Source organism: Bubalus bubalis, chromosome 6 (assembly GCF_019923935.1).
Source record: "Bubalus bubalis isolate 160015118507 breed Murrah chromosome 6, NDDB_SH_1, whole genome shotgun sequence".
Taxonomy (NCBI): Eukaryota; Metazoa; Chordata; class Mammalia; order Artiodactyla; family Bovidae; genus Bubalus; species Bubalus bubalis.
Genome location: NC_059162.1, coordinates 97,734,745 through 98,311,460, shown reverse-complemented (window position 1 = coordinate 98,311,460; position 576,716 = coordinate 97,734,745). Strand labels below are relative to the sequence as shown.

General features: G+C 47.7%; 2 protein-coding genes, 3 long non-coding RNA genes and 1 other non-coding gene across 8 annotated transcripts; 2 read left to right on the top strand and 4 right to left on the bottom strand.

Annotated features, from left to right (window-relative positions):
* Positions 1–76,444: 76,444 nt before the first annotated feature.
* On the bottom strand, positions 76,445–79,747 carry LOC123334124. The gene is made up of 3 exons (XR_006551920.2): positions 79,642–79,747; positions 78,492–78,562; positions 76,445–77,771 (listed from the first exon to the last, which is right to left on the bottom strand). It is a non-coding gene; the product is annotated as an uncharacterized LOC123334124 (long non-coding RNA).
* Positions 79,748–133,715: 53,968 nt separating this feature from the next.
* TRABD2B (TraB domain containing 2B) lies at positions 133,716–356,262 on the bottom strand. 2 transcript variants are annotated; one of them, XM_006065080.4, is made up of 7 exons: positions 355,953–356,262; positions 353,293–353,853; positions 171,830–171,976; positions 165,022–165,196; positions 151,799–151,889; positions 147,973–148,242; positions 133,716–139,015 (listed from the first exon to the last, which is right to left on the bottom strand). In XM_006065080.4, exons 1-7 carry the CDS (start codon positions 356,052–356,054, stop codon positions 138,796–138,798), a joined length of 1,566 nt encoding a protein of 521 aa, XP_006065142.3. In that variant the 5' UTR covers positions 356,055–356,262; the 3' UTR covers positions 133,716–138,795. The 2 variants fall into 2 exon arrangements, with proteins under 2 accessions (XP_006065142.3, XP_045022098.1); XM_045166163.1 differs by lacking the exon at positions 165,022–165,196.
* A 69-nt stretch (positions 356,263–356,331) lies between these two features.
* On the top strand, positions 356,332–357,344 carry LOC112585680. The gene is made up of 2 exons (XR_003110208.3): positions 356,332–356,470; positions 357,007–357,344. It is a non-coding gene; the product is annotated as an uncharacterized LOC112585680 (long non-coding RNA).
* A 12,826-nt stretch (positions 357,345–370,170) lies between these two features.
* On the bottom strand, positions 370,171–370,277 carry LOC112585909. The gene has a single exon (XR_003110476.2). It is a non-coding gene; the product is annotated as a U6 spliceosomal RNA (small nuclear RNA).
* Positions 370,278–417,150: 46,873 nt separating this feature from the next.
* LOC112585679 lies at positions 417,151–424,674 on the top strand. 2 transcript variants are annotated; one of them, XR_006551919.2, is made up of 3 exons: positions 417,151–419,093; positions 422,897–422,966; positions 424,478–424,674. It is a non-coding gene; the product is annotated as an uncharacterized LOC112585679 (long non-coding RNA). The 2 variants fall into 2 exon arrangements; XR_003110205.3 differs by lacking the exon at positions 417,151–419,093 and having other exon boundaries at positions 421,933–422,966.
* A 121,267-nt stretch (positions 424,675–545,941) lies between these two features.
* On the bottom strand, positions 545,942–575,286 carry LOC102396774 (putative selection and upkeep of intraepithelial T-cells protein 1 homolog). Its single transcript, XM_025288783.3, is given in 8 exon segments — positions 545,942–546,136; positions 550,650–550,772; positions 554,499–554,606; positions 556,904–557,014; positions 559,654–559,932; positions 563,878–564,225; positions 571,901–571,981; positions 575,011–575,286. Coding segments are annotated over 7 exon segments (1,062 nt in total). The 5' UTR covers positions 571,977–571,981; positions 575,011–575,286; the 3' UTR covers positions 545,942–546,119.
* Positions 575,287–576,716: the final 1,430 nt, after the last annotated feature.

The following is a 576,716-nucleotide window of genomic DNA, read 5'->3' as shown; positions in this document are numbered from 1 at the left end:
CATCTGTCAAATGGAGCTCCTTCATGGTATTGTTTATATCTGTCGAGGTGGCTTGAACTTGGACCCATGCACAGTGTCTGGCACCCAGCAGCCAAAGACCAAATAACAGAGCCCCTACCTAACTTCCTAACACACAGCCAGACACCTGTGGAGTATGACTACCTTGGTGAGCATCCCAGCTCTGCTGCTTATAACAACTCTGTGATCTTGGAAAAATTACACACTTTCTCCTAAGCTTCAGTCTTCTCAAGTGAAGACAATGCAGCATTTATCTCAGAGCATTGATGGGGCAGTTGAGAGCGCTTAGCACAGACCCTGGCACTTACTAAACGCTCAATAAGTGCTTTTATTATTACCAGCCTCCTCCTATCCTCGATGTAAGTTGCAATGAGGAAAAAGGTTGTTTTTCTCTCTTCTGAGCCTCTACTTGCCAATCTGTCAAGTGGGCTTGCCAAGTTTCCTTTCTTCTGATAGTCTAGGTTTTCCAGGTTATGGTGACTCTTGAGTCTCAGGGTCAGATAAAGGCAGAGGACATGTGGTTGGGAGCAGTTCCCAGTCTACTGGGGTGGGGCCCCTCGCCCCTGTGCCTGTCCCCAGCGCTGCCATGGGAACCGTGCAGGCTGGAGTACAGCAGCTTGTGATAAATATGCATGAATGGGCTGCAGTCTTGCCCCTCCTCAGGTCCATTTGGGGCACCTCAGTGAGCTAATTGAGGGCGGCCATTGTCCCTGCACTCCCATCGCCTGGGCCCCGTTTTCACATTCAAGTGCCTGGCCTTGGTTTAAAGTGGCCGACTGGCGGGTGCTATTTTATTCAACAAAAGACCCTTGAGAGGATGGACGGAGAACTCTGTGGGCCAGCCCATCGCCTGAGCCCATTCCTGTCCCGGGACAAGGGAGGGTGTCACATCAGACCACCTGATCACCATTGAGGCCGAGGCGGCAGGGGGGCACAATGGATGTTCAAGAGGCCCGTTCAGCTGCTGGGATGAATAGAGAGGACGCTGTCCATCAGCCTCCCGTTAGAACCTGGTATAATTTTCCCCGGGCCAGGGGGAGGGCGAGCTCTCTGGGATGAGAAGGGGCAGGGGAGAGGACAGACAGTAATAAAGCCAGAGGCACTTTGAAACCCACCCCAATGCCCCACTTCTCTGCCCCCGCCCCCTGCCAGGAAGACCTCCACTTCGTCTGCAGTTGGCACAGTGGCTTTCCTGAAGGGCAGGAGAGGCCCGGGGAACACAGGAGAGGGAGAGTGCAGTCAAGATGTAGGGTGTCTCAGCTCCTTCACCCTCAGCTCCCACCGTGAAGGGGCCTTTAGCTGACATACAAAGAAGAAGAGAACCTTTCCTTCCTCCTTGGGTGACACTCCCCCACCTGCTTCAGTGGTGGCCACCTTCAAACACACGGGCTAAATGCTACAGTGGGCCGTGGAAGTCAACCCTGTGTTCTGGCTGTAAAACAAGTGTTGCTGACTGGGAGGAAAGCAGCGAGGGTGGGTGGGTGGGAGATGGGGTCGGGGGGCAGGTAGGGGTAGGTGGGGGGGAAATGGGGTGGGTAGAGGAGGGTGGGGTGGAGATGGGGTGGGTAGGGGAGGGTGGGGGGAGATGGGGAGGGTAGAGGTGGGTAGGAGGGAGATGGGGTGAGTAGGGGTGGGTAGGAATGGGTAGCGGGGAGATGACTCCATTTCCTCCCACAACAGGGAGCAGAAAAGCTGGTGGCAAGGCTAGACCCTGAGTACTTCTGTCCCAGCGTCCTGAGATCTCACCAGCCCGCAGGAGATTAGCTCCCCAGCTTAATGATGAAGAGACTGAGCTCAGAGAGCTGAAAGCTCACCCAAGAGCAAGCACGAGAAGGCAACAGAGCCCTGTAGAGAAGAGCGTGGCTTTGGAGGTGCCGGCTCCGGCTGTGAACCCCCGGGTGCAGCCACCAGGTGGGTGGTCAGAGCCAAGGATGGAACCTTGGGGAACCGAGTAAGCTTAGAAGTCAGAAGAGGAAGTGGCCTATGAAAAACACTGCAGTAAGCAGTGTCCCAGAAACTGAGAGGAAGGAAAATATCAAGAAAGAGGGAATGGCCAGCAGTGTTCAATTTGTCCCCGCAGGAGCAGACAGGCCATCCCCACCAGGTTTTCTCGGGAACAGCCCTGGCTGTGGCTCTGCCTTTTTATTTCCCCCCTGGCTCCTGCTGTTTTTATGAGCTTAGTTCTTCAGTCTTCCCCTTAATTCTGTGGCTCACTCAAAAAAAATAAAAAGAAAAACAAGATGGAGATCCTTCCCCCTTCCCCATCTTCTTCTTTCTTTAAGTCAGCCAGACTCAGCTTGTGTTACTTGCAACCAACACCCATGACTGGTTCATTTGGAGACACTGCTAGAGCTATGCTGAAGCACTAATTCATACTAAGAGGTGGGTGGTTGATAGAGCTGGGAGGGCCTTTAGAGATTACTAAGTACAGCTTTCTTATTGTGAGGAGTTGGGGAGTCTAAGGTCCTAAGAAGCGAAGGAATGAACCTACACAAAATTAATGTAAAGGCTGTAGCTTGAATGCCATCCAAGGTTTTCATGAATGGTAATCCTTCTGGAGAAATTTTCTGAGGCCTTCTCAACTTTTCCTATAGGAACAATCATTATCATCTTGCACAAGAGTCCTTCATGGGTGGATTTGAGTTGATGGTGGGTATTTTCGGTGCAGGAAGAGATCATGCGGGCACATTTGTGTTGGGCTCTATCTTGTAGAACTCTGCCTACTGGGCCATGGACGCATGGAAGGCCAGCCCATTATTTTGAGACCAAATTTGGACTGGACTGGGCTTCCCTGATGGCTCAAATGGTAAAGAATCTGCCTGCAATGCAGGAGACTTGGGTTTGAACCCTGGGTTGGGAAGATTCCCTGGAGAAGGGAATGGCTACCCACACCAGTATTCTTGCCTGGAGAATCCCATGGACAGAGGAGCCTGGCAGGCTACAGCCCATGGGGTCACAAACAGACAGACACGACTGAGTGACTAAGCGCACGCGCGCGCACACACACACACACACACATTGGACTGCACCAATTGTAAATTTTGACAAAAATCCCACAAATGGGAAATTCAGGGAGTCTTCTCATAAAATCTCAGAGATAGAAAAAATCCAAAGAAAAGATGAAATTAAGAATGTTTTCAAGAAGAAGGTAAGGGAGTCAGGGTGATTGAAAAGAAGAGAGTTGTCACAGATCAGAGAAACTGGCTGTAATGTGTGTGGTGCCTGTGCCCTGGGGGGTAGGATGAGGTGACAGCCACGCAGATGTCATGCATTAGAAAGAGCTCAGCAGTCAGAACTCCCCACAGCGGAGCTGAAACTCTTTAGGTAATGAGGCTCCCATCAAGGGAGGTGTGCAAGCAGGGCCTGGTGCCTCCTGGAGTTGTTTACCAGATGGAGACTGGACTAGATGCCTCCATGTTCCTTTGTCAGGATCTAGAATTTTCTCAGACACTGAGAGTGGTTTGGGTTTGCTGAGTGAAGTGAAACCACCTGGAATAGCCTGGCAAATCACCACCAGGGGAAAGGCCGCCCGCTGTGCCAGGCCAGGAGGAACGTCCACAAGGGAGCCATAGCGGACGGGCCAGACCGCAGCCTTGGCAAGACCAGTTTATTCCATCACAGCTCACAGGCGTTGCTAGGATGGAAGAACTCTGGGGGCTGTTCAAAAGAAACTGGGCCACTGGGATTTATGGCCGGGCAGAGGGGTGGTTCTGGGCATGTCTGGATCCCTGTCACCCACAGGTGGGGACCTGGCCAAGCAGGTGGGGTGGTTGTGTGTGTGTTTAGCAGGGTCTCAGCCTCACCATAATCAATAAGTCAACAAACATTTTATTGAGCAACTGTTACGTGCAGGGCACTATGCCAGGAGCTGAAGGTAGATACCACAGTGCATGTGAAAAGGCTGGGCATTGCTCTCAGAGTCTAGCAGGCAAACACATAAGCATGATAATAATAGGTGACCTTACAGAGTGCTTACTCTCTGCCATGGCCTGTTCCAGATGCTTCTATCAGTCAGAATAGGACAGGTATGCTGCAGAAACAAACAGCCCCTTAATCCCAGTGGCTTGAAATGACAAAGGCTTGGTTTTGTTCACATCACATTGTTTATTACGAGTCAGCAGGAGGTACACAGCACATCTCCCCTCATTCAGGGTCCCAGGCTGAGGGAGAGGCAGGACAAGGGGACATGACAAACCGCATAGTGTCTCTTAAGACTTCTAGGAAGTGGCACTCTTAACTTGGCTCACATTTCATTGGCCAAAGCAAATGGCACTTCAGAGGTGAGTTCGGTCCTGCCATATACACAGAGGAGGGGAAAACAGCCCCAGGGACTGCTGTTCACTACAAATTTACACTTCACCTCTACCACTGGGAGGAGGTAACTTTCCTATATCCACTTTACTGATGAGGAAACTGAGGTACAGAGAAATCAAGGGACCATCCCAAGATGATAAGGGGCAGAGCTGGGATGTGAACCAGGAAATCTGGCTCCAGGGTCCACGGGCTCTTAACTGCTGTGCCTCATTGCATCAGTGCCATACAGCAAAACAGGAATGATAGGGAAATATAGCTATAAAGGCCCAGGGAAAGGTCAGGGGGTTAAGGGGACCTCGGTGCAGTAAGGGGTGACATCAAGGATGGCCTCTGAGAAAGTGACCTTTGTCCTGAGTCAGGAGGAATGAGCTTATGCAGCTTGGATGAGGTGAAAAGGGTGGGCTTTCAGGGCTGAGGGAAGAGCACCCATGACAGCCGAGGGAGGGAGAGAACACGGCACATTGAAGAGCTGTGAAGCAGGAACACAGCAGGTGCAGTGCCAAGACTTGGTGAATAAGGCACTCATGGTCAGGTGATCATTACAGAGATTTAGTAGAGCTAGAAGTGGGGGCTATGAGAGAACAAAGGTGATTCCAGCCTGGGGGCATCAGGGAGGACTTCCTGAAGGAGGTGACATGTAAGCTGGATAAAAGGGTAGAGGAGGATGAGCATGTTCCAGAAATAAGGAACAGCATGAACAAAAGCCAGAGGGAGGAGGAGGCACAGAGACCTCAGGAAAGTGTGGTGAGTTCCACCTGCATGGAGCTGATGGAGGGAGGTGAGGCATGGGGGAACAGAAAGCGACGCAGCAGAGAGGGTATCTCTGCTTCTCTTCATCCTGGTTGCTGGGAGGTTGGGTCTCATGAGGCAGAGAAAGAACTGTCTAATCTGAGACAATGATTGAGAACCTACTGTGTGCCTGCCTTGGACTTGGACTTCTCCAAGCCCTTATCTCCTACCTTTAGGGCTAGCCGGAGTAGCTGTGTCTTGCAGTCAGTATGCTCTGTTCTTATCTGACTTCCTTGCAGAGCAGCTGCCAAGCAGCTCTGGAACTCAGCCTGGTCTCCATGTCTGACTTCAGGACACCAGGAATGCCCTCTCTGCCCTTCCTGTTCTCTGTCTGCAAGGGCCACCAGACTCTTTTACTTGGCAGGCAAATAGAACACATCGAATATCCCATCAGAGAATGAAGCCTGGGCCCCGGAGAGGGCAGCTGGTCCACTGAGTGTCTTTGACAGGGCTCCCGGATCCTGCAGACTCTGGGTGGACCCCTGCAGGCCTTTGATTAGGCTGCACCTCCTCTCAGCTTGGGCTTCCCTGGTGGCTCAGCCAGTGGTAAAGAACCAGCCTGCCAATGCAGTTCAGTCCCTGGGTCAGGACAATCCCCTGGAGAAGGAAATGGCAACTCACTCCAGTACTCTTGCCTGGAGAATCCCATGGACAGAGGATCCTGGTGGGCTACAGTCTATGGGGTCACAAAAGAGTCAGACAAAACTTGGCGGCTAAACAGCATCAACCTCCCAGCACAGCCTCCAGTCCCATTTCGCGCCTCAGGAGAAGGACTGACTGGGGCTTCAGGAGTGGTGGGACACGTCTGCTCTATCGGGATGAAGAGACACATCACTGCCTTTCACGTGACCGCACGCCCACCGTGTGCTCTGGCCCCTCCTGAGCACTCGGGAGAAGCAATTGCTTCCTGACTATTCCCCACTCTGTCCCACCTGAAGCTTCAACGTATAATGTGTCCAGAGAAAAACAAATCCTCTCTGGCGCGTACTGGTTACCAGGTTGGGAAGTTCAGAGGAATTTTTAACTCCATTCTCCCCTCCCACATCCAGTCAGCTGTGAAGTCCTGTCAATTCTCCTGCCTAAGTAGGTCCCCAGCCCATCCTTTGATCTAAGCCCATCTATCTGAGTGCAGGCCATCATTCTCCTTCAGCATCTGGGTTAGCCTCCTAACTGGTCTCTGCACACCACACTGCAGCTGGGAGAACCTTCAAACATGGAGATTTAATCACGGTTTAATGATAAGTATCCCCTTATAATCTGCTTGAAATCCTTTAACAGTTCCCTGTTGACCTCAGGATAAAGTCCAAACTCATTAGATTGGTATTTGAAACCTTGTCTCAATGCCCAGACTGCCCCTTTCTCCCATGTGAAATTGGCCCAGCACTTATTCTTCACTCAACTAAGCCATTCTTGTCATTCTGGGCTCTATTCCAGTCCTCTTCCAGGAAGTCTTCTCAGATCTTCCAGGACTCAGGGATTTCTCCCATCTCCCCTAGCCTTCGTGTCCTTCCTACTCAGCTCTGTTCCAGATAGGTGTAGCTATTTACCCCTTCCTCCCTCTCATTTGTCTTAAACAGATGTATCTGGCTAGTTAGATACTAGATGCTGGTGAATGAATGAATGGAAATATAGAATGATAAGAAGTGTTACAAAAGAAGGAAACTGGGAGGCTGTAGAAACAGAAAGGAGATGTATCTGACTCGTATACAGCAATGCATGTGTGTGTAGTCATGCAGTCATGTCTGACTCTTTGCAACACTTTGGACTATAGACCGCAAGGCTCCTCAGTTCATGGGATTCTCTGGGCAAAAATACTGGAGTGGGTTGCCATGCCCTGCTCCAGGGATCTTCTTGACCCAAGGATGGAACCTGCATCTCCTGTGTCTCCTGTATTGCAGGCAGACTCTTTACTCAGCCATCTTATCCAACCAGGGTTCAAGCAGATCTTCCAGAGAAGGTGAAGATTGAACCAAATTTTAAAAAGGGGTAGGTGTTTTCTAGGAGGGAAGAGTTCCACCTAGAAGGAACAGCATGTGCAAGGCTGGAAGGTGCAGTAAACAGCACACACTTGTAAGTGCATCTGGCTAGATTGAAGAGGGTGAGGGCGGAGGTAGCAAGAGATGAGACTGGAGGGCAGGGGGCAGTTAAGCCAAGGCCAGAAGATGGAGATCTTATAGGCCTTAGTCTTGACTCCAGAGGGGGAGAGTTTAAGGAGGGGCATGACCTAAACTTTTCTGGGCTTTAGAAAGATGACTCCAGCTGCAGTGTGGAGGGAAGGTTGGGACAGAGCCAAGGGCAGAGGCTGTTCTGGTGATTCAGGTGAGTGAACAGTTTCCAGAGACCTTGAGGAGGCAGACATGGCAACTGATCAGATGGGAGTGGGGATGCAGGGGAGAAGGGTAAGTGAAAATCATCACTGTGGAAATCCCAGGCCCCTGGGCTCTGATCACAGACCAGAGTAGGCCCTATCAAGTGCCCGGATACTGTCCCTGAGGCTCGGCCCTGAAGTCTGAGGCTCGCCCCTATACACTGAGCAGACCCCCGTGTCTTGTCTGGCCCTGGAGGGTGGCCCCAGGGCTTCATACACTGGAGTGTCTTGGCTGAGATGCATGGAGTTTGAGGAGTGACATCTGGGCACACCATGGACATATCCCTGTCTGCTCCTAGGGACGTCAGAGTGGGTGGGATGGAATGGGGGAAGCTACAGAGGCCAGTGTCTCATCAACCAGAAAGATAGAAGATACCAGGCAGGCTGACTTCTCCTGAGGGCTTGGAGAAAAAGGCTTATATCAAGGTCAGATTGACAAGCATAAATTGAACTGTTACTATGTGCCAAGTGCTGTGCTTCATCCAGTCCGGCGTTTTGCATGATGTACTCTGCATATTAGTTAAATAAGCAGGGTGACGATATACAGCCTTGAAACAGATCAAACCAGTCCATCCTAAAGGAAATCAACCCTGAATATTCATTGGAAAGACTGATGCTGAAGCTGAAGCTCTTATACTTTGGCCAGCTGATGCGAAGAACTGACTTATTGGAAAAGACCCTGATGCTGGGAAAGATTGAAGGCAGGAGGAGAAGGGGACGACAGAGGATGAGATGGTTGGATGCCATCACTTATTCGATGGACCTGAGTTTGAATAAGCTCCTGGAGCTGGTGATGGACAGGGAAGCCTGGTGTGCTGCAGTCCATGGGGTCCCAAAGACTCAGACACGACTGAGTGACTGAACTGAACGGAACTGAAGTGCTGTGCTAATTGCTGGGGATTCAGACAGACACACAGCTCTGCCCTTGGGGAGCACTCAGATTCAAGAAATAAAATGCACTGAAGAGTTTCTGTCTTTTAGCAGCCCTGGAGCAGGCAAAGGCGGCCAGAGGAGGGAGAGAGGGCTCAGGAAAACCGGGGGGCAGCCCTTGCTCTGGCTGTGCAGTCACTCTGCTTCTATCAGCTGAGTCCTGGTTTGTACCCCTCCCTCTCCTCCCCCTTGATTCGCGCCCACTCTGGGACTGACTGCTAACTGCTGGGGGTTTAGCCGCAGGCTGACATTCTCCATGGGGCGCATCCTTCCTCATAGGGCGCTACAGAGACCTTCTCTTCCTCTGCTCCACCAGCCCGTGGAAGCCTACCTTCTGGAACTCACTCAGCATGATTGTTGGTTTTATTCTCAGACTTCAGTCTCCCTGCCACTCCTAAGAGCTCTGCCACTGGGCTCTTGCTGATTTCTTTCTCTCATTCATATATTCTTTCATTTATTCATTCATTCATTCAAGAATCCTGATTATCTTTCCATATGGGCACTTGAGCAGACACTGGGGATACAGTAATAAACAAAGCATTCAAACGCCTGTTTTCATAGAGCTCAGTCCAAGAACGAGCAGACAGTAGATAATAAAATGGAGTGTGAACAAAGCCTTGAGAGCCCAGAGGAGAGATTTGCTCGTGAGTGGGGAATTCAGAGTCTGCCTCTTGGGCCAGGGTTGTCTAAGTGGAGACCCCAGGATGGGTTCCTTACATGAAGTGTGAGGATGAGGGTTCCAGACAGAGGAACGAGCCTTTGAAAAGGCACAGAGGCAAGAGAGAACACAGGTATTCAAACACTGAAGGACATTCATGACTGTGGTATTATCAGTGACCCTCTGGGCACATGGGAGGGTTGCCCTTCCTGGGCCCCTTGGGGCTAAGTGGTTCCATATGGCTAGTCAAGGCCAGTGGTGAAAAAAAGTGACCTGAGTCACCTCCAGGCTCGGGCATTTAACGGTCAGTGTGAGGCCTTCCACGGCAGTCCTACATACACAGTGAGGGACAACGTTCAAGATGACAGCTGCTTCAGGAGCCCAGGGCCTGAGGGACTATGATGAGCAGAGTCCCCTGCTAAGCCTCAGCGGTCATGTACTGGGATTGAGAAATCCTGATATTTCAGCTGCTGAGGTTTCTGAGATCTTAGTTTCTGCAGCCTCGCCTAGCCCATTTGAACTAGTACAGAATAGGGACTATTTCTCACAGATAATTAAAAGATTTTAAGCAGAGAGAAGGGCTTCCCTGGTGGCTCAGAGAGTCAAGAAGCTACTTGCAATACAAGAGACCTGGGTTCAATCCCTGAGTCAGGAAGATCCCCTGGAGAAAGGAATGGCAACCCACTCCAGTATTCTTGCATGGAGAATTCCATGGACAGAGAAGCCTGGTGGGCTATAGTCTATGGGATCACAAAGAGTCGGACACGACTGAGTGACGAACACTTTCACTTTCAACCAGAGAGAAACTGGTAAGATTTGTAGTTTAGAATGACGGCCCTGGCTGCTAGGCAGGGGATCTGGACATCAGTGGGAAGCAGGCTGCAGTGAGCCAGGTACAGGAGGTATGGAAGTGAGGCATGGTAGTGGGGTGGAGAGAGGTGAATGTTTTGAGGAGTCTGGGGGAGGAAGAAGGGCCAGGGCTCCAGGTCTCAGGAATGTGGAGGAGAGGGCAGGAGAGATGTCAGATGACTCCCTGGTTTCAGGGTGGGGTGCCTTGTGGGTGGCAGTGCCTCCCCTGAAGTGGGAATGCTCTAAGGGGGTGAAGAATGGGAACCGGCTGGGTCTCAGGGGCTGTGAGACATCAAGGAGGGCATTTCCAGCAGACAGCAGGATACGTGGGTCTCAACCCAAGAAAGAGGGAGAGCTGGGTTGGGTGTAGAATTCTCCTGGTCAGGAGCATGGAGGTGGTAGCCAAAGCTACCACCAGGAAGCTTGATCTCAGCATGAGCAGAGCAGGGCCCTGGGACAGCTGCCAGGGCAGAGAACAAAGGTCGTGGAGAGGCAGTGAGGACCCAAGGGAAGCACCCACTCCTGTGGCCAGGCAGCATGCTGAGGCAGGGATGCTTGCCCAGAGGCACCCTTGTCTGAGGTAGAGGGCCTCTCTAGTGTCCCAGGGCTCTCTCACGTGCCATCTAAGGGCCCTGTGTGGGTCTCAGTCCCCCAAGTCTCACGGAGCCTGCAGTCCCATCATCACCTCTTCAGCAAATCAGTCCGTCCAAGGCTGCGAGTTCAGCATTCAAGTTTCAGACATTTCCCTCTGTCTCATTGGGAAAGCCCCTGATGCTGGGAAAGATTGAAGGCAAAAAGAGAAGAGGGCAGCAAAGGACAAGATGATTAGACAGCATCACTGACTCAATGGACATGAGTTTGAGTAAACTCCAGGAGATGGTGAGGGACAGGGAAAGCTGCGATGCTGTAGTCCATGGGGTTGCAAAGAGTTCGACACAACCTAGTGACTGAACAACAATATGGAGGAGGAAGGCGGGAGAAGACCAAAGTTTCTAGGAGCTAAGATTCCGGACCTCTGCTAAGATCAGACCCTCAGATCTTCAGATCCTGTTATTCTGAGACCCCGAGCCTCTGGTCCATGCTCATGTCTTGGAGTTCTGGTGGTCCAACAGATGGAGTCAGCGGGTTCGGATGGGCTCTGTCTTGACCACATGAGGCCCACGTGCGTGAGCTCATCTCTCGCCAGGTTTCCCGGGTGTGGCAGATGCTGCCTTTGCCGACTGTCACCACTGAAGATGCGTGAGCCCCCTGGGGAATAGGGGGACTTGGAGAGTCAGGCGTGTAGCGTCCACTCTGTGGCACTGGCTTCAGCATTTTTTGAGCCCCTGAACCCAGAAGGAACCAAGGACCGAAAGGATCTTTGCAAACGATTGTTTTGCAAGCAACTTCCTCTCCAGGGCAGCAAGTGGCAGGCTCAGAGAAAAGCCTAGAATTTGACCTGAGTCTGTTTTCTGGGAGGAGGTGGCCGGGGTGTCCAAGAAAGAATAGTGCTGGTCAGGACTCCGACCTGGGGGGCCCCTGGTCTGTCCCTCCTGTCCCTTGACTCTCTGTCTCTGGGGCTCAGGCCATAGTAATGATTTAAAGAACAATTATTATAAAGCTAGGTTTCTTTTTACGAAGGCCAGTGTTCCCTCCTGCAATGAGTTCCAGATGGCGGGAGCTCTCAGTGAGGGAACTGGCTCCTCTGAGGATGGCCTTCTCCCTGCAGAGTGACGGCAGCTCTGGACCAGCCAGCAGTCTCCCGACGTGCGGGCCTTTACAGTTACCCGACCCCTTTCCAGTTTGTTTAAAACCTTTTTCTTTTTCCGTGCAGATGTTCCTCTGGGTGAGCGATCTTTATAGTTTTGAAAAGATTATATCAGTTTTCCATGAGATTGTGTTACTGTATTTCTTGGGCTCCCCCCTTTTTAATAGCACTGGAAAGCCCAACTCCTGCATCAGGCGTCACTAGTGGAATGTAGAGAGCGAGGTTGAGAAGCCAGGCGAGCTGGGAGCACTAAAGCCCAGGGCTCAGAGTAATGCAGAAGGAAAACAGACTCCCAACGACGCCTTCCAGAGGCGGCTGTTATGGTCAGAAAGCTGAGAAAACTGCTTGGACCGCGCATTTTTCGATGATTATCAAAGGTGTTAAAATAGAGACAGAGGCACATGTTTGGCTCGAGGGCGGGAGAGGCCGCCACACAGTTCTGCAGGCTTCAGCTGTCTTGAATCAAAACTATCACTTTGATACTGGAAAATTATTATGAAAATGTTAGTTTTGGGCCTTGGAGCACAAAGCAAAGATTGCTTGGAAGGCTGAGGGCTCTTCATTTAGCATTTGTGTCAGGTCCAAAAATAATCTCTCCCAACTGTTGGATTTCACCTTTATCCAGGCTTAGCGATGGCTCCGTCCTGCCCTGCAGCTTTCCAGGGCGCATGAGCGAGTCGGAGGCCACCTAGATTTCAGGCTCAGCAGAGATAGGAGGGGGCCAGGTCAGGAAAGGCTTCCTGGGTGAGGCACATTAGCTCCAGGCTTTGGAGGGAAAACAACTTACATGGGGCGGGGGAGGCACGAAAGGGGCAATTGACATTTTCCGAGGGCCTAGGCTGCAGCCAGCTGCTTTATAGGTGAGGTTTACAGTTGTTATGTCACACCCTGGGGAACCTGGTGGAATGAGAGGAGGTTCAACCTGCCCTTGCCTAACCTTGGTGGGCCAAGAAGGAAAAGAGGAGGCGGAGGCCAGAAGTGTGCGGGCCTGGGGGAGTAGGGTGATCAGTCTTTAATTGTCTGGGTTGCAGTGTGAGCATGGGAGGGGCAGCAGTTACCCTGGCGAGAGCACTGAATGCCACACCAGGAGAGAAGACTTCATCCTATTAGACACTGGAAGACTTAATTGCTCTTCAAATTCTGAATTATTATTTTTTCTTTTTTTAAATTAGAGGATAATTACTTAATAATATTGTGATTTTTTTTTTTTTTTTTTTGCCATACATCAACATGATTCGGCATTAGGTACACACGTCTCCTCCCTCTAGAACCCCCCTCCCGCCTCCCTCCCCATCCTACCCCCCAAGTTGTCACAGAGTGCTGGTTTTGGATTCTCTGCATCATACATTGAACTCCCACTGGCTATCTATTTTATCTAGTAATGCATATGTTTCAGGGCTCTTATCTCGTATCATCCCGCCCTCTCCTTCCCCCACTGTGAACAAAATGTCTGTGTCTCCCTTGCTGCCCTGCAAGTAGGATCATCAGTACTATCCTTCTAGATTTCAAGCTCGCTGTTGCTTCAGTTGTGCCTGACTCTGTGCGACCCTATTGACTCTAGCCCCCCGGGCTCCTCAGTCCATGGTTGGACAAATGGGTTGCCATGCCCTCTTCTAGGGAATCTTCCCGACCCAGGGACTGAACCCATGTCTCTTATGTCTCCTGCATGGGCAGGCGGGTTCCTTACCACTAGCGCTACCTGGGCAGCCCTTCTAGATTCCATATATGTGGATTAATACACAATGCTTGTCTTTCTCTTTCTGACTTACTTCACTCTGTGTAATAGGCTCTAGATTCATCCTAATTTTTTCTTTTACTCATGCTCCAAGGCCGTTTGCTGGACTCTATTCCCAGAAAGGGAAGTGGAAAAGATAATAGACATTTAATGCTTCCCACTGTGTGCTGGGCTCCAAGAAACAGAAACAAGGGAAGCACAGATGCTGCCTTTACGAGGTTCATGGTGCCCTTGGAAAAGCAAGAGGAGAGCGGGGGCTACAGGAGCTCTGAGGAGAGGCTGCTCACTCCTCATGAATCAGAGGAGGCTTCCTGGAGGAGGGCTGGGTGCCTGCCGTGAGCTTTGGAGTATGGGAGGATATGGCTGAGCTGAGCCTTCAGGTATGGGAGGTGTGCACCGAGGGAGGAGGCTAATGCGGGCAAGGAGCTGTATTGCTGGGAGGCCAAGACTCTTGGAACTTCAAGGACATGGAGAGAGGGACCCCCAGTGTGACAGAGCTCTCAGGGAGCTGAGCCCAGGCTGTCCCAACAGAGACATCATAAGACAAGTCCACAGGTCAGTGGCCTGTGGACTCTGAGCTGCTCAGATACACTGAGGGTTCTGTGGCCCCTGCTGGGAGGAGCCTCTCAGAGGTAGTGGAGGAACTGGGGCTCTTCATAGAATGATGTTCACAGGATTCATGGTTGCACCAGAAGATGCACAGGCTCAGGGCAGAGCTCCTGGCCTTTTGATCTCATCAGGCGTGTTTGGGGCAGAAGGAGCAGATGTGCTGTCGGAATGTGGCCCCCAGGGATGGCCTGGGACGGGCTGGGATGGTCATTGTCCTTGGGGTGGTTTACCAGGTGCCCAGGCATTGGTCTGATGCTCCCTCATGCGCCATCCCGTGTCATTCTGCATCTTGCCCAGGCCTTCTGTTTAGCACCTTGAGCCTCCTTCCTGTCCTGGTCTGGTATGACTTTGGTCTTTGAAATCTCCGTAATCCCACATTTGATCTCCATCTTGGAGGCTTCGCATTGTTTTTTGGGCAGAAGTCTCCACAGAGTGCTCACTCTTGAGAATGATCTGATCTAATCTCAGGTCAGAGGACTTGGGGTCAAGTCCACTAACCTGCTACATAACTCATGAACACACTCACTTCTCTGGACCTTGGCTTCCTTAACTGGGTCAGGGAACTGAGGATCCCTGTTTTATCTGCCTCCTTCTCCCAGAGCTGGAAGGATCAAATGAGGTCAAGGATGGTACAAGCACATGGTAACTATCAGAGGCAGCCCAGGGACAGGGGAGGAGCTGCGAATGTCTTGGTACCTGGCACCTGTTGTCCATGGCTAATCCCTTCTCTTCCTGACCCTCAGATCCTGGCAGTTTTTTCAGATCAGAGGTGAGGAAGTCTCACCCATGATCTCAACGGGCCACCAAAGTCACCTTGTAAAGCTGGAAGTGTAGAATGGTGTGGAGGCTCTGTTGAAAATACTGTGGGGGGCTTCTATTGTCCCCAGACTCACATCTCATGTGGTTGCCTCCCCAGGGGCCCTGCCTCATCTGTTCTCTGCTACCTCACCTCATGCCTCTCCTTCTTCCCTCTCTGCTTGCTGCTCACAAAGAGGAAACAAGTTGACTGCTCCCCTGCCTCAGGGCCTTGTCAGATGCTGGGGTTTTTTTTGTTTGTTTGTTTGTTTGCATGAAGTCTTCTACCCCAAACCCTTCCTCTGACTTACTCAGCATTCAGGCCTCAGCTTAAGAATTATTTCTGCTGGGACTTCCCTGGTGGTCCAGTGGTTAAGAATCCACCTCCCAATGTAGGGACTTGGATTCGATCCTTGGTTGGGGAACTAAGAATCCACATGCCTTGGGGCTACAGAGCCAGTGCACAATTACTGAGATAGCAGCTGCAACCAAGACCCAACACGGCCAAAGAGAGAGGCCTCATTCAGCCCCTATCCCATTGCAAGCTCTGTGCACCTAGCATATCCTTTTCCAAACATTCACTTAATTTTTAAAATTGGATATCTACTTGTGTGGAGATTTGTTTTGCCAGTCTATTCTGTAGACTGAAAGGTCTATGAATTCAAGGATAATGTCCATTTTTGTTCACCACTGAATTCCCAGTGTCTAGTCCAATGCTTGAGCAACAGTAAATGCCCAATAAATTTTTGTCCAACTGAATGAATGACCTATCCTGTCATCTTGGAGGTCATTATTAATGTGCCCATGTTGCTTATAGGAAAACTGAGACTCAGAGAAGAGAGGCAACTCAGCCAGCTTCTCCTAGCTAGGGAGTATAGTTGGGGCATTAATAAATCCTGAGGGCCTGTACTGGGAACTGGGAGAAAGGGAAGACAAATCCGAAGGGAGCACTGGCCCAGGAGAGGCCTGCCACCTTCCCCGTCAGTGCCTCCACGCTGGGCAGACCAGTAGGGGCTGAAGTTGGTAGACAGCCTGGAGCTCTCCTGAGTTCCTGTCGCCTACAGGTGCAGCCCACATGAGCAGGTGAAAATGCAGAGGTGCTGACAGCTCTCAGCCCTGCACGCCCTGGGGCATCTGGTTTGGATTTGGTCAGGGTTTTTACTAGTTGTTTTAGAGACACTTAAGCCTGCACATTACACCTTGAGCCCACCGCATGGCTCCTCCAGGGCCTCATCAAGCCACCCAGGGGCAGGGAAAGGGCATACCACAGACCTGACATAGGGAGAAGAAGATGTCCCTGCTAGTGCCCCATCATGGACCAGGCAATCAGCAATTGCTCCTGGCCTCTGGCCCTACGTGGGACATACCCCCCAGAGATGGGGGAGATACGTGCAGAGTACAGCCGCTGAGTCTCTGGGACCTCCATCATTAGAGCTCAATGTCCCATTCCAGCATCTTCTCTCTCAGTGTCCCTCCATGCCCTTGACACTGGAGACGTTCCCCTCCTTTGAACACACCCTATACCTCCAGCCTCTTTGCCTTTACTGACATGCTTGTCCCTGCCGGAACTGCTCTTGTTCACTGGGAACAAAGAATTATACATCCTCTTCTATTTGTCTGGCATTTGCAGAGGGCAGAACCAGGACAGGATGTGGAATTCACTCCAGCTCCATCCCGGCAAGACTTTTCTTAGAGCCATCCAGCCATGGCCCACCTGCCTCCTCAGGTTCATCTGGGTTTGGGAAGTCTTTCATTCATAGGGAATGGGGTTGATCAAGAAGGTCTGTGGGCTTTTCTTATCTCCATCAGGAGTCTTCTGTCCTTGATCTTCATATTAGAGGCAGCTTCATACCTCAGCATGGCTCCTGCTATTTGCTCCCATTCTTATTCTTCAGGCCAGTTTCCTCTCCCTAGCACACATCCTGGTTGCTGCCCTGCCCCTTACATAGTACCGGCAACTTCTTTCCTTCCCTAAGATTTGCCTGCCATGGGCTGGTTAACCAGGGCATGAGATTTAGGGACCTCAACAACCCCTGTTGATTCCATGGAACCAAATTTCTAGGTTGGCAAGGTCCTGCAATTTTAGATTGTTTGTCTAAACATCTTATAATTCTGTTATGTGATACTTTAAAGGATTCCAACATCCTCAAAGTCCATGACACTAAGTTTGTATGATATCTGACTCTAGACTGGCCTGTATTTGTAAATCTGCAGGGTCTGAGGCTTCATACACATTCGATACGTGTTTGATGTATGATTCTTTGATTGTGTTACTCTGAAATTCTGTGCATTTCCAAATTTTCCAAACTCCTTACTCTACACTTGCCTGTTTCACTCAACAGTGACAGAAACTGCATTTTCCACTTTCCAATTGATTGCTGAGGAGACAGCTTAGAAGAGGTAGTGATGAGTCAGTGTTCTGGGGGCAGGAGGTAGAGAGGGTGGCACACCACATGAATGGACCCGTTTCCTTTCTAACCCATTTCCTCTACTTAGATGTGGACGGTCGGGTGGAATCTCTGGGCTCAGCTTTCTCTGGGGCGGCCCGTGTACTTGACGGGGTGTGGCGGGAGTCAGTGTTTATGGCCGACACCACAAACGCACCGTCCTGCACAGACTGCATCTCAGGCGGGCAAAGCTTGAATGGGCTACTTGCCAGCACAGGCCTTGGGCGAGCTCCTCAGGCCTCTCTGCATCCCTTGGGACTCTCATAAAAGGAGATGGGAGGCTTCAGGGTCTCTAGCTCCTCAAGGGTGAATCCCTGGGTATTTGAGGACAAAGGGGACACTTCAGTGCTTTCCCCAGGCAGGAAACACGAGTGGTTCCTATATTGCCTTTTCATTCTTATGCTCCAGAGGTGAACTCTGCCCCGGACAGATGAAATTCCCTCTTAAGTTTCAAGGTGCTTTTGATTTTGATTCAAAGCGGAGCCTTGTGAGTGATAGTAAGGCCCATCTCTAGGGTGTAATCCCTTAGGGCAAGTGCGATGGAGTCAGTATTCTGAGAATCATAGAAGGACCCTGCCCAATAGTCATGGGAGTCCTTAGGAGGAGGCCAGCCTGAAAATCAGAGCTCTCCAATTGTGCCACCCACAGGGAGTATGCAGGGGGCTGCTGGAGCCCCAGTCCCGTTGCTGGGGAAGGGAGCTTGGCCACAGGACTTCAAAGGTCCCTCCTTGTTGAATGAGCCTATGATGGAATTCAGGATGTCAGAGCAAGAGGGGCCTTCAAGATAATTGCGGGCCACCTTCCTGATTGTGTACAGGAAATATAGGCCCCAGAGAGGAGACGACTCACTGTGTGAGTTAATTGCGGAGCTGAGACTAAATACCCATGAGTTTGTCCCTGGTTACTGTGAGCGTTTCATTATCAGCAACACAGTGAGGTCCAGATATGTGACTCTCATGGTCCCTGGAACAGAATAACTGGAAGTAACAAAACTTTACAGCAAAGAGGATCTGTGTTTGAGGACCAGCTGGACCCTTTAGATGGATGGACTTGGGAAAATTAATCCTCCAGGCCTCAATTTCTCATATACAAAATGATAATTATAAGAGCAAATTCAGAAGCTTCCATGCCCCATATCTCAAACTGTTTGTGGTGAAATGCTATTTTGTATTCTCAGTCTTTTGCTGACCAGTAACGCTTTTGTGAAATACAATACATTTTGTATGGCAATGCCAATGATCTATAAACTTCTGACTGCTTTCTTTTGATTTCTGCAAATCAGTTGCAAAGTGGTAAGCAAGCAGTCAGGGACTGGCTGGTGCCAGGCCGTGAAAAGCACTTGGAGTAGGGCTGATTCAGACTCTGTGTATGCTGGTGTTTCTTGAGTAAGTTCAAGGCAGAGGAACGAATCGGTGTAAATCACAGAGTTCTCATATATTAAGGACCTGCTCAGGGCCTGGTGTCTACATATCTTATTCTGTGCTAAATCCCTCTTGCCAGCCTGGGTGGCATGATGACCTCATTCTGTAGCTTCTTTTGGTTTCCTTGTTCCTTCCTCTGAGAGGAACACCCTGGAAGATGATCACATCGTAGTCTTCTGTATTCTCTGCAGTGCTCTGGAATTGGCCCTGCCGGGGTTATTCGGGTTGACAAAACGAACATTTCCTGTTGCTGTTGGGGAACATGTCTCCCTGGCCCTGGTGAGAAGCCCTGGTCTCCAACCGGAGCAGATGGCAGGGCCCAGGGACCTCCCCCAGCTCGAGTGGCAGACCTGACCCACAAGGGGGTTCCCAGGCACTCAACCCCTGGGAGGCTGGGCACAGGACTCTTTGTGTTGGCAGGAGAAATGAATCTATGCCTTGCTCTGCCATTCTGAGTGCACACTGGAAAGGAGATTTATGGTGGCAATCTGGGGGAAGGGATAGTTTATCTTCTAAATGAAAACTTTGGGAAGCCTCTGCTTGGGACCCAGACCTCACAAGGATCTAATTAAAGGCCTATTAGTCAAACTAATTCCCGACATGACATCGGTTTGCATTAGACAAACATCTTTGACTTTTCAAACACTCTCTTGGGAACCAGGACTTGATTGTGTGACATCTATTGATACATAATCAGGGAAATGGCTGACAAGAAATCAGGCTGTCTGATGCCACAGGGGTTGAGTGCTGGAAAAGCATGAGGGCTGGTTTTATTTGGTTGGCAGGTGTTCAGCTCATAAACCCCACGGGGCACCATTTCTCTGCAAGGTGATCCCTCTTGTTGGTTTGTTGATTAAATAAATGATTAAAGATCTGATTGAGCCCTTGTGGCATCTGTGACAGGCCATCGCCTGTTTGTCTGCATCCCTGTGACCAGACCAGGACCAAGCACACAGTAGGTGTTCAGGAGTGGGGCAGAAAAGGAAGGCTTGGTGATAGCAGCGTGGCCTGCAAGCAAACAAACACAGTCTTCTGTCCTCAAGGAGAGAGGAGGCCAGTGGGGGAAGTGTGCACACGCGCAGAAATAAAGTGACAGAGTGCAATGGTGGGACAAGCCTGGGCTGTAAGGGCTTGTGGAGGGTGTGTCTACCTACGCTTCCAGAGGCAGAAGCTGTGCCTAAACTACGTCTGCCTCTCTCATGTCGAGGATCTGTACATCGCTCCAGGCACCCTGAGACAATGACACGTGCCCATTTGGCATCTCCCTCATCCCACAATGATAGACATCTGCTTGTGAGGCCATGGGTCAGGGTCAAGGCCAGTGGCGTCCAGGATCAAGGCTCAGTCTATCAAAGAATCAGGATTCAGACTGCATCTAGGTCTCATCTAGTTGGACTTAGAGCTTAGTCTATCACTAGGTTCAGGGCTCAGTTGGCCATCCAAGATCAGAGGTGAGTCTCTTAGAGGATGGGGACTCTGACTGGATCTGGGCTCAGTCAATAGCTGGAGTCAAGGCTTAGGTTCAGGATCAGGGTACAGCCTGTTTTTCCTTCTGAAAGTTCTTGGAGGCAGAAACCAGTCTGTAACCATCTCTTGTCTCACAGTCTTGTTGCTTGCTGAGTTCTTAGACTGTATTTATTACACTGAAGTCTGCTGATTGGAATCAAGAATGACTGAAGTTTTTGCAAGATTGTTTTGTGGTAAAGGAAACAAAGGGTATTTTCTGAGTGACCATCTATAGAGTGCTGCCCCATAGCCCTTAAAGATAGTGAGCTTCTTGTCACTGGAGGAGTGCAAGCACGGTCATCCCACAGGAAGCTGAGAGAACAAGGTGTTCTTGCTCCAGGAGGGGATGAGCCACAGTTCAAGACTTGGATCATGGACCTCCTACTCTGGGACACCAACCAGATAACCAAGAATGTGCACAAACTGCAGCTGCCCAATCCATAGCCAGGGGCCAGTCCCGGGCTTCCAATTGTTCCCGTGCCTTCAGCTTGCCAGGGTCAGCTCCATCCATCAGCAACTCTGCTTGTCATCGGCTCTCTGACAGGCCTCTGGCCGCCAGGGTCTGCCGGTTGGTGAAAGCTCTTATTAAAATTAATCTCATTTTTACGACGGCGTCATCTATCTTCTGTCCAGTGGGAACTCGAGGGTCACTGTATTTTTGTTTACTGTCAGCCTACTTCCTTTGGCCATAAATTGCCTTCCTTCCCAGCTGAGCTGGAGCCCTAGAGATCAACCCAGTTTTTTTTTTTAAGTCAGCTCTGCTTGGGGTGCCTCACTTCTCTGGCCTCTGCTGCTGCCCTCCATCTGCTCTCTATCTGGGGAGTCGAACGATTTCAGTCTTTCCTGGCTCTAGGTGGCAGCCACCCACACTGTTTTCTGTTTCTCCTTCTTGAGAGTACAGTTTTTCCTGCAAGTTCAAGAGATGTGGGCTGAGCATCTGCCATGGGCAGAGCTTCGTGCTGAGGGCCCTAGGGAGCATAATCCAGCAGGAAAGACTGAGAGAGTACACATGTGCTGCTGCCATTCCTTCTGCCTGGAGTACTCTTTCTTCTGGAGAACTCCTACTCATCCTTCAAAACCCAACTCCAAATATGCCTGCTCTGGAAAGCCTGTCCTGAATGCTCTCCAAGGTTGAATTACTTGCCATGTCCTCTTTGTTTGCACAGAGGATTTCCTTTTACTGAAGTATTCTCATGCTGTTCTGTAATTGTTTATGTATTGTTCCTTGAAAGTGGAGAACATTTTGGCGTTAGTTTTTAGAGTTGCCAAACACCCTGCTTATTTAACTTATATGCAGAGTACATCATGAGAAATGCCAGGTTGGATGAGTCACGAACTGGAATCAAGATTGCTGGGGGAAATATCAACAACCTCAGATATGCAGATGATATTACTCTAATGGCAGAAAGTGAACGAGAACTAAAGAGCCTCTTGATGATGGTGAAAGAGGAGAGTGAAAAAGCTGGCTTAAAAAAAACTCAGCATTCAAAAAACTGAGATCATGGCACCTGGTCCCATCACTTCATGGCAAATAGAAGGAGAAAAAGTAGAAACAGCGACAGATTTTATTTTCTTGGGCTCCAAAATCACTGTGGATGGTGACTGCAGCCATGAAATTAACAGACACTTGCTCCTTGAAAGGAAAGCTATGACAAACCTAGATAGCATATTCAAACACAGAGACACCACTTGGCAGACAAATGTCCATATAGTCAAAGCTATGGTTTTCCCAGTAGTCATGTATGGATGTGAGAGTTGGATCATAAAAAAGACTGAACGCTGAAGAATTGATGCTTTGAAATTGTGGTGCTGAAGAAGACTCTTTGAGAGTCCCTTGGACTGCAAGGAGATCAAACCAGTCCATCCTGAAGGAAATCAGTCCTGAATATTCATTGAAAGGACCAAATGCTGAAGCTTGAGTACTCTTCAATACTCTGGCTGCCTGATGCAAAGAGCCAACTTATTGGAAAAGACCCTGATGCTGGGAAAGATTGACGGCAAAAGGAGAAGGGGGCAGCAGAGGATGAAATGGTTAGATAGCATCACCAAGTCAATGGACATGAGTCTGAGCAAACTCTGGGAGATGTGGAGGATAGAGGAGCCTGGCGTGCTGCAGTCCATGAGGTTGCAAAGAGTCAGACACGACTCAGTGACTAAACAACGACAACAAGAATGAAGTACCACAAATTAGGTGGCTTGAAACAACAGAGATTTATCTGTCAACAGTTCTGGAGGCCGAGATATCCAAAATGGAGGTTTTGGCAATGCTGTGTTCTCCCTGAGGCTTCTAGGAAAAATTCTTTCCTTGTCTCTTTCGGCTTTTAATATCCCCAGGCACTCCTTGACTTGCAGCAGCATAACTCCAGTCTCCGCCTCTGTTATCAGATGAGGTTCTCCGGGTGTGTCTGTATCTCTTCTCTTCTTGTAAGGACAACAACATTGAATTAAGGGCCCATCCAATTCCTCTATGACCTCATCTGAACTGTTTACATCTACAATGACTCTATATTCACATGAGGGCATGTTTTGAGGTACTGGGGGTTACAACTTCAACTTATCTTTTGGGGAACTAATTCAGCCCATAGCCATCTCTTATTTGTTGTATTCCCAGCATCCAGCACATCCTTGGCATGTGGCAGGTGCTCAGGATATTATGTTAAACAAAGTAATACTTTCTTAAATGACTAAACAAATATACAAAATACAGCTGTAGCAAAGTATGTAAGCCTCAGTGAGGGGGATAAATGAGTGTTCCATGCACTAAGTGGAAGAGAGATTAATTCCACCTGAGGGCTTCTGGAAGGGCATTTCCATGGGGCTTTGAGGAATAAGTAGAAGTTCAATGGATGGAAAACTTGGGGGAAGACAATAAAGTTGCAAAGACATGGACACACTATAAAGACTCTTCAGGTTGACCTGGTGGGCGGGCCAATGGAAGCCTGGAAGGTAGACTGTGTATTGTGGTCACATGCTAGGAATTGGCAAAAACAGCACTGAAACCCACATCGCTCCATTTCTAGTCAGATTTCCTCCAGTATTGTCTTTCTCTCTTGCATTAAAAATTGAGCTCCTTTTGTGGCCCCTGGAGAAAAGAGACAAGGAAATGGCAACCCACTCCAGTACTCATGCCTGGAAAATTCCATGGATGGAGAAGCCTGGTGGGCTACAGTCCATGGGGTCGCAAAGAGTCGGACACGACTGAGCGACTTCACTTCACTTCACTTGTGGCCCCTGAGAGACCTGTGGCTCCTTTGTTGAGAAGTTCTGACTTGTCTCAAATCAAAGTTCTGGTTTGTTCAAATAAGCAAATCACTGATGTTTCTCTTTGAGATTTATGTTCTTACTGTGGGTCTATGGGTCCTTGTGAGTCTTCATTTTGAAAGCCCACTTTCCAGATTGGCATGTGGAGGCAGAGAGTGCTTTAGTGTCTGGTCCCTTCAGGTCACTATGGAGTATAGGGGGACAGAACAGGTTGTTACTTAACCTGCTCCCTAAAGTGCCCCACATTCAACAATTCCTCCAGCATCTTAATGAAAGTGTGTATTCCTAGGACCATGCATGGCAGGATGGAAATAACATCCATTAACCTCTTTCTTGGGCAAGCCCTGCCAGTAATCAATTCCACTGACTCACATCAGCGAGAGTGTGTGAAGAACAGAGCTGGGTCTGTGACAGGCAGTCAGGAGGAGGGTTAGGAGCATAGACTCCAAAGCTGAACATCTGGGGCTTGTATCTTGGCTTCTCCATTTCCCAGCCAAGGCCTGGGCCTCAGTTTCACCATCTGTGAGAACTGTGGTCATATCCATCCTACAGGGAGGGACTTCTGTGCACATCAGACGGGCTCATAGAAGTGAAGTGTTCAGAGCAGTCGCAGGGCAGGCACTGATAGAAGTGGCCACTGGTATTAATATTACTGAATTGAGGCGAGTTTCACACACAGATTGAGGAGAGACTGAAGTTGGGAGGTTCGGGTCTGTAATTTGTTGTTTATGAGACTGATACCTTTTGGCTGTAGACCTTCCAAACCTCCAGCCTCGTGTCAGCATCACTGACCTTGCTGGGAAAGGCTGCCTCACGATGAAAGGGGCTGCTGAGAAAGAGTGAGGAGACAGAGTTTCAAAGCAGAGTCTTCCTGAACAAAGGCCGTGAGGCCGCAGGGTGATGGCGCTTAAGGTCTGGGAGAAAACCAGAGATTTAGAAAGTAATCGCTGAACACCAACGAGACTAGGAAAAATCACCAGTGTGTGCCTATCCTGTGTTTTTATTCCAGTTTTGCTCATCTTTTTAAAATCGCTCTTTATATCTTCCTGTAACTGAGTTTAACTTAATCTTTTAAAATCTGCTGTTATTTGAATATGAAAAATGGCCAATAATTCAAGCCGGGGAAAATCAAGAGGATTCTTTGAGGTCAGCTTCATCTTCACCATCCTCCATTGGAAATCACTTGCCAGATGCCTGATTCTCCTTCCCAGCCTCACATCTGTCCCCTCTCTCCATTCGCCTTGCTCCAGCCTTGTCTGCCTCAGCCGCCCTCACCAGCATCCTCCCCTCATGGTGGCCGGGTGTGGGAGAGGGTGGGTGTTGGGTCCCTTTCCCCTCCCTGTCTCCTTCCCATGGGGAGCAGCTCTGCTGCTTCAGAGCTGGGTGCGTGGAGACTGGCATTCAAAGCCCCCCAGGAACTGGCCCCAAACTTTCCAAACCTTTTTCCCACACGGCCTCAAACATCCCCTTCCCTCTCGCCGCACTGGACAGCTCATATGAGAAAAGAAAGGAAAAACCATTAGGCCTCGAGTGCAAAACCACATTAAAAAAAATTCATGTCTCTATAAAGTTTGTGATTCTTTTTTTTTTTTTTTTCTCACCACGGTTTCCTGAAATGACTTCCCAGCTCTCTCCTCATTCTACCTACCGAACCTCTTTCCTCCACCCCCACCAGTCATCTCAACTTGACTTAGCTGGCCGTTCCACCTTGCCAGGCGGGCCAGAGACATTTACGTCTACTCAGAGCCTCTGCAGCTCCTAATTTTTCCATTTATTTTGACTTTTATCATTTTCTGCCTTGTATTCGACTCTCTTATTTATCTGTATTTTTGCTCTGAATTCCTTGAAGGAAAAAGTTAATTCTCATCCCTTACCTCATTCATTTACTCCATTGAATGTTCAACATGCCACATCTTTTCCTAGGTTGTGATGATACCAAGACAAAGAAGATAGGTCTTTGCCTTAGAAGAGTTCAATGCTCATTAAAAACTTAAATTTAAAAGCCTGTGGTTCTCAGCCTTTTGAAGTCTTTGATCCCTAAGATATTTAGTGAATGCTTTCGCTCACCAGCAAGAGTGTACATGCAGAATATTGTCTAGCACTCATGGTGTTTCCGGACCCATTGAAGTCGTGGGACAGGCTCAGGAGCGCTGGATCTAAGGGAACAGAGATGAACAGAGCACCCACCAGGTACCAGTTCCTGTAGAAGATGCTTTACCTGTGTCATCTCTTAATCAACATGCCCACTGGTCTCCCCAGCACAGGCTGGCACTGCTGGAGGAAGCTTGGGTTGAACAAGCATGTACTGTCTGAGGGGCATGGCTCAGCCAGAGCCCTTGGCCGCTGCTCGGGTCACTCAGGCCTTCTTCTCTTCCCTCCATGGAGGGGTGGAGAGGAGGCCGTGCTCAAAGGCAAATGGCTTTGTGTTTCTCTGAGAAACAGCTTCCTATTTTAGGACTTGTCACTAGAACAGGATGGCCTCTGGCCAGCCAGCCTTGCTGTGGGGAGGTGACTGTATTTGGGAGTTAAAATGTCATAGGCCCATCCATCGCAGGGGAGCCTGTGTCTGGGCCTCCCTGACATTTACGCCTGTGTCTGCTCATTCCAGCCCTGGAGCAACAGGAGTGGGTGAGAGAAGTCGCTTGGACTCACTCTTCCGGAGCCGTGGAAGAAAGGACAAGGGTCAGCTTGGAGGGTGGGACTCAAGTCTCTAAAGGGCCACAGCACAGACACGGGACCCTGGTCCTTGGATGTGGCCATCTTAGAGCATGTTTGCATGGAAGAACAATCTAGAAGTCTCTTCTTGGGCTCTTTTCCTTTTTTCTCCCTCCAGCAGAAGATTTGTGGTATCTGGGAAAAAAAGAAAGGAAAAACTATTAGGTCTGAATGTAAAACCACAGGACTTTAAAAAAAAGTGTTTATTTTTCTGCAAAGTTTGTTTTTCTTCCAATGGGAGCCAAGACGCTCTCTAATGCCGGCCTCTGCTGGCAGCTGGGAGCAGTGGAAAAGATTGCTCTATATGGAAGAAGTTCGCTGATTGGGAAAGAGCAGGCCCAAGTGGAATGGGGGTCTGACTCACCTCTTCCGGCGAGTGGCTTATGTGTGGCAACAGGAGGTCGTGACTGAGTAGAAAGGGGACAAGGAAGACCAGGGGGCCCGTCTTCACCAGAGAGACAGCTTTCTGGACTTGTGGGCAGAAAGAATGCCTGCCAGCTTCTGAGTGCCTGCTAGGTGCCAGCCCTGAGCTAGGTGCTTTCCATTTGCTCTTCATCTCTAAACTGAGATGGTGTCACGATTATCCCCATTTCATAACAGGGAGACGGAGGCTAAGTAATGATCTCGCAGCAGCTAAGTAGTACAATGGGATTTTGAACCTAGGCCTACTCTGATTCGCATGCCTTTGCTCTGAAGTTCTATGTCATGCAGTGTCTCTTAAGTGACCCGAGTAAGAGACTGAACCTTTCTGTGCCTCAGTTTTAAGATCTGTAAAATGGGTATAATGGAATTTTTTGAGGCTTCAGTGAGAAGACAAACGTAGTGCACTTGGAGCAGAGCCTTGTGTTTACACTCCTGGCAATGAGTATTTTTACATTGTTCACAGGCTTGTGCTTGGCAACTTGGTGTAGAGGGATGGGAAGTGTAAGGAGGTTGGCCCCTGGCCTCAAGCGGTGCACTGTGTGGTTGCAGGAACAAGCCCCTCATCCCCACCTGACCCTCACCCCACCCCGCCTCCTGGAGCTGTCCTCACATGATGAGGTCCTGAGTGCCAAGGCTTCTGTGATGGAGATGTTTGGTCCTTAGCTCTTCATTCACAGATATGTGCTGTCTGCCCAGTGTGAGCCAGAGCTTCTGTCACTAGGGGCTCACAGGAGGGGCTTGGATGTAGTCACTGCCCTGGGGAAGTACTTGGCTCGCTGTGGAAAACAGAAGGGTCAGCTGGTGATGACAACTCAGGGTGCTCGGTGCCATGATGCAGGGACATGCTCTGACCATGTCTGCCCCAACCTCATGCCCTTGGCTCTGGCCTGGGTGTTTCCTCTTCCTAGAATGCCTCTCTGCTTCTCTGTGCTCAGCAAATCCCTCCCTCTTGCAGGATGGACTCAGCTACCATTTCCTCTGAGAAGACTTTCCTGACACTCACCTCCCCTTTTCGGGGTTGGGGACCCCCTTCTGTTCTCTCCTCCTTGTGCCCATCCCTGCCAGTTAGAATATCTGTCACAGCCTTGTCTTCATCTCCTCTTGGGTCATGCCCAGGTAGGGACTCAAGTGCCCGACATCCTACCTAGCATGTGCTCAGGGAGTCTTTTTATTTTTTCAATAATTTTTGCTGAAATATAGGGGGTTTCCCAGGTGGCACAATGGTAAAGAATCCGCCTGCCAATGCAGGAGATGCAGGAGACACGGGTTTGGTTCTTGAGTCAGGAAGATCCCCTGGAGGAGGAAATGGCAACCCACTCCAGTATTCTTGCCTGGAAAATTCCATGGACCGAAGAGCCTGGCGGGCTACAGCCCATGGGTCGGAAAGAGCTGGACACGACTGAGCACGCATGAACACACACACTGGCGTATAGCTGATTTACAGTGTTGTGTTAGTTTCGTGTGTACAGCAAAGTGAATCAACTATATATATATATATCCACTCTTCTTTAGATACTTGGATGAATTTCTATGACTCTAAATGTTCCCCCTCAAAAGTCTGTTTGCCTTTTTTCCCGATCACACCAAAGGAACCAGAGAATTGTGTGACTGGTCAGGGGAAAAGGCTTTTTGACCAGGACCTGGAGCATGCTCCTTGGAGGGGATAAACATAGATCAGAGACCAAGCTCATCACACTTCCACTGATGTCCTTGATGACTTGTTTAATGTTAGTTTCTGCATCTGTAAAAGGGGTAACAATAGTATTTACTTCTCAGGCTAGTCAGAAACATAAATGAGATCATAAATATAAAGCACTTAGCACACGGTACTTGGCACATGGTCAGAGCCAAACAAATGTTAGTTGTTGTTGTCATTGCCATTACCAAGGCAACGGTGATGCCAGCTGGGTTGGGCATGGCAGTAGTCAACTAGTTTATCTCTTTAAGACTGATTTCCCCCAGACATGCTGATAGAGCCACTGAGGCATCATGCTCCTTGCTGGAGGAAAGAGAAATGCATGTCTCTCTGTAATTGTCATATTTTAAATGCACAGCCCCTGAGTGGGCTCCTCCTCCAAGAAGCTTTCCCTGATCATACCTGCTTGGCTATTCTCTCCTATTTGTGCTCTCTGGGCACGTAGCATTGAGCTGCCCATTTAGCACTTGATTACAGACTGTCTGGTTTGCTCTCTAATTGCTTTCTCTGTTTATGGGCCTGTCTGCCCAACGAAATCACAAGATCTGTAAGAATAATGATTGCATCTCATTTATGTCTCTCAAAACACAAAGCTCTGTGGTTTCTAGGTGCCTAGTAGGAATTTAATAAGTGATATGCTGATGGGTGCTTTACTTGTCATAGGAGAAACACTAAGAGTCGAATTATAGAAACAGAGATGTAAATGGCCTAGGAATATGAAAAAATGTTTAATCTGGCTTATTAAAAATCAAAGCAAATAAATGAAGTCGAGGTCGCATTTTCCTTATTCATAGGCATCTCACTTAAAAATTATAAAACTGCTGGGGATGGCAGTGAGTGAGGAGAGATCTCTCAAATGTTGCTGGTGGGATGGTAATGTAATTCTCTGACAATTTGCAGTATGCAGCAAGAGTCTAAAACAATCCCTACCCTCTGACTCAGTAATTCCACTTCCAGCAATCTTTCCCAGGAAACAGAAAGAGATACGGATAAAGACTTGCATGCAAAGATTGTGATCACGCTGTTATTTTTATTTGGGAGTTTTAAAAGATGTGCTAAATAAACTATGGCAGGGGGTTGCGGTAAGGCACACTAAGAAAAGTGTTTTCAAAAATTTGAAGATGTCAACTTCTCTGTCATAATAAGAGAAATGAAAATTAAAACAAGACATTATTTAAACTACAAAGATAGAAAGAATAAAAAGTTTCAGTAAAACATCATGCAGGAAGATAGACATTTTAACCTACTGTTGGAATAGTCATTATCAATGACAGTTTTGCAAAAGTAAAATTTAACAAATGTTGTGCAAATTTATAAGTGAACATACATTTAGAAGTTGTACCTCCAGGAATCTAATTTACAGATATACCCACATATATATGCACAGATACAGCACAAGATCATTTATTTTGACTCTCTTTGTAATAGGGAAAAAACTTAAAACTGAAATGCAAATCAGTAGAAGGCTGAAGAATGAGGCAGAACTCAGTTGCGCATAAGTAAAGCATGTCACGGTACATTAAGTGGGAAAACAGTATAGGGGGAGATCTGTAAGCTATATTGTTAAGTGAACAGTCATTATTGATATATATAACATGCCTTAATTTGTGTAAAACCAACAGAGAGTATCTAGACAAAGATATAAATATAAATATTAATGGAGAGATTTTGGAGAGGCAGCATAGTAGAGTCTAAGTGAAGAGCTGACTCATTTGAAAAGACCCTGATGCTGAGAAAGATCAAGGGCAGGAGGAGAAGGGGACGACAGAGGATGAGATGGTTGGATGGCATCACCGACTCAATGGACATGGGTTTGGGTGAACTCTGGGAGTTGGTGATGGACAGGCAGGCCTGGTGTGCTGCGGTTCATAGGGTCACAAAGAGTCAGACACGACTGAGAGACTGAACTGAACTGAACTGAAGAGCAGAGATTCTGAAGGCAGACTACTTGGGTTTAATACCCATCTATACCACTTATGAGAGGGCTTCTCTGATAGCTCAGTTGGTAAAGAATCCGCCTCTAATGCAGGAGACCCTGGTTCAATTCCTGGGTCAGGAAGATCCACTGGAGAAGGGATAGGCTACCCACTCCAGTATTCTTTGGCTTCCCTTGTAGCTCATCTGGTAAAGAATCTGCCAGTAATGTAGGAGATTTGGGTCCAATCTCTGGTTGGAAAGATCCCCTGGAGAAGGGAAAGGCTACCCACTTCAGTATTCTGGCCTGGAGAATTCCATGGACTGTATAATCTATGGGGTCGCAAAAAGTCGGACACAACGGAGTAAATTTAACTCACCACTTATGAGCTGTGTGACCATGGATGAGTTACTTAACCTCTCTGTGCTTCAGTTTTCTTATCTACAAAATACTATATGTGTGAGCTCTTATTATTTTAAACAAAGCAATAAACTTTTGAGGGTGGTCACCTTGGGCAGTGGACCTGGAATCTTAATTCTTGTTGTATAACTTTTGGAACTTCTTCTTATTAAAGCACATAATATTTTATCCATTCAAGTGTTGCATCAGTCAGGGTCCCAGCAGGAAACAGTTGCCATGATTAGCCTGGGTAATTCAACAAGAGGTTAACAGGAAGATGTCTTATGGGAGTGTAAGCAGAGAGGAAGGGCAGCACTCCAAGTCTAGCAACCGCAGGTAGCTGTAGCACCCAGCGGCCTGAGGGCCGGGGGATGGCCTGGTTAGCCAAAATGGGAGAGGTTGCTGTGTGCAGAGGGCTTCTGATGGGGGCTGTGGCTGTGGGGAGTGGGGGGTAGCTGACCAGCAGCAGCCCCAGCAAGGAGGGAGCCCAGGGGACAAAAACCCATCTCCTGCCATGTCTCCCATTGGTGGGACCCAGACATATGCCAATGAGAGCGAGGAAACAGTATCTACCCACCAGCCTGGTGAGCCTGGGGCAGGAGGAAGAGGGAAGAGGAGCAGATCTGGAGCCATCCCAGTACCTAGTGCTAAGTCATGTCCAACCCTGTGTGACCCCGTGGACTGTAGCCCGCTAGGCTCCTCTGCCCATGGGATTCTCTAGGCAAGAATATTGAAGCGGTTCGCCATTTCTTACTCCCGGGAGTCTTCCCAACCCAGGGATGGAACCACATCTACTGTGTCTCCTGCATTGGCAGGCAGGCTCTTTACCACTAGAGGCACCTGGGAGGCCATCCCAGCACCTGGGGTTATACAAATGACCCCTCCCACAGAGGACATGAGAATGACATGAGTTAACACCTATAAACTCCTGAAACATACTAACTGTTTAGTGGATGTTCATAACCACGAGTACTGGGTATCAAAGCCAAATGAAGACATCAAACAGTGTCTCAGAGTGTTCCATAACAGTTAAAAAATTATGCTTTGAAGAATTTTTAATGACACAAGAGAATTCCTATGGTATGAGATTAAGAGAAAAAAATATAAAATTGTATATTGAGAATGATCTTAAATTTGTCAGAACAAACCACAGGGCAAGCAGACTATACTTGCACAGGATAGAGAGACTGGGAGAACATCTAAAAGTGTCTCTTGTTTCTGAGTGGTGAGGTTAGGGTGATTTTTAAATGGTCTTCTTCGTACTTTTCCACAAGGAGCATGCATTTTTTGCAAGGGTCATATTTGCTATTACAAAGAAAAAGGAGGGAAAAGGAACATTTAAAAAAGAATTCACATGATAGCTGACACCTTCAGTGGCTCTTCATAGATAAAAAATATTCATGTTGTAACTCTCACAACCAGCTTGTATTAGGTTCTATCATTACTCACCCTATTTGAATGTGAGGCAACTGAGGCACAAACAGGTAAATGGCTTGCAAAGTTTACCCCAGGTAAGAAATATTGGAGCTGGGATTTGACTGAGGAACTGGGTTCCCGAGGCTGCATCCTGCACGAACTTGCCACAGTCCTGCCTCCTTAGTGGCTAAAGCCCAAACACTGCCTGAAGCCCTTCACCATTTGAGCCTCACTTCTGGCTACTCTGCCTCTTCCCCTTTTGCCATCCCCAGGATGCCATTGCGGTCCCCCTAGCCCTGAAAAAGGCTGCTCTCTCTTGGGACCATTTTTATTACCTTATTACCAGACTTGGTGCCTGCATGCTCAGTTGATTCGGTTGTGTCCAGCTCTTTGTGATGCTATGGACTGTAGCCCTCCAGTTTCCTCTGTCCATGGGAGTCCCCAGGCAAGAATACTGGAGTGGGTTGCCATGGCCCTTCTCCAGGGGATCTTCCCAACCCAGGGATCAAACACATGTCTTCTGCATTGCAGGCAGATTCTTTACCGACTGAGCCACCAGGCCATTACCTGGCTTCATTCTTCAAGACCCCAGCCGAGTGTCACCTGCTGTGAGGGGCGCTTCCCTGAGTTAGGTGTCTCTCCTAAGCTCCTAGAGCCCCTGTGCTTAACCTTTCCTGCCCTTACCTCCCTTTTAAAAACTCATGATGATGATGATTGCTGGGGTTTTTTGTTGTTTTCCTTGAAGTATTCCTTTTCTTCCATCAAACTAGAAGTTAGAAGTTAAAAGCCTATGCAGATGCTTAAGCTACATAGTAGTAAAGGGAACTAAACTGTCAACATTTAAACATTGGGAGATCTTCCATAAATATCCTGATTTTTGGCTTCCCTTTAAATCTGGGAAGGGCTGGGAACACAGCCTTCAAAGGAAGCAGTTAAAAGGAGTTGATAGAGGCTACTTCCTTTCAGGCAAGGACAGTTTGCAATCATCTTCATGACTCCCTATTGTCTTCTACCAAGCTAGTTTCACTTCTTTTCTTACTGACCTGTCTTCTAAGATAGAGGACTCTGTATTGAGCAGTGCCTTAGTTTTTTGTTTTTTTTTTATTTTTTTTTTATGCTGAATTTGTTGTTCAGTTGCTAAGTTATGTCTGACTCTGCTACCCCATGGACTGCACCACACCAGGCTTCCCTGTCCTCCACTGTCTCCCAGAGTTTGCTCAAATTCATGTCCAATTGAGTCAGTGATGATATCTATAATCGTTTTTTCCTCTGCTGCCCTCTTTTTCTGCCCTCAATCTTTCCCAGCATCAGAGTCTTTTCCAATGAGTTGGCTCTTTGCATAAAGTGGCCAAGGATTGGAGATTCAGTGTCAGTCCTTCCAATGAATATTCAGGGTTGATTTCCTTTAGGATTGACTGGTTTGATGTCCTTGCTGTCCAAGGGGCTCTCAAGAGTCTTCTCCAGCATCACAGTTTGAAAGCATCAGTTCTTGGACACTAAGCCTTCTTTATGGCCCAACCATAAAGAAAACAAAAAAACAAAAACAAAAACCATAGCTTTGACTATTATTCAACTTTGCTGAATAATACCACCCAAACCTCCCCCTTCATGAATTATAGCCTTGTTGTGGTGTAGGGGCTTGCATAACTCAATGAAGCTATGAGCCATGCCATGCAGGGCCACCCAAGATGGATGAGTCATAGTAGTGTTCTGACAAAACATGGTCAACTGGAGGAGGGAAATGGTACACCACTCCAGTGTTCTTGCTGCAAGAATGCCACGAACATTATGAAAAGGCAAAAAGATGTGACATCCAAAGATGAGCCCCCTAGGTTGGAAGGTGTCCAATATGCTACTGGGGAAGAGCAGAGGGCAATTACCAATAGCCCCAGAAAGAATGAAGTGACTGGGCCAAAGCAGAAACAATGCTCAGTTGTGGAAGTGTCTGGTGGTGAAAGGAATAATGCTGTAAACAACAATATTGCATAGGAACCTGCAATGTTAGGTCCATGAATCAAGGTAAATTGGATGTGGTAAAACAAGAGATGGCAAGAGTGAACATCAACATTTTAGAAATCAGAGAACTAAAATGTATGGGAATGGGCAAATTCAATTTCAGTTCAGTTCAGTTCAGTTGCTTAGTTGTGTCCGACTCTTTGCAACCCCATGAACTGCAGCACGCCAGGCCTCCCCGTCCATCACCAACTCCTGGAGTTTACCTAAACTCATGTCCATTGAGTTGGTGACGCCATCTAACCATCTCATCCTCTGTCGTCCCTTTCTGCTACTGCCCTCAGTCTTTCCCACATCAGGGTCTTTTCAAACGAGTCAGCTCTTTGCATCAGGTGGCCAAAAAATTGGAGTTTCAGCTTCAGCATCAGTCCTTTCAATGAACACCCAGGACTTATCTCTTTTAGGACGGACTGGTTGGATCTCCTTGCAGTCCAAGGGACCCTCAAGAGTCTTCTCCAACACCACAGTTCAAAAGCATCAATTCTTCGGTGCTCAGCCTTCTTCACAGTCCAACTCTCACATCCATACATGACCACAGGAAAAACCATAGCCTTGACCAGACGAACCTTTGTTAGCAAAGTAATGTCTCTGCTTTTGAATATGCCATCTAGTCATATGACCATATGGTTGGTCATAACTTTCCTTCCAAGGAGTAAGCGTCTTCTAATTTCATGGCTGCAGTCACCATCTGCAGTGATTTTGGAGCCCCCCAAAATAAAGTCAGCCACTATTTCCACTGTTTCCCCATCTATTTCCCATGAAGTGGTGGGACTGGATGCCACGATCTTAGTTTTCTGAATGTTGAGTTTTAAGCCAACTTTTTCACTCTCCACTTTCACCTTCATCAAGAGGCTCTTTAGTTCTTCCTCACTTTCTATCATAAGGGTGGTGTCATCTGCATATCTGAGGTTATTGATATTTCTCCCGGCAATCTTGATTCCAGCTTGTGCTTCCTCCAGCCCAGCGTTTCTCATGATGTACTCTGCATATAAGTTAAATAAACAGGGTGACAATATACAGCCTTGACGTACTCCTTTTCCTATTTGGAACCAGTCTGTTGTTCCATGTCCAGTTCTAACTGTTGCTTCCTGACCTGCATACAGATTTCTCAAGAGGCAGGTCAGGTGATCTGATATTCCCATCTCTTGAAGAATTTTCCACAGTTTATCATGATCCACACAGTCAAAGGCTTTGGCATAGTCAATAAAGTAGAAACAGATGTTTTTCTGGAACTCTCTTGCTTTTTCCATGATCCAGCAGATGTTGGCAATTTGATCTCTGGTTTCTCTGACTTTTCTAAAACCAGCTTGAACATCTGGAAGGTCAGGGTTCATGTATGCTTAAGCCTGGCTTGGAGAATTTTGAGCATTACTTTACCAGCGTGTGAGATGAGTGCAATTGTGCAGTAGTTTGAGTATTCTTTGGCATTGCCTTTCTTTGGGATTGGAATGAAAACTGACCTTTTCCAGTCCTGTGGCCCCTGCTGAGTTTTCCAAATTTGCTGGCATATTGAGTGCAGCACTTTCACAGCATCATCTTTTAGAATTTGAAATAGCTCAACTGGAATTCCATCACCTCCACTAGCTTCGTTCATAGTGATTCTTCCTAAGGTCCACTTGACTTCACATTCCAGGATGTTTGGCTCTAGGTTAAGTGATCACATCATCATGATTATCTGGGTTGTGAAGATCTTTTTTGCATAGTTCTTCTGTGTATTCTTGCCACCTTTTCTTAATATCTTCTGCTTAGATGATCATTATATTTCCTACTGTGGGCAAGAATCCCTTATAAGAAATGCAGTAGCCCTCATAGTCAACAAGAGCCTGAAATGTAGTACTTGGGTGAATCTCAAAAGCAACAGAATGATCTTGGTTAATTTTCAAGGCAAACCATTCAACATCACGATAATCCAAGTATACATCCCAACTACTGATGCTGAAGAAGTTAAAGTTGGCCAGTTCTATGAAGACCTATAAGACCTTCTAGAAATAATACCCAAAAAAGACATATGGTCAAAGCTATGGTTTTTCCAGCAGTCATGGACAGATGTGAGAGTTAAACCATAAATAAGGCAGAGTGCCTCAGAATTGATGCTTTTGAATTGTGGTGCTGGAGAAGACTTTTGAGAGTCCCTTGGACTGTAAGGAGATCAGACTAATCAATCCTAAAGGAAATGAACCTTGAATGTTGGTTGGAAGGACTGATGCTGAAGCTGAAGTTCCAATACTTTCACTACCTGATTCAAAGAGCCAACTCATTGGAAAAGACTTTGATGCTGGGAAAGATTGAAGGCAAAAGGAGAAGAGGGCAGAAGAGGGTGAGATGGCTGGATAATATCACTGACTCAATGGACATGAATTTGAGCAAACTCCAGGAGATAGTGAAGGACAGAGAAATTCAGCATGCTGCAGTGCATGGGGTCACAAAGAGTCAGACAGGACTTACCGACTAAACAACAGCAACAACCCAAACCTTAGAGTTTTAAACAACAACCACTTATCTAGCTCATGAGTCTGTAAGTCAGAAATTTGGTCTGTGCTCATCTGAGCGGTTCCTCTGCAGCTATCAGCCATCTATGGTTGGCTAGCTGTTGGATGGAGTCATTCAGTTCAGTAGCTTAGTTGTGTCTGACTCTCTGTGACCCCATGGACTGTAGCACGCCAGGCTTCTCTGTCCATCACCAACTCCCAGAGCTTATTCAGACTCATGCCCATCGAGTCAGTGATGCCATCCAACAATCTCATCCTCTGTCATCCCCTTCTCCTCCTGCCTTCAATCATTCCAAGCATCAGGGTCTTTTCTAGGGAGTCAGTTCTTCATATCAGCTGGCCAAAATATTGGAGTTTCAGCTTCAGCATCAGTCCTTCCAATGAATACTCAGGACTGATCTCCTTTAGGATGGACTGGTTGGATCTCCTTGCAGTCCAAGGGACCCTCAAGAGTCTTCTCCAACACCACAGTTCAAAAGCATCAGTTCTTTGGTGCTCAGCTTTCTTTATAGTCCAACTCTCATATCCATACATGACTACTGGAAAAACCATAGCTTTGACTAAATGGACCTTTGTTGGCAAAGTAATGTCTCTGCTTTTTAATATGCTGTCTAGGTTGGTCATAATTTTTCTTCCAAGGATCAAGTGTCTTTTAATTTCATGGCTGCAGTCACTATCTGCAGTGATTTTGGAGCCCCCAAAAATAAAGTCTCTTACATTTCCACTGTTTCCCCATCTATTTGCCATGAAGTGATGGAACCAGATGCCATGATTTTTGTTTTCTGAATGTTGAGCTTTAAGCCAACTTTTTCACTCTCCTCTTTCACTTTCATCAAGAGGCTCTTCAAGTCTTCTTCACTTTCTTCCATAAGGGTGGTGTCATCTACATATCTGAGGTTATTGATATTTCTCCCTGCAATCTTGATTCCACCTTGTGCTTCATCCAGCCTGCCATTTTGCATGATGTATTCTGTATATAAGTTAAATAAGCAGGGTGACAATATACAGCCTTGACATACTCCTTTCCCAGTTTGAAACCAGTCTGTGGTTCCATGTCCAGTTCTAACTGTTGCTTCTTGACCTGCATGCAGATTTCTCAGGAGGCAGATCAGATGGTCTGGTCTTCCCATCTTTTTCAGAATTTTCCACAGTTTGTTGTGATCCAAGCAGTCAAAGTCTTTGGCATAGTTGATAAAGCAGAAGTAGATGTTTTTCTGGAAATCCTTTGCTTTTTTGATGATCCAACGGATGTTGGCAATTTGATCTCTGGTTCCTCTGCCTTTTCTAAATCCAGCTTGAACATGTGGAAGTTCAAGGTTCATGTACTGTTGAAGCCTGGCTTGGAGGATTTTGAGCTTTACTTTGTTAGCGTGTGAGATGAGTGCAATTGTGTGGTAGTTTGAGCATTCTTTGGTATTGCCTTTCTTTGGGATTGGAATGAAAACTGACCTTTGCCAGTCCTGTGGCCACTGCTAAGTTTTCCTAATTTGCTGGGATAGTGAGTGCAGCACTTTCACAGAATCAGCTTTTAGGATTTGAAATAGCCCAACTGGAATTCTATCACCTCCTCTAGCTTTGTTCATGGTGATGTTTCCTAAGGCCTATGTGACTTCACATTCCAGTTTGTCTGGCTGTAGGTGAGTGATCACACCATCGTGGTTATCTGGGTCATGAAGATCTTTTGTGTATAGTTCTTCTGTGTATTGAGGATAGAGTCATTAGGTAACATGATTCTCATCATCCAGGAGACTAGCCTGGGCTTCTTTATATGGTGGTGGTAGCAGGGTTCCTAAGAGGAGAAAAGGGGCAGATCTCATTGCCCTCGTGCTTTTCAAACCAGGTGCTTTCAAGTCATGTATATTGGCCCGAGCAAGCTCCTGGGGGGCAATCCAGAATCAAGGGATAGAGGAATGGACTCCATTCTTTGATTGAAAGAGCAGCAAAGTGACACTGCAAAGATGCTGGCATCCGGTTGTGAGAAGAATGTGTCATTTATGCAATCCACCACAGGCAAGGACCTTTGCTTATTTATCCATCACTCATGGCAAAATGCAGGGCCTGACCTGTGGGAGAATAATCAGTAAATGTTTGTTTAATTAAATGGAAATGAATGCAGATGAACCTATTTACCTCTGGCATTGAAATCGCTTCTCAACAGACTCTTCTAAGCCTTCATTAACTTTGCTTGCATCTTCACAGACTCCTTGTGCTAAGGAGGAGGGCAAGTGAGACCTCTCAGGACCCCAGAGTCAGAGGCCCTTGTTAGTGCTTGCTTTGGGTTAAGGCAAATTGATCTCTGGTTCCTCTGCCTTTTCTAAAACTGAAATTGGAGTTTGCTCAAATTCATGTCCATTGAGTCAGTGATATTATCCAACCATCTCACCCTCTTCTGCCCTCTTCTCCTTTTGCCTTCAATCTTTCCCAGCATCAAAGTCTTTTCCAATGAGTTGGCTCTTCGAATCAGGTAGTGAAAGTATTGGAACTTCAGCTTCAGCATCAGTCCTTCCAACCAACATTCAAGGTTCATTTCCTTTAGGATTGATTAGTCTGATCTCCTTACAGTCCAAGGGACTCTCAAAAGTCTTCTCCAGCACCACAATTCAAAAGCATCAATTCTGAGGCACTCTGCCTTATTTATGGTTTAACTCTCACATCTGTCCATGACTGCTGGAAAAACCATAGCTTTGACCATATGTCTTTTTTGGGTATTATTTCTAGAAGGTCTTATAGGTCTTCATAGAACTGGCCAACTTTAACTTCTTCAGCATCAGTAGTTGGGATGTATACTTGGATTATCGTGATGTTGAATGGTTTGCCTTGAAAATTAACCAAGATCATTCTGTTGCTTTTGAGATTCACCCAAGTACTACATTTCAGGCTCTTGTTGACTATGAGGGCTACTGCATTTCTTATAAGGGATTCTTGCCCACAGTAGGAAATATAATGATCATCTAAGCAGAAGATATTAAGAAAAGGTGGCAATAACCCTAGCTGAGTTGTCTGGAGCAAGAAGCAGTTGGATTGGCGGCCACTCGAAGCAAAAGCGAATGAAGCCACAGCAGAGGTTCTAGCTTATTAGACTTGCCCCTGTGATTTTGAAGTCCTGGTGAGAACATTTATCAATGGCCTTAGTTCTGGGTGGGGACGTGAGAGAATCCTCTTGCTAATGGGATTGAACCTGCCATTCAGTCTAGCACTTGCCCCCAGCGTGGCCCATTTCCCACAGCTCAGGCCACTGCCACCCACCACCCACTCAGTCTAAACTGTAGGCAGAGGCATGAGTGATGAGAAAGTAGCCCCGCCCTGGTGAGAGAGCCAGCTGTGAGCCCTGGTCCAGCGAATTCTCATTTCAGGCCAGCCACCACCTTGTTCCCCCTCTGACCAGATTCTGGCGGTAAAGCAGGAGCGGGGATGGCTGCAATGCTTCCTAAGCGTCTTTCCAGCGCTGAGAGTTGAAGAGCTTCTTCACATGCACATTTGCATGTTTCCTTCCAGAACACTCATAGACCCCAATCAAAATCCCCACCCCTTCCAGCTTTCTCATCTGCTCCCCTGGCTACAGTTACCCACCTCCTCTGAGTCTTTGCTTATATTTCACCTTCTTAGTGAGACCTACACAGACCATCCTGCTGCTGCTGCTGCTAAGTCACTTCAGTCGTAGCCGATTCTGTGCGACCCCATAGACGGCAGCCCACCAGGCTCCCCTGTCCCTGGGATTCTCCAGGCAAGAACACTGGAGTGGGCTGCCATTTCCCTCTCCAATGCATGAAAGTGAAAAGTGAAAGTGAAGTCGCTCAGTTGTGTCCAACCCTCAGCGACCCCATGGACTGCAGCCTACCAGGCTCCTCCATCCATGGGATTTTCCAGGCAAGAGTACTGGAGTGGGGTGCCATTGCCTTCTCCAACACTGACCATCCTATTTAACACTGTAGTTCACTCCCCTTCACCACTTACCCAGGAAGACTTGTTTTTTTGTATTGTCCTTGTAATACTCTAATATATCATAAAATTCACTTTGTACTATTTGTTGTTTAGTGTGTGTAGAAGGCAATTGCCATTGGGCAGAGAGCCTTTGATTTGCTGAAATATCAGTGTTTAGTGTTGATTTGCTCGGCACATCAATAAATAGCATCAGTAAATATGATAAATGAGTCTCTCTATGATGGGAACTCCCCCAGTCCACACCTGTAGCTCACTTCTGTGGTGTGAGGACTTTCTGTTGGATTTATTGAGCATTTTTATCATATCATTTATCCCCTCAATTAGCTTAATTGTTGTACTTTCTTTTAATGATTTATCTAGAGGTATAAAAATATATTCCTGACTTACCAAACATTGTATAATAGGTACATTTATACTTTTACTTCTTTCTGAAAATACAAGGATCTTCAGTTCAGTTCAGTTCAGTCGCTCAGTTGTGTCCGACTCTTTGTGACCCCATGAACCGCAGCACGCCAGGCCTCCCTGTCCATCACCAACTCCTGGAGTCCACCCAAACCCATGTCGATTGAGTCGGTGATGCCATCTAACCTTCTCATCCTCTGACATCCCCTTCTTCTCCTGCCCTCAATCTTTCCCAGCATCAGGGTCTTTTCAAATGAGTTAGCTCTTCGCATCAGGTGGCCAAAGTATTGGAGTTTCAGCTTCAGCATCAGTCCTTCCAATGAACACTCAGGACTGATACAAGGATCTTAGAACACTTTTATTGAATTTACCCCTTTTTCAAATTTAATGCTATTGGTTTTATTATATTTTAATAATCTGTATTTTTTAACCATGTAAGACATTACTGTCATCATTTTATTCTATCAGTTTTCCTTTATACTTACTCATATAGTCATGCTTTTTGTTGCTCTTCATTTCTTCCTGACTTTGCAAACTTCTCTCTGGAATCATTTCCCCTCAAGAACTCCCTGAATATATTTTGTAGTTCAAGTTTCCTACTGATAAACTCTTTTACTTTAAAAAATTTGTCTAAAAATGTCTTTATTTTATCTCTGTTTTTGAAGACCGTGTTAAGTGGAATTGAATTCTAGATTAGACCTTTTTTTTCCTCAGCTATTTGATGTTATCATTTCACTGTCGTGTGTTTCCACTGTTTCTATTGAGAAGTAAACTCTTAGTCTAATTGTTGCTCCTTAGAAGCTAATATGTCTTTTTTATCTGGTTGCTTTAGGGTTTTCTTTCTGTTTTTATTTTTTCAGCAGCTTAACTCTAAGATGATGTTGTTCACTTTCAGCTAGTCCTGCTATGGTTTTGCAAAGTTTAGTGATTCTGTGGCTTGTTCCTGTCCTCTTCTCTCTCTTCTCTCTCTCTGGGACTGTGATTAGAGCTGTATAAGGCTTGTCTTGCATTCTTTTTGTTTTTTATACCCTTTCATCTCTCTGTATGTCATTCTGCATATTTCCTTCTAACTTGTCTTCTAGATCATTAATGCTATCTTCAGCTACATCTAATGTGCCATGAAGCTGAGCCACATCTGAAGTTTCTTAATTTCAGATATTTTAATTTTCAGTTCTTCAATTTCCAATTAGTTCTTTTCCATTGCTTTATCCTCCCTTTTGAAATTCTCCATCCTGATTTTTAATTCCTTAGACACATTAATCTTAACTATTTTAAAGTGCATGTCCAATTAACTGAAATTTCTGGCTTCCCTGTCAATATATTTCTATTGCCTCATTTCTTTTAATTCACATATTCTTGTATGCATAGTTATTTTACATTGTGTTCTGAACATTTTATGTGAAAAGTTGTAGAGAAAAGCTGTGGCTTGGGCTGATATAATTTTGGAACACAGAGGATTCACATTTGCTTAATGCAGGTAGTCATGGCTGTGGCTGAGGCTATAGCACTATCTATCCTGGATCACATTCATCTAGTCAGCAATTAAGTTGATTTAAAACTGGGCTTCAATCCCTGTTGGGGCAATGAATTTCCTGTTCACTCTTTCTCCTAGGGTATAGCCTATTAGGAGCGCAACCAAAAGCCTTCTTGGCAGGCCCAGGACTCCTAGTTCTGTCCCTATAGTCTTGTGAGCCTGTTGAAAGCTCAGGTCAGTTTCTCAAGCTCTCAAGTGCCTCTTGTAGAATTGGCAGATCCGCCTATGGAGAAAGCAACATCAAATACTAAACTAAGCTGTCTGAGATCCCTTCTTAAGTCAGCTTTGTTCCCATAATTCTTCATTGTCTTGTTAACTCCCCAGGGCCTTCAAACATATGTGCTTTGCTGTTCCTGTTCAACTTTTCTAGTTATTCTTATCAGGAGGGTTTGGTCTGAATTAACAAGTCTGCCAATACCAGAAGCCATGTTGAATTATCTATAGTAACAGTGATAATACAATTAGGATGACTTGACCACTGTGGTGTGCTGGTAAATGTTTAAAATTATTTCTAAAAAAATGTATGTATATACCAATGTGCTTATTACAAATTTTACTGATCTAAATAATCTGCATCACACAATTTACAAATAAAATACACAATCTTTTTATTGTTGATTCCACATAGCCTATTCATCTGCCTAGAATGCTATTGTTGATGTTTATTCAAACTAGGGTTGCAGTGGATGAATGAGCACAGTTCTGACATAGATATTATCGATAATTTTGTTTCTATCAACAAGTGAGATACAAGAAAAACAACAAAGATGCATGTTGTAACTTCAGTCATTCATTATCAATGTGAACAAATATTTTGATAAACCATGTCATAGTTTTTGAATACTGGAGTAGTGTTTCTTCAACTTTTTGTATCACAACCATGGCATACTTTTAAGTTTAATTTGCATTATTAACATTTTCTCTAACACTTTCTTAAATCTAGATGATCAAGGGAACAATAAATCAAGCCCTTATTGGTAGCTTTTGCCAATTTCTAATGTGTAAATCAGGCTTCCCTAGTGGCTTAGTGGTAAAGAATCCACTTGCAATGCAGGAGTTGTAAGAGAGGTAGGTTCAATCACTGGGTTGGGAAGATCCCCTGGAGGAGGACATGTGACCCACTCTGGTATTCTTGCCTGGAGAATCCCAGGGAAAGAGGTGCCTGGCAGGTTACAGTCCATAGTGTCGCAAAAAGTTGGACAAGCTGAAGTGACTTAGCATGCATGCAATGTGCAAATCAACCATGGTTGATTCTGAACTATGAACATGAGATCATCACACAAGAATTATGTGTGAAGGGATGCACAGTAGCATGTCATTAGATAGTATTTCCCCCATGCAGAAACAATAGATGTAAATAACCTCAGAGCATGGATAATAGTAAAATGTAAATAATTAGGAAATGGTGGATTTTGAGTATTACAGTTATTTTAAATATAATTTCTTTAATTGCAATTTGTATACTTTAATTTTTAATAATAGTTCTTTTTAACAATTGGCTCATACAATCCCTGAAAATTTAACATTCAGCTCACAAGGTGGTATAGGCTGACTCCAACATACCACTTGACTATCAGTTGTTGTACTACCTCTGTGTCAGGCACCCTGCCAAATTCTGCACATTCATTATCTCATTTAATTATAACTATATAAAGTTCAGATATGCCCTCTTTTTGAAGCTGAAGTTTCTGAGACTCAGAGAAATTGAATGCTTTTTCCAAAGATACACAACTTGAATCCAAGTTCATTTGACTCTTGATTGATTATAAGAATGATGATGGTGATAGGTAGATAGACAGACAACATGCACTGAGTACTAGCTTTGTGGACCATAAGGAAGGCTGATTGCCAAAGAATTGATGCTTTTGAATTGTGGTGCTGGAGAAGAGTCTTGAGAGTCCTTTGGACAGTTCAGTTCAGTTGCTCAGTCGTGTCTGACTCTTTGCGACCCTATGGACTACAACACGCCAGGCCTCCCTGTCCATCATCAACTCCCGGAGTTTACTCAAACTCATGTCCATTGAGTTGGTGATGCCATCCAAACATCTGATCCTCTGTCATCCCCTTCTCCTCTCACCTTCAATCTTTCCCAAGATCAGGGTCTTTTCAAACAAGTCAGTTCTTTGCATCAGGTAGCCAAAGTATTGGAGCTTCAGCTTCAGCATCAGTCCTTCCAATGAATATTCAGGACTGATTTCCTTCAGGATTGACTGGTTGGATCTCCTTGCAGTCCAAGGGACTCTCAAGAGTTCTCCAACACCACAGTTCAAAAGCATCAATTCTTCAGCACTCAGTTTTCTTTACAGTCCAACTCTCACCTCCATACATGACTACTGGAAAAACCATAGCTTTCACTAGATGGACCTTTGTTTGCAAAGTAATGTCTCTGCTATTTAATATGCTGTCTAGGTTGGTCATAGCTTTTCTTCCAAGGAGCAAACGTCTTTTAATTTAATGGCTGTAGTCACCATTTGCAGTGATTTTGGAGTCCCCCCAAAATAAAGTCTCTTACGGTTTCCATTGTTTCCGCATCTATTTGCCATGAAGTGATTGGACCAGATGCCATGATCTTAGTTTTCTGAATGTTGAGTTTTAAGCCAACTTTTTTACCTTCCTCTTTCACTTTCATCAAGAGGCTCTTTAGTTCTTCTTCGCTTTCTGCCATAAGGGTAGTATCATCTGCATATCTGAGGTTATAGATATTTCTCCCTGCAATCTTGAATCCAGCTTGTGCTTCATCCACCTCAGCATTTCTCATGATGTACTCTGCATATAAGTTAAATAAGCAGGGTGACAATATACAGCCTTGACATACTCCTTTTCCTATTTGGAACCAGTGTGTTTTTGCATGTCCAGTTCTAACTGTTGCTTCTTGACCTGCAAACACATTTCTTAGGAGGCAGGTCAGATGGTCTGGTATTTCCATCTCTTTAATAATTTTCCACAGTTTGTTGTGATCCAGTTGTGAAATAGTCCAAGGCTTTGGCATAGTCAGTAAAGCAGAAATGGATGTTTTTCTGTCTTTTTTAACGATCCAACGGATGCTGGCAATTTTTTCTCTGGTTTCTCTGCCTTTTCCAAATCTAGCTTGAACATCTGGAAATTCATGGTTCACATACTGTTGAAGCCTGGTTTGGAGAATTTTGAGCATTACTTTGTTAGTGTATGAGATGAGTGCAATTGTGTGGTAGTTTGGGCATTCTTTGGCATTGCCTTTCTTTGGGATTGGAATGAAAACTTAAATTGAAGAAAGTAGGGAAAACCACTAGACCATTCAGGTATGACCTAAATTAAATCCCTTTGGATAGCAAGGAGATCAAACCAGTCAATCCTAGCAGAAATCAACCCTGAATATTCATTAGAAGAACTGATGCTGAAGCTGAAGCTCCAATACTTTGGCTACCTGATTGGAAGAGCTGACACCTTGGAAAAGACCCTGATGCTGGGGAAGATTGAGGGCAGGAGGAGAAAGGGGGCAACAGAGGAAGAGATGGTTGAATGGCATCATTGACTCAATGAACATGAGTTTGAGCAAGTTCCAGGAGATGGTGAAGGACAGGGAAGCCTGGCATGCTGCTGTCCATGGGGTCACAAAGAGTTGGGCATGACTGAGTAACTGAAAAACAACTTTGTGTTGGAGCTCAATCTAGGTTAATTCTTGTAACTCTATTGTTTTTTAACCATCTCCTGTGTTCTTCTCTGCAGTTAATACAACCAATATTTTAGGGAAATAGGAAATTCTCCTGCAGGAGGCAGTACCCAGAGGATGGGAGGGGGACCAGGAGCCAGTGACCGTCAGATGGCAGGATAGGGTCATTCTCCCTTGCATAGTCTTGGCTCGTTAGTCCTCTCAGTATGGTGTTCAGGGAATTTCTGAGGCTCTCTTTGTCATTATCATCCCATCTGCCTGCCCAGTGGGCCCATCTGGTTGGCAGGTCTAAGCACCACTCAGAGGAAGCATGGTCCCTCAGACAGGGCAGTCCAAAGAGGAGTGACCTCCAAGATAGTTAAGTGCTCTGCCCTGGAAGGTGAGAGCAGAGGCAAGGAGCCCTTGCAGGGAGGTGAAATGCGCCCCATCCTTCTTCTTGTCCCATACACATATCAGAATCACCTGCAAATTCTATTTGTTCTTCCTCTAGGGGTCTACAACCTGACTGTTTATCACTATTTCCACTGCTACTGCCCTGGTCCAAGTGTCTCCTATCTCTTGCTGAGACCACGGCAGATGGTCACCACCTAAATAAGGTCAGTCATTTCCCATCACTCCTCTGCTCAAACCCTCCACTGACTGCCATTCCACTAGGAGCAGAACCAGCACCCTCAGGTCTATGGGGCTGGCACAGGCTGGCTCCTTCCTACCCTGCTTCACCCTGCCCCTCCCCTGAATCCCCTCCCTCAGGTCTCACTGCAGGCATTTCCTCTGGGCATTCTCACAGCTCACTCCTTCACCTCATCAGGACTTCTTCATGGGGTCTTCTCCGACCACTTCATTTCAATCACAAGCCTCCTCTCATGCCTCTTCTTTCCTGCTCTGATTTATTCACAGCACAAACCTCTATCTGAGAAGCAGCAGTTCATGTCACTATAAGCACCAGTACTTTGTTTATCCTTTCTCCTCCCACTAGAAAGTAAGCTCCACAAGGGAATGCATTCTGTTGCCTTGTTTCTGTGGTCCCCCAGCAGCCAGAAGAGAGTCTGGCATCAACTAGCTAAGCAGTTACTGAGCGAGTGAGTTCCTTTCCTACATGGAGGCTGCACTGCCTGGCTGGCAAAATCAAGTCTGATTCTATGAAAAATGCAGTGGTCTCAGAGAAAATGGGGGCGCATTTCTCCTTCTCTTCCTCCTAGAGCTCCTGACACCTCCCTCTCCTTGTGGTCCCCCTATCGCCACACCCACTGCAGCTCCCTCCCCAAGGGCTCTTGTCTCCTCCAGCCCAGGACCCATGTCATGCCCACCCCACCCCCAGGCCTTCCATAAGGCCTGGTCCTAGGGGGACCCCATTAACCTGCACCCCCACACCCAGCAGAGGTCTGGGATCCTCTGCAGTCTAGGGAGCAAGAGAAGAGGTTAGTTTACGTGACAGGCTCTGGGATTTGAACAGTCTGTACATTTGCTGTAAATGAGCATGGCGCCAACCACATCTTTAGACGTGAACTTCGGCAAACTCCAGGAGATAGTAAGCCACAGGGAGGCCTGACGTGCTACAGTCCGTCGAGTCACACAGAGTCGGACACGACTTAGAGACTGAACAACAACAACCATGTCTTTCATTTTGAGTCACGGCCATTTGGTTTTCTCTCCACAGTATTCCTGCCTGGATGTCATGGGCTTCCGCCTATCTTGAACTCTCTGGCGCCTGGGTCTCTCTCCTTCACTTCTCAGGCCGTTCTTCTCTCCAGCCTCTCTCATCACCTTCCCACTCCCTGTGTGTTTCCAGCTCTCTCTTGTTTTCTCCCTGACTTTCTGCCTTCGCTGCTGGCTGGCTTGCTTTTCTCCTCTCTCGGCCTTGCTCCCTCTGCCTTGCCTTCCTTGATCCTGTGTTTTCTCCCTGAGGGTTTTCTTGAGCCCCTTTATGCCTCAGTCTCTGTCTGTGGTCTTTCTCAGCCTTCCTGCCTGATTCTTGGTTTCTCCCGCCTCTTTGTCCATGTATCTCTGCCTGTCTCCATGTGTCTCTGTGTCTCTGTCTCCGTGGCCCATTCCCTGTCTCTGCACCTCCTCAGCCCCTGAACTGAGAGGGCCGGGAGGAGGGGAGCCAGGAGAGACTTCCCTTTCATCGCCCCCTGGGAACCGGCAGGGCTTCCGCTGGCCCCAATGTGCTGAGGCTGAGGCCTGGAGCTGAGGAAATGCATCTGTCATCTCTGATGGAAAGGGCCCCTCCCAGGAGGCCTCTGCCCTCCCCCGGCTCCCCTTCACCTGCCCATGAACTCTGGGAGCACCTGAGGGAGAGCCGCTTGCGGGAAGAGGGTTCCACGCGGGAGCAGCCTTCCAAGGAAAACACGGCCTTGATAGATCGTGTGTTGGGAGGGAGCTGGCTCCTCACACTGTAAATTGCCAGCCTGACCTCCTCCACACAGCCCCTGCAGCAGGGGTAGGCGGAGCCCCCAGGTTGAGTTTCTCCTCTTGGCCAAACCAGGAGGATGGGAGTCAGGGAATTGGAGCCCACCTAAGAGCTTCCTGGGGCTTGTAGTTACAAAACATTTTCATTGCCAGCACCTCTCTGTTCTCAAGTCAGGGGATACTTCTTGTGTGAGCGTGTGTTCAGTCGTGTCCAATTCTTTGCGACCCCATAGACTGTAGACTGCCAGGCTCCTCTGTCCATGGAATTTTCCAGGCAAGGATACTGGAGTGGGTTGCCATTTCCTTCTCCAGGGGATCTTCTCAACCCTTTTAGGGAAAGAGGCATTAAGATTTAGAGGGGTGATAACTGTGAAAGGGCCACAGTGAATTAGGGGCAGAACTGAGAATATTTGACTTGAAATCCAGTCCCTCCTTTCCTTTCCTCCTCTCCCCAATTTATTGTCAGAGGGGACACCTAGGGAGTTAGCTTAGCCTGAATCACACAAACAAAGGTGTAACTGTCCAACTAACAGTCTGTATGGGAACACAGCAGTGTGACTTCCCTGGTGGCAAAGAGGATAAAAATCTGCCTGTGCATGCAGGGGACTCCAGTTCTATCCCTGATTCAGGAAGATCCCACGTGCCTCGGAGCAACTAAGCCCATGTGCCACATCTATTGAGCCTGTGCTCTAGAGCCCGCAAGCTCTAGATGGGCAACTACTGAGCCCACGTGCTGCAACTGCTGAAGCCCATTTGCCTAAAACCCGTGCTGTATAACAAGAGAAGCCACCGCAATGAGAAGCCCATGCACTGCCACAAAGAGTAGTCCCTGCTTGCTGCAACTAGAGAAAGTCTGCACACAGCAACGAAGACCCGGTGCAGCCATGAAAAAAATATAAGAACAAGAACAGAGGAGTAGGATGGGGAAGCAAGCATTTTGGGGGAAGGCAACAGGGACAGGTCCAAGGGAGAGCTTCTGCCGGCTCTGCTTTTCCTCTCTCTACCCTGGCTTGGCCTGTGCTGGCTGGGTTGGCAGTGCCCGCCCTGCTCCCGCCCCTTCAAGAAGCTCTTCCCCTGAAAGAATCCACCTCATGGGGAACCAGTAGCTAAGACTTCTCCCCAGTCCTCTGTCCAGGCACAGACCTGTCACTGCTCCAGCCCTGGGATCGTTCCTGAGAAGCAGGACAGACACATGTGCATGCAGGGCCACTCAGAGACTCACTGCTCCAGACTTGGGTCCACAGACAGGCACAGCTGGTGTTCGTGTGTATGTGGAGACACTCCATGCCCTCATAAGAACCATGCCCCTGTTCACAAACATTTGAACACAAGTCACTCACAGTCTGCCTACAAATACATTCATAAACACACCTTTACACAGAACTACAGATGCAAAAGTCAACGTGTGCTCATGTGGACACACAGGCTTGAGCTCATCCCTACACGGACATGTGTACCCACAGATCCTTGTGTGTACTGACATATGTATCACATCACACGCATACTCATATACATACTTGCTAAGTCGCTTTAGTCAAGTCCGACTCTTTGCGACCCTATGGACTGTAGTCCACCAGGCTCCTTTGTCCATGGGATTCTCCAGGCAAGAATGCTGGAGCGGGTTGCATGCCCTCCTCCAGGGGGTCTTCCCAACCCAGGGATCAAACTCGTCTCCTACATTAGCAGGCAGTTTCTTAGCACCACCTGGGAAGTAAGAACACATACTTAATCGATAACATATTTACTGAGAGCCTGGTCATGGGTGACATACGATGATGCTAAGTTTTAGGGAATGAGGCAGAGTATCCTTTAGGTAATATAATTAGTTGGCTTGGGCAACTCTAACAAAGTACTACAGATAAGGGGCTTAAACAACAGATGTTCATTGCCTCACCATCCCAGAGGTGGCTAATCCAAAGTCAAGGTGTTGGTCGTGCTGGTTTCCTCGAGACCGCTCACCCTGGCCGTCTTCTCCCTGTCACGTCACATGCTCTTTCCTCCATGCATGTCTGTATCCCAATCTCTTCTTCTTCATAAGGACACCAGTCATATTAGGGCCCACCCCAGTGACCTCATTTTCACATAGTTATCTCCTTAAAGGGAGTTCCATCTACAAATATAGTTACATTCTGAGATACGATGAAGTCAGGGCTTCAACATGTGAGTTTTGAGGAGACAAAACTCAACCCATACCTTGGAGCTGACCTCTTAGAGGGAAGATAGACCCAAGAAACAGAAAATGATGCAACTCTGATAAAAGCCATGAACAAGCACACAGGGGCTGAGGGAGAGACCATGGAGGAGAGGGCTGGGGGGTGCCTTAGACATGGCAGTTGGGTGGGAGTCTACAGAGGAGGGGCCACCTGTCTTGTCCTGGGCTGAGGGCACTCAGCAAGGGCCAAGTCTTTTCACCTCTGCCTTGCAGGCCTGGTCTGGACTGTGGCTCAATAAGTGTGCTGGAGGTGGACAGATAGGTGTGCAGACCAGCAAATGGGGTGTTCCCTGAAGAGACCCCACTGTTGTGCAGGAAAACCCTGAAGGAAGGGCAGGAGAGAAGACACCCAGTGCCTGAGTGCCTGGGTGGTCGGACAGGGTGTGGACGACCTGGCAGGGAGCCTGAGCCTGAGAAGAAAGCAGGAGGGAAGGATGATCAGAGATGCTGAAGGCTGGCTGGAAGGCCAGTTCTGGATCTGCTGTGTGACTTTGGGCGAGTTACCTAACCTTTCTGAACCAGTTTCCTCATCCTTAAAATGGGGGATAAAAGAGTAGCTACCTCACAGAATTGCTGTGAGGATTAAATGAGGTCATGTGTGTAAAATGCTTAGCACATTGGCTAGCACATAATTAGTAGGTAATAAATGCTAGCTAGTATTGCCATGATTATTGGTACTTTTTCTGGAAAGCAAACACACCACATACCCGAGTCATTCTTGGCTCCACCTCTCTCTTACCACACACAGCCACCAACCACCCAGTGCTTGCTAATTCTGCCTCCTATACAAGCCTCCAGTCTGACATACCTTCTCCATCTTTTTGGAGACAGCCCCATCAGCTCTCATCCGGACATCCCACCAGCCTCCCCCTTGATTCCCAACCTCTAGCCTCTCACTCACCAGTCTAGCCTCCACATTGGCCTCCGGCGAAACTCTCTAAACTGCAAATCTGGTCATAAGACTTCCAGGCTTAAAAATCCTCCAGAGCTCAATACCACCCACATGATAAAGGGCATTCAAGGCCTTTCCAGCTCTGGCCTTAAATTCCAGCCATGGTCAACACACGCCATACCCACTGGCATACTTCCCAGATTCCAAAGAGTTCGGGTTTGCTCAGACTTTTGGGCCTTTGCACATACGGTTCCCTCAACTTGGCAGACACTTCCCATCTCCTCTACCCTGACAGGTCTTAACTAATCTCCCTTCACGATTGAGCTCAAGGGTCAGGAAGTCCTGCCCTGGCCAGAGTCAACAAGCCCCCTGTGGAGCTCCTGGGAGTCGGGCTGCTCTGCCGCACTGTTGCTGTCTCAAGTTCATTAAGAGCAGGAATTGGCTCCGCTCCCTCAGATGTCCCTGGCACCTGCACTGTGCCTGGCTTAGTAGGCTCTCAGGACATTCTTTGAATCACTGAATGAAGGCCTGAGCCCGCGAGATGGAGATGGTTGTCTTAGATTTACAGACAAGTAAACTGAAGTTCAAAAACGCTAAGCCACCTGCCCAAGCTTAGGTAACCAGGCAAAACCATGTGCACATCCTGTTCTCACAGTTTTCTCTGCCTGGATTTCTCTCCTTTCCCTCTCTTTTCCGTCATTCTTTAGACCCAGCTTAGACATCACTGCCTATAAGAAGCTCTCCAGTCTCTTTCTTCTGGGCTCACCTAGCACTTCTTTTCTCACAATATTGTAGAGTAAACTGTTTCTTCCATGCAGATTGTGAACACAGGATCCAGGGCTGCCTCTAAGGTGTTCAGAGTCCCTGTCTATAGAACCAGTCATTCAAAATCAGCATGTTAGCACCATTCTGGAGACGTAAGTTTGTGGGCACCTACGAGAAAAATACCACATCGGCAAGTGTAAGTGATCCATCTTCCAGGATGCTCTGCTAGCAGAGGGCCTGGCTGTGGAATCTCAGGTCCAAACCATAGAAATGAATCCTGGAGCTCCTCAGGTGATCTGGTTGACCTCATATATGAAGCAAAGGGTGGAAAAAACCCTGAGTGGGAGAAATGGACCAGAGCCCATGCAAGTTTCAGTCCAGGCCCAGGGCCCCACCTATATAGCATTGCTAGCCCTGGACAGTCTCAGGCATTGGAAAGGGACTTTGACAATTTTGAGGAAGACACTCCAAAGTGTGGGGCTGCCTGAAGAGTGGGGCAGGAGCAGGAGTTTTGCTCACATCAAAAAGCAGTTCTGGTAGGGACCACATCCATCCTATTTGCTGGTGGGACAACTTAGCCCTCAGTTCAGTTCAGTTCAGTCACTCAGTCATGTCTGACACTTTGTGACCCCGTAGACTGCAGCTCGCCAGGCTTCCCTGTCCATCACCAACTTAGCCATGGGACCATGCATATGGCCAAACCTGGTGCGAGACTATGGAGTCATGAAGTTGCTTAAAGTGTGGGTGGCATTAACAGAAACATATTCTCTAGATCAAGGGAGGGATGTACCTGCTATTTTCTGCAGACCAGCCTGCATTTAAACCTTAGTGTTCAGTGATGAATTCACTGTTTGAAGAGGAACAGGAAGGAATTAGATTGTTTAGCTATTAGAATTAGCTATTGGGCTTTCCTGGTGGCTCAGATGGTGAAGAATCTGCCCGTGATGTGGAAGACCTGGGTTCGATCCCTGGGTCGGGAAGATCCCCTGGAGGAGGGCATGGCAAGCCATTCCAGTATTCCTGGAGAATCCCCATGGACAGAGGAGCCTAGCAGGCTATAGTCCATGGGGTTGCACAGAGCTGGACATGACTGAAGCAACCAAGCAGCAGCAGCAGCTATTAGAAGGGTCTTTGCATAGAAAGAAAAACAAAATATAATGAGAGCCAGAGGACAGAGCCAGGGTGGAGGATGCAAGTGGGGAGGTTTCAGCTAGATTTTAGAGAGTATATTCTTATAATCCCAACTTTTCAGAACTGGACTAGGCTGCCTGGGTAAATAGTGAGGTCTCTGGGCCTAGAGGTGTGCAAACTGGGTGGATGGGCCACCCTCTGAGAGGCTTCAGGGCAGATTCCTGCCCTGGGAGTGGTTCAGTTAAACTCCCTGTAAGGCCTTTCCAACCCTCAGCTTGTGAGACGAACCCTTCATCAGGAATCCATCTCGTAATGTGCTGGATATCATGGAGGTGAAAAGAAAAGAGTTGGAGCTATAGCCCCCAAGGTGTGTGAGTCATTTTAGGGAATGAGAGTAATGGAAGATCTCAGGCTTACGGAAGCCCAGAGAGAGGAATCGTTTTGCTTCATGACCATTATGATGCCTTTGAAGGCCAACTATGCTGACATCTGAGAACACTGCTATCCAATTGAACTTTCTACCATGACAGAAATGTTTTATATCCATGTGGTCCAGTATGATAGCCCTTGAAAAGAGGTTAGAAGGCTGAATTTTTTATTTAACCTAATTTAACTAGCCGTCTGTGGTGATTGCCTACCCTGCGTGCATGCTCGGTTGCTTCAGTTGTGTCTGACTCTTTGTGATCTAGGGACTATAGCCTGCCGGGCTCTTCTGTCCACGGGATTCTGGAGGCAAGAATACTGAAGTGGGTTGCCATGCCCTCCTCCGGGGGAACTTTCCGACCTGGGGATCAAATTTGCTTCTCCTGCATTTCAAGTGGATTCTTTATCCCCTTAGCCACCAGGGAAGCCCAGTTGCCTGCTGTATTGGGCAACAAAGATATAGAACATCTCCGTCACTGCAGAAAGTTCTGGACAGTGCTGCTCCAGAGAGTTTCAACAGACAGCTCCATGACTCTGAGGCCCAGAAAAGGTTCTGCCCTGAAGACCCTTCCTTTCCTTCCCTCATCGTATCAGTAACACAGAGAGGGGAGGCTCTAGACTGGGAGACTGAGCACCTGCTTCGGCACTGGACAGGCCGGCTTGCTGTGTGAGTTTGGATAAATGCCTTACCTCTCTGGGCTACAGTTTTATTCAATAAAATGAGAAGTCAAACTCTAACAGGGCTTTTAAATTTTTATTTTTTCAAATAAAGACTTAGTGAGGCTGAGGTTTGGGGAGTCCTCTCCTCTCCTCTCAGGAGAGGAAAGAAAGCCTTCACTCCTGACCACCCCTCCCCTCCCCCTTTTCCCTCCATTGCCCCAACCTTCTGCCACCCAGACCTCAGCTCCCAGCGACCCAGAGAACTTTTGTATTTACCGCTTAGCACTTGCTGTACGGGTCTATGACCTTCTTTAGAAACTTTTTCTTTATGAGTTTATTTTGGCTTGTGCCGAGCATTCATAAAATTCCTAGGGAACTGGAGGTTTAAAAAGTCGGGCTTGTAAAAGGAGTAGGTGGGAGTGGGTGGGAACCGGGCAGAGAGGGGGAGCGGGCAACAGTCAGCCCCAGGAAGGCAAAGGAAAAGGAGAAGTCTTCCATTCTCCACTCTAGGCCTCCCCACCTGTGAGCTCTGAGTTGGGTCATAAAAGGGGAGAAAAAGTGGAGGAGAGAGGAGAGGGTGGGTGGGGGGAGTTGGGAGGAAGAAATTGGAGGCACAGAGGCTGAGTATTCCCACTGGATGAGCAGAACTGGGCCCCATCCTGATAAGGGGTCCCTCTGGCTTGTCTTGGGTTTTTCTTGTCATTCATTTCTCCTTTGGCCTGGCAGCTCCTCAGCAGGTTGGAGACACCGGTGAATGGCTCAGAGATCATGGGGCATATGAAACAAATTAGGTCTCCATTACAGCCACCCAGAGGCGGGTGATGGATGGGGGCCTGCATTCACGGCAAAGCTAATTGGCAACACACAGAGACATCCAAGAAAGTATATTATTTTGCCAGACTTTGGAATCATTGGGCTTTTTTTTTTTTTAATTGTAGAACATTATGCAGCCAGAGATAAAAAGCATGGTAAAAGTTTTAAATCTAATAAAAGCATTTGACTGCAGAGTAAAAATAACATACACAGAGAAGTTTGATTTGGATTCAGGTTTTATTAATGTGCTTTCATTGCAAAATGTTTCCAATTAAAAAACAATTCCGAGAGCACCACATTAATAAACTGCTTGTCTTTCGGAAGGGCCAGAGATTTTGAAACGCAGGGTGGACAAATACACACACATACACATACAGTGCTACCAGGAGGTTATTACAACAACATCTAATACCTTCCAAATTGGAGTTTGTTCAACTCAGACCTGGAGAGAGGTGGAAAACCTCATGGCTGAGCTTGGAGAAAAAGCACCTGAAATTTATTCAACATCCCCCTGATCTGAGGACCCCCAAACCAAACACAACCCTGGCCCACATGTCATCAGCAGGGATTAGCAAAGACTGGAACATTCTCAGCCTCAGTTCCCCCTGAGGGGGAAAATGAGGCTGTTGGGTTCAGCGGTCTGTGAGGGTTTTAGGAGTCCTCCAGGGGGATCCTTATTGATTGTCCCCATTTTTAATCCTCCATCTAGGAAAAGTTGATTAAATCTGAAATTGATTAGCAATAAGGACACCAAACCATGACGGAAACCTGTCAAACCAGGGGACGGTGCTTGTACCTAGTTGTTAGTAAAGAGTAACGAGGAGTTTGAATGATGCCAACTGGAAGTGTGCAGAATAACCAGCCATCTGAATAATACGGTATCTGGTTCCATCACTTCATGACAAATAGATGGGGAAAGAATAGAAACAGCAAGAGACTTAATTTCCTTGGGCTCCAAAATTACTGCAGATGGTGTCTGCAGCCATGAAATTAAAAGATGCTTGCTCCTTGGAAGAAAAGCTACGACCAACCTAGACAGTGTATTAAAAAGCAGAGACATTACTTTGCCAACAAAGGTCCATCTAGTCAAGGCTATGGTTTTTCCAGTAGTCATGTATGGATGTGAGAGTTGTACTATAAAGAAAGCTGACTGCTAAAGAATTGATGCTTTTGAACTGTGGTGTTGGAGAAGATTCTTGAGTCCCTGGGACTACAAGGAGATCCAACCAGTCCATCCTAAAGGAAACCAGTCCTGAATATTCATTGGAACGACTGATGCTGAAACTCCAATACTTTGGCCACCTGATACAAAGAAATGACTCATCAGAAAAGACCCTGATGTTGGGAAAGATTGAAGGTGAGAGGAGAATGGGATGACAGAGGATGAGATGGTTGGATGGCATCACCAACTCGATGGACAAGAGTTTGAGTAAGCTCTGGGAGTTAGTTGGTGATGGACAGAGAAGCCTGGCGTGCCGCAGTCCGTGGGGTTGCAAAGAGTCAGACACCACTGAGCAACTAAACTGAACTGAATAATAAGGCAGGGGTGGGCATGGGGGTGTTGGGGTGGAATGTCAGGTTATTTTAAGGGGGTGGTTTTCAAAGGGACTTCCTGTTTGCAAAGTGAGTGGTAAATTAATCAGTTCCTTGACTAATTCCCCACTAATTGTTTTTAGAATAACTGGTCATTTTCCATTCAAGCACACATTTAACTATTTAACATATTTAACTTTGTTTTCTGCCCCCATACAAGTGCAGTTTTAATGCTGATGAGGAAATGCAAATCTAACTTGGTGCTTTTTAGGTGATAAGCTGTTTGCACCCCGCTCCCCGCCGTCCCCCGCCCCCTCCCCGCCCCGCGCCCCGCCCCTTCCCGCCCCAGGCCTGGCCTACCTGAGTCCGTTTGGGGAGTTGATATCTCCTTAGTCGACCTCTCACACACTGATTCATCCTTGGGGTGGGGGTGGGGCTGCAGGAATGCTGGTCATAAACCTAAAAATAAGCGCCTTTTCCGCCTAAAGTAAGAAATCAGTTCTTTGTTCTGGTAGGGTGTCAGAGAGGGCTGGGCTCAGCTTTCCGGCTGTTTGCAGAATTGGCGCTGAATCCTCATTCCAGTCCCTTAGCCCCCTGCCGTCATCTCTCCCATCCAACCTCGGCCCCAGGGCCCTGATCTAGAGCTCCCTGGAGAAGAGCAAAGATAGTTGAAACCCACAGGGTCACTTGGTCAAGACAGACACCCACACCCAGGGCTCTCACCATCTAGGACCCCGGGCAGCCAGCACAGCATCAGCTTAAAAACTCTTCATGGGACCATTTTTCAAACAGAAGAGAGAAAGGGAATAAACTCATTTTTCCTTGGGTGACCCCTGATCCCACTCTGACTTGTTCTTCCCACACCTTCCGTGTCCCACAAGGACTTCCGGGGTCCTGGCAAAAGGCCCCAAAGCGCAGAGCCGGGTCTGAGGAGGGTCAGCCCACCTCTCAGCCCACCGCATGACCTCACGACCCCTCCCGACCCCTGGCTCGGCCCCCACACCCCCAACGCCTCAGCAGGCTGGCTTGGTCCGGTGGTGACCACCGCTCGGGGCTCTCTCCTGTCCTCCTTCCCAGGGCCTGGATGGCCTTTGAGTAAACAGATAGCCCAGCGAGGTATGTGATCAATTAGCTTTGCTGAAAATACAATCATTTTGTTATTCCAAGCTGATGAGAAGGCCTCTTCGGCCTGCTCTCCCAGCCTCCACGTGCCAATCAGCCCGTGTCACCGATATAATTTTCCACATAAACACAACCTTTGTGCAACATCTACTCTTGTAAATAGATGTAATTCCCAAACCAAATAACGCACATGGAGGGGAAATGGATATTATGCATGCAAAAAGAGAAGCCGGCGATTTTTACACTTTCCAGGCAACAAAAGATTACCCCTAATTGCACCGGGGGAGGGGGTGGGGGAGCGGTCGGGTGAGGGAGGCGGTGGCAGCAGCAGGGGATTCTGGGAAGCCGGGAGGCCAGCTTCCAGGCGGGGTTTTTTCCCTCCCTCAGCACATGTGTGAGAGCAGACCACCAGGAACTGCTTAACCTGGGATTTGTCCTGTTTAGGCATCGGGGAGAACGTGGTTGTTATTGTTGATATCTTAAAGGAAATGGCAAGTTACTTAATTATACGGTTCGGTCTCCCTTGCCAGGAGGGACCCCCTCTCCAAACTCAGAACTGTACACATCCTGTTTCAGAAATGTCCCCCCGACATTCCTGGACGGGAATGGCCCTGGTAGGCCCGGGGAGTGTGTGAGTCCCTCTGAACTGCCCTGGTGAGCCTTTCTCAATGTTCTGCTCGCTTGATTCCTGAATTAGACTTTGAAAACAGCGGAAGTTCCCAGGCAGCCGGAGGGAGAATCCCCGAAGAACCCACTGTGTAATCCCGGCCAGGTTCTGGGCACGGGCTGCCTCCTGGGTCTCCCTGTGTCACGGAAATGAAAGCTGGGATGCCCCCTCCCATGCCTCTGGTTTCCCCATGTCTCCTGGTGTTGAAGGGGAAAAGCCCTTTGGGGTCACAATCAGCCCCCGGTGCTGATTCCAGGCCAGCCATGGAGGGGGTGGGCAAGGGTGATCCAAAAGGGGTCAGCAGTTTACAGGAGGAAGCTGCAGGCTTGCGTCTCCCAGGACTTCCAGCCAGCCCCACTCTGGGCCAGGCAGTGTGATGCAGCTTAGAGCTTTACCCGGAGGTGACATGTGGACAGTGACCGAGTCCCAGAAGATGTTGCTTACGAGGATCATGTCTGTCTTTTGCAAAGTTGCTTCTATCAGCATGTGAGTGATGCCATCTTGGTAGTGATGTTTTATTTCACCTAAGTTCAAAACAGTGAGTGAGGAGTCAGGGAAGGGGGTAGTATGGGCGAGCAGAGAGGAATAGGCAGAGTGACCACGGGGCTCCCTTCCAGAGGGGTGGGCAGGCCCAGTAACACTTCAGCTACAAAAGATTTTTCTTTCTGACCCCCCGCTCCCACCCCTCCCCTCCCCTCCCCCTGCCCATGAAACTCGGCCTAAGAACCCTTATCCCCCAGCTTCCATCCGTCCCGGGCTCCTGAAGGCCATCTGAAACTCATTAGCTGCTTGAAATGATTGTCATGGGAGCCCTTGATGGAGAACAAGAAAGGGAGAGGGGTACTTTTAAAGGACAGCAATCGGGACCCAAACGCTGGCAGATGTTTGAAAACCGGGCTGTTGAAGAGGGGCCACCTGGAGGCATGGGGGCCACTCCTGGGCCTGACACTGGGCCTGGCCCCACCTCCACGCGCCTTTGTCTTGCAGCAGCTCCAGGAGCCCAGGCTCTTTTGCTGAGGAGGAAAGACCAGCGGCCCTGGCACACTACAAGCCGAAACAGGACGTCTGTGCTGGTTACTTGATTCAGTTTCAACTTAATTCATGTACTTTGTAGATGAAGCGACTTTATGTTTATAATAATGAAATCATCAGTTCAGTTCAGTTGCTCAGTAATGTCCGACTCTTTGCTACCCCATGAGAAATATTGGAATTATGAGTATACAATATTAAAATCATGGAACTAAGAATCGTGGAATTATAGATTCTTAAACTATAGAATTTGGAATTAAAAATATCTTTGCATTGTAGGATCTTAGAAAGCTAGACTATTAGAGTATATTCAGAAATATAGACTGTTAGAGTTCTTTTTTTTAGAATTCTTAAAGTAATTTATAGAATTGCAGAAATGATTTAGATCCTTAGTAGCATAAAGCTTTAGAATTTCGCAATTTTAGGATTATGGGAGCAGCATTGTACAATACTAGAGCAAGCACTGTAGAGGTTGGAAATATGGAAGATAAATTTATGGAAAGCTAGAATCATGGTCTTTTAGAATCATAGAAGGCAGGAATGGTGGAATGTTAGAATATTAAATTAAGGAAACACTGAATGATAAGATCTTAGAATCACAGAATATTGACATCATAGAATGGTGAAATTAGAAAGCCATAGACTTTTACAGTCATAGCAGTTTATAATTACAGACTTATTGGATTATAGACTCTTAGAATCACGGAGAATTAGACTCAGAGTGTCTGTTTTGTTAGAAAAGTATAGAATCTGTGAATTACATAATTTTGGAATTAGACATAGCCTTTTAGACATAGCCTTGATGAATTTTAGAGGCAAAAAGGGATTTAAAGGTCATTTAGCCCTACTCATGGCCCTGCCCAAATCTTCACCTAAGTCTACAACACATACACACACACTCCTGTACTTATCTCTAGACAATGCAGTCTAATTTTTTCGTTCCTTGCATCTTCCTGAGCTGCCGACCCCCTTTCCTTCCTCCCCTCTCTGCTTTCTCTCATCATTACAAATTCCTTTTACCCTCTGTTTTTTTCTGGGACAGTTTGCTTTGGTCTCTGCAAATCATCCAGTGTCTTAACTCATCATGCCGGTGCCTTGCTGTTTCAATGATTAACGTATTGGTGAAATGAAGCTTTGGCCCCTTTGGGGTGGGGAGCAAGAGGGAGGGGCAGACTTGTGTGTCTGTATTTCTGTGGCCTCTGTCCCAGAAACAGCAGCGGACAGGTCCAGATTTGAAGCTCGGCTGCCCATTCCTTCTGACATGAGAGCCACAGCCAAGGCTCAGACTGGGAGTGTGGCCTATCTAGGTGAGAGGAGATTGGAAACTATAAACCATTTCATGCTTATTTGTTTTATGATCCTCATGGGCTGGGGTTTACACAAATCAGACAACATGTGGATTAGATAATTTGCTGGGAATTAACAGCCTGTGATGGTTATCAGTCTTGGGGGGTGAAGGAAGCTGAGTGGATGAGGATGGTTCAGTGATGAGCTGATGATATGATGATATTATCATGTCCTCACTGGGGTTTGGAGAGATATGGGATCTTGTCACCGCCATAAATCCCCAGAGGGGGACAGTATATGTATGGCAGGGGGTGAATGGTAATACTCAGGATTTCATTACATTGTCAGGAATACTCTCAAAGCAGAGCTGCCAGCCTGAGTCACCCTGCTACTTAGAAAACATTAACTTCCTAGAGAATTTATCCCAAAACTCTGTAAAAGGACTAGGCAGAGACCATTTAAATATGGAACCTCATGCTTTTTATTCAAGCCCCGTAAAGAGAGACTCTGCCTAGTGGCTGCTTAAATTGGAGGCTACCTTCCTCGAAAAACCTTTTCTCTGGCTCAGCTCACGCACAGAATCCCTGTTTCAGGTTTGTCTGTAGCGCCCCAAGGCTCCTTAGGGAAGAACAGCTCGGGGTAGAAATGCCGAGAGATCTTGTGATTTTCCCCTTAGCTGAAACTTTGTAAACAACCCCTTTTACCAATGTAAAATCTTTTCTTAAAATCAATTTAGTTTAGAAACTCCAAAGCCCCAAAACCAAACTGCAGTGTCCAGCTGGTTCTAGAAATACCGTTTCAAAGTAGCCAAAAATTTTTGCAAACTGAAACACTTGCCTGAGAGACTCCAGGGACATTCCAGGAGCACTAGTCCAGGCTTGCTGTGTGCCTTTAGGCAAGTAGACCTCCTCTCTGGGCCTTCTTAGGCCCACCTAGAGATAGGAAGTTGGATTAAATAATCTAAATGTGGGAGCAAAAATATTAGAAACAGGAAAAGAACAATTTGGCTTTGTTTCCTTTTAGTGAGTTGAATTTCAAATTAGTCAGGCCACTGTTTCTATTTATTTTTGAGGCAGTTCATCCAAGAATTACTGTTTTCATGGCTCTAGCTTTTGATTTCTGATGCTAAACAACGAAACCACGACCCCAAACTTCCTCAACTACTGACGGCAGCTTTTGTACACATTTTCAATGGTGCGGCATATTGGGTTAGCACAAATGGCAAACACTGTAGCCTCCTCAATAAGAAAGAAACAGAGAGTGGAAATGAGCTAATGGGAGGGCCAGCTGGGTGCCAAGAGGTCTTGGCTGTGTGACTCTCAGTTTCCCCACCTATAAAATGGGGAGGGGAAGCAGGCAGGGGGATAGCAAAATATCGGTCTTCCTGCCCCAAAGCCAAGTCTGAGTTTCTGAGGCTTCAGCGCTGCTTCTAAGCCAGAGTGTGGGTGTATTGTGTCCTGTTACATCCACAGCTCCTCTGGGGCCACCCCTGCTGATCCTGGGGATGGGCGGGGTGGGGCCCAGGGAAATGGAGGGCCTTTACAAAGGGGACAATGGCAAATCCCCAATTTGTGGACAAGTCCCTTTCACTGGGAGTCTGAAAGGCCGAGGAGGGGTGGGCAGGGTGAATGGGGCAAAGAGGGTAAGGACTCTCTTGTCAGGGCCCCATTGAAAGTCCCTGGACCTGTCAGCAATGAAAGGAAGTGAGTTAAAGAGGCAAATGAGGGGGCTGTGCTGGGGGCCCAGTGATCCCCCTAACACGGATGAGGAATAAGACTGGAAGGCTCGGGCCACATGGACAGTCAGGCAGGCAGGCAGGGCTGCCCTGTAAGGCTGCAGGACAGACCGCGGGCTGATTTGCCAGCTCCTTAATCAGGCTTTCCACTTTCTTGATGTGAAGGCCAATTTTCAACAATATTGTGTGTGCTCTCGGGGCAGTCAGTGTGGGGTTTATGGCTGGAACATTTAAGACTGGATCTCTTTGGAAAGGCCAACGTCGGCAGGAAGGTTGAGGGGTGGGTTTGGTATCATTTGGTTTGACAACAGATCCTGGACCTGTCCATTTAGCCAAAATATCCTGTCTGGACAGCCCCCAGCCAGCTGCTTTAGCCCCCCAATGCTCATGACAGACAACAGCTCAGCTCCTCCAACAAAGGGTCAGTTTAGACCAACAACAGGTCAGTACAACCAAAACAGTCAATCTAGTTATAAAAATGATGGGGGAATAGAGGCTACAGAGAAATGACACCATCAGTTCAGTTTTTTAAAAGCAACCATGCAGCTTCCTTGACTATTACATAAGGAAACATCCAGTCAGTTCATGGACACAATTGCTCTGCCTTATTCAAACAGTCAACAACTTGGCCCGTCTAGAGGTGGAAACATTAAGAAACTACCCTTTGGTCGTTTGTTTGGAAACATTAAGAAATGACCCAGCCAGACATTCTCCAGCAGGGGGAATATTCCAGAGTATTCTGAGTGCCACCTGAGGGGACTTGGAGCCCCCTGGGTATTTCCCCATGGCCCCACTACCTTCCTGGGCCCACTTGTATTAATTGCACTAAACAAAAACCAAAACTGAAATCAAACAAAATAAGGAGAGACTCTCCATCTATAAACATTTCTCAGTTAACAGGTTAGGGAGAGAAAAGGACATAGTAACTTTCCTGCTTGTGAGAAGTAAGAGAGGGAAGAAGAATCAAAAGAGGCGTGAATGGGAGAAGAAAGAGGAGGAAGCAACAGGGAATGAATAGTGGAAATAATCGATCTAGTTTCTTGCATAGAGCACTTCACAGAACATACTGGACATTGTACTTTGTATCCATTAACTTGGAACTACTCTTTGATAATTATGCCCGTTTTAAAGATGGGGAGACTGAAGTCTAGAGCAGCACAGTAACTTTGCCCATGTTCCCACAGTCAGTTGATGGTAGAGCTGGGTTTCCAGCCTCTTGTCTCATGCTGTGACTCTCAGAATTACAATGTTGTTAGAACGTGGAATCAAGCAGTCTCAGCCCTCATTGTAGGGGTGAGGAAAGGAAGCTCAAGCAGAGGAACCCAGAGTCCTTACCAAGAGAGTACAGTACTCAGGACATTTCCTGTCTCTGAGCTGAATGTCCCTCAGTGGCAGAAAGTACTTCCTCGTGTCTAACCAGACTCTCTCTTGCTGCAGGGCCAGCCTGGAAGCTCCTCCTCGTGGCCAGTCTCTGGAGGTGTGCATGCCAGGTATGCTGAGCCTGGGAGTGGGCTGCAAACCCTTTCTTCCCCTGAGGTAGCAGAGGGTCTGGATGGTGGAAGAGAGCCCAGAGGGCCGGCTCTATGTTTGGTGAGTAAACATCGGAGTCGAGTTTCTGGCCTGTCACTCCGCAGCCTTTCAGCGAGTGAGAGGCCAGGTGGGCCAGAGGGAGTTCCCACTGGGGGCGCATGAAGAGGCCGGGTCTGCGGGGCTGGAGCCTGGGGAGGGCCCACTCTGGATAGCCAGCAGAGTCTGCCTCTGCAGGCCGTGGAACTTCACACCTTTGAAAGGCTCTGGAGCGGCCTGCAGGAAAAATAAACTGTTCCTCCCATCCGTGGCCAGCCGGCCATCCTTGGGGGCTCCCCATCGTGCACACGGAAACCCTGTAAAAGGGCCCAGTGTTTCCTTTTCCACTCCCCAAAAGGATGCGTGTTGGGCCTCGTGAGGTCGGCTGGGCTGGGCGAGAGCTCTCTGTCCACAGCCAGCAGGCCTGGTTCCAGCCTGACTCCTGTGGGATAAGCCACCCGGCTCTTCGAGCCTTGGTTTACACATCTGGAAAACAGGAAAAAAAAAAAAAAGCCTCCCTTAGAGTTTGACTCTGTGTGTGCTTCACGATGAAGCAAGTCCAGTTTCCTCTCAGAGCCTTAAGCTCCGGCTTTGTAGAGTGGGATGGCCACCTCTATGGTCAGGGTTCAGTGAGGCAAGGCGTGAACATGATGCCTGGCACACAGAAGGTTCTTCCTCTCATCCTCATTCCCGTTTAGCCTCTCTCTGCGTCTCAGGTGCCTCATCTTACAAATGGGAATGATAATGAGCTACAGGTCGAGAATGCTATGAGGATAAAGGTGATGCCACAAGCATCTGATGAGCATTGCAGTGCCACAGAGCTGTAGGAAAGTTGGAAAGCAAGCAGAAAGAATACAAGGGTCACAGGGCCCCAGGGGTAACACAATAAGTCTCATACTAGGGCATGGTTCTGGTCTCGTCCGGTGATGGCTCAGGCAGGGGTGTTGGGAGCCTTGAGGGGAAAGGGAAGTCCTTGCTGCTTGTCGGCACCAAGGAGGACTTCCTGGAAGAATGTTCTATCCAAAGGAGCTTAGTCTTTCCACTCAGGTCTAGTTTCTTGTAGATGCTTGGCTTCCTTGATGGCTCAGACAGCAAAGAGTCTGCCTGCAATGCAGGAGACCCAGGTTCGATCCCTGGGTTGGGAAGATCCCTTGGTGAAGGGAATAGCAACCCTCTCCAGTATTCTTGCCTGGACAATCCCAAGGACAGAGGAGCCTGGCAGGCTACAGTCCATGGGGTCGCAAAGAGTGGGACACTTTAACTTTGCAGCACAGACTACTGCTTGCTCCCAGCAAGTTGGGAGATGCCCCAGAAGTGGCCTCATTCTCCCACCAGGGCTTTTCAGAGCCTGGAGTGGACAGTCACAACTAAGACCAAGAGGTGGACAGAACAAGAGCAGATTCCAGTGGGATCTCTCCAGAGATAGTGAGTGCCCTGTCAGCGTGTGTCAGCAGGGGCTGGGGGACCCCGTGACAGGTACGGAAGAGGGACCATGGTCCTGGGTGAGAGGTGGGAATATCTGGGACTTGGCTTTGAAATCAGGCACACCTGGACTCACGTTCCCACATTGCAATTCACCCTGGGTGACCTTTGGTTAGCCTCCTAACCTTCGTAAAGTCTCAATTTCCTCATAGGTAAATTGGCAGTAATTCCTACTTCAAAGAGTTGTTTTGGAGATTAAATGAGATAATGCATGTAAAGCATTTAGCGGAGTGTCAGAAACATGCAGGCTTTCCCTGTTGCCACGGAGAGGAAGGTCTAGCAGGCGGATTAGGGGGTTAGAATTCTCTACTCTTGAGGATTCTGAAATCGGAGACTGTTTCCATTTATTTAACAGCACACTTACATAATGCTTGTGCCAAACGGTTTTCAGGGGTTTTACAAATATTTGCTCACTTAATCTTCACAACAACTCCATGAGATCAGGACTGCTATTACCCCCAATTATTTTTTTTTTAAAGAAATTTATTGGGGTTGTTGATTTACAATGTTGTATTCGTTTCTGCTATACAGCAAAGTGAATCAACCATACATATACATATCTCCACTCTCTTGTAGATTCTTTCCCCATGTAGGTACCTCTAATTTATAGATAAAGAAGCTGAGGCAGAGAAAGACAAGTAACCTGCACACAGTCCTGCAGCTGAGGAAGAGGCAGAGCTGAGGCTGGACATTGGTTCCAGAGTCTGTGCGCAGAGGAGTCTCAGACCACCTGATTCTAAAACTGCTCCATGTTCCTGGGATTCCAGAGAGCTCAATAGTATGGGACTGTTATTAATAAAAAAATGGATGAGAAGTTTTGAGAGCAGGAGTGAGCACACTTTTTCTGTGAATGGCCAGACAGGGGCTTCCCAGGTGGCGCAAGTGGTAAAGAACCTGCCTGCCAATGCAGGAGATATGAGACACGGGTTTGATCCTTGGGTTGGGAAGATCCCCAGGAGGAGGGCATGGAAACCCACTCCAGTACTCTTGCCTGGAGAATCCTGTGGACAGAGGAGCCTGGTGGGCTACAGCCCATGGGGTCGCAAAGAGATGGACACGACTGAAGCAACTTAGTATACCACGCAAACCATAAGCTCACTGTTAAAATTCCCCAGCTCTGCTGTCGTAGACAATAGCTAAGTGAGTAGGTGTACCTGTGTTCTAATAAAACTTCCTTCACACACATACACACAAAAAACAGGTGGCAGGAGGCTCTGGCCTTCGTGCCACAGTTTGCTGGCCGCTGTTTTCGAGACAGAGCTCAGGGGCCTTCTGCTCACTGAACACTCTGGTGGGGACTCCCAGCAGAGCTGAGTCTTTGGAGAGGCAGAGGGGTGGCTCCCTGTGTGTGGGTGCCTCTGAGCGTGGCTCGCTCTCTCTGTCCTGGAGAGGCTGTTAAAAAGGCTCCTCTTTCCAGCAGCGGAGCCTCATTACTCATGGGCTGGAAAACGATGTTAATTTCCCCCAAGTGGGAAGCAGCTGCACTTGTGAGCCGGGGCTCATTTTGCTGCATGAATATTTATGGCATGTCCCTTAATTAAGCCCAGAAATCAAATTTACCCTATTCACGGGGGCCACAGAAGACTATAAGGCCATGTCAGGAACCAGCCTCTTGCACTTGTGAAGTAAGGTTGCTAACGAAACATTTATGTCCAGAGACGTGTGGTGGCCAGGGCCAGTGTCCACAGGCCTGGCGCAATTGGGCGCTCTCTGGCAGGTCAGGCACCCTTGCTATGGTCACATGCAGGGGTAGAGGGATACCTCAGCCACCTTGCTGAGCCCTGCTGCGTGGCTACTGTCCCCAGTCTTTGTGGGGTGACATAGAGGTGGCCCCAGGCCAGAGCCCCCAAAATGCTTTTTGTTTTCTGACTCCAGGATTTACGATTGGCCTCAAAGGTCACTCTAGTGGCAACAGCTCAGGGAGGGGAGAGCCCCTGGCTGGGAGCTGGGTGTGCTTTTCTCCTGACACTTGATCCTGTACAACGTGGGCAGGCTCACCAGCAATCTAGCCTCAGTTGCCCCATCGTCACAATGATGAAGGAAATCATGGGATCACCAGCATCGTGGAGTCTTCACTGAACCTCAAGGCAGGCAATGGAAGAGAAAATATCTAGGGGAATGGTTCCCCAAAATTCTGGGGTTTCCTTTGCCTCCGGCCCCCCACCCCCCGCCACCTAAACCCCTTAAACCTGAGGGCTGAGGAAAGCCCACTCTCTGCCCAGCTCAGTAACCTTGAGAGTTTCTGGAAACCATAAATCTTGGCTTTTTTTTGAGGGGTTCTGTCTCCAGAGACCTGCTTGGGCCCTCATATCCTCTTCTGAGGAGCCAATAAACCAAGCAAATACCATAAAGCTCCTCTCCCAGCCTGAGCCCTGATGGAATCAGAGGTGGCATCAGGAAGGCCAAGTTTCAGAGCACGACCATCAATCAAGTTGAACCTGAAACCTCCCTCTTTTCATTCCAGAAAAATGGAACTTGCCTTTGATTTCTCTGTGCTGTTGTCTTTTTCATTGTTTTCCTCTTTAAACTTTCTACAGCACCTGAGAGATCCCACCCTGTGCTCCTGCCCCACCTCCAGGCTGCTGGTGGGGACCAGGCCAAGAAGGATGATTTCCTAAGGTGGGTCCAGGTGTGTAATCATCGCTGGGCCTTGGCAATCAGCACACCTTGTAAATTTGAAAGTCAACAAGATGTGAAAGCAGTGGGGACCTCCAGGCTGGAGAGAAGGAAGTTGGGGGGTGAGGGTGGGTCAGTTAAGGATGGCTTTAGTGCCCTCTGTCTTTCCTGACGAGCCTGCCCCACCCCTGGAGCCCTGGGATTTCCTGCTCTCACTGTCCACTTTCACATGCTGAGCTCGGACCTGGTCACAGCAACAGCCCAGACCCTGAGAGCACCCTGAGAGGCCTCTCTCGCACGACCTCTCACTACAGACAGGGAGGCTGCAAATATAGGGTGGGCTTGGCAAGGTCAGTGTCAGGGCAGGTGTATGGCGATAACACTGGGTTGGGGTCAGGAGGCCTGGACTCTGGTTCTTGCTTTGGCTGAACCCAGACCAGGCCACACACAGAGCCCTGATCCCCCTCACTGTTGAGCCCCAACTGCAGGTTGCTGCCTTGCCTTCCAACCACAGATCACTAGGAGGTAGGAGGAAAGATCACAGCCTCCAGTGGCCCATCTCAACCACAGGAACCACTTACTGCTGTTTCTCCCCAGGATACCATCTTCACTGAACAAGGATGCCATGCTCTTACTGCTTTGGAGGTTTGATGCAATGGGCCCTCCAGAGGAGTGACTTTGGGAAAAGTCTCTGTACTTCAGTTTCCTCACCTGTAAGTAAATGGGAATTATAATTTGCTCCCCACCACCTCCCATTCTCTTGGTTTCATAGGAGGATCAAATGAGATACTGATTATGAAGGTGCTTTGTTAGCTGAATGTTATTACAGATGAGAGAATGTTTTGAAATGATCCCATTCTTTTTGTCATTATTGGATGTCTAATCTCCTTCCTGGCTAGCCAGAGGATCTGATCCCCTCTAGAGACCTAGACCCAGGAGAAAGTTCAGTCCAAGCCAAGAGGAGGCCAGGAGTTCTGCCGGGGCCCTACAGGGCCCAGAAAACTCGAGGACCTGCAGAGTCAGATGGCTGAGCATCCTTTGTCCTTGTTAAGAACCAAGTCTATGGGTTGGAACTGTGGCACCACATAGCTGGCACCCACTTAGTTCATCAGTTGGTGCTAATATGGGCCCACAGGTGATCTCAAAGGATTTGGGTGCCTAGGCTTGGGCTCTGCCTCCCCACAATCCCACAGAAACCCCCAGTCTCTGCCTGAGAGACCGGGGAGGCTCTACTGGGTCCTGGACACACAAGTTCCTCCTACACCTAAATACTGTCCTGATTTCCACTAGCTTATGTGTTTTGGGGAGGAAATGTAGTTCACAAACTTCTGATTCATTTGCATTAAAGCCATCACAAAGCTTTGTAAAAGCCATTTGGATCCTGTTGTAGAACCTTGGGGCTTCCCAGGTGGTGCTAGTGGTAAGGAACCTGCCTGCTGATGCAGGAGATGTAAGAGATGTGGGTTCAATCCCTGGGTTGGGAAGATCCCCTGGAGGAGGGCATGACAACCCACTCCAGTATTCTTGCCTAGCAAATCATATGGACCAAGGAACCTGGTGGGCTACAGTCCACAGAGTTGCAAAGAGTCAGATATGACTGTAGTGACTTAGCATAGGAAACCTAAGCCATTTTTGAAGGCCCTTTCCTTCCTCAGGGAAAAAAGGAAGTCATACTGCTCCAGGGACACCCAGCGGAAGACATTCAGTACTTGCTTGCCCCACTGGGCTCTGCACAACTGGAAATGAAAGACTCAAGTCATTCTCCCTTGGAGCGCAATAAACCCTAATTTTTAAATTGTTTTGGCTGCACTGTGTGGCATGCAGGATCTTAGTTCCCTGACCAGAGATCAAATTCAGGCCCTCCACTGAAGCGTGGAGTCTTAACCACTGGGCCTCCAGGTAAGTCCCCAGCAAGCTCTTATGCCCAGCAAGCAGAACCCTCCATGATTTGACCCAAGTGATCTGTATAGCAGACAGCTCTTAGCAACCTGCCAGGAAGGGACTATTTGCAGTCGGAATCCTGTGATGTTCGTTGCAGCCTCTGTCATGCTGTTCCTTCACCGTGACTACATTTCTTTCCTGCTATTCCTAAAATTTTATCCGTTCTTTGAGGCCCAACTCCAACCCAGCCTCAACTTTCCCTTGATCATTTTGAGTAAAGCAATATGCAGCTCAGATTTGGTACTAAGTGACGGCAGTAAGTGTTTATTGAAGAATCAAAGAGTGAACAGACAGATGGAATGGATAGATGGCAGGGCCTCAGATGATGTTTCTCTATATTTTCTTCTTTCCTATTTTTCTTGTAAAACATGCCAGAGCCAGAGTTTGGCACGTGCAGAGGTTTGACAAATACCTGAAGGAATGAATAAGCATTAGTAAATGAATGGATACAGGAGTTTATTTATAGAGTATGATTCTTTTTTTTTTTAAACTGCACAGCATGGAAGATCTTAAGTTCCTGATCTGGGATTGAACCTGCACCTCCTGCATTGGAAATGTGAGTCTTAACCACCGGACTGTCAGGGAAGTCCCTAGAGCATGTTCTATGGGCCAGATGCTGGTGTGACAGCTAGGAATAAGTCGTGCATTCAGCCCTCATGCCCTTACATTTCAGCTGAGAAGTCAGGCTGACACAGAGAGTTGCATAATTCATTTCTTATTTAGTTTCTTTTGTGATAAATGCCACAAGGGAGGAAAACTAGTGAGTAAATAACTGAGTGAGGGAGGGATGAGTGAAGACAGGACTAAGCAGACAGACTGAGGGATGGAATGAATATATAAATGAATATCAAGGAGGACAAATGAAGGAATGATGAGTAAAGACTCATCAGCAACAAGGGAAAGTATCCATATCACATGATCCAGGGTTATGGTCACGAGGACAAGACCGAGAAGCCAGAGTTGCCAGAAGTCAACCCCTTTGACTCCCTTGGGGGCAGAGGCAGCAGGCTAGGTGGGAGGGGCTCCCAGGCCAGTGAGCTGGGTCTTCTGCAACCTGAGGTCAGCATCACTACCTCAGCACCTCCAAAACTGCAAGTTGGACTTAGAAAGGTCTGAAGACTTTAACATGGAGAATCTCTGGACATTGCAAGGTCTGATTGTTTGCTTAGCACATGGAGTAAACCTCAAAGCTTTTACAATCACATGCAGCACTACTCATAGCCTCCGTAGTGACGAATCAGAGTGAGAATGGGAAAGGGGCCTGCCCAAGGCATATCACCAAACCCCTGACTTCAAGGTGCCTTAAGGAGTCTTTGCTGGGATGCACAAGGTCTCTTATAATCCAGCCCTCTATTCATCTCTGACCTCTTCTCCTAATCCTCTCCCCAGGCACATGCTTGCCCCGAGCCTTTGCACTCCTGTTTCCCTCGGCGTGGAGGGTATCCCAGATATCTGCAGAGCTGGCCCTCTCAGGGCTTTGCTCAAAAGCTACCCTAAGGCTTTCTGTGGCTCTGCATCTATAATTTTGTCACTGACCTCTTCCTTCTATATCTCCTTCACCTGCTTTGATTTTTCTCCATAGCACTTATCCTGGAAAATGTCAGTTTTCATTCCAATCCCAAAGAAAGGCAATGCCAAAGAATGTTCAAACTACTGCACAATTGCACTCATCTCACATGCTAGCAAAGGAATGCTCAAAATTCTCCAATCCAGGCTTCAACAATACATGAACCATGAACTTCCAGATGTTCAAGCTGGATTTAGAAAAGGCAGAGGAACCAGAGATCAAATTGCCAACATTCATTGGCTCATCGAAAAAGCAAGGGAGTTCCAGAAAAACATCTACTTCTGCTTTATTGACTACACCAAAGCCTTTGATTGTGTGGATCCCAACAAACTGTGATTCTTCAAGAGATGGGAATACCAGACCACCTTACCTGCCTCCTGAGAAATCTGTATGCAGGTCAAGAAGCGACAGTTAGAACTGGACTTGAAACAACAGACTGGTTCCAAATTGGGGAAGGAGTATGTTAAGGCTGTATACTGTCACCCTGCTTATTTTACTTATATGCAGAGTACATCATGCGAAATATCAGGCTGGATGAAGCACAAGCTGGAATCAAGACTGCTGGGAGAGATAACAATAACCTCAGATATGCAGATGATACCACCCTTATGGCAGAAAGCAAAGAGGAACTAAAGAGCCTCTTGATGAAAGTGAAAGAGCAGAGTGAAAAAACTGGCTTAAAACTCAACATTCAAAAAACAAAAATCATGGCATCTGGTCCCATCACTTCATGGCAAATAGATGGGGAAACAATGGAAACAGTGAGAGACTTTATTTTCTTGGGCTCCAAAATCACTGCAGATGGTGACTGCAGCCATGAAATTAAAAGATGCTTGCCCCTTGGAAGAAAAGCTATGACTAACCTAGACAGCGTATTAAAAAGCAGAGATATTACTTTGCTGACAAATGTCCATCTAGTGAAAGCTATGGTTTTTCCAGTAGTCATGTATGGATGTGAGAGTTGTACTATAAAGAAAGCTGAATGCTAATGAATTGATGATTTTGAACTGTGGTATTGGAGGAGACTCTTGAGAGTCCCTTGGACTGCAAGGAGATCCAACCAGTCCATCCTAAAGGAAATCAGTCCTGAATGTTCATTGGAGCAACTGATGCTGAAGCTGAAACTCCAATACTTTGGCCAGGTGATGCAAAGAACTGATTCATTGGAAAAGACCTTCATGCTGGGAAAGATTGAAGGCAGGAGGAGAAGGGGCCAACAGAGGATGAGATGGTTGGATGGCATCTCTGACTCTATGGACATGAGTTTGAGCAAGCTCCAGGAGCTGGTAATGGACAGGGAAGCCAGGTGTGCTGCAGTCCATGGGGTCACAAAGAGTCAGATGCAACTGAGCAACTCAGTTCATGCATCTGACTCTTTGTGACCCCATGGACTGCAGCATGCCAGGCTCCTCTGTCTAATGCTCTGTAGATTTTTCTTATTCTGTTGATCCTGTTTTTTCCTCTAGGATGCTGACTCAAGGAGGGCAGGGGTTTTGTATTGCTTTGTTCCCTGCTATATCCCCACAGCTGGCATATAGCCTGCCCACTAAATACGTAATGAATAGATAGGTGCCCACTGCATATATATGTACTGAATGGATAAATGGAGTGAAGTGTCCAATCCAGCCTCTTCTAAAAGCTGCTATCGCTATCTTGTCTTGCTTGGACATTGCAACAACCTCCTCCTTGACCCTCAGCCTCTTCCTCACCCTAGCCTTCTCCCTGAGCTCTCAGCCTCATCTTGACCCCCAGATGCCTCTTTGATCCAGGGTGCTTTCTTCTATGATAAGTATGACCACATCATTCCTCTTCTGGAAACTCTTTCCTCTCCCCCTTTTCTTTTCTCTCGATTTTTGTCTTTCCTGATCCTGTAAAATGACATACAAGATTGACATACCACAAAATGACATACCACACACAGAAAGTGGTAGGTACTGTTATCCCTGAAGCGAAGGCATCCGGTTTAAAGTTGTGGTGAGGAGGGAGGGGACTGTTTCAGGGTGTGGGGGGTGTGCAAACAGCATGGACAAGCACGTGGGGATGGCAGCTGGGTGGCACGAGCAGAGCGACTGTGGTAGACTGGGCTTGCCGGCAGGCTGACTTCAGTAGGAGAATCCTGACCACTGGGTGAGAGAAGCAGTTGGATCGGATCCCAGAAGGTATTGACTACAAAAGCAAGGAGCTCTGCCCTGTTCTCTAGGCACAGGAAACCTCTAAGTGCTCCTTCACCAACTTCGAACAGTTTGCAGACCTGCTGAGGAGCCAAGCGCTGCAGTTGACACTCTCATACAGAGGGTTCAGGAGAATCCTTATAACAGTCCTTTGAGATCTGTATTATTGGCTCCATTTTATGTATGGGGAAACCAACACTCCAGAAAGGTCGAGTAACTTTCCCCAGACAACCAGATACAGCAGAAATTTGAAACCAGGTGACCTGAGATCTTTGTGTCTTTTTGTCCCCTAGGAGCGTTTGTTATTTTTTGTTATTTAGTCACTCAGTCATGTCTGACTCTTTATGACCCCATGGACTTGCAGCCTGCCAGCCTCCTCTGTCCATGGGGTTTCCCAGGCAAGAATACTGGCGTGAGTTGCCATTTACTTCTCCAGGGGATCTTCCTGACCCAGGGATTGAACCCACGTCTCCTGTGAGTCTACTGCATTGCAGGTGGATTCTTTACCACTGAGCCACCGGGGAAACCCTCCCCCAGAGGCCTGCATGCACGCATGCTAAGTCACTTCAGTCATGTCCAACTCTGTGCGACCCTATGGACAGCAGCCCTCCAGGCTCCTCTGTCCACGGGATTCTCCAGGCAAGAATCCTGGAGTGGGTTGCCATTTCCTTCTCCATCTCCAGAGGCCTAGTGCTCATCAAATGCTTGTTCACTGAATTCCAGTTTTGCCACAGAGCTGTCCCCAACACCCAGGAGGGTGATGATGCTTCACCCTAACAGCGGCGCCTTCCTTCTTCCCAAAACAGCCTCCAAAGCTTCAAGCTGCAAACTGCGCCTTCACACCACCTTCTGTGGCTTTGGGAGTCAAGGGGAGAATTCACAGTACTTTGGAAAACACATTTTCTTTTAAGGAAGAATTTTTTGTTTTCATTTCAAACAGCCCTGGCTGGTGACGAGTGGTGAGGAGAGGTGCCCTGTTTTCCATCCTCACACCTATTTCCAGGTGGGGGCAGGGAAGCCTCAGGCCTGAAATGTTATTTCAAAACCTTTCCGGGCCTTGCAGCTCCATTTCCAGGCCACATGCCTCAAAGAAAAGCACAGTTTCCCATTACGTCGTGTTTTGCCCTTTCTGGTCTGAGCACCTTTCAAAGGGGGACAACCCAGCCTGTTCCAACATTCCCTCCTGCCCCATAAATAGAGCTGCATCGTGTGATGTAGGATGCCCGATGGCCCTGCTCCCGATAGGCATGCTTGCCAAGAGCCGCAGACTCAGGCTGCTCCTCCCAGGCCCTCAAGAGATAGAAGACAACACGTGTGACATGAATGCTCCCTGCCCGCTCTCTGCCATCTGAGGCACATTCCTGAAAGGAGCAAGGCCAGCAAAGTCTTGTCATCTGTCGGGGGTGTGAACAGAGGTAGATGACGTGCTCCCTGCCAGGGACGGCCACGTTTAGACACTCCCAGATAGCCAGCTGCCACTTTATTAACAGAAAGTATCCCCATCTGAACCAGGCTGGGAAAGAAAATATTTATGCTCGCCTGTCAGGAGGACCTTCATTTTTCTTTCAAGGGAGCCAGCCAGGGTGCTGGCCCAGGGATGAAGGAATGTGACATGTCTGTGGGGCTGCTCCAAGCTCTTCTCTGGCCTGGGGTTGATGGAAACTCCAGAATATCCACAGGAGAGCTCTAGACAAGTACGAGGGGCTTCAGGAGGACTGGATGTGGGATCCCAAGCGAGGCAGGGCCAGGGCAAACAGAACACACCCTGGACCCTGTTAAGCTGTGAATGAGATATCTGGGTGTGGATGTGGAGGCTGTAATTAGAGATACTGTCCAAATGCACCTTGAAATGACTCCAGTATTGACTAAAACCATGGAGTTACATTAATCTGAGGAGTGACTTTGTATGGAGAATAAAATAATCTTGCCTCCTTAGAAACTGTCAACACAGGAGCTGAACTCATCACTTAAGCTGGGCACATATTAAAACCAGTTTGTGTTATTGTTCTGATCACAGTCATTATTTTATACAAAAGTCACAACCAATTCTTTAACGATTTCAGGGATACCTGTGGATCTGAGCCTGGGAAACCGTACTCCTGGAGACAACTACACGTATGGATGATGGTGATTGAGTAATAAGGCTCGGAGATGCACAAGCCACGTGGCCCTGGGGAATGGAGGCTTTGGCCTCATGGGCATAGCAGGATGGAGAGGCTCACCTCCCCTAACTCCCGGTGCTAGACGGCTTATTCCCAACAGAATATGCATATTGGAGTTAGAAGTGTGTTACTTGCTCAGTCATGTCTGACTCTTTGCGACCCCATGGACTGTAGCCCTTTAGGCTCCTTTGTCCATGGGATTTTCCAGGCAAGAATACTGGAGTGGGTTACCATTCCCTTCTCCACAGGATCTTCCCTACCCAGGGACTGAACTCTGGTCTCCTGCATTGTAGGCAGATTCTTTACTGTCTGAGCCACCAGGAAGTCAGGAGACCTGGGTCCAAATCCCAACTCTACCTTGTAGAGTTGTGCAACTAACTCTGAGCACCTTATTTAAGATTTAATTTCCCTGATACGATGGAGCTAATAAATGTCTCCCTCAGAGGGAAGGGGGCTATCTTGAGAATAATGTGCACCAACTACCTCTGTAAAACACTCAGCACAGTGAGAGCTCAGTAAGTGATTCCAGAAGCAGTGGTGGGAGTAACACCCATTACTCCCCATCTAGAAGTGTGTCAGTAATTTTTGCTGATACATGAATTAATATTTGCAAATGTGTGCAACTGTAATTCCTAGTTCATACCTGTATTAGTCTACTTGGGCTGCTATAACAAAAAGCCACAGATTGAGAGGTTTAAACAAAAGACATTTATTTTCTCATGGTTCTGGAGGCTGAAAAGTCTAAGAGCAAGTTGCTGGCAGATTTGTTTCTGGCTTGCACTTGGCCACCTTCTCACTGTGCCCTCACATGGTACAGAGAGCAGCCCTCATCTCTCTTCCTTTTCTTATAAGAACACCAATCCCCTCATAGGGGCCCCACCCTCATGATTTCATCTAACTTAATTGCCTCCCAGAGGCCCTACCTCCTAATACCATCACATTGGGGGTTGGGGCTTCAACATATAAATTTTGGGGGAGGACACAAATATTCAGTCCATAACAATATCTGTATGTGACATCTGTTAATTCATATCTGTATCTGCTTATGAACTGGTGTATTGTCTTAATGTCCACTTATGTCTTGTAAGTTAAAACACAGAACAATGGTGGAACGGGGGCTTATATACTTTAGTGTGTGCCTCTATGTAGACCTATGTGTACATGAGAGCCTGGCACAGGTTGAAGTCATGGGCTTAGACCGCCTGTGCAAGTGATCCATGTGTGATATGTGTACACATGTGTATACAAGCCTGGGAAGGGCATGACTCAGATTGCTGTAGGCAGCTGCCCTTTAGCCCAGCCTGGCAGGGCTCCTGCTCCTTCCAGCCCTTAGCAGCTGCTGAAAGGAAGTGGACAGAGGGGCTTGGAGGCTCTCTGGGACCAGGGATCTGTCAAGCCCGAGATCCTCAGCTGTAGGTCTGCCTGTTCTACGCTGCAGAGGAACCCCAGCCTGAGGGCACAGTGTGCCTGGAGAGGGGACATGGAGCCTTTCTTTGACGTGGGGAACTTTATCCGCTCATCTTCATCCAGCAGGAGACCCATCTTCACCTATTCAAATGAATCATTTATCTCATTTAGAGCCTTCCAAGCTTCAGCCCAAATGACATTTGCTTAGCAATTGGCCTGTTTGAAAAGCCGCTGTATTAGAGCCAAACACTGCACCATCTTTCTGAGCTGGGGGAACGGGGAGACAGGCCCATGGGATACAGCAGGAGGGAGGTGGGGGTGTTCAGTCGGTCAAGGATTCTACGGAAACAGGCAAACACATTATCCACTCCAATACAGGCAATCCCCACCCCCCCCTCCCCCAGGGTGGCTAATTAGCTGGTGGCTGCCCGAGCTCTGTACTTGACTTGCAGAATTAGAATGCTCAGCACAGAGATCCATGTTTATGCTCAAAATCATCGTCCCTCTCACCCAACCAGGAGAGGAGCTCTGACTGTGAGTTCTGGGTCCTGGAGACTGCTCAAGTGGCATTTCAGGGGCCTGGATGGAGCTCCTCCTCCATAGAAACTCCTGCTCTGTTGGAGGCCTCAGAAAATGGCAGGCTCACCAATGCAGGCACACAGGACATATCCACACACGAGCATGAAGTCTCCTCACGTATGTAAACATGATGCTGAGGCACAGCCACAACAAATTCACCCAGAGGCATAGGTACCCGCCCTCAGAGACACGCGTATGCTCCCAGCACATCTGTTCACAGACACCCAGAGACACACAAGGAAACACCTGCACCTGTGCATGCAGACACATGCCTAGACTTACAGGTATGTGGTGCATACACCTTCACAGGCTCTGGAACAGGATACACATGGAGACGGGGAAGCTGCTTAAATCTGTAGAAACAAAAATTCTTAGAACCTAACCTCAGTGATTCTCATCAGAATCAGGTATGGGATTATATGTGAATGATACACCAGAGGAGAGAGCTGGTTTCAGATTCAGAAATCAAGCAAATCAGAATTCTATCAGAATCACCAGGGAGTTTTATATAAATCCTTATACCAGGCTCCCCCAGAATCTGATAAGCCACTGGGTTAGGCTTGTGATATAGGGGTAGTGTGGTGAATTTTAAAATGTTCCCTTGTATAATGAACAAAGAACAGTTTTATCATTAAAAATAAAATTAAATGGCGCCTTGCTGACTCTTAGGAGAAAGACCAGTTTGAGAACTGTTAGGACTTTTTAAGGCATGGCTTTTTCATTTTGTTGTTTCAAGAACACAGAACAATTCTGAACTTTTTCCTAGTTGGCTTCCTTATATCTTTATTGAACAGATAGGAATGGTGACGACAGATACACCCTGTCTAGATTTTGATTCAACTACAGACGTTTCAGATCCACTGTCTAGCCTGGAGGTCCCACCCCTGCCTTCTACAGAGAAGGAAACTGAGGCCCAGGCAGGGCAAGCTACTGCTCAAACTCATCCAGCTATTAGTGGTTTCTGTGCGCTAATGTATGGCACGCACACAGTAGGAGCTCAGCAAGTGTTAGCTGCTATATTATGATGATTATTGTTAATATTATCGCTATTCTAATCATAAGTCATCGTCACCAGCAGAGCAAGACTAAGAATCCAGATCTTCCTCCCGTCTGGTTTATGGTCTTAGGATGTCCTTGCCAGCTGAGAAGACCCTGAGGGGGCGGCAGAATCTGGGCACCCTGCCCAGGCCCCTCTTCTCTAGTTATGCTCCTGTTTGAGGTTCTCCAATCCTTCCAACTCCCAGGCAGAGGGGCAGAGTATGGTTGCCAGGAGTGGTAAGGGTGGCAGGATGAACTTTGAGGGGAGGGAAGTTCCCCCTCTCAGTCAGGGCTTCAAAGGACAGCGCTGACTTCTGCTATGTTGGGAGAAGTATGCTGCCTTCAGATATACAACTTTTGATGTCCTCTGGGAGAACAGAGAGGCTGCAGGTACCTGGACTGGGAGCTCCCTTTCTCTGCGCGGCTCCCTGGAGAGTTTCTTCAGGCCAAGGAAAGCTTTGTTCCAACCACTTCTCCCCGAGCCAGGGCTGCTGGGTGGTCTAGGGGCAGAAGGGCAGAATGGGGGTGGGGCAGGGCAGGCCCTGGGTGCGGAAGTATGGGGTCCAAGACTAGGGGTGGGGTGGGGTGGGGTGGGGTGGGGGAGGAAGGGGGTGGAAACTGTGTGGGGGCTTGTGAGGGCTGGTGCAAAGGGAGAGAGGAGGTCCGCATAGGAAGGTTTGGAGGCATCGAGAGTAGGAGGGACCAGCAGATGACAGAATCATGGGAGGGACCAGGAATTTAGGTGGGGAGGGGGTCTGCCAGGGTGAGCGCACAGACGAAGTCCCCTTCCCTAGATTCTGCTGTCCCAGGTGGCTAGCGGGAAGGGTCCACCGCGTGGCGCTGAGGCCCCTGTATTTTGTGTCTGAGGCTCCAGAACATATGGCCGACCCGTCCCCCCTTCTCCCCCCACCCCCGCCGAAGGGCTGCCATTTGGAACGCATTTGCAGACACATGGATTGTTTTTAAGTTAATGCTTTTTAATTCACTCTGTTTCCCAGTTGTCGTTTTTTATTGAAAAGGCGGATTCTGCCGGTGTGTGTTCCTTTGCGGGGGCGGGGTGGGGGGTGCTTCACCAACGGAGATCCGAGGAGAGGCAGAGACAGAGACAAAGGCGGTGCGGGACACCGGGCAAGGAGTCAATAGGGTCAGGGAGCAAGAAAGAAAAGAGACTGGAAACGGGAGCCGGGACAGGGGGACACACAGAGACCCCAAGAAAGGGGAAGGGAGGGAAGAGCAAGTGTGCTCAGAAATCCTGCTCCGGGGGACCCAGGGCGGACCCTGCCACCTCCAGCTAAGGCTCCTGGGGCTTTCCCCGGCTCTCTGGTTCCCTTCCGCGTAGACTAGGCGAGTTGGCCGCAGGGAGTGGACTGGAAGTCGCCACGGACAGAGTACGCAGGACCAGGGTCTTCGAGGGCTAGGGATCCGCGATCGGACAAAGAGGACCAGGGAGTCGGAAGCGTTCCGCTCCTGCCTCCGCAGTTCTGTTTTAGAGCCGACCCCAATCCTGCGCTGCGGCTCCCCTGACCTGCTGCGCCGCCTGGAACGAGCGCCCCGACCTCTCTGAGCCCTGGCTCTGCCACCTGTGGACAGAGAGGCCTGCTGCTGGCCGAGGGGCTAAACGGCTCGAGGGCGTGGGGAGCAGAGCTGCGTCAACACCGCGGCTCCGCGGTTAGGGCAGAAATCCTGGGATTTTCGGTCTGGGCCGCTGCCCTGGGGTGGTGGTGGGGGCTCATGTTTATGCAGGACTGGCGGGGACGGGAGACAGCGGGGCCCGGGCGCTTCCTTCCTTCGCAGCTGAGAACCATTTGGTTCTCCTCCCACCGCGCCACCGCCCCTCTCCCTTTCCGCGCCAGGTTCGTGCTCAGACGCGTGAGTGTGAACACACACACGCGGACACACAAAGACGCTCACAGGCCAGCACGTGGCGGAAGTGTAGACGCTGGGTGGTGGCGTGGGCACACAGGCGACGCGAGGTCCTGGGGACTGGGATAGAGCCGGTTCCCTGGGCGGAGAGGGTGCGTTCACCCGGCGCGGCTCTCAGGCCTGGAGCCTCAGAACTGAAAAAGCCCAGGATAATTAGAGCTAATTACACGTGTGCACACAGCTGCAGCCTCGGGCGCAGGCGAGGGGGGCTTACGGGCCACCCCTCCCGCGGCCTGACCCCCGCGATCCTGCCCAGCGTGGGGAGGGGGTGGAGTGGCGCATCGGGGTGCGGGTCGGAAGAGGCAAGGTGGGAGCCCGCGGGCGGAGAGGCCCCGGCGTCCGATGTCGGGGTGAGCCCTCTGCCTCCAAAGACAGGCCCTCATCACACACCGGGTGCAGCCAGGGACGCCCAGGGATGGCAGTGTGGCCGAGCTAGAAGCTAGGACCAGAAGTGGGGTCCGAGTACCCTTGGCCTTATGCTCAGCGGGCCCAAGCGGGAGGTCCGGAGCTTATGGGCTTCGATAGTTTCAGACTCCTGAGCACTCCGGTCTCTGCAGAAGGCCCATGCGTACCCAGTCGGCAGAGGTCAGTGCTGCCAGGGACCTGAGGCCGCTGGACCAGGAAGGGACAGTCCGGTGCTGGTGTCAGGAGACCATTCCGTGTATGCTCGAATGAGCCACAAGACCCCCGAAAGGGCGACCTCTCTGACCCTTCGTTTGCGCTTCTGTAAAATGGGAATGCGGAGATCCCTGCGTGCTGACTCCGAGGGGCTTCGGATGCAGAGTCCAAGAAGAGTGAGAAAGGAGCGAATTTCTACGTGTGGATGAGGGTTTAGAGTTTGCACTGCTAGTCTGAATCAGCGTTCTCATTTTGTGGTTTCAGGAGCCTTTGGCGGACTGGGTTAGAGCAGCATCGGTGGAGGGAGTTATATTTTTATAACAGACGCTCAGAGAGGTCGAACGTCTCAGGGAAGGTCACACAGCGGGGAGAGGCAGCTGACTTTCCGGACTTCACATTTCAAATTTCAGACTTGGCGCCACTCTCCTCCACCCGTCCTGGTCGCCCCTGGAACCCGGGCACCCCCGGGTGCTCTGCGGAGCCTGGTTGCTGTGAGTAAGAGTACGGAACGCGATCTCTCGCGGTGGGTTCCACCGCCCCAGCTCGCTGTGAGCCCATGGCGCCCCCTTGCGCTCGTGGCCGGAGGCGCACGCGGCTCCTGGCCCGGCCTCTGCCGTCTAGCATCTGACTCCTCCGCCTCAGTTTGCGATGATGCTGGAGAGGGTTGATGAGCTTCAGACAGGGTGACTGGAGGTCACACAGGGATGCGCTTCGTATACCGTGTACTTCGTAAACTGTAAAGCATGGTACGCACTCGGTCCCAGCGTTTGGACACCGCCACAGTTTTCCATGCGCTTCCACCTCTGTTCTTGAATCCAGTGAGGTTGGCAGGGCAGGAATTATTCCCAGTATACAAATGGGGCAGCTGAGATAGACCCACAGCCATTCACTGGCAAGGAGTGGGGCCAGCATCCAGGCTGCCTCTGCTTTCCCGCCTCCCATTGCTCCTTGCTCCAGTGGTGGCCTTCTTGTTCTCTTGGAGGTTAAGGAAGAGGACTTTGGAGTTAGATCTGGGTTGGAATTTCATTCTTGTACTGGCTGTGAGATTGCAGTCAAACCACAGAACCTCTCTGGGCATCAGTTCTGAACCTGTACGCTGGGATGAGGGTGTTCCTCAGACTGTTGGGGGAGGGGTGGATTAATGAGACAGGGGTCAAAGCTTGCAGAGCATGGAGTCAGGCAGCTGGTTCTGGAACAGTAGGTGCTTTCATCAGGGAAGATAGCAGCTGCTGTGACTACCCCACTGGGAAGGAGGAGGGGCGGAGGACTGTGCCCCTCCTGGGGTGGACGGTAAGCCTGGCACCTCAGGGGTCTGACCGCTTGCTGGGGCTTGAGGAGCAGTGCTGGTGGACTACTGCCCACTGCCTTGCAAGCCACTGACCTTGTCCAGGGCCTTAGGCAGGTTCTGGGAGGGCTTCTCCTCCTTATGAGAGGGGACACGCAGGCCCTGAGAAGGAAGAAGCCACTTCCCTAGAGCCACACAAGGAAAGATTTAGGGCTTGCCCCAGACACATGGAGGGTGAGGAGACCAGGTAAGTGAGGGCTGGGTCTTGGTGGGGAAGTGAGCAAAGGAAGAGGTGGCAGGTAGGGTCCCTGCTCTATAGAAGACCCAAGAGGCTTCCAGGGGGACAGTCTCAAGGGCATCAAGGGGTGACACGGTAGAAAGGCAGGAGACATATTTGAGGCAGGTGATAGGACCTGAAACGGCGGTGGAGCTGTTAGCCCCGCCCTCTCTGGGGAGATACTGGGTCTCGGGGGCAGGAACCCTCCTCAGGGTGAAACCAAAGCGAGTGTGGGGAATGTGGGGCTTCCTGAGCTTGCTGGGGGACAGGTGTCTGAGTGTGGATGTGAGGAACTAGCATCGTTGAGCCCAGTGGTTCGTGATCTTCTGAAGCATCAGGATCACAGGAGGATTGCTCCCGCTCCTCCAGAGTGTCTCATGCAGGTTTGGCGTTAGAGTTGACATTTCTAACAAGTTCCTGGGTGATGCTGCTGGTCTGGGGACCAATTCTGAGACTCAGAGAACTTACCCTGAGGCTCCAAGGCTCACCAGCTCCGCAGTCACAGCACATGAGTAACTCCTACTCTGGTTTCAGAGAGCACATCCTGGTATGGGATCGCACAGAGTTGGACACGACTGAAGCGACTTAGCAGCAGCAGCAGCAGAGGTACAATGTGGCTGGGCCTCCAAGCCCCTTCCTTCTCCCAGTTCCAATGCTGCAATGGCTCAACAAAGAATAACTTCTTCATCTGCCAGATAGGGCAGTCTGGCAGGCTTCCTGGAAGAAGTGGATTGAACTTGAAGGACTAATAGAGGGGAATTAGGGCAACAGCTGGCTAGAGGCTGAAAGGTGGAGACTGAGACAGAGGAAGACCCTCCAGTGATTATGGGTAGTATGGCAGGGACTTGGGGGTCCTGCTCCAGTCTGCCCCTGAAACACACACAGCCCAGGACTGGGAATGGGGACCAGGGGGACTACAATAAACACTAAAATGAATGAGCCATTGCCAGCTGGTCTGACTGGGACAGGCCAGGCTGGCTGTAGGGTCCTTCTGATGGTACTTCCAACAGAGTCCAGGCAGGACTGGCTTCAGCAGCTGCCCTTCCTGCCTTGGTTTCTCCATCTGAGGAATAAGAGTCATGTGTTTGCTGTTTCCCTGACCTTCCCAAGCTGCCAGCAGGATAATATATGGAAATTGCTTTGACCTCCTGAGAAAAGAGGGTCTCCAGGAATAGAAAGTTCAGCCACTAATCCTGTCCCCCCAGACTTCCCACTAATTCCTGCTTCCGATGTCAGCCTGGCAGGTTGAGTTTAGCAAAAGAAAGAACAACTTAGAGGGCTGATGGTTTTTCTAATGGCCCCAGTTCTCCAAACACATCCACACACAATCAACGTGCACACAGCCTGGTCACAGGCCCACCCTGACCACATCCTTCCCCCATGCTCGCTCACACACAGGCCTCCCGCGGAGCAGTCATCATTGTGGAGAATAATTAGAACTAACATTTGCACAGTGCCCTGCCGTTGACAGAGCAGTTCCACCCTGTACTTTTGTTTAATCCTCACAACAACCGGAGAGGCAGGGATTATTGCTATTATTAACTGAGGCTCAGAGAGGTTAAGTGACTTGCCCAAGGTTGCTCAGCTAGTAAATGATAGGCACAGCTCCAACTTGGGTCCGCTGACTCTAAACGCTCTCCTCTTTCCGCTGCGCCATGCTCCTTGCTCCATGCTTTCGTGCACTTTCCCTTTGTTTCCTCATGGATTCACTCATTCACTCCACAAATATTTATCGTCAGTCATGCACCAGACTCTGTACTGCACGCTATCTGCTTTCCTACATCTTCTCAGTTAATCCCATGACAGACTACTCAGCTGGGCACTTTTGTTGTCCTGGGTTTACGGTAGAGGAAATGAGTACAGAGAGACTGAGCAAGGAGCAGAGTTGAGATCTGAGCCCACAGTGTGACTCGAGAGCTTGGGCCCCCCCTGTGCCCTGCTCCTGTGCTCACGCACACTCACACCCAGAACCACACACACCCACACACCCAATTCCTACTCTCCTAGGCAGGGGCTGGGGCAGCAAGTGATCTGTCCAGCCCCACATAGCAGAGCCTCCAGCCTGTCCCTGTCACCCAGACATTTCAACTAAACCGGCCCAGAAAATCAAGGATGGGATTTTCTCCAAAATGCCAGTGGCATCTCTGGGGACACAGTCACATTTTCCTACTGATTACACAACACCGTAGCATTTACAATAGTCACTTGGTCCGTCAATACCAGTCGGAGGCAGCAAGAAATGTCCCCCCACCCCCCTACTCTGTGCTGACCCAGGCTGAGTGCAGAGGCAGGATGCAGGGAAGAGGGGACGTGGCCCCTCTGCCCTTCACAGGCCCTGGGATGAAGGAGAGATGTACCCCCTCAGGGGGGGCCTGGGGTTACTGTCACTAATGCCTATGGATTTCAGAGTGACACAGACTTCGATTCTGATCTAGACCCTGTGCTCTCTCGTCAGTGACCTTGGGAAGTTCAGTTACTTTCTTTCTAGAAGCCTCAGTTTCTTTGTGTGCAAAATGGGGACGAGGACACATCCATCCCAAGATGGTCTGTGCAAACTGGATGGGGACCCAGTTCTGAGCACTGGGTGAGTGGGCAGACTTGCAGGCTGGTCCAACTGAGCTGAGACAAAGTCTGAGACCTCTATCCTGTCCTCTCTTGGAAGGGCAAGGCCAACTGCCAAATGGAACTGCCCGGTGTCTCCTCTGCTCTGTACCAAAGAGAGTCTCAGTGAAGGCTGGTGATTAAGGAGGGGGTGACATGTGTCCATGCACTGGTCATGCCAGGATCGCGTGGGGCATTTTGGAGTTCTGAGTCCAGATGTTTCTCTTCCTGAGCCCGTGGGTCAGGAAGTGCATGAATTCATGACCTGATCCAGGCAACATCAGTGAGCAGAGATGGGATAAGACTTTAAAGACATGGCACAAAGGGCCCATGTCACAAAGACCATGTGTGTGCATACCCAGGTATGTGTGTCTGTCATTATGAAAACAACATGTGTTTCTGAACCTTGAGTTTCTCATTTATTTAGTAATGTATGTATTTGCTGAGTAAGTATATATTGAACACCTACTATGTGCTACGACTGTTCTAGATGCTGGGATTACAACCATGAGCAAGATGGGCAAAACTTCAAACCTCTTGGAGGCTGAAGTCTAGTCCAGGAGATAGACAATGTTCACATAAACACAAACGCATGAATCCTCACTTTGCTGTGTGTCTTTGAGCAGTCCGCTTAGGCTCTCTGAGCATGAATGTCTCCATCTGGGATATGATATAATGACTCCTGCCTCACAGAGCAATTCTAAGAGAAGGTACAGATACTCAAAATGTGTTGCAAACCGGAAAGCCCTGTGCTCACACGCATGACTCTGGGTGTGTGTAACTGTGTGTGCTTGCCAGCACCCGTTTTCCTTGGCTCCATGAACAGAGCACCTGTGGGACTCCAGAAATAGTCCCAGATTCCATAAAATCCACAACCCCTCCCCCCAGAAACGTAGGGAGGAAACCATATGGCTCTGATATCCTGATTTGGGGTTTGGTTTTGCCCCAAGACAACACATCCTGCAGGTTTCTCTGTTTGAAACTTATTCCTCAAGCCTCTTGCTCTAACTGGCTTCATTTTAAGGAGGGCAAAGGAGGTTGAACTGAACACTGGACATGTCTTAAGCCTGGGGATAGGGCCAATTTGCATGAAGTGGGGATAAGCCTGGTCCCAGGTAGTGGAGCGGATGCAGTGAGGATGCACTGATAGAGGTGTCATTCTCAGCAACACAGCCATCCTCCAAGTCCTCCTTTCCTACCTCCCAGTGAGCATAACTCTCACTCCACTGGATGCAAAGAGCTTGACACCAGTGTTCAAGCGTCAGCCCCAGAGCTGCTCCCAGCCCAAACCACCCATCACGATCCAACCGCTCCAATACCTCCCAGCCCAGTTCCATTCAGCTCAGCCACACACATCGCACACCTTCCAATTCAACTCAGTCCAACTTGCCGCAATCAGGCAACCTGGTCCGTCCCCACTTATTCCAACCACTCCCCACTTAGCTCGGTGGTGGTAGATAGTATGGAGTAACTCATTCAGTCTCTTCCTTTCTCCTTAGACTGTGCCTTTTTATCCTGCAGAAGCTGAAAAGCTAGAAACTACATTTTCCAGACTGCCCTAAAATTAGAGTTTAAGATGTGATGTAGTTTTCACCAGGTGCCATGAACTCCTGCAAGGCAGTTCATTCAGAAGTGTATCAAATGGACAGACAGGCAGGGCATGAGATACCCATCCATATTTGCAATAATACTAGCAATTTTTAAAAACATACAAAATGAGAAAAAGCAGTATGGTGTACAATTATGAACATTTCTTCTACTTTTGTGTTATCTAGCCAAAGAATTTCCTTATCATACTTTTTTTTCCCTCTGAAGATAGACCTTGTCATGCTTTCATACTGAGCTGTGCATTTCTGCTGGTGTAGACATACAGAGGAGCATGTTTCTGGAGCCAGAAGCTTGACTAGTGGCTTCCTGATTTGGCAGATGGCTTCCTGATGGTTGCAAAAGAAGCGACTGCCTTGGTGGTCCAAGTCTGCAGGGCAGTTTTGGGAGTTGGTCTTGAAGATACAGCCTAGAATCTGCTTCTTCAGCTCTTCAACCATTACTGTAAGCCATTAAAAACCCATTCACATTTATTTTGGCTTAAGCAATCCAGGGCTTCCCTGGTGGCTCAGATGGTAAAGGATCCACCTGCAATGTGGGAGACCTGGGTTTGATCCCTGGGTTAGGAAGATCCCCTGGAGGAGGGCATGGCAACCTACTCCAGTATTCTTGCCTGGCGAATCCTCGTGGACAGAGGAGCCTGGCGGGCTACAGTCCATGGGGTCACAATGAGTTGGACATGACTGAGTGACTAAGCATACCACACAAGCTATCCAGAGTGGATTCTGTCTCTGCAACTAAATACCAATCCCCAGCTAACCCAACCTACAAGTAGGTCTGCTGCTGCTGCTGCTGCTAAGTCGCTTCAGTCGTGTCCGACTCTGTGCAACCCCATAGACGGCAGCCCACCAGGCTCCGCCGTCCCTGGGATTCTCCAGGCAAGAACACTGGAGTGGGTTGCCATTTCCTTCTCCAATGCATGAAAGTGAAAAGTGAAAGTGAAGTTGCTCAGTCGTGTCCGACTCCTAGCGACCCCATGGACCGCAGCCTACCAGGCTCCTCCGTCCATGGGATTTTCCAGGCAAGAGTACTGGAGTGGGTTACCATTGCCTTCTCCCAAGTGGATCTAACCTGCTCCAAACCTTTCCAACCCATCCAAGCCTGTTTAGTCCAGCCTGACCCTAATCAATGTAGCCCAGCAAAACCCAACCCCAACCAAGCTACCCCCTGCTCACGTCTTTCTATCTCAGTTGATCTAAACTCCATGCAACTCATCCCAATCTAGCCCACACCAACAGTCTGTCTAAATAAGCTGCTTATTTCCAATTCGACCTGTATGATCCCATCCAACTCATTCCAACTCAGCTCTAATCCCAATCTACCCAATGACTCTCAACCCAGCCCATTCCATGTGAACTGAGCAGCACAGTCTGTTCACTACCACATATTTTATTTATCCGGAGAAGGCAATGGCACCCCACTCCAGTACTCTGGCCTGGAAGATCCCATGGACAGAGGAGCCTGGTAGGCTGCAGTCCATGGGGTTGCTAAGAGTCGGACACGACTGAGCGACTTCACTTGGCAACCCACTCCAGTGTTCTTGCCTGGAGAATCCCAGGGAAGAGATTCTTGGACAGGGGAGCCTGGTGGGCTGCCATCTATGGGTTGCACAGAGTCGGACACGACCGAAGCGACTTAGCAGCAGCAGCATTTTATTTATCAGGCATCTGTTAGGAACCCTCACAAGGAAGCAGAGTCAACTTGAACTTCTCTATAGATGTAAAGCCTATTCATTTGTTAACATTTCTTTCTACCTCTCTCTTTCTTATCATCCCCACCCTCATCCTAGAAACCCTGCCTCCTTGCCCAGGACCATTCCTGTTAGCCCCCACAGTAATTTCTGGGTGTTGAAGGCCCCCGAGGGGAAGCCCATCTCCATCACAGTCTGACCTTCCTAGAAGTTCCCCTTAGAACCTCCACTCTACAAAGCCTACCCATTGCAGTGGGCAGAACCTCTAAAACAGCTTCCCAGAGATGTCCTGTCCTAATCCTGAATGTAAGGCATCACTCCTGGGATTACACTATATTTTATGGTCCAGGTGACTTTAAGATAGGGGCATTATCCTGGATTAGCTGGGTAGCCCCACTGTAATCACATGAGCACTTAAAAGCAGTGGACTTTCTCCAGCTGGGGGAAGAAGGGGAAGTTAGAGGTATTGGAAGCACAAGAAGGACTTGCCTCGCTGTTGCTGGCTTAGGAGATGGGGTGACCACGTGAAAAAGAATGTGTGTGACCTTGAGAAGCTGAATTATTCCAGAGTCTCCCCTGCAAGACCTTCACTGGCTGACACCTTGATTTCAGCCTTATGAGACACTGAGCAGAGGACCCAGGTGAGCCCACCTGGATTCCTGGTTTACAGACTGTGAGACAGTGAATGAGAGTTGCCTTTTTTTTTTTTTTTTTAATTTGGCTGCATTGGGTCTTACCTGTGGCATTACCACATGCAGCATCTTCACTGTGGCATGTGAACTCCTAGTTGCAGCATGCGGAATCTAGTTCCTGACCAGACAACAAACCTGGGCCCCCTGCATTGGGAATACAGAGTCTTAACCACTGGATCACCAGGGAAGTCCCGAGTGTTGCTTTCAGTTGCTAAATTTGTGATGATTTGTTACAAAGGAATAGGACAGTAGTATGCCCACCCTAGGTCCACTCTCTCAGAATTATCTTGATTTTTATCTTAATCAAGAGGAGCAATTAAATATTATAGAATATTGAACACAGATACACCTGGGTTCCAATCCTGGCTCAGTCACCCACTAGCCATGTGGCTTCACCCAGCTTATGTCACCTTTCTAAGCAGAACTTTATTCATCAGTAAATATGCAGACAATAACTTTTCTGGTCACTTTGCTTGGAAGATTACATATAATACACATTATTACATTCCTGACACACAGCAGGGGCTTAACTATTTCTTTTGTTTGGGATAGCACTGAACTAATATTAAGTAATCTGTTCATAGGGGCTTCCCTCATGGCTTAGCTGGTAAAGAATCTGCCTGCAATGCAGGAGACCTGGGTTCGATCCCTGGGTTGGGAAGATCCCCTGGAGAAGGGAAAGGCTACCCACTCCAGTATTCTGGCCTGGAGAATCCCATGGACTATACAGTCCATGGGGTCGTAAAGAGTCAGACACGGCTGAGCGACTTTCACTTTCACTTTCATAGATATTAGAGTAAATGAAACTGTTGTTTTTCACTACCGTTGCTAACGGTAAGGTAATTTTAATAGAAGGCCCCCAGTTTAAGCCAGAAGAAGAACTAACTGTGGAAGGTAGGGCCCTGATGTGGAGGGGCTCTGCAGGGATCGCCGGCTTTGCAGGATCGCCTGCTCCGCCTGTGTTTGAGTCCAGGTCTTGGACTGGTGAGCTGAGAGCACTAGGGGACTAGGCCACAGGGGGAAGGAAACAAGCCATGAAAAGGAACCAGTGTTAGATATATAAATAAATAAATGCAGTGCTTACGAAATGAACCCACCTGCTGGTCTTGTCTGGATCAAGGGAGTAGCCGAGCCCAGCCAAGGCCATTTGTCCTTCAGTCCCTCAGAAATGCAAAGGAAGCAGATATTGTAGTATCTTACTGGTCACCCAGGATGTTCCTGCCCCGCTCCCCCCCCCCCCCCCACCAAGTCTGACCTTTACAAGTCATGGGACAGTGCACAGAATGAGCAACTTGGGGTCCCAGAGAAGGATAGGTAGGCCGACGCCCAAGCCATGCTGTGCAGGGAAAAAACCATGATGATCTGAGCATGTGGAGCAGAAAGACCTTTTTAATCTCAGAGGTCTCCCGGGTTCCACATTTGTCTGGCCCTTGTTCCTTCCTGTGCCTCTGGGGCAGGGACCAGCTGGAGGTCTCCAGGCTGTCATGGCTGTGCTGTAGTCGGCCATGTCCTAGACCTGTCCATCACGTCTCTGTCTAGCTCTGCTCTTCTGTGACCTCCCTGTAGTAGCTTGAAGTTGGCCATGAGGGGTCTTTACTCCACAAAAGGTGGCAAAGGCTACAGACCAGGCTTTATCCCCTCTGGCAGCTGGTGTTAGACAATCAAAAGCGCCGAAGCTTCCTACTTTGGTGGACTGCAGGGAGGAGCTTCCTACTCTTTTCTGGGCCTCACTTTCCTCCTTAGTCAAAGTGTGTGGGCTTTTGAACTGTGGTGTTGGAGAAGACTCTTGAGAGTCCCTTGGACTGCAAGGAGATCCAACCAGTCCATTCTGAAGGAGATCAGCCCTGGGATTTCTTTGGAAGGAATGATGCTAAAGCTGAAACTCAGTACTTTGGCCACCTCATGGGAAGAGTTGACTCATTGGAAAAGACTCTGATGCTGGGAGGGATTGGGGGCAGGAGGAGAAGGGGACAACAGAGGATGAGATGGCTGGCTGGCATCACTGACTCGATGGACGTGAGTCTGAGTGAACTCCGGAAGTTGGTGATGGACAGGGAGGCCTGGCGTGCTGCGATTCATGGGGTTGCAAGAGTCAGACACGACTGAGCGACTGAACTGAACTGAAAGGACTTTTTCTCTCATCCCGCCTTGCTGTTTTTGTTTCTCTTTTTTTAGTTCATTAGACATCAAGGAAAAGAGAGGGGGTACTAATAACAAAATGACTATCTTCCTGGTCATACTTAAACAATAAAATTAGTGCTCATAATACTCATCTTTGAATTTTCTCTTTGCCTAGCCCCATGCTACGTACTTCATCTCAGTCTTCTGTCTTATTCTGACCATGCTGCTTCTGCTGCTGCTAAGTCGCTTCAGTCGTGTCCGACTCTGTGCAACCCCATAGACGGCAGCCCACCAGGCTCCGCCGTCCCTGGGATTCTCCAGGCAAGAACACTGGAGTGGGTTGTCATTTCCTTCTCCAATGCATGAAAGTGAAAAGTGAAAGTAAAGTCGCTCGGTCGTGTCCAACTCTCAGCGACCCCATGGACTGCAGCCCACCAGGCTCCTCTGTCCATGGGATTTTCCAGGCAAGAGTACTGGATTCTGACTGTGCACACCCCTTATTTAATCATCCAGTGAGTTCCTTGGTGCAAAACACATGTTCCCTCTTGGCTCTGAAATTTGTGCATTTGGTTATAAATCTGGGCATTACCTGTTTCTAAGTTACTTTGACTAAGGTATTTAATTTCTATCTCTGTTTCCTGACCTTTAAAATGGGAATGATAATAATAGCTTCTACTTCTTGGAGCTATGTTAAGTGAGAAAATCATGTCAAATGCTTAGGATAGTGCTAGTCACATAGTAGCGCTCATTCAATATTATCATCCTTGCACCTGTCCGTGGTAGGTAGGCACCCAATAGATGTTTGTATAGGAAAAGAAGGAAGGACTGTGGATAAAAGATGATCAAGAGCATATTAATTATCTGTGATTAATTACATTAATTCCTTATACTAATAACTAAATGAATCCTTCACATTTACTTTCCTCAGTCTTCCTGTTTATTTTTACTTACTTATCTTGCTATCTAGCACCCTTAGAGATGGATGTTTTATCATTCATTTAGTCACTCAACAAACCTTCTGGTGCCAGGCTCTGGCTGGGAGCTCGGGAATGAGTTCTGGGTTCTGCTCGTGAGTCACTGAGACCTCTGGACTTTCAGTGAGGGGCTCAGTGAGCTGCCAGGCCTGCTAGAGGCCAGGAGCTTTGCTGGTAGAAGGACGAGTGCCAGGGTGCCCAACTTCTGGAATAGGGCTATGTTCCCACTGGAACCTGCCACTGTGAACCCAAGGTCAGGTGGCTGTTGGTTTGAACCCTGGCTCTGCTACCTTTGAAGCCATGGTTTTCTCACAGGTAAAATGGGAGTAAAAATCTGCCATGCTGTGCTTAAAGTTTGAGTCTCTCTGTGGGAGGAAGCAAGGGTGCTGCAGGCTTCTGGCACACGGGTGCAGCCAGCGCCCACTTTTCCTGCCCCTAGTCTGAGGACAGGGAAGGAAGCTGACACTTGTTAAGTTGTTAAGCACCTTCTGTGTACTTTAATTACAGGCTTCCCTGGTAGCTCAGTTGGTAAAGAATCTGCCTGCAATACAGGAGACCCTGCTTCGATTCCTGGGTCGGGAAGATCCCCTGGAGAAGGGACAGGCTAACCAGTCCAGTATTCTCAGGCTTCTCTTGTGGCTCAGCTGGTAAAGAATCCAACTGCAATGTGGGAGACCTGGGTTTGATCCCTGGGTTGGGAAGATCCCCTGGAGAAGGCAAAGGCTACCCACTCCAGTATGCCGGCCTGGAGAATTCCATGGACTGTATAGTCCATGGGGTCGCAAAGAGTTGGACACGACTGAGCGACTTTCACTTTCACTTTAATTACATGAGAATTTAATTCTTACAATGACCTACCTGATACGCCCCCCATTTTGTAGATAAAGCGAGACCCAGAGAGTGGAGAAACTTCCCAAGTTTCCCACACTTCCCCACTGTGTGTAGTGGGGAGCAACATTCCTACCCAGCTCTGGAGTCCAAGTTCTGCCCACAGTGCGGAGGCCCCTGCCCAGGCTGGAAGAGAAGCCGCCAGGGACCCGGGGCTGGAGGAAGCCACCAGTTCTGCTTGGCCCAGGCAGGCAAGGGGGAGCGAGGCCAGGCCTGGGGGCGGGGGGTGGGCCTGGGGTTCACTGGGAACCGCTCTGAGGCAGGTCTTGAGTTTCACTTTTCGCCAACTCAGCCCCAGGGCTGGGACTGCCTGAAATTCAGAGAGAATATGTGACTCAGAGGTCGAAATTCAGCTGAGAAGTTATCCCCAGGCCCCTCGGCTGGGAGAAACGTGTTCACGCTGTTGCCTCCTCCCCGGGGCCCTCTCCCTCTCTCATCCCCTGGTCCTCCAACTGCACTGCTTTATAGTGGTGGGTGGGGCTGGCTTCAGCCCCTCCTCCTGTAGGAAGTCTACCCTGAACACTTCTGTTCCCACCAAACGCCCTTCACTCTGATTACAATGAGCACATGGTACATGCCAGGCTCTGGGCCAGACACTGGGGATGCTGAGATGGATAAAACCCTATCAGGTAAAGAGAGCTCGTGGGCTGAGCCGGAGAAGAGACAAAAGCAGATGTCCGTACTACAACGTGATAAGAACTAAGAAAACTGCAGCTTCTACTTATTGAGTCTTGTTAAGAAGTATAGGTTTTCTATACTTTCTATCATTTGATCTTCAGGAGAAATAGAATCCCCGCAGAGCAGTAATTCCATTTGACAGTTGAGGAGACCGAGACATCTGGAGAGCAGCCTGTCCAGCTCCAAAGCTCTGCTCTCTCCACCACCTGCTTCTGCCCAGGGGGTGTGGGAAGCCCAAGAACCTCATCTGGCTCTGGGGAGGGAGCAGCGCTGAGGAATGCCTCCTGGAGGACATTGGACCTGTGCTGTGCTTTGAAAGATCAGGAGTGGGCTGGTTGGAAAAGGATGGATTTCAGACAGAGAGAGGAGTTTGTGCAAAGGCCTGGAGAGTTAGCGCTCATCCCCTCTTGGAGCCAGGCTCTGTTGCTCTCAGCTGATTTCTCTCGGGTCTTTTGCTGGCTTGTCGTCTTGTCCTGGGCCTGTACCTTTATCCTGCTTCTCATCTCACTGCATCCTCCTTCCCTACATGACCTCATCATGCCCTTGACTTCAGCTCTCTTTGTGAATGACATGTCTCTCTCCTCTCAGCTAAGAACCACACAGGCTACTGCCTACTCGAGCTCTTCCCTTCTTAAAGGGACTTGAAACACAAACAGACCCCAAACAGAACACTCATGCCAGGGATCCTGTTGGTCTCTGTGCCTGGCATCACAGCCAGCAGTCCATCCTCAGCTCAGTCAGCCTGACACTTCCTGCTCCCTCACTTCCCCAGTGGGACCATCACCAGGGTCTGTCCGCTCACGCTCCATCCATGCCACCCATGCATACCTCTGCCACATCTGAGCTGTCATCTGCGCTTGGATTGTACCATCAACCCCCCTCACTGGGCACCCCTTGTTACTCTCGCCTAACTGTGTTGCCAACGGGATCTTTTGAAAATACAGACCTTCCTGCTGCTTATGTCCACGGCTTGCTAATGCTTTTTGGATAAGACTGCAACTCCTCCGTGGCTCCCAGGGGCTGCTGACTTGTCCAGGTTTGCCTTTTGCTATAGTACCATCAGGCTTCCCTGGTGGCACTAGTGGTAAGCTCTGGGTTGGGAAGATCCCCCCTCCCCAGGAGGGCATAGCAACCCACCCACTCCAGTATTCTTGCCTGGAGGATCCCAAGGACATAGGGTCGCAAAGAGTTGGACACGACTGAAGTGACTTAGCACACACACAGGTAGTACCATCACACCACCCATAGTGGAGGCTTCCTAGTTCTCTGACTGTTCCAGGCTGCCTCCCACCCAGGGGCCTCCCCATGCAGATTCCACCCCTAGGAATGCCACTCTCACCCTCAGGCCAGCCCCAGTCTAGTTAATTCCTCTGTTGATGCTAGTTACCTCCTTAGGAAGCTTCCCGGGCCCTCAGAATAACCACCCTCGCTGGGGAGCTGGGGGCTGGGGAGAGTGGAAGGAAGGCATCCCACCCCCAAAGGCCACCCATTTCCCTGGCTCCTCAAAACCTCTGCTCAGGTCCTCCTGGGCTCAGCTGGCATTTCGGTAACAGCATCCCAGGGCCACCCACTGTGACAAAATGTCCCCACATATTCCCTAATGGCCCTGGGGGTAGATGCCAACCCCTCTGGCCCACTCCATCACCTCTTCTGCTGGGAGCCCACGAGTCCAACTGCTTTGGTGTGCTGACTGGGGGTGGGGCCATGAGAGGGCCAGAGTCTTGTCCTAGGAGAGAACAAGGCACACATATCCCAGGATATGGGGAGGCTGCCTGGGTTTGCCCTCCAAACCCTCACCCGGGTCACATTCACGTTCTGATGGCTGCTGTCCACAACCAGAGCCCCTCCCTCAGCAGTCACAGCAGGCAGCCAGGACCTAGGCAAGCAGCACACTAGCGGGGCCCAGCCGCCAGCGGTTTCGTCCCTGCTCCGATGCTGAACAAGATTAGGCAACGGCCTTTCCCCCTCTGAGCCTGTTTGCTCAGCTAAACGTGGGAGATAAACCGATCTCGAAAGAGACCAGAGAACACTACCTAAGCACCCAGGTGGGTGCACACAGCATTTTGCTTACATCCTTCTTGCCGAGGATGTGGTGGTTAAAGTCACCTGTCCCTGGGGTTGCCAGCAGAAGCAGCAGGGTATGGAGGGAGAACACAATTTGCATCCCTGCTCCTCCAGTTCTTGGCTTTGGTGGTTCTGGGAAAGTTGTTATTTCCCCACTCTGTGCCTCAGTTTCCTTATTTGTGAAAAGTGGAGAAAAGCATAGGTGTGAGAATTGAAGGTGTTATCACCGCAGTGCTGGACACTTCTGGGCATCAGTAGATATAAGCTCAGACAAGTGTCCTCATGCTCACAGGTGGAGCTGACAGATGAAATAGCCAGGAGGTGCGGGTCTGCTGGGGGAGGTGTGGGGTGTGAGGCTGCCGCCCTGATGCAGAGCAACAGGCCCCAGTGGATTCCCAGCAAAGAAAGACGACTCTGACCTGCTCAGATCTGCTGCCGCCCCCGGTCCAGCATTGTAGTCACAGCAGGGGCACAGCCCCACCCATGTTCATGCACACAGCCCACCTGTGTCCCTACACTGCCCAGCTCCCCTCAAACGCAGTGTGAACACTTTCCTGGGGGTTCGGGAACAGGCTCCCCCGTCCCAGCTGTTTCTGGGTTGAGCCTGAGGCTGAGAAGGGAAAGGACCCGGCCCAGGAAACAAGGCGATGGCAGACTCGGAACTGCACCAGGCTCCTGCTCCCCACACTGGCCGGCTCCTGGCTTACAGGAGTGAGTGAGGCAGTATCCAGGCGCTCTGGCGCCCTCGCCAGCAGATCAAGCATTCAAGCGGGGACCCCGGCATCACACACACACCACATCACCGGGCTCGGAGCACCTAGAAGCCTGGCAGGGGACACGGACCCAGACCAGGGCACTCAGGGGCTCAAAGACACCCCCCGCACACACACCTCCAGGGCCGCCCTACTTCTCCCCCGCGCGCCAGTGCGTCGGCCTCCGCTTAACCTGGGCGCACCGGGCAGGCTGGGCCGGGGCCATTATGCGAGCGCATGGCCGGCCGCGCCGGGGCGCAGAGCAAACTTAACCTTCATTTGGGAGCGCCCAGCGGCCGGAGCGCTCGGCGCGGCCATCGATCGCCGCTAATGGCCTCGTCTAAATGCGGAGCCGCTGCCTCCGCCCCCCGGGTCAGCGCGCCCCCGCCCTCGCCTCGCGCTCTGTGCAAAATGGTGTTTACCAAAGTCAATATTGGCCGCCCGCACCACCCAGGGCCCCCGGCAGGCAGCCCCCGCTGGCCTCCCCGAGCCCAGGGCCGCATCCGGGCTGCCTAGGCCTCGTCCTTGCTGTCGCAACGGACCCCGCCCCGAGGAGATGCCTGCGAGCCTGACCCTTGGGCCTCACCCAAGGTCGCCCAGGGCCCTGAGTCTCTGGACCCTCCAGGCAGCGCCCACTGTGGAAAGAGGGAGCAGGCGGTTTGGCCCTGGGAGACTTCGGGTTGACTCCTGGCTGGTATGTCTGTATAATTTGGGCAGGTCCCTTCACCTCGAGCACTCAGGGCTGGCATTTTTAAACGCCTCCCCCAAAGGGTTAGTGAAAGGATCACATTAGAGATAGTGCAGGGCAGGTGCCCAGACAGAATCCGACAGGCGGGGTGGGGGCGGGGGCGGGGCGGGGGGGGGGGTGTTGGGGTGGGGTGGAGTGCGGGGGGTGGGGTGTGTTTTGGCGAGTGGCGGCTGTAACTTCTGAAGTAAGGAGATGTACGCATTCATTTGTGTCCTTGTCTCCACTCCCCCCCACACACCCCCCACACCCCACCTACACCCCACGCCCTACCCAACACCCCAAGCCACACCCCGTGTCACACACCTGTGCCGGCCTCAGCTCGTGGACAGAGCACACTCTAGAAGGCTCTCTGTCTGACTTCTGGCCTCACCACGGAAGAATCTGAGGCAAAACCTTGGCCCCTTAGACCCTCTGCTTTCTAATCTGTAAACATGGTGATGATTCCAGCCCTCCCAGAGGAATGGGTGTCTGAGCTGGGGGTGGGGGTGGGGCACGGAGGACCACGCGGCTCCCAGACACCTGGGCAAGCAGCAGATAACCTTCGTGAGAATCTCTGAGCCTGCTGAAGCCCTGGGGTATGGCTCCCCTCTCCAGTTACCTTTCCAGGCCGAGCCATGAAGTGTTTACGTGGCATCATGTTAAGCTCATTTGACAATAAAACCACCTCCCAGCTCGGGTCCCCTTTAATTCCTGCATTGTTGATCTTTGGATTGATAAGAAAAACATAGTAATTGCAGTTTCCCCTCCCGCCTCCTTTACTCTGTTCCCATCAGAGAAAGGAACTTTTCAATGAGAGCCGCAGAGAAGACTTGGGGGCTGGCTCCATAACTGAGTTAGGGAAGGACCTGTAACCCGAGCCCGCCATCTGGTGGCCACGGCTATGCTGACATTCCTGCAGCTAGCATGGGATCGAGGCGTCCTGTGCTGCGCTGTTCAGTTGCTCAGTGGTCTCCGACGCTTTGCGGCCCCATGGACTGTAGCCCGTCAGGCATCTCTGTGCGTGGGGATTCCCCAGGCAAGAATACTGGAGTGCATTGCCATGCCCCACTCCAGGGGATCTTCCCAAGGCAGGGATTGAACCCAGGTCTCCTGCATTGCAGGCAGATTCTTTACCGACTGAGCCACCAGACTCATGGGTGTCATCGGAAGAGTCACAGATTCTTAGAATCACAAGGAACTTTGCTCTTAAAGTCGGGGAATTTTAGATGCTTGAGACATTGTGGGTATGGAACTCTAGAAGAGTAAAAATTACCAGAGGATGAGATGGCTGGATGGCTCACCCACTCCATGGACATAAGTTTGAGCAAACTCTGGGAGATGGTGAAGGACTGGGAAGCCTGGAGTGCTGCAGTTCATGGGGTTGCAAAGAGTTGGACATGACTTAGTGACTGAACAACAACAATAATAACTACCAGAGAGGTTTCTCAGTGCCAGGAACTATAGTAAGTATTTTGTTAAGGCAGTTTCTTTTCATCCTCTTCACATCATTAGTTTTAGCTCTATTGTATAGGTGAGAAAGCTGAGATTCTTGTTAAGCAATTTGTCCAGAATTGCACTCTGATAAGCAGGGAGATTGAAATGTTAACCCCAAATCTCAGGACTCCAGACTTGTGCTGTGAGCCACAATACCTTGCTATAGAATCTTAGGAGAGTACAATCTAAGACTTCAAAATTACCAACATTTTGAAGTCTTAGATTGTATTATAGAATCGTAGAGTATTAGAATCTTAGAGAATCTAAAGATTTTTAGAATCATGAAATACCAGAAAGAGAGTATCTTAGACCTGCAGCCTCAAGAACCCCACACAGTTAGGGCTGGGAGGCTCCTTGGGGGTCCCTGGTTTTGCACATGAGGTCAGACAGGACAAGCACCTGCCTAGATGGTGTGGGACAGGGTGGGAAGTCTGGGCTTCCTGTCTCCTGACCCAGAGTTCTTTCCGCTGTGGGTTTCTCAATCAAGGCTTTTCCAATCATGTTCTTTTATAGCCACTGCAATAAAGCTGTGGACTTTTGCTCCAGAGCAGCACATAAAATATCCCATTATTTGCCTCTTAACCTGAGCTTCTGTTTTACATCTTAAGTCTAAAGTGTAAGCCTCATAAAAGGTAATCATCTAAGGCCTGTTCAAAGCGAAGTCATAAATTGGCCATTTAGCCCAATCAGTCTTTATTGCGCTCCTACAGGCACCCAACTAGTACAAGCCTGTACTCGTGGAGAGGATGGGGGAGTGTACACCCCAGAGGACTATGAGCTGCTTAACCCCACTTTGGGAAGGACCACAGAGATGCTGAGTCATTCCAAGGAGTATAAATGACAGGGCATGTCACTCCATGGTTACATACAAAGACAGGAGAGGCCAGTGTGGGCTGGAAAAGAGTAAAAGCAGACGTGGGAATTTTTGTTTGTTTGTTTTCCTTGCTACTAATTGGTAAGTAATTACTGTGAACTAGACACTGTGCCAAGTATGTGATATATGTTATCACAGAGTCCTCACAATAATTGTATGAGGTGGATATATGGGCAAATCAAGGCTCAGAGAGGTTAAGTGGTTCACCCAAATTCACTGGGCTTCCCTGGTGGCTCAGTGGTAAAGAATCCACCTGTTAAGCAGAAGGTGTGGGTTCCATCCCTGGGTCAGGAAGATCCCCTGGAGAAGGAAATGGCAACCCACTCCAGTATTCTTGCCTGGGAAATCCTATGGACAGAGGAGACTGGTGGGCTGCAGTCCACAGGGTCACAAAGAGTCAGATACAACTTAGCGACTAAACAGCAACAACAATAGTCACTTCTGGATTTAAGATTTGGACCTGAGTCTATCTGATTTCAAAGCCTTTGCTTTTCATCACATTGTCACACTGCTTTGGAGTTGAGCCTTGAATGACCACAGTGGTCATTTGAAGAATGGGGGTCACATGGGATCTGTGGATGAGTGAGGCTGGTCGGTGGGATGAAGGCTGGCTTTGCTAGAAAACACCTCCTCCACACCAGCTGGCCCTGCTCACTCCAGTCTCATTCCCTGCTTCATTGCATCTGAGTTGATCAAGAAAATAAGTCTTCTCCTAGGACTGGGAACTCAGAATCCATTCCATCCTGAGGCTGTCTTGGCAGGGCGTGGGTGGCCAGGCTCCCGTGGGCCATTGCTCAGGGAGTACTCCAGTCCCTGTTCCAAACCCCCTCAGTAGAGGGGCCTCCTCGGCTGCCTCCTGTCTCTCCTCTCAAGCCCCAGCTCTCTCCCTAAGGCCCATAAAGGTAGGGCCCGCTGTCCCCCCAATAGGGGGGATGTGCAGGGGGAGAGTTTTGTCAGCATCTCATCTCCCTGAAAGCATCTGCCATGGGCTCTGGTTGTGACTGGGGGGACTCTGGCCCCTGAGGCTGCCCCTGTCTTCACTCTCTCCCTCACACCCAAAGGGCACCAGATCCTGCACACCTTCCTCCTGAGTTGCATGCCAGTCCTCTTCCCCCTTACCTATTCCCCTAAGTCTCAGCCTTGATTCAGGCCCCCTCATTTCACACCTAGAATAGCGCAGGCATCTTCACTGTCTCCTGTTTTATTGTCTGCACACAAATGTGCCTGCAACCCCATGGAGAGCCCTCCCACTGCCCTCAGGATGTCCTCCAGCTCCTCTGGGGTTCAGAGTCTCGTCACCATCTACATCTGTTGATCTCTGTATGCTTTCCTCTCTTTTGGCTCTTTTGTGTACAGGGTGTAGCCCTGGATTAGAATCTTAGCCTCACTAATACGGTTAGAATGATGTGGATCAAGTTACCCAACCTGTAAGTCTATAAACTGGGGATAATAATAGAACCTTCTTCATAGGGTTGCTGCAAAGATTCAATAATACAAGAAAATGTAAAGTGCGTATAATGTTGCCTGGCACCTAGCGAGCGCTCAATAATACTCAGGGTTATCCATCATCATGGACATCATCCCCATCAACTTACACTGTCGTCCTTCTGTATCAAACTACCTGCTATTCTCTTAGCTCACTCAGCTATTTCACACTCTCCTGGCTATTTAATGGTCGAGGCAGATTCAGAATGGCTTCCTTGATCCTGTTTCCTTAAAGAGATGGAGTCTGTATCCTCTCTTCTTAAATGTGGTCTGGCATGTGACTGCTTGGCTGATAGAATATGGCACAAGTAACACTATTCCAGTGCTGAGCCTGACTTTCAAAGGACAGAAAAGTACTGCTTTGGTCTCTAGGAACCTCGACCTGCCATGTAATAAGTCGGACTTACCCTGTAGGAGAAATCATGCAGAGAGAGACTCTGAGACTTCATAGACAGGGTCCAGTTAAGTCCAGCTCTCCAGACACCCCCCTTAAGACACCAAGCATCTGAGTGGATGTGTCTTGGGTCCTCCATCCCAGCCTAGTCACTAGGGGAAAACTGCATGACCCCAGTTGACCCACTGTGGAGCAAAGGAATTGCCCTGTTTCTGACATCTGAAATCAAAAGATATAATAAAATGTTGGTTTAAACCACTAAGCTTTGGGATAATCTGTACACTGTAGTAGGTAACCAAATCCATAACCAAGGGGCTTGCAAAGGAAGTCCCACCACTATTGGTATTAATGTTTTTAAAAAATATATGTATATCATTAAATACCTAATAATAAGATGTTAAAACAAAATTTTATTGAACATTTAAATATGTTATAAACTAAGCATATTTCTTAGTTAAGAATGTGCTTTTAGTTAACTAACTATATATATTTTCTTAAACTGTAATTACAAATTTTGTAATATATTTCTGAATCCTCCAAACTCATGAAACAGATAAAATATACACAAAACAGAATTATTAAAACTTAATGACTATGTTGACATTTATCCTTATCCTAAAGCTTCTGTTCCATGGGTTAATATATTTCTTCATGATTTCTATACTTAATTTTATACCTTCCTAGTTTCTAAGATAATTTATTTTGACAGGTAGTGAGGGTTACAATAACTTTATAAATTGAAAAGTAATACTGACTCAGACCAGAATCTGGGTTTCCAAACATTTTGGTTCCTGACTGGGCATGGAGTATGAGTACTTCTCCCAAAGGCTTTGAACAAGAGTCGCCAGTCAGCAGATTGGGCTGTTTCTTTCCTTTTGATTTAATCTTCACTTGTCATATCAGGAGGATTTGTACAATCAGGCCTTTCACATAGCCTTCAGTTTTCTTGTGATTCGGTGTCTCTCCTCTAAATTTTGTACGTTGCAAAACTTACTTGGTCAGCATCACATAACTCATTGTCCTGTTAATTGTGACCTGTGGCTCTGATCCATGAACGTTATTTAGGAATTCTTTATTATCTTATAGTTAGTGGGGTCATACAGAGATTTCACAGGCGGTGAGGGATTGGGTCTGCATGTTTTTTCTCCTCTATAAAAGGTTTAACTAATCCATCGCCGTGGACACCTGGCAGAATGCTCCCACTGCTCTGTTATGGGGTTCACACACTGGGGGGCCAGCTCACCTTGCGGTGTCTTCTATCTGGTTGTTAGTGAGGCCACTGTCTGGGCTCTCAACACGGTTCATACCTTTTCCATGGCTTCTTAACTTACTCATGACTCCCTGTGATTTTTCTATCTTGTTTGTGTAGAGCTAGAAATGGATACATGAGAAAGCTTTAAAAAGACATATGTTTACTAGAAAAATAAAATAGGTAAATATTCTCCAACTTACTGAAATAATAAAAATCTTATCACATTTGAATTACAGCCACCTTTTTATATTGCTTTTATATTGACTTTTTAAAAAGTGTCATGAATTCACAGGCTTTCATTAACTTACCTTTCTCTCTCTCTCTCTCTCTCTCTCTCTCTATATATATATATATATATATATATATATATATATGTTAGTCGCTTAGTTGTGTCCAACTCTTTGCTACCCCATGGTCTGTAGCCTGCCAGGCTTCTCTGTCCATGGAATTCTCCAGTCAAGAATACTGGAGTGGGTTGCCATTTCCTTCTCCAGGGGATCTTCTCAACTCAGGGACTGAACCCAGGTCTCCCACATTGCAGGCAGATTCTTTACCATCTGAGCCAACAGAGAAGTCCCTTACCTTGCTCTAATAAACTCTTTTTCTTCCTCTCCTCTTCCTTGTCTCCCTTGTCTTTGATGTTCAGATGATCACAGTTTTGCCAGTGGAAGGATCTTGAAGCTGACCCCTTATCTTTTTAATACTCCATTGATATCCTTTAAGGCAATCCTGCTTTCTGGCAACAGCAGGATGCTGCATATCCATCTGTACTGTTCCTCTTTTTCTCCAGGATATAGAACTATCTGTCCTCTAAAACACACTGATTCTTTCTAGTGGGCAGTAGTGTTAGAGACCAGGATGTGGGCACCACATGGACAGATGTAGTCTTGGTGCTTCTGTGACCCCAGCTCTTCTGTTTGGGACTCATGTGATGCTACCCCATGGAGACCAGAGGCAATCATGCCTCAGACCCACAGTTCTCTGTTAGGATGTGCTGTTGGCTCTGGGAAATGATGGACATGCTCTTCCCTTGACCATGTTGTCTTAACCTTCCCTAATCTCTTACGGAAATCCAAGATTGTCTATAACTTTTGATTGAAGGCTCAGGGGCAATGGAGGGGCAGTCACTGGAGAATTATATAATCTCTACTATTTGTGGCTTCTCTTAGCGCCCTAAGGCCTGTATCCATTCTAAGATCATTTTCAAAGCGTCCCTGACTTGTCCCAGTCTGTCTCTGCAGAAGAGAGGTTTGCTCACACCCTGCCAGTCCCTGCTTCTAAGCAGGAATCCACTGACATGTCTTCGTTAGAATTTTGGACCAAGCATCAAAAGGCCTGATGAGTATAGGATGCCAGTATCAGATTCGATGCCTGCCTAGATGATTGGCAACAGGAATGTCCACTTCCTAGCTTTATTCACAAGGGTGAGTTCTGGTCCTAAGTGCTGTAAAGACAATCACATCAGAAAGCAACAACTGAACAGCAATCAGTACGTTTCTCAGATTCTGGATCATTTAGCTTAAGTAGCCTGTGGAGGAAGTTTCCCTGGTGGCTCAGATGGTAAAGAATCTGCCTGCAGTGCAGGAGACCCCGGTTCGATCCCTGGGTTGGGAAGATGCCCTGGAGGAGAATGGCTACCCACTCCAGTATTCTTGCCTGGGAAACTAGGTGGCGCTAGAGGTAAAGAACCCACCAGCCAATGAAGGAGACAGAAGAGACAGGGCTTGACCCACGGCTTGATCCCTGGGTCAAGAAGATCCCCTGAGGGCGTCAGGGGAACCTGCTCTATTATTCTTGCCTGGAGAATCCCACGAACAGAGGAACCTGGCAGGTTATGATCCATAGGGTCGCAAAGAGTCAGACATGACCGAAGCGACTTAGCAGGTATGCAGCCTGTGGAGAAATCTGTAATTAGTTCAGTTTGAGCTCTAAGTCAGCCTGGCTAATTGTTACCACTGGTCCTGCAAATACCACATCTGGCCATCTCTGTTTTCAGCTTAGACTGTCTGGTGAATTATTAAATAAGATTACACACACACACACACACACACACACACAAGCACAGTGAAGTCTAACTCATAGAAAGCAAATAAATATTCATTTTTTTGATCTTTTTGTTTTGATAAAAGAACAATAAAATCTACAGAAACACAGCACTTACCATACCGCTTGTGACAACTGACATGACTACCTACTTCAAGCTAATTAATTAGACATTCCCTATGAAAGGATTTCAGGCAGATTCTTTACCATCTGAGTCACCAGGGAAGCCCACAGAAGGAATTGGGATTATTTGCTTTATAAGATGTTACTAAATGGCCACTTCTTGTGTTTTCCCCAAATAATTGAATATTTTGCCCCAGAATGATATAGAGAATTTAAAAATGTAATGCATGCCCATGATGCCAACTTCAGAAGTTACAAAGGATACACAGTGAAACATTTCTATCCCATCTGTGTCTCCAGCCACTCAGCCACCTCCACCCAGAGAATGTCACCAGTTTCTTATCCCTTTTCCCAGAGATATTTTATGCATTTTCGAACGTATAATTTTGCAACACACAAAAGTTCTACACTATCTTCTGCATCTCACCCTTTTCACCTAACAATGTATCTTGCAGATGATTCCACGGTATCTCCTAACAAACATTCTTTATTCTTTTCCACGTCAAAGTGTAGCATTGATGAATATACCTCAATGTATTTAACTATCTCCTGCTGCTGCTAAGCTGCTAAGTTACTTCAGTCGTGTCCTATTGATTAACATTTAGGGCTTCCCTGGTGGCTCATTGGTAAAGAATCCACCTGCAATACAGGAGACTCGAGATGTGGGTTCGATCCCTGGGTTAGGAAGATCCCCTGGAGAAGGAAATGGCAACCCTCTCCAGTATTCTTGCCTGGGAAGTCCCATGGACAGAGGAACCTGGTAGGCTACAGTCCATGGGGCTGCAAAGAGTTGGACATGACTTAGTGACAGAGTCCAGGACACACAATACTATTCCAGTCAAAGCTACAATGAATAATTTCTGTGCACACACACTTGTATATGATCTATCTGCAGAATAAACCCTAGAGGTAGAGTTGCTGGGACATAGGATATATGCAGATGTACCTTGATGTTGCCAAACAGCCATCTAAGGGAACTGAATGAGTTAGCATTCCTTGCCACCCCGCCCCCAGCCCCCAGCAATGTGGGCTGTTGGGTTACCTATATCTTTGCGAACAGTGTATCTATCAAACTGTTTAATCATGACCGGTCTGATAGGTGAAAAAAATCTTAGAGAAGTCTCAATTTGTATTAATTTAATTATTATCATGAATATCTTTTTACATGTTTAAAAGAAATCTATGTAGTATTTCCTTTTCTAGGAATTATTTGGTTTATCCTTTGCTCATTTTGGGGGCGGGGTAAGGTGTTGATCTCTATAATTGATTTTCTGTGCTTATATTTTAAAGGAAATTTACTTTTGCCTAAGGTCTGAGTTGAAAGTGTTTCCCCCAGCTCATTATATGCCCTTCAATATTATATTATGAATATTTTTGCATACTTACTTTTCCACATGAACTTTAGAATTTTTGGAGTTAAAAAATATCCTATTGATATTTCTAGGGAGTCTTTTGGCCACGAATAAAATTTATATTTTTGTGAAGTCAAATTTATCAACCATCTTCATTGTGGCTTCTCAGTTTTATCGTATTTAGAAAAGTCATCCCTGTTCTGAGACTATAAAATCATTCTCCTTCTGTGCTTCTTATAGTACTTTTAGGTTTTACATTCAAGCTTTTGATCCTTCTGGAATTTTTCCTGGGGTAACAGCTTCCACACTATTGTCTCCTGGGTCTGCCTTGCTCCTCTCAGGTACCGTGGCTGAGATATGATGTCTGTCGCTAAGAGCCAACCGTATTGCTAAGCACCCAGGAGATGCTAGCTGAGTCCATGGCAGGAGGCAGACTGACCCAGGTTTCTTGACCTTAAATCTGGTAGATCTTAGAGAGTTCAAAGCCCTGTCTATTGAGAAGAAATAGTTCAGAGACTCCCAATCTCTGAAGAGAGCTTTTGTAAACTATTCAGAGACTATTTTAACCCACATTTATTCTTTTTTCCCACTTTTCTTTAAGATTGTTCTGGTAAATTGGGGGGGAGGCGGGGGTTTGTTCCAAATAGTAAATAAATAAATAATAAACCAAACTCTTTACAAAAGTTTTAGGAAAGAAAAGGGGGAAAGGAATCTCCCAGAACAACCCATTAGGAATATTTCAGTCTTCTCTCATAATCTTTCCCCATATATATCTTTATTCTATGTAATTCAATAATACTTCCTATACATCTCATCTGTTTTTTTTCTACCACAAAATGGCTTATAAGTATGTTCTCACATTATCCTAAAGCATTGATCTGCATTATTTTTCTTGCTGCATGCTATTCAGACAAAGGAATGTGCCATGGCTTACGTATCCAGTTTCCTATTGTTGGGGAGGTAGGGTGTTTTTACCTATTTGTCATTACACATAATGATGCGCAAAGAATCTTTGTGCATAAAGTTCTGTACACATGATAAGATATGTTGGAATGCTTTTTAAAGGACTTGGTCCAAACTTCCAAAACAAAGCTTGTATTTTTAGAGACAGAGAAATGGCAACTGAGTCAAGTGAAAGACTTGCTTCCATTCACATCATTTCCCCAGTAGCTCTACAAGTTCCCCTGGAGGAGGAACCCTGCGTTGGTCCCTAAATATTGTTGTTGCTCATGAACTATTTACTATATTTTAAACTGAAATTATAATGTTAAGTAGAGAGGACTAGAGCTAGAGAGGGGAAAGAAAAGATAGACCGAAGTTTAGAGGAAGATATCGCTTTGAACCACATCCCCTGCCCTCCTATTTGCTGTGATTTTCTATCTTAAAGACTCCACTTGGCACTTAGGGGGTTGGACAGATGACATTGTCTCAAAGCAAGGAAAATGATGTGTGAGAACTCAAAATGTCCCAGAATACTTGGGGAGCTGGCGGTGGCAGTACTGGGCTGGGCTGGACAGCGGTCAGCTCCCCTAGAATTGGCCCATCTCACAGATGGACTCTAGGTGGCGCTGTGGCTGCAAAAGTTTGGGGTGGAGGAATTTTTGGCAAAGCTGTTAGGACTCTGAGAGGAAGGCAAAGAAGAGAAGCAAAGGAAGAGGAACAGTGGACTAGAGAGAAGGAGGGTGAGGGAGGGATAGAGAGAGAGAGAGTAATAGAGAGAGACACAGATGAACAGAGACAGAGAGAAGAGAACCAATAGAGAACCAAAGAGACAGGGAGACAGGGGACAAAGATGCTCAAGCATGTACTTGGTCTAGAAGAAATGAAATAAGCTGAGGGTGCATTCCATTCATCACTCAACAAGCATTCACCAAGGCTCGCCCTCTGCCTGTCACTGTGGTAGCCAACTCGGGTAAAATGCTGGGCTGAGAGGCTCATCTCCGAGGTCACGTTGCATAGGAAAAGCGAGAGTGACCAACATTAATCAGCCCACACTAAAGGGAGTAGTGGACACCGTTGAGATGGGCTGTGAAGGAACGAATGAGGACCTATGAAGGCCATGACTAAGGAGATGATCTGGTATGGGAGGAAGGGAAGGATTGTCAGAGGTGATAGCCCAGTGAAAAGTTCTCAAGGTGAAATCTGAAGTCAAGAGTGGAGGAGTGAGGAGGGGAAGAGGGCCATCCAGACAGGACAACAATGTGTGCAGAGCTGGTGGTGAGAGGAGACAGTGGTGAGAGGAGATGGGTGTATCTGAGGAAGTGAAAGGAGATCTTGGCAGAACCAGAGACAGGGAAGGAGGAGAGGAGGCTGCAGGGAGGGTGGGTCCAGTCCTTACGGCAAGCACCTCATTAACACCAGAGGTTTTGATCCCTATCCTAAGAGCATGGAAAGGGGTGGAGGGTGACATGTGTTCAGATTTGCTTTTAGAGGTCACTCTGGTTAAAGTATGGAGACAGAGTGAAGGACTTGACTAGGCCCAGGGAGACCAGTTGGGAGGCAATGCAGTAACCAAATGAGTTGCTTCGGCTAAACAGTGACTGCGGAAATAAAGGAGACTCAATGAGCCTGAAATACTGAGGGGTAAAGAGTCTCTCGGGCCCTCTCCCCGTCTGTCTGACACCGTCTCTCCTAGGCCGGCGCACTGGCACAAAGCCAAGAAGGCTCAGCTGACGCCTGGGCAGACAGAAGTGAAGATCGACCTGCCTTTGCCCATCGTGGCCTCCAACCTGATGATTGAGTTCGTAAAGTTGGAAAAACACAGTCAGCAAATAAGATGATCCCACTGCTGACTCCTGGCATGGGCACCCAGAGGGTTACCTACGCCATGACTGATAGTGAATCTTGGAAGATGGCCATATTTGGGGAAAAGATCATGAGTTGGACTATGGACACATTTGTAGGGACAACCAACCTCTCTTCCCAGTGTTCCTACATCATGGAGTGGGTGCCCCCATGCTTTCGGAAGAACCAGGAAGAAAATCTTCCTCCTTTTCTGCCTCCTCCTTCAGAAGGACGTGAAAGTGAAAGTCGCTCAATCATGTCCAACTCTTTGTGACCCCATGGACTGACTATACAGTTCATGGAATTCTCTAGGCCAGAATACAGGAGTGGGTAGCCTTTCCCTTCTCCAGGGGATCTTCCCAACCCAGGGATTGAGCCCAGGTCTCCCACACTGCAGGTCTCCTGCACTGCAGGGAGATTCTTTACCAGCTGAGCCACCAGGAAAGCCCAAGAATACTGGAATGGGTAGCCTATCCCTTCTCTAGCGGATCTTCCCAATCCAGGAATCGAACCAGGGTCTCCTGCATTGCAGGTAGATTCTTTACCAACTGAGCTATCAGGGAAGCCCTTCAGAAGGTAGTAGATAGGGACTTACCTGTTGGTGAGATGACAACAGTCAGGCATAACCCTGCCACCTTCTTTTTCTCGTCAGGCTCTGCCTGCAGGATGGTTGAGCTCTGCTTTGCTCCCTCTTTCATGTGTACAGCACATGGGACAGAGGCCCACGTGCTTCTAGAGGTTATCTGGAGGCCAGACCCACTTTGGCCCCATTTTCCTGGCTCAGTGTAAAGATGTGATTCTGCAGAATTGTGTTTGCTCAGCTGATCCAAATTCCCCCCAGGTGGGACACCCTAAGGACTGGAGTTGAGGTAGGTTTTAGGGAGCAGGGTTGTGGCTACGTATTCAAGCATCACGTCCCGTCCAGACTCACTGGCACTAGAGCTGCCTCCATGATTCCGGTGTCTTTTTCTCAGTTGGTTCAGAATGGAAGAGACGGTGTGCCTTATTGCCTTTGAGACATCCAAGTGCAGATGTCAAACAGGTGTGAAGCTGGGAGAAGAGGTCTGGGCCGGAGAGACAAATGTGAATCACCAGCGACGAGGTCAGAATGGAGGAGGGAAGAGGCCTTTAGGCTGAGTCTTGAGGAGCTCCGGCATTTCAAGTTTGGATAGAGGGGGGTGATCTTACAAAGCAGACAAGACAGGAGCAGTAGAAGGAGACTCAGGTGGCACTGAGGAGGGAGTCTTGTCCCTCCAAAAAGGAGGGAGTGGCCAACAAGGAATGTGTCTGTTAGATTGTGACAGGGTGGCCACCAGTGACCTTTGTAATCCATGTTTGGAGAATGATGGGGACCACATAAGCAGGGCTGCAGTTGGAAGAAGAGGGTGGGAGGCTGGTGTAGTCCACTCTTTGGAGAAGATTGTGTGAGCTGTAAATGTCGACACCTGTCAATCCCCTTGGTTGCCCAGTAGCCGTCTCACCTCCCATTATTTGGAGAATTCCCTACTTATGAATCTTGCTGAGAAACAGGGCCTTCCTCCCATTGGAGATTAGGAAGGTGCCAGACACTTGTCTTTCCAACTGGCTTTGAGCTGGGTTGAGCAAAGGACTGGACTCGCCAAAGGCCTTGCCAGCCAGAAGCATAACTTGGAATCAGGCGTTAGTGAAACACAAGGGCAAAGACACAGAGGAGTGTTTTCTGAGAGCAGTGGTGGTCATGAAAGGAAGAGTTCCTGAGCTAGTGGACCAGCAGGGCTGGTTGGTGATAAAGGTGTGAGTGCGGCTAGCCGTGGCACCAAAAGAAAGGGCTATGGTGGTGATGGTGGTTATAGAAGCAGACCCGAGCGAGTCTATCTTCCCTGCAATTCTGTAAGCTTCAACCAAATATCTACCTGCCTATTATCTATCTATCTATTATCATCCAGCTATGTATCAGTGGTAAAGAATCCGCCTGCCACTGCCACAGGTTCGACCCCTGGGTGGGGAAGATCCCCTGGAGGAGGAAATGGCAACCCACTCCAGTATTCTTGCCTGGAGAATCACCATGGACAGAGGAGCCTGGCAGGCTACAGTCCATGGTTTCGCAAAGAGTGGACATGACTGAGTATACACATACCTCAACGTGTATCTATAACTTTTAAAATCAACTTTAGTTATGGCAGTTTATGTACTCAAAATCAACTTGAGGCATAGTTCAATGAGTTTTTAAAAATGTATATGCCTGTGTAACCACTACACTAATCAAGATTTAGAATGCTTCCATTAGCCCCCGAAAGTTTTCTGTGGCCCTTTATGGTCAACTGCTTCCCCCACCTCTGGTCCCAGAGATGTTTCTATATCTATATAGCTTTACCTGTGTTAGAATTGTACACAAATTCAATCAGTGTTTTGTGTCTGGATTATTTTCTTAACCTTAATGTTTTTAAATGTTTTTCTGTGTTGCTGTATGTTTACCAGTATTTCATTTCTTTTTGTTGCTATGTAGTATGCTGCTCATTAACACACCACACTCACATATTTGTGCACTCGCCTGTTGGTAACTATTGAAGTTGTGCCCAGTTTTTGACTACTATCAATAAGGCTGCTGTGAACATTTGTGTACTAGTCTTTTTGTGAACATGTGTTTCAATATCCATTTAATCAGTTCCATTTTTTTTTGTTTGTTTAAATCAGCAACAGTTGGCTTCTGTTACTTGTAGCCAAGAAATATGACTGCAACAGAAGGAGAGATGAGAAATGAGCTGGCAGCTAGAAGGGGATGTTGAGTCAAGGAGAGGCTTTTATTTTCAAGATGCAAAAGACTTAAACATACTTAAACATTAACCCTCATGATCTGCTTTAGAGGGAACTATTGAGACAAAAGAAATTGGTCACATGAATCTATGAAGGTGGGAAGGGAGCAGCTCTTAGTCCAGTAGCTGGAATGGATTGGATAGGGGGGAATAGAGCCTCAAATGGAGCAAGAGGTATACCCAGAAGATGGGGTAGGTGGGTTTGTAGGTAAGGTAGTTGGGAATTCAGGGAAATTTCATCTGAGAGCATCAACTTTTACCATAAACTAGGAGTCAAGTTTACACACCAAGAATAAGGGGAGAGTTAGGGTGTCAGAGGTTAGAGGATGGGGACGATATGAAATGATCATTGTAAGGAGAGTAAGAGGGTGGTGATCAGAGAAGTGAGGTGGACACACTGGACAGCACTGAGGGCCTGGTTAAGACTAGTGATGACCTCAGAGCAACACCAACCAGGCCCAGTGATGACTCCCCCAGCCACCTCTACACAGGAGCTCAGAGGCAAGCCTATAGGGAAGGGGCTGAGTGCAGGGAAGACTTTTCAAGAAGTTAGGAGGCTGTGTTGAACATCCTCACCCTACACCCAGGATCTAATACAGCACCCGGCATGTGGCAAGTTAAATATTTGTTGAATGGATGAACGAGTTTAGAGGGCAGGAGAAATTAGAGCTTAGCACTGGTCTGGCCCAACTTCCTCACTGTATAGAGGAAAAACCTGAAGTACGGAGAAAGGAAGGGACTTGACCAAGGTCAAACAGCAAGCCTGTGGCAGAGATAGGATTTTCCCCTCAGGTCTGTTTGATCTCAAGTCCAGTGTTCTTTCCACTAGTCTTTAGTCACTTTGATTGAATGGACAAAGGTCTGCTTTCAGTTCATGTCTCTGGCACTGGCTCGCTGTGTGACTTTTATAAGACACTAACAATGGGATTATATAGCCTTTCTCTTTGCCGTGTACTTTTAAATTTTATTTATTTTATTTTTCTAATTGTGGTGAAATATACATAACATAAAATTAACCATCTTAACCATTGTTAAGTGTCCAATTCAGTGGCACAGTGTACATTCACATTGTTATGTAGGTATTGTCACCCCCTCCACCCCGAGAACTCTTTTCATCTTGCAAAATAAAAACTCTGTAATCATTAAATAATGACTCCCTATCTGCACCCGGCCCCCGCCCCGACCCCGCCGCTTCCCTAGCTCCTGGTAACTATCATTCTGTTTTCTAAGAACGTGACGACTCTAGGTAACATAAAAATGAAACCATATAATCTTTGTCCTTTTATGACTGATTTATTTCACTTAACATATTGGCCTCAAGGGTTATCCATGATGTCTTCTGTGTCAGGATTTTCTTCCTTGTTAATGCTGAGTAATATTCCATTGTATATATGTACCTCATTTGTTTATTCCTTCATCTGTTGATGAACATGATGAACATTTGGGATGCTACCACCTTTGGACTATTGTGAATATGTTACTATGAACATAGGTGTGCAAATATCTGTTTGAGTTCCTGTTTTCAATTCTTTTGGGCCCACACCCAGAAGTAGAATTGCTGGATCACATGGTAGTTATTAGTGTATAGAAATACAACTAATTTTTGCATATTGTTTTGTATTCTACAACTTCACTTAGTTTATTAGTTCTAACAGTTGTTGTTTTTTGTTTTTTATTTTGGTTGAGACTTCAGGATTTTCTATGTGTTGAGTGCTTTATCACAAATGGTGTTGATTTTTGTTAAATGTTTTTCTGCATCAATCAACATGATGTGTTTTTCTCCTTTTATTCTGTTAATGTGGCATATTACCTTGATTAATTTTCTTATGTTGAGCCATCCTTGCATTCCAGGAACATCCCATTTGGTCATGGCATATAATCTGTTTGATATGCTGTTGATTCTGTTTGCTAGTATTTTTTTTGAGGATTTTTGCATCAACATTCCTCAAAGATATTGGTCTGTAATTTTTTTCAGTGTCTTTGTCTGGCTTTGGTATTGGAGTAGAATGAGTTTTGAAGGATTTCCTCCTCTTCAATTTTTGGGAAGAACTTGAGGGGGATTGGTGTTAATTTTTATTTATGCCATGTACTTTTGCAGTGAGGAGCATATACTTCTTTTCATTGACACTGGGTGTGGCTGTGTGACTTGATCTGGCGAATGGAAAGCTGGTGAATTGACATAGGCCAAAGACTTAAAGGAGCTTGGCTTCTGGTGATGGCCATGAGAAGAGCAGCTGTAGAAAGCCCTGTACCTTCAGCCTACCACACATAGATCAGACCTGAACCCAAGCTGCAGCCTGAAACTCACCCCGATGACCTTCATCTTGAGCAGATCTACCCAGACTAAACAGTCAATCTGGAGTTCACCAGCAGTCTCATTAGCAGGGGAATAAATACCTGCTATTTTAAACCACAAAATTTTGGGCAGTTTGTTTATATTATTATTGTGGTAATTACTAATTGATACAAGACCAGATCCTTTGCTAAGTGCAGACTTGGGTTCCAGAAATGAATCAGCTATCAGTTCTCTGGAGCTCACAATTTAGTAAAGATGAGGATGGGATAACTCAAAATAATTTTTAATATAATTCTAATTTCTAAAATTCATATTTAAATCAAAGAAGCCTATACAAATTTTCTTAATACTTCTTTTCTGGACAGCCTTTGAATATACTTGGAAGATACAGTCAACAAATTGTAAAAATACTATCCCGTGCGCAAATGGCAGAATCTGGTTTGTGATCACAAGAGGCATCCAAGCTGGCAAGTACCTTTCTTGAATAGCACATTGAATAGCACGTTTAATGAGCCTGAAGGCAAACACCTGATTTAATGATATGGTTAACTTGACTTTCACCCTTGAGTTGTATGAAAACATAGATGCTAATTGTTTGGCCATTTTTATTTGTTTTTGTTGTTTTATTTTTACTCAATGTTTAATGATGATGTATGTGAAATCATGTTAGTTTGCAAAATGCTTGTAGCAATTTCCAACAAAACATGAGTTTTTGGGTGAAGGTTGAGTCCACTGGGTGAATACATGGCTATATGTGAGCAGGGATAGGTGGGGAGGGAGGGCTTGCATTTAGGCCACTGCATGTGCTCATTTGCTGAGGATACCTTACCTCTGTGGGTCTGCCTCCTAGTATTAATGGTATCTTGCAAAGGAGCCCAAAGGATGGATTTTATTAAAATATGCAAGTAGTGATTTTAATGTTTATCTCTTAGAGTAAATTTTAATAAGATTAGAATTAATTCTGAAAGCACAGATGCTCTTTGGAAAACCTCATAAGAAGATGCTTGTTGATGTCTTTCATCTTAAGGTCAAGTTGTTTTATTTGTTATTCCCTTGATGGTTTGAAGAAGTGGTGTGCTAAGATGGAAGGCACTTGAGACCAATTTTACACAAAAGAGAGGAGTTGAAGAAGAGGGAGAGGCTGAGGATGGAGGAGAGGGAGAGATTGACGGGTCAAGGCTCTGAAGGAGATGAGGTGAGAGTGTTCAAGAGAAGGGACCAGCCTTGAAAAGGAAGATTGATTCCCCCATTAGTTGAGACTGAGGCTAACGACATGGAAGTAGTTAGTTTGACATATCTGGGTTGGGTTGGAGCAGGGCAGAAAGTTGAAGAATTCCAAACCAAAGGCCTCAGAGAATTAGGAGGCAAAGATCTCCCCTTGTGAGTGAAGGCCGTGGGAGAAGGGGAAAAAAGTAAAGGAAGTGGTAGCAGAATGAGAGGATTGTCTAGGGACCAGGGGCTGACAGAGGTGCAGCGGGGGTGGTGGGTATCCTGATGAGGCTGCCTGAGTTTCTACCTTCTTGTCTGCTCAGCTGTGTAAATTTGTTTTTTTTCAGAAGTGCTTATTCTTCATGATTCAGGTCCTGCAGTGCCTCCTCCAGGAAGCCTTCCATAATGTCATTCCTGTGTATACACACACACACACACACACACACACACACACATACAAACGCACACACACCCTGGGTAGACTCCCTCTGGGATGCCCTGGAAGCCCCAAGGATTTCTTTCCATTAGTATCCTTCCCAAAGTTTGCAGGCTCCCTTCAGCTTTTTGTTCCAGCCTGTGGAGGACACAGATGTCAGCCAGTGCTGGGTGCTGCTAAGTCGCTTCAGTCGTGTCCGACTCTGTGCGACCCCATGGACGGCAGCCCACCAGGCTCCGCCGTCCCTGGGATTCTCCAGGCAAGAACACTGTAGTGGGTTGCCATTTCCTTCTCCAGTGCATGAGAGTGAAAAGTGAAAGTGAAGTTGCTCAGTCGTGTCCAACTCTTAGCGACCCCATGGACTGCAGCGCATCAGGTTCCTCCATCCATGGGATTTTCCGGCAAGAGTACTGGAGTGGGGTGCCATTGCCTTCTCCTGCTAGGCTGGAAAGGGAGGCCAATGCAGCACAATCCTGCCTTCCCTTAGTCAGACCCAGGCTGAATGGCTGATGCAGGGCGAGCCTGCTTTTCCTATCCTTCCCCGCCACCTTTCCCACCTCACCTGGGCCTCCTGCTTTCTCTTCTTACTTTGACTCTCCCCTTAGCCCTCGTATGAGGTGAGTCCCATCATTCCTGCGAGGAGCCCACATGCCTGTCCTCAGGGACTTAGTTTTCCCATCTATAAAATGGGGGGTAATAAATGCATCCTGTTTGGGGTTGTGGGGAGATGAAAATGAGACTTCAAATGAAGCACAGAGCCTGGCACAGTGAAAGGGGGTCCCACTCCCCTCAGCTGCCCCTCACCCCCCTACCCCTTCTCTCTGGTACCGTCACTAACTTGCATGATTTTTCCCTTTCTGGGCCTCAGATTTTACTGTGATGATGATCTGTAATCTGTAAATCACCACCCTCGATATATTTATTTTTTTTTAGAAGGAAATTTTTTTTGAATTTCAAATTATTTTAAAAATTATTTTTGGCTGTCCTGGGTCTTCATCGCTGCACATGGGCTTTTCTCCAGTTGTGGTGAGTGGGGGCTACTCTCTAGTTGTGATGCACAGGCTTCCCACTGCGGTGGCTTCTCTCGCTGTGGAGCACGGGCTCTAGGCACGCTGGTTCAGTAGCTGTTGCACAAGAGCTTAGTTACCTTTCAGCAGGTGGCATCTTCCTAGATCAGGGATTGAACCTGCATTGGCAGGTGGATTCTCAACCACTGGACCACTAGGGAAGTCCAACATATTTATTTATGCTTCAGTAGACTGGGAACCCCTTGAGGGCAGAAGAAACCCTGCTGTTAACTGGTGATCCCCTCACATGGGGCCAGAAGGAAAGTTCTTTACTTCAGAGTCCAGTCATCCTGTGGCGCGTGTATGGTTTACCTGTGGGTCCTCAGGGTCTGGCCAAGGACTGACACAGGGCATGCATCTGAGAGCTGGCCAATGGGTCAGTTCCTGAATTAGGGCCTGGGAGCCAGGCCTTTGAATAGCCTATAATGACACACATCCCTTTAAAAATGTAGCCCTAGTTTTACTATAGACAGAACTTTCAAAACTCACACCATAAACACTTTTCGAGAGTGGGCTTTGAGCCAGACAGTGGACATACAGCAGAGAATGTGCAGGGAAGGTGTGAAACCTAGGGGCTGACATTCTAGTTCTCATGGGGCTGGTGCGTGGGGGCATCGGGCTCAGGAAGAAGTCTGTCATGTAAGGTCAGGGAATGAATGTGATATGAAGAAACACACATGGAGTTGGGCTGGAGGCCAAGAGAGTGGCTCTGGGCAGGGCAGAATTCTGGGCTCCAAAAGGCAGGGACTGGGGTTGGGCCAGGCTCTGACTTAGGGTAGTTGAAAAGGCATGGATTAGCATCTTAGAGACCTTAATTCTGTTTTTTTGCAGCCACTCCCTATCTGTGAGGGCTTCCCAGGTATCTCAGTTGGTAAACAATCCGCCTGCAATGCAGGAGACCCCGGTTCGATTCCTGGGTCAGGAAGATCCCCTGGAGAAGGGATAGGCTACCCAGTATTCTTGGGCTTCCCTTGTGGCTCAGCTGGTAAAGAATCCTCCTGCAATGCAAGAGACCTGGGTTTGATTCCTGGGTTGAGGCCCCCCTCAAAGTCTCTCATCTTTCCAAACCTCGGTGTCTGTGATTATACACCAGGGCAGGTGGTGCTGATTTCTCAGGGCTGTTGGTGGTGCGGGTGAGAGAATGACACCCAATGTCCTGCCTAAGAACTCCAGGAGAGCAAGGGCACTGGGAGTGGGTGTCCACTGGCGGTTGATACGGGTCTCTTTAATGCGAGACTTGAACTTGGGTGTTTGTAAATCAAGGTCTTACTTTAAGACCAAGAAAGCCATTTTCAAGGGTTTCATATGTAGAGTCCTTTGATTAAATGTTTTACCACGCCGGCTAGACAATGACTCCGTTCTCTCTGGACTCCAGAATCTGGACTTCTAATGGTTACCCCAATTCAGATGTATCCACACAACAAAACTGCAGGTGTTTTTTGTTTTGGGTTTTTTTTTTTTTAAACTTGGACTTTCATTTTGGGAATGAAAATCATACACAGCTTGCTACATAGCACAATGCTAATTGGATTTAATGGTTCTGAAGTGCTACATCAGTGACTTTTGAGATGGGACTTCTGTGTTTCCTTACTAATGAACTGGTAAGAATAATTATCAGAGCAGCCAAAGGCAGAACCCCCGCCATGGTCTGGTTTGGTTTCTTTTTCACCTTGTCCTGCCTAATGCTGCTTGTGTGGCTAACTCCACTGGCCTGATTTCCTAATGTAAACTTCTGATTTATCTGGTTGGACCCAGTGGGGTGCAAAGAGGAAACAAATTTATTAGTTTTCCCCAACCATTCCCTGCAACTGGCGCTGTGCTCCCTCTTCATCCTTGAATGAGTTTTTATGTAATTTTTTTTTTTTGACGGGGGCCATTTTTTTTTTTTTTTTTAGTTTTTATTGAATTTATTCCAATATTGTTTCTGTTTTATGTTTTGCTTTTTGGCTATGAGCCATATGGGATCTAAGCTCCCTGACCAGGGGTTGAACCACCACTCCCTGCATTGGAAGGTGAAATCTTAACTGCTGGACAGCCAAGGAAGTCCCACCCCTGGATGACCTTTTGTGCAGACCCATTCAATAACTTTCCTGTCACTATCAGCTATTAGAAGAGTCTTCTTTTCACATATTGAAGACTCCCACCTGATGAAAATCAATCTAAATTTCCCATCCAATTCACAGGGTTCGTTTTTCCCCACTCCCCTGTCAGCACAGAGTAAGCCCCATAACTTCTTCCCTTCAGTGGAGGCTGCAATGGCTCCTGCAAGGCTGGACACAGAGGCGAGATGAAGGGAGGGGAGACACCAGTGCTCTCGGTGTGGCAGATAGCCAAGTGCTGGCTCTTTCTCTGGTTGGGGGCATATGAGTGGATTTCTTCAGAACCACGGAGCTCCTCCCTGATGTGGGCCAAGCCCTCCCTGGCTAGCATCTTCCAGTTCCTCTGAGGTTTCTGCTCTGAAAGTCCATCTCACTGCCTCCATATCTCCCATCCCTGCTCTGGGGGTCCTCTGGCCTCAATGCTACCCATGAATAGGTTGGTGGGGCAGGGGTAGTCTATGGGTGCTGGGCTAGTTTTGTTTTCCCTCAGCAAGTCCTGCAGGAGTGGTCTGGCTTCCTTTTTCTGAATTGGAACACACCAGTCTTTAGCTTTGAGGCCTCAGCTTTGAGGCCTCAAACTTTTCCTAGGCACCAGGATAAGTTACAAGTAACAGTGTATTATACTTTAGTTTCTTTGTCTCAAATGCTCAACTTTTAAGTGTAGAAGAGTGGTTAACTGTGTGGGTTTTGGAGTCTGACATTGGCTAGGTGACCATGAGTAAATCATCTAACTTCTTGGAACCTCAGTTTCCTTATCTGTAAAGCAGGGGCAATGGCCTTTTCTCTCCAGGACAGTGTAAAGATTGAAGTATACTTTGCCTGTCGGGTGGCACATAGCAAGCCCTCAATGTGTGCTGTGCTTAGTCACTCCAGTCGTGTCCAACTCTTTTTGACCCCATGGATCGCAGCCCTTCAGGCTCCTCTGTCCATGGGATTCTCCTGGCAAGAATACTGGAGTGGGTTCCATGCCCTCCTCTAGGGGAGTCTTTCTGACCTGGGGATCAAACCTGCATCTTCTACACTGCAGGTAGATTCTTTACCGCTGAGCCACTGGGGAAGCCCCATAAGCCCTCAATAAATAGAAGCAAGTATCTTTGTATTTCTGAGGTGTTCTCACTTCATCCAACCCAGACTGGATGTCAGTTCTTCTTGCTAATGCAGAGGTGGCTCCCTCCTGCCATCTGCCAGGTCTGCAGATCTCTCTTTGATAAAAACACTTAGCATATCTTGAACATCATTATCTCCTTTACATCTCATAGTAAAACTGCAGGATAGATATTACTATCATTCCCATTAACAAGTAACAAAACTCAGGCTCAGAGAGATTGAATCCCTTGCACAAAGTCAAATAGCTTGCAAATAGCGGAACTGGGGTTCTGATTCTAAACCCTGCATGTGGTCTACCATTTATTTAACTTTCCTAACCTCCTCGTTCTTCATCTTGTCTTCTCATTCCCTCTGCCAAGAGCTTTCTTTTGCTGTATGGCAAATAGATGGGGAAAAATTGGAAACAGTGACAGACCTGATTTTCTTGGGCTCTAAAATCACTGTGGACAGTGACTGCAGTCATGAAATTAAAAGGCACTTGGAAGAAAAGCTATGACAAACCTAGACAGCATATTAAAAAACAGAAACATTACTTTGCCGACAAAGTTCCATCTAGTCAAAGCTATGGTTGTTCCAGTAGTCATGTATGGATATGAGAGTTGGATCATAAATAAGGCTGAATGCTGAAAAATTGATGCTTTTAAATTGTGGTGTTGGAAAAGACTCTTGAGAGTCCCTTGGACTGCAAGGAGACCAATCCAGTCCATCCTAAAGGAAATCAGTCCTGAATATTATTGTAAGGACTGATGCTGAAGCTTTAATACTTTGGCCACCTGAAGAAAAGAGTTGACTCATTGGAAAAGACCCGGATGCTGAGAAAGATTGAGAGCAGGAGGAGAAGGGGACGACAGAGGATGAGATGGTTGGATGGCATCATTGACTCAATGGACATGAGTTTGAGCAAACTCTGGGAGATAGTGAACAGGGAAGCTTGGCATGCTGCAGTCCATGGGGTTGCAAAGAGGCGGACACAACTGAGCAACCGAAAAACAACAACAACAATGTAACAAGTCATCTTTCTCAGTGAGGACACTTCCTGCCTGGAGTGTACCCTGGAAATAGGTCCCTCACTGCTCAGTACAATGACACTTCCTGTGTTGCATCATAACAAATCCCTGTGGCAGCTGCCTAGAGGTGATATTGACATCATCCACTTCCAGTCCACTATTACTGAAGTTATATAAAGTTGCTTTTTCATGAAAAGCATCTATGTAGCATTGATTGCGAGAAGGCAATGGCACCCCACTCCAGTACTTTTGCCTGGAAAATCCCATGGACGGAGGAGCCTAGTGGGCTGCAGCCCATGGGGTTGCTAGAGTCGGACACGACTGAGCGACTTCACTTTCACTTTTCACTTTCATGCATTGGAGAAGGAAATGGCAACCCACTCCAGTGTTCTTGCCTGGAGAATCCCAAGGACCGGGGAGCCTGGTAGGCTGCTGTCTATGGGGTGGCGCAGAGTCGGACACGACTGAAGCAACTTAGCAGCAGCAGCAGCAGCAGCAGCATTGATTCAGCATCAATCTCTTGTCCAACACTGGATTAATCCCAAAGGGGAAGGTGTTTTCGGATATTATGCCTAGAATATATTTTGAAAGATTATTTAATGTAAAAAAGCTGCCAGCCATGTATGTGGTAGATCTCTGTGAAGGGGTGTGGGAAGTCATAACCCCAGGAGCTCAAACGTAGAGTAGTCTGGTAGCCACGTGGGTGGGGAGGTATAAGTTCTGGGAAAGGAAGTCACAGAAGGCTGCCTGGGAACTCTGGGGCTGGTCTGAGCCTTGAAAACAAGTAGGATTTGGATGGGTGAGAAAGAGGCATGGTTGGTCTGTTTGCAGCAAAGAATGAGCAGGGGCTGACAGAGGCAGGAACCCAGCATGGGCGCTGGTATCATACTTCCAAAGGAGCTTCTCTTTATAACCACGAGCCTTTTTGCTCCCTGCTTGGGGGATTTTATGACCCCATCCATCTGTTTGCAGTCAGCCTCAGGTTTACTTTGAAATTCAAAAGCTGAAAGCGAAGAGCTGTGTCGGAGCCAGAGCAGCGGGCCGGGCAGCTGTCCTCTGAGAAGGGAGCGGCCTCATGGAGCATAAACCACAGCAGGCAAAGCACCTCTTCTGGTTGGCCTGAGTCCCCGGGAAGCTTGGGACCAAGTGCTTTGAGGAACGCTGGAAGATTCGTCCCCTGGAGGGACTTCTAACATGGGCCTGAGCTGGCAGCCCGTGTGCCCACCCACGAGGGTGCTAAGGCCAAGCGTGGACACTGGTCAGGACTTTGCATCTGATGGGGATCTGCCAGCCTGTGTTTGTTCCTCTGGCCTGCACAGGCAGACGGGCCCGGGCCCACTGTGAGAGTTGGCTCAGCTCTCTGTGCCTCCTGAATTCCCTGGCCCACTGCACCCTCTGCATTCCTCAGGAGCCTCAGTATCCCAGAGAGACACGACTTATTTTCCCATCTTCTCAAATAAAAGACTTTTAGTTGCAGTCAGTGATCAAATCCAAAATCCACAGCAGGGACTTCCAAGTCATGCTCCAGACCCCTTACTTCCCTGAGCCCCACATCCCCTAAGACCACCTCCTAGCTCAAATCCTTTGCCTGGGACCCCACACCCCCAAACCATGTCTCTCTGTGCCCTCATTCCCTGTTATTTACACAGCCAACCGCTGGGAGTTCATCCTCAGCTCTTGGGGAAAAATCCTTCCGAGTGGCTTCTCTTACCAGTCCAGTCCACATCCCACACTCCCATGGCTGCTCTGCCTGTCTCCCGTTCCAAAGGCTCCCTGAGCCTCCTCTCCACACCACAACCAACCATGGTTGCTGGATGTGCCTTTGGGCCTGTTTAAAGATGGGCTCTGCTGGAATGTGGTTGGAGCACTTCTAACATGGAGCTGGAGCTTTTCACCAAGCTCTAAAGAAGTCCAACATCCCTTTAAAAGCCAGTCAAGCTGCTGGACTTGGAAATGCTAAAGGTGGCAGCAAGTTAGTGAACTTTAGCATTTGATGCAAACCAATGTTTTAGAGGGGGTGCTTTCAAAGCCTGGGAGCTGAGCTGAGAGGTTGGAGCTGAGCTGAGAAAGCTCCTGCCATAGCTAGAAGGCTTTCTAAGGCTCATCTGCTCTAATTCCTGCCATCTTCAAGTAGGAAAACTGAACTTCAGAAAGGGGATGCCGCTGGCCTGGTGTTGTTTATGAAATCAGTGGCAAGGCAGGCCCGGAACCCAGTATGGGGCTTGAGTTAACCATCATCTCCCACTTACACAGCTTGGGGTTTCTGAGTGGAGGTTGGAGGGATGGTGAAAATTCAGCGCACCTATTTCTTTTCTCTTCTGACAACTGTAATAAACTGCATTGATGGGGGCTTTACATATGAAACAGTTCTCATCTGTTGTCTCAGTCACAATTCCAAGCTATAAAGTAAGTTATCTTTGTCCCCATTTCCCAGATGAGGCAAATAAGTCGAGGATTAAGTCACACTCTCAAGGCAAGATAACCAGTAACTAGCAGAAGAGTCTTCAGCCCAGGCCTGTTGCTCTTTGCCATAGATCATACCAGCTCCCTATCCTTTGAAAGGCATTAATGTCTTGGCAAATCATTCAGAAAAGTCTAGTGTAATTTAGGATAAAAGATCATTAGCTTCAGATTCTAGGGACTAGTCCAACATCACAGTTCTTTTCACTTCTTAGACTTGAAAGACACATGTAGAACAGGGGTTTTCAACCAATGTCCTCTTTTATTACAAGTACTTTATAATGCTCCTTTCTATGCTAAAATCAAATATCTGGATAATACAAAACACCTACACATACAATTTTAAAATTTAATATGATGCCCTAACTGTAGGGAAAAAAAGAAATAAAAGGAAAGTAGTTGATAATAAAACAATATGTAATTTGGTCTGTTAATGTAGGGCATAAGAATGCTAGCAGACATAATGCAGTGGTCAAAGTCTTGCACCTGTCGACTGGGAAAAAAAAGCTGCACAACCTAAAAACTGAGAATTACGCTTTATTTGGTAAACTGAGGACTTAAACCCAGAGACAGGCATCCAACAGTGTTGCTCTGATGCCTCAAATGCGCTAGCAGTGATATCCATAAGTGGCCTTCAGGAGGTCTGAGGGACTGTTCTGAAGAGGTAAGTGGAGAGCCAGGATATATGGGAGTTTTTCAATTAAAAAAAGGTAGTTGGAACATCAAGAGATTACTGTTAATTAAAGAAAAACTAGACATCACAAGTTAATGAATTTAGCACTTCTCTCTGTATGGGAAGATGCAAGAGTCTGGGCACATTCCTTTGATGGGCACCTTAACATGATTTTGAGCAAGCTCTGGGAGTTGGTGATGGACAGGAAAGCTTGGCATGCTGCAGTCCTTGGGGTCTCAAAGAGTTGGACACGACTGAGCGACTCAACTGAACTGAACCGTCTAGGGCTGGTATCCTGTTTTTCTCCAACCTGAATCCCCACAGGGTGCACTGTCGGATGGCTACAGTGACTGATGGCTTGAGGGCTGAAATATCCTGTTTACTAATATGGCACATTCATTACTGATATGGCATATCAGTAACGAATGTGCCTGCTAAAATACAGCGAGATTCAGGTGTGTTGCTCTGATGCTTCAAATGCACAAACAGGGCTGTCCTTAAGGTGGCCTTCAGAAGTGGTGAGTAGCTCTTGGTAAGGTTTGGAACAAAACAACGTACATTTGTCTTTCAGTGTGCAGGGCAATCGCATTCCTGTAAGATGTTGTATATATATATGAAAACTTTGCGAAAAACCCCACAAATTTGTGTTTACGTAAAATGGTTTTAGGCTCAGATAATACAAATGGCTTTTTCTCTCTTGACGAACGTCTGGCAAGATGTGCAAACACTGTGCAGGAGAGGGAATAATTCTCTTTGTGGAACTCCTTACAGGACACCAGGCATCCCCTGACCCATGATCACATAGCCCCTCCCAACAAATATATGGAAGCCCAAATCCCTCTGCAGAGTTTCAAAACACCCTGTGGGTGGTGATATTATCCCTATTGCTAAACACTGACTTGGAGGATTTCTCTTAGAAACCATGCATACAAGAGGGAAGACTCAGACCTGTGTGGTACCCAGAGGTTTGCATTGCTTTCTGTTTTGCTTCTGATAAAATAAATTCAGTACTAATCTTGAATGGTACTTAATCTTCAGCTATAAAGTTAATGAACTAGATGTCAGTTACATGTCCTCTATTTTAAAGACTTCACTCAGGGACTACAAGGATGAGCAAGGTCTCTGCACCATGGGCTTTGCCTTTTTTTTTTTTTTTTTTTTAAGAGCAATAAGACATAAGAAAACCATAATCTAAGCCTGCTTATATGAAGCCCATGCTTCAGAAGAGGTGTAAATTGTGAGGCTGGTAGGCCAGGGAAATGTCTATGAGGAGGCAGAATGAAATGAGGTCTTGGAGAACAAGAGGGAAATTTCAGGTAAATATAGGGAGACTGGGAAATTATCTATGCAAGGGACAGTGGGGGCTGGTAACTGGAGCTCTGTTCAGGGAACCTTGAGGAGTTCTATGTGGCAGGAGTGTGGATTTGTGTGGGGAGGGAAGGGGACATGTGGCTGGAAAGATTGGGTGGGAGAACTGGGAAGCAGGATTAATGGGGACGGAGAGGGGAAGGAGGCTTGAGGAGGAGGTCAGTGTGCTTCCAGATCAACTCTAAGTCCTGAGGCTGGCCCTGCCCTCCGGGTAACCATCAGCTGTTGTAGTGTTACTCCTGGCGCCTGCACAACCCGAAACTGTGGACTCTGGGAGACAGGGAGGACCAGTTCTCTATCTGGGAGCTCAATGCACAGCATAGTGTAGTCGCTCAATAGTACTTCACTCAGAGTGTTAGTTGTTCAGTCGTGTCCAACTCTGTAGGACCCCATGGGCTGTAGCCGGTCAGCCTCCTCTGTCCATGGAATTCTCCAGGCAAGAATACTGGGGTGGGTTGCCATTTCCTCCTTCAGGGGATCTTCCCGACCCAAGGTTTGAATCCAGGTCTCCTGTGTTGCAGGAAGATTCTTTACTGTCTGAGCCACCGTGGAAGCCCATTGCGTGCATGAATATTTCTGAACACGTTCCAAACATAGGGCCTGCCCTCCCTGCAGATTCAAGCTCACTGGGGGGAAGGTGTTGGAAGCTGAGGTGAACCGGATGCTGGCCCACTGCCCTGCATCCAGGTGAGGCACAGTGTGCTGAGGCCAGGAGGGACCTGAGAGTATGGAAATCTAGACTCAGCCTCCACCTTGAATGTGCCAACAGGACTTGGGCGAGTCTGCTCTTGGTGGTCTTCTTATCTGTTCCCCAAACCAAAGGCAAGCCTGATGCTTTCCAGTTCCCAAGCTGAAGCCTTGCTCTTCCAGGTCACCTGTTTGGAGCCCGAGGTCACAGCCCGAGCAACAGTGCCTCCTGGTGGCAGTCACCAGACGGCAGGCGAGCCTTCACCAACCAGCACGATCCAGGTTCAAATCCCAGCTGAGGTTGCCCTGGGAGGCTTCCGGTTCTGCACCTTTGGGTCTGGCCCAGGGGGACTGCTCCTCAGAGAGTGGGGAAAGAGAGCTTCACAGTCAGTGGTTGTCAGGGTTCTTCCAATATAGAGCGGCCCATGCCCTCCCGCCCTGCTCCGCTGTCACGGAGGAGAGTCCCTGGGACCATGAGACTTCCTGTGTCATTGTGTCCCTGTGAGCTGTCATGGCCTGGGGGGAGGCGGGGCTCAGTAAATGCCCTCCTCCTTTGTCATCTTCATTGCCTTCTTTCATCACCACCACAAAGCACTCAGAGCACTTGGGTTCTATAAGCACAGGCACATCCGCTTGACCCTGAGTCCTCATGGGAGCTCTTCTAGTTTGCTGATGGGAACAGAGGGAGGAGAGATAGGGCCCAGGCCATCAGGCTTTTACACGACATTGCACTGCCTTGTTCTAAAGCTGCCTGTGGCTTCTGCTGCCCACAGGGCAAAGTCCGAGGGCCTTGCAGGTTGCAGCTGCTCACATCAGACCCCAGGCCCCACCCAAGCCCAGCCTCCTGCTGCAACCTTTCCCGCATCCTCCAGGGCCAAGGCAGTTGGACACCCTCAGCCCCACAAGGGCACAGGTCACTCTGACAGTGGGCACATCTCACCCACCCTACATCCGAGAGCGTGGGGTCAGAACCAGGCTCAGGCACAGATTCCTCGGAGTGAAAATAAGGGCCAGCCTTATCCCTCCTCCAACCTCCCCCTTCCTGCCCTAAGCTAGGGTCCAACCATCCCTAAGGCTCCTCCACAGGACAGAAGCTTAGTTGTTTTTAGTCGCTAAGCCATGTCTGACTCTTTGTGACCCCATAGACTACAGCACCCTAGGCCTCCCTGTCCTTCACTATCTCCTGGAGTTTGCTCAGACTCATGTCCATCGAGTCAGTGATGCCATCCAACCATCTCATCCTCTGTTGTCCCCTTCTTATCCTGCCTTCAATCTTTCCCAGCATTATGGTCTTCTCCACTGAGTCAGTTCTTCGCATCAGGTGGCCAAAGTATTGGAGTTTCAGCTTTAGTATCAGTCCTTCCAAAGATTATTCAGGGTTGACTTCCTTTAAGATTGACTGGTTTGATCTTGCAGTCCAAGGGACTCTCAAGAGTCTTCTCCAACATCACAGTTCAAAAGCATCAATTCCTCAGCATGCAGCCTTCTTTATGGTCCAACTCTCATATCCATACATGACTACTGGAAAAACCATAGCTTTGACTAGATGGACCTTTGTTGGCAAAATAATGTCTCTGCTTTATAATATGCTGTCTAGGTTTGTTATAGCTTTTCTTCCAAGAAGCCTTTTAATTTCATGGCTGCACTCACCATCTGCAGTGATTTTGGAGCCAGGGTGACTTGCAAAATCAAATACCATAATGCCAGGGGAACAGAAAACTTGGATGACGTGCTCTGGCCACACAACTGACCCGTTGGCTCCAATTACCTACCTGATAAAGCACCAGCTTCTAGATGTGTGCAGTGAAGTAGTCCAGGTCTGCGCCTGCTCACCACTCAGGCCACTGCCCTTGGCTGTGCCTGGACCTCACCCTCCAGGGCTGAAACACTTGCGGGCCTCCAGGGGCAGCGGCCACTTCCCGACCCTGCACCTGGCTGCTGGTCTTTGCAGCCTGCAGGGGCAGCAATAACAACTAACCATGTATTGGGGCTTGGTTTCCATCCACTATCTCATTACAACCTTATTGTAACCTGTGCCAGAACTATGTTTATTATGCCCATTATAGAGATGAGGGAAATGAGGCTGAGAGAGGGACTCCTTGGGAGTCGGGGCAAGGTCAGGGCCAGGCCCCAGGACCCCTGAAGACCAACCCGTGACTGGTGCTGAGCCTAAAGATTCTTTGTTGGAGGATGAAGGGTGAAGGGGCTGCTCTACTGAACTGGGGGACTCAAGCAGGGAACTTGTGTTTTTCCAGTTTCCCTGTGGGGAGGAGGCTGTTTGCTCCCAGGAGTGTCTCTAGAGGCCTGTGTGTCTTGGCCCCTCATCCTAGGCAGCAGTCTGTGCTGGCAACCCGTGCTGTGGCTACCTTGCTTTCACCGAGACGCTGCTGTGTTCTGACTCCAGGAGGTCTGGTCCCTCCCCCTGGATTCTCCCTCATCTGCGTTTTTCTTTCTCTCCACCTGAGCCTCTTCTGACTGCGTTTTCCTTCTCCTCTTCCTCTCTCTGCAGCATGGTCTGTCTGTCTCCTCCTCTTCTGTCTCTGTCTATCTTCTGCTGACCCCTCACTCCTGGATCCTCACACCATCTCCTGTGAGTTTTCTCTCTTGTTCACCTGTCTCCTGTGTTCCTCTCCTCTCTCCCTATTACCATCCTGCTCCGTCCTCTTTCCACGCTTCCTGAGTCTCGGGGAACAGGAGGCAGGTGAAAACTAGGGAGGGATCATCTGGGAAGCCTGTGACTCTCCAATCCTTGTCTGGGGACTTGTGCCTCCAGGCTGGAAATTTTATCATTCTTTTTTTGTAACTGATCAGGGAGGAAGAAATGGAAACTACAAAGAGAGAAAGCATAGGAACTGGTTTGCAAGCCCAGAACTGACATAAAACAGGGTTTTATGAATATTTTCTGGAAAATAATTTCTTTTTATGGTGCCGTTTAACAGTGGCTGGCCCGGCTTGCCTGGCTTCCTGGCTGCAGTGAGTTGCAGATGGAGGCCCCCAACTCTTGTCACACTTCCCAGCCCCACCCTGCCAGGAATCGGCCAGGCCAGGGTGCTGCCTCTGCTGCAGCGGTCCGGTGGGTGATGATGAGGTAGGGAGAGGGGAGGCTGATTCCTGGACCATTCAGTGAGCCCTGGAGCTCCCCAAACCCTCAACTCATGGGAGCCCAAGGTGGGCAGATCTAAGCTTGTGATTTGTGTCCACTCATAACCCAGACATGGCCAGAACATTCTGGCTCCAACATCCCTGATTAAGATCGTCCTGGACACCAGCTCCATGGCTGACGTTGAGACCCTCCCAGAGTCAGTGGATTCCCTGGGGCTTATACTCAGGGAAGTGGCCCTCCTGGCTTCCAGTTCCCTGTTGTTTGACCCCACCACCTCTGCTTCACTCCATGCCAACTGGCAGCGAAAAGCCCCTCCTGTGGTCCCCTCATCCCAAATCTTCTCAAGCCATGGAGACTATACTCGGGATCGGCAGAGCAGATGGAGTTGGGGTTCTTGCTGCATCCAGGAAATGACTGTTACCTGCACGTTTTCTCTCTGCCTAGGAGATGCTGTGCCTACTTCCCTCAGTTTCTCTGTCTTCCCAGCTCCTCATTCCTCTTCCCTCCTCTTGCCTCCCTTTCAGAAGCACCATGACAGGATTGCTCCCCTGGTCATAAAGATCATTTTCCCCTTTGCCTCCTTTGAGGTGGGGGACGGTGGTAGTTTTCCTTCCTACCTCAGGCACCCACAGAGGAATATCTCCACATGAAAATGGAGGTTGCTCTTTCTCAAAGGAATTTTAGTGACTATGGTCGGCACCACCTCCTTTCGTGTAAATAAGGAGACAGGTCCAGAGAGGGGCGGAGCTTGCCCGCGGCCACAGTGCTGTCCGCCCAGAGATTGCAGCAGCGCAGGACCTGCGGTCCCCAGTACAGGTTCCATTGCAGTGGATGCTGGGCCGCTGCAGGGTTGGCTACAGGGTCTCAGATGCTCAGGGCCAGGAAGGAGGGGCCTCAGGGGACATAGAAAGATGGAGGCGGAGCAAGGGCCCAGAGGGGAAGAGATCAAAAAGAAGAGTCAGAGTCAGAGGGAGCTAGAGATGGCCAACTAGCCCGCCTTTATCCTGGGGTAGGGATCACTTCTCCATGGAGACTTCCCGGCCCCTCGCACACACCTCCCAGAGTCAGAGAGCCCTCCTCTACCTCCTCAGTGTTGTGTCCTGGTTCTGAAGCTCTTCCCCACCCTCTGTAGTTTCCTCCCTGGACCCAGCTCTGATCTTTGTAGCTGAATGGAGAAAGCCTCATATCTGGGGCCACTCTACAGAGAGGTGGGGCTGAGATGGGGTTCTCCCGAATCTAATGATCTATTATCAGAAGGAGCATCTGGTTTCTCCCAGGAAATGCATGTCAACAGGAGCCTGCCCAGAGCTCAGGGCAGGAGAGGTGGGCAAGGCTCCCAGGAAAGGAGGTGCAAACACATGAGTGTACCAGGTATAAACACTGGGTCTCCCCTCTTGCCACCTGCTGCCATATGGAGAGCAAGGTGTCAGGGGCTCTGATGAGTCCCTGGTCCCCTTGGTCACTCAGTCCACAGTGTCTGAGAGCCCATTCCTAGGCCATCGCTTCTTGAACTGAGGACTATGTCCCCCAAGGAGGGACAAGGGCTCAGTTTCCCACTGAGTGTCTAGGCAGGTAGATGATGGCTTCCTTTCCTGAGCACAACCGGAGCTCGAGGGGCAGAGAACACGGGGTCACAGGCTACAGCTGTGATTTACACTATTGATGCCAACTCTAGAGACCATCACAGTGGGGCAGGGGTGGGTGGGGAGCAGGAGGCTTCCTATCCGGAACTCTGTCCAGAGTCAGTGGGTGGGAGAGAGGTCTGGGCTGGCTCCAGGACACAGAAGAGGCACTGGGCCTTGGATGGGACCTAACCTCACCCACTGCCCTGTGAAATGGGGGAGGCAGAGGCCTCCTTGCTCACCTCACAGGCTGTAGCCAGCACAGCAGAGCTTGAGTAAAGGTTAAGAAAACAGTCCGGGAGCTTAACTACTTGGGTTGCAATCTTGGCTCTAGCATTTATAAACTGTGTGATTGTGAACAAGTTACTTAATATCTCTCTCTCTCTCAGTTATTTCATCTATAAAATAGAGATAAGAGTTGTGAGAATAAAATAAGACAGAAATGCTTGGAACACTGTCTGATGCATAATAGATGCTCAATAAGCATTTGCTCGCCATTGCATTGTCAGCTTTGTCTCGCGGACGGGCCACCCAAGTGCAGTCCACATTATTCTTCATAGGAGCCAGCAAGGACTCATTAACATGGTCAGTGAATTGGCTCTGGTGAAGGCTCTGGGATTTCAAAACTAGAAACTTTGTCCACTTCAAACTTCTTGGTGACCTGCCCCCTTCTGCCACCGAGTCCCAGGGGCCACGCCTCTTCCCTGGTGGACCCTCACAGCATGGTCACCTTGTGCAGATCCTAGCCAGCTAACACTGTGATATCTGATATAAAAGCTCTATCGTTTACCTGAAGTCTTGCCTCCCGTTCTTCTTCCTCCCCTCCTTCACTGACTGTGTCTCTTCCATGAGCACTCACTAGATGTCAAATCATGTGCCTTGACAATATAGAGATGACCAACCACGGTGCCGGCCTCAGGAAGTCAAGGGGAAGGATAGCCACATGCAGGTCATTTCTGCACAACCCAGGTGCATGGCAAATGGGGTGCTGTGGGGCTAGAGGGACAGAAGGGCTGACGTGGCTTGAGGATTAAGGGAAGCCTCGTGGAGCAGATATCGCTGGAGCTGGGTTGTGCAGGATGTATAAGAGCAATGAATGAGGGGGAGAGATGCAGAAAGACAAGGAGCACCAGGGGAAAGTGTGTGCAAAGGCAGAGGATGGAGACAATTAGGGTGAGTTGAAAAAACACAGAGACAACCAGCAACCCTGCAGTGCTAGAAACCAGGAGGGGAATGGGTAAGATGTGAAGTTCATGCTGGGGACATGGGCAGGTTGAGGTTATCAGAGCGCCTTGTGTGACCTTGACTTGTGTACTGGGAACAGTAAAGCCATGGATGAATTTGAAAAAGCCAGGGAGGTTTGTGGTCGTTGTTGTGGTTTACAGAGCTCACTTGGGCTGCCGGGGTTGTAGGGGGTGGTGGGTGGAGAATGGGCCAGAGAGCACACAGCCCTAGTTGGCAGGGGAGAGTGAGGACACCTGGGCTAGGCTGGCGCCGGGGAGGGAGAGAGGTGAGAGTGTTTGTTAATAAAGTTGAGTCAGTAGGTACTGATGAGTGAGAAGTGAGTGAGGGGGCCCCACGGGTGAAGCCAGGTTCCAGGTTGATTGTTCAGATGAACAAAGCTGGAGAGGGCTCCGAGGACCCCACTTGGTGTGAAGTCTCTCAAGCCGCTGGGCCCCTGCCCAAACACCCTCCCAGAACCTGCCTGCATTTTTACATGGAAAATGGCCTGGCATGGGCCCTCTGCACCACCGCCTCAGGTCCTGGCCCTCTGAGCAAAGGTGACTCCCCACACAGCCCCCCGCAGGAGGAGGGGGAGCCATCGGCATGCAGAGACACCATCACGTGGAAGTCATCATATCTTTTATTAATATATTATGCTACAAAAATATTCTTGGCAAAATAACATTAATAGCATCTTTCTTTGTCTTCTATTATATTCTTAAAGAACTTTTCAGGATAATTCACAGAGGTGAGAGGAAGAGGTGATTAAAAGCACAACATCAGGAATACCTTTCCAATACATTAAGATCTGAAGCTGTGTCACACAGTGAGAGTCGAGCCGGGATGTCCTGCAATCTCTCTGAGGCCCAGGAATGGTACAGGGGCTCTGGCTTCCCTTGCTCTGGGCTAGAACATTCCTTGACCAAGAGTCAGCCCCTGCCGCCCCAGCCACTGGGGGCCCAAGATGGCTGAGAGCCCCGCCAGAAACTTCTTAGACTGAGAGTCAAAAGTCCACTTTCCCGCAGTGGGACTTGGGATGGAGGGGCCCTTCAAGGCACGCTACTCTGTCACCTTCCTTGCCTGCCACGTGCTCCTGATCCCATGGCAGCCCTCAGGTGCTGGGAGGAAAGCTGAGCACAGGGCTGGGGAGCGGGGAATGCCTCACCTTTGTGGAGCCCCAAGATTGCACATGGCATCTCCCAAGCAGGAAACAAAGTCTCCATTTGACAGATAAGGAGATGGAGGCTCAGAGAGGGGCAGGGGCTTGCCCAAGGTCACTCAGCAAAGTGAAGGAGTATCTAGGCTATCTCTGGCAAGGAAAAGCCTACACTTGGAGAAAGAGCAGGGAGAGCTGAGAGGCTTCCTCAGTGGCTCATCTGTAAAGAGTCTGCCAGTAATACAGGAGACGCAGGGGACATGGGTTCGATCTCTGGGTCAGGAACAGCCCCTGGAGGAGGAAATGGCAACCCACTCCAGTATTCCTGCCTGGAAAATCTCAGGAACAGACGAACCTGGTGGGCCACAGTCCAAAGGGTTGCAGAGAGCCGGACATGACTGAACACACACACATGAGGGAGAGCTTGGGGTGTGCTGATGCTCCTGGGAAAGGGCCAGGCAAGGCTCAGGCGGTTCTCAGGCCTCCCCTTTTCTCTCCCCCAGTGTTGGGGGTGGGGGGCAGGGAGGGAAGGAATTCTGGGCTGGGAGCAGGGGCCTGGGTTCCGGTTCAGCCTTGCCCCACTGCCCAGAAGTCCCCCTGCCCCAGGGCAGCAGACAAGAGTGCCAATTCGCGTCAGGCCCGGCTGGGCTGTTGAAGAATGGGGGTGGAGGGTGGGGGGAGTGAGGCTGGACTGATTTCTGAAACTTACTGGTTGAGAGAGCCAGACCGGGTGATTGTTTTGGCTGCTTAGATGAATTTTTGGAAAAATAACAATGTTCAAAGAACCTGAGTATTAAAGAGCCAGGAGGGACCCTACCCCACTGCCTTGCCAAGACTTCCACTCTCCTACCACATCTCCAGCCAGTAGGCCCACTGCCCCTGCGCACACACCGCTCCTGACGGGACACTCACCGCTTCTAGGGACACCTGCCATCTCACGACAGCTTTGGCTTTGCGGAGACCCTTCCACCAGCAGAACTCAGGTCTGCCTCTCTCCTTCCCTTCCTTCATTCACTCCTTTCTTCCTCTGTCCTTCTCTACACATCTCTTGGGTGGCATTTTTGTGTCCAGTGAGGACACAGGGATGAATTCACAAGACCTTGCCACTGAGGAGCTCACAGTATGATAGGGGAGCAGAGACAGTCAGTGCAGAGGGCTTCCTGGGGGACGTGCTGAGTTGCTCCTCAAAGGATGAGCAGTTAGGGGTCAAAGAAAGGCATTTCCAGGCCTGGGAAACAGCATGTGTGAAACAGCCTGTCTGTCCTGGGAAGGACAAATATGCTTCAGTCTGGCTACGCTTCATGGACTCCAGATCTTTGACTCTCAGAGCTGGTGGGGCCCTTGGTGGCCCTTTGAGCTTCCTGCAGCTTGACTTGTATGCCTTCATGGTCCCTGCCTTCACGGGACTGCTGGTGCTCAGAACAGCCTGGAGGGAGATCAGGAGACAGGGCCATGCTGACCTGACCTAGAAAGCCCCTTGGTCATTCACTCAGCTGTTCTGGTGGACAGGACCCAGGGCCACCAGGAACATGCTGGCTCTCAGTCCTTGATCTCCTCCGCCTGCCTCAAAGTCAAAGGTAAGAGTCCTAAGCCAAGGATTTAGGATCTTAACAATGCTCTCAGAGAAACAAGGGCATTTTGTGAGGAGAGGCACATATCATATGCCGGAAAAAAATGTCAGCAGTGGTGGGTGGATTATTCTAAATCACGTGAGTGACTGCAGATGGAATGATGGTTCCCTGGCCTGGGAAGAGAGAATTCAAACGCCCCAGCTGTGCAGATTTCTGTCCATATGCCTCTGGTCTTTGAGGGTATAAGTCAGCAAGTTCTCTACTGCTTGCAGGGACTTGAGGGATGTAAGTTTCAAATCCTGGCCAGTGGGTGGTTCCTCAGGGACCAGTGGATGTGGGCTGCAGATGTCTAACTCACGCTGGCTCCGGCTGTCCCGTCAGCATGTGTCTACCTGATCAGGCGGCCCATCCGTCTGCTGCCCATGTGGCTTTCTTTAAACACTTGAGTACTTAGTGGAGGGAGAGCTTGGGGTCTCCCAACCTGCTCAGAGGAGGGATCTGGGGAACCTGTAAAGTTCCTTCTAAGAACCTGGGATTGGGCTGCTTGTTGTCTCTTGATGATGAACTCCTCTAGGCCAAGAAAGGCGGCTAGATTTGGCCCCAGCGCAGAGCATGGCACTGTGAGTGTTTGATAATCACACACTGCATTAATTTACCTCTTTGGCCCCATGCCTGGCACAGATCTGGGCATGCGGTCAGGTGCTTGGACTGTTTACCAAATGCTTCATCTTTAATTAACCTCGGGCTCCATCTCAATACATCTCATGCCACACTCTGCCCTGAACAGAGGGAAATCTGGCCTCTGTGTTTCTAATTCCTTTACACTTATCTCATCCAAATAGCACTCCGCGCCATCTATTTGATGTCCTACAGGCCTTCTGAGCCTGCTTAAAAGTCAGCTAAGCCCCTTCCGGCTCAGAAATAGGAAGTCACATTTCTGCCAAGGATAAATGGACTCCAGCCTTGGCCGGGGTCAAGTTCAGTTTACAGTGTGGTACCCACGGGTCTGGCTGGACCCTGTGAAGCAGAGCTCAGGGCTCCTGCCAGGTCTCAAGTTCAAACATATTCATTTGGGTCAGAACTGAAAAGAATTCAGCTGCCTGCCAAGATGCCCCTGGGACTTCTGACCATCCAATGAGTTGCCCAGAATTCTACTGTCTCAGACGGGAGGCAGCTGCCAAGCTGGGCACAATGGCACTGACGCTAATCAGACACTGCCAGGCCTGCGAGGGAAGCCCATGGTGTGGTGTCACTGAGGAGCCCTGAGCCAGCTGGGGGTCAGCAGGCCTGCCCAGCTGTGCAGCCTTGGGAAAGTACCTCACCTCTCTGGGCCTATCTTCTCACTGTTCTTTTCTGTCAAATGAGGGCCCTTTCTGCTCTTGCATTCCAGGACTCTGTAACTAATGAGCTGCCAGCCCAGTGAGGGTTCAGGGCTGGGACGCAGCCAACCTGGGCCCTCTGTCTTCTTGGCTGTCACCCTGGGGACAGAGGAGCTGGTCAGTTTCTCTGAGTCTCGGTGACCTGCCTGCCCCCATTTGGCTGCTCTGTCTCTTCAGGCCCATCACAACTATACTCCAGCCTCTCTGATTTGGCAGGAAAGCCTCTCATTGGCTCCAGGATAAGACAAGCTGGGGCACGGGACATGTGGCAGAGCCTGCTGCCAGAGCCCTTTGGCTGGAGGGACCAATGATGACTGTAGCCAAGCGGTCTCTTTGGCTGCAGTAAGAAGCGTGTGCTGGCCCATTTGGGTGAGATCTGCCTCCCTTGGAACTTTCCTCTGCACAGAGAACCTGACAGACATAGTCTGAGAGACAAGTGTTGCTTTTGAGTCACCCTGATCTAGGGCCAGGTGCTGGCTGGGGCACACTGAACAAGTCCCTTTATCTCGAACAGGGGCTCAGTTTCCTCATCTGCGAAATGGGGACAATCACATCTCACAGAACTGGCGTGAGGATCTGTGATAAAGTGAGTGTGCAAAATGCCTGCCAGACTTTGAACTAATGGCAGCTCTCATTACAAGTATCATTACCATGGAATTCCTAGAGACCCCGTCTCTAAAACTGCCCTTCTGTGCTCCTGTCCTTTGGCTCAGCTCACTCCATTTGGTCATGACTTCAGCAGCCTCTCCTGTAAGCTGAGATGGATTAATGATACCAGCCAGAACAGGGGGGTCTAGACTCACACTACAGATCTCCCACTTGCTTTGTGACCTTGGGCAACCACCTTCTTCTCTTTGGTGAGTTTAACCATCTCAGTTTAACCATCTGTCACTTGGGGCTGGGGGGACCACCTCCCTCAGCACCAAGAGCCCTTCCCCCTCCCCAGTGCTTTGGTCGGAACACTTACCAAGAGTTCTGGAGGGTCAGTTCACAGACACTCAGGGTTTTCAAAATAGCAGCATTCTCTTTCCTAAAGTACCTTCCCAGCCCCAGGATGCATCCAGGGGAAGGAAGGACCGTCAGCGTTCACATCTCTGGCTCCCAAGTCCAGTTTCACAAAAGCTAAGCCTGTCTGCCTGCCTCTCCCTCTGAGGACCCCACGGCGGGAGAAGCCAAACCGGCACGCTGGAGGACTCCACTGATCCAGGAGCTAGCCAGTTCAAAGCCACGGTCCCTGCAAGGTCGCAGTTGTCCTGGCAACCTGGGTTCACCTCCTGGGTTGGCGGTGGGGCTAGTTATTAACATCGGCCACATAAAAATAGTTTTATCAGTAGAATAAATACATTTTTCTTTTTTAATATGGACACATATTTTACAAAAGAGCCCCATAGCACTATGGGAAATTAAGATCCTTCTACAAAAAAGAAGATGTAAGTCAGATACAATAAAGCTCTAGTGTTTTAACGGATCCCATCTGGACTGCCCGAGAGGTGTCGAGCACCCCTGGAGGGTGGCAGGGGCAGTGGGTGCGGCTGCAGACCTTCCCGTCGGTTTCTCTGGCTTCTTTCTCTGCTCCGGGCAGGCATGCGGCCGAGGTCAGGAGGGTCCGAGGGTGTGCAGCAGGAAGGAGGCTACTATGCTGGCAGCAATGGTGAGGACTAGGCCCAGGGCGGCCGGGGAGCGGCCGGGCGCTGAGCTACTGGCGGGTGCTGGCTCTTCCTGCTGCTGGAGTGGGTCGGAGAGCTGGAAGAGGGGCTTGGCGGTCCCGGAGCTGTGCGTGGTCTGGAAGGGCTGTGGGGGTGGCGAGGCTGTGGTGCTGGAGGGAGAAAGATACATGGAATGTGGCATGGCCACTCAGTAGCCTTGTCCTGGGCTGTGATCTTAGAGTGCAGATCCAACAGTTTGTTGAATCTGGGTTTTCTTCCCTCATAAAATGGAGAAGGAAACAGAGGGCTCAGACGCGGAAAGTGAGCAGCCCAGAGCCACACAGCCAGCCTCCAGTGTGACCACTCAAGAGAACTGAGAACCGGGCAGAAAGCAGTGAAGTGTTTTGGGGGAGATCCATCTGGAGTCACACTGTGGCAGGCAGTCCTCACACCTACATACGCAGGGGCCCTGGCTTCCTGCTGCCCTCCCCTCCCCAGTCTGAAGTAAACAGAAAAAAAATACACAAACAGCCACCACGTACCACAGCCACTGATAACTGAGCACCTATCGGGAGTCTGCACTTTACTACCAGCAGTATCTCTGGTCCTCAAAACAAATGTTCATCGGGTCTCACCAGCCCCCTTTCACCAGATGAGAAAACTGAGGCTCCACAAGGCCAGCTCAGAGGGAGTAGGGCAGCGCCTCTGGGGGCAGGAGCCCTGGTGACCTCACTCTGCATAGGTGATCCCTCATGAACTGATCAAAATAGAAGCCAGTTTGGGAGGTCACAGGTGAGGTTCCAGGCTCAAGAGAGCCCATGTGAAAGAGACACGGAAGGGCAGAGACAAGAGAGTGAGACAGAGAAATAAAAAGAGGTGAAGTACAGCAGGAATTGGCGGGCCAAGGCCAGCACTTGGCAGAATTGGGAAGTGGAGCTGAGGGCGGGGGGCCAGAACCAGGTTACTGGCTCAGGTCCTAGGGAGATAGGAAATGATGAAGAAAGAGAGTGGCAGAGAGCAAGGCAGGGACTGGGGAGGACACAGGACAAGGATGGAGGCATAACAGAGAGACAAGAGGGAGAGGGCTCCGGATAAACGAAAGGACTGGACCCCACAGGTGATGGACCTACCCCTGCCCTGTGCAGCCCCAGGCAGCGGAAGGCAGATGGAGATGCAGGGGGAGGATCTGACAAGCCCCATCACCCCAGAAGGTCAAGGCTGGGAGGGAAAGGCCAGGGACACGCAGAGAAGCCCCAGCCCAGTGTGGAGCCAGGATGGCCTCGCAGAAGAGGTGACACTGTGAAGGCAGCGAGACCAGCTTGCTTATGGCTGAGGGCATCTCCAGTGGTGAGAAGAGCACTTACAAACTAAGGGCCCTGCTACAGTTGTGCCAGCATGCTGCTGTTATTCAGTCACCCAGTCGCGTCCAACTCTGCCACCCCATGGGCTGTAGCACACCAGGCCTCCCTGTCCCTAACCATCTCCCAAAGTTTGCCCAAGTTCATGTCCATTGCATCAGTGATGCCATCCAGCCATCTCATCCTCTGATGCCCTCTTTTCCTTCTGCCCTCAATCTTTCCCAGCATCAATCAGTAGGACACTGCTAATCCTCAAGACAGCACTACGAAGCAGGCAAGACCATTATCCCGTTTTACTTGTGAAGAAAGAGAGTCACAAAGAGGGTAAGCATTAATAACTCGTTCCAGGACACACAGCAGGGATGGGATCTGAACTGGGCACCCCGTGGGTGCTCACTAGCAGCTGACAGCTCGGCAGGGAGCCTGCCCCTCTCTGGCTGTCTGCAGAACAGGAAGCCTCCTCCCTGTAGAACACTGCCCGCTCTCCAGTGCTTACCCGCTCTCCCTGATGGGCTGCTCACGCCCCAGATAAGCCAGGAGTCCCTGTGCCATCTTGGCCGTGTTCTCATGTGCTGGGCATGCGACCGCAGCCACTGGCCACATCACTGTGGTGAGCCCTGTAAGCATCACTGCTGCAGCCCAGCCTCATCTCTGTCCCGGCCTGACCCTCTCACCCACGCTGGCTTAGCCTTGGTGGGGAGTGGGGGATGGGCAGAGGAGCCCAGGGGTTACAAGCATATCCTTGTCTGTACATGGATCGGGACTTCTGATCAGTGTGTGTACTCGGCAGTGAAGGGGCTTGTCACTCTCTGCCCCGACCCTCCGTCTCTGCTCTACTCCCAGTCATGCTGTGGCTGCAGGAACCCACCACATCGTCTCACCCTGGACTCTACAGTTGTTACCTGTGTGTTCCTGTCTTTAGAAATTCCCAGAGACCTAATCAGGAGAGGAGGGTGCAAATGCTTGTTATGCACCACGGATGGCAGGAAGGTGTTTCTGGACAGAGAGTCTGTGGGAGGCACAAGAAAGGGGGGCAGACGGCTTCGAATGCCCTTATGACCACCCCCCAAGTCTGTCCTGTCCTGCCTCCCATCCTGTGCCAGCCTTCGGAGCACCTGAGACCTCTCACATGATTTGGTGTGGGCTGACCTCACCTTCCCGGGCTCTCAGGAATACTACCCTCCCCAGTCACATCTAACGTCACTGCCATTTTCTGACTCACCTTTGAAGGTCTGATTCAATGTCCCCTCACCTGGAGACCTCTTTGACCTGTCCTCCAAGCCCCAAGACCCCTGGAAGAGTTGAAGCTCCTACGAAGCCTTTCATATTTCTCACTATTCACTGCCAATGGCACCTATTTCTGCACATGAGGCTTGAGTGGGTTTTGTACATGAGGCATTATGTACAAAGCAATGCCTGGTACCCTGGGACTGCCATGTGGCATTGGCCGTTTTTAGCATGATTATGACGTTTGTGTCTTCATCTCTCTCACTGATAGCGTTCTCCACGTATGGAGCACTTCTTGTATGTTGGCAGACCCTGTGCTCAATGCTATACATGTGTCATCTTATTATCCCCATCTCCAAGATGGGGAAACTGAGCCTGAAGATGTGCAATGGACTGTCTGCCTCCCCAGCCTCAGGTGGGCTGAGGTGCCATCCCTAAACTCGGAGATGGAGAGCCTGGGAGTAAGCGTGGTACTTCCTGTCGAGACCTCACATACCTGTGGATGGAGGCTTGCCAGGGTCAGAGAGGACGCCCCTGTGGTCTCAGCCCTGGGAGGGGATCTTGCCCATACCCAGGAGGGCCACTACCATAGCCCCTTCCCTCCCTTTCTTTTCTAGAAAAGTCCCTCCCAGCTGCTGCCCTATCTTTTCAGCTCAAGCATCCAGGAAGGCTGGCCTCAGAAGGGAGGCTGAGCTGCCACCTGGGATGCCCAGAATGGGAACCAAGGCTGGCTGCAGCCAGCCCCAGTGTAAGAAGGGAGACAAATAGAGATCTTGAAAACTATGTCTCACAAGGTGCCCAAAGGCATTTGCTTTCACACTTTGAAAACCAAAGATGCAAGCTCCCCCTTGGAGCCTGAGTAGGGGTTTTATATGTTTGGAAGGAGTCCCAGGGAAATGGAGTGAGGTTGCTGGGGGGGTCGCGGTAGACAGAAATCCTCTCCAGATGCCCCCACATCTTGGGCCCCCTCTAGAAAGCCCAGGCCCCAGTCCAGATCCCACCCCTGCCCCAGGCTCATGCTGGGGAAAATCGTCTCATGGCAAAGCGGCCTCAAAGCCAAACCAAACACCCCGAGTGTTCCCAGGCTCTGCAGACGGCTGGCTCCAAGGGCAGGGTGTGCTCAGAGCTGACAGGGACCCCGGTGTGGGCAAGGACCCTCTGTCTGGGTGAAGAGCCCGAGGTCCCTGTCCCCTGCATGACTTTGGGCAAGTCCTGCCCTCAAGGCCTCAGTTTCCCTGTGTACAATGAAGGAGCAGAAGCAGACCCTTGGCTTTAAAGTGTTTTCGAGCTGCAGAAGCCAGAAGTGGGATCACAGGCAGAAGCTGAAGGTATAATGCACAGGAACGCAGGGCTGGTGGCTAAGATGCGGCAGCTGGCTTCCCTGAGGGCCCACTGCGGGGCTTCCTGGAGTAGGGCCCCCATCCTGGCACTAGAGGGTCCCTAAGAACCACCCAGGACTGGGTCTGGGGAGTCCTGGGGCTGTGGCTTTCTTGCAGTACAAGCAGGTGGGCTCCTCAGAGGGCTCCAAGGAGACAAAATGGAGATGGAGCTGGAGGCATGAGGGCCTGGCTGATGGGTGGCCCTGCTGGCTTGGTGTGGCCCTCGCGATGTGGTCAGGCTGGAACCATCTGGGCAGACCGGGCAAATGCAGGCAGAGATCTAAAGTGACCGGTATGCCCACAGCTCCCTGTCCTGATATCTAAGGCCCCCGCCAGCCTCCAGGCCCTTGGCCACAGGGCCTTCTCTGTCAGGACTGCCTTCACCTTCCTCTCAGCTTCCCTGGATCACTTCACCCCTCAGGGTCCCCGACCTTCCTCCCGTCACTGACTGGATTCCCTGCCAGGCACAGGCAGGCTGGCTGTGGCTGCAGGGCTCTTTCAGCCGCACCATAGCTGGGAGCGGTCCCTGCCTGGCCATGATCCAAGGCTCTTCCTGCTCTAGTCCCCACCAGCACTGGACGTGGGCTGGGCACCCTGCATGTGGCCATCACATTCTTGTTTAATTGTGTGCTGCTCACCCAGGGGCTCATTTAAGCCTGAGGTGCGCTGACGGCCCAGGAGCCATTTCCCGCTGGGGGACAGGGCAAGTGGTGCCCTAGATCCGACTCTGAGAGTCAGCCACCAACCAGGGGACAGATGTTCCTGAGTGTCACCAGTGGCCCGATGCCAGCTCACCACTCTATAAGCACCATCTTTTTACTCTAAGCCTCAGAGCAAGGACGAGGAGGGTCTGGGGATGCTGCCCAAATTTATCTGTGCTCCCATCCACTGAGTGATCTTGTTCTCTGATCAGATGGGGTCCTGGCATCATGAAGAGACGCTGAGCACCCCAAGAAAGCTGAGCTGGAGAACCTCAGGGCAGGCCGGCAGGCCAGTGGGAAGTGTGCAGAGCCCTCCCAGGGGCCCAGGGCAAGAGGACATAGTTCTCTCCTCCTCTGCGGGGCCTTGGGCCATCTGCTCAAACCTCGGGGGGAAACCGAGGCCCAGGAGGCCAATGACCCCCTGCTTATGCGTGTCCTGCACCCCCACTCCTGTGTGGAGGCACCTGCAGGGCTCTGCGTCCACCACAAACAGACGCCCACCTCTGTGCTTGGCTTCCGGCCGTGCCCAGAGCTTGGGAAACGCTCTCTCCCCTGCACCTGCTCCCTCATGACTGTCCCAGCACCCTGCTCCCTCATTTATCCAACTCCCTGCCTCCCCCAATGCCCGAGCACACACACACACCCCCGCGGCCCAGCGGTGGACTGGGGAACAGCAGAGCTGGTGTGACCTACAGAGGACAGCCAAGGCACTAACTGCAAAAGGAGAGACCTAGGACTGTCCCAGATCTGACCGATCGGGGCAGTGGCCTGCACAGAGCCTGCGTGGGAATCGACTCCGCCCTGACCTGCCCCCCTGCTGGTTATGCCACTGCCCTGCTGCCCCCCATCCGGCTGACAGACGCGGGGGGGTTCCCTGACAGCACTCCACCATGGCTGCTCAACCATCTGCGGACATATGCCCCACCCCTTCCTTGGGTCCCCATAAATCATCCTGCCACGAGCCGCTGCTTCTCTAAACTTCCTTCATTGTGTTTACATCTGGGGTAATGAGGGGCGAGGGGAGGCCAGCCTGCTCCAGGTGGCGTCCTGGTCGGGCTCTTCAGCCCCCTCCTCACTCTTTCCCTGCTTCTCTGACTCATGCATGCGGTCAACAAACGCTCCACGAGGCCTCTGATGACCCGGAAAAGTCAAACCCAGCTCTGATCCCCAGGGCCTCCCAGCCTAGATGCAAGTGAGGAACTGCTGTCTGTGTGAGAGCATGCCAGGACAGGGGCACCTGAAGCACCCATGGTCGGTGTGGGTGGGGTGAGGAGGGGAGCTGTAGGAGCCGGGGCAGGGGGAAGCACAGGGAACACGATGTGGGGAGGAAGGGGAGGAAGAGGGAGACGCTTGCCAGGCAAGGACACAGGGGTGTCTGCATGGTGCTGGACGACTGTGACTCTCAGCATCTGACAGACCTGGCTGCAGCTTCTGACTCCCTACCTGACTTGAATCTTGAATATTCATTGGAAGGACTGAAGCTAAAACTCCAATACTTTGGCCACTTGATGCGAAGAGCCGACTTAATTAGAAAAGACCCTGATGCTGGGAAGGATTGAGGGCAGGAGGAGAAGGGGACGACAGAGGATGAAATGGTTGGATGGCATCACTGACCCAATGGACATGAGTTTGAGCAAGCTCCGGAGATAGTGAAGCAGAGGGAAGCCTGGTGTTCTGCAGTCCACGGGATCACAAAGAGTCGGACATGATTGACCGACTTAACAACAACAACAGCAACGACAACCTGATTTGACACACGGTCTTGGGCAAGTTACCTGACCTCACTGAGTCTCAGTTTCCTCCTTAGTCAAGTGAAGCTGACTTCCGGGACTCTTGACAAGACTGGGGGTCATGATGGATGTAAGCAGCTGGCACAGCAGGAGCTCAGCAAATGTCCACTCACACCCATCCCCCCTCAGAGAGAAAAGCAGGGACAAAGGTGGGGGTGGGCCATGCACAGTTTGCTGGGGGGCAGCACGCAGCTCAGCCAGGACCGGGCCTCAGGGGTCCCATAGGAGGAGGGCAAAAGCTCTGCATCCAAGTGCACCCGGTGAGGGGTGGGGCAGCAAGGGAAAGCTCTGAGAATCTCAGACTGAGGAGGGCGCTGTGCCGGGGCGTGACTGGGGGCCGGAGACTCGGGAGGACCTTGCTTCAGGATCATGGGTGGAAGATGAGGTCAGGGAGAGGGAACGGAGAGCAGAGGATGGAGCCAGTGGGGTTGACAACGGTTTTGTGCTCAGTCGTGTCTGACTGTGCGACCCCATGGACTGTAGCCCGCCAGGCTCCTCTATCCGTGGAATTCTCCAGGCAAGACTGGAGTGGGTTGCCATGCCCTCCTCCAGGGGATCTTCCCGACCCAGGGATCAAACCTGGGCCTCCTGCATTGCAGGCAGAGGGGGAAGCAAATTGAGAAAACCCTGAATGGAATGAATGCTCCAAGGAAAACAGTACTGTCAGAAGGGCTGCAACGGACTCCAGGGCCCCTCCAGAGAGGTCTCCTCTGCTTCCTCTTGGAGAGTGGGAAACTTGGAAGCTCTATGAGGATGGGTAGGGTGAGACCTGGGAGTGGCGGGAGCTGGGCCCTTGCATCTAGGTCCTTGGGGACCTCAGCGCTGGCTTCCCTGTGATGCAGAGAAACTTGCAACAAACAGGCTGCCGGTTGGTGGAACCCTCCTTCTCTAATCCAACCAGATGGAAGAAAGTTATCCAACCACTGTTTATCTATTGGGACTGAGAAGAGATCCCTCTAGTCAAAGAAAAGCTGTTTTCTTCTCCTGAAACCAGGCTCTGTATTCCAAAGAGACATTTTGTGAAAAGGAAACCGTTTGGAGTCATTTGCTGAAATTTACCTTTCAGACGTGGTTAGGAGCTGGGGGTCTGTGGCTGGAGTTGACAGCCCAGCCTCCCTCCTGTCACCCCAAGGGCCAGACCCACTGCTGGCCATGTCTGGTCACCTGGCAGGTTGATTGGGGCCCAGGGTGAATGGCCTGACTGGGGGGTTTCATGGGCTGCCAGTCGCTCCCTGGTGGCCTGCGAGCCCTCTCCAGGGCTGAGGAGCGGCTCTTGGTAACGCTGTGCTCTTGTTCCTGGTTTGAAGGAGGCAGACCATGGCAGCACAGGAGCCAAATGTGTCAAGGCCTATATAGCCACAGCAGTGACCCCGCCTTGGGCAGGGCGGGCCCGTGGGACCCCTGAAGAAGCGTGTTTCCTGGTAACCCAAGGCAGGCGCTCCGAAACCAGTGTAGGCCCAAATGAGCAATGGACTCGACTCTTACTGGCTGGGAGGCTCTTTAAGACATTGCACAGGCCGCACATTAAGGCTGTAGACTGGACTGTGTCAGCTTTTTGTCTATGACTCAGAGACCTGGCTGAGGGAGGATCTTGAAGGGAATTCCTGTGCAACCCTGGACAAGCCCCCACCCCAGGCCTTGGTTCACCATCGGTAAACTCAGAGTTGGATCCACGTTTCCCAAAGCTGCTCAGAAGACTCTGGTGCATGTTCAACAAGCAGCTTTCCCGGTCCCTGTGCAGCACGTCCCCATAGATCAATCAGGTCCACAGTGGGGCCTGGGATATCATTTAACAAGTACCCAAGGAGAGTCTATCTAGGGATGCTGAGGAAAACCCCAGGAAATGATCTTCAGGGTCCGGGTGGAGACTCTGAGTCTCCAAGGGCCTGGTGCTGGGCACAACGTCCAGCGCTGGGCTACCACGGTGGGCAGGACTCTGCCCTCCCTGGCGGTCACTCCCTGGGATGTCCTGGCTGCTCTGGTGACACCGTTCACCAGATGTGGAGATTTCTGCCCCAAAGTGGAATCTAGGGAGACCACTCAGTGCTGGGACTGCTGGTGGAGGTTGGAAGGCAGTGCCTTGGTTACAGCAGGAGCTGTGAGCACAGACAGGCCAAGGGAGTGCTGCAGGGAGACACGGGCAGAGGACAGAGAAGGACGATTGCAGCACCCGCCAGCCCTGAACAAGGATATCACCAATCCCTCAGCCCCTCCTCAAAAGGAGCCTACGGCCATCACCTGCCATCTCTCTGACCTGCTGCAGAGGTGTTGGCCGCTCAGACCATTCAGAAGGCTCACAGCCTTCTGATGTACTCAGCCTGTTCCATTTTCTCCTACTTTCACCTTCTGGCCCCTGGGACAAATGGGGTCTGCTGTGCACCCCAGGTGCCTCCAGGAAAGCTAAGGGCAAAGCAGAGTTTTGTCCACTGCACCTGAAGGGAGCTGCTATTCACTCACCTTTAACTGTGGGAAACTGACAAGTCAGGTGTGAGCATGCTCCACAAACCCTGCAGGATTAACAGGGGACGAGCCTATTCCGATAGAGCACCCACCCGCCATGCTTCCTCAGAGCCGGACTTGTGGATGACAGAGCATGTCCGACCCTGGGTGGCTCTGAGGTAGGCTGGCCAGAGAGAGGCGCAGCTCCTGGCAGACCCGCCCTTGCAGCTCACCTGTCCTCGATGCGCACCCAGAGGTCACTGAACTGCCTCGGCCGCTGGTGTTTGTTCTGCCGCTTGAGCCACTTTTTCTGCCGCCCAAACTCCTCCAGCTGGCTGAGGCTGTCGGGGAGCAGCAGGTGTGGGGACAGCGCTGGGTCCTCCTCCTCCGGTGGGGCGGTGGGGGGCGCTGAGGGGGCTGCGGGCACTGCAGCAGCTGGGGTCGCTGGGGCGGGGCTTGCTGAGGTCCCCGCGGGTGGAGGTGCAGGGCTCCCGGCGACAGGGCTGGAAAGGGGCAATGGCAGGTGAGGCATGTGCGTTGGAGCCTGTCACTCACGTGTGACAGGGCACACAACTCAGTGGGCAGGTTGTCATGGCAGGAGAAGGTGCCAGGGTGCCCCGCTGAGAGGCACCCAGGAAAACCATTGCCTGGTGTGAAGAGAGAGAGCTTTGATTCCTTCTTTCATTTATTGACTCAATGTGTGAAAGTGTAAATCGCTCAGTCGTGTCCAACTCTTTGTGACCCCATGGACTATACAGTCCATGGAATTCTCCAGGCCAGAATCCTGGAGTGGGGTAGCTTTTTCCTTCTCCAGGGGATCTTCCCAACCCAGGGATCGAAGCCAGGTCTCCTGCATTGCAGGCAGATTCTTTACCAGCTGAGCCACAAGGGAAGCCCAATATTGATTCAATAAATATTTATTAAGCATCTACCCTGCACCAGGAACTTTCTAGGCAGTGTCAGTCTATTTACCAAAATAGGCAAAGGCCTTGCCTTCTTCGCGCTAATATTCCAAAGCAGAAGACAGAGAGGAAAACGTGCATGATGTCAGACAGTGATAATTGCTGAGGAGAAAAATAAAGCAGAGTCACGAGGGACCGCGTGGGCCATGGGGCGGGGGCTGGCAGGGAGGACAGTTTGGTCCCCGTTGGTGACATTTGAGCCTAGACTAGTAGGAGTGAGCCCTGAGTGGGTATCTGGTTCTGTATCTGATCTTGGTCAAGGTCTTGTTCATTCAGCAGCTCTGGCTGAGGGGCCTGAGGCAAGCTGCCTAAATGTAATGTGCGGCACCTCAGTCTCCTGCTCCGAAAAACAGGGATATTACAGCCAGTGCCTCATAGCTGCATCACGATGATTTTGTGAGTTAACAAAGGCAAAGCACTCAGAAATGGTGCCTGGCAAATAGCGGCTGAAACATTCTAGTAATTAACATCCTTAAATATGAAATATTCACATTGCTGCTGTGTCATTTGTCTAACATGCGTCTCCTGAGCACCTTTTCAGGGGAGGCAGGACAGCTTGGAGCAGGTTAGAGCTCAAGCTGTCCTGGGCTCTAACGTGGGTTCACTCCCCGGCTCTGCACCGTCCAGGCTCTGTGGCTAAGGGCAGGGACACAAGCGTCCAAGCAGCTGCTGGCTATAAGCGGAAGTTAGTACTACTCACTTCATAGGGTTGTCATGAGGATGAGAGACATGAGGTCTTAACACAGTGCCCGGCACAGATCTGGCCTCTCTTTAATGCCGCCCACAAGTGAATGGAGCTGGCTGCCGCAGGCACTGACGTGCAATTAAGCGTGTGGTGTGGAATCCATATTCCATACAGTGGAGCACAGACACCCTTCAGCCTGGAAACACCCTCCACTCTGCTCCCTTTTGTTCTTTCCTCCCTGTGGTCTACATGGAATTCCTGCTGGGGACATCTGACCGTGGGGGATGTTGGGCATGGTCCCAAGAATTGTAAAGGCGAGGTGGTGCCCAAGGGAGTCTGTCCCCCAACTCCATTCCCGCATGCATGAAAGGGGTGAGGGATTTCTCTCTCCTTGAAGGACAGAAGGCATCAGCTCAGCCTGTCCTCCCCCAGCCCCCACGGCAACCCCAGATTCCCAGGGTCCAGGAGATGCCACAGCTGCTGGGGAGATAATTCAAAACAGGCAGACAAAAAGATGGATCCAGGAAGCACCTGTGGTCGATGATGGCTTTTATTGTTGGGGCCTCCTCGGCATCCCCGCCCCCTCACCCCACCCGCAGGATTTCAGCGGAGACTCAGGCTGAGAGCAGGCCAGGGTCCATGGGGGCATCCCCCCACTACTGCCTGGGCTCTGAGATGAATAGGAGCCGAGGCAGCATTGCTCAGCTGCCTGCACCCCTGCCCTGTTGGGGCAGACACAATGAGCTTTGAGGTGAAGGTCCCTGGGGCCTGTGGGGAGGGGGAGCTTGAGGAGGGCCTTGTCTCTGAGGCTACCTTGGGTCCCTTACCCTTCAAGCACACGCCTACCCTTGACCCAGTAGAGACTGATTTGTACTGGGCTCAAATAGTCAGGAAGAGCAATCTGGTCAGGCTGACTCAGAAGATAGAAAGGGGAGGAGTCCAAGGTTTGTAAGTCCTCCAGAAGTGCCATGGAGACAGGAGGGCATTGGCCTGGAACTGGGAGACCAGAAGTTCCAGGCTCCAGGCCCATCTTTGCAGAGTGAAGAGCAAGGCTACAGTCATTTCTGAGCACCTCCCACCCCTGAGCCTCACCCCCAGCCCTTGAGGGAGTACCAGTTGTGGTGAAGACCTCAGGAAGTCCCTAGAGCCAGACTCCCATTTAAAGGAGCTCTGTGTCCTTCTGCAAGCGGCTTCACCTCTCTGGGCCTCAGGTGCCTCAATTTTAAGGTGGGGACGCTCATCGTTCCTGCCTCACGGGGTTGTCGTTAGGATTTGATAAGCTAAAAGCACTTAGAACCCAGTACACAGTGGGTAGTCAAGAAACATTAGCAATGATTATTCAGGGCTTCCCAGGTGGCACTAGTGGTAAAGAACCCACCTGCCAATGCAGGAGACAGAAGAGATGCGGGTCCGATCCCTGGGTCGGGAAGCTCCCCTGGAGGAGGGCATGGCAACCCACTCCAGTATTCTTGCCTGGAGAATCCCATGGACAGAGGAGCCTGGTTACAGTCCACTGGGTCTCAGAGAATCGGACACAACTGAAGCAACTTGGTACACACGCACACATGATTATTCAAGCTTCTTTTGGACTCTGGGTTCATCAGGGACAAGGACCTAAATCGCTCTGGCCATCGCTGTGAGGAAGGCTCCTGCTCAGGTTGGCCTGGTTTGGGATTCTGTCATTGTCTTCCAGGGCCGCCCAGCATGCGCTGACGCCTCTCCATGCCCAGGCTGTTGCTGGCACTGTGGACCGCAGGTAAACCCAGCTGGCCTCTTCCCTTCGTTGGCTTCCAGCTTAGAGGGAGAAAGGAAACCCCACAGGAAGAGAGGATGGCCTCTATCTGGCTCTTTGGGCTGAGTGAGTGTGCCCTGGCAGGAAAGTCAGGGGCGAGAGACCTGGCCAAGAGACAGCAACAAGCAGGTATAGTCAGAGGAGGTGATGAAGGCAAGGTTTGGGTGGGGCTGAGACTCAGGGAAGAGGCCTGGCCACTGCCTGTTGTCACTACGGCCCCATCCTGATTCAAGGCCTGGGCATCCACCAGGTCTTCTAGGCAGCAACCCAGAAGTCCTACAGGGTCCCTGCACCCCACCGATCACCAGTCTCTAAATCTTGAACATCTCTCAAGACTTAGTGCTCTGCGCATTCCCACCTCTACTCTTCCCTGCCGTCCTGACCTCCTGCCAGGATTACACACCAGCCTCCTCCCGGTCTCCCCACCTCCAGCCTAGCCCCCACTCTTGGGTGCCTGGTGAAGGCCAGTCCCTAGGAGGCCCCAGAGGGAGACTCTGCCCTCCAGGCCTGAGCAGGAAGGCAGGGTATGGCCCTCTGTGCAGCACGTGGTCAGGCATGGCCTGTGGACCAGCAGCAGTGGGCCAGCCAGTCCCCCGCCCCCAGAGGCCCTGGCTGCTTACCTATGGATGGTCTGCCCCGCGGGCGTGTGTTCCACCTCCAGCCCTGCCTGCCGAAGGACATCGATGACTGTGTTGTTCCCCAGAAAGTGACCTGGAACACAAGAGACAAAGTGGGCTCAGCCACATACCAGGTCACCGGTGATTGGAGAGAGCCCCAGGCCGACGGCCTAGGCCAAAGCCAAGGGCCAGACTCCCTGAAAGGCAGTGTGGTGTAGCTGGAAGATGGGCCAGTGCCACCCTGCCTGGATCCAAGCCCCGGCTCTGTTGCTCATCCGTTGTACCGCCCTGTGCCTCAGTTTTCCCATCTGTAAAGTGGTAACGATTGTACTAGCAGCCTCGAGGGTTGTTGTAAGGACTCCAGGAACACTGGTTGGCATGCAGTAAAGGCTCACCGTGTTTCCTGTTGCATCACTGTCCCCACACCATCAAGCTGACCCCAGCTGTGGACTGTCCAGGCAGGGACAGCTTCCAGGAGTCACACAGGGACCAGCTCTGAGAAAACCTCCTCCAATGGGCCTCAAGGTCCAACAGGTTTATGGCTCATCTTTGTCAGTTCCACCAGCAACTCAAGTTTCCCTCCCTAGCAGGGAAATGGAGGCGGGGTTCTGTGTGTGCATGTCTGTCTCTTCACTAGACTCCAAGAGGCAGGGACCACGTGGCCACTGCCCCACACATGCTCAGCACTCGTTGTCTGGATCTAAGACTTTGAAGATTTGTTTGTTCACCATCTATCCAATATTTATGGATCACACACTGCGACCCAGGCCCTGGGGTGGTCCCTGAAGACTCACTGAGGTGTAAGATTCTGGGGAAGGACAAAGTAGTAGAATTCTGTGTGTTGGGAGACAGGCTTCCCAGGTGGCAATAGTGGTAAGGAACCCACCTCCCATTGCAGGAGACAGGAGAGAGATGGGTTCAATCCCTGGGTCAGGAAGATTCCCTTTAGGAGGGCATGGCAACCCACTCCAGTATTCTTGCCTGGAGAATTCCATGGACAGAGGAGCCTGGTGGGCTATGGTCCATAAGGTCTCAAAGAGTTGGACATGAATGAGGCGACTTAGCACTCACTCATGTGTGTTGAAAGGGGAGGGGGCTGGTCTCCATCTCACCCTGCACCCACTAACCATTCATCCAACAGACTTTTATGACACACTTGCTATGACCAGCCCCGGAGCAGACCCTGAGAACACAGAAGTGAATCATTTGACCCACTGCCCCAGATGAGACCAGGTTTGGCCCTCAGGCGGGATGCAGGTTTGAGATCTGGGAATACGGTGGAGGTTCTCCCAAGTTCCAGTTAGGGAGGCCCCTCGAGAGGCCAGTCCCTGCTGGGAGTTGGCCCCTCCTCTGAGCTGGACCTCAGTTTCCCCACTGTTCAATGTAGGCAGAGAGGTGGTGGCCCTGCAGCCTCCCAGCTCGAGTCCTGCCTGCAGTTCTTCACCCGTGGGCACTTTGCTCCTCTCCTGCTCATCATTCACCCCAGAACCTGAGGGGAAATTCTTGCACTCTCACTCTAATTGCCTGTGATGGATGGTGACAGGTGGGAAGCTGGGAGGTCAGCATGTTGACAGCCCCAGGGAGATCCAGGGAACAAGCACAGGAGGTGGACAGGCTGCTGGGGAACGGAGGGAGGGAGGTTGGGACTGCACAGTAGCTGGATGGGGAAGTGGGGCGGTGAACCCAGAAGCACCCCCACCAGCACCCCAACACCTCTGGGCTGGCTTCAAGACGCCCCAGCAAGCCCCCCACCTGACAGTCTCCCTCTCAGTGACCTGCCACAGTCCCTGACATCCCACCTCTGGGTCACTGTGAACCACAGGTCTGGGAATGACCTGTGTCTTTGATGGAACCCCCCACACTCACTCTGGGGCCCTGGGCAAGCCCCTTACACCTGGACACTCTCAGGGTCTCTGTGGACAGGGAGGGACTGGGCTGCACCACATGCTCCCCTGGCTGCCACGCTCACGGGGACTCCAGAGACCCTTATGAAATTGTGCTCTCCCTCCCTTCTCCTCTCCCTCCTCTTCTCTACTTATTCATTGCATTTATCTGACAAACACCGAGTGAGTGCATATCCAGAGCTGGATGGTGGTGAACAGGTAGGGACCTGTTCAAGGCACTCATGGTCTTGAGAATCAAGGTCTTTTGATCCAGGGTATGCACAATGCTAAGGGAAGCACAGGAGGTGGTGCGGGCACTCAGAAGGCCTCTAATTCAACCTGGGGGCAGGGCAGACTTCCTGGAGGAGGCATCGCTAGCTGAGGGATGGGATCAGAGTTAGCTAGGTGAGGATGAGAGTGGGGCAGCGGCAGGCAGGGGTAAGGGCATGTGCAAAGGCTAGGAGGTCAGTGAGGCTCATCTGACCCAGAGAGCCCTGACCCAGGGTTAGGGTGGAACACAGAGGATTCTGCCAAGGCTGTGAGTCTCCCCTATGTGATCCCAGGCAATCGGCTGCCACCTGCCTCAGTTTCCCTGTATGTCAGATGGGCCTGGATCCCTGTGGCTGCCTTCTCAGGGAGGCTATAATAAAGTCCTAAGAGGCAGGAGGAGTGAACATCCTTTGGAAAAGCCCAGCGTGCACCTTTGAGCAAGGGACTGAGCCAGTCCTGGGCCGGGGCCACCGAGTTGACCCCACCCTTGCCTGCCCCCATGCGTGATTGGGCTGGAGGGGCACCTGGTGTGGCAGCTTCCAGCACATAGCCTGCAGGAACTCCCTACCCGCAGCTCTTGGAATGCACTCCTGGCAGCAAAGGCCATTCCTTCCCTGCGTCCATGGAGACCCATTTAAAGACAGGGGCCTCTGGGCCCAGCGGTGGTGCACAGAGAAGACGCCAAGAGCCACAGGGAAAACAGGGCACCCAGGCTGCATCAGAGCAGGTGGCCGTGTGGCCGCTTTGAAAGGAGCATTCCTGGAGCTGATGGAGGGGGCATTCAGAGGGGCCCAAGCCTTGTGGGACACTGGCTGGGTCCTGAGCACTGCCTGGCAACATTTCAGTGTCTGGTCTGCATCCTGTCTGCTCCCCCAGCCTCAGTAGTTCCAGACCCTTACTGTGGTAAGACCCCAAACAGAAGACTTCAGATACTTTGAGAAGTAGGAAGCAATCAGCAATTTTTTTTTCGAATTCCTATAAGCCTTACGGGCCTTCATTTCCTTCCCTCCAGGGCGGGGGGTGTCTGTCCCCTGCAAGGGGCAGCTCCTGCAGGAGGCCCCCCTCCTATGGGGTTCCTGCCCCAGGACTGTCCAGCGGAAGCCCTCACTCCTGACCCCGGGTTCCCATCGCCACTCCCTTCCTCTCCCTCTTTGAGGCTTGGTGTCACAGGACACCACAGCACTGTTCTGTCCTGTTTTCTTCATAGCTCTCACTGCTTCCTCTCTGTCCCCTTAGTGGGTTCCTCTTTCCCTTGCCTGATAAATGTGGGTGCCCCTGTGAACGCCGTCCACGGCCTTCTTTTCTTCTCACTCTATTCACAATCCAGGGAATGTGAATCCATCCATTCATATAGTTTCAGTGACCACAGGGCCGTCACTGAGATGTCACTGACCACAGCTGCTATTCAGGACCTGCTGTCCTAGCCCGGACCCATTTGTCCAGTGGCCTCCTGAGCATCTCCCACCCAACATCCCCCAGAGCCTCACCCTCCCCTCCTGGGTGTGTCTCAGCTGAGCTCTGCTACCCTTGTCAGACGGACCCATCTTTGCTCTTCCTTCTCTCTCCTCATCCTCGTCCCATCAGTCACCAGAGTTCCCCAAATCCCTCTGAACCGTGCTCGACCCTGGCCCAGGTCACCACCAACTTCTGCCAGAATTACTGCATGTAGCATCCTCCCCACTCTCTCCAGTTCACTCTCTTCACCACGGCTGGAATGAGCTCCCCACACCCCAGAGCTGCCTCTGTCAGAACGAGTTCCCAACAAGCCACTGGAGTGGAGACCAAGAGCTTTGAGAAGGCAAGGGACCGTGCCTGATCTATCTTTGTCCCCACGGCTAAGATCAAATCTGGCACATGGTGGTGGCTTCATGAATGTCTGCTGAATGAATGAATAACAGGATCTGTTAGTCCATATCCTTTCCATGATCTCATCTTATCTCCAGGAGACCTGAGCTCGAGGATCCCCTCCCCTTGTAACCCTGTCCCAACCCCTTGGTGATGCTCCCCACAGATCCCATCAATCCTGGGAGCTTGGCTCTCAGAACAGCCCCAGCCAGGTCCTGGGGCATGCTGTCCCAGGGGTTGGCAGACAGGGTTTGGGCTTGCCTCCAAGGTCACAAATCCTGAAAAAGGCACCACACCCATCCTGGAACCTGCAGGGAAGGTGTGGAAAGTTTCCAAAGGGGCCCCTCGGTGTCGGAACTTAGCCTGCTCAGCTTGCCCAGGCTCCCGCGGTCTCCTGGCCACCGCTCAGCAGCTCCTTCCAGCACTGAAAGCTGCTCTCTGGCCAGCTCTCTGCAGGAAGGCACATCCCATTTCATTTACTGAGGCTGCGTGAACCAGGAGAGGAGGGCGGAGAGGGGGTGGGACACACAGAGCCACTGAGGCAGAGTGAGGGAGAGGCACACACGGAGAGAGGCAGAGAGAGGAGAAACACTCGAGACAGACAGGGGAGGGGGAGAGCTCCAGAACACAAGGAGACAGAGAGGAGAAGAGATGAGGTGACAGGGGCTGGGATGCAGGCTACAGCTGAGACCCAGAGACAACAGTAGGGAGAGAAGGAAAAGCAGAGATGCCGTGACAGCAAGAAAGAGATACAAAGAGGGAGAGAAGGGAGAAAGAGATGAGAAGCAAAGGAGAATCCAGCAATGAAAACAAAGGGCACGAAGGAGAGACTGACACTGAGGGCATCAGGGAAGGCTTCCTGGAGGAAGAGCCCTGGAAGGGGAGGATTCAAACAGATATATGGGCTTGGGCAGGAGGGACAGGCAAGAGAAGGAACAAGGGCCTGGAGGAGGATTATAGGTTTGACAAACGGTGGGCTGGCTTGGTGCGTATGTCCCCTGACCCCACAAGCCAGAGCATCACTTAAAAGACATCATATACAGTCAGGGAAGGGGTCTGGCTCTGAACAGGCAGAGCTCCACAACATTTTAGTGCAGAGACAGTTTCCCCTTCTTCCAGGCATAAGCAGGCCTACGCCAGGGCACAAAGCTCAGTGGGCAGAGCATAGGCTGGGTCGAGTCCCTATCCCGGGTTTCCCTGGTGGCTCAGTGGCAAAGAACCCTCCTGCCAATGAGGGGGAGACTCGGGTTTGATCCCTGGGTCAGGAAGATCCCCTGGAGAAGGAACTGGCAACTCACTCTAGCATTCTTGCCTGGAAAAGTCCCAGGGACAGAGGAGCCTGGTAGGCTACAGTCCATGGGGTTACGAAGAGTGGGACAAAACTTAGTGACTAAACAAGAAGTCCCTACCCATCAGCTGGGCAGTGTGACAGCTCCCATTAGTCCTCTGAGATGAAAGACAGGGTAGGACAGAGCTAATAATCCTGTCCTGAGGTTAGGACAGACCACCTGGCTCAACAGTCAAGCAGCTATGTGATCTCAGACAGTTGCCTTCCCTTCTCTAAGTCTCAGTTTTCTTGCAAAGGAATCTCCCATGATAGAATCTTCATGATTCTATCTTGTGATTACTTGAACATAACCTCCTCCTCAGTAAGTCTCCTGGGCCACAATAATTTTCAAACATTAATTCATTTAACCTTTGCAGCAGCCTTTCCAGGTACCCCCAGTTTACAGATGAGGGAACTGGACCTCAGTGAGGGGACGAGGCCTGCTCAAGATCACACAGCCAGCAAAGGCAAAGCTTAGACTTCCATCCAGAGATGTCCTAGCTCGCTGCATGGGCTGTATACCCACTCTGAAGTGCCGGTGGCTACGAGGGATCCTGAGCTCATGTTTTGGGGGCTGGGCATCATCAGAAACATGTGTCCCTTGCTGGGATCACCAGATCGGAGAGGAAAGTGTGTGAGTGTTCAGTGCAAAGAATACTTCAATTAACAGGGTAATTTTAAGACAGTGTTGGGGGGCCCGGCAGAGGGGAGGAGGGGGAACCAGATGTTCCCACAAAGGCTCCAGAGTAACATGGGCTCCCCTCGGCCAGCACACATGTTTTCTCTCCAGCGAGTCCAACGGGTTTCCAGTTTTCTCTTCCTAGAAGAGGGAGTCCAAGCCCATATTTATGTTCTGTCTGAAATTAATGCAAGGGGAACTTTTAAGTGCTAATCTCGCTGCCAGGATCAGTTGCTGGGTATCAAGCAATGGCAGTGTTTGTTTTCCTGAGGAAGTGTGGCAGGAGGGCTAGACGGATGAACCTGGGGGTGGACGGATGATGAGGGATACCCTTGGGCTTCAAATCTCCAAAGGAGGGTCCACCTGGGAAACTGGCAGTGCTGAGCTTTCTTTCTCCAGCTCTGCTGGCCAGGAAGGGCTGGACTGGGGCCTTGTCAGTTCTGTGAGGACGGAGATGATGTCTCCCTGCACCCAGTTTTGTGCCAGGAGCTGAGGCACATGGTCCCCACCCTGGAGGGCATCTCAGTGCAGAGGGGAGACGGGCGCACAAACAATCGCAGGACAGAGTGAGCCAGGCGGTGGAGGGGTGCCAGGGGCTACGGGGCTGAAGAGGAAGGGACAGGATGCAGCCTGGGGGAGGGGCCGGCCTCCTCCTTGGGCCCCACTCTTGTCCCATGGTGAGGATGCAAGCCCGGGGTTTTCTGATGAACCTGTACCCTAAGGGCCTGAAGCCTCAGGGGTTCCTAGAGAAAACCCTGTTCTCCTAGAATGCACCCCAGGAGAGCACCCTGTTGGCCAACACGTGGACAGGGACACTTCCTGAGCTTCACTGTCTCTTGGAGCTGAGACTGGCCAGGTCTCTCTCCAGGGTCCCAGCTGGGTCCTCAGGGGCCACCGAGCACTTCTGCCCTTGGATAGCCCTGCACTCCCCTGGAGGGAGTCCTGTTCCTGGGGGCCTCTGGGCTTTGAAATAATACTGATGAGGCAAGAGCTCATGTGTGCTGAGTGATAGCAGTGCACCATGTTTTGAGACACACACGTGCTGCCCAGTGATGCCAGGCTCCTCTTAGATGGACCCTGAGGGTCAAGAGAAGCCAAGTACCTGGTCTATCCAGGCTCCTTCCTATGAGGAGAGGCACTGGGCTCCTCATGCAGGCAGTCTGAGTCTGAAGCCCAGATACTCTCTTCTCTCCCTGCCTTCCCCACACGTCCAGCAGGAGTGCTGAGCCCGAAGCTGACATTTGGGGCCCCCTGGCTCACAGATAGAGCTCCAGCCTAGTCCAGAGTGCAGGGTTAGCTCCAGTTAGGGACGAGCTAGCAGATGGGATGTTCGAACTGGCTGGATGCTCTGGGCTGAAACAGGAAGGGTGACTCTGGCCAAGGACTGCAGCCCAGAGCAAGCGTGCCAGCTGCCAGATGCATATATGGTGGGGCGGCAGGGCCCTTTGAAACACCGTTGGAAATTCTGAAACACTTCTGGATGCTGTGTGGCCTCATGGTCCAAGGTGGAGTATGGCAGGTGATCGGCGTTTGCCCAGGAGAGGAGAAAAGTGTCTGGGCGTGTGCTGTTTGCTGGGCCCCTTGTTTCCAAGGTCCCCAGGGCCCTGCATGAGCTGTGTGTGCTCTTCTGTGCTTGGCTATGAGTGCTGAGGGGTTTTGCTCCGGAGGCACCCAAGTGGACAACCAGTGGGGGAAGGAGGTGGGTATGGGCCTTGCCCTGAGGACTGTGGGGATGAACTGGAGGAGGAACTGGAAGGCAGCTGAACCTGCATCAGGGAAATTTCAACCAGCCAGTTCTCACCTCCTCCAGGAAGCCTTCTCTGACTTAGCTTCCCTCCTAGAAGAGTAGATGACAAATGTGCTAAGCATGAACAGAGTTGTATTAGGAAATCCTGTGGGACTGGGGGAATCCCAAAGAGGAGGTCCAGGCAGGAGAAGGGAAGGGCATTCTCAGGTGAACAGAGTAGCAGCTAAATGACTTTTTGGTGGAGACTGCCTGTCAGGAAGAACGGCCTAGTCATTGTTGCCCATTGTTTCACTCAGTTCTAAGATTCTTGCTCTACTTATCTGTACCTCAATTTATCCACCCACCAAAGGGAATAATCAATATCATTTTGTCTCCCTCCAAGAGGCGCTGAGGACATGAGAGCCACGTGAACTGATGGATATGGGTGTTCTTCAAGCAGGATGGTGCCCACTTTCCAAGGAGCAATGGCTGCTGTTATTAATTTTAAATGTTACTGGTGTTCAGTGTGTTGGGTTTCTGTCTCTCCCTTCCTCAAGCCCAAGTCTTCATCATGAATCAACTTCTGTGTCTTGGCCCCATCGGTGTGTTTCTGGTTATGGGTCTGCTTCAGCTAGGGTGTGAGAGAGGCTGGCCTGGCCTGGTGCTCGGGGTAACAGGTACAGCACCTCTGTCTCTGGTGCTCCCACAACCTGGCTTTAGACTCTTCAAATCCTGCTTTAGATTTGAAGAAGCAGATTAGATTTGAAGAAGCAGAAGCTTGGACTTCTGCTTCCTGTGGTAGGAGACAGGTGGCAACAGTCCCATGTGGAGGGATTTCCAGGCCCTGGAGGGCTCTTAGCTCCATCCTCCTTCCAAAGAATTCAAGAGTGATTGACGAAAACTCTGTGAGAGGGTTAGAATGCTACGATGATGGAAGGCTGGGATATCAGAACCACATAATCTTAGAACAACAGGCTGTTAGGGTCCAAGGAATTTGGAAAGTCAGAAGTTAGAATTATATTCAGATTGTTGCATGCTAGGGTTACAGGATATATGATAACCACTGGCTGTCAGAATTCAAAATGAACAGGCCCTGCAGGTTAACTGGTCTACCCTTGAGTTTGGCTCGTGTCTCCAGCCCAGCTCTGCCAGCCAGCCCCTACATTATGCACTCTGTTCCAGATTCTATCTTAAGAAATGGTGGGTGAGGGGGAAAACAATACAGTTACCAACTTTCCATTTTCCCAAGGGCCTTTGAAAGCCCCATTTGTCTCATATCACCATCATTTTTTTTTTAAAGCAAAAGATGATATCTTCAAACACAGTAGAAAGAAGATGATTTCAGAATATAAGATAAGCTTATAAACTAAATGTTTCATTAATAAAAAATTCACCACCTTGTACTTATTTTTCTCAGTTATGTGGAGACCAGAGGAAATCCAGGGACACATCTGGCTCTTTGAGGACCCTCAGGCTCACTTGCCAAACTGCATGGGCCCAGCATTTGGGAATCAGCCCTTCTTTCCCCCAACTCCAGGCCAATATACCCTTCCACGGCAGGGGCCTGGATCCTTTCAGAACATCGGAGGTTGCACCCTGGCCACAGCCACCTCACAGGGAGGCGGGACTTCCATCTGGGCCTGTCTAGAGTGGTCGCACATGTGCACACCCTTACTGCCCCTGAACCTGCTGAATAACCTCCTGAAGAGTTCAAACAGCGCCTGGATACAGAAACATCACAGGCACCAAGGACAGTACTCTTCTATGGGATGTGCCAGATAGAAAGACACTTTCCTACAATATTGTCAACCTTTCTGGAAGTACACAGCAAGGGCACCATGTCTGGCAGGTGGGGAATGGCCTGGAAGAAGACCCAAGAGGCCAGGATTCAGGTTGAAGGTCTGCCTGCCTGTGGCCTTGAGGAAGCCATTCATCCTCCCTGGGCCTTATTTCTACCTGAAAAATGAGTATAATAGCTCCCATCTCCTGGGATTATTGCAAAGAGCAGGGGTGGTGCAATCTAAGAGCCTGGAATGGTGGGGCTGGCCCTCAGTAGAGCCTTTCGGGTAAGGGTCCATCCACCGCAGTAGTAGAGTCTAATGCTGCTACCTAAAGCACATCTAGCACAGTCCAGTGTGGCAGGCGTGTTATCCCCATTTTACAGATGAGAGACTGAGGTCTTGGAGGTGAAATGGCTTATAATTATGTTTCTGTATCCTAAGCTATTTCCTAGGGACATCCATGAAACTGGATTGAGAAAACTTTGCATGAGCAGACACCTGTTGGGGGATAGAGAATCATATTTCCAGGGGTACAGACCCTCCCTCCCACAGCCTCAGGGGCCCTGTACCTCCTTTGAGGGCTGGACAGGGCATGGGCCGCGAGTCAGGCTGACTCAGGTCCCCAGTGCCTGGGGGTTGGGGAAGGTCTGAAATGGAACAGGCACCTGGGGGGTGCCGTGGAGCGGGGGAACCTGTAGTTTGCAGACCATCGAAGAGCGCTTAGCCTGTCCCTGCATGTACATCCTCAGCCTGCCAAAGGACATGGGACTCAGGAGCTACATGGACATAAGGAGACAGCGAGGCAGGCATGGATTTTTGTCACCAAGAGTTACGTAGGATGGGTCCCATGTCACACTGCCTGTCACAGGTCCACTCAGCTGGCTCCCTGCCTGCCTGTGAGAGCAGAGCCCCTGACCACAGCTCCAGGACCAGGCATTCGTCCTGGCTTTACCCCCAACTCGCCATGAGCTTCACCCATGTCCTGGCCTCTGTGGAACTTAGCCTGCCCATGGCTGCGATGAGGTGGGCAAGCTCGAGCTGGAGGCTGAGTCCAGCTTTGAAATTCTTAGGATAAGGGTAAAAGCGCAGCACTGAACAGGCCTTCTGCTCCAGGTATGGCTGAGCCAGAAGTGGCAAGATTGGCCCACAACCTGGGCCCGCTGCTACAGGGCAGAGGGTCTCTGAGAGCCAGGGTGGGGCTCCCATTGCCCTGGCTTTACTGCTGGCCTGGCCCAGGAGACCAGGACTGGAGGATCTGGTCAACATTCGTCCATCTATTCCTCCCTTCACTCATACATTCCTCCATATATTCATCGAGCTTGAAACCTGTTAGGTGCTACTGAAAACACAGGGATGATTAAGTGGAGTCTGCCCTCCCAGAGTTCAGGGCATGGGTGGGAGACAGACCCAGCACCGCTCACCCACTCCACTGTGGGAAGCAGACTGGAAGCAGGGAGAGGACCAGGACGCTGGAGCTGATGGAGCTGACTGGGCCAGGACAGTGGCAGGGAGGATGGACAGAGTAGACAGGTGTGAGGTCTTTTGGGTGGTCTGTCAAAAGAACTGACCAGGAATCAGCTAGACTTCAGAGACAGGGAAGAACCTGGAGGCAGGCAGGAGGCGTGCATGCTGGCCTGTGCCTGAGTGGACACTTGTGCCCTTTGGGCTCGGGGTTTCAGTGTCAGGGGCTGCCCAGGCCATTGTGAATTTTCAGCTCTAGGCTCTCCTGTTTCTACACTCACAGAAAGGAGCTGCTGTTAGCCACCTCCAGCCCATGGGTGCCTGGTCCTGAGCCTGGGGGAAGGTGGGGCAGCATTCGTGCAGAATGCTGGTCCCTAACTGGCCTCCCTCAATGACTGAGATCTCTAGGGGCTTCTCTTAGGCCAGGGGAGCAGCCTCGGGGCTAGCTGAGCTCCGAGTGGCTCCTCTTTCATGGTCAGCTGTGGGCCTTTCCAGCCCAGGGACTCTGCCTATATGCCCATGGGGGGAGGGCTGGGATGGTGAGTGAGGGAGGGGTGTGCCGGGGAGCTGGGCCAGGTCCCCAGCAGGTGTCCTGCAGTCAAAGTCCTGCTTCTCCTGCTTCCTTCAGGAAGCCTCTCCCACTGCTACAGGAATCCCTCCCAATCCTCAGAAGTCTGTTTTATAGCTCCTGGAATCACAGATGGCCCAAGTGAGTCCTGGCTCTCTTTACTTAGAAGAGTAAACTGTGGTTGCCCAAGTGGGGGGCAGAGGCCACATCAGGCCATGGCACAGCCTCAATGCGAGCCCAGAAGTCTCTGTCCAGTTGCAGGTGTGGCCCTAAAGAGGCCATCACAGAAGTCCTGTGTTTCTGAGGCCCTCCCACGTGCCTCTCCTGTCCTGAGGGCTGCAGGGAGGGGAGACAGGTGGAGATGCACGAACCCTGGCTCTTGCCCTTTAGCTATTCGGGGTTGAATGAGTGAGGATGGGGAAGACTTCCAGTAATGAATCAGGATGTCCATACCAGCCCTTCTGTGTTAGATAGACTGCTTGGCTTGATCCAACTCAGCCTGATGTAGGCAGGCAGCGTGTGGATATTCAGCCAGGGTAGGGAGGGGAGAGAGGGCAGCCAACCACCTTGTTTAATTCTCACAAAACAGGAGGTGAATTCATTCAGCCCAAACTGCCAGTAACATGAATAAGAAGAAATAACGTTTGTCTTGCAGCTCTGGAGCAAAAGCTGACAAGGAGGTAAAGGCGGTATCCTGGTCCCAAAGTGGACAGCGCTGTCCTCAGCAGAGACAGCCATGGAGAAGGAAAGAAAGAGTGAGAGAAAAGAAGCAGGAGACAGAGAAGAGAGGAACAGGGAGAGCGAGGCTGAGCAGGTCCCGCAGCTGAGAATCCGGTGATGATAAATCTTGTATTCATCGTCATCATCATAATGATGCCAACAGCTGTGGCTGCCCTGAGTCACCCCGCCATGGTACCGATCTTTATGACTCTACAAGGCGTGCCTGGGTGCTACGTTGCTTCAGTCACGTCTGAGTCTTTGTGATTCTAGGGACTGCAGCCCATCAGGCTACTCTGTTCATGGGATTTTCCAGGCAAGAATACTGCAGTGGGTTGCCATTCCCTTCTCCAGGGGGTCTTCCTGACCCAGGGATTGAACCTGCGTCTCCCTGTGTCTCCTGCATTGGCAGGCAGGTTCTTTACCACTAGAGTCATCTGGGAAGGTAGGTCTTTTCAACTCATCACATAATTATCGCCATCACTGCCCACTCATAGAAGAGAGACTTGAGCCTCTGAGAAGTCCTAGAGCCTGCTGAGGCCATGCCACCCAGAGGGGGCTGGGATCTGAAGCCAGGGCTGTGGGATGCCGGAGCTGCCCTCTCCCCCACTGGGCCACGTGGCCCTCACCATCTTGGCCTTTGCTCCGCAGGGTGGGCCCAAGGCTGGGCTGGACACTGGGAGCTGGCATCAGTTCTGGCCTCTCAACATGGCCTCCAGGGGCATAAAGCTGCCTCAGAAGTCGCCCTGCTCTTGGCAGCAGTCACTGCCCTTGCCCATGGGGACTGTTACAACAGAACCCTAGACCAGAGTTAGAGGACTTGCTTTGGATCCCAGCTCTGCTGAACACTAGGTGGCTTTTCCTGCTCTTTCTGGGCCTCAACTTTTCCCTTTATAAAGTAGACAGCCCAGCAAATTTCTTAGCCCTGAAGGATTCTGCAGACAATCCCTTCCCCACTCCGGCCCAAACCTGCTCCGAAGGCAAAGAAGCAGATCTTGTCTTCATTCTCCTGCAGAAGCGTCATGACCCTCTTCCCCATGCGCTCATTCCTCTTGTAGATGAGCTCCTGGCGGAAGTAGCTGTCAATCTCCTGGGCTGTGACCTGCTCGTGCGGCGGGAGGGTGGTGTTGATAAAGTTGGGCAGCTGTAAAGGCAAGACAGAGGCTGCCTTCAGTTCTTTCTGGAGCAAGGAGGGCTTCTAATAAGCACACACAGCCCAGTGTGGGGCCAGGTTGACGTGAAAAGCAAAGTTAGTCTCTTTAACTCGTGTCCGACTCTTTGAGACCCCATGGACCGTAGCCCGCCAGGCTCCTCTGTCCATGAAATTCTCCAGGCAAGAATACTGGAGTGGGTTGCCATGCCCTTCTCCAGGAGATCTTCCTGACCCAGGGATCGAACCTGGGTCTCCTGCTTTGCAGGCAGATTCTTTACTGTCTGGGCTACTTACCTTTATTAAGGTAACTGATGTTTTTCATCAATTCCAAGATGCTTTGAGATGACTGTTGTTATCCCAGTTTTATGAATAAAGGAAGAAGAGCAAAAGGTCCAGAGACAGGTGGAGAGCCACACAGCTAACTGAATAGCAGAGCCAGGCTGGGAGCCCCGGATGCCGCCCTCACTTAACGTATCACTCCTGCACTTCTGCCTTGTTGAACTTCAGCCTCCAGACACTGAGGTCCTGGGAGGCTTTCCTTGTGGCACCGACCCCGTCACTGGCATGAACAGCAAATCTGGTTCAGCAGATTTTCAGGTGTAGCGGGTCAGCTGAGCTGCCTGCCTGGTATAACAGAAAGGCTGACCTGGGCTTTGGCCCTGTTCTGATGCTGTGGGACTTTGGCCAAGTTACTAAACTTTTCTGAGTCCCAGTTTCCTCATTTACAAGGTGGGACTGACGATACTGCAGCAGATTGCATGACATGATGGGTGCTGTCATGGACACCTTTTAGCCCATCCCCCTCCAAAGATGTTAGAGGAGGGGTCACAGCCTTTGGTTTTCCCAGTGTATGAGCACTAGTTGACCACTTTCCGTTGCCACCACTATCTTCCCATCCCCAGCTCTGCCACTTCCCAGGGTGTAACCCAAACCCTCCATCCCTCCTTGAAAACTTCAGCTCCAGGACCAAGGCCTCCTCCCATAATGATGGCTTGTTCAACAATCTGGCTTGGAACTATCCATATTTCCTGGCTCTCAGTCCCATGTCCACTCCCAGCCACATGGTCCAAGGCCAGCATCTCTGACATGTTCTTGAACGAGGCACAGAGCTCCTTGAGTTCAGGGACAGCACGTGTGTCATTCCTAGGCCCTCAATGCCCGGCACAAAGTCGGTGACCAGCACAGGTTTCTGGAGCCTTGAATATAAAGATGTGCCATCCTTCCCCACTCCCACTGTGTTGCCTCTCTAACTTGGATGGTGGATCCAGTGCTCCAGGACTGTGTCCTTCAGCATGTGGGTGGGGCAGGAGAGGAAGCCGCGGACCAAGGAACCTGAGGCCATGAATCAGAATGAACCCTCTTTCCCCACAACCCACTGGTGCCACTCTAACCTTCAAGCCCTTGCTCACAGAATGTCTTCCACCTGGAGTCGCCCCTTTCATCACTCTGTCTCCACCAACCCAGGCCCAAAGCACAGACCCAAGGCCTAGATGACTGGTGGACCAGCAGATGGAGCGTGTGGCAGGGGAGGACTAATTTCCTGCAGGTTTCAGCCCAGTTATATGGCTTCTAGAGCCGCTGATGAGTTTTCAACCCTTTTTCTGAGGAAAATGGTGGTATCCATGGAGGCTGAACCCAGAAGGACTCAGGGGAGGCTGGGACCTCTGCCTCTGCTGTCTGCTGGCCAAGGATGAGTACATTCCCCAAGAGAGAGGGGAGGGTCTTCTCCGCCAGAAAGGCCTGGTATGCTGATCTAGGAGGAACAAGACAATGATGAGACTGGTGTTCTCTACACTTGAGCAGTGCGCAACCTGGTGAGCTGTACACAGCAGCTCTCTGAGCGCCCATCAGGGCCAGCAAAGAGTCGGTGCTTGCAGACTGTTTGGTAAATGGATACATGAAGGAACAGAGTTCTTACTCCCTCCCCTAATCATGGAAGAGATGTTTGGCAGCCCTGACAAACTGGGCCACACCTGGACTTGATGCCACTATAGGAAACTCTGCAGATTTCTGAGTGGGGCTGGAGCACAAGAGAGACTGACTCAGAGGGGTTATTTCTGGAAACATGGCTCTCACAGGCTCCTCTCCATTCCCTGTGTATGGAAGAGAATGTGGGACAATGTTGTACCAAACAATAAATATTTTTTCAATGGGTAAATGTGCGGATGAATGACTAGGCTTGCAGGCAACAGCTCTGGAGATAGTGAATGGGAGTCCTGAGGTCAGACAGCCCAGTCAGCTCGGGCTGGAATCCCTCTTTTGCCATTTACCAGTTGGGTGGCTACTGTAACTTATAAGTTACTTGGCCTCTCCGAGACTCAGTTTCCAAATTGGTCACATGAGCGCTATATACATTGTCATGGTAGAAAGGAAATCTTGACTAAACATCAGTACAACTAGCTTATCACAGCACATGGTAGAAAGGAAATCTTGACTAAATATCAGTACAACTAACTCAGAGGATGGAGCTGGCTCCCTCATCTTTCCCCTCTGATGGCAGAGGTTACAGCAAAGGGTGGCCTTGCACAGAGATGGAGATGGCAGAAAGATGGCCTTCAGAATCATCGGAGAGCATGAAGGCAGTGTTCTGCTTCCCTTCCCTTCTTCCAAGGGTCCAGGCATATGCCTTCTTCCTGGGACCTGTGATGTGTCCAGCCCTCTCTCCTTGGCTCCCTAAACATGAGTGTGCATCTGTGAAAGCTGAATCTCCATCCATTCCTTATGGAGATTTACTTTTTAAAAAAGAACAAGAACCAGAAAGTCCAATGTCAATGTTGTGAAAAGGCTGGGTTAGCCATTCGGTTCCCTGAGCTGCCCAGCAGCTGGCTGATATTCTCTGCATGTTTCATGCTGATGGGCCCTGGCTCCATGCCAAGGATGAGGCCTGGCTGAATGGAAGCAAATTAATGATGTCCTTAGGTTTGTTGCGAGCCTTAAATCTCTTGCAACAAGTTCAAGTGCAGGACGTACGAAAAAATTTTAAAGAGGATGTACCAGGTCCCCAGGGCCTTAGAATGATGGATCCAAGGTGGAGTGATGAGTAGATGGGCCTGGCAGAACTGGAACAGGGTTGTGAGACTCCCCTGACTCTCAGCTAGGACTGGGTGGTTTAGAGGTAAGTGCTCAGGTCTGCTAATGTCACAACCTCATCCCTTCTCTTTACCTTGTCCATCCATAGACACCTTCTAAGAACTACCATGGGTCCAGCCCTCGGTCCACTTAGGAGGCCAGAGAAACCTCGGTCCAGAGAAACCTCAGACTGGGTCTGCTGCCCTGGATGAGGCTCATGGCCAGTGGGGGGATTAGAAGTTTGGGGGATGTGTGCTTTCAGAGGACAGTGAGTGATGTGGGAGCATGGACGAGGCCCCTAATAGGGTGGCCATGTGTCTTGGTTTGCCCAGGACAGTCCCGGTTAATGGCTAGGGTAGATTGCTGCATGCTAATTAATTATTCTGACTCAATTATATTTGACCTTTCACTCTCAAAAGTATCTGAATATGATAAAATATATCTACATCTAATGCAAGCTAGGGGGCTCAGAGAAGGCTTCCTAGTGGATTGCCCTGCTGATCTGGGACACTGGCAATGCTAGTGATCGGAGAGCGGCGGGAGGCCAGGGCCTCAGCCATTTCTGAAGGTGGGATGTGGGGTTAGGGGGATGAGGTGAAGCAGATCAAGAAGCAGACCAAGCCTGAGGTGTGCCTGGTCCCTGTCTGCCAGAGTTACCATCCTGGGCCCTGCATCAGTCCAGCCCCGGCCTCCAGAGGCTGCTCCAACAACCTCAGCACTGCAGCCAGAGGCAACTTTCTGACCACATTTCTGTCTGGCTTAAACACCCCAGGAAGTTGGCCCCTCAGTGAGCATTCTCACCCCTACATGGTCTGCCCTCTGCTTTCTGGTCATTCCTCAGGACCTCCCACCATCCTGAGCACTGGCCACGCAGCTGGCTCTGCTTGCCAGTCCCTGCCTTCATCTGCATCTGGCAGACTCCACTCCCAAGCCTGGTACTCAAGACTCTACTCTCACATCACCTTCTCCCTGAAGCCCTCCCCAGCTGCAGGTGATGACCGCTCCCCTCCAGCCCCTGGGTCCTGCAAGGCCTCTATCTGCAGAGCCCTTCTCTGTTAGCACATGGGCCCTGGATTTAGCGTGGATACCCTGACATCAGGCTTGTCTGTGTCTGGGGGCAGGGCTGCCTAGTCCCTTCCGTGAGGGCTAGACTCTGCTTGTGCTCCCTGGGTGCAGCCTGGGTTGCTGTTCTAATCTGGGTGGGCGAATCTACCTGTGCCCTCTCACCCACTTCAAGTATAGGCACTGTGAAGAGACCCTCTAAGGCAGTTCACCTGCCAGAGATGTGTCAGTGGTTCTGGGCACAGGTGCGAAGAAAATCTGAGCTTGTCACGCCTGGGGGTCACCCCACTCTTCCCTGTCTCAGTTGAGTGTTATGCTGTCTGTGGCCACAGCTCTGTCTTGCACATCCCTTGCCCCAGGTTCCCCTCAAGCATACAGCTCCCTGGCTGCCCAGGGCTCACCAGCCTCTGCCCAGCAGAGGATGCAGGGTCAGGCTCTATCATGGGGTGAGTGGCTGGTGATGCAACTGTGAGCCTTGTGCTGCCAAGGTTCTCCTCCTCCTCTCCTCCAGGAGCGAGAGTCAGAGCACCCGGAATCCCAGCCTCCTGTGCAGGGCCTCCGGATCCTCCCTCCTGCACTCTGTACCAAGCACAGCACACACCTGCGTTTGCCCTTGTGGCATTGCTCACTAATATTTGCTCTGTGCCACACCCTGTGCAGGGCAGCCTGACGAGAGTGGGCAAGACGCCCTTGCTCTAGTGGGGTCCCTGGTTATGCCTCTAGCCTAAACTCTCACCTCTCCTCCCACTCTCTCTTGCCTCCAGCTCACCAGGATGGTTTCCTCCACTGGCACATTCTTCCGCCTCCTGTCTGTGGCCAAGGCAGGTTTCCTCTCTGACCTTTCATCTTGCAAGAATGTTTCCATCTCTGCCCAGCCCTGCTCCACCCCTACCTCCAAGCCCACCTAAATCCCTGCTCCTGCCACGGGCTCCAAGGTCATCCTCCACTCTCCCCTGTAGCAAGGGTCATGCTTTGTGCCATCGCTTGTTGAATCTCCCCTTTTCTCTTAAGAGACCCCCAGCCCCCTGAAGGCAGCTATCTCTGGCTCCCTGCCATATCCCTTTCCATATCCCTGTGACTGGCATTTATAAATTATTTCTTTCATTCATCCAATATTTACTGAGTACTGTTCTGTGCCAGGCTTATTATCAGTGAATAAAACAGACCCCAATTCTTGCTCTCAGGGAGTTTATGCTGTAGTGGGAATGGACAGACAACAAATAATCACTGATCAATGAATCGAGATATGTAAGTGTGCGAGAAGATGATAAAAAGCCATGAAGGAAAAGTGGAGCAGAAGAAAGGCGACAGGTGGGGAGGTGGGAGGTAGGCTGCAATTCTAGACCAGGATGTTGGGCCTTCCTCACTGAGACGACAACATGTGAGTTTCTATCTTGAAGGCAGAGAGGTGGTGAGCTATGGTGATAGCTGGGGAAAGGCCTTTCCGGCAGAGCAAATAGCCAGTACAAAGACGAAGTGTGCAAGTGGGCTCATGGGTCAGCGGGGAGGCCCATGTAGATGGGGGAGGTGGAGGACATGGGGTGAAGGACACTTGGTCCATCACGGTGAAAGATCATGGAGCCATGCAGGTCATCACAGAGATTCTAGCTTTACCCTGAGAAAAATGGGGAGCAATTGCAGTGTCCTGAGCAGAGAGATGGCCTGTTCTGACTAATACAGCTGCCTCTTGAATGAATGGATTACTGAACACCAGATGCAGAAAGCACAGGGGACCTTGAGGTGCCCAGGAGAATATCTAAATCCTTCCAGGGCATCAGAGTGGTTTGGAAGAGATGACCCTAGACCACGGCCACGTGGGAGGAAACCCAGAGGGAGGAGGCTGAACAAAGGCGGAGCAGTGGGAAAGGGCAAGGTGGGGGGAGGGCTACAAGTGGCAGAGACCCTCAGAATGAGGCCTGTGTGGCAGGGCTCCTGGGCTGTGATGAGGTCCATGGAGGGTAGGGTACGGACGGGGGCCCTGACTGCCTACGAAGTATCTTAGAATTATCCCAAGGGAACAGACCTGGTGGAGCCATGCTCCGCTCCTTGACTCCCTCCTACCGTCTGGCCAGCCTGGGGTTAATCTTTGCTCTAGGACTCGAATCAAGGCAGAGCGCCCAGGACTGGACTCAAGCCCAAGCTCTGAGCACCTGTGAGCTTTCCCTTCCCTGGACTTTAATCTCCCCAGGTGCTGCATGGAGCCTGGGTGAGGGTTCCCTATCTTTACAGGGTAAGCTTCCAGGGTCTAGGTTCCAGAGCCACACACACCAGGCTCAAGCGGGGCTCTTGACAACATAACAACTAAGCGGTGTGGCCTTGAGCAAGTGTCTTCCCCTCCCTGAGCCTCAGTTTCCCATCTGTAGCAGGGATGCCAACAGCTCCTGCTTACCAGCTGCATCTGGCACACAGTAGGTGTCTAATAAACGCCTTCCTAGAAGCCTTGGTTATACTGGCGCCCTGGAAGCTGCCTGGGCCCGGGGAGAGGAGCCTCACCTGGGAGGTGTCGTGGTTGAAGATGACGGCGTTGAGGTCCCCACAGTTGTAGTGCTTGATGAGGTCCTCGGTGGTGTAGGGCGCCTGCAGGCTCCCAGCCCGCACGCTCTCGTGCTGCAGCAGAGTCTGGTTCAGGGCGAACAGCACCTGAGCAGAGGAGGACAGGAGTCAGCGCTGCACTCACGGCCCCTGGCTGAGTCCCCGATCCCTCAAGGGAGGGCCCTCCACCCGCTGGACTTTGGGGCCACAGGCCTGAAACAGGGTGTGTGAGAATGAGGGGGGCCTGACGTGAGCTGGTGCTGCTCGAATGCTCCACGGCCTTCGCTCTTCACTCCCTGGCCTCTCACCACACTCGGCCTGCTCCCGTCCCAGCCCTTTGCCCTCACTGGTCCCCACTCCTGCTCTGGGCATCGACTTGGCGAAGAAGGTGGCAAAGGGAATTCTAGTTGCATCAGGGTTTTGGAGCGATGGGCGAGTTTTTTCCTGACTCTTTTCTTCTGTGCTTAGAAAAGTTCTAGAAGAAGCACAAACTCATTTTGGAATCAAAAAGCACCCCAAACACAGCAAAACAAACAAATGAACCAGAAACCAGAAAGCTCATTAGATATCAAGGCCCAACCCAAATGCTACCTATTTCAGGAGCCATCCTTAAACCGGGCAGAGGGCTTAGGAGCCGGGACCTGAGTCAGATCCGTGTTGCCACTCAGCACGTGTTTCCTCCAGGCCCTCTGTGCTCTGGGCCACCATGCCAGGCCCTGGGGGCACAGCTGTGCCCAGCCAGACCGGATGGCATCAGGATCACTTGGAGTTACAGCCAGGCTGTGCATTTCTAACAGGCTTCCTGGGAACTTCTTTAGCAGTCTTATGGCTTCTGGCCTTTGAGCCCCATGGCTCTAAAGGAACAAGGTCTGCCAAGGCGTAAGGCCCTGAGAGATGATCTAAAATGTCTCATTTTAGGTGGGGAAATTGAGGCTCAGGAGGGGAAGGGGCATGCCCAATTCTGTATGGCTGGGACTAGAGCCAGCTCCACATATCTGTGCACCCAGACTCCTTTGGTCAACAAAAGGGAGTAGCTTGACCATAAAGCGGGTTATTGAACACAATGAGAGGGAAAAACAATTGCAAATCCTGTGTAAAGCATCAGGAGGTAATCTCAGGCCTCCTGTCTTTGTTGTTTTTTCAGCTCCAGTCTACCTGGCAGGGCACAGGCCCAGCTCATCCTGTCTGGAAACAGGGTCCACCCCAGCCTCTTGGTCCATGTTGATTCAGGCCCAGGCATCTCTCACTGCAACCCATGCTTTTTTGCAGAACCCCCTCCCTTTCCATTTATACCATATTCTTCTGCCACAGCTATCTTTTAAAAACACAAATCTGATTGACTTTAGTTTTCTCTTTTTTTGCTCAAAGTTTTCATGGATGCCTCCTGCCCTGAAGATAAAAGCCTAGCTTTTCACTGGAGCATGCATGGCAATGACTTGGCCCCTGCTGTGGTCAATGACCTTATTTCCAGCCCTGTGTCTCCCAATGCTCAGCTACTTAGCAATGTTCTGACTCTGTGCTTCGTACATGCTGTTCCCTGAGTATGAGAAACCTTCCACCTCTACTCTCTACTACTTATAGATCCAGACTTGATCTTTCAGGCTCTGCTTAGATGTCTCCTCCATGAAGATTCTCTGACCACTTGGGGGCTGGGTGAAGGCCTCCCCCTAAAGCTCTCATAGTCTCCCTGCGTGGTAGAATGACACAGTCATGGCTTCAAATCTTAACCTCTCCCTATATACATATAGTGGGCATGTTTGGTTGTGAGAGCTGGACTGTAAAGAAGGCAGAATGCCAAAGAATTGATGCCTTCCAACTGTGGTGCTGGAGAAGACTCCTGACAGTCCCCTGGACAGCAAGGAGATCAAACCAGTCAATCTTAAGGGAAATCAACCCTGAGTATTCACTGGAAGGACTGATGCTGAAGCTGAAGCTCTAGTATTTGGTCATCTGATGTGAACAGATGACTCATTGTTAAAGTACCTGATGCTGGGAAAGATTGAGGGTGTCAAGAAGGAGAAGAGGGTGTCAGAGGATGAGATGGCTGGATGGCATCACTGACGCAATGAACATGAAGTTGGGCAAACTCCAGGAGATGGTGAGGGACAGGGAAGCCTGGTGTGCTGCTGTCCATGGGGTCGCAGAGTCAGACACGACCGGGCAACTGAACAACAACAATATACATACACCTGGCCAGCGACCTCGGTAGCTCGCTCACATTCTGACTCTGGACTTGCTACGTGACAGATGGAGGCCAGCATCACAAGCCTCCATAGACGAATGGAGAAAACATTACGCACGCCCTGCTGCCGCTGCCTCGCACATGCCCACATTGTTTTGAGAACAGTCCACACTGGCCTGCTGGAGGGAGAGAGGCACGCAGGGCAGAGACCAACTGCTTCCATTGTTGTCCCATTAAGGTCGTCTTGGTCTGGCCAGCCAGCTCCCAGGCAAGCAAGTGAGCCCAGCTGAGCCCTCCTGCCTGCAGCTGGGCCCAGACATCTGAGCGAAGGCTTCACAGCACAGCTGTGCTGAGAGATGAGCGGCCCACCCTGCTTCCTCCAGCAGCGTGTGAACATCGGATTGTAACTACTATTTCACTACCTCTCTCCCCACTGAGGTTATGAGCCACTTGAAGATAGGAATTACATCTTATGTATTTTTGCATCGGCAGCACTCAACACTGTGTCTGGTAAAGGGAAGGTGTCACCCATCCTTTCTTTAGCACTTTGACACCTGCTGTGGTCAATTCATCATTCAAGGTTGCTCCGTAAATCCTTCACACTAGCCCCTAGAACTCTGGCATTCCATCCGCACTGGGGGCACGCGGCCACCACGTGCTTCCAGAACACCTAATCTGAACAGAAAACTCAGGCCATAAGTACACAAAGTCTGGGGAAAATACTGTCTTGGGCAACGGGACCAAGCTTGTGCTTGTGAGATCACCTCTGCCCATCCCCTCTTGCTTTTGTTTCCAGCGGGGCAGGGGAGCTGGGGTGCACGGAGCTTGACAGCACAGGCTACTCCCTCTAATAAGCCAGCTGGAGATGAGGTCAGGCCCCACCAGCCTACCTCTGGGCCTTCTCCGGGCCTCCAGGTTCTGGCTGTTCCCCTTGAAATCTGATCTGCAGCCACCTGGTGTGGGGTGTCGATGGCGGCTGGGTGGCTGGGGATGGATCACAGGAGGCAGTGGCCCTGTTGGCCCGGACATCGCTAAAGCAACAGGCACTTCCTCCCGCCCAGCACATGCCTGGGACGAAAGCGTCCATGTCGGGCTGGAGCGCGCTGCTCCTCTGGGGGGCTGGGACATACAGACTTCCTGTGGCCACACCCTGTGCTGCGCACACCTGCCCCTGATTCTCAGCGCCGGCACCGCCTGGCCTGTGCTGAGGTCATCGGCTCAGGTGCTCAGAAGACCTGGCTGGGGGGGAAATGGCCCCCCGGACCCTTTTCGACACACGGAGTCACTTCTGCAGACATGTGGCCTTCGTGGAGCTGGGAGGCGTTCTAGTGAATGAAGCACATCACAGTCTGTAGGGTGCTGAGAACAGTCCTGGCATGTAGTAAGTGTGGAATAAATGCTTGTCAAATACAACTTGGAAGAAAAGAGTTAGGCCTAAATATTCCTGGATTGGAGCTGGAAGGTCCCTTAGGGTCCAGTGGTTTCTCAAACCTTTTGTAGCCATGGAATCCTTTCCTATTGTTCTTGTTTTCCAAAGAAACCTTGCCCGGAACTCAAAATGTGCAGTGGATAGGAATGAAAATTCCCTGATTGATGTAAAGGAAGCAGGCTAGTGGCTGCCTGAAGTCTCACTGGCTCAGTGACCCCTGTGACAAGCACCTAGTGCTTCTCTGTGGAACCCGCAGGTGCCCTGGAGCCTCGTTTGAAAACCACTGATCGCTTCCTATGCCCTCTTCATATGGAAGAGGAGAAAGGACAGGGGTGCAGAGCAGGCAGGGTGAAGCTTGCCCAAGGCCACACGGTGAGCTGGGGGCACAGTGGGCTCACTATTCCTCAACCCCCAACTGAGGACCCTTTGCTGCGCCCCGGACCATGTCCGGGGCTGGATTTCCAGGTGGCTACTGGCACAGTCCACATTCATCCCATGTACCTTGCCAGATCCATTTTCTTTCAGAGCCTTGAAAAACTACCAGAAACAGGCAGGGAGCATTTGTTATTAACATATTAGAGATAAATCACTGCAATCAGACCATTCAAGAAGCACCCCTAGGGTGGCACAGTTGAGGAGTGATGAGACTGGGGCTGAAACCCAAGCCTGTCATTCCAGACTCCCCTCAACCCCCACCACAGACCCCCGAGCTCCCCTTGGTCTTGGCACTTATCCCACTGAAGTGTCCATTTCAGGTAATTCCCTGTTCCCTGTCTAGACGGAGAGCTTGGGGTGGGTGGGGAGCCTGCCTCTTTGGTCACAGCTGAAGAGCAGACAGTCAAGAACTACTTCAGAGAGTAGGATGCTGACCCGAATCCCATGCATGACCTTTCCCCACCATTCCCTGTCTTGTACCCAATCCTCTGCAATTTGAAACTCGGTCCTCATCTATTTATCACTGGATAAGTACATTTATTGAGCACTTATCATGTGTCAGGAACCCTCTAAGCCCATATTAACTTATCTAACCTTTACAACAATTCTGAGACAGGTCTAGTATTAACTCCATTTAATAGACTGGAAAAAAAAATGAAGCAAAGAGATAGCGAGTAACTCTGAAGGTGACAAAGCTGGAGAAGGCATGGCAGATGCACTGGGGCCCAGCCCTGGACCCCGTCACCTCAATGCACCACTGCCCTTGGGGCTTCCCCCTGCTCTCCCTGGGGAAGAGCTAGCAGGGCAGTCCTTATTCACAGATGGGAAACCAAAGAAGCAGAGGGGAAGGGGACACAAGGTCGCTTGTCTTGTAAAGCACAGATGTGGGCTATGAAATTTACTTTTGTCTGGCTCCCACAGGTTCCCACAACCAGGGCTTCAAAGTAATACGTGCTTCTTCATGAACAATCCTGGCACTTCCAACAGACATAGGGAAGCTACACTCATTGGGTCATTCAACAAGCATTTACTTTCTGATTTTCTGCAGGCATCTGGGATGGTTGGATTAATTGGACTTGGTTACCACCCACAGGGAGCTCCTTTTAGAGGCAGATAACACCTCACTGGCCATTACCATGGAGCATAGTTGGTAAGTGGGGCCTACAAGGCCCAGCGCACGGGCATGAATCAGTGCCCTGCCCTGCTTCCTGCTTCCTTGTCATTCATCCCGAATCCCCAGGCCTGGCCCAGCTCAGACTCCCAGGCTTCGATGCCTTCTGCTCCCGGCCACTTTAGAATAACAAACCCTCCTCGCCTGTAGCCCTGGTGGCCAACTCTAGGATAATGTTTATGATAAGCCTTTGACATGAAATAACAAACATGGGGTGAAGGCAAGAGCCACCTCACTCCCTTGGATTGCCGGGTATGGAGGCCTGGCCACCAAGAGCCCCGAGGGTCCCAGCACCCCCCTCAGTGGTGCCTGCAGGCTGCGAGCTGGTCCACAGCGTCTGCTGAGCGCAGGCCCGGAATTTAAACACATCTTCAAACACGGGCTTCAGATGGAGGGAGGGAGGCAGGCGCCAGGAGGGTGGGGACAGGTTTATTGTTGCAGATTAGTCTAGTAAACAGTCCTAGAGGGGCTGGAAGGGTGAACACCACCACCTGTGTTCACTTGTTGGCCCTGCAGCGTCATGGTGAAGAGAAGGAAGGACCCGCTTTGTTAGGAAGGTGTTTGACACAGGCCTGGCTCTCAGGCTGGGGCTGCCACTTCTCACGCACCCCGAAGCACAGGGAAATCACAGCCAAGGCCCCAGCCCACTCAGTGGTGCTGACGGAGCAGCTAGCATGGGCCACACACTGTTCTAGGTCGGGGGATTTAGTCAGGGACAAAACAGACCTAAATCCTGCTTTCTCTGCTGGGGAAGAAAAGGAGAAAAATAAAATAACTGGCAGAATGTTAATATTTAGTGAGTTAAAGACACAACAATGGTTCCATTTAACTGAAAGTTCAGACCCACTGCCCCCTGTCACTTTGGGCTCCTCGTGCGTCTTAATCAACAGGCAAAGAAGGGAGTTACTGTGTGGGCTGGGGGACTGGTCCTGAGGACCGGGGGAATCGGACTGCTTTTCCACAACAGAGGTGAGGATGAGCATGTCCCCCGGGCAGGAGATCCCTTAGGGCATCCAGGCCCTGTGGGTAACTAATGTTGATGGGAAACGACAATGACCCAATGCAGGCAGGACGTCTAATGGCCCAGACCCTCCAGGAATGAAGGTTTGGGTCATCCCACCAGGTGAAGAACCACGACCAGCTGAGAAGCTTGCAGAAGGCAAAGGGAATGGGTAGCGGTGGTGCTAACAGATGAAGGCAGTTATAAATGCCAGCTTCGACCACATGACCAGTTCCAGAAACAAGGACTGTCCTGGAGTATTTCATTAATTTGTTAAGAATGTGTGTGTGTGTATAAAGTCTTTGTTTTCTTCTCTCTCTTCTTTTTCTTTTCTTCTCTCCCATCATGGTAACAGAAGACATGTTGACTTTGTGGTTAAATATTGTTAACTCAAGAACTTTAAGTATCAATTCAAGTTAAGGTACATCAAGAAGAGTAAATAACTTCCACGCAAAGATTTTGCATCCTCTTTGGGAGAAGGCATGAGTGTGCTTTGGTTGTATGTAGAATTGTTGTATCATGTTAGGATAAATGAGGCTTTGTTATTATTTATTTGGAGATTAGGTACCCTTTTAAGGAGATACTGTATGAATGCCAACTTGACAAGGGGGGAACTTGTGATGGTTAATTTTGCCAACTTGATTGAAATTGATTGGCATGACGGGTTCCATGGGCCGCGATAAGGATGTTGAGAAACTATCCTACACCATAATCCTTCCAGAGAATGGATTGTTATTCCCATACGACACTTGAAGAAGCCGAGGCCTTGAGGCTGGTGAAAGCACTAGCCTGAGGTCTCACACCGAAGAACTGGAGCTGGTAATCAAACTCAGCTCCGGCTGACAGGTCCTGGACCTGACTCCCAGGCTGCTTCCAGCTAACTAGACAGACGAGTAGGGACCAGCCTGTGAGGCCCAAGTTCTGAGCAGTCAGCTGGGAAGGAAGAGGTCTGCTAGGACCTCAGCCATGGGGCCCGCTCAGAGCTGGCACATGAGGAGAGGAAAGAGGTCACCTGGCCCAGGAACCCCACCTGGAACGTGGCCTCCTGCTCTGTTTCTGCTCTTTGCCCCCCCTGATGGAAACTTACTCGACTCCTCTCTCATGCTGAACTCTTCTTCTCAGCCTCAGGGCCTGCCCCTTGCTCCCGCTTCTGCCTGGAACCCTCTTTCACCCAGCAGCTTCCAGTCCCCTTTCACTTGGTTGCAGAGGCTCCTGTCTCAGGAGGACTGTCCTGGGCAGGGCCGGGTGAGTTCCCTGCTTAGTGCCCCCGAAGCACTGGCACTTTCTGAACCATTGCACTCCCCCTACTTCATTGCTTTTTTTTTTAGTTTGTTTATTAATTTTTGGCTGCACTGGGTCTTCATTGCTGTGTGCGGGCTTTCTCTAGATGCAGAGAGTGGGGGCTACTCGCTAGTTGCAGCACGTGGACTTCTCAGTGCGGTGGTCTCTGTGTAGAGAGCAGGCTCTAGGTACATGGGCTTCAGTATGCAGCATGGGCTCAGTAGTTGTGGCCTGCTCACTCTAGGGGGCACGGATTTTAGTAGTTGCAGCGCAGGGGCTCATTAGCTGTGGTTCGCAGGCCTTAGAGTATGCAGGCTTCAGCAGTTGTGGCTCTTGGGCTCTAGAGCACAGGCTCAGCAGTTGTGCACACAGGCTCAGTGTGCACAGGCCTGTGCAGTGTGCTCTGCGGCCTGTGGAATCTTTCCAGACCAGGGATTGAACCTGTGTCCCCTGCATTGGCAGGCGGATTCTTTGTGCCACCAGGGAAGTCCTGTCATTGCTATTTAACGCTCATTCTTCCTGCTCGGTGGTGAATGCTCCAAGGGCAGGCAAATCGCCTTTCTTGGTCTTGGCTATTTCCCCAGCAAAGCGCACACAGCCTGACGCTTACATAGTAGATGCTTGAGAAATACTTGTAGAAAGAGTGAATGGATGCATGCATGAAAAGCTGGACCACTCATCCCAGGACCCCACCCTGAGCAGCTCCCTGCTGGGACCCCATACCCCTAGGGCACAGAGGTGGCAGCTGAGCCCCTGGACCCTGGGCCACGTGTCTGTCAGCACCGATGTGGGTTGGGGTGAAGGGCAGCTCTGCCTTGCAGGAAGGTTTCTCCAGCCTGGGGGAGATTTCCTCAAAGGTTAGAGCTTGCCCGACTCTAACTGAGATTTATTTATTTATTCTCCTTGCTCCATCGGCAGGACCAAAGCAGCGCTGACAACTTCCCTGCTTCCTTCTCAGTACATTGAGTCCCCTGGCCCCCAGCACAGAATCCTGTCTCCTGACACTGTGCCACTGAGCAGCAGGCCTCCAAATAAACACAAGGCTTTCTGGAGCCGGGGACTGGCTCTGGGCTGCCAGATAGGACCAGAGCTCCCATCGTCATCTGAATCTCCACTATAAAGCCCTGAGTAAGTCATTTTCCTTCCCTGGGCCTTGGTTTACCCACCTGCAAAAAGGACCCATTCACACATTCACTGAATAAATATTTATTGCGCACTTAAGTACCAGATACTGTTCCACACCCTGGAGGGACAACAGTAAAGAGCAAATAGAGATCCTTGTCCTAATGGAACTTTCATTCCAGTAGCAGGAAGCTGACAATATACAAGAACAACTAGCAAAATATCTGTGTTAGGGAGTGAATGTAGCTAACAAGAAAATAAGGCAAGGAAGATAGTGTGTGTGTATGTGTATGTGTATGTGTTTGTGTGTTGGGGGATGACATTTTACATGAGATGCCCAGGAAAGGCACAATGAGAAGTGACATTTGAGAAGAGGTCTGAAGGAGAGGAGGGGACTATCAGGTCATGGGAGTATCTGAGAGATGGAAGGGTTTTCTGGGCAGAGGGAAGAACAAGTACAAAGGCCCTGAGGCAGAAATGAGACTGATGGGTGTGAGGAACAGGAAGAGGCCAGCATGGCTGGACAGGAGTGGGCAAGGGGGAGCTAGTCGATGAGATCTGTCTCAGGCAGAGACCCCACAGAAAACATGGTGCACTGCCAGTGAAGTGAGCTCCAATGAAGTAAGTTCAACTGACTGGGTAACTGAAGAGCATTGGATGATGGGAATATCCACAGAGGTGTGGACCGGGGATGGTGGAGCACTGAGGAACAGCAGCAATGGGAAGTTTTCCTGCCCTTGAGCCTTAATGGGAAAGCGGGGGTCAGAGACCTGAAACCAGCCAGAGCCACAGCCGTCAAAGGGGACGACTGCTGTTGTTCCATAGTCTGGACCATGGTGGCTGGTAGGAAGGAGGAAGTGGGTGGCGGCAAGAAATATCCCAACTTTCCTCCCCTCCTGCCAGTTCATCCTCTGCCTATGCTTCTTATTGAAACCAGGATAAGACAGGCCAAGTGTCAGCTCCGGGCTCAGAGCATGCAGAGCAGAGGGTTGATCTGGAGAGGCAAGGGGATTCCCAGCACATGGGCAGAAAGGTGGGGAGCACATCCTGTGGGGTCTGTGGGCCCTGAAGGCCTCTGGCTTTCCCCGAGGGGAATGGAAACTCCCAGAGAGGCCGAGCAGAGGTAGCTGCATGGGATCTGGGGAGACGGCGTGAAGCAAGGAGATGAGGCTGAAGATGAAGGTGGAAGTGCTGAGCACGCTCCTTCCTCCCCTCCCCATACATACCCTGTCCCCAACCCCAGCCACAACCCAAGAACTTGGACTTGTCTTCTAGTGCAGGCGTTCTCCGCTCTGTGGACGCCCACCGGTTAGACCTCGGTGGAGCGGCCACATCCTCTGTCTGCCCTGCAGTGTGGGCTGGCGGGCTCTCTGTGCTTTCCTGGGCCGGCCGCGGAGGCTGACTCACCCTCGCTTTCTTTCCTTCTTTTCTCTGAATGCCTCATTTCTCCACCCAAAGACCACCCTTCAAGATCCCAGCATTCCTCTTCTGTCCTTCAAGTCATGCCAGGAAATGCTCATAAATCCGGAGCCACCCACAGGAGGAGATTAGCATTCTGCTGGTAGGGAGGCTGATAGCTAGGCTGCGGATCAGGCTGGGGTGGGCGGTGGGGACAGGCCTGGAGCCTTGGGGTCTTCAGGAAGGGAGTGTGCATGGGAGTCTGCTCTAGGGGACGACAGAGGGGTCCCTTGGTTTCTGGTTTTAGGCACAAGTAAGCCCAAGGGAGGCTAAAGACCTAGATTCTGTTGCTACAGGCTCTGAACCCAGAGTAGGCGTTGGCCCACTTTCTGGTCACAGGGTTTCCCTCTGAAACACGAGGGTGTGGGAGTATCCAGCTCTGCCTGCCATGTTCTATGAAGCCAACGTTTTAGGACAGTGACACTCCACTATCTTATGACTTAAACTGTCTATGGTTCTAGGCACTTGACATAAGAAAGTTCATTTATTCTTTGTAACAGTCCTGTGAGGCCAACATTATTGACTCCATTTTACAGACGGGGAAACCAAGGCACAGAGAAATAAGTAACATCACATGCAACCCCACTGTTAGGGTTACATGACCCCAGTGACCTCAGCCTCGGCTGTGCCTAGGCTCAGCACTCCCTGACCCCAGCATTGACTGCCTGTCACGAACTATTTTTGCTCCCCAGTAACTACTTCAGATCTCCTAAGTTGAATACACACCATGAATGGAGGGAAAAAATACAAATGTATCAGGATCCTCTAGGGCTGCCTATTTTCAGTTATAAACTTTTGAGGAACTTCAAAGTGGTGGAGGAGGTGGACAGAGAAACAGGTAATTATAAAACACAGGGATAAGTTACTGATAAAAAGAAAACAGGGACCTTTGGGTCTCAGAGAGGGTTTGTGATGCACCCTGGGAGTTGGTGAAGGAATCAGGCTTTAAGCTGGACTGTCCAGGATAAGTAGGGTTTGGAGAAAAGTGTATTCAAGGTAGAGGGGCTGGGAAATGCATGACATGTTTTAAGACATGTCAAGAGTTAGGCCAGGAGGGGACACAGTGGTGAAAAGCCTTTAGTCTCAGGCCAAGGGCTCTGCATTCCACCCAGCCCTTCCCTGCTGGATGTTCAGACAGTGGGCTGGTCACCTGTGGAGGAAAAAATGGGTGGGGAACCACAGATGGGCAGATTGAGACCCTTAGAGGGACAACGGCCTATGCGGCAGGCAATCAGTTTGCGGTGGCCATGGTTACCACCATCATAATTATTATTGTGAAGCAGCTGCATCCATTGGTTGGCAGCATGTCATTTTTATTTTTCCTGCTGTCTCAGACCTGCCTGCTGACACAGCTGCCTAGACTTCAAAAGGCAAGTCTCCATTTTCATTTGCAAAATCAGTATGAAATTCCTAGAGGGCTTGTCTAATTCCTTCTGGTCTGACCACACAGCAATTACCAATTTGCAAGGACGGGGGGAGCCTCCGGGGCCCGCCAGCAGGGAGGGGACCTCTGTTCTGCCTTGGGCCTGGGCAGCGGCCAGGGAGGACGGGTTTGGGGTGGGCAGTTCCAGGTGGCCTGGGGTGGGAGGTGGGGGGCTGGCTCCGTGAGCACTCGGTGCTGATGAGTGAAATCGTTTCTCCACTAAGTCACAGGCTACAAGTGTTCAGAGACCAACCACACAGAGCAGCAGAAGGGGCAGGGCTCTGACCCTGACTCAAATCTGGGTCCTGGTACATTCAGGCTGTGTGAAGTTGCCATTCTTTGGGCGGTGTACTGCCGTAAGAACATGGGCCAGACCCTTTTCCTCTCCAGGTCTCAGCTGACCATCTGCCAAGTGGGGAGAATAATATTCGTTCTCCCTGTCTAGGGAGCTAGCACCCTAAAAACCTTGGAAAACATTACTGTTCTTTAGGGCATTTTAAGAAGCTTCTGCTCCCTTAGGAGCAGTGGGGTGGCTCTGGGTACAGGGGGAAGGGAGGAGCCAATGTAAATGGATTGATTCCTATTCAACCCTCAATGATCACTATGGATTTGTACCAGGCCTGGTGATGGGGCCATGGAACCATATCAGCACCATTTCTATCCTCAAGGAGCTCAGGGTCAAGGATGGGGTAGAGTAAGGCTGGAGGTACCCAAGGAAGGCTTGCAACCCTAATGTCACTCGTGAAGCTGGGCACAGGGATGGACACAGTGCTGTGGGAGCCCAGCTGGAAGGTGGGGTGGGGGTGCTCATCCAGCCAGGGGAGGACCGCACACGGGACTCATAGAAGAGGTGCTTCGTGGTAGGAGCACACATCTGCCACACAGAGGAGAAAGAAGAGGAATTCCAGGCAGTGTCAATGTCCATGCAAAGGCTAGGTGAGGCTGGCAAGTTCAGGGGAGTGCCGATGATCTCCTGGGCTGAGTATAGCATGTGTGGCTGGTGAAGGGCATGAGCCGGGACCAGAGCAGGGAGACGGGATGAGATCTGAAACTCAGACTTTATCTGAAGGACCACAGGAAGCCCTGGAAGTTATAAAGCAGGGAACGACCACTCAGATTTTTAATTTAGAAGCTGCCCTCTGGCTGCTTCACTGAGAAAGGATCTGAGGAGCCCAGGCCATGGGAAGGAGACAGTCTTAGACCTCTTCGGGCTGGGAGAGGTGAGAAGGCCCCACCCGGGCCGGGGGGCTTTGGGGATGAACCGAGGAAATGAAGGCAGGCTAGAATTCCAATGCCTTCCTGGCTTGGATGATCTAGCAGCCTACAACTTAGGGCCTGGAGTCTCTCCCCTTGCTTACCACTGGTACCTCTCCCCTGTCCCAAATTTGGGGCCGGGTCCTTACCTTCTCTTCCATTTCAGGAAGCCTTAGTCACACTTGGGGAAGTAGTTGGATGAAGAGGAGCAGGCTCAGAATGGCAAGAAGGAAAGAAGACAGCGTGGGACTGGCATGGGACTTGCAGCCTTGACGGCCCAGGGGATTAACAATCTTGCAAGAGTACATCAAAGGTGACAGCTGCATAGAACCTGGCCTCACAGACAAAACTAAAATACTGTCCCCAATTCTCCCGCTTTTCGCTGGTTTAGTCACAGGGGGCACTTCTTGGCAGCAAGACAGCGGGGGACTCTGGCTCTACCAAGAGAATGTCAGGTGGGGGAGGATCCTTAGTTCCTCCATGGGATCTCATTGTCAAAAGAGGACGTTGTGGCCCAGAGAGGGCAGGAAGGTGCCCAGGGCCACACAGCAATCAGAAGGATGAAAACTAAGACAGGAATGAGGCTTTACTTGGGCAGCTCGGGTGTCCTAGGCCCCCTTATCCTTTTCTTCTCCCCACCACAGAAAAGGAAAATGTTTTTTAGACCCAGGCAAAAGAATGTGAAGCTGAAATCCGAGCCTTGGGTCTTGGGAAAAGAATACAGAGAAGTCAGACATATTCTACAAGAGCAGAGATCTGCTTACCCTGCAGACAGGAAATACTCAGGGCTGTCCAAGGCCTCCTTCTGCGCAGGTCAGACTTGGGAGGGCAGGCCGAGTGTGAGCTGATGGGAATAGGAAAGTGCTAGGTAAAGGGCCAGTCCACCGTGGGCAGTTCCTTAGCTGTAACCTTCTCTTGGGGCCTCAGGCCCAGGCTGGCATAGTCCACTGCCTAGCCTGGATCTGTTGCCTGGGCCCTGCCAGATCAGGGGCAGGGGTTCTTGCTGGCTCCCACCTGTCTACACTCACACCCTTCCTGCCCCATCTGGAAGCTTACCACCTCTAAGAAGGAATCCCTTCAACTCCAGTCTTTGTTTGTCTTCTCTTTTGGGTGCTTCTGCAATTGAGAAGGGCAGCAAAGGACCAGAGTTTCTTTTTGCCTTGCAGGGTCTGGGGCTCTAAGAGTCTGTGGGTTCTGTAAGGATATGCGTGTGCACGTGTGTGTGAAAGAGATGGAGACAGAGATAGATAGACAGCTGAGAGATTCCGGACAGGAGCATGGACTGTCCTGTGTACTATCCACACCATTAAAAGCCTAACCACAGACTTACGTTCACCCATGTATCAAACAACAAACATCCCATCTAGGCCAGGTGCTGTGCAGGAGACCCAGAAAGACTCAAATAAATGTGATTTAGTTTTGCTCCTTGCTGACACCAAGGGGTCCCATCAACCATTCTCCGTGGTCAGTCAGGCTGGCCCGCTGAGGTTCTCTGTGGTCTGGCCCCTACCATGTTTGGGTCTGCACCCTCATTCCCCTTCACTCTCTTCTTTTAGTTTTACTTCCATTTGCTGTCAGAGGGCACTGCACAGGAAGACCTTGAGCTCGAGCCTCAGGGTCTGGACTGTTCGTGGTACCCTGAGTATCCCTAACCTGATGCATGCTCATTGGGTCTAACAGGAAAGGGGATGCTATGTATGGTCATGATCTTTAAAAAACATAAATGAGGCCAGGGCACTCCTGGGCTTAAATCCTCATGGCTCTGCTCTGCTCGAGGAATAACCATGAACTTATTCAACACGCCTCTCAGCTCTGCTTGGCAGGCCCTGCCTGCCTCCTCAGATTTACCACGCTTCCTGCCCTCCTTGCTCTGTGTTTTCAGCATGCTGCCTTGACAGGTTTTATTTGAATGTGTTCTTTTGTTCCCACCTCAGCCCCTTTGCACACGCTGGTCCTTCTGTCATGCGTGCCATTCCCATCTCTGCTCTCTTTTTTGCCCCATTAACTCCTATTTATATTTGTTAGTGGTTTAAGCATCACCTCCTGAAAACATCTTCCCTGATGCCCAGATCAGTTCAGGGTCCCCATTCAAGTCTCTGCTATACCCGGCATCTTTCTTCAGTATGCTCATAATAGTCTGCCTTCATATATTGACATATATAATCATTTAATGTCTGCTTGGAAGTGAATGTGTTAGTCACTCAGTCACATCCTACTCTGCTACCCCATGGACTGTAGCCTGCCAGGCTCCTCCGTCCATGAGATTCTCCAGGCAAGAGTATTGGAATGGGTGGCCAGTCCCTTCTCCAAGGGATCTTCCCAACCCAGGGATCAAACCCAGGTCTCCTGCATTACACGCAGATTCTTTACCATCTGAGCCACCAGGGAAGCATACTTTTGACTTCCTTTGATTAACCATTTGTTCAATGCCTGACACTGTACAAAGTTCTTTCATTTAAGCTCCCAACAACCCTCTGAAGTAGTTACCATTTTTATCACATTTTACGGATGACACAAAGGAGGCACAGAGTTGCTAAGCGATTTGCCTGAGGTCCTACAACCAGAAAGCAGTGGATGAATCAAGACAATCTGGCCATTTTAGCCACAGGCCAATCTTATTGCTTATTGCTTATCTGCTTATTGCTGTGGAGACACGACAGGGGTGGGGACCGTGTCTGCTACGCTCATCCTCACATCCTCATACCTAGTCTTAGGCCTACCACTGGCAGCCACACCATTAAAGGGAAGGATGGAAGGACAGACTGGAATGCCCACTGTTGGAAAGATCTCCAGGAACAACCTTCAGAGGCCACGTCTGCCCTGCCTCCTGGCTCCTGACTGGGGAGAGTAGTGTTCAAAACCAGTAAGTGTGAATGCTCTGTGGTGACCTAAATGGGAACAAGACCCAGGAGAGAGGGGATATATGTAAACATATAGCTAATTCACTTTGCTTTACAGCAGAAACTAAACCCAACATTGTAAAGCAACTATACGCCAATAAAAACTACTTAAAAAAAAAAAGAAAATCCTATTGATTGTTCAAAAGTTGATATTTTACAGGTTTCTATGTCTAGTCACAATCCAATAAAATTAGGAATAAATAATAAAAGTTGATCTAGAAAAAAAAAACATAGTAAGTATACTTTTGTAAAAAAGATGGAGCATGCAGAGAATGCAGACATGGAGCCAGAGCTGGGCAAAAGCCCAAATGTGGACCAGAGCCTCGGGGTTTACTGAGGGGCCTCAGAAATTGTGCAGCCCAGGGCTTCTCAGCTGCAGGGTTTCTTTTCAAAGTCGGTTCAGCCCAGGCGCCTGCCACATCTTCCCAGGGACACGCTGCAGGTCCAGGCTTGTCTGTGCAGTGGCAGAGGCTTGTCTCTGCCTGCAGGCAAGGCTATCGCAGGGCCGAGATGTGGACCATGGAAAGGGCATTCCTTCTACAGTCCTGATGTCTGCCTCCTGAAAGCTTTGTCTCCTGCTGGAGGAGCCAACCTGCTTCTGAGACTGGCATCTGTTCTGGAGATGAGGTTCCAATCCCTTTACTGGACATGAAGCGGGCCCCTCACCGCCCTCTCCCTCAGCCGCACCCAGGCTCCAACATCAGGAACAGGCCTGGGCGGTCAGTAAGCCTGGGAGGCTTCCCCCCAGCTCCCCGGCCCCCCTTTGAAGGGGATCAGGTTCCCCCACAAACATAATTGAACAAAAATATGAGAGAGAAAAGGTCTTTGTTCTCCCATTTACAGCGTCAGAAAATATGTAACAAATTAGCCGTTTATGAGGCAAGAGAACGGGGCCATGCGCTGCGGCCAGGAGGTGCGGCCGCCACACAAGGGGGCCTTTCAGCAAGCCGAGCGCGGGGGGCAGCCAAACCAGGAAGGACGGCTCACTGGGTCTGGCACTGGTGGGGCAGATGGAGGCCCCACCTGACCCCTAGCTTGGACTGGGTGAAGCCTGGCGAGTGGACACAGGGCGCCAACCAGGCAATGAAGAATGGGGCCCTAGGAAGGACTGGGCAGTGGTGAGGGGAAGTGGGGACCTCAGGAAGCCTGGCTTCCCCACCCACCTCTGATCGGCTCCCCAGAGTGACCCTGATGACCTCCCCCGTGCTGGGGACTTGCTTCTCCATCCCTAACAGGGGAGCCTGGGCTATGCTTTTGCAGCTCATGTCTACCTACAGAAAAGCCTGGTGATGGCTTCCCTGCTGGTTCCTCTGAACCTCAGAACTGGGGAGGTGGCTCTTGGCATTACATAGGATTTTTCTCTCAACTATTTTTGATTTTTCTTTCAGGGTATGATCAAAAATTCCAGCTGAAACACTGACAGAGGATATCACTAAGGTCAAGAGGAACCAGTGAGGGGATGGTTGGCTGAGCAGGAAGCTGCCCCCTCAGAGGGACGATGGGGAGAGCGTTTCTTCTTTTTTTTGAGTATTTATTTATTTTATTTGTCTGCTCTGGGTTTTAGTTGCGGCACGTGGGATATTTCAACTGCGGCACAAGAACTCACAGTTATGGTGTGTAGGATCTAAGTTTCCTGACCAGGGATCGAACTTGGATTCCCTGCATTGGGAGCATGGAGTCTTAGCCACTGGAGCACCACAGAAATCTTAAGAGAGCACGTCTTTCTTCAACCTTGTCCTGGCCATTATTTGCTTTACCAGCATGTCCAGAGGAGCAAGAGGTGGGCTGAGAGCATTTGGAAGGGGCTCCTTGGGGCTATCCTGCTTGGTGATTCTCAGAGCTCGAGATTTCGCACGGTCTACTTGTCCCTCTGTGGTCCCGAAGCCCTGAGACCTCAGCAGTTCACTTGTGTTCTATGGTGCTGGCAACTCACGGCTTGGTATTACTGATTCTGCAGTGACCGTGTGTTCCTGGGGCTTGTGTTTCCCCATGCCCTTCACGCTGCTGCAGGGCTAGCGCGTGGCAGGCCAGTAAATGTCCTGCAGTCACTCAGGGCTGGGGTCTCCCCTGCGGCAGCTGGGTCATGGATTCATGGAGTCACGGTGTCTGTGCTCACACTGGCACGCACTTTCCTCTCGTCGCACAGGGGCAGGAGGCCCACGACAGCCCCAAGCCTCTGAGAGCACAAGCTAGTGAGATCATGGGTCCATGCCAGTCTGGGGTAAGGAATTCCCGCGGAAAGCAGGGTGCTGGGCTTCGGCATGAATATCCTGAGTGTTTCGTTTGCAGTCACAAACACATCGCTTTCCTGGACCTGATTTTATTTATTTTGATTGGATCTTAACAGTTCTTTACAAGGTTGAAACCGAAGCCGCCTGAGGTCCCTGGGAGACTTGCTAAAACTTCAACTGCACCCAGTTTAGCAGAGCAACTTGAAAGTCAATCAGTGGTGAGGGACAATTTGCCTCATTATTTCCAGCCCTGGAATTTGGCAGCAGACGGAATTCTAGGCCTGGCGTGGACGCGGCGCAGGGCGATGAACACAGCAGGGTCTGTCGCCCCTGGCTGTGTTTGAGTAGGGTCTGGGGCCAGTTGGGCTGATAGTCCCTCTGAGGGTGGGTGGTGCCAGGAAGGATCTCCTACTTGGGGAAACAAGGGCAAGAAGCCCCTCAGACCCCAGGTTCAAGGTTGCTGCTCCAAACCTGTGTGGATCAGTCCTGTAGGTACAGGATTCTGAACCCCTATGTGGGCTGAGCCCTGGCTGGGCTCTGAAGAAGCACAGATGGAACCGGACATAGCTGCTATTCTCCGTAAAGCAGCCGGCAGACACTGGGGCAAAATCTTACAGAAGAGAGCAAAGGGCCCTGGGAATGCCCAGGAAGGAACACCAGGGGCTGACGCCTTGTCCATTAGGCCTCCTTTTCTCTGTGAGGTCCACGCTGACCCCAACCTCTGTGTGGTCCCCACCCCTCTCCCCACCTCCACTTCGTAAGCACTCATTCGCCACTTTCTAACACACGATGCTAGTCACTCACTTATCACATTCCCTCCCACTAGAAGGTAAAACACTCAGTATATGTTCGGCATGTGAATGAATAATTAAACCTGGTGGCTTTTTAATACCAGTGACCATTCCCGGGACCTCCATTGCAAGCCCAGTGCCCCAAGCCTCCATCCCTTCAGCAGCAGGGTGCCAGTGCTGGGGAGAAGGGAAAGTGGGGCTCACATACCATCACACACAACTGCTCAGAGAGGAGCAGGGGTCTGTCCAAGGTCACACAATGCAGGAGACCTCAGGATGTGCTGGTGGATCCTTCTGCTCCCTGGTCAACCAGGGAGGGCCTGGCCCACTGCAAGCTCACCAGGAAAGAGCCTGTGTAAGAAAGGAGGACCAGAAGCCCTTGGCAAGGCCAGCAGCAGTGGATCCCACCTTGCTTCCAGCCATCCTGCCCTCCCTCCTGGCATGAGAATAACAGCAGTCAATGGATACCATTTATCAGGTACTGAGAAATTTGTACATGTACACACTTTATAAAATCTCAAGTCTCTTGTCAATCCTAGAATAATGAATATTTCAGTTTGAAAAAACAACAAAACTAAGGCTCAGGGAGGGCAAACACATTGTCAAGGTCACACAGGGCGTGCTCTTTCCTTGCTCCGGGTGCTTGTGGTGCCTCGTCTGGCCTCTCTTCCCCATCCCTCCTTTTCTCCTGCAGGAGGTCCCCAGATAAGCCCAGGTTCTCCCCCTCCGCTGACAGGGGTCAGTGTGTGAGAAGATCCAGGGCAACCCTTTCACACGACGGTGCTAATTGCTAATCGCAGGCAGTAAGGGAGTCGGGAGGCTCCCGGCAAGTGCCGTTCTGTGTGAGGCTGTGCTGCGGAGCCTCCAGAGGCTGGCAGGGGAGGACGCTCTGGGTTTGAGTTACGGCAAATCAGGTCACCTCTCTGAGTCATCATCCCTGTCCTCCTCTGGAAAGGCGAAAGAAGAAAGCCCAGGGCTGTTGGAGGAGTCGTGGGGGACCCGTGGGAACCTGATTGTGCAGAGGACTCGGCTCTGGGAGCAGGAACCATGGCTCTGACTCTCAGAACTGGAAGGACCCCGCCTGTCTCCCCGGCTTGGGGATCCTTGCAGTGTCAATGTCTGGCAGGCACGAGGTGGGGTGGGTACCATGCCTCTGGGGAAGACTAGGGGTTCTTGAGCAGCTGTACCCCATCCCAGGCCACTACAACTTCTAGAAAGTGCTTTTCCCACTGAACCAGACCCTGCCCACCATCTCAGTCCAGCCTGCCGGCCCCTAGAACCAGTCTGTGCTCTGTGACCTGGGGAAGGCCGCAGAGATTTGAGGCAGCAAACACCCCGCGCGCATGCAACCCACCTCCTCCATGGAGACGCCCAGCTCGAGATCCTGTCTCCTCTGGGCCAGCATGAACTGCAGACCCCCCAACCCAGGCACTTATCTCCTCTGGCCAGCATGAACTGCAGACCCCCCAACCCAGGCACTTGCTCTGTACACCCTCCAGGCTGTCAGCATCTCATCCAGAAGCAGACATTTGAGGAAGAAGACATTCTACATAGGTTGGAAAAGTGAGGTGCTGCCGATTAACTCTCAGCTTACCCGAAAATGTCATTAACCTCACTGCCCAACCCCAGCGCGGGGCAATCTGGTCTCTCTCAGACCTTCACACAGAGACGTGCTCATGCGAGCACACACACACACACACACGTGTGTGTGTGTGTACATTCCCACTCACATACATACTCCACAACACACCAGGAAATCCTGCACAAATTCTCCCGTAGACACACCTACATGTACACAGGTCCCCAGACATAGACACAGACACACACACAGTCACACTTAATTATACACACACTCATTGTCACAGTCTCAGACACATGGTCACAACACACACCTACACACTTAAACACAATCATACACACATTCATACTCACTGTCTCACATACACACACAGTCAGACACACATTCATACTGTCTCTCACAGACACAGTCACACACAGTCACACACACACACGGTCAGGCACACACACTCCTCAGGGGAGATCCTGCTTGACCCTAGGCCCGACTCACCTGCTATGCTCTTCCTGCCCCCTACACACCTGTGGGCTTGCCCTGGGATAAAATCTCTCTGCTCTGGGGATCTATGATCCCAGAACAAGGCCACTGCTCAGGCAAAGTGAAACATGAGGACCTCAGCTCAGCTATCTTCGGCTCTAATAGACCCCTTCTGGTACACCTCCCACTGACATACTCATCGCAGTCAAGGATGCAGGGAGGGGACATTCACCCTACTGTAGAAGTAGGACAAACTCCTACTCACTCAGTGACCTTGGGCAGGTGCCTGGATCTCTCCAGGGCATTTCCTCATCTGTAAAATGGGGACATCTTTCTTGCAGGATTGCTGTGAAAGTTAGAGATAATGTACATACCACACTTTTTGTTTAATTCTTTTAATTTCCTTAACCACCTTATGAGATGGGTGCTATTATTACCACCATTTTAAGATAAGGAAATTGAGGCACATGGAATTTAAATAGCAGGCATGCTTGTGATCATCGGGCTTCCCAGGTAGCTCGGTGGTAAAGAATCCACCTGCAATGCAGGAGATGTGAGTTCCATCCCTGGTTTAGGAAGATCCCTTGAAGAAGGAAATGGCAACCCACTCCAGTATTCTTGCCCAGGAAATCCCATGGACAGAGGAGCTTGGCGGGTTACAGTCCATGGGGTTGCAAAAGAATAGGACACGACTCTTTCTTGGACTAAAGGCACTGAAAATCTCATCTCTGACTTCAATTCCAAGTGGGAATGTTTGCTGCCTCAGTAGGGTAAGGTCAGGGTCACTGCCTGGGGCAGGAGATTTTGGACTATAGGGAGAGGCCTCAGATGCCCTGCCTGACCTCCCTGACCCGGATCATGGGCCTCTGCTTGCATTCCTCTTGTGACAGGGGGCTCACTAAAACCTAGGGCTTCAGGGAGGACAGGCCTCTGGTGGGCATGCTTGGTTCTTGGGTGTGTGTTTGCTGGTACAGAGGGAGCAGGGGTGCTGCTGGTCTGGGAGGAGAGAACAGTGTGACGGGTGAGGCCTCCAGCCCAGCTGAAGCAGCATCAAAGCTGCAGAGACCAGTGAAGGTCTTCCCTCTAGCCGAATCCTCTGGGTTTTCACTGGGTTGGATGGAGGCCTAGAACCAAAGCTGCTGAGTTCCTGTTCAGAATTTCTTCCTCTGGGAAGCCATGTAAAGGGTGAGATCGGAGGGGCTCCATGAGTCACCCCACTTACAGAAGGGCTCCCCAGAGCTGAACGAAACAGCACACTGCTCCCTCTTGGGAGGGTGGCTAGTGTCATGCGGGCAGCTCCCTGGGCTGGCCCCCGGGTGGGTAAGTCCTGTCCTGGGGCCTGGTTCCTGCTGCTGGCCCCGGGAAGGTTACTGGCAACTCTCTCGTCCTTCCTGTGCCTGCATTTCCTCATCTGTAAAGTGGAGGCTGTTAAACTGACTCCCAGGGTCACTATGAGGGTCAGTGACACACAGGAAATCAGCCGGCACAGGGCTTAGGAGAGGACCCTGGTCAAGGACCATGAGGAAGAGGCTTGCCCACAGGGTCTGCTGTAACTGGGAGAAACAGGGTTCCAGGACTGGTCATTCTTGGTCCTCTTCCCTCGCTCCTTCTGTCCATCTGCCCAGGCAGGCGGCCTCCTTAGGCAACACAGATCTGTTAGGTCTAAATCCTGCCAACACCACAGAGGCAGGGCTGGTGGGGGGGCCTCTAGTGATAAGGGTTATTAGCTCTCCCTCAACATTCTGCAAATTCAGTCCTAGACTGAACCTACTGACCATCCCCACTGGTGGGGGCTGGGGGGCGATATGCTCTCTAGTTCATGATCTCAGTCATTACAGGATCCTATGTGTGGACAGGATTGTCTCCCCATTTCACAGGTGAGGAAACTGAGGCCCAAAGAAATGCAGCCACTCACCCAGGCATACAGCTCACCTAGTAGGTAGGGGACGTGGCACTTAAACTCATATCCAAAACTCATGTCCAAAGTCCACGTCCTATCTGCTCCCCCCTCAAACTTGCTGGAAGCAAGGATGACAGCAAAGGGCTGTGTGGCAGAGGGGTCTCTGACACTAAGAGGGCTGGAACGACATTTGAGGCTCCCGAACCTTTAATAATTTCTCCCCGTCTACTCTGTTCCATCGTCCCCAGGCCCCGGCATTGCCCGCAGAGTGGCTAATCGTGGGCAGTTACCGCAACAGCACGTCATAAACAGTCTGTAAAAGGCCCGGTAGCTCAGCTCACACCACACAAATCCAGAGAGCACCCCACCCCACACGCATACACATGGTTGTCCATGGGAGGAGGCCAGCCTGGCCAGCTCAGGCCCCGGACCTGCTGGGTACTCACCTCAGAACAAGGCGCCATGAGGGAGACAGACAGCCAGCCCAATTTTTCCCACGGCGGGTCTAGGGCTCAGAGAAGAGGGCACCTTTTCCAAGATCACAGAGTGGGCTATGGGCAGAGCAGGACTAGGCGTCTTGGTTTCAAAAACACATGAGCAAGAATACAGGTTGACGCCACTGGTAATTTCCAAAGTACTTCCAAACCTAGGTTCTTACAAGTTCCCACAATAGCTGTCTTGGAAAGGTAGAAAGTGAGTCTCAGAAAAGGAAAACCATAGTCCATTCCTAGCCCAGGCCCTGGAGTGACCTTCCCACAGCACGAGTCCAATCACACTGCCTCACTCCCAAGCCCCTGTGGCTCCCCACGGACCCTGATGCACATACCTGACACTGCCTTCCTTAGACGCACCTCCCACTCACCCAAATTATGGTTCTGAAGAGGGGACTAACTACTCATGAGTCGCTCAGACACCAGTCTCTTTCAGTCCTCCACACTTTTGCTTAAGTTCTGACCTTTGCAGGGACAGTTCTCCTGCCACGCCTCTACCTGGCTGACCCCACCTGGATTGAGCATCTATTCCTTATGGGTTTCCACTGAAGAATTCCTGGCTCTCTGGGACTGGATGCTGAGCTGTACAAGGGTGGGAACACCCGGCCTGGTATGGAGCAGGTGCCTAGGAAGGCTCTCATTTCTGGGAGTGCTGTCTCTCCTCCCAGGAAGCACCTAGCCCCTCAGCCACTACTAAAGGACTCCCTACGGGCTCAGGGAACCCTCTAGGGGAATGGAATGGGAAGAAGCTGCTGAGTTCCCGGCATGTAGTGCCACCCCTTCAAGGGAAGCCCACTCTCTGAGGTGGGCCCTTGGGCTGGGAGTCAGGAACCTAGTTCGCATTCTGCCTCCAGCTCTGACTTGCTGTGTGGCAATGGGCCTTGTTTTCTTGTCTGTTCCATGGGGAGAGGTCTGAGGCTCCAAGAGAACAGAGAGGATGTCTGCGTGCCCCTTAGACTATGCTCAGTGCCCTGCAGGTGGCAGAACGCGGTGAACAACCTCATAACCCACCAGCTGGGATTCTCAGTGGGCTGACTGCACTGTCGGACTCTTGCTGGGGGTTGGGTGAAAGCTTGCACATACTTAGAGAGTCACGCAGCCCACCTGGCTTCAGGTGGCCTCCAGTGGGCTCTGTCTCTCACACCTGGGTCAGGGCAGAAGGGTGGCCGGCGCTGAGCCCACAGACATAACTATGGTTGATGGAGAAATGTCTGTCTTCCCAGATGAAAAGCCAGTCTTAATTTTACCACTGCTTTTTGTTTGTGGTTGAACTCATGATATATAATTTAAAATCTATTTAACTCATGATATAGAATGTATTTGACATCTGTCATTTATTTCAAAATATATATTTATTTTGAATAAGTAAAAGAGGGTCTGAGATGTTCATGTTAAGTGAGAAGGGACCATGTTGTTAAAACACAAAGAGTGCAGAGACACTGTCTTGGTTAAAGGGATGTTTCATGGGTCCAAGCTCCATGCAAAACCAGGCAGGATGAGTGGGTGACTCTTGGGTGGGGAGGAAGGCGGTGGGGCTGTCCAGGGTGCCACCCGGGCTTCTTATTCCCCTTTAACACCATGTATCCCAGCAGGCTCCCCAAAGTCAGCTGCTGACGTCTGAGAACTGGAAGGCATGTGATGCGGGGAGGTAGCCAGTGAATTCCTCAACCTACTAGCTAGGGACTCTGGAATTATGAACGGATCAGGGAAGTCTGCAAGTGGGTTGCCTGATTTCTCAAATCAGCAGGCGTAGTTAGAGCATCCACACACGCTCTGCAGTGAAAACCTTGGCTTCAAATGCCCATGTCACCTCCTCTATGTGGCCTGTGGCAAGTCCCTTGGCCTCCCTGCTCTGCACACATGGCCCTTAAATTGTCGCAACAAGAAACACAGCGACGTGGAAATGGCTGAGGGCACTCCTGGAGGGTTCGGAGCCTGGAAGAAGCATTTCCCTCTCTGCAGATTCCTGAGGCACCTGACCTGCCTGTGATGGGGAGGTCAAGGCCTCTCATAGCCCAGAGGAGACACAGGGTGGATGGAGAAGGGGCCTCTGAGGGAGGAATCATCCCAACAGCGCAGAACGGGAGCTGAGGCCCCAGTAGGTGGGCAGCCATCAGCACTTTGGCCCATAGAGTTGTCCCCTCCTTTTTCAATAGGAGGAATTTAAATAAACAATTTACTCAAGCTGGGGCCATCTCTACCTTGGGTCAGCTACCCCAAAGATGCCACTTCGGGGCTTGGTCAGGAGAGCTGGGGCACTGGGGCTTCAGGAGGTGGAGTCCCAGGAGCTCAGATAGGCTCGGACCTCAGGCCAGGGACTCGGCCAGGAGCCTCAGTTTTTGCGTGTTAACTCGGGGAGGGTGAGCCCTTCCTCACAGGCTTGTGTCTCACAGCAGGTGCCCCTAAGGGCAGATGCTCCCTCCGAGGCTCAGCTCCCACCCGCTGTGTTCCTACCGCAATGGGGTGGCACTTTCCCCCTTACTGGCTGGTCCCCTGGAACTCTGAAGGCTTCCAAACTTTATCTGCCAAACAGGCCCCTGAGTTGAAAATCCCTCCCCCAGGCCAGATGGGGGTCTCTTATTCTCTGATTTGGCCCCCACAGCCAGGGAGGGAGGGGCCGTGCACACAGGAGGAGTTTGTCACGCCCCTTCCACCCACCTTCTGCTCGGAAGAGGGTGGTTGTGAGTGGAAGGCGCACTCAGGCCACTTGGCCAGCAGCAGCTGCAGCCTTTGAGGGGACACACGGACTCAGTTCAGAGGAGCAACAAAGAAGAAAGAATAGTCGGCGAATGGTGCCCTTTAGTGGCTGAGCTCACAGAGGCCAGAGGCGTGAGCCTGCTTCACCAGGGCCTCTGTCTGAGCTGCTCCTTGCCAGGGTGTGGGCTTCCAGAGGAGCTCCCTGTGCTCAGGCTGCTCGCCAAAGCCGCCTGCGGTCTGTAGATGAATTGAATATAACCCAATGACAAAGTGAGCCCCAATGCCAAGAACCTACATTGAGAAAGGAGGGTCTTTGAAGGTCAGGGGGCTGCAGCCGCTCAGGGCACAGGTGCCCCCTATAGGGGTATCTCAACAAGTGAGGTGGGCAGCAGAGGTGGGGTCAGAACCCAGCCCCTTTCCTCCCTGGGCCCTCAGTGACAAGAGGCTGCTCCTGTCCCACACCTGCCTGCCGAGGTCTTGTCAGGTGACAGGCATTAGGCAAGACAGCAGTCCTGGTGGGGACTGTGATGGGAATACCACGCTTTCATCTAATCCAACGCCACCCTGAGTCTGCGACATGGGCAGGGCAGGGAGGGTCATTACCGCTAAGGAAGCTGGGGCCTGGAGAGAGAATGACCAGCCCAACGTGACCCAGAGAATCCCTGTGCCGGCCTGTTCCCTTTTGCTCAGACATCAGGACTGGCCTGGCCTTGATTTTCCAAATTCTTACAAGAAGCTAATTTTAAATATCCCCCCAGCCGGGGGACAGGACACAAGGAATGTGCTGGCTTCTCAGATCTCGAGGCTGCCCACAGCCCTCTTTGGCCTCAACAATTAGTGTCCAGTTCCTGGGGGAGCCCTAGGCATCACTCACGCCCTCCCCAGCAGAGGTGCTCAGCTTGGGCAGGGTGGGAGAAGAGTGGGAGGAACCTGGGTTGCAGCTCCAGGGACTGGGGGCTGCAGCTCAGCTCCTGCCCTAGCTCACAGGGGCATGCTGATGTGCGGCTCCCCCATGCCCCAGTGTCTTCAGTGGGCTCACAGCCCAAATCCACCTGCAGGAGTAGATGCCTGGCCTGGGGGTCACCCGGTCACCATTCCCCGCTGGATCCTCAAGTCCACCTTCCAACTCTTCACCCCACCACTCCTGTTCGCCCCTGCTCCCACATTCAGGCCACCTCTTGGGCCCTCTCTCCCTCATCCCTGTCCCCTCCACCTCTTTCTCCATCAGTTCTAAGATCCGAATCAGAACACAAACACAAGTGTACAGTCAATGAACCTTGCATGAATGAATCCCTACAGGACACTTAAGATCCTCCTAAAACACACTGACAATTTTTTTGCTGTACCCTATCCTTCTTAGGACTGGAGAAGGAAAGGACAACCCACTTCAGTATTCTTGCCTGAAAAACTCATGGACAGGGGAGCCTGGTGGGCCACAGTCCATGGGATCGCAAGAGTCGGACACGACTTAGTGACTGAACCACCACCGTCCTTCTTAGCACAAGGTCAAGTCATCATCCACCATCAGGGACCCGGCCTCTCCCTCCTCCTCACTCACTACTGCATACCCCACGTTATGCTTCACTGCTCTTTTAAAACCTCAGGCCCGCTCCAGCCTCTGGCTCATGAACCTGCTTTTCTCTTCTATGCCTTCTGCCAAACATCTGACCATCCTTAGAAAGCCCAGCTGAGGCCCTTTCTCAAGGCCCTTTCTCACCAGGTTGGAAGTCCTCCTATGTGCTCAGCACTTCAGCTGATCTTTTCAGGGTCTCACTGCCCTGCCCCAGGCAGGACCTCTTCTTGGACTGGACCTCTTGAGAACAACCGAACATGACCCAGAGAGTCCCTGTGCCAGCCTGTTCCCTTATCCTCAGACATCAGGACTGGCCTGGTTTTGACTTTCCAAATTCTTACAAGAAGCTAATTTTAAATATCTACCCCCCGTCCTGGGGTGGGGCAGGACACATGCCTCCCTTATTCACCCCTGGTCTTGTTCCCAGACCCAGGGACAGACCTGGCCCACAGGATGCCCTCAGTGCATCTTAGAGGAACAAACGAAAGACCGATCTCGTGTGATGACATCAAATACCTGGTGGGCAGCAGGGCAAGGGAGTGCAGGGGTTCACACAAACCAGGCATTTGCTTTGCTATTGAGAAATGAAGTGACTTAATACACTCTTTCAGATGAGAAAACCCTCCAGGCTGGTAATCAGAAGGAAGTGGGTTCAAGCCCCAGATCTGCCTCAAAGCCAAATCGCCTCCCTTCTCCAGGGCCTCAGTTTCCCCTCCTAACAAAAAGGACATGACCCCACTTTGCACTTTTTAAAGGATCAGACAAGATAATGGTGGTGAAAGGCGCTTTGACAAGTACAAAGCTCTAGCTAGACGTATAGGGTGACGGATATTATTCAGGCACAAAGAGAGGTTTCTCTAAAGCCTGTTATCTCGTCTTTATTTTCTTTCAAGGAAATCAGACCAGCCCGCCTACATTATTGTTGGCACTGTGCACCAGGGGGAGAGGGAGGCAGAGAAGGAATCTTTAAGAGAGACTCTCTGGGGGACACTAATATTTTTAATAGTTTGTGGGTTATGAAGCAAATCTCTGTTCTTCGTATTATATATCTCGGCCGAGCCTGAAGAATGTTTCCAGAGTCTTTAATGAAACTGAAGCAGTAACCCAGCAGAGAGAGAGAAAGGAAGAAAGAGGAGATTTATTTGCAGAGATGTTTGCTCAGAGAGAGGAGAAAGCAGTCAGAAGCAGGGGGTCTGACTCGGCCACATTCCCCTGCCACCGAGAGCCCTGATCCTGGCTCTGGTCACTGCCAGACCACCTGTCCTCACCTTTGAAGAGCATAGGTGGTGGCCGAGTCCACGGCCTCTTCTCTCCAGGGCTGGGGTTGGTGTGTGTGTGGGGGTTGCTACTTTCCCATCTAATGGTTTGGAGAGGAGGGTGAGCTCGCCAGCAGAGGGGAGACTGGCTTTTACGGCACGTAAGAGAGCCGGCTGCAGCCCAGGGCCTCGGTGGGAGAGCGGAATTATTAATAGATCCTACCGAGGCCTCGGGAAAAATGCAGGACTACGTGGAGTTTAAAAGGTCAGTGTGAATAACAAAAACAGACTTTCTGGGAGTCAGAATGGGTTTAAAATACACTCAGAGGGGCCTGGGGCTCCTTTGCCACGGCGGGCGCAGCAGGACCGGCTTTGTGTGTTTGCGGGCGTGCGTACACACCTCTGGGTTCTGGAGACGTTTGTCAGATCCCAGGGCGCCGGCTGGAGACTTCAGCCTCACAGGGTGTGTGCTCTGGGCAACTTTTGAGTGCCAAGAATGGCAGCTCAGGGGCTCAGCTGCTGTGCGCTGGGGGGACCACTCATCTCTCTCTCTCTATAAAGCGGGGAGAGTGGATTAGCTGGGCCTAAGAACATTCCCCACGTGGATAGTCGAAGTGCTGGAAGATGGGAAGACCTGGCCCTGGCACTGCACGGACCTGGGTTCATGTCCTCAGCCATCACTCAACTGGTGAGGGGACTCTGGGCAAGTTGGTTTTTTCCCTTCAGCCTCTCTGTGTCCTTCCCACCCACAGGGTTACTGTGGGGATGAAGCAAGCAGAGCGTTTAAGACACGTGGTTCTGTGGTTCTTTCTCCTCAATCCAGGCCTCTTCTTTCAGTCCATCATCTCCTGTCCTCTCTCTGCATTTTAGAAGGTTCATTCATTCGATTAGACCAATATTTATTGAACACCTACTATGTTCTCGGTGCTGTCTGAGGCCCTGGGATATGGTTAAAACCTGTCCTCTGGAGCTCACATTTTATGCTCACTGGTATCCGCCTGTTCTGGGCTGACAGAGTCAGACTCTTAAAGAGGGGGCTGGAGGTCAGACAGACTGGGAGCCCCAGGGCTCTGGTCCAGTCAGATTTACATCACCATGATCCCAGGTTAGCAGGAAAAAGGATACATCACAAATGAGAAGACGGTGTCAGTTTTAAGATAAAGTCTCAGGTACTACCTAGCTGAGCAAGTCAAGAGATACAGCCTAAAAGAGAGACTGAAAATTTAAAGCTAAAAGCAGCCTCCCCAGATGGAGTAGTGGCATTTGGTTGAGTTCAAATAACCAAGACCCCAGCCAAAGGTCCAGCCAGTCGATGAGCACAGCAAAGGAGGTTGTCAGGTGACAGAAGATGCTGGGATGGGTTTAGATATCTTCCTTCTTAGTAGTTGTAACAACTTAGCATCCCAGCTCCTCTTGTAACATTTACTTGTAATTCATTCTACCTTGATCATACCTTTCTGAGGACTCCTATGACATTCATTATAACCATGCATTTTGGCACCTGGTAGACCTTGAGGACACCCCACTTTCCCCTTCATGCCCATGGTTACTTTCTCCAGCAAACATGCAAGGAATTAGACATCACCAAACTGTACAGTCAAGTAAGGATATCTCAAAATTCTCTCCTTAATGAAAGCAACAAGAATATTGGGGAAAAAAGATAAGAATCAATTTTTAGAGAAGTATGGAAATTAGCCAAAGGATTGCAGGAATCCAGGGAGCATGTATTCAAGAAAAAGGAGGTTAATTTTGGTAAGTATAGCAAATTTTTTGGTATTTTAGCTTTCCCTGTTCTCAACCCCTACACTCCCTTGAAACAACTGCAAATACAGTGAAAATTAGCAGTTTGGCCATCACTGGAGAGTACAAAATAGTATTGAGGGAGCTCTTTTATAAGACTCATTTCTAGAGAATTGCCATTGTACAACCTGCTGGTAATGACTTAGAAGTCCCACCTCTCAAGGTTGTCTGTATGTGATCTGACTTTGAGTGCCCCTCATGCTTACAGCCTTTTCCCCAGGGATGTTTACTGAAAAAAAAAAAAAAAAATCAGAGCACTTGTTTAACATCAATGCAGTCTGAGGTAGTGGATAACAGTTGAGGCAAACAGGACTTCCCTGGTGGCTCAGTCGGGTAAAGAATCTGCCTGTAATGCAGGAGACCCGGGTTTGATCCCTGGATCAGGAAGATCCCCTGGGGAAGGAAAGGGCAACCCCCTCCAGTATTGCTGGGAAATCCCATGGACAGAGGAGCCTGCTGAGCTATATATATAGTCCATGGGGTCGCAAAGAGTTGGACACTACTAAACCACCACCACCACCACCAATAAGCTAATTTGAGCAAAGATTTCAGTTGACCACACACGACAAAGAATACACACTTAATACAACCGTCTCAGAAAAACCATGAGGGAAATGGTGATACCAACAAACAGCCTGAGGACAGGGAGAATCTGATTTCCAGACTTGTCATCTTGCATTATTTTAAATGCCTCGTTTTCAACAAAATATATAAGAAATTCATAGAAACAATTTTGCCTATAAATAGGGGGAAAAAGTGATCAACAGAAAGTATCCCTGAGGAAGTGCAGCAGTTGTACTTACTAAAAAAAAAATAGACTTTAAATTATCTATTTTAAATATGTCTAAAGAATTAAAAATGTCTAAAGAACTAAAGGAAAGTATGAAAATGATGTCTCACCAAACGGAAACTATCAATAAAGAGACAGAAATCATTTTTATAAAAGAAGCAAATAGATATTCACATATTGTATAGCTGAAAATCACAATAAGTGAAATGAAAAGTTCACTAGAGGGACTCAACAGTAAATGTGAGCAAGCAGAAAAAAATGTGCTACCTTGAAGATACGTCATTTGAGATTATTCAGCCCGAGGAACAGAAAGAAATAAGAATTAACAATGAACAGAGATCCATGGACACATCACAGTACCAAGACAGGCATAATGGGGGAGTGCCAGAAGAAGCGGAGAAGGCGATGGCACCCCACTCCAGTACTCTTACCTGGAAAATCCCATGGATGGAGGAGCCTGGTAGGCTGCAGTCCAGGGGGTCGCTAAGAGTTGGACATGACTGAGTGACTTCCCTTTCATTTTTCACTTTCATGCACTGGAGAAGGAAATAGCAACCCACTCCAGTGTTCCTGCCTGGAGAATCCTAGGGACGGGGGAGCCTGGTGGGCTGCCGTCTATGGGGTCGCACAGAGTCAGACACGACTGAAGTGACTTAGCAGCCAGAAGAAGAGGGGACAGAAAACAGAGGCAGAAAGAATATCAGAGAAGTAATAGCTGACAACTTCCTATATCTTATGGAAAACATTAATCTACACATTGAAGAAGCTCAAAGAACTTTAAGTAGTATAAATTCAAAAAGAGTGACACCACACATATCATAATCAAATTGTTTAAAGCCAAAAATAGAGAACCTTGAAGACAGCAAGAGAGAAATGTCATTACATATCTAAATAAAATTAATTGTTGATTTATCATCAGAAATCGTGAAGGCCAGAAGGCAGCTGGATGATGAATTCAAAGTCCTGAAAGGTAAAGAATGTCAACAAAGAATTCTGTATCCAGCAAAACTATACTTCAAAAATGAAGGAGAAATTAAGCTATTTGTAACAAGATAAAAACAAAGAATTTGTTGCCAGAATGGCCCTAGTCTAGGTTCAATGCACGATACTGGATGCTTGGGGCTGGTGCACTGGGACGACCCAGAGGGATGGTGTGGGGAGGGAGGAGGGAGGAGGGTTCAGGATGGGGAGCACATGTATACCTGTGGCGGATTCGTTTTGATGTTTGGCAAAACTAATATAGTGTTTCAGTTAAAAAAAAAAAAATCCTAAAAGGAGTCTTTCAGGCCGAAATGAAAAGACATTGGACAGTAACTTGCATCTACATGAAGAAATAGAGCAATGGTAGGGCTTCCCAGATGGTGCTAGTGATAAAGAATGTGCCTGTCAGTTCAAGAGATGAAGGAGACTCAGGTTCGATCCCTGGGTCGGGAAGATCCCCTGGCGCAGGTAATGGCAACCCACTCCAGTATTCTTGCCTGGAGAATTCCATGGACAGAGAAGCCTAGTGGGCTACAGTCCATGGGGTCGCAATGAGTCGGACACGACTGAAGCGACTTAGCAGTAGCAGCAGGTAGCTTTAAAAGATGGTATGCATTAGTTTTTTGTAACTTTCCCCCTACCATCTCATTTAAAAGGCAAATGAATAAAACAATAATTATAAACCTGTGTTGATGAGCTTTATTATACCTAAGGATATAATTGGTAAGACAAAAACAAAAGAAGGGAAGGAGGGAAAAAAGCTATGTAAGAACAAAGCTTAGTATACTACTGCAATATAAGATGATATTAATCTGAACTAGGTTGTTATAAATTAAGATGCTAATTATAATCGCCAGGGAAAACACTAAGAAAATAACATGTAAGTAGTCTTAGACCTAGGGTGTATACCAGGCCACCCAAGATGGCTGTTCTCTTGCTCTCTGTACTTCCCTGCTCAACCAGCTCTGCTTCAGCTGCACCCTACTCATATGCCTGACCTTCCCTCTTAATGATAGAGCCTAATCAGTAAATGCCTATATACTTGCCCCAGGCCCCAGCTAGTGACCGTTTTAATTATGAGATCAGAACTATCTCCACTACAATAGTTTATCAAAGGGGTGATTGAGTGATGGGCCCCTCTGCCATGGGTTCCATGGTAACCAGTGAGCCAAACTAACATCAATTCCCTCTATAACTGGTAATCTCCCTCTCTTTCCCCAAACCCGCTTCCCTGGAAGTGAAGACTGCTGTTGTGTTCTGCCCGCTCTTTGCTGCACAGGGTGAGGTATCATTCCAGGACCTTGCTTCTGATGTGTAAGATCCCTCATCTGTTAAACACTGATGTCTCTGTCCTTGTCTCCAGGCTCTTTCTTTGGTCAGAGAAAGACCAAAGCTGTATTTGCCCAGCTCTTTGAGGCTTACAGGCCTGTGGGGGTACAGTCCCACGTGGGCTCACACGATAGGGCTGCCATTTCACCGCTAGATGACCTTTGGCAAGCTACTTCCCATTTTAGAGTCTTAGTTTCCTCAGTGGCTGTAGTTAATCCCCACATTTATCCATTCCCCCAACAAGGCAATGGATATACTGTGAATATAGAAGAGAAGATCCCTTCCACTGGATGGTGGGGGCCACACTGGTAACCTGGTTGTGAACTTGTTCATCATCCTTCTTAGTTGTATGACTTTGGACAAGTTATTCAACTTCTCAGAGTCTCAGTTTCTTCTGTGTACCATGGGGACACAACAGTCTATATGGAGTTAACTGTGGCCACGTGTACTATCCTTGTCTGGCAGAGTGCCTGGCATTTAGTTGTTGTTGCTGGTTCAGACCCCATGGACTGCAGCATGCCAGGCTCCCTTGTTGCTATTTCCCGGAGTTTATTCAAATTCATGTCCATTAAATTGGTGATGCTATCTAACTATCTCATCCTCACATAGTAGATATCCAATAAATATTGGTGATTACTCTGAACTGTGAGCGGCCAAAGGGCAGAGATGTTCTTTAATCATCTCTGGGTCCCCAAAGCCTGGCACAGAGTAGCTGTCCAGTAGATGGAGTGTTCACTCAACTGAACTGAAATTCACTGTCCCTTTTGTCATTCAAACAGAAGCCTAAGATCCTGTGAAAGTTCACACCACAGGGAAGGGGCTTGGGGCTCACAAGGCCAGGGTTGGAATTAGGAGAGAAAAGTCATTGGTGGGATCCATCTCTGTTCCCTGCTGGGCTCTGAGAGTCCAGGGCCAGGCCCGGCAGGACCTTAGCAGGAAATGTCATAACCTTGGCATCAAGAAGGGGTGGATTCGCGTTTTTCCCACATTAGGACATCTTGCTAAGAATGGGTTCCTGGCTCTGAAAGATACTTGGGTTTCAAGGGTAACTAGGCCTCATTTAAAATTTCTTAAAGGGACCACGTACTCCCTCCATTACAGCCACTCTTTCTGACAGTCTCCACCGGCCACCTCCCCCTGTCCTTTCCGTGTCACTTCATCTCTCTTTCATGGTCTCCAAGAGCCTCTTCATGATTGATTCCAAGCTGAGCACCTTCGGCTCACCTCCTGCCCTACTGTGTCACCTGTACCATCAGGCCTCTGCAGGGCTTGGAGAGGGGCTAATCGGGCTTCTGGGGTAACTCGACTTCCATGAGTGGAAAGTCCTCCTGGGAGCTCCAAGAGTGATGAGTTGAAAAGCATTCCACAGGGCAACAGGGCCCAAGTCTCACGCAGTGGGCCAAGGAGCAGGGAAGCAGGAATCACATTGCTTGTTATGAGCCCCTAGGCCCTTCCCATGGGTGTCCTCACTTAATACTTAGCAGCACTAGAAGGCTCAGCATCCCTTGAGGGAACTGAAGCCCAGAGAGGTTCAATACCATGCTCAAGTCATAGAGGGAGGGAGTGGATCCAGGACTGGCATACACACTGTCTAAGGGCAGAGGTCACACTCTCAACAAGAACCCACATAGCATCTCAAGGTAGTACATCTGCCTGGGAGGCAAGGGAGGGCAGCAGGGCCCCCGCAGTGGCTTAATTTAGGGTTAATTCACAACTTGAGGGGTTGAGTTTCAGGAAAACAATCAGCTTCAAAGAAAGCAGCAGCAGGAGAAGCAGAATGAGAGAGAAGGAGAGGGTGCAATTTGTTTGCAATCAGAACTGGCCTTGTTCTTTCCTTCCCTGCTAGGGACACTGGCTTCCCTCCTGAGACACCCACAGCTGGGCCCTGGACCAGGCTCACTTTTCTAGGAGGCATGCTCCCAGGGATCTGGAGACGTCTTAGCAAGAAAGAATGTAAACTGTCCTGCTCGGACGATGGGGCATGAGCAGGGAAGGCTAAGGCCTGGGAGGGAATCACCCTGTGTCTCTGAAGAGGGGTCAGCAGCATCTGCACCCACAAGCAGTGAGACCACAGATCATCTCTGAGGCTCCCGGTGCCTGCAGCTTACTGGGTGTCCTCAGGCACTTCATTCACCTCTCTGCATCTCCTGTTTCCTGCTTAGAAACAGGTGTTGAAAGATGCTTTCTGTAGTCAGTGACTGCTCACAGGGTTAGATATTCACACCCAAGTCATTCCCTGGAGAAGACTAGATCCCTTGGTAGCACTTTTAAAGAGAGGTAGTGTAACACACAAGCCAGCAGGAGCAGAAGGGACTTGACTATCCCCTGGTGCAACCCCACCACCAACAGATGGGACAAAGGCCCAGAGGAACAGGGACTAAAAGAGGGCTACCCAGCAGACTCAGCATGTTGGGACGTTGACCAAGCTTGGAGGAAGCAGATGGAGGAATGAGCTGCTTAATCAGAGAGTCAAGGCTGACCCCCAAGTGCTTCCAAAAGGGAGCATGGAGGAGAGCAAACAGGGGCTCCAGCGGGAAGGGCACATGGCCTGTTGCCCAGGGCGGATCTCTGCCGGCCCTGGATACCCTCAGAGAGCCTCGTGGCATGAGGACAATGGCTAGGTGTGGTGACCATCTATCAGTCCTGCTTCGTCCTCTGCCTTGCGTGGGCCATGCCGGGCTTCAGGCTCTGGGAACAGGCTGGATGTCCACTCACAGCTGCGGGATCACTGATACGAAATGCTCTCGTGACAGGATGCATCACAACATGTCATAGCTGTTACTCAAGAGGTCTCAACTCCACCAGAGTCTGTCCTCAAAGAAGAGCCCACTGAGTAAAGGGCCGGGCTCTGACAGGCACACCGTGCCAACTGCAGGGGCACCAGAGCCCACTGAGCAAAGGGCCAGGCTCTGACAGGTACACTGTGTCAACTGCAGGGGCACCAGAGCCCACTGAGTAAAGGGCCGGGCTCTGACAGGCACACCGTGACCAAGTGCAGGGGCACCAGGGGACATGGGCACCCCCATACTCAGACCATCCCCCACTTCACGTGCAAGGAGCCTTGAAGTTGAAGGTGTTAGTTGCTCAGTCGTGTCCAACTCTTCGAGACCCCATGGACTGTAGACTTTGTTCACAGACTTCTCCAGGCAGGAATACTGGAGTGGGCTGCCATTCTCCAGGGGATCTTCCCAACCCGGGGATCAAACTTGGGTCTCCTGCATTGCAGGCAGATTCTTTACCATCAGAGCCACCAGGTCTCTCCTTTAATCCTACCCCCCTCCAAACACACACACACACACACACACTACAGAGCACTGACATGCACATGCTCAGGCACTTACTCACACATGAATACACATGTGCACACACACTCACTCATCTAACCAGTCTCCTAGTCAGGCTGAGCTGGCCTCTTAACTCTCTGGATGCTAAACGTCTTAAATGTCTGGACGCCACTGCCTCCAGACCGCCTCATTCTCCACCCAGAAAAGCTGATCGACCTCCTCACCGGGTCCCTGCAGTCCGTGCTCCATCCAGCCTGCAGCCAGAGAGAACTTTAGGAAATGCAAATCACACCTTTGAGGGGAGGGGAACAGAAAGAAAGAACTAAGGACATTCAAACTCTGGAGCAAGCCCAGCTCCTGTGTGAAGTGCTGGGTGACTCGACGAGGCTGGCAGTGTTCCTCCACCCCCATGATTCCGACTGCTAGCAACTCAACTACTTACTGAGCACATTCAAAGGGCCATGTGCTTAGCATCTGTGGCACTACTGAACCTCTCCCAGACTCCACACAGCTGTGGAGTGGAGACCCTGTCCACCCGGTGGAATAAAGGGGAGGAAGATGAGCCAGCAGGCGGACGGCGTGGAGCGAGGCGTCTGGCCCTCTCTCCATGGCCAAGCCCATTGCTGCCACTACCGTCACTCTTCCTGTACATCTCGGTTGGTGTGGGTTTCCCCATGTGGACTGCAAGTCCCAGGCGGGGGGGTTTACCTCCTCAGATTCAGTTCTGGGCCCTGAGCTGCAGATCGAGCCTGGCCACAGATCAATTTTGCTGAATGAGTGAATCTTTGTCAGCTCATCAGAGCTCAAAGGGGCAGGAAGAGACCAGAATGCAGAGCTGGCAAGTTCATTTCACAGATGAGCAAAGTGAGGCTCAGAGATATTTCAGGATGGGCGTGTGCTTCCCCTAGCAGGTTATCCTTAATGGCGGGGTAGGCTTATCCTTTTACATATGGGTGCTCTCATGCTGGGAATAAGGAGGTTAGGCGGGCCTGTTCCAGGGCTGTCCTGTTATTCCCCATGGACATCCACTGCACGTTGAGCCCTTTCAAGAACATTGTCTTGATTAGCCCTAAACACATCCTCCATTTTCAGAAGCAGAGACTCAGAGGCTCTGAGAGTTTCAGGAACGTGTTCAAGATCACATCCATTAGGCTGGAAATGATAAGAGCCATGATTCAAACCTAGATCCCCCTGAGCCTAGCATTCTTTTCTTTGCTCACAGACCCTAGAGCCCAGCTCCTTGGCCCTCCTCGAAACAAGACAGGGTGTAAAGCCAGCCCCAGACTTGGTCCTCAGCATCCCCCAGAGCACTCAGGTTTGAAACAGAATTTGGCAGGCCCATTGGGATTAATTAATTACAGGCCTATCTCCCGGGTGGCCCTGTCGGCTATCGAGGCTGCTGCATACCTGTTGATTACATAATCCATAAATACATTTGACATCTTTAATTGGAATCAGGCCCCCCAGGCCCTGCCCACAGTTGAGTTATGAGCTCCAAACTCCCTGTTGGCAGCCTTGAGCTTCTGCCTGAACCAGGGCCCAGGGAGGAGGAATCAGTTAGGGGCTTGATGACATTTCTCCAGGATTAGGAAGCAGAGGGAAAAAAATAATTTCTCTAGTGTAAGGAAGGGGATCTTCCTCAAGCTCTGTGGCTGTGGGTCACCTCCAATCCCATCTCTCCACATGCAGATAGCCTCCCGTGGCCTTCTGCATCCTGAGCTGCTGGGACCATGTGACAGCAGAACAACCATATTGGGTTTGACATGTGGGGATTTGGGGCTTTCTTGCTGGAATCCCACAGTGGTCTGCCTTACCCCTCTCATCTCCCAAGGTAAGCCCAGTGCCTCCCCAGCCTAACAGGTAGATCCTGCAGGCATAAGGTAAGATGCTCAACTTGCCTGGACGCTGCAGGGGTGCCTGGGCTTGTCTGATCCTGGAACTGTCGCCCATTAGGGGGGTAACTTTGCACAAGTGACACAACTCATCCGTGGGTTTTGTGCCCTTGTTCATTCCCTCCTTCATTCAGTGTCCCTGAGTGCCTTCCACCTGCTAGGCTGTCTGAGGGGTGTGATGCAGGGGTGGAGGGGAGCTGTACGTGCTGAGCACAGTCCTGTCTGAAGGAGCCCATAGCCCAGAGGGCAGAGTATGGGCACAGTATGGACAGAGGGGTGGGGTGACGCAGGGCTAGGGTGACACCTCAACTGGGGGAGGGCTGGAAGGAGGGAAGAGAGGTTCCCTAGAACTGAGCTGGTCTTTCTGGACAGATTCTGCAGGGCCTACCCCACTGTCTCTTCCGCCTTGCTATCCTTTTTTTAACTTTTTTTTTTGCATGTGGACCATATTTTTTAAAATCTTCATTGAATGTGTTTTGTTTTGGTTTTTTTGACCGTGAGGCATGTGGGATCTTTGCTCCCCAACCAGGGATCCGGCCCCACACTCTCTGCACTGGACGGTGAAGTCTTAACCACCAGACCACCAGGGAAATCCCTGCCTTGCTATCTTGACAAAAAAAAACAGTTGCTGTGAAAATTTACACAAAAAGCTTGTGGAAAGTGCCTGGTATGATACAGTTGTATTGACACTAGGTTCTAATTGGAGAAGGAAATGGCAAACCCACTCCAGTATTCTTGCCTGGAGAATCCCATGGTCGGAGGAGCATGGTAGGCTATAGTCCACGGGGTCGCAAAGAATTGGACACAACTGAGCAACTTCACTTTCACTTTCTTTCTAGGTTCTAAACTTTTTTTCCATGTCACATGGAAAATGACAATATTGGGCACACTGGGATAAAAGCTGGGGACTCTAGTTACCCTAATCCTTGAAGGAACACCCAGAAGGCTCATCTTTTGGGAAGCTCTGCCTCACTGGGGGACTCACACCCCTCAGCTGCCTCTAAGACTTTACCACCCAAGCCAAGCATCGCCCAACATCCTGCCTTGCTTTTTCACTCTACCTGGTCCCCCATTGGGGCTGGGATCTGTCAGAGGGAGCGGTCTGGTCCCACTGTCTCTTCTTCTCCCCCAGCACCAGATGCTGCAGAAGCTTCCATGGTGTGGAAGCCCAAACACCAGGAAAGAGAGGGCGTGCTCCATGACAGGGCACGGGAGCAGCCAGGGCTGAATTTAGCTCCCACCATGGCTGTGTGCTGGCTGTTCCCAACCGGGCAAGTGGTTTACTTCTCTGAGCCTCCTTTTCTCCTCACAATGCTTCCTAATTGGTTGACTGGGTGATTCATTCATAGGAATGTGTCTACTCCATTCAAAAATTGTTTTTAGATCCTGGGGTTATGGCAGGGAACAAAACAAACCCTCTAACATGTTGAAATTACTTTCTAGTGGAAAGGCAGAAATTAACAAAACAAGTACAGAAAACCACTGGGGGAACACGAGGCAGGGGATGGGAGACCAGAGGGTGTGTGTGGGGCTAGTTTAATCAGTGTGGTCAGGGGAGGCTTCGCCAAGAAGGGGATATATGGGTTTCGTGCCCTCATTCATTCCCTCTCTCACCCAGTGTCCCTGAGTGCCTTCCACCTGTCAGGCTGTCTGAGGGGTGTAATGCAGGGGTGGAGGGGAGCTGTATGTGTTGAGCACAGCCGTGTCTGGAGCAGAGGTCTGAAGAGGGTGTGAGAGTAGCCATGGAGGACACCTGAAGAACATTCTAGACAGAGGGAGTCTCCCAAACGTGAGGCTGGAGCACCGTGGGCCCGTCTGAGGAGCAGTAAGGAGGTCAGTGCGGCTGAAGTGCAGTGACAGGGGTGGGGTGAGGACAGGCATTAGGTGGTAAGCGTGCAAACGTGGGGTGATCATAAGCAGGACCTTGGGCCATCATGAGGACCTTGGCTCTTCCTCAGGGCGAGGCAGGAGGCACTGGATGGCTTTAAGTCAGGGGTGGTGAGACTTGCATTTTAGAAGCTGACGGACCACTGTGTGTGACTGGCTGCTGACTGACCCCTTGAACAAAATTCAAGGGGGCAAGGCAGAAGCAGAGAGCCCAGGAAAGCTGCTACTTTGGGGGGTGGGGGTGGGGTGGGTTCGGGGCCAGGGAGGTGGAGGAGAGATGGTGAGCAGTGGGGGGTCTCGACTCACCATGGAGGTAGAGGCAATGGGATGTGCTGACCAAATGGACATAGGATGTGACGGGAAGGGGAGTGGAGAATGAGGCCAGCTGTGTGGGCCTGGGCACCCATTGGAAAAAGTGAAAGTGTTAGTCAGTCAGTTGTCTCCGATTCTTGGTGACCCCCATGGACTGTTGCCTGCCAGAATTCTCTGACCATGGAATTCTCCAGGCAAGAATACCGGGAAAGGTAGCCATGGAGTTGGTAGCCATTCTCTTTTCCAGGGGATCTTCCCAACCCAGGGATTGAACTCAGGTCTCCTGCATTGCAGGAAGATTCTTTACCATCTGAGCCACCAGGGAAGCCCATTGGAAGTGTGACTCCATTTCCCGGGATAGAGGAGAATGTGGGAGAAGGTGTGCAAGGGAGGGGAAGACTGAGAATTTGGTGTCCAGTGGCTAATTCTGGGGCACCTGCCAGACAGCCAGATGCAGGGATCACAGAGCACAATGAACACCAAGCTCTGGGGTTGAGGAGGGAAGTCTAGGACAGAGAGAGATGTTCGGGAGATGACTTCAAAAGCGAGTGGAGGTGGAAAGGAGCTTTGAGGTTGGGCCTGGAGCCCTGGATGCGTGGATGTCAGAGCTGTGAGGAGCCAGGCCACTGCGAAGGAGTGCCAGGCAAGCAGGAGGCAAAGACAGGGGCAGCTCAAAATTCAAGTACTGTAGAAATCGCTTCAGAAAGAAGTTCTCCAGAGTCAAGGCTGCTGACAATCAGATGCCCTTGTAGGATAAGATGGCTGAGGCAGGTGTGGAGCCTGAGGAGCAGAGGGACCCATACACCAGGTCATTCACCTCCCTCCCGGGATGCACACTCAGAATGGGTCTTTTGGGAAATGGAATGGCAGGGCCATGGTATCTCTCTAGATGGGCTCCTGGCCCCAGGCCCACAGCCGTGGGAGAGAGCCCCAGCAGAGGCTGAACGGAGCCCTAACTCTTGGAATGTCTTTGAACCCCACAAGGAAAAGCGGGAGCTTGGGAAGCAGGTAATTTTAGCCAAGTGCACAGTGTTTGCTTAGAGTTCGGGTGCAGCAACCAGTTAATTACACAAGTAAATCATGTCATGTCCCTGCAGCCGCTGTGCAATAACACCAAGTTGACCACACTTTTAAGGGTGATAGAAGCCTCTGAGTGCGAGCTAAGAGGTTTTATAGACCACCCTTGAATGGGCCTCTTTCTCCCCGAGCCCACAGGAGTCATGTGTGTCTACGCCTGCTCAGCAGCGGGGCTGGAGGGTGGCTCTTGAGGGCCACCTTCTTAGACAAGGTCCGTATGACCTGGGGCCAGTCCAGGGCTTGCTGGTAGCCCAGTTGGGAGGTGGAGAAGTCCATCTTGTGTGACCTTGTGCACGTCATCATCATCGTGACATGTTTCCTCTACTGCTCAGACACCACCCAACTCTCCAACTCAAATTCAGTTCAAGTCAACAAACATCCATGGGGCCTGGCCCTGTGGGTTGCACTTAGAACCCAGGGGCTGATGTATGTCCTCCCCTCCAGGCAAATGCAAGAGATTGGCAGAGACTCTGTTCCTAGGGGATGGCAGAATGAAGTCAGTGCTTCATAAGAGGCAACAGTGTAATGCGATGTGAAAGCCCAGAGTGAGCAATGGATTCTGGGATGGCTGTTCCTACAAGGACAACTGGGATAAGATTGCAACATGGGATTTGGGGATAAAGGGCTTGCAGACAGCAAAGCAGCATGAACACAGGCCCAGGGACAAGCTTAGAACTCTTGACTCAGACACTCGGAATCCAAGAATCTCAGGCTGCTCCATGAGTCACAGACTAATGGGTCCATAGAAATGCAAGGATTTCAGCTCTTTAAGGAAGACAGAGGTTTCCCTGGTCAGATCTCTTCCCCCCACCCCCCCCTCCCAGAGCAGGAGATCCTTCCATCAGTCAACAACAGATGACACCTTCCAAGATGGGTGGCCATGTGGGTCAGGGTTCCATCCTGCACAGGCGTTCATCAGCATCTTTGTCACCATCCGTCAATCTCTAGACACTGACCAGGTGTGTTCATGTCACCAGCTTGGTCCCATGGTGTTCCAACATCTCTGCAGTGACCCTTCCTTCCAAACGTGAAGCTCCCCTTGCCACCAGGGCTGGTGTTTCTGTTGCGGGTCAGGGAAGGGGTTGAATCTATTAGCATGTTAATAACTGACAAGAGTCTAGGACCTCAGTTAGGAGCTTGGGCTCTGGTCTAACCGTACCTGGACATATTTGATCTCTCCTTCCTTAATATTAGGATAACACTGGGCACCACGATGGTGTGTCACTTACCTAGAGCCAGACATCCTGGAGTGTGAAGTGGGCCTTAAGAAGCATTACTATGAACAAAGCTAGTAGAGGTGATGGAATTCCAGCTGAGCTATTTCAAATCCTAAAAGATGATGCTGTTAAAGTGATGCACTCAGTATGCCTGCAAATTTGGAAAACTCAGCAGGGGCCATACGACTAGCAAAGGTCAGCTTTCATTCCAATCCCAAAGAAAGGCAATGTCAAAGAATGTTCAAACTGCTATACAATTGCAATTATTTCACATGCTAGCAAGGCAATGCTCAACATCCTTCAAGTTAGTCTTCAATAGTTCGTGAACTGAGAACTTACAGATATACAAGTTGGATTTAGAAAAGGCAGAGGAACCAGAGATCAAATTGCCAAGATCCATTGGATCATAGAAAAAGCAAGAGAATTCCAGAAAATGTTTACTTCTGCTTCATTGACTATGCTAAAGCCTTTGACTGTGTGAGTCACAACAAGCTATGGAAAATTCATAAAGAGATGGGAATACCAGACCACCTGACCTGCCTCCCGAGAAACCTGTATGCAGGTCAAGAAGCAACAGTTAGAACCAGACATGGAACAATGGACTGGTTCAAAATTGGGAAAGGTGTATGTCAAGGCTGTATATTGCCATCCTGCTTATTTAACTTACATGTAGAGCACATCATGCGAAATACTGGACCGGGTGAATCACAAGCTGGAATTAAGACTGCTGGGAGAAATAGCAATAACCTCAGATATGAAGATGATATGACTCTAATAGCAGAAAGCAAAGAGGAACTAAAGAGCCTCCTGATGAAGGTGAAAGAGGAGAGTGAAAAAGCTGACTTGAAACTCAACATTCAAAAAAGTAAGATCATGCAACTGGTCCCATTACTTCATGGCAAATAGATGGGGAAAAAATGGAAATAGTGACAGACTTTATTTTCTTGGACTCCAAAATCACTGCAGACACTGACTGTAGCCATGAAATTAAAAGACACTTGCTCCTTCAAGGAAAAGCTATGACAAACCTAGACTGCATATTAAAAAGCAGCGGCATCATTTTGCTGACAAAGGTCTATAGGGTCAAAGCTATGGTTTTTCCAGTAGTCATGTATGGATATAAGAGCTGGGCCTTAAAGACGGCTGAGGGCCAAATAATGGATGCTTTAGATTGTGCTGGAGAAGACTCTTGAGAGTCCCTTGGACTGCAAGGAGATCAAACCAGTCAATACTAAAGGAAATCAACCCTGAATATTCATTGAAAGGACTGATGCTGAAGTTGAAGCTCCAATAACTTGGCCACTTGATGCGAAGAGTCAACTCATTGGAAAAGGCCTTGATGCTGGGAAAGATTGAGGGCAGGAGGAGAAGGGGGTGACAGAAGATGAGATGGTTGGATGGCATCATTGACTCAATGGATATGAGTTTGAGCCAACTCCAGGAGAGAGTGGAGGACAGGGAAGCCTGGGGTGCTACAGTCCATGGGGTTGCAAAGAGTCAGACACGACCAAGAAACTGAATGAAAACAATACTGGACAATTATTTTGCTCTTACTAAGTGTTTGGTATTGGGTTAAGAGATTTACAGGCATGATATCTTCTAGACAATCTGTGAGATGGGCACTATTACTCTCTTCTTTTATACTGAGAGACTGAGACAGAGAGGTAAAGTAACTTGCCCATGGTCACCCAGCTAGTAAATGGTGGAGGTGGGATATGGACCATGGAAGTCTGACTCTAAATATGCTAGTAATGGCAATAATAATAATAACAACACATCCTTTTCCAGGAGTACATGCAGCAAATTCATTGAACAGGTGGTGTTTGAAATCTGTCTTTAGGACCTTTGGGTATAAAGAATATAGTATATGGCTCAAGGCAGTGTGACTGCTGAGAAATTGTTATTTTTTTGTAGTGAGAAATACATTTTTTATAATCTGAGTAATTTCCTTCTAATGTGTTTAGTCCCCATTAAACTGTGCACTTCTTTGGGGAAATAAACATGCTGTAGTCAACTTGAAATCCCTAGAACAAAGCCCAGCACACAGTAGGTGCTTAGTATGTGTATGTGTGAGTGCCCAGTCACTAAGTCATGAAGTCTCTTTGTGACCCTAGGGACTATAGCCCACTAGGCTCCTCTGTCCTTGGGATTTCCCAGGCAAGATACTAGAGTAGGCAGTCATTTTCTTCTCTGGGGATATTCCCAACCCAGGGATCGAACCTGTGTCTCCTGCATTGGCAGACAGATTCTTTACCATTGAGCCCCCTGGGAAGCTCAGGTGTCTAGAAGATGCTTGCCAAATGAACTGGGCTTCCTCCCAGACTCACACAGTGGGTTTCTTTTCTCTGGGGTTGACCCGCATGTCTGGCATGTCAAGGGCTGGAGGGAGTGCATCTGTTCTTACATATTTGCACTGTGGGTCTGGTGTGTGACCAGGCATATGAACCTCCCAAGTCTGGCTTTATGGCAATACTTTAACAGCTTCTGTGCAAAGACTTCTACACCTCTCAATGCAAGGCTTAAAAAAAAAAGACCCAATATAGTATATAGCTAAGATGTGGTTAATAACACTCAGCATGCCTCCCCCTCCAGTTAATTAGAAAACTTTATTACAGGAAAGTTGAAGTGGCTTTTTTCTTTTTCCCAAGGGAAATGTACCAACTTCTGAGAAGTGGGAAAGAGGGATGCCAAGGGCTGCTCCATCATCATTTCCATCCCACACTCCTCTGGGACTGCTGACACTCACCCAGCCACCCAGCCAGTCTGGCTCATCTGCAAAACGGTCGCAGCTCACACCTGGACCGTGAGATGGAGCAACCTGATAGAAATGGTGTGTGCCTGTCCAGGAGTCAGAATCCTGTTTCTCCAATTTGCTGCATGGCCCCGGCAGGTGATGCAACTGTTCTGGGCTTGGTTTCCTCGCCTGTTGAAAGAACTGGCAGCTGCCCCTACCATTGAGGAGCCTGGGTGGTTGGGTAAGACAGTCAGTGAGGTACATGAAATATAGAGTCTGGATCTCTGGGAGGTCAGTACATCTGGTCATTTTGGGGAACAGAAGGAAAAAGTTCCTTGCAGAAGCTCGTTAGGACTACAGCCTAAGCATCTGGGGGACTCTCTACGTGTTTCCACTTCCGTCCACTGTTGAGCTGCTACACGGACAATGGGTGACCAGAAGGGGCTGTAACACCACCTAGACTGGGAGTGATTCCCATCCCATAAGACATTCCAGCTTAACATAACACAGGCAAGGTTAGGTTAAAGCATACACACTCACTCAAAAATGAAGGCTGGGTGCCCTCTGACCCTCAGTTCAATAGCTACCTCCCAGGCAGTGATGCTCGGGAGACAGGAGAGTCCACATCAAAGGAGGGAGATGGGCAGATTTATGGGTGTGCAGGGGTTTCTCCCAGGTGTTTCTGCTCCAAACCCCTCCCCACTGGGGCATCTGGAGGGGAGGTATTGGCCTTGGAACGGGAGGCCAAAAAGGGCTTTCCCTGGAGCCAGCTACTCCTCTGGGGTGTTGCAGAGGATCCTGAAGAGGGTCCTGCAATCAGGGAAGCTGGGTCCACAGCCAAGGGGACATGACCCTAACTGACAAACCCTGAAATGGGTCCTTTCTGGCCAGGCAAAACACTTCCCCTTCATGCTGGTCTTCGCAAGTGCCTCCCCCATGAAGCCCTCTGTGGTTCCCACAGGAAGGAAGGATCAATCACCTCTGTGTCCTCAGCACATGTAACTCCTTTTATAGAGCTCCTCTTGGAGGGAGGCCTGTATTTAATTCACCCTTGTGCCTGCAACACCCAGCACAGTGCCTGACTTGGGCATTTATGTACCAAGTAAATGTGGGTATGATGATTGCAAATGTTCTTGATGGAGTTATGGAGACTGATCTAAATAGCGCACTCTTCACCCGAAAGGCGCGGAAATTAAGGCCCGGGGGTGGGGGTTGGTGGGTGGGAATCACTGCCCAGTGTGGCTGCCGGCAGTCAGCCACGGATGCATGACGGGGCTTAGGACTCCTTCACGCTGGCTATAGAGCTGGTGGGCAGCTCCGGCAGGATCTGGGCTTGAGAAGCGAGTTCTCCCACCTTACCCTGCCTGCATCCACTTGACTAGGCTGTGCACAGCCCAGCCAGGAGAGGGAAATGTTCACATTACAAAAATCATACGAAAGAAATTATGGATGGAAAAATCATTACCTTATAAATCGGCTGAGCTGTTCAGAACTTGTAGGAAACAGGGCATATAAAATTCATATGGCACATTGGGGCTTTGCTAGAGCCTCATTACAGCCCTCAGACTCCAGTGAAATATGTCCTGACCCAGAGAGGCTAATTTTCCTTTATTAATGACATGGGGTGGGGCTGACACCATAAATTCCAGCTACCTGAGGGCCCTGGAGCTTGGGACAAACTCTTTTGAGCGATGAGTCTCTTAAGGCTATACTGGTCCCACCACACCCCTGGACTCTGTTGCACCCCCAGGAAGCAAGGCAGCCTCCCTCTGCCCCAGGTCCCCAGTCCGAGGACCACAAAATACAATGGAGAAGGCGGAGGTTGGGGGCTCTCTTTTCTCTGATGAGGGCCTGACCTGAAATGTTATATAAATCAGCCCCTTAATGGGAGATGGAGTCCTAAGAAGGGGATCCACACATTACTCCCAATTCTTGGTGTGATTCTTGTAACAGAAGTGTCATGAACAATGCCATCTGCATTCCTCAAGCCTGGTCTATGACCAGGGTCAGTCTCAGGCTGTGACCAGTCTCAGGGCTCAGGCTGTTCCAAGTGGGCAGAATGAGACTCTGGTCACAGGCTCATAGAGGATCCAAGAATACAGAGTCCTAGTCATAATATCAGAGAACAGTCAGCCAAGCCTGGTCCCTGGAAGGACACTTGGCCCCTAGCCTGTGTTTTTGCCTTTGTTATAGCTGTGGTCAGCACCCAGGGTTACACAACTGAGTAATCTTCGAGGTTAAGTTATCTCCTTGCTCATGATACAAATGAGGAAATGAAGGGCTCAGCAATATCCCTGGATGCAGGGAGAGTGAGCCCAAACCACCTGCCCCCACCCATTGTGGTTTCTCCACCACCCACACTCCCTTTGCAACAGAGGATGAGGGTAAATGTGCAGTCACAGCCTGGCCCACGGTCCTGGCTCCCGGCTCTTCTTGACCCTGTGTCCCTGGGACAGAAGGAAAGGGAGAGCTTGTCTGTCTTCCCGGATAATCCATCACACATCCCCAAATGTCTCCCCTAGGGCCATGGCTTTCTGAAATGCCCCGGCTGCCTTTGTCCCTTTGGGTCCACAATCAGCAACCTTCACACATAGATGTGGTGCTCACAGGTTGCCTAGTCTTTGACCTGGGTTAGAGGCAGGAAGTCTGAGAAGCAGAGTAGTTGGGTGGCTGCTATGGGCTGAACTGTATCCCTGTTCCCAACTTCATGTTGACGCTCTGACCCCAGGACCTCAGAAAGTGACTGTACTCGGAGATGGAGTATTGAAAAGTAAAGATATAACTTTGCCAACAGAGATCCATATAGACAAAAATATGGTTTTTCCAGTACTCATGTACCATTGTGAGAGTTGGACCATGAGGAAGGCTGAGTACCGAAGAACTGATGCTTTCAAATTGTACTGCTGGAGATCAAACCAGTCAGTTCTATAGGAAATCAACCCTGAATAGTCATTGGAAGAACTGGTACTGAAGTTGAAGCTTCAAAACTTTGGCCGCCTGATGCGAGGAACTGACTCATTGGAAAAGACCCTGATGGTGGGAAAGAGTGAAGGAAGGAGGAGAAGGGAACAGAGGATGAGATGGTTGGATGGCATCACCAACTGGATGGACACGAGTTTGAGCAAGCTCTGGGAGTTGGTGATGGACAGGGAAGCCTGGCGTGCTGCAGTCCATGTGATCGCAAAGAGTCGGACATGACTGAGTGACTGAGCAACAACAGCAGCTAGTTAAAATGGGGTCTTCAAGGTGGGTCCTAGTTCAGACTGACTAGTGCCCTATTAAGAAGAGATGAGGACACATGAGAGGCTGCATACGTGCGTGCAACATGGCAAACACATGTGTATAGAGGGATAGCCCTGTGCAGAGGCAGGAAGAGGGTGGCTGCCTGCAAGCGCAGGAGAGGGGCTTCAGAGGATGCCAAACCTGCCAGCACCCTGTGATCCCTGACTCCGTGGGAAAGCAGCCATCTGCTGCTGAAGTCCTCAGTCTGTGATATCTGTTACGGCAGCCCACACTGACTGAGAGAGGTTTACCTGAGATTTGCCTACACCCGAACCCAAGTCTTTTGACTCTTAGTTCTGATTCTTCCCTACTGACCAAGCAGGCACCTTTTGATGCCCCAAGTAGCTAGAACGTGAGTTCTTGGACAAGAGAAGATGCATCTTTGCTTCGCTATATCCATCATCTGGCAGACCATCACGAAGTGGGGGCTTCGTGAGTCTCTGCTGCTTTGTTGAACCATGAGCCTGTAAGGTTTGTTTGCTGGATGAGGACATGGATGGGGCTGCCCTTGGAACTGGAGGAGGGGAGGAAGGACAGGGCACACTTGGCCCCTCAAGGCTAACTTGGTCCCTGCCTGGTGCTTTTGCCTTTGTTACAGTTGCGGTTGACACCTGGAGTTACACAACTGCCTTCTCACTCAGTCCCCATCCGCTTGCAGCTGAAAGTGGAATCCCCTGATGGGACATTTGGCACAATGTAGGGTTCATGGGCCTGTTCCTTCCAGAAGGAGATGCAGACCCGGCCAATGCTGGCCCACAGACTCACAGGAGAATTGCAAAACCCAGGCGTTCACCCCAGATCAAATTCCCTGGCCTTGGGTCTCTGAGCTACTTGTTTATACAGAAGAAAACCTACTTCCCACCCTCAGCAGGGAGGCGGCTGGACACACACACAAATGTGTCATTGGGCCATGGCAGAGGAGGGATGGCTTCTTAGGGAAACTTCTGCCATTGCAAGTCCTCAGAGGATGCTGCAAGCTTTGCTCCAGAGCTAGTCCAGGCCCTTTGGCTGGGGCACGGAGCAAAGGCCTGGACACAGAGTCAGTGGACACAGATGACAGTGTTGAAGGACTTTCAGTCTGAGCTATCTTATCACAGAGCAGGCTGCCCCTGGCTGTGCTGAGTTTGCCAGCAAGGCAGTATGAAACAACCAAACATCACATGGCACGTTGGCAAATGACCCCAAAGACCTCTTCCGGCCTGGAGAGAGTAGGAGTCCAAGAATCTAGATTCATCCGTTCAATGAACATTCATCCAGTACTGGAACCATGCACTGTGACATATGAGACTCTGCCCTAAGGAGCTGGTGGGAGAGAGGGAAGTGGACGATTATAGTCCAGAATCATGTGTGCAGTGGTACACGTCCAAGACACTTCCGTGGGTTGGGTTCCCTGCCCACGTCCCACCATATCTCCACTCCTGGCCAACTTCCAACTTCCAGCCCCTGTGTGTTTTTGCCTGAGGCTTTCTCTGACCACTCAGGTCTACCCCACCCTGAGCCAGCCAGTGCTGGGGAAAGAATGCCATCCTCTGGACCAATGATGGACAAGAGCCAGGGTATTAATACCTCAACTCCCCTGCCTCGTGGGTGTATAATTGTGAGGTGCATTGCCATTGTGAAGTGTTAATGTGATTCTCAGGGTATCCCAGCAGATTGGGCTTCCTCTGCCAAGCTCACTTCCCCAACGCCCTGGGTCCAATCTCAAAAACATGACTTGTCTTCAAATCCTTCACTCAGGGTCTGCTCAGACTTTAGAGTCACAGACTGGAGGGAAGGGACAGGAAGGAAAGTAAAGAGAGAGAAGGGGAGAAGTTGCTTTTTGGCATTACACTCAGTGAGAAATGTAAGTCTTCTTTTGAGTGACATGTAAGCTGAAGAAATGCCAGATAGTTTTCTAGAGTCAGAGACTTCTGGTGGAGCCCTTCTCTGTTACTTGCCAGGTGCGTGACCTTGGGTGATGATACTCAACCATAACCAGAGTGATACTTCCAATTCCATAGGGACATGGAGAGAATTAAATGAGAACATGTGTGTGTGGATCTCACAGACGCTGACTTACTAAGTATCAATACCGCCACTGCCAACGTTAGTCGCTCGGTCGTGTCTGACTCCTTGCAACCCCATGGACTATAGCCTGCCAGGCTCCTCTGTCCATGGAATTCTCCAGGCAAAAATACTGGAGTGGGTTGCCGTGCCCTCCTCCAGAGGATCTTCCTGATTCAGGGATCGAACCCAGGTCTCCTGCATTGTAGGCAGATTCTTTACCATCTGAGCTACTAGGGAAGCCATCTATCAATACTGCTGCTGCTAAGTCACTTCAGTCGTGTCCGACTCTGTGCGACCCCATAGACGGCATGTGAGCAAATTACTCCACAAGTATCACTCTCCTGACTCCTCCCATCAACCCTAAGAGGTGGGGACTATTACTATTATCCTTTTATTGGTGAGGAAACCGAGGCTCAGAGAAATCAAGTGAACATCCCAAGATAACTCAGCTAGCATGTGCTGGAGCTGGTGGCTCTAGAATCTGTGCTCTTCATCAACGTGATGAACACAGCAGGTCCTTGAAATAACAGTGGAGCAACCAGAAGCCCACTTGAGCCAACGCAGGGGAAGCTGTCAAGAGCTATTCAGAGCTCTGTGCTAAGGGCTAAACCAAGAAAGCTAAACAGAAAGACAGAAACTGTCCAAAATATAACCCCGAATCCAAACACCCACAAGCCACAATGGTGGTCCCTGGCATGGCTGGGCTCCCAGGGAACCTCATAGGCTCTGGAAGCAGAGCTGGGCCCAGACTGTGGCCCGAGGAGGGAGGGTTGGGCTCAGGGCACAGCTGCCTGAGGAAGCCTGAGGGGCTCTTTGCCCCAAGGAGCCCATCTCATTAGGGCTGGAAGGCCGCCTTTGCTGCTGTCGGAGACCAGGAATTCCAGGCCAAAGCAGTCTAACCGACTGACCAGAAATGAGTTTGGGTCTCCCCCCGCCAGCTCCCATCCCACTGTGGGATCCATTTTCATGATTCCCTTGGAATGCTGTGAGCTGGAGAGAGCTAGAAAGGGGACCCTTGGGGCATGTCGCACAAGGAATTGTAAGTGTCCCTGCAGCCCCCGGGGGCCACCACTGCCGGACAAGACTGGCCAGACTCCCTGGGAACCTGGTCTCTTGGTGGAAGCAGCAAACCCTCCAAGTGCGCTGTGGCTGCCTGTGGCTCCCTGGTGCAATCCATTTCTGCTTAAAAGCGCCAGCTATATTCTGGACACTTATTAAATGTTATTTCACTTAATCTCAGAGGAGGGGCTACTACTGCTGCCCCCACTTTGCAGATGAGGAGATGAGGTGGGAGGCGATGGTGTTAAAGTTGAGTAATTTATCCAACTTCACTTTCCAAAGTGTCTTTGACTCAAAGGCTCTTAACAGCCATAATAGTTGCCCCCAAGCCGAATGACTCAAAGTGTACTGGCTGGTCATCTTTAAAGTGGGGGTGACGGGATGATGGTGCCTCTCGGCGGGCCCGCCTGACTTGCCATATTCTCTTTGATGTTTTAGGGCTTTACTTCCATGACTTCGCAGAGGCAGCCAGAACTGGGTGGGATAGGTAAAGGGAGGGGTTGGGTGCGAAAGCCCCTCGCACATCCTGGAAACCCGCCAGACAGAGAAAAACCTTTTCTAATGAATACAGACTAAGCAGAGCGGCCCCTGTGCAAATATCCTGAACAGGGAACTGCTTGGTGATCGGGCCGAGGGCCACTCCCTGGGTGCTGTCAAGTCAGGGATGTCAAGCTCTGGGAAATGAGCAAACAGATTCCTGCAGAGTCCACATTCCTCGGCCTGCAGCCTAGGGCCCAGACCCAACAATACCCTGGCATTGTCTGGCAGTGGTCCGGTTTGGGAAGAGAGGCAGGATCAATATTTGCTGGTATATATTGGGTCATACTTTCAGCAGCATCTGTGTTTGGACAGCCCTGCCTCCCACTGCCCAGCATCTCTTTCTGCATATACTCTGGGCCCAGAAGGTTCCCACAGGAGGGTGGAGGGTAGGCATTAGACTTGTTGGTTGTGGGTTGGGAAAACTCTGGTGGGATTTCCTGTAGTATCTGACTTCTAACATTTCATGTATTTCAGAACAAGGAAAGTCATGCAAGCAAGAGTCTAAAAAGATCTTGGGAAGCCTGCCTCAGGGCCTGCTTGAAGACCACGTTATTTAATATGAGTTATTCTTCTTCTCTTCTTTCAAATCCTACAATCTATCCATCCATTCATCCATCCATATATCCATCCATCCATTTATCCATTTATCTATCCTTCCAATATTTATAATGCTCTAAATACCTTTGAAAGTTTATTTCTTCTCAACCATCACTGGTTCTGCCCAAGTCCAAGCCCTTCTTGCCTGGATAACTGTAACCATCTCTTACCTAGACTCCCTGCTTCTCGCCTCCCTCCCTGCAATTTAGTCTCCAGGTGCACCCAGAGAGGACTTCTGAATCACCAGAATGATCATGTCTCTCCCTGCCTAAACCTTGCAACAGCCCCCATGCCTGCAGGACCCAGCCCAGCTCCTCAGGTGGCTAACAGTGGCCTTCATGCTTTCATTACTGCATCTTTCTCCCTCTGGCCTCATTCTGGTCTCCTCTCCACAATAATATAATGTACCGGTTATGAGCAGGACTTTAGAATCACAAAGACGTGGCTTTCAACTCTACCACCTAGCCATGTCCCAGGTCACTTAAATTCCTGACCCCTGTAAAATGGGATGGGCTCTTGGTATTTCAAATTCTTAGCACAACGCCTACCACCTACAGAGCTGGCTGCCAGCCAGAGAACAGGGAAAGGGGCCACACGATGATGTTTGAGCGCCTCACCTTCTCCACTCAGAGATTCTGGTTCGGTTTTGATCAGGAAGGAAATTATAGGAATGATGCTTGGGCATCTGAACTAAGATTTCCTTCCTTTGAGGTTGTATAATCAATATGCAACCAGAGCAGAAATGTTTTATCTGGCCAGCAAAATGGAATCACTTTGCCAATTGTTTAGAATAAGCCACAGTCCTCTACAAACTGATGGTGAGGGTCTCAGCTGTGAGTGGCAGGAACCACAGGCAAGTACCTTTATACATATTAACAACATGGACAAGGGCAGTTATCCTGTTAGGGAAGCCACCATGGTGCCATCTGCATTTTGCCCTGAGGGCAAGTGAAGCTCCAGGAGATAGCAGTTCTCAAAGGTCAGAATCAGTATGGAACAGAGGCAAGGTTCATGTCAGACTCTGAGCTGGTTTTCATTTTGTTTGATGTTTGTTTGTTTCAGTTGCTTATATTTCATCAAAGAAATGCAGCTTGTATATAGGTGGTGAGATGTGGAGGAGAGACCACAGCTTTGGGGGTTATATCACCAGAGTTCGAAGCTCAGATTTTCCACCTAAAGCTGTGTGACACTGGGCAAGTTACTTGCCCCCTCTGAGCCTATTTCCTCATTTGTGAAATGAAGATAATAAGCCCCCTTCTTGGAATGCGGCAGATTAAATGTGAAAGGGTTTAACAGAGCACCTTCCACAAGTCTGGCACTTCAGAGGCCCTTAGACTGCGGTTCATGTGGGTTTTTGAGTCAGACTGTCTGGGTTTTGTTTAAACATCTTATTTTTTTTAATGAAATATTTCAAACCAACAGAAAAGTACAGAGAACCTAGCAAATGCTTGTATTTACCACTGAGATTTAACACACATTGATCTTCTATCATCTTTGCTTCACATATGTTTTAAAATAAATAAAATTATAGCATCAGAAGTCCCCTTGCCCCCTCCTTGATCCCATTCACCTCTCTCCCCCCACCCCCCACCCCCAGAGGTAATCACTTCTGAGTTTGGGCTGTATCTTTTTTGTCTGTATTCTTATTCTTTTATTACATGCATATGTGTGCATAAACAATATGCAATATTGTTCCTTCTTTAGATTTGCATAAGTGGTAGAAGACTGCATGTATTTTTCTCTGATTTGCCTTTTTAACCCAATATTATGTAAGTGAGATTTACCCATGTTGACACATGTAGGTCATTCATTCTAACCGCCACGTCGTGCTCTATCACAGGGACAGAGTATGCTTTATTTATTTACTTGATGGACAGCTCCCAGGCCCCGGTCCATGCTGTTTTCACTAGACTATCACAAGGAAGAGAGACAGGAGAAGGGAAGCCACTTTCCCTGGAGAACAGACAAGCCACTTTCCAAGTGTGTGGCTGGACACAAAGAAAGTCCCCTTAAATGCTGATCAGCCTGGGTGAGGTTTACCAAGGCAGCCCAGTATCTCCTTCCCCTATTAACACAGGCTTGGTGTTCTCTGCTGGGGGGAGAGGGAAGAATGGATAGGACCTCTGTCTCCTTCTGCTCCTGCCCCCCTCACACAGCGCGGAGTGCTCCCTGCCCCTGCTCTGAGGTCTTCCCCTGCTCCGATGGGCCCAGGTGCACCTTCTGCTGCCCTGCTGCAGGCTCTGTGCTGGGCACATAGTAGGTGCACAGTAAACATTAGTGACAGATGCAGAAGAGAGTGACACAAAAATGAAAGAGCCCATGTGAATGATGAGGGGGCTAAGTGGATGAGTGTCATTAGTTCTCATATATAATTCTGGGCTCAGGGAGCTGTCTCCGTTGACCTTGGGAACACAGACGGGAGCGGGGCTGAAATTCCATCCTTGGTTCTAGACCCAGTCCTGCCACTGATGGCCTGTGCTCCCCCACACAGCCAGGTGCCCAGCTGTGAAGCCCAGGACTCTGAGCTGTGTCCCTGCTCCCACACACCCACCCCCATGCCCGGTTGCACTGTCCGGTCGGCAGTCTCTGCTTTCAAAGAGCACAGTCTGGGATGAATTCCACCAATGGTAAAGGAGATTTATTGCCCCGCAAACTCTTTTTATGCTCCTCCCTCCCAGCGACTTTGATGGATTTTATCTTGATAAATGAGGAGGCCTGCACCCAGCGGGCGGGGACAGAGGTGGGCGGGGAGCAGTGAGCCTGGAAAGGAGAAGGAAAAGTAAAAAGTACCAGAGGCTCTCCGATGTTGCTGTGCAGGAGGGGCTGGCACTCAGAGCTCCTGCAGGGCTCAGAGATGATGTCTGAATAGACTTTTGGACCACTTTGGCAAAGTTCCAGCTTTCTGGGCTTTGGACTTGAATGTCATAAAGGCACCCTCTGCGTCTAAGTGGTCAGTCTTGGTGGAAGGCAAGGATTTTCTTCAAGTGCTCTCTCCTCTCACACCTGGGCCTAAGGAGGCACTCCCTTATCAGGGACCTATTTGAGTCCCGGGCCTGACCCCTTCTTGAAGCCCCAAGGCTGTTGCTTTTGTGTTGAGACTTTGCTGGTACCTGACTCAGATACTGGAGCTGGAGGCCAGACCACAGTTGTAGATTCGGCCTTGCCCACTGTGCATACCCGCCTGGCATCCTCCTACTCATGCTTGTGGGCATAGGGCCACAGACCCCTCCTCAGTACCTTCCTGGGTATCCCTCCAGCTCCCTCCTAACCCCTGTGCCTGAGGCCTGATGGTACATCTGTCTCTCCAGGTGACCCCCTAGGGCATCTGGGCTGATCCCAGCATCCAGGACAGGCAAGGCACAGAAAAGGCCTCCAACAATGCACAAAGGAGTTGAGGACGCAAGCGAACTCTCCCTGGGTCCCTGTCCCTTCCTCTAGGGGGTTGGCTCCCTGGATGTGGGGACCGTCCTTTACTTCTTTCAGCATCATTTATGTCATGTATTGCTGCTCAGCCAATGGTAACTGCTGCTACCAGTGTCTACGTGCGACACTGCGGCAAGAACTTTATTTCTCATTGAACACTCTAACAGCCTGCAAATTAAGAACTCTCCTCCCCTGTGTCAGTCAATGTGGGTGAGCCCGAAAGGGGGAAACAACTTCCAAAATTCACCCAGCTCTCACCCTGAAATGCAGGGTCAGATTCTAACATGACCTCCCAGCCCCGAACCCCCTGGGGTCCTCACTCTGCCTTATCCTGCACTGGTGGGCAGTGAGTGGCCACAGACCTTCCAGGAACCTGCCAGAAACCAAAGACTCGCCTTTGCCTTCCAGGAGGGGCTGAGCTTGCAGGTACCCTGGGGAAGGGCCTCAGACTGGTGGCCGAGTAGGGACTGGAGGGGTAGGGACTGGAGGGCACAGCGGGGAGCTCCAGACTGGGAGGGGGACCAAGGTGACCTGGTCAGGGCAATGGCCCTGTCTGCTCCCTAAACCAAAAGCAGCCACAACTACCTCCTGCCCCCCCATCTACATACATACATTGTCCCCTCAACCCCCAACACACAGGCTCCTCGAGCCTGCTGGGAGGTGGTCTTTGCAGCCAGGCAAGCTCAGTGAGGAGCCGTGGGGCTCCTGAAAGGAGTTCACCATTTTCTCAGACACAAGGCTGTCTGTCCCTTTATTCCAGCAGACCCAGCTTTGCGGGCCTGACCCTTTTGCTACCCATCCTTCCTTTCTTTCTTCTCCTCCTGCCATTCGGGGTGCCCCCCACTCCACCTTCAGATGCCCTCCCACTGCCAGCGCTGTGGTCCTGGTGGTTACCCAGAGCCAGCCACACCTGACTGGGAAATGAATATAGTGACCAAGGGCCTGCCCAGCCTAGCTGGTCTAGGCGAGCTTGAGTTGGGCCCCAGGCCCTGCATCCAGAATCAGCCTCCCAACCCCATTTATAATACCTCCTCTCAACAACTGTGTCTGAGAATAGATTCATGGGCCCCCGGGCATTGCTGGCCTTGGTTTTGACTTATAAAGCTCTGGCCGTGGAATTCAGCAGTCTTCCTGTAGCAGCCCCTTTCTGGCCTGGCCCTGGGGTCACGGAGGCTTCTGCACGCACCAGCAGGCGCTCGGGCGGAGCCAGTCAGGGTGAAGAGTGGTCCACGTAGGTGGAGAAGCGGGGATCCCACTGCCTGGCCCAGGGTGGCTGGTTCCCCACCACCCCCACCCGCCTGATTGGCAAGAGGCTCCGCCCGGCTGCTCCCTGGGGAGTCAAGTTCTCAGCCCCTTCCAGTCCTGATGCTTCTGTTTCAGTGCTGATCTCACCCCACTTGGTATAATAACCATCATTCCTTATGCTGGGCAACTTTTTGAGGTTAACCAAACTCTCAGGACTCCTGATCTCATTCAGCCCTCACACAACCCTGGGGGGTGCCCTGCTGACAGGTGGCAATGCAGCTCAGGGAGGCACGGCCCAGCTGGGGATGCAGTGGGATGAAGACATGAATCGCCTGGTCAGAAGGCCTTTCCAGGAGCCCCTGAAGCATCCTGGCTCAGGTGTTGGGGACGTGATGCTGCAGAAAGCAGGCCCTGGGGAGTCCCATGGCTCCCACTCTCCTGGAGATCCGAGCTGACTCACATCACTGCCCCACCTCCTTCAACTCTCCTTCCTCTTTGCAAAGGTTCCTTTCTTCAAGAATTCTTTCCCGCCATGACCCGCAACCCCTCCAGCCCTGCACAGACAGCTGCGCAAGCTCTTCTGGTCATGTGCAGCCAGCCTGTGACCCGCACTGGGCGGGACTGTCTGGAGCAGTCCTGTCTCTTCCTCCCCTCTGTCTCTTAACCTGCACCTCCTGGCACCTGGCACGGGTCTAGGCACCCCTGATAGGCTAGCCAGGGACTTGAGCTTGGAAAGAAACAGTTCCAGCCTCTGAGTCCTTGTTACAGGTGATGTGAAGAAGTGATGAGTTCCAGACTCCTGAGTGACAGCAGGCACCCTCCTCTCCTCTGGTCCCAGCATCTTCCTAGTAAACCGAGGGTCTCATAGACTGATGGAATGCTAGCTTTGGGGAGTGCCTTTCAAGCCTCCCATGCAACAGCTGGTCTGACCTAGGTGACCCTAGTATTCCCTTTCAGGTTGAAATTTTTTGATTATCTACAACCATGATTCTCAATCTGGGGGAAATTTTCTCCCTCCAGCTCCCTAGGAAACATTGTCTGAGGGCATTTTTAGCTGTCATAAGTGGGGGGGAAATACTCCACTAAGAGTATCTCCTATACCTGGTAGAAGAATTGGGCAGCTTCTATTTCTCGCAGAGGCCAGGGATGCTGTACAATATCCATCCTATAGGCCACGGGACAGTGTCCACAACAAAGAATGAGTCCACCTAAAACACCGATAGTGCTGAAGAAGTTGGTCTAGGCTAAGGAAAATGACATGATTTTCTCAAAATTTCCTTCCTCCTGTATCTGTGTTTTTTTTTCCCCAGAGTGGTTTGAAGCAATCTCTGTTTATTTGTTAGGAACAGATGGTGCCACACTGGATTTTTTTCCTCCTAGGAGCTGCATTCAAAATTCACATGGCAGCATCTCCTGGAGACATGGTGAGGCGGCTCAGACAGAGACCTGGCGGTGGGGAGACGCCCTGCTTTCAGCTGAGAGGGGGCAGGGCTGGAGGTACTGATGGGGGTACCTCACGAAGGCAGTGAGCAGCCAGACCCGTGTTGAAATCTTAGCTTTCCCACTTGCAGCTGTGTGTCCTTGAGCAAATCATTGGCCTCTCTGAGCCTCAGTTTCCTCATCTGCAAGTTGGGCATGAAATCTTCCACCTGGGGTTATTGTAAAGGTCAAGCATGATACCGCTGTGTGTGCTGGGGGTGGGGAGGCCTGTGCTAAGCACCAAGCTGGCACTCAGCAGCTGTTCGTGTGGTCACTCCATCTCCCGTCCTCGCCCCGCTCAACAGTCCCAGCTTAGTCCTGCCTGGGTTTCCACATTTCTTACCAAGTAAAGAATTTGCAAAAAGGTAGGAACCAAGGCATCACCTTCCCCCCTTCTCTCCCTTCTCCATCTCTGACCAGCTCACTGGCAAGTTCTGAGGGTTTGTTTTTTTCAAAAAGGCTGTACGGGGCTGGTCTCTCCTCTCCTGTCCCATCACCACCATCCTGTGCAGGCTCGTGTTGCTCTGCTCCCGGCTGTGATTCCCTGACTCTCCCTCCCAATTAACTCGAAGGCCTCCCTCCTCACTCCCGCTGTCAGGCTGCCCTCTGAAGGCCCATTTGTCTTCCCTGAGAAGAGCTCCCATCTTGTTCAGGAGCCTCTGCTGGCCAGCCCCGAGGTGTGGGAGAAAGTCCAAGAGTTCCACTCAGACCGGAGGCTCTGCCCTTCCCCTTCAGGTCTCATCAGCCCAGTCCCAAGACATATGTGAGTGTGGCCTCCCTGTGTGTGCTGGCAACTACCCAGTGCCTTTACTATCTGCCAGCACTTTAAGCGGGCAGCACCCTGCCTGGCGTGTCCACCCCTGCTGCCCATGGTCAGGCTCCGGTTCACCCTGCGGCATCCACTTCGATGCCAAGGACGCCGTCAGCCCCCAGCCCCCCAGGCCCACCAGGGACACCATTGTCATGATGACCACTCCATGTTCTGATGGGCCCAGACTGTGAGCTTTCCCAGGGTACGGGCTGTGCCCTTGGGTGTGTCCAGGAACCGTGGAGAACATGGCACAGTGCGGGCTGGACAAATGCCTGCAAGTGGCGAGAGCTGAGGACATGAACCATGAGTTACACACTCTACCATGTAGCAAAACCACCTTCCGTCCACTCTCTTTGACCCTCATAAGAGTCCGGAGCTGCGTGTTTACTACTGAAACTATGTACCAAGGGGAAGAATCAGAAACTTCCCAGTGATCAGAAGTGGCACTTCTTTTTTGTATCAAAAATAGCTCTCTAACAAAGCCATCCAGGAGGTCAAAGTGGCACTAAGGCTTGGCACCATCTGGCCAATAATAATAGCAGCTGGCAGAATCCTGCTTCCTGAACCAGGCATCCCACATCATGGCATTGACTGCCACGATGGCCCTAGCAGGTGGGTAGCACTGTCTCCATTTCACAAATAAAGAACCTGAGACTCAGAGAGGGAAAGAGGAGTGCCTGGGGTAACACAGCGAGTGGAACTGAGGGTCAAGGGGAGCTGCCCTTCCTGCTTGGTACCTTGCTTCCAGAGGGGCAAGTCTGCCAACTCCAGGCAAAGGCTGGCACAGACCTGTCCCAAGTGACCTCTGCCAGAGTCAAGCGTGCTGCCATGGAGGAACCTGTCCATGCCATCTGCCCAGAAGGAAAGCCTGCCCTTCTCTTCCCTCTTCATGCATTGGGCACAGGTACCCCAGCGGCCTCTGGTCCTCCCCTTTCCTGTTCAACAGTCATTCCTGAATTTCACCCCCATGCCCCATGCACACCACCTGGGGCCAGATGCCTGGCCTTGGCCTTATTGCTCGCAGATCATGGTGGGGCAGGCCAGATCTGCAGGAAGGCCTGACTGTTGTGGGAGAGGAAGCTACAGGGGTTCCTGCGCACAAGGCCTAGCAATCTGCCCCTTTCCTGGGAAGCGCCTCTCTTTAAACAACACCTCTGTGAGATCCCAGCCTCCTTCAGCATCACACTCTGTCCCAGCCCTCCCTTCTGACAGGCCATCCCCTTGGCTTGCAGCAGGAATCAGGAAACCAGGAAGTGTTTGGGAAAGGAGGCCTGACCTCTCCTCTCTGGTGGGCTTCCCACCACCGCCAGGCCTCCTTTCTTCACTCTCTCTCTTTCTGCGAACCAACCTCAGGGCCTCCCTCTCCAAAGTTCAGGTTTATGGAGACTGAAGTCCACCCCATCACCAGTACTCAGACTTGCTGGCGGACTCTTTATTCACTCACGTTCCCAACAAACTTCACCCAAGGTTTAATGATTAAATGGAATTTCGTTAGACATTTGACGGTTCACCTTTATGGGAAAGAATAAAATTTTATGGCCTGGGCAGTGTCCCAGAGTCCAGGAAACAGGCTTGTGGGAATTTAGAAGAGAAGTCAGGACACTGGCTCCTGCTCTGGTCCCCACCCCCTCTCTGAGACTTATTTTCTCACTGCTCAAGGAACAAGTTTGCACCAGTCGGTGTCTAATGGCCTTTCAGCATCCTGGGCCCCTGTCACTTCCTGCCCACGGTGGTGATAATTCTGGCCAGACCACGGCCAGAATAAACATGCAGACTAGTGAGAGAGGCAGACGCTCTTGGGAGGTGGAAGGATGCTACTGTGCACTGTGGGTTAGGAAGCTGTCAGGTCTGGGGCTCAAATCTCAACTTTCTATATACTGACGGCTACTTTCATGCCTTCAGTCTCCTCATATTTGATGGGAGATGCTAAGGACTATGTAAGAACTAAAAGTGAAATGAGGTCTGGACCTAAACAGCCTGGCATGCCGCATGACTTATGATCACTAAAGTGAAAGTGTCAGTCGCTCAGTCTTCTCCGGCTCTTTGCGACTCCCTGGACTGTAGCCCTCCAGGCTCCCCTGTCCATGGGATTCTCCAGGCAAGAGCACCAGAGTGGGTTGCCATTCTCTTCTCCAGGGGATCTTCCCGACTCAGGGATGGAACTCAGGTCTCCTATATTACAGGCAGATTTCTTTACCGTTTGAGCTACCTGGGAAGCTATGACAATTGTTAAGCCTCATCACAGCTCGAGGAACTCATTCACTTAAGCCCTGTGAGTGGGAAGGTGAACCCTGCTTGCACGCTTGCAAGATTCTCATCTGGCAGGTGATCAGCCTTGACATAGAAAACATCAGACATCAGGCAGAACTGTGCAAACCCAAGATCTAAATTCAGCATCTGAACTCATGGTCTGAGGGAGGCAGACACAGGCCAGTTTGCTCAGCTCAGGGCTGGCTAAGACCGTCAAGAGCAAAGAAAATAAATTACTATGTAAGCCTCAAAAGGGAGCATTACTTCCTGGGAGATCAGAGAAGGCTCAAGAGACATAATTTGACTCTGGAAGTCTTGGCTGTTTTTATACACCTTCCTTCCTCCAAGGATACTGTGAGGCAAGGGGGCCCGTCATGCCTACTTCCCAGAGATGAGGCTCTTGCCCTGGGAGAGGGATGCTGGTCCCGTGAGGCTTCTGAGCCAGCAAGTGGCCCAGATGATCCCACTATCACCAGCACAGACCTCCCAACCCTGCCTAGTCCAGGAGAATCCTGGAAAATTCCCAAGGCACGTGCTGGGATGAGGGTGAAGGATACGCCAGAGGAGGCCCCTTGGCTGTGTTCCTCCTGTGCTTGAGAACTTGGCTAGGCCTGTGATGCAATTCAGTGGACCCCTCTCCACCCACCCTTCCCGTCCAAGCCTGTTATCCCCTGACTTTCTAACAAGCGCCCAAATGAAGGCAGGCTGAAAGGCCCTGGGGGCCTCAACGTCCAGGAATGGGCTATTAGTGGATTTCAAAGGCCCAGATCTGACTGCTAGGTTGCAGCCAGCTAGACCCTCTCTCTCAGGCCCTGTCACAGCCAATCGGCTGCTCACCAGCTGGTAAGAGGTTTCCCTACACTCAGTTCTACCGTCAGACTTCAGAGCCACCTGCCTGCCTCCTGCAAGGAAGTAGAATGTGTAATGACAAATGCATTTACAGAGCTGCCCTGGATCACGGACCCAGATGCTCTGAAATCACTCTTGGCTGTAATGTCTGCAGTGGCACATCCGCTTACAAATGAGAAAACATGGTCTTTAGCTGAGAGAGAAGGAGAAAACGTTGGTCCTTTTCTGGCTTACACCAACATCCTTTTCTACAAAATGGAAAAAAAAAAATGGCGTGGCATCAGAGTGTAAACTATAAGTCACTGGTGGAGTAAGGGACCACGGAACGAAAGATGCAGCAAGATGAAGGCTGCATCTGGTGTTTCCTTGCTGGACAACCTGGGTCAAGTTCATCAGCTTTTCTTAGCTCTGGGGTTACTGTTGGGAGGATTAAATACGATAACGTTTGCAAAGCACTTAGCATTACATATACTGGCTTCCTTCCATCTTTCTGAAAGGAAGAGGGAAGGATGGAGGGAGTGAAGAAAGAAAATGGTGATTCCTTCCAAGGACAGGCAAACATGCCCAGTGGACATCAGAAGTGTAAAATTGTGTTTTTGCAGGCTCCAGAATAACTTTCCTGTGACATTTTGGGTTTTAATGGATTCCAGAAACCTGAAATTTTCTCCACAGTCAGAACAGGATGTTTAACTTTCGTCCTTCATGAAAAAAACCCGATGCACTCTCTAATCTCTTCATTCACTGGAAATATGTGGGAAATAACAAGAAATCAGGCTAAAAAAAAAAAAAAGCCAACATGAAATGTTCTGTTTTTAAATATGAGCAAACAAGACTGTTGCAAAACATGGCTGGAATCAATAACAAAACTTTTGGAGATGAACCACTGAGAGTGATGCTTTATTAGGGGCAAAATGCTTTGGGAGGTTTCAATTCTGGAGGCCTTAAATGGAGTTTGACTTCCCTTAGTACCTCAAGGGCAGAGAAAGGAAATGCTTTTATCAGAAGTAGATCGGAGGTGAACTAGCTCACCAGGAAAACACCACCTCCTTGCTTCTTTTTCTTGAATTCTTTCCTCATGTGAAATGGGAAAGGAAACTATTTCACAGAAAACACCAACATGGAGAAACTCAGCTGTCCCCAAGCACCGCTGGCATTTGGTACCTGGAGGCACAGTATCATTCTTTGGCTTTAAAGTGATGTGAATCCTGAATTAGACACTTTATGAAGCTTAGGCCCTTTGACCTGGCCCATCACCGTTCCCAGAGTCTAACAGCACCAGACACAGGGCTCGTGCTAAGGAAACGCTTTTGAACGAAGAGAGGAGGGACAGAGGGAAGAAGAACCCACTGAGATCACGAGTGGGACGCTGCTTTGTAAACTCGAAGAGAAGAACAGTGCGTGCGTGTTCAGTTGTGTCTGACTCACTGTGACCATATGGACTGTAGCCGGCCAGGCTCCTCTGTCAATGGAATTTTTCAGGCAAGAATACTGGAGTGGGTTGCCATTTTCTCCTCAGGGGATCTTCCCGACCCAGAGATCGAACTCAAGTCTCCTGCATTGGCAAGTGGATTCTTCACCACTGAGCCAGAAAGCATGATCCTAATTGGGGGATATTACTGTGCTCAGCTGCAATCAGCCTGGAAACAGACGGGGATTTAGAACTGTGGGGCCTCACCTTTCCCAGCTTGGCGGATATCCTCGGTTACTTTCATAAAAATCCTAATGCTTGGTCTCATTCATTAGTAACCAGGTGATTCTTGGTCCCAATCGTTCCCTGTCCCCTGGGGTCTTACTCTGACTTTGCCTGTGTGCATCTCACAGTAGTCATGGACAGGGTCCATGCCTCTGGGAAGACTCCTGATTGGTCTCTCTTCCTCTTCCTTCATTCTCTCCTTCCCCCAAAGAAACCTCTATCTGTGCCTCCCCCAAAGAATTCTATGCATAGAATGGCCTCCTGAAGCATTTGTTTCTCCTGCCTTGAGGACAGGAGCTGTTTTATATATACTCATATCTCCACTGCCCAGAATTTAGTTGGTTCTCAATAAAAGTTTACTAAATAGATAGATACTGCTATGTTCAGCAAGAGAAAGAAAAAGAAAACTCTTAAGACTTGTCAAACATGAAACACATCAAAATATTTTCTGATTTTGAGCTATAGAACCACTGAGCTCTGGAGAGTGAACTGAACCACCAGGATAGTCAGCCAAGGTAGGCAGGCATGTCTCCAAGAGAAAGTGGTGTTGCCCTGGTGTCACTCTGGCCTCCATCCTGGATGTCCACAGTCTCCTAGGCTCAAAGATTCAGCTGGGGGCAGTTTTGCCAAGGGTTGGGACTGTGGAGACCAATTCTCGGCCAAGAGGGCTGCTTCTGTCAAGGCAGGGAGAGGGGCAGGAAAAGAAGGCTGGGAGAACGTATTTCTGAGGCTCAAAAGCCATCAGATATCACTCCAGATCACACTGCCTTTGAGCACAGGGGAGCTGAATCAGAAACACATGCCACACGTTCCCTCCAAGTCACATACGGCTTGAGAAATCAAGGCAAGCAGAGAGCACTTTGAGGCCACGGAGGCAACTGGAGCCACTCCCAGCGGCTGTTCTAGGGAAGCAGGGTAGGCTGGGGAGGTGGATGTTCTCTTTAGACCTGACCCATCAGACCAACGAGAAGTGGGGCCCCAGTATATAAGTTAGGATCCAATCCAGAGACAGATACCATAGAGACTGAATGATTATGACCCTCACTCAAATTCATACTTGAAAACCTAATTCCCAGTGTGGTGGTGTTTGGAGGTGGGGCTGTGGGGTGGTTAGGTCATTAGGCAGAGCCTTCAGGAATGGGACTGGTCCCCAGAGAGCCCCCTTAGCCCTTTACTCATGTGAGGGCACAATGAGATAACAGCTGTCTCCAAACCAGGGAGCAGGCCCTCACTAGATGCTGAATTTGCCTGCACCTTACTCTTGGACTTCCAGAACTGTGAGAAATGCACTTTTCTTATTTGAAAGCCCCCTAGTCTATGGTAGTTTCTTGTAGCAGCCTGAACTGAACAAGAGAAACCACAAAGAAATATGATTAGGTGTAATGAGCACATGGATGAAAAGTCTGTACTAGTATCTGTAAAAAAACTCACACCTTTAAAGCACTTTCATAAATAGCTGACAGCCCACAACTTTACCTCATCTTCCCAATTTCCTACCTCCATCCTCCCCAGCCTCAATCAGGATCCGTTCCTCTCATGAGTCCCCAGCTCTGTCCCTCACTCGGCTCATCGTCACCATGTGTTACAATCACCACTGCACATACACCCTCCTGTCCTCCAGTGAACACTTAAGAAAAGAAATAAACATTGCTCACATCCCCTGCCCCAGTGCTTGTGCTGTGTTAGAGACACAGAGGTAGATTAATCACTATGGAGACAGACAGGCGAGGGGGTAAAGTACCAGTCCGCTCGATAGACCCCCAGTGCCATCCAGGCACAGCAAGTGTTACAGTCAGGATGTAGTCAGTTCGTCCACTAGGGATGTCGGAGAGGATGGACCAGACTGAGCTGAATCTTCAAGGATGAGTAGGGGTTTTCCAGACAGATCAGACAAGGAAGGGCATTTAGGCAGAGAAAATAGCATATGAAAGGCAGACACGGAATGTCTTTCACGAATTTCACGAAGTATCAGAACAGCAGGGGGATGTTCTCTGGGATTAGAGCACACTGCATGTGATAAGCATAATCACAGTAGTAATGATAGCTACCCTCAGATATTTTGTATACTGTTTTCTATACACCAGCCAGGATTCTAAGTGCCTTACATTTGATAACTCTTAATCCTCACAAACAAGCCTAGGAGATAGGCACTATTGTTTCCATTTTCCAGTTGAGGAGACTGAGGCAGAGCTACTCCTCTAAGGGTACACCAGTAGTAAGGGGCCAAAGTTACCAGGGTGGGAGCTAGAGAGGTGGGCAGGGACAGGGGCAGGTGGGGTGGGGGTGAAACTCGAAGGACCCAGGAAGCTCCCTCTGCACCTGCCGATCAGAGGGGCTGAAGAGAATGACCTGGATCCTGGAACAAGCTCACTGGCTCCCAGGTGAGGCCCTTTCACCCGAGGTGGGCTGCTTCCTGCGAGCCTCATACAAGCTGCTCCCACACAGGGGCGGGGAGGTGGGCAGGGCAGGGGGAAGATGCGTCAGGTGGGGCTGGGCATGCACCCTTGTTGCTGGGCTTCACAGAGATGGGGAAGTGAGGTCTGGAGAAGGCGGCGGTCCCCATGGGCCCAAGAGGGTTCCCTGTAGAGTCTGCTCCAGGTGCCTGGTCCTCGGAGCTGCATTCCAGGCTCTCTCTTTACCTCATTTGTCCAATCCCTCCTGCCCGCTGGAAGTCAGCTCTCAGCACTGCTAATCCTGGCTCTTGGAACAAAGGCAAAATGGCATCTGTAGTGGTCAGGGCTTCTCTTAGGAGGGGGAGGCTGGCAGGATGGTGGGGGGCAGGCAACAGATGCCAGTGTCTTGGGCACTACTTACAGGTACTACTTATCTGCCTATCTTACAGGTTTTTTATATGAAGTTAAATATGCTGATGAAATTTTAAAGAACTGAGACAGAGCCTGGCACCTGCGTCCAATGAGCACGCACTCTCATGATCAGCGAGGAAGCACAGAGCGTCAGTGCTGAATCTCCGAGAGGCACCAGAGGGTGAGTATGGAGCTCTCGGCCCACACCTGTGATCCCCATGTGCTGAGCAGGTCCCACTGACATGCCAGGACCACTCTTGGAGGGCCACACTGGCTCTGGGACCATCCCCAGCATGCCTCCTCGAGACTGGGAAGGCTGCATGGATGCCAGGCCGCCCACTCTGTCTGTTCCCTGACATCACTGGTAACCGCAGGCGTTCACACTTTTGCCTCCACTGGCTTCCCAATGGCCTCGTGAGGCAGGCAGGCCATAGTGGTATTTACACAAGAAGAAAGTGAGGCTCCAGAAGGTCAGACAACTGGCTCAAGGGCAGCAGAGCTGTAAAAGTCCCATGGAGAGTGAAGGAGTTTCAGTGCTGTTTTGAAGTACCAGGAAGGTGTCATAGAAGAACTCTCATATGAACTGAGTCTTAGAAGTTATCTTCCTGACCTCAAAGGAAAAGAGAGGCTTGGGGAGAATCTGGTTCCCTCATGGGACAGAAATTCTTGACCAGCCTGAAGACTGGAGGAAGGAAGGTCAAGGGCAGTGTGTGGAAGGCTGAGGTGTGCTTAGGTCTCCTGTGCCGGCCAGACCACAATGCTACTCATGTTTGAGGTCCCAAGACAGGAGGAGGCCCAAGACAAGGAGGGGCTTCCCTGGTGGTTCAGATGGTAAAGAACCTGCCTGCAATGCAGGAGACCCGGGTTTGATCCCTGGGTCAGGAAGATCCCATGGAGAAGGGAATGGCTACCTATTCCAGTGTTCCTGCCTGGAGAATCCCACGGACAGAGGAGCCTGGTGGGCCACAGTCCATGGCGTCGCAAAGAGTCGGACACGACTAACTGACTAACGCTTCACTTCACTTCCAGGACAGGGAAGGGGGCAGTAGGCGGCCTGTCCAAACTCATGAAGGAAGCTTTCCAGATGCTGATGCCAGACACACAGTTCATGTGCCACTCTTCCCTGATCCACTGAGTGGAATGCATCCACTTCTGGCTCCCTGTCGAAAGAGCTTGAAACACACAGCCTTTACAACCCACAGGCACAGGGGCAGCAGTGGGCACGTGGCCGGGGAGAAGGGACCGTGTTATAGGAGCATACACACAGGGAAGTGGGACGTCAATTGTGATTCAAAACACAGCATCGTCTTCCAGATGTATCTACACCACCAGGTTTTCCTGTCTAGATCATGCGACTGCTCTCCCTCTCCCCATGGAAAACTACGAGAAGGTCTGAACACATTCTGAACAGCACAGGGCCTCCAGTGGCTCCTGAGAATGTCCCACACCAAACCCTGACTGTGTGCTGGGGCCCTGGAACTCGAAGTTTGCTGCGCACACGATATCTCTAGGTCAGACCCTGCAGGAAGGAAGGCAAAGGCCAGAACCCTGGCGCTATGTTTGGGAGCCATTCTGACACTAAGGTTTGTCTTTGCTTTTCTTCCCTTTTTAAGATAAAAGCCTGGATTTCTACCTGAGAACGCGGGCTATGAGAGGATGCTGACGCCGGGGAAAGGGTGATGGGAGAACGTGTTGTCACATGTCTCAGAGCAGGCCATGGCCAGGCTGTGACCTTGTCTTAGAAAAAGAAGGCTGCCTGCCTAGAAGAGGTCAAGACGGAGGTCACAACTTGTGAAACTGGAAACTTGCCAGGACGGAGCCTTGTCTAACATGGAGCAGGGGGTGTGGGGAGGGGAGAGAATTTGCAACGGGCAAAGTGGATAATGAGTGAGCAACTCAGCAAGTTACTGGGCAGAAGAGGTCAGAGGAAGTGGACCTGTGAAATGGACTTTACAAGACAAAGCAGTGTCTCAGCAGATAATGAGGTGGATGGAGGACTAGGCCATTTATAAATCAGAGTGCACTTGAACGAGAACCCTTACAGGTTTGATGCTTGGCTGGACTGAGACAAAACCACAGATTCTCTCAGCTGGGCTTTTGCCTTCTGGATGCTTCAGATGGGTACCCACGTAGTCTGGCAGAGTATGGAGGGTGGAGACAGTCAGGAGGCCTGGTGCCAAGCCTAGCTGCTGTTCAAGGAGCTGTGGGTGGGATCCAGTGCAGAACCTCAGTTTTCCCAACCACAGAACGAGAACACAAGTTCTATGCTTCAAACCTCATCACCCCTACAGCATAAACACAGCTCATTAGGGTCTTCTGCAGAAAAAAATAAAAGGATAGATATAAACACTACAATGGGAGGTCTTTGTAACACACTTGCTATTCAGAGTCTAGGGAGACACGGAATAGTTGAAAGCCAGAGCTGAGAGGAGTCTCGGAGATAAAAGTGTTCAATCCTCCTTGCCCTTCCACTTCAGAGATGAGAAGACTGAGAACTGAGGTCCAGAGAGGGAAGTGGGTCCTCTTGTCTCATCGCTGCTTCTGAATCCAGGAGCTCCTCAGCTCTGTACCTGTTCACACAGCTGCTCACAGTGACTGTACCGAGGGGAGGTAGTGCTGAGGGCTCAGGGCTCAGATGGAGAGGTTTGGAATGTGGCTCTAGGGTGGGCTGAGCCAAAAGGAGATCAGTACTTCCCAGATAGGAAACAGTCTCTGCTCCAAGTTGCGAAAAGCCTGTTAGCACTCCACCGAGACCTCTTTCTGCGTCCAGGGACGCCTGACATTTTCCTACTTCAAAAAGGCGAGTGCTCTTTACTTCTCTCTCTCTCTACACATGTGCGCATGCACACACACACACACACACACACACACACAACCCCTGAATACACTACCCATAGAGCCTAAAGCTTACAGCTTAGATGCCACCAAGCTTTCTTTTCAGCCAGGAGCACAGTGTGACTGATGAGTTCCTGGGGAGGAACCCACACCTCCTCAAGGTCCCAAGCCCCTTGAAAGTTCTGATCCTGGCCCCCCAGCCAAGACATGCACCCAGTCAGAGACCAGCAGCAATGCTGGCCACCATCTTGGCCTTTACATACATTCACAACTCTTCCTGTTTTTGTTTCCCACTGAACCTTCTACCATGCTATGCATCATGTGGGCACTCAATATATATATATATTTACAAAATTACGTGTTGAAAGAATAATGTCACAAATCAAATCCAAGACAGTTGGACGTGCTCTTCCACAGATGTATGGAACACCCAAAGGAAGTGGTGTTCCCTCCAGCCCAGGAGGACTGCAGGAACTGAGTTCATCCATTCACTGCCCCTACATTAACAGTAACAGCCTGGATACCACTCACGGGGCTGAGTGGTAAAGAATCCGCCTGTCAATGCAGGAGATGTGGGTTCGATCCCTGGACTGGGAAGATTCTCTGGAGAAGGAAATGGCAACCCACTCCAGTATTCTTGCCTGGAAAATCCCACGGACAAGAGGAGCCTGGCGGGCTACAGTCCATGGGGTTACAAGGAGTAGGACACGACTGAGCAGGGTAGAGCGACAGTAACAGTCGTGAAGAGAAGAGCCTGCATCGGTCAAGCCACGTTTCGTCTTAGCTGTGTAACCCTGAATGAGTCAGCCAACCTCTCTGAGGCTCAGGGCTCAAGAGGAGCCCTGAGATCTTGGGTCTGCTGGAAAAACTCAAATAAAATGACCCACAGGGAGCCGTTTGAACCCTGACTTACAACAATGTAATGTTATTATTGCCATAGCGTGAGCACACAAAGCAGAGAGCCAGCAAGGGGGACACCAGCCCAGGCGACCTTGGAGCCACAAGCATTTCCTGCCCCTTGGAGACCTGGGGATGGAGGCTGATACTGCGGATGGAGAGCCACAGGGAGGCACCCCTCCTCCAGGCTGAACTCTGCTCTTGAACTTCTTATCTTCTATTTCAGGTACTGGCTTCTGTTCCTTGTCCGACTGTCTCACACCTTTCACTCCCTTCAGCCTCTATAGAAAGGGAGGCTCCTTCAAGGTGTGAATAAAGAAATGAATAGATTCACCAACCCATCTGTCAATCACAATACTCCTCTGGGGAGAAAGCTTTTATTTTTAAATTGGGAAATAATACAGGCATGCCTCGTTTTACTGCATTTCATTTTACTATTTTTCACAGATACTGCTTTTTTTTCCTCTTACAAATTGAAGGTTTGCGGCAAGCTGGTGTTGAACAAATCTACCAGCACCACTTCTCCAACACCTTTGCTCACTGGATGTCTGTATGTTACATTCTGATAATTCTTACAAATACATTTGTTATGGTGATCTGTGATCAGTGGTCTTTGGTGTTACTACCGTAATTGTTTTGGGGCACCACCAGCTGTACCCATACAAGACAATGAACTAAACAATAAATGTCGTGAGTATTTTGACTGCTCCGCTGACAACTGTTCCCCCGTCGCTCTCTTTCTTCTCGGGCCTCCTTATTCCCTGAGACACCATAATACTGAAAGTTAGGCCAGTTAATAATCCAATAATGGCCTCCAGGTGTTCAAGTGACAGGAATAGCTGCATGTCTCTCACTTTAAAACCAAAGCTAGAAATGATTAAACTTAGCAAGGAAACCATGGAGATAGCCAAGACAGGCCAAAATCAAGGTCTCTTGCACCAAACAATTAGCCAAATTGTGAACGCAAAGGAAAAGTTCTTGAAGGAAATTAAAAGTGCTGCTCCGGTGAACACATGAATGACAAGAAAGCAGAACTGCTTATTGCAGATATGGAGAAAGTGTTAGTGGCCTGGATAGAAGATCAAATCTCCTACAACATTCCCTTAAGCCAAAGCCCGATCCAGAGCAGGGCCCTAACTCTTCCGCAAAGTTCTGAGAGAGGTAAGAAAGCTGCAGAAGAAAAGTTTGAAGTCATCAGATCAGTTTGTGAGGTTTAAGCAATGAAGTTGTCTCCATTAACACCAAAGTGCAAGAGGAAGCAAGTGCTGATGTAGACGCTGCAACAAGTAATCCAGAAGATCAAGCTGAGATAATTAATGAAAGCAGCTACACTAAACAACAGGGTCTCCTGTAGATGAAACAGCTTTATACTGGAAGAAGATGCCATCTAGGACTTTCATAGTTAGAGAGCAGAGGTCAACGCCTGGCTTCTAAGCTTTGAAAGATAAGCTGACTCTCTTGTTAGGGGCTAAAGCAGTCAGCGATTTTAAGTTGAAGCCAGTGCTCATTTACCATTCTGAAAATCCTAGGGTCCTCAAGAATTCAGAATTAAACCAACTCTGTCTGTGCTCTATAAATGGAACAACAAAGCCTGGTTGACAGCACATCTGTTTACAACATGGTTTGCTGAATATTTTAAGCCCACTGTTGAGACCTACTGTTCAGAAAAAAAATTCTTTTCAAAATATTACTACTCACTGACAATGCACCTGGTCATTCAAGAGCTCTGATGGAGAGATACAATGAGATTAATGTTGTTTTCACGTCTGCTAACACAACATCCATTCTGCAGCCAGGGATCAAGGAGTCATTTTGACTTTCAAGCCTTAGTTTTTTAAGAAATATATTTCATAAGGCTACAGCTTGCACAGATAGTGATTCCTTGGATGGATCTGAGCAAAGTAAATTCAAAAACTTCTGTAAAGGATTCACTGTTCTAGATGCCATTAAGAACATTCATGATTCATGGGAACGGGTCAAAATGCCAACATTAACAGGAGTTTGGAAGAAGTTGATTCTAATCCTCACGGATGACTTTGAGGGGTTCAAGACTTCAGTGGAGGAAGTAACTGCAGATGTGGTGTAAACAGCAAGAGAACTCGAATTAGAAGTAGAGCCTGAAGATGTGACTGAATTGCTGAAATCTCATTATAAAACTTGAATAGATGAAGAGTTGCTTCTTAGGGATGAGCAAAGAGAGTGGTTTCTGGAGACGGAATCTACTCCTGGCAAAGATGCAGTGAAGATTATTGAAAGGTCAACAAAGGATCATTTAGAACATTACATAAACTTAATAAAGCAGCAGCAGATTATGAGAGGACTCTCAACCTTCTTTCCAATTTTGAAAGAAATTCTAATGTAGGTAAAATGCCATCAAACAGTATTGCATAGTACAGAGAAATAGTTCACGAAAGGAAGAATCAATCGAATCAGCAAACTTCATAAGTGTCTTAAGAAACTGCCATAACCACCCCAACCTTCAGCAACCATCACTTTGATCTCTCAGCAGCCATCAACCTGGAAATAAGTCCCTAAGTCAGCAAAAAGATTACAGCTTGCTGAAGGTCCAGATGATGGTTAGCATTTTTTTTTTGAGAAATAAAGTGTGTGTGTGTGTGTTTTTTTATTAAGGCATGTACATTGTTTTTTCAGGCAAAATGCTATTTCACACTTAATACAGTGTAGTGTAAACTTAGCTTTTATAGGTACTGGGCAACCAAAAAATTTCATGTGACTATAAATTCTTTTATTGCAATAGTTGTTTTATTGTGATGGGTGTTTTAGAACTGAACACACAACATCTCCAAGGTATGTCTGTACTGATATAGACACTGTGAGAGAATTGGTGTTGGGTTCCATTGCTAAGTGTAGTGTACTGTTACATGCCTAGGACACTGATGCAAGGTCAGAATTGAGGCCAAGAAAGGACAGAGCAGGAGTGATGCATGGGGAAGGGTGCGGGCAAACAGCATGTACAGAGGTTCTCTGCCCCTCCATGCCCTCCACATGGGGTGCCTGTCTCCTCCAGAACTATAAATTCATTTATTGCAATAATCGCTTTATTGTGATTTTTTGTCTAGAACTGTGTGGGATGGCCCACCCCATTCTGGGACTCAGTAGGAGGCTTCTTTGCCTTTCACAATAAGCTGTGCGCTTCAACTCACAGCAATCAAGAACTTTCTCAGCAATCAAGATTCTATTCAGCCCCCATCTGCCATCCTTTCTCAGCTGTTCAGAAGTGGAGGGGCACAGCTCATCGGGAGCCCCCATGGGGCAGTGCTGGGTTGTGATGCAAGGAGAGGGAAGCAGAGGCAGAGCATGGAAGTCTGTGAATTTCAGGCTCAGGAAGGGAGATTGGCTCTTGGCCAGAAGGTCATGGGGAGCCACAGAAGAGTCTGTGTTTTAGTGGCTGGAAACCACACCCGCAGCATGTGGCTCCTCAGCCAAGAAGGCCTTTGGTTGGCCTCAGCTCTGCATGGCGTGGCTATGTGCTGCCATCAGCCTGGGCTGGGCTGGTGGCGGGGGGAGAAGAGAGCGGGTGTGAGCACAGGTCTGCACAGGTCACGTCCAGGCAGACTTATTTGTGAGCCCCAGGGGATGCCTCTGTGGTCTTTCTGTGTTCTCATGTGTTACTTGGCCCATCTGTGTCTTTGTGTGTCTGAATGTCTACGTGCCCACGTTCCCATGTGAGCCCACGCCTGGGATAGTGTTAAGAGCGACTGCTTTTATCTAAGGTTCATGTAGGGCTTAGTGAGCACCAAGGGCTCTGCTAAGAACAACTGTTCATTTTCTCATTTTTATCCTCATAATGACACCACGAGATTAGTATTGTTGTTATCCCATTTGATAATGGAGGAAACAGAGGCACAAACAGGTTAAAAAACAAGCTTCAGGTCACACTTCTAGCAAAAGGTGGATCTAGGAGCAGATTAAGGCTTTCTGATTTGGAAGCCATGCGCGCATCTCCATGACTGTGGGTGTAGGACCACGAGCTATGAGTTCCGAGTGGCACATGTGCCAGGTTTATCTGAACGTCTTTGCCAGGCTGTGCTTGCTTCACCGTGCACCCACGAGCAGCTACAGCTCTGTGTGTATTTAACTGGGTGAGGCTCGGTGGGCCGATGCTTCGTCCTGTGAATCAGCGTGTTTCTATGTGCCTCCGGCTGCTGGGATGTGCCCCTGTTCTGCACACATCTGGCTCTGACACGCTGCCTGTGGGGAGAGTGGCAGCGGCTCTAATCCTGCCGTGTGTGCCTGCAAAGCTGGGAGAAACCCGACAGACGCAGGCAGGCGGCACACTGCTGGGGGCCTGGCTGGGTTTATTTTCAGCAACCGAGAAGGCCCCGCGGCATTTAATTAATTCCACTCTCTATGTAAACATCAGCAAACACAGGGTTCCAAAGGCAGAAGCAAGTCCCGCCTCACACCCCCTGCGGCTGCCACTGCTCAGGGACATCGCTGTGGGGCCCGCACGTGTGTGCCTGAGCGCCTGCCAAGAGGGGCTTGGAGGTTCTGCTGTAGCAGCTCCCCGGGATCTGCTCCCCAAGTCTGTCTCCTCACCCCATCTTCCCACCCTGGCTCCAGCCTCACAGTGCTGGCCTAGATCTCTGCAAAGTCTGCGGGGGTGGGGGTGGTTTGGTGACCTCTGTTCCCAGCTCTTTCCAGTGGTCTACCCTTCTCAAAGGATGCAAGAAAGGACCTTGCATCTTTTTAATGCACATTTAATCTTTTTAAATGCACATTCATGGGACGTTTGGTTTGGATGGAACAGTTATTGACCTTAACATGCACGCGGGGTGTCTGCACATGTGATAGTCACTTTGTGTGTATGTAACACAGGGCACCTACAGCAGGAGAAGCAGAGAGGACCCCGCCACAGTCTCAAGACCCCAGGGCCCAGTGCTGGCTTCACTAGGATAAGCTCTGTGAGCACTGAAATACTGTGCAATGTAGGAGAGAGGGGTTGCACAGGTCTCTAAACCTTAAGGAAACAGTGATCAGTGAGTGGTTGTGGGGAAATTTTTCTTCTGAGGAATGAGGAAGGTGGGAGTGAAGTAAGAGGTACCCGGGAGCCAAAGCACGGATGGATATCAGAAGGAGGCAGGTAAGAGGTCTCTCGAGGGAATCAGGGACCAAGGGATGGAGAGGAGTCTAGGGAAGAAGCTGCTTCTTCTCAGAACAGGTGGCAGATCCTACCCCACTGCAAGCACCAACAGTACGACTTTGGGCAAATCACTTAGTAACCGGCATCTTTCCCCAAGTGTGACTGTGCCTTACAAACATAGATGACGTATGTTTGATGACAAATACAAACATCCAGTAGCGTTCACTTCCTAAGACACAGAACCAGTACTTTCAACATCTTATCTCACTCACTTTTTTGATGATCACAAAATATGTATCTGACACAGGTTTTATTTCTAAAATACATGAACTCCTACAAATCAGTAATAAAGAACAACCCAATAAAAAAGCTCTGACGTAAGTACTGGGTTAAAAAAGAAATCAGCAAATTAAAAAATGCACTGAGATACTTCAACAGTCACCAGAGTGCTTTTTCCCTCTTTACTCTTACTTTTTTTTTTTTTGAAGTATAATTGCTTTAAAACGTTGTGTTAGATTCTAGAGTCTGTCATAAAGGTTGAAGTAAGTCACTCACTCTTCACAGCACCCCTACTCGGTCTCTGCCTCCATCCCCCAGGTTGCAGATGGGGACACAGAGGTTCAGGGATGTCAACTCTCTTATCCAAGGCCACATCCCAGTTAGGCAACAGAGCTAATCCCAAGCCAGGCTTCTCCCAGAGCTCCCGCTCTCGCACTGCCTCGGTTTTCTTAGCTCATAACATGAGTATTCTAGCTTGAGGTTCATGTTCGTGTTCAGTCACCTTGGGAACTTTAACGCCACTGAAACGTAGACCTATTGGCAATAAGACAGAGACATGACTAGTGGGTAGGGAGGAGAGAAGGAAGACCAAAAGAGGACAGAGCTGGGAGCAAGCCTGGCCCAAGAAGGGGGTGTCTTGGAGCTGCTCCTCTGAGATCCTGGAGGGACCAGGAGCCTAAACCCGTGAACTGTGTCACAAAGGCAGGACATCTGGTTGATCAGCCAGACCCAGAATAAATAAAATGCCCAGGGGCATGCGTAGTATCTGCACCAAAGGAAAACACTTCAACAGTCATTTTGTTCCAACTACAGGGAGGCCGAATGTTCCAACAGCTCTGACGGAGGAACGCAAACCAAAACCCATCCTATCTCCCCAGCATCTCGCTTAGTGCCATGGGCTTACTCTTTATTTAGCACATTGCTTTTACTGCTCATTTTAGGCAAAGTAAAAAATATGCATGAAGCATTTGGGAGGTCCACACCCACCCCCGCAACTGTCCCAGGAGCTCTGAAGTTCCCAAACCATTCATTCTCTCTCTGTGGGGACTTCTGGGAGCTGAGCCTGGTGGCTTGGAAGGGATGACTCTGTGTGCCTCCCAGGCCTGATGGGGGCAATGTGACCAGCTACAGGGAAATAAATTCTAGAAGCAGTGGACCAGTGCTTGTGATGGTTATGTAAAGGGCAAGCTGCAGAGCCAGCAGCCTCACGGTGCTGGTCGTTAGGGCTACACCCATAAACTGTCTGGTTTTCCGGTCTTCCCAGAGTGGGTAGCACTTCCCTACCTTCTTTGAAAACAGAAGCGGCCACTGCTTTGGCCAATGAAATGTGAGTGGATAGGGTGTATGTCACCCGTGGGCGGCAGCTTCAAAACCAAGTGAAACCTGCCTGCTCTCGTTGTCTCTCCACGTTCTGCAGAGTGGCTGCCCTGAGGCCTCTGGTGGGTTTGTGACAGTCACGTGGGTACATGGGTGAGAGATAAGCATCTGCTGTTTGAAGCCACTCAGAGTTTCAGGGCTGCTCCTTGCCTTAGCAAAACCTAATTATCCTGACCCTGACCTCCCACAGCCCACACATCTGCTGGGGGTCCCCAAGTACAGTGCGAAAGGCATCCTGCTCACCCCAGTCCCTCTGATGGTGTCCATCTCAGTCCTACTGTCTGTTAGCCACACGGCAGCCAGCGTCACCCTTACTCTCCAGCCCACTCAAAACCCCTCAACTGGATAAGGTTCCAGACCTTCACGGCAGTAGCTCCAGTTCACCTTTCCAGCCTCAGCTCCTGCCACCGCTGGCTTCATACCCTCAGTCCCATTCAGCCCAGAGTTATCCCCATCATCCAAAGGTGCCATGCTTTCTCTCCCTTCCACAACTCTGCAGGTGCTACTCCCAACACCCAGAGTACTCTTGTCTTCACTTAACCAATTTCTATACCTCCTTTGGGCCTCAACTTAACTCCCACCTCCTCCAGGAAGCCCTCTCTGACTTCCAAGCCAGACTAAAGGCGTCCTCGGTGTCTCCACTCTTATAGTGTCGGTCATTGCACACTGTCTGTCTACTTACTAGCAGTTCCCTATCTCAGGCTGTGGATTCAACGAAGGCAAGGACTGTATACGTTTTTTCCCCATGTTATCCCCAGCACCTGTCACAGCACTGGCCACTTCGTAACTATCAAGCAATATTAAATGTATGGACGATGAATTCCCCCCACCCCATGTGTAGGTCCTCTGACTGTGGGAGGGGGCAGCCGTCTAATGATGCAGGAGAAGTGTTCATGTGCACCCTGCCTCTCCCACCACTCCTGCCAACTTGAAGGGGAAGGCAAGGAGTCCTTGTGATAAATGGAGGCCTTCTAAGTGGCTCAGTGGCTGGGACACAGGGAGGGCAGCAGCCTGTGGAGTAATAGTTTTAGGAGCAGTTTACCAAAGAGTCCCACAAACACCCAAAACAAAACATAACCCCTGCAGACCCCCTCTGTCCCAAGTGCTCAGCTCAGAGAGTGCTCAAAGGGGCTTAATGAATTATTACGTCCACATTTCTTGCTGATAAATGACAGTCTCATGCTCCATTGCCAATTGCTGGTTGTAATATTTAATCAAAGTCTAGTTTCATGCATCAGTTGGTTTTGGAAATAATATTTATGGGTCTGGAATGCCTTCAACCTTCAGGCATATGGCCAAAAAGAGTCATTGTGTGGCAACTACTGGTCAAGAATATAAGAAGTGAGATAAAGAATTTCCAAAGGTCATTGTTGCCTGTTCAATGCCAGCTCCTCTACTGGATGTTGGAGATGCCAGGATGGAGACAAACTGGTTTCTTCACACCCAGGACCCATCCTCAGAACCAAGCCTTAGCCCTTAGGTGCTTCCATCCTCTGCCAAACCCGATTCTTCATCTAACCCATTAGTTCAAGTCCACCCTCCTCCAGAGAGCCCTCCATGACTGGCCTGCCCTCCAGAGAGGTCTTGTTCTCTCAGCTCTGCTTGCTCTCTGCTGGGCACACAGGCCTACTCACTGTTCTGCACCCTGGATGACCTTTACCCCTGGGAGTTCTGCCATCCCACTGGACTGCAGGCTCCCCTGGGGCAGGCAGGTTTGCTTCTTGTCTCACTTCTCCTCTCCCCACACTAGACACCTACTGGTGTTAGTGAAAGTCCACTTGATTGGAATGAATGAATTTACAGCCTCTGGACCTTGTACACAAAGGAAGTTTAAAAGTTTTGATTATATTATAAATCACTCTCTACATTTTTCTCTTCTCCCTGTGCTCCCTATTTCGGTGACTATGCCAAGCCAGACACCTGGAAGTCATCTGGGAGTCATCCTTCTGTTGCTTTTAACCATTCACTCATTCATTCATTCATCCATTCATCTGTTCACTCAGTCTTCTGTTTCTTCTGTAATTATAAAAGAAAAAATGTAATATCTGCTTACATGGCTGTTAGGCCATGTGGTAGGGGCTGGGCACCAGAAATGATGAATTAATCAGAAATGGTCTAGTGGGATTTTACCCTCTGAAGAGCTATTCACGTTGGTTTTTCTCCTCTACACCCCCAAGGCCACTGCCTTGGTCTTGTTCTCTTCATCCCTAATGGGCTTCTATCTGGTCCTCTGCCTCCTGCCTCCAGCCTTCTCCATCATCATACCCGATCAGAGTTTCCAGAATGGAGAGGGGGAAGTAGGGTAGGGGAAAGAGCGCACTGAATGAGGGCTCAGAGGGCTGGCTTCTAGCTCCCTATGTGAACCCGGGTAAGTCATTCTCTAAGTGTCAGTATTTTCAAGCGTAAAGTGAACCAATAATCTCCACTTTAGTGTGAATCTACCTTGGAGACAGACCTGGAATCAGAGGAACTTTGTGCTGAACAAGCCAAGCACATGCTACTTATTAACTCAATCCCCCCAACAATCATGGGTGGGCAGCAATGCCTATTACCATTTTGCAACACGGAAACTGAGGCTCAGAGAGGTGAAGTGGCTTACCCCGTGTCACACAGAACTGAGATTCCACACACAGGACTGAGCCAGAGCCCCAGATCTTAACCTGGACATTATACTAGCTCTTTCAGACGGCGAGGGTGTACTTACTATGGCTAAAGGCTTTATATTGAGTAGAGTGTGGGGTTTTGGAATCATGACTCAGTTTCCCCTAAATAGAGAACTAGAAATATTCTATCTTGGGAGGTAATCACACTTAAATCTGTGACTTGTCAAAATATTTTCAGATTCTTCACCATTAAGTGAAAGGTAGGAAAGCCCCAGGGGGTGATTATGTGACAAAGCCAATAAGACAGCTTTAATCTGAATAAAGCATGTGGATCTTACCGAGGTCACAAACTGCCCAATGGTATCACTGCAGATGGAGGCTGGAGAGCAGCGCAGAAAGGGTCAGTCCGGAGGGGGAGGGGGCCAGGTTCCCCTCTCCCAGAACTGCCTTTAGACTCCTCCCCCCCCAAACCAGTCCAGGGTGCTCCCCACCACCCCACCCAGCAGCTTCCTCTCTCATTAGGATTTCTCTGACAACCCCCAGGATTTACAACGTGAAATGTTTCCATTTCCCTGACATGATGTCTCCGCTTCAAAGCACCCGCGCCTGCCCTCCGGAGCCCAGGATGGAGGTGATTTTGAGAGGGAGACAAATGAATCAAGGGGTTGACACCCATCCCTTTCTTTTCCCCCCATAATACATCTGTTTATTATTGAACGGGGGCTTGCATGGTCCGTGATGAATCGTCTTCTCCTCCGTAGCCGTGTCCCCAGACGGCTGGGCATGCTGAAGTGTCTTCCAGGAGCATCTGCTTTTGATCTCTGGTCCTTTTAAATCTCGGGTTAAAATCTTTAGCCTGACGGGTCTGAAAGGCAGCTTCTAGCGGCAAAGGAGCCTTTAAAACCCTCAGAGAGGATGGTCTGTGTTCTCTCTGGAGAGAGCCCCTGCAGGATTCCCGCGGACAGATTGAAAATAGAGTGAGGGGCCTTTCTGCTAGGAGGGACGCCCCCGCTTTAGTCTCCAAGATGCAGCTTTCATCTGCAGGCGCTGTGCCTCCTGGGGCCCCAGGAGGAGTGGAGGGGTTCAGGCTGTTCTCCTACTCAGGCTGGGTGCCGCCTGGAGAGAGGCTGAGCCTGGTCCCCTGGACACCTCTGAAATCCCACCTCTTTAGGGAAATCACTCTTGACCACCTCCAACTGGCCACCTGCCCACCAAATCATGCCCTTTCTGCCGGTGCCATTCCTGCCTCCCCTGCAGGTAGGCGGCGCCACACACCTGGCACTGGCCAATGGAACGCAGGCCACTTGCAGGCCAGACCCTAAAACATCCCTGTGTCATCCCATCCTCCCTTCCCACAAATACTGCCGGGGTGAACCCAGCCAGGGTAGAGCCTCTGTCCACCGGGGTCCCCTCACTGTTCCTTCAGTCCACTGCAGATACCCACAATGGGGCTGTGAAGACACTGAAATTTGGGGTTTGTCATCACAGTGGTGAGTATCGCCCCAGGTCTGGCCCCCGTGGTAACCAGCACCCCGCCCGCCACCCCCTCCATGCAGCCTCTTGTCCTTCCTGGTTGTGCTGACACCCTGGAGACCATTTCATTCTCTGGAGGCGCCTCTGTGATATCTGCCTTTCTCACTAAAGCGTCCTCTCCCAGGTGGAGACTGTCCCTCCCTCACCGCTGCAGATGTGGGCCTATCGCAGCACGAGGCACACAGCAAGAACCCGAGGCTGCGGCAGGATGACAAGTGGCTGGGAGATGGTAATCCTTCCAAGACCCTCGATACTCGGCGTCAAAGTAGAGGTATTAGTGGGAGCTGCCTGGAATATGAAGCTGGGGCCCTGGTTTAGACCCCAGCCTTGACTGGCAGGAGTGAGTTTCCTTTTTCATGTCACTTCCCTAAGCCTCAATTTTCCTTTTCTGTTCACTGGAACAGGCAATATTCCCACCTCCCGAGGTTTGGGGTTTGGGGGAGAATAAAGAATGAGGAGCGTGTGCTTCAGGTCACATCAATGCAGGTATCTGAATCTTAGAAAGCCAAGGGTAGATGGGACCTTGGCGTGGCCTGGTGCAGTGTTCATTCTCTCATAACTAATAGTACAGGAGGTAAGGCAGGTGTTATCAAGAGATGGTCAGCTACTAGGTCAAAGGTCCACAGCTGCTGAGACTCTGACCAAGTTCAGTGGGAGAATTACGATCGAGGTCTCTGAATTCTGGACCAGGGCAAAGCCACCACATTAACACATCTTCCCTGAGCTCCGAGGCATAGGCTCTGGAGCCTGGCAGTGCCCTACCTCTGATCATCTGGGCAATCTCAGGCATGACCTCTATGTTCTCTGAGCCTCAGCTTCCCTGGGTTAGAAATAAGGGAGATTAAATCACCATCTTAAAGTCATCATGTAGATCAGATGAGTTAAAATTCATGAATGCGCCCAGCACAGTATCTGATCTAGAGGAAGCCCTCCGTAAATTTCAGTTATTCCTTCACTTTGATCTCTGAGTTTTTTATGACCCGGATGGCGTTGTCTGAGTTGCTCAACATCTCTGCCTGGGTCTCCTTTCCCTCTTCACTACAAGATGCCTTGCCTACCTCATCAACTTGCCGTGACTGTCAGAGCAAGCGTGATGTCACCCTGTTGATGAATTGCATGGTATTCTACATGCATTAAAAGTTAAGATCATCAAGAACAATAACTACGAGTGGTAGTGATAATAATACCAGAGGCCGGGGCTAGAATGGCAGAAGGAATTGAACTGGAGTTGGGTCACAGCATCAGAGGTCAGGGTGGGCCCAGCAGCAGTGGTTGTGATGGAGGGCACAGCACATTCTGGGGGCATGAAAACCCTGGAAGGAAGTGGCAGTGGCAGTGGCAGTGGCGGGGGTGCTGCAGGCGGTGGGGGTGGTGGAGGTGGCAATCCCAGTAGAAGTGGCAGCAGTGACAGGCTGGTGGCAGAGGTGGTCACTCTGCTCAGACCACACTGTCCTGCTGCCTGTTAGCAGGCCCTGGCTGTCTGCTCTCCTGGGAGACGCCGGTGTCCCTGCAGCCCGTCCCCAGTCATCGCTCTACAAGGTGACCAGGTGGGGAGAGAGCATTCCTTCAGGCTCCAGCTACTAGGGAAGCCTAGGTGACCACGGACGGCGGAGCACCAACAGGTGGGCCCACAGGTCCACGGACCTGATGTCTCAGGCCTCTGGTCTGCCAAATGCCTCGTCAAATGCTCAGCCACAGGGACCTCCTCCAGGAAGCTTTGAGAATCCCCCAAACAAATTTACAGGTTTTCTTTTCCACTGTCCCTTAACACACACGGATTCATTCAATAATTATTCTCTGTGGACCCTGGGGAAGAACAAAACGGTAGCAGGCAGTTTTAAACAGGCCACAGTCTAGGCAGGATCTCCAGTGTCCTGGACTGGTTGAGGCAGGGGGCTGCTGCATTTGGGATGCTTGCTGGGCTGTCCTCGATATTCATAGAGTCTGGTACACAGCAGCCACTCGGTGGCTGGATTTACATCACCCAACAGATACTTCTGGAGCAGCTATCATGAAAAGGCACAGGGTGCAGTGGTTAAAAGCCAGGTCCCTATCTTGGCTCTGTATGACCTCAGGCAAGTTTTTCAATCTCTGCTTCAGTTCTTCAACTGCAGATATTGAGGACCCAGTCCACAGGTTTGCTGTGAGGACTAAGTTATTCTTACAAGTAAAGTATTCAGAATAGTGCTCAATGCACATAGTGACATTGTAGGGAGTGTAAGCTGTAAAAAGGTGCCAGGAATCAGGCTGGGGCACTGGTCATAGAGCAATGAGCAAAAACCAAGTCCGAGCTCTCATGGAGTTTACATTTTAGTGGGGGAACAGATGATATGTATATGTATATACACATATGTGTACACGGGTGGTAAAAGGTGCTATGAACAATACAGCAGGGTATAGAGATGGAAAGGAGTGGGGGCTACTGTGGAGGTAGGGAGAGCTTCTCTCAGGGTTTGACATTTGAGCAGAGGCTTCGGTAAAATGAGGTACAAGCCATGTGACCACCTGGGGAGAAAGGGTTCAGGGCAGAGGCCATGGCAAGTGCAAAGGTCCTGAGGTAGGAATGTGCTTTGTATGTTCAAGGAAGAGTAGGAACCAGTGTGGCTAGAGTGAGGGGGGAGGTAGGAGGTGAGATCATTGGGGTAGCTGGGGCCAGGTGAGGCAGAAGCTTTCAGGCCACACTAAGGACTTGGATTTTACTAGGAGTGAAGTTGGGAGCCAGTGGAGGATTTGAAACAAAGAAGTGCTAATTGATCAGACAATTTTTTGAATGACTGCTTTAGCTGCTGTGTGAACTACAGACTCCCAGATGGGAGAAAGGCAACAGCAAGGGACCAGTTAGGAGACTGCAATCAGGGTTGGTGCTTTGGTTGTGCGTCTACTAGAGCAGAGGATGAGACGGTTAGGCAGCATCACTGACTCAATGGACATGAATCTGAGCAGACTCTGGGAGATAGTGGAGGACAGGGAAGCCTGGCGTGCTGCAGTCCATGGGGTCACAAAGAGTCAGACACGACTTATCAACTGAACAGCAACAGCTAGGCAGGAGAGGCCGTGGGAAGCGGTAGGATCCTGGACGTATTTAGAACATGGAGACTACAGAACCTGCTGACTGATGTAGGATATGAAAGAAAGGGAACATTCAAGGATGAGCCTAAGTCTTTCAGCCTGAACACCTGGCAGAATGGAGCTGCCCTCTGCTGAGCTGAGAAGCCAGGACGAGAATCAGGCCTGGGATCTAGTGTCAGGGAGAACCCACTGGTTTTGAAGTTGTTAAGTCTGAGACATGCGTTCACCATCCAAATGGAGATTAAACCAGATATCTGAGATTAGGGAGTTCACATGAAGGGAGAATTCAGGCTGAAGATATAAAGGTAAATCTCCACCATACAGAAATAAGAACAGTAACATTCAGATAAAGAAAAGAAGATTTGGGACTTCCCTAGCGGTCCAGTGGCTAAGACTCCATGCTTCCACTGCTAGGAGCTTGGGTTTGATTCCTGGTCAGGGAATGAAGATCTCACATGCCAAGTGGCAGGAACAAACAAAAAAAAAGATTTCTTGAATTGAGTAAAAATGAAAATGCAACATATAAAGAAAAAAAATAAGAGAGAAAAGGGCTGAGGATTGAGACTTGTGTGTGTGAGCATGCTCAGTCGTGTCTGACTTTTTGCGACCCCCTGGACTGTAGCCCTCCAGGCTCCTCTGTCCAGGGAAATTTCCAGGCAAGGATACTGGAGTAGGTTGCCATTTCTTCCTCCAAGGAGTCTTCCCAGCCTCTGCTGCTGTTGCCGCTAAGTTGCTTCAGTCGTGTCTGACTCTATGTGACCCCATAGACTGGACTATGCAGCCCACCAGGCTCCCCCGTCCCTGAGATTCTCCAGGCAAGAACACTGGAGTGGGTTGCCATTTCCTTCTCCAATGCATGAAAGTGAAATTGAAGTCGCTCAGTCGTGTCCAACTCTTAGCAACCCCATGGACTGCAGCGCACCAGGCTCCTCTGTCCATGGATTTTCCAGGCAAGAGTACTAGAGTGGGGTGCCATTGCCTGTCTGGGACCCTGCAAAATTCAGAGGTCAAGGAGAGGAGGAGGAAGTAGCAGAGGAGAAGAGATGGCGAGTCCAGTGAGGAAGGAGGAGGGCCAAAAGAGGGTGATGTTCTGGGAAGTAAGAGAAGGAAGTGTTTCCGGAAGGCAGGCGTGCTGATAGATTGAGTAAGATAAGGACTGAAAAACGACCACCGGATCTATCAATATGGATGAATGGCCAGGAGGTGATAACAGCTGGAGGGGGAATCACATAATCTGGAGGAAACTGAAGCCGCGATCTTAGTGCAGGCCATCTCCGGGGCTCCTGGAAGTTCACTGAAGCAGCAGGCATGAGCTGTGTCTCCAGCTTAGCGCCCTGGGAAGCGCAGTCTGATGTGCAAAGCTCTTCAAAATTTATGAGGGCATCCAGAGGCATAGGGAGGGGGGAAGAGGTCAGCAGGCGGGGCCTGATTTATGCTTACTTCAGAACAATATAAAAAGTGCTGGGGTCCTGAGCACCCTGCACAAGCCACCACGAGGTCAGCGGTGGAGGGTCTGGTAGAGCCCCTGAGGAATGGTTTCTGGCCAGATGGTTCCTCGGACAGAAGACGGTCCCATTTCTCCAGGGTTCCCAGGAGGAGGGGATAAATTTACTGATTTCTTTATTATTTTGTTTCATGATTTAATTCAGTTGATAGTATTACTGCTGATCCAACCAGTCCATCCTAAAGGAGATCAGTCCCGAGTGTTCATTGGAAGGACTGATGTTGAAGCTGAAACTCCAATACTTTAGCCACCTGATGTGAAGAGCTAACTCATTTGAAAAGACCCTGATGCTGGGAAAGATTGAGGGCAGGAGGAGAAGGGGACAACAGAGGATGAGATGGTTGGATGGCATCACTGACTCAATGGAGATGACTTTGAGCAGACTGCGGGAGTTGGTTATAGACAGGGAGGCCTGGAGTGCTGGGGTCATGAAGAGTTGGACACGACTGAGCAACTGAACTGAACTGAACTGATACTATTTTCAAATACCTAAGAACACTTGTTTTTTAGGAACTGTCCTCCTCATGCCAGTTACTGGCTTTACACAGGACAGGGGTGCTTCCACATGTCTGGCCAGAGGGAGCGGCCAGTGACAGATATTTTCTGAGCATCTGACAGATGTCTGAGAGTGCCAGGGCGGGTGGGGCATCAGAAGAGCAGGACAACAGGGGTTTCTGCTACATCTCCAGCAGAGAAGGCAGGACTTGAGAGTCTTGAGTTTGAATCCCAGCTCCACCGCTTCCTCAGTGTGAGCCCCTGTGTGTGACATTTTCCTTCTTTGGGCCTCAGTGTTCCCATCTGGAAAATGGGAGCAATGATAATTCCTGCTGCGAGGCGTGGAGGGCTGACCAACAATAATGATAAGAGTGACACTGCCTGTGTACATCCGCTGCAAATGTGACAGCCTTGTGTAAACTTTCCATGCCATCAGACCAGATGTGCATTACTGCATAAAATGACTCTGGGGACTGAGACCTCAGTTCCGGATCCAGTCCTAACCGTCTGCTAGCTGTGTGTTCTTGATTGGTCACATCTCATCTCTGAGTCTGAATTTTAGCATCTGTAATTCGGGCTCTTGGGGCTGCTGGAAAGACTGAGAACTGAGTAGGAAGCGCTTCTTCCTGAGTGGTGAAGAGCCTCCATGTCCTAGCAGCTACTATTACTGTAGTGGATCATTTGACACAATCGATAAGAGCAGGTAGCAGGGCTGCTCCCTCTGTCAGGGGACAGATGCCGGCACACCAAGGAGTCGCCAACACAGCACAGTGCCTGGGGGTGTAGGCACTCCCTTCATTTAAGAATTCGGCTCCAGGGTGGGAGGGCACCCAGCAGGAGGAATATTCGAAGTTCTGTGTTATGCTGGCTTTGCACAAAACACGTGACCAATTCTGCCCCTGCAGAACAAGAAGCACCAAGGGCATGCTGAAGGAGGTTTTGCAGAAAGGGAAAGATGCAGAGAATTAGAAAAGGAAGTGTGTCTTTCTAGTCAGTCAATAGAAATTTCATGGTACCCGCTAGGAGGAGACCCCATGAATAGTGTACCCGGATGTCTAGTCTCCCTGACTCTGGGTTCCCCCAAAACTGACCCTGAGATAAGTACTCAAGGAGCTAAAATTTGCGACATGAAGCCAGGAAAGCTGGCGGAAAAGCAAAGAACTGAGACAGGGGAGGGAAGAGCCAAGAGAGGATCTGTAATGAAGCACTTTAGTCCCACTGGGAACTTGGGGAGCCCATGGAGAACGTGAACCTCCAAGTTATGCTCCTCTTGGGGCCAGGGAGCGGGAGTCCTCACTGGTCAATCCCCCGTAGTCACTTCATGAGGGCGTTCCCGGGGCTCCTGCCCCTGGTATCCCCAGCCTGCGGCAGCATGTGGCAAAGTAGACGCCAGGGACAGAAAAAGTTCTTGAGGAAAGAAATGCAGGAGGAACGGCTGGACATCAGGTCGGAATACACGGATGAGGTGAGGACAGGGCGGCTCCACTATCTTCAAGGCACGTACAGCTTTCAAAAATTACAGAATACAGTGACAGGAAGCCTTGACAGAAGACTGCAGGCAGTGACCACAGAATCAACGGTACCGCAGTAATCCCGCCTAGTTCCAGGGTAAGGGCAAACTCAGATGCTATGCATTTATTATTTGTGGTTTCTTTCTTAAATCTATCACTTTTAAAATACTGTATTGACATAGAACATACATGAGAAATATGCAGAAATCATCAATCATAGCTGGATGATGACACCAAACCAGTACCATGATCAAGAGGCAAAACATTAGTTCCCCAGAAGCAAGTTTCCCAAAGCATAACCACTATCCTAACTTCTAAAGCCATCGATTAATTTTTCCTGTCTTTAAACTTTATATGGTTAGAACTGGAGAGTGTGTATTCTTTTGTACTGAGCTTCTTTTAAAAAACAATTCAATATTCTGTTTGCGATTCATTCACATTATTTCATGTAACTGTGGTTCACTTGCTCTTGCTGCTGCATCATATCCATTGTGAGAATCCACTCTACTGTGGATGGGTACTTGGGTAGCTTTAGCTATTAAGAACAGGGGTGTTAACAACATTGCTATACCATCTTTTGGTGAATATAAATAAGTTTTGTTTTTTTTTTTTTTTTGCTCTGAGGAGTGGACATCCTTAGCTTGCCTTTGGTAAATCCTGCCAGCTTTCCAAAGTGGCTGTATAAATTTTGCACCCAGCTACAGTATGTGAGAGTTCCAGTTGTAAGAAGGACACTGCCAGTAGGAGAAACAACAAAATAGAAACAAGGTATGTGGATGTGGAAGTGAGCACACAATATCACTCATTCAGCAAAGAGGTGGCACAGACGTGGTTCAGATGAGACTCTTGAGATCAGGGCGATGGCCAAACATGACCACAAAGAAGCAGAACAGCAGGTAGGGAGATCTCAGGGCAAAGGGCTGGGCCAAGGAAGGACAGGAATGAGGCTCTTGATCTCCTGCCTGATTATCCACCAGCCAGGTCTAGTCCAGGTTCTACTTGTCTTAGCAGTTATCTAAAACTGCACCTTAAAGAGGCTGGCAGAAAGTCAAAGAGCCCCCAGGCAAAAATCAGCTCTTGTAACTCCTGCCCCATCCAAAGCTGACAATCTGACTTTCTCCAGGGAATTCCTAGGAGACGAGAGAGACTTGAGTTTCAGTGGATAATTCTCATTACAGCTTGGGACCCCCGTTTGGACACAGAGGATGAGCCCAGGAGAGCGGACAGACTCATGTGGTCTGCCCAGCCCAATACCCGCTTCTCACTGGAGTTACCACAAAGCCCCGCCTGCATCCGGTCACTCCACGTGAGCGCTGCCGGGAGCTGTGGGTTGCCCTGTTGAGCTGAGGGAAGCGCACACACTTCCAAGTTCAACAACCTGGCTGCCTGGCAGTGGGTGCCTTGGGACTGCCCGGCCCTGGACCCCACTGGCCCCTCCCACCACAGTCAGAGAAAGGATCCTTGTTGCAGAGAGGAGCTGTAAGGCTGCCTCCGTGTCTCACTCCCCACCAAGGACCAGGTGTTTTGCTCGGCAGCAAACCAGATCTGTCCTGGAACCAACCTTGTCCAGACTTTGTCACCCCGTCCATCACCCTGGCTTGGCTGCAGGGCTCAAGGTGGCAGGAGACGAAATTCACTCCTCATTTATTTTCGGAATTCCCCTCTGGGGGTGGGGGACACTGGAGTAAGAGTCTCTTGTGGTAACAGTGCCTGAAAGCCCTTGGGTAATCCTCTCTGCTGACGGGAATCTCTCAGAGGTTCCCACAGGTCCTGTGACTGGGGAGGGGGCAAGGATGGAGCTGGAGAAGAACCCATGCTCTCCCTACCTGCCAGCCCTGCCCCTCGTACTCAACTTTGCCTTTCTCCGGAGCCTGCCCCGATTTCCCATTGCCGGGCCTTGCCACACCAGTGGTGGGAGAATAGTTACCTGGTGCCTGGGCCCTAGGCGGCAGGACTTATTCCAGCCATGGCTTTCGGGGCACAGCGCCTGGCACAGGGTTGCAGAGGCCACACCGTGATCTCCAGCCCCAAACCGCAGGCCGTCCCTGCATCTGTCAAATGCGATCTCTCCCGGGCTGCCGCTGGCCCCTCCAAACAAGCTATCTTTATGAAATGAAATGACTGCCCTCCATATATTAAAATAACACCTCCCCAGGAAGGACCTCACGTCAGGGCTGCGCACAAAGGGACATTCACAGGCTGGCAGAGGGGAGCCAGGGGAGGCTTGGCTCGGGGCCCAGAGGGAAGAGAGGATGGGGAGCTTGGGGCTCTGGGGTTACAGACAGGAGGGCGGGTTGAGGAGAGGCAGGGCTGGGGACTGTGGAGACTCAAGGCTAACAAAGAAACTCTGGGTTTAGCCAGGCGGTGTAGCCCACTCTGGGCTGATGGGCACGCCAGGGCTCCCTCTGAGTGTGACCTCGGGTTTGGCCCTTTCCACGCTTGTCCATAAAGCTATGGTCTACACTGCCTACCCTGCCCCCAGGAATGCAAGCAGGGACCCTGGCAGAGAGATGGGGTGGACAAGGTCTCAGAGGCCAGGACTTGCTTACCAAAGATGCTGCATCAAAAGTGGGCACAGAGGCCAGCCTGGGGGTCCACAGAACTCAGGAGGGTTTACCTGAATCCTGCCCACAGGCTGCACTGTGCCCTCTCTGAGGTGCCTCCACCTCTCAGCTTGGGAATGCAGCCCCAGATTCAGACTGACCTGGGTTTTGGCCCTGCTACTGCCATTTTTGGGGCAAGAAATTCCATCTTCCTTGGCATTAGTTTCCTCATCTGAAAACTAGGGATCATGGCAACTAATTGAAAAGATCCATCATGAAGGCTGAGTAAGACGGTGCAGCCAGAGTACTGCACGCAGTAGGCACTCAATACTGGTTTTCTTTTGTTACACTCCCCCATGGATCAGGATTTTTAAATAAGCTGAGATATTTAGTTCAGCTCCCAGAGTTCCCAGCCTAGAGTGAGTTAGCGAGGTTGGCAGGAAAACTGAAGACCTACACACATACACACAAAGCACTGAAAATGCAGAGGTTAGGCACTAAGCAACACTTATGGGACATCGGAAGGGCATCACATGAATTCAACAAATACTGAGTCCCTATCGAGCCCAACTCCAGTATTGGGATGTTCAATGAACAACAGACTCCAATCCTTGCTCTCCTGGATCTTACAGTCTATTGTGTGTCAGGGGTTGAGATAATGAACAAAAGACACGGCATACGTTGAGGGCAGCTGACTATTTTGGGCCTCCTAGACCCTAGAGTACTATGGGCTTCCTCAGTGGCTCAGTGGTAAAGAATCCACCTGCAATGCAAGAGACGCAGGAGACTCGGGTTCAATCCCTGGGTCTGGAAGGTCCCTGGGATGAGGGCATGGAAACCCTCTCCAGTATTTTTGCCAGGAGAATTCCACAGACAGAGGATACTGGAGGCTGAGATCCACAAAGTCCGACACAACTGAAATGATGAAGAACAGCACAGCACAGCACAGACGACTCTACAGCTTCTAACATCCCCGAAGAAGGACACAGAATGGCCTTTGATGGCTGAGGAGGAGTTCACTGGGCCAGGAAGTAGGAAAGCTCAGAAGTGTACCCTGAGAATAGACTCTTCCACAGATAGAAGACCCAGGAGGGAGGCTGGCAAGATAGAAGCCTCCATTTAATAAATGTCATTTTATTTAAAAATAAATATCATTTTGCATGTGAGGAAGAAACAGCTTAGAGGCAGTGGCCCACCACTCTCAAGATGCTGCATTCACTACTTTGCTTCCCAAGAACTCCCCTGCCATCACCTCCTTCATAGGCTTGTTGGTAAGGATTAAAGTAACACTTGCAAAGCACAGCATCCTATACAAAAGTATTATATTGACCTGATACAATAAATATATAACTGAAATTTACTTTTCTCTTAAAAGGGTTTTTCTTTAGTATCTACACTGCCCAATTCACTGAATAATCACAACACTCAGTCATGTGGGTACATAGTAACTGCTCAGACATTTTTGTTGAATAAATGAATGAGTAGATGAAGGAAGGAAAGAATCCTTGTACAGAATCACGTAGTCTCCTACCCTGGGCAGGTATTGGTGAGAGATGTGGAGGAGGCAATCTGCCCATCAGGGGCTATAACCATGCTGAACATGGTCTTCTTTGAGCCCTGACAATGGCTCAAAGATAGGCACAGCGGCCCCCAACCTCTGCGCCCGGGTTGCTATGGCTTGCCCTATGATAAAAGTCACTGCCCACCCACTTAGCAGGTGCTATTAGAATGCTAATAACATGTGATTAGAAATGGTCTGAGACTCCCGTTTCACTGACTCCAGGATGGCAGAGATCTGCCCTGGAGGAAGAGGAAAGACACAGAAAAAAGAAAGACACAAGGAATCGGGGTCCAGCTCAGGGTCTGAGGGGAGCCAGGGAGGCACAGGGCAGTACTACAGCCAGGGGTGAGGTTGGTGCTCTGCATCTTCAGGAGGACTTTTTGAAGCTAGGAAGAACCTGCTGGTCATAGTACAGCCCTCACTCTCTTATTGGCATTTTAGAATCCAAGAAGCTCTGAAGAACCACAGGTGTTTGGTAACCTGGCCTAAATTTGCATGAGGCTTCCCTGATAGTTCAGTTGGTAAAGGATCGACCTGCAATGCAGGAGACCCCAGTTCAATTCTTGGGTTGGGAAGATCCTCTGGAGAAGGGAAGGTGACCCACTCCAATATGTTTGGGCTTTCCTTGTGGCTCAGCTGGTAAAGAATCCGCCTGCAATGTGGGAGACCTGGGTTCGATCCCTGGGTTGGAAAGATCCCCTGGAGAAGGGAAAGGCTACCCACTCCAGTATTCTGGCCTAGAGAAATCCATGGACTGTATAGTCCATGGGGTCTCAAAGAGTCGGACACAACTGAGCGACTTTCACTTCACAGAGTCTTGATAGAACCCACTGTTCATGGATATTCATGTTTCACTGCACAATTATTGTGTTTGGTCATGGGTCCTGTTTCAGACCCCAGTGAGGTATTAAATAATACATGGATGTTCACCTTTGTTTGCCCTCTAAAATCCAAAAAAGTACGGACTTCTGAAACAAATGCAGCTTCTAGGGGTTTGGATAAGAGGCTGGGAATCTACTCAGTGGCTCTCATTCTTTAATTGCTTATCATTCATTCACTCAACCTATTCATTCTTATGTTCAGCACATCTTCACTGCCTTTACCATGTATGTCTGTCCCTTTGCTGCTGGAGACAACAGCCCTGGCCATCCACTCACTCAAGTGCACACTGAACCATCTGGGGGTAAGCCCCTGAGACAGGCCCTGAGGGCTTCATCTCTCACTTCTCCCTGTTGTTGAACTTGCCCCACAGAGCTATGGTTCTTTTTCCATCTATCCTCCACTCCAGGCCAGAGTTCCTATGCCCACAGCTCTGAATCTTCTGCTTTGCTCACTAGAGCGTGGCATGTACTTGGATTTCAGCAAATCAAGTGCCCGCCAGGATCCTTGCATAGGAACAGAGAGGGCTCAGGCTCTGCTCTACTGTGAGGTTCATGCACAGCTGGGGAAGCAGGTCACCCAGAATGAGGCCTAGAGGAATCACAGACTAGCAGGGCAGGGAGGACCAGCCACGGTCACTTGGACACTGACTGCTAAGGCCCACTCCACTCCACACGAGGCCAGTTACAAAATGCTCTGCTATTCAGTAGAAGGAACCCCACCTTCCTGGCATTCTCCCCATGAATCTTAGGAGTAGTGAGAGAAGCAATTTGTTCCAATAGGTGGGTGCAGGAGAGAAACCAAGGAAGGCTTTCAGGAGGAGGTAATAATAGAGCATTTTAAAGAAAGGGTTTTGAGAAGCCTAACATGTTTGTGTAATGGTGGTCCTGAGTGTGTGTACATGTGCCAATATGTGCTGAGTAGACATAGCATTCTAAGGGAAGCACCTGGGGACAACCACGAACCCTGGTCGTGGAGGATGAGAGTGATGTGGACTCCACTTTGGTGAAGGACTTGCTTCCCAGCTGCTAGCACTGCCGCTGGAGTTGTGAGCCCTTTTAGGGCTCGCCTCAGCTGCAAAGTCACCTCACTCAAGGTCCTGCCCTTCTAGAAGCACTCACATTCAATGATGGGTCAAGACAGGTGTATAAAGCCCCAGGCAGTTATTTCAGATCCAAGCTTCCCCATGGAAAGGCTTTAACCTGCATCTCCTCTGCCGATGCTTCCTCCCCCACTCCTTTCCCAAAGGTTGATCCCAGGGCTTCCTTCATAAACATGGGGCACATAAAACTGTCTCAGAGTCCGCTTCCTGGTGACCTCAACCTGTGACACTGTCATGAGAGGACTGTCAGAACCTAAGGCCGGAGAGGCAGGCAAAAGGCACCCTGTCCTTCCAATGACAGGACCCACCCATGATGCCCACATCTCCAAGCAAGTTTGGGGCTCTTAGTACAGAGCCAACCAGCTCTCACAGGAATTCAAGGGGCCAGTCTCACCCTGTGAATTGGCACTGGCTGAGCACATGCTCTTTGCACACCTCTTATCTAACAGGATCTTCACAATGGCTTGGCTAGTAGGTATTATAACTCCTTATTCTTAACAGATAAAAGAACCTGAACACTAGACACATTCAATAAATCAAACAGCTAGAAAGTGGCAGAGCCTGGATTTAAATGCAAGTCTGATTCCAAATCTGTGTATTTCTCCAAAGGTGGCTCCCACCCCTCTGCAGAGCAAAAGCACCGTGGTCTCTAAGATCCAAACCTGATCTAACAGTTTGTGTTCTCTAAATGGAGGGAGTGAAAACCTAGCTTTCTTCTGCTGGTTCCAAGAGTGCAGACTATGGCCAGGGTCAAGGCTGAGGCTGTGGCTGGTCAGGGCTCAGTGCCTGACTAAGGGCTGAGCCCAGGTATGTGGGGGAGTTCAGGTTCAGTCTGAGACCACAGGACAATGTTTGTGTCTGTAAAATTAACAAACCGTGACTTTGCTGCAGCCATCCTTCCCTCTCATCCCAAACACCATCTTTTAAGCGTTAAAAAAAGGCAGAAAGGGGCGGGAGCAGGCACTGAAGAGTAAGGAGACAGATTTGAAGGGGTTCCATTCAACCTTTTATCCATCATCAAAACCCTCCATCATTAGAATAGCTGTGCCCGTCTGTCCCATAACATTTACGGACAATCATAAAAGGGAGGGTAATGACTGCAATTACAACTGAAGGGCTGGCTTAATGAATATTAAACAGCTTTGAACATCAAAGTATTGACTGAAGTGGAAACCTAATCTCTCTCCTTGCAGCCCCTTCCGCCCTGCGAAAGGGCAAGGCAGATGGCCCGGCCTTCTGCGGGGTTGTCAGGAACAATTTGCGAGAGTCACCAAGTGGCACTTTGAACAAGGATTTCTACCTCAAGGCCAGCCCAAGAAATAAAGGAATCTGCCAGGATCTTCTCGGGCAGCAGTCAAGCAGCGGGGGAGGAGTGGGTCCATCTCACGGAGGAAACCTGGAGCCCGGGAAGCAGACAGGATGCCCCTCCCAACGGAGGCCGCTCAGGTCAGAGCAGAGGGGCTCAGCAGCAGGAGGGGGGTGCTGTGAGGCTGGCCTGCCTCTTCTCACCTCCCCCTGCCCGCCTGGGCCCCTTCCTGGTTCCATCTGCCCACAGGTCCTCTGCTTCCAGGCAGGGTTGACACAGAACTACCCCTCTCCTCCTGCCTTCACTCAACTGTTCAGGCAATTAGGGAGCTGAACAAGACGGCCCCTGAGCTGAAAGGAGCTCATAGTCTAATGGTGGATCCAGATATGATTGCTGCTGTTTAGTCACTAAGTTGTGTCTGACTGACTCTTTGCGACCTCATGGACATGTAGCCTGCCTGGCTCCTCTGTCCATGGAATTCCCCAGGCAAGAATACTGGAGTGGGTTGCCATTTCCTTCTCCGGGGGATCTTCCCAACCCAGGGATAGAATCTGGGTCTCCTGCTTGGCCGGTAGATTCTTTACCGCTGAGCCACCAGGGAAACCCGGATACAGAGACACAAACAGGTAATTCTGATGCAGAGGGGGAGCAGTGGGGGCCGATTCATGGAGAAGCACAATCAGGCCAGGGAATGACCACAGTTAAGGCAGATCTGGGTCCTCAAAGCATCCAAGGTTGAGTTAAGGAGAATGACATGGCAGCAGACAAGTGCCAAAATCCAGGAGACAGGCAGTTGGGGCTCTTTAACGAATCAGGGAAGGCTACTTAGAGGAGGTGATGTTGGAGCTGAGTGAGATAGAGGGAGAAACTGATTTGTGGGGCAAGGAGGCATAGGGCAGCCCAGGAACAGACAGACAGTTTCCCATGCTACGTCCCCCTCCTGATCACCTCCACCCGCTCCCATTCCCCCAGCACACGGCGCACTTGGCCGGCTCCCCAGGGCTGCTCTGTTCCCTGTGGCTCATGAGGTGTCATGAACTTTGACCAGCTTTCCCACAAGCTGCATCTTCTGGTGCTGGCCCTGACCAGCCTCCGCCAAGAGTTTTCTGGCAGGGTGCTGTGAGGGACAGGTGCTGTGTTTGCTGCTTGCCCAAAAACCCTGGCGATCTCAGAGCCCTGACATCTCTGAGGAAGCATCTGATCCTTCTCCAGAGGCCAGGCTCCTAGGCATATGTCTTTCTTGTAAACCAGAGACACAGGGCACAGAGCAAAACTTCATACAAGGCTGTAGAATGTAGGAGCAACCTCTGTGCTCCGGCGCATGGAGGTCCAGGGAAGAACTGACTCTTTCCCTCCCCTAGGAAGGAGCCCAGAGTCCTTCACTGATCACTCAAGGCTCCTTGCAGTCTGACCCCAGTGACCTTGTGGGCTCTTCTCTGGGGATCCGTGCTACTCTACACTCTAATGCCAGTGCTGGACAATCCAGCTTCCTCTAATGATGGAAATTCTTTAATCCATCAGCACTACTAGCCACACCTGGCTGCTGAGCACTTGAAAGGTAGCTGGTGTGACTTAAAGATTGAATTTTAATTTTGTTTAATTTTAATGAATTTAAATGGCCACATGATGCTAGTGGCTACTCTACTGAATAGCACCGCCCCAGCCGCAAATCGGAGAAGGCGATGGCACCCCACTCCAGTACTCCTGCCTGGAAAATCCCAAGGGCGGAGAAGCCTGGTGGGCTGCAGTCCATGGGATCGTGAAGCGACTTCGAGATCTGAGCGACCTCACTTTCACTTTTCACTTTTATGCATTGGAGAAGGAAAAGGCAACCCACTCCAGTGTTCTTGCCTGGAGAATCCCAGGGACGGGGGAGCCTGGTGGGCTGCCGTCTCTGGGGTCGCACAGAACTGGACACGACTGAAGCGACTTAGCAGCAGCAGCAGCAGCAGCCACAAATACATCATGGTCTCTCAGATTTTTTTCTGTGCCTCTGGGTCTTGGCATACATCATTCATTCTGCCTAAAATGTCAATTCCCTCTTCTCTGTCTGGTTTCACATTGCAGCTCAAGACTGCTTTCTTGGAGAAGCCTCCCCAGGCTGAGTGAGGTGACCCTTCCATTCCCCACAGCCCCTGGGCTTCCTCTGGTCACAGCACACACATACCCATCTCCTCTGTGTGTAGCATTTGTCCATTTCAGCTTCCAGCCTTGTGATGTCTGTGAAAGGGTGCCCTCTGACAGTGTGCAACAAATTTCTTACAGGCTCTGCACTCCTAAACCTGGGGGCTTCTGCACCCCTACACTTGGGGTGTTCTGCACCCCTACACCTGCAGAGTTCTGCACACCCCTATACCTGGGGACTTCTGCACACCTACCACCTGGGGGATTCTAAACCCCTACACCTGGGGACTTTTGCACCCCTACACCTGGAGGGTTCTGCACCCCTACACCTGGAGGGTTCTGCACCCCTACACCTGGAAGGTTCTGCACCCCTACACCTGGAGGGTTCTGCAACCCTACCCCTGGAGGGTTCTGCACCCCTACACCTGCAGGGTTCTGCACCCCTACATCTGGAGGGTTCTGCACCCCTACACCTGCAGGGTTCAGCACACCCCTACACCTGCAGGGTTCTGCACCCCTACACCTGCAGGGTTCTGCACCCCTACACCTGGAAGGTTCTGCACCCCTACACCTGGAGGGTTCTGCAACCCTACCCCTGGAGGATTCTGCACCCCTACACCTGGAGGGTTCTGCACCCCTACACCTGCAGGGTTCTGCACCCCTACACCTGGAGGGTTCTGCACCCCTACACCTGGAGGGTTCTGCACCCCTACACCTGCAGGGTTCTGCACCCCTACACCTGGAGGGTTCTGCACCCTTACACCTGGAGGGTTCTGCACCCCTACACCTGGAAGATTCTGCAACCCTACACCTGGAAGGTTCTGCACCCCTACACCTGGAAGGTTCTGCACCCCTACCCCTGGAGGGTTCTGCACCCCTACCCCTGGAGGGTTCTGCACCCCTACACCTGGAGGGTTCTGCACCCCTACACCTGGAAGGTTCTGCACCCCTACACCTGGAGGGTTCTGCAACCCTACCCCTGGAGGGTTCTGCACCCCTACACCTGGAGGGTTCTGCACCCCTACACCTGCAGGGTTCTGCACCCCTACACCTGGAGGGTTCTGCAACCCTACCCCTGGAGGGTTCTGCACCCCTACACCTGCAGGGTTCTGCACCCCTACACCTGGAGGGTTCTGCACCCCTACACCTGGAGGATTCTGCACCCTTACACCTGCAGGGTTCTGCACCCCTACACCTGGAGGGTTCTGCACCCTTACACCTGCAGGATTCTGCACCCTTACACCTGCAGGGTTCTGCACCCCTACACCTGGAGGATTCTGCAACCCTACACCTGGAAGGTTCTGCACCCCTACACCTGCAGGGTTCTGCACCCCTACATCTGGGGACTTCAGTACTCCTACCCCTGCAGGGCTTGGTACACCCCTACACCTGCAGGGTTCTGCACCCCTACACCTGGAGGGTTCTGCACCCCTACACCTGGAGGATTCTGCACCCTTACACCTGCAGGGTTCTGCACCCCTACACCTGGAGGATTCTGCAACCCTACACCTGGAAGGTTCTGCACCCCTACACCTGGAAGGTTCTGCACCCCTACCCCTGGAGGATTCTGCACCCCTACACCTGGAGGGTTCTGCACCCTTACACCTGCAGGGTTCTGCACCCCTACACATGGAGGATTCTGCACGCTCACACCTGCAGGGTTCTGCACCCCTACACATGGAGGATTCTGCACGCTCACACCTGCAGGGTTCTGCACCCCTACACCTGGACAGTTCTGTACACCCCTGTGCCCTGCCTTCTGCAAAGACCTGGCTGTGCCTTTCCTCCACCCCAGCTGATTCCCCAGGGTTTTGATGACTAGCTGTGAAGTGCTGGGCAAGAACAAGGTCTGGGAATCATTTCTCAGGGAAGATATGAAAAATGACGAGATTTCTTTGGAAGAAGAAGCTGCATCTGCTCAGGTGTGCCTCCAGTGCCCAGCACAGAAGCAGGCACAGAGAGGGAGTGAGAATTTGGTGAGGAGGGGGTGGAGGGGGTGCTGGGAGCTGCCTGGGGTAGAGGCTATACTGGAGAGCCCAGGAAAATCAATAGAAAGCCAAGCTCCGCCTGCAGGAGGTTTCTGGGGCTTTCTGGTTGGGGCAGTTGAGTCTGGTGGGGGGTGGGGCTCTGAGGCAGGTGGAATGAGCTCCCTCCCCTAATCCCCCAGGGTAGCACATGCCTCCCATTACCATAAATGAGAATGGCTGCTAAATCCCGCATTAGGCTAAAAACTTAACACCCAGTAAATATTTATTAGTCACATGGACCCCTGATTAACCCCTGCTGCACCAGAGGCTGCAGCAGGCCAGGCTGCAGGTCGCCCACTTCCTGGGGCTGTTCTCCGTCCCCTACATTCACTGCGCACACTCTTTGGGCCAGGCCCGCCACAATGAACCCATGACTCAGAGTTCCCTCAAGGAGCTCACTCTGGGGAAGGAAGGAGATGAGTTCAATCCCCCCAAACCTAACTTAAGCATAAAACAGCATGAGACACACAGAAGAAGCTACGATAGGGCACTGAAGGGGGTGGGGGGTCGGGGGGAGGGTACTGGCCGTGGAGAAATGAGAGAAGGCTTCCTGGAGGAGGAGGGATCTGAGTCTAACCTAGAAGGATGGGGTGAAAGGATATGGTAATGGGTCAGAGTCAGGGAGGCCACTGAAAGAGATGGGAATAGGGTGACTCAAGGCTGGGATGGGGGAAGTGGAACATGGGGGCAGGAGGAAATAAGGGTGCAGTGCTTGGCTGAGTGCAGGTCTGGGGACACAGGCTTCATTCTGTAGGTAAAGACATCACTCGGTTGAGTTCGTTCCCATTCAGGGCAAACTCATGGGGCCAATCCCCACCCTCCTCAGGAAGCCTTGTTACTGTGGTCACAGCAGTGTAGCAGGAAACTCCAGCTGCACAAAGTTCCCCAACCAAGTGCCTAGGATGCGTCATCACCTCTTCCTTCTCCAGGTCAGCCTGGCACAGGGTGGAGGGTCCCAGAGCCATGTTGGTCCACTCACACCCTTGTGGACGATTCTCTTCCAACATGCATCCCTGTCCTTCCCTCCAACAAAATGCTCCCAGTCCGTCTCCCCATCACACCTGCCTCCTGCCAGAACCCTACTGTTAGTGCCAATCTTCCACTTGAGTAAGCACTGCCCTCCATATATTATATACTCCGCTTTCAAAATATAATTTCCTCCCTCGTCCCTCCCAACAGAGCTAACTCTTTAACTCTGCAAATCACATAAATTAAATTCAGTAAGCCTCCTTCCAGATTAATCAGATTTGACTCAATTTAATTCAACAGAAACCAGTCAACACACTGAGGCTGGAGCCTGGGGCTGCAAAGACACAAGGGGGACCATGGGCTGAGCCTGTCCTCGAGCAGCTCACAGTCAGTGGGAAAGAGAGGGCATGGGGCTCAAATAACCATGGACGGGGGGAGAAATCGTGAGAACCAGATGAAGATTCATGGGATAAGGGAGCTTAAAAGATCAAATTAAGTGAGACAAGGCATGTTGAAGTACCCAGCTCATGCCTGGAGAGTGTGAGGCTCTATGTAAATGGTTGCTAAGTTTAACATTTTCTTTCTTTTTTGTCCACACAGCATGCAGGATCTTAGCTGTCAGACCAGAGATTGAACCCCTGTCCCCTGTAGTGGAAGCTTGGAGTCTTAACCATTGAACTGCCAGGGAAGTTTCCCGTTGCTGAGTTGAAACTGTACTCCTTCATTTCTCAAAGGGTCCAAGTCTTGGGGGAATTTGGACTTGGGGGTGGACTACTAGACCACCAGGGCAGAGAAGGCAATGGCAACCCACTCCAGTGTTCTTGCCTGGAGAATCCCAGGGACGGGGGAGCCTGGTGGGCTGCTGTCTACGGGGTCGCACAGAGTTGGACAGGACTGAGGCAACTTAGCAGCAGCAGCAGCAGCAGCAGACCACCAGGGAAGTCCCTGCTAGTACCTCTCTGACCAAGGCCTTGTGCTGCCGTTCTCCTCCAGTTCTCAGCTGTATTGCCCCGTGATGGGGTCTGAGTGCGACAGGGCTCCATCCAGCCTCCCTGTGGGGACAGGACCGATTCCCCAAGTCTGGGCTTGCTTTGTTGCAACCCCACTTGGTAGCAGCCTGGCTGGGGGCTGTCAGCCAGCTGTCAACCACCCTGCAGGGAAAGCGGCATTTCTCCACAGCTGCTCTTGCAGTTCAAAGGAACAGGGGCCCAGAATCTTGGCGAGGATGGCCTGTATTATGACAGGTCCCAGAACCCTAAAAGCAAAAGACAGCTTAATAACGCAGCAAAGAAAACACGTCTCTTAGCCTGGCTCTCGCGGGCAGTCAGGAGCTTAGTGGTGGGGGGGCGGTGGGGAGCTGTCAGTGCCAATCCCTTGCTCTGTCGGTCCCCCTCTGGCAACAGGCACGATTGCCCTAGAAACACAACACCTCGTGCCTGCCTTATTTCAGCCCCTTCCACGGGACAGTTAGGAACTGTCCCCTGGAACCGGCCTATGAATCTCGGGCATGCACAGGACAGGTAGCCTATGAGAGCATTGGCCGGCGCTGCTGTGGGGAGGAGATGGGCAGAGTCTGGCTCCAATAACACACATGTTCCAGACACAAAAGTGTGACTCTTCAGGCAGGAATACCATCACCTCCAGCAGCTGAGGCTGCAGGGCCCGGGCTGCCATGGCAAACACGCTTTCATGCTCACTGGAAACTCTTTCATGATGGGGAATTTGTTCATTAGTTGGCTGGGCTTCCCAGGTGGCTCCGTGGTAAAGAACCCACCTGCCAAAGCAGGAGCCTCTGGTTTGATCCCTGGTCTGGGAAGATCCCCTGAAGAGGGAAAGGGCAATCCTTCCCAGTATTCTTGCTGGGAAATCCCATGAACAGAGGAGCCTGGCGCCCTGGAGTCCATGGGGTTGCAAAGAGTCAGACATGACTTAGTAACTAAACAACAATGGGCTGGGCCACGAGCACAGCTTCCTACGAGGGAGTCTATGGTCCTTGGGTTCTGACTTCCAAGCTCTCCTCAGCCACTGAATAGAGGGGACATTTAACCAAAAACAGGTGGGCCCGCTTCTCTTAGAGAAAATTCTCTGAGGATAGAAACATGTATGTAATTTCAAAAGTTATCTGTTGAGTGCCATTCCATTTGGTGCCATATGCTCACCAACCATCCTTCAGAGTCCCTGTTTCGCACCCACTTAACAGATGAGGAAACTGAGGCTCAGGCATGAATCAGGACCCTATGAATGAGGAGGGAAGGAATTTGAACCTGGTTCCTCTGACTCTGGGGCCATTGCACTATGTCAGGGTGGAGAGTGGTTGGTTCTCCAGTGCACTCATGTTCGTTCTCCTTATCCATCTGAAGGGGGAAGATCACAGGGCCCAGAGGCCGTGAGAAAAGCAGAGGAAGGAGTCCTTATCACAGAAAGCAAGATAGTAGGAGAAAACTCACAATGTTTCATTTGAACTTGTTTGCCTTCTGTGCAATAACCGAATGAAAGAAATGAGCTGTGAGAGTCCTTCCAGCAATAAAGTTAAGTAATTGCAGGATTCACTGGAGACACGCTGCCGGCTTAGAACTCAGCCGGTAAGCCAGGTCAGGTGAAAGGTAGCTGGGTGTGTGCAGGAAAAGGGAAGAGGGACTAGTTAGAGCTTCAGCCTCTTCTTTCACTTCAAATTTTCTTGATTTCTTTTCCTTTCTTACTAAAAAGTCACCTTGATAAGTGTTCTCCCCTAGGTGACTGTGGAAGCTTGGGAACAATCTAAATATGTCCTGTGGCCACTTTTTGACTGGAGTAGAAAGATGTTTTTGATATATGATAAACTGAATAAAGGAGGTTTCTGAACAGTATGCACAGTAATAATTCTGCTTTTTAGTTAAGTATTCATCTACATGCACATACATAGAGATGCAAATGGGCATGGGGAAAAGTCTGGAAGGATACTCATTAAGTGTTAATAACAGATTGAAGGCAGGAGGAGAAGGGGACGACAGAGGATGAGACGGTTGGATGGCATCACAGACTCGATGGACATGAGTTTGAGCAAGCTCCGGGAGATGGTGATGGACAAAGAATCCTGGCAGGCGGCAGTCCATGGGGTTGCAAAGAGTCAGGTCACGACTGAGCGACTGAACTGAACAGTGGTTATCCCACTAGATGGTAGAATTTTATAATTCTTTGGTTTTGCCTTTTATAAAGATCACATATTCTCTAGTAACACATACTAATATCATTTTTTTAAGAGCAGAAAAACAAAAACCTTTGGAATCACATCACTGATTGTGTGAACCTAGGCAAGTCACAGTCCCATGGCCTCAGCTCCCTCATCTTTAGTGGGGATCATACCCCCACCTCCACGGCTGCCCCATCCTGATGGTCTGAGGAGCGCTCACAGTGTCCCGTCCAGCTCCTGTTCTCGGGCCCCACCTCCTGTCTCTCTTCCGCTTCTGGTCTCTTCCTGCCTCGGCCCTGGTTTCCCACTTCATGCAGTCTTCTCTCCTCCGAGCTGCTCTGGCCTTCACTCCAATTGCTGCCATCCTCCCTCTGAGACAGTCCTGGGGACGACAGTCCCCATATTCTGGAACTCTGCCCCTTGCTGCCCTTTTCCATGCCTGCTCTGCAAGGAGGCCATCCCCTGGCCAGTTCCACCCTAAACTGCAGCTTCCAGACAGGAGGAGCAGACTCACTCTACAAGGTTGAGGGCACAAGCGGAAGCTGGCAGAGAGGGGCTGGAAGTGTGGGAGGTCTTCCTAACCTCTCTGCCTCCTCAGCCCCATCTTCCAGTCCAGCCTCCTGAGGGGACAGTATGTGGATCACCACTCTGGCTTTGCTCTAGCCATTTCTTCTGCTAGGTATGCTCTAAACAATAGTCAACATTATTAAATACTTACAGGTACTTGCTATAATCCTCACGTTAATGTGTGAGGTGGGTACTCTCAACAGCCCCGTTTTACAGATGAGGAAACCGAGGTTGACACAACTGAGCACACATGCACTGTTTCCATCTCCGGCTCATTTTAGGATAGAAGGGGGCAAATGCCTTTTATTTCCAGGTGGGAAAAAAGGCCGAAGAATCCTCTGGAATCACACAGGACAATACACCATCACTTCTCTATGACAAACATCCATTTGACAAACACCAGCCACATGTGGGCAAAGCCCTGGTCTTGGGTCCAACCTGGACCCTGCCTCAGAAAGAGATGAGGCGTTCTTGTGAGTGCCATATGTCCCCAGCAAGGTCACACGCTCTCAGAGGGCAGGCCCTCACCTCCTCCATCCCTTGTCTCTCCTCCAGGACCAGCTGCCCCATGGGCAGCACACAGTGCAAAATGAACATATAGGGCCCCTTATTTATGAACTCTTAAGAATTTCAAAACAGTGACAGCAAAGCCCTTAAACAAGCATGCAGGGTGGGGGTGGTCTCGTGCCTGTGAAGCGGGCCTGCCCCACTCCGTGCCCAGCCCCGTGCCCAGCACAGAGTAGGCAGACAGCAAGCAACCATAAAAATGAATGGAATCTGTGTGGCTCATGCCAACGCAGAGCATTCTGGCCTCCTCAAGGAAGCTGGGCTGGAGGTGGTTTGGATTTTCTTTTTCCCAGTCGCAGTTCTTTCCATCTCTTGGAGGAGGGGGCTGACGGAGGCATGGGGTTCAGGGGCTACAGTTCACATAGAAAACACACTTGCCTGGACGAGCAAGGGGGCAGCAGGGAGCAAGAGGCATTTCTGAGCCGCTCTCCTTGTTTCTTGCCACAAGATATAAACTAATCTATTTAGTTAGAAAAACATGGTTTATTGCAATCTAAGTAATTTGTATTTCTTTTTCTACCACAAGATGTAAACTAATCTAGTTAGCTACAGCAAGTTGGTTTAACTGAATTCAGAGTAATTACACTGCAAAGTAAAGCGATGTGTGTGTTTTTTTGGTTTGCCCGGGCTTTTTTTTTTTTCCCCCTTGCCAGTATTCAAAGGTTGAGACATATATGCATTTATGATTAAATAAAACCCAGCCGTCTTTTGGTTTGCCGGGGCCTTGGCTTCTCTGGAGGGTCTCAGCCCCCATCACCACCACCTGGGATTTCCCGAAAATGTGCTGGAGGTGGCATGGAAAATCTAGTATGTGCTCTGGTGGAAAAACAATTTGTAACAACATTTCCTGGAGCAGTCCAGCTCCAACTCATTGGGAGGGTATTTACCAAACGCTAGGAGGGCTGAAGGGGCAGCTCAGGGCTGGGGAGAAGGGACACTGGGCTTCGTCCTGGTCACTTTGGGGAGGTGGGGGGCTCCAAGGCAGCCTCTCTGTGTGCTGGGCCCTGAACTCCCTCTCCCCAGGCCTGCCATGTCCTGGGGCTGGCCAGGGCACATTACCTGCTCCCTAACCATTACTGCCCCACCACAGGTCAGGGAGAGGATGGATGGTCATGGCTGGGAAATGACCAGCCTGAGGCCACAAAGCAGGAATGAGCTCAGGACAACCAGGCAGCATGGCTAACCCCAGAACCCCCCACCTTTCTACAGGGCCAGGCGACTGATGCCCACTGGCACGCCCTCTGTGGCAGGTTGATGATCAATGCTCCCAGGGGCTAGGCAGCTTGACCCTGAGAAGTTCTTCCTCGCTTCTACTCTGCTTCTCCACCAGGCCCGGCTCTGGCTTCTGTGACCTGGTCTTTCCCTTCTGCTGCAGGACAGCCCTGCAGATATCTGGAGAAAGTGACCTCGTCCTCCTCAAGCCTCTCTTCCCGGGTCCGACTCCAGGTTCTTGCACTTCCAGTAGCTCCCCTACTCCACACCCACTGCCTCCTCTAGACACAGACCCCCTCTCTCCTCACCACCCATGAGCACCGAGGAGCACACAGCCTTTTCTCCAAACTGCCCTGGGGGCTGGAGACAGGGTTTGGTCAGGCTAAGCCAGTAAGGTATCCAATGGTGATCCCATGGAAATAGGGACACTTTGAAAGGACAAATAGGAAAAGGAGTACGTCAAGGCTGTATATTGTCACCCTGCTTATTTAACTTCTATGCAGAGTACATCATGAGAAACACTGGGCTGGAGGAAGCACAAGCTGGAATCAAGATTGCCGGGAGAAATATCAATAACCTCAGATATGCAGATGACACCACCCTTATGGCAGAAAGTGAAGAAGAGCTAAAGAGCCTCTTGATGAAAGTGTAAGAGGAGAGTGAAAAAGTTGGCTTAAAGCTCAACATTCAGAAAATGAAGATCATGGCATCTGGTCGCATCACTTCATGGCAGATAGATGGGGAAACAGTGGAAACAGTGGCTGACTTTATTTTTCTGGGCTCCAAATCACTGCAGATGGTGACTGCAGCCTGAAACATGTAAAATATCATGTATGAAACGAGTTGCCAGTCCAGGTTCGATGCACGATACTGGATGCTTGGGGCTGGTGCACTGGGACGACCCAGAGGGATGGTATGGGGAGGGAGGGGGGAGGAGGGTTCAAGATGGGGAACACATGTATACCTGTGGCGGATTCATTTTGATGTGTGGCAAAACTAATACAATTATGTAAAGTTTAAAAATAAAATAAAATTTAAAAAAAAATGGAGAACCAAAAAAAAAAAATAAATAAAAAAATAAAAGACACTTACTCCTTGGAAGGAAATTTATGACCAACCTAGACAGCAGAGACATTCCTTTGTCAACAAAAGTCCATCTAGTCAAGGCTATGGTTTTTCCAGTGGTCATGTATGGATGTGAGAGTTGGACTGTGAAGAAAGCTGAGCACCAAAGAATTGATGCTTTTGAACTGTGGTGTTGGAGAAGACTCTTGAGAGTCCCTTGGACTGCAAGGAGATCCAACCAGTCCATCCTAAAGGAGATCAGTCCTGGGTGTTCACTGGAAGGACTGATGTTGAAGCTGAAACTCCAATACTTTGGCCACCTGATGTGAAGAGCTGACTCACTGGAAAAGACCCTGATGCTGGGAAAGATTGAGGGCAGGAGGAGAAGGGGGTGACAGAGGATAAGATGGTTGGATGGCATCATCAACTCGATGGACATGGGTTTGGGTGGACTCCCGCAGTTGGTGATGGACAGGGAGGCCTGGCATGCTGCGGTTCATGGGGTCGCAAAAAGTCGGACACGACTGAGCGACTAAGCTGAACTGAACTGAAGTGACACTGTTAAAGGTAGAGAGATGCCTGATAGGATCCCTTTGGTCTGGCAGATCCAGCTGGTGGCTGACCTGGCATTACCGTGCCCATCATATTCAGACCAGGTGTCCCCCTTTCCCTCCTGACCTTAACGGATGAATTTTTTTTCTTTTTTGCCACACCCTGCAGCATGTGGGATATTTGTTCTCAACTAGAGATCGAACCCGTGCCCTCTGCAGTGGGAATGTGCAGTCTTAACCACCAGACTGCCAGGGAAGTCTCGACAGGTGAAATTCTAATTGGCTGCTTTTTTGTCCCTTGAGATCCCAGTGCAGACCCAGGTGGGAACACACAGGGTGGCCAGCACCCCATGGATGTGAGCTCCTATCAAAGCAAGAGACACACTGTAGAGTTACCACTTCCCTCTCCCTTTCCTCTCTCCCATCATGGTGCCCCACCACCTGGCTCCAGGAGCAGAGTGGACATGTCCTTTCTGGTTGAAAACATCTGGAGAATAGCAGAACAGAAGTAAAGGAACTCAGGGGGAGAAGGAGACAGAGCCTCCTCTGTGCCTACACAGCCAAATGTTACCTTTTAATCATCATATCATCCTCGCTGCCATTTTACAGACGAGGACACTGAGGCATAGTCTATCAATCTGCTCAAGTTTAGCAAATGACTGAATGGCAAGGCCAGGCTGGAACCCAGCCCTCCCTCCCTGTCTATCCTGTTTCACCTCCACCACCCCACATGGCCTCCTGCCTCAGCAAAGTGCTAAAACTCCTGTTTCCAGACTTCTAGACTCTTTGTATATTTCCAATGTTCCCAACAAACCCTACCTATGGCAGGACCTGGATAACTGAAAATGGGGGGAAGTCACTCACTTTTGGAAAAACTTTGGCACCTGGCAGGTGAAGCTGGGAGCCCCAACCCCAGGCTGTGTCCCTGAAGCCAGCCAGTGACCACAAAAGCCTTCCTTCATGGTCACCTTACCAAAGTGACTCCTGGCCCAGGCCTCTGAAGGCCAGAACTAGCCCCAAGGATGCAGGCATAAGGCCAACACCAGAGAATCAGGAAGGGGAGGGATTTGACCCGAGACGGCTCACAATCACAGAGGTGTTTCTTAGGGCATTTCCTGCTCTCAGCTCTTCTCTCGAATTCCCGTCCTGGTGACCCAGACAGACTCTGCTGGGCCAGCCGTGGGAGAGGAGCAGGCCTCATTGCAAATGGCGAGGGTGCTGGGCGCTGCGTGATGGACGGTTGGAATTAATGAAGGAAGGGACTCGGAGCCAGCATGCTTGCCCGGCGGCAATCTTAGCAGCAGTGTGCAATTGGATAATTGAAATCAGGGGTGAGCGCCGGTATGCAAGGCACCAGCTTCCAATACAAATATCAGCGACCACTCCGGCACCCACCCACCCTCTCTCCCTCCACAGCCAAATCTTCCAGGGTGTCTGGCTCGGCCCCCACTGTGGAGAGAAGTGTTGGCGTTGATGAGGAGGCCGAGTCAGCAGAACCTCAAAGTGGCCCTGCAGGGAGGATGGAGATGGAGTTACCCCTTCCATCAGGGGCCAGTGGGGAGCTGAGTCGGCTGGGAGCCTACCAAGCCCTCGGCTGGATGCTAGGGGGTAGGTGGTTAACAGACAGACGTGGCCCTCTCTGTACTGTGCTGAGGGAACAGACCTGGTTAGATGTGGTCCCTGCCCCCCAGGAGCTTGGTCGTGGGGAGAACAGGCTCACGTGCAGCACCCCCAATACAGTCAGATAAACCACAGGGCAGGGGTGGCCAGAACAGGGGTGCCTGGGGCAGGCAGGGTCTGTGCGGCCGTGTACTCGGAGTCCTCGGAACATCCCCTGGTGCACAGCAGCTGCTCAGGAAGCACGTCTTGGGAGTGAGAGGAGTGAGACACAGGGAAAGCCTTCCAAGCTGAGGAGTATCGCACACAGAGGTTGGGAGGTGCCAGAGACGGACTGACCTGTGCAGGAGACCAGGCCTCAGGGGGTCAGGGAAGGGGTCAGAGGCTATAGACTCTTCCTAAAGACCCCAGAAAGTTGAAAATGCCTGCCTGAGTTCAGACAGTCCTTCAGGGATGGATTCAGAGCCAGAGGCACGGGGCGCACTTTTAATAATCTATGTGTTTTGTACTCCAGGCCCTGCGCTGGGTCACTTGCACAAGCGCTCACACAAGTGCCTTCCCCTAGTCTCCTTCCACAACCCACTGAGAGACTCTTTACTGACCCATTTTACAGGTGAGTCAAATAAGACTCTAAAGGAAAAATTAGGTCCCTAGGCCCACACAGCTTGGATTAAGCAACGATGAAGGCCAGGTGATTGGGACATCCATGCTTTCACTCCCTGGAGCAGAACTCCAGGTAAGGCAGGGCAGAGGGAACAAGGGCCAGGCCTGCATTCATGCTCAGCTGTCTCCTGAGGGCTGGATTATCTGGACCCAGAGCTCCCTGGCTCTGCTGGCTTGGGAGGGGGCAGTCCTGGGAGTCACAGCCTCCTGGGACAAGGGCATGAAGTGGCCGCTGTGCCCCGTGCCAGGCTCTGGTAGCCAAACACTCGGGGGAACCCTGCAGTGCCACCGCCCCTCCCCTGCTCCACATCGGTGACCCTGAGCTGCAGCACAGCCACAGCTGACAGGTCTCTGGGAGACACCTGTTTTTCATTGCAAGCCCCTTTGGCTCTCTGGCAACAACTGTGTTTGTTTTGGGGGTGGGGGGGCGGTCAGGGTGGGAGCGGAGAATTTCTGCAGGTCTGCAAGGCCCTGGGGTTGCTGGGGAGGCCACAGCCGGCCCTGAGGAAAATGAACGTTGGGAGGGCGGCCCGGTGCAGCACAGATCCTGGCCTCGCTCCCGCCCTCACCAGCAGAGGGGCAGTGAGCAGTCATAGGCAGGGTGGGAGGGAGACGAGACTGTGGAGGCCAGGCCCCTAGAGCAGCCTCTCCTGACTCCCCATCTCCCCTCAGAGTCATCTACTTGTCCACTCATTCAACACGGGAACATCCACTGAGCTGCCACAAGGACCCACTACTGTTCGGAGGTCTCAGTCACAGGCCCCTGGCCTCAAGGGGCTCACAGTCTGTCTGGCTGAGGGGACAGCTGAGCAAGCAGACTAGACATGTGATGAGTGCTGTGAAAAGGGCAGCAGCTCAGGGAGCTGGGAGAGGCACGCAGGGCGGAGGGCTCAGGAACAAGGTCAGTCAAGGAGGACTTTCAGGAGGAGGGGGCATTGTACAGCCTCTGCAAAATGACATCTCAAACAGGGTGAGAAGCAACGGCTGAGGGAATGGCTGCGCAAGAAAACTGCATTCATGGCAACAAATTCCACACGGCTGGAGAAGAGCCAGGACTCAGGGCTGGAAGGAGAAAGGGGCAGGTTGGGGGGCTTTTTATCCCCTCCTTTAATGCCCTCACATTTGTCCCCTTCTCTCCCCCTAGTCAAACCCACTTCCCTTTCTTCTTTTTCCTCCTTTCCATTCTCTCTTTTCAATCCTCCTCTCCCCAGCCCAGTGGTGATAACGAGTCACATCTTGAGAGCACCCTCTGTGTCTCAGGTGCTGGCTACAGCTCTTGACACAGTTTAATGTTTGCATTAAAACTTTTACAGATGATGACACAGGCTGTAAGAGGCTAAGTAATTTGATCGAGATCACCCCAGAGCTTCTGCAGAGCAGAATCAGGATCACAGTCAGAAGCCCCAGCTTTGGTGTCACAGACTGAGACCAGTCCCCAAAGGGCCAACCCCAAGACTCCCCTGGACGATCGTGGACGAAGACGCTGAGAAGAAACAGTTCCACGGGCCCTGGATCTGATCCCGTGATGAGCACACCGGCCACACAGGAGGTGATCCAGGGCCAAAGCTCCCTAAGCGCGGTCCTAGCAAGGAACAGTGGTCCTGAAATGCTGCCTGGTTAGGGCGAGGCAGCCTGGGAGAAGCAGGCTGGGATCTGAGCCTTCATGTAGGATCTCTAAGGAGGGCCTGGGGGAGGTCAGGAAGGGCTTCTGGGAGGTAGGGGCATGGATGCTGGACTTCAGAGGGCACACACGGTGAGCCGGAGATGCTGAATGCCTACGTCCAAGATGCCCCTCTGGGCCTATCTTTCCTGCCACAATCAGGATCCTTTCCCTCCCGTTGGAGAGTGGGAAGTTGTACAGCAAGGAGAGAAGCCATTGCCTCAGGGCTCATGAAATATTCTTCCCAAGCTCCAATGACTGAAAAACCAGTGTTACCGCTTCCCTTCTGGCCTTTCCTGGGCAAATCCTCCTGAATTCCTGTTATGATCTATGACACGTGTGTTGGCATGTACCCGTGTGCTATGGGGAAGAACTTTAGGGTCAGGATGAGCAGGTTTGGTTTTGCTTATTTGTTTGCAATAAGTAGCTTTCCCACTACCGCCTATTAACATGCATTGTCCTGCCTTGTTCTCGCGATAGCTATCCCCATTCAGTTGAGTCCGAATAAGATAATTTAGCAGTCTGAGGTGCTGTTTGGATGCAGAAAAAAGAAAACCTCCTACTTAACTCAGCTTTCAAGTTCAAGTTAGAATGTCACCTTCTCTCTAGAGCCTTCTAGGGGCTTCAGACCCAGGCTCGATCACCCTGTATGGGAAGCACAGGGCCGGGTGTCTCCCAGCGGCTGAGCTGTGAAAGCTTTCTTTATCTGGACCCTGAGCACCTTCCAGGCAATGTAACACACAGGAAGGGCTCGACAATTCTGCAGCAAGTGCATCTTAAGACATTAGCCACCGTATTTTGAGTACCTACAGTGAGTCAGAATGGACATACAAATACCTTCACCAATCCCGCAAGTTAGATGCTATTACATTTTACAGAGAAGGAAATGGGCTCAGAGGAACCCATCCCAGGTCACGTGATAAGTAAGTCCAACAGAATTTGAATCCAGGTCTATCTGATGCCAAGCACAGTGGCCCAGTGGCCTTGACTGCCATCCTCCTGCATGCTACTGCTGCTGCTAAGTCGCTTCAGTCGTGTCCGACTGTGTGTGACCCCATAGACGTCAGCCCACCAGGCTCTCCTGCCCCTGGGATTCTCCAGACAAGAACACTGGAGTGGGTTGCCATTTCCTTCTCCAATCCTCCTGCATGAGGACACTGCTATTGACTTGACTAATTCCCCTCTCTCTCCTTCTTCCTTTCCAGTAGTAGAGGAGGCTGTGTGGAAGTATGTGCCCCAGGTAAACAGCTGGATGACAGGCCATAATATCCAAGATGGGGCTGGAGAGAGAGAGGATCCAGCTCTTTACACTCAACCAGACTCATCACCTCCTGCATCCCCACAGACTGGGGAGAACCAGTGACCATGGCCACAGAGTCGGGGCCAAAGGCGAGCAGATCCGGGAGCTCAAGTTCCATGTACTCAGGCTGCCTGGGACAGAGGGATTTGGGCAGCTCAAGATCTAAGTGGCTCCTCAGCAGGAGCTAAGGGACAGTCCTCCCTTCTCTCTCATCAACAGTTCTCCTGCTCATCCTCAGGGGCCACTTGGAGGCCCTCCACTGGGGGGTCTCCTTGAAGCCCACTTTCCCTGAGTCAGTTGCTCCCTCTGGGCTGCCCACTGTCTAAAACAATCATTTTGTGTTTGGTTGCAGTTTTAGTATCAGTTTGATTATCAGTCTCTCCTTGGAGCACACGCTTAAGTGCTCTGTGTTTGCTGGTTAAAGGAATGGGTCAGTAAGTGACTAAGTGGGCTGGTGAGTAAGTGGGTGAATAAATGATTACATGAACAAGTGAAAAATAAAGTAAATAAGAGATGAATGAGAGATGAAAGGGGGATGAGGAGTAAGTGGCTGGCTGGGTAGTGAGTGAACAGCCTGTGCTTATTTTTATTGAGCAACTTCACTTTCACTTTTCACTTTCATGCCCTAGAGAAGGAAATGGCAACCCACTTCAGTGTTCTTGCTTGGAGAATCCCAGGGACGGGGGACCCTGGTGGGCTGCCGTCTATGGGGTCGCACAGAGTCGGACACGACTGAAGTGACTTATCAGCAGCAGCAGCAGCCTTACCCACGGTAAGCTCTCCAAGGTGATGGGAAAATCTCCCCATCGTAGGGAATCTATGTCAAGCCACACAGTAACATCTTTCCTGAGGCTGTCTGAGGCTGCAGGCCTGTCCACAGGAGGCAGTGAGAGGGAGAGGTGCTTTCTAAAGACCCTTCCAGGGCAACTGGGGAAAGGAGCTCGAATGCTTGTCAGGGTCTGGTCTTCCCTGTCAGGTGACCTGGGGGAAATCAGTGCCTGTCTCTGGGTTTCAGACTCCCCACCTGTAAGATGAGAGGACTGGACTAGATGGTTCCTAAGGGCCTGTGCACATGGAAAAAACCCTAGGGAGGATGCCACCCACATCTTGATGTCAGCCCCTGTGCCCAAGCCGTGTCACTGGTCCAATCGGCTCGTATAATCTGTCCTTCCAACATAGCACATTTAATGCACAGCCTGTGTTACCACATGCAACTGACTCTCAAGAATTGGGGGAGCTCAGAAGGTGGGATATCAAGGAGGGCCTCCTGGAGGAGGCGGTGCCAGTGCTGGGCCAGGAAGATTGGGAGGAGTTAAATGGGTGGAGAGGTGTTGCACAGGCTCTTAGGTATGGAGCACAGGCAATGCCTGAGGTCAAGGGAAATAGAAAGGGAGCTAAGAACAGACAAGACTCAGCCTCCTGAAGAGCCCTTTCACAGAAAACTCAAGTACCTTTGAGACCCTGGTCTGCAACTTCCAGTTGTGTGTGTGTGTTAGTCGCTTCAGTCATGTTTGACTCTTGGAGATCTTATGGACTGTAGCCCACCAGGTTCCTCTGTTCATAGGATTCCCCAGGCAAGAATACTGGAGTGGTTTGCCATTTCCTTCTCCAGGAGATCTTCCCAACCCAGGGATCAAACTCAGGTCTCCTAAATTGCAGGTGGGTTCTTTACCATCTAGGCCATCAGGGCCTCAGTTGTGTGTGAGACTTTGGTATTTTTATAGCAAAATGGGAATAATCATGGTGCCTATATGTAAGGGTTTTCCTGAGGACTGGGTGAGGTTATGTGGACCTAGTAGCAGGCACAGTAAGAGCTCAGCCTCCCTGGAAGGCAGGGAAGGCAGTATCACCACCTCTCTTGCACAGCGAGGGCAGTGAGATTCAGAGGGGAGGCAATATCCCCAGGGTCACACAACTACCCTAGGTCTCTAGATTTCCTGCCTTCAGACCTAATCCCCAGAAAAATCAAAGGTCAAGGTGCCATAGGTTTAAGACCCTAGCCTTCCCTGTCAAAATGATGCATGACCTAGACCTTATGACTCTGAGTCTGAGCATTTTCCTCCCCAAAGAGATCTGCCCATTCAAGGTGGCCCTGGGGGAAGCAAGGTGCTTCTCTTAGGAGGCTGCCACCCACCTGCTGGGGGAGCTGTGGCCTCTTTGGAAGCCACTCTGGAAGTAGGAAAGCATCCTCAGGATGGCTCTGAAGAGGGGTTTGGGCCTGAGTCTGGTGTCTGGAAGTAGCCGAGACTCTTGTAGTCAAAAGCGTAAAGAGAAACAGAACTCAGTCACACCGTGACCTGTGCAGAGTTCCCAGCAGCTCCCTTGTCCTGGGCTGTCATTCCCTGGGGAACAGGACCCTGTATTCTACAGTGCTCGGCACAGAGCTGTGCCTAATGGGCTTCGGGAATGAAAGAATTAATGAACAAATGACCCTGGGGGAGGTCTGAGGGGGCTTGAGAGACACCACGAGGTCTACCTCTCTTATACGGATGGCCCAGGAAGGAGAAGGGGCTTCCCTTAGGGTCACAGAGTCAGTGATGTATTCAGAACCCCAATCCACCCTCCCAGACTCCAAGCGCAGTGCTTCTCCCACCGTCCAACCTGCACTGACCACGGACACTCCTGGTTTTATTTCAGAAATCTAGTGATGCCGCTGAGGTCTGCATCCCCAGCACCGCACATGGCCGGCCACACACTTGCTGAGTGCTTATTGAACTGGACCTCAGCATATCATCTGTGCTCGGAGCTTGTGAAACCCCTCCATATCTCCCATCTCTGGACTCCCCAAGCATGAAAGATCAGCCAGGACCAATAGCTGGGTCAGTCTGACCTATGACAGACTTCTAGAAGTGGAGGCATTTCCAGGCTGCAGACGATGACCTCTAAAGATACGAAAACACAAGCTCCCTCTGCCTCCAGGGCTGGCGGTCCAGGAAGACAAACCCATGGGAGGGCTGGCAGGCTGAGAAGAAGCTTGCTAATCCCTTCCTGGACTCCTCTCAGCACACGCCAGCCTGACAGCACAGCGTTCATCACAAGAGAGAAAACACAGAGTCACTCTCTTCCTCCTGGTATCCCAGATGGAGTCTGTGTGATGCGGGCTTTCTCCCCACTCACCCACACGGTGCTGTGTCCACTCCATTTTAAAGCTGACTGGATGTTATGCGTTGGCTATATCCCCTTGATGTTAAAGCTGATTGGATGATGTAAGCTGGACGGTGCAAAGATGCTTCTGACAACCTGACAGTGTGGCAGTCAGTGAAGCCGACCATCTCTGACACCTTCCCTGGCTCCACGACCTTCATCTGCAAAGCACCGACTTTGTACACGGGAGTGTGCTGGAAATACTGACTCAATGCCGGGAGATGCTGGCTGTCACCTCAAACATCCCCCAAATCTATTATAGTAAAGATATCATATCTATAGTGGGCTTTCCTGGTGGCTCAGCTGGTAAAGAATCTGCCTGTAATGCAGGAGACTCAAGTTCGATCCCTGGGTCGGGAAGATCCCCCTCCGGAGACAGGCCTGGCAACCCACTCTAGTATTCTTGCCTGGAGAATCCCCGTGGACAGAGGAGTCTGACGGGCTACAGTCCATGGGGTCGTAGGGGGTCAGACATGACTGAGCGTGCAACATACCCTATACAAACAATATTTCTAATCCACACCTCAATTAGAAAAGTACGGCCTGGGATTCCCAGTTGACAGTGAGGAAACATGTTCAGAGAGGCAAGGTAAGCTGCCCATGGCCACACAGCTAATAGGGCTGGGTTCAGATCCAGGGCAAAATCTCGCCTTATCTGCTGTCTGTACTGCAGCCACCAGCTCTCCATTTAGCCGGTGGGGTTGTTGGCATCTCCACTCTCTTCTGGCTCCCTGGATAGACAGCAGTGTGAACTGACCACAGGGCAGGGGCTGGAGGGTCACTAGCCAATGCTGGGCACAGAGCAGCTGCTCGCTGTCTGTCTGGAGGATGACAGAATCAAGGGGTCCTGAGCAGGACTCCACCAGAGACCAAGACCAGGACTGAGTGGGTGGCCAGGGTCAGGGCCTGCTCTGGAGCCAGATGGGGATTGCTTAGTCTATGGCGGAGGCCACAGCTTAATCCCAGGGTTAGGGCTGAAGCCTGTGGTCAAGAACTTGGAATGGACAAGACAGATCACAAACGGAACCTAAGCCTCAGCTTTATTAGCACCAGGGAGAACTCAGCTGCATGGAGGAGAGCCAGCTAGAAGTGAGACAGAGGTGGAGCACAACAGGCCTGGGCTGCAGAGCTTCGAAGGTGCTGGTCCACAAGCTCGGGCAATCGCTGGTCCCTGATCCTCAGTTGCCCTTTCATAAAATGGGGATCATGGCATGCATCTTTGATCACTCCCTGCTCTTCCCAGATCTACAAAAACATGACGTTTTGTGGATTTGACCTCCTAAATGTTCCTCAAATCTATCCTCTTCTGTCCATCTGCACAGTGCTTCTTTGGCTCAAGTCCCTACGGTCTCCCTGCTGGGAGTCTAGAGGCATTTCCCAGGGTCTCCCTGTGTCCACTCTGACCCCCCTCCAGTCTCTTCCCTGCAGTCTAGTGACGGTCACTTTTTCAAAAGGACCAATATGTTCATGTGACTCCTTTGCTTCAAACATTTCAGGGGCTCCCTCGTGCCCTTCAGCTGAAGGTGGAGATCCTGGAAGGGCCTAGAGATCTAAAGGTTCAGTCTCTGCCTTCCTCTGCAGCCTCAAACAGGACCTCCCTCCCTTGTACAACCTGTGCTCACTGCCAGCTTCTGTCTGAGTCTCAAATGCTCCAAACCCTTTCATACCTCACCGGCTTCATACACGTGGCTCCTTGGCCTGATACCTTCTCCTCCGCCATGGTCCCTGCCCATCCTTCAGGTCTCAGCTTGGACCTTGAAGTCCCCTCCTCAGAGAAGGCCCCTCCAATCCTGACCCTGGGCCAGGTCCTATGCCAACTGTCCCCATATGCTCTGTCTTACTTCCTTATGGGACTCACCACCTGGAAACACAATGATAGATTTGGGTAGCTATTCATTCAACGTCTGTATTCACCACTGAATTCTCAGGAGGGAAAGGATTACAGGTGACTTGTTAGACTAACCTAGGGCCTCGTGCAAAGTCAGAATTAAATGCAGCATGTTTGGAGGATGAAACAATGAATCCTGGCCATTCTGACTATTCCTCAAGGCTGCCAGAGAATCATGTTGACAGGACGGCTGAGAGAGGGGTTTTTCATTGTCACTGATTCTTCAGACGGGAAGCAATGTGATGCTAATTTGTTGTGTTACTTTTGGCTGGATACTCAGATTATTTGGTCAAACATTATTTTAGATATTACTGCGAAGGTAATAAGTTGAGAGGCTCTGACTCTCCCCGTGCCCTCTGAGATCTAATCTAAACTCAATCAGGCCCTGAGGCTCCAGCCTCATCTGCAGTGTGGACAGCGGGGGTAACTACGTCTCTGGACTGTGTTCAGTGACGACTAAATGAAAGAATTCCCAGAAGACAGAACTTAGGAGGCTATTAGCTCTCAGTAAGCGTTGGTCGCTGCTGCTGCTACAGTGCAGGTATTTCCCGTTTCTCTCTGACATCAGTGCTTGACTCTCATAAAGTGAAATAGTGACGAGGATTATACTCAATATAAAGTACAAAAAGTCCTCCTTCAAACCTCTGTTCTTTCTCATTCCTTTTTCAATTTATTAATAATTCCCTAATGCTTTTTCAGTTCTTCTTAAAGAGGAAAGATGGCTCTGTGAGGTGCCGATATGGCTTTGAAGTCTGTTTTTATGCTGTTCTCATGGAATGTGTGAGAAAACCAGAAGACGACACAGGGATGTTTTGAGGGAAAGTAAGAAGAAACTGGAGGTGGGGGCCAATAAAAACTGGAATCAAGAGAGGCTTCTGTCCTGTTTTATGATGTAGGGAGGCTGACATTTCAAAAGGGCCAGGTTGGTTTGCTGGAAATATTAAGGGAATGATTCAGTTACTTTTTGGGCTAGATGACCTCTCTGGAATCAAGGCCATCTGGGGTCACAACCTGACACTTGACCCTGGCCCCAGACTGAGCCCGAGTCCTGCCTCTGGTCGCACGGAAAGCCTTGCCCTTTTTACCACCACAGGTTCTTAGTCACCAAAGGACCAGCACTAACAACGGGGGAGGTAGGGAGGTGAGGGGGAGGCTCCCCGCGCCCTTCCCACCTCCAGGCAGGGGAGCACCAGCCCTCTGCTGAGACCCAGAAGAACCTTCTCTCATTGAAAGAAGCAGCTGTGCAAATGGAAGAGTGGGAGGAGGCTTTGAGTTGACCTATTCTGTACTTGGTTATTTTTTTCCTCTTTCGGGAAAAGTGCAGGCAAATTACTGCTCTGAAGGCACCATTTGTCCGGCAGTTCATCTGGGGTTCCAAGAGCACCCACCCCAGCTAGGGGTCAAGAAGGAGATGGTGGGAACTGGACAGAGAATGGAAGGGCCCTGGGTGCTTATCTGGGTGGCATCAGATGCTGCTTCCCCAGGGTCCTCAGGACCTGGACGATACCCAGCCACTTAGCAGCAAGAGGGCCTGAGCTCTCCTTCTCTGTGATTTTGCCCCATAGCCAAGGCACAGCCCCTTCCTTGGCTGCAGGAGCCAGGAAGAGGTGTGCCCACTTCTGGAGAAGAGCACAGGGCGCCCCCGCTTGGCAGCACTGCGGCCCGAGCAGACCGAGGCCAGCTTGTCCTTCTGTGACCTCGCCCCTGCACACCACCCACGCCGCATCGGAGCCTGCCAGGGCACTGAGAAGCTGCCAGCTGCTCCCAGAGCAGGATGGCAGGTCCCTCCCAGTGGAGAGGTACAGCCATTGCTACCCCACAGCCCCATGTACAGGGGGACTGGGAGCGTGAAGGGGGTGGAGGGTGGACCACAGCTTCCAAGCATATTTATAGAGGAAGGAGGCCAAGGTGACTTCCCCGGGGCATGCTGCACCACAGGCTGCAGGTGCAGACCTCTCTGCCCTGTTCCCACCCTCCTCCAGCTCCTTGTGCTTCAGCGATCCCATCCTAACAGCCTTTCCTAAGTGATGATTGTGTGCTCGGCTGAGAGAGGCAGAGGCAGTATGAACATGAGTCCCCAGGTTCAGGAAGTGGAAGGAAACCAAGATCCACCCACCAGCAAGTCCATGAAGTTCCTATACACACAAGGTACAACGGCAGGCAGACGCTGGACTGTTGGACAGAGGCCGAGTTCACAGAGAAGGCAGGCGGAGGTGGGAGCGGGGGAGCCCCCTGGAAGGATGTTGGAGAGCCTGGAAGGACAAAGGCTGAGAACAGCTATCCAGGAAGGAGACTAGCTTGGGCTACGGTGGGGGCAGGGGCTGAGCTGGCCTTAGCAGAGGCCTGGCGTGGGTGAAAAGTGGCCCTGAGGCTGGGTGGGCTCAGACCACCAGAGGTGCCAGGTGCAGCCTTCCTGCCCTGGGTGACTCAGTCCTGCAACCCCGTCTCCCTGACAATACAGGTAAATATGAGGCCTGCAAATCCATTCTCAAACATCCACTCTTCCGGCGTCTTCTACCTTCCAAGTCAACAAACTCGAAGCCAAGGCTGGGAGTGTGATCACGGCAGTGCCTGGCTGGCCTGAGAACAAGATTCCCAGCGGGGAGGCTTACTCTTCTCCATGAGCGCCTCCCTCCAGAGAGCCACACCCTTTTCAGGCCCCACAGGCAGCAGGGGAGGAGTAGGCTGAAGACCCAGCATGCAGTTAGAGTGCTGCTTCTTCGTCAGGAGGGCCCTCCCCACGAGGGGAAACGTGGGGCCGTCCACATTGGGAGGTACCTAGAAGAAAAGGCTGCAGATGGGAGAAAGCTCCCCGAGAGTTAGGAAGTGTGGGGAAGAGCGCTGGCCTGGCATTGCCAGGAGTGGACAAGCCCTGAGCCCTCTCTGAGCCTCTGGTTCTTCTATAAAGCAGGAGATGTTCTACTTATCCTGACCTCTGCCCAGAAGCTGAATGGAATGGAAAGGATTTGCGGGAATGATCTTGGTTTGAGAAGTGCTTCTGCTCCTCTCCCTAGGAGTCAGTCTTTGCGGATAGGTGGGCCTTGGGTGATGGTCCAGAGCTTGGCACTCCAGGGGTGGTCCATGGACCAGAAGCATCGGCATCACCTGGGAGCCTGTCAGAAAGGCTGCCTCTTGGACCCCACCTCAGTTTTTCTGATGAGCATACAGATTTTACTGAAGTCCCCAGGGATTCCTGTGCAGAGCAAAGTTTGAGAAGTCTTGTTCTTGTCCATCGAGTCTAGCCCCTTCATGTTACCGGTGAGGAAACTGAGGCTCACTCAGAACAAGCCACTTGCAGTAGGTTATACAGTTACTAAGTGAAATTAAAAGACGCTTACTCCTTGGAAGGAAAGTTATGACCAACCTAGACAGCATATTAAAAAGCAGAGACATTCCTTTGTCAACAAAGGTCCATCTAGTCAAGGCTATGGTTTTTCCAGTAGTCATGTATGGATGTGAGTTGGACTATAAAGAAAGCTGAGTGCCAAAGAATTGATGCTTTTGAACTGGTGTTGGAGAAGACTCTTGAGACTCCCTTGGACTGCAAGGAGATCCAACCAGTCCATCCTAAAGGAGATCAGTACTGAGTGTTCATTGGAAGGACTGATGTTGAAGCTGAAACTCTAATACTTTGGCCACCTGATGTGAAGAGCTGACTCATCTGAAAAGATCCTGATGCTAGGAAAGATTGAGGGCAGGAGGAGAAGGGGACAACAGAGGATGAGATGGTTGGATGGCATCGCCGACTCAATGGACATGGGTTTGGGTAGACTCCGGGAGTTGATGATGGACAGGGAGGCCTGGCATGCTGCAGTTCATGGGGTCGCAAAGGGTCAGACACGACTGAGCAACTGAACTGAACTCAACTGAAGTGTAGACATAGGCCCTGGCTGCAGTGTGGTGCAAAGGAAGGCTTACTGTAGCTGAAATCAGGACAACCTGAGTTCAAATCCTGTCTCTGCCATAACATGATCTATGACCTGGGAGAAAGCTAGCAAATTTCTCTGAGCTTTAATTTTCCCATCTTTAAAGTGGATATGATAATGGCTACCTTTAATGAATACGCTGAGGATTAAAATGGAATGACATATGAGATACCTTACACCTGGCATCCACAGTTTTGCCCTCCCTACCTCTACTACCTCCAAATCCCATACCCTGTGACCATGAGTCTGTGAAAAGACTGTCTCTACCTCCAACAACACAGACACAGTTGCTGAACTGATAGGAGGGGGGAGGACAGGAGACAGGGTAAGCAAGGCTCTTAAAATTTAGATTCTGATATGCAGCTCAGGAAGCAACAGTTAGAACTGGACATGGAACAACAGACTGGTTCCAAATAGGAAAAGGAGTACGTCAAGGCTGTATATTGTCACCCTGTTTATTTAACTTATATGCAGAGTACATCATGAGAAACGCTGGACTGGAAAAAACACAAACTGGAATCAAGATTGCCGGGAGAAATATCAATCACCTCAGATATGCAGATGACACCACCCTTATGGCAGAAAGTGTAGAGGAACTCAAAAGTCTCTTGATGAAAGTGACAGTGGAGAGTGAAAAAGTTGGCTTAAAGCTCAACATTCAGAAAACGAAGATCATGGCATCCGGTCCCACCACTTCATGGGAAATAGATGGGGAAACAGTGGAAACAGTGTCAGACTTTATTTTTCTGGGCTCCAAAATCACTACAGATGGTGACTGCAGCCATTAAATTAAAAGACGCTTACTCCTTGGAAGGAAAGTTATGACCAACCTAGATAGCATATTCAAAAGCAGAGACATTACTTTGCCAACAAAGGTCCATCTAGTCAAGGCTATGATTTTTCCTGGGGTCATGTATGGATGTGACAGTTGGACTGTGAAGAAGGCTGAGCACCGAAGAATTGATGCTTTTGAAGTGTGGTGTTGGAGAAGACTCTTGAGAGTCCCTTGGACTGCAAGGACATCCAACCAGTCCATTCTGAAGGAGATCAGCCCTGGGATTTCTTTGGAAGGAATGATGCTAAAGCTGAAACTCCAGTACGTTGGCCACCTCATGCAAAGAGTAGACTCATTGGAAAAGACTCTGATGCTGGGAGGGATTGGGGGCAGGAGGAGAAGGGGACAACAGAGGATGAGATGGCTGGATGGCATCACTGACTCGATGGACGTGAATCTCAGTGAACTCCGGGAGTTGGTGATGGACAGGGAAGTCTGGCGTGCTGTGATTCATGGGGTCGCAAAGTCGGACACGACTGAGCGACTGATCTGATCTGATCCTTTAAATTTCAAAATGTTCCCAATCAAATCCTCCAGCAAAAAGCCAATGTGAAGACAGGTGCCCACAGCTTGGTAAGAGCACCCAACACCCAGCTGGGAGAAGGCAATGGTACCCCACTCCAGTACTCTTGCCTGGAAAATCCCACGGACAGAGGAGCCTGGTAGGCTGCAGTCCATGGGGTCACTAATAGTCGGATACGACTGAGCGACTTCACTTTCACTTTTCACTTTCATGCATTGGAGAAGGAAATGGCAACCCACTCCAGTGTTCTTGCCTGGAGAATCCCAGGGACAAGGGAGCCTGCTGGGCTGCCATCTATGGGGTCGCACAGAGTCGGACACGACTGAAGTGACTTAGCAGCAGCAGCAGCAACACCCAGCTGGGTCAGTTTGATGACTCTGTGGCTGAGCGGTCCCTCAGGCCCTCACTCGGAGCTCAGGAAGACTCACTTCTCGCACTCTCATCTGCCTGGGTTCTGCTCACCCAAACACCTTCAGCCTCGGGAACTTCATGCTGACTCCCTTATAATGTATAAGGCCCCCGCTACCTCTCAGCCTCACTTTCTGACCCTTTGGCTAGTAGACCAGATGACTGACAGGTCCCTGAGCAGGCACCTCTTGCCTCGGGGTCTTTTGCATAGACTATTCCCCTTACCAATTATGCTCTTTCCATAAAACCTCCCCTTCATCGAATTCCTGCTCAACCTGATGTCTCAGCCTGCATGTTAGTTTAGACAGAAATTTTCCCCTGCTGGGCCAGGACTAAGGTGAGGCAAATGAGACACCGAGAGCACAAAATTTACAGAGGCTCCAGCTCACAGGGGCGCAGCCTGCTCTTGCATGATCCTGAGAGAGTGAACCTCCTTACACTGTGAGTCCCAGGTGTCCCCACACCCCACTCACTCTAGTCCCCTCAATGTTTCCCTGAATTCCTGGCTATTTCCACACCCTGTTCTGTGCTGTCCCCTCATCACACCCTTTCCCAAAGAGTACTGCAATTGCCTGGGTGTTTATCCGCCCCTGCACCCCCCTACCCCGCACTAAACTGTAAGCTCAAGAGCCAAGACTCCTGCAACTTGCTCAGCTTTTTATTCCGAGTGCAGCACACGGAGCAGGCACTGACCCTGTGCTTGCTGAGTGGACAGAAAACTCGAGTCTCCCTCCTGTCCTCTTAAACCTCACTGAAGCACCAGTATCACAGCACCTGGGACCACCACCTGCCTTCTGCTCCATGAAGCTGCCCTCGTCTTCCTGGATGCGTGCCTGGGGGCCAGCCCTCACCTGCCCCTGCCGGGGACCAGCACAGGGCTTGCCTCAGCAGGGGTGCTCATGAGTGGGCTGGACAGGGCTATGCCACATGAAGGATGCTTCAGTGCTGGCACTCTGGGTGTTGTGAGCAGCTGGAGCTGAGCAACACCAACAACAGCCTACCTATTTCCTCACCTCCAGCCTCTCCTTGTCCAGCTCCTTTTCAATTAGAGGAGCCCATTGGAAATACACATCTGTCTATAGCTCCCTGTTGCTTAAATTTTTGCAACAAACTTCCAGGTCTTTGAGTAGAACTCAAGTGCGGCATGCCAGACTTTCCATGAGAACTACCTTCCTCACTGGCTTGCCAATCCCAAACTTCTGGCCTTTTCTGCTCCTGCCCTGCCACACACACATGCTCACACATCTGTGGCATTTCACACACCCGTGCCCTTGCCCACTTCAACCCTTCTATCCGGAATGCCCTCTCCCCAGGCCTCCCATTTAGACTCCAAGGGGGTACCTTCTCTTCCAGGGAGCCTTCCCTGGCTCTCCGCTTTTGCCTTTGGGTTTGGCACATGTTATTCCCTGGTACACTCTTCCTGCTGTTTTTCATCTGTTTAGCTGCTTCTCATCCTTCAGCTTCCTTGAGCCAAAATCCCATCTTACTGCACGAACTCCAGTATGAAAATAGCAGATTATTGTGCAGACCTCACTTCCCACTCCCTCGGTCTCCACCCTTTCACATACTCACCGCCTCTACGGCAGTGCTCAGGGGTAATGGGGGACCAATCCTCCCCCATCTCTGATTCCCCAGGATCCAGCCAGGTGGGCACTCAGGTGTGGACTGCAGGCTGTTTGAGCTACAGACCCTCCCAGTTCCTGGAGATCACACCATTACCTTCCCCTCCTCCCTCCCAGAAGGTGGATCCTGAGCCACGGTCAGCCGAGGTTGAGGGTCCAATTTCCTGAGTGCCTTTTGGTGTCTGACAGAAGACGCCAAAGAAGAAAAAGACCAGGAGGCCGGTGATTTATGAGGGAAGTGTTGGCTCTGACAACGTTTGAGCCCCTGAGATTAGGACAGGCAGGAGCAAAATGCGCGGTCCCTTCCTGGGGGGCGGGGGTGGGATTTTTCTGGGTATCTGCACCTTGATCCCTCTGGATCAACGCTATGTTCTTCGCTGCCTCCAGCACTGCCCCAGCTCCACGTCCTGAGTCAGAACAAGGGCCCTGGCCATTTGGGAGGTTGGAGGAAAGGGAACTGCTGTCTCAGTGATGGTTAACCAGGCCTACTCTCCACCCCCACCCCCCCATCCCCCACTCACTACTCTGCCTTCAGAGGCGGCTGGTGGACAAAGGAGACTCCCAGCTCACATAATGATGGGAGGGAGATGCACACGAATCTTTGTTCGAAAGCTGGTGGCATACGGATGGAGGTTAATGTTTGTCCCCTGGTCCCCCAACTCCCCACAGCATCCCTTATGCTGAGAAAAAACACCTTGAGGCTTCAGTCCCAGGTCTTTCTCCTTCCTGGCAGCCCTCCTCTCCAAGGCCCAAGACACTTAGAATGGGATCTAGGGCCAAGTCTCTCACTTTACTAATAGGAGGACTGAGGCCCAGAGAGGAAAAGAAACTGACCCAGGGTCGCACAGCAACTTGTGAGCACAGGTGGGACCAGATCCTACATCTGATGACTCCAGGGCTCTCACAGACCGCACTCCATGGGTCTTCTCGGCACACCTGTCCAGGCGGAGGAAAGGAGTGTGGCCACTGATGAGGGAAAGAGAAAGGTCTGGCTTTGAGTAGGGCTGAGTTGGAGGCCCTCTAAAGTTTGCCCTGTTCTTGAACACTCTAGGACTCCACAAGAGAAGGCATCTCCATTTTTTTCAAATAAGGAATTAAAACTTAACATAAGTTGCTTGTTCTGCACATAACTATCCTTCATGCATTCACTCCCTTGTCCGCTGTTCAGAGTCCTCCTATGTACCAGGCACTGTTTTAAGTGCTGGAGATAAAGCCGTGAGTAGAAGAGAAAAGGTCTCAGCCCTCATGAGGCCTGCCGTGTGGCGACGACACGGGACAGATAAGAGTAACAGATGACATGCTGGGATGTCATGCAGCCAATCAAGGGTGGCCCAAAGCCTTCATCATCCCTCCCACTAACAGGCGGGTCTGCGTCCCTGCTCCGTGGATCCTGGCGGGTCTGTGGCTTCCCTTTAGACACAGTGTGGAAGCGCTGCTGTGCCTCTGCCGCTCCACCCAGAATGTCACTCTCCACCGTACGGCCCTGACCTGTCAGCTCAGGCCTTCTCTGGTGAACCTTCTCCCTTGAGGCCCGTTTAGACGCCCTTCCTCTGGCCCAGTCTCTTGGCATTTCTCACACCGCGCATCTCTGCTGGCGGAAGGTGTGCTTCTGGAGGGCCAGGGCAGAGTTTCTGTCATCTTTGTAACCCCAGAGCCAGGTCCAATGAGTGGCTCCTGGACCACACTCCTCCCAGGTAGTAGATCGGGGGCAGCCCTGGCCCACAGAACTTTCTGCAATGATGGGGATGCTCTGTACCCACGTTGTGGCCACTGCAGTGACCACCTGGCACATGTGGGCTTACTGAGCACTTGAAATGAGCTAGGACAATGGAGAAACGAAATGTTTTAATTCAACCAAGTTTAAATTTAAACAGTCACAGATGGCTAATGGCTGCTATATGGACTGCACAGATAGAGGGCGGAAGGAAGGAGCTGGAGGAGGGCTGACATCATGAAGCACTTAGTATGTGCCAGGCTTTTGACTCTGTTTAACATGTTAATCTTCACTGTTATCCAGTTGAAGATGGGGAATACTATTATTCCCATTTTACAGACAAGGAAATCGAGCCTCACAGAGAAGGAGGTACTTGCCGTGATCCCTCAGCAGGTCTTCTGATTCCCAAATCTCTGGTTCTTCCGACTCCTCACTTCCCCAGGCAGACCACACACCTCTCCAGGGCCTGACTAGCAAGGTGCTTTAGTGGGAGACCCCTCCCACCCTGCTGCCCCCGCCCACCCCCGCACCCCCTGCCGCCACGGTCCCTGCAGCGCACACGTGTGAGGCACAACCACGGCACCCGCTCGCTAGCAGACGTCTGGGGACGCAGCCTGTGTGCGGTGGGGCGGGCGGCCCTGGGCCTGCCAGCATTCTGCTCCTTGGACTCCCACTCGCGGGAGCAGCACTGGGGAGTTCTCTCGGTGCTGTTGTAATTTATTGTTTCTGCTCTAATGATTGCTCCATGTCTGATTATAAATGCCTTCTGGCCAGGGGCCCAGATTCAGAAAATTCCCATGATCTGCTTCCAGAGTTGATGGAGCCACAAACGGGACCCAAGTCTCCGTTTCGTCATCGGCCGCATTTCCAAGGTGGGTGGGGGTGGGAGGAGATCAGGGCCAGACACAGGGCTCAGAGTGGAGCTGCAAAAGGGGGCCTCTGGTGGCCTGGAATTCCAGTAAGAGTCCCAACAAGGTATCACCTGCATCCTAAAGAACCTTCGAGGTGGCTCTCAGATAAGCCCACTGCTCTCCTCTCAAAATAGAAGGCAGAGTCTGAGTCAAAAGCAGAAAATGACAGAGCTCATAGAGAGGGGGGCCACTGCCAACACCCTTCTCCTTAGCCAGCTGGCAAATCCCCACTGACCCTTCAGGAGGCAGCTTTGGTTTCGCCTCCTGTAAGAGGCCTCCTCGGACAGCGCTTCCCCCTGCCCCTAAGCACGGCACACACACAGGCATCATCACACCTGCTATTTACTGAAGCTCTTCTCTTTGCCCAAGGCTGTGCTAAGTGCAGTATGTACCTTATCTCATCTAATCCTCACCCCATTCCTGTGGGAGGCATTCGCTTTACCCACACTTGATAGATGAGGGAACAAAAGCTCAACGAGGTTAAGTGACTTGCCTAAGGTTCAAACAGCCGTCAATTAATGGAGTTGGACTTGAAGTCGGAAGAGTCCAGCTCAAAACTTTAAATTCACAGTGTTTGCTTCCGTACTTGTCGTCACTACACTGCAATGAGCTGTTTCGTCTCCCTTTGCTGGAACAGAGCTTCTGCGGGTGGGGGAAAGGTCTAACCCCACACAAGGTGGGGCTCTGGAATTGACCGCTGAGTGTACTTCATGTGACTAGAGTCCTGCTGCACAAAGTAGGTAATAAAACTAGGGCAGGCATCTATTTTGGAGGGACATTTAAGTAGACTCCAAAAGAAAGGGACCAATGCTTAATGAGGATGCAGGACATGACTGCAGGGACAAATGCTCCGTCTCAATGGGGACTGAAGGGCCTGAGTGTTTTGGGTTAGTCCTTGTTTCAAATTTCATATCCCATGAGCTGCTTATGTCACTGGTATGGCCTAGAAATCCCAATATCTAGGAATCTAAACTGTACTTTTTAAACACTTTCTCATGTCCAGAAGAGGCATTCCAAAGGGCCCACCACATCTTGTAATTTTTGATTTGGGACATAAAGTCACAGGAAGAAAGACACCGATGTTAAAGGCAGGCAGACTCACGCTCAAGTTCCACTCGTGCCACTTGTTAGCTACTTTGGACAAAGTACTTCCCTTCTCCGAGGCTCAAACGCAAAAATGGGGCTAAGAGCTGCTGCCTTGCAGGGCTGTTGGGAACAGAAACAGGAGAGCATATGGCAAAGCACTCAGCAGGGACTTGAGATTTACAAGGGCTCTCCCTCTCTCTCAGAGGAGGTCAGGGAAGAGTCATTCTCAGCAACAGACTTGGCTGAGCACAGAGGGTGCGATGCTTTTGTAGATCAAGCAGCACAGGGAGAAGACTGGCTCACCTGGGGCTGAGATTGTGAATTGGATGCTTTATCATTTATAGATGCACAAAGAATGTGGGTCAAATGATAGTCCACCTTAACACCAGCCCAAACCAGGGTAGAGGGGGAGAGAGATGGGCAAAATCCTGCCTTCCTCCCAGCTACAAGCTCACGTGCACTGGCGTGGAAAGGAGAACAGAGGAGCTGGCAGGTGTGAGGATAAAGGACAGACAGACAGTGTGGGGACCCAGATGCTGATGAGGACTCTACCAGAGCTGGAGAAGTCAGGGGAGGCTCATGGAAGAGCTGAGTCTTAAAGAATGGGTGGAACTTACATGAAAGGGTGTCTCCAGTTACAGAGGAACAACATATAGACAGAAGAGAAAACATGAAAAAGCATCAGAAATTTAAAAAATTAGATTGCCATTGTATTTTCAGACTTGGAAGGAAGTTTAAAAAATCCATTGCACTATCCTTGTTGTCAAAGGTATTCTGCTTTTCTCATGTAGGAGCTCCGTGATCTTGCCAAGTTAATCACCCAATGCCTCAGCGTTCTCATCTGGAGAAAGGGGGTATTAATGGTATTCACCACACTGGAATGTTGATCAATAAACAAGGATCGTCATCTTCATTATTATGACCACCATCCTTAACTATCAGCATCATTTTCCTTACAGATGAAGAAACTGAGGCCCAGAATTTGTTCAGGGTGACTCAGAGGGTTAGAAGCAGGCCCCAACACTTTTATTCTTCTAGCAAGAACAGGAATTAAAAAAAAAAAACAAGCTTCCTGTAACCAGTGGAAGCCCAGAGGTCTCTGACTGGGGAGCCGGCGGCATGGAGACTGGGCCAGCACTTGTGGAAAGGCACCTTCTCTCAAGGTCCATCTCTCTGCCTCCTGCCCAGCTGGTGCCAACTGTCCTTCAGCCAAGCTCTCGCCATCTCCAGTTGATGGCAGAGGGCGACATCCTAAACCCAGATGCCAGGGAGAGGAAGCACGTGCCCCAGACTCAGGGAAAGGCTGTTGCGGGGGCGGGGCACACACATCTGTCGTGACTTCCTTGTTCCAAGAGGAAACAGGAAAAAACCCCGGCTCCTACCCCAATCCCACAGCAGTCTCCAACAATATCATCATTCTCCGCTTCTACCGCTCATTATATATTTTGCCAGCCGCAAATGGGGCCTAAATTACATACCATAGCCACCAAACCTCGGGTGCGGGCATGCAGAGCAAGGCTGGAGGGAAATTCGGGGAGGCCAAAGTGAACTCGGGCCTGGAAGAGGCCAGAAGCCCACAGAAAGGGATCAACAGTTCATTCCCAGAATCCTTCTCTCCTTGGGGTGTTACACATGTGATGGGGTTCTGGCTACAGGTGTGGAGGGAGCAGGGCAGGTGAGAGAGGAAGCAGAGGGGACGACACAGTCACAAAACCTCTGGGCTACCCACAGCTCTACCCCTCCTTGGAGTACGGCTTTCTGCAAACTTTTCCCCCTTCCCATTGTTTATCTGAAAACGATGGTCTCTTCTGTCCTGAATCCTGGGTAAACATAAATGGCAGGTGGGTGGGGAGCAGGGGGTGGTATGCATGAAGACACGCGGTTCAGTCTGTCTTTCTGGCACCACTGCTCTCTGGGATGGGGGAAAGGGAATGGCGGGGTCTCCCACCTTCCTTTCAGTGGAACCCTGGGTCCTTATCTGTAAAACAATGAAGTTGGGCCGGATTCAACTCAAGTCAAGCATGAAGCACACAGCGCTGGGTGGAGACGATGTGCACAGCTGCAGAGAAGCTAGGCTACACAGCAGTCCCTGTAATGGACAAGCAGAGCTCTGTGAGAGTGTCCGGGGTGAAAGTCACTCCTTCTGGGAGCAGAGATCTGAGAAGGCTACTTGGAAGAAATAGGGTAAGAGGCTGACATGGATGGAGTCAGAATTGCACACAGAGAGAAAAGTCAGAGTGTGTGCCTTTGTGCCTCTGTGTGTGTGCATGTGTGATAGAGACAGGGAAAGAGGCAGACAGACACAGGGTGCTGGGGAAAACCACGTGGGGAAAGCTTGGGAGGCGGGAAGAACGTCCCAACCTCAGTGTCCTCGGTGTCACTGAGGAAGAGAACCAGGACTGAGACCCAGGAGATCAAACAGCGAGCATCTTGAATTCCTAGTGCCCTGCCAAGATTCTCTAATAACTGTTAAGCATTTCTATTTTGAAATAAGTGGGAAGACGGGACAGAAAGAGCAGGCAGAGACTTTTTTTTTTTAAGTTTTTGAAGTCCAACAAAAGCCAATGTGACAATGAAGAGGAGGCACTCCAGGAGCAGCTTAGAGCACAGGGGACGAGGATGGATATTGTGCTCTAACTTAGAGAAGTTCTATTTAAATGCTTGATTATCATGGGATGGAAGGAGAAGATTCTAAATTATAATCATAGTAATCAATAAATTAGCCATAAGCAACAATAATGAGAGTGGCCAGTTATGCAGGTTTGCTATCTGCCAGGTGCTAAGCTGTGTTTTGTCTGGATTCTCTTTTAATTTGCTCAACAACACATTGAGACTGGTTCTACTGTTGACCTCTTTTGTGGGTAAAAGTCACAGTGGCTTTGAGAAGTTAAGTAACTCACCTTGTAAGAAACCAGGCTGGGAGTGTAACTCTGATATTAATCACGAGACTATCTCAGTGGCTTTGCTTCAGATGGAAAAACTGAAGCCCCCAGAGGATGATTGACTTATTTAAGTGACCTATTAAGTCACTTATGATGAGTGACTTATTCAAGGTCACACAGAGTCTGTCTCCTCTTTTCCAAGTCATTCATCCAAACCTCTCTTCAGAGGAGCTTATCTATCAAGGCCTGCCTAGCTCAGGCATCTGGGACCCCTCTTCTGGACTATTCCACAGCCTCCTCCCTGCCTCGAGCCTCTCCTTTCTGCTCCATCCTTCCATACTGTACCCAGAGTGGTCCTTCCAAGATCCAAGCACGGTTTAAAATCTTGCAGGGTTTATGCCCCAGGAAAAACTCTGTCATTGAAGGCCCATCACAACCTGGTCCTTGTTTTCCAGTCTGTTCTCCCACACCAGCCCCGATACTCCCTCCATCCTAGCAACATCATGCTTCCCCCGACCCCGCCCCAAGCACTCCCCCAGGTGACTGGGCTCATGCTCTCCGCACCTCTGTTTACAATGTCCTCAGGTCTCTTCTCTGTTTCATCAACTCTGACTCTTCAAAGAGCAGCCCCAGAAAAGCTCCCTTGGCTCCCAGGAGGAATGAGTGTTGCTTGCCAGCCCTTGGTTCCCTACAGGACTCTGTACAGCAGGATTCCACTTGCCTTGTTGCACACCTAGCAGGGGGTTCCCTGCAGCACCATCAGGCTATGGGCATCTCAAAAACAATGAGCAGGCTGCTGGGCTATGCTTGGAGTTAGTGTGCACAGGTACTATTATCTCATTAGTATCTCATTGCTGTTCTCAGTATTACTTTCATTACTCTTATCATCTCACTTCTCGTTCATAAGAAAGGAGGCACAGAGACGTAGAGGAGCCTGTCCAGGTCTGTATACTTGGAAAGGAAGAAGTGAGCTGAAGTTGATGGCGTCTCTCTGAAGCCCAGGCCACATGCCACCAGTGTGTCACTGCTGACCGTCATGACACGTTTCCTCTAGAGAACTGGGGAGCAGCAGTGCCCGCCCCGGAAGCCGCCTGGGCCCACTCGTGTACCCTGTCCCCATCTGCCACAGGCTGGCTCCCCGGGCCACTGCCCAGCCGTGAGTGGAGTCACATCACCCCGGTCACGTGTCCCCAACACAGACAGACAGCAGCAAGACCTGAGCTGGCTCGTCCGTGTGCAGTCCAGGGACGGAGGTGGCATGCAGGAATAAAAATAGGCTTCGTCAGAGAGAAATAAAGTGAGCAGTGTGGGAGGGGAGCTTTGGGGGGCATGGCGGTCCAGGAATTTGGAGGAGAAAAATGCCCATAATGGCATATTTTCCAGCAGTGAAAACCATTAAGACCCACTTTAAAAATGTAGTTCTCACCACAGCTATTCCTGGACTCCAGCCCAGGAGAGCAATCGGGCGGATGAATGACACTCCCCGCCCACACTTCCCCACCCTGGCCGACTGTCTTGGTCCCAGCATCTTGTTCTTGGGGCACCTCCTCGGTGCAGCCTCCCTGGGCCCACCCCCTCCCTGTTTACTACGGCCTGTCAGCAGCAGAGAGTGCCACAGAAGGGCAGAACCTTTGAGACCCTCCTTTCCCATCACTCACCCTGACTGAGGCTGGGGAGAGGGGAAGGAAATGGGTATGGTCCCAGGACCCTGGTGGTGGAGCCAGGATGCATGCTGAGGTCTTCAGGTGAGACCCCACCCACCTTCAGGGCTACCATCAGCCACCCACCCCCTCCTAATACACACACACACACCTGCATGCACATACACCCATGCATCCATATGCAAGCACAGACATGCACACAGAGAAATGTGTGTGCCTCTGAGCACGCACAAACGTGCATGTGCACACCCACAGTCCCCTGTGATCACACACAACACCCAGGTATTAACACATGTACAGGCAGCCCAGTGCAAGAAAAAAATAAATCACCTTAAGAGCCAGGAGATCTGAGTTCCAATTTAATCTGACTATGAACTAGATGTGTAAACCTGGCCGTGTATGTCATTTCACAGCTCTGGTCCCCCTCATTTATAAACTAGGCCAGTGAGCCTTGCCTATCTCTCAGGGCTACTGGGAGGCTGAAAAAGGGCATGAGACAGGGACGATGAACTGATCTGCCTTCATCTCCTGTGAGGCCGATGGCACAGCCGCTCTGAAGCCCAGATACTTGGACTTAAGTCCCTTCTCTGCCACCCAACATCTATGTGACCCTGAGTGAGTTATTTCACCTCTGTTTCCTCATCTGCAAAATAGAGATAATCCTAGAATTTACCCACTGGGTTTTAATGTGAGGATTAAATGAAATAACAATTAGGAAGTTTTTAGAACAGCACCTGGAATGTTTTGTGTTCAACATTAGTCAATGGTATATAACTGTCAAAGTCATATTATGTATTAACTTTGTTTGGCCCAGTGCAAACCAGGAGTTCAGGAAATGTTTGTCCAAAGAATGAAGGAACATGATCAGGGGAGGGAGTGATGCAACCAGTCCCACCTGTGCTGGAGTTGTTACTGTTGTTGTTGTGTAGTTGCTAAGTCATGCCTGACTCCCTGGGACCCCATGGGCTGTAGAATGCCAGCTCCCCTGTCCTTCACTATTTCCTGGAGTCTGCTCAAACTCATGTCCATTGAGTCAGTGCCCCCTTCTCCGTCTGCCCTCAATTTTCCCAATATCAGGGTCTTTTCCAATGAGTTGGGTCTTCACATCAGGTGACCAAAGTATTAGAAAAAGTATAGTGCTGGAGAACTGGTCTGAAATGATCTCTTCTGGCCCCTCTTGTCCTCAGACTTCCCGGTTCACTGGGGACGCCAAGATCTCCTGCTCTGCCGTTCACACGTCACCCTCTCCACCTCCGGCTGAGCAAAGCCCTTCCTCTCCTGGAGAATAAGCAGGGCACTTCCTGGGCTCAGCCGCACAGAGCACTTAAACACTTAAGACAGAGCAGGACCGGGGTTGGGAGGGGATGGATTGGGGTGAAGGGGCCAGAGCAGGGGAGGCAGTGTCTCCACAGCTGAGGTGTTTATACATTTTCAGGGTCCCGCTCCAGCAACCATCAAGCATTACTCCAGGAAAAGCTCTCAGGCCAAGCAGGACTCAGGCGCCTCGTTGCTCCTCTTCATGAGTCACATGAGTTGGACCGCAGCCTAGCAGCTATGATGACAGTCTCCAGAAGGACATCCCCTGCCACCCACCTAGTGCCCTCCAGAGCAGAGAAGCCAGCAGAAACCCGCCAGATCCCAGGCTTGGATTGAAATAACTCTGACAACAACGATAACAACGATAATAATTCCCAATGCTTACTGCATATTTAACCAGGGTGCCAGGGAGGCACTCCCATAAGATCTCTATGCAAATTAACTTATTTAATACTTAACAGCCTAGGAGGTAGTGACTACTGTTATACCCATTTTACAGATGAAGAGATGGAAACCAAGGAGGTTGAGGAACTTGCCCAAGACAGGAAGGCTAGTAGGGAGTACAGGGGGGATTTAAACTAGACAGGCTATTTGAGAGTTCATGCTTCTTACTTTCTATGCCCAAGTATTCAGTGACTGGTTGTTTCTAAGTATTTTAGACTTTTTATTGGGTTTTTGTTTTATTTTGAAAACCTCAAAAGAAGAGCACAATTGTTGGAGCCAGGAAGCAGTGGGTTCAAACACTCAATCACTTGGCTGTTCCAACTTTTGGAAAAGCTTCTTCCTCTTTCTTGGTCTTGCTTTCCAAGTCAAAAACATGAGGATAACACTGGCCACCCCAGAATGGGGTTCTAGAGGTTCGATGTGGACAGCACACAAGGTCTCCACTGGGACACTGGCACATAGCCAGCAATTAATACATGTTCATTTTCTTCCCCCACTTTTGGCAGGAAATTTCAAAAGTGGGTGAAACATACCTAAGTTCCTCCACAGGTACATTGTAAAATGTAGTTAATATCAAGTTCTAAGGGATTTGTTGAACATCTGCTCTCTGTTATTATAAGTCAATCTGATGAACCCTCAGCTTTCCTAGAGAAAGGATGTGGGAAGTAGAAAAAGCAAAGATAATCTCAAAACAAAAAGCAAACCCAAGTTTATCTCTATTGGCTCTGGACCTTATTGCAAAAGCATAGCTCTATAAGGGTTGTGGAAACCAGGGTCTGAGTTTCTACTACAGATGGTGAAACTGAGGCCCAGACCAGGCCAGGATCACACATCATGCTATCGGCAGAGTCCCGGGCTGGCACCAAGGTCTCCTGACTCCAGACCCACATGTTACCAGGCAATGAGGCCAGGACATCTGTATCCTGTGTCTTAGGAAAGACAACACAATGCAGTTTGCACTCTCTCTCTCTTTCCCAACTATATGTGTGATGCATCAAGGGGAAACAAAAAGCCACAGGATACAACAGAAGGAAACATCAGCTCTAATTTGTGAGATCTGCCATCACATGGAATTTACTGGAAATCAACCATGTACATTTACCACGCACCTACTGCCTGCTGGGCCGCATGCTTATTGCTTTACACACATTACCGCTTCTCATCAATCTTGACAAGTCATGTGAAAGTCACTCAGACACTCAGCTAGTAATTTCTGCACCCCAGCATATGCTATACGCTATCGTGAGCTGTCACCAGAGCCAGGTGCCATCAACCTGAGACTTGTAGAAGTCCCACATGGAAGGAGCTACCTAAGGAATAAGAGGTGGCATTGCAAGACCCATTGCAAGACACTGCAATACAGGCATTGAGTGAACTGGGACTGGAGGGGTCACGGGACACGGAATGGCTATGCATGGTTGTCTGGGGGCATGGTGAAGGAAGACGCAGCTAGGTGCAGCATAAGGAGAGCAGCCCAGGCACTGAGCTGCGGATGTGGGGGGGGCACTGTGGACTGGGGGCCTTGAGAAATATCTGTGGAATGAATGAATAAATGCATGAATTAAGAGCCAGTGGAGAAAGAAGGAAAGGCTAACAGGAGAAAAGGGACTAACCAAGGAGAGGTCCTCTAGGAAAGAGCAGCCGGGACAGAGGTAGATGTCCTGCTGGAGCACAAACACTGTGCTCTGCTGGCTGGCCTCCTGGGAAGAGTGCGGACTTGGCTCTGCAAGGCGGACAGACCCCCAAGGCCCTGCTGCCTCTGGAGGCCTTCGGGGCTCTGTGCTCACTGGCAGCAGGGACCATACATTGTCAGAGAAGTGATAAGGAGCACACTGAGGAGGAAGCGTGCAGCCCTATCTCAGGAGGGCTCCTCTGGACGGAGTGTCTCAGGGGAACCTCGGAGGTTGAGAAGATAGAGAAAAAAGGGGGCTGGAATTCCTGGAACAGAGAACAGACCACCCCCCAAAGGCACCAAGGTGGAACCGGGTCTGACTTGGGCAGCAAATACAAAGTAGTTCAGTGTCCCTGGAGCTTAGGAAGGGCCGGGGGAGTGAGGGGTTGGGGGAGCCAGTCGTGAGGGCCCTTTGGGCCATGGGATGGATTCAGACCTCACAGCAAGGCCAAGGGGTGCCTTTGAAAGGAGGGGTCGTGTGTGCATTTCCATCTTAGATCCTGGGGCAGCACTTGCAGCAGCAGAAGGCGGGGAGGATACAAAAGGAGGCTGCCACCCTGCTCCAGGGAGGTGATTCGACTCCACAGCAAATCCTGGACTGGACAGGGATGCAGTCTGAGAGAAAGACAGGTCACAGAAAAACCTGGGAAAGGCAGGATTTCCCAGGTCCAGCACATTTGTGCATGCCATTCACCTACTCTGGAGATCTTAAAGCTTTACTAATCGGCTCTTGGGGCTTTAATTTTTTTCATTATTAAGACAGTTTACATACAGGAAAATAACTGTACAGTGTATATGTTTTAACAAACACATACAGCCTCATCAGCCCCTAAATGGAGATACAAAGAAGTTCCAACACTCTAAAGAATTCTTCTGCGTCATATGTAGTAAACCCACCCTACCCCCAACCCCATAGCAGCTGCTGTTTTCTGTCCCCCTGGTTTTTCGCTTCCCAGAATGTCATAGAAATGCACCCCACGGTCTGCAGCCTTTCGAGTCTGACTTCCCTCACTCAGCCTAACACATCCGAGCTCACCTGTGCCACCTGCATCAGGAATCCTCTCCTTTCATTACAGAGCACTATTCCATTTACGGACATACCACAGTTTGAGTATCAGGTCCTCAGTGTAGGGGAGATCTGGGTTGTTTCCACCTTGGGGTTATTCTAGATAAAGCCAGTATAAACATCTGTGTACAGATTCTGTGTGAACAGAGATTTTTTATTTCCTTTGGGTAAACACTTAGCAGTGGGATTTTTCCGGTGTGGCAAGCATTTAACTGGATGGTGGTTTAGTCGCTAAATCATGTCCAGCTCTTGCGACCCCATGGTCTGTAGCCTGCCAGGCTCCTCTGTCAATGGGATTCTCCAGGCCAGAATACTGGAGTGGGTTGCCATTTCCTTCTCCAGGGGATCTTCCTGACCCAGAGATTGAACCTGGGTCTCCTGCATTGCAGACAGATTCTTTACCGACTGAGCTACGAGGGAAATCCCCTCGAAATTTAACTGTATAAGAAACTGAAGAACTGTTTTGCAGAGTACCACTCTGCATTCCCAGCAGCAACGTATGCGAGTTACAGTCGCTCCACAAACTTGACAGCACGTGGTATTGCCAGTTTTCGTTTTAGCCATTCTAATCAGCATGTACTAGTACCGCATTGTAGTTTTAATTAGCATTTTCCTAATAAATACAGCCATTAAACATTTTCTTCATGTGCTTATTTGCCACCCATGTATCTTAACTGTTCAAATATTTTGCTCATTACTAAACTGTATTTATTTTCTTATTATTGAGTTTTAAAAGTTCTTTTATATTCTGGATACAAGTCCTTTTTCAGATACATGATTTGACAAGTTCCTGATCTTAGGGAAAAGTATTCAGTTTTCACCATTATGTTTAATGTTAGTTGTATGTGTTCTGCAGATGTCCTTTATCAGATCAAGAAAGCTCCCTTTTCATCCTAGTTTACTTAAGAGTTTTTTTCATGAACAGTGCTGAATTTTGACAATGGCTTTTTCTGAATCTATTGAGATGTTAAGAGTTTTTGCATCCCTCCGCATTAATGACACAAGGAGGACTGCTCTATGGTTTTCTTATAATGTCTTTGTCTGGAGTTGGTTATGAGCATAATGCTGGTCTCATAAGGTTAGGAAGTGAGTTAGGAAGAGGAGTCCTTCCTCCTCTCAAAGCTTTATCTTTTTCCTTTCATTTCTCTTTGTCATCTTTTCCATCTGAGTTATCAGTTTTGCTAATATTATTCACTTCAGGGACTATACTGTGCTATTCACAGCGGCCAAAGGGGTGCAGAAACAAGACTAGTTTTCTTCCCTAGGGAGGTAAATGGAAGCAATAATAAAAGATACCATTTACTATGTGCCTGCTCTTTTCTGTGCATTTTCCTATATTAGCATGAGAAAATTGCTATAATCCCATGATGCCAGTTTGTAGGATTTTAAGGATGAAAAGGTTGAGACTTGGGAGAGTTAAGTAGCCTGCCTGAAATCACACAGCACTCAAGGGGTACAGCTGTGGTTTGAACCCACATTCAAAGTTTATGTTCTTCTCACCTTAACTTACCATCTCTCCTAATATTTATGAGCACCTATCAGTCAAAGCTATGGTTTTTCCAGTAGTCATGTATGGATGTGAGAGTTGGACTATAAAGAAAGCTGAGCATCGAAGAATTGATGCTTTTGAACTGTGATGTTGGAGAAGACTCTTGAGAGTCCCTTGGACAGCAAGGAGATCCAACCAGTCCATCCTAAAGGAAATCAGTCCTGAATATTCACTGGAAGGACTGATGCTGAAGTTGAAACTCCAATACTTTGTTTGGCCACCTGATGCAAAGAACTGACTCATTGGAAAAGACCCTGATGCTGGGAAAGATTGAAGGTGGGAGGAGAAGGGGATGACAGAGGATGAGATGGTTGGATGTCATCACTGACGTGATGGACATGAGTTTGAGTAGGCTTGGGAGTTGGTGATGGACAGGGAAGCCTGGCGTGCTGCAGTCCATGGGGTCGCAAAGAGTCAGACACGACTGAGCAACTGAACTGAACTAAGCACCAGCTACTTTAAATGCTTTAAGTCTAGTATTTTGCTCATTGCTAATCACAGTAACTCTATGAGGTATGTGTTCCTTTCCCCATGTTCACAGTGAGGAATTAAGATTCAGAAAGGCCAGCACCCTGTTCGGAGGTCAGTCAATGCTATTAGACTCCAAAGACTCATGAGTGACAGGGGGCAGGAGGTATCAGCATAACACAGTTAACATGCAGATGTACAGAGCCACTGTGGCAAGTACTAGGGTAGAGGCATGAATGGAGGGGAGAAACAGGGAGGGATGATCCTGATTTGGGCTCTCATGAAAAACGCATTGGAAAGCAGGAAGACAGTGAAACCAGGCGAGAGGGCTGGAGGAATTGGAGAGCGGATTGAGTTAAAATTCTGAATAAACAGCAAGGGTAGACACGGCCCACGGAGTAAATGGAAGCCAAGACAAGCAGGGCACGTAGCTGGATTTTCCAATGTCACGATGCTGACGCTGAGCAGGGCTGACAGGCACTGAAACCGGAATAGCTCACATCTGCGAAGCACTTTCCATTCCAACACGTTATCTTCCAAGCCCTGGCCAGCGTCCTCTGAGGCTGTTTGTTCCTCGATTTTGAAGGTGAGGAAACCGAGCCTTATCCAGGTGAACAGCTCGTTGGTGACGAAGCCCCGCTGACCATAAGCCCTGGGACCAGACCTGATCCTGGTCCAGGATTCTGCCAGGGGCAGGATGACAGGGACCAGGCAGACTAGACAATAGGGATGTGAAGTCAAGGAGGCACCTGAAAGGCTCCCAGACTAGTGATATGGGCTCTGAAAACCAAAGCACCCAAAGTTATGGAATCTGAGGGCTGTGGGCTTGGAATCTTGAGGTCAAAACTTCTGAAATTCTAATGAAACAGGCTCTACAGTCAAAGACGATGAATGTCGGGAGTGGGCTCTGAGATTGTGGGGACAAGGGTGCAGGCACCTGTGTGCATGCTAAGTCGCTCAGTCCTGTCCACCTCTTTTTAAACCTATGGACTATAGCTCACCAGGTTCCTCTGTCCATGGGATATTCCAGGCAAGAATACCAGAGTGGGTTGCCATGCCCTCCTCCAGGGGATCTTCCTAACCCAGGGACTGAGCCTGTGTCTTGAACCTGCACTGGCAGGTGGGTTCTATACCATTAGTGCCACCTGGGAAACCCACAGACACGTGGGGCGAAGGTTATCCTAAAAGCCTTCCATGTCCATGGCAAGCATCCTTCAGTGGGGAGCAGAGAGACTGGCTAAAGGCCTATAAGCAAATGAAGTCATGAAAAGTAAAAGAGGTTGAGTTCAACATTAAGATTTCAAATCTGTCACCCCAGCCAACTTGCAGTCCCTGGAGCATCAAGCAGTGAATTCACTTCTTTCAGGTCATCACCCTTTCACTTCTTGATGTCCTGGACCAAAGGTGTAAAGGACAGCCTTCAGACTTGAACCCCAAGTGTGGAGACTTCCCTGCCTCTCTCTACTCCCTGGATTTGAAAACAAATGGAATCATATTTGGATTTTCAGGAGGGAAACAGAGAGGAAGCCCAGCTCAAAGACCTCACCCCAACTTCTTGGGACTTAGTTTGTTGGGAAGAGGAACGTAAAATTCCTATCCCTCTATAAGGTTCCAAAAGCCCCTCAAAGAGAGAATAAGACAGCCTCTCTCCCTTCCCCCTTTTCTGGCACCTTACTCTGTATTCCTTTCCTGAAATTTCATGATGCTCCCCTTCCTCCCATTTCTATGCCTCTGAATCACCCCCTCTTGTTGGCCCTACCCCACCTCTGGGCCTGCTCACCCTCTCATTCACCCCTTGAGTCTCCCTTCTTCTGGCCTTTAAGGCTCCAACTCCCATGACTTTACTAAGCATTTTTTCTTTATATCCTCATGACAAATCCATGAGGCTAATATTCTATCATTAACTTTATTTTGTAAGTAAGAAAATTGAGGCTTATGGAGGTTAGGTGACTAATATAAGGATACAAAGGTTGTAAACGTCAGAGCTGAGTTCAAATAATAACTGTATTACTACTAAGAATAGTAAATAGTAGGGACATCTCTGGTGATCCAGTGGTTAATGCCGCTGGTGCAGGTTCAATCCCTGGTTGGGGAACTAAGATCCTACATACCGTGTGGCCAAAAAAAGAAATTAAAATAAAAAAAATACTAAATGTCTTTAAAAAGTAATAGCAAGAATGGCTAATAAATAATAACAAGAGTAATAGTTTATAATACTAACATAATGCTTGCTACGGCACCAGCATCATTCCAAGTGATTTTATATACTGACCCATTTACTTCTCAAGACAGTCCTTGAGGGCAGTGCCATCGGGAGTCCTATTTTACAGATGAGGAAACGGAAGCAGAGAGCCTACAGTGCCACAGTCTATTTGACTCTGAAGCCTGGTTGCCTAACTGCCCTGCCCGCCTCTGCCGCTTCTCCCCAGCAATCTCTCTATACCTTCCTAGACCACAGTGCAGATCTGTGTTCCCAAGCACCCAGAAACACGCTGCTGCTGCTACTGCTGCTAAGTCGCTTCAGTCGTGTCTGACTCTGCGCGACCCCATAGACGGCAGCCCACCAGGCTCCCCCGTCCCTGGGATTCTTCAGGCAAGAACACTGGAGTGGGTTGCCATCTCCTTCTCCAATGCATGAAAGTGAAAAGTGAAAGTGAAGTTGCTCAGCCGTGTCTGACTCTTCATGCTAGAGGAAACAATAAAATATTCTGAGAAGTCCCTGAAAATCAAGACACAACATTTTGGATTTCACTCATTCATTCAAAAAAGACATGTATTTACTAAGTTCCAGGAATGCACCAGGCATGGAGCTTACATCCTGGTGGGGGAGACAAAGCTCCAACAAGCACATCAACATTTGACTTCAGCAAGGGACGAATGGTACAAAGGAGAGTAAGGTAAGGCTTTAAAGAGTGTGGGTGAGGGGAGACCACAGAAACCCAGAGGCCCCCTTACATGTCAAGTACCACCAGTCACCAGAGGAGAGAGCTGCAGGCAGAGGAGCCGCGAGTGCAAAGGCCCTGAGGCAGAAATGAGTCTGGGGGGCTGAAGACACAACAAACACAGAGTGAGACCAGAGAGGGGAAGAAGGGGGGCAGCATTCGGTGAAGCTGGGGAGGCAGGCAGGAGCCAGTTACACAGGGGCCAGGCTGGACTCTGGTTTTGTTCTCGTGTGTGATGAGAGGCTTCACCCGGTTACAAGCAGAGTGAGAAGAGAAGACTGCAGACAAGCAGGCAGGGGCCTGAGGGCACCGGCGGAGGCTGCCTTGGTCACCCTCAGCCTCTACTGACCCACCCGGAGCAGCAGAAAGTCACCCCACCACCAAATCTCAGTCAATAAGACCTCAACGTGTGCACTTGGCAGGTTGGCTACCCTCTTAGAGCCTCCATTTTCCCATCTGTGAATTGGCAGAGGTGCGGGGCCACCAGGGCGCATCCGAGACCTGAACCTCAGACCTCGATCCAGCAGGGAGAAGGGCTTCACTTCTGCAGGTACAGTGCCTGGCACAGAGCACGCCCTCAACACACACCAAGGGACCAGGGCTCCAGGCAGAGAGACCGGGGGACCACAGGGGCATGGTGGCCCCTGAGGGCCTGCTAGGCTGGGCTGGGCTGATCGGCTAGGGCCCCAGGCATCTCCTTCCCTTCCTTCCCAGCAGCCAAGTCCAGCGGGCAGCAGCAGGCCCACTGGACCAAGGGCAGACAGGCGGGCGGGCAGGCGGGGGCGAGCCGTCGGGCACAGGGAGAAAGGAGGGCATTGTCTGCCGAAACCCAACTAAGGGGCCAGGGCCACAATGCGAGGGATTCTTTCAGGAGAAACAGACATGCCTTTCTTTCTACCAACTGCAGCTAAAACAGCCCGCTGGATTTGATTCTCTCCCATTTCGCCCCAAACAAATGATAAATAAATAAACCTCAGTGAGCTCAGAGCGCCGGAGCCAGGACCCTGGGCCCAGAGCAGGCTGGCCGCTGTCCTCCCAGGGCGAACATCTCCGGTGCCAGGCGGCTCGCCTGCGCTCCCGCTGCCAGGCACGTGGACCAGTCTGCAGGGGCAGGCTCCAGGCAGCGGCCTGAGGAAGTCCCTCCAGACGTATGGCGGGGCTGGCGGTCTGTGTGGTCCTCAAGCCCGAGGGGACCAGTGATGGAGAGGGCGGGAAGCACATCACAGGCTGCGGGGCCCTGGTGGGAGGTTTGCTCTGGCGTGGTTTCACCGGCGCCGTGTGCACTGTCCCCCCAGGTGCTCAGCGAGGTGAGAGAGCCACGGTGCTCCACCCTCCCCAGTCGACAAACCTCCCCAGTCTGAATCCCAGAAGTGACGTATCCTGCTCAAGGTCATGAGACAAGGTAATCACAGGATGCCAGCATCCTTGTTTCCCAGGTGGTCAGACTGCGGCGTGGAGTGGTCACCCTGACCCAAGCACTCAGCACAGCAGGAGCTTCTCTTGGCCCTGGGATTCCTCCCCTGTACTCACTCCCCCGAGGAGTGAGCTCCAGCCCCTTCTGACAGTACCAGACATGGTGTCACGTGACGCCATGAGGCCCCCTCCCCGTCTGAGGCCCCGCCATGTCATGCTCCCGTCTGGTCCTGGTTCTATGCTCCTATTAGCTGTCCTCTCGCTTTCCTTCCTACTTGTCCAGCCCTCTCCTCCACTGAAGCCTCAGGTATGCCGCCTTCTCCAGGAAGCCTCCCAGGTTACTCCCAGCCCCACACACCTCACCCTCCTTATAGCTTCTGCTGCCTATCCTGACAGCTGGGCTCCACTGAGACCCCGGGCAAAGACAGGAGTTGGCCCTCAGGTGGGGTGTAGAGGGCAGCCACACCCACACCCTCCCCACACCAGAGTACCTCAGGCAGCTCCAGGTCTTGGTCCTGCCACTGACTGTTGTTTGTATTTAAGACATTTTCCCCTTCTTTTCCTTAAGTCAAACTCCTCCTCCTCCTCTGGGACTCCTTCCTGACACCCAAGACCCTTGGGCACACCCTCTACCTCTACACCCATCACCCATACCGGGACTCCTGAGCATGCCTGTCTCTCCCCTTACATGGTGAGCCCCTCTAGGGTAGGATGCCCAGTACAGAGCCATCCGGGGCTTCTACAACCCATACCTGGCTCTGCTCACCTAGGATTTGCTGAGACCCTGATGAGAGAGAGAATGACTTGTTGTTTAGTTGCCAAGTTGTCTCCAACTCTTTTGCGACTCCATGGACTGTTGCCCACCAGGTTCCTCATCCATGGGATTTCCCAGGCAAGAATACTGGAGTGGGTTGCCATTCCCTTCTCCAGGGGACCTTCCTGACCCAGGGATCGAATCAGCATCTTTTGCACTGCAGGTGGATTCTTTACTGCTGAGCCACTGGGGAAGCCCAGAAGGACCCTTCTCTTATATTTATGTAATTGCTCTTCCACACGACCTGTCTCCTCCCCAGAGGACACTGTGACCTCCCCAGTGCAGATCCACTTTTTGTTTTCTGGACCTTTTCTACTGTCAGCTCCAAGAGGGGCAGCCTGGGCATCCTCTCCTTCCTCAGTGACAGCAAAGGGAAGCTGGGTCCTCATTCCTTACCCCAGGTTCCTGCTCAATCCACAGGCCACCCGGCAATCCCCTGCTGTTGCTGAGTGTTGGGGGCAAGGTTTACTCTGCTTTCATCTTCTTAGCTCCTGACCATGTGTGATTCAAAAACACCCCTGAGGACAGCCCAAGCAGCCCAGAAAAACATGGGACAAAGGAGCTGGGCATGCAGGACTTGTCCCAGTGCAGTCAAAGCACAGAGGGGCCTGGACCAAGTCCAAGGAAGAACCAGCGGCTCTCTGAGAGAAATCAGGACAGCTGAAAATTGAACACATACGTACGTGCAAAAGCCTAATTCCTCCCTTGGAGTTTTGGAGAGACACTTTCATAGCTTTTCATGACATCATGTCAGATGTTTCCAGACACCCAAGACTGAGTTTGGCCCTAATACTCTGTGTTCAAGTCACACGGTCCTTTGCCGTTGGAATCCTAGGGCTCAACACGACATCCCTTCCCACTCCAGACTTTCCTGAAGGCTCACTCCTGCCTCTTCTCAGACAAAAGCAAACCTCTTCTATTTCCAGAGGCCTCCCGGGCTGTGGGATGGCCAGATATATAACGTGCTTAGTGGAGAATCAGTGTCGGTGACATTTAAGAAATACACAATCAGGCAACCTGTAACCTACCAGCTTGAGCTAGTTACTTCACCCCTCTGAGTTCCCTGATATTATTAAATAAGATGAAGCTGATGAATCAGTGTATGAGTCAGTATCCCAAGGTTGCTCTGGGGATTGATGAAACAAGATGCTGTTTGTGAAGGTGCCAAGTCTTATGCTTGGCTTCAGAAGATACTCAGGAAACTAAGTTTCGACTGGGGTCGGTGGCTGAGTAGCGCTACAACCTGGACTCCAGCGCTCTTTCTAGTAAATGGTTCAGCCTCCTTTAGGCGTTCAAATGATTTCAGAGGCTCGAGCAATCTGAGTTCCCTTGGAAGGAGCTCTAAGCGACAGTCAGTTTCTCCTCTTTCAACAGTCCTCGTTTGGCAAATGGTCACAATCCATTTAAACAAGCATTTTCTGAGGACCTAGCAGTTACAGGAGGCGCTCAGGTCACAGCTTCAAAAGACTGCAGAAACTGAGTTAGAAGGAAAGTCAGGTGAGGGGCACAGCCCAGGTACAGGTGGACAGTAGGTGATGGGCAATCTGGAGAGGCGGGGGCGGTTTCAGCAGCTGGAGTCATGGGGAGGTATCCTTCCATCACACTTCCTCTCCTTCCACTTCCCACATGGGCTGCAGCCTGCAAGGCCACAGCCGAACACTCGGGTACCTGTTTAGGCCTCCATTTGCCCTAGCTCCCTTCTCACAAGAACTCTCCTCAACCAGCTGACACCAGTTCAGGGGCCCCGTGTGCTGTCCAGGGCTGCGGCCCCATGGAGGAAGCAGCCTGCAAAGCTCACATCTGGTGGGGAGATCCTCCATTAAGCAGGTCATTGCCACGTCATCTGATAGGTGCCTGGAGAGGTTGGGGAGGGGCTGTGGGGATGTAGAGGAGGAGGAACTGGTGCTTGGGGCAGGGAGCTGCCCAGAGTTTTCCAGAGGAGAAATTACCTGAGCCGGCACCTGATGAGTCTTGGGGATGAGCTATGGTGTGTGTACAGGCATGTGTGCTTGGGTGCTTGTATGTCTATGAACAAACGTGTGTGTGTGAAAACAAGCATGTGTGAGTGTGAATATGTGTGTGTGTGTGTGTGTGTGTGTATGTGTATGTGTTGGGGACAAGGACTGTGGCAGAGGGTCCAGCCTGAGACTGGGCATGGGGGGAGCTGGGCTCTCCTGTTTGCCTCTGATGACATCTCTGGACACCAGGAACCCGTGCTTTGAGGTCCTGCATCCCCTCTCTGCCCTCTTGGCCTTGAGGACAGCTGCTGTCCCCACTTTCGTCGCTAGTCTCCTTTCTTCCTCTCTGTGCTCCATCTCTTCCCCATCTGTAGCTCCAGCTCTGCTGAGGCCTCCGGAATCCTACTCTCCAGCCCAGGCCCCACTCCCTAGGGCCCCTTCCTGATGGCCTATCCACTGGGGCCCTTGACACTCACCTTGAGTCCTACGAGATGGAAGCACAACTCACTTTGGTCCACAGCCGGCCTCCCCCCCACCCCCCTCTTTCTGTATCTCATAGCCACCAGGAGCTAGAGCTTGTTGCTTCACGGCATTTCTCCCATCTCTCCTTCCCTCACTGTTCCTGCTGCCTCCACCCGGGCCTCTGCACTGTCCAGGCTCTCCACCACAATGGCTCAGTTAAGAAAGCTCCTCTGTCAATCTCTTGCTCCTTCCACCACTTTATGATCAGTCACTAAGTCATGTCTGACTCTTTGCAACACCATGAACTACACGAAAGCATCAATTCTTCAGCACTCAGCCTTCTTTATGGTCCAACGTTCACATCCATACACGACTATTGGAAAAACCATAGCTCTGACTATAGGGATCATTGTCAGCAAGGTGATATCTCTGCTTTCTAATATGCTGTCTAGGTTTGTCAATGATGCTTTCGAACTGTAGTGCTGGAGAAGACTCTTGAGAGCCCCTTGGACTACAAGGAGATCAAGCCAGTCAATCCTAAAAGAAATCAACACTGAATATTCATTGGAAGCACTGAGGCTGAAGCTGAAGCTTCAATACTTCAGCCACCTGATGTGAAGAGCTGACTCCTTGGAAAAGACCCTGATGCTGGGAAAGATTGAAGGTGGGAGGAGAAGGGGATGACAGAGGATGAGATGGTTGGATGGCATCACCGACTCAATGGACATGAGTTTGAGCAAGCTCCGAGAGCTGGTGATGGACAAGGAAGCCTGGTGTGCCACAGGCCAAGGGGTTGCAAAGATCGGACACAACTGAGCCACTGAACAATAAAGGTTTGTCATAGCTTTTCTTCCAAGGAGGAAGCGTCTTTTAATTTCATGGCTGCACAGTCACTGTTGTCAGTGATTTCTGGACCCCAAGAAAATAAAATCTGCCACTGTTTCCACAGTATAGACATACAGAAACTCTAACTGCATCGGATGCACTGTGACAGCTCACAAAATGGCCAGTTGCTCTTTGTTACCAGCTCAGTTCCAGGGTTCCCCTCCCCTGGCCTTGGCTCCTGAGTCTCGTCCCGGGCATCTCCCCTCCACACACAGCCTCCACTCTGTTGCATCCTCACAAGTGTGCTCAGATTCCTGGACCTCATTATGCATCACCCCACCTGCATCTTCATTCCATTCTCCCCCTCTGCCCGGAATGCCTCAACTCTGGTCATCCAAGTCATCCTCCAGGGCCCCATCTCAACTCCAGGTCTTCATCAAGCCCCTCTTTACCTCTCTCCTTTCTGCGATGTGGGTCACTGCTGACTCTGCTCCCGTGGTTCTCAGACTAAGCCCTGCCAGGCCAGGAGTCTGCTGCTTAGCAATGCCAGTAGCAGAGACTTATGGTCTGGCTGCCAGAGACCTGATTTCAGGTCTGCCTGTCAGGAACTCTGGGAAATCTACTAGGCTTCTGCCTCAGTTTCCCCACTAAGCACTCAAATATATCCCTCAGCTCTGGCCTGCCTAGCTGGCTCTGGACCACTCTACCTGAGCTTGCCTGTTGCCTGGATGTTATTTGCTAAACTCTTACCTATTCAGTAAGAGTGTGTGAGTGTGTGTGTGTGTGTGTGTGTGTGTGTGTGTGTATGTGTTGGGAGGGTAGATGTTTATTGCTTAAAACCAGAACCAGGAGGAAGCTACTGCTATCCACTTTCACCTATGACCCCCTGCCTCCACTACTGTAGAAACCTTCCCACCAGACAGGACCTGAGGGCTAGAGAGCCACGCTTCAGAAACTCACCCAAACTGACCACAGCCTCTGAACAATCTACTTCCAACTGCAGCAGCCTTCCCTTCCACCCTTCACCCCTCTAAAAACTGAGCTGCCTAGAGGTCCTGACACCCCCGCCTCTCCTCCAAATAATAACATTAGAAAGAGCTAAATTATTAGTACTTATTCTGTGCCAGGTCTGGTTCTAAACACTTCACATGTATTGATTCAGTGAGGCCTCATAGCAACCTTTGGAGTAGGTACTGTTCTTCCTCCACCTTATAGATGAGCAGATGAAGAGGGCACATTAGCACAGGAGCCTCAGCACTCCAGCTTCAGAGTGTGTGCTCTTAACTCTCTGTTTCCTATCTCACCCAGCAGGGCCACTGCGTGTACTGGTGCGATCTGACCTTTGCCCAAAAGCTCCCAGCCAGAATGGGCCATGCATCCCACAAGGGGCCCCGTGCACGCAGGGGAAGGCTGTCTGCTTCTATGTCACGTAGAGACATCATGCAGGTGAGCCTGCTGCTTGGCCATGAAACAAGGTAAGTCTGGTTGCTGCTTTACCTCTGAGTTAGAAGTGAACTTCTGTAATTCCAGAATCCATTCATTTGTTCATTCAGTAACTACTGATTATATGCCTGCCACTGCTTGGTACTAGCTGCATTGGTCTCAGTGAGCACAGACTGACTTAAACATCCGCTTGTGTTTACCTGCTGGATTCTCTCCAAACAGGGATTGACAGGTTCCTGAGAGCAGGAGCCATCTCACAGACAGGTGCCTGGCTACATGCATTCACTGGGGGTTCAAGATGTGTTTATTGAGGATCCTTCCAATAACAAACACATGGATGAGGCTTGGGTGGCCTCTACTGCCTCTGCCCCCATGTGACAGGTGGTAAACAGAGAGACCAGAAGCCTGGGGACCAGAACTCTCCTCCTGACTCCCCACTGCCTGGAACTTCCCTTTGGGGAATAGAAAAGTTATCGCCCCACCAAAGCACATCAGAGAAAAAGAGCAGGCCAGTCCTTTAAACACGGACCGGAAGAGCCGGGGCCCGAAGAGTCTCACGTGAGAGCAACTTCAATTAATCCCGAATGTCGGAAGCGTTGTGAAGGTCAGAGGAATGCAAAAGGTAAGTAGAGAAAAAGAGTTGGCATTTAGCAGTGGAGATAAACTGAGCTGATAAACGGCCTTTGAACACTTGGGTTATTTATTTATTTGCTTCCAGTTCTTATGCAGTTGTTAATTCCAGCGAAAATTCCCCAGCGCCCTGCTCACATGTGTGGTACATTATATACCCATCTGGCAGCAAAACAGACACCTCCCCTGGCAGCTGCACTCCGAAGTTTAAAACACACTTACGTGTTTGTGTCACAACAACAACGCAGGAAAGCACACCCTGGAGTTTACTGCACCGCTTCTCTGGCAGGGCTGCTAGTTCAGCGTGTCTTGTCTATGGCAGGAGTTCAACAAACGGAAGCAAACTGCGGCCAGGCCCAAAGCTGGGCTCACCGAGACACTGTGTGAACCAAAGGGTACAAGGCAGACTCAGCGAGAGATGTGGCCGCGGTACCCGTGAGGCCAGTGAGGCTGCCATCTGAGTTCAGGGTTACCTGTGAGGCTAGTGAGGCTGCCATCTGAGTTCAGGGTAACCGTGAGGCTAGTGAGACTGCCATCTGAGTTCCCCTTTGCAAGATGAAGGTAATGGGTTCTGGAGGGGTTTTTTTTGTAATCTCTCTCTCTTTTTCTCACATTCCCTCTGCTTGAACAAACCCTGCTGAAAAGAACTCCTGCTCTGATTGTCCATGGAAAGGTTCCCTGGAATGTTGGACCAAGTCTCTGGAATGTATAGATTTAACGAGCCAATCTGGAAATTAACAGAAATGGAAAGGGAGCGTTCTGGTTACATTACGCATGGAATTACTACCTGAGTGAGTGCAGGGGCGGAGGCAAAGGTACCTTGGAGCTTCCTGTGAGCAGGCTTAGCACTTTCCAGACCTGAATCTCGACCGTTCTAAAAATTTAGGCTTGGAAGAGTCCGCAAAGATCACACACAGTATTGCTGAGGGAAGGAACCAAACTTTATTAAGAATTCTGAAATGCTGGAAACATGGTTTCCAAACTTTTTACTAAGACCTCCCCTTTCCACTCATAGCCTGTTGAGTGTCGTGTTTTGAAATATTTTCCCTATTGAACACACGACATCCCTGTCCCTAATGATGTTGTCAAAAATGCAAGTCCTATCTTCTGGTCAGGAAAGAGATAACAGTTTAAGCCATGGATACCGATGTACTTGGGGGTTAAAGACTTGCTGTTTGAGTAATCTCTGCAGTTGGCTTCCAATTACTATCATATTCCTTCAGTTGTTTGTTTAACATTGAACAGCCTTGGAATTTCAACCAGCACCATCTACACAGCTGGGGAATTCGGGGCTTGGTCACTTTATCAAGAATCTCTCATGTTGCAGATGAAGTGATGGAAGTCCTGGGAAGAAGACAACACACCCACTGGGTACAGCACAGGAGGGACCCCTCAGAAGCTCTGCCCAGGCTGGGGCAGGGTGCTGCCCCTGACCGCAGGCAGACACCACCTCTCCTCATCTCAGGGCTCTACCTAACTCTTTGGAGCTTTTCCCTTTAGAGCAAGCAGGGCATTGAGCCAACTGACTCAGTCTTCAAAGAATACGTCTCTTTGTGTAGAGATGTATTCAGCACTATAAGCACCTCACATGATTCTCCCTTCATAGCCTTTGATTTTTCTTCCAGGACTTGATCAAGTGGGTTCAACTCAAGCATCAAGGCCAGGTTGAGGTTTCAACCCAAAGTCCCTCTGGGAAGGATGCCCCTGTCAGATGGGGCTGGGGGATGGTTAAAGGGGTTCCAGTGAGGACATAGTCTGACTTTCCTGAGGACTTGGGGGTTACACCTCCACATTCCAAAGTGATGGGGAATATCTATCTGGCAGGGCCCATGACCAGGTTACAGATCCAGACTTGCAGTTAAGCATCCCCCTTCTTGCAAAAGATCGCCTTCCTGACCAGAAGGTCTAATGAATGGCTGTGCGGGATGTTGGGGCAGAGGGAGGCCGGCCTTGGTGGCATCTGACATCTGACGTCACCCTCCCTCCCATGTCCTGAGGATGGCTCTTCGACTGACACTGGTCCTTCCCCTTCCCCAACCCAGACCCAACAGACCTCTGGGGGAGTCTGTTTCAGCAGGGCTTCTGACAAGGTGCCTGAGACCTAAATGTGGCATCACACCTCCTTTCTATTTCAGAACATAGGAAAATGGGATCCCACCTTCTTTCTTGACACCATGTGATCTGGGGTTGGCTTGAGTCAGCCTGAGTCCCTCCCACCTCTAAACACTCAGGACTCGAGGTTACCGAGAGCTGGGTTCTCCAAAACGGCTTTTGGAGACGTGGACCCCGAGCCACAAACAGAGCAGGGAAGGAAGAATTCTCCTCTCTCTACTCTTCCCATCCTGCCAAGAAGACAATTTTGCAGGCAGACACTCCTCTCTGTTTATAAAGCGGGGAAGAGCCCAAACAAATAAAAAGGGCCAAGCTGCACTCGGCACCATGGCCACGCGGAGCTCTGCGTGTTGCTAGAACCACTGTTTGGTGCTGTTTACAAAGAGGCCTATTAAATCCTTTTGAACACCAGCACAGGGTCCTAGGGTCTGAGTCCTCCACAGTGACTTGGCCGTAAACAGTAGAGAGGTGGCAGGTCTGTCCATGTGACATCTGCAAGCGCTAGCCAGGCCATGGGAACCCAGGCGGCTGCTCCCAGCACAGACACATGAAGCCCAGTGCCATGCACATGCCTTCTGGAAGGCACTGGGCTATACTCATCAGTATTTACAGCCTTACTGCTGGGCTCTTGACCTGCCCTGCTGTCATCTGACATCAAAGGAAGCATCACCCATCTCTAGTTATTTAAGACGAAGGTCTCACCTTGGGAGCCAAGGAGGGCGGGACACAAGGACACTCAGCTGTCAGTGTGAGTGACAGAAGGCAGTGCTCCCCAGACTGGCTGAGAAACTTCCTGGCAGAACCTCAGTAATTCAGACCCACCTGGGACCAGAGCAGCTTTCCTAATCAGTTTGGGCTCCCACAACAAAACACCATAGACTGAGTAGTTCAGACAACAGAAATGTGTTTCCTCACAGTTTTGGAGACTGGAAGTCCAAGATCAAGGGGCCAGAATGGCCGAGTTCCAGAGAGGCCTCTCTCCCTGGGTTGCAGATGGCTACCTTCTGGCTGTGTCCTCACCGAGAGGAGAGAGAGCAAGCTCTCTAGTGTTTCTTCTTAAAAGGACACTCATCCCATCACAAGTGCTCTGCCGTCACAAACTCATCTAAACCTAATTATCCCCCAAACGCCCCATCTCCAAACACCATCACATTGGGGTTTAGGATTCAACATACAATTTTTGGGCTTCCCAGATGGGACTACGGGTAAAGAACCCGCCTGCCAATGCAGGAGACATAAGAGACGTGGGTTCGATTCTTGGGTGGGGAAGGCCCCCTGGAGGAGGGCATGCAACCCACTCCAGTATCCTTGCCTGGAGAATCCCATGGACAGAGGAGCCTGGTGGGCTGCAATCCATAAAGCTGCAGCATCGGACATGACTAAAGTGACTTAGCATGCATGCACATACATTTTGGGAGGATACATTTAGTTCACAACAGTCGCTAAGCTGAACTGCAGATTCCAGTCATGTGTATACTTACATTTGGATAACATAGCTTTGTCTAATCTTAAAAACAGATTTTAAAAGTCAACTATGTCAACCCTTCAAATATATACATTCAGTATACATCGATTATACTTCAATAAAGTTGAAAAGAAATTCTAAATTTAAGAATCAGGTCAATCACTTGAGGGATGTTTAAATCCCCTCAACCATGTCCTTAGATGTGTAGTTACCTGGCCTTCATTAGAACAGTTCCACCAGCCCCCAAGGCAGGCATCCCACAAATGAACTTCTCTACTAGCAAATTCTTCCTTTACTGAGCTGAAATCAGCCCCCTAAAAGCTTTCATCCAGTAATCAGGGTCATAAAGAACATACTGGATCCCTGTATCAAAAGAGAGCCCTTTAGAAACTAAATTAACCACCCCACCCCACCCCATGGGTCTTGAGTATATGTGAATGAACACAAACACACGCACACACCACAGAGTAATACTTCATGAATTAATAAGTTCCATATCTGGTAACTTCCCGTGTCTAGAACACGTGTTCAAACAACAGAATTGGCACCACATCGCATTCGTGCACTTGACTCCTTGAAGAATAACTCAGCATCTTCATCTGAAATTAGTTTAGCTTTGGACTCACTTTAATAAATCTGGTCCTCTGGCTTCCTAGCCCATGAAATATTTAAAGCAGCCAAAAAGTTGCAAAGGATATTGGCTCCAGGAAGCAAGTCAAAACCTTCAGTCTGACTCTAATGGGAGAGAGAGAAAGAAATGGTTAGCAGGACTCCCAGAAAATACAGAAAGACAGCAGCCGCCGGGGGTCATCCAGAGAAAAGGCAGGCACTGGCATGTACCGTCCAGGCCACCGGGGATGACCCTGAGTCTCCAAGCAAAAGGTAGACTGATGGAAGCGCCTGCCCTCATGTGTGACAAACATGCTTTTAAAGAGCTTCCCATCCCAAGTGGGTATGTCAGCTAACATCATGAGATCCAAGGGATATGATTCTATTATCTAGACAATTATCTACCTGAACTTAATGACCTAGATAATTCAATTCTGGTGGAAGAGCTCACAAAACTGACGTTGCCTAAATGAGGTGTTACTGTGCGTTATCTCACAGTATACAATGTGGCTTTCAGAGACAACAGTACTGATGATTATAACGCAGCATCAGTGATGGGCACGTGGTGGGACCCACCCTGGTTGACTGATTCCCATGGTAACTTGAACTAAGCAAGAAAGCACTGCCTAATAGAGATCCTTACACTACCTGCTTTCACAGAGATAAGAACTGTTGAAATTTAGCTTATTAATATTTGATTCAAGACAAGTAACATTCCTGCCTTGTGATAACTGCATGTCATGACACCTATGCATATTTCCTCATGAATATTTATTTTTAATTCTAATATGTTCAGTAAATCAAGCCAAAGAAGGTAAACTACAAGCTGCTCCTAGGATAAAAATTGTGATCTTACTCTGTCCTCAGGCCCCAATTCCTAGACCAACTGCCAGAGGCCAAGACTCTGGGCATGAATGGCCATGAAGGGACAGCAACTCTTAGTTGTCTGGGCAGCTGGAGGAAGTACAGCTGAGCAACTGAGGCAATTCCAATGGAGTCTGGTTGTCTTAATGTGTGCGTGTGGGTGTGTGCACACCACATGACCCCAGGATGTGATCTTGTGTACCTGACCTCAATATGTATGACTTTGGATTAACCCTTGTTTTGGCATTAGCTGGTCCTGTTTTCCTGGAGGAGGGCATGACAACCCACTCCACTATTCTTGCCTGGAGAATCCCAAGGACAGAGAAGCCTGGTGGACTACAGTCCATGGGGTCGCAAAGAGTCAGACACGACTGAAGCGCCTTAGCACGCATGCACACACAGTCCTATTTTCACAGCACACATTACTCTCCAGCTTACCAGTATATTTACTTAGGATATTTGCCATTTGCTGCCTTCCTGTCCCCTCTAGAATGTAATGTGCACAGGGATCTTTCACACTGCTTGGTTTTGGAGCCACAGCATCCAGGACACCCCCCAACACCAAGCAGGGGCTCAGTAAGAATCTGTCGAATGAATGATAAGCGCATGGGTGATCCTGCAGCCCGAGGAAAGAGCTCAGCCCTCACAAGCACTTGGCACGTGCGCCCCCCACAACTTCTCCTAATTCATCAGAGCCCAGTGTCCTAGCAAGTCCAGTGGAGCCTCAGAGTCACTCTCAGCCCAAGGTTTCAGGAGACCACTACCATTAGCGCCTCTTTAACACCAGAAACAGGTTCTGGTACCCCTTCTGGCCCAGGCTGCTCTCACTGAAGCCTGGGGGTTCTGTGTGCCTACTTCTCTTTCCCTAGTGAATCCACCGGTAGGACCTGATGTCTCCTGACCCAGAGCAGGTGAGTCTGCTCACACAAGCAGGTGCAGCCCTGCATGGGGGGCTGATCTTCATCTTAACCAGCATCAGGCACTTTTTAAAAAGCCCCTGTTCTCTGAGAGTTCACCTCAGCTTCTCTACCACGTGCCACCCTGAGGGACCCTCCCATCTTGCAGGAAAGGAACGAGACCACCTTTCATAGCCTTGATCAAGTATCGACTCAGTTAAGACAACACAGCCAGAAAGGTGCAGACTTGGGATTTGAATCCAGGCCTCTCAGTGGCCATTTTACAGATGAGGAAACAGACCGGGACAAGGCCAGGATGTGCCAAAAGTCACATGTTAGAGATTTATGAACCACTGAACTTTGTGTTTTTCTAAGCAAGGGGCTTCCCAGGTGGTGCTAGTGGTAAAGAACTTGCCTGCCAATGCAGGAGATGTAAGAGACGCAGGTTCAATCCCTGGGTTGGGAAGATTCCCTGGAGGTGGAAATGACAACCCAGTCCAATATTCTTGCCTGGAGAATTCCATGGATATAGGGTCCACAGGGTTCCAAAGAATTGGACACGAGTGAAGTGACTTAGCACAAGCAAGGGGCTGGCCCAGAGCAGATGAGTGAATGAAGTGTGGACATGAAGCCTTAAAAGAATGGGCAGCCTGGTGTAAAAAAAGAGGAAGTCCAACACAATGGAAATTCCCAAACCTAGTAACCCCTGCAGAACCAGTCCTGTGAGGTTTCAGCGAGCAGACAAGGGGACCTGTCCTGGTCCCAGGTGAAGCCAGAAGAGAGGACGCTTGAACCTGCTGTGTCCTTGTGACTAGGAGCCGGGCACACCCCCTCCCTCGAGGGCACCACCGCCCCATTCCCACACCGGAATGCCGCGACCCCTAACCTCTTCACTCTCCTGTTCTAGCCCTGCCTCCTGGTCGGCCTGAGCCCTTTTCCAAAAGCTATGGGAAGGGTCCCTCCCCAAGTTCTACCCAGCTCTTCCCTGGATTCAAGTACTTATTCATTTCAAGGGCTCAGAAAAACAAATGTGAACAAATAAATGGGTAAATAAGTGAATAATCATGGACTTCTATTCAAGTCTTCATTATCAATCCCCCTTAGGACAATATGTTATACATTTATTCATTCAACAAATATTTATTAAGTACCTTCTGTATACAGGGTACAGTGCTGGGCTCTGGGACAGAGTGGAGAGCAAGTAATAGCAGCTTTCCAAGTCCTCTGACCTTTACTTCCTCCCCTCTCCATTTTAACTATTCTGCACTTATTTTCAAGTGTACTTTCTTCAGTGGGTTTGAGTCTCACCCTTCTAAGCTCAACAACTTTTCACGTCTCCCACTGCCTATTGGAAAACGATCAAATTCCTTCCACTGACATTCAAGACCTGAGATTTAGCTGGATCCTCTACTCCCAGCCTCATCTCCTGCCTCTCACTCCCTCTTTCCCTCCACTACATATGCCGGGGGCCAGCCCTTGCCTGGGATGCCCTGCCTGGAATGTCAGCTACCACTGTATTACAAACCACCCCAAGGCTCTGTGGTTGAAAGCAACAATCCCTTCTTTTCACTGTGGGCCAGCGAGCGGTTGACTGGTCTGGGTTAAAGCCAAGCCGTGTGTCCATCTGGGCTTGGTTCTTCACTGCAGGCTGGGTTTCAGGTCTACTGTGTTCATCGAGGCTGAGCAGCCAGCAGCCACATGGGGAATCTCTTTCCATGGTGGTGGCAGACACGTGAGAGTATGAGCCCAACTAAGCAAGCACCTCAAGGTTCTGCTTGCTTCAAGTCTGCTAATGTCAAAGCTAAGTCCCATGACAGAGCCTAAAATCAAGGAGCCAGTAAGTACACTCTGCCCAACAGGAAGCCAAGGCAAGGCGCGTGGCCAAACCCGGCATCACTGGAGAGTGACAGAAGGGGGATGCTCTGAGTATTTCTGAACAATAGTCTAACACATCCCATGGACTGTAGCCTGCCAAGCACACTAGGCTCCTCTGTCCATGGGATTTTTCAAGCAAGAATACTGGAGTAGGTTGCCATTTCCTTCTCCAGGGGATCTTCCCAACCCAGGGATCGAACCTGCAGGCAAATTCTTTACCATGTGAGCCACCAGGGAAGCCGTCTAACACGCTAACTCTGCCTAATGAAACTGGGCAGTATGGTGAAGGAAAGCAAGCTTTGGAAACAGGAGGCCTGGGTTTGTATCATGCACATATTACTTTCTGAAGCCCTCCAACACAGTGTGTTCCCAGAAGACTTCACTAATTCAACGCTGCCGCTGCCGCCAAGTCACTTCAGTCATGTCCGACTCTGTGCGACCCCGTAAACGGCAGCCCACCAGGCTCCCCCGTCCCTGGGATTCTCCAGGCAAGAACACTGGAGTGGGTTGCCATTTCCTTCTCCAATGTGTGAAAATGAAAAGTAAAAGAGAAGTCGCCCAGTTGTGTCTGACTCCTAGCGACCTCATGGACTGCAGCCTACCAGGCTCCTCTGTCCATGGGATTTTCCAGGCAAGAGTACTGGAGTGGGGTGCCATTGCCTTCTCCGCCAATTCAATGCACATGCCCCCAAACCCTACTGTGTGTAAGCATACCACCTGGACCCTGAGCCAGGCTGGTGAATAAAGAGGCCCGCCCCGATCTCCTGGTGATATGAATGAAGCTCTGAGCCCCCAGAGTGTTGCTCCCTCATCCACAAAGTGGAAAAAAACAACCTTGAAATACATGAGAAAACTGGGAAGCTGGCCGGCTTTGAATGCAGTCACAAGTGGGCCAAGTCCTATATCAAACACCACTTTCTTCTGTGACACCCAGGCTAGCGAGTCCTGTTGGAAGCGATTGCTCATCAGTCTGAATTAACTACTGTGTGGTTGAAGGCTCATCCAGTCAATGGGAATTTATTGAGGTCCACCAGCCAGTCAGGCCTGCCCAGTCAAAACCCCTTGCCCTCCCCACAGACACATCTCCTGATGGGAAGACAGGGGCCTTCTTCCTGCGTTCTGACAGCACCCGTCCAGCACCAGGCCCAATTCGGTGTTCCATCCCTTTTGCTGTCCAAGACTCCAGAATCTTCTCAATCACTTTTCTCACTCCTTTCTGGAAATAGCCTCCAAGACTGAGATCTGCACCAAAGCCTTCCCATTCACCCAGAAAGAAAAATGCAGTTAATCAAAGCAATCTGGACTTCTCTTTCCATTCCCACCACCCCTCCACCCCTACCCCAGGACGAAACCTCCCTAAGTGATTAAATGTTATAAGAAGGATTTGGCATATTTACCTTGTCAAAGATTGTGCTTTTGTGGTGCCTCATGGAACACAGGCAGATTAAAGAGCCAACAGTGAGATGGACGATCAGCAGAGACCAATGAGGAAAGAAAACAGCAAAACCTCAAGATAAAAAGTCCCTCTTGGTCTCAGCCAATAACCTCTAATCACACACAGACGGGGCCAAGCATATAACTAACAGTTCCTTTCCGGCAAAAATAATGCTAATTAAGTAGTTATAAAAATTATTGTTATTATGAGCTATATCATTATTATTATTATAAAAAATTAAATACTGGCTAGAAATTCAAAAGTCTTTCTTCAGGATCTACTTCCCTCCAGTTTTCTTAGGCAGTGGTTCCCTGTGGCCCTTAGGAGACAATGGACTCCTTCACTCTAGCATCAGAGGCCCTCCAGGCAGTGGTATCAACCTAGTGTCCAATCACTCACCCATCCAACAGTTTTTAGTTTTTAGCACCTGTTCTGATCCATACGCTGGTGCATGGGTGCTTAGTCCCTTCAGTCGTGTCCAACTCTTTGCAACCCTATGGACTGTAGCCTGCCAGGCTCCTCTGTTCATGAGATTCTCCAGGCAAGAATACTGGAGTGGGTTGCCAGGCCCTCTTCCCAATCCAGGGATCGAACCTGTGTCTCCTGCACTGCAGGCAGATTCTTTACCCACTGAGCCATCTGGAAAGCCCCCGTATGCTTGTAGATGGGCCATAATTGTGCCCCTCCAACACTATCTACTTCCAATTCAATAACAGAGACCCTGGCCACATGGCCCGGTCCCCTCAATGCCCTTCCAATTCCTAGTTCTATTTCCATCTCCTCCAGGAAGCCATCCCTGATACCTCCAGGCATCCCTGGAGACTTGTGCTTTCTTTCCCTCCTGTACGTGGATGGTGGTACACTCTTTGCTAAATATGCTACTCACACTCAGTCCCTTCACTGTGCTTATGTCTTAATTTCCACAGAGGCAGGGACCATGACACCACACAGTAATCGGTGCTAAATTAACACTTGTTGACTGACTTTACTGTGGACATAATTCAGCACAAACTAACACGTGCTTACTTAATGGAAGCAGGGATAGGAAAAAACAACTTCCCATGGGCTGGGCATGGGGAGAGGCAGGAAGGCGTCCTGCTCAGTGCCTGGCACATGCCCAGCAGGGCGTGGCAGGCGGCCAGGCCAGGTCCACCCTTCACATCTGGATCGCCTGCCAAGGACATCTGCCCTTTGCACTCACCCCTCAATTGTGTGGACTGCTGAGGAGAAAGGTGGCAACTGAGTCAGCAAACAATGCTGTCCCCATCCCTCCAAATGTGGTGGAACCCAGAGGTGCCACTAACAGCAGTGTTAGCAAGTGGGCTTCTGTGGGAGCCACTTTAATGCCCCGGAGTATTTGCATGTTAACCTCCTTAACACGCTCCTCTGCCTCCTCTACTTTCAGTTAATGGCACCACCAGGGGCCAAAGCACACAAGCATGTTTCAGTTTCCTGATCTCTCCACAAGCAAATCATCAGATGCACTGTTGACTCTGCCTCCAAAACGGAGCCAAACTGACCTCTGCCTGCTTTCCCCAGGTCCAAACCACCATCATGCTTACTGGTGTCCCAGTTTCCTTCTCTCTCAACTCCAGGAGGGCCCATTCTGCACACCACACCCAAAGCCATCACTTACGTATAAAAAAGAAAACCCGATCTCCCCTGCTCTGAACCAATGGCTTCAAAATCTAAATGCCTTCTTGTGATCTGTAGGTCTCATGAGATTTCACACCACCTCCTTTCTGCTCCACCTCTGGACACTGTCCAGTACACAAAGGGGATTATGACATCCTTTCCGTTCCCTAAGCAGGCCTCAGTGCTTGGCATCCGCTGCTCCTTCTGCCCAGAATGTGCTTCCCAGGTTCTCATGGCTGGCCCCTTCTCATCCCTCCAGACTCAGCTTGAAAAGCACCTTCTCCTGAAAACCCCAGGAAACCAGCAGCTGCTCCTCCCCTTCCTTTATCCCCCAGCACTCAGGTCCCTCTCTGGCCCATTGCCGTTTCCTTATACAACTTACCATGCTCTAAAATGATCTACTTATTCATTGTTAAACCCTCACTTCCATGCAGGAAAACAATTTCTGTCTCATTCACAGCTATATTTTTAGCATCTGTGACAGTGCCCAGCACAAAGCAAGTATTTGACAAACACAGAGCATGTGTCTGAGCAGTGCCCTAACACACTGACTGGATGCCTTAGGTACGGCCTGCTCATAGTGACTCCTTGCCAAAGTGGATAGTATGGAAAGATGGGTAAGACGAGTAACTTTCAGTGGAGGAACCTGACAAAGAGTGCCTGAGCCGGGTGATCAAGGTTAGTATCTGCAGTGATAAGTCAGGTTGGCAGTATGTGCCCTCAACAGAATGTGATAAACCTGGCTCTTTATCTCTAGTCTTTTTCTCCTCAGAGCATAACCCCAGACTAATCATAAGAAAAACAGCAAAACAAACCCCAATCGAGGGCCAAATATCTGGTTATTACTCAATGTCAAGGTCATCAAAAACAAGGCAAGTTTGAGAAACTGTCCCAGCCAGGAAGAATTGGAGGAGAGATGATAAGTAAATGTAATATGGGATCCTGGGACAGAAGAAGGACATTAGGGGAAAACTGAGGAAATCTGAGTGAAGAGTGGACTTCAGTTAATAGTAAGATGTCAATATTGATGCGTTCATTGTTAGAAAGTACCATATACTAATGTGAGATGTCAGCAATGAGGGGAAGTGGATACAGAACTCTGTACTGTCTTCTCAATACTTCTGTAAATCAGAAACTGTTTTAAATTTAAATATTTATTTAAAAAATACATTTGTTATGTGAATGAATGCACAGCAATAAATATATTTTCGTGTCTTTTGTAAGAATACACTGAGCACAGGCTCCCGTATGATGCCAGGAAAGAGCCAAATTCTTGAGTCTGTGAAGCACCGGGGCTGCTCAGCTTACAGCACTGGTTTGTTAACAACATACTCAGGAACAGCGTCAAGGAAGACCGCAGCCCTCTCCTAAGTGGGCTTCCAGTGGTTCAAGATTAGAAGCACTTAGGTCAACAACAAAAATAACAAATCCTGCTCTCTTTGAAGATGAATCACATTTTTCTAGTGCTCTCAAGTCCATCCAGCCACAAGCATTGCTGAGGGCCTGTTATGCACCCAAGCCCAAGACCAGCTTAGTAGCCAGCTCCTGCACCAGAGGACCAAGTCCCACCTGCAGAGAAGCTGGTCCCCTCACTTTCAAAGGGTCAAATGGTGCGATACAGACTATAAATGGCACAGATGTTCAGAGATAACAGATCATGGGAACTACAGCAATCAAGGAAGCCTTCCTACAGGAAGGGCCAGACTGGATCTGGAAAAGGAAATAGGATTTCAAGAGCAGAGTGAAGGAGAGAGGTAGCCAGGGATCACAGCATCAGTAGAGTCAGGGCATCCAAAACCAGCTGCAAGGAGTAGTCTGAATAGACTTGCCGGGTCTCCTAGGGAAGCCATGGAAGAGGAAGTTGGTTTGCTGAGTAGAGGCTGGAGATCCTCCCAGACTTTTCAGGCCAGGAATCAGCACCTCCTCCAGGGCGCCTTTCCCAAGCACCAGGTGAGCCCTCCCTCTTCAGCCCCCTTGCCTAGCATTCTTTCACTGCTCACACCAGCTTCATCCTCCCTTGTCACGTGCTGTGTGCATTCCCGTGCCCTCTTTCCTGCCCACCTGTAGGCTTCCTAGGGGCAGGATCCTTCTCTGCCTCCTCTCAGCCTGCTCTAGAGAGCCCTGCACATCGTAATGGCTCAGAGAGACATCTGGTGAATGAATAAAAAGAACAGTGAATTAATGTGTAGATCACAATCTAAGAAGCCAGGACTTTACCCCTCACACAACAGGGAAGCCTACAAAATTTGCAGGAAAAAAACACGATCAAAACAACATTTCCTTCCCCATTTCACCAGCCCCTTCTCTGCTTTCTTTGCCTTTAATACTTAGCCTATCCTGACTTGTTTCTTATCTGTCACCTCTCAGTCATTCAACAAACTTTAGCTCAGTGCCTACTACATGCCTGGCCTGTTCTAGGTGCCAAGGATACAGATAACACAGACAATTCTCTACTCTCACAGAGCTGACATTCTAGTGAGAGAGTGAAGGGCAATAAACAAAATAAGGAAGCAAATTATATAGAATGCCAATTGATGACACCTTCTATGGAGGAAAACAGCAGGAAAGGACAGGGAGTTCAAGGGAGTGATCTGCCCTCTTAAACAGGTGTCACAGGGAGACAGACTACCTTTGAGCAAAGACCTGAAGGAGGTGGGAGAGAGGATTTTTTCCTTTTGCATCCACTGACACATGCCTAGTACCTGCAGCAGTACCTGACTGGCAGCACGCACAGAAGAATGAGTGTGTTGAAACAGTTAATTCATTTTTTTTTCATTAAACTTTTTATTTTCAGATAATTGCAGATTGATAAGCAGTTGTTAGAAATAATACCCTTCACTCAGCTTCCCCCAATGGTAACATCTCATGTAACTGGAATTCAATATCAAAACCAGGACTGCGACATGAACACAATCCTCTGATGTGATTCAGACTTCAGAGTCTTATGTGTCCTTGCTTGTGTATATGTATATGGTATATTCAGTGGTATGCAATTTTAAGGCCCAACCTCTTTCTGATAATTAGGAAGCCAGTTGAAGAGTTGAAGGAAAGTGGGATGGAACAGGCTGGGCACTTCCACACATGAGAGTTCTGTTTAATCCTCACAGCTCTCCAAAAGAGTAGGTGTTCTTATCCCCATTCTACAGACGTGAAGACTGACAACTGCAGGGCTCAGAGAAAGGAACTTGTTGAAAGCCACACAGATGACAGGTGGAGAAACCAGAACCCCCAACCCGTGACTGTCTGGTTCCTTCACTGGGGCACATTCCTGCACATAAGAATGGCCTGAATTTAAAGAAAAAAAAAAAAGAGAGAGAGAGAGAGAGAGAAGCAGCAGGGACCCAGAGGAAGGCCTGGCTCTAGGAAGGGAGAGGAAAGAAGGGAGGAGTTGATGAGGATGTCACTGGGATTCTGCTTGAGGGAGAACAGAAGTACCATTCATGAGAAAGGATGAAGAGCTGGAGAGCCCTCAGGGAGGGGCGAAGGGGCATCCTGGCTCAGCCAGACCCGGTGTGCAATCCTGGGCAAGTGGATTTACATCTCCAGACTTTGTGTTCCTCAATAAGACCAGGCTGAGAATGGCCACCCAACCCATTTGCTCCACGGAGAGTTGAAAAGGTAGCCCTCTGGCAAAGCCAAAGTGCCAGACCAACTGCCAAAGCCAGGAAGAAGGCGACCCAACCCGACAGCCCAGACTGCCTGCGGTCTCCCCACGAGAACGATTGGCTGGCTTTCCCAAAGATGAAAATGCAGAATTTAGGTCAGCAGGCAGAGAGAAGCTTGCTTTGTTTACAAGAGACAGAGAGCGTGTGTTCCTATTAAATGCCTTTGAAACAAAGCGATGATGAGAGACCCAGGGCTGTTTACCACATGGGATATTTACTTTTCTCATATACAAATCAGCTCGGGTGCCGTCAGAGCTGACGCCACCTCACACTGCGGCCCTCTGACGTCCCTGTGCTTCCCCGGTGCCCACACATGGTTTGAATTTATCGGTTTTAGCAGCTTTCATTTATATTGTGTGAGGATCACGGAATGACCAGCAAACAGAAGCTCTGATCCGTGTCCTGGAAAAAACACAGAAGCGTGAGGAAGGGGGGGAGGGGGAGGGCTGAGAAGACGCCTCCAATCCCATGAGAAGCACTGAGGGCCCCCGTGGGAATGAAGCATCAGCGGGAAAGCATCGCAGGTGAGAAGGGGCTCAGTGGGCAGAGATGCCAAAGCTGAACACCTGGGCACCACAATGGGACACATGGGCGCCTCCCTAGATGTTTGACCTCCTAGAACTGAACATCTGGAAATCTGGGAACAGAGTGGGGGTAGTTGGGGACTTTCTGTTTCCATACAGATACTCAGGCAGTGATGTGAGGGTACAGTTGGTAATTTTACAGCTGACCCCAGGATCCCTGGGTGTGTACTGGGAGCCAGGCCCCAGGCAAACTCAGGTCATCAGATGAGGGTCCTGCCCTCAGAGAACTTCAGTCTACGGAGGAGACAGACATGTAAATACATCAAAGACAGTAAAATTAACAAATGCCCTTTGCCAGTGAGGTCAGAGACAGCAGAGATAGCAGCTTTGCAGCAGCGGGATGCCATGTGTGCTACCAAGTGCTCACATCCATGGAGCGGGCTCGGCCAGGGAGGAACCTGCCCAGGCTCATGCTGCTGGACTCCTGATCCAGTGCTCCCACGATGGACAGACCATTTATGAACTGCAGATCCTCCCATCTCCCAACCTCCCAGAACCACCTGCCTCATCCCACTTCCACACTGAACAGCTGGAATCCCTCCCCCAAGTTCTGCCATCAAATGGGCCATACAAAATGCAAGGCCATGTTATGCCATGGTAACTATTTTAGAAATGGTGATCAGGGTCTCAGGCTCCTCACAAAGAGCTGATCTTTAACTACACACTAGTCTCACTCGGTCCCGTTTCTAAGAGACAACACACCCATGTTCCTGTTCCAGAAGCTGAGAGTCCTTCTTCTCTGGCTCAGCACTGAGATCAACTTAGAATTATTGAGGGAAAAGACCTTCACATGGGAGCTCCTCCCTCAAGCCAAGGGGCTTGGGAATTTCCAAGCAAGCCTGAGTGAGGCGCTCCAGTATGATGAAAGAGTGAATTACAGAACAGAGGAGTGCGGAACAGTGCCCTTAGTGCACCTGGGATGGAGTCTAAGTTTCTTAATATGGCTTCAGAGCACCCCACCATGTGGCCCGTGAGCCTTCCTGGGAGGTCCCCTGAATCTCTTATTCCACCAGCAAGCACTCTCCATGAGGATAGACAGTGAGTAAGGACGGTCCCTCAGTCTGAATCAATATCACCATCAGCTCCCAACCCCATACTGGTGCTCCTCCTGAACCCTGGGAACACCTGTTTTTCTATACTGATCTAAGGTGGCACTGTACTGCCAAGTATAGTATGAGCATAGTTGTTAGGGGAAGCACACTGATTGAAACCACCCACCCTGGCCAGGCACCATAGTAACCATTTGCATGAGTTGTTTTATGACAGGAGATCCTGATAAGGAATACGGAACTAATAAGCCACCACCAACCGGAAGAGTTCGGGAAAGGTCTAAAGGAGACACCGCATGTCTGTTCACTTCCCAGAATCCCTCTCGCCAGCATCCATCTTGGCTGAGCAATGCGTGCGCCACCAGGAAAGACTCTGAATTAGAATGATTGGCCAAAGACCACCCAGAAACTAATCCCATCACCATAAAACCCGAGACTTCGAGCCACGTGGTAGAGCAGTCTCCTGGGTTCCCTTACCCTACTGCTCTCCACCCGGGTGCTCTTTCCCAATAAAATCTCTTGCTTTGTCAGCACATGTGTCTCCTCGGACAATTCATTTCCGAGTGTTAGACAAGAGCCCAGTTTTGGGCCCTGGAAGGGGTCCGCCTTCCTGCAACATAGGTATGAGTTCCTAGCCCAGCCAGGTACTCATAAGGAGGGGAGGGCGTCTCTATTGTATACAACGAGCATCTTCACCAGCAAAGAAAACTCCTGGACAGCAAGGATGCTGTCTCATTCATCCTGACAGCATCTGTAAGGCCTCCCACGGCCCTGCAAAGCTCCAGTTGCAGGTGGGGCTGGGGGCTCAGGGTCAGCATTCAACCACGACAGGCAGATGGGAACTGTTACACTACCCAGCCCGGGCTCCTGAGGCTGGGTTTTGGGGGTGGCCCTTTGTCACACTTCCTCCTCCTGCTTCTGCCCTAGAGAGCTTCACAAAGAAGGATCCCAGTTGTCCAGCCTGTGCCATTATAAATTCACAGCCTCCACTCCTGTTGGGCCCTCAGTCTGCCCTGCTATTCCTTCACCTGCCAAGGTCAGCTTCTGCTCTCAACCCCTGCCTCCCTCCTCACCTTAGGTCTTGGCCAACAGACCACCTCCCTCTCTCCTTCCCAATGTGGCATTCTTTCTTAGGAGGGAACATCAGTTGTCTACCAACTCCCTACTGCTCCTAATCTTTCTTACTTCTAGTCCCAGAAGAAGAGCTATGCCTCCCCTATCCACTCCTGACCCCTCCTACTGTCAGATTTCAGTCCCTTTTCATAGAGGCAGAGAGTGTGAGTGCCCAGACCCTGCAGCCAGATTTTCTTAGTCTGAATTCTAGATCCTCCCCTCACCGACTGTGTGACCTCAGGTAAATGAAATCACATATTGGTGCCTCAGTTTTCTCACCTGTAAAATGGGGTTGAATAATACTATGTCCCTGAGAGACTGTGGTGAGGATTCAGCAGGGCAGTGCATATATAAGACTCAGATGCATTCCTGGCACTCGGCTGTGAAGCACTTCTCTCTGGGGTCTCTTCAATCCCTCCCTTTCTCACCAGCCCCAGACTTGTGACCTCGAAGTAAGCCTGGCACAGTGTGGTTCCCAGCAGGGTTTGGTAAACAACTGAAGGAAGGAATGGATGGGTGAAGAGTTCCGTAGTAACTCATTCAAGCCACTGAGTAGATACAGAGTACTTCTCTTTGGGAGAAAGAGAAGGGGAGAAATACATACTGAGCAGCACAAAGCACACAGCCCACTGAAGAGCTAATAAAGTCCGGCCCAGGCTTTAACCCCAGTTCTCCCTATCACTCTGAGTCACTGCTATTAACATACCAACCCCTGTGCAAAAGACAAAAAGGACCCTCAGAGAGGGAATGGCCTCAAGTCATGCATGAGGCGTGCAACCAGTGGCAGAGCTGGGCCCGTAGCAGTATTCAGCCTAAACTTTTTTTCCTTTTTGACATGTCCACACCCCAGGGAGTGGTGGGAAATCGTAGGCAAGCTGAACTAGAACAAGTATGGCTAGATGGTCAGAAAAAAATAACCACGCTCTGGGTGATCAGGTTGCACGGTCCCAATCAGACCAACCCCTCACCCTGCTCTGGATGATGCTCAGTATAGAGGAGACTCAAGAATTGAGAACCACCTTCTCTATGGGATGGGCTTCACCTCCAGACACAGTGTGAAAATGGGCCAGTAACAATAATTAAACTGACCGTGACTTAAACCACCACAATTAACATCCATTACCTCTGAGTGTGTGCCAGGCGGTCAGCTCTGTGGTGGATATGCATTACCTCATTCACTCCTCAACACACTAGGAGGTGGATGCTATTATGAGCCCCAACTTTTCAGATATGGAAACAGGCCCTCAGTTATCCAGTCTGAGTTGGTGGAGCTGGAATTCTAACTCCAGCTCAGTCCAGTCCCTTTCTTAAAGTATCAAAAGATCTAAATCCTGGCTCCATCATTCTGCACAAAGTGCTTAGTCTCAGCTCCTAAAATGGGGGAAATGATACTAACCTTTCAGGAGTATTTTAGAAATTTACTGTAATAAACCCAAGGTCTAGCACATAATACTCACTAAATAACAATGGCTGTCTTGGGAGCTGGAGAGGAAAAGGAGAGAGTACAGTCATTGGAAGGAGGGGTAGAAAGATCTTCCTTGCAAACCTTCTGCATTTCCCATCTGGCACTTCTGCCTAACAGTTTCTTTCCCCCAGGCAAGGCCTCTCCCACTCCTATCTCCATGGGCCCTGGTCCTGTTGAAACTGCAAGTTCTCCATCAAAAATCCTGCATCCCTTTATCATCACCCTCTCCATAAAACTACACTGATGGAAGCAGAATAATAGAAAAGTCACCCGCAAGACCACCAGCAGGCCTTGGCATAGGGGCTGTATAGTGCTGGGTCAACCAAACAATCAAGCTCAAACACAGTGACCGTACCAATCATGGCCACTGAGGTCCCAAAGTTACTCAGTTCACCCATCCATGGCCTATATATTCAGACTGCATCTCATCCCCAGCAGAGGGTCTGGAGCTCAAAAATATCCCATAATCCTGAAGAATTTATAGCCACCCAATGAGTTCTCCTGGGGGGCCCATGAGAGTCAGAATAGGGGAGATGGAGGGGTAGGGACAGGAAACTGGTCCAGCCCCCTTCAAGGTGTTTGTCTGGGGGGTCGGGAGGAATTTCGACCTAGAGTTATTGCATGTGAAAGACTGTGGAAACTGCAAACCTCGATGCAAATGGTTGGAATTATCATTGCCAATTAGGCTTTTGTCTCTCCTCAAACTCAAAGCAGATTAGTTCAAGGAAAGGAAACCGTGAGAACTAGGGCAAAAAGATGAGACAGGGAGGTATCTGAAAGGCTTTCTCTGCCCACATCTTCTTTTCTCAAAAGCAGTTTCAAATGGGGCTGGAGGCTTAAATTACAAACTGCCTAGAAGGCACACTAAGTCGCCAGGAGGTAAAACTGGTTAGGAAACTTTACAGAACCATAACAGGGAGGAAGCAGGTAAGTCCTTTAAACAGAAGAGGAACTGGAAAAGGGCCGGCCTTTTATCTGTGCACTTTGGCTTCCCAGGGCAGGGCTGGCCAGGGGACGTGGGCGCAGCTTGCCTGTCTCCTGTACAGTTGCTGGGGCTGACCGAGGGGCAGGCGGGGCCGTGTGCAGCGCTTCTAGGAAAAGTGCATCTTCTCGTCTGGGCAAAGCCGACTGCACTCTGACCCTGACTGGAGGTGGACAGGAATGGGAAGCCGGCTCCCAGAGCACATCACGTTACCTGCCAAGACCAACCCCCCTCTGCCTACTCCTCCCCCCTCCACCGTCCCCCACAGCGTAAGGTGCTTCTGCTCCCTCCCTTCCCCACCCTGGAAGGCATCACCATGGAACAGCCTCGTCCTTCTTGCTCACTTTTGTATCTCAGCACAAATCCCAGTATCTGGCACACAGTGGGAACTAAAAAACATTTCTGGAAAAATTATATGATGATGCCAATTTAAAGATGCAATAACCATGGGTGTCTGGTACTTCATAATCAGTCAATCCTCATAGCAATCAGATGAAACTGAGAGATAGGAAACTAAGACCCAAGAAGGTTAGGTAACTAGCCTTAGGTGACCTATATTCCTGATGAGTGCAATGGTTCTGGGCCCTGCCTGAAAGAGCACTGGCCTGTCCTGGGCCCTGCCTGGAGGCATCCTAGGGGGGCTTCTGAGCTGAGTCTGTGCTATGCTGGGTGAATACCGACTAATTCTTGGTTCTGAAGGTTAAGTCAGGCCCAGGATGTTCTGCGGAATGAGGAAGCTAGAGAGGAAGCTTTATGCAAAGAAACAGGCTCACAAGGTAAGAGCCATGGAGAGGTAAAATTGAGTGCTTTCCCCTGCTCTTCCTGACCTGATGGGGAGAAAAGGAATATATATATATTGGGACAGGAATATATATATATATATATATACATATATATATATATATATACACACACACACACACACATATATATATGTATATATGGACATGCCCTATAAAGGGCATGGCAACCCACTCCAGTATTCTTGCTTGGAGAATTCCCGCAGACAGGGGAGCCTGGTGGGCTAGAGTCCATCGGGTCCCAAAGAGTCAGACATGACTGAAGTGACTTGGCATGCACAGGGGAGGTGGACGGTGGTTAGGGACTGATCTGAAAAAAACCTGCAGGTCCCCACCCCGCCCAGAGAAGTCACCTTGTCTAGTCAAGGGGGGAACACAGGCCAGCAGCAGGGGCCACTGAAGAGACTGGATAGGACCTAGGCCACCACCAGAGGCAGCTCCAGGGCCATGACTTGTGTGGGCCAAGTCTGATGACCTTCTGGCTCTTTTCAAGGGTAGTCAAGCATGCAGAGTGGCCCTGGTACAACTCACTCGCTATTAGGGACTGCAGATTTGTGCTACTCCATCCATATGCTAAAGCCCTAACCTCCACTATGATAGTATTTGAAGATGGAGACTTTACAAGGGAATTAGGTTTAGAAGAGGTCATGAGGGTGGGGTCCTCATGATGGGACAGGTGCCCATCACCAGAGCAGTAACTCTTTCTCAATCTCTAATATAAATGTCGTCAAACTGAAACTGAAGTCGCTCAGTTGTGTCTGACTCTGCGACCCCATGGAGTGTAGCCTACCACGCTCCTCCATCCATGGGATTTTCCAGGCAAGATATACTGGAGTGGGTTGCCATGTCATCAAGTAAGCCTCAAAAAAAAAAAAAAAAAAATCAGAAACGAAAAGGGAAAAAAAAAACTTACAACGCTGAAAGCCAATCACATCATTGCACCTAAACTCAGACTGCTTGAGTTATGATCAGGCAGTATCAGCCAAGAGGTGACAGTCCAATCTGGTGACTTTCATCTTCTCGGATGAAAGTCTGGCTAGAAGAAATCATTTGCTTGAAGGGTCCAGGCTTTTCAAATGACTGCCCTCAGGGACCTTTAAAGCCAGACCATAAAAACCAGCAAGGGCTCTCAGGTAGAGGAACAGCATAAGCAAAGGCATGGAGGCCTGATCAGGGACTGTGTGAGAGAGAGGAAAGGAGAGAGGCCTAGAACAGGTCGGCAGCATGGGAGACCAAGCACAGCAGCAAGTATGGGTGAAATAAAACATTTTTAAGTGACCCTGGAGAAGCTCACATGAACTCTGAGTAGAGAAAGGAAAAAAAAGAGGCCTTTGTTTGCAAGGAACAGACAAGGAAGAGAAGACACCAAAGCATTCCAGGATGGAGAGATAGAGAAATTCAACAGTGACCTGTGGTGTCATGGAGTCCTCACCAATGGACTAGCGATAGCACTGAACTGCTTCCATGTCTCAGGTGGGCAGTCTGAGGCTTTCTATGAATCTAGAGGCCAAGACGCAGCATCCTGTTAGCATCCAGAGCTGCCAACACCTCAACCACAGGATACAACACAGGACCCCAACTTCAGAACTGGAAAACATCCAGTCTCATTTTGTAATCAACTTTGAGCATATTTTGAGCTAGGTTTTGAAGCTGGGTTGATTAGGGAAGAAAAGACAGCCACAGTAATAATTACAATAGAATGTAAAATATCTAAGCGGTGAAAGAATAGCATAAAATGCCATCACACATTTCACAAAAGAAAGAATAGATGTGGCTGCGTCATCAAAGAAAGGCTTGCACCAAGTCCTCCCAAGCAGATGAGATTTAGAAGCATTCTGGGAAGACTTCCTGGAGGAGGTACAGCATGGAGCTGAACCTTAGAGATCTCAGAGGATTCAGGAGTAGAAGAGAAAAGAAGGAAATTCCTGCAGAGGGAGGGGGCCCAGCACATGCAACAGCATTTCCAAGCTTGGGGCAACGTTCTGTGTTCCAGAGGATATTCTGCGCAGATTTAAAAGCCTGCGGATCCTGGAGGAGCTGCTAGGCCAGACAGCTTGGCAGCCGCTGAGCAGAGCTGAAGGCTGGGCCACCGGCTGCCTGTGGATTAAGTGGGCGGACAGAGAGCCAGTGATGGGAGATAAAAGGGAGTGAAGTGGATAATATTTAGAAGCAAACTCAAGGGGGAAAGAAACACGGCCGCCTGGCTGGCTGGCTGCAGGCTCGTCCTATTCTTCAGCTTCCTCCCTCGGAAAGCTGCATTACCAGGCGACCTCTTCCTGGCTTTGAGAGATGTCCAAATGGGAACTATTAACAAAGGCACGCTCCCATTTTTATCTCCGTCACAAAGTCAGGCTTTTCTTTGGCCTGGGGAGGGCGAGAGGCTGAGTTGTGGGGAGGAGATCACTGTGTTTGAGGATGGGACTTCTTGGAATTCTTGAGAACTGGTCCCTTCCAACTTTAAGATGTTAGAAGTCTGTGTGTATGAGCTGAAAAGTCTTCAAAGCTAAGGGGCTAGGATTTCACGATGTGAAGATTCTTCGAGTCCAAAAATGCCTCTGAGGCTAATGTTCTAAGATTTCACCATTCTTAGATTCCCTGAGTCTCCAAGTCCCAGCTCAGAGATTCTGTAAATCAGGAAGACTTCATGCTGTGAACTTCTGATTCAGAGACAAGAATATTTCATGACATCTTGGTCACACCTCCAGCTTTATGGCCTCATTCTCCTTTGATGGAAGGACGAGAGCCATCCTGTGAGTCTGCTTCTGAGCTTAATAACATTAAATGTTAAAGTCTGAAATTAACCAAGTCAGGGGAAAAAGAAAAAAGGACGGAGCCTGCTGCGCTGGCAGGGGCTTTTTGCAGGCAGCTCTCTGGGCACACAAAGAAGTTGAGAGTACCCATGTCTAGGGGTCGGGCCTTGGGGGTCCTCCAGGTGACTTCCACACCATGTGACAGATATTTGCTGAACAGCTCCTGACCACAGGGCTGGGATGGGAGCCACAGCGGGTGCTGCAGGCTGCAGAAGCAGCCTGCTCCCAGGCCAGGATCTGGAGTTACAGGTGTGGACTAGGCCAGCCTGTGCTTGGAGCCAACACTGACCCCGAGGCTCTCACTCTGTGGGTGACACTGGGGAGAAGATGGCTCAGCATGGTTGCAGGTCCTTAGGGGTGCCCAGCTGGTCTTAAGAGAGGTATCTTACCCTTTCGATCTGGGGAGGGCAGACGGATCTGATAGGAAGCCACAAATAGGGATGAGTGCTGTGGACGTGAGAGGCCAAAGGTCAGTGCCATAGCAACAGCTGCCATGGAGGCCCAGCAGGTCGGGGCGGGGGGTAGGAGCAGCCATTCTTGGAGGACGGGAAGTGAGAGGTGGGTTCCATGAGATGGGAATGTATGAGAGCAAGAGAAAGGTGATGTGCAGGCAGGACACAGGGGAGACTAACACACAGGCTCTTCATGCCTCGGTTTCCACGGCTGTTAAGAAGAAAGCACTGATAACGCCCCTGGCTTGGCAGTAAACTCCCCAGGGGAAAAATCCAGGCTGCTCCCCAGTGTCTGCTCCCCGTACTATCCTGGCTGACACTAAGATGCTCTGGCTGAATGAATGGGGGAGCCAGTGAGGGGGGAGTCCTGGGGAAGGGCAGGCTGCAAGGCTGGGCAGCTGTACACCAGACTGCTCCACGACGGGCTGGGGCTCCATCCTCTTGACAGGCTGGAAGCAAGAAGCAGCAGGTCACCCACTGGAACCAGCAAGCTTCAGGACGAGTAGATTAGGTATAGGCAGCAGCCCGCCATACACAAGCTGGCCAGCCCCTTCTAACCGCGGAGAACTCAGCCTGGAAATCTCAGGGTAGCCCAGCCCCTCCAAAGTACCAGGACTGCAGAAGAACACACGGAAGTCAGAACTGGGCGGGTCCTGGAAACTGCAGGACAGAGCGGGCAATCCAGGCCCAAAGAGGGACAGGACAAGCGGAAAGTCATGGCCAAGGTAGAAACAGGGTAGGCCTAGAGCCTGTTTTGTACTCCACTGCCCGCTTTATTATTTCCACATTTTGTGTCCTTGTAGGATGGTGAGGAACTATTAAAGTTCAAGGAGGGAGCTCTTCACTGTGGCTTGTGCCATCTTTCTTCATTCATTCATTCCATAGTGCTGGACGAAGGAAGGGAAGCAGGGATGGTCATATCATTGTTTCTGACCATTCATTCTCTCTCTAAATCCTAATTAAGCACCCTATAATATGTGCTGTTCCCTCAGATGTATTAATAGATCTAGGGCCTATGACTATAACCAAGGAGACCCTTTATTCAGTTGTGCTGCCAAGCCTGTGTTAGGGGTGCTGTCTTCACCTTGGTCCCTTGGAAAGCCGGGCAAGCCTTCAGAAGAAAGAAAGATAGTGCGCTAAATCGTGTCCAACTCTTGCGATCCCATGAACTGTAGCCTTCCAGGCTCCAGGCAAGAACTCCTATTTTAGAATCAGATCCAATTTCTAAGCCAGGGAGAAAACCAGTTTCGGCACTTTTCAATGATCTCTTTCAATACATTTTTAAAATATTTTTTATTTTTTAGCAAGATACGATGATCTCCCTGCACTACAATACACACACACACACACACACACATCACCAGATCATGCCATCTGACTGTTAAAAACAAAATTACGTCAGCTCTCGGAATGTTGAAAAACATACTCTGGCATCAGACACACTCACGCTTGAATCCTGAGTCCGCCTGACCTGGCTGTATAATCACAACCGAATGACTTAACCTATTAAGCCTTAATTTATTGTCTGTAAAAGAGATACAATGACAGGCCTTGTCACATCTCTGGGAGGATTAGAGATGATGTAATTACGAGGTCTAATAGAGTGCCCTGTATGGAGACACAGCTCAATAAATGATGACTTTGGGCTTTCTAACTCCTTTGAGAGGAGGCTGTAGAAGTTTACAAACATCTTGGACACCCTTGGCAGCCACGCCCAAGCCACACACACTGGATGAACAGCGTCGGCGTGTGAGTTAAATCACAGCCAAGGTCAGAATGGCAGCGTCCTTGTATTTTCATCTTGCCTCGGAGAACCACATAACTTAGAGGGCTCCTCATCCAGCGCCTCCACCGTACTGAGTGGGGGCCACTGAGGCCCCCTAGAGGGAGAAGGAGGTCCCCTAATCAGTCCGCTGCGTTCGGGGCAGCTGGTACCAATCCCCAGAGGCAGCCAGCAGAGCTGATTGAAATGGGCAGGTCTCAAGATTGTCACAAGATCTAGACTCGAGACTCAGGCGTCCCCAGGCCCCTGAGCGCAGGAGCTACCACCTCCTGTTACTCCAGCTTTACTTTGTTCAGCAAAGCACAGGCAGTGGACATGGCTGCTGGAAGAAGGTGCCAACAGGTGAAGGTGATGCTTCCCACGCAGCCTTCTTTCCTTGTCCTGAAGCCTCCCAGACTCTTTTCCAAGCACAGGCCCTACGGCTAGGTAGTCCTCTTACCCTCCTGACCACCCCCCACAGGTCATGTGGGTTCACATCCTCACAAAACCAGCTCAGTTGTAAAAAAAAAAAAAAAAAAAAAAAAAAAAGGCTAGGCACTACTGCTTCATTCAATAGATAAACAATAACGCCAGAGTTATACACGAGTCATTGGCTTTGGAGCCAGAACTGGGAAAACCTAGAAGCTAGACTCCCATCCCTCAGCCCACTATCCTGAGCTGCCTATAAACACATCAGAGAAATCCTTAGAGGACCTGCCTTTACCATCCCTGCTCCAGCCACAGAGCCAAAGGAAATAATTTCTCTACAAGGATAAATTCTCCAAGAAGTAAACTGTTAAGCCCTTTGCTATGCTAATATGCTAAGTCACTTCAGTCGTGTCCGACTCTGTGCGACCCCATAGACGGCAGCCCACCAGGCTCCCCCGTCCCTGGGATTCTCCAGGCAAGAACACTGGAGTGGGTTGCCATTTCCTTCTCCAATGCATGAAAGTGAAAAGTGAAAGTGAAGTCGCTCAGTTGGGTCCGACTCTTAGCGACCCCATGGATTGCAGCCTAAAAGGCTCCTCCGTCCATGGGATTTTCCAAGCAAGGGTACTTGAGTGGGGTACCATTGCCTTACCCTAAAGGAAAGAAGGGTACAAAAGAAAGTACTGAAGGAAGAACTGCAAGACACAAACCACCTAGAGGCAGGACGTCCAGGGACTCAACCTAGGGCAGCACGGGGATTTTGCATCCTTCCCTTAAGTCAGGCAGACTGGCTCTGTTCCTTATTAGCCACGTGGCCTTGGCCAAGTCATCCAGGCTTTTGGAGTGCCCACCTAAGAAAGTCATAGGGTTGTGAGACTCCGAAAGATGAAAAAGCGTGCAGAGCCTTCTGCGGGATGCCTGGCACATGGAGTTGATTATAATCGTCCCATGGAATGTCAGGGTTGAGTGGCTTGAATGATGATCTAATCCTGGTGTCTCATTTCACAGATGGGAAAAACAAGGGCCAGAGAGGGGAAGTGACTTGCTCAAGGTCACATAGCAAACACACGGTGATACTGGGTTCAGTGCGCTCAGTTCATATTAAAATTAGAGACCAGGGCCACGAAGCTTGATCTTTCATGCTGTGCAAAGATGGAAGAAACTTTTACGTAAGTCCTACCTTTAGCCGGTATAGCTTTCTTTCTCCATTTAGCTAGGGAAAATGTGGTATATTCTGACTAGAAGAAAATATAAGACTTTTGAGAAATACTAAAATCAAAACTAAAATCCCAGATCTTAACAAAACGCACTCTCTTTTCAAGCTTTTTTTTTCCCTCACCATCTTCTCTCATTGCTCCCCCCTCCCCAAATATTTTGCAATAACAGTAATGCTGGGAGGAAAGAAAAAATAAAAATCTGATGCACTTAACAGATATTTCAGTACAATAATGCATCACAGATGTTCATATCAAACTGTGCACGCGTGCATACAATTTTACTGAGAAGGCTGTTGTTGCATTTCTGACTTTGGGGTTGGGGATCCCTAACAACTCCATCTGCCCAGGTTCTAGAATCGCTCCCTTCCCAGTTAGCCCATGTCTGCCCATGAGTATGGAGGAGAGATTTCATCACCTTGCTCCAAAATGATAACAGGACAAATTGGCGGGGTCAGGCACTCTGGCAGGTGGTGAAGGGTGTGCAGATTAGGAAACTGAGAGGAGTCCTGTTTTCTTTTGTTCAGGACTTGCTTCCTGCAGCCCTCTCAGGGAGCTGGACCCAAGAACAATTTTAAGAGAGGGCCCAGGCTGGTGATGGGGTGGGTGCATTTTTGAAACCAGAGATTTGAGTCTGTTTGATCTTCAAACATGGGCTTTGGAGACTGTCAGCAGGCTTCTTGCTGGCCGATGAATGGCTCTCAGGAACTTTTCCTAAAACATAACCTCGCATGCTTTCCAGCAAATGTTTTCAACCTACCAGAGCCATCCTTTGGTTGCACAGCAGTGTTTCCAGACCTCGAAGAAAGATAGTTTTGTTGTTTTAAGAGAGACAGATTAAAGCCAGGGGCCGTTTAACCAGAGGGTCTGTGCGCTCCCTTGGGCTTTGGTCGGATTCCTCTGTGGTTGGTACAAAGAGGGTGTTGAGAGGGACAGTGGGTCGCCCACCTTCTCAGCCTAAAAAAAGACATCGAGGCCAGACATGAGGCCTCTGAACAGAGAGGCCTCCCACAAACCTGTCTCCAAAATGAGATGGGCGGTGAGCACTAGGGAGCCTAACACAGATAATATCAGCTCCTGAGGCTGGCAAGGGAAAAGTCACTTCAGAGGGAGCGAGCCGGTACGTTCAGAGGAATCAGCGCTGGGCCAGAGAATGCACAGGATTTTTCCCTGCGGAGAAGGAGTCAGGCGTAGTCAGAACCCTGCGGGGCGTGACTAACTGCCCCAATATTCCTGCCACCGGGCCCTCTGGGTAAGGACTCCACAATTATGGGAGAGCCAGCAGGAGAACCGACAAACCCGCCTTTCATTTGGCCGGCAAATCAATCTGGCTTCTTACCTCCCTGGGGACAATATTGCATTTCCCCTGGAAAAACAAAAGCCAGAGATCTCTGAAGGGGGATCAGTTTCTGCTCCTGTTTCCCTGGTGAAGAGCTTGCAGCATCTCAGAAGCACAAGCAGGTCTGGTTCCAGCAGTAGAGCTTCTAGTCCAGCCAATTTACCGGGCTGGCTCCTTCCTGGAAAAGCATGTCTTGGGGACCATGCCTCACTTGGGGCATGGGCCCATGCTCCTTGCAGGAGCCACCAACCCCTGACTCGGAGTGCCTGTTCTGGGATTGACAGCCCATCTCAAGGCACAGATGTGAACTCATTGTTCCCAGGGCCTCAGAGTTGAGTTTGGGGCCAGTGAGTTGTGAGTGACCTCTGCCCATGGAGACAAGGCTTTTAACAACACTTTGCTGGATAAGCTCCGCCCTCCTCCCTGCCCCCATGCCTGAGGTTCAGAAATCAGAACTGTCAACCTTGAAGTGAACACATCTCTCTGAAATTATGAACCCCCAAACTATCCTTGCTGACTTTCTCTCAGCCTAGGGAGGCGGTCCAAGGGGCACATGGAGTTTTGTAGAGGTCCCGGGAAATTTGGCAGCTCTTAACCTCAACCTGTAAGCCAGGGCCACCAGACACCAGGTCCACTGCACCTCTCCTGCCTCCCAACCCCAGGAAGCATATCTCCCTCTGTGTGTCCTCCGTACAGGTACACACACACACACTCACACACACACATACACACACAACGGCTACCCAGATGCATCCTCCCAATGGCCTCAGGACAGCCTCCTGCTCTTGAGACCCCAGGGCCTCAGGGAAAGTCAGACGCAAAGTGGCAACTCTCTCTGTTTCTCATCACTGTGATGCTCCAAGGGAAATTCTTTCTTCTCAGGCAGGCACAGCAGGTGGGGAGTGTATATATCCCCGCCAGGTAGCACACTGAGACAGAAGCACACCTGAACTCTTACCCCCAAGCCCAGCACACACCAGTCTGTCCTCATACCACCACAAAGGCAGCCCAAGAGCTGCCCCACAGCTCAAAAGATCCTCTCCCTTTAAGGCAAGGACAGGAGCTGGCCGCAGGAGGAAGACAATCTGAGAAGAGGAGAAAGCCACATGGGAATGGCTGGGCTCTGGGACCCAGGCGCCCCGTGCTTACCTGGGAGAAGTTGAGCCCATTGAGCGGATGGCATTGCTCCTCCACGCGCTCCACAGCCCCGGTGCTCTTCTTCATCTTCTCAGCCTGCTGGGCTAGGTAAAGGTCAAGCACTGGCACGCCACGGGAGCGAACGTCGGTCTCCGTGAGCGAGTTCACCATGAGCATCACCCACACCGGCCTCTTGCGCTCCCAGTTGCCCGCGATGGCATTGAATAGGTAGTCGGCATAGAGCCCCTTGCCCCGTTGCGCGGGTGTCATCCATGATGGCATCATCAGTTTCACGTAGTCCAGGTGGCGCTTCAGACGCCAGTAGAGCTCGCGGGGCAGCACGTCCTGCAGGTTCTCCCCATGCGGCAGCAGCTGGCAGCTGGCCAGTGCTGAGATCGTGTAGGGGTCGGTCAGGTCCAGCTCGAAGTAGACGCGGGCGCTGGCCTGGAAGGCTGCCTTGGAGTTGTCTGGGATGAAGTCCCAGACGCGGGTGTAGGGGACATGGATGGTGCCAAACAGATAGGCCGGGGGGTTGCGCCGAATAGTCCACAGGAAGGAGTTCAGGTCCCTCTGCTGCAGAAGGAGAGGTGAAGGAAGGCAGTCAGGCTGAAGCCAGCAGAAGGTTAGAACAGAGGGGGCAGGTGGAGGTGGGGATAGAAAACAGAGACCGACCGAGGGCCATGGGAAGGAGCAAGGGTTTTGGAAACTAAGACCCATATTCAAATCCTGGCTTTGGCCTGTCTTGGCTGTATGATCTTAAGCACACTTTTTCACTTCCCACAGACTCAGTTTCCCCATCTGTAAAATGGGAGCTGAGAGCAGCCACCTCAAAGATTGTTGGAAGAATGAAAAGACACAATCTATGTAAATAAGCCCGGAGAGCAGTGCCAGGCTCAGAGGGAGTGAAGGCAGTGAAGGAAGCTCTCGTTATGATTGGCTCTAGCTGTGAGTGCCAAGGACTGCCACACCACCTGAGAATATTTAATCTTGGCCAAGCCAAACCTTTACCAGCGGTGTTTCATGTGGAGGGTGGGGAGAGGGGGACCAAGAGCCCTGCTCTGGCAAGAAGGGAGGAAGTCATATAACTTTTAAATCCAACCATTAGAAGATACACGCCAAGAGCACTTTGAAAGCAGAACACCTATTAAAAATAGCCTATTTAAACAGCTACTTCCCCATTCAGCAGGGCGGATGCAGTTTTCTTTTTGGAGGGCAGGTCTGGGGTGTCAGCTACTCTGCTTCACCAGCTGAAACCACAGATGAGAAAGTGCTTTAAATCCTGCAGGCTAAGTAAAGTCTCAGGCCCTGGTTTGGGTCAGAAAGATTCCACAGAATTAGTCCCAAGAAATGTACAGGCTTTCCAGGCTCCTCCCCTTAAAAGGTGTACCTGGACTCCAAGTCCAATTGTCTGCCGTCACCTAGGCTCTGAAGAGGAATGTGTGTGTGTGTGTGTGTGTGTGTGTGTGTGTGTGTGTGTGTGTATGTGTGTGTAGAGATGAAGGAGGGTCGTGAAGACATGGGTCATTTCTCCAATCCAGTTTAGGTCCAGGGGTCAAGGGACATGAGAAAGGGTCTCTCGTGTCTCTCAGGCAAAGTCGTTTTCCACCCAGGAACATCCTCTGAACCGTCCACTGCCATCCACCCTGGAACACCCCCTGGACTGTCCACTGCCAGCCACCACCTGCAAGCTTTCCGTCAACTCATAAAATTTTTCTGCTTGATTCTAGTACAAAAGAAAAGTATCTGTTGGGGTGGGAAAAGGGAATAGTACCTTACTTTACCAACAGCCAACAAATGTAAATCTCAGCATCCTGGTGAGAGGCTAGCACTGAGGACTCTGCCTGTCGCCAAGCTCCCTGTTTCCATACAAGTCAGGTCCCTGGAGGTGCACCTTGCCCAAGGTCAACTAACTGGGCTGCCAGTGAGGACCCTACAGAGTGTTTCCTGCTCCCTGGTCTCCAATCCAGGGCTATTTTCAAGGCACTAATTTACACTTTGAGGGAGAAAGACTGAGGGAAATCAAGGGATTCCTTAGTTTGGAAGGAAAATTAGGAAACCTAGTAATTACTCAATCCCCAAAGAAATATTAGGCCAGCATGTCCTGGCACTTTCTTTTCCTCTCCTCTGGAATCTTCATCCTTTTTGTGAAACCGGGGGCACTTGGGAGCGTGGGTGCTGGGGTCTGGGCTAGAGATGCAGAAAGTTTGCCTGAGGTCACCGGCGGGGGTCAAGAGAAAGAGGGGAGCTTGCGAGGAGTCTGGGCGTGTGTGAACGAGAGGAAGGGGCAGAGAAGAGAAAGGCAAGGAACTGCAGAAACAGTGTCAGAAGTGGGAAGAGAGGAACCAGAGGGTAAAGACGGGATCAAAGTAAGACGGGAGTCCAAAAGGGCAGAGAGAGGAAAGGTCCAAGCAGGACCGAAAGTCCGAGGAGAGCCCGAGAGCGTCAGCGGGTGGGGAAGGAGCTGGAGAGGGAGCGCCCCAACTCGGTTCCCCGCACGGGGCAGGAGCTCGGGCGGCAGAAGCCAGGGCAGGGCGCCCGAGGCACTGCCCGGAGCGCAGAGGTGGAGCGGGTGGGCCGAAGTGGGTGCGGAAGGCAGGACCCCCAAACCATCGTCCCCGCGGGGCTGGAGTGGCCGGGCGGCCGGGAGAGTGGCCGGGCGGGCGCTCGCTCACCGATCCGGGCGGCCGGCACTGTCCTCCGTCCGGGGGCTGCGGGCGGGCGCGGGCGGTGGCCAGGAGGACTGCGAGCAGCGGCCCTGCCAGGGCGGCGTGCATCCTGCCGGGCCTGAGGGGCGCGGGGGACCGTCCTGGGAGGCGCCCCCTCAGCGGGGCAGGCAGCCCCCGGCTGGGCACAGAGGTTCCTCCGCAGCGCGGGGCTCCGGACGCGGGATGCCGGGAGCCCTTTGGGGCGTGGCTGTATGTCCCTGCCGGACCCGGGGGTCCCTTTGGGGCGGGGCTCCGTCTGCGGTAAGAGGGGGATCCTCTGGGGCGGGGCCCCTTCACCGGGGCGCGCCGCCCGCTTGGACGAGCCCCGGGGCTGTGAGAGCGCGCCGGGGTCCCGGGACGCGCGGAGGTCCCGGAGCTGTGTCGCGGTCCAGGGGTGCGCGGTGTTCCCGGAGCAGTACCGGGACGGCGGGCGCGCGAGGACCCGGGGTTATGCTGGGGACCCGGGGCGCGCAAGGGTCCCAGGGGTGAGCGGTGCTCCAGGGGGCGCGCGGTGGGACAAGTGCGGAGGCGGGCGCGGCGGGGGCGGGGGTCGGGTCTGGGGCGCCCGGTGGCCCCCGAGCGGGGCTCAGAGGGGCGGCGGGCGGCCGCGCGGCCGCTGCCCGGGCTCCGCCATGCTGCTCCGCGGCCGGGAGGGAAGGAGAGAGGAGGGCGGGAGAGCGGCGCGGAGCCGGGCCGGGCGGGGGGCTGGGGCCGCCGGGGCGGGGGGAGGGGAGGACCCGGCGCGGGGGGCGGGGGGCCGGGGCCGCGCCGGGCCGGGCCGGGCCGCAGGGAGTCCGGGCGAGCTCTGCGCCCGGGCGCGGCGAGGCGGGGTCTGATGGGCATGGCAGGCGCTCGCTCGCTCCTCTCCTGTTCCCTCGCTCGCTACCTCATACACACGCGCGGAGGGAGGCGAAGCCCGCAGCAGCCACTTCCCAACTTTCCAAACTTCCCAGCGCAACTTTTTCCTCTCTTCCCCTGCCCGCGCCTCCTCCTCGATCTCCCTCCCTCCTCCCTTCGCCAGCTCCCCTCCGGGCCGCAGCTTCCGCGCGCGGCCACCAGAGGGCGCCTGGGCCGATATCCGAAGGGCCAACTTCAATCCGCTCGGCTCTGGACTCCACCGGCGGGGGCAGAGGCAAACGTGGGGACATGGACCAGACAAGTCCTGGACCCGTGAACAGCGAGAGAGGAGAGGGACAGGAGTGGGTCGGCGCTCCCAGACTGGCTGGAAGGCAGCACTCAAAGGAAATCCCCGGAAGCTGGTATCTACAACTTTGTATCAAACCCCTGGTCCCAATGCTGGCACGTGATTAGTAGGTGTTCTGCAGACAGTAGCTGCATTAAAACCGAACAACAAAATGATCTTTCTCAAAATTTCTTCATACTTAAACCGTTTAAACAGCTTTATCCATCTATATCTTTGTACCACACAGGATCCTGCAAGGGTGAGTATCAATATCCCAGTTCCTTAGACTTTAAAAGTTGAAAGAGCCCTTAAAACCAGCCTCCTTCAGTTCTGGAGAGGCAAATGAGACTTAGAGAAGGCCAAGAGGCAAGACCCAAGCCTCTGGATGGTTTCCAGCCAAGAGGGAAACTGAGTCATGGGCACCACTGCTTACTTATGTTAAGAAGAGTTCACTGACTCTTTCTAGCCTGAGGATAGAGGCTGGAGGAAGAATGAGGTGAAGCTGTCAGAGCCCTCAGCCTACACAGGAGGGTAGATAGGGACAAACATGCAAATAGGTAATTAAAATAGGACGGTAAGTGCCAGGAGAGACAGAAGCACAGAGAAATGGGAACAGAGAGAAAAGTGTCCTCATTCAGCCCCAGGGCTCAGGGAAGACTCCTGGGAATGGTCTTGAAGAAGTCAGGGGTAGCTGAGTAAAGGAGCAGGTGCCAAGCTGAGTAAAGGAGCAGGTGGGAGAGCACAGGTACCTGCAGGGGACTGCTAGCAGTTAGGCATGGCTGGAGCAAAAACCCAGTGGTAAGAACTTAAGTTGTGTCCTTTGGCCAGGTGTTGTACTTGGTATGTACTAGGCGATGAGGAATCATTGCAAGACTTGAAGTAGAAGGTGGCTGGGGCCGATATGCTTTTAGGAGGCCTGGAGTGGAGGGGTCAAGCTGAAGGTAGACGGATCATCGGATAGACAGGCAGTGAGTGGAGAGGGCCCCGGACTCCTGGCTCTCCCATGCCTCCCACTGCTTCAGACAGCAGGGAGAGCAGCTGGAGCATGGCCACTCTAGACGCTGAGCAGGATCACTGGGCTGCAGGGGCTGAAAAGTTTCTGGAGCTCAGGACCTGGATCTTTGGTGGGGAACCGAGAAGGTAAGGAGGGGCTGCCAGAGACTTCCAGGTTGACTCACCTGAGATCATCATTTCTGAAGGTCAGAAATAATGTCTGTGGGCAGTTTCATCTGGTTCCACCTGCTGGGTGTCAAAGCCGCGTCGACTCTTTGCTATGCACACATCTGGTGACAGATGCAGATCAGGCCAAAGGGCCCGGATCGTGTGAGAGAACAGCGTGGCTCCGTGCTTCCCACACACCGAGCTCTGAGAACTGCAGCTGCGACAAAAGAGTCCTTTAAAGAGCCTCCACTCCTCAAGGCTCCAAAACTCCCTGCAAAGTCAGCACTCCCTGTGGCGAGGATGAGGTGAAAAGCCTGGGGAGTGGGAGGAGGATTTAATTCCACTGAGAGTGCATGTGATGGTCTTCACAGGGACCTAGAGCACAAGGCAAATCGTAGGTAACAAAGGACATGATGAAATTAAACAGAGCCCACATAGTTAGAGTGATGGTGCACATGACTATGTGCATGAGTTTTTAAAACATTCCAGGGCTTTTTCCCTAAAATTATAAATGTTTCATTGGCTAATTATCACGAGAGCCAGTTACAACTTTCTCCTCCATGGTCCTTTACTATGGCTGTGTGACCAGGTCAAAACAATTAACTTCTCTGTGCCTCTCTTGCTTCACCCCATTTCTTGCCCTCACTGTTTTTCTGAGTCAGTGTGTACAATAACACTTTAGGATCCTCACCGGTATGTATGGTTACTGATACTATTACTGAGATGCAAGAACAAACAAGTTTTTCCACTCCTAGGTACATAGCCAAGAAAACTGAAAGCATCCGTTCTCACAAAATCTTGTACACAAATGTTGATAGTAGCACTGTTCAAAATAGCTAAAAGGGAGAACTAACCCAAATGTCCATTAACTGATGAGTGGCTATACCAAATATGGTCGGGTCATTCAATGGAATATTATTTGGCCATAAAAAAGAATGAAGTGGTGATGCATGCTACAGTATGGCTCAATCTTGAAAAGATTATGCTAAATAAAAGAAGCCAGTCACAAAAAGGCATATATAATATGATTCCACTATATGAAATGTCCAGAATAGGCACATATATAGAGGCAGAGAGTCCATTGGTGGTTGCTTCGGCCAAGGAGGAATGCAGAGATGGGGGTCAGTGGGGAGGAAGGACCGTGGTTAAAGGAAGCTGTATTTCTTTGGAAAATAATGAAACTATTCTAAAATTGACTGTTGTGATGGTTGTACAACTAAAAAACCCAGTATATTTTATAGTTTAAATGGGTGAATTGTATGGTATGTGAGTTTTATTTCCATAAACTTGTTACTCCCAAAGAAGAACAAACTACTTTGAGGCCCCAGGAGAGGGTGGTCCCCAAGAAGAGGGGTTTCTGTGTTTTCAAACAATTTCTTCCCCCACCTGGTATATGGTGAGAAGCCCCAGATGAGCTATCTTAAAGTCCTAGAGATTCCACAGGCTTCTGCTAACCTCTCCCTGAGTGGCTTCAGGTGGTGGAGCTGTCCTGGCTAGACCTCAGTTGCCCGGTCATCAAGATGAACAGTGCAGGGAACAGAGACCATTAAAGGTCTTCTGTGCCCAACACTTGAGTCCAGAAGTCCATGCCACTGCCTGCCCAGGGACCTGTAGGCAGGATGGGAAGGGGCACAGGGCTCAGGAGGCAGGCAGTGGACTCAGATGCCTGCCTTCTCTCCCCGGTCATATCCGGCCCACTTGCCTTTGATTGCATTTTAATTGAGTTGTTCAATCAGGTGGGTACCAGGAATCTGAAGGCTTTAACAGCCGAGGCAGAAACAGAAGCCTTGTAGCAGAACTAAACCAACAAAGTCTGCCTCTTGAGCAGATCCAGGAGCCCCCGTCCTGTCGAAGGGCGTCTCTCAGGCAGGGAGGTCAGGGGCTCCCCTGCTGGGCTGGACCAAAGGAGAAGCTTTGCTCTGAGCCAGAGGGCTGCCCTCTCGTCCAGCCATAGCCTTGGTCATGGGCCACACTGGTATTTTCCAGTGGACCTGGCGTGGCCTGACTCCTGGCTCCAGCTCTACCTCAGATGTGCCCTACTTCTACCCACCCCCAAGCTCTGTCTTCCCCAGTCTTTTAAAAAATATTTTTATTTATTTGGGTGAACCAAGTCTTAGTTGCAGCATGTGCACTATGTGGGATCTAGTTCCCCGACTAGGGGAAGAACCCGGGCCTCAGACACAGGGAGTACGGAGTCTTAGCCACTGGACCACCAGGAAAGTGCCCTTACCCTAGTCTTAGTGGGTTGGAAGTTAATCTGAAGGTTGAAGGTCATGATGTCCTTGGGAGATGGGCAAGATGGGAAGAGGATTCTGAGACCATGCAGGGATCAGTAGTGCTTAGTACACTAGAGTGGTAGAAAGAACCAGGAAAAAAGGCAGAGGCTGAGATGATTCCAAAAGGGTATCCATTCTCTCACAGGAGTGGGGAAATACACACCACAGAAGTGCAACCAAGGAGCAGACTTGCCAGATTAGATGGTGTTCGTTAAAAACAGAACGTTCTACTAGATCTGGCCCAGTGGGGGAGCAGGACACAGAGGAATCAGCCCAGAGTTCTGTCCTCAGGGAGCTTGCCACCCAGGGAGGGAGACAGAGGTACCCACAATTAGCACTTTGGGAAACAGATGGGGGCTGAGGGAGAGCAGCAACCTTAGGAGAGAAGAAAGTCGGGCTTAGGAGAGAGGAGGCCAGCAAAGGTCTTGCTGAGAAGGTGATGTTTCAGTTGATCTCTAAGGATGAGCAATATTTGGACAGGGGGTGTGAGGAATGGAAGGTCATTTCAGACAGTGGGAACAGTGTGTGCAAAGGCAGGGAGGTATAAGTGTTTGGCTTACTGGGAATGCTGTAAGCTAGAACTTGAGAACCATTGAGGATGATCAGAAATAAGACTGCGCTGGGAAGGGCCATGTGTGACCCTGGAAAGCTGTTCATCTTGCCCTTCAGAGGATGCGATCGTCTTGGGTTATTCTCCATAAATTGTGCTAACTGAGGGTAGCGAACATGTCAGGTTCCTGAAGAGATGCATTCACAGCCCTGTGTGTGCAGCCATCAGTGATGGAAGAAAAATGATCTGCATTGACTACGTTAACTCACAAATAGTTATGGGCCCCCATGTCTGCAGGCATGAAGGAATACAGTCCTGACCTCTGGCTACCTGCAATTGTTGAACAACACAAAAATTATTCAGGTGACTAGTTAAAATGCATCTCAGTGCCAAGTGAATCATGTAGTAATCAAAAAAGTTCAGGAAAAGCCAGTGAGAACTGGAAGGTCAGGGGCATTAAACCAGGAGGCATGGGATTTGTATTCGGCTATAGAGGAAAATGGGATTTAAAGAGGTGGAAAGAGCCTTGTTTGCAACCCAGTTAAAGGGAATGATGAAAGCGAAGAGGCAGAGGAGGGTCAGGGCCTAGGACATTCTGGCTGAAGAAGAGGGGTGATGTTGAGAATGGGTTGTAGTGGGGATGGGGTGATATGGACCAGGTCTCTGCAGTGAAGGAGGAGTAAGAGCTGGGGATTATCGTAGACCAGTTCTGTGTCAGACTCTATCTAAAGCAGGGGACCCCAGCCTCCAGGATCTGATCATCTGAGGTAGAGCTGAGTAATAGTAATAGAAGTAAAGTGCATAATACATGTAGTGTGCTTGAATCATCTGAAAGCCATCCCTCTGACCCAGGTCCATGGAAAAATTGTCTTCCATGAAACTGGTCCCTGGTGCCAAAAAAGTCGGGGCCCACTGATCTAAAGGACCTCAGCAACACTGTGGGACAGGTATTTTTACCCCCACTTTAAAGACGAGGAAACTGAGTCTCAGAGGGGACAAATGACATATTCAAGTAACACAGCTGATAATTTGAAGTTCTAGACTGCCTGGTTCTTTCTGCTGAACCACTCACTTCCTTTAAGACACCAGTGGGAAGGTAGTGAAAGGTGTTTGAGCCAGACTGGGTGCATTTTGTGAACACACACACACGGCCACTGGGGGACACATTCACACCACATGTGGCACATCCTGGGCTGTCTCCTGATCTCATTAGGACAGTGGGACATTTGTCATTTAGGAAACTTTTGCCTTTCTCTTTAGCCCAAGACATCTGAGGCTCTAGTCCTCTATTTAGGCATTAGTAGAAGTATGGAAAGGGAAAAAAGAAATGTGATGCTTGAAACAAAATACCCCATCGAGCTGACCACTAAATAGCACTTAGACCCCAAGTATACACACAGCTGCTTTATGTAATGAAGGCTGTGGACCATGTTCCTGGATATAAAATAACAAACCACATATAACGTTTTACATAGCTGTGTAATTAGCACAGATCTGTGAGTGTGTGAGCTGACCAGGGTGAGGGAAGGGGGGCTCAAGCCTCTAGTGAAGTGAGCTGGAAGGAAGAGCATGTGCTGTTGGACCAAGAGGATGGAGGTTTGAATCCTTGCTGCCCACGTTGCAGTACTAAGACCTTGGACAATTTATTTAAACTCTGCGAACTTCCAATTTCATATCTGTCAATAGGTGTAAAAGTATATGCCTTATGGCAAATGGTTTGACCCTTCTTGCCCCTAGAGGAACGTTTGGCAATATCTGAAGATATTTTTGGTTTTCATAATTGGGAAGGTGCCACTGGCATCTAGTAGGCAGAGCCTGGGGTGCTGTTAAACATCCTACAACGCACAGGATGGTCTTCCCAGGTGGCTCAGTGGTTAAGAACCCAACTGTCAATCCCTGAGTCAGGAATATCCCCTGCAGAAGGAAATGGCAACCCACACCAATATTCTTGCCTGGGAAATCCCATGGATAGAGGAGCCTGATGGGCTATAGTCCGTAGGGGGTTACAAAGAGCTGGACACTACTATGCAACTAAAAAACAACAACAAAAAATGATATCTAAATATTTCAATTAATAATTCCTGGCAAAGGCTGAATCACAACAGTTTGAGGAAATGCTGATTGTCTGAACCCTGATGATTCGATCAGTGTAACTCAGACATTAGCTCCTGAGTGTATATTTCTGATTTGATCACGATTGCATTTTTTTATTGTGCTTAAATACATATAACATAAAATTTACCATCTTTTAGTACATGGTTCTATAGCAGTAAGTACAGATGACCCTTAAACAATGTAGAGGTTAGGGGTGCCACCCCTCTATGCAGTTGAAAATCTGAGTATAATATCGGTCCTTTATCCATGGCTCCACATTCAAGGATCCCGCCAACCTCAGATCATGTGGTATTGCAGTATTTGCTACGGAAAAAGTCCTGCATATAGGTGGATCTGAGCAGTTCAAATCCTCATTGTTTGGTGGTCAACTGTATATTCATAGTGTTATGCAACCAGTCTCCGGAACTCTCTTCCTCTTGGCAAAACAGAAACTCTGTATCCATTAAACGACAACTCCAATCTTCCCTCTCTCCAGCCTTTGTCAGCTGTCATTCTAATTTGTCTCTCTGAATTTGATTATTCTAGATACCTAGGGCTTCCCTGGTTACTCAGCTTGTAAAGAATCCGCCTATAATGCAAGAGACTCCGGTTTGATTCCTGGGTCGGGAAGATCCCCTGGAGAAGGGATAGGCTTCCCACTCCAGTATTCTTGGGCTTTCCTGGTGGCTCAGACAGTAAAGAATCCACCTGCAATGCAAGAGATCTAGGTTTGATCCCTGGGTTGGGAAGATCCCCTGGAGGAGGGCATGGGAACCACTCAAGTATTCTTGCCTGGAGAATTCCTCATGGACAGAGGTACCTGGCCGGCTACCAAGGTGTCCATGGGGTTGCAAAGAGTCCCACACGACTGAGCGACTAAGCACAGCAATACAGATTAGGAAATTGGAGCCCCAAACTTGATCAAAATCCCCCAGCCAGTCCATGGCAGAGCCAGATTTGAACCATGGCAGGGTGACCCCAGAGGCTGACACAAGCTGAACAAAATTCATGTACCGGCTCCAGCATCTGGACCTTGGCAAGGATGACGACTTCTATAAAGAGGGAAAGAGGATTTGGTCATTCGTTAATGCGACACATATGTGTTGAGAGTCGAATCAATGCTAAGGCATTGGTGAACAAGATGGGCAGAGATCTACCCACAGTGGCCTTACTTTCTAGGTCATGAAGAAAAACAAGAAAGGAGTAACCCAGACCAGTGGGAGAGAGTGTGACTGGTGGATGCTGAGGAGTCTGCTGTGAGAGGAGCTGAAGGAAGAGCATTCCCAGCAGAGGGACCAGCCTGCACAAAGCCCAGTGGGAGGGACCACTTCAGTGTGTTCAGGAAACATAAGATTCCAGTGAAGCTTGCCTGCACGAGGGGGGAAATTCTAAGAGATCACATTAGAGAGATGGGAGGGGCCAGGTGAAGTAAGGGTTTGAAGGTCAAAGTAAGGAGTTGGAATTCCAGCTTTACTAAGAAATCGTGTGTGTGTGTGTGTGTGTGTGTGAATTGATCAGTCATGTTTGAGTGTGTCAGTTGCAACCCTGTGGACTGTAGCCCACCAGGCTCCTCCATCCATGGGTTTTTCCAGGTAAGAATACAAAAGTGGGTTGCCCTTCTCTTCACCAGGGGATCTTCCTGACCCAGGGGTTGAACCTAGGTCTCCTGCATTGCAGGTATTCCCACCAGGGAAGCCCAAGAAACCATAGGAAGCCTTTAAAGAAAGCAACACAATCTGATTTACATTTTTAAAAGCTGGTTTAGACTTTGGTGGCTCAGAGGGTAAAGCGTCTGCCTGCAGTGCAGGAGACCTGGGTTCGATCCTTGGGTCAGGAAGATCCCCTGGAGAAGGAAATGGCAACCCACTCAAGTACTCTTGCCTGGAAAATCCCATGGATGGAGGATCCTGGTAGACTACAGTCCATGGGATCGCAGAGACACGACTGAGCGACTTCACTTTCATGGAGGTTGGTGAGGTGGCAAGTGAAGATTTCCAGGAGTCCAGTAAAAGCAGGAGGTAAGGTTGGTGGCGGTTCTGTCCAAGATGCGTGTAGTAAAACCAGAGGAAAGTGAGCAGGTTTGGGTTGAGGAAAGAGAGGGTAGTGAGGAGGTGGACATGGCCATTCAGGCAGCTCTTGCTTAGACTGTTGTGGGAAAGAAATAGACTGGAGAAAGAACACGGATCAGTGGAGAGACTTAAAATCACGACCCTATGGCGTTTGTGTGCCAGTTTGAAGAATCCAGCAGACAGGAAAGAGTTTGTGATCCCAGAGCGAGAAGGCCTCCGTGGAGGAGTCCTTGAGAAGCACTAGAAAAGGTGAGAGGCTTGAGATCCAGAGATAATGGAGGATCCCATCCTTGTTAGGATGTTTCGTCTGTTATTACTGGAGCGCAGGCAGCAAGCATGTGAATGTTTTAAGTAGTTCAGAAAGCTGTTCTGAAATACTTCTTCCTCAGAAATATCAATGCCATGTCGTGGGCCACTGGTCAGGCCCTAGCCCTGAACACTGATCCAGACCGAGTTCTGGCCCCTAGACTGGATATCTAATCCTTTGTTCATGAGGGAGACCCTGGGAATGATCACGGATGACTCAATGTAACCCATCTCTACAGCTGAAAAGACCACTTGAAGCAAAGTAGTTGATATTCCACAACCAGGAAGGATCAATAGATGAAGGCTGCCTTAAGACAGTATCCAGAAGTGGCATCCCCAGGACTTGAGAGGAGAGGGTTGTTAAGAGTAGAACCATTTTTGAGGAGCGTCTTAATAGGAGGATAGCTAAGAGACTGGGGCTTCGTAGGTGGTTCAGCAGTAAAGTGGTTCAGCCTGCAATGCAAGAGATGCAGGTTCGATCCCTGGGTGGGGAGGATCCCCTAGAGAAGGAAATGACAACTCACTCCAGTGTTCTTGCCTGGGAAATCCCATGGACAGAGGAGCCATGGTCCGTGAGATCGCAAAGAGTTGGATACGACTTAACAACTAAGCAACAAAAACAACAAGCCAAGAGGCCTTTCAAAATGGGTCAAAGGTTGGACTTCATTAGAATGAGAGGCCCAGACTGACATAAGATGTTACTGAGATTGTCATCGAGGACTCAAGCAGAGTGAAGAGTGGGGTAAGTGGGGTTATTGATGGTCAAGTAAATCTAGGAACGAGTGACTTGCAGCTTTTCCCTTTTTTGTGGGTCCTTGTAGGACTAATGTTGCTTGTGCAATTAGGCTTATACATTTATGTGATAATTAAGAGTTTATAACTCTTAATTATATGCTGTATAAGAAGAGGCTTCACAACTCCTAGCCTAATCCCTGAGACCCCAATTTCCTCATCTGTGAAGTAAGAACAGTAGTAACACAGCACACAGGTGTGTTGTGGGGATCAAGCTGTTGGATGTGAAGGTGCTTTGTGTACTGTCAAGGGCATGAATGTTACTTTTATGATGGTTATTAATTATATTGATAGCAAGAGGCTTCTAAAATATCTCCTCTCCTTTGATAAACGCTTTCATGCTCTTCTAAGAAGTTACGAAAGAGCATGAGTCATCTGCGACACAGATGCCTTTTGGAAGAGGTCATGAGTGTCCACAGAAGAGTGGCACCCAGAGCCACTGCACCGAGCATTTGGGCGGGTGGTGCCTTGCACAAGGGCACTCTTAGTGGGCAGTGAAATCCAGGGCAAGGGGCTGCATCTATGTTTGATTCCACAAGGCACAATTCAGGCTGTCAGTGGCTCTGATAACACCGGCCTGCAAACTTCCTCAAATATTTAATGCTTGCTTGACCTTTGTTGTTGTTCAGTCGCTAAGTTGTGTCCAGCTCTTTGCAATCCCATGGACTTCAGCACACCAGGCTCCCCGTCCTCCACTGTCTCCCAGAGTTTGCTCAAATCAATGTCCATTGAGTTGGTTATGCTATTTAACCATCTCATCCTGTGCTGCCCCCTTCCCTTTATGCCCTTAGTCTTTCCCAGCATCAGGGTCTTTTCCAATGAATCAGCTCTTTGCATCAGGTGGCTAAAGTGTTGGAGCTTTAGCTTCAGCATCATTCCTTCCAATGAATATTCAAGGTTGATTTCCTTTAGGATTGACTGGTTTGATCTCCTTGTAGTCCAAGGAGACTCTCACGAGTCTTCTCCAGCACCACAATTTAAAAGCATCAATTCTTTGGCTCTCAGCATTCTTTATGGTCCAACCCTCACATCTGTACATGACTACTGGAAAAACCATAGCTTTGACTATATGAACCTTTGTCAGCAAAGTGAGGCCTCTGTTTTTTAATATGCTGTCTAGGTTGGTCATAGCTTTCCTTCCAAGGGGCAAGTGTCTTTTAATTTCATGGCTGCAGTCACCATCTGTAGTGATTTTGTGAAAGTGAAAATCTCTCAGTTGTGTCTGACTTTTTGCAACCCCATGGACTATACAGTCCATGGAATTCTCCAGGCCAGATTACTGGAGTGGGTAGCGGTTCCCTTTTCCAGGGGATCTTGCCAACCCAGGGGTAGAACCCAGGTCTCCTGCATTTCAGGTGGATTTTTTACCAGCTGAGCCACCAGGGAAACCCAAGAATACTGGAGTGGGTAGCTTATCCCTTCTCCAGTGAATCTTCCCGACCCGGGAATTGAACCAGGGTCTCCTGCATTACAGGTGGATTCTTTACCAGCTGAGCTACTCGGGAAACCCACAGTGATTTTGGAGCCCAAGAAAATAAAGTCTGTCACTGTTTCTATTGTTTCCTCATCTATTTGCTATGAAGTGATAAGACCAGATGCCGTGATCTTAGTTTTCTGAATGATGAGTTTTAAGCCACCTTTTTCACTCTCCTCTTTCAGTTTCATCAAGAGGCCCTTTAGTTCATCTTTGCTTTCTGCCATAAGGGTGGTGTCATCTGCATATCTGAGGTTATTGATATTTCTCCCAGCAATCTTGATTGCAGCTTGTGCTTCATCCAGCCTGGCATTTTGCATGATGTACTCTGCATATGAGTTAAATAAGTAGTGTGACAATATACAGCCTTGACGTACTCCTTTCCCAATTAGGAACTGGTCTGTTTTTCTAACTGTTAGAACTGTCTAACTGCCTGTTAGAACTGTCTGGTTCTAACTGTTGTTTCTTGACCTGCATATAGGTTTTGCAGGAGGCAGGTAAGGTAGCCTGGTATTCCAATGTCTTGAAGAATTTTCCACAGCTTGTTGTGACCCACACAGTCAAAAGCTTTAGCATAGTCAATGAAGCAGAAGTAGATGTTTTTCTGGAATTCTCTTACTTTTTCTTTGATCCAACGGATGTTGGCAATTTGATCTCTGGTTCCTCTGCCTTTTCGAAATCCAACTTGAACATGAAGTCCTCGGTTCATGTACTGTTGAAGCCTAGCTTGGAGAATTCTGAGCATTACTTTGCTAGCGTGTGAGATGAGTACAATTGTGCGGTAGTTTGAACATTTTTTTGGCATTGTCTTTCTTTGGGATTGGAATGAAAACTGACCTCTTCCAGTCCTGTGGCCACTGCTGAGTTTTCCAAATTTGTTGGCATATTGAGTACAGCACTTTCACAGCATCATCTTTTAGGATTTGAAATATCTCAGCTGTAATTCCATCACTTCCACTAGCTTTGTTCGTAGTGAGGATTCCTAAATCCCACCTGACTTCACACTCCAGGATGTCTGGCTCTAGGTGAGTTATCATGCCATCATGGTTATCTGGGTCATGAAGATCTTTTCTGTATAGTTCTTATGTGTATTCTTGCCACCTCTTCTTAATATCTTCTGCTTCTGTTAGGTCCATACCATTTCTGTCCTTCATTATGCCCATCTTTGCATGAAATGTTCCCTTGGTATTTCTAATTTTCTTGAAGTGATTTCTAGTCTTTCCCATTCTATTGTTTTCCTCTATTTCTTTACATTGATCACTTAGGAAGGGTTTCTTATCTCTCCTTGCTATTCTTTGGACCTCTACATTCAAATGGGTATCTTTCTTTTCTTCTTTGCCTTTAGCTTCTCTTCTTTTCTCAGCTATTTTTAAGGCCTCCTCAGATAACCATTTTGCCTCTTTGCATTTCTTTTTCTTGGGGATGGTTTTGACCACCGCCTCCTGTACAGTGTCACAAACCTTAATCCATAGTTCTTCAGGCACTCTGTCTATCAAATCTAATCCCTTGAATCTATTTGTCACGTCCACTGTATAATCATAAGGGATTTGAGTTAGGTCATACCTGAATGGTCTAGTGGTTTTTCCTACTTTCTTCAATTTAAGTCTGAATTTTGTGATAAGGAGTTCATGATCTGAGCTGCAGTCAGCTCCTGGCCTTGTTTTTTCCCTGTCATTCTACCTCCTCACCAATTCTTGGTCTTGTCCATATTTGTAATTATAGTCATGCTAGTGGGTGTGAAGTGGTATCCCATTGTGGTTTCAGTCTGCATCTCTCTAATGATTAATGATGTTAAGCATATTTTCCTGTGTTTATTTGACATTGTTATACCTTCTTCAGTGAGTCACTTGTTGAAATGTTTTGCTCGTTTGTATCAGGCTGTTTGTTTGGCTTTTTACTGAGATGTGTTAGTTGTTTTTTTTTTTAATTTTTTATTATTATGATTTTTTTTTTACTTTACAATATTGTATTGGTTTTGCCATACATCAACATGCATCCGCCACGGGTGTACACATGTTCCCAATCCTGAACCCCCCCTCCCACCTCCCTCCCCATACCATCCCTCTGGGTCATCCCAGTGCACCAGCCCCAAGCTTCCTGTATCCTGCATCAAACCTGGACTGGCGATTCGTTTCTTATATGATATTATACACGTTTTAATGCCATTCTCCTAAATCATCCGCCCCCCCCCCCTCCCCACACAGAGTCCAAAAGACTGTTCTATACATCTGTGTCTCTTTTGCTGTCTGTCATACAGGGTTGTCTTTACCATCTTTCTAAAAACATATGGAACACTTCACGAATTTCCGTGTCATCCTTGTGCAGGGGCCATGCTAATCTTCTCTGTATCGTTCCAATTTTAGTATATGTGCTGCTGAAGCGAGCACGATGCATTAGTCCTTTAGGTATTCTGTTTGCAAGTCTTTTGTTAAACATAGTTTTGCAAATATTTTCTCCCAGTGCATGGCTTGTATTTTCATTTTCTTAATAGGGACTTATGAAGAGCAAATTTTGAAGAAATCCAAGTTATCAATTTTTTCATTTTATAATTTGTGTTTTGGGTATCTTATTTAAGAAATCTTGGCCTAACCCATGGTCATTAAGATTTTCTCTCCTTTGTTTTCTTCTAGAAGCTTTATAGTTTTAGGTTTTATACTTAGGTCAGTGATCCATTTTTAGTTGAATTCGTATGAAGTGTGCGGTGAGAATCGAGGTCTTCTTTTTCTTCTTCTTTTTTCCTTCTTTTTGGAAATGGATATCCATTGTTCTAGCATGACTTGTTGAAAAGATCGTCCTTTCTATATTGAATCATCTTGGCACCCTTATCAAAAATCATTGGTTATTTATGCATGGCACATATTTGGACTCTTCTTTGGATTTAGATATCTGTATTTATAGGAACTCCACACTTTTAAAAAATTGCTATAGCCTTATACTTAGTCGGAGAAGGCAATGGCACCCCACTCCAGTACTTTTGCCTAGAAAATCCCATGGATGGAGGAGCCTGGTAGGCTGCAGTCGATGGGGTCACTAGAGTCGGACACGACTGAGCGACTTCACTTTCACTTTTCACTTTCCTGCACTGGAGAAGGAAATGACAACCCACTCCAGTGTTCTTGCCTGGAGAATCCCAGGGATGGGAAGCCTGGTTGGCTGTCGTCTATGGGGTTGCACAGAGTCGGACACTACTAAAGCGACGCAGCAGCAGCAGTATACTTAGTAAAAAAACTGGGCAGTATAAATTTTCCAACCTTGTTCTTCATTTATGTATTTGTATGGCTACCTTGAATCATTTGAATTTTCATACAGATTTTTGAATCAGTTAGTCTATTTTTGGACACAAGCTTGCTGAGACTTTGATTTAGATTGCAATGATTCTCCAGATTTACACCTTAAAAACACTGTCTTCTGATACATAAGTATGGCTAATATCTCTTTAGATTTTTTTTTTTTTACTTCCCCTCAGTGATCTTTTGAGGTTTTTAGTGTATACAACCTGCCACCCTTTGTAAAACCATTCCCTAAGTATTTCATCATTTCTGATGCTCTTAAAAATAGCCTTTAAAAAATCTTCAGTTTATGATTGTACTTTCCAAGTATATAAAATACAACTGTATTTCATTTATTTTTCTTATCTCCCATAATATTGCATATTCTGAATCTATTGAAATGATCATATGGATCTGTGATGATATCCCCTCTCAATGGCCAAACTTTTCTGGGAATTATAGGGCAAAGGGGTATGGTTACTACAATGCAGAAAGGCCAGCCTCTCAGAGCAAGAGTAGAGTAGAGAACAGTGGAGAAGGTATTGGAGGGGAAAGTAGAATCTAGCACAACACATGTGTGTGAGAATGGCTGTGTCTGAGCTCTCTGTTCTGTACCAATGGCGTATTTGCCCACGTGTTCTTGTATCAGTACCACAGTGCGTTTATACTGTGGTTTTGTATCATGTCAGTATCTGGGAAGGTGAGTTTTCCTCCCTTCATTTTTCTTTTTTCAATGTTTAAAGCTTTTAGCTTAAATCCATTTGTATTCCTCCCTGTATATTTTCGAATAAGTAGATTGAGTTCTCAAAAAAAATCAATTGGAATTCTGATTGACCTTGTGTTAAATGTTTATACTGATTTCAGAGAAGAGACATGCTTTTTTTTAACGCTAAGTCCGCCCTGTCCAAGAACAGGAATGTGTCTGCTTATTCAGATAATCTGCGTCCTACTCTAGTGTTACACTCTTTTTCACAGTGGTATGCTGTATTCTGGGTTAAATGAATTCCTGGATACTTTCTATGTTGTTGCAACAACGAATGGTGCAAATATTTAGGAAGCACAGGTCCTGCGTTGGATGCTAGGAACATAGTAGTGAACATGACCTTGTCCCTGGTCTCATGGAGCTGACTCTGCAAAGACAGACATCGCCCATGTAAACAGACAAATGGGCGGCCACACACTGTGAAGAGTGTGCTGAAGCAAAGGCCCAGCTTTCCACCCTGGCCCTCTGCCTCCTCAGTGTCATTTCTCAGGGCTCCGTGTCGCTGCTCTTACAAAGATCCCAGCCAGATGTCAGGGAAGCAGGGTTTCCAGTTCCAGATCTGATTCTATCTAGCCAGCTTTTGCATCTTCAGAATGAAGAGTTGGACTACACAACCTTTGCAGACTCTTCCAGCTCCATCCACCATCTTTTGTTTCTTCTTTCTCTCTGTTTTTCTTCCTTCTTTTTTTGTCTCTCTCTCCTTCCCTTCTTCCCCCACTTTCCTTCATGATTGAGTATGAAGGAAAGAATAGTATTACCTTGGGGATGGAAACTGCTTCATTTTCTTAAAACTGTCTAGTTTTAAGTGCTGTTGAATTGCTCAGACCAAATGCCTACAGTAAAACATACAGGTGTGACTCGGGAGTAGAATTCATGCTGGAGATGGACAGATGAGAAGATACACTGAAACTCATTATGTGAGTAAGACCACTTAGAAAAAGTGCATAAAATAAGAAAAGAGAGAGAAGGATTAAGAATAGAAACCAAAGACCGAGTCATTTAAAGTAAAATTAGAGAGAGGAAAGGTCTTTCAGAGGAAAATTGCCATAGGTTTGTTTTTATAAGGCCAAGTGGTAAAGAATCCTCTTGCCAATACTGGAAATGTGAGTTCGATCCCTGGGTCAGGAAGAACCCCTGGAGAAGGAAATGGCAAGCCACCCCATTATTCTTGCCTGGAGAATCCCCTGGACAGAGGAGCCTAGCAGGCTACAGTCCATGGGGTCACAAAAGAGTCGAACAAGACATAGCAACTAAATAATAACAACGAAGACACTTTGGAAGGAAGTTTTATGATTCATAATCTTTTAGAATTCTTTTTTACATCATCCTCACTCTGGAAGGAAACTGGTCAAATTGATGGCCTTCTGTGATTCAGAAATATAGCACTGAGTTTTAGTCATTTTGTTAACAAGATGCTGGAGAAAGCCATCTCAGTCCTCACTGACTCAAGTTCCTTATCTGAAAAGTGGGCCTGATAAGGCTTATTTGACGAGGCTGTGATGAATGTGAAATTTGAGTCTAGGAAAAGTAAGAAATTTCTATGGAATGAGGAAATATTAGAGTAATCATTTTGTATGATAACACCAAGAGTTAAATTTGTTTTCTGTCTTTGACCTTTTCTTTCCACATCCAGTGACTAACATTTTCATAAATTATTGTGCTTTCCATTCTCACATATCTTCTCCTTCTGTCTCAGCTCCTCTGGACTACCCACACCCAGCAGTTGGGAGATCAGAAAGACACCATCTGCTGGTTAATAAACAGACATGTATTCATTTATAAGCTGATTGGATCAGGGTGTCTTGATGTCCGTGATCTGAGCGTTCATGCATTCCATCACTTATCTGAGGTCACACCCAGAGGCTGTGTGGCTGGAATGAATCACAGTTGAGCTGACCATCCTTCCTGGAATCCATGGACTGCAATGGACTTGAGTTTAGCCAAAGTGGGCACCTGCCACCTACTCAAATCAGAGCTAACCCCTGGTGATCACATCTTTACAGACTCCACTTGGGGCCCCAATCAGTTGAGGATCATGGATGGAGCTTCTATTGAGTGCCTTGTGCATGCTCAGCACCCAGGGTGGAGGCTGTGTATGGGGTGGAATTAGAATAAATCAAGAGACCTGGAGCTCCTCAGAAGGCAAGAGGGTGGGGGGATGGCGACAGGTTTGGGACAGGAAACTTAAGGCATTTCATGGGCATCTTGTAATTGATCTAGACCAGGTTGGGATCTAATAATACATAACTTCCCCCAAATGAATGAACACTCTGCCTAAAGATTCAAAAACCTCTCTAGTCCCTCTGAGCTTATTGACGTCTGTTGGCTCCCCTCTTGCCCTGAAGCGTGTTTACTTCTCTGGGAGTTGCAGGCTCTCGTGTTCACAGGGCTTGGCGAGGGCCTTGGTCTGTCCTCCTCCAAGTGGAGACGAAGAGCTGCAGATTTATCTGGACTTCACAGCCATCTTCCTTGCATTCTTTATCCCCCAGCTGGATATCCCAGAGACATTAACAGATGAAGTAGGGGTTGTTTGCTTTTATTTAAGGAAGAGATATTGGAGAAACAGAAAGAAGCACAAAGCACAGAGGAGTCAGTCATTTCACCACCAGAGAGTTTATAAGACGAAAAAGATCCTATTGTGAGAAAGGCATCCAGTCATCAGTTTGCCTGGTATTGCCGTTTTTCAGAAGGGTGCTCAGGCCCCCAAATATCTTTTATTTTTTGGTTAGTAGAAGTTAATTTTTGAAATTGGAGAATAATTGCTTTACAACATGGCATAAGTTTCTGCGGTAGAGCAAAGGGAATCAGATATACCTACACATATATCCCCTCCCTCTTGAGCCTCCCTCCCACACACCCCCATCCCACCCCTCTAGGTCATCACAGAGCACCGGGCTGAGCTCCCTGTGTTATACTGCAGCTTCCCGCTAGCTGTCTATTTGACACATAATAGTGTATATATTGGAGAAGGAAATCGCAACCCACTCCAGTGTTCTTGCCTGGAGAATCCCAGGGACGGGGGAGCCTGGTGGGCTGCCATCCATGGGGTCGCACAGAGTCGGACACAACTGAAGTGACTTAGCAGCAGCAGCAGCAGCAGTGTATATACACCAATGCTACTCTCCTAATTCATCCCACCCTCCCCTTCTCCCCTGCGAGTCTCTCCCAGACTTTAAAGTGCCTACCCAAAGTCTAATAAATGTCAGTGGAAGAATTGAGATTAAAATCTATGTGTCTCTTCCCTAGTTTGAGCTTCTATTGTGTACTGCAGGGAGGACCTAGGACAGTTGAAGAAGAAGGCTATAACAGGAGTGGCCTAGGCCAGGCATCCATGTGGGCAGTCCAGGACAGGGCTTGGAGCCCATGGTCATGGTGTCAGGGCTGGTGTGTCACTCACGGAGTGGTCAGGCCAGTCCTGCCTTGCTTTCTGGTTTAGTCTCTTTTCCTGGAAGGTTGGGCTTTTTAGAAGTGCTACCCTCAATAACAGGGCTAATCTGATGGATGGGGGCACCCAGGGCTGTGTCTGTTGGGATTTTAGGCCTGTCCATGCCAGCTCTGAGCTGCACTTCCACCACCAAAAGTCACTCTGAAAGCCAGTGGGTGGGGCGTGAGTGGATATTGGCACCAGAGATGAAACACAGACTCACAGATTGAAATTCAGAACCCAGATCTAGCAATTCTCAGCTGTACCAACTTATAGAAGCTGTCGATACTTTCTGGACCTCGGTATCTGAATCTGATTTTCATACCAACCCATGTCAAGAAGGCCTATTAGAAAACTAAACATCAGAGAGGTGAAACGGCGGCCCGGATGTAATACTAATCATACAAGGGGTTAAGTCCTGGCCAAGTTTTAGCCTTCATCCGTGTCAAGCACTACATAGCAATCCTCACTCCAGCTCTGAGAGGGAGGCACCACGCTTCTCCCATTTTATGGATGAGGAAACTGAGGCTTAACGACAACAGGCGCTTTTTTGGCATCTGCTGTGTTCCTCGTGTGTTTCCTGAGGCAGACATAGAAGTCTTTCCCACTTTACAGAGGAGGAGCTGAGGCACAGTGTACCTGGGTCACCCAGGAAGGAGCTGGGGGAGGACCTTCATTTGAGTCCAGGTCTCCTGGTTCCCAACTCAGGGCTCTCCCATCACCCACCCTGACTGGGCCCCACCAAGCCCCAGGAAGGGCATCCCGCCCGGGCGCGTGCTCTCCCCAGCCAGCCTCGCCCCTCTCGCCTGGGAAGCATGACCCTCATCCCCTGCCAGACAGCCTGGTTGCCCAACTCGTGGGCAGGAGCCAAGCCTGGCAGCCTTTGGTGGGCGTCCAAGTCGAGCTGCTCTTTCCTGCGCCGAGTTTAGCACACAGCATGGCTTCATCATCCAAGTATGTCCTGCCAGACAGGCCTCAGCTGCTGGCCGGCGGGGCACTTGGCGGCCCGAAAGAGCTTGGCGCTAATTGGGCCCAGCCGACATAAATCAGGGCTCTCGTTAAGAGGAAGTCCAGCCGTTCTCTGGCAGGCGAGGGGCGAGAGATGGGAAGGATGGCAGGGTGAGAACCCCCCACAGAAAGGGGTTGAGTCCCACCAAGTCCCAGTGACCTTAGCAAGTATCCTGAACCATTTGGGGTCTTCGTCCATCTGAAGAGTTAAGAGGCTGTACACAGTGATCTCTGATAGTTCATGCCAAACTGTGGAGCTGTCCTGTTGCTTCAGAGCGTGTGATGTCTTTCCTTTCTGTTTTGAGCACCATCGGGGATAAATCTGGTTATATCCTGTAGTGCAGAGGGCTGAGTGCTTGTCATCTGACTTGGGGGAGCTAAGAGGAAGTCCTTCCCATGAACACAAGATCACCTGAGTGCTGTTTCCGTGTCTAGAACCTTTGTGGCAGAAGGCTTGGATTCCCCCTGGAAACAGAGCCAGGCACTCCAGGAAGATAGGGGCTGGGGAAGGGGGTGCTTTCGCCGACAGGTGGGTATGAGATTGATGTCAGGGTCTGTCCTAAGAGCAGGCTTGAACTGAAAGGATTCCGTGGTCAGCTGTGCTGAGATGAAGCTGGAAAACGGTGGGACTCTTTGAAGACAAATTTTACCCACTCTACGGCCTTTGCCAAGCATGCAAGTGCTTAAGCAGCTGTCCAGTCCCTAGGGCATCTACTCCCACGCTCGGTGTTTAGGAAGCACCCACTGTGTGCCAGGTACTCTGCTGGATACTGGGAATGTCGACAGATGAGATTCCATTATGGCCTTCTTCAAAGTCATGGTCAACAGGGAAGGACGCACGTTGGAAAAATTGACAAGATGGTGTGATGAGTCCTTTACCAAAGATACGTGCATGCTCCTCTGAGTGCAGAGGAGGGCGTAGGGACTCTTGGCAGGGGTGGGGTTGGTGGAGGGGGTAACAGATTGCCCAAGAGTAGGTGGTATCAGCAGCTACTTAGAGAACGAGTTCAAAGCGCTGGAGAGGAAAGTTAGAGGAAGGGAGAGAGCATGAGAAAAGCTGAACAGAAATACCAAAGGGCTGCTGTGATCAGAGATGGGTGGTGCTCCGTGTATTTGTGAGGGGGCATGGATGCTTGGTGGAGGGTAGGGGTGGAATGAAAACCAGAGTTGAGGCTGAGTCTTGGTCAACTCAAGCCATGTCCCAGCTGGGGACGGGAGATTTTAGTTTGCTCCAGTGTTCTGTGTTTTTGTTTTTACAGCTGTTCCCAACCCTGCTTGTGCATCTGAAATACCTAGAGAAGAGATTTTGTACAGTACAAATGGTCCCCACCCTTGAGCTCCAGACTTAGCTGGCCTGGGAGTTTTGAGGTAGCCAGCTGAGCAGCCCAGCATTTCTTAAAAATGTAAGTCATTGATAAACACAACGGAGAAAAAGAAAGTAGTTGAGAGAGTCTGAGAATGCAGATGGCGGCACAACTTTGAATTGTGTTTTTAAAAGACCTGAAGGAGGAAGCCATGGGGGAATCTGGAGGAAGACCCCTCAGGTGGAGTCGCAAGTGCAAAGTCCCTGAAGCAGGGCTGGCTGTTGTCTTGAAGGGAGAACTAGGAGGTCATTGTTGCTGGAATGTAGGAGATATGGTCAGAGAGGCAATGGGGTCAGGTGGGCTGTAAAACGCGTATATCTTGGCCTTTTTGAACCATTTATTTAGTCCAACTCAACAGCATTTAGTGAGGAAACTGGCCTGGAGAAGGGACACTTGACTAAACACATCTATTTCCTCCCTCTTTTGCACAAGACTCTGAACTAGGCTGTGTGGTTGGGTGGTGTAGGGGAACATATTGCTGAGAATACAGGCTCTGTTTTCCCAAAGATCTCAGTCTGCAGGGAGAGGCCCAGGCTCACACAACCCTTTCCAGAAGAAGGCAGGTTTCAACCCTTGCTGCTATCCCAATTCTGACTATAGCGGAAATGGCATCACAGTTCCAGTGGTCATGGAGAGACAGGGCACCTGACCAAGCCACTGTGACTGAGCAAGCAGTACCTTGAAGAGGGGTAGGACTTTAGCAGGCACAGCAGGAAGCATTTTCCCAATGAAACAGGACAAGCGAGTGGCCTAGATGGGGCCAGAAGGCTTTGGGGGAGATGGCAGTAGAGTGTGGGGGCATTAAGTCCTGGGTTTCTAGTCTGCCTCAGCCTTGAAATTTGGAACCAGCTGATTGTGCATGGTTTTACATCTTTGTGTCTCCCTGGTCTCAATTTTCCCATCTTTTCCATGGAGTTAATCCCACCTCTGAAGATTGGCAGTGAAAATTTGTGAAGTAATGTGTGCTTATGTGTCTACCGCCCAGGGCTTGGTGAGGAATGAGTCTCAGCAAATGGGCCATGCATAGTCCCTGTTGGTAGTGAGCACCCACTCTCTTTGCTGCACCAGGCTGCTCCCCTCAATTTCAGGAGGAGGAAGAGAGCCAGGTGGGGAGGGCAAGGAAGAAGGTTTGGTCTGTTTTCCTCTCCATATTTAGCATCTCTTTCTGATTTTATGGAAGCCGTTATGAGCAATGCGCCACCTAACAGTACCCATAGCCATTCCCGCCAGCTGTCCAGTGTCATTGTGCTGAATATCCCAACCATGCCCTGGAGCTGGCATCCTTATTGTTGCCCTATTTTGTGGGGTGGGGGACATATGGAGGGGGCAGCAACATCAGGGAAGGAGCCAGGGCTTCTCTGTGTGTTTTTTCCTCTCTGCCATGCTAACCTCCATAGGTGGGCCAAGGACCTACCGACTTCTGAGCACACCAAGGTAAGCTTGAGCTGCTGAGCAGCAGGGGGAGCTGGGGACACTCCCCCTAAGCCATCTCTGTGGAGGGGTCCTGAGTGATGGTGCTCATGTGGCCCTGTCCCGCCCCCTCCACCCTGCCAGGGCTCTCAGCTTGGCCCTGCCCTAGCTGTACCCTCTGACCTAGGCCTCCTTCTAATTTGATTGAGGTTTCTGGGGAGAGGGGCTGAGCCAGGGAGAGGTAGGGTCATGCAAACAGGTTAACCCTCTCTCTGCCAAGAAAGGAATGTTTCTGAGGCAATTTGTTTAGATGCAGGTTCTTTGTTCTCTTGATCATTCATTAAAAAAAAAAATTATTTAATTGTTGGCTGCTCCGGGTCTTAGTTGCAGCATGTGGGATCTAGTTCCCTGACCAGGTATCGAACCAGGACCCCTGCACAAAGATGGGTTCCTGGGGAATTGCACCGATCACCTGCTGAGTATCCAGTTTTAGTTCTTGTTTAAACTACTTGGGTCTTATTTGAATGGAAATATCAACTTGGGGTTGGTTTTTTGTACTCATATTTATGTAATAATAGTTTCACTAAAGGCTATATCAGCTCACAGACTTTCTATGATTTGATTGCTTTCATCAAACTTTTCAGAGAAATAAAATCAATCGGATAAGACTAGGCCATTCTCAATATCACCTGTCTTGATTCTTGGTTCAGAAATATCGGCTCTGTGCTTATATCCACCAGCTGGGGTCTAGTCTGACTTCCTAACCCAACCACAAGGTGTTCTCAGGAAAAGTTCCATCCTCAGTCATCTCCCCTGAAGTGGAGGGGGTGGTGGGGAGAAGGAGATAAAAGGATGAGGGGTCCCAGTTCCCCTCACCAGGTGGAAGATGGGATAGCATCATTAGCATTCCCAGCTTGAAATGACTCCGAGCCCCAAGAAAGAAAGTTCAAGGGTAGAGAAGTTTTGGTTATCTTACTGGTTAGGAACAAGGGATTTTGAATCAGCTCTGTCTTCAGGCAAGTCACTTACCTAATGTACCTGTGCCTCTTGCATCTTTTGTAGGATCACTGAGGGCATCATATGAGATCCTGTAAAACATTATCAGCTTGTATCTGGCACTTAGTAAGATCTTGAGAAAAGGTGATTGATCTTATAGTCCTGGTTATAGCAGTGGAAGCTGATCATAGATACGACTTTTGGGACCAGAACCTTCACAGCCCCTGAGATTCTGTTACCACTGGGACTGTCACCTAGCCCTCCCTCACCGCTTCCAATTCACACACACCTGAGCAGGTGCGATTAGAGACCAGAGGCTGAAATGCTCAAAAATTATAAAACAAAAGAATGAAGACAATGACAGGGTGGGTTGTCTCTGTGGGGAATCCGGGGTCCCCCAGATCCCCTAAAGCCAGCATTTTCTCTTTGGGCATGTACTTCAGAAGAGGGCCCAGGGGCTCTGTGCCTTTACAAGGCCCTTTCTTCTCCTCTGCATTCTGCTGGTTCTATCCATTACCCCTGAATGGAAATGGAAGCTTGATCTTCCTTGCTTGAAGCCATTAACACTCTGGGCTCTTGACAGGAAACACAGCTCAGCTTTAATTAGCTACAGCAAGCTCCCTGCATGAGCTTCTATCACAGCCCAGGGACTTCAAAGATAAAGGCTTCTCCATTCCTTCTAATCACATCTATTAATGAGCCAATTAAGGCTTTCTCTGGGGCCGAGGCAACCAGCACTCTTACTACCTTAGATACGCAGCTCTGCTTGGCTGCTAAGAGGCTTGAAAATGCCTTGGACTGGGAGCCCCAGTCTGCAGTTTATCTGCTGTGGATCCTCAGATGGAACAAATGTCCTCTCTGAGCTGCTTTGCACAGCAAAGAAGAGTAACGCTGTTTTCCAGAGGAGTGATTCTTATAACAAGAATAATTGCAGGTCATCAGTTCTCAAAATTTAGAGTGCTTCAGCATCACCAGGAGGCCTTATCAGAACTCTTGACTGGGTTCCTTTCTGAGCTCCTGATTCAGTTGGTCTGGGAGGGGTGGTGTGTAAGAATTTGTATTTCTAACTTATTCCCAAGTGATGCCAATGCTGCTGGTTCGGGGACACATTTGGAGAAGCTCTGCTCTAGACAGGTGTGAGGTATTGCTTGAAGATTTGGGTTGCACTCCCATCTATAAATGAACTCCAACCTTTTTCCTTAACCTGTGCCTCACCTGATAGTTCCCAGGGGTCTCCCACATGGGCTATCCACACGTGGACACACCCGTGTTTCTGGCTGTGCAGTGGCCAGCCAGTGGAGAGTACTCCAGGGGCGATCAATCTGGGGCAGAATTCAGCAGACCACTTCTTTGCCTCATCTTCTAACCAAGATTTCAGGTCCTGATGTTGATCAGAAGTCTTGGACATCACCAGTGTCTCCTTTAGGAGCAGAAATGCATCAGGGCTTCCTGATGCCGGAGAAGGCAGAGAGCACAGCGTCTTCAAGGTCTTCTTGACAGATGCGCTGCCTGGTGGACGCTGGGAAGATGGAGCTGAACAGGAAGGAGGGCATCTCAGGGTGTGCAACATGAGCAAAGTGCTGTGGCAGGACCATGCATGTGATTTTAGGAGACAAGTTAGATCTTCTACTGCTGACCTGACTGAAGTTTGACTGAAGCCCCTTGGGCTGCATTTTACCTGTAACCTTACACAGCAGAGACAGACTCTTACTCATTTCAACTGCTGCCCCCTGCCTGCAATGTCTGAGAGCATGACTAGTGTCTCTCCATGCTTCTGGCTTTAAAGACAGACTTCTGTGGTCAAAGGTGTTAACAGTTTGGGTACTTAGGTTCTGGGTTTCGCCTGAAGCTGTGGCCTCCCCATCCAGACCCTCATGGTACTCACTCCCAGAAGCTATGCCCTTCCTCTTCACCCCTCCTCCCTGCCCCAGGTCTAATTCAGCCTTCGAGTCCAGCTCAGAGAACTTGCTGCCGAGTTTGCCCACTTTGGTGGTCTTTACTTTCTAGACAGTGTGTCCCAAAGTGTGTGCCCGTGGGCCTCAAGGAATGTTAACAACTGTCATGGGACTGAGGTGTCCCTCAGGGGGTGTTGGACTAAGTAAAGTCAATCAGATATCTTCTCTGCAGGACTTCTTAGAGCCTTGAACATACTATTGGAGGTGGGTTGGAAGATCCAAGAGGGATACTTCACAAAACATTTCCTAAAACTCCTTTCTCCACAAAGTGCATACTTTTTCCAGAGGACCTTGCTTTTTTTTGGATATTAATTTTTTTTTTTTTTTTTTATGGATAGACTACTTGGCTTACTGGTTCTAGTTTCTTTTCTTTTCTTTTTTTTTTATTTTATTTTTAAACCTGAAACACTGTATTAGTTTTGCCAAACATCAAAACGATATTAAAATTTTTATTACTATTTTAAAGAGTGGGTTGATACTGTGTTTTTTTTTCTTTTAGTACTACTGCTTTACAACGTTGTGTTAATTTCTGCTGTACAATGAAGTGAATCAGCTATATGTATACATATATCCCCTCTCACTGGACTTTCCTCCCACTTGCTCCCATCATCCCACCCAGAGTTAAATAAACTTCAGAGTCCAGTGGACTTGCATTTCCCATCTTCGGACTTTTTGAGCTTCAGTCTCTTCATTTATTGGAGAAGGCAATGGCAAGCCATTCCAGTACTCTCGCCTGGAAAATCCCATGGACGGAGGAGCCAGGTAGGCTGCAGTCCATGGGGTCGCTAGGAGTCAGATACAACTGAGCAACTTCACTTTCATGCATTGGAGAAGGAAATGGCAACCCACTCCAGTATTCTTGCCTGGAGAATCCCAGGGACGGGGGAGCCTTGTGGGCTACTGTCTATGGGGTCATACAGAGTCAGACACGACTGAAGCGACTTAGCAGCTCTTCATACATAAAATGGAGAGTGATCCCTACCTTGAAAGGTTGTTGCAACATTTAAGTGAGGCAACATAAAAAATGCACAGCCTAGGGTGAGATAGTCAGTAAGGGGCTTAATAAATGTGAATTTTCTCCTCTCTGTCTTTTGCTTTTCTGGTGGAAGCTTTCAATCTGAGTCAAAATATGCCTGGTTGTGCACCAAGTACTCGGCCTGTGAGGGTGAGTACTCAAAACCACACTCAAATCCACAAGGTCAGAAGAATGAGAGCCCAAAAAGGACTGGGCCGTCCAAGAAGGCTTCCTGGAGGAAGTGATCTTTGCTGGGCCAGATTCTGAAGCTAGTTCTCCAGTAAAGACCTAGGGCAGCGGAGGCAGGAAGGGAACCTTTAGAACTCCCTGTTTGTACAAGCAAGCTCCAGCAGGAATCCTTTTCTTTATTTTTCTTTCCTACCCTGGAGGCCCATTTCCTCACCAAATCCAGCCGACACAGCACTTACCTTCCCCTCGCACTGCCTGAACTTGGCCAACAGCTCAAGTTCCAGAGGTGTGAGCCTCAGAGTGAGGCCCTCCTGACTTGTGGAAATTCACTGGGCCCGCAGAAGCCTGTTATACTGACACCCTCAGGGAGCTCAGGGCAAGAGGCCACCAGGACCTGGATACTGGCCCGGAGCCTACCTCCCCAACCTTGGTCACAGGGGTAGGTGGGAGGAGTCCATTTAAGCTGAGGAGGAAGCAGTACTGGAGGCTTTCTCCCCGGACTCTGTATTAACCCCTGAACCCTGACCTCTACCAACCAACCATTTCAGGAGACACCACTTTGAACCAGGCATATTTCCTCCCTAACTCATTTAATCTCCTAAGTTGTCATAATAGTTTCCATTTTACTGATGAGAAAACAAAGGTTTAGAGAGTCAGCTTGAAACTAGGTCCGTTTGGTTCAAAGTCCAAGCTTTTTCCACTAGTGCTCCGGAGCCATTATTTCTCTTTGGGCCTTACCTAGTTTGTCTGGAAACTAGATGTCACCACCTCCAGAAGGCCCTCACCCAGGGCCATGCTTATCTCTCCTTCTGAGTGTCTACAGTTGAAACCACAAGGCACGTCTCCTGTCGGTCCATCTTTCCGGGCAGGGAAGGACTGGATGGATGCCCTGCCCTGTACCCCTAGTGCCTGGTACAGCTCACATAGTAATCTCTGTTGAGAGAAGGGATGAAGAAGTATAATTTTCGAGAGTACATAGACCTACTCAGTGCTTTGCATCCCTGTCAAGTCCTGAGCTGCCAGCATCTTCTGATGGCACCACAACCCTCCACCCTTCCCTCCACCCCATGGGCTGGCCTCACAGATGCTAACTGACTCAGTTTTCCAAGGCATCATCCACTTCACCTCCTGCGATTCAGCTTGCTTCCTGGACTTCTGCAGGACCCCCCGATATTCACGAGCAGATCCCTGTAGCTGGACACCCTCAAGAGGGCCCTGTAAGATCTCGGCTCCAGCTCTTCTCCTCCAAGTGAGCTGCGGTCCAGCACGTCCGCGTCAGACCTAGAGGTCACCCTCCACCTGCCAACACCCACTTCAATGATTAGCGAAGGTGCCAGGGAAATTATGAAAACCATGTGACAGGTAAATGGTTCTTCCTGAAACTTGCTTAGGTTTCAAAGGGAGGATGGCTTGCTCCAGTGTGTGGGTTGGGAATTCAGGCTTTGCAAACACTTTCCAGAAGGCATGGGCATGGCAGGCCTTACAGGGTTCTGATTTCCCTCCAGTGAAATCCAACTGGGCCTCTTGGCCCCCGGGACTGAGACCAACCATGGACCAGGCTCCATCCAAACACTGAGCCTTTGTTCCCTGCGTGAGGAGCAGACATGCCAGTGGGTTGGGAACAGGAAGGGAGAAAAGTAAACAGGGTTCCAAGGATGGAGAGCACGTGGGGTCACTAAGTCCATTCTTCTCACTTTCAGGACAGGGGAACTGAGGCCCAGAGCAAGGTGTTGGCCTAGCGTCAAACAACTTATTGGAGACTGAACTGTGGCTGCAAGGAATACATTGATGTCTCTCTAAAATCTTGGGCAAGCTGGAGTGATACATAAATGTCCCTGAGGAATTGTATCCGGAAGCTTCTCTTTGTACTGGCTGGTAGAAATGCCACAGGTACATGGATTGGGCTTGCCCTAATTTGGATAATGCCGGCCATGGGCTGCTGAGGTCCAGAAGGACAGTGAAGGCTAGTTGGGATGCATAGCTTGTCTTCCTGCCTCTGGCCACCTGGCTATGTCTCACAGGTATCTTTATGCCCAGAGAACTCACAGGCAGACTGCATCCTGGAAAAGAGCCCAGTCTGGGCACAAGTTGCCTTTGGCAGGCAGAGAAAAGAATCTACAGTTGCCAAACACCATGCTGTTTCTACAGGGTCCCATGAAATACCTGTGAAAGCATTTTCTGTACATCAATTCTGGGGCTCCTACATGTGGTTCTTATGTAAATGTATTTTGAGCAACTCTTATGTGCTAGCACCTTCAATAGCTCCCTATTACCTACAAGAAATGGAGCTTAAACCCTTCCCATGCTCAACACCCTTATGGATTTATCTGTCCTATTTCTTACATGTCATTTTTGAAAACTCAGTTCATACCATTCACAACCATCATTCTGAAAGCACCATCCACTCTTTTGCTTCTGAATCTTTAACAAATACTACCTGGAATGTTCTTTTCTCTTTCTCTATCTGGAGAACTCCTCATCCTTCTCTCTAACCCCACAACCCAACAAAGAAGGTGATGCTTCTCCGTCAGGTTTTCCATCTCCCAATCCTGGGAAGTTGTATCTTCAAAATATATCTCAAACCTGACTCTTTATTGTCTGCGCTGCCAACTCCCATCTCTAAGCCACCATCATCTCCTGCCTGGTCTACTCCGGTAGGCTCCTAACTGGTCTGCCTGCTTCTAATCTTTTCTTACCACAAGCTGTTCTGTCTGCAGCAGCCAGGGTGATCTTTTATGCATCATAGATGAGACCTGATTCATGCTCAAGACCCCTGATGGCTGTCCACTGCGATCCGTACTGTGGTTGACATCACCTCCCCTGCCTATCTCTCTACTGTCACATCATCCATTCCCCACCTTTTCCCCATGTTCCAGCCACAGCGACCGCCTTCTTATTCCTGAACAAACCGAGGTTATTTAGGAATGCCTTCATCTGTCCCTGCCAGGCTCCCCAACCCCAGCCTCTCTCTCACAGTTGACTGTTTTCATAATTCAGGTCTTGGCTCAAATCACTTCCTAGAGAGATCTTCCCTGACTATTCTCTCCAGAGTAACCTCCCTATGTCAGCCGTTTATTGTCTTTGCAGCAATCATCCCTATATAAGTGACTTTTTGTATTTCCCTGTTTATTTTCTATGTCCCCTGCTGCAGCAGAAGCTCAATGATAGCAGAGCTGTTCTTCTCTTTATTGATGTGTCCCCAGCATATGAAACACTCCAGGTGCCAAGTGGGTGCTTAATAATAAACTTATATGAAGGACTGCCTTCAGCAGTATCCTGGCAAACAGAGCCTTACGGAAGAAGGAGACCTTTGTGAGCTTTCTATAGGAAAGGAAACCTGGATGAGCCAGAAAAACATGGTGGGATTTGTGTAGGTAGAGAGATTCAGAGATGGTGTCCCAGGAAGTGGGTCTAGCCAGGAGCACAAGTGGAATGGTTGGAAGGAGAGAAGAGTGCAGGGGAAAGCCAGGCCAGGGCAAGGAGGCGAATGCTGAGTAGAAAAGTAAGGTCAGCTCTGCGCCTAGGTAAGGGGCTGGCGGCAGTAGAGTGGACTGAACAGGAAAGTTCATGCCCCTTGCTCCTCTTTGCACTGTTTCCCTGCAACCTTGCTTTGCATGCACACAGGACTATTTCTAATTGAAAAGGTAGACAAGAGCCACAGAAACTTAGAAGCTTAGGGTATCATATAGTATCCTCATTAGCAAATGGAAATGAAGCTCACCCTGGCTGGGACTGAGCAATGTCTGTGCCAGTTTGGGGGCCTCAGAGAGGCTGGGGCAGGACTCTCGGGATGGGCAGGAATAGCCAGTTACAGAGACTTTGCCTGCAAAGGGAATCCAGCCACAGACTTCTGAAATCGCAAATGTTCAGAACACACTGCTCTACAGGCCCCGGAGGCGCTCGGCTGACCTCTAATGCCCTTCAGCCTCCTGTTCCAAAGGGCCTCCGTGGCTCCTTTCACACCTCCAAGGATGGAGTGCTCCCCACTCACATGCTGGAAAGCTCTGACACTCAGAAAGTCTTCCTCATATTAAGATGGATCTGGTCTGCCTGGAACACTCTGACTGGACTTGACCCTGACTCCGAGGCAGCCCCCTCTGCTCCCAGGCAGAATGGTGGGCACACAACAGTAGCCGGCACACCTCCAGGATCTTCTCACCAGACCCCTCGCTCTGGGCCCTTCCACCCCTTGTCTGTAGAACTCCAGTTCCCTCCACGCCTGAAACACCTCCTCTGGGCTTGCCTCAGTTTTTACTGCACTGGTTCCACTGCTTGGAGGAAAGTCTCCACAAAGGCACCCTGGGAGACCATTGCACACCCCTTTCACCCCCTCCTTGAAGACCATATGGCATCGCTGGTGGAAATGTAAAACGGGGCAGCTGCTGTGGAAAACAGAATGGCAGTTTCTTTAAATATTAAAAGTACAAGTAACTGTATGATCCAGCAAGTCCACTTGTCAGAATAGACCCCCAAAAATTGAAAGCAGGAACTAGAACACTTGTATACCAATGCTCATAGCAGCACTATTCACAACAGCTAAAAGGCGGGAGCAACCCAAATGTCCGGGCTTCAAGAATCTGCCTGTCAATTCAGGAGACATAGGTCTGATCCTCGGGTCACGAAGATCCCCTGGAGAAGGGAGTGGCAACCCACTTCAGTATTCTTATCTGAGAAATCCCATGGACAGGGGAGCCTGGTGGGCTACAGGGCATGGGTTTGCAAGAGTCAGACACGACTTAACGACTAAACAACAATAAAACCAAATGTTCATCAACAGATGAATGGATAAGCAAAATGTGATATGTCTGTAAGGTGGAATATATTTTTTTGTTGTTACTGTTGTTAAGTTGCCAAGTCATTCCAACTCTTCACATTCCCATGGACTGCAGCATGCCAAGCTTCCCTATCACTCACCATCTCCCAGAGTTTGCCCAAGTTCATGTCCATTGAATTGGTGATGCTAAAATAGAATATTATTCATCCTTAAAAAGGAACAAAATTATGACACATGTTACAACATAATGAACCTGGAAAATAATGTGTGCGTGAGTGCTAAGTCACTTCAGTTATGTCCGACTCTTTGCGACCCCAGGACTGTAGCCTGCTCGGTTCCTCTGTCTACGGGATTCACCAGGCAAGAATACTGGAGTGGGTTGCCAGGCCCTCCTCCAGGGGATCTTCCCGACCCATGGATTGAACCTTTGTCTCTTACGTGTCCTGCAATGGCAGGTGGGGTTCTTTACCACTGAGCCACCTGGGAAGCCCCTGGAAAACAATATGCTAAGTGAAATAAGTTAGTTGCAAAAGCACAAATACCATATGATTCCACTTATATGAGGTACCTAGACTAGGAAATTCATAGAAACAGAAAGTAGAATAAAGTCAACTATGGAGTTGAGGGGAGGAAAGAAAGGGGAAGTCATTGTTTAATGGATACAGTTTCCGCTGGGATGGTGAAAAAGTTCTCAAGATGGATACTTGTGATGGTTGCACAACGTAGTGAATGTACCTAATGCTGCTGAATTGTACACCTTAAAATAGTTACTACGGCAAATTTGGTCTTACGTATGTTTTACCACATTTTATAAGGCCACTATGTCTACTCTCCATTCTCTGCCAAGCAACAATCAAGCAGCAAGCGTTTGCAAAGCAAATGATGCCTGTGGGCCATTAGACTGGCAGTGGAGACACTAACAGCCAAGTGCTAGCTTAAGTAATTACCATGAGCTACTTTATTTAATCCACATAGCCTTCCCAAATTGCTATTGTACAAATTTGACAAATAGAACTGAGATTCTAAGAGGCTAAATAGCTTCTTCACGATTACCCAGGGGCCGGACCCAAGGTTCCGATGCGACTGTCTGATTCCAGGGGTTAGTCATGCTACTTGAGGACTTCTTGAAAGAAATTTGGGAAGTACTTAAGAGCCAGAAAACACACACACACACACACACACACACACACACACACACACAGCCTCTGAGATGCTTTGCTGGGTGAAACATGTGCAAAGACTCCTTTCAGAAGGGAGCAACCTTAAACTCCTTGAGTTATGAGTGATCTCTCTGGCTCACCCTTCTATCCTCAATCAGTATCTGTTGAATGAGTGCCCATCAGCGTGTCCTGAGGGAATCAGAGATGGCATTTCCACTGGGCCCTGTGGTGTGGGCAGAAGCGAGGGAGGAGGACCTCAGCGTCCACTTTGTCCAGGAGCTTCTGCTGGCCTTGGGACTGGGTTCCAGCAGCCTGTGCTCGCTGCCCTCCTCCCCCCATTCCATCCTCAGGCTTTCTTGTTGATGGTCCACTGTTCAGCACTCGACCAGATGGGTGCTCCTGGTGGGCGGGGCCCCATCTCGTCCTCTCTGTACCCAGTGCCCAGCCTCATGCTGGCCCAGAGCCGGTGCTCTGGAGTTTCTCACTGGAGAGATGAACAGGGGAGAGCACTGGAGAAACCCGACAGAAGAGTTCAACCTTGAGGAGCTCTTGTTCAATTCTCCTTATTTCCCTATAATTACAACAAATTCCCTGTTAGCTTAGTTTCCATTCCCGAAGGTGGAAGGAATTCAGGAAACTTCTCCCAAGATGCCGAGCCCCATTCTCAGTCTGACTGTCTAGACGTATGACCCGCAGGCTGCCCCCGGCCTGCTCTTGCAGAACTGGTGGGGGCCGCAGCGGCAGCTGGCGCACATTACCCTGGGGCTGGCAAGGCCTCCGTCCTGGGCCCAGGAGTGCTCACCCCAAGAGCAGCAGCCCCAGCTCAATGGCGGCGAAGGCTCACACCCTGGCTGCCAGGGCAGGTGAGGGCTGGGCTGCTGCTGCATCACACAGCCTTGGGGGCAAACTTCACTCAGAAGGCAAAGTAAATGGGCTTCCCTGGAAACATGCAGAGTGGCCACACTGGGCAGGGGTGAGGCTGTGGGGGCACTTTGTTGCTGGGCCACTTCCCCAGCTGTGTGAATCTGCTCCTGTCAGAGCTGATTTGCATGGACCCTTCTGCCCTGGGGCCTGGACCCCCTGCTGCCAGAGCTGTGTATTACTGGGGCTTCACTTCTCTGACCTCTAACCAAGCAACTGGGAGTAGAGGAAAGGGTACAGGACAGACCTGAGTTCAGACTTAAAATGATCACATTTTAATTGCTCTGTGATCCTGGAAAAGTTATTTTCATCTACGCTATTGGCGTTTCAGCCTTCTCATTTGTAAATTGCGGATAGTAAAACCTACCTTCAGGTTCTTAGGAGGATTAAATGAGATCATATTTTATAAGATGCTCAGAACAGTGCCTGGCATATAGCTGGTTTCATGGAAGTGTTTGTTAAATGAGTATGAATGTATCTCAGCATTCCAAGTGTCCCGCTTTGAAATCTGGGGATGTGGGGTAAGTGAGTAGATGAATCCTGAGTACTAAGTACCTAAGTACCTGAGTCCTCACCTCACCACAGACTTTGGTAAGTGCCCTGCCCTCTCTGAGCCTCACTTTTCCTTTTGTACAATGGGGGTGCGTGACATGTTATTCCAATGGCCTCTTTCAGTTTGAACATGCCAGGACCCAAAAGCTTGTGACGTGGGACCCCACCATCCATTTTCAACTGTCTCTAGTCTTGCCCTGCTTTATCCTCAGCTACCCTCTGATCCCTAGAGGATCCTGGCTTTCTGAACTATAGAACTTGACCCCTTGGAAATGCCAGGGCCAGGGGTTGTCAGCATGGATTAGTTCTGGGAAAGGCGACAGCCAGCTGAATGTCCCCAGAGAGGGTGCTTATCCTGCCTAGCCCTGGAGGGGGTGAGTTAAACATTCCAATCAGCCAAGTGGCCTCAGGGGAGCATTAGAGAAAAGGGCAGTGGGAAGCTGGTGTTGGAGATCTCTTAATCCCAGGGAATTTATAGTCACCGTAAAGTGGACTCCTAAATGAGTAGGGATTTGCCTCTTCTCCCAGCCTCAACAGACTGCCTCTGCCCAGGGAGAGGTTTTAAATAGCAAAGGTGACTTGGCTTGATTTGGCCAAACTCACAGTCGGACACATTCCTCCTTTGGTTCCCAGGGTTCAGAAATAGTCTGGTGGAGGCATGGAGGTGCCTTGGGAGAAAGGAGATGCTGTGTTCTCAGGTGTCCCTGACAGGGGCATAGGCTGTGCCAAATAAAGGTGGAGGGGGCATCCTGAACTATCATGGGGCATTTTATGACTCAATGGGTCTCAGAGTTGTGTCGTCCTCCTAGATGGAGACCCCAAGTCCCATGGAAGAAAAACAGACCTCCTCAAGGTCCCTCTTGAGCAAAAGAGTGCATGGTGGAGCCAAGGGTAAGATTGGGTCTTCCGACTCTGGGTTGGCTGACTCCTCCTTAGATACACAGCCTCTGCATCAGCTATAACGAGCACACACCAGTGCAATGTTTTATTCAGTGTACATTTTTCCACTTTGCCATGCGCAGGTCCTGGGCAAGCCGCAGGGAGGGTTGGAGCTGAGGTGAGAAAGAGATGAGCCAGGCTCCACCCCTGCTCTCCAGCTCCTAAAGCAGGGACTTCAGCCTTAGGAGGATGAGTGTGCATCCAACCTCAGTACAGATGCTTTAGGAGGAGGTGCTGGAGGGAGGAAGGTGCTGGAAGCTGGAAAGCTGCTCCTGTTTCCTCATTTTCACTGGTCTTATCTCCCCTGTTATTCTGAGAGAGGAATTAAGGCTCCCTCATTAGCTGGGGTGCTCCCTCTGGGCAGCCTGCTACACCAGCCTCTCCTCTCCCAAAGCCCAGCATAATTGCCCTGGAGTCTCCCTTCCAGTGACAGCTTTGTGGGAAGCTGACACAGCCTCCAGCTCTCTCCAGGGCTGTCCTGGGACAGGTGCAGCCAGACAGGTTCTGGCAGCCACAGAGGTCAGTCAGGACCTGTGGGAGAAATGCAAGAGCAGGTTTCAGCTCTGAGGAAGGTGGCTCAGTCTGTTAGCCAGAGAACCCAATGTTCTAAAGGGCTGCTCTGCTGGCAGGAGGGGAAGAGGGAAGAGGAGGAAAAGATTTCTGCCACCTTGAGAGGTGTATGGGCTGGAACTTGGGCCTCATTGCTGACATTGTAGAGGGTGTTTAAGCATCATACACAGTTGCCACATTCCAGACCAGGACCTAGGATTATAAGCACTCCAGTGCACTGGAGTTCCATGTCTGTATCCCTTCTTGGGCGGGGAGCATTTGAGAGCTGTGTGTTGGCAAAGAAGCGTATGGGTCTGATTCATCTCAGCCTCCTTAGCTTTTAGTATGGAGCCCAGCACTTTCTAGGGTCAGAAGTGAATGAATGAATGAATGAGTGAATGAATGATTTGTGAGAGCTGAGATCTCAGAATTTCTCCAGAATGGGCCCAACCTCTCCAGCTGAGGGATGGTGGGGACTGGAGTGTGGAGCAAAGGCTCCCCTCCAGCTGCCAGTCTCCGAGAGCTCCCATACTTCAAAGGACTTGTAGATAAGAAGGGCTTTCTGGGCTAAGTGAGATCCGGCCCTCCCCTAGTCTTCCCTCCCCCGCAACCCCACACCAAATGTGCACATGAAAATCTAGCTTCCTTATCTGCCTAGGCTCAGATTTGGCACCCTGGGGCTTGAAAGGCTAACCGAGCAACTGATGGTACATCCAGATGTTCTTAAAGACCTCCAGCTGTGGCCCATGGGACATTGTTCCTTCTGAGGTGCCAGCCTCAACTTTCACCTGCATGGAGGTGTGAGGACCTGCTTGGATAGGAATGAAAGAGGCTGCCCTAGGAAAGCAGAGGATCCCAGTAAGGGTGATGGGCTTGGCTGGAAGGATCTCAGAGGAGGGAAGAATGCTAGAGGACAAAGAAATTGGAGGATGAAAGCCCCCAGTTTGAAGGGTGAATTCCCTACATTAGACAGAGTCCTTAATCCACGTTTGAAGAGGGGATATGATTGGATGGCCAGAGGATGGGCGGCTGAAATGGATGGTGGTCCATTCAGAGATTTATAGGATGCTTCCTTGGACTCTGTGCAATGAATCAGACCCAGCCTCTGTCCCCAAGGAAGGAGCTCACAACACACAGATGATGACGCCACTGTTGTGATTCAACTTGGAGATGGGCCTTGAAACATGGAGAGGGTTGTGGCTACATGCTGAAGACAAGACTAAGCAGAATTCTCACTGAGGTTCAGGGGTCACTCCACTGGGATTTGAAATCCTTGCAACATGTCACGAGCCACTTTGAGATGAAATTCAAAATGAGCAAATATATTGGTTGAAGTTAATGCCTTTTTAAAGCAGATTTCAGTATGGTTGAGATATTATGGGCATAGAACTTCATGAAAAGCTTATAGTAAAAAATTAAAAATTGGAAAAACTGTACGTCCTCATGTAGTTTGTGTGTGAATTGAAAACCTGAAGGGAGGACTACTCTCTCTACAGTCTTCTGTTCAATACAATACAGATGAAGATGATTACATACAATCTCTTCAGATAAGAACACTTGGGTTCAGGGAGGTTAAGTAACTCATTCAACATCTCACAGCCGAAGTGGCAGAGCAGGGATGTGCTGCCATAGCTGTAAGTTGAAAGCCAGCTGATTTCTCTTCTGTCGCTGGATCTCAAACTTTCAACAGAAGTGCCACTGGTACAAGTCCTGGAATCAGAGTCAGCAGAAACGAGATGGAAAGTCTTAGGCCTGCACAAAGCCCTGGAAGCAGGAGAGTGGGGTCACCTCAGTGGAGAAGTGGTTATTGTTCTCTCGTGACTGAGGAGAGCCTTTGCTTAAGGGAGGAGAGGAGGATGGGTGAGGAAGGAACAGCCAGTTCCTCTACTGCTGCTGCTGAGTCGCTTCAGTCGTGTCTGACTCTGTGCGACCCCATAGACGGCAGCTCACCAGGCTCCCCTGTCCCTGGGATTCTCCAGGCAAGAACACTGGAGTGGGTTGCCATTTCCTTCTCCAATGCATGAAAATGAAAAGTGAAAGTGAAGTCGCTCAGTCTTGTCCAACCCTCAGCAACCCCATGGACTGCAGCCTACCAGGCTCCCCCGTCCATGGGATTCTCCAGGCAAGAACACTGGAGTGGGTTGTCATTTTCTTCTCCAATAGTTCCTTTACAGAGGGCTTTAAACACCAGACCTGGAGCTGCCCCTGTAGAGAAGTGATGCCCGGCAGCTGTTTGTTGGAAATTACTACAAACCAACAAAATGCAAAAGAACCTTGGTATGATAGGGAGAAAAATAAGGCTTGAGTTACTCGAATCCCGTGTCTGCTGCTTTTTTGAACAGAATTTATGGCAAGGGCTTCAGCTAGTAGTAACATTTATTAACTACTTGCTTTGTGCCAGGCATGTTTCTAAGAAAATTACATAAATTAACTCATTAATCCTCACAACACCCCCGTGAGGGGGATACAGCTATGGACCCATTTTACATACGAGCAAGTAGAGGCAGTGGTTGTGTACCTTGAATAAGTGACACATTCTCTAGGTCCCAGATTTTACACTTATAGCACAGAGCAGGCATCCCCAACCCTTGAGCTGTGGACAGGTCCTGGTCCACGGCCGGTTAGGAATCAAGCCGCACAGCAAAAGGTAAGCGGCAGGACTAGGGCGTGAAGCTTCATCTGCTGCTCCTCAGTGCGCCTCATCGCTCGCATTACTGCCGAACGACCCTCCACCCTGTCCGTGGAAAAATTCTGAAAAACAGTTCTCTGATGCAAAACATGTTGGGGACCACTGGTGTAGAGAACTGAGTTAAATGAGATAACTCATGTGAACATTGTCCACACCCAATCGGTATGCGAGAAACATTTGTGGAACCATAGTGTGACATGAGTAATGAAGTGACAAGGCCAGTGTTTTGTGATGCCAAACTCTTTGATTCCTTTGCTGCTCCATCCCCCATCCCAGAGGTCTCGCATGTAGTAGGTGAGCATTCAATATGTGGTTGAACCAATTCAAAAGTGGTTGATGAAATCTTTGTGAATTCCAGTGTCTGCCTGGGTCCGACTACTTCTCTGCATTCCACCTAAAGAAGGGATGGGATGTGTTTTCTTGAGGTGGGAAGTCCCCCACCAGACACTGCTTCTCTGTCTCATGGGCCTGATCTCAAAGAGGAAAATCTGTATGCAGCCTCAGGGCAGAGGTGGCGGGGATCCCCTGACGAGGTTATGCTTTCCTTCCTGGTGGTATCAGCCCTTGGGCAGGGTGGATCCCCACTCTCTCTGGGTGGTACACGCAAGACGGGTCGGCTTGTCTGAGAGCCAAGGGTGGATGGGGAGCGCGTGTGCCTCCCCTGCCGGGTGTGTGTGTGGCAGCGTGTGTTTGCCTTAGTGTGAAACAATCAATCTTCATGCCCGTTGCCTTCAAGAAGTGGATTATCTGGTTCTTCAGAAAGAACATCACTCAACTAAGGAAACGAGTGGTGCGCAATGTCAGGCTGGAGATTCTGACTGTGGGTGTCAGACAGTGGGTGTCCTGCCTGTGCTCTTTGCAGGGAGGTCTTGCTGCCTGCCGGGGGCTTCCCAGGTGGCGCTAGTGGTAAAGAACCCACCTGCAAATGGAGGAGACATAGAGGTTCAGGTTGGATCCCTGGGTTGGCAAGATCCCCGGAGGAGGGCGTGGCAACCCACTCCAGTATTCTTGTCTGGAGCATCCCATGGACAGAAGAGCCTGGAGAGCTACAGTCCATGGGGTTGCAAAGAGTCAGACACGACCGAAACAACTTAGTACCCATGCTAGGGTTGCTAAGAACTCGTAACAAGACCCTTAGGACAACAGCCAGTCTTGCAGGAGCCCTGGAGAGAGGAAAGTGGGAGATGAAGCTGAAGCGAAAGGTAAGACTATGGGGCAAAGAGGCTGGAGAGAAAGAACTGCTGGGCAGGGAGAGCAGGCGCACAGCGTCCCCAGCATCCATCCATCCTGCGGCTCTGGTGCAGTGGGAAGCGCGTGACCCCTGACGTCGCTTACACCTGGGGCTTGCTGCAAGCCGCGGGGATTTGCCCGGAGCCCGGTCAGTGCAGAAGTGACCAGGGAGGGTCTATCCCCACTGCGCTGGGAGCAGGGAGGTGGGTGGAGTTATTTTTAGAGTCTGCCTTTGGGCTGAGATCACAGCACCTGGAGTCAGCCAGACCCAGCCGGGTGCACCCCTCCCTTGGGCCTGCTGAAGGATGCATTCTAGGCCACCTTGGCTTTTTCAGGAAAGCCCAGCTCATGCTGACCTGTCAGACCTGCCAGACCCTCCCCCCAGGCTCCTTGGAACCTTCCAGCTGGAGTCTGTTTGCTCAGCTGGGGTGGGGGTAGAGTATGGGTGGGGAGGGGCTGCCCTCTGGGTCCTGAGGCTCTGGCCAAATATCCTTAGGCCACTTGGAAGAAGCCCAGAATGATGGAAAGGGGCCTGCAGACCCAAGAATAGGACGAGGAGTTCTGGGCTGCTGCATTCCAGCTGCCTGGTCTCTAGTGGGTCTCCTGGCCTCCATGAACCTGCATTCCCTTATCTGTAAAACGGAGAGGATAAAACACACAGCAGTCTTTTGGGAGGACAAAATCTGATGATATCCGAGAGTAAGCAGCCTAGTGCCTGACACATAGTGGAGACTAAACACGGTAGTTCCCTTCCGTTTCTTCCCCGTCCCTTTTCTCCTGATTTCTCACTTGGCAGACTCATTAATCATTTTTTAAAATTTTAATTCGTTTATTTTATTGGAGGTATAATTGCTTTACAATGTTGTGTTCATTTCTGCTGTACAGTGAAATGAATCAGCTATATATATTTACGTATATGTGTATATATATCCCCTCCCTCTTTGACCTCCCTCCCTTACCCCCCATCCCACCGATTTAGGTCATCACAGAGCACCAAGCTGAGTTCCCTGTGCTTTACAGTGGCTTCCTACTACTATCTATTTTGCACATGGTAGTATATTTATGTCAATCCTAATCTCCCAATCTGTCCCTTCCCTTCCCCAATTGAGTTCGAGTGTCTGTTCTCTACATCTGTGTCTCTATTCCTGCCCTGCAAATAGGTTCATCAGTACTATTTTTTTTTTTTTTGGATTCCAGATATATGCGTTAACACACGATATTTGTTTTTCTCTTACTGACTTACTTCACTCTGTATGACAGGCTCTGTGCATACATGCTAAGTCGTTTCAGTCGTGTTCAACTCTTTGAGACCCCATGGACTATAGCCTGGTAGGCTCTTCTGTCCATGGGATTCTCCAGGTAAGAATACTGGAGTAGGTTGCCAGGCCCTCCTCCAGGGGATCTTCCCCACCTAGGGATGGAACCTGAGTCTCTTTTTTTTTTTTTTTTTAATTTTATTTTATTTTTAAACTTTACGTAATTGTATTAGTTTTGCCAAATATCAAAATGAATCCACCACAGGTATACATGTGTTCCCCATCTTGAACCCTCCTCCCTCCTCCCTCCCCATTCCATCCCTCTGGGTCGTCCCAGTGCACCAGCCCCAAGCATCCAGTATCGTGCATCGAACCTGGCCTGGCAACTTGTTTCATACATGATATTTTACATGTTTCAATGCCATTCTCCCAAATCTTCCCACCCTCTCCCTCTCCCACAGAGTCCATAAGACTGTTCTATACATCAGTGTTTCTTTTGCTGTCTCGTACACAGGGTTATTGTTACCATCTTTCTAAATTCCATATATATGCGTTAGTATAGTGTATTGGTGTTTTTCTTTCTGGCTTACTTCACTCTGTATAATAGGCTCCAGTTTCATCCACCTCATTAGAACTGATTCAAATGTATTCTTTTTAATGGCTGAGTAATACTCCATTGTGTATATGTACCATAGCTTTCTTATCCATTCATCTGCTGATGGACATCTAGGTTGCTTCCATGTCCTGGCTTTTATAAACAGTGCTGCGATGAACATTGGGGTACACGTGTCTCTTTCAATTCTGGTTTCCTCAGTGTGTATGCCCAGCAGTGGGATTGCTGGATCATAAGGCAGTTCTATTTCCAGTTTTTTAAGGAATCTCCACACTGTTCTCCATAGTGGCTGTACTAGTTTGCATTCCCACCAACAGTGCAAGAGGGAAGCTGCGTCTCTTGTGTCTTCTGCGCTGGCAGGCAGGTTTTTACCACTGGCACCACCTGGGAAGCCGTGACGGACTTTAGAGTCACTCATTACTATTCTGATAGATATCACTGAGCGCCATTGCAGCACGCTCTATAGATGCTGTGGTGAGTGAGGGGGCCCTAGTCCTTGAACAGCTTATGGCCTCAAGGCGAAGACAGAGAGACAAAGGCAATGCCACACAGCAAGTGGAAATAAGACCACCTTCAAGACGTGCTGCCTGAACGGATCTTAAGGTCTCCTCAGACCTTCCTGAGTGGTCAAATGCCCTCTGCTTCCCTTCATCCTTTCAGCACTGTCTCCTCTGTGAAGCCATCCAGGCTTTCCCCTGACCTCTCGCAAGGCACTGTCCTAAATGCTTTACCATCCAGTGCTTGGAATGATGCTGTGAGATGGGTAACACCATTGCCTGTTTATGGATAAATTGCTGGGACTTGGAGAAGTCAGGTACAGCAGCAGGATGTCATTTGAATTCAGCCCCTTGTTCAGGATCCCAGCTCTTTCCACAAAGCTAATTGCCCTCTGTCTCAGGCCTTCCTTCTACCTGGGGCCCTCTCAGAGAAGTTATCACTGGCTTTTTAATGATTTGTTGTCTGAGCTATTGTCCCCACAGTCTAGACGCCCTTCAGGAACTGGGCCATATCTGATGCCACCTATGATCCAGGGCCCGGTGTCCATATCTGATGCCACCTATGATCCAGGGCCCGGTGTCCATATCTGATGCCACCTATGATCCAGGGCCCGGTGTCCATATCTGATGCCACCTATGATCCAGGGCCTGGTGTCCATATCTGATGCCACCTATGATCCAGGGCCCGGTGTCCGTCTGGCACAGAGCAGCCATCAGTGCACGCTGGGTGAGAGGACACTGGGTCAGAAGCACATCACGACTGTCTCCCCACTTCCGCTGGGCAGAGTCTGTGATTAGAACACTCTTCTCTCTGGATGCCCCCGGGCAGCGTGACCCCATGCTGTTGGCCCAGGTCCCTTCCTCAGCCTCCTTTCTTCTTTGTCCCAGGTGCTCTGGGGCCAGCAGGATGCGACAGGACTGGATGTGTGCAGGCCACACATGTCCAGCCAAGCTGGCCGACCCAGGAGGCGAGGACGAGAACATACTGAGGTAGGGTGAAGGCCGGGGGCCGGAGACACGCCTGACAAGAAGTCACACCTCATCAACCCAGTAAACCTCAGCAAGGCCTTGCTAAGGAGCTTAAGGAATTGAGGGCTGGGACAAAGTGCTCTGAGAATGAGGCCCCCAAAGCAGGAAGAAGGTCTGGCCAGCTCCTCAGACATGGGTCCGTCCCTCTGTTGTTGATGTCGGAGTGGCTGCTTCTCCTCCCCTGTCAGAGCCCAGCTATGCTTGGCTGTTAGTTTGGATCCTAGCAGGCCCTGAGGCTGAGGGAGCCTGGGAAGGAGCACCCCGGGGTGGGGGTGGGGAGTAGTGACTGACAGGTTGTCAGGGGGCTGACTTTTGGATGGGAACTTGGGCAGATCAGACAGCAGCTGAGATCCCAGGGGGGGACTGGCCCTGGTGATGGATGTGCTGAGTCCTGTCTATCTCTGCTCTGCCCCCCTTGCCCACCCCCGCAGCTCCCATCCGTCCTTCTTGTGCTCTCCTTGGTCACTGGCCAGCGGTGCTGGGGCTGGAAGAGCCAGCAGATCCATCAGGCACAGGATGCAGGGAGGCTGGCGTCATCAGTTCATGAATCGGCTCAGCTCTGGGGCTCTTGTCAGTGGGAGCCAGCACAGCGGCATCTGGAGTATGTACCCCAAGGGTATAATACATGCAAGGGAGAAAGGGGCCGCTGGGGCCAGACAGACCTGGCCTCAAACCCTGGCGCCACCACTTCACCAGCCCTGTGACCTGGGGCAAATCACTTGACTTCTCCAAGCCTCAGGGTTCTCCTTTGTAAAACAGGGATAATGGAACCTGCCTTACCTAACTCACAGGTTGTTGAGAGGATCAAACAAGCGAAAGGGTTCCCAGATTGCCTACTGGTGAACTTCCCTGGTGGCTTAGTGGTAAAGAATCCACCGCCAATGTAGGAGACGTGCGTTCAATCCCTGGGTCAGGAAGATCCCCTGGAGAAAGAAGTGGCAATCCGCTCCAATGTTCTTGTCTGGGAAATTCCACGGACAGAGGAACCTGGAGGGCTACAGTCCATGGGGCCACAAAAGAGTCGGACACAGCTTAGTGACTAAAACACACCACCATCACCAGTGGACATTCCCATTACCGCTGAGCACACAGTGGGCTTGGGGCAGAATCCAGCTCCCATCTGCCTCTCTGCCTCCCAGACTTGTTCTTCCTCTGTACTAGCCTAGGCTTCAGCCTGGTCTGGAGGCAGAAGAATAGACTTGATGACCTTGAGAGTTGAGCCCCTCCGGGTCTGCCTGATTCAGTTCCAGGGGTTGGGAGCACATAAGAATTGGAAAATTGCTTCGTTTGTTTAGCTGATTACATGACTGGTGAGTGAATGTGGCTGATGAAATTGTACCTTCCCATGAATTCTTAAGCTGATCACTAGAGGCTCATCTTGAAGGGTGTTTTCATGGGGGAGGAAGCAAGCAGAAGTTCCAGCCATTGAGTGACTTGCAAACTTTAGGGGGAGAGGCAACACCCATTAAGAGCTATTAGCTAAGAACCCAGGGCAGATAATATATTAATGCCATGTCTGATCTGTTAATAACAGTATCCCCAGTGCTAATGCTCATCACCAGCATTCAGTCAATTTCTGTCAAGGGAAGGAATGCAGAACGACTGACATAGACTTTGTGTGTTACCCTAAGCCACGTGGCACTGCCATGCTCCTGGGAGATTTGGTGAAAACTTGCTCTGAACCTCAGGCTGCTCATCTGTCCCACAATTTGTCACACTTCTCATCCCCTGCTCAGGAGAGGGCAACTTCCTCCATGTTGTGTTAAACCACTAGACCCACACACAACATATTGTCCTTCTCCTTTTTCTACAAAAATGTAATTGCCCTGAGAATTTTGCCACCACGTTACTGAAGATTTGAGGGTGTCACACGGGAGGGGCCACTGGTTTTACCAACTGAGAAGGTAGAACTCCCCACCTTCCAAACTCCAAGTTCTTGACCTGTGATCCCTCTCCCCAGGCTTCTGGGAAATGTCATTCAGGGGGTCTCCCTGCCTCTTCCTGCCCCAACCCAGGGTTTTCTTGCAGGGAGGAGGGCTTTCAGTCTGCCTTCCCCAGGCCCCAAAATTCCAAAAGACACACTATTCTCATTTAATTTCTCTTCCATGTGAATCTCCCAGGCCTTGTGGACCCGAGGCAGGTTAGGACTCAGGGTAGAGAAGCCCTTTCTAAGGTTCTAAGTTGGAGAGTTCTCTAGAGCGCTGAGCTCCCTGTCAAGGGAGGTAAGTCAGCTCAGTGAGGCCGTAGAAGCTCCTCCAGGGTTAAGATGTCAATCCCAGCTCTTTATTCAGCCTGGGGGTTGAAAAGGTCATGAAGCTGGGAGGCATAGAACCCATGTTTTTGGCCCCAGCTCTATTACTGTCAACATGCTGCTGCTGCTGCTGCTGCTGCTAAGTCGCTTCAGTTGTGTCCGACTCTGTGCAACATGAACCTGCTCAAAATCCCACTCCATCCCTGTGCTTCAGTTCCTTCATTTGCACAATGCAGTGAGGAGCAGAGAATGAGGAGGGCAGACTGCATGCTCTTTCAGGGTCCCTACAGCTCTGAATCACTGCAGTTTGCTGGTATCTCAAGAGTGGAAGGTGATTTGTTTTTCCTGCAGCAGAAACTGAGTGTCAAGTTTGTGGGGAATTGAGAAAGACTACATCTTAGTGCTCTGGCTCTGGGCCCAGTTGGGCCTCTGTCTGGCTGCTGCAGGGGGGATGGAGGACCCTGGACTGTCCTCTGGTCTGTGGAGAAAGTGAAGCTGGCCCTTGGTGTCCAGCATGGAGTGGGCCCAGCCATGCTGACGGCTCTCCAGCCTGTGCAGAGAGAGCATGGCAGCAGCGCAGAGCTTGGCGGCCTCTCTCCAGGGGGCGGGGTGGGGAGCATCTCTCTGCATCCCCATGCTGCTGAGGTCACAGAGGTGAGCTCTGCTCTGTGGGTGAGACTGGGATATGGAGGTCGTTCCTGTCTGTTTTATTCTTGCAATGAGGGCTCCATGGGAGGATATGGGTAAACAGGGCTCTCTCTGACTCTCATTGAGACTAGTCCAAAACTTTTCCTAAGTTCTCCAGAGATCTTTTCAATTACAGAAACAGTTAGCTACTCAGTGGTATCCAACTCTTTGTAACCCCACGGACTGTAGTCAGCCACGTTTCCCTGTCCATGAAATTCTCCAGGCAAGAACACTGGAGTGGGTTGCCATACCCTTCTCCAGAGGATCTTCCTGACCCAGGGATCAAACCTGGGTCTCTGGCATTTCAGGCAGAGTCTTTACCATCTGCACCACCAAGAAAGCCCGAGAATACTGGAAAGGGTCGCCATGTCCTCCTTCAGGGGATCTTCCTGACGCAGGGCTTGAACCCACATCTCTCTTTTACATCGTTTGCATTGCCAAGCAGGTTCTCCTAGTGTCAACTGGGAAGTCTCTTTTTAATTATCAGTAACATTAAAAAAAAAAAAAAAAGAAAAAACAGCTCCCACATGCCAGGTTCTGTGTTGGGCACTGAGGTATAGCAGTGAATAAGAAATGGCTGTGGGACTGCTCTGGTGGACCTGTGGTTAAGACTGTATGCTTCCAGTGTGGCGGATGTGGTTTCAATCCCTGGTCAGAGAACTAAGATTCCATATGCCATGCAGCACAGCCAAGAAAAAAGACAAAGAAATAGCCTTGGCTCCAGCCCTGTAGTGCACCCCACCACCCACCTCTGCTAGTTTCTGGGACCCCACCAATGTGGAGCACACCTTCCCTGCCATCCAGCCAGAGGGCAGGTAGCTTGGCCAGGCGGGGAGAGACCTGAGAGTGTTTAGAGCTGGAGGGATTCTACCTCGTGGCCAGGAAGTTCCCTCAGGCCCCCGAGGAGCCTCTAAAGCAGCACAGCATTGACCTAAAAGACCACCCACTCTTCCTGGAGATGAGAAGTGTTTGAACGCAGGGTCAGCTGTGGCCATGATCTGGAGGGACTGAACGTGGCAAAGGCAGACTGACTGATGCTTGGGGAGACCAAACCAGTGGAATCCAAGTCAAGCACAGTGCAAGGGGACTCTGCGTACAAGTCAGAAGGAACATCATTCAGAGCAGTGATGCAGTCAAAAGTGCTGAAAAATAAATCGGCCTATGGTTTAAGCCTGAAGAATTGGTGACTACAAGTTTTTTGCTTTTGACTGGATCTATGAATAACAGGGAAGCAAAGCAGCGGTCTCTTTCACACCACTTAATGTGTCCTTGGGTATGGCTCTACATTCCTTGGATTTGGAAACAGTGGGATTAATCTTTCCTTCCTAAAATACTTGCCAATAAAAGACTTTGAAAACTGGGGAAAAGAAAGATAGAAAGAAAGGAGGGAAGGAGGGAAGAAAGAGACAAGGAAGGAGGGAAGGGAAGAAGGAAGGAAGGGAGGAAGGAAGAGACAAGCATTACGATACAAGGCAGTCCATTCTCTGACAGGAGCCCACAGAAGGCTATGGGACAGAGGGGACTGGTACCCAGATGTGGCAGAGCCAGACAAAAATTCTGAAGTCTAAGCAAGAATTTGCTTGATTAAGGGAATGTAGGGATGAAACTGGCCTGTTCTGGGGAGAAGGAGCAATGCCTGCAGAAACCTATCATAGGGAGAGGGCAGGGTTCATTCTGAGCCCTGCAGGGGCTGTTTCTTTCACGAGAAAGACTGGTGTAGAGCAAGAAATAGGAGTTGGGGAGGAGTGTTCAGGACATGGGAAGGAACCGAGGCTGGAAAGGAAGGGCCCAGAATCAGGCAGGGTCTGGAACCATGAAGGTGGAGGAGGCTGAATATTATCCTGCAGTGGGAGCCAGTGAGAGCTTTTGGCTGGAGTGACATGGTTGCATATGTAATTAGACATGTCAGCCATGCTGTGTGGAAGATGGACAAGAGGGAGAGGGGTCTGGGGACAACTTGGGAGGCTGGTTCAGTGAATCAGATGCAGGAGGAGGATGGATGGGCTGCAGTAGTAGAAACAGAACTGGAGATAAATAGTGAGGCTGTGGAGGTGGAATCAACAGGACCTTCGTTCCCATGAACTCTGAATTCTGAATCCTTTAATTTTCCAAATTCACTGTATCTTTTAAGCCATTCAATCATTACATCCACCAACACAGTAACAGTAAAGGAACTAATATGGAGTCATTTAGGTTTTATTTGTGTAGCTTTGGAAATTGGTCTTACCACTCACCACCTATCATGACATAATAGGAAATCAGAACTTTGGATCATCAGAACCTGTATAACTTTGCCTCACTTAGTCAATATAGCCTAAAGCAGAGAAACCTGATATTTTAGTTATCTGAGTTGTAGCTGGTCACCAAGATCTGGTCTCTCTTATCTCTGGCATCACCCTGCACATGGTTGTCTGCATGACAGTCAGAAAGCTCTTTCTAAAATGAAAATTGGATCTTGCCTTAAAATTCCATGGTAGTGCCGGGGTTCCTTTCTCCTCTCTCAGCACCCTGTCCCTCAGTGGGCCTTGTCCACACCCAAGGATACCACCTCTGTGCTATTTATTCTCAAATACGTCTCATGGTCAGAATGGTATCCTGATTTTCAGCCTCCAGATTTTACCTGACAGCCTTAACTTGATCTTCCATCAGACCCCTGTCACCCAAACCCCGCATCTCCTAATGCTTCCCAGTGTTGTAAACACTGGTACTAGCTGGGGGAAATCATCCCTGGTCATCATTTTTCCTCTCTCTTACCTCCATGCTAAAATCATTCTGATTTACCTGCTTCTCTCCAACTTTGCTTTCAAGGCCCCCACCCTCGAATCTAAACCCCCATGTTCTCTTGCTGGGATCCCTTCAGGAATCTTCCCTCTGGAATCCCTGCTCTTGTCTTGCTGTTCTCTATGCCAATCTTCACACAGCAGCCAAAAGGAACCTGTTTTAAATTTAAAAGATTTAAAAAAAAATATGGATTAATTTTAAAGTCTTTATTGAATTTGGTACAGCGTTGCTTCTACCTTATGTTTTGACTTTTTAGCTGAGAGTTATGTGAGATCCTAGCTCCCTGTGTGCTGTGCTCAGTCGCTCAGTCGTGTCCAGCTCTTTGCAACCCAATGGGTTGTGTCCCGCAGGCTCTCTGTCCATGGGATTCTCCAGGCAAGCTCCTGGAGTGGGTTGCCATTTCCTCCTCCAGGGGATCTTCCCAACCCAGGGACTGACCCCGAGTCTCCTGTGTCTCCCGCACTGGCAGAAGGATTTATTTTTTTACCACTGAATCACCTGGGAAGACTTCTAGCTCTCTAACCAGTGTTCAAACCCACACCCCCTGCATTGGAGGGCGAAGTCCCAACCACTGGACCACCAGAGAAGTTCCCACAGGGACTTTTTAAAACATAAAATGGATCATGCCATTCTCCATCCCTCTGCTGAAAAATCAAGTATCACTTCCCACTTCTCGTAAAATATCACCCAAAGTTGACAGGGCCCAGTATGATCTGGCCCTTGCATACCTGTGTTGCATTTGTAGCATATCAAGTCAGCTATGCCAGAACTACATTTCCCAGAATTCCCTCTGCTGCATAACCCAGGTGTGCAAGGCACATGGAGAGGGTTTGCTGGAGGTTTAGAAGGAGGAAGCGAAACAGCAGTCTTCTACACTCCACGCACAGGGTCCCAGGCAGTGACTGGGCAGTCTACACTACCTGTTTTGTTTTCTTGAACATGTGACGTGCCTCCACTTCTTAGCCTTTATGTGTGTGCTCTCCCCTGGATGCTCTGCTTCAGTCTCTGCCTTAACACTCCTGTTCTTCCCACAGGTCTCAGGCCTGTTAAGTTTTCTCATGGCACTAAATACTTCTTTTTTTCATAGCTCTTAATGGTTTGTAGGGTCTTTTCTAATGAGTCATTTCTTTGCATCAGGTGGCCAAAGTATTGGAGTGTCAGCTTCAGCATCAGTCCTTCCAATGAGTATTCAGGGTTGGTTTCCTTTAAGATTGTCTGGATTGATCTCCTTGCTGTCCAAGGGACTCTCAAGAGTCTTCTCCAACACCACAGTTCAAAAGCATCAATTCTTCAGTGCTCAGCCTTCCTTACGGTCCAACTCTCACATCCATACATGACTACTGGAAAACCCCGTAAAAAGTCAGACACAACTGAGCTACTGAACAACAATGGTTTGTGGGATGTTTTGTATATGCATGTATATATGGTGTGACCGTTTCTATCACGTGTCTCCCCAGCAGACCATGACTTTCTTGTGGGCAGAGGCCACATCTGATCGCTTCACCTCGTGTAGCCCTGCCTACGAGGAGTGGGTGTGCCATAGTTGTTCTTTCATGATGACTCATTTAATAATTGAATGAAACAAAGGGAAAATAGAAAGGAAGAAGGAAAAAAGTAAAGGATGAAGGAGGGAGAGAGAATGGAAGGAAGGAAGAGAGAGAAGAAAATAAAAACAGGTCTTATTTGTTGTGCAATTTTCAGCTAAATTACCACTTCCCCAGGAGGCTGGGTTAGAGGCCCCTCTGGGTTCCTCCGTGCCACATCCCTTCTCATACTGGATCCTGAGTATCTCTTGCTTTTTCCTCTCCCTCACCAGACTGTAAGCTCTCTGAGGTGGGGCCTAGGCAGGAGGAGTGCAATGAATGTGTGGTGAAGGAGCTGGACTCATGGCAAGCCTAAGGTTCTCTGCCTGGCATTCCTTCCAGATCATTTTTACCGTAAATACCCCACTCACCCCCAAGGCTCAGCTCTCCCTCTCTCCAGAGTCTTCGATGTTATTTGAATAGCCATGCTTCCCCGGCCTCCCCTTCTCCATCCAGCAACGTCCAGATGCCCTTCCCACCAGCCTTCCAGAACAGGCCCCGCTCAGCCTGCCAGAGGACGGGCCTCTGGGGCAGTAAAGGCTCACTCAGGACATGGGTCAGACTGATTTTTTTCCAAGGGTGTTCTTCCTTCCAAATGCTTCCCCAGTGATTGAAGGATTTGCCTGAAATAACAAAGGTCACTGGACCAAAATAACCCAGCAGAACAGAAGGGAGGGCTCAGGCAAATCATGGGTTCTCTGGGTTCTGGGGAACATGACTCCCTCCGTGGCCAGCACTATCAGTTCTGCCCCTGCGGGGTGTCCTAGAGCACACCCTGCTCTCTGTCTCCTCCCAAGTCAGTGCCTTCCCCACCCCTGAACCCCCGCGAGGCCCTGGGGTTAACTTGCCTTCAGTAAAATGGCTGCCTGTGGTCCAGAGTTCCAATCTTTATGTTGTTTGGTTGCTAAGTTGTGTCTGACTCTTTTGTGACCCCATGAACTGTGGCCTGCCAGACTCCTTTATCTATGGGATTTCCCATAGATAGATAGGCAAGAATACTGGAGTTGGTTGCCATTTCCTTCACCAGGGGATCTTCCCCACCCAGGGATCGAACTCATGTCTTCTGCATTGTAGGCAGATTCTTTACCACTGAGCCATCTGCGGAGCCCCCCAAATATCCAGTCCTTATACTTCATTCATTCATCCATTCACTCACATATATTCCTTCCAGGCTGGGCACTAGGGGTACAAGATGAACAATCTCTGACTAGATGAGAGGCACGTAAACAATCAGAGCCTCGTATGACAGATGGGATCACAGGGGGCCAAAGAAGAGGGACACAGGGGACAAGGGAGCATTTTCTGCAGAAGTGACATCTAAGCGGACACCTGAAGGATTCTAGGCTTTGGCCAGGCAGAGGGGCAGGTGTTCCCAGCACTGAGAACAGCAAGTCAGGCTCACAAGCAGAAGTGAGCACTCGATAGGGATGACCTCACAAAGGGACTTAGAAGGCCACGATGACAAACGAACTTCCTCAAGGGGCAGTGGAGAGCCACCTACAGGTCGATGTATATCTAACTGTGAACCGGAACTGACCACCCTGCACTTGATCAGGTGTGGAGAGCAGCCTCTTAGTGCCTATCCTGCTCTTATCTCACTGCGGGTCCCAGGGCCTGTCCTTCCCACCCCAGATCTCAGCCTCCTCCACATCCAGGCCTCTTCATTTAGATAATGAGGCCCTGGGATGAAAGTCTCCTCCAGCTCTGAGATGCTCCTGTCCTGGGACATTCTTTCATTAATTAGCTGATCGATTACATAACATTTTCCAAGCAGAGATCTGACAGCTGGCAGGCATTTTATGAGGAGATGGGGATCCCAGTGCTGTCCTGCAGGAGCTCACAGTGTGCTGGGGGGCAGATCATTGGAGCTGGACCCACAGCACAAAGCAGAGTAAGTTCAGAGCTGTGGGAGCTGAGTGGAGCCAGTGATTCATTCTCCCTCAGGGGCCCGGGGGCGGCTTCAGAAAGGAGGCTCTGATGATCCGGTCCTTGAAGGCTACGCTGGGGAACGAAGATAGGGCCTGCTTTGTTCAGGGAGAATGAGTCACCTGGGGGCTGGAGGCAGGAAATGAGGCCTGGACACAGGTAGCTAGCAGGCCCCTGGGGGCCCTGAATGCCCCGAGAATGTGCTCTGTCCTCTACAGGGCAAGGGGAGCCCCAGGAACCCTGAGGAGGGGCTTGAGCTCTTCCCTGTGTCTTTGGGATTCTGGAGCAGACTTTGCTTCAGTGACTGGAGTCAGTTCATGTTGTGCAAACAAGAAAGGAGGGGTAATCTTAGGGGCCCAGCTATTGGTCAGGCTGTGAGCCAGGTGGCTGAAATATATATCTTCGCTATTTTAACCCTGAGGAGAACTCTCTTAGATAGAAATGCTAATTCAGTTTTCAAGGGAGGAAACGGAAGCTCAGAGCTTAAAGCACCCGGTGTGATGTGGCACAGAGAGAAGGTGGTGAAGCCAGGACCACACCTATATCCCCTAAGTGCCTGACCCCAGAGCTCTGCCCCTCCCACCAGCCACCCCTGACTGCTCCGAATTAGCCTTGGGCTCTACCAGACCCAGCGCCTGCACCCAAGTGCTCTGTCCCAGATGTTTCCTGCTGGCCTTGGGTGATGCTGGGGTGTGGAGGGGAGTGAGTGTCGGCAGGGAAGGAGACCAAGTGCCCCCTTCTGTCCTGTCACTGGACACCCTCCAAGAATGGGCACCAGGCTCCCCACTGGCCCGGGGAGGCGGGGGGGGATAAACTCTTGAACTCGGCCCAGAGATAAAAAGTGCTATCTCCTCCTAGGCCTGAGTGTCGGCAGATGGGCACTCTCGGGCGCACCTCCGGCTGCCTCCATCCACAGCTGTGAGGAAAAGCTGTCTGAAGAGGGTGGGAAGGGGACCCCTTGGGCCCTGCCCTCCCCTGGAGATGCCCCATCGCTTGCTTCTTTAGGGTCCACTGCACAGACCCCCAGTCCTGCAGAGCCTAGAGTAGGGGTGCAAGACTCAAGGGAGCTGTGAGGTCACATCCCGGCTCTTCTACTTCTGGGAAACGGATTTATAAGCAGACTTCTTTGAGCCTCAGCTTCTTCATCTGTAAAATGGGGATGATGACCCCTCCCAGGGGCCAAGTGATACCAGTGCCTGGAACAGAGCGAGCTCTTTGCAAACAGAAGATCATTACAGAGCAGAGATAGAAGGGAGCCTGACTGCCTGGGTTCAAGTGTCCAGCTCTGCATCTCCAGCTGTGGGAACTTATGGAAATTTTTCTTCAACTCAGCCTTGGTTTCCTCTTCTAGAAAATGAGGATTGTGAGACTGACCCTGGCTAATTCAGGCAAGTATCCAGGACAATGCCTGGCACAGTGGTGGGTACTATGTGAGCACTGGTTGTTTATTTTTAGTGTTTCTCTCTACTTCACACGCTGATCCTCCTGGACCCTCTCTGCTCTGGGAAGCACCACTGTTTCTCAGTCTCCCTTTCTTCCCAGGGCAAAGCTCTCTCACACCCATATTCTCTCTCCCTTCTCAGAGGGAGGGAAGCTTGCTGATCCCTTTCCAGGGTTCGGGGAGGGACTGAGGCTGAAGGGACACAGGCTTTGTGGCCCAGCTTGAGTGAGTGGGCTCCATTATTTCATCTCCCACAGCGCCTGCCCTGTGCTGGAGAACAGACAGTGCTTTCCCTGATCCTACAGACAAAATGCCACAGTGGTGATTCATGGACTCAGGATCCCAGAAAGCCAGGGCTGAAAGGGGCCCCAGAGGGTACTCCGCCTGTTCCACATCCGTGCCCCTTGCTCCTGGTCTCCTAATAGAGGGTATCAGACCTCCAGTATCATTTCAGGGTAGCAAGATTCAGTCTCCCCTGCTGCTGGGACTAATGCCCAAGGACCACTAGGTCTGGGTCTTCCAGGCCTGGGGGTGAGCCTGTGTGTCTCTCTGCAGCCACAGCTGGGCAGACCGGCTCTGAGCCTTTGCTATTTGAGGGCTGTTTTGATAACCTCTTACCATTCCTCCCCCTCCTGCAAAGCCCCACCTGATCACCCCACACCCGGGGCCTCCTCTTATCTCCTCACTCTAAGCTCTCTATCCATTACTGTGCATGAGTTTTATCTGAGTCTCCACAGAATGGGATTGATTTTCTATGAATAATTGGAATAGCTGGCTGGTGACCCAGTGTTGCTGCCACCAGGGTGGCTGGGGCTTCAAAGCTCCCATCCAGCTCTTCCCCTCTCTCCATTCCCATGGCTGTTATCTGGTCCAGGCCACTCTGACCTTTGGCTTGGATCATGGTTACAGCTTTCTGACTGCTCTTTCTGCCTGGCTTACAGCTCCTTCTCTCCCACCCCCATCTTCCACTCCCAGCCATCTTCTTTACAGCAGCCAGATCCATCTGTAAAAGCTCAAACCCTTCCCTTGGCTTGTCATTTAGGGCCTTTCTGATCAAATCCCAATTTAACTTTTTGGCCCATGGATAAATATTCATCCTTGTGTTCCCTGAGCACAATCAAGTCTTCTTTCAAGTTGCTCCCTCTGGGGGTGTTCATTCATTCTTCAATCACTTTTGAACACCTGTCTTATCCAGGCCCTCCGTGGGCCACTAAGTATGAAGACAGGAATAAGGCATAGACCTGTCTTTAGAGAGCACATGAGCTAGCCGAAGAGGCAGATGTATAAACTGGTCATCTGTACTGGAGTGAAATAGGTGAGGTGTCTAGGGAAGCACAGGTTTGGAGGGGGTGAAGGAGTGGAGCTATGAGAGCCTAGAGAGTCCTAGTCCAGCATGGAGTTAGTAGGGAAGACTTCCTGGAGGAGAGGGCATTGACTGAGGTCTTGAAGAATGAAAAAACTGGCCACATAGAGTAAAGGTAATTTTCCTGTTAAGCAAAGCTGACTTCTTGAACCAGACCAGTTCAAATACTGCATCCTTTAAGAATTGTTCCTTGTATAAGGGATGTCATATGATATCTCCCCTTCTCTGTCTGACTTAACTTCACTCATTATGACACTCTCTAAGTCTATTCATGTTGCTGCAAATGGCATTTTCCATTCTTTTTAATGGCTGAGTAATATTCCATATGTATTCCTTATATGTGGAATCTAAAAATAAATGACACAAATGAACTTACAAAACAGAAGAGACTCACAGATGTAGAAAATGAACTTCTGGTTACCAGAGGGAAAGGGATAGTTAGGGGGTTTGGGCAAGTCATATACACACTGCTATATTCAAAACAGATAACCAACAAGGACCTACTGTATAGCATATGAAACTCTACTCAGTGTTATATACCAGCCTGGATAGGAAGGTGGTCTGGGGGAGAATGGATATACGTATACGTACAGCTGAGTCCCTTCACTGTTCAGCTGAAACGATCACAACATTGTTAATGAGCTATACCCCAATACAAAATAGAAAGTTTAAAGTTTGAAAAAAAATAAGAAATCTTTCTTAATTGGCAATACCTACACTGCCCTTGATCCAGAGCTGGCCTCATGAGTATGCAGCTCACAGAGTCCCTTAGAAGAGCCCATGCTGCTGCTGCTAAGTCGCTTCAGTCATGTCTGACTCTGTGCGACCCCTGAGATGGCAGCCTACCAGGCTCCCCTGTCCCTGGGATTCTCCAGGCAAGAACACTGGAGTGGGTAGAAGAGCCCATATGCTTGGTTTAATCTTCTGCTGTTGCTGTCTGAAATTATTTAGAATTTCAGTAATTCACATCTTCAGTAAGTCCCTCCAAATTCTATAACTGATCCTGCCTCCCTCAACTCTTGTCACTTGCAGCCTTGTGTTATGGTTGTACCCCCTCCCCAACCAAATGCCATATCCTTTCCCTGGGGACCATCTACAACTCCGGGTGGATCTGATTCATCCCTGATCTCAGGGTCTAGCACTGAGGTGGGCACCAAAGAGCCTCTGTGAAAATCTTGGTGAAGGCAGTGAGACTCCACTGGAACCTAGTCTTTTCATCAGAGCCATAACAGCATCCCATGGGAGAGAGCATAGTACCCTTGCATACACTCCAGAAATTCAGATAAAAGGCATGGCTGTGGCTGCAGGCGGCAGGAAGTGCTCCCTCGAGGACCCACCACTGCTCTCCTGTCAAATGTCCCCTCTCAGTCCCCCCTGAGTTTTAGTCTCAATTCTTGGTGTACTGATACCCTCCCCTCTCTGGGCCTCTGGGCATAACAGAGAGAAGCTGGGAGGTAGGATGACAGCATCTTAATTTCCCTGCTAATTACAAGTGCTGGGAAGAGAGGTGCTAAATGCCAGATAATTACCGAGGAGGAGACACGTGCCAGACTCCTGGCTGCTCTCAGCCCCAGGAATTTCACTTTAATGGTTTTCTTTTCTTCTCCTTTTTTTTTTTTTTTTTTTTAAAGATAAAAAGAGTTAAGTCTTGGCTCTCTCTCTCTTTGGGCTTAGGAGTTAAAGAAAGCAGTCCCTTTCCTAAAGCCTGTCCTTATCAGGGACCTAGCCACAGACCCTCCACACTGGCTTTGGAAGAAGGTCTAAGGATCACAACTGTATTTGTACTTGAGTCAGGCTGTGGGTGTGGAATGGGGTGGGTGGAAGGAGGAGCCCCAGGCTTCTCCTCCCTGCTTGCTACCTGGAGACACACACACCACCACCACCATCACCACTGTGGCTCCACCTTTGAGAATGGGAAGCCCAAGCTGCAGTCTTGTTCAGGGATGCAGGCAGGAGCAGGTAGGGGAGGGGTCCCCTGTGGTCTCCTGCTGGGACTCTGCCACTCATCCCGAGGGCAGGGGGCGGAGTGCGGTGTCACCCAGTTGCTTGGCCCCACTCCCATGCCCCGATGCCTGCCAGTTTCAGTCGTAACTTGAAAGGCTCCCAACAGGAAGCTATTAAGTTGATGAGCATTCTTGCGGTCCTGGATTGATACAGCGACGCTCTGTTTCGTAAAGCTGTTGTAATTTCCATAATAACATTTTCCTCTTCTTAAATAAACTTGGACCCCAGCCCAAAGAATGTGGCTGGCTTTGCCTGGGGAATTCAGGACCTGAGACTGTGGAGGGAACACTCCCTGGAAAGGTGGGAAAGGAAGGGACGCCCCAGGGGCTGGGACTCAGAGCGGCCAGTGGAGTCCAGCTGAGCAGAGGACCCATAACAGCCCTGGGCTGGGCCAGAGCCCCTCCATCCTTCGGGGTGTATTCCTCTTATAATACAGGAAGGCAGCCTAAGGCAGTGGCCATGAATATGGACCCTAGGTTTTCATTACAGGACCACTGTATAGTACTTCTGTAGTCCTGGGTAAGTCACTTAACCTCTCTGTGCTTTAGTTTCCTCATCTGAAAAATAGGGATAATAAATGTACATAACTTACAGGTACATTGTGAGGATTAAATAAGAAAATATATGTAAAGTGCTTCAAAGGGTACCTGGTGAAAAGCATGTACTCAACATATCTTTCAAAGAGATCCACACAAATGACTGCGTCTCATAGATAGCTTTATAATTCTAAGTTTCTCAGGTTCTGGAATTAGGGAATAATAAAACCTTAGCATTTTTGAGGCACTGAGTTTTAAAACTCTTAAGATCATATAGTAATGGAATCTGATAATAATGAGCAATGTGGAGTCTTAGATTCACAGAATCCTAGACTATGAAACAAAATGATATTCACATCTTAAGGTCTTCAAGGTCAGCCTGACACTGGGCATCCAGTAGCTGCTCCCACATTCTCATGACCATGAGTTTTCTACCTCCAAAAGTTGCCTCTCAGGAAGTTAATACTGAGTAAAGATCTGCCTAAATTGCCAGCCCCCATTGGTCCTATTTCTCTCTGGGCCACCAGAGTGTCTCTGCTTCCTCTTCCCAGGAGAGCCCTGAGAGGTTGGGAGAGATGGAGACATCAGGTTTACCCAATGCCTGCTCTTCCCGGAGCTGCTTTCTCTTAGAACAAAGGCCTCCATCATGTCAGTGATGGGCTGCCTTGGTCTGACTAAGCCTTGCCACCTAATGTGTCAGAGTGAACACCAGGTTAACTTGACCACGGCAGGGCTCAGAGGGACTTCTGTCATCCTCCACTATCTTTTTTTGAGATATATATATATATTTTTTTTCTAGTTTTATTGAGACATAGTTTTTCCAAGTTTTAAATATTAAACATTATTTCATTTAGTACATTTATATATTTCCTCCAACACTGCATTAAAAATTCCAAACTTAAAAGATGAAAGGACTATACAGTGATTCGGAGAAGGCAATGGCCACCCACTCCAGTACTCCTGCCTGGAAAATCCCATGGATGGAGGAGCCTGGTAGGCTGCAGTCCATGGGGTCGCGAAGAGTCGGACACGACTGAAGCGACTTAGCAGCAGCAGCAGCATATAGTGATTACCCAAACATTACCTCCTAGAAGCACAAATGTTAACATTTTGGTAGATTTGCTCTATCAAGCATTTGGCCATCCATCTATCCCTCTGTCCATCCATTAAGACCGCTTACTGTGTATATGTGTCTAAAATTTTTTAATGATACATACTCTTTCAAGTTATTTTAAAAATCTGCTTTCAACATTCTATTTTTTCATGTCTCTTTAAAAAAAATGGAAGTATGGTTGATTTACAATATTATATTAGTTTCAGGTGTACAGCACAATGATTCAGTATTTTTTTATAGATGGTACTCCATGAGATACAACTGACATATAGCACTGTATTAGCTTCAGGTATCCAGCATAACGACTTGACTTACATACATCATGAAGTGATTATCACAATAGGCTTAATATCCATCGTCTCATGGAGACAGGACATTAAAGAAATAGACAAAAATATTTCTTCCTTGTGTTGAGAACTCTTAGATTTACTCTAACATATAAAACTCTATATATGTTTTATACATAACATAGTGAAAGTGAGTGAAGTCGCTTAGTGGTGTCCGGCTCTTTGTGACCCCATGGACTATATAGTCTACCAGGCTCCTCCATCCACGGCATTTTCTAGGCAAGAATACTGGAGTGGGTTGCCATTTCCTTCTCCAGGGTTTCTTCCCAACTCAGGGATCAAACCCAGCTCTCCCACATTGTAGGCAGATGCTTTACCATCTGAGCCACCAGGGAAGTCTATATATGACATAGAGCAGTGTTAAATTAGCTTTATCATGTTGTACATTATATCCTTAGTGCTTATAACTGGGAGTTTGTATTTTTTTTGACTGCCTTTATCTAATTTCCCCCTCCCCTCCAATTCCCTCCAATTCCCCCTCCCCTCCCTTCCCTCCAATTCCCACTCTGGTAGCCACAAATCTGATCTCTTTTTCTATGAGTTAGTATGTTTTTGAGGTATAATTGACCTACAACATTATGTTAGTTTTTGGTACAAAATGGTGATTTGATATTTCTACACATTTCCAAATAACCCTCCATCTTTTTTTGACTTGGTCTAAGATCATGTTCTTTCTGGCAAGTGAGCTTCTCCGGAACATGACTCTCAGAGCCCATTTCAGTGAATAATTACAGGAGTGAGCATGTGGTGTGGGTGTGTGCACATGCGTGCCTTTGTGGGTACAAATGTATAGAAGCTGGGAAGGGAGTTTTGACGTTGCATCTCAGAAGCTCAGAACACGAAGACTAAAGAGGGGAAAGAAAGGAAGTGACGTGACTGAAAGTCCTTCCAATGGGACACTGGTCCAGCCCTTCCCAGGAGCAGCATCCACTCAAGTCGTGACATGTGCTGTTGGTTGGACAGGCGCCTGTCTGACACACCTTCCAACCGGTGGGCAGAACATCTACAATTCCCATGATTGCTTCAAAATTTCCCCACAACCATTTCTTTTTAGAAGAGGTAGTTTGCAGGTGGGAGGTCATTAGCCCTCTGATGTCAATGTAACTTTGAATTGAAAGTGGTCCCCCAAATATAACTGGATGAGCATCTTGGTGGGGTGGGGAATGATGCATCTGACTGTCTGGGTGTGTCCTGCATGAAGATGCCAGAACAAGCAGCAACTGGGGCCCAGATGCAGCCATGGCTCTGCTCACAAGACACACACTTTATAGTGAGGAGCTGCATCCAACCAGAGGAAAGGGCACCTTTTTCTAACACACACACAAGTGTTCTAAGTTCTAGCAGCAGGCAAAGTGGTGGTGGAGAGGGTGATGAAATAATGAAAATGTAAACCCTGGGATAAAGGAACTGAGAAGGATGACAAATGTATTTTGTTGTGAGAGGCATGGGATTGAGTCAAACTCAACTCCTTATTGAAAATATGAAAAAGTGAAAGTGTTAGTCACTCTCAGTTGTGTCGAACTCTTTACAACCCCATGGGCTGTAGCCCACCAAGTTCCTCTGTCCATTGAATTCTCCAGGCAAGAGTACTGGAGTGGGTTGCTTCTCCAGTGGATCTTCCCAACCCAGGGATTGAACCCGTGTCTCCTGCATTACAGGAGGAGTCTTTTCCATCTGAGCATCAAGGAAGCCCCTTCCTTGTTGAGCTCCAATCTAATCAGGAAGCATCCAAACAGACCATGATGAGAGCCTATGGGAGCTTGGAGGAGGGTGTGGATGGAGGCTCCTGCCCTAGGTTCTAGAGAATAATCGAGTGAATGCAGGTAGGAGAGGTTGGGAGGGGCAGCCTAGGCAGCATGGGGATGTTGGAGAATGGGCAACATGCTGTTGTGATTTATAAGAAATAGATATTTGGACATTCAGATGACCAAAGTGTAATTCCCATATAATTTAGGTCTTCATCCACTGCTTTTGCTCACAGCTCCCCAAACCCTTGGGATTTCCTGGAGGATAAGAGCAACGGGAGCATCTTTTATCATAATATATGGTTTCTTGTCCTGAAACCAAACATTTCAGAGCCATCAAGGTGAAATGGGTGTCTTGTTATTCAAGATGCCTTGTTCCATGATAACTGGGTTTATGTTAACATGATGGATTTTGGAAAGCACCTCAGGATAGGGGCTAGTTGCCAGGGGACCCAATCGTGCAATTACAGGATTGCACGGTTGGAATTTTCAGTCCCACCCCCTGATTTCTGGGGAGAGGGGAGGGCTGGAGGTTGAATTTATCTCTGGTGGCCAATGACTGAACCAATCCTGCCTAATGAAGCTTCCATAAATACCCCAAAGAGCTGGATTCCTAGAGCTCCCAGGTTGGTGAACCAGTACACTTCCACGATTCACTGTGCTGGGTACCAAACTCTGCGGAGGCAGAGAAGCTCCTTTGTTCCAGACCTTACCCTATGGATCTCTTCATCTGGCTGTTGGTTCCTATTTAATATTCTTTGTAATAAATTGGTAATCCATTGAGTAAACAGGATCCCAGAGTTATGTGAGCCATCTAGCAAAGTAATTGAACCCAAGGAGGGAGTCATGGAAACCTCTAATTTACAGGCAGATGGTTGGAAGCACAGTGAAACCTAGACTTGTGAATGGCCTCTGAAGTGGGGGGCAGTCTTGTGGGACTGAGCCCTTACCCTGTGGAATCTGCCACTGCCTCCAGACAGATGTTGTCAGAATGGAGTTTGATTGTAGGACACCCAGCTGATGGTGTTGGAGAATACTTGGTGCTGTGGGATGCCACCTGCCCTACCCCTGCCGTGTTGGAATTGAGTGTTAGAATCATTTCAGGATTGATTCTTAGCAAACTGCATAAGCTTAGCATGAAGAAGGTCTTCAACACATACTGGATGAATGAAGAAGTGGTTAGATGAAGGTGTATGGGTGATAGTGAGGAGGCAAGATGGAGGTAAAATTGGAGAGCTGGGCAGTGCCTGGACCTGCCCCCCACAGCTATATGTGAAGATGCTCAAGTGCTTCTCTTGTCAGTGATGGGAAGCCACTGAGTGAGCGAATCAACTTGCTAGAACAATCCTTCTGGCAAAGGTGTGGAGGTGGCCCAGAGGGGTGAGATTGGAGCAGGGTCACCATCAGCCATGTGTTGTCACTCTGCTCTGAGCTGGGAGCTGGGTGAGTGGGACTGGGCAGGGCTGGCGCAGGTTCTGACTTCTGAAGGTTGAGGAAGGCAGAGCTAGGTGTGCAGCTGAGCTCCCTGTGCAGCAGGAGGAAGTGCAGGAGGTGGAGGCACCCCTGGGCGCTCCTCAAGCCTGGCCCTCGTGGGGGCGGGGCTCCTTTTCCACCAGCACAAGCATCCTGCCTGAGCCTGCAGGTCAGTCGGAAGCTGCACGTGGAGTCTCTCTCAGGACAGACACAAGACAGCCTCCCTCTCAGTTCCAGAGCCTGGAATCCAGTGACTGCCTGAGTTGTCAAGCCAGCAGCTCTGGACCCTCAGGAACTTCCTCTGGGAAAGCAACGTCATGGTGTTGGATTCCATGGACAAGGAGCTGGAGGTGATACTAACATGTAGAACAGGCTCAAATGGGCAAGCCAGGCAGTGATGGGAAGCAGGGATGGGCACTGGGGGGTCTGAGAAACAAGCAAAGTCTGAGAAAAGAGGATGCTGTTGGAGTCTCAGCTTTACCAAGTGAACTTGTCCCACCCTGCCCAAATCTGGAGAACTCATAGCGCGTGGGTCGCAGGAACGGGCAGGGGGCTCTGTGGCCCTTCACTCCTCTGGTGGGGACATGAGGCCAAGGGTTTTCTAGCTGCTTTGGGAGAGGCAGGGGGACTGCAGGTGCATTTGGAAAAGGAGAGAATCAGAAGCTCGCTGAGGGCTGTAGGGTGACTGTGTCCCAAGAATGAGCAGTGGGTACTGAGTGTGTGGTGGAGGCAGAGCGGGGGCCTCACAGCTAGCATTCCCGACTTCTCTGATCAGCCCTTGCCTGGGTCCCTGGCCATGTCTCTAACGTAGACTCCAGCTTCTGCCCTTCTTGCCTTCCTGCTTCCTTGCCTGTTTGCTCACCCCTCCACTCCCTATACCATTCCCTCCTGCACAACTTTCTTAACTTTCCCATCTGCTTTCTGAAAACCAAACTGCCCTCTGGCCCTCAGTTCAAGTGTGCCCCCCAGCCCTTCCCCTTTGTTTCCCAACCTTCCCACCTCACCTTCAAGCCTGAAGCCACCTCTCTCCCTCCTTCTCTTAGGACACATTCTGTTTCACTTTGCATCTTATTTGTGCCCAGCGATTGCAGTCAGAGGGACTGGTTTGAGCCCCTGTCTCCGAGAAGGATGTAAATGTGGGCAAAGTCCCTATTTTCCTAAAGCCTTTAAAATAAAGATATACTGGGAATTCCCTGGTGGCCTGGTGGTTAGATTCTGGGCTTTCATTGCGGTGGCCTGGGTTCAATTCCTGGTTGGGGAACTGAGATCCTGCAAGCTGTGCAGAGTGACCAAAATGAATTTTTTTTTAAAAAAGGACATATATCTTGCAGACAGGGCATCCATCTATTCAGACGTGCCTGGGATGGCCCCAAGTTTATGCCTATTGTCCCATGTGGTTATTAATAGGGGCTCCTTCACTCCCAGAAGTGTCTTAGTTTATGTGATAAATTATATGTTAACCCTGCTCCTGAAGCTCTTAGGAACACCAAATCAGATAATCCCATGAGGTAATCCATGTACAGTTTCTGAGCAGAGTGCCTGGCATAGAGTAAGTACTTGTTAAGATCCCTTTTGGTATTTTGTTCCCCACAGACTGAACTCTTTGAGGCAAAGGCTAGGTCTGATTCAGTTACAATTACCAAGTGAGAATGGCCAATTACCTGAGAATTTAGAGTACAGTCAAGTCCAATAAATGCCAAAGTGATGCTGAGGGTGACCTTGTCTCTCTCTCACAACTTGCCAGCCTGTTGGCAACGCCATCACTCAGCTCCTTTGGGGACCATGCTGCGGCATGGAGCAGGGGAGAATCCAACTTCCTACACACCTACTCGGTGCACGTTCTTTGTGATGTGATTGCATTCTCACATTCCTTGCAACGGTGGGTCTGATGTTCCAGGACTGTGGGCATTAAAGAATGATAAGAAACAGGGCAGGGAAGGGGGAGAGCTAAAGCTGAGGAGTAAGCAGGGAAGACATGGCTCAGGGCTTGTGAGCTCCAGGAAAGGCGCTTGTGCTGCAAAAGCCACTGTGGGATCTTAATCTGGCTAGCGATGAGGACACAGTCAAGCTTGTATTTTAGAAAAATCACTGGCATTTTTGTGGGGGATGAGCTGGACGGGTGCAAGAGCAGATGGAAGATGATGGGGGCAGGGCCAACAAACTGGAGAAATGTCTAAGGATGTCTTGGGTAGTGATCCCATAGTGCTTAGCACAATGCTCAACACACACTCGCTGATATCATTTAGTAATAGTACTGTATATTATTATCAACATAGTAATAGGAAGAATAATAATAACCCCTCTATATTGAACACTATTTACTGTGATGTAAAGGACTTTACCCACATTATTTCATTTAATCCTCATAACCGTCCTATCTGGTAAGTGATATGGCTAGCCCCATTTTACAGATGAGGAAACTGAGGCCCAGAGAATTTAGGTATTTGGCCCAAGGTCACACACAATGGAAAAAAAAAACAAATTCAGAATTTTGAGGCATAACTGTTCAACTCCAGAGCTTATGCTTTCTTAAGCCTCCACATCAACTGCCTTGGAGGAATTTCTCAGTTGTCCTGGGCACTGAGGAGACACCCAGCAGAAACCCATGTCTGCTGGCCCAGGAGAAGAGAAGGGGGTGGTTTATCACATAACAGAGTTGCTAAGTGAGACGAGCTCAGAGAGAAGTGCCCAAGCAGGCAGCCTCTGTCCCCGAAGTCGCCTTTCCCTGATATAAGCCAAAGCTTATCCAGAAAGAGATGCTGAGGGAGGGGTCCCCTGCCCCCAAGGCTTTGGTTCCCCGATGCTCCTAAGATCATCTGTTTTCCGGTCCCAGCTCTGTGCGGTGGACCCATCCAGCTTCCTCCAGGGACCACAGTCTCTCTTCTAATTGGTGGAAAATTGGTTGCTAACTGTCAGGAAATCGCCGATTTTCCATCCATTACTGGGGGACCAGGCCTGTGTAGCTGTAGGGGACTCTGGGTGGGAAGCACATGCTGATTAGGCCTTGCAGTTAACGATCAGGTTCGTGGACCTCCTCAGGCAGTCCTCCCAGACTGCTTATTAACTCCCTGCGAAGACCCATCGGGTAGGAGATATTGGTTAAATGGAACGCAGAGCCACAAAAGAGTCACTATTCATTAGGCTTTGGTTGTGGGGAGGGAGGAGATGGGGAAAAAACTGTGGCCTCAGTCCAGGAATGTTAAACAGCCCCATAAGTTGGCAGAGAACTTTATAATTGCTGCTATTAAAATATATGTATTTATATAGGTGATTTGTTGGAGGAAAGAATTTCGGCATTCAGAGGAGATCCTTGCTATGATCTCATCCAGGATTAAGTTGTTAGGGACAAGATATTAATTATGGCCAAGGGCCCCAGTCCCTGCCTAATTAGCTCATGGAATATAATTTGCCTGCAAATGCTACTGTTAGAATCACCTTGAACGTGTCTGGAGCTTTCCTCCAGTCAGGTTGGGCGAGCTTTACCTCATCACGGGAGAAGAGGGGAGAGGAGGGAAAGGAGGGCTGGGTTCCATTCCCACCCCTGTCCCTGACTTGTGAGGAAGGGGCTTCTTCTCCAGTTTCCTCACCTGCAGTTAAGGGGTAGAAAGGGGTACGTTTGAGAAGCCCTTTTCGCTAGGGACGTTCTGAGCCTGACAGTCAGTAAAGACACAACACTGGCCTGGGGTTGAGAATACATCGATGCCCAGCTTCTGCAGTCTGCACAACCCAAGACGTGCAAAGACCTTGCCTAAGGGAAGTCAGGAAGTTCTCTTAGGGGGCCAGACATCAGTTGTTGATAGGGCTTTTTTCTGAAGATCTGGGAGGATATTTGTCAATTTCAGTGACAGGCAGCCCTGTACTCCAGTGGCTCTCACCAGGTGGATCACTCTGTGCTCTGACCACTGAACACAGTGTTCGTGTTCTCCCTGCTCCAGGCCCCCTTACCTTTGGCTCACCACTTTCTCTACTTGCCAAAATCCTGCTTATCCTTTAGCATCGAATTCAAGTGTCCCTTGATCAAAACTTTCCTGATTGTCACAGGCCCAGCTAGGTAGGCCCTCCCCTAAACTGTTTTTCTTGAATCCTCTAGACAAACCTTCAGCTAACCTTGACTTGCAAGATCATTATTTTGTGCCTTGATCTCACCTACCAGGCGATGAACTTCTTGAGGCTAGGACCACACCATGTTTGACTTGACTTGAAATCTGTGCAGCTCATCCCAGGTAGGTATCAAAATTAACTGAGCTTGATTTATATTTCTGGCCTGTGTAGTCCTTGAGAAAGGTTTTCAAGTCCTTTGCCTCTGGTGTGAAGAGGAAAAAGGGTTTTGAGAGCAGGTGGGACCCTGGCTCTTGGATGGGCTCTAGACCTGTGGCGTCTGGACCTTGTTCTCAGCTCAAGTATAGGCGCTTAAGAGGGAGTCCCGTGTTTCCACCCTATGGGGGACATGTAGGCTTATGGGGGATGATTTGAGAAGGCAAGGTGGCTTTCTTCCTCTCTGTCTTCCTAAGATCCTAACACAGATCTGGGCTTACAAATGTGATTTGGGGGAGGAAGTGAGGCTGTATTGCACTAAATTCAGTTGGTGGTGACAGAATCTACAAGAGCCTGAGAAAAGCTGTTCAAACCCGGGCCTCTAGGCAGAGGACTTTGCCTGTGGCTCCCCGGGTTGGGGGCTGAGGATCAAAAGCAAGGAAGGTGCTGCCGACTAGAAATATAAACAGATTCAAGAAGGGCTTACAGAGATTCCTGGATGACAGATCCCTTGCAGGTAACAGGTCATTAATAACTGAGAAAGATGATGATGATGATAATAATAATAATAATAATTAATAATACCTCCAGGAGAGCTTTTATACTTTTAAAAGGTTTTTTTTTTTCCTTGCCATTACCTCATTAGGTATTCACCACCTGCTTGGGGAAGGTTTTAGATGCTCATAAAGGTGAGGGGACTTGCCTGAGCTCACACAGCTCATTCAGGGCAGAACTGGTACTGGATCTGAGGGGTGTTCCTGACTCCCTTCTTAGTTGGGGGCGACAATATTCAGAGGAGGTGTCAGGTGTGTCCTGGGACCATAGCCCTGTTTCTCTTCCTCCCTCCTCATTTCAATGGCTCTGGTCTCCTATACTGCCAGGCTGCTTTGGTAAGCTTTCACTCCAGGGTGTGCGTAGGTTCCTGTCCTGCTTGGCTGGTGACCTAACACATGACATTGAATAGAAGTCTTCCACTCACTCGGTTTCCACATTTGTGCAAGTGATGGTTACCCTCTTGGATCCACTGTCTCCTCTTTGTAAAGTAGATGAAGGAGTACCCATCTTGAGGGGTAGTTGGCACAGTGCTGGCAATGCTCTCAGCAACCTGCCAGGCACATAGAGAGCACTCAGTAAACAGGAGTTTGGGGCAATGCCTGGGGGCGAGACACTCCAGGCTGACTCAGAACAGACAGGGGCAGCTTGCTGTCTGTCTGTACTCTCCTGCTCAAGGGTGCTCCAGCTGGGTTCTGTGGATCCTGACACACTTCCAGGGAAAACCCTTGAGTTTCATGGGCCCCTTGCAGTGGTTATTTAGACAGTTATTGGTGAGCTGGGGTATCCTGCTGGAATCCTGAGCGAGGCTTCGGGAATTTTGTGACTCTTTCAGATATGCTCACATCTTAAGTGGGCGAGGCTAATTGCTGTGAAGCTAGTTCCTCTTATTGTATCCTTGTTCTACCCCATTCTACCCCGTTCTCAGGAGCACATGTTCTCAAGTGAAAATCATGGTCCACCTTGGGGTGTGAAAGGGACCAGTGCTGCCATCTACAGACAGAAGAGTGATTAGACTCCTTGGAAAGCCTGGTGAAGAGCAACTGAAAAGAGGGAAGAAATTGGTTGCTAATCCCAACTGCCCCCTCATCTTATTATCCTAATGTTTTAATATCTGTCATTCACCACTGTTGTCTTCAGATGTCTCACCTTAATGGACATTTCTGGTTGCAAACCAGGGCACATGTGGTGTCACTTTCATTTGGGACTGCCACTGGAGCCCTGGCACCATCCCGGTGCCTCGTGTAGAATACAAAGTATTTAGGAGTCTGCTTGATTATATATTGTGTCATTGCTTTGGTATTGGATCAACATTTGTGAAGGTCCTGTGCAAAGCTTTGGTTTTAGCAGGTCCTGTGCAAAGCTTTGGTTTTAGCAGGGATGAAGAAGTGAAGTAGCTCAGTCGTGTCCGACTCTTTGCGACCCCGTGGACTGTAGCCTACCAGGCTCTTCCTTCCATGGGATTCTCCAGGCAAGAATACTGGAGTGGGTTGTCATTTCCTTCTCCAGGGGAACTTCCCAACCCAGGAATCGAACCCGGGTCTCCCGCATTGCAGGCAGACGCTTTAACCTCTGACCCACCAGGGAAGCCCAATGGGATAGGATGATCCAAAAGGAGATACCTGGAATTGGGCAAATGGGGAATTTTGGTTCTTGTGCATTACTGGGCTCCAAAGAACTCCTTCCAGATATAACTTGGCCAGTGCCCGGAGAGCAAAGAGGACATGTTCTGGGGTCAGAGATCTGCCTGGCTGGTGTGGGGAGCAAAGAGGAGAGTGTGAGTCTATGCACCCCAGGTCTCATGGTGGAGTTGTGACTTGCCACCAACTTTCCTTGGCTGTGTAGATGTGAACAGTTAAAGACCCTGATGCTGGGAAAGATTGAAGGCGGGAGGATAAGGAGACGACAGAGGATGAGATGGTTGGATGGCATCACCGATTCGATGGACATGAGTTTGAGTAAGCTCTGGGAGTTGGTGATGGACAGGGAGGCCTGGCGTGCTGCAGCCCATGGGGTCGCAAAGAGTCAGACACGACTGAACAACTGAACTGAACTGAATTTCCATGGCCATGAAGATGTGAACAGTTAGGTGTACTTGCACTGGGAACCCTGAGGGTACAGAACTATTATAGATGGAGAAGAGCAAATACATATACACTATTCTTAGGACAATGTATGCTAATGTGTCACAAGGAACCCAGTGGAATTTTCTCCATGTGTCAGAGGAGGACTTGGAAGCTCAGAAAGGGGAAGTGTCCCATCCAAGGTCCCCTGGCAGGTCGAGAGCAGAGCCAGACTCGAACCCAGGACCCCTGCTGCTCACCACAGACTCTCTGGGAAGACTTCCACAGGATGAGATCTCCTGATACAAGACCCTGCCCTCCACCCGAGCTCCCCTTCCCTGAGGGCTACAGAGAGGAAGCTTAATCGTTAATGAACCGGTTTTCAGTTTAACTTCCCCCTTGGCAATGATTAATACCCAGTGACCTAGCCTGGCATATGGTGATCCTGACCAGGACTGACCCATGGGGGTGCCAGTGGCCTGCAGGCCCTGGTGTGGGTTCGGGTGCAGCTGGATGAAGCTGAGGGGCACTGCAACAGCCGCCTTCTATCTAAAAGAATCTCTTCTGTCCTGTGCCGAGACTTCTATCATTAGATGTCACTTCTCAGAATGAGGACATCACAAATGCCCCTGGTCAGGGGAGCTAGGAATAGAAGTCATGTTTAAAGCTCTGGTGGTTCAGTGGTTAAGACACTGTGTTTTGATGGCAGGGGGCATGAGTTTGATCACTGGTTGGGGAACTAAGATCCCACATGCTGCGTGACATGTCCAAAAAAGAGAAAAATAAAAACTTCATTGGACAGTTGATTTGATTTGACGGTCCTGGTGTCTAGAGGCTCAGAGGAATTACAGGATTTCTGAGTTTTAGTCCAAGGTTAGCAAGCTAGTGTGACATCACTGGATCCACAGCACTAGCAGACTGGAAGCTTTTTATGGCCAAGGGCAGGGTCTGGAAGCAAAGATGTGTAGGGAGAGAACTCCCAAATTTGTAACTGCAAAGACCTCAGGGCTGAGTCTAGCTCTGATTGTCACTAGCTATGAGAAATGGGTAAACCTCGCTCAGCCTCAGTTTTGTGGCCTCTCATGTGGAGAAAGGAATACTTCCATCCAGACTCTTTTCAGGAGGAAAGAGAAAGTCTGTGTAAAGAGTCTTATCGAGAGGAAGCATGAACTGCATCATGTTTCTTCTCCTGTTTCCTCCCTTCTCTGGCTCACCTTGGCTGACCCTCTGCAGTAGAAGAATCCAGGTTTATTGGGGGAGGAGGGTTTTCCTCGTGTGTTCTGGGATGCTTACAAGGACTGGTTCTCTCTCTGTGAGAGTGGACAGTTAGCTAGGCATCAAGACTCTATCCTGCCCTGCCCTTGTTGGAACTGGAACCACAGCTGGATCCATTTCCCTCAGTATCCATCCACCTCTTCTGATGGTTGTAAGCATGGTGAGCTGAGATAGCGCCTTGGTCTGAGTCCATTACTGCCCCTTGCCTCGGTTTTGTGAATGAGCGTCAGCTGACACCAGCTCTGAGTTCAGCAGCAGCTCCTTCCCACCGCTGCCTAACAGGTGCTCTTGCATCTGGCATTCTTGACTTGGTGCAGGGATTCTGTATTTCAGCCCCCAGCCCAGGCTGCTGTAGGCTTGTTCCCTGAGTCATCGAGTCATCATGTCATCCTGATAAACTTACCGGATGGGACCACTAAATGCAACAGTGTCATCCCTTCCCTCTATGCTCCAGCCACGCAGGACTGCCCCTGGCTCTTCCTCCAGTCTCTGTCTTCTTAACCCCTTCCTGGTTTGCCTTTCCAAGAAGCTCTGGCTGGAGACCTGCTTGTCATTCAGCTGGGGTGTTGCTTCTCTGATCCCTGGAATCTGGGTCCATCAGTTTCTGGCTTTCTTGACTCATCTCTCACCACTGTGCATGGTGTTGACATGCCTGCCTATCTCCCCTATGGGCTAGAACCTTCTGAAAGAGTTCCCAGTCCCGGTCTGGGGCTCAGTGCCCAGTACTATTTTCCTGAGATCTGTGAGGTGAAGTCCTGTGTAAAGACAGGGAAGGGGCTCCTGCCGCCTCTCCAGCCTGTCCGGGGAGGATGGTTGGGAGCCCTGGGTTGGGGGTCAGGCAGGCTGAAGCAGGGAACCATGAAGCCCCCAGCGGAAGCCGTGGCTCTTTCTCTGTTTTGGTTTTGCTTTCGTGGGCTTTTCATTTCAGAAGTTAATCTAGTTAATGCCAACAATGTCATTTCGGCAAGCCAGCAATTTCCTTTTTCCCTTTATTTAATGAGCCCCGCCCCCACCTCAATCTCTGTAATAAAAGGCGTGCAGGTGGGTAATTACAGAGGTGTGAAATAGCGGTGCTGGGCCAGGGCCAGCTGAGCGTTCTGGAGCATCCATTGGGAGGTTTCCGGGGAAATACCCGCCCCTCCCCATTTAGTTTCAGGTGGGAAAGCTGAAGCTTAAGGTGAGGAACTTCTATAAAGCTACATAACAGGGAGAAGGCAGGGCCAGCACGGGAATCCAGGTCCTTAACCCCCAGCTGGGGTCCTTTCCACTCCTCAGTGCCAATCTTATCCCCTCCTGTGTATCCTGTGGAGCATGCTGTAGGAGTTTCCACCTGCCATCAGTCCGTCCATCCACCCGCTCATCCATCCATCTGTTCATCCACCATGTACCTATAATAGACACTCACTGAGTACCTACCATGTGCAAGGCACCATGAGTACAGTGGAGACAAAGGGTGTCACAGCCCCGTCCTTGGAATCACAGACTACAGTCCCACACTCAACCTGTTGGAGGCATACCGTATGATGATTTCAATAATGGGCAATAAATGCTATGTTTGCTGCAAGCAAAAACAACACAAGGGTGCCTAATTCCACCCTTGGGGGTCATAGGGAACTTCTCAGCAGAAGAGGAATAGACGTTGCAATGAGTCTTGAAGGACAGGAAAGAGTTTCCAAAAGGTGATGTCCTAGGACACAAATGTTTTTAAAAGAATCAGGAAGGATATTTACCCAATGTTAACAGTTTTTATCTCTAGGGAATGGGATTTGGAGGGTAGTGGGTAGGAGAGGATAGAGGACACATTTTTACTTTCAACTTTCCACTATTGGTATTAAAATTAGAGTGTGTGTATATTAACATTCCAATGAAAAAGATATTTCTATTTAGAAAACATAATAGAGGATATTTAAGGGACATCAAACGACTCAATGTGACGAGTTCAGAGAGGAAGGGAGAACATGAGTCTGTGGAGGTGGGCTGGGGTCAGCCTAAGAAAGTCCTGAAATGCTGGTTAAGGAGTTTAGATTTTAACCACAGGGGCCCATGGAAGTGAGAGCAGAGGCCACATTCACTGAGCCTAGCAGTGCCTGGCACATAGTATGCTCAGTTAACACATACCTGATGTGGAATTAACGAGTGCAACCTGATAACATGGAGTCATCTACGGTTTGAAGCAGGGCTTCCCAGGTGACTCAGTGGTAAAGAGTCCACCTGCCAAACAGGAGATGTGGGTTCGGTCCCTGGGTTGGGAAGATCCCCTGGGGAAGGACATAGCAACCCACTCCAGTATTCTTGCCTGAGGAATCCCATGGACAGAGGAGCCTGGTGGGCTAGAGTCCACGGGGTTGCAAAGGGTCAGAACTGACTGAGCAGCTAAATAAAACGGTGGTTGAAGCAGAGGGCTGTGAAGGTGTGTGCTTTGCTGCTGTGTGTTGGTGGCAGTGACTGGCAGTGGGAAGTCCCCTGCGGCAAAACGTGTCCTTGCAGAAGTGGGAAGGCCAGGTACGAGGAATCCTATAGAAAGAGAGAAAAGGATGCTGTGGTTTCCTCGCAGACCAGGGAGTGTGGAATGGGGCCAGATCCACGGGCTTTGGCATAAGTCGATGACCACGGGGAGCACTCTTTATATATGAAAATTCTCAGGACAGAGGGTCTCTCCAGACCAGACAAGAGTTTTGGGTGTCCTTTGTGGCCACAAACCATCACTTTTGCCTTCCAGAAGTGTCTACTTCAATCTGTCATCCTTCATTACGTCTTTAACCCTGCAGCAGGAGGGAGCCTCCTGAAATGCACTTCTGACCATGTTGCCTCCTTCCTTGTCCTTCAGGATAAATTTCAGTTCCCTTACCTTGGCTTAGGAGGCACTTTTGATCTGATCCTTGCTTATTTGTTCAACTTCATTTCCCAATATCTCTTACTTAAATCCTCCTGTTCAACCAACATCATTGTTCTCAGTTAACTGAACAACTTCATGCCTCTCTTTCATTGCCTGGATCAACTCTTTTCTTCCCCTTGGGGATGATCCTACCTGTATATCCTCCCCCCAGCTCCTATTTTGCCTGATGAACACCAAGCCCTCCTTTAAGGTTCCACTTTCGGGTTATCTTTCCTCTGAAGCCTTTTCTGATCACATCCCCATCACTACCTGTGTTCATTCCTCTGGGAGAACTTATTATTGCCTTTTATACAGAGTCAGACATGACTGAAGCGACTTAGCAGCAGCAGCAGCAGCATGGGACCTTGTACTCCAAGCACTCTGTACTATCAACTAGATTTACTAGTATTTGAACTTAGTATTTGTGTATCTACCCCTCCCCTACCACACTCTCCACTCCCCTCCTTTCCCCAGCTTTAAGCTCCTCAGTGTCAAGGGCTATTTTCCACTGTCCTTGGCACCTGGCACAGAGGTTGGACCAGACTAGGGTTTCAGTAGGTATTTGGTGAACCAATGCATGAATGAGTAACATGACACTCTGTAATGATTTCTCTTGTGAAATAGAAAATCAAAGCACACTCCTATCTTCTCTCACCTCGAGGTGACAGGGGATCCAGACATCCCTGCAGGAGACAGCCTTCCACATTGGAAGGCTGCCAGGCAGGGGAGCCAGAGACCTGAACTCTAATCCTGTTTCCTCTGCCCTTGGGCAATTCCTTGCCCTTCTCTGGGCCTCAGTTTCCCAATGAGTACAGTGAGGATAATAATCCTAGTGTTACTTCCCCATAAAAATGTTGTGAATCTCAAAGATGAGACCAAAACCACTCACTGTGCAACTCCAGGCTGGACTGAGGTGTCAACTGGGGTAATGTGGTCGTCTGCCTGGCAGCCATACTCAGGTTTTCTCGGATCTGGGGGGGCAACTCCTACCACTGAAGGGGACCTGCTAAAAGATTCTTTCTCTCCTTCTTCAGCTCACTCATGTTGTGGGGCTCAGGGAATGTTAATTATTAGGCCCCAGCCCACCCGGAGAGCCTCAGATGAAAGCAAGCTCAGAGTGTAAAGTCTAATCGATGCCCTGCACCGGGCGTCAGGGCCTCGGCTGACTCTGCCTGCAGATGGATCATTAATCCAGGCACTCCAGCCTGGAATACGGGGCCCAGGAAGTCCTGAAACATTCCTGACCACCCACGGTTCAGACCAGCAGCCCCACAAGGCATCCAGCCTGCCACCAAGTCTCAGAATTTTACAACCTCAAAGTTAGATGAGATGCAGAGAACAGCTAGTCCATAGGCAGAAATCCAGCCTCAGCCTGCACACTCGCCCCAGACTACGCAGAGGGGAACTCCTTGATGAACAGCCTGGACTAAGGGGATGGATCTGCATGATCCTCGGCCTTTTTCTCCCTTCTGTAAAAGTGGGAGAAGGATACCTACCTCACAGGACTGATGTGAAGAATAAATGAGTTCAAGTCAAAGTTTTATTTTGAGCTTTATTAGAGTGATACTCACATGTGAGCTGTCGTTATCATTGTTAACATATGAGCCCCTGTCCCTGGGATGTGTTCACTTTTTTCCCAGTCTTTTTCAACTGACAAGGGGTTGATTCTCTGTTTGAAAGCTTATATATACTGGCACCTTAAATATAAAGTCAGGACCATCTTGCCTTTTGTCCAAGGCCCTTCAGCTTAGTCAGCTGATTCCTCCTCAGCTGCATCTGTTACTTCTCCCCACCCAGCAATTTCCACCCAGATGCAGAAAAGTGACCCTTGTTACCCATATAGTTTGGCACGTCCAAGCTCCTCACCCCTTTTCTCTTAGTGAATTTCCACTCATCTTTCAAGGCCATGTTTAGCAGTTTTCCTTTCCTGAGATGCCTTCCTGATTCCCTGTTACAAACCTCTGATGAACTTAGCTTTGGCTTCCTTCCGCCTGGTTTCTGTAGCATATTGGAGCTCTCACTGCTACAGGACCATCAGTGAATTGTTTGGGTTTTAGCTGCTTTTCTTCTTGAATGAGTAAGGCATATTAAAATGCATCTTCCCTGGGAGGGCCAACTTTCTTATTTTAACTAATTACAGCAACAGCAGTCCTGGTCATTGGTTCCTCGGCATGCTTTTTCTCAAAGCTGTGTACCTGGGTTCTAGACAAGATGGCTCTAGAATCAAACAGATTGAGTATGAATCTATCCTCAGCCACTTCAAAGTGCGTCGCCTTGCCTGTTATTTTGCCTTTCTGTTTGTTTCCTTGTTTGAACAGTGAGGCTGTTAGCAAGGCCTACCTCTTAGGCTTCTTGGGAGGATTGTAAGGGATGTCTTCACCGGAGGGTAGAGCTTCCTGCCCTGAGGCTTGGGACTAGCAGTCTTATTACCTGGGTCCCAGCCCTGCCTCTCTGGCTCTCTGTTTCCTTGTCTGTAACAAGGATTCTACTATCAGAGGTTTTCAGACTTGGTCAAGTGGCTGTACCACAGGGGGCCTCGTCTTACAGGTGGAAGCTAGTCATTTTTTACATTTCAGTTCAGTTCAGTTCAGTCGCTCAGTCATGTCTGACTCTGCAACCCCGTGGGCTGCAGCATGCCAGACTTTCCTGTCCATCACCAACTCCCGGAGCTTGCTCAAACCCATGTCCATCAAATCTGTGATGCCATCCAACCATCCTACCTCTGTTGTCCCCTTTTCCTCCTGCCTTCAATCTTTCCCAGCATCACAGTCTTTTCTAATGAGTCAGCTCTTCCCATCAGGTGGCCAAAGTATTGGAGCTTCAGCTTCAGCATCAGTCCTTCCAATGAATATTCAGGACTGATTTCCTTTAGGATTGACAGGTTTATTTTTAATTGAAGGAAAATTGCTTTACAATATCGATTTCATTTCTGCCATAAACCAACATGAATTAGCCATAGGTGTACATAGGTCCCTTCCCTCTTGAACCTCCCTCCTACCTCCCACCCTTTCCTACCCCTTTAGGTTGTTACAGAGCCCCGGTTTAAGTTCCCCAAGTCATACAGCAAATTCCCACTGGCTATCTATTTTACATATGGTACTGTATATGCTTCTATGCTACTCTCTCCATACATTTCCAGGTAGAGGCTGCTGCTGCCACTGCTAAGTTGCTTCAGTCATGTCCGACTCTGTGTGACTCCATAGACGGCAGCCCACCAGGCTCCGCCATCCCTAGGATTCTCCAGGCAAGAACACTGGAGTGGGTTGCCTTTTCCTTCTCCGATGCATGAAAGTGAAAAGTGAAAAGTGAAAGTGAAGTCGCTTAGTCTCGTCCGACTCTTTGCGACCCCGTGGACAGCAGCCTACCAGGCTCCTCCGTCTGTGGGATTTTCCAGGCAAGAGTACTGGAGTGGGTGCCACTGCCTTCTCTGCAGGTAGAGGCTAGTCCTTATCTGTATTCTTTATCCACATCTTTGTTCATACAGCTCCATTCTTACTTATTTCACAGATTGTCTAAATTCCTTAGATTGGTCTCTGCCCTCCTATGATGTCGTGATTCCAAGAGTGAGGCAGGTGAAGAGGAGAGGAGGTGTGATGAGGGCATGAGGTGGTAGAGGCTGAGAGGCTGGTCTGGTCTTGTTCTACGATGCCAGGCACTTGGGGCAGGTGAAGGGAGCAGTTCTATGTCTACCTGTGTGCCTGCCCTCCATCACACCTCTTACAATGTCCAGCACAGAAGGGGAGTTAAGTGAGTCTTTGAATGGAGAAAAGGAGGGTCTAGAGGAACACTTCTTCAGACCAGGTAAACAGAAGTGATGTCTGTCCTGAGTACTCTCTCAGGGAAATAGCCACTGATGCACTCACCCTTGCTCCTACATTCTAATTTCTTGTGGCCAGCACAGCACAACATTGCCCCTTCAGACTGGCACATGGAAGCTTCCCAGAGAACTTTGGGTCTGAGGAGAGAGGAAGGCTGAGGGAGATCCATGCTCAGGGAAACTGAGGTAGGCAGAAAGTCCTGAGAGGTCATGGGACATCTCAGAGAAGCCATCAGGAGACAATGGAACTCTGGGGGCACATGAATCTCTGTCCTGTGTCTGTATCTGTGACTTTGTTACTTTGCAGGCGTCTTCAGAAGGAACAGGTGTAAACTCTGAAATGGAGAAGGACCTGTGAGTCAGGTCATCTACAAGAGGTAGGAGCTGGGGAGGCTGAAACTCCTCCCAGCGAGGCATCTAAGATGATCTCGGACAAGGACAGAACTGCAGAGCTGAGGGCAGTGGGTGGAGGCCCTGGGCTCATGGGCAAGAAGAAGCATGCATGAGGATCAATTGGGGAATCAGATGAGCCTTGGGGTCCATTCCACACTGCCTACTGGGAGCTCTTGGAGGACAGAACTGGAGCTCAGTGTGGCTAAAAGGACAGGAGGCCTTTTGCTGGGGACCCTTTGCTGTCCCAGTGAGCTCAGCATCGAGCTTTGCCAACACTGGTGCATGACCAACACTGCTTGACCTCAATTTCCCCTCTTCCAGTTTACTCTTATTTTAGGCTCAGATCTTCCCCCTCCAGATGGAGTTCTCCCATCTGGTTACGGAAACTGGATCAGTGGAAAGAGAAATTCTAGGATGCTGGAATTTCAGGAACGTTTCCAGGGTGCCAAGAAAAATAGCTCTGTGATGAGCCAATGCCATCAAAATGGCAGATCTGGAAATGAGATCAGATTCTGTCTGAGTCACAATCTCATAGGATCTGAGACACCGAGGTCATCCAGTCTGCTCCATGATGTTACAGATGGAGGAACTACTGCCCTGGGAAGAGTAGAGCCGGTGGTGGCAGAGATGGAACTGGAACAGAGGGTTGCAGCCATTAACCTCACTCTGATCAGATGCCAGGTCCCTGCCGCCAGGCCCTTCTAAAAGCTGTCTGACATGCGTTGCTTTGCCTTATCAGCAGGAAGAAAAGATGACAGCAGGCAGTCTTCCTGGCCAAGCATCCATCAGAACCCACATAAATATTTTCCCAGAGTCTGCATGGCCAGCCTTTTGCTGGCTATGTGCCAGGGGACAGTAAATAATTTGGATGACTAGTGGCTTCCTGACAATTTTACTGGGTGTGTTTTCTGACAACTTTGTTTTGGGAGCAGACGCTAGGGAGACCTTGATGGGGGTGGTGAGCCAAGCACTTACTGGACTCTCTGATGGCATTTCTGGTCAGGAAGGAAGTACCCAAGGGGTCTTGATGACAACACACTTGGGACAGAAGCTAACTTTCACTCAGTCTGAAAGGCTTTCAAGTGGGGCCAGGAGTTGGTTTCAGGGTTTAGGGTGGAGTGAGGTTAGAGGCTCTGGGGCGAAAAAGTCAGATGAAATCAGCTCAGTGTGGTAAATTGGGTAAGCTTGACCAAAGGCATGTGGAATGGTGGCTAAGGCAAGGAAAATGTTAGGGCTGGCATGGCCTCAGGTCAGCAGAGTGACCAGTCTTGGAGTTCAAAGTTCAGCCAGGGGTGGAGTGTCCAGGCACCTTCTGTTCTAGGGCCTCTGACTAGGGCCAGCAGTGGGAATGTCCAGCGAGGGTTTGGTTGTCCTTGAAGTCAGATGCTGGATGTTCTGCCGTTGTTATAGTAGGAACTGTCAGCAAGTTGAGGAAATAGGAATGGAAGTGAGGGCAGGAAATATCGAGAAAGAGTTTTGGCAGGGCCAGAGAGTCTTGGGCAGATAAACCTGGCAGCAGATTTAGGAAAACCAGACAAAGTCTAGATTTCAGCCTCTGATGGGAGGGGGTCACTATCTCCTCTGGGTTTAGTGATGGGGCAGGTCTGAGTGGGCAGTGTGGAGGCTCTGGGTACCTGCACTAGTTCAGGGCAGGGGAAGTCAGGCTGGCACTGACGCAAAGGCCCATGTCTTTGTGAAGGGAAAATATGCTGCGTCTCTGATGGGTGTGAGGGCACAGAATCCCCAGTGGCTGGAAGGACCCATACAGAAAAAAATCTCACCTGAGCGTCACAGTGAGATTACTGGGGCCACATGTCCCGTGTGTCCTGACTCGCAGACCCCAGCCCCACGGGGCTGTCCTTGGAGCCCCTGGAGATCACAGTTGCTCTGTCTCAGGAGGAGGCAGGGAATGGGGCTCTGGAGGCCCAATCTGGCTCCTGAAGATGAGGAGTGTGTGTGCTAGTCATTCAGTTGTGCCCAACTCTTAGTGATCCCATGGACTCTAGCCCTTTAGGCTCCTCTGTCCATAGGAGGAGGGGGGCCCTTTAGTCCCCAACGTGAGCCTGTCACCAGGCGTTTGACAAAAATCTTTCCAGCTGGCCTGTGGTACACTCATTAGGGACGGGAGTTCTTAAATTCACTTCATCCTCAGCCATGTTGCAAACACTTTTGTCCTGATTTTGAAAGGAAATGCAGGATTGTTGAAAGACTCTGGGCACTGGAATTCAGTGGCTTGTGTTCAGATACAGGTACAATACTGCTGTGTACTCTGGCCTTTTCCCTAAAACCTCTGAGCCTCAGTTAATTTGCATTTTCCCATCTTGAGTAGAAAAAGCCTCTTGGGCTCAGAGTCAGCAGGTATAAATTCTGGACCTTCTGCTTTGCTCCTGGCTGACTTCTATGCACAGCTGTTTTTCTCTGGTCCTCTACCTCTATCTTGGAAGTCAGGACTGGGCAAGATGATATCTCAGGGCCCTTCAAGACTTTAAGGCATTTTATCAAGATTTGATACCCTTTAGGATGGTGGGGAATTGTTTCTCCTGGAATTGTTCCTCTCTTTTGTATAAAAACACAAACACTCAGATTCTCACATGCTCACATGCAGACTCCCACAAACACACATTCCCTCATGTACACAGACGCTGATGTATGTTTTCACACAGACGTATCCTCACCAACATACGTAAATCCTCTCATGCACTCACCTATGCGCATGCACACACTCACGGGAACTAGTTAATCTTGTGCATCACTGAATCCCCAGTGCTTAGAGCAGAGGACTGATAAATCCTCAGACCATGCCAGTGGAGTGAATGAAATCATGAATTTCCCTTCCTCACTACTGAAACACAGATATTCACACACACCACACCCACACGTACAAGCCATCACGTGCACACTCCAGGGGCCTGGACATGTGCTGACGTGCATTAGACAGGCCCAGCATACTCACTCCCACCACGCCCCCACACTGTAGATCCCCTGCAAGTCCCTTCCAGGAGCTCACCAAGGGATATCCTTTTCTCACACATCACCCTGAAGCCTGCCTTGCTGGCACTGGGTTTGGCTCTGGTGACACCCAAGGGCCTTGGTCCAGGCATCAAGGGTATTCCATAGCTTTCTGTGTGGACAGTGCTTTGTAAAAGTCCAGTCACTTTATCAGATCATGTCCCACTCCATCCTTTTGGCAGACAGGATGTAGGACCTCATCCCCACGTGTTACAGACAGGGAGACAGAGAGCTAAACAGGATGGCTATCTGCCTAAGGCCCAGAAGCCACCGAGTAAGGGAGCTCAACTAGAAAACACACCATCCCCTATCCAGGACTCTTTCCATTGCCTCTCCCAGTGACTGACTGTTTTAAGAGGATTATTTATCATCCAGTTGTTTCCCCCTCTAATTTATTTCTTTCCTTATCTTTTTTAAAATCCCTTGTTTCCGCCTGCAAATAGTTGGGTTTCAGGAGGGAGTGATGGAGGCCAAGTTCACCATCAGAAGTAAAATCTACAAGGAACTTCCCTTGTCTACCCCAGCCAAGATTCTTGCCAAATGTAATCAGAACTTACCACACACCTATGCACCCTTGACAAAGAACCAACTTAACCTGCATAAGGAATAAACAAGTTAATAAAGTTAATGCCTACTTCAGAGAACAGACTAAGGCCCCTGGCCATATAATTTGCCAACTAATTAAAAAGTTATTCACACAGGTTTATGAATTTAAAAAATTTGTATCAAGTTTTATTCCTTGAAAGGAATTGGGAAAGTGCTAGTCTACTCCAATTGTCTTGGCTTTGGGATGGCTAGTGAGTGTGTGGGTGAGTCTGGACTGGTTCCTTCCCTCAAAGATGGCACTGTGGGACAGCTGGTGGCTCCATATGGGGCTCTGATGATGCAGACTTGACAGCAGCCTGGCTGAAATTTCTCTTTCCTGACTTCAGCAGTCCTTGGGAGAGGCAGCATGGTTGGGTGACAGGACCTCTAACTTTGGAGCCAGATGGACCTGTTTAAATCCCAGCTCTACCTTTGAATGGCCATATAACTCTAGGCAAGTCATTTAACCTTATGGGTCTCAGTTTTTCTCATCTGTGCAAATGCTAGTGATATTTCTATTTTTGCAGAACTAGCATACATAAGGAGCCTGACACATAGTAGGAGCTCAATAAATGATAGATCAGATTAGCCAACCAGGCACTTGATTCCACTCTGTCTTAGATATTCTAAGAGGAAGGTGTATGGAGCCATGGACATGTGTAGAAGACGGCCACAAGAGGGCCAGTTTCCATATCTGGTTCTACAACAGATTAAAGAAGCTCTAGCTCCCCTCCAGGGACAGAGGAGCCTAACGGGCTGCTATCTATGGGGTCGCACAGAGTTACGACTAAAGCGACTTAGCAGCAGCAGCAGCAGCAGCAGCTCCCCTCCGGGTCGTTGTCTCACTATCTGGACACTGTAAGGGCTCCCCAGTCCTGTGAACTGTGTGTTCACCAGGAGCTAAGACTGGATCTTTTCCTCCTGTCTCTACCCTGGAATGGAGTACAGGTCAGATACACAGTGGCCACTCAGTGATACCTTAGGTGATAGACCTTGTCCACTGCTGATCAGCCAGGCCAGAAGAAATGGCAGAAGCAAACTCAGGTGTACTCAGGTCGAGCTACATGTAAGGGATGACAAATGCCATGTCATGTAACTGTCACACTGAACAAGTGAGACTCATGGAATCTCACTCATGGAATAATCAAGAAACAATTTTTACTAGTCATTCTGCAGGTAAGATCTCTTCCACCCCATTGGATGAAAATGTGACTGTTCTGTTTTTTCTTTGAAAATACAAAGTTCCCTGTTTATTTTAACTCACAAAATATTATTTCTGCTCAATAATGAACTACTATTACTACTATTTAGCAATATGAGCAGTAATAAACCTCAAACTTCACTTTTCCACTCGGACCTGGAGCTACTGCTGGTAAGTCTCCTGCAGTGAGAACAAGACTCAGTTTCTTCTTTCTTTTTCTGCCTAAAGCATTACTTCTCCTTCTTCATCTTGCTAACCATTGTGGATTTTTGATCTCTCCATTGTCAGGGATAGAGGGAAAGAGAAGGAAAGGAGGACAATAGAGTACTTACCTGGCTAGTTAGTAAACTCGAAGACCCAGGGTCAATGTTCTCTGCTCTTGGCAGACATTTAACCTTGCTTGTTCTCTCATGGGGTGTTTTTGCCGGTTCTTTGGAGAAAATCCACCCCCTCCCCATACAGGTTCCTCTTTGCTATGGGTCAATGCATTTCTATTCCGGCTGGCTACTTCCGACTCCTTCACAGGCTCTAGGTAGCTGCCAGTACCACCAACCTCTTTTTGATTAGGTCTTTCCTTCCTCTACATGGTCCTCTGACAGGGTCCAGCTGATCTACGCCATCTCCCTCTCATTTGGTCCAGACCTGGTTCAGAGGAAACACTTCGGTGTTTTCTGCCTGGTAAATTCTGAGAATGCAGGTTGCCCTTTGTGCAGTCACCTGTCTTTACTCTGTTGTTAGAAGACCTGGCCAGTCAGCCTCTGCCCTTTAGATTTAGCTGTGGGGGTCAGATTCCAGTCCACTGTGTCCCCCAAAGAAAGGAAAATATCAAGCTCTCCAAGTATCCCATTAAAATCCACTCTTGTCAGGCTTGAGCTCCAGGAGGGAGTACAGGAAGATGCACGATGTACTCACAGCTCATTCCAGAATTCCCCTATCTAATGCCTGCCCTGCTCTTAGCCCCTCCCTCCTCTTTTATGTGCCAGAGCTGGGTGGTCAACAAAGGACCACAAGACAGTTTTCAACACCACCTTTTGCAGCCCTTGCTTGGTGGTCTTGCACTTCACTTGGAGATGTGTTATCCATTATCTGGGGGCCTCCCATGAAGTCTGAACTAACGTAGTTAAGTTTGAAGATCCTCTTTCCATTTTTTTCCAAGGCAAAACTTTGAGATAGTGTTGCTATCTCCAGTTAATGGATGATAAAACAGGTTCAGAGAGGCCAAGAAACTAACTCTCAAGCATACAACTGGTTGGAATTGAAAACTGGGATTCTAAAACCTGAGTCCTAGGACTTCCCTGGTGGTCCATGGTTCCGAATTTGCCTGCCAACACAGGTCTGATCCTTGGTCCATAAAGATTTCACATGCCATGTGGCAGCTAAACCTTCATGCCACAACTATTGAAGCCCGAGCACCTAGAGGCTGTGTTCCACACCAAGAGAAGCCACTGCGATGAGAAGCCTGCACACTTCAACTACAGAGCAGCCCCCGCTTGCTGCAACTGGAGAAAGCCTGTGAACAGCAGTGAAGACTCAGCATAGCCAATAAATGAATCAATAAATAATTTTAAAAAATAAATAAAATCCAAATTCTTTCCTTAAGTGCTCCCTGGTGGTGCAGAGGTTAGGATTCTGGGCTTTCACTATGGTGGCCCATGTTCAATCTCTGGTCTGGAAACTAAGATCCCACAAGCTGTGTGGTACAGACAAACAAACAAATAAAACGTAAGACCTGAGTTCTTCCTACTCCACTATGAAGACTGCAGCTTTACCTCTGCAGCAGTTAGGGGCAGACATAACGTTTGACTGTGCATCTTGTGGACAGAGTGATTGGGAGCTCCAACATCAGCATCAGAATCCTCTGTGACTGTCAGCTACTTATTCGTCTTAAAACATATTCCAACCCGTGAACTCATTTGATGGGAAATCATCCAGGACAAAAATCCTTTCTGATGTCCAGGGAATTGCTTTGGAAGGCTCTCCTGTGCTTGACCCCAACATTGATTCCCTCTTCCCAACTCCTCTTTAAATTTTTTTCCTGCTCTTTCAGTTCCTCTATTATATCAGAGAGGACTTCCATTAACATCATCACCAACACCATATATTTAAAAAGTGATAATTTGTTATTAACATCTGTTTTAATCTTACTCATCTCTGTGTTTACAATAGTTCTTAATAAATACTGTTACTCAGTAGAGGGTTAGCCATTTCCACTGACTGAACATAGTTCATTTGTGAATGGGCGAGGATTGGAGGAAGGAGAAAGAGAATGATGGAAACTGTGTACTCAATGGGGGTTGTCACATCAACCAACGATGGCTTGGCTCAGAGTCCTGACTCCCTGGGAGATCCTGGATGAATCAGCCTCTGCCAGCTTGGATTTTTTCATCTGACTAGTGTGGGTGAGGGTCCCCATCCTGCTAGCCTCACTGAGGGTGTAAGACAATACTCTGACGAGATCAGAGAAGTGAAAAGGGTTGAAAAAGTATCAAACGTGTGGGTTTGGTCTGCGAAAACAAAACTTCTGACTCAGCCTGGCTCTCCTCATCAGTGTGTGTGTGTGTGTGTGTGTGTGTGTGTGTGTGTGTTGGCGGGGTGGCGGGGTGGGGGGTGGGGGTGGTGGATGGCGAGAACCACCCTGGCCTGTGTGAGTCAAAAATAGAGGCTTCCACTTTCTGGGATAAATTATCCACCAGGCAGAGGCGTCAGGGCTGTCTGCTCCCTGTCTGGCCTCCTCGACCATCTCACTTTATGAGACGTAAATCCCCGAGACCCACCAGTCATTTTTAATCTTCATCAGTGTTTATTTTTTAGCCTTGCCCCCCTTATCCCCCCCTATCTTAGAGGCTGCTTGCTGTTTTATGGGGTTATGGGCCAGGAGGGTAGAATTCAGCTACAAATCTCACAGCTCTGCCCGCCGAGATGGTGGGATGGAGGGAGTGAGCTATAGCCGTCTGAACGATAATGCCCTGGGAAACCTCAGCCAGCCTGCAGGGGTTGCCCTGAGTGCCTCCGTAGGAAGGGGGTCTGGGGTCCTCTCTCGTGATAGGTGTGCTCTGGCCTCAGGGTTCAGGAGCCTCTCCTGTGGAGAGGACCCGGTGTGTACTGGACACATCTCCACCACATCTAGCAGGGTGACGTTGACCAAGACTGAGCGGTCTTGGCCTTGTGTCCCTTTCCTTTAAAATAGGAAGGACCATAACTACTTCTCTGGTGGCTCATATGGTAAAGAATTGGCCTCAATGCAAGCAACCCGGGTTCCATCCCTGGGTCAGGAAGATCCCCTGGAGAAGGGAACAGCAACCCACTTCAGTATTCTTGCCTGGAGAATCCCATGGACAGAGGATCCTGGCGGGCTACAGTCCATAGGATTGCAAAGAGTTGGACATGACTGAGTGACTAACACATTCATAATTACTTCATAAAGCTATTGGGAGAATCAATTGCAGTAACCTAGACTGAGGTGTCTGGCACATGGCCTGGCCTACAAGAGGCATTTAGCACATATCAATTTTCTTCCCTCTTAAGTGGTTCATGATTAATTGCAAAGTAATGAGTTTATCATCTGATCTTCCTCTAAACTCTCTCAAATGTGAACTTCATAAGTGCAGGGACTTTGGTTTGGTCACCCCATGATCCCCAGTACCTGATATAAAGCCTGACATATTATCTATGCTCAATAAACACTGGCTGAATGATGAACGAAACCAAGTTCTCTGTGTGATTCTTGTGGGTGCAGAGAAATTTCCTACAGAGAACACTGCGGCAGAGATGTACAGACGTTCAGAATGAAAGGAGTTTAGGGAGACACACAGCTCAGTGATTCACTGTTGAGAAGCGGACTTTAGGTTCAGGGAAGAGAAGGGACTTGCCCAGGAGCCATCAGCAATTACAGGCAAGGTTAGGACTGGAACACAGGCCTTCTGTTTTCACATCTGGGGTTCTTTGAAGTTCACTATGCTGTTGGTTGTCTTTCTCAGATAGAAGAGAGAGGTAGAGGACCAAGTGAGAGAAAAATGTAAGGAAAAGGAGAGTTAATGGAAAGAAAGGCTCCCCTGGTGGCTCAGATGGTAAAGAATCTGCCTGCTAGGCAGAACACCTGGGTTCAATCCCTGGATTGGGAAAATCGCCTGTATAAGGGAATGGCTACCCATGTGAGTATTCTTGCCTGGAGAACTCCATGCACAGAGGAGCCTGGCAGACTACAGTCCATGGGGTCACAAAGAGTCAAACATGACTGAAGGACTAATTGAGGGAGACAGAGAGAAAAAGAGAAAGAGAGAGAGAGGCTCAGGGGCTCAGGACTGGAATTGATAAGGAATTACATCCCAAACAGATCATGTCACATGACAGCTTGAGCACTTGTCAGCAAGTGCGAGCTCTACCCCTACTCTGTGACTCAGGAAGGCACTTGAAGTTTGTCCACTCAGGGCACTTTGGAAGGGGTGAGGAAGCTCCATTTTCCACTAAAGTCTACCCTATTCCACCCTGGCCAGCAAGACCTTCAGTTTCCCAGGTGGCTCAGTGATAAATCCCCCTGGTAATGCAGGGGACTCAGGTTCGATCCCTGGCTTGGGAAGTTCCCCTGGAGGAGGAAATGTCAACTTACTCCAGTATTCTTGCCTGGAGGATCCCATGGACAGAGAAGTCTAGTGGGCTACAATCCACAGGGTTGCAAAGAATCAGACACAACTGAGCGACTGAGGACACACACACAGAAAGACCTTCTGTTTTCCTCATACCCCAGACAATGAAGCTACAACTCCCAGCACTGCTCTTTCTCCTGTTACTATTATTACTACCAAAGTTAGTATTTTATGAATTCTTATGAAGTGCCAGATACTGTTCTAAGTCGTATATCTGTATTAACTCATTTAATCCTCACAACCACACCCATTTTACAGAGGAGACAATGCGGTTAATAATGTCATCTGTTTATGTTAGTAAAGCGTGGAACCAGCCATCTAAGCCTGGGTATTTCTCTGGAATCGAAAGGCCCATACCATCTCTCTTGTCTCACTCACCTCACTCTTGCTATCCAGTTAGATGTCACTCTGCTTTCATCAAATCTGCAGATTCTTCCACTTTATTCAGACATGCTTTGAACACTTTCCACTCCCCCATGACTACACATATCCTAAATAAAATATTGTTCCAGGCCCTGGGCTAGGAACTGGGGTTACAGATAAGAGGAAAACTGAGGTCTACTGGGGAGAATGACACTTAAATGAACATGATGGGAACTCAAAGAAGGGTGTCCTGAGCATGTGGGGCATTAGAGCTGGATTCACAGAGGATGAGGAGGAGGAGACATTTGAGCCAGTCCTGAGTTTGAGGAAGTGAGCATCAGAAGGGGGTGAGGATATTCCAGCTGGAGGAATGGGGAGTGCAGACAGGTATGCTGGTGAGATGTGCAATAAGGGGGAACCAGCGGGGTTTACAATGGAGAGCGCCAGACATGAGATTGGAAAGGAACATGGGGTTGGTGTGTAAAAGACGTGAAGACCAGTCTACGGTCTGGGGCTTTCTCTTGAGGGACTAGCCTGTGTGAGGCCTTCAAGAGTGAAAGACCTGGGACTTCCCTGGCAGTCCCGTGATTAAGATGCCACACTTCCTCTGCAGGGGGTGCAGATTTGATCCTGGTTGGGGAATTAAGATCCCACATGATGCATGGCATGGCCAAAAAAAAAAAAAAAAAGTGTTTTTCAAATGAGCCATTGTTAAAAAAAGAAAAAAAAAAAAAAAAGAATAAAAGACCCTCCTGTCCCCATGGTGGCTGGCACATAGCAGGTACTTAGTAAATCCAACTGATTGGTTGATAAAGGCATTTGCCAAAACTTCTCCATAGCACCAGACAGTATACTGGGGTTATTTCTGTTGCAGGCCCAGCCTTGCTGAACAGAGAAAATTCTCTTTCTGCAGTTAACTTCTTCCAAGCTGGGACTTCACTGCTTCTGGCTGCAGGGGGTGCTCCTGGCTCTGAGATGTGTTGGGCCAGGATCTCTGCCAGCCCCCTGGGCTTCTTAGGAAACCTGAGTTTCAGGTCAAGCTTCAGTTTCCTGACACAAGTCGAAATCACTTCTGCTACTCTGAAGACTTCCAGGCCTTTCCTCCCCTTTCCTGATAGCTCAATTCGTAGAGAATCCACCTGCAATGCAGGAGACCCTGGTTCGATTCCTGGGTCGGGAAGATCCACTGGAGAAGGGGTAGGCTACCCACTCCAGTATTCTTGGGCTTCCCTCATGGCTCAGCTGGTAAAGAATCCACCTGCAATGTGGGAGACATGGGTTCGATCTCTGATTTGGGAAGATCCCAAATCTTTGGGAAGATTTGGGAGATCTTCCACTCTCCTAGAATCACAGTATTTCAGAATCTAAAAATAAATTTTTCTGCCTACACTATTCAGTTCAGTCGCTCAGTTGTGTCCGACTCTTTTCAACCCCATGAATTGCAGCATGCCAGGCCTCCCTGTCTATCACCATCTCCTGGAGTTCATTCAAACTCATGTCCATCGAGTGGGTGATGCCATCCAGCCATCTCATCCTCTGTCATCCCCTTCTCCTCCTGCCACCAATCCCTCCCAGCATCAGGGTCTTTTCAAATGAGTCAGATCTTCGTGTCAGGTGCCCAAATTATTGGAGTCTCAGCTTCAACATCAGTTCTTCCGATGAACACCCAGGACTGATCTCCTTTAGAATGGACTGGTTGGATCTCTTTGCAGTCCAAGGGACTCTCAAGAGTATTCTGCAACACCACAGTTCAAAAGCATCAATTCTTCGGTGCTCAGCTTTCTTCACAGTCCAATTCTCACATCCATACATGACTACTGGAAAAACCATAGCCTTGACTAGATGGACCTTTGTTGGCAAAGTAATGTCTCTGCTTTTGAATATGCTGACTAGGTTGGTCATAACTTTCCTTCCAAGGAGTAAGCATCTTTTAATTTCATGGCTGCAATCACCATCTGCAGTGATTTTGGAGCCCCAAAAAATAAAGTCTGACACTGTTTCCACTGTTTCCCCATCTATTTCCCAGGAAGTGATGGGACCAGATGCCATGATCTTCGTTTTCTGAATGTTGAGCTTTAAGCCAACTTTTTCACTCTCCTCTTTCACTTTCATCAAGAGGCTTTTGAGTTCCTCTTCCCTTTCTGTCATAAGGGTGGTGTCATCTGCATATCTGAGGTTATTGATATTTCTCCCGGCAATCTTGATTCCAGCTTGTGCTTCTTCCAGCCCAGCATTTCTCATGATGTACTCTGCATAGAAATTAAATAAGCAGGGTGACAGTATACAGCCTTGACGTACTCCTTTTCCTATTTGGAACCAGTCTGTTGTTCCATGTCCAGTTCTAACTGTTGCTTTCTGACCTGCATACAGGTTTCTCAAGAGGCAGGTCATGTGGTCTGGTATTCCCATCTCTTTCAGAATTTTCCATAGTTTATTGTGATCCACACAGTCAAAGGCTTTGGCAGAGTCAATAAAGCAGAAATAGATATTTTTCTGGAACTCTCTTCCTTTTTCAATGATCCAGCGGATGTTAGCAATTTGATCTCTGGTTCCTCTGCCTTTTCTAAATCCAGCTTGAACATCTGGAAGTTCACAGTTCACGTATTGCTGAAGCCTGGCTTGGAGAATTTTGAGCATTACTTTACTAGCGTGTGAGATGGGTGCAATTGTGCGATAGTTTGGGCATTCTTTGGCATTGCCTTTCTTGGGGACTGAAATGAAAACTGACCTTTTCCAGTCCTGTGGCCACTGCTGAGTTTTCCAAATTTGCTGACATATTGAATGCAGCACTTTCACAGCATCATCTTTTAAGATTTGAAATAGCTCAACTGGAATTTCATCACCTCCACTAGCTTTGTTTGTAGTGATGCTTCCTAAGGCCCACTTGACTTCACATTCCAGGATGTCTGGCTCTAGGTGAGCGATCACACCATCATGATTATCTGGGTCATGAAGCTCTTTTTTGTACAGTTCTTCTGTGTATTCTTGCCACCTCTTCTTAATATTTTCTGCTTCTGTTAGGTCCACACTATTAACATCCAAGAATATTCAGACTGTAAATTGTGAGAAACTTGGAATTTCAAAACCTGAAATATGGAGTTTAAAACTCCAAGTTTAAATTTCCTTGTGGCTCAGCTATATAGTCCATGGGATCTCAAAGAGTCAGACACAACTGAGTGACTTTCACTTTCACTTTCCAGAGTCAGAGGAGTGTGTGGTCAAGTTGTTCAGTCGCTCAGTTCTGTCAGACTCCTTGCCACCCCATGGACTGCAGCACACCAGGCTCCCCTGTCCTTCACTATCTCCTGAGTTTGCTCAAACTCATTTCCATTGAGTCAATGATACCATCCAACCATCTCATCCTGTGTTGCCCCCTTCTCCTCCTGCCCTCAATCTTTCTCAGGTCCAGCCCTGCAAAAGGGTCTTTTTCAATGAGTTGGCTCCTCTCATTAGGTAGCCAAAGTATGGGAACTTCAGCTTCAGCAGCCAACCTGGGAAGGGTCAAACCTCCAAAACTCCAAACCCTGGTAGACCAGATCTGTAGGAGGCTGGGGGGTCTACCCTCATCCATGGGAGGAGAACCCCTCAATGTACAGCTGCAAGCAGCTTGAATAACTCTGGGGTCTGCTCATGGATGCAGATTCTTGGTTTTATTTTGCTATTTACAGTTACTTATAAAATAAATAGAGCTTTCCTTGTGGCTCAGCTGGTAAAGAATCCACCTGCAATGTGGGAGACCTGGGTTTGATCCCTGACTTGGGAAGATCCCTTGGAGAAGGGAAAGGTCACCCACTGTAGTATTCTGGCCTGGAGAATTCCATGGACTACAGTCCATGGGGTCACAAAGAATTGGAGATGACTGAGCGACTTTCACTTTCATAAAATAAATAACACACTTGGTTGGAAGCTGTTAAATTGGTTTTCATTGCTTGCCAGGGTTCTGGGAAGCCCACTAGGGTGTGACTACCATGGACACTTGATTGTCCTCCCTTCTGCCCTGTGTCTATAACACTCTATCCAGACGATCGTATTCACCCCTGAGGCCTGTTACTGCCTCCTAAAACCTTACTCTAAACTGGCTCAGGCCTCCTTGCCTCCTTCATCCCAGAGCCTCCCAGAGGGAGTGGGACATACCCTGGCATCTTCCACTCTCCTAGAATCATAGTATTTCAGAATCTAAAAAAAAAATTTTTTTTCTGCCTACACTATTAACATCTAAGAATCTTCAGACTATAAATTGTGAGAAACTTGGAATTTTAAAACCTGAAATATGGATATTAATGATAAGTATATTGCATCCAGGCCTCCACTTACCTCTGAGGTTTAGATGAGGCTGAACTTGAGAAACCTATATGCAGGTCAGGAAGCAACAGTTAGAACTGGACATGGAACAACAGACTGGTTCCAAATAGGAAAAGGAGTATGTCAAGGCTGTATACTGTCACCCTGCTTATTTAACTTCTATGCAGAGTACATCATGAGAAATGCTGGGCTGGAAGAAGCACAAGCTGGAATCAAGATTGCCGGGAGAAATATCAATAACCTCAGATATGCAGATGACACCACCCTTATGACAGAAAGGGAAGAGGAACTCAAAAGCCTCTTGATGAAAGTGAAAGAGGAGAGTGAAAAAGTTGGCTTAAAGCTCAGCATTCAGAAAACGAAGATCATGACATCTGGTCCCATCACTTCCTGGGAAATAGATGGGGAAACAGTGGAAACAGTGTCAGACTTTATTTTTTGGGGCTCCAAAATCACTGCAGATGGTGATTGCAGCCATGAAATTAAAAGATGCTTACTCCTTGGAAGGAAAGTTATGACCAACCTAGTCAGCATATTCAAAAGCAGAGACATTACTTTGCCAACAAAGGTCCATCTAGTCAAGGCTATGGTTTTTCCAGTAGTCATGTATGGATGTGAGAATTGGACTGTGAAGAAAGCTGAGCACCGAAGAATTGATGCTTTTGAACTGTGGTGTTGCAGAATACTCTTGAGAGTCCCTTGGACTGCAAAGAGATCCAACCAGTCCATTCTAAAGGAGATCAGTCCTGGGTGTTCATCGGAAGAACTGATGTTGAAGCTGAGACTCCAATAATTTGGGCACCTGACACGAAGATCTGACTCATTTGAAAAGACCCTGATGCTGGGAGGGATTGGTGGCAGGAGGAGAAGGGGATGACAGAGGATGAGATGGCTGGATGGCATCACCCACTCGATGGACATGAGTTTGAATGAACTCCAGGAGATGGTGATAGACAGGGAGGCCTGGCATGCTGCAATTCATGGGGTTGAAAAGAGTCGGACACAACTGAGCGACTGAACTGAACTGAACATGTATCACTAACTGGTGTATGTTGACTTGGGAGGAGGATAGAAAAGGGCAATCCATTTCCTTCCTTCATTGTCCTTTGTATTTCCATTTGCTAAATGACCCAGTGAAAGGCCCAGAAAGTGCTGCTTTCTAGCTGGCCAAATGTGTCATGAGGAGGCCATATGAGCTACCTAAGAGAAATATGCCTATAGGGACAGAAGCCATGAATATTTGAGTTATTCAGTTCAGTTTAGTCACTCAGTTATGTCCGACTCTTTGCGACCGCGTGGACTGCAGCATGCCAGGTTTCCCTGTCCATCACCAACTCCCGGAGCTTGCTCAAACTCACATCCATTGAGTTGGTGATGCCACGTAATGGGTCTGCAATACTAGCATATTCCACTTTTGCAATTTTTTTTCCTGGAGAAATTCAAGTTATACGTAGAATTCTAGACTCTTAATACTTTAGAATTTAAGACTGCTAGCCCTTTAGAATTCTAGGCTCCCAGATATTTAGACTATGATCTGGAATATTAAAGATAAAAATCACAACAAGCCCCCTACGTACAGAACTTCAAGTTGTGAACTTTCAAGGATGCGAACGTGTGTCCAGTCACAAGCTATTTCACACGTCTTGTGCACGTTGTCAGGTGTGTGCGCCTTCCACGAGTGGTTTTGTGCAATGTACCCTACAGTTCTGTCCAGAGCACAGTAGTACAGTATCTTTAGTTCAAGCTAGATCTGTGAGAGGATGGCTTCACTGAACTCCGTACTATGAACCACAAGGAGATTACTAATGAAGACCTGATGGAACTGGAGGCCCAGACAAAGGACAAAGAGAGACAAGAGGAAGAAGTAACTGAAGAATCAAAAAGATTCTGGAGATGCCTAGGGGATTGTCTTTATCTGAGGAGGCACTATTCGTTTTTGAGGCAAAGGACTCAAACGTAGAATGGTACATGAAGGTCACAGCAGCCATTCAGAATGCAGTCTGGTGCTACCGTGTCATCTATGACAAGAGAAAAAGAGCTACCACCCAAACACTGGGCTTCCCAGGTGGCACTGTTGGTAAAGAACCCACCTGCCAATGCAGCAGACATAAGAGACATGGGTTCCATCCTTGGGTCAGGAAGATCCCCTGGAGGAGGGCATGGCAACCCATTCCAGTATTCTTGCCTGAGAAATCCCATGGACAGAGGAGGCTGGTGGGCTACAGTCCATATGGTCTCAGAGTTGGTCACGACTGAAGCGACTTAGCATGCATACAGTCAGACATCACTGGTTCACTTGTTCAAGAGGATAAGTAGAATTCAGTGAAACAAGGAACCAGAACCTGTGCCATCTGTGTCAGGCATGAGTGAAATTGCAGCTTGCCCTCCATCTCCTATTGCTGACAAACTTTCATCTCTACCGTCTTCCACCTTCTCTCCATCCTCCACTTGGTAACTCTTCTTGCCTGTCCACTTGATGCCAGGTCCTGTAAGCCAGCTGTTGTAGTGTTCTACTGTACTTTTCAAGGCACTGCACTATAATACTAAAAATGTTTTCCTTATTTTTTGTGTTTGTTTTTTATGTATTATTTGTGTGAAAAGTATTATAAACCTATTACAGTATAGCACTATATAGCCGATTGTGTTAGTTGGATACCTAGGCTAACCTTATTGGACTTACAAACGAACTTTCAGAATGGAACTTGTTTGTACATGGGGGACTTACTGTACTAGAACCTTAGGATCCTAGAATTCAAGGATAGCATAGCTCAAAGGGGCCTAGGACTGTATCTAATTCAGTCTCTTTCACCGTAAAATAGATTGGGGTTTGGGAAGGGAAGAATGAAGACCTGTGAAAGACTATTGCAACTTTTGTTGAGTACAGCAGCATTCAAGGCTTGAGCTGGGCATGCAGGAGATGGGGGAGGAAAAGGCACATAGTTACTATTAACAATAGAGATATAAACAAGATCTCAATTTAATGCTTCCCAGTGCAGTTAACAGTAAAATTATGAGATGCTCAACCCAGTGTTCTTACTTTATGTTGAGGAAACAGAGGTCTTGAGAAGAGGTCCAGTTTGGAACAATCAGTTAGTGACAGATCAGATCTGGACACAAATCTGTGTTTTTTGACTTCCAGCCAGTTATTTCCCTTCCACTGATCTGCCTCTCCTGGACTAAGGTCACTCACAGCATTCTTTTGACAGCTTTATGTGAAGCAGGCAGTATATCACTGGGCTGTTTAGTAAATGGAAATATAAAGGACAATGGAGAAAGGAAATGAATTGTGTGATGGGAGCTCTTGACAAAATTCACCAGTTAATTCAGATCAAGGCTGTGGGTTTTACTCTTTTCTGGTCCATTCTATGTTTTTGTCACAGAACAAGTCCTGGGCTTGCTGGGCTACACCTGGACCACGATCACAAAGTGAGGCCAACCCTGACTTTGGCCAAAGCCTGAGTCTTGACTTCAATAACAAAGTAAGATAAAGCATTTAGAGAGAAAATTAGAACTCAGGCCATACTTTGTACTGAGCAGAGTACAGGCTATCTTTTGTACTGATCAGATCTTCTAGGGTTAGAAAAAGACAAGTGGACTCTGGCATTTCCCTGTGCAGAGCTTCTTGGTTTCATGAGTAGGGAGTTTTCGAGAAGAAAGTTTTTCTTTCAAGCACATTTCATATTTTTCTGCTTTTATGGATGAGAAGTGACTTTATGGTGAATTTGGGCAGAAGTTCTAAGTGTGTAGAGCTCAGCTCTGTCATTTTCTTTATCTTGTGCGCTGTCTACCCACAGGAAGTGACTTACTGCTGTACCTCTTGGGCCCAAGCCATTCAGGCAGGGGTGGTCCCTGGTCTGAGTACTCCATCTGGGTGGATAAGTCTATTTATGGGGAGCCTTTAGCAGTAATATATTAGTCAGAGGAAGCTACTTTTGAATCAACAGCTCCTAAATTGAAGTGGCTTAATGCAGTAAAAGTTTCTTGCTCATGTTACTGACAAATGTGAGATGGGTGCTCTGCTCCATGCAGTCATTCAGGATCCAGGTTTCTTCCGCTGTGTGTCTTTGGCATCTTATAGAGCAGCAGTTCTCAACAGGGGCCGATTCTGCCCTTCAGAGGACCTTTGAAAGTGTCTGGAAACATTTTGGTTGCCACTTTGGCAAGTGGGGATGATATTGGTATCTCATGGGTAGAGATCAGAAATGCTTCTGAATATCCTATAATGTATGGGAAGGCTCCATGGCAAAGAATTGTCTGGCTACAAATGCCGATAGTGTTGAGGTTAAAAAAAAAATCCTGTTGGGACATTCTACCAGCAGATAAGGAAGAGTGGGGGGAATAGAGAATTACACATGGGAGCTTACGAGTGGTGCACAACAGTTCTGCCCACAGTCCACAGGCTAGAACTAGGTCACATGGCCCCGCCCAATAGGGAACAAGACTGAAATGTGTAGAAGGCTGATGGCCAGGAAGAAGGGGAGCAGATCTGCTGAGCATCCCTCTAAGATCTGTCTTGAGACATGTCTGTCTCCAGCTCTGGCCAATAAAGGTACTGTTTTGGTCTCTATCTATTAATATATGTTCTTTTACTGCTTAAATTTTTATTTATTAAAAAAATTTTGGGGGGTCTTTGTTGCTGTGTGCAGACTACCTCTAGTTGCGGCAAGCGGTAGCCACTCTTGCGTTGTGGTGTGTGGGCTTCTCTTGTTGCAGAGCGCTGGTTCTAGGGTGCACGGACTTCAGTGGTTGCAGCATGTATGCTCTAGAGTGTGGGCTCAGTAGTTGTGGTGCGCGGATTTAGTTGCCCCACAGCATGTGGAATCTTCCTGGACCAGGAATCAAAGCCATGTCTCCTGTATTGGCAGGAGGATTCTTAATCACTGGGCCGCCATTGAAGTCCAGTTCTTTTAATTCTTAAGTCATTCAGATGGATCGACCACGATTTCAGTTTGCTAAGGCAAACTACTTTAACTCTTTGGTGCTCTGCTAATCTACAAAATGGAGGTAATAAAATTTACCTCCCTTGGGTTGCTGTGAGGGTTTCTCCTGCTCTATCTTTGCCTACATTTTGAGAAGTGATCCTTCCTTTGTCTGCTCAGAAGAAAATTCTGAGATACCCTATTCCAGAAAATGAAATTCCATCATCATTACAAAACTCAGCTCTAGGAGAAGGAAGAACTTTGCAAGGAGAAATTTCAGTATCAAAGGTTTCTAAAAGCAGGATTCTAAGAAATCTCTGTTACTCAGAAATTTGTTTTGAAAATGAAAATGACTGCAAAAAATGACCCTCTGTTGGGACTTCCCTTGTGGCGCAGTGGTGAAGAATCCACTCGCCAATGCAGAGGACATGGGTTCAATCGCTGGTCTGGGAAGATTCCACAGGCTGTGGAGCAGCTAAACCCATGAGCCACAACTACTGAAGCCCATGCACTCTATAGAGCCCCTGCTCTCCAACAAGAGAAGCCACTGAAGCAAGAAACTCACGCACTGCAACGAAGAGTAGCCCCTGCTTGGCAGAACTAGAGAAAAGCCCATGTGCAGCAATGAAGACCCAGTGCAGCCAAAAAAAAAAAGACTCTTGGCTGAGTAGAGGAGACACTTGACCGTAGTTTCAGGCCTGCCTCTTTATCCATGCAGCCTTGGGCACTCCTGAGCTGGACCTTACGGCCCTTGCTGGGCAGTTGGCAAGGTGACTTTCCTAATAACTCAGATTCAATGTAAGCTTGTCTGCCCCTTTTATGTGCCTCTCTTGGCCTCCTTTTCTTGGCATTGGTCTCCTCTTGAAGAATGGGATCTTGTTTATAAAGAAGGGCATAGCAGAAGTGGGGAGTTTAATGGCCATCTCCCCTCCTGGGGAACCCAGTTGGCAGAGGAAAGTCTTCAGGAGGTTGTCATAAATAACCAGGCCCTTATCCTCACTTCCTCAGAAGGAAGTCTCAGTAGTGATTGATGTGGACCATTTGGGCAAAGTTGGGAGCCCAGACACATGCTTCCTGGCAAATCTGCATGTTAAGTCTTACATTAACCCCAACCTGCCTGGGAGCCAATGTCTCGGGCATCCTTGCATGGTCTCTTCGAGAACCTCAAAGACGAGGCAGAGGATTTCTGTTCAGGTGAGAAGTGAGAGGTCAGCCTGTGAGCATGGAGCGTAAAAGACAGACTCTAGACACAGCTCAGAGACAAAACTGCCTAGAGTTTTCTATGGAAACCCTATCAGGATTTTTCTCCTCATCCTCTCTCATCCAGAACAGGTCTCAGCATACAGCATTAAAATCTACTTGGACTGACATGACATATATAGGCATACCTTGTACTATTGCACTTAATTGAGCTTCACAGATGTTACCTTTATCACAATTTGAAGGTTTGTGGCAACCTTGCATCGAGCAAGTTTATCAGTACCATTTCCCCATAACATTTGCTCATTTCATGTCTTTGCATCACATATTGATAATTCTTGCAATATTTCAAGCTTTTTCATTATTGTCATATTTGTTACAGTGATCTGTGATCAGTGATATCTGATGTTACTACTATGACTAGTTGAAGGCTCAGATAATGGTTAATATTTTTAAACAATAAAGTATTTTTAACTAAAAAATATATATACATTTTTTTTTCAAGCATAATGCTATTGCTGACTTAATGGACCACAATATAATGTAGATAAAGCTTTTATATGTGCTAGGAAACCAAAAAATTCGTGTGACTCTCTTTTATTGCTGTGGTCTGGAACCAAAACCTCAATATCCCCAAAGTATACCTGTACATGATTTGATATTTAAATTGTTTTAAGTCAAGGCTAAACAATTGTGTGCCAAAAAGAGCACATAGTGGAAAAACATTAGATGTAAAAGAGTTGTCTCTTCTACTTGCTCAGCGATGCCAAGCGCTGAAAGGAGCAAGGACCGGGGGAGGAAGAATGTGGGGGAAGACACAAAACTGCTGGCTTCAAGATCTGGCTGACCTGAGTCTTAATCCCCCCAAGAGAGCCGTCATTAAAGACTTGTTGACTTAGCTCAATATGCAGCCTGAAGTTTTCTGGGCCCACAGCTGCCCCTACCCACTCATCATTTAGAAGCCCCCTCCTTCTCCTGCAGCCTGGGACAAACAGTAAGGCTCCCTCAATCCAGCTTCTCCTCTGGATCTGTTTTTATCTGTGCAAGAGATTGCCCTGCAGCTGCTAACAATTGGGATCAGATACATCCTTCCCAGGTAAACATCCCAGCCAAATCCAATCTTCACTGCAGCTTTGCAGCACTCCACCCCCAAGCCTGCACAGGAAGATAGGTCAGGAGAGAAAGGGAAATTTGTCATAATCATCATGGGAAGTGCAACTTTCATGGAGAGGATATTCCCTCCTCCTCTCTCTTCTAGTTTAATCTAAGTGATGGAGGAGTTTCCAAGAGGAAGACCCTTAGAGATTGGGAGTGTCTGTAGGAAGAGGGAACTGGGAGTTCACTCCTTGGTGAGATGCTTGCTGAGGTGCTGAATCTGCAGGCACCTCCCAGACCTGTCATGAGAGCACAGCAGAACAAGAGAGAGGGTTCTAGGAAGAGCTTGACCTCTGTCCACTGGAATTTGACGGTGCGCATAAACGAGAGATTGATACTTGCTTCTTTTTAAAAGTAATTAATTAGGGTTTTTTTTTTTTTTTTTACTTGCTTCTTTTTAAAAAGAGTTTTGAGGTACAATTGACCTACTGCACATATTTAAAATGTGCAATTTCATAAGTGTTGACATGTATGTATTCATGAAACCATCACCACAAAGAAGACAGTGAGCAGGGCCACATCCCAGTATTCCTCTGTAAAAGCTTGCCCCTCCATAAATTACTCCCCTCATGCCATTCCATACCAAGACTCCACCAAAGAACCCTCAGACTGCCTTCTGTTACCACAGCATTCACTTGCATTTGCTGGAGTTTTGTATAAGTGGAATCATACAGTATGTACTCTTTTTATCTGGCTTCTTTCACTCAGTGTAAATATTTTGAGATTCACCCATGTTGCTGTGTGTATCACTGGCTCATTCTCTTTTGTTGATGAGCAGCATTCCACTGTATGAATATACAAGAATTTACTTATCCATTCCCCAGTCTATGGAACTTGGAGTAGTTTCCAGTTTGGGGCTGTTGCAAATAAAGCTTCTATGTCCATTCATGTACCAGTCTTTGTATAGACATGCTTTCCTATATCTTCCGTGGAATGGTTAGATCATATGATAGCTGTACATTCTAAGAAACTGCCGAACACGCGTCTGAAGTGGTCCTACCATTTTTCATTCCCATCAGCAGTGTATAAGAATTCCAGTCCTTCTGTGTCCTTGCCAACACCCAGCATGATCAGTTATAAATTACAGCCATTTTCATACATATGCAGTGGTATCATATTGAGGTTTAAAAGTTCCTAATGATCACCTTTTCATGTGATCGTTTTCATATCTTTGGGAAAATGTCTTTTCAAATATTTTGTCCATTTTTAAAAATTGTATTATTTTCTTTTTACTGAGTTGTGAGAGTTCTTGATAGATTTTGGATACAAATCTTTTATCAAATATATACTCTGCATATATTTTCACTTAGCCTGTATCTGGTCTTTTCATGCCTTTTGAGGTGGAGAAGTTTTAAATTTTGAAAAGGTCTAACTTAACAAATGGATTCAGTGGACATGAGTTTGAACAAACTCTGGGAGATAGTGAAGGACAGGGAAGGCTGGTGTTTTACAGTCCGTGGGGCTATCAAGCATCGGACACAACTTAGTGACTGAACAACAACTTATCAAAAGTTTCTTTTATGGGTTGTACTTTGATGTTGAATCTAAAAAACTTTGTTTATCTTAAGGTTACAAAGACTTTCTCCTAGAAATATTATAGCTTTATGACCCTCATTTAAGTATATGATGCATTTTGAGTTAAATTTTTGTATATAGTGTGAGCTATGGACTGAACACACTTTTTTTTTTTTTGCTTATGCTTATCCAGTTGTCCTAACATTTGTTTTTTCTCCACCAAATTACCTTTACATCTTTGTCAAAAATCAGTTATTTATATATGTGTAAATCTGTTTCTGGACTCCTAGTTCTAGTCCATTGACCTGTATACCTATTTGGATTCCAATGCCACACTTTTGATTACTGTAACTTTTTAGTAAGTCTTGAAATCAAGTATAATTATCCCACTGGCACTATTCTTTCTCAAAGTTGTTTTAGTTCTTCTCAGTTCAGTTCAGTTGCTCAGTCGTGTCCGACTCTTTGTGACCGCATGAATCGCAGCACGCCAGGCCTCCCTGTCCATCACCAACTCCCGGAGTTCACTCAGACTCATGTCCATCGACTCAGTGATGCCATCCAGCCATCTCATCCTCTGTCGTCCCCTTCTCCTCCTGCCCCCAATCCCTCCCACCATCAGAGTCTTTTCCAATGAGTCAACTCTTTGCATGAGGTGGCCAAAGTACTGGAGTTTCAGCTTTAGCATCATTCCTTCCAAAGAAATCCCAGGGCTGATCTCCTTCAGAATGGACTGGTTGGATCTCCTTGCAGTCCAAGGGACTCTCAAGAGTCTTCTCCACCACCACAGTTCACAAGCATCAATTCTTCGGTGCTCAGCCTTCTTCACAGTCCAACTCTCACATCCATACATGACCACAGGAAAAACCATAGCTTTGACTAGCCGGACCTTTGTTGGCAAAGTAATGTCCCTGCTTTTGAATATGCTATCTAGGTTGGTCATAACTTTCCTTCCAAGGAGTAAGCATCTTTTAATTTCATGGCTGCAGTCACCATCTGTAGTGATTTTGGAGCCCAGAAAAATAAAGTCTGACACTGTTTCCACTGTTTCCCCATCTATTTCCCAGGAAGTGATGGGACCGAATGCCATGATCTTAGTTTTCTGAATGTTGAGCTTTAAGCCAACAAGATATATCTTCATTTATTTAGGTCATCTTTACTTTCAGTAATGTTTTGGAGTTTTAAGTGTATTTTTTTTCATAACGTTTGTCATATTTATCCTGAATTATTTAGTACTTTAAATACTTTGTAACTGTTTTAAAAATCTTTATTTCTGATAGTTTTTTGGTAGCACATAGAAATGCAGTTGATTTCTTTATATTGATCTTGCATCCTGCAATTTTGTTAAACATACTTATTAGTTATAGTTGATTTTCTGCACATTCCACTAGATTTTCTATGTAGACACTCATTTTGCCTGCTGCTGCTGCTGCTAAGTTGCTTCAGTTGTGTCCGACTCTGTGCGACCCCATAGATGGCAGCCCACCGTCCCTGGGATTCTCCAGGCAAGAACACTGGAGTGGGTTGCCATTTCCTTCTCCAATGCATGAAAGTGAAAAGTGAAAGTGAAGTCGCTCAGATCGCGAAGTCACTTCACGATCCCGTGGACTGCAACCTACAAGGCTCCTCCATCCATGGCATTTTCCAGGCAAGAGTACTGGAGTGGGGTGCCATTGCCTACTCTGTCATTTTGCCTAGGAATGAGAATAATTTTACTTATTCCATTCAATTTGGATTCCTTTTATTTTTTATTTAATTATTATATTATACAATGTTAAAAAAAGTGGTGATCCTTTTTTTTTTCTGATATTTTAAATTTTTTACCATTAAGCAGAATGTTAGGTATCTTTTTTGTGTGTGTAGATAATTTGTTTTGAATTGAGGAAGTTCCCTTTTGTACCTAGTTTGTTGAGTTTGTATCCAGATTGATTGGATTTTATAGGCATGTTGGGTTTTTGTTAAATGCTTTTTCAGCATCTATTAAAATGATCATGTATTTTTCCTGTTTTGGTCTGTTAATATGATAAATTGCATCGATTTAAAAAATGTTTAATTATGATAAAAAACACATGAATAACATTTACTGTCTTAGCCATATTAAAGTGTTAATTACATTCACATTGCTCTGCAACAGATCCCCAGTATTTGCAATGATTTCTGAATGTTAAATCCACTCTACATTCCTTGGAAAAACTCCTCTTGACTATAATATATTATCTTTTTTAATATGTTGTTGGGTTTGATTTGCTAAAATTTTGTTTAAGCTTTTTCGGCTGTGTTCTTGAAAAATATTGGCTTACAGTTTTCTTTTCTGGTGATAGCATTTTCTGGTTTCCTTGTCACAGCAACGCTGGCATCAAATAATGAGTTGGGAGGCATACCTTCCTTTTCAATTTACTGGAAGAGTTTATGTAGAATTGGTATTGCTTCTTCCCTAATGTTTGGTAGAATTCACTAGTGGTTCCAGGTGGCCTAGAGTTTTCCTTGTGGGAGAGTTTTTAAACTACAAGTTCTATTTCTTTAGTAGATACAGAGCTATTAAGGCTATCTATTCTTTCTTGACTAAGCTTTGGTAGTTTGCATCTTTTAGGGAACTGGTCCATTTCAGCTGAATTGTCAAATTTATAGGTATAAAGTTATTGAGAATATTCTCTTATTTAAAAAATATCTGTGGAATCTGTGGTGATATTACGTCTCTCATTCTTGATTTTATAATCTGTGTTTTTCTTTTTTTTCCTTATCAAGCTAGCTAAAAGATTAATCAATCTTATTGAACTTAAAGAAACAGCTTTTGGTTTCATTGATTTTTAAAATTGTTTTAGTGTTTTTTATTTTACTGATTTCCACACTGAACTTTATTATATTATTTTATTTCTTCTTACTTTATGCTAATTTGTTCTTTTTTAAAATTGCTATGCCTTCAAGTTAACTAATCTTTTCCTCTGCCATGTTTCAGTTCAGTTCAGTTCAGTTCAATCTCTCAGTCGTGTCTGACTCTGTGACCCCATGAACCACAGCACGCCAGGCCTCCCTGTCCATCAGCAACTCCCAGAATCCACCCAAACCCATGTCCACTGAGTCGGTGATGCCAGCCAACCATCTCATCCTCTGTCATCCCCTTCTCCTCCTGCCCTCAATCTTTCCCAGCATCAGGGTCTTTTCAAATGAGTCAGCTCTTCTCATCAGGTGGCCAAAGTATTGGAGTTTCAGCTTCAACATCAGTCCTTCCAATGAACACCCAGGACTGATCTCCTTTAGGCTGGACTGGTTGGATCTCCTCATAGTCCAAGGGACTCTCAAGAGTCTCCGCCAACACCACAGTTCAAAATTATCAATTCTTTGGTGCTCAGCTTTCTTTGTAGTCCAACTCTCACATCCATACATGATTACTGGAAAAACTCTAGCCTTGACTAGATGGACCTTTGTTGGCAAAGTAATGTCTCTGCCATGTTTAATATATCCTAAATTCCACAGTATTCTTCATCAAAAATGTATTTTTCACATCTAGAAGTTCTATTTGAGTCTTTTTGATAGCTTTCATGTCTCAACTTTTTGAATACATAGAACAGTTAAAACCATTATTTTGAAATCTTTGATTGCTAATTTTAACATCTGTCTCAGTTCTTGGACTATATTGATAGATTGATTATTCTCCTTATTAGGGACTGTGTTTCCCTGCTTCATTGTATGCCTGGCAATCCTCAATTCGATGCCAGAAACAGTGACTTTGACCTTGTTGGATGGTGAATCATTTTTGTTCCTATAAATCTTCTTGAGTTTGTTCTGGGATACTACTTGGGAATCATTTGCTTTTCTTGGGTCTTACTTTTATGATATATTTGGTATACCTGCAGCAATCTAGGGTGAATTATTCCCCACTACTGAGCAAAACCTTCTTGAATACTCAAACCCAATGCTCAGGAGTTATGATTCCTTTCAGTCTGGCTAGGGGAAGATGCAGTATTCTCAGCCCTGGGTGAGTGTTGGACTTTATTTTCTAGTCTTTTCAGATTGTTTTTTTCCCTGGCCACTATGTTTCTTCACCTGAATTTATTGATCAGTACCCTCCTGAATATCAGAGAGGTGGTCCTTTGCAGATCTTTGGGGTGCTCCCTCTGTTGGCTCTTCCTCTGTTACTCTATCCTATGAATTCCCACTTGGTAATCCAACTCTCAGCATCATCTCTTTCATTCAAAGTTTTGTTCTCTGCCCCACAGCTTGGAAACTCTGAAGGCATCAAGCTGGGACAATCATTGACTTACCTCCTTTGTTTCTTGTCTCTCAAGGATAACTATACTTTGTCAAGAGTCTTGAAAATTGTGTGTTTTTAAAAATATTTTATCTGTTTCTATTTTATGTTTTGTTTGTTTAAGGCAGGAGGGTAAATCCAATTCCAATCATTTAACTGACTCCACTACAATGAGAGAATAGAAATCAGAGGGGAAGGTGACAGCTTTGGTGGCTATGGACCAAGTTAGATGGCATCCAGATGGAGAAAAATTGGGGGCAAAGATTGTTTCCAGGACAAAGGGAGACACGGTTACCCCCAACTTGGTGTTCTCAGTGGTGGAAGGTGTGGCATAAAAATGAACATCTCCCTCTAAAAACACAACTCCACACCCCATACTATTTAATAGGAGACTGACACATTACCAGAACCCAGCAACAGCAGAGAGAAACAGATCAAGGCAGTGTGAGAGCAGGGACCTCTTTCCACCAGAGATAAGAAGCCACTTATTTAAAGTGACCTCCTCTATTCCTTTTATTCTCCCTTCTTCCCTTCTCATGGGAGGTACTAGACTGAGAAAAGAAAGGAGAAGGAGTAAAAGACAAGGAGACAAGAAGACAAGGTCAAGTCCCCTTCCCACTCTCGGAACTTGAGTTACAAGTCTGGCAAACTCTGAAGAGGAGAAAAGACTTGCATATAATATTGAAGTTGTAAACTGGACTGGACTTGAGTAACTGACATTGATAGGAAAGTGATGGTTGGAGTCTGCTTGGAGGTTCCTTGGGCAGTGAGACTGAGAGACTGGACAGAGCTAGTTAACTGCAGGGAATGGAGAAAATAAATTGATCTTTATTTATACCTCCAGTGAATTGAGGCTTCTCAGTAAACTGTCTACATCTGATCTGTTAGCAACAGCTCCCAAATATTGAGACAGGCACTATACTGAGTGATGTACTTGCCATATTTGTGCTTCATAACCTACAAGAGAGTTATTATTTCCTCCATTTTGCACGTAAGTTGAACTGAGACACCGCTGGTTTGCCTAAATACAGAGTGTAGAAATTTCAGATCTGAAATACTGATGGGAACAATTTCGTGTGCATCCCTCTGGTCTAAGGAAAACCCATTCTACTCAGCTGCACTGCTCTTACACACGATATTCTCCTAAACGTTTAGCCGTGTTCAGAGTTTGTTCCACTCCCCCAGGCTATGTTCTGTCGACCATTTCCTATTGAGACCCGCCTGGTCAGCTCAACTACAGAGATGGAGGCAGATGAGCGAAGGGGATATTATGGGAAAACATTCATTTTAAGAAGACGAAATGTTCGATCAGGGCTCCCGTCTGAGTGAAAGACATCAAATAGGTGGGTGGCCTTGGACAAGTCACTTAATCTCTTTGTGCTTTGTCTTCCTGACATGTCACATGAGGACAGTAATTGTGTTAGTCCTTTTGGGCTACTGTAACAAAATACCATGGAAGCTTATGAACAATAGAAATTTATTTCTCACCATTTTGGAGGCCGGAAGTCTCAAGTCAGGGTGTCAGCGTGGTGGAGTGAGGGCCCTCTTCCAGATCCAGACTCCTTTTGGTAGCCTCACCTGGCAGAAGGTACTGGGGACCTCTCTGGATTCTTTCATGAGAGCACTAACCCCATTTACTAGGGCTCTGTCCTCAAGACTGAGTCACTTCCCAAAGGTCCCACATACTCATATCATCACTTTTTGGGGTTAGGGTTTCAACATATGAATCTTGGGGGGACCATAGCAGTAATAGTATCTAGCCCATAGCACTCTTGTGAAGAATAAGGTATAGACAAAGCTATACCTTTGGAGGAGTCAGTATAGACAAAGCTCTTGATCAATATCTGGCCCATGGCCTCCTCTATCCAAGGGTTAACCATTATTGTTATCTGTCCTCTATTACTAGGTAACTTCCTTTCCCCTGCTGAAGGAAAATGTCTGAATGAACCCAAACATAGGCATTTAACTTTTTTCTCTGTATTTCCACGTCTCCTCTCTCATGTCCATCATCACCCCAAGAAACATATCTTTACTTAGCAAAACCACTCTCCCCACTCACAAGAGCAAGAAGGGGGAGAATTTTTGCTCTTCCTGGAAAGAACCCACATCTGACAGTGGATTTCTGCCCAGCTTCCCTGAGTATACTTCTGGTTGCTCTGCTGGAGGGTGTCAGAGTAGTTAAGCCCATCTCTGTCTGGTTACCCACATGAGAAGCTCTGGAGTCTTGTTCCATTCCCTCTGCAAGGGCCTGAGTAGCCAGGTGGGTCCCTACAGCACCTTCCATGTGCGCTAGGTGGCAGGTGCTGCATCTGAAAAGCAGGTGGGGCTGCTACACAACCAGTTTTGCTGGCGGCACCAGAATCCCCTGCGAGATCTGTAACAACACAGATGCCTAGGCCCCAGCCCAGGATACTGGTGCTGTGGGTTTGGTGTGGGGCCCAGGCATATGCATTTTTTAAAGGCTGCACAGGGAATGATGGTCCAGCTGGTTGCAGAGACCTGCATCTGGAAGCCCCTGCTTTAGAGTGTTCCAGGGAATGGCAGCCGCACACAAGCACGAAGGGCAGCACAGATCACCACCCTGGGCTCCTGGGCCTCAGCGGGTGAGGGCTTTTACGGCGTGACAGAGTTGACAGGGACCTGACGACTCACTGATGCAACACAAAGTAAGGATCAGGAGACTGAGGCCACGAGCGCTTGCCTGCGGTCAGAGCCCTGCTCTGTGGGACCATGCTGCGCACTTCCCCGCTAGCCCAGGGACCCAAGAATACTTTTGAAAGCTACAGGAAGACTCTCCTGCATGAATGAGTGTCTTTAGCTGCTATTGGAACAACCCCAACTCCCCAGTAATTCAAAACTCTATAGAACATGTTTTGACCTGAACTGGGATTCACCCCTCGGTGTTCTGGTCCCACAGACCATGTTCTTAATCGCAGTGCATTGCTGCCTCTCCTCCAGGACCCGGGCAACTCTCCCTGCCTCCCACTCTGTACCCGACTCTGCTCCTGCCCTGTCTTCTCACAGTCCTTGGGCAAATCAAGACTTCTCTGGGTGTCAGCTTCCTCCTCTGTGAGACAGGGATAATGATTGCATGAGAAAATGTAGGCACTGCTGTGTGTAATTGTAGAAAAGAGTTAAGGCTTATCTTGCCTGTAAACCCTCTCTGACTTTCAATACTGGTTTCCTAGAGGCCTAGAACCTTGGAAAAATCTGCATCCTAAACCCCTAAGTTTATAGAAACTGAGCCCAGAAAGCTGAATGACTGTGAGAGGGGAGTTCGAATCTAGGTGAACTGACTCTGTACCCCTGTCCTTCCCTCCATATCACAGGCACAGCCCTTCCATGGACCCTCTTATTATTATTATTTTACAGATTCCTGACTGCCAGCTGGTCATCTCCCCTCACTCCTCTTCCCACTTTCCTTTCGTTAGCCTTTACGGAACACTCGTGTTAGTGTCGTGTATTAGGTGGTGTTGGAGAATCTCATCTATAATATATACTAAGTAAGTGTTTGATGGTGGTTTATTTATTTACAGTTAATCACATATTCTGGAGAAGGAAATGGCTACCCACTCCAGCATTCTTGCTTGGAAAATTCCACAGACAGAGGAACTTGGTGGGCTACAGTCCATGGGGTCGCAAAGAGTTGGACATGACTGAGCACACACATGCACACAATCACATATTTAGCAATAAGCACTTGTTTTGTGCTAAATTCTTTTCAGGGAAGCTGTGAGGGATCCAAGAGAAGCAGAGAAGGACATGATCCATGTCCTCTGTCCTCAAGGATTTGGCAGAGTTTGAAGGGAGCACATACATAAGCATACACATACATAAGCACACACAACACAGACACAGATACACACACACACACACACCCCTCAAGGACACTAAGCATTAGGCAAAAGGTATAGGGGCTGTATGTCAATACTGCTGTGTTCAATGGTGGTGATGGTGGGAGGGTAGGTAATCTGGCTTGCGGTTGGGAGGCTGCTGTACTGTGCTCCCCCCACCTCTGTGATGGTGCTCCCTCAACCTACTCTCTGACTCCCCTTCTCTTTTAACCCCTTGTCTGCCAGATTCCTCAGGTTTCTGTCTTCTAATCTTTTCTTAGTCTGTGTGGTTTTACGTGGTTTCATCTGTTTCCTTGAGTCAATGATCATCTACTTCTTTCTGCTTCTGAATCTGTATCTACAGAGAGAAGAGGCTCTGTGAGTTCCTGACCCTTGTATCCACCTGCCTCCAGAACACCTCTGACCTGATAGCTCAACTGCACTTGTCCCAAACAACTTGTTTCCCTCCCAACCGGCTTTTCCTCCTTGAGCTCTGGAAAATGTGGAAGTCATTTCTGATGCCTCCCTCTCTCCTCTGGCATCCCGGTGGTCATGATGTTCTTTGAATCACAGAATCTTGGAGCTATAACAATCCTTCTCACAGATTCTTTTCTCTCCAACCCTTCTTTTCTCACCTGGGCTGTTATGACAACCCTTACCTAACTGCTCATGCTCACGCATCAGTCCTCCACACTGGATACAGAGAACTCTTCTCAAAAACAAGCAAGAAAACAAAACCATTCCATCATTGACAGCCCTTCAGTGTCTTCCCTCTGCCTGCAGGGTGAACATCCTGCTCTCAAAAGTGGCGTCTATAACCCATGTTATAAGTTGAGTTGTGTCTCCACCAAAAACTGTGTAGATCCTAAGCCCTGGTACTGCAGAATGCAACCTTCTTGGGGAATGGGGTAGTTAAAATATGTGCATGCTCCGCTGTCCATGGGATTTCCCAAGCAAGAATACTGGAGTGGGTAGCCATTTCCTTCTCCAGGGGATCTTCCTGAACCAGGAACTGAATCTGCCTCTCCTGCATTGCAGGCAGATTCTTTGCCATCTGTGCCACCAGAGACGCCTGGTTAAAATGTGATTAAGTCAAATGTGTTAAGATGAACTCATATAGAAGGAGGATGAGCCCTTAATCCAATATGATTGATGTCTTTCTAATAAGGAGGAATTTGGACACAGACACAGATGGAGGAAGGCCATGTGAAGATGAAGGCGGAGATTGGCGTTATGAGGTCCTGGGGCTGCTACCAGAAACTGGAAAAGTCAAGAAGAGAAACACTTCCAGGTACTGTGGAGGGAGTGTGGCTCTGCCAAACTCTTGATTCTGGACTTCCAGCCTCCAGGATTGTGAGACAACAAATTACTGTTGTCTTACCCACCCAGGCGGTGGTACTTTGTTACTGCGGCTCTAGCAACATAATACTGCTTGTCATAATCCATGTATCAACTACTAACCTCCAAATCTCTTTCAGGTTCATCCGCAGTCTTGTCCCCATTATCTCAGCCACATCCAATTGCTTAGAGCTCTCTAAACTCACCAGACACACATCTCTGCTCACGCTGGTCCCTTCGCATGAAGGCTCATTCCCCTTCCTACCCCCACCTCTCCTCCAGGCCTCACCTCTCTGCTCCTTCAGGGCCTTACAAGAATTCCCAGGCCCCTTACTGGGTCATGGCCTCCTTGAGAGCAAAGAGTCTGTTTCTCTTTTTTCTTTCTCTGTGGTGCTTTAGCACTGAATCTGACCAGCGTGATGTGACAAGAATCTGAGTTGGGTCATTGTTCTCCCACAGTTTATAATGTTGGTGGGCAGTGGGGTTCAACATACTCCTTCCTCGACCCTCACTGGGTTGCCAAAGAGGATGCTACCCTGATTTCATACAATACTCGCCAAGAGCGAATCAACTGCAGGCCATGACTTCCAGGAAACCTCCCCCCAAACTGCCAAATTCTTCTCCCCATGCTGTTGCCTGGCTTTCGAGCAGGCCTGAGGGAGGGGGACCCAGAGCAAGAGATTTTGCTTGTTCCTTTGAGGTCAACACCTAATCACTGTCCCTCTTCAAATGAAAAATGGGGAAAACACTAGCTAACTATTGTTTAGTGACCCCAACCCCCACCCCTTTAAAATAAACACTCTTTTCAATTAGGAAGATTTGTCACCGGGGACAGTAATTCCGTGTCCTACCAAAACAAACACAGTTGTAATTAGTTTTATCCAGGAAGAAAATTAACTCTGTTTATCTTAGCATAATTAATCATTGACCCTTTCTGTCCGGGCAGCTTGGGGGAGGGCGCAGGAGTGGGGGGTTATGATCTACAGCAACGGGGCATTCCAGGACCCATCTATCTCCCCTCTTGGTTACTCAGCTGTCTGCATGAATTATTTGAAATAATATTCCTGGCCAAGAGTTATGGAGCTGCCTCAGAGCTCGATTTGAAGAAACACTAAATAAGGCTGTGATCTTTATGGTTTCAGTCTGCTGAGAATTTTAGATGAGTATGCATCAGATGCGCATGAAGGACTGCTGGGGCCCCAGGATTTACTGGACTTCTATTGTGCCTTTCATAGTGACCTCCGCAAGTCCTGAGGGTGAGAAAGGAGCTGCGGGCAAAGGGTTTGGTTCTTGATGATGGGGGTGAGGCTCTTGCTTCAGTGAGAAGAGCATAAGCTTTGAGGTTAGAAGAATTTGAGTTCTACTCCTAACACATCTTCTAGCTGTGTGACTTGAGGCAAGATACCTTATCTTTTGAAGACAGTCACCTCCAAAATTAAAAAAAAAAAAAGGTTATGGAGAGATCAAGTTTAGTAACTGATACCCTTGGGGATTTGGTAAGATTAGAAGTGAGGTATGCCAAGCCACTAGCCCGTTGCCTGGTACTAAGAAGTTGTTCAATAAACACTGGTAAAGTTTGTTATTCTTGTATGAACTGAGGATTCAGGGGTGGAAGAACATATGGAAAGTCTTCTCTCTATATTTTAAAAGTCCCTGCAACTCATGGAGACCCTACTGTGTGCTGGACTTTGCGTTAGGCCCTGAAAATAGAAAGAGGGTCTAATCACAACCCACCTTATGGAGTTCACAGCCCACTGGGGAGAGACAGACACACCCAGACATTCTCAATCTGTTATCCAAATGCTAATCCAGAGATGTGGAGTGATATCATCGTGGTGGAAGAGAAGCAGAGACTAACTGAATTTGATTTCACAGCCATTCAGTTAACATGTAATACCTCAATTAACCCTCATGATAATTCTAAAAATAGACACAATGGAGGGTGACCTAGGGACAGCATAATTCAGGCTCACAGATGTTAAGTCATTGTACCCAAACTGCATGGCTGGAAAGTGGTGCAGCTGGGATGTGAAGCTGACTTCTCTGACGTGGAAGCCTGGGCTTTGTCAGTTTCACCTAGGTTGGAGGTCCTGGCTGAGTTTTAATGGCTGGTGTCCTGCTTCAAGACCCCGAGTCAGGGGATTAAAGCAGCGTGCTCCCCAGGGCTGGTGTCAGAAGTCTCCACGATTAAAACTGCAGCTTCTTTCGCATCAACCTCTTCCAAATAAAAATCTCTTGCAGGGGGATCATTTTAAATAACGATCCATGGTGATTTTTATGTTCTTGTCATCTGTCAGAATCATAAAAATATACTTTTTTCATGATGTTGACATGGCTAATCTCAGAGAAGTGCTTGTCCTCTATACTTGGGGACAAGAGAACTGTGAAATCAAGAAGACCAGTGTCCCGAGATGAGAGAGTCAGAGAGAGAAGATGGGTGGGGAGGGACCCCTTGAGAGGGGCCTGGTGAGCTCCCAGTGGGGTGAGGGGCTGCCAGAGGTGGGGAGATGGATCACACCCGCACTGAGCACTAGGCCTCCTCCTTATTTCCGAGCAGCAGAGAGCTGCAGAGGTAGTTTTGGGAAGCAGGAGAGCTTCAGGCTCTGCCCACTGCAGACAGGGAGCGAGGCAAGCTTTAGTGATGTGCATGTTGCTGGCAGGACATGGGGCTTTGGCCTCCCCAAACCTGGCAGGGAACCAGAGTAGGTACCAGTCCATTTTTGGTGCTGCAAAGGAGCCCATGGAAGAGAGCAGCCACAGATTTTTGAGGGCACAGAGGATGTTTTCCTGGGCTGTGGTGATGCCTGGCTTGCAAGGGTGGGCACCCCACACATCCCAACAAGTCACAAAGGCTGACTGGCTAGAAAGAATTATACGCTGGGTCCCTTTTTGCTGGCAACAGGCTGTGCACGCTTGGACCGCTTCCTCCCTCCTAAGTGCCTTGGTTTCCTCATCGGTAAAATGAGATAACAATACTTCTCTTGTCAGACTTGTGAGGACTAGATGACTATATTGTACACATTATCTCACTTAATCTTCGCAGCAGCTTCTGAAATAGGAATGCAATTATCATTAAATTTAGCTGAGTGAGAGGGTTCAGATGACTTTCCCAAGGTATATAGGTTTTAAGTGGCAGAGCCAAGGTTTGAACCCAGCTGTGTCTGACTCTAGAACCTTGCTTTGGCCATGTTCCATGATGCCTCTTTTCTCGGAATGAATGGATGAGTTCCCGCACAAGCAGTCATCCAGCCTCGGAGGTTTTTCTGACAATGGTGATTGCCCCTCCTGTGATTCACCCCTGGCAGCACACGACCCTGGCGGATGCTACTTCCATCACAGGGGCCCTCTCACTGCTGACAGCGTTGGAGGCTGTGTGGCACAGCAGTTTCAAGCACAGGCTGTGGAGTCAGGCTAAACTGGTTGCGATATTGTTCAGGAAGTTCTGGGACTGAAAGACTCTATATATGAGGCAGACACTGTCTGATGACCGGCTACCCCAGGATCCCAGATTTCTTGGGGACACAGAAGTAGGTCAAGAAAGAGCTTGAAATCTCCATCAGAATTACTTACAGTCTCCCCAAAAGGCTGCAGCCAAGAGATATGGGGCTACATCACTGAAACCAAAGATGGAGTCTAAGTTTCGTAGGAAAGGATGGGAGGTGTGTCTCACAGAAATGTTTTTACATTTAAAATCTTCCATTTAGAACTTTATACACAGGATTTGACCAGCAGGAAATCCAGACAAGACATTTTTCTCACAGATGCTCTAAGAAGCTGTTTGAACTGTTTCCCCTGTGACCCTCTTCAGTCCAGCAAACATTTACGGAGAACGTATTGGGCACCAGGCACTATCCTGGGGATACAGAAATGAAACTGGGACAGTCCCTGTGCTTCAGAGAGTTTTCTCTCTGTGCTTTCAGAGAGCTGCATGGCATGGCAATGCGTGTGTGTGCATGTATATTGGGTGTGCATGTGTATTGGGAGGGTGGGGAAGGGAGGAAAGGGGCTGTTGCACAACATGAGAACTGTGTCCTCTTACAGTCCTGGGAGGAACTAGTCACTCCATCTGCTGGTCAAGATTAACTGAGGTCGTGCCTGGTGAGAGTGGGGAGGTGATTTTTCATTTGGAAAAAATGGTTAGTATCTACTGGAGAAAACTCTTGGAGATGGACTCTTTTCGTAAGAGGTTTTTGAGGACTTACCTGGTGGTCCAGTGGTTAAGAATCTGCCTTCCAATGCAGAGGACATAGGTTCAATCCCTGCTTGGGGAATTAAGATCCCACATGCCATGGAGCAACTGAGTCCATGCAACCACTGAACCTGCACGCCAATATAAAAGACCCTGCATGCTGCAGCAAGACCCAGCACAGCCAAATAAATGCACTTTTCTTTTTTTTTTTTTTTAAAGAATCTTTAAAGAAAGAGGTTTTTGAGATCAAGAGGGCTGAGCTCCGTGGGTATTGGTTAACAGACAGACACCCACCTGTGGGTTGGGAGAGGTCACGGGGGAGTAAGAGAGGGAGAGAGGGCGCAGGGGAAAGGGTGGCTGGTGGATTTGGTCTGACTTTATGTCCAAGCTCCCAGCTATAAACATCTAGTCTTAGGGAGCTCAGTCTTTTGCACTAGTCATGTGAGAACCATCTGAGAACTGGATGCGACCACCAGGTGAACGGGAGGTAACAGGCTGCCTGAAGCACAATGAACCAGTCACCTTCAGATGTGGAGACCACACATGGGAGATTTTACCAGGATGCGAGGGATTGGTTGGTTAAAATCTCAAGGAGAGAAGACTCTGGGGGCTGTGTCTCTGACTCCAAACCTCTGAGGGCTGAGGCAGAAGCAGTGGTAGAGGGCCAAGCTTTAGCTGAGTAGAAGGACAGCTGTCCTAACCGTGGGCTGCCTGGGGAGGCATGGAGTTCCAAAGCTGGCAATGTTCAGTGGAGCCTGGAGGGGAAGGACTGCTCTTCACTGGGGCTGAGCAGGCAGGGAGGGTGGGAAGGGAGAGCCATGACGCTGCGGATCCCCTGACAGAGGAGGAATCATCTGGTGGAAAGATTGGTGATAAACAGGTCCAGTTGAGACACTGTTCATCTCATAACTGGAGAATGTAAAGTTTACAATTTAAAGTTTAGAGTACAAGCCTACAGAGGAAGCTAAATGGCAAATTCCTACCTTCCCTAGAGATGTGGATACTCTGTGCCCCAGGATTTCCCTGCATGATTTGGACTTTTGGGAAAGGCAAGAGAATATGATGCTTTCCTAGTCCATTTAGGCTGCTGTAACAAAATACCACATAGAGGGTAGCAATATAGATGACAGAAATTTCTCAGTTCTGGAAGCTGGAAGTTCAAGATCAAGGTGCCAACTGGTTGGTGTCTGGTGAGGGCTTGCTTCCTGGTTCATAGATGAGTGGTCTTCTTGCTGTGTCCTCACATGGTGGAAAGAGAGCTCTCTGGGGTCTCTTTTATAAGAGACAGCTCCTCCCTCATGACCTTATCACCTCTCAAAGGCATGCCACATTGGAGGTTAGGATCTGAACAAATGAATTTGGTGGGGGGAGAACATTGTCTACATCAGATGAGGAAAAGAAAGAGGGGAGAGGGACTTCCTTGTGATCTGATGGTTAAGACTGTGCAATGCTAATTCAGGAGGTGCAGGTTCGAGCCTTGATCGGGGAACTAAGGTCCTACACGCTGTGCTGCTCAGCCAAAAGATTAAAAAAAAAAAAACCAGGATAAAAATGGGGGTGGTGGGAGAAAGGGCAGGGGGAGGGACAGCAGAAGGTAGCATCCAGTGTTTAGTGGGCACCTACCAGATTTCAGGCACACTCACACCTTGGCCACATCGGCTCCTTGTACAAGCTTCTGTGTTTCACAGATGATGGTCTGAGGTGGACTCTCAACCAGGAAGGCTCCAGGTAGTCCTGGCTGAAAAGTCTGCTCAGTTCTGGGTAGCGTCCTGCCTTCCTCGGGGTGGGTAGCACAGCACCTCTCCTGTGAAATGTTGCCAGAGGTCATTTCTTGACCCCTCCCCCACAACCCGGCCTCCTGTAATCTGCTTGAAGTGAAGTGAAGTGAAAGTCACTCAGTCGTGTCCAACTCTTTGTGACCTCATGGACTATGCAGTCCAAGGAATTCTCTAGGCCAGAATACTGTAGTGGGTAGCCGTTCCTTTCTCCAGAGGATCTTCCCGACCCAGGAATCGAACCAGGGTCTCCTGCATTGCAGGTGGATTCTTTAGCAACTGAGTTTGTCATCTGCTTGCCCTCCCCTTGATTCCTCCAAACTGTTGGGCTCTACAAAATAAGAATGGGGCACTTGGCTCCCTCTTGTGGTTGGATTAGTCAGAAGATGGCTTGGAGAGCAATGCCTGTCAGGAACACTGAAAAAATCACTGCAGTGAAAAAGGTTTGTTGTAATTGTTGTTTAGTTGCCCTGGAGTTAACTTGGGATCAGTAGTATGGCTGCCTGTGGCCCAGAGGTAAACTTCATTCATTCATTCAGATGTGCTCTTTCTGGGCTGGGCACTAAGGGTAGAAGATTAACAGTTTCTGAGTAGATGTGTATGTGCATGCTCAGTCACTCAGTTGTGTCCGACTCTTGCAACCCCATGGATGGTAGCCCGCCAGGCTCCTCTGACCATGGGATTTCCCAGGCAAGAATGCTGAATGATGGATTGGGTTGCCATTTCCTTCTCCAGTGGATCTTCTCGACCTAGGGATAAAACCCATGTATCCTGCATTGGCAGGCAGGTTCTTTACCACTGAGCCACCTGAGAAAGGTTTGGCTAACAGCATATTCCAACAGTGGAGTTCTCTGGCACACAGTAGGTGTGCTAATCTGAAGAGTCATTGAATGAAATAAGACTTGGAAGCCAAGGTGGGCCACTGGGGAGGTCAAGGGGGGTGGGGAGGAAAAGCACAACCTAAATACTGAAAACTGTTTCATTCAGCAGACATTCTGAGGACTTCAAGCCTGGCAGGCTAAGGGTGGAGCCAGGATATATGGGAGTTTTTGCAACAAAGGCCAGATAGTCTGAACATCAAACGATTACTGTTAATTAAAGAAAACCAGATATCTCAAGTTAAGGAGTTTAGTGCTTTTCTGTGTACGGGAAGGTGCAAGACTCTGGGCTTATTGAAATCATTCCTTTGATACACATGTTAGCTCCCCAGGGCTAGCATCCTATCCTTTTCCACCCTGAGTTCCCTCTGAGTTCACCAGTGGTGGGGAGGGCAGGGCGGCTGTAGCTGAGGACTTAGCTACCTGCAGTCCCTTTGTCTCCACCAGGGCTTCCCCCATGGTTCAGCGGGTTAAAGAATTCACCTGCGGGGGACACAGAAGACCGGGGTTTGATCCCTGGGTCAGGAAGGTCCCTTGGAGGAAGAAGATACCCTGGATGAGGAAACGGCAACCCACTCCAGTATTCTTGCCTGAAAAGGACTGTGGACAGAACGGCCTGGCAGACTAAGGGTTGCCAAGAGTCAGCCATGACTGAACACACACACACACACACACACACACACACTGGACTTCCCTCAGGGTTCCCCCTCAGGGCAGCTTTAGTGGCTTGATGGCTTTCACATCCTCTGTTTACTGATAAGGCAGACACGGGGTAAAGAGAGAACCAATGAGGGAAGAGAGCCAGCTGGGCAGAGCTCGAGGCTCCAGACTCTGCTCTCCAGCCACCCCTGGGAGCCCTACACAAATCAGTTACCCTCCACCGGAGGGCCTCGGAGCCTCTGCCTGCAAAATCACAGAGTTGATTTATGTTGGTGCTGTTCATTCTAGGCTGTACTTATTAATCACCTGGGAAGTTTGAAATTATCCTGATAACTGGGCTCTCTCCCTAGAGATCCTCACTTAATAGGTCTGAGGTGGGGCCTGTGCATTGCTATTTTTTTTAATTTCCCCAGGTGATTACAGTATGTTGCCATGGCTGAGAAAGGCGTGGGTTATTTTTCCGAACCCCCAAACTCCCATTGCCTGTAATTCTGAGATTGCTTTTAAGGCATTTCACTAAATTTAATTTGTATCCTGTAGTAGTAGATGATGTTCTTTCACCATTAGGACAATGGGCTGATATTTGTCACCAATAAACCTCAAGATAGTTCTGGATGTTTGTGTCCATGGGGTAATCCCATCAACGGGCCATGAGAATATGATTTATCCCCCGTGCCTCTAATGTAATTAAGTGTGCATTAAAAGAAGGCTGCGCTGCTGAGATGCAAATTAGTGATGGCAGTTTACCTTCAAATTGCCATTTTGTTAAGGTTACCATTGTGTTGTTTCAAGTGCTTAAAAGTGCATTATTCATGTAGCAAACACAGGAAGTCCATCGGGAGAGAAAGTACAACACACTCAAGAGACATTGGAGGCCTCTGGACTTTGTCACGTCCATAAGAACTATTACTTCATTCCCTCCCCTGTTTGTTCTCCCTGTATCCTGTGCCAGAAACAGAACAGTGGTGGGGAAAAGGGAAAAAGAAAGGAGAACGGTCTGCAACTTGGGCAGCTACTCTTTCAGATTCACCACTTCCAGTTAGTTCATATTAGAAATATCCAAAGGGTAAGTGTTATTTTGAGACATGCCTCCCTGCTAGAGAACCTCATGCACTGAAGGGGAGGAGCATGTGAAGAACATTTTAGAATTCTGAGCTGCGTCTGTGTCTGGCAGCCTGGCCTGCCTCTCTGCCCTGCAGTCTCTCCCTCCATCCTGAGAGCTCTCTGGCCGAACCAGAGAGTGGGTATCACGGAGAGGATGCTAAGGGGACCCAGATGAGCCTGCTGCTAAGTGAAATGAGCTTTTGGGTTAGCAAGAAACCACCTGAAACAATCCTATCAGTTTTATAGAACCCCACTGACTGACCACTGCCATCATCCAGATGCAATGTTTAAATGACCCCCTTCACCAGTCTGAGGCATCAATAAGGTTTGCAAGACGTTTCACTTCTTAATTAATTGTTCAAGCCTACCCTCCTAGAATATCTACCTCCCTTGGAGTCCAAGAATATCAAGAACTTTCAAGAATGTCACGTAGCACAGAGGGTTGAGTGATGCTTCCAAGTGCAGTCCATCCGTCAAGGAGATTGTAATCTTCCTGGAGATTCCTCGACTCCAGGCAAGTTTATCTCCTTTTAAGTGGTCAGATCTTGGGAGGTCTTGCAAAGAACAATCTTTGTGAACCTGAAAGTGTTCTATCATATCCCATCCCACATCTCAGTGTGTACTTGGTGCCTTTTGTTTGTGATAACTAAGAGGTGTGTCTAAAGTGTTCAAAGGAAAACCAAAGATCTACTTCAAGGTGATAAAAACAGTGTGTGTCAGAAATCACTGGCAATTTCTCTTGATGAAAAAAATCTTAAGTTCCGTGTCACTTGGCAGTCTATCATACGTGTGTACATAATTTAATCCTGTCAACAATTTTGCAAGGTAGGTGAATTAATCTCAAAGCTTGAATTTTTATTATTATTAGAGTGATAGAAAAAGCTAATAAGTTCTTACCACCTTCTTTGTTTCAGGAATTGTGCTAGGTCCTATATAAATAATAAATACTGTCTCTAATCCTTACCATAAGACCACAAGGTAACTATTATCATTCCATTTAACCAAGTAGAAAATCAAATCTTAGTAATTTGCTCAAGATTAGGTAGTTTGCACTTTGGGTAAGTAGCAGAGCTAGGATTCAGTATTACATCCTGCTGAGTTTCAAGCCCATGATCTGTGCTGCATAATGACCTGCCTGCAAAGGTTCACCTGTTCTGGAGATGGTGGGACATGGTTTTCAGAGGATCCTGTCCTGACAAGGGCAGGGGACATTTTTCAGAGACGTTGTACAATGTGCTCCAACCAAGGGGACCGGAGGTTGCACAGTGTCCCCTCCAGCCCCGGGGCTGACTGGTCGTTAGTCAGCAGGCAGTCTCTTTGTTGATCATTCTGGCTCAAAGAATATGTTAAAAAATATTTGTTGAAGTTTGAAAGTGCTCTGACTTGGAACTGAATTGATGATAAAGAAAATATCTTAGAAAAAGTCAGAGAAAGGGAGGTTGCTGTGGTCTGCAGTGGTCAGGGAAAATGGAGGCAGATTTTGACCCAAGATGTGAAAAAACTTACTTAATGACATCCATCAGACTGCCAAGATTAGGGGGTCTCTGGGAGCAAATCTCTGTTACTCCTTTTCTAAGAGCAGACTTTTAAAGCCTGCCCTGTGAATTTTACCTCTAGATGGCACTCAAGTATTTTTTAGCCTTTGCAACTTGGCTTTCAAAGGAACTCAGCCAGCGGCTCCGGCCAATGTCTGTCCGAATTTGCATCCAACTATGTTTCTCTAGGTCTGGATGTCCACTGATGGTTAATAAAATGCCAGAGGGAGGAAAAACATGTTTTTTATCTTGTTTATTGTTACTTCATCCATGTACACCTCCTCTCAGCCTGTTTTGTTGTTGTTCAGTTGCTAAGTTGTGTCCCATTCTTTGTGAAACCGTGGACTGAAATACACCAGGCTCCCCTGTCATTTGAGACTGAACAGCCTGGTATCCTGTATGATACATATTTGATCAGATGACACAGATGCTTTTGAGACAGTCTTTCTGGTGACTGCACCACCTCTCTGGATCCTTGCAGAGCATCAAGCCTTGGACTATGAGGCTGAGAGGGGATAAGATCCCAGCACAGCTCTTCCCTGGAGTAAAATAACTGTTTTGTCTCCAGTGACAAGCAGAGAAAACCTGTCTTCTTCAATTCCATGTTTATTCCCCTTTACTGTTACTCATTCTACTCTTGAAACATAAATCAGTAGACAGGATGAAAGTAAGGCTGAGTCAAGATCACAGTCATGAATATCGTGTTTGGAAAGATCATGAAAAGCAGAGACTCTGAAATATACCAAAAGATGTAACAAACAACAAATCAGGAATAAAGGAACAGGAGGTGAGGCAAGAGCTGTTAAAGACACCCTGTCATCTTTAATTCTCTAGCCATGGAGAGAAGCAAGTAGATTTGAGTTTGGATGAGAAATTGTGGGAACAAAGCTTAGCCTGGGCTGGTTGAATTTTGTGCTGGAGTCAAAGCATCTCTCCTCCTCACCCTGCTCAGTGTCTCATGGTCATGCCTTTATTCAATGAATATCTGCGCACCTCTCGTGTTACAAGAATTGGTAGAGGCACTGAGGATAACTGTGAGGAGACAAAGGTCCAATCCCTGGGTCAGGGAGATCCCCTGGAGAAGGAAATGGCAACCTACTCCAGTATTCTTGCCTGGGAAATCCCATGGTAGAGGAGCCTGGCAGGTTACAGTTCATGGGGTTGCAAAGAGTCAACCTTCCGAGGAGCAGTGGGTCCGGGGCCTGGCCCAGCCCTATGCCCACCTTTGTTGTGCTCCCAAGCAAACCTTGATGCTCCTGCCACAGAGGAGACTTTCTTCTGAGAGGTTCAATGTCCAGGTAGCTCCTGTGTACATGAGGTGAGCACAGACTCCACATGCGTGTTTCAAGGCTTGGAGTCAAAAAATCATGTTCTAACACGACTAGGAAGATTAAGGTGTCAAATGGCCTGTCTTGGGTTTGTTCTAATTCCTCACCACGCATTTGTATACCTAGGAACACAGATCTTTGCTATGTCATCATAATCACAACTAATGTTCATCCTAACTTATGATTCATATTCTGTGCCTGGAAATAGTCCCAGTATTAATAATACCTACACACAAAACAATTCACTGTTACAACTTACATCATCACAAAACATTAATGATCTTCTGTAGACCAAGCGAATATTTTTAACCATAACTGTCATGCATAAAATTCACAAGAATCCCCCAAATCAAAATATTTGCACAATACAAATAATAATTTAAAATACCTGGGCTTCCCTGGTGGCACAGTGGTATAGAACCTGTGTGCCCATGAGGGAGATGCAAGAGAGGTGGGTTCGATCCCTGGGTTGGGAGGATTCCCCTGGAGTAGGAAATGGCAACCCACTTTAGTATTCTTGCTGGGAAAATTTCATGGACAGAGGAACTTGGTGGGCTACTGTCCAGGGAATCACAAAAAGTTGCACATGATTGAGCACACATACAACTTAAAATACATAGACATATATACACTCACTTTCATACACTTCCAGAATTGTGCTTGGGGAACCCATTTGTTGAGTGCCAGTGAGGGCATATTTGCTACACTGCTGCTCCAGGTATTTTTGTTTGCAAAATCTCTCACAGTAGGGCACAGCTGTATATTTGATGAGCAGAAAAGAAAAATATGCTTGTGGCAACCAGAAAGTTTAAAGGTCTTTCCAGTTGTATAAAATGGACCTGCAGAAATGTATAAGCGTTCTCAGGATGCAAAGTTGGAGCTGAAATGTGATATCGAAGCAGTTGTAAAAAGGGTGCAGCAACTATCTCATGAGGTCAAAACTGGTACCCAGATACGCAAGAAATGTTCAGGACATGTAGCTTGTTGGCTTTGTTTCACATGTTGCATAATCTGATCTTGTGTGAATTTCACAAAAGATTCAAATTGTTCTGCTAGTTTGGTGTTGAGGATTTGCTCATACTCCTCCTGAATTTCATCTTCATTATCTTTTAAGAGGCACTCATATTATGGCACCCCACTCCAGTGTTCTTGCCTGGAGAATCCCAGGGACGGGGGAGCCTGGTGGGCTGCCGTCTATGGGGTCACACAGAGTTGGACACGACTGAAGTGATGATGATAATAATAATAATAATAGCAGCATATTATTCCAATTTGTCAGAGTAGGTGGGCTCATCCTTCTTCATCCATGAGAAAGCTGAAGAACTGTGAGTACTGTGAGTGCTGAGGAGTGAGGCTGACTTTCCAAAGTACAAGCTTCTTTGTGAACAACTTCTGTATGTCTCCATCTTCGATAACAACTATATTCTTTATTTTTTAGTTGGAGTATAATTGCTGTACAACAACATGACTCAGCCATATATATACATATACCCCCTCCCTCGTGAGCCTCCCTCCCACCCCACCCCATCCCATTCCTCTAAGGTCATCACAGAGCCCCAAGTTAAGCTCCCTGTGCTATGCAGCAGCTTCCCACTAGCTAGCTATTTTACACATAGTAGTGTATATATGCAGAGTATATATGTCAGTGTTACTCTCAATTCGTCCCACCCTATCCATCCCCTGCTATATCCATAAAGTTCATTCTCTAGGTCTGCATCTCTACTTCTGCCCTGCAAATATGTTCATCAGTACCATTTTTCTAGATTCCATGTATATGTGTTAATACACGATATTTGTTTTTCTCTTTCTAACTTACTTCACTCAGTATGACAAACTCTAGGTTCAGCGGTTAAGAAACTGCACTTCCGCGGCAGGGGTAACAGGTTCAATCCCTGGTTGAGGAACTAGATACATAGCTAGTTGGGATGGGGTCTGTGTCTGAAGCAGCGGCAGTAGCAGCAGTGGCTTGGCATTCAGAGATGGGAGGCCTGAAGTGGGCAAGGGCAGAGAGTGCAGTGCCGCGACTGTGGGGAGCCAAGGCTCAGCAGCACCACCTTGAATTCCATGGGCTGCTTAGATGCCACCATGCACAACATTCCAGGGACCAGGGACAATATCAATAAAATTACAAGTTTAGATAAAATTGACAAGTTTCTATACACAGAAATTTGACCAAATCAGCACAAAATGATGCAAAAACTGTGAATGATGAATGCCAGAAATCATAAACCTTTCCACCAACCCATAAAGTAAATTTCAAAAGCAAGCGATTTTAATGTGTGTGTGTGCTCAGTCACGTCTGACTCTTTGCAAACCCATGGACTATAGCCTGCCAGGCTCTGCTGTCCTAAGGATTCTCTAGGCAAGAATACTGGAGTGGGTTGCCATTTCTTTCTCCAGGGGCTCTACCTGACCCAAGGATCAAACTTTTTTATATTCTACAAAATATTTAAAGAGGAAGTGGTGCTGGTGAAGACTCTTGAGAGTCCCTTGGACAACAAGGAAATCAAACTAGTCAATCCTAAAGGAAATCAATCCTGAATATTCATTGGAAGGACTGATGCTGAAACTGAAGCTCTAATCCTTTGGCCACCTGATGCAAAGAGCTGACTCATTGGAAAAGACCCTGATGCTGGGTAAGACTGCGGGCAGAAAGAGAAGAGGGCGACAGAGGATGAGATGGTTGGATGGCATCAACAACTCAATGGATGTGAGTTTGAGCAAACTCCAAGAGACAGTGAAGGACTGGGAAGGCTGGTGTGCTGCAGTCCATGGGGTTACAAAGAGTTAGGCACAACTTAGAAACTGAATGATAACAACAAATGCAAACATTATATAAATACATAAAAAAATTAAGACTTGTGAACACTCCAATATAATATTTATATCAAACTTGATAAAATCAGTATAAAACAGAAGAGTGACAGGCTAATAATGACCTAAGTTATACAATATGAACAACATGAAATTGCTGATATTAAATCATTTTAAACTAGAAAAGTGACAATTTTATGTAGATCAACATAGATCAACATATTCTAAATACGTATTAGCAAATCAAACCTAGTCTGTGATCAGTTGAGGCAGTCCATTTTCTATCATGGCCAGTTAGTAGTTGAGCCCAGAGAAGATGGGATTCCAGGCAGATCTAGGGCAGGGATGTGAATTGAAATAATCAAGCAACATATAAGAATGAGGGAATGGCAGTGCCAGGGGAAATAGATGTTAGTACCAATCATTCCTTTCTTTTTACCTTTCAGTCACTATAGTCTCATCCAGGAATGACCTGGATTCTCTTCTAGGCTCTGTTTATATCCTCCTTTCAGTCCAACCTTCTATCTGGCAAGGGAATTTCTGCTATGCTCCTTTAAACTCCCCACCTACCATCCCATCTTACATGATATTTCAGCTAGAGCAAGGCTTACTTACGATAACACACCATTCCACATATGTTGTGTCTGCAGAGAGCTTGTGGAAACTGTAATTCCTGCCCTTAAACTTAATCAGTTGTCTTCCTCATCATCGGATTCTACTATGGAAGGAAATGTGTTGGAGCAGTGGGTTAGAAGTAACATGTCTCTCATGCTTCCTTCCCTTTTTCTTCTTGAATATTCAGAAGTGTTGCCTTTTCTAGCTCTCAGGGGAACCAGAACTCGGTAGCGTAATGGAGCAGGCAAAAAGAAGTAACAAGAATAAAAAAATGTATTTCTCTTACATGCCCTAGATTTGACTACTTAGAGGCATAATTATTATCATGTAAGATGTAATTGCAAAAGGAAGAACTTACCATTTTAAGAAATCTTTAAAAAGTAAATAGAGACACAGACAAAGGGAACAAACGTATGGATACCAAGGGGGAAAATGGGGTGGGATGAATTGGGAGATTGGGATTGATGAATATATACCACTGATACTATGTATAAAATGAATAACTAATGAGAACCTACTGTATAGCATAGGGAACTCTACTCAATGCTCTGTGGTGACCTAAATGAGAAGGAAATCCAAAAAAGAGGAGATACATGTGTATGTTTAGCTGATTCACAAACTGTACCATAGAAAGTAACACAGCATTATAAAGCAACTATACTCCAATAAAAATTAATAAATGGACCATGCTTCCATGTTTATTCAGAGTTATTGTGTTTGGTATAAAAGCTATGATAATCAAGCTTTTCTGGCTGAGTGGTGAGCAGGACTGTAGTCCCTAAGTTTCTTTGTCTCAGATAAATGCAGGTGGGATGTCAAAGTCACACTCATATTCCTTCACATTCATACTTAACTAACTCAGTAGTGACATTTGTTCAGCAGTGTGGTAGTTTGGTTACATTAACAGAAGACTTAGTTCCATTTAATACAATAAATTTGAGAACAGAATTAATATTACTTTTTTAATAAAGTCTTGCTGCAGATCATGCAGCATACAGCAAATAGATGTCAAGATTATAACCTAGGCCAGTGGGCCAGTGTGACTGAATCTGTTACGCTGCTCACCTTCTCCAGGTGTGTGTGGGTTTTACAACACGGACCACAAGGGCATCGGAATTTGAAGTTCCCCCAGTAGGGATCCTGGAAGTCAGTAAGAGAAAAGGGTAGGATCTAGTTCAGATGAGGATGTTGAGCAGATAGTTAACTATATTTCAGCAGGTTGGCAGGGTTCAGGATCCAGCAGCTCGGAGAATCAGCTGAAATAGCCCAAAAGAACAGATTGGGCAGGGAGGTTGTTATTGCCGGGTTCTGTTCTCTTTTGTTTGCTAGATGAACCTCCACATCTAAATCGATTATCAACAATACCCTCAGGGCTTAGAATAGGCTTCATTGTGATGCTACGTGAAGGGCTCACTGGAACAAAGCTGGGCTTGGGTCAAGGCAAGGGTCAGTGACCTGACCACAAGGAGGGCACTACTTCCCTCGATGGCTAACCTTATATGGCTACTTGGGTAGATCACTGTTCCCAGTGTTTGGTGAAACACCAATCTAGATGTTGCTGTAAAGATATTTTTTGGTTCAATTAACATTTAAATCAGTAAACTTTGAGTAAAGCAGATTCCCCTCAGTGATATGGCTGGGCCTCATCCAACCAGCTGAAAGCCTTAAAAGACTAAGTTGCCTGAGAGTCCATACTCCTGGCCTGCCCTGGATCTCAGACTTGTCAGCCTACACAATTACATAAGTAAAATAAATCTCTCTATATATGAATACACATCTGATCGGTTTTGTTTCTCTGGGAAACCTTGACTAATCCACTCCCTGGAAGAAAATTTGACTCAGCCCTGTGGAAATCACTTTCCACCATGTGGGTGTCACTAATTGCTACCACTTTAATTCTCCCACAGTGGACCACAGAGCCAAGAGGCAGTCAGCATTCTGCAAGCTTTCTCAGAAGTCACACTCTTCCTTTCAGGTAAAAATCCATTTTTCTTTTTTATTGATATTATTCAACCAAGGTAGTACTACTTCTTTTAAGTTTCTTACCTTTGACATTGACCAACCTTCACACTACTTCTACTCATTCATTCAAGATAACAATGCCTGGCTCCAGCCTAGGCTTTGAGACAGTCACATCTCTCTTGAAGAATAGTTGTTAGATGTGTCTAAAACACTGAACATTGTGAGACTCATAGTAGGCACTTGATAGGTGTTATTAGCAATTATTATGCTTCTGTTCAGTACAGGTCCTTGTACAGCCTTACGGGGATTCAATAGCCCTAAGAAGAAGACTTCCAATACTCCTAGTTTCAAAGTTCTTTGACCTTTACTGCAAAATCTTTGACTTGAATTTCTCTTTGTCCACTCACTCCCCAGCAATATCTTCTATTTTGTTAGTTTAAGAGGGGAGCACGTTCTTTAAAGCTCCCCATCCACTTATCACAAACTCCTTTTATATATTTCAGCACAAGAAAATGTCTATTTAAGAAAACCATTCCTGTGATTTCCACGAGAAGGAAATTTCCCCGAACATGACTGGCCTCTTTCCCCATGACTTTCCTTTGCCCATCAGAAGGGAACAAGGTGTTATGATCTGTTAATGGCAACATTAGCTTACATTTTTCTCAATTTGCATGGAGATAATTTCTCAAAAGTCAATTACCACAGGGATTAAATCTCTTTCTTAAACTCAGACTAGAGTAAAATTCTAGACAGTGCATTTGTTCTTCAAACATTAATCTCCTTCAGGTGGTTGATCCTGTGATGATATGGGTGGGGGAGGATGGTTGGGCAGGGAGCACTAACAAGCTCATTTGGTTCTTACATTAAGCCAGCAATTTTGTTGGTGATAAGGAGCTGGAATTACTGGCCTTCTTAGACCTCAGTTGTCATCATCAGAAACTACTCCACCTGTCTGAAATCTTACAGTATAAAATAATAATTTCTGACAGTACCTTTACACTCACAGGTTTTCTCACATATTTTCTTATTATAACTGTTCTTTTATCTCATTAAGACCTAGCCATGAACTGCCTCTGTGCTTTGTCATAATAACCTGGAAGGGGCTATTGGATTTGCTGTCTAGAGTTCAATGGGCTTTATGAGTTAGAAATCTCTAAAAGGTCACCGATGAGAGACTGGAAGATCCCTGACAGACACAAGCAAGACACAAAAGGGAAAGCTCCAAAAGGGGAAGAATGTCTGTTTGATTGTGACCATGTTATGCCCTGAGATTCTTTAAGCATGAACCACTGGAACCCTGATGGGCAAGCATAGTGATTAGAAGTGATGAGAAGTCACATCCTGGTTCTGGACTCTAACTTTTCGATATACCTAATGTCTCCTAACCTCTTGACCATAACTGACAACAGGTCAGAGTCAAATCCCTTCTCTGATTAATTCCTTCTCTTTACCCAAAATGTGAGGGCTATTTTACTTTCTTTAGGATTTCAGAAGACAGTGATAATTTATGAACAAATTTCCAGTTCCAGAAGCAGGAGAGTTATACCAGACAAACAAAAAAGACCAAGTCAAGTTCTGTAATGTGATACCAGAGAGGGGATTTCCTTCATTTAGGAGTTTGGCTGATGCTTGGATGTACCTATGCTACTGTCGACTTGCCTTGGCTTGACTAGAGGATGCTCATTTGAATCACTCACCGAGAGTAAGCTGGTTGCTCGTGCAGTCCTGCCTCACTCTGTTCTCTCTGCACAGCAGCAGCAGTTACCAAGGTGGTGTTTCTGGGAACATAGAAAGAGGAAGGATTTGTCAAAATTTTGGATGGATTAAGTCATAGGCAGGTGGGTAGTCTAATCCTCTTCCAATCTAGGTTCCATTCTATAATTTTTTAAGAAAATGAAACAAAGATGAATATTTTTAATAATAAAAGGTACAATTCACAAAGAAGATAGACATCATAAATGATGATACACCTAACAACAAAGAAACAAAGATACACAAAGCAAAAATAAGAAGAGATATAAGGGAAAAACAAAAAAATATAAAATCATAGTGAGGCATATTAAAATTTCTCTGAGAACATTTTATCAAGTGCAGAAAAAATAATAGGAGCATCTTGAATTTTGTCATTAATAATTTAAATATAGTAGATTTCTATTTATATTAATTTTATATCCTACACAAATATATTTAAAATTTTGAATCTCAAACATTATTATTAGATGTCCATAGGACATTTAGAAAAACTGGTAAAAAGATAAACATTACTAAACTTCAAAAAGTAGAATTTTTTTTGTGATTCTGTTATGCATATACACATGTATTATTTTTTAAATTATTTTCCATTATAGCTTATTACAAGATATTAACTATAATTCCCCATGCTATACAGTAAACCTTTGTTGCTTGTCACCTATCTATTTTTTTAAATTAGAAATCTAGCTTTCTATTCATACTAAGTCAAACAAGTAGAATCAAAATGTTATAAATTTTTTAGTTAGATGAAAATTCAGAAGTTGTCTAAAATATATATTATATATATTATTTGTATATATGTATACTAGAACTTTTCTACTGCCCTTGAGAAAGGCTTGAGTAAGAATATTTAAAAAAAAAAAGAGATGAAGAAACTGGAGAACATAAACAAATTGGAGTCCTGAATATGAAATAGAAAGAGTGAAGCAAGCTAGATAAAAGTAAAAGATCCTAATAGTCCAGTTGTTTTTAAACATGACCACTCATTAGAAACATACCTGGAGCTCTGGTCGTTTTTCCTCACTCTATTTTCTCCTGCTCTGCTCCATGAAGGGACGTTTGCTACTGGTTCATTTTGGGAAAATTCACAAAGAAAAACAATGAGTTCCAAGACAAAGAGATGCTGGGAAAAGCAGATGCAGAAATCATGTTGGCCTTATTTTTATCAGTTTGGTTATGGACACTAACAGCAATAGGAAGTGCAGGAGAAGTGTATCCAGGTTCAGGGTAAGAAAAACGATTACTTATTCTTCTTTAAGACAATGATTCATTCTGATTTTTCCTTATGATCAGGTTCATTTAACCTGGTCTTTCTTAGATTTAAGTGCCTGCCCTCTTTAGAAATGGGCTTCCTTGGTATCTCAGTGGTAAAGAATCCACCTGCAATGCAGGAGATGCAGGATACATGGGTTCGATCCCTGAGTCGGGAAGATCCCCTGCAGGAGGGCATGGCAACCCACTGCAATATTCTTGCCTGGAGAATCCCATGAACAGAGAAGCCTGGAGAGCTGAACTGAAGCGACTGAGCACAAGCGCAAGCATTTTCAAAAACGTAGAAGGCCAGGAGTTGGTGTGCCACAGAGTAATGGACACAGGTCACTGCAGATAGGACACGTTCATATTCTATTAATGGAGAAAATGCAGATATAATATATATATGTGCATGAGTGCTAAGTTACTTCAGCCATGTCTGACTCTGTGCGACCCTATGGACTGTAGCCTGCCAGGCTCCTCTGTCCATGGGATTCTCCAGCAAGTATATATATATATATATATATATATATATATATATATATATACTTATATATGTATATATAATACATATTTAATATATATATGATTTTATATCTGACATATATGACAGAGTTCTTAGAATAGCAAGCCTTCTAATCAACTCTGATTTCCAGTATTTCGAGTACAATTTTACCTAGTCCCTGAGGAAGAAGTTACATGGAGTATGCTTATAATACCTCCCCGATAAGAGAGAAAGAAGGTATTGCTGCTACATTGCTCATGTCAGAAACTAGTTATGAAGCTATAAATAACATTTATAACTTTTCCTCTATCTAATCCATATTCCGTTTTCCCTCACTTCTGAGTATTGGGGCTCTTTAGTTCAGTTCATTTGCTCAGTCATGTCTGACTCTTTGTGACCCCATGGACTGCAGCGCGCCAGGCCTCCCTGTCCATCACCAACTCCCAGAGTTTACTCAGACTCATGCCCATTGAGTCAGTGATGCCATCCAACCATCTTATCCTCTGTCATCCCCTTATCCTCCCACCTTCAATCTTTCCTAGCATCAGGGTCTTTTCAAATGAGTCAGTTCTTCACATCAGGTGGCCAAAGTATTGGAATTTCAGCTTCAACATCAGTCTTTCCAATGTGGGGAGACCCTAATCTTTATTCCTAAAGCATCTGAGTCTTTAGCAGTCTTGCCTTTATTACTGTGGTCTTTAATTAGCATGTACTACTGACCTTGAAGTAATTAGATGTATTCAAGAGAATCTCCTGGATTCTCTCTGCCTTGATGGTATCTGTTTCCCTTTAATACTCTTATTTATTTATTTATTTGTCTGTGTCAGGTCTTAGTTGTGGCATGAGGGATCTTTGATTTTCCTTGCAGTATGCAGGATCTTTAGTTGTGACATGTAAACTCTTAGTTGCAGCACGTGGGATCAAGTTCCCTGACCAGGAATTGAACTTGAGACCCCTGCATTGGGAGTGTGGAGTCTTAGCCATTGGACCACCAAGGAAGTCCCTTGTACCCTTATTTCAGTATCTTTTTATTTCCCTGTTGATTGGTGGCTCAGCTGATGAAGAATCCACCTGCAGTGCGGGCGGGTTTGATCCCTGGATTGGGAAGATCCCCTGGAGAAGGGAAAGGCTACCCACTCCAGTATTCTGGCCTGGAGAATTCCATGGACTGTATCGTCCATGGGGGTCACAAAGAGTTGGACATGACTGAGGAAATTTCACTTTCAGTGGCATAGAGAGCCCAAGTCATTTAGGTGGCAATCTCCACTTACATGTCACCAGGCAAACACTGCTTACTTTTATGATGTTATTCCTTCCTTGAGAAGGTCTTTAACCTAACATAGTTCAGAATTGTGGGAATAGAAAGTAAGAGTAGGAATGTGGATTATTGGGTGTGATAGTAAAAGAAATCTCTTCTATCTTTGTTTCTCTAGTCTTAAACCTATATATTTTGGAAATGGAATAAAAAAGCACCACTTGCAAGTCATTGATTCAGAAAAAGAACGGCAATTGATGAAGTAGCGTTGCAGCTTTGTGCATAGTGCTTTCCAGCTAGCACCGTAACGAGAGTCTTCAATAGGCCATTCCAGTGATCTATAAGGTCAGCTGCTTCTGTGTGAAGGAGAATATGGTAAGTTCCACAGATCCCCTAGGTAGGAGCTCATCACTCCACTTCTTTTATGGTGAAATAAGTTCCTCACTTAGAAACTATATTAATACTTTGTAAGGAACACCACAGTGACAATAAGGCATTGTTGCGTCTGTTCTTGGTGATGCTGGCAGAACCACTGTAGCCAAGGAAGGCAAACACACGTAGGGATAATTATCCCATCCAGTGAAAACAAATTTTCCTTTTCTTTAGGGTGGCAGAGGTCCAATACAATAAATTAGTGGAGAATGATTTGTCATGCAGGACATTAGCTGAAGATATGGGGCTTAATGTTTAATCCTGGGTATTGACAGTTGGGAGATCAATGGTTCCAATAGGCAGAAGCCATGGGGAGGGAAAATTCATCTTGTTGAGCTCATGCATTACCCCACATCCCACTGCAAATACTTGAGCCCATTAAACAAGTACCAGTGTTGCTCATAAAAGAGACTGATGGGTGTTCACAGGATGGGCACCTTACTCACGTGGCTAATTGAGGGCTTCCCCTAATAGGCAACGTTGGATGACATGCAAATAACTCGCAAATGTGCTCATACTTCGTGCTCATTGTAAGAGGTGAATTCACACATGTAACTTCTCAGTTGTCACTAATGTTACAACTTGGTTTATTCCACGATTCTGACCAGGTGGTGTTCATGAGCCAGTGTGGATTTTTATGATTATCCACTGTCTCCTTATCAGGCTACTAGTGTCTATTATAGAGTCCAGGAACAGCCCAGAAGTTGGTTCTCTAAAGGAGAATAGTTATTTGTAGAAAATGGGGTGCCTTTTATCCAAATTTGTAGGTATTTACATGATGATTTACAAAAAAGAAGAACTGAGTTGGGCAATCGGATTTCAAAGCTCAATATGAAATTACACTAATTAAAACAGTGTTCGACTGCTGTAAAGTCACACAGATGGATCAGTGAAATAAAATACAGTCTAAAAATGCATCCAAATTTTTTGTTCAAATTTTTTGACAAAATTTTTTGTCAAAAATCAGTTACTAACATATGTATCAATCCCTCTGACCCTTATATATCTATAATGGTTTTATAATATATCTTGAATTTAAATAATACAATACATCTTGAATTTAAATGATGCCTCTAACTTTGTTCTTTTAAAAATTGTTTGTCTATTCAATATCCTGAACTTTCCCATATCATTTTGTACGCACTATGTCAATTTACTCCTCAAAAACCTGCTTGGCTTTTGATATTAAGCTTGGTTTCTGTATAAACTTTGGAAGGAGTTTCTTGAAAGAATTTCTCTCATGTTTTCTTCAATCATCAGCAGCTACTATTTTGCACTTGAGGAAGGTCCTGTGTACCTTAGGGAAGAGCTCTCTCACTTCTTATGCTCTGTCCCCAGTCTTTGGTATACTATTTCCATGTACAAATTAAATTTCCATGCAGGAAAAATTAGTGTTTTATACTGACTTGTGTATAATCTTTTGTAAATATAGTGTTAATTTTTTATAGGATTTAAAAGCCCTTATTTCTCTTTACTTTTTCTATCAAATACTGAAAGAGAAGGGTTAAAATGTGCAACCATAGTTGTGGATTTGATTATTTCTCTTTTTAGTTTGGTCAGGTTTTGCTTCATGTCTTTTGAATGTCCTTAGCTAGAAGTATACACATTTATGATTTCTATGGTTTCTTGATAAATTGCATTTCATCACTTTGTACTGTTCCTCTTTATCTCTGTTAATATTGTTTGTTCTGAAGTCTATGTTGCCTGATATTAATATAGTAAGATATTAATATGTTTGCTGTTCACAAAGTATATATTTTTTCAAGCATTTACTTTTAAACTTTTTGTGTATTTATATTTAATTTAAAATTATAATAATATAATGATATGATACCTCACTTTTATCTAGTTTGAAGTCTCTTGTATTTTCCTTTTACACCTTGTTTTATGCTAGATGAGCATCTTTTAGCATTCTACTACTTTCTTATTAATTATGGATTTTTAATGGTTGCATTTGCTTTGAAATATACATCTTTAACTTGTCAAAGTACACTTTAAAATAATATCATGTTAGTTAATGTATAACATAAGAAACACCCAAGAGTAGACTTCTGTTCTCTTCTCACCCCATTTTTGTGCTACTGTTATTCTTTTTTATTTCTGCATGTTATCAACTGTATTATATTTTTATTTTTCAGTAATCAGTCAATAGTATTTTAAGAAAGACAATTAAGAGAAGAAAATGTCTTAAATTTACCCACCCATTTGCTATTTCTAGAACTTTTCTCCTCTGATAAATTGGAATTTACATATGGAATAATATTCCTTCATCCTGAAAACTTCACTTTATACTTCTGGTAGCCTAGAAATGCAGGCAAAGAATTCTTTCTGCTTTAATTTTTCTGAAGATTTCTGACTTACATTTTAACTTGATACAGAGGTTAAGGCTGACTTTTTTTTTTTTTTCTCTTGCAGCCTGTTACTCATTTCTGTATTCTTATGTCTTGTTTCACTTCTATTAAGAAGTCAATAGTGATTCTCATCTTTTGGCCCCTGTATATAACATGTCTCATTTCTCTGGCTACTTTTAAGCAATTTAGTCATTATATGCCTTGGAGTGTTTTCCTTTGTATTTCTCCTGCTTTCAGAGTTGTCAAATAGCTTTTTCTTCCCCATTGTTGAAATGATTATTACAGAGACTGCTTCTAGCCTTCTTCTTATGTCAGAAACATTCTCTTGCATGTCACCTTGACAATTTCAAAAGAATTTCTTAGAGATATATATCCAAATATGTCCTTCAGTTCAGTTCAGTCACCCAGTCATGTCCGACTCTTTGTGATCCCATGGACTGCAGCATGCCATGTCTTCCCATCCATCAACAACTCCTGGAGTTTACCCAAACTCATATCCATTGAGTCAGTGATGCCATCCAACCATCTCATACTCTGTCATCCCCTTCTCCTCCTGCCCCCAATCCCTCCCAGCATCAGAGTCTTTTCCAATGAGTCAACTCTTCGTATGAGGTGGCCAAAGTACTGGAGTTTCAGCTTTAGCATCATTCCTTCCAAAGAAATCCCAGGGCTGATCTCCTTCAGAATGGACTGGTTGGATCTCCTTGCAGCCCAAGGGACTCTCAAGAGTCTTCTTCAACACCACAGTTCAAAAGCATCAATTCTTCGGCACTCAGCCTTCTTCACAGTCCAACTCTCACATCCATACATGACCACTGGAAAAACTATAGCCTTGACTAGGGGACTTTAGTTGGCAAAGTAATGTCTCTGGTTTTGAATATGCTATCTAGGTTGGTCATAACTTTCCCTCCAAGGAGTAAACGTCTTTTAATTTCATGGCTGCAGTCACCATCTGCAGTGATTTTGGAGCCCAAAAAATAAAGTCTGACACTGTTTCCACTATTTCCCCATATATTTCCCATGAAGTGATGGGACTAGATGCCATGATCTTCGTTTTCTGAATGCTGAGCTTTAAGCCAACTTTTTCACTCTCCTCTTTCACTTTCATCAAGAGGCTTTTTAGTTCCTCTTCACTTTCTGCCATAAGGGTGGTATCATCTACATATCTGAGTTTATTGATATTTCTCCCAGTAATCTTGATTCCAGCTTGTGCTTCTTCCAGCCCAGTGTTTCTCATGATGTACTCTGCATAGAAGTTAAATAAGCAGAGTGACAATATACAGCCTTGATGTACTCCTTTTCCTATTTGGAACCAGTCTGTTGTTCCATGTCCAGTTCTAACTGTTGCTTCCTGACCTGCATATAGGTTTCTCAAGAGGCAGGTCAGGTGGTCTGGTATTCCCATCTCTTTCAGAATTTTCCACAGTTTATTGTGATCCACACAGTCAAAGGCTTTGGCATAGTCAATATGTCATAAATACTTAAATCCTTAATTTAATGCTGTTAAGAGATTTTAGTGGCTTTCCTGGTGCTTCAGACTGTAAAGAATCCACCTGTAATGCAGGAGACCTGGGTTCTATCCCTGGATCAGGAAGGGTATTCCCTTGGAGAAGGGAATGGCTACCCACTCCAGTATTCTTGCCGGGAGAATTCCATGGACAGAGGAACTGGGAAGGCTACAATCCATGGGGTAGCAAAAAGCTGGACATGACTAAGCAACTAACACGTAAAGTGATTCCAGAATAGATGGGTTTATTTTCACTCCCACATGCCCAGTGTCTTAATCCTTATCAGTACTCAGTGTTATCCAACTTTTAAATTTTGCTTATCTAATGGGTAATAAGTTGTATCTCCTTTTGCATTTATATGCCTTTATCTGATTACTAGCAAGATTATTAATTTCTCGATACAAATTTAGATAGTCAGTTCTACCCTTTGTGGATTTCTTATTTACACAGTGTAACAAATTATTTGTCAGATTTTGTCTTGTTCTCCTGTGATTTGCAGGCATTCCTATCTAGGTATTGATCCCTTGATATCATTAGGCTTTGAAAATATCATACTGTCATGTCAGACATCTGCTAACTTCATCTATAACGTCCTTAGTTTCACGTAGATATTTAAGGTTGTCAAATTAATTTTTCCCATACAGTTTGTACTTTGGGGTTCTATTAAGAAATACTTTGCACCCCAATATCTCAAAGACGTTATCCTGAGTTTTTACTTGCATGCTTTTTTTTCCCATAGAAGGAACAAATTTTCCTCTGGAACCCCTCTTTTTTCAACTGATATGTGATTCCACCTGTTTTTAGTCAGGGTTTTGGCAAGGAACTACAAGGCAGATTCAAATGACATTCTGAATATCATCAAATGAAGAACATGTTTATTTAAGAGTGATTGGAATTATGTGAGTCAACAAGATCCTCAAGATCTGGCTACTGTTGGAACTTGTCACCCCTCATACATTAACGACAAATGACGAAAGAGTGTTGTTGGAGCCTGGATGATCTGGAGCTGTGGATGATGGGCTATGGGCAGGAGCTGTAGTTGTAGGGGGATGAGCCTCCTGACACGTGGCAACAAAACAGGAAGGGAGCAAGGAAAGAGATGCTTTGGCCTCTTTCTCTTCTCATCCTTCAGTCTCCCATGACTCTCATAGGCCAGAAGGGGAGGGACCCCAGGTGACTGACTTGGTAGAGAGCAGCTCTGCAAGCTGGAGAATAAAGGAAAGAAGAAGAGAATGGATCTGAGGGGACAAATGGAGAAAGACCTACATACACCACTTGCATCAAATACCGCATTTACTTTTCTCATCTCTCTAGTCTGTTCCATGTGGATTTGTCTTTTTGCACCAATACCACTCTGTGTCTTTTTACAATGGCTTTATTATATATGCTAATGTCTAGTACAGTGAATTTAGAAACATCTCTCTTTACTGTTTTATAATTATCTTTGTTATTAGTGAATGTTAATTCTTCCACATTATTTTGAGGTTAAGCTACCCTATTGCTCCTACCCTTCTGCTCCCATTGTATTAGAATTTTATGGTCTGTAGACTAATATGATGGCAACTTTTATTTTTAAAGTGTTAATATTTTCCTCCTCCCTGAACATGATATTGTTATCCAGGTTTTTAGGTTTAGAAAAATATTCTTAAAATTCCTAAGCAATCTCACACATTATTTAACTTAACCTAGAGAAAAGTACTATTCTTGAAAATTTGTATTTCTCTATTTTCTTATTACTTTCCATGTAAATTATTTCATCCACATTTGTTCATTTTTCTCCTTCCTTTCTCATACTTGTGCTACTCTGACAGCTTCACTTTCTGATCATGTTAGATAAAAACATTTAATTATTTAGATTTATTTATTTATTTTTTGAATTGTATACTAGTTATATTTTTAATATTTTGAGGAACCTCCATACTGTTTTCCAAAGTGGCTCTACCAATTTACATTCCCAACAACAGTGTACAAGGGTTCCCTTTTCTCCAAGTCCTCCCCAACACTTATTTGTTGTCTTTTTGACAAGAGTCGTTCTGACAGGTATGAGGTGATATCTCATTGTGGTTTTATTTTACATTTTCCTGATCAGTAATGTTGAACATTTTCACATGCCTACTGGCCATCTGTATGTCTTTGGGAAAATGTCTATTCAGGTCCTCTGCCCATTTTTAAAATCAAGTTGTTTTAATTTTTTGCACTGAGTTGTATGAGTTCTTTCTATACTTTGGATATTAACCCCTTATCAGACATATCATTTGCAAACATCTTCTCTCATTCAGTAGGGTGCCTTTTTATTTTGTTGATGAATTTTCTCACTGTTTAAAAGATTTTAAGTGCTGTTTATTTATGTTTTTCTTTCCCTTGCCAGAGGAGACAGATTAAAAAAACAAAAAAATTACTAAGACTGTGCCAGAGTGTAAAAGAGAAATGTTGCAAAGATTTTTTTTCTCATTAAAAATAATGTTTTTGGAGATTTTTAAAGCTAGCCTTTATCAAGGAAGATCCTTTCTATTTCCATTTTCAAAGATTATAGTCAGAATATTCCCTTATATAATATTCTTTAGACCTTATAGTGTTATTTCTCCTTCATGCTGCTGCTAAGTCAAGTCAGTCGTGTCTGACTCTGTGTGACCCCATAGATGGCAGCCCACCAGGCTCCCCTGTCCCTGGGATTCTCCAGGCAAGAACACTGGAGTGGGTTGCCATTTCCTTCTCCAGTGCATGAAAGTGAAAAATGAAAGTGAAGTCACTCAGTCATGTCTGACTCTTCGCGACCCCATGGACTGCAGCCCACCAGGCTCCTCCATCCATGGGATTTTCCAGGCAAGAGTACTGGAGTGGGTCGCCAGTGCCTTCTCCTTCATAGATAGTTTAAATTGATCCAGATGACATGTTACATAATAAACATTGTTTCATGCTTTACTTTCAAGGGGAGGCAAGTCAAGTCAAAACCTGTGCTTGCTTGAGAATTGTTGTTGCATCCTAATGGTAAAAATGAGTTTGAACAAGCAGCCGTACACATTGGGTGAGGCTGCCACTTTCGCACTTCTTTTGTGAGGGGAACATACATTTTAGGCTGGAAAACTAAGCTGTTGCACACAGGCATCCACTGGGGTTCTTACAGAAAGTCCTGTGGGTGGCCATGTGACCACAGCACATCTGCTTGCGGTTTCTGTGACAGCAGGAGCCCAGCTGATCCAGGTAGAGATCCGCAGGCATTTGGGTGAGGTCCTTTCTGAAGAGCCTGGAGTCTTTCTTAGATCTCTTTTATTTTGGGGAACAAGTAAATGAGAACATTTGAGATGCTTCTCTTTGGTTTATTCCCTTCATTACTCCTTTGCTTGACTATATAAGCTGCATATAAAGCTATCCAGTATTTTTGACTTTAGGTCCTTTTTATTCTGTCTGGGTTTTGTTTTGATGTTTATTTGTCTTTGTTTTTGTTTTTGCTCCCTTTTCACTTCTTTCCTTCAGAGTAATTTGCTTTAGAGGTTAAGAAAAGTTGTATGTCCAGTAGGTCTCTATTATTTTAAAGAGTAGACTTATTTCAACTTCCATTAGAAATGAGCTTAGAAATAACTCTATATATACTGAGTATCGACAAGTATGTGCTACTCATTCCTTTGGATTGATGGTAATAATAAAAAAACATAGATCTGTTCAAGGTATCTCTAAAATAGACTAAACTAATTGTTCAATTTCTAGATAGAGTAGAAGCCAAAATTGTGCCTTAAGTAACTAAGTCTCTGAAAATTAAACAAAAGTTGTAATGAGGTGATTCACTTTATATATACATATTTGCATATATATTAATATGCTTCATGACTTTTTATAAATCATAAATATAAATCTCCCACACACATAAGATATAATTTCAGTGATTCTTAGCCTGTATGTGTGTTTAAGAGTGGGTGAGATACATTCAAAGTATCTGGAAGGAAAGTAGGTCTTTAAGCAATTTTGGTAAGCTGGCTCACCAGTCTTGAAATGCTTGCCTTTGGTCTTTCATTTTAAGAAAACTTTAAAGATAAATATTTAATTTGTATAAATATTATTTATAATATATTTGCATTATAAAGAATAACAGTAAACTGAACAACCATGTAACTGCAATCCATTTAAGTAAAAAGACATGTTTCATCATTAAATGAGGTAAAAGAAGACCAAAGTTAGTTTCCAAGAGACAGCTTCCTAAAGTTTAGGACCAGGCCTCTATTTTACTTTCTGCTCCATCTTCAGCCTGTGGCTTTCACCTCAAGGTCCAGGTTCTATCTTAGGTATAGCCAAAGGATGGGCTTCAGTCTGGCTGTAAAGAGGAAGGGAAGGTTTCTCTTCTGAATTTAGGGATTAAAGTAAGTTCTTTATAGTTCTATTTACATCACACTGACCAGAAATCAGTCCTATAGCTCACCTGGCTGCAAGGAGTCTGAACAGTGTAGTCTTTGAGTTGTCCAAGTTACTCAATGAACATTGGATAGTCTCTCTAAGTAAGGAAAGATTTGTCTTTTTTAAAAGACAACAGGCAATTTGAATGGCAAGGATTAATTAATATATTTTAGATATTGAGCCTTTTGAGCTCTAGTTGTTGTAAATGTTTTCTTTATCAGGACTTGTCATTTTGCTTTCTTTGTATCTTTTGATATAAACACACTTAAATTTAATGAAGTTGAATTTAACATTTGCCATCATTTTATTCGGTCTGAGGAATTTGTTCATATCCCAATTACATGAAGAGTCTGTTGTTACCAAGTGGTCTAATATTTGCATAGATTTGGTTTTCACGTCCATGTCTTTGATCTGTGTGTGGTGTGAATGGAGACTCCAAGGCTCTGCTTCCCTGTGCATTGTCTCTTGTCTCAGCACCATTCACAGAACAGCAATTCTTTCTTCAGTTTGCAGTCCTAGTGTTATCCTGAATCAGGTTTCCACATGTTTGAGTATAATATTGAAAGAAGAAAAAAAAATCTTACTTCTTATTTCTTGTATCTGATTGAGCCAAGATTTTCTGCTAGGCAGTTAGCACACTTTTATAGCTGAGCTTTTTTCTGCAGGCCCTCTGGGCAGCTAGTGGGGAGTCCAGCTCCCACCTCTCTGATGTGGCGTTTCCTTTGAATGTTGAAGTAGTGGATGGAGCCAGAAGGTCGTAGATCCAGGCAGACCCTGCCTGTAATAGAGGAATTATGAATGTTTTGCCAAAACTGGCCTGTTGCCCATAGTAGAAGGCACACGAGTGTTTCCATTAGGAAGTGAGGCAACATCAGAGGCAGCGGACGGGGCTCCGAGTGAATGGCTTAAGTCAAGATGCAGTTGAGGCCAAGTGAATCTGGGATGTGCGTAGCTGAGTTCTGTACACTGTTTACACTCTTGTCTACCACAGCTGCCCTCCATAGTAGTCATTTAATGAAGGCATGAGCCACAGTAAAGGCACAGGGAAGAGAGAGGAAAAGACCTAATCTCAGTAGGTCTGACACCTGTGGTTTGCTAAGTTATTCAGTGGCACATCAAAGAAAATTCCCTCAAAAGGCAGGATTTCAAAATTGTCTCTGTTTATCATTTTCCTATGTTACCCACAATTGCTATTTCATTTTCCAGGTGTGATGGAGCCTGCATTTTCCTATGTAACTGGATACTCTGTAGCCATTCTCTTACAAATGGTAGTACTCCCCTCAGGTAGGGTTATCTACTTCTTTTTCATGGTATGTTAGGTCTATAAGGGAAAATAATGAAGATAAAGGACATGGAAGGAAATGAGGAAGCTTTTCCATTGCTGTTCTCAGATTCTACCTTTTCTGTTCTAGTCTTGAGGATAAAAAATGAGTGTTAAAACAACTTATAAGACATTATTTTAATTTCTGTGTCTTCCTGAGCCCCAACTCCATGCCACAGTGCTGCTATGATGTACCAACAAGGGAGACTTCCCTTGCCAGCTGTCCAATGGTTAAGAATCTACACTTCCACTGCAGGGGCTGCAAGTCTGATCGCTGGTCAAGAAACTACGGTCCCACATGCCATGTGCTGTGGCCAAAAGAAAAACAAAACAAAATAAAACTAGCCATATGTTTAAAAAAAAAGTGATGTGCCAAGGAGAAGAGACAGATACCTGTCCAACATCCACCTTTGGGAGCCTCAAATTCTCACTGGCAAATCATAATAAATAGATCCCTTATGTTTAAGAACAAACCATGGTCATTTATGTGGTAATATGAATTGTAAGCTTAGTAGGGCCTCAGATAAAGAAGTTGGTATGAACTGGAGCTGTTCACAAATTTTCTTTGAATAATAGACCTTAAGTCTGATAATTCAGATACCTTATAGTGAAAAGGATAAACATTGGTGGCAGAAAGATGAACGAATTTGGTATACTTGAAAGGAGGGAAAAGTAAGATTATAGGAAGAGCTGTGTGATAGCTTCATAGCAAATTATCTCCATGATTAGTGATTTGGAGTAACCATTTTATTATATCTCATATCTTGTTGGTCAGGAATTCAAGCCAGTGCTCAGCTGGGTGAATCCTCTGTCCCATGTGATAGACTGAGGTCTCTTTGTATATTCAGCTTGTGGGCAGAGTGGTCCAAAGAGCTCAAGGCGGCTTCATTTATATGTCTAGCATTTTGGCAGAGTAGGCTGGAAGGCTTGGGGTCCCTTGGCACTGTCAACTGGCATGTTAACACATGGCCTTTCTGTTATGATGGTTTCAGGGTCATCAGACTTTGTATATGGCTACTGATGGCTTCCAGAAAGAATGAAAAAAAAAAAAAAAAAGGAATGAGACCTGCTCATTGCTAAGACAGACCCAGGAACGATTACAGGTAGTCTTCCGCCGTATTCTGTTGAGCAAAACAGTATCAGAGGACAGTTTTAAAAGGAGGGGAAACGGGCACTTTCTGTTCATGGATGGAGCATCAGAAAATTTGTGGCCATCTTTAATGCACCAAAAACTGATACTGAAAAAAGCAGCTGGTGTATTTGGTAAGTAAAGGCTGTTATTCAGCCATAGTGGTCCACATCCCTCCTCTGAATGGTGTGAGCTATTCACATTCCTTTATTAAATATTATTCATATTCCTTTATTAAATATACCTCCCATGTTCAGGCAATGTTTTATGCACTGGGGATAATACAGAGCATTTTTTAAAAGATAGAGACTCTGTTGTTGTACAGCTTACATATTAGTTGGTTATAAGAGAAAATAAAGATAGGAATTTAAAATAGCAGTAATAATAAGTGCTATGAAGATATGACTAGGGGAAATGTTAAGTGGGTGGTGATAAAATTTTTCCCTAAGAAGTTGACATTGAAGCTGGGACCTGAGGAGTAAGAAGGAAGCAGGGATGGGAGAGAGTGAAAGAAGAGCGCTGCTGTCAGAGGGAAGGGATCTTTGAGAGTAAAGTTGAAAAATCAGAAAGGGCTTGGCATCAAAAGCTAGGAATTAGGCCAATGTGTCCAGAGCAGACCTAGGTAAAGCTTTCTCCTGTGGACTTCAGAATAAATCCTTGACCTCTGACTTCCTCCACAGAGCAGTTCACTGTGAGCAGCTCCAGGAGCCACCAGGCGGCCCTGGTGGGTGGCCGTGCTGAGCTCAGCTGCCAGCTGTCCCCACCACAGAGTGCAGAGCACATGCAGGTGGGCTGGTTTCAGGAGTACTATTCCCAGCTGGTTTACCTGTACAAGGACGGGGAAGAAGTCTCTGGAAAAAGCACTTACAACTCTGTGAATTGCACAGTACTCCTGAAGGACACCCTAGGAGAAGGCAAAGTCACCCTCAGGATCCATAATGTCAGTGTTCTCAATGGGGGACAGTACCACTCTTTCTGTAAAGATGGTGGCACCTCTGAAGAGGCCATCATGGATCTGAGGGTAGCAGGTTAGGACAAAAAAAGTAATCTGCGTGTTTCCTTGGTAACACTACCCTGAACCACTTCCGGAGATAGTTTGCTTTTTTATATATGTGCATAATGTACGTATACATACATATGTATATGTCCTTGCAAACATATAGACATACAAGTATTTATCCTTATATAAATATTTATATATCCATAACTTCTTTCTAAATGCTAATACAGTATATACTTGTTTTGCAACTTGTTTTTTTAACCTAATAGTGTAAACTGAAGTCATATCAGTGTATTGATTTTTTTCCCTAGTCCTTTCATGGTTACAAAGTTTTCCATTGTGTGGACGATTCAGAATTATTTTACCCATATCCTGTTAAAGGACATATAGGTTGGTTTCAACCTTTTGATAAGCAAGCAATACTATATTTAATTATTTAAATAAATTACTACATATGTAATTTCACACATGTCCAAGTGTATGTCTGTGTTTAAAATTTTAGCATCAGTTTGTCAAATCACACATATACTCACACAAACACGTGGACACACACTCACTCATATTGTTTGGGCTTTTAATTCAGTTCAGTTCAGTTCAGTCACTCAGTCGTGTCCAACTCTTTGAAACCCCATGGACTGCAGCATGCCAGGCTTCCCTGTCCATAACCAGATCCCAGAGCTTACTCAAATTCATGTCCATTGAGTCTGTGATGCCATCCAACCATCTCATCCTCTGTCATCCCCTTTTCCTCCTGCCCCAATCTTTCCCAGCATCAGGGTCTTTTCCATGGACTCAGTTCTTCCCATTAAGTGGCCAAAGTATTGGAGTTTCAGCTTCAGCATCAGTCCTTCCAATGAATATTCAGGACTGATTTCCTTTAGGATTGACTGGTTTGGTTCCCTTGCAATCCAAGGGACTCTCAAGAGTCTTCTCCAACACCACAGTTCAAAAGCATCAATTCTTTGGCACTCAGCTTTCTTTATGGTCCAACTCTCACAGCTGTAGATGACTACTGGAAAAACCATAGCTTTGACTAGACAAACCTTTGTCAGCAAAGTAATATCTCTGCTTTTTAATATGCTGTCTAGGTTGGTCATAGCTTTTCTTCCAAGGAGCAAGTGTCTTCTAATTTCATGGCTGTAGTCACCATCTTCAGTGATTTTGGAGCCCAAGAAAATAAAGTCTGACACTGTTTCCACTGTTTCCCCATCTATTTCCCATGAAGTGATGGGACCAGATGCCATGATCTTAGTTTTCTGAATGTTGAGTTTTAAGCCAGCTTTTTCACTCTTCTCTCTCACTTCCACCAAGAGGCTCTTCAGTTCCTCTTTGCTTTCTGCCATAAGGGTGATGTCATCTGCATATCTGAGGTTATTGATATTTCAACGGCAATCTTGATTCCACCTCGTGCTTCATCCAGCCCAGTATTTCGCATGATGTATTTTGCATGATGTATATAAGTTAAATAAGCAGGGTAGAAAATATATAGCCTCAACATACTTCTTTCCTGATTTGGAAGCAGTCTGTTGTTCCATGTCTGGTTCTAATTGTTGCTTCTTGACTTGCATCCATATTTTTCAGGAGTCAGGTAAGGTGGTCTGGTATTCCCATCTCTTTAAGAATTTTCCACAGTTTGTTCTGATTTATACAGTCAAAGGCTTTGGCCTTGAATCAATAAAGCAGAAGTATTAATCAATAAAGCAGAAGTAGATGTTTTTCTGGAATTCTCTTGCTTTTTCTATGGTCCAGTGAATGTTGGAAATTTGATCTCTGGTTCCTCTGCTTTTTCTAAATCCAATTTGGATGTCTGGAAGTTCACAGTTCACATACTATTGAAGCCTGGCTTGGAGAATCTTGAGCATTACTTTGCTAGCGTGTGAAATGAATGCAATCATGCAGTAGTTTGAGCATTCTTTGGAATTGGCCTTCTTTAGGATTGGAATGAAAACTGACCTTTTCCAGTCCTGTGGCCACTGCTGAGTTTTCCAAATTTGCTGGCATATTGAGTGCAGCACTTTCACAGCATCAACTTTTAGAATTTGAAAGAGCTCAACTGGAATTCCATCACCTCCACTAACTTTGTTCATGGCGATGCTAAAGCCCACTTGACTTCACATTCCAGGATGTCTGGCTGTAGGTGAGTGATCATACCATTGTGGTTATTTGGGTCATTAAGATCTTTTTTGTATAGTTCTTCTGTGTATTCTTGCCACTTCTTCTTAATATCTTCTGCATCTGTTAGGTCCATACCATTTCTGTCCTTTATTGTGCCCATCTTTGCACCAAATGTTCCTTGGTATCTCTAATTTTCTTGAAGAGATCTCTAGACTTTCCCTTTCTATTGTTTTCCTCTATTTCTTTGCACTAATCATTTAGGAAGGCTTTCTTATCTCTCCTTCCTATCTTTGGAACTTTGTATTCACATGGATATATCTTTCCTTTTCTCCTTTGCCTTTCAGTTCAGTTCAGTTCAGTTGCTCAGTCGTGTCCGACTCTTCGCGACCCCATGAATCGCAGCACGCCAGGCCTCCCTGTCCATCACCAACTCCCAGAGTTCACCCAGACTCACGTCCATCAAGTCCGTGATGCCAGCCAGCCATCTCATCCTCTGTTGTCCCCTTCTCCTCCTGCCCCCAATCCTTCCCAGCATCAGGGTCTTTTCCAATGAGTCAGCTCTTCGCATGAGGTGGCCAAAGTACTGGAGTTTCAGCTTCAGCATCATTCCTTCCAAAGAAATCCCAGGGCTGATCTCCTTCAGAATGGACTGGTTGGATCTCCTTGCAGTCCAAGGGACTCTCAAGAGTCCTCTCCAACACCACAGTTCAAAAGCATCAATTCTTCAGCACTCAGCCTTCTTCACAGTCCAACTCTCACATCCATACATGACCACTGGAAAAACCATAGCCTTGACTAGACGGACCTTTGTTGGCAAAGTAATGTCTCTGCTTTTGAATATGCTATCTAGGTTGGTCATAGCTTTCCTTCCAAGGAGTAAGCGTCTTTTAATTTCATGGCTGCAGTCACCATCTGCAGTGATTTTGGAGCCCCCCCAAAATAAAGTCTGACACTGTTTCCACTGTTTCCCCATCTATTTCCCAGGAAGTGATGGGACCAGATGCCATGATCTTCGTTTTCTGAATGTTGAGCTTTAAGACAACTTTTTCACTCTCCACTTTCACTTTCATCAAGAGGCTTTTGAGTTCCTCTTCACTTTCTGCCATACGGGTGGTGTCATCTGCATATCTGAGGTTATTGATATTTCTCCCTGCAGTCTTGATTCCAGCTTGTGTTTCTTCCAGTCCAGCGTTTCTCATGATGTACTCTGCATATAAGTTAAATAAGCAGGGTGATAATATACAGCCTTGAGGTACTCCTTTTCCTATTTGGAACCAGTCTGTTGTTCCATGTCCAGTTCTAACTGTTCTAATTGTGATCCACACAGTCAAAGGCTTTGGCATAGTCAATAAAGCAGAAATAGATGTTTTTCTGGAACTCTCTTGCTTTTTCCATGATCCAGCGGATGTTGGCAATTTGACCTCTGGTTCCTTAGCCTTTTCTAAAACCAACTTGAACATCTGGAAGTTCACGGTTCACACATTGCTGAATCCCAGCTTGGAGAATTTTGAGCATTACTTTACTAGCATGTGAGATGAGTGCAATTGTGTGGTAGTTTGAGCATTCTTTGGCATTGCCTTTCTTTGGGATTGGAATGAAAACTGACCTTTTCCAGTCCTGTGGCCACTGCTGAGTTTTCCAAATTTGCTGGCATATTGAGTGCAGCACTTTCACAGCATCATCTTTCAGGATTTGAAAGAGCTCAACTGGAATTCCATCACCTCCATTAGCTTTGTTCATAGTGATGCTTTCTAAGGCCCATTTGACTTCACATTCCAGGATGTCTGGCTCTAGGTCAGTGATCACACCATCGTGATTATCTGGGTCATGAAGATCTTTTTTGTACAGTTCTTCTGTGTATTCTTGCCACCTCTTCTTAATATCTTCTGCTTCTGTTAGGTCCATACCATTTCTGTCCTTTATCGAGTTGATCTTTGCATGAAATGTTCCCTTGGTATCTCTAATTTTCTTGAAGAGATCTCTAGTCTTTCCCATTCTATTGTTTTCCTCTATTTCTTTGCATTGACCACTGAGGAAGCCTTTCTTATCTCTTCTTGCTATTCTTTGGAACTCTGCATTCAGATGCTTATATCTTTTCTTTTCTCCTTTGCTTTTTGCTTCTCTTCTTTTCACAGCTGTTTATAAGGCCTCCCTAGACAGCCATTTTGCTTTTTTGCATTTCTTTTCTATGGGGATGGTCTTGATCCCTGTCTCCTGTACAATGTCATGAACCTCAGTCCATAGTTCATCAGGCACTCTATCTATCAGATCTAGGCCCTTAAATCTATTTCTCACTTCCACTGTATAATCATAAGGGATTTGATTTAGATCATACCTGAATGGTCTAGTGGTTTTCCCTATTTGCTTCAATTTAAGTCTGAGTTTGGCAATAAGGAGTTCATGATCTGAGCCACAGTCAGCTCCTGGTCTTGTTTTTGCTGACTGTATAGAGCTTCTCCATCTTTGGCTGCAAAGAATATAATCAATCTGATTTTGGTGTTGACCATCTGGTGATGTCCATGTGTAGAGTCTTCTCTTGTGTTGTTGAAAGAGGGTATTTGCTATGACCAGTGCATTTTCTTGGCAAAACTCTATTAGCCTTTGCCCTGCTTCATTCCGTATTCCAAGGCCAAATTTGCCTGTTACTCCAGGAGTTTGTTGACTTCCTACTTTTGCATTTCAGTCCTCTATAATGAAAAGGACATCTTTTTGGGGTGTTAGTTTTAAAAGGTCTTGTAGGTCTTCATAGAACCATTCAGCTTCAGCTTCTTCAGCATTACTCGTTGGGGCATAGACTTGGATTACTGTGATATTGAATGGTTTGCCTTGGAAACGAACATGAATCATTCTGTCGTTTTTGAGATTGCATCCAAGTACTGCATTTCGGACTCTTGTTGACCATGATGGCTACTCTATTTCTTCTGAGGGATTCCTGCCCGCAGTAGTAGATATAATGGTCATCTGAGTTAAATTCACCCATTCCAGTCCATTTGAGTTCACTGATTCCTAGAATGTTGACATTCACTCTTGCCATCTTTTGTTTGACCACTTCCAATTTGCCTCGATTCATGGACCTGACATTCCAGGTTCCGTGAACTTCCTTATGTTCAAGCTGGTTTTAGAAAAGGCAGAGGAACCAGAGATCAAATTGCCAACATCCGCTGGGTCATAGAAAAAGCGAGAGAGTTCCAGAAAAACATCTATTTCTGCTTTATTGACTATGCCAAAGCCTTTGACTGTGTGGATCACAATAAACTGTGGAACATTCTGAAAGAGATGAGAATACCAGACCACCTGATCTGCCTCTTGTGAAATTTGTATGCAGGTCAGGAAGCAACAGTTAGAACTGGACATAGAACAACAGACTGGTTCCAAATAGGAAAAGGAGTTCGTCAAGGCTGTATATTGTCACCCTGTTTATTTAACTTATATACAGAGTACATCATGAGAAACACTGGACTGGAAGAAACACAAGCTGGAATCAAGACTGCAGGGAGAAATATCAATAACCTCAGATATGCAGATGACACCACCCGTATGGCAGAAAGTGAAGAGGAACTCAAAAGCCTCTTGATGAAAGTGAAAGTGGAGAGTGAAAAAGTTGGTTTAAAGCTCAACATTCAGAAAACGAAGATGGCATCTGGTCCCACCACTTCATGGGAAATAGATGGGGAAACAGTGGAAACAGTGTCAGACTTTATTTTTCTGGGCTCCAAAATCACTGCAGATGGTGACTGCAGCCATGAAATTAAAAGACGCTTACTCCTTGGAAGGAAAGCTATGACCAACCTAGATAGCATATTCAAAAGCAGAGACATTACTTTGCCAACAAAGGTCCATCTAGTCAATGCTATGGTTTTTCCAGTGGTCATGTATGGATGTGAGAGTTGGACTGTGAAGAAGGCTGAGTGCTGAAGAATTGATGCTTTTGAACTGTGGTGTTGGAGAGGACTCTTGAGAGTCCCTTGGACTGCAAGGAGATCCAACCAGTCCATTCTGAAGGAGATCAGCCCTGGGATTTCTTTGGAAGGAATGATGCTGAAGCTGAAACTCCAGTACTTTGGCCACCTCATGCGAAGAGCTGACTCATTGGAAAAGACCCTGATGCTGGGAAGGATTGGGGGCAGGAGGAGAAGGGGATGACAGAGGATGAGATGGCTGGATGGCATCACTGACTTGATGGACGTGAGTCTGGGTAAACTCCGGGAGTTGGTGATGGACAGGGAGGCCTGGCGTGCTGTGATTCATGGGATCGCAAAGAGTCGGACATGACTGAGCGACTGATCTGATCTGATCTGATCTGATGCAATATTGCTCTTTACAGCATCGGACCTTGCTTCTATCACCAGTCACATCCACAGCTGGGCATTCTTTTTGCTTTGGCTCCACTCCTTCATTCTTTCTGGAGTTATTTCTCCACTGATCTCCAGTAGCATATTGGGTCCCTACTGACCCGGGGAGTTCCTCTTTCAGTATCCTATCATTTTGTCTTTTCATACTGTTCATGGGGTTTCAAGGCAAGAATACTGAAGTGGTTTGCCATTCCCTTCTCCAGAGGACCACATTCTGTCAGATGTCTCCACCATGACCGCCTGTCTTGGGTTGCCCCACGGGCATGGCTTAGTTTCATTGAGTTAGACAAGGCTGTGGTCCTAGTGTGATTAGATTGACTAGTTTTCTGTGAGTATGGTTTCAGTGTGTCTGCCCTCTTGCAACACCTACCATCTTACTTGGGTTTCTCTTACCTTGGGCATGGGGTATCTCTTCACGGCTGCTCCAGCAAAGTGCAGCCACTGTTCCTTACCTTGGACGAGGGTTTCTCTTTTACTCCCAGAAGTTCTCTTAAAAACAACAACAACAGAGAGGGAGGAGCTAAGACGGCGGAGGAGTAGGACGGGGAGAACACTTTCTCCCCCACAAATTCATCAAAAGAACATTTAAACGCCGAGTAAATTCCACAAAACAACTTCTGAATGCTGGCAGAGGACATCAGGCACCCAGAAAAGCAACCCAAGTCTTCGAAAGGAGGTAGGAAAAAATATAAAAGACAAAAAAAGAGACAAAAGAGGGAGGGATGGAGTTCTGTCCCGGGAAGGGAGTCTTAAAAAGAGAGAAGTTTCCAAACACCAGGAAACCTTCTCACTGCTGAATCTGTGCCGAGCCTTGGAAGCACAGAGGGCAACATAACAGGGTGGAAAAATAAATAAACAATTAAAACCCGCACATTGCGAGCCCTACGGTAACTCCTCCAGCGGAGAAGCAGCGCAGACGCCTGCATCTGCCATTAGCAAGCGGGGGCTGGGCAGGGAGGCGCGGCGTGGGCTGCATCGCAAGCATCTGGCCTGAATACCCCGAGCGCTATCTGAGTGAAATAATTTGTGCTAGCAAACCAGACTGTGGGATATCTACCACGCAAAAAGCCAGCCCTAACCTAAGATACCACCAGGCCCGCGCACGGAACAAAGGACTGAACAGAGATAGCCGGCGGCAGACCATCCCCCTCCGGTGACAGGCAGCCAGAGCCGGAAGGGGACAATCGCAGCCCCAGAGAGACATTATCTATAAAACTGTAAGCAGGCTTCTTTGCTAACTCAAACTTCTTGGGGGTCTGGACGGTCAACAACTGCCTGAGAAGGTGCGCCGGTTGCACACCTAGAGAACCGAGTGGTGGGGAGGCAATAAGCTGCAGCAATCGCACGCGCCAAACACCTCATCACCTGAGCTGCTCGGATCTGGGAAGGGCACAAAACGCAGGCCCAACCGAGAGTCTGCGCCTCTGAGGACTACTCAAGTGCCTGAACCTGAGCGGCTTGGACCTGGGAAGTGCAGGCAGCCCAGAGCCGGCCGGATGGTTCCTGGTGGAGCAACCTAGAGCCTGAGCAGTGTGGGCAGGGAGGCTACACGCGCCGTGAACGGGGGCAGACCCAGTGTGGCTGAGGCACTGCGAACACACGCCAGTGTTATTTGTTTGCAGCATCCCTCTGTCCCTCCCCGCAGCGTGACTGAACAAGTGAGCCTAAAAAAAAAAAAAAAAAGTGTCCTCCACCTTCCGCTTTGTGTCAGGGCGGAAACCAGACACTGAAGAGACCAGCAAACAGAAGAAACTATAACAGAGGGAACCGCCTTGGAAGCTACAGGCAATAGATTAAAACCCTGTGGTTAGTACCAACTACATAGGAAGGGGCCTATAGATCTTGAGAAATATAAGTTGGACCAAGGAACTAGCCGAAAATGAACTGAACCCACAATTTTCACAACAAAACCGGAGAAAGTCCTAGATATATTTTTACTCTTTTTACGATCATTATTTCTTTCTTTCTTTTATTTTATTATTATTTTTTAATTAAAAAAAATTTTAAGTCCTCTATTATTCCCTTAATTTTCACTTTTATAACTGATTACTTTGCAAAAAAAAAAAGAAGACCCTATTTTTTTTAAAGCAAACTTCATATATATATTTTTTATAATTTTTTTGACCTTGTTTTTTTTTTTTCCTTCTTTTCTTTAACATTGTATTTTTGAAATTCCAAACTCTACTCTAGATTTTTAATTTTAGCTTTTTGGTATTTGTTATCAATTTTGTACCTATAGTTTTTTTTTTTTTTATATAATTTATGTGACCCTTTTTTCTTTTTTCTTTTTCTTTTTCTCTGTTTCTTTCTCTTCTTCTTTTAAATAACATTGTATATCTGAAATTCCAAACTCTACTCTAGATTTTTAATTTATGCTTTTTGGTATTTGTTATCAATTTTGTACCTGTATTTTCTTTATAATTTATGCGACTTTGTTTGTTCTTGTTTGTTTTTTTTCTCTCTTTCTTTTTCTTCTTCTTTTTTTAACATTGTATTTTTGAAATTCCAAACTCTACTCTAGATTTTTAACTTTTGCTTTTTGGTATTAGTTATCAGTTTTGTACCTATATTTTCTTTATAATTTTCGTGACCTTGTTTGTTTTTGTTTGTTCGTTTTTTCTCTCTTTCTTTTCCTTCTTCTTTTCTTTAACATCATATTTTTGAAATTCCAAACTCTACTCTAGATTTTTAATTTTTGCTTTTATGTATTTGTTACCAATTTTGTACCATTAAGAACCCAATCTTCAGTACCCATTTTTCACTAGGGAGCGAGATTACTGGCTTGACTGCTCTCTCTCCCTTTGGACTCTCCTTTTTCTCCACCAGGTCGCCTGTGTCTCCTCCCTAACCCCTCTCTACTCTACCCAACTCTGTGAATTTCTGTGTGTTCCAGACGGTGGAGAACACTTAGGGAACTAATTACTGGCTGGTTCTGTCTCCCTTCTTTTCATTCCCCCCTTTTATCCTCCTGGTCACCTCTGTCACCTTCCTCCTTCTCTTCTCTGTATAACTCCGTGAACAACTCTGAGCGGTCCAGTTGTGGAGTGTACATAAGGAAGAGATTACTGGCTAGCCCACTCTCTCCTCTATTGATTCCACCTCATCTCATTCAGGTCACCTCTAACTCCCTCCTCCCTCTTCTCTTCTCCATGTAACGCTGTGAACCTCTCTGGGTGACCCTCATGGTAGAGAAACTTTTCATCTTTAACGTAGATGTTTTATCAGTGGTGCTGTATAGAAGGAGAAGCTTTGAAACTACTGTAAAAATAAGACCGATAACTGGAAGCAGGAGGCTTAAGTCCAAACCTTGACTCCAGGGAGCTCCTGACTCCAAGGAACATTAATTGACAGAAGCTCATCAAATGCCTCCATACCTGCACTGAAACCAAGCACCACACAAGGGCCAACAAGTTTCAGGGCAAGACATACCAAGCAAATTCTCCAGCAACAAGGAACACAGCCCTGAGCTCCAAGATACAGGCAGCCCAAAGTCACCCCAAAACCATAGACATCCCATAACTCATTACTGGACATTTCATTGCACTCCTGAGAGAAGAAATACAGCTCCACCCACCAGAACACCGACACAAGCTTCCCTAACCAAGAAACCTTGAAAAGCCACCTGTACAAACCCACACACAGCGAGGAAATGCCACAATAAAGAGAACTCCACAAACTGCCAGAATACAGAAAGGACACCCCAAACTCAGCAATTTAAACAAGATGAAGAGACAGAGGAATACCCAGCAGATAAAGGAACAGGATAAATGCCCACCAAACCAAACAAAAGAGGAAGAGATAGGGAATCTACCTGATAAAGAATTCCGAATAATGATAGTGAAATTGATCCAAAATCTTGAAATCAAAATGGAATCACAGATAAATAGCCTGGAGACAAAGATTGAAAAGATGAAAGAAAGGTTTAACAAGGACATAGAAGAAATAAAAGAGAGTCAATATATAATGAATAATGCAATAAATGAAATTAAAAACACTCTGGAGGCAGAAAATAGTAGAATAACAGAGGCAGAAGATAGGATTAGTGAATTAGAAGATAGAATGGTAGAAATAAATGAATCAGAGAGGATAAAAGAAAAACGAATTAAAAGAAATGAGGACAATCTCAGAGACCTCCAGGACAATATTAAATGCTACAACATTCGAATCATAGGGGTCCCAGAAGAAGAAGACAAAAGAAAGACCATGAGAAAATACTTGAAGAGATAATAGTTGAAAACTTCCCTAAAATGGGGAAGGAAATAATCACCCAAGTCCAAGAAACCCAGAGAGTCCCAAACAGGATAAACCCAAGGCAAAACACCCCAAGACACATATTAATCAAATTAACAAAGATCAAACACAAAGAACAAATATTAAAAGCAGCAAGGGAAAAACAACAAATAACACACAAGGGAATTCCCATAAGGATAACAGCTGATCTTTCAATAGAAACTCTTCAAGCCAGGAGGGAATGGCAAGACATACTTAAAGTGATGAAAGAAAATAACCTACAGCCCAGATTATTGTACCCAGCAAGGATCTCATTCAAATATGAAGGAGAAATCAAAAGCTTTTCAGACAAGCAAAAGCTGAGAGAATTCAGCACCACCAAACCAGCTCTCCAACAAATGCTAAAGGATATTCTCTAGACAGGAAACACAAAAACGGTGTATAAAATCGAACCCCAAACAATAAAGTAAATGGCAATGGGATCATACTTATCAGTAATTACCTTAAACATAAATGGGTTGAATGCCCCAACCAAAAGACAAAGACTGGCTGAATGGATACAAAAACAAGACCCCTACATATGTTGTCTACAAGAGACACACCTCAAAACAGGGGACACATACAGACTGAAAGTGAAGGGCTGGAAAAAGATTTTCCATGCAAATAGAGACCAAAAGAAAGCAGGAGTAGCAATACTTATATCAGATAAAATAGACTTTAAAACAAAGGCTGATACAATTATGTAAAGTTTAAAAATAAAAAAATAAAAAAATATTAAAAAATTTTTAATAAATTATCTTTGATCAATAAAAAAAAGGCTGTGAAAAGAGACAAAGATGGTCACTACATAATGATCAAAAGATCAATTTAAGAAGAAGATATAACAATTATAAATATATATGCACCCAACACGGGAGCGCCACAATATGTAAGACAAATGCTAACAAGTATGAAAGGAGAAATTAACAATAACACAATAATAGTGGGAGACTTTAATACCCCACTCACACCTATGGATAGATCAACTAAACAGAAAATTAACAAGGAAACACAAACTTTAAACGATACAATAGACCAGTTAGACCTAATTGATATCTATAGGACATTTCACCCCAAAACAATGAATTTCACCTTTTTCTCAAGCGCACATGGAACCTCCTCCAGGATAGATCACATCCTGGGCCATAAAGCTAGCCTTGGTAAATTCAAAAAAATAGAAATCATTCCAAGCATCTTTTCTGACCACAATGCAGTAAGATTAGATCTCAATTACAGGAGAAAAACTATTAAAAATTCCAACATATGGAGGCTGAACAACACACAGCTGAATAACCAACAAATCACAGAAGAAATCAAAAAAGAAATCAAAATTTGCATAGAAACTAATGAAAATGAAAACACAAAACCAAAACCTATGGGACACTTTAAAAGCAGTCCTAAGGGGAAAGTTCATAGCAATATAGGCATACCTTAAGAAACAAGAAAAAAGTCAAATAAATAACCTAACTCTACACCTAAAGCAACTAGAAAAGGAAGAAATGAAGAACCCCAGGGTTAGTAGAAGGAAAGAAATCTTAAAAATTAAGGCAGAAATAAATGCAAAAGAAACAAAAGAGACCATAGCAAAAATCAACAAAGCCAAAAGCTGGTTCTTTGAAAGGATAAATAAAATTGACAAACCATTAGCCAGACTCATCAAGAAACAAAGGGAGAAAAATCAAATCAATAAAATTAGAAATGAAAATGGAGAGATCACAACAGACAACACAGAATTACAAAGGATCATAAGAGAGTACTATCAACAATTATATGCCAATAAAATGGTCAACGTGGAAGAAATGGACAAATTCTTAGAAAAGTACAACTTTCCAAAACTCGATCAGGAAGAAATAGAAAATCTTAACAGACCCATCACAAGCACGGAAATTGAAACTGTAATCAAAAATCTTCCAGCAAACAAAAGCCCATGTCCAGACGGCTTTACAGCTGAATTCTACCAAAAATTTAGAGAAGAGCTAACACCTATCCTACTCAAACTCTTCCAGAAAATTGCAGAGGAAGGTAAACTTCCAAACTCATTCTATGAGGCCACCATCACCCTAATACCAAAACCTGACAAAGATGCCACAAAAAAAGAAAACTACAGGCCAATATCACTGATGAACATAGATGCAAAAATCCTTAACAAAATTCTAGCAATCAGAATCCAACAACACATTAAAAAGATCATACACCATGACCAAGTGGGCTTTATCCCAGGGATGCAAGGATTCTTCAATATCCGCAAATCAATCAATGTAATACACCACTTTAACAAATTGAAAAATAAAAACCGTATGATTATCTCAATAGACGCAGAGAAAGCCTTTGACAAAATTCAACATCCATTTATGATAAAAAACTCTCCAGAAAGCAGGAATAGAAGGAACATACCTCAACATAATAAAAGCCATATATGAGAAACCCACAGCAAACATTATCCTCAATGGTGAAAAATTGAAAGCATTTCCTCTAAAGTCAGGAACAAGACAAGGGTGCCCACTTTCACCATTACTATTCAACATAGTTTTGGAAGTTTTGGCCACAGCAATCAGAGCAGAAAAAGAAATAAAAGGAATCCAAATTGGAAAAGAAGAAGTAAAACTCTCACTATTTGCAGATGACATGATCCTCTACATAGAAAACCCTAAAGACTCCACCAGAAAATTACTAGAACTAATCAATGATTATAGTAAAGTTGCAGGATATAAAATCAACACACAGAAATCCCTTGCATTCCTATACACTAATAATGAGAAAACAGAAAGAGAAATTAAGGAAACAATTCCATTCACCATTGCAACGGAAAGAATAAAATACTTAGGAATATATCTACCTAAAGCAACCAAAGACCTATATATAGAAAACTATAAAACACTGGTGAAAGAAATCAAAGAGGACACTAATAGATGGAGAAATATACCATGTTCATGGATTGGAAGAATCAATATAATGAAAATGAGTATACTACCCAAAGCAATTTATAGATTCAACGCAATCCCTATCAAGCTACCAACGGTATTCTTCACAGAGCTAGAACAAATAATTTCACAATTTGTATGGAAATACAAAAAACCTCGAATAGCCAAAGCTATGAGAAAGAAGAATGGAACTGGAGGAATCAACCTGCCTGACTTCAGGCTCTACTACAAAGCCACAGTTATCAAGACAGTATGGTACTGGCACAAAGACAGAAATATTGATCAATGGAACAAAATAGAAAGCCCAGAGATAAATCCACGCACCTATGGACACCTTATTTTTGACAAAGGAGGCAAGAATATACAGTGGATTAAAGACAATCTCTTTAACAAGTGGTGCTGGGAAAACTGGTCAACCACTTGTAAAAGAATGAAACTAGAACACTTTCTAACACCATACACAAAAATAAACTCAAAATGGATTAAAGATCTAAACATAAGACCAGAAACTATAAAACTCCTAGAGGAGAACATAGGCAAAACACTCTCTGACATACATCACAGCAGGATCCTCTATGACCCACCTCCCAGAATATTGGAAATAAAAGCAAAAATAAACAAATGGGACCTAATTAAACTTAAAAGCTTCTGCACAACAAAGGAAACTATTAGCAAGGTGAAAAGACAGCCTTCAGAATGGGAGAAAATAATAGCAAATGAAGCAACTGACAAACAACTAATCTCAAAAATATACAAGCAACTCCTACAGCTCAACTCCAGAAAAATAAATGACCCAATCAAAAAATGAGCCAAAGAACTAAACAGACATTTCTCTAAAGAAGACTTACAGATGGCTAACAAACACATGAAAAGATGCTCAACATCACTCATTATCAGAGAAATGCAAATCAAAACCACTATGAGGTACCATTTCACGCCAGTCAGAATGGCTGTGATCCAAAAGTCTACAAGCAATAAATGCTGGAGATGATATGGAGAAAAGGGAACCCTCTTACACTGTTGGTGGGAATGCAAAATAGTACAGCCACTATGGAGAACACTGTGGAGATTCCTTAAAAAACTGGAAATAGAACTGCCTTATGATCCAGCAATCCCACTGCTGGGCATACACACTGAGGAAACCAGAAGGGAAAGAGACACGAGTACCCCAATGTTCATCGCAGCACTGTTTATAATAGCCAGGACATGGAAGCAACCTAGATGCCCATCAGCAGATGAATGGATAAGAAAGCTGTGGTACGTATACACAATGGAGTATTACTCAGCCATTAAAAAGAATACATTTGAATCAGTTCTAATGAGGTGGATGAAACTGGAACCTATTATACAGAGTGAAGTAAGCCAGAAAGAAAAACACCAATACAGTATACTAACGCATATATATGGAATTTAGAAAGATGGTAACAATAACCCTGTGTACGAGACAGCAAAAGAGACACTGATGTATAGATCAGTCTTATGGACTCTGTGGGAGAGGGAGAGGGTTGGGAGATTTGGGAGAATGACATTGAAACATGTAAAATATCATGTATGAAACGAGTCATAAGTCCAGGTTCGATGCACGATACTGGATGCTTGGGGCTGGTGCACTGGGACGACCCAGAGGGAGGGTATGGGGAGGGAGGAGGGAGGAGGGTTCAGGGTGGGGAACACATGTATACCTGTGGCGGATTCATTTCGATATTTGGCAAAACTAGTACAATATTGTAAAGTTTAAAAATAAAATAAAATTAAAAAAAAAACTCAACATTAAAAAACTAAAAAAAAAAAAAAAAAAAAAACCACCACCACCAACAACAACAAAAAAAACACGGTCATGAGTTACCTTTCTGACAAGCTATGACCAGAGGCAGAAATGGCTACATCCTCCCTGAATTCTTATCCATTACCTCTCCATGGACTGTAGTCCACCAGGCTCTCTGTCCATGGGGATTCTCCGGGCAAGAATACTGGAGTGGGTTGCTATGCCTTCCTCCAGGGGGTCTTCCCAACCCAGGGATTGAACCCTGGTCTCCTGCATTGCGGCGGATTCTTTACCATTTGAGCAACCAGGAAAGCCCAAGAATACTGGAATGGATAGCCTATCCCTTCTCCAGGGGATCTTTCCTACCCAGGAATCAAACCAGAGTCTGCTGCATTGCAGGAGGATTCTTCACCCACTGAGCTACCAGGGAAGCCCTTTACCTCTCCAAGTCCTGTAATTTCTCTGTCTTGTTAGACATTCGAGAAAATCTTAGGGAATGAGTTTTTGTTATTTCATTCAGCTTTGGGTTGTCTTCAGCAGAAAGATTGGTTCAAAATACTGCATCATCATTACTACTCTAAAAACACCATTGATATTTTTTAAGTTGTATTTATTATTTGTATACTTATCTACTCCCCCAAATAAATTGATTCCATTTCTATGCTCAAAGAGTGATGCAAATTTCAAAATAACCACTATAGAGATGGGGATAGCTAGTGGAATTTGGTTTTAGCTTTGGATTTTTAAAAATTATTTTTCTTTTTGTATTGAGGTATGCTTTACATACAGTGGAGTGCACAAATCTTAAAGTACAGCTCAGTGAATTTTTACATATTGGGATACCCATGAACTTGCCCTTCAGATAAAGATATTACCCAGATGGTTCCATCTTGCTCCTTTGTAGTCAATACCATTCTCTTCCTACTGAGGGAAACAGTCCTTTAACTTCTATCACCATAGATGAGTTTGCCTCTTCTAGAACTTGATATAAGTGAAAACATATGTTTAATATTTATGATTACCATTATCTGCTCATCATTATTCATTTATGTTGTGACTAGCAAAAGTTTGTTCTTCTGTATTTCTTTGTAGTATTCTATGTTATGACTGAACACTTGGGTTACTTTCAGTTTGGGGCTATTAATGAAAAACACTGCCATGAATATTCTTGAAAATCAGCGTCCCTTAAATCTTTAGCTTCTAACTATTTTAATTATTCCTAAGCCCTAAATTCAGCAAACTCCTTTGCGATAAACACTTTCCTCACAAATAGGCTTCAGATAGCAATCCCTCCCATGGTCTCAAGCTGTGGCCTGTGTGTTCACCCTGGAACATTTTTTTGTAAAAGTCCTTGAACAAATGTCAGTGATTAACTTTATGAATTATTCTCTGAGCAGAGCTGCAGAAGGCTTTGTGCCTTCTCATGCTCCTCTCAAAAACAATAAGCACCTTAATATTCCTTTTCAGTCAACTCAGCCGAGGAGAGGAAAAGACAAGTCAGAATTACAAGGCCTAACTCCTTCATCCCAGGACCCTGCCTACGGAATGAGGAGAGGGGTCTGGGGCCGTGACTCCATTTTGTCAGTAATGCCTAATGCAGCTCCCGACATATATACATACATATATATAAAATCAAATGCTTCAAATCTTTGCTAATTTTAACAACCAGGTTTGCTGTCTTATTGATTTATAGTATTTTAAAAATATATTTTGGACTCAGATTCTTTCTCAAATGTATCATGAACATCTTCTCCTAGTCTATAGCTTGCTTTTTCACCTTCTACCTGTTATCTTTGGATAAACAGAAATTATTAACCACTGTAAAGTCTAATTTATGAATTATAAACATAATGATAATCTTTTCTTCTATGGTTCATACCTTTAGTGTCCTGCTATCCTGGATTTGGATTGGAGTATTCAGTTCAGTTCAGTTGCTCAGTCATGTCTGACTCTTTGTGACCCCATGAATTGCAGCACGCCAGGCCTCCCTGTCCATCACCAACTCCTGGAGTCTACCCAAACCCATGTCCATTGAGTCAGTGATGCCATCCAACCATCTCATCTTCTGTTGTCCCCTTCTCCTCCTGCCCTCAATCTTTCCCAGCATCAGGGTCTTTTCAAATGAGTCAGCTCTTCTCATCAGGTGGCCAAAGTATTGGAGTTTCAGCTTCAACATCAGTCCTTCCAATGAACACCCAAGACTGATCTCCTTTAGGATGGACTGGTTGAATCTCTTTGCAGTCCAAGGGACTCTCAAGAATCTTCTCCAACACCACAGTTCAAAAGCATCAATTCTTCAGCACTCAGCTTTCTTTATAGTTCAACTCTCACATCCATACATGACCACTGGAAAAACCATAGCCTTGACTAGACGGACCTTTGTTGGCAAAGTAATGTTTCTGCTTTTTAATATGCTGTCTAGGTTGGTCATAACTTTCCTTCCAAGGAGTAAGCATCTTTTAATTTCCTGGCTGCAGTCACCATCTGCAATGATTTTGGAGCCCCCAAAAATAAAGTCAGCCAACGTTTCCACTGTTTCCCCATCTATTTGCCATGAAGTGATGGGACTGGATGCCATGATCTTCGTTTTCTGAATGTTGAGCTTTAAGCCAACTTTTTCACTCTCCTCTTTCACTTTAATCAAGAGGCTCTTTAGTTCTTCTTTACTTTCTGCCATAAGGGTGGTGTCATTTGCCTATCTGAGGTTATTGATATACTCCCGGATTGGAGTATTACCCTTGCCCTAATCTGCCCATCTGTATTAAACTTACGCATATAGCAGACCACAGAGAATCAGAGGAAACATTTATGTTTCAGCTTTTGAGTCTACAACAATAATTATAATGGCATTTCTGTCTTCTCCTTCAGCTCTAGGCTTGGATATATGGATTAATGTTCAAGCTCCTGATGCAAAAGGGTGCATGCTGGAGTGTAACTCGGGAGGGTGGTTCCCATCACCCCAGATGGAGTGGAGAGACAGCAGGGCAAATGTAATTCCACACTCATCAAAGTCCTCCTCAGTGGATGGAGCTGGATTATTGCACCTGAAGATGAGTGTTCTTCTCAAAAACAGCACCCACAGTCCTGTCACTTGCTGCGTTTGTAATCCAGTCACTGGTCAAGAGAAAAGGGCAGGTGTTATCGTACCAGGTGAGTGCTTGTGGCTTGGCTCTATCAAGGAGAAACTGTTTTCATCTATGTGACAGACGAAAGATAAAGCTGACTGAAATAAATAAACGTGAAATTGCTTTATAAACTACAAACTGCTCTAGACATGTAATATTTAAACCTTATTAAGTTCCCAGGAACAGGGAAAACACAGGATGTGAAAGGGGATATTTCTTTAAATGGAAATAATTGCATTAATTAGATAAAGAGCTCTTACTCTGTTTAGCATGTTAAGGTTTCAAAAATTATATGTCATTCAAATGCTAGATCCACTATCTCTAGCCTTGTGAACTTCGTTATTTGAGTGCAATATTCACTCTTTCTAGATTTCTAGATCCACTTAACCTTTAAGACCACTCATTTTTCTCATTTGGAAATGATAGCATAGATAGATGGCATTTTGAATTTGAAATAAAACATTGCAAATGAAATGGCTCTACAAGACATAAAGCAAAACACAGAACTAAGATTGACTTAACAATTATGGATGCCACAAGTGGTCTTTATTACCACCTTATGAATAGATATACAGAACAGTTAGTAAATATCCAGCAATCAGTAAGTGACAAATCTAAGATTGGGGCCCAGTTCATATGGTGAGTACCTACGATCTGAGCAAGGCTGTTTTTTTTTTTTTTTTTTTCTGACAAAGGGTAAGTGTGATCAGGGAAGTCAGAGGTGAACACAATAAACTGTGTCCTTTGTGCTTTGACCAGTGACTAGGTACAGTCCCCAAAGAAGTCAAGGTGGATGGAAATGACAGGAGGCGAGAAAAGGCCCATTTAGTTAGAACAACAGTTCAACTGTTATACAGAAGGATTACTATCCCCAGCAGTAGTTCAAACACAACAGAAATAGTCAAATAGTTTACGAGGCTCTCTGTACTCCTTGAGATACTCAGATACCTGGGTTCCTTCTACCTTACTGCTCTGCAACCTCAAGGGTTCTAGTCCTCCTTGCATGGTTAGGTCTGATTTTCATCATTACAACTTTATCCCAAGTCTTGGGGATGTAGAAAGGGAAGAAGCAGAAAAAAAGCAATTTTCTTTCACATTTGGAAGTTGCGTAATCACTCCAGTTCTATCCCATTGACTTAATATTAATTGCCACAGCTAACTGCCACAGAGACTGACGTATAATCTTTCACTTGGTGACCACATGCCACTGTAATAGAATTGGGGTTTCTGTCCACGGGGTCGCAAAAGAGTCAGACACAACTTAGCAATTAAACCACAACTACAGATCACTGCAATTGATAGTAATGATGGGCAAATGCTGGCATTACACTTTTCTGCACTTTGGGGTGTTTGAGGACTTCCTTGATTTATTTGCACTGAGAAATTCGTAGCTTTACAAAATATTTTGAGAAGGATATTGGGTTTTCTTTCCTAGGGGAAGTTTTATCATGTCAGTCCTAAACTAGAGAGAATTTAAACTCTGAATGTTAGGTAACTCAGTTTTATTTCTAGAATTTCAGAGATTTTGTATTTTTAAAAACTTTCTAAAATTTCATTGAGGCACATCCTGATCCAGTTCCATGGCCATTGGCAGCCCCACATGTTACATGTATTGTGGTGCCCAGGTCCCTGTCCTGTAATTTTGTTCATTTCATGGATTTGTCCCCTAGAATTAAAAGGAAAAAAGTAGGAAGTTATTCCCCCATCCAATCCAAGCCTGTCCCATCTTTGGCCCCCAAATTCCCTGATTTTAGTCTGTCCCCCAGTCCAGCTTCATTGGACAGTAGCCTTCATCTGAGCCCGGTACATAGTGCAGAGTGTAATGGGGGCATTGAGAGTGGCTCCTGCTTCCTTAGCAGCAGTAGTCTATGCCCAGGGGAGCCTTGTGATACCACTGCCCTGCTTATCACGTCTTTCTCTGTCTTTCAGATATCCTGTTCAAATCAAAGTGTGCGGGGATGTTATGTGAGAACTTACACCTCCTGATATATCTGATCATTTTACTTGTTGTTTCATGTATTTTACTCAGGACAGGTAAAAAGCTCTGAAGTCACCCCATTATTTACCTGATATCAAATGCCTAGGGAAGGCTCATACAAAACTGTAAGCCCACACCTCAATGTATCCCACTCCTCTTTGTCAAAGAAGGTCTCAGTGTCTTGAGTTACATCAGGTTAGGCTGCCATCTTCTCTCCTTGTGATTCTCCAGCACCGCTGCTGCTAGAGGGTCTATCACTACCAAGGCCTCCTGGTCCTTTCAGAGATACTGTTGCCCATCACTTGGGCCATTTTCTGAAATCTTAATGATAATAATCTGTCCTTTCCCATAGACAGCCATGGATCTTTAAACTTATCACTAGAATGGTTCAGAATACTTTACCTGATAACAAGAATAAAAGGAAAACATATGGACCAATGCCCAGATTTCTGTCCCTTCTCAGTTTGCTCTCAACGCCACTTTTTATCTTCCTATCAATTAACCTGAACATACACTCTTTTTCCCCATTAGAAGTAGGAAATAGAGGCTTAATTTAAGTGAACTGAAAACAGAGGGCAGTTGAAGTTATCAGATATGTTGGTGAATGACTTTGGCCTTAGGAACTTCAGACCATGCAAGATGAGTAACAGAAGTGACTGCTTATGACATCAAATACTTTAGACTTTCTGAGAGAAAGAGGCCGTCATACATTCTAGGCTTTTCTGAAAGGAGGAAGAGATGGATCAGAAGACTTTGGGTAATTACCTGATATATGGTGAAAAAATGACAGAAACACATTCACAAGACAGGTTCCTTTTGAGAGCTGTCATGAAAATGAGACTTACCTATGATTCAGGAAACATAAGGCTAAAAAAGAACATGGGATTCAACTTGTCCAGCCTTCTACCCAATTCATAAATCCATCTATAACCTTGAATGAGTATTTATCATATGTCAACTGATGAGACAAACAATAAGTAGTAAACCACTTACTATCTTACCCAAACATTCCTACAAGTTAGGCTGTATTTATTATCATCATTCTTTAGATGAAGAAATTAAGGAGCAGAGTTTTTAAGCGACTTGGTCAGGCTCAAACAACCTATAAATACAGAGGCAAAATTGGAACCCAGATGTTTCAAACGTCAAACACTTTGCTCCAGCCACCATGCTCTTCTTCATGTTGACTTTGTGTCTTATCAAGACTATGCTTTGCTTATTTTACAATGATGGGGAGGTCACTGGCTTATTAAAAAATTGAATTATTTATTCAGCATATTTATATTAAACCTCTCCTAGATACTAGGTACTGTTCTAGATATTGACAATAAAGTACAAGAAAAAGCCAAAAAGTCTTTGCCCTTGTAGAGTTTACTTCTAGGATGACATGAGAAAACTTCCTTTTGGAACTTTCTTGTTGGTAATTTCTGCTCTTTGTGGTTTAAAAAACAAAACAAAGAACTAAGACAAAAATAAAAGCAAATACTTTCTGGGCCTTCTCTATTCTAAGCCAAGCATTCATAGTTATTTGTTCCTTGCATAGTATATTTCAGGATTACCCAATAATCTTGTCATTTTCCTCTAGAAATGTTAAGAATCATTAAATGAATCTTTTTCATCTTGCTTGCTGTAGGAACTCATGGCTTAATAAGAAGAGTTGTCTAGTCTTGAAATGATCTTTCTTACATTGTAGTAAGCTTCTTAGTATATGAATATTCAAGCAAAGATTAAATAGCTAAATGACAGAGATGCTGTAGGGGAGAGGCTTTCATTTTACCTTAAGGCTCTTACATCTGTTAAATTCTTGGCTACCAAAGTACTTTTGTCCTGTTAGCTAATTCAGAGTTTCCTCAAACTACCACTTTGTTGGTTCTATAAACTTTAGACCCTTAAGCATTTACAAGGTTATGGTGACCAGGCCCCTCCTCTTTCTAGATCTTTTTCCAAGGCTGATCATAGGCTGCATTGTGCAGAGGGAGGTAATTCTTCCTAACCCTTCTCTATCTTCAATGTGAATGTCTGTAAGCCCAAACTTCAGCCCAACTCCTAATTTTTATGCCTGAGCTCTGACATAGGTTAAACACACGTGAATAGAAATAGCAATGAGAACTTTCCAAAGCTTCCTGTAACCAGAATGTTTGCTGTTATTCCAATGTATCCCCCAAAGACCTATCTTCCTAACTCTCTTGTTTTTTTTTTTTTTTTAGTTTCACAGAATAGATGGTTTGTTCTCTTTTCATGCTGTATCCCTTACATGATATATGCTGGCATCTCGCCTGTCTACTTGAAATTCAAGATTGGAGGTAAATGGGACTATTAAAATGGGATCTCTCTTGCCTGGTACCCTAGTGATTAGTAGTAGTTAAATAAACCTGGGTGATCTTTGTAGCAGCAACAGGATAAGGAGTTGGGGTTTAGGTGACTTGCCAGAGGCTTTAGATTCTGCTCCCTGAACTGACTGAGGCCCAGAGTTTTAGGCTGTACTGATAGCTGTATTTCTGCCACGACTTATGATCATATTTGCTTGTGCTCTGAGGGAAAGTATATATTCCTTCAGTCCTTATAGCCATTTCATCCAAATTTATCAAATCCAGGCATTTATTTAAAAAACCCAATTATTATTTCTTTGAAGTGTCACTGATATACAGTATTGTGTTAGCTTCAGGTATATAGCTAAGTAATTAGCTTCAGTTCAGTTCAGTTCAGTCGCTCAGTCGTGTCCAACCCCATGAACTCCATGAACTGCAGCACGATGCAAAGTCGTGTCTTCTTGACCCCATGAACCGCAGCACACCAGGCCTCCCTGTCCATCATCAACTCCTGGAGTCCACCCAAACCCATGTCCATTGAGTCGGTGATGCCATCCAGCTATCTCATCCTCTGTCATCCCCTTCTCCTCCTGCCCTCAATCTTTCCCAGCATCAGGGTTGTAATTAGTATATATATATATATATATATATATATATACACACACACATTTCAAAATTATTTTTCATTGTAGGTTATTATAAGATATTGAGTATCTTAATAACTCCCTGTGCTATAGATTAAATCCATGTTGCTTATTTATTTTATGTATAGTAGTTTGTATCTGTTAATCCCATACACCCAAGTTATCCCTCTCCTGCCTCCTTTTTACCCTTTGGTAACCACATTTGTTCTCTATGTCTTTGTTTCTGTTTTATATATAGATTCATTTGTATTTTTTTTAGGTTCTACATACATCACATAGTATTTGTCTTTGTCTGATTTCACTTTATATGATATTCTGTAGGTCTATCCATATTGCTACAAGTGGCAATATTTAATTCTTTTTTATGGTTGAGTAATTTTCCTGTGTGTGTGTGTGTGTGTGTGTATGTATCTCACATCTTAAAGCAATCATCTGTGGAGGGGCACTTGGACAAAACCCAATTATTATTTTTTTAATTAATTTTATTTTATTTTTAAACTTTACATAATTGTATTAGTTTTGCCAAATATCAAAATGAATCCGCCACAGATATACATGTGTTCCCCACCCTGAACCCTCCTCCCTCCTCCCTCCCCATACCATCCCTCTGGGTCGTCCCAGTGCACCAGCCCCAAGCATCCAGTATCGTGCATCGAACCTGGACTGGCAACTCGTTTCATACATGATATTTTACATGTTTCCATGCCATTCTCCCAAATCTTCCCACTCTCTCCCTCTCCCACAGAGTCCATAAGACTGTTCTATACATCAGTATCTCTTTTGCTGTCTCGTACACAGGGTTATTGTTACCATCTTTCTAAATTCCATATATATGCATTAGTATACTGTATTGGTGTTTTTCTTTCTGGCTTACTTCACTCTGTATAATAGATTCCAGTTTCATCCACCTCATTAGAACTGATTCAAATGTATTCTTTTTAATGGCTGAGTAATACTCCATTGTGTATATGTACCACAGCTTTCTTATCCATTCATCTGCTGATGGACATCTAGGTTGCTTCCATGTCCTGGCTATTATAAACAGTGCTGCGATGAACATTGGGGTACACGTGTCGAACTATAGGTGATTTACAATGTTAAGTTACTTTTTGCTGTAAAGTGATTCAGTTACATGTTTATATATATCTTTCTGTTGTAAAACCCGATTATTGATGTTACCTATAGATTGACTCCAAGTCATGATTCATAAGCACTTTTGGGTTAGAGATAGTCTTTGAAAAATTAATGAAAAAATTAAAATGTAAAATTTTGCTTATTTTTATTATATATTCAGTTTCAAGACTGTTGAAAGCTATCTCTTAACCCTCTTTACTATATATTTAAGTGTCATTTAGAAGTGCAATTATACTATGCCATATTCCTTGTGATGCTAACATCTGATTAGTTTGCAATCACTGGGAAATATTTACATAGAACAATGACTGTCAAAGTAAACAAAAGAATCCCTTTATTATTTGCTAGGGCATTTTCCAATCTAGTACATATTTCTTAATTGCCCACAAATTAAGCACATTTTCATCTCCAGTTTGCATCTCCAGTTATAAATCATTTGCATCTCCAGTTATATATAAACTATTTACATGTCCAGGTATATGTAAACCATTTGCATCTCCGTTTACAAACCCAAGTCTCAAATCCTTACAAAGATGAAGACAAAGGCCAACCCTATGAAGTTAATTAGAAAGTAGTAAAACTATGTAAAACTGTACAAGATGAAATTCTAATAGTATGGGAGGTCTGAGTACCCTAAACCAATGTAAGACTACAATATACATGCTGCAGTACCTGTCTATGTATCTACCTATTTATCTAAACTTCTGCTGCTGCTGCTGCTAGGTTGCTTCAGTTGTGTCCGACTCTGTGCAACCCCATAGACCGCAGTCCACCAGGCTCCCCCGTCCCTGGGATTCTCCAGGCAAGAACACTGGAGTGGGTTGCCATTTCCTTCTCCAATGCATGGAAGTGAAAAATGAAAGTGAAGTCGCTCAGTCTCGTCCAACTCTGTGACGCCATGGACTGCAGCCCGCCAGGCTCCCCCATTATCTAACCTTCTAACAGCTACATATTTATCTATCATCTATCTATCACGTACCTACACACCATTGGTTTCAGGTTAGCTATTGAGAAGCATTGCTAAAAGAGAATTTTCAAACAGAAGAAATAATACCAGAAGCAAATATGAACATTAGGAATTAAGGAAGAAAAAGAGAAATGGTGGGCTTCTTGTGTAGCTCAGCTGGTAAAGAATCCACCTGCAATGCAGGAGGCCCTGGGTTGGGAAAATCCCATGGAGAGAGCATGGCAACCCACTCCAGTATTCTTGCCTGGAGAGAATCCCCATGGACAGCAGAGCCTGGTGGGCTACAGTCCATGGGGTCACAAAGAGTCGGCCACGACTGAGCGACTAAGCAGAGCACAAGAGAAATGGTAAATAGTTGGATAAACCTATTAGAATGTCCTTCTTCTCTTGAGTTCTTGAAAAACCATTGGCTATTTCTCTCCATGTTGTCCTACGAATTGACTCTGGACAAAGTACCATCACTGGAAGTGTATAACAAATGGCTTGGTCTTAGTCCATTGAGGCTACTATAACAAAATTCCACAGATCTGGTAGCTTATAAACAATAGAAATTAATTTCTTACAGTTCTGGAAGCTGAAATGTCCAAGATTAAAGTGCCAGGATGATCATATTCTAGTGAGGGCCTTCTTCCTCTTTCATAGCTGGCACCTTCTCACTATGTCCTAACATGGCAGAAGGGACCCGAGGAACTTAGTGTGGTCTCCTTTATAATAACACTAATCCTATTCATGAAGGTTCCAATCCCATGACCTCCCAAAGGCTATACTTCCTAATACCATCACATTTGGTGTTAGGATTTTGACATATAAATTTTGAGAGGGACACAAAAATTCAGACCATAGCAATGGAAGTAAGTAAAAGACAAACAAACATACAAAAACAACCTTCAAAAATGTTTGATGGTGGAAAACAAAAATCAATATTGTCCCACTGGATTTTAATGTATCTAGATATAGATGTAATATATAAGACAATTACAACATAAAGTAATGACAATTAAAGGGACCTAATTGTAGTGGTAAAATTGTGATTCCAAGTAGGTTGTAGAAAGTTGAATATGTATATTTTAATGTATATTTTAGTGCAATCATTGAAACAAAAAAAACCCCAAAACAGTGTAAAATGATACAATTTCAAAACACAAAAGATAAATTAAAATATAATAATAAAAAGTTCAAAGTACCTCAAAAATTCAGTAAAGGGGAAACAGAGAAATAAGAAATAGGGAAAATGTAGAAAGTAAATTTAAAAAATGATAAAAACTTAAATCCAAAATATCAATAATTGTATTGAATATACATGATTTAATTTGTCAATTTTTCTTTACACTTCTTTAATTTGAAGCCATATTAAGTATATATACATTTAAAATTGATAAATGTTACTGATGAAAGAGAATATTAATCATTACAGTGTAGGTAATAATGCTTTCTTGCCTTAGTATCTACTTTGTTAAATGTAGTGTAGCTACACTGGTAAACTTTTGTTTGCCTTGTGTATCTTTTTTTAACCCTCAATCTTATAAAAATCTTTATTTAGTCTGTGTGCTCATGCTTTTATATTCTTCTTGCAAAAAATCATATAATTAAATTTTAATTTTTAAATCGATGTTGATGATAATTGCCATTTAAATGGATCATGTATCCTTTTTGCTTATTGATGTTTCAAATCTCTAACAACATTTTGTGTTATTAGTATTTTGTGACCTTCTTCTTTTATGTATGTTTCCATTCTTGCATTCACTTTTGTTGTATATTTTTTGTAATTACATTCTTATTTTTATAATTTCAAACAACTCCATCTGTTTTCACTTATAATTGGCATATAATTTATACAGCATTTCTATTATCTAAGTGATTCCCTAAGAAATTGTTAACATGTACACTTAACTTACCAAGTCCAAAGTGAATTAATACTTTAAACACCATTAGAAGATAACATGACTTTAGAATAATTCAATAGCATTTAGCCTTGTTGAGTTACATACTGTGGTTGTTGGGAATTTTAATGCTGTGTATAGTTAAGCCTCAGAAGAGGTTATTATAACCATTGCTTTATATATCATTGTTTATTTAAGTTTATCTATATATTTACAGTTTTTTAAAAACATTCATTCTTTCTTGCATCTCAGACTTTACAAATACTAACATTCTGAGTGGCAACATTTACCTCAACTTTATTTCAATAGTTACAGAATTTTAGGTTGAAGTTATTTTCTTCCAGTGCATTGAATATATTATGTCAGTATTTTGGCTTCTATTCTATTGAGAAATCTGCTGTCAGTTTGACTGTGACTCTTGAAAGTGAACTTTATCCTCTGGCTGATTAAAGAAATTTTATTTGCCTCTGTGTGTGTGTGTGTGCGCGCGCGTGTGTGCGCACGTGTGCACACGTGTACTGTGGGATTTAACATTTTTTTCATAATAGAAATTTGTAAGGCTCCCTGATTTTCTAGATTAGTATTTTTAATGAGGTCTCAACAATTGTCAACTACCATTGTTTCAAATTCTTCCCTTTTTTCATTCTTTAACTCTTCTTTTTTTACAGCTGTAGATAACTATCAATCAGAACTTTCTACTCCATGGTATGTGTCTCCTTCCTTCTCTTTTTTGTTTTCTGTTTTCTCTTCATGTTCATATCTTCCCATTTATTATTTAGTTTATTAGTTACCTCCTGAAATATTACTACTCTGTTTTGAAACCCACCTTTGAATTCTCTATTTTAGATGTTGTTTCAATTTCATCTATTTACTACTTTCCACAGGTACCATGTCTCATTATCTGTGGTGCATATATTTCTTACATTTCTAATATTTCTTGTTTATTTCAAGTTTTTAAATATAATATGCATAGTGTTTTATAAGATTCTGTCTTATAATTGCAATATCTAAAATTATTTTGAATCTGTTTTGGATTTATGCTTAATATTGTCTTTGTAGTTCTAATTCATTCAACAAATATTTAATAAGGGCCAGACATATTTCTCAGAGAAGGCAATGGCACTCCACTCCAGTACTCTTGCCTGGAAAATCCCACAGACGGAGGAGCCTGGAAGGCTGCAGTCCATGGGGTCGCTGAGGGTCAGACACGACTCAGCGACTTCACTTTCACTTTTCACTTTCATGCATTGGAGAAGGAAATGGCAACCCACTCCAGTGTTCTTGCCTGGAGAATCCCAGGGACAGGGGAGCCTGATGAGCTGCCGTCTATGGGGTCGCACAGAGTCGGACACGACTGAAGCGACTTAGCAGCAGACATATTTCTAAGAACAGGAGATTCAGCAATAAACAAAAAATTAGAAGACCCTGACCTCCTGGAGTGTAGATTTTAGTGACAACATTTGGAATTAATGAAATGAAGACTACTATCTCTAACTTTTTGGTTGGTTCTTCCCGGTTTTATCACTATGACAGACTTTAAAGATTTTAACTGAGTGATCGTGACTCCCTTTTATCACTGTTTGTCCATTTGTTGTTTAAATGGATTGAGCTCCTGAGATACTGTGATCATATCCAGCGCATATTCAAATTTTGCCTTCTACCACTGAGCTGCAGTTACAAATAATTTTGTTTTAGCCACCTGCACAGAGGCCCACTGTATTATATCTATGACATTTCTGGAACATTTTGCTTCTATATCTCCTAACCAAGCGTATAAAAACAAATAAGAGTCTGTCTTCAGTTATCTGGGGAGGAGTGAGTAGAGATGGAACTTCACAGATTGCATTCAAGACTCAGTTCAAACTGCATGCTCACCCTGGTTCATCCAAACCAGCAAGTCTTATCTTGTCATAAAGCCTGGAGGTGCTGTCACAAACTGGGGTCAGAAAATACATGTAAATGAGGGCCAGAAGGCAGATTTTCCTTTATCAATGCTCCATCTTCTTATCAAGTGGGCTCTACACAGGTTTCCCTTATTTGTGCATCTTTCTATTTCATTTTATTTAAAAAATACCTTTTTTTTTTAATCCTCCCTCTTTTCCAGTCTCTGATTCAGATAATCTATTCCCATTGTATAGTACTTGGATACGTGATATATGTGTGATCCTGACTGTACTGATGATATTTTTCCCCGTACTCATTTCTTGTCTACTGCAGACCCTGGAAGGTAAGTGAGGCAGCAATGGGAGGAGCTCTGAGAATGTTATCTCCTATACCCCTAGCTGAATTGCTTGAGTGTTAAACCTGCACTCTTGAAACTTCTCTTACATGGTTATATAAGCACAAGGAAAAAAAAAAGGTAGCTTGGGTTATTCATATGTTTTCTTCTACATTAGCAAGCAGAACAAGGGCATTTTAGGGTTTAACCTCATGCCTTGTTAGGTGCTCATTCCATTAAATTCTAAAATTCCCCTTCCCTGATAAAAGAACACAGAAGTGTGAGAATAGGGGTTTTACCACTTATATTAAATAAAGAGTTAGTGTCACCAGAGAAAGACCTCAGCCCAACCACACCTAGCTGTTGACCAATTAATTATTGAAGATTTTCTTTTCACAGCGAAGGCCCACAGGGAAGGTCCTCTTTGACATCTGCATGGAACTCTTCCTTCACCTGAAGCTTATGGCATGGTGATGAAGGCACTCATACAGGGAGGAGTAGCATATAATCCAAATCATGAGCAATCTCCATGGAAGAGTCACATGTTAGCAAAAAGAAAGAGCAGATTCAATAGCATAAGAGCCAGAGCAACAAGAGCAGATTCATTTCATACCCTTCTGAATGCCATAGTTCCAAACCCTAATCAATTACTCAGTCATTATACTTCTCTGGGACTAATAAACAAGGATTTGGGGGTTACCTAGCGAAGAAGAATGGAGATCACATTAATCTTCCTATTCTGCACTTTCAAGTTCATGAATAAAATGTCAAAAAATTCTACTTACTGAAACTTTTTCTCATTTTGCTTAAAGTTTGACATTTTAATTCTAGAGGCTTTTCTCTTCATGTGGGCCATAGATACCTAAACATTAGTCTCTTTTATAATAATTCCTTCCAATAACAGATACAGGAAATAGAAAAGAAGTAGGGATATTTAGGCAAGATTACAGAGTCTAAATCCTCTATTCTTGTTATTTACTATCCACTGATTACACAGACAGTATTCCCAAGGCAAGTAATAAACAGAGACATGGCCAGGAAAATTGCCACTCCATAGTACTGAGAACTTTCTACAAAAGAGTTAAACTTCAATAAGTGGAGACTGAGCCTACTGCTGTTTACATTTGAGTTGAGCGTCATACCATGAACTAAAGTGGCACCAAATGTTTTAGACCCATAAACCCAACAATGATCTACCCTGTTGACTTTCCCACTACAATTGTGGAGGAAGGCCAGTCCAACAGGGCACAGCACTCAGGCAAAAAAATCAGGACAAGGGAAAGAAAGACAGGACAAAAAGTGTGTTTGTTTGAGTTTCCTGAGCCATACAGCAAATGTAAGTTTCCGTGTTATTCTTTCCATACATCTCACCATCTCCTCCCCTCTCCCCATATCCATAAGTGTATTCTCTATGTCTGTTTCTCCATTGTTGCCCTGTAAATAAATTCTCCAGTACGGAGGGAGTTTCAAAAGAGAGGGGATATATGTATACCTATGGCTGATTCATGTTGAGGTTTCACAGAAAACAGCAAAATTCTGTAAAGCAACTATTCTTCAATAAAAAATAAATTAATTTTAAAAAGAAATAAAGCAGGGGATTATAAATTTGATGATATTTAAAAAGTGACTCTCTAATTGACCAGGTATGTTAAAAGAAGAACAAAATAAAACTTTTAGAAATGACAAAAAAAAAAGCATGTTTGTCCCAGTGGAGACTTATATTAAGGCTCTGCTTCCTGCCAGAGATAAAAATGAAAGTCCACATGGAGGCGGAGGTAGCACACCATCCATACACTAAACAATGTCTCCAGAGGAATAGCATGCCAACCAAAGAAAGAACAAAGTAAGAGCGTGAGAGCCAGAAAAGGGCTGTGCTTGCTCTAACATAAACGCCTTTTGTCCCTTTCTTGCTACTGTTCAAGGGTTTTCCCTTCTGTCAAAAGAGGATCAGATAGATTCCAAATTGGTCCTAATTTGCTGATGTCCAAAATACCCATCAATTCCCTAAGCTTGTGAATCAAGAATTTCCTTTTCTGAGAGGTGTCAGAGTGTGTCTTGTCCTGACTTGTTCCTAAGTCAAGCAGTTTCAGAAGTATCAGGCTTCCTTTACCTGGACTGCAATTGCCAAAGAAATGGGTCATAGCTATGATATTTGAGTTAATGTTCTACTTCCAAATAATACCATTTAATGTTTTCCCTGAAAAATATATTCCAAATATTCCAACATGAAGTTAGAACTATATCTGTCTTAGGAGAGACTCTATTCTCTTTTCAAAATTGTATATTCCAAGTTTATTGTAGGCAGTTCTCAGATTTTGTGGCTTGCATGATACTTAAAGCATTATCTTTGTTTGTCTCTATGTATCTCTCTATCTTTCAGCCTTCTTGAATGACCCTTGTAATTTAAAAATTATTGCTAATATTGGTTTATGCACTAGAACTTAACTGTATAGAACATTACAATCAAAGGGGTTCTTCTTTCTCCAGTTTTGTTTTATCTAGAAAATGTAGACCTTTATCTTATCTCCACTGTTTTGTGGATGTCATAGAGTACCAACGTGGCCTCTGGTGTACACTCCCCCCATATCTAACTAATTAGACTTGAACTTATACACCTTCAATATTACTCACTGCTTCTGTAACAAGTTTTCTACAATGATGGACATTCAACTTCTCATACAAAACATAGGATACTTGAAGACTGTAGAACCAGCAGTATAAAACTTAGAGGAAAAAGCATTTTGGACCAATGTCCTATACTTTTGTGTAAACCCAAATAATTGCCAATGTATGAGAGCAAATTAAAATTTCTATATATAGTCTAAGAACTCCTAAAATATATCACCCATGTATCTTCCTTGCAAATTTATGTGAGAAGTTACCTAAGGCAAGTGCAATTGTACCATAATTAAGATCTCAAGCTAGGAGACTATCTCATATATAGGAAAAGTGGTATGCTGAGAAACAACTAAATGTATCATAAATCTAAATGTTTCCCTTAAATAATCCAAACATACCATAGTCAGAGATATAAAAGGACTAAAATCTTTGACTTTCAAACTGAGACTTAAATTAAGATGAAGTTACAAAATAGAAGATGGTTGGTTTTCAGGACATATGCTTTGATGGTTAATTTTATGTGTCAACTTGACTGGGCTAAGAGACCCCCAGATAAGTGACAAAACACTTCTGGGTATGTCTGTGAGTGTGTTGCCCAAAGAGTTTAAGATCTTAATCAGTAGACTGAATAAAGCAGTTAGCTCTCTCCAAGATGGAAAGACATCATCCAATGCGTTGAAGGTCTGAATACATCAAAGAGGTGGAGGAAGGGCAAATTCTGTCTCTTCTTAAGCTGAGATGTCCACATTCTCCTGACCTCGGACATCAGAGATCCTGGTTTTCAGGCCTTCAGACTCCAGAACTTAACACCAGTGACCCTTGATTCTTCGGCCTTAGATTGGGAGTTATACCTTCAGTTCCCCTGGTTCTCAGGTCTTGAATTTGGACTGAATTATACCACCAGCTTTCCTGGTTCTCCAGCTTGCAGTTTGAAGACTGTGGTACTTCTACTGGTATCTGCATCCATGTGATCAAATTCCTATAACATATGTCCCGTTATATATCTCTACATGTATCCTATTGGTTCTGTTTCTCTGGAGGATGACTAGTATATATGCTTAAAACGTAATGATGAAAGCAGTTTCAGTGTAAGGGGATTTAAAAAGCCTGGAAAATAATAGCTGTATACTGATATTAGGGCTTCCCAGGTAGCACAAGTGGTAAAGAATCCCCTGCTGATGCAGGAGACTTGAGAGATGTGAGTTTGATCCCTGGGTCAGGAAGATCCCCTGGAGGAGAGCATGGCAACCCACTCTAGCTTTCTTGCGTGGAAAATTCCATGGATGGAGGAGCCTGGCAGGTTATAGTACATAGGGTCATAAAGATCCAGACATGACAGTAGTGACTTAGTATGCACATGCATGCATACTGATATTAATACTTGTAATTATAAAGAAAATATAATTAATATAGATAAAGAGGATTACTATTGTTGTTGTTCAGTTGCTCAGTCATGTCCGACTCTTTGCAACCCCATGGACTGCAGCACGCCAGGCTTCCCTGTCCTTCTCCAACACTTGGAGCTTGCTCAAACCCATGTCCATTGAGTTGGTGATGCCATCCAACCTTCTCATCCTCTGTTGTCCCCTTATTCTCCTGCCTTCAATCTTTCCCAGCAACAAGGTCTTTTCTAATGAGTCGACTTCACATCAGATGGCTGAAGTATTGGAGCTTCAGCTTCAGCATCAGTCATTCCAATAAATATTCATGGTTGATTTCCTTTAGGATTGACTGTTTTGATCTCCAGGATTACTACACAGCATTTTAAACTTTAGCCATTTTGGTTGGCATGTGGTGCTATTTCACTGGATCTTAATTTATATTTATGTGATAACTACAAATGTCACTTAGTGAAATGTATTGGGAAAAGGAACATATTTAACAGACTGGTTCCAAATAGGAAAAGGAGTTCATCAAGGCTGTATATTGTCACCCTGTTTATTTAACTTATATGCAGAGTACATCATGAGAAACGCTGGACTGGAAGAAACAGAAGCTGGAATCAAGATTGCCAGGAGAAATATCAATAACCTCAGATATGCAGATGACACCACCATTATGGCAGAAGGTGAAGAGGAACTCAAAAGCCTCTTGCTGAAAGTGAAAGTGGAGAGTGAAAAAGTTGGCTTAAAGCTCAACATTCAGAAAACAAAGATCATGGCATCCAGTCCCACCACTTCATGGGGAATAGATGGGGAAACAGTGTCAGACTTTATTTTTCCGGGCTCCAAAATCACTACAGATGGTGACTGCAGCCATGAAATTAAAAGACACTTACCCCTTGGAAGGAAAGTTATGACCAACCTAGATAGCATATTCAAAAACAGAGACATTACTTTGCCAACAAAGGTTTGTCTAGTCAAGGCTATGGTTTTTCCTGTGGTCATGTATAGATGTGAGAGTTGGACTGTGAAGAAGGCTGAGCGCCGAAGAATTGATGCTTTTGAGCTGTGTTGTTGGAGAAGACTCTTGAGAGTCCCTTGAACTGCAAGGAGACCCAACCAGTCCATTCTGAAGGAGATCAGCCCTGGGATTTCTTTGGAAGGAATGATGCTAAAGCTGAAACTCCAGTACTTTGGCCACCTCATGCGAAGAGCTGACTCATTGTAAAAGACTCTGATGCTGGGACGGATTGGGGGCAGGAGGAGAAGGGGACGACAGAGGATGAGATGGCTGGATGGCATCACTGACTCAATGGACGTGAGTCTGGGTGAACTCCGGGAGATGGTGATGGACAGGGAGGCCTGGCGTGCTGCAATTCATGGGGTCGCAAAGAGTCGGACACGACTGAACAACTGATCTGATCTGATCTGATACTTGTCTTTCACAGTACAAAAATCAATCCAAGGCAATGCCTAAGTGTCTACATGAGACTTTAAGAGAGTGAACTGTTATGCTGTAATCCAAAATGTTAGATTACAGAAGGAAAAGTTTGATGGATACCTAACACCTCAAAGAAAGATTTCTGGAGGTGGAGTTTGAATTGGCCTTTTAAGATTATTAATGTTTTAGGCTCAGAAATTAGGAGAAATAAAGCAAGAGGAGAAGACAATTAGTGATGCTAAGGAATAGGTCTGTTGTAAGAATGGATTGTTTTTAAGCAGTCTTGCTTCTCTCTTAGGTCCCCGGTGATGTGAAAAGTTTCTCTGTGAGATCTGCATGGTGGATGAGAATTAGGAACATGTTAATACACTTTTCTGATTACAGAATTAAATGAGTCATAGAGTCTGAGTTCAGCATCTTTCTGAGAATATGTTGTATCTGGAAATCCTTCACTTTCCTGCAGGACTGAATTTTTTTAATAGGAATATTTTGTTCAATATAGTTAGGTCTGAAGGGTAAATTGAAAAGGACATTTTTTCCTAGGGTTGTACAGGTACACAGATTATTCATTTCTTTTTCTCTAAGCCTGAAACCATCATGGTGTGTATTGCAATTCATATATTGATTTTAAAATATGCATATTATTACACTATTTTAAGTTGTTATACCTAAATTTTAGAGTCACAAACACTATATGTAAGTTAAGGACAATACTTAAAATGACCTAGGAAAATGTTTTTTACTGCCTCTTCCTTGGTCAGATCTATAAATATTTCCAACTTTTAAATAAACATCACTGTTGCTTCTTGGAGAAAAGAACTTCGCTTGATTGAAATGCAATGTTGTTTTTCACAATCAAGATGTGTGACAAGAAAGTAAACGAGCTCATTAAAGTCACATTGTCTTGGGCTTCATTTCCTCATTGGTCATTACTGGGTTTTGATAAGCTAATTTGTATTGAAGTGTCAGTATTTTATTTGTCATCCTTGAAATATGAGATTCTACCACAATGCCCCATTACATCTTAGTAGTAGCCTCAGGTTAGATAAAGCACTAGTATAAAATTCAGTGAACTGAATTTTCAAGTATTATAGCCAGCACAACTAGCCACAAGGAGCGGATTTTTTCACTCTTTAGCAGTTAGCAAAGATGCAACATGAGATTTAGCTAGCAAAGTTTCTGATAAAAGCAGTAATGGCTTCAATAACCGTGTATCTATCAGGTAATCCTCTGTTTTGATGGTTCTCAAAAAATATTTGTATTACAGAGAGCTCTTTTACCTTTACTACCCCATAGGTTTATTTTCTTGTATCATCTAATTTTATGCTTTCATATATTTCTGTTAAGTTGATAATTTCATTATCTCACTAGTCATGACCTGAGACCAGATCCTGATACACTTGCCAGCTAGCTGTCTTCACCATAGACATGTCAAAATCAGTACTCAGAATTGATATTCATTTCCCTTCAGTGCTCTTAATTCTGTTTTCCTGCCTCCTGTATTTCTGTGTTGATTATCAGTATCTCCATGTTTATGATCTCTCAAAAAATACATCTGGGCATGGTTATTTACTTCTTTATTCTTCTCAGACTCTTTTCCTGCCCAACACATCCTCTTGTTTCATCAATACTGTTCACTTCTCCTTTAATATATGCCTTTTAGAAGTACTTCTCACTAATGAGAAATTGGAAAATCACATTGGGAACTCTGAGGAGGGCAAATGTATTAGAAATTTTGGAACAGGGAGAGGATAGGAATTGATACCATCTACAGCAGCAGCATATGAAAAATCTGCAGATGATAGCCCTGCTGCTGCTGCTGCTGCTAAGTCGCTTCAGTCGTGTCCAACTCTGTGCGACCCCATAGACGGCAGCCCACCAGGTTCCCCCGTCCCTGGGATTCTCCAGGCAAGAACACTGGAGTGGGTTGCCATTTCATTCTCCAAAGCATGAAAGTGAAAAGTGAAAGTGAAGCCTCTCAGTCATGTCCGACTCTTCGCGACCCCATGGATTGCAGCCTAACAGGCTCCTCCGTCCATGGGATTTTCCAGGCAAGAGTACTGGAGTGGGGTGCCATTGCCTTCCCCAATGATAGCCCTACATGTGTTTAAAAATGGAGTAAATTACATGAAGAAGACAAAATAGAAGAAAATGATTAATAATGTATTATTACAAACCTTTATTCTGATGATAGAGACTGTTTATCGACAAAATTACTGAAAATCATATCAATCACACTGTATCATGGATAGTTCTTAGAAAAGTAAGGGATGCATATTGTTGCCAAAATCCTATTCTTGGAGTTTGGGGTAGCATAGGCATTAAATATTAGTGACAGTATATTCTGAGTCACAGATTAAATAAATATATCTCTTGATACCTCAAGTTTATTTAAAAACAGAGTGGGTTAGAGATGAGCTATTTTTAAATAACCTTTCCCCCAAACCTTTCATAACATATTTTCATTGGTGTACTTTTTATTTTTGAAGGGAAGTGGGAAAAAAAGAGCAAATTTTCCTAATTATTTGACAAAGTTAGTGAATATTGATATGTACACTGTAAAGGAGCACAAAAAAACCTCATATAACCTTTGAATTTATGCAAGAATCATACACATAATTCTTGTAAGTGAAATTAAACATTACATGAAAACTAACTTCTAACTCAACCAAGAAGAGGATCAAAAGGATCCTTTACTATTAAGAATATAGTATTATATTAGCATAATATAATGCATCAATTATTCCAATGAGAAATATGATAATAATATAGTTGATGTCATTAGAGTTATTACATTTTGAAATAGTTTCTAACTCAAGCTAATCAAAAGAAAATGTCTATTTTAACATTCTATATATTAACCTTCAAAAACAGAGTATTGGAAATATCAAGTATTATTATTAAGTAGCTGGATATGAACTTGGGCAAACTCCGGGAGATGGTGAGGGACAAGGAGGCCTGGTGTGCTGCAGTCCATGAGGTCGCAAGGAGTCAGACACAACTTAGCAACTGAAAACAACAAAAGCTGGAGAGAATGCTCCTTGTAGCCTGCATTAGCTTATTTAGGTGATGGGTTGAGATACAGAGTTTTAAAATGAGCTCAAGGTCAAAGAGTTAAAAGTCCCTGTATTTTTGAGGTGTTGTTTATACCACTGGTAAAAATTCTGGAAGGTCTGAGTATCCTGTGGCTTGCCTGGTGCTACACTTCTAGGGCAGCCTGAGATGAAGAGTCTGATTCTATACACCCCTGACAGGGGCCATGTTTCATTTGAAACATTTACCAAATCAAGAAGTTAGATATAAACCAAAAAGCTAGAAAATGAATTTCAGAAAGTAAAACATAGAATAAAATAACATAAAAGCATAAATAAAAAATGTTCAGATTACCAACAAAAAAACCTTGATTTTTCCTCTAGTAAAATAGACACATACCATAGTTAAACTTTTTTATGAAAAAAAGGGACAGGTCGTATGTAAAAATATAACAAGAAGGAGTAGATAGTTCTGCCTCAAGCCATGATGAAACAAGATGTTCCTGAACTCTTCTTTGTGAACTGTTTAAAAAGATGAGTAAAACATGTGTTTATCAAGTGCTTGAGTATGTCAGTGAGAATGGTGAAGTAAGAAACTTCAAAAATCCACCTCTGATATAGAGTGTTTGTGGTCCACCCCCACACCCAAAATTCATGGGTTCACACCCTAGCCTAATTTACTTGGAGATAGGACCTTTACAGAAATAATTAAGGTTAAATGAGGTCATAAAGATAGGGCCATGATCCAATAGGATTAGTTTCTGTGTAAGAAGGAACATGAGAACTAGTGCACTCTATCTCTCTACACTTGTACACAAAGAGGTCATGTGAGCACGCAGCAAGGAGGTGGTCACCTACAAGTCAGGGAGAGAGGTCTCACCAGACACGAGCCTGGCACCCTGATCTTGGACTTCAAGTCCCCAGGACTAGGAGAAAATACACATCTGTTGTTTCAGCGGCCCAGTTTATAGTATTTTGTTATGGATGCCTGAGCAGGTTGATGATTTTCCTTTATGAGATAGTAAGTACACTAGGAAAAAAAAAATGCCAGAAATCAACTTTTTTCAGAATTCTGGAAAGTAACCACAAATTTGTAGTCAGGGGAACAATTAGAAAAAAAATCTGAATTTCACTAAGAATAGTGAGCTTTGTGGCATTCTAACTTAACCTGTTCTTATCACCTGCTTCCCATCTCAGTAGTAACCTTGAAAAGAATAGCCTTAATTCACCTACTAGTATTGAAACAGGTAGTAGAATGGACTTCAATAGCAAAGATACAAACAGGATGGAACCCACATGCATGGACTAGACCCTCATTTGTTGCTGTTATTCAGTCCCTCGGGCTTGTCTGATGCTTTGAGAGCCCGTGGACTGTAGCACTCCACTCTTCCCTGTCCTTCACTATCTCCCTGAGTTTGCTCAAACTCATGCCCATTGAATTGATGACACCATCAAACCATCTCATCTTGTGTTTCCCTCTTCTCCTCTTGCACTTAATCTTTCCCAGCATCAAGGTATTTTCCAATAACGGCTCTTTGCATCATGTGGTCAAAATATTGGAGCTTCAGCTTCAGCATCAGTCCTTCCAATGAATATTCAGGGTTGATTTCCTTTACAATTGACTGGTTTGATCTCCTTGCTGTCCAAGGGATTCTCAAGTGTCTTCTCCTTCACCACAATTCTAAAGAATCAATTCTTTGGTGCTCAGCCTTCTTCATGGTCCAACTCTCACATCAGTACATGACTACTGGAAAAACCATAGCTTTGAATATATGGACCTTTGTTGGCAAAGTGATGTCTCTAACTTTTAACATGCTGTCTAGGTTGGTCATAGCTTTTCTTCCCAGGAGCAACTGTCTTTTAATTTCATGGCTGCAGTCACTGTCCACAGTGATTTTGGAACCCAAGAAAATAAAGTCTCTCACTTTCAATATTTTCCCCATCTATTTGTCATGAAGTGATGGGACTGGATGCCATGATCTTAGGTTTTTGAATCTTGAGTTTTCTTAAATTATTTTTTAATTGAAGGATAATTGCATTACAGAATTTTGTTGTTTTCTGTCAAACCTCAACATGAATCAACCATAGGTATACATACATACCCTCCCTTTTGAACCTCCCTCCCATCTCCCTCCCCATCCCACCCCTCTGGGTTGATTCAGAGCCCCTGTTTGCCTTTCCTGAGCCATACAGCAAATTCCTGTTGGCTATTTTACATATGGTAAGTTTCCATGTTACTCTCTCCATACATCTCACCCTCTCCTCCCCCTCTGCCCATGTCCATAAGTCTATTCTCTATGTCTGTTTCTCCATTGCTGCCCTGTAAATAAATTCTTCAGAACCATTTTTCTAGATTTTGTATACATGCATTAGAATATGATATTTATCTTTCTCTTTCTGACTTACTTCACTCTGTATAATAGGCTCTAGGTTCATCCACCTCATTAGAACTGATTCAAATGCATTCCTTTCTATGGCTGAGTAATATTCCATTGTGTATATGTACCACAACTTCTTTATCCATTTATCTGTCGATGGACATCTAGGTTGCTTCCATGTTCTAGCTATTGTAAATAGTGCTGCATTGAACAATGGGATACATGTGTCTTTTTCAATTTTGGTTTCCTCAGGGTATATGCCTAGGAGTGGGATTGCTGGGTCAGATGGTGGTTTTATTCTTAGTTTTTTAAGGAATCTCCATACCATCTTCCATAGTGGTTGTATCAATTTATATTCCCACCAACAGTGCAAGGGTGGGACTTTTCTCCACACCCTTTCCAGCACTTGTTTGTAGACTTTTTGATGATGCCAATTCTGACAGGTGTGAGGTGATATCTTATTGTAGTTTTGATTTGCATTTCTCTAATGACATCACTTCATGGCAAATAGATGGGGAAACAGTGAAAACAATGGCTGACCTTATTTTTCTGGGCTCCAAAATCACTGTGGATGGTGACTGCAGCCATGAAGTTAAAAGACACTTGCTCCTTGGAAGGAAATTTATGACCAACCTAGACAGCATATTAAAAAGCAGAGACATTACTTTGTCAACAAAGGTCTGTCTAGTCAAGGCTATGGTTTTTCAAGTAGTCATGTACTGATGTGAGAGTTGGACTATAAATAAAGCTGAGAGCATAAGAATTGATGCTTTTGAACTGTGGTGTTGGAGAAGACTCTTGAGAGTCCTTTGAACTGCAAGGAGATCCAACCAGTCCATCCTAAAGGAGATCAGTCCTGGGTGTTCATTGGAAGGACTGATACTGAAGCTGAAACTCCAATACTTTTGCCACCTGATGCGAAGAGCTGACTCATTTGAAAGGACCCTGATGCTGGGAAAGATTGAGAGCAGGAAGAGATGGGGATGACAGAGGATGAGATGGTTAGATGGCATCACCGACTCAATGGACATGAGTTTGGGTAAACTCCAGGGAGGCCTCGCGTGCTGCGGTATCATGCGGTCACAAAGAGTCGGACACGACTGAGGGACTGAACTGAACTGAAGTGGGCAGTGTATGGCAACTAGTATTGGCCAATACATTCCAGTATCTTGCCTGGAGAACTCCGCTTGACAGAGAAGCTTGGCGGGCCACAGTCCACAGGGCTGCAAAGAGCTGGACACAACTGAAGACTTTTTTTTGCCTGTGGCAGCTCTGCCCCAGTGAGGGTTGAGCATGAAGGTGGTGCAGCTGCTTGGCTTGCAGGGACCCTGGAGGTGCCAAGTGTGCAGGGACACCGACTGCCTTTGCCACAGGCATTATGGCCCTATCAGAGTCTTATTTTGAACCTCTTATAGCTGGTGATCAGAAGGCCCCTTTGGCCAGTCTTTCTCTGTAGCTCCACCTATTCAGGAATTTAGAGGGCTCCCTTGCCTGTGGCCCTTCTCTGTTGTTTGGTGCATCAGGCACATAGAGGGGGCCCCCTGGCTGGGGTGTTTCTCTGTAGATCAGCATGTCAGGCACTTAAAAGGGGCATGCTGGGTGGGTCTTACTCTGTAGTTCAGCGTGTCAGGCGTTTGATGTGCCAGCCTGTCTACTGTTCAGCTGCCGATGCTAGCATGTGGGGGGAGGGCGGCTATGGTGATGGCTCCACCCCCTACCATGACTCAGCAGTATCGCCTTGCTTCCATGGCTGCCTGGCTTTCCTCCACAAGCATTTCCCACCAGTGTCCTCCCTCATATACCCTAGATCTGTCTCTTTGCAGTCAACAGCAGCCCTTGACCTGGGATTGCTCCACAATCACTAAACAGCTCCCAGCTTCTGGGCCTTCTAGGGGACCTGCATCACTGTCCAGGGTATGTATGGCTGTGGCAAGGACTGTCTGATTCTGATTCCATTTAGGCTGCCACAGATCAGCTGTTTCACTCTCAGCCTTAAATATATCTCCTCTGACTCAGACAATTGCCCCAGTGTGGGGATCAGACAGACCCCTGCTTCAGTTCCTCCACCCGCCAAGGGCAGGTCCAGTCCTACTAACACTCCTGTTTTTCCCTCTAGTTCTTTTGTTCTACCAAGTTTTGCATGGTTCTATATATTCTTTTCTGCTGGTCAAGTACTCCTGTCTGCTCTCTGCTGGTGTTCTTCATGCACTTGAAGAGATGTACTCCACATCCACCTACTCCTCTGCCATCTTGTTCTCCTCGAATGTTGTATTTTAAGCCAGCTTTTTCACTCTCCTCTTTCATCTTCATCAAGAGACTCTTTAGCTCTTCTTCACTTTTTTCCATAAGGGTGGTTTCATCTGCATATCTGAGATTATTGACATTTCTCCTGACATCTTGATTCCAGCTTGTGATTCACCCAACCTGGCATTTCACATGATGTACTCTGAATAGAAGTTAGATAAGCAGAGTGACAAAATACAGCCTTGATGTACTCCTTTCCCAATTTTAAATCAGTCCATTGTTCCATGTCTGGTTCTAACTATTGCTTCTTGACCTGCATACATGTTTCTCAGGAGGCAGGTAAGTGGTCTGATATTTCCATCTCTTAAGAATTTTCTACCATTCGTTGTGATACACGTAGTAAAAGGCTTTAGCATAGTCAGTGAAGCAGAAATATGTATTACTATTTCTGATCTTGTTGAAGAGGGCTCCCAGGTGGCTCAGTGTTAAAGAATCGGTCTGCCAATGCAGGAGATGCAAGAGACACGGGTTGATCTCTAAGTCAGGAAGATCCCCTGGAGGAGGAAAGGGCAACCTACTCCAGTATTCTTGCTTGGAGAATCCCATAGACAGAATACTTTGGCCAGGTGATACAGAGCAGACTCCTTTGAAATGACCCTGATGCTAGGAAGGATTGAAGGCCAAAGGAGAAGGGGGTGGCAGAGGTTGAGATGGTTAGATAGCATCATTGACTCAATGGACATGAATTTGAACAAACTCCAAGAGATAGTGAAGGACAAGGGAGTTTGGTGCTGCAGTCCATGTGGTCACAAAGAGTCAGACATGACTTAACAACTGAACAACAACTTGTTGAAGAAAATATATTGCAAAAGCTAGAGCCCTTCATCAGAGTTGACATACGCATTTGACTTAGGACTCAGAGAAGTCAAAGGAGGATTCATGGGAAAGTAGAGCAGTTTCAGATCTAGCTTCTGCATCATGCCAATGAAAGGAATCAGCAGATGAGCAGCAACATATATAATACAAGCTGTAAAATGGCTGCTGCTTCCTTTTCACTCTCCATCCCCCAAGAATTTTCCTTATGGCCTACCCTAACTGGAAACACAAAAGAAAGGACTTTCTGAAAAGTCTGGTCAAGTTGACACACATGTAATGATACCATCACAATGTCCTTAAATCAATATTTATTTTTACATATGAGAAAGGACAGAATCATCTGAACATAAAGCAATGGGAGAAATGGACAGTAGAAACAGACAGAATAGACCAAAGCTGCCTGAGATGGTGAAATTAGCTGATAAGCTTAAAATAACTTTAATTGATTTGTCCTGGCATGTGGAGGAAAAGATATTTAATAGATAGCATTACCATAGAAGTGGAGTCTATAGTAGGAAAATACTTGGGCTTCCCAGAAGGAGAAATATAACTTCTGAAATAAAAACTCATTAAAAAGAGTTTAGCAGCTTATTCAGCTGAAATAACATGGGATTAGTGATTTGGGAGACTATTTAATTGTAAATATCCAAACTGAAGAACAGAGAGGAAAAAGAATATAAAATGAAAAAAGCCTAGGGAGATGAGAGACACAGTGAAGGATCTAACAGACATATAACTAGACACTCAAAAGCAGAAGACATATTTGAAGAAACAATGACTGAAACATTATCATTTTTTTGGAATGTTATTTTTAAATCCATGTATTAATGGAGGTACATTAACTTCAAGCAGTATCAATATAAATTAAACCATATCAAACACATTGTAGTCAAGCTATGAAAACCAAATTGAAGCAAATCTGTTTAAAGCAATTGGAGAATAAGAGACACATTGTCTTCAAAGAAGCAACAATAAGACAAATAGTTGACTTTTCAACAGGTAATACAAAAGGCAGAAAATAATGGAATAATCTACTTGACACGTTGGAAGAAAATAAGTTTCAACCAGGATTTTGTTCCAGATGACACTATCCTTTAAAAATGTAGGTTAAATAAAGATGATTCCATAGAGGCCTTGGAGAATTATTCTACTTTTTTAAGGAGAAGTTTATAGCAACCAAATCTCTTGGTTCTTAAATCAAATTAAACAAGGTTATATGTCTATATTTTTTGTTGTTTAGTTGCTCAGTCATGTCCAGCTCTTTGCAACCACATGGACCATAGCCCGCCAGCCTCCTCTATCCATGGGACTTCCCAGGTAAGAATACTGAAGTGGGTTGCCATTTCCTTCTCCAGGGGATCTTCCTGACCCAGGGATCAAATCTGAGTCTCCTGCTTTGGCAGGTGGATTCTTTACCACTGAGCTACCAGGAAAGCATTACATCCTGGCATAAAAACCACAGTCAGTGCCTGTATTTCTGTAAGTCAGTGTCTTTACTTGAAGGTTTCTAGTTTTTCAGAAAGGTTATTACCCTGATAAGCTTCCCAGGTAGTGCTGGTGGTAAAGAACCCACCTACCAATGCAGGAGAGGTTAGACACATGTTCCTACTCCAGTATTTTGCCTGGAGAATCCCATGGACAGAGGACCCTGGCGGGCTGCAGTCCACAGGGTCACAAAGCGTTGGACGTGACTGAAGTGACTTAGCACACACACGTCTTCCTGATACCTACCATGTGGGTTACCCACTGAATGGAAATTTTTTCCAAGTTTCTTCTAGATTATAACTTGAACTTGTTTCTACTCCCATGGCCTTTGTTACTTCAGTCATTATGAAAGCCAATCCTGAAATAAATTTATATACTAAAATTTTCCTTGTGTCCCTTATCAGAGTAAATATTCTGGTTTCACTTGAAAACTTAATCCCTCTTACATTTAATTTAATGTACAAAATCATTCTTTTAGCTCAATGTACAGAAGATGTGTTATCTGTTTATTTAATTTTTATTATGGACCCTCATGCTAAGAGCCTTCTGCTGCATTTCCCTGATTGATGTCCCAGATATGTTTAATTGCTGATAGACATGACATTTAATTCGGATAGGTATAGATTTATTTCTACTTTCAGAGTTACTTTCATTTTCCCATGTAGATTACTGACTTTATTTCAGTTATTACCTTAATTTGTTATCTTCTGTCTTCTGGTTACTTTTCTATCCATTTTAACTTTAACATAGTTTGTACAAGAGCTACAAATGAAATGCAAATTTGAGTGTATATTTTATTTGCTCTCCACCTGGCAATTATTTGACTTTATATAAAATTGCAAGGGAAAAATTAAATTGTGAGGGCCTAGCTACTTTTCTTGGTGATCTTAGCCTACTGATCTTCTGTAGTCTATCCATTGTCCCAGATGAAACGTTCGGTGCTTGTTTAATCCCTTAATTTTGTAGGAAACCTGTTGAGGAAATAAAAGGTACTCAAGCTATTGTAAACTCACATTTTACTAAAGGCAACTAGTTGAAATAAAAACATGTTTGAGAACATATTGATCTCTTCCAAGATGCCAAAGTCATCTTTGGAAAAGCCATGAGGAAACAACTTTTATTTAGAAGTCATTAACTTGACTTCTCTGGCTTAAATCAATGAGAGGAAAGTCTCTGCCGGGAGGATGTGTGTAAGGAATAAAGGTATTCTAGAAAGGAGTCTGATTTAATTTGCACAGTATCTCTTTGCAACTGAAGTAAATGGATACCTTGGTGAAACTATAATCAATAATATATATTCACACACATACATTATCTCTTCCTGTCTTTTTTCTCTGTTTCTCTTTTCTCCTTCACTCTCATAACTCAAACAGCAGTAAATCACTCTATGTTGTGGGAATTTGCTTGGAAAAGGCTATCATTGCACAATATCATCTGATGCTTAATATCACAAGGCACATCAGAAACTACAGTGAATCTGTGGACTTGCTTTTTAAATTTTTCTAAATATTCTTTATGTATCCTTTTAACCTTTTGGAACTTGAAAAGTTGTGAAACATAAGAGACAGAATTGGAATAATTAACTTTTCAGATAAGCGAAGAGCTAACTCATTCAGTGAAAGGGTGCAGAGAAAGTTGTTACTGAAAAAGCAATGAGATTCATCCTAAACCCTAATACAAACTTGGTAGAACTGGAGAAAACATTAAGAAAAATTGCTGAAAAAGTATTTGGGGCAATTAGTTTTTCTTTGTAAAACAAAATTGACTTGATTATGAGAAATGGCTAATTTTCTTTTCTTTTTTTTGGCCACACCCCACGGGATGCAGGATCTTAGTTCCTCAGAGCAGGGATCGAACTTCAGCCACCCTGCGGTGGAAGTGTGGAGTCCTCACCACTAGAATTCCCGATTTTTAAAAATTTAAAAATCTAGTAGCTAATATAGAGCATTTCAATTTATGGTCAAGTTTGATCTTGTCCAATTCTGGCCTATTGTGAAGTTGCTGCTATAGATTCTATAATATTAGCAATGTGAGATATATTAATATTCAGTTCAGTTCAGTTCAGTTCAGTCACTCAGTCGTCTCCGACTCTTTGCGACCCCATGAACTGCAGCACTCCAGGCCTCCCTGAACATCACCATCTCCCGGAGTTCACTCAAACTCATGTCCATCGAGTTGGTGATGCCATCCAGCTATCTCATCCTCTGTCGTCCCCTTCTCCTCCTGCCCCCAATCCCTCCCAGCATCAGGGTCTTTTCCAATGAGTCAACTCTTTGCATGAGGTGGCCAAAGTACTGGAGTTTCAGCGTTAGCATCATTCCTTCCAAAGAACACACAGAGCTGATTTCCTTTAGAATGAACTGGTTGTATTAATAGACTGCAAATGGTGATAAGTAGAATGAATTGGGTCTTTTCAGTCAACTACATTGCACAATCTCTCTTTCAAATCAATTAATATATTTTCTTGATTTATTCATAAACATCTGGGAAAGCAAAAAAGGTAACTGACAAAATCTTTGAGTGGCTGAAGCAACTCCTTCATTGGTCTCCATGGGACAAAGAGGAGCAGTGCTGAGAAATGGCCTTATGATACCACGTGGTTGAAAACAGGATTCATTTTTTAATAACTCTGGTCTCCAGTGTGAAAGACAATAAAACCTCTCCTTGATTCTAACTCTTCTTTTAATCCCACTCGGTCAGCTGGTAACCCTGGCTTTTGAGTGGATGAATACTGGCTATGGGCTCCTTCCTGCTTTCTGCTATCACTAATCTGTGCCTCATAGGATGCAAGGATAGTGATTGAGTTGCTTTCCTCAGTGGTAGAAACCAGGCCTGAGAAGCATAAATCTGTACTGGGGAAAGCACACATTTGTCCTTGCAATTGTTTAATCTCAAAGGGTGGAATGTTTCTCAACATTGGAGAGGTAATGAAGGGTCTGACTCTAGTCCAGGTTACTATTCGTGATTCCTTATGTCAGACCACAGGAAATGACAAAGGATTTGCCTAGCAGGCTCCTCACACCAGACTTGGTGCACAAGCAGCACCTTGCAGTTTCTGGAGGGAGGTGCAATCCAGGACTAGGTCCTTCACTCCCAGCAGCCCTGTTCATATGCATACCTGCATTCCTAGCCCAGGTACCTCTTTTTGGAGGCTTCCTTACTTTAGCTGAGGGTCCTCAGCTAAAATGCTTTTTTTATTTTTAGTACCCTCTGCTGAGACCTTTCACTGGGGGAGGGCATCTTGATTAAATTATTCTTCTCCACTTTGACTCAGGATTGTTCCATTCCAGTTCTCTGTTTCTCCTTCCCTTCCATTCTCCCCAAGTTAATAAAATGGCAGGAGTCTTTTGTGCAGTGTTCTTTATAATGAGACACTATTTCAAACCCAGGTCTCCTGCATTGCAGGTGCATTCTTTACTGACTGAGCCACCAGGGAAGCCCAAGAATACTGGAGTGGGTAGACTATCCCTTCTCCAGGGCATCTTCCTGACCCAGGAATTAAACTGGGGTCTCCTGCATTGCAGGCGGTTTCTTTATCTCCAGAGCTACAAGGGAAGCCCTAGTGTTCTTCATAGTGAGACACTATTTCCCCAGCCTGTGCTGCAGGTCACCTGACCCTTGTCCAGCGCTGGAACTATGAGGAGCCAGCACTGTTTTCCTTTGTGGCCTCTTACACACCCACAATAAGGGGATAAAAGCATGACTGTTGCCTTTAGTTTCTCTTGTCATCCTAATTGGCGACCTCAATATCTAGCAGCTCTCGACAGGTAGTCCAGAGAGACCCAAGAGTCAATGCCTGCAAAGATGAGAGAGCAAAGTACCCGTTCTTTGTGGCTCTAGGCCATTTTAAGCTTAAGTAAAAAGCTTGTATGTATTGTCCATAATAACTCATGATAGATTTGCACTGTATTTAGGGGAAAGAGCCTGCTAATAATTAAGAATATATATTTTCATAACCCTGCATACATTTTTTAATGGAACATTTTAGGATTGTAGGTTACTGTGGAACACAAGAATCAAGTATTAAAATGTTTCTTCTCACATGACTAGTTTTACATTTCCTTCCATTGATTTCATAAGCAGATTATATTTTGCACATAAAGCCAGGACTTTCAATGTTGGATGTTATGGAATTTCAAAAATATACACTCTACTCTGAACATAGCTTCAGAAATGTTCCTGGTTCAGCCTTTGTAGAAGCCTACAAGTTTCTGTAATGTTCAATTATCAACTATAATATTACATTTTTAATTCTGTCTTTGAGATCAAAATAGAAGAAAATGCAGAGCATTGAATGTTTCTGGATGAAACACTTGGACCTTCTGGTTCTACTAGAATTATCACAAGTGTGAAGTCAGAACTGAGACTGTCATTGGAATCTGAGGCACTAACATTGCTCTTGTAGAAACCCTGGGGAGCCTCAAGATGGCTACAATTAGAGAGCCCTTATACAGGGCACACATCTTCCTCCTTTCCCTCTGACATTCCTTCCTTCTTTCTTTCCTCTCTTCCTTCTGTCCTCCTTTTCTTTCTTTCTTCCCTTTTTTTGTGAAGAGACTATATTGTGTTCATTTCTTTTCAGTGATATCAGCTGATACCTCAGTAAGATTTTGAGCGAACAGGCAGAGACAGTGAGAAGTAGTAGCGGTAGATGTTTCAAGAGATGTAGAAGCAGAGAGGAGAAGACAGACTTCACTGGGGTAGAATCTGACCCCTTCTGGTCTTCCTCCCCTCTGGTTGCCTCTCTGATGTGTGTGTATGAGCAACTATAGGCACATGTGTGTGCATGTGATATTTATTTGAGTACACAATGTTAGATCTTTACATCAAAATTCCTCAGCTGAATAATCTCATAAGGCATGACTTATCTTCCCCATTTTGTGGAGGAAATAAAATTAGATCCTCAGAGAAAAGCCATTTACCCAAGGTCAGTCAGCATGGTTAACCCAGGATAAAACCCAAGGTTATTGGATTAAAAAAAACTGTGTTCTTTTCATTAAGCAACCATCCTTCTCTAGCCTGAGTATAACCTTGTCTCAAAATTGCCTTCTTTCTGCCCCCATCCCTGCCATTTTTGTTTATTAAACAGGGTACTCCTCTCACCTCTTTTTTCTTTATTCTGAATTCTATTTAGTTGAGTTTAGAGTTATCCTGAGCCTATTACTATCTTGCTTGGGCAGCTTCATTGCACGTGTAGTTTCACTACATGTACCAAGTACATCATGTTAGAAAAGTATAAATTCTGGCAAGAAAATCTCTAAAGTATTGTTCTTACATCAAATTCACTGAGAGCTTCGTACACTAACAGATCAAAAGAAAATGCACAGGTCTTTGTTTTCCCCCCAGCTATTAATGCACAAGGACTGGAAAGGTCACTTTTGTAGAAACCCCAGGAGACTCAAGAAGCTACAGTCAGAGACTGCATCTGGAGATCAGTTAGAAGAATGATGCCTTCTGAGTTACCACCCTTCCCATTCCATTTACCTCTGAGTCTAAAGTAAGCAGAGGAAATGATCATGGTGATGAAGACCATCAGAACACACAGGATCACAGTCATATCCTCCAGCCACATGACATCCAACTTGAAATGTGGATCTGAAACGGGGACTGTAGGCAGATGCAAGCGTTAGAAGATTCATAGCAGGGAAAGGAGGACTGGATTACAGACTAACAATAGGTTCACTTTTCACATTCCTATTGCTCCATACTTCTGGGCTTGTATGAGGGTGAAGGAAAAGTAGGCTGGGTTGTGCAGACGATCCTGGAGATGAGCACATTTGGGCTAAGTGTGGAAGAAGGCTGTGAAGAGGCAGATATTGCTTCTTCCACCTAAGCACCATGACACTTGCTCTGGTTGGCCATTATACCCTTGTCTACTTCACGAGGTGCTGCAGGCCCTCAAGAACTCTAGACCTCTTGAGAAATATGATGAAATAAAATAATCTGGAATGAGCAGAATCTCTGAGATGAGAAAGATATTATAATTCTCAAAAGTTATCCTCTTATCTATAGCAGACAGCTTCTGGAAAGTATGTTTTCAGGGTGATTATAAAAGTGGAGAATATTCCCACCTCATAATACTGATTAATATGTCTTGTGATGGAAGCACCATTACCAACAGTTAGGGTATCTGTTTCATTACTGGTCAGCTATGCCTATTCAAAATTACTTTCCTATATTAACTCTAGTTGGTTTCATTGACATGATTGTTCACTGATTCATACTATCTTGTAGAGAAGGACAACCAAGACAGTAAGGATGGGGAAACAGGAGTCAGGAGTCTTAAATCCATGTCCTTGAAATAATGGTTGAAATAACTGACAATATTCTTCTTGGAGAAGAGAAAACTCAAAAGTCACCAAAATTGTTGCCCTCACAATATATTCCATATGGTCGTAGACTGTACAAATGGAGGGTAAACTGTTTCCCTAATAAATATCTACTTTACCCTATAATTTGATATAAATTCTCAGCCCTTGACTAAATTGGAGGTCCCTTTATAAGGGTGATAGCTTGAATTTTTTTTAAATAGAAAAATTGCTCTGGGGGCATGTGCAAAATGATCAGAGAGTGAAGTCGACAAGTCTCTCTCTTGGTCACACATCTCTATTTTTCTCAGATTAACATTAAGGAGAACTTCAAAGCTCTTCTCCTAAGGGGTAGAACAAAATTTAAAATAAAATTGAAAGAAAAGCTTGGAAATAAAATAGCTCTAGCATGCTAAGAGTACCAGAAAATTGTGTGTGTGTGTGTGTTTAAATCTATGCTGACTTTTTGGTTTTCTTTACTTCTACTTGGCTAGGGATGTCCATGGTGAGAAGGAAAGTTAAGGTCATGGTGGGGTGCGAGTGAAGAAAGACATGCCATGAGCTTAGGAGAAAAGGGAAGAAGAATGATGGCAAACACATGTAACCCAATCTTCCCACCAGCTGAGACCCCAGACAGGGAATTGTGACAGAATCCATAGATAATGCTAATAATAATGATAGTAATAATAGGATCAAACATTAGTGTGGTTTGCACTATGTGTGAACCCAGACTAAATGACTTCAATATATTGATTAATTTAACCTAAAATAACCTTATGAAATAGGCATTATCATCAATATTTTAAGGATGAAGAAACTACAGTTCAGAGACTTTAAATAAGTCCCTCAAGTTCACACGGTTAGTGGTATAGCCAAGAAAGCCTGACTCTACTCTGGCACTGATTCTTGGGAATAAATAGTATACATCTCTTGCAGGTTTCTCTGTGCATGACCTCCACAGAAAGCAGGAAGAGCAGAATATGTCTGTTGGAGACTCAAAAGCTGGCTATTTCTTGAGAAGAAACATTTACCTGCATTTAGAAAGGCAATCTGATTTATTGTAAAATATTCAGAACAAGGGACACATGATTTGAACCCCAGTAATAATTTTATTATTTGCTGGGTCAACTGATGTAAGTTGATCAAATTTTACATTCTGCTGTATCTGAAGTTCCAAAGTGCAGATAATAATAAACACTGCATAAAGATGTTAGAATTAAAATATACAATGTTTGTGGAATTGCCTTGAAATTCATATCTGTTAAATGAATTAACAAGTGCTTTCTGAATAGATAAACATCAAGAAGGAAAATCAGTCCAGAAAGTCACGACAAACAGAAAGTTGCCTAAATAAGGAATGAGGCCGCTAAATGAGATAGTTACAGAGGAACCAATATCCATGGAGGAAAGTCCATTTTAAGTAAGGAGAAGAAAGTTCAGTAGCAATTAGAAAAGAGATTAGTGGGTGGGTGTTCCTTGCTTAATTACTAGGAGTTGTGAGCACTGTGGGTGGAGGCCTCTGTGATCAATGACTTAGTTTTAGGTCTTCAAGTTAGAGTAAGCAAAAATAAAATTTTAATTCCCAGATTCACTATTAAGGATTCCAGGTCTGCTTCGACAATGACAGTGACCTGCAACCTATTCTTGGGGTTTTCTGTTATATCCAATGGAAGCCTCATAAATCACTAAGGACACAGGCAATATTTCCCTGTAATGACCAATTCCTTTTCACAAGACTGCTGACTAAATATCTCTTTCTTTTTAATTTTATTTTTAGTCTTTCCATAGAGGATCAGTACACTACAGTTATTGAAACAGAGGTTTAAGTGCATGATTGGGGTCCGGGCATTGCCATTACTTAGCTGTGTGAATAGCTATTCAACTTCTTTGTATTCCAGATTTTATCACATATAAAATCTGGTTCACTGAAGAGTAAATGTATTAATATTATAAAATCCATACAGCACATAATAAATATTTAATATGTACTAGCTTTTACCATAGTATCTTGCTCCTTTCCTCTAGCACAAATGGAGAGGGTATTTAGTTTGCTAACATGCAAAGCAAGATTCAGGTATGGCTTTTCTTAAAGTGAAATATAAAAGCAGTTTCCAGTCTAGTATTATTTAAGACTATTTGGTCTTTATTGCATAGGAGAAGATTAATAAATAAAATTCTCTGAATAGCTCAGCCCCACTTTGTGCATGGGGACCTCAAAGATAGAGCTGAGGACCCATTTTAAAAGGGTTCAGCTATCCCCAAACTTTTACAGTTGCCCTTTCCACTTCACCTTCAAAGAGAGTCAAGGAGAGTCAAAGGGAAGGATCAGTTTCAGTTGTCCATACAGACCATGAGTAGTAGTAGTGTTAATCTGGCTCTTGGCGACCCCATGGACTGTAGCCTGCCAGGCTCCTCTGTCGATGGAATTCACCAGGGAAGAATACTGGAGTGGGTAGCCATTCCTTTCTCCAGGGGATTTTCCTGACCCAGGGATCAAACTCAGGTTTCCTGTATTGCAGGCAGATTCTTTACCATCTGAGCCACCAGGGAAACCTGAGAACAAACCATTAACTTAAGCAAAATATCTGTGGACATATAAATCATTTTGAGAAGAAGACTTTTTACTCTGTATCAGTCTCTTAGAGTAATCTATAACCCCCAACGTTTAAGATATACTGAATTATTATCTCGTCTAAGCTAAGCTAAAAGTACAGGAAGAATTGGCTGGATTTTTGGCAGAATATAGTTATTTTACTGAAGAAAATATTTTCTTTTGCTAGGGAGAAGAGGTATCAGCAGTTTGTATCATTAAACTCACAAAATTCTGGAGGCTGGAATCCAAATCCAGTGATATGAGGTCCAAAAATTTATTGTTCATGGAATTCAAACAAATATTTGAGGTACAAGAAGAAACCCAAGCTTTCAGATAAACAGCATTGTCACTCTTCTTTGGCTAAATGTTTTACCAGATACTGAGCACTTGGAGATATTTTCACAAAGTTTTCATCTTTTTGGTCCCACATACCTCTTTTTTTGTAATGCAAATAGAAAATGAAGGAGACAATCATACTGAATGAGGTCAAGACTATTAGTATGCCCACTAACCAAGGAGGTGCTGCATTGCAGGAGCAACCTGAAAAAAAGAAAAATAGAGGGAGCTCACCATCAGTTATTGGTGTGGAGATACTTCAGATTGGGGGAAATGCACCAAAAAAACAAGATTTATAGTTAATGCCATCCCTTTGTATATATTTAGAACAGGACTAAGGGTAGGGGGCGGGGCAGGAAATATAGGGCTAAGGCTTAGGACTAGCAGATCCTGAGTATCTAAAGGCTTAGGTCTAAAGCTGTTGGTCACTGGGACAAAAGCAGAGCTGTTTCTAGGATGGGAGTGGTTTGGGACTGAGGCTAAACAGACCCAGAGGAAAGTAACTCATTTTTCTTTTTCTTCCTCCAGCCCATCAATCAGTGTGCCACATTAGGGAGAGTGAGACAGAGCTATGCACTAGTCCTTATTATATCTAGATTCAAAATAGGCCAGAGTAGGATAGGTCTGGAGACCTCTGAACTGCCTAAGAGATCATAAGAGCTCTGAAAGTAAGAATCTCATGAAAGGTTGTTAGACAACATACTGCTTAAAATCTTATTTAGCACACATCACTGTGGTGTCATTTGGCTCTCTAGTCTTCCCATGAAAATATTCTATTACATGGGGGGTGGCTCAGACGGTAAAGCGTCTGCCTGCAGTGAGGGAGACCCGGGTTCTATCCCTGGGTTGGGAAGATCCCCTGGAGAAGGAAATGGCAACCCACTCCATTACTCTTGCCTGGTGAATTCCATGGACAGAGGAGCCTGGTAGGCTACAGTCCACGGGGTCGCAAAGAGTCAGACACGACTGAGAGACTTCACTTTTTCTTTTAACAACACAAGTGGTGCCCATTCCTCCATTGTGGAGTATTATGCATAGTCTAGGGTTTCCCAGATGGCTCACTGGGTAAAGAACCTGCCTGCCATTGCAGGAGATGTGGGTTTGATCCCTGGATTGGGAAGATCCCCTGGAGGCGGGCAAGGCAACCCACTCCAGTATTCTTGCCTGGAGAATCCCATGGACAGATAAGACTGGTGAGCTACAGTCCATAAGGTCACAAAGAGTTGGACATGACTGAAGCAACTTAGCAGACACACATGCACAGTCTAACTGAATGTTTAAAATTTGGGATACAAAGATTCATGAGCATCATGGTGGCATAGATGGCTCTCATTTTCGTCTCCCCATCAACGTCAAAAATGTGGCATCTGTCCATAAAGAGAAGTACCTCTACAGGACACAGAACCATACACCAAGGGACCTGGGAAGAGTTCTGCTCACCTGTGTGTCAGGTAACAGGAAGACAGTACCCAGTACAGGCTCTCAAACATAGTGGAGATTGTAAACTGCTTCTGGCTCCTTTTATCTGTGCTCCTAGAGAACATGCAGAACACTGAGCTACTAAAGAGAGAGGCTTTGTGGAAGTCCAGGTTTTCAGCTAGAAAGAGACCTCAGAAGAATGTAGTCTTGAAAGATAGAGCTATACCAGAAAGGATCTGTGAATTTGAAGGTTTAATTTATTAATTTATTAATTTTAATTGGAGGATAATTACAATATTGTGATGGTTTTTGCCATACATCAGCATGAATGGGCCACAGGTATACATGTGTCCCCCCCATCTTGAACCCCCAGCCCACCTCCCTTCCCACCCTATCCCTCTGGGTTGTCCCAGAGCACTGGCTTTGGGTGCCCAGCTTCATGCATCAAACTTGCACTGGTCATCTATTTTGTATATGATAATGGACATGTTGAATTTGAAGGTTTTAAAACAGTACACCTTCGAGTCATGAACAACTATTTTTTGTGTGTCTTAAAATTTCCCCCTAAATCCTCCAAGTCTATTTCCCCTGATGCAACTTGGTTGAGATGGACGAAAACTTTCCCCTTGGGAAAGGTAAGCTACCTGGAGTAACTCTTCCTGTATGCTTTATTTTCCTGATACTGTGTACTATTTAAGTGACCTCTATGCAGCTGTTAATGCCCTGTGCATTCAGGACTTTATTTCCTTCCCTGACGGAGTCATTGTACTATTTAAGCAGTCAAGTGAGAGATACGTGTAAACTGTGTTAAGTGTTAAATGCTAAATGTTTAAAAGCTCTCCCAGTTTGTTGGGAAAGCTATCACCATAGGAAAAAATAATAATTTGAATTTGATTGAGGTACAAGAAAGCCCAGGCTTTCAGACACACAGCATTGTCAGAAGGTCAAGGAATGGTGAAGAGCATCTAGTAACAACCTAAGAATTCAGAACTTTCTGAGGCACACAGACTTGGAAATCAAGGGTCATGCAGCTTTAGCTCCCCCTTCCCCCTTTACATCTCCCACCCTTCAAACCCACTTACTTTGCAATCTATGATGTAGAGCAACACTGGATGCCGTGGTAAAGGTCAGCGGCAGAGCCAGAATTAAGCCCAGAATCAACTTCCAAACTGTATTCCATAGAAATGGTTTATCTGAAATAGATTCATCGAAACCATTGAGGATCCCACAATGCTGAGATATTAGACCTAAGCTAGTTTGGGGAGGCAGTTATAATTGGGTGAGCAGAAAGCGACCAAGAGTCTGAAGTGGGACTAAGCCAAACGTGATTTAGTTTGAGACTGGAGCAAAGGTGAGTGAAGACTGCTCATTCCAATTCTTCCCATCCATTCTATCTCATGTTCCCCTTGAAGTAGGGCTGGTTTCTTCCCACTAAGCCTCAGACCAACTCAGTTCTTTAGTCCTTTTGTTTAAGCAACCAGTATATATGTAGTCCTGAGTTCTCCAATGTGTTCCTGGGTCTGGCATTATTCTTCTTGAATACATTTAGAGATTATGTAAACTTTCCTCCTCTCCTATTCAGATAAACAAACATCTGCTTTTGTTTGCTGATTTGCACATACTGTACATAGATACCTGTCATTTCACTGGGAATCTGATATTTTTCTCCCCAGAGAAATAAACACAGAACTATTCTAAAAGTAGTAAATTGCTAAACCTGTTGGGGACTTATTCCTATTATAATAATCTTGAATTGGGATTATTCAATCATTCAATTTCAATTCTCTTGAACTGAGATTATCCCTCTCAGTATTTGGCTCCAATATTAATTTCACAGACATATACAAATATTAATACATGTACAGTTACTTAGCAGTTTCCAAGGCACTCATTTTGTTTTATTTCAATCTTTCAAGTATCTATTATTTTTTTGCTTATCAACTATGTGCCATGAAATATTTGAAGAGGCTGGGGTATATCAAATACAACCAAGATCCCTACCTTTGTTTTAGAAAAGTAGATAGATAAGTGACAAAAAAACATAATAAATAATCTATATAGTAGGTTAAAAGGTGATACTACTATATAAAAAAGAAAAATGAAAAGAGGGTAAGGTGATAGGAAATCCCAGGAAGAGGGAGTGGTACAAGTTGCGTTTTTTTAAAAATCGGTTTGAAGTGAAGTGGTCTTTATTTCAAAGGTGAGACGAGTATAGACTTGAAGGAGATAGGTAATTTATTGGAATTATAGCATTCTGGCATGAGGGAACAACTGGAGCAAAGACCCCAAAGCAGGGGCAGTTCTGTCTTAGTTGGGGAACAGCAAGGAGGCCCGTGTGATTGGACTAGAGGAGACACGAGAGAGCATTAAGGGGTAGGTCAGGTAGGGAACAGGAGCACAGGTAGTGCAGGGCATTGTGGGTCATTCTACTCAGAATACAATGGGGAATCATTGCAGGGTTTTAAACAAAGGGTGACATATGTTTCACATTTTAAATGTGTCCTGATATCCATATGAGGAGACTACACTATTGTGAACAGGAGAAGAAGTAGGGAGAACTTTATAGATGCCATTGCCAGTATTCAGACCATGGACAATAGTGTCTTTGACTTAGATAGCAGCAAAGGTTGTAAGAAGTGGTGAGACTCTGGGTATATTTTATAAGTAAAACTAGTATTATCTCTTGACACATGTGATATCGAATATAAGAGAAAAATGGGAGTCAAGGATGACTTCAAGGATTTTTTTCTAAGAAACTAAAAATATGAAGTGTGACTGGGAAGGCAATAAATCACACAAGTTAACAGGTAATTAAGAGTTTAATTATAGATCTGTTTCATTCATAATATTTACTAGATGTCAGTATTGAGATTTTGAGTTTAAAGATGAAATTAGGGTTTGGGAGAGAGGTCTGGATAAACGATATCATTTGAGGAGTTATTATGATTTCATGTTAAACTATGAGATGGAATTAAGTCACACTAGAGAAAAGTGAAAGTCGCTCAGTCATGTCTGATTCTTTGCAACCCCATGGTCTATACAGTCCATGGAATTCTCCAGGCCAGAATACTCCAGTGGGTAGCCTTTCCTTTCTCCAGGGGATCTTCCCAACCCAGGGATTGGACCCAGGTCTCCCGCATTGCAGGCGGATTATTTACCAGCTGAGCCACAAAGGAAGCCCAAGAATATTGGAGTGGGTAGCCTATCCCTTCTCCAGCAGATCTTCCTGACCCAGGAATTGAATTGGTGTCTCCTGTATTGCGGGAGAAGGCAATGGCACCCCACTCCAGTACTCTTGCCTGGACAATCCCATGGATGGAGGAGCCTGGGGGGCTGCAGTACATGGGGTCGCTGAGAGTCGGACATGACTGAGCGACTTCACTTTCACTTTTCACTTTCATGCATTGGAGAAGGACAGGAAACCCACTCCAGTATTCTTGCCTGGAGAATCCCAGGGATGGCAGAGCCTGGTGGGCTGCCATCTATGGGGTCGCACGGAGTCGGACACGGCTGAAGTGACTTAGCAGCAGCAGCAGCAGCTCCTGTATTGCAGGCGGGTTCTTTGCCAACTGAGCTATGAGGGAAGTCCACAGAAGAGGGGGAAAAAAAAGACTCAAAGACTATGCCTTGGGAAACTTGTATTATCAAGAAGTCAGAGTGAAAAGATGAAGTAGCAGAAGAGAATAAGGAAGAAAACAAGCAGGTAGGTGAACAAAGCCAAGACAATATAGTATCCTAAAAACCAAGTGAAGAGAGTATATTTATTTTTCTCTTTAGTTTATAAATTTGATGACAATGGCCATCATTTGGAGAACAAACACACAGATCTCACTTGATAGTACAATGCTTGTCTTCTCCTCTTGACCAGTTACAGGGTTTCGAAGGTAGCAGGTGACATTTCCATGGGTGCTCTGTATTAGAAGGGTCATCTTCATGTTGAACAATTTGTCTGTATCTTGTGAATGGGATTTTGAGGAAGGTGGGATGATCTCTTCTCTGCTGTCTCTCCATTCCATTTGAGGCTGTGGAAACTAACCTTCTGAATTACACTCCACTAAAAGACCTTTGGTATTAGGAGGATGCACCAGAATCTGCGTTTCTAGGCTTGTAGCTGTTGGAAAGAAGGGAAAACAAGATTCAGGTGATGGGTTGAGGAAATATGAGAGTAGGAAAAGCCCCTTTCCACTGTAAATCTTATGCCTGTAGATATACTGACAGCTAAGCACTGTAAGGTTCTGATTGTCCCTACGAGCTAATCACAAGGGAAACCGGCTAAGCCAGACTGAAGTGTTGCAGTATACAAACTTAACACCCCAGTCCTAAAAAATCAGGACAGTGCATTTGTTTGATCTATTCATTTAGTCAGTCAAAAATATTTATTGCTTATTTTCTAAACCTAGGAGACTGAGTTAGGTCATGGATGAACAAAAACAATCAAGATCTCAGTCCTCATAGAATTTACAGTGTAACATTTTTCTTTTATTTTCATCATTAGTCTCATCAGTTCAGTTCAGTTCAGTTGCTCAGTCATGTCCGACTCTTTGCGACCCCATGAATCGCAGCACACCAGGCCTCCCTGTCCATCATCAACTCCCGAAGGCTACCCAAACCCATGTCCATCGAGTCGGTGATGCCATCCAGCCATCTCATCCTCTGTCGTCCCCTTCTCCTCCTGCCCCCGATCCTTCCCAGCATTAGGGTCTTTTCCAATAAGTCAGCTCTTCACGTGAGGTTACTATAATTCATTATTAAATAGTAAATAGCATAAAGTCTAGTTTGCAGCTTTAATTGAAACTTTAATTTATGTGCTCTTTGCATAAAATAGGTAACATATTACTATTGGGTTGGCCAGAAAGTTCATTTGGTCAAGCAGAACAAACTTTTTGGCTAACCCAATATTATCAAAACAAATTATTAGGTATCAGTTTAGAGAAAATAAACAAGTTTTTGAAAAATTTCAGTATGTTGCTGGGGATGTAAGACTTGCCTAAACTGTGAACAAAGAATGAGCAGAGATTTAAAAAATTACTCCATTTTACTGTACATTAAAGTTACTTTAAATTAATGTCTGTTAAAATTTCTGCAGTGATGGAAATATTCCATATATCTGTGGTCCAATCTGTAGTGTTTGCTACATGAGACTTTAGCACCTAAGATGTAATCAATGAGATTAAAGAACTAAATTCTCAATTTTATTTAATTTTTACTTTTATTTTATTAAATAAAAATTGAAGTAGCCAATGTGGCTAGTGGCTATCACACTGGATAGGTTAGTTCTAGGCAATACAGATGAGTGTCACAATAGCCAATGAAAGTGTTATGTACGAATGGGCCTTGGACCCTACCCTTATGCCCTCACATTTGGGAACCCCTTCAATTAACTTTGAGTCTTCCATTTCCCCACCATTTCTGTGCTATTCAGAAAACTTGAAGACTGAGGCAATTTTGGAGGACATGGAAGATTGTGGATAAGGCTTTTTGAACTAGATTTAGAACTAGTTCAGTTCAGTTCAGTTGCTCAGTCATGTCTGACTCTTCGTGACCCCATGGATCACAGTACACCAGGCCTCCCTGTCCATCACCAGCTCCGGGAGTCTACTGAAACTCCTCTCCATTGAGTCGGTGATGCCGTCCACCCATCTCATACTTTGTTGTCCCCTTCTCCTCCTGCCTTCAATCTTTCCCAGCATGAAAGTCTTTTCAAATGAGTCAGTTCTTCACATCAGGTGGCCAAAGTGTTGGAGTTTCAGCTTCAGTATTAGTCCTTCCAATGAACACTCAGGACTGATTTCCTTTAGGATGGACTGGTTGGATCTCCTTGCAGTCCAAGGGACTCTCAAGAGTCTTCTCCAACACCACAGTTCAAAAGCATCAATTCTGTGCTCAGCTTTCTTTATGGTCCAACTCTCACATCCATACATGACCACTGGAAAAACCATAGCCTTGACTAGATGAACCTTTGTTGGCAAAGTAATGTCTCTGCTTTTGAATATGCTGTCTAAGTTGGTCATAACTTTCCTTCCAAGGAGTAAGCGTCTTTTAATTTCATGGCTGCAGTCAACATCTGCAGTGATTTTGGAGCTCAGAAAAATAAGGTCAGCCATTGTTTCCACTGTTTCCCATCTATTTGCCATGAAGTGATGGGACCACATGCCATGATCTTAGTTTTCTGAATGTTGAGCTTTAAGCCAACTTTTTCACTCTCCTCTTTCACTTTCATCAAGAGGCTCTTTAGTTTTTCTTCACTTTCTGCCATAAGTGTGGTGTCATCTGCATATCTGAGATTATTGATATTTCTCCCAGCAATCTTGATTCCAGCTTGTGCTTCATCCAGCCCAGTGTTTCTCATAATGTAGTCTGCATATAAGTTAAATAAGCAGAGGGACAATATACAGCCTTGATGTACTCCTTTCCCAATTTGGAACCAGTCTTTTATTTCATGTCCAGTTCTAACTGTTGCTTCCTGACCTGCATATAGACTTCTCAAGAGGCAAGACAGGTGGTCTGGTATTCCCATCTTTTTCAGAATTTTCCACAGTTTATATTGACCCACACAGTCAAAGGCTTTCACAAAGTCAATAAAGCAGAAATAGATGCTTTTCTGAACTCTCTTGGATTGATGATCCAGCGGATATTGGCAACTTGATCTCTGGTTTTTCTGCCTTTTCTAAAACCAGCTTGAACATCTGGAAGTTCAGGGTTCACATACTGCTGAAGCCTGGCTTGGAGGATTTTAAGCATTACTTTACTAGCGTGTGAGATAAGTGTAATTGTGTGGTAGTTTGACCATTGTTTGGCATTGCCTTCCTTTGGGATTGGAATGAAAACTGACCTTTTCCAGTCCTGTGGCCACTGCTGAGTTTTCCAAATTTGCTGACATATTGAGTGCAGCACTTTCACAGCATCATCTTTCAGGATTTGAAATAGCTCAACTGGAATTCCATCACCTCCACTAGCTTTGTTTGTAGTGATGCTTCCTAAGACCCACTTGACTTCACATTCCAGGATATCTGGCTCTAGGTGAGTGATCACACCATTGTGATTATTTGGGTCAGGAAGATCTTTTTTGTACAGTTCTTCTGTGTATTCTTGTCACCTCTTCTTAATATCTTCTGCTTCTGTTAGGGCCATACCATTTCTGTCCTTTATCGAGACCATCTTTGCATGAAATGTTGCCTTGGTATCTCTAATTTTCTTGAAGAGATCTCTAGTCTTTCCCATTCTGTTGCTTTCCTTTATTTCTTTACATTGATCGCTGAGGAAGACTTTCTTATCTCTCCTTGCTATTCTTTGGAACTCTGCATTCAGATGGGTATATCTTTCCTTTCTGCCTTTCCTTTTCCTTAGTTTGATTTAGAACTAAGTAGTTGGAGAAGGCACCCCACTCCAGTACTCTTGCCTGGAAAATCCCATGGACGGAGGAGCCCGGTAGGCTGCAGTTCGTGGGGTCGCTCAGAGTCGGACACAACTGAGCAACTTCACTTTCATTTTTCACCTTCATGCATTGGAGAAGGAAATGGCAACCCACTCCAGTATTCTTTCCTGGAGAATCCCAGGGATGGGGGAGCCTGGTGGGCTGCCGTCTATGGGGTCGTACAGAGTCAGACACAACTGAAGCAACTTAGCAGCAGCAGCAGCAGCAACAGTCAGTAAATTGAGTCAAGGAGAAATGGGAAAAAGAATGATTATTAAAAAGACAATTGTAAAGATTTAGGTCACTTCTAGAGTCAGGTTTTACTAAAGTGTTGCCAAAAAATAATTGAAAAAAATAGTCATAAATCCTGAAAGGATTCTGTTGATACTTTACAGATATAACAGTGCATATGGACATGGGAAAACAGACAGTTCTTGCTCATAAAGGTAATGTGCACAGAGATAAAATTTGCATTCTTAATCCTCCACTTTTCCCCATTTAAAGACTAAATATATGAATCTGAACTTGCTAACTAAACCCTGACAATGAAATGGTCAGAAATATTGAGAATATTCTTAATACTTAGCCTCAGATGGACTGAGAATATGGACGCATAGAAGTCTCAGAGGGATCCATCCTTACCTGTGACCTTTACCTCTGTGATGGCCTCCTCATAGAAATCACCATCTTTGAAGAAACAGTGGTACCTCCCGTCATCATCAGCATTCACACTAAAGATTCTGAGGGTCACCTTACCCTCTCCAATGGCATCTGTGAGGAGCTCTGTCTGCTCCACGTAATTAGAGAAGGTTTCTCCATACAAGTCTTTACCATCCTTGTACAGGTGAACAGGTCTTTTGTAGTGGTTCTGGAACCAGCGTATCTCCATGTGTTCTGCACTCTGTGGTGGGGACAGCTGGCAACTGAGCTCAACTTTTCCACCCAGTGGAGCCAAGATTGGCCCCTCTAGGCCATTCACTGTGAACTGCTCTGGGAAGGGAAATAGTAACCAAAAAGTGAGAGTATGAGCCAGGACACACCATTTACTTGATTCATATATGTACCTGCTGAGTTCCTAGCTTTCTAGGTATCAGTGGGCTTTTAACATTCTCTGTAAATACCACCTATAGGACCACCTTAATTTTTTAGTGTCTTTCTAGATATTCCCAAATTTTCCCTTTGAATAGGATCAAGACATAAATTTCAAGGAAATAGAAAAGCAGAGACCAGCTAAAAGTTCACCGGGCTAGGTACTTAATAATGGTACAGTATTGAGAAGAGTTCCCTGTGCTATACAACAGGTCCTTACTATTTATCTATTTCATACACGTGGTGGTGGTTTAGTCACTAGTCATGTCAGACACTTGTGACTCCATGAACTGTAGCCTCTGTCCATGGGATTTCTGAAGTAAGAATACTGGAATAGGTTGCCATTTCCTTCTGCAGGGGATCTTTCCAACCCAGAAATTGAACCCAAGTCTCCTGAATTGCAGGTGGATTCTTTACCACCTGAACCAGCAGAGAAGCCCCTATTTCATATATAGTAGTGTGTATATGTCAATCCCAATCTTCCAGTTTATCCGCCACATCCTTTCCTCCCTGGTAACCATAAGCTTGTTTTCTACATCTGTGACTGTTTTGTAAATAAGTTTTAGATTGAAAAATAAGTTTTACCATTTTTTACAGTATACATATAAACAACATCATTTGATATTGGTCTTTATGCCTGACTTACTTCACTCAGTACAGCAATCCCCAGGTCCATTTATGTTGGTGCAAATGGCATTATTTCAACTTTTATGGCTGAGTATATATATGTACCATATATGTACCATATCTTTTTTATCCATTCATTTGTCAATGGCTATTTAGTTTGTTTCCATGTCTTGACTATTGTAAATAGTGCTGCAATGAATATTAGGTGAATGTATCTTTTTGAATTATGGCTTCTCTGGATATATATCCAGGTGCGGGATTGCCGGAACATATGTTAGTTCTATCCTATCAGGAAGCTTCCATAAGCCTCTTATCCTTCTCTGTCAGAAGGCAAACAGACTGAAAACCACAGTCAGGGAAAACTAACCAATATGATCATATGGACCACAGCCTTGTCTAACTCAATGAAACTATGCATGCCATGTAGGGCCACCCAAGACGGACGGGTCATGGTGAAGAGCTCTGACAAAATGTGGTCCACTGGAGAAGGGAATGGCAAACCACTTCATTATCCTTGCCTTGAGAACCCCATGAATAGTATGAAAAGGCAAAAAGATAGGACACTGAAAGATAAACTCCCTATCTTTAGGTCGGTAGGTGCCCAATATGCTACTGGAGATCAGTGGAGAAATAACTCCAGAAAGAATGAAGAGACAGAGCCAAAACAAAAACAAAACCCAGTTGTGGATGTGACTGGTGATAGAAGCAAAGTCCTATGCTGTAAAGAGCAATATTGTATAGAAACCTGGAATGTTAGGTCCATGAATCAAGGCAAATTAGACGTGGTCAAACAGGAGATGGCAAGAATGAGCATCGACATTTTAGGAATCAGTGAACTAAAATGGACTGGAATGGGTGAATTTAACTCAGATGACCATTATATCTACTACTGTGGGCAAGAATTCCTTAGAAGAAATGGAGTAGCCATCATAGTCAACAAAAGAGTCTGAAATGCAGTACTTGGATGCAATCTCAAAAACAACAGAATGATCTGTTAATTTCCAAGGAAAACCATTCAATATCACAGTAATCCAAGTCTATGCCTCACCCAGTAATGCTGAAGAAGCTGAAGTTGAACGGTTCTATGAAAACCTACAAGACCTTCTAGAACTAACACCCCAAAAGATATCCTTTTCATTAGAGAGGACTGGAATGCAAAAGCAGGAAGTCAAGAAGCACCTGGAGTAACAGGCAAATTTGGCCTTGGAGTACAGAATGAAGTAGGACAAAGGCTAACAGAGTTTTGCCAAGAGAATGCACAGGGCATAGCAAACACCCTTTTCCAACAACACAAGAGAAGACTCTACCCAGGGACATCACCAGATGGTCAATACCGAAGTCAGATTGATCATATTCTTTGCAGGCAAAGAAGGAGAAGCTTTATACAGTCAGCAAAAACAAGGCCAGGAGCTAACTGTGGCTCAGATCATGAACTCCTCATTGCCAAATTCAGGCTTAAATTGAAGAAAGTAGGGAAAACCACCAGACAATTTAGGTATGACCTAAATCAAAACCCTTATGATTATACAGTGGAAGTGAGAAATAGATTCAAGGGACTAGATATGAAAGACAGAGTGTCTGATGAACTATGGATGGAGGTTCATGACTGTACAGGAGAAAGGGATCAAGCCCAACACCTACAAAAAGAAATGCAAAAAAGCAAAATAGCTGTCTGAGGAGGCCTTACAAATAGCTGTGAAAAGAAGAGAAGCAAAAATCAAGGGAGGAAAGGAAAGATATACCCATCTAAATGCAGAGTTCCAAAGGATAGCAAGGAGAGATAAGACAGCCTTCTTCAGTGATCAGTGTAAAGAAATAGAGGAAAGCAACAAAATGGGAAAGACTAGAGATCTCTTCAAGAAAATTAGAGATACCAATGGGACATTTCATGCAAAGATGGTTTCAATAAAGGACAGAAATGGTATGGCCCTAACAGAAGAAGAAGATATTAAGAAGAAGTGGCAAGAATACACAGAAGAACTGGACAAAAAAGATCTTCACAGCCCAGATAATCATGATGGTATGATCACTCACCTAGAGCTAGACATCTGGAATGTGAAGTCAAGTGGGCCTTAGGAAGAATCACTACGAACAAAGCTAGTGGAGGTGATGGAATTCCAATTCAGTTCAGTTCAGTTCAGTCGCTCAGTCATGTCTGACTCTTTGTAAGCCCATGAACTGCAGTACGCCAGGCCTCCCTGTCCATCACCAACTCCCAGAGTTTACCCAAACTCATGTCCGTTGAGTCAGTGATACCATCCAACCATCTCATCCTCTGTCATCCCCTTCTCCTCCTGCCCTCAATCTTTCCCAGCATGAAGGTCTTTTCAAATGAGTCAGCTCTTCGCATCAGGTGGCCAAAGTATTGGAGTTTCAGCTTCAACATCAGTCCTTCCAATGAACACCCAGGACTGATTTCCTTTAGGATGGATTGGTTGGATCTCCTTGCAGTCCAAGGGACTCTCAAGAGTCTTCTCCAACACCACATTTCAAAAGCATCAATTCTTCTGTGCTCAGCTTTCTTTATAGTCCAACTCTCACATCCATACATAACTACTGGAAAAATCATAGTCTTGACTAGATGGAAAAAGCAAGAGAGTTCCAGAAAAACATCTATTTCTGCTTTATTGACTATGCCAAAGCCTTTGACTGTGTGGATCACAATAGACTGTGGAAAATTCTTCAAGAGATGGGAATACCAGACCACCTGACCTGCCTCTTGAGAAATTTGTATGCAGGTCAGGAAGCAACAGTTAGAACTGGACATGGAACAACAGACTGGTTCCAAATAGGAAAAGGAGTACATCAAGGCTGTATATTGTCACCCTGCTTATTTAACTTGCATGCAGAGTACATCATGAGAAACACTGGGCTGCATGAAGCACAAGCTGGAATCAAGATTGCTGGGAGAAATATCAGTAACCTGAGATATGCAGATGACACCACCATTATGGCTAAAAGTGAAGAAAAACTAAAGAGCCTCTTGATGAAAGTGAAAAAGGAGAGTGAAAAAGTTGGCTTAAAGCTCAACATTCAGAAAACGAAGATCATGGCATCCAGTCCCATCACTTCATGCCAAATAGATGGGGAAACAGTAGAAACAGTGACAGGCTTTATTTCTTTGGACTCCAAAATCACTGCAGATGGTGACTGCAGCCATATAATTAAAAGATGCTTACTCAAGTATATTAAAAAGCAGAGACATTACTTTGCCAACAAAGGTCTGTCTAGTCAAAGCTATGGTTTTTCCAGTAGTCATGTATGGATGTGAGAATTGGACTATAAAGAGAGCTGAGCGCCAAAGAATTGATGTTTTTGAATTGTGGTTTTTGAGAAAACTCCTGAGAGTCCCTTGGACTGCAAGGAGATCCAACCAGTCCATCCTAAAGGAAATCAGTCCCGAATATTCCTTGGAAGGACTGAAGGTGAAACTTCAACACTTTGGCCACCTGATGTGAAGAACTGACTCATTTGAAAAGACCGTGATACTGGGAAAGACTGAAGGCGTGACGAGAAGGGGATAACAGAGGATGAGATGGTTGGACGGCATCATTGACTCAATGGACATGAGCTAGAGTAAACTCTGGGAGTTGGTGATAGACAGTGAGGCCTGGCATGCTGCAGTCCATGGAGTTTCAAAGAGTAGGACACAACTGAGCAACTGAACTGAACTGAACTGAAACAAAATATGAAAAGAAGCTTAATATCATGTGTCATTAGTAATTATAAATTAAAGCAATCAGATACTACCAAAAGCCTATTAAAATGGCTGAAATTCAAACACTGACAACATCAAATGCTGACAAAGATGTGGAGCAAAAGAAACTCTCATTGTTGGTAGGAATGCAAAATGTTATAGCCACTTAACAGAAGAGTTTGGCAATTCCTTACAAAGGTCAATATGTAATCACTATATGTTCTAGCTATCAGCCTTCTAGATATGTAACCCAAATGGGGTTGCATCCACACAAAACTACATACACACAAAACTTTCACATCAATGTTCCTAAGTATTTTTATTTATAATTGCCCTCAAATTAGAAGCAAACAATATAAACTTCAATAAGTGAATGAATAAACAAACTCTGGTACATCCAGACAATGTAGTATTATTCAGTGGTAAAAGAACTGAGCCATCAAATCATGAAGATACATGGAGGAAACTTAAATGCGTATTGCTAAGTAAGGGGGTCATTATGAAAGGCTATGTTTGTATTGTATGATCCCAAGTACACGACATTCTGGAAAAAGGCAAAACTATGGGAACAGTGAAAACAGCTGTGGTTACTAGGACTTCAGCAGGAGGGAGTGATGAACACAAGGAACGTAGGGTATTTTTAATATGGGGTAAAATGGTTCTGTTTGATACTGTAATGGTAGACACACGGCATTATGCATGTATTAATATAGCACTTTTGAGGATTTAAGAGCTGAGCAATGAAAAAGATATGACCGCAAGGTGGCAGTAGCACTCGTATTTGAGAAGCAGTTTGACAGACTTGCACAGGTGACAGTCCCCACAGTATGAGAGACCATTTAGAGGCGCAGGGAACACCATGCAAAAGGGGAGAAGGGCCAGGGAACTCACAGGGGAGAGACAAGTCAGGGAGAAGTTTTATGTGTCTAGCAACGTCACCCCACAGCACAGTGAAGAGTCAGGGCTCTGCAGGACAATAGTGGCTTGGGGTCTCTCTAGCTACAGGGAGAGCTATCTTACCTATGGCTAGCAGATGTTGGGTGCAGTTCCAAGGGACATAGAAAGCAGAAAGGCATTACATGGTTAAAAGTATGCTCATTTTTTAATATATTTAAAACAATTGGATATGTAAAAATTTGAGTTTGACAATGGCAAGCTTTTGAGCGAGAGGGTCTCAGCCTTAAAGGAGTAAGCAATGTAGGGCCAGCATGCAGAGGCTGCTTGCATTCATTTATGTAATAATTTGTTAACACCCAGAGAATTGTATAACACGAAGTACAAACCCTAATGTGAACCTGATTTAATAATATTAATAATTATCAATATTGGTTCATCAATTGTAGTACATGAATTGATACTGCACTATAGAAAATATTTGTAGTATGGGAAACTTTGGAAGGGCAGGGAGAGGAGGGGAGAATGGGGTTTTATGGAAACGCTATGTAATTTCTTTTCAACAAATATTTATTTATTAGTCTGTGCCAGGTCTTAGTTGCAGCATATGGGTTCTAGTTCCCTGACCAGGGATCAAAGCTGGGTCTCCTTCATTGGGAGCATGGAATCCTAGCCACTGGACCACCAAGAAAATCCCTCTGTGTGGTTCCTACACAATTTTTCTGTAAAGATAAAACTGCTTTAGAAAATAAAGTAGTAAAATTTAAAAAGTCAATGAGGATAAAAAGTAGGACAATTAAAGAGGGATTTTGGAAACATCATAATTTACAAAATAAAATAAAAATCCAAAGCAAAAAAGCTCTCTGCATATTCAAAATATAATTAATAAATCAATAGACAATTATAAACTGGTAAGAAATAAGTGGGATAGGTACAACAGATAAAAAATTCCCAATATTTTAGAGTTCTTAAACAGCAATGAAGGAAAACCAACAGTACAAAGAAGATGTGGAGTAAAGACCTATGCAGGCAGTTCAGAGAAAATGAAACACAATTTTTGTCTGAAAGATATTAAGTCTCACTCATTAACAAAAAGGTAAAATACAATCACTATGAGAATTTATTTTTCATCTGTAAGTTTGGAAAAGATAAACAGCTCTGGTACCTGTCTGTAATATCTGAAATAGTGATATTACCTGAAATAGTGGAAATGTAGACTAGTAACGATTTCAGAATGACATATTCAATACCATAATAAAAAAACACATAACCTTTGACGAGCAGGTCTATTCATTGGAATATTTGCTACCTTTGTACTCACAGGTATGCTCAAAAACATATGTATAAAGACATTGGTAGCAGCACTGTTTTATTAGCCAAAGGCTGGATCCCACCTAAATGTGCATCACTTAGATTTCTGTCATTTAATAAGCAGCTTTTTGCTAGAAATTTTTAAATCTTATGCTCCATTTGATGTCTCAGGCTTTCTATTGTTGTTGTTCGGTCACCCAGTGTGTCCAGCTCTTTGTGATCCCACTGACTGCAGTGGGCAGGCCTCCCTGTCCCTCAGCATCTCCCAGAGTTTGCTCAAGTTCATGCTCATTGCATTGGTGATGCCGCCCAGCCATCTCATCCTCTGACACCCTCTTCTCCTTCTGCCCTCAATCTTTTCCAGCATCAGAGACTTTTCCAACGAGTCATCTGTTCACATCTGATGACCAAAATCCTGGAGCTTCAGCTTCAGAATCAGTCCTTCCAGTGAATATTCAGGGCTGATTTCCCTTATGACTGGCTGGTGTGATCTCCTTGATGTTCAAGGGAGTTTCAGGAATCTTCTCAGCACCACAGTTCAAAGGCATCAATTCTTTGGCATTGTGCCAAAGAATAGACAGGCTTTTTATTACCTATCTCTAAATGTACTATTATTTCTTCTTTGCATAGATCCCTTTACAAATGTGGATTTTCATCACCTGTCAAGTTTCTACCCTATCCCATCCTTATTTTACTAATAATTCACATGGATTCCAGTATGGATCTGTGACCTAGACCACTTCCTCAAGGTATAAATAGTACTTAAATCTGTCTCCTAAATATGAATATTGGTTCTCAAGGACAAGTATTAAGTCTTTATTTGCCTCTTCTCCATGGAACCTAATAAAAATCTGGGTACATGATAAAGAAGACTTGCTGATTAGAAATATTTAGTTTTTCCAACCATAAACTGGATCTTATAGTACACATCATCATAACATAACTACATATTAAATCTAGAAACAATGGTCCCTTTTGTTTGGTTCTTATTTTCCCTGACCTACTTGATACTGGTGTGGCTCAGAAGAGTAGGAGAAAGTTTCATACCTGAACTTGGTGTTATCATCTGCAGGAGGAGCATGGCAACAAAGTATCTAGAGAAAGATTGTCCTGTCATTTCCATTACACCTGATAAGAAATGAGGCCAGTTTAGAGACAGTGTTAACAGAAGCAAGAAGTTGCAGAAATCACATATCTCCACATCTTTTTTTCTGTAGTAATGGACTGCCAAATAGTGCTGCCAGATAAAATGTAAGACTTCCAGTCTTATTTTAATATCAAATAAAACAGTGACAGCTTTTTAGTATACATACGTTCAGTACAATATTTGGCATCCTATAATTTTTATTTACTAAATCTGGCAGCCTTGCTCTTAAGAATAGCCATTGTAATCACCAAGTCCAGCCACTGGCTCCTTTCCCATTAAAAGGTTGCTTCTCTCAGGTTAGATGTCATTTGTCTTCTGGTTTGTAAACTCCATTTGGTAAACTACTTCCCCAGGGAAAGTGTGTTAGTCCCTCAGTCATGACTGATGCTTTGTGACTCTAAGGACCACAGCCCACCAGCCTCCTCTGTCCATGGGACTTTCCAGGAAAGAATACTGGAGTGGTAGCTATTCCCTTCTCCAGGGGATCTTCCTGACCCAGGGATGGAACCCAGGTCTCCTGAAATGCAAGTGGATCCTTTACTGTCTGAGCCACCAAAGAAGCAGGGAAAGTGGCCGCCTGTTTAGGGAATAGGTCCTAATCTTGAAGGTCCCAGTGTTCTAAACATAGACACAGTCAGTTACATTTAGTTACAAGGGAAAATCTAAAGACAGAGATTTAACCTATCTGGAGGGATGAACCAAGTGGCCATTTTAGAAGGGAATCTGACTTTCTTCTCTTTAGTTGGCACAATCCCTCTGAATTTTCTGCTCCTGGAGGACTCACAATTAGAGACAGATTTGTGGACCTATATGGCCAGTAAAAGCAAGGGAAGAATGAAATGGTCTTTCTTAGCCAATCATGAAAGCTTTTTGCCAGTTCTATAATGACTTGGCTTTTGACTCAGAACACAAATGTGAGTCATCTTTTAGGCCCTCAAAAAAAAAAAAAAAGTTTGTTAAGAGCTAGGGGATTATGGTAAAATGAACAGACAGTGAATGGTAATAATAACGTGAAAATGCCATGCTTTGCGCCTGATATACAGATATCTGGAAATAGAAATGAGCCACAGAAGCCAGTAGGCTGAATTCAGAGCAGTTTGGTTGGTGATCACTCAGGATGACCCTGGGCTATTCACCCTTTGCACTGACAGTTGGACTGCTCTGAAGGGATGAACTACCCCTTGGCTGGGACAACGAGAAGCCAAGGAGCTGATGGTCATGAATAAGCCCTCGTGGGGTCAGGATTGGTAGAAAGATATTTGGATTTACTTTCCAGAGCCTGAGGTAGTCCTCACTATCTTCCATGTCCCTGCCTGTAATATGCTGACACCCCTTGGCAACAAGCAGCAGATGCCCTAGCTTGGGTATGTGACCTGCCAACTGATCTTTCAGTAAATATAGCAGATTGGGTGCACAGAAGGAGTGGTCAGGTGGGATGGCACATCGCCAAAAATGGTGGATTTCCCTTGAAATACAGCGACATTGTTAATGTAGTAATTTTATATCCTGTATATTCTAAATAATATCCAATGCAACTGCCAAAGGAGTCTGGGGTATTCCAGCAGACTTTCCAACTGGTAAGAGATTGGTAAATTGATTATATTGGCTCCCACCCTCCAGATGAGGGTTCTAAGTTTGCCCTGGTATGTGCAGCTACTGTATTTGGCCTAACCCAAGCTTTCCTCTGTCCCTGTGCAAGCCTGGCTGTCACCATTAGGGCATTATGAAAACAGTACCATGCAGGATACCCTCATTGAACAAACAGTGATCAGGGATCATGTTTCAGATGTTATGATGTACAAGACTAGGCAAAAGTCCATAACATTGAACGGAGATTCCACCTTCCCTAAACCCCACAAACAGTAGGGTTAGTAAAGAGAAAAAATGGAATATTAAAGCAACAAATTAAATGTCTAGCAGGTAAAACCATCTCAGCCAGGTGCACTGAAGTACTGTCTCAGGCTTTAATACATTTGAATGGTCAACCAGGAGAGCTTGTTGCTCCATATGCCAGACTGGAGATCCTTGCCAAGACAATCAATTCTTTAAATGCACGCTGAATGTGCACTTAAAAATGACTAAAATGGTCAATTTTATGTTATGTAATAGTTTACTAACATAAAAATATTTTTAAATGTTCAAACAAAAAGCAAATAGGCCAACAGAAGACTATAAAATCTAACACAAATCATGTTTAACCTGCCAGGAAAGTGAATCAGATCACAAAAAAAGAGATCTTTAAGCCAGAGGGATCATAGGAAAATTTCCTATATTATAGAAGCAGTAAAATTCACCCCTGTTCTGCAAATTTTTTTTTAAGCTAAATCAACTGTTTCTGATATATGTTCCTTACCTGTTTAGGGTGACTGAGTGAAAATATTTTTATGAAGGTCATTCATGTTACATTTTGTAAGCCAATAATTCTGCAGATACAATTTTTTTAAGTCACCATAAATATTCCGTAGTGAGGTATTTCTGTTTATCTTTATTTTTCTTCATCCTAACTAATAACATTAGAGAAGAGGAATCCTAGTTGCAAAGAATACTATGCAATGGGGACTGCTCACACTACTACTGTATGACTAAGAAATGACATGTGTAAGAATATTTTATTTGCTCCTGATCAAAACAGACTCTAGCAATTGAGCCCAGCATTTGCTGTGGCATGTGCGCAATCACACATGCAAACACACACACACACACTCACACACACACACACACACTCACACACATACAATTAAGGGAAAATAGAGACAAACAAAAACCTCACTGTGGAATATTTATGGTGACTTTTAAAAACTGAAAAAAGATTTTCCCTAGAGGTGACTGAGACTTCTCAGTTCACCTCATCCTTTAGAACCCCCAAATCTCATAGTCTTCAAACATAGGTCTGTCAAGACTAGAAATGCAGGGACCAGAGACTTCCCAAAAAGCACAAGGAAGAAGAAGAGATGGAAGAAGTGATAACCATCTGTGAAGAAAGGACCTTGTCCTTGAATCTTCCACTTACTTGAGCCTGGAGATCCTGAGTCAGCCCTTCATTGTCCTTAGAGAAAGCTCCTGCCAGGTCACCACCTGGGCTTCCCCCAGTGTGGAGGCTGATGGGCACCAGGCAAACTACCTACCAAAGTCCCTGCTCGCTGTGCTCATCCCACTCCCAGCACCTGATGCTGTCAGCCTGATCCTTACGTTCCTTTCCAAGGGAAATTCCGAGGAGCCTGGCTATCTCCCTCTGTGGGCAGCAGTCTTTGTTCGCATTCCGCGACTGCACCTGGCATCACTGTGCTAGCATTGCAAGTACTAACATGACCTGCCTCGCTCTGAAAGGAGGCAATGCATGATCTGATTTAGACATTCCCAGTAATTCGTGCCTGGAAAATCCCATGGATGGAGGAGCCTGGTGGGCTGCAGTCCATGGGGTCACTAAGAGTTGGACACGACTGAGCGACTTCACTTTCGCTTTTCACTTTCCTGCATTGGAGAAGGAAATGGCAACCCACTCCAGTGCTCTTGCCTGGAGAATCCCAGGGATGGGGGAGCCTGGTGGGCTGCCGTCTATGGGGTCACACAGAGTCGGACACGACTGAAGCGACTCAGCAGCAACAGCAGCAGCAGTAATTCGTGCTGAGTAAAATGGCCATGATAGAGACATTTATTCTGAATGCTGTACCTGCACCCAGAGGGGAAAGGAAGGGAGCTGTGGAAGCGCAAGTAAGAGACACTAAATTCAGATTAGGCATCGGGGAAGCTTCAGTGAGCTGACAAAGGTTCAGAGAAGATTCTTGAAACAAGATGGACAGTTAGCCATGTGAAAAATAGGAGCAGAGCAGGTTTTCCAGGCTGAGGGAGCAGCAGAAATGGTAAATTCAGAAAACTTGAAGTAGTTTGCTGTGGCCATAATGGGAGATATGATGTGAAAATGATGGGAAATGACCTGTAGAGAGAAACAAAGGTAAAATTATAAAGTTTGTCATTTTAAGAAGTATCTATAATACATACTTAAGTGTATATACACACATATATATATATACTTAAATCTCATATAATATAGGAAACACACATTTAGGTATTATAATATATAGCTATATACATAAACATATACATGTGTGCTTCCCTGGTGACTCAGATGGTAAAGACTCTGCCTGAAATCTGGGAGACATAGGTTCAATCCCTGGGTTGGAAAGATCCCCTGGAGAAGGAAATGGCTACCCACTCCAGTATTCTTGCCTGGAGAATCCTATGGACAGAGGACTCTGGTGGGCTACAGTCCATGGGGTTACAAAAAGTCAGACATGGCTAAAAAATGACTTAACACGTACATTTGTGCACAAATATATGGATATATTTATTCTTTATTACACATATTTGGGAGTATATGCTATAGACATATAAATACACTTAGATATGCATGCATATCTTAATGATGCATATCTGTACATGTGTATGTGTGAGTGATGATATATGTATATATGAATAAATCTATGTGATTATATTTATGCACAAACACAGACATATATATATGTTAATATAAAAATATAAATGATATGTACATGAGATCAGGAAGAGGGCAGTGAGAACTTAAAGTAGTATCTGAGGAGACAATGCATAATTGGGAACATTTGAGATCTATTTAGCATATAGAATTAATAGGGTGAATTGATCGAAACTGGGGAAATTGAAGACTTTCAGGATGTCTCCCAGATTTCAGCATTCCAC

Excerpts from the sequence above, each read along its gene's own strand:
- TRABD2B (XM_006065080.4), bottom strand. The coding sequence starts at position 356,054 with ATGCACGCCGCCCTGGCAGGGCCGCTGCTCGCAGTCCTCCTGGCCACC. Across the intron at positions 171,977-353,292 it reads ATGGGCTCAACTTCTCCCAG|GTGCTGTTCGCCCTGAACCA; the intron begins GTAAGCACGGGG and ends TCCTCTGCTCAG. Across the intron at positions 165,197-171,829 it reads TCAACCACGACACCTCCCAG|CTGCCCAACTTTATCAACAC; the intron begins GTGAGGCTCCTC and ends TTGCCTTTACAG.